The sequence below is a fragment of the Heterocephalus glaber genome, unplaced genomic scaffold (assembly GCF_053883595.1).
Source record: "Heterocephalus glaber isolate CG9 unplaced genomic scaffold, H.glaber_assembly_v1.0 deba00000943, whole genome shotgun sequence".
In the NCBI taxonomy this organism is placed as follows: domain Eukaryota; kingdom Metazoa; phylum Chordata; class Mammalia; order Rodentia; family Bathyergidae; genus Heterocephalus; species Heterocephalus glaber.
In genome coordinates, this window is record NW_028258175.1 from 13,043,384 (window position 1) to 13,620,099 (window position 576,716).

The following is a 576,716-nucleotide window of genomic DNA, read 5'->3' on the forward strand; positions in this document are numbered from 1 at the left end:
TTCACGGTTTCAAAGGTTTCAATCCACAGTTAACTGATCGTTGCTTCTGGGCCTGTGGTGATACAGAACATCATGGTGAGGAAAGTGTAATAAAACAGAGGTGCTTACATCATGTGGCTGGATAGGAGAGACAGAGAGAGAGAGAGAGAGAGAGAGAGAGAGAGAGAGAGAGAGAGAGAGAGATCCCAGAATACCCTGCAAAGGGCACATTCCCAGTCACCTCCTTCTTCTAGCTTGGCCTCACATCCTAAAGTTTCCACCAATTAGGGACCAAAACTTCCACACATGAGCCTCTGCAGGACATTCCAGATGCAAACTCTAACATCTGTCAGTCAAAACAAACCAAAATGAGATTTACCATTTAGTCTCAGACATGGACCTTTCAGTGTAAATTCAGACCATGAAGCATGGTGGTGTACACCTGTAATCCCAGCACTCTGAGGCAGGAGGACTAAAAGTTCAGACCCAGCTTAGGCAACTTAGCATCACCCTGTCTAAAAAGCTGAAATAAAACAAAAAGGGCTGGTTTTGTAGTTCAGTGTGAAGACTTTGAGTTCAGTCCCCAGTACACAAAAAAAGCCACTCGGTACCACTTCTGGCCTGGCATTAGTTCCTTTCTCATTGAAGCTGAAAGTGAGAAGTAGTGGTGCTTCTACATGTAGAAAATTGAAAGTGAACCAATTTTTTTTCTCATCTAACCTCTCTCCTGTCACACTTGTCTGTCCTGAGAGTCACTGAACAGAATCTTTGCATGGATCCATGCTATTGCTAATAGGGTTTGTATCAGACTAAATGTTCAACTTTGTTTCCTGAGACCATGATGAATACCCTTCTTCTCCTCCCTGAGCCCAGCTTTCCTTGTGTTTCTGCTAATAAAACAATTCCCTGCCAGATGGTAGGGGAAAGCATACATAGTACCTGGGAGAAATGATGGTGCTGTCACCAAAGGCTGGGTACTCGGGCTCATTTGGGTTAAAGCCAGCTGCTCCTAAGGTGAGATCCTCAGTTGGGTTTGCAACAGGTGGTCCCACCTGGGCATGACAGACATTCCGGGACACTGGACCTTTATTCCATAACATGGGCCCATGGAAGATTTTCTCACAGTAATGTACTGTCTGCTTCAGAGCTGGGAGAATTTTAACAGGGCTGGAATTTCAACAGGAAAAAAATTGGCTCAAGTTGAGAATTTAATGTTCTTGGGGGAAAAAAACCTCTCTAGCCAGTCATTTGACCCTAGAACCATCCAGAAGGAAGCTGGATGCCTCATTTCAAGCCCTTTTCTTGAGCCATCTTATCTTCTGAAATTCTAATTTTCATTCAAGACTTTGGCCTAAGTTTCCCATTCTTCAGTCAGAAAGGAAGGTAAAATTCTGGACATTTCTCTTTCTCTTCCTTCCTCCAATAGTATATGGTCTTGCAATAGTTCCCTATGATATAGTCTATCATCTTAAACATTTATTTTTTCCCCATTCCCCTGCCCTCCCTTCACTCCCTCCACCCTTCCTTATTTACAGAGACTTTGTTTCCATGTGTTTCATTTTCTCATATTTTTTCTTTTCCCTTCTTTCCCTTCCCCTACCCCTCCCACATCCCCGATAAGAGACAAGATACATCATGTAAAGGTACAAGGTCCCAATGATGAATGTAACTGTATTGTATACCTAAATGAAAAAAACACATTTATTAAAGTAATCTATCAGTTCACAGTAAAAATTCTGGGTTTGAGGAAAATGGGATGGCTTTTAGTTTTCATGAAATTCTGCTGTTTCTTCTAGAATTTGGTGATAAAATATATCTTTGTGCATAACCTTGATCCACAGCTTCATCCCTTGTGCAAAAAAACATGTACTGAACCATCTCTGATATTTTCTTTTACCTGGAAAATAGAGACAGTAATGGTGTTTTGCCTTTTAGGATTGGTGTGAGGACTAAATGAGATCCAGGTATACACTGGTCTTAGCAAGGCTTCAATAAACCATCTCTACTAGCTTCACATTCCTCTTGAACTGGGAATCTTGGCTTCACTCAACTCTTGGACTCCAAGCATTCCAGAAAAGCTTGCTCTAGCTGAAAATTAGAACTCTTCTCTTTTACCCAACACTCTGTGCCGCTAACCCATTGGTAAATCCAATAAGCACCACCTCAAAGCCATGAAAATGAGTCCACTCCTGTTCCTTCATCTCTACCACCTCCACTCACTTTTAGCCTCCACTTTCCATGACCTTGACTATGGCAATGACAACTTAATTGATCATTTTTTGACTCATGGGCCTTTAATAAGAGATTTACAGCAGCCAGAGTCATTTAAAAAATTTGTCTCATGTCACCCTCTTGCTTAAAATTTCTAATGTTTCCCTATGTCTCAGAATTTAAGCTTTGTACCCACATGACATGGTTCCACATGACCAGACCCCTACCCACATCTAGAGTCTCATCTTAAACTCTTCCTCCAGCTTACTGTGCTCTTCCTACACTGTTCCTCCAACAAGCCCAACTCACTCTTCCCTCCAGAGCGTGCACCTGTGCTCTTTCAACCTCAGAGGCCCTTCTTCTGGACCTTATTCAACAGGGATGTTGTCTCTGGTTGATTGTTACCCCCTTCTCTCCATGCATACCATTCGGCACACAGTTTGCCCTCTGTAAACATGTGTGCAATAAAATATGTTGACTCCCAGGGACCTTGAGTTCTGTGGGTTATGTAGCTAGGCATTCGTTGTACCGGCTACACATCTTTTGTCCTTTTGAACAGTGAATTGTACAACATGCCTTTCCAAGCTGATCAGAAAACCGTGGTTTTTTTTTTCCAAATCTGAAGATCTCAATGAAAGCTGGTTTGGAATATATACAGCTTCTCAGAAGTTACTTGGTTCACATCAGTGGCCTCTTTGTTTGAGTTAGGTTTCATAAGCACAGACCAAGAAATAATTTCAAGAGTAAGAAGGACTTAGTCAATTTGCTTAAAGGATGTCATACTTTCATAACATTTGGGACCAGAAAGTAAACGCTCTCCCTGCTTAGTGATTGGAAATGCCAGAAAAGCAACATGACAATAACACAACAGGCCCATTGAATTAGTGTGGGTAGTGATTGTATAAAATCTGGTTATTGTGGAGTGGGGATTGGGTTGCATGTTAATGAATATTTAAGTCCTTTGGAAGTGGCATTGATAAGAATCCTCCAGACCATTTGGCTTTTTCACATCCCATCCCCCACAAGACAGGATTTCTTGGGGGCCTAAGCAGAAATCCCCTTATCACATGCAGCACAGATTGCAGGCAGGGCTTGCACTTGCATTATTTGCATTTCTATAAAGGAAGGCCCTGTTATTATAGAACTGCATGTGCGTTCTGAGGGCCTCTAATGGGCCTCCCTTTGTACAGTCTCTTAGCAACCAATTGAAGTTTGTAAGCTGAAACAAAGAGAGTCAAGTCCATCACTCCTTGGGCACATTCCTCTGAGTCTAGCCTGGCTTTGCGAGAGCTAGCCTGGGGGATTCATGCCTTTTCAATCCCTGCTCAATGATTATTTCACATGGGAAGGAAAGGGAATTGGGAAATGGGGAGATGGGTTAAGGACCAGCTCTGCTCTGTCTTTAGAACTTCACCTGAAATCAGATTAAAGCCCTCAAAAGAACTGACCTGCATTTGTTTATTCTAACAAAAGAGGCAACACTGTTTGACAGGCAAGAGTGTCCTTTAGGGTCCGTAGGCATCCTGCCTCTGTCACATACTAGTTCTGTGTCCTTGAACGGATTAGACTTCTGGTCTTCAGTGTCTTCATTTTGCCACACAAGAACAAAACTGGAACTGGTATATCATTAGTTAAACAAATGTTTATCCAGGATTAGGGTTCCTTATGGGGTGGGCAATGTCCCTGGTGCTGAAGGGACCAAAGACTATAAAGCAGATAAAAATTCTCGTCATTAGATACAATTGTCCTATGCAGAAAGATAGAGAAACTCTCGACATTGAGAACATCATGGAAGAGCTCCTTAGAAATGTGATCAATGAGCAAGATCTAAGCCACAATCCCACACAAAAAGCTTAAACATTGTACACAAAACAGAGGTTGAAATGCTAAATACATTTTTATTCGTTAATTTGGTAACGGTATTAGCCATTCGTTCACCCACTGATTTACTCATTCACTTAATACAATGACTAATTCTGAGTCACTTACCTATGCATCCATTCATCCTTCCAGCCATCCAGTTCTCCATCCATTTGACCTTTTCTGAAGGTTGTCAAGAAAAGTGCCATCCCTAATTCAATGTAACAAGTGTCGTAGTAGAAGTGAGAATACACAAGTTTTATAGCAGAGTTTCTTAACCTCAGCTTTACTGCCATGTTTGCCTATATAATCCTTTCTGTGTGTGTTCACGCGTGCGTGTACATGTGTTTTTGGGGAAGAGCTGTCCTACGAACTGGATAATGTTGAACAGTGTCTTTGGCTTCTACCCTCTAGTTTCTTGAAACAGCTCTAACCTGTGACAACCAAACATGTCACTGGACATTTCCACATGTTCCCTGGAGGACAACGTTGTCCCCGGATGAGGATGCCTAGTTTATAGGAACAACTTCCTCTGAAAGAGAAATTAATCCACCACATTTCTCGAGAAAGAAAATCAATCTAGAATGTTAATTTTAGCAGTAATAGCATCATTTTTCAGATATTTTGTTTCCTATAAATATATTGTGTTGGAGGAAAGCAGGAGGACCTTGAGGACGTTTTGAAATTGGAAGTAGAATCTTGCCCTACAGGAATCCCTTTCATCACCTTGGAGAATTGTGACTCAATCCACAAACATTCTCAAGGCTTGCTGAAGTAGTAGTTACTGTAGAGAAATCTTCAGCAACCCAGAATGATAGCCCAGGCTTGATGCCTTTGGAATTCTGTCCTGATTTTATTGGCAGTTACAAAGTTCAATCCACAATTCAGTCCAGAGTGATGAGACTTTCTCTCTAAGGAATTCGATTGATATAAACCACGTGATTTGATGCCTGGGAAAAGCATCATGTCTCGTAGGGCCTCATGTTGAAGCCAGAGTAAGTATCTTGGTCTAAGGGCTCATTTCAACATCAGCATTTTCCAGGGTCAGCTTCTGAATATCAGCTAGGTAACTCAGCTTGCCTGCTTCCTTCCTCCCCATGTGCATCCATTCTTATGGTCATAGTAATCACAGGCAGGTTGTCTGGGAACCCTTTTCCTATCCTGGCCAAGTTATCACCATGTCTTATCTGGATGATCATAACACCTTAAGACTCTTTACCTCACATTATCTCTTGCCTTCTGGCAATCATTTTATGCACAGTGAGATCAAAGTCTTCTTACCAAAGTTAGACTCACGTTTCAAACTCCTAGCCTGTGATATGAGGGTGGCCATGAGCTCCTCTTCTCCCCAAATTCAACATCAACCAGTCTTCCTTTGTGTTCACTCTGCTCATTCATTCACATCTCAGAATACAAATATGACTGTATCACCCTAGCCAGGTCTTCTGGTCAGACAGGTTTTCTCTAGTGGTCCATTGTTCTGAGGACAAGAATATTAACATAGTCTCAGTGTCTGCCACCGTCTATGTCTACTACTCTGACATTATCCTTCATACTCTCTCGCGTCTGTGATCCTGCTGCTGTGTCCTCGATGTGCTCGCTGTGTGCAAGGCCTTAGAATGCACTGCTGTTCCTCCTTCCCTCCATGCCAATTAAACTTTCATCATGCATCAAGTCCGGATGGGATTCAGCACTCTTCCCTCATGGAGACTTCTCTGACCAGTTCTAGTCCTCTTGCTTTACATTCTTACTGCGTAGAGTCCTCTCCTTTGCTGCTCTATAGTTGCGGCTTTACATTCATTTATGTACTTATTATATTAACATCTGTCTTCTAGGCCTTACTCTAAGCTCCACAAGGAATGGGGCTCAGTCTGTTTTGTTACCATTTTGAACCCGGTACTTAGTGCGTGGCATATAGTAGGTGCTCCATCAGTATTAGTTGCGAACTAAATAAAGAGCACACCAGCCAGTCCTTAATTATAAAGCCCCATGGTTGGAGGCTAAGACAAAGGGGAGCTGTTCTGTAGGTACAAGAGACAGATTGAGGGCAAGGCAGACTAGGAAATTATGCTTCAGGAGACATTAGGGCAGGTCAGAACATGGGGAAACCATATTACTTGACTTTCTTTTACCCCTCTGGTTTGTACAGTACCTTCATTCTGTATTATCTGCATTACAAATTCTTTGAAGGTAGAGATAGGGCCTTTATTTCTTAAATTACTTCTGTCTGACATCTAGCTCAAGTTTTGGAGTGTAGTAGCTACTCAGTAAACCTCTACTGAATGACTGCTGCATGCATTATGGATTTAATACAAATTGTATCATCTAAGGCGAGGTCCATTCAGGAGGGATTAGGGAAGGAAAGTGAAGGACCAGGATGGTAATTTATCAGTAGAACATGGTGCATTTAAAAAAAAATCAAAAAGTATAGATGGAGCCTGAATTGTTTCAATCTCCCCCCCCCCCTTTCTTCAGTACTGTGTTGAACTCAGAGCCTCATGCTGAGCTACATCTCCAGCCCTTTTAAATGTTTTTGGAGACAAGATCTTATAAAGTTGCCCAGGCTGGCGTTGAACCTTAGTCTCCCCAGTAGCTGGGATCACTGGCTGAACTGTTTCTTTTAAAGCTAGTGTTTATTGAGAACATACTTTTTTGCCACACTCAGTAGGAAATGCTTTGTATGCATTACCTTAATACCAAAAAGTTCATTTGTAGATGCTGCTTAATTTGTAGATGAGGAAACTCAGCCTTAATTAATTAACCAATTAGCCTAAGATCAGAGAATACTGGCAAAATTATATTCAGACTTGGACCTGACTTCACAATTCTCAGAAATACTTTCATTAACTTGGGCTCACAAGTGAGCCATCCCATCCTTTGCCTTCACCTTCCCACCCGCCAGATGGAAGATTTCATTTCTAGTCGGATCCCAGGGCTGGATAAGAGACAATGGTTCATGGCGAGACATCAAGAGGCCCACAGCCAGGAGAGAGGGCCTGATTCACTCACTGGGTTCCGGGCCACACAAATCTGAGAAGGCTATGATTTCAGGACCTCCCATTTCTCAGGCCTCCAGAACTGGCACGGTAGCCTGTACGCAAGGTGACCTTGGACTGCTACCTGTTTTCCAATTCCCACTGGAAGGGCCCTTCACACCTCAGCAGGCTGAGATGCAGAGGAGGTATTTCACTCTGGTTTCCAGCAATTTGTTCTGCTCTGTGAACTTCAGTGTCTGCTTGTCCAATTTCATGAAAATTGCATTAATGAGTGTTAATTGGCACCGACTCAGCTAGTGTAGAAGGGACAGTGTCAATGGGAGGGGAGCCCACGCATGTGACAGTTGGATCCTGGAGCTGCTGAAAATTAGGATTCTGCATGGAAGCCTAAGTCAGAGGTGACTTGTAGGGCTTCTATCTGCTCCTCCCATAGAAGCCAATGCCACTCCACAGGCCTTTGAATGAAGCAGGGACACTTCCACTTCCGGAACGAGGAGACGATTTGCTTCAGACAACTTGGTCAAGATATTCATTCATTCATTCATTCATTCATTCGTTTTTTTGAACACCAGGCCCATTTTGGGCTCCAGAAAATCAATAGTGAATGAAGTACGAGAGCATTGTCTTCAGAAAGTTGACATTTTAACTGGTTGGTAAACAATACTCAAGGAAAGATGTTGTATAATGTCAATAGCATCTTCACCTCACACCACTATGTGCTCCATTAAATGTGAGGTTGGGTTTTTCATTTTAATTTACTTTTTAATTGATACATTAAACTATAATGAAAGTTGCACATGTGAATGAGATACCATGTGGTAGTTGATACATGTACATATCGCACCATCAGGTTAGACATATTTATCTCCTCATATATCAGTCCTTTTTTATGGTGAAAAATCTTCAAATTAGTTTCTTCTAGCTTTTTTTGTTTTTGGTACCAGGGATCGAACTCGGGACCTTGCACTTGCAAGGCAGGCAGCGGCACCACCGAGCTAAATCCCTGGCCCTTTCTTCTAGCTTTTTGAAATGTATAGTACGGTACTGTTCGCTGTAGTCCACACATGGGAATAGCTCGCCGGAGCTTCTTGCCCCTGTCTGACGGTGACGAAGCGCCCACTGATCCACCCTTCCCATCCGTGACCACTCCTTATTTTCACCAGGCTCTGATACCCACAGCCCTTCTCTCAGCTGCTACGAGGTTAACCCTTTTAGGTTTCACATAGGAGCAAGAGCACGTGGTGCTCGTCCTTCTATGCCTGGCTTATTTCACTTTGCATGATGAGCTCTAGTTTCACTTGTGCCATTGTGAGCGACAGAATTTCACACTTTTTATGGCAGAATGGCATTCCATTGTGTATTTGCAGCATATTTTCTTTCTCCATTTATCAGGTGAGGAGACTTTAAATTGTTTTTATTTCTTAGCTGTTGTGGATAGCACTGCAATGGACGTGGGAGTGCAGATATCCCTTTGATTCTTTTTTTGGCACCGAGAATTGAACTCAGGACCTTGTGTGTGCCAGGCAGGTGTGGTGCTGCTGAGCTACATCCCTGGCCCAGATGGCCTTTGATGTATAGATTGTATTTCCTTTGGGTATACACCAGGTAATGGGAAGGTAGTTCTGTTGTTAGTCTTTTGAGAAATTTCCATTTGGCTTTCCATAACAACTAATTTATATTCCAAATTGGGCTTTTAAACAGCTTTACTGAGATATAATCAACATACCATAGAATTCATGCATATATAGTGTATAGTTGAATGATTTTTGGTATATCTGTGGGATTGTACAATCTTCATCATAGCCAAGTTTAGAATATGTTCATCATCCCCAAAAGAAACTTCATAATCTTTAGATAACATTCTCTTACCATTCAACCCCTACCCCTAGTCTATCGAACTACTAATCTACTTTATTTTCTCTATATTTGCCTACGCTGGACAGAAAAAAGGTCATATTTTGAAACTGAGGGAGGAAGAAAGAGACTTTACTGTCCTTATCTTCCAAATGCAGCCTCATGGGCTCAGTTTCCCTTGGAGCTTCCTCCAAGATCCAAGTCTCCATTGCTTTATGGCCTTGGATGTGGAGGAATTATGGAGGCTGGGCAATGTCCTGCTGCAAACTCCTCTTTTATGCTTTTACGTCCTACATATAAATCTCAGCTAGTGTCCCATGCTCAGAGCCAGGCAGGAAATCCTGAGGGTAAATTTGTACATGTGGACACATCAGAGCCTCTGCAGTTGTGCAGTCACATCTGCAAACATTACCTAAGCACATCACACTTGTAGAAGCTCCACCGGAGTCCAAGGTGCTACAGTCTTCCCCCTAACTGCTTTAGTTCCAGGGGCTCTGGTCTCCCTCCTTCTTGTCTCCTTTCTAGCCTGCTCTTCCCAAGATTCCAGAATAAATATTACAAAACACGGATATGACCATGTCCCTCTTGAGCCAAAGAAAATCCCACAGGATCCTCAAGACAGTCAAGGCTCCACTTCACAACCCCAAGGTCCTGTGTCACTCAGACCCCGCTAACCTTCCCAGTATCACCTATTATTATCCTCCCTTCATTGTTTGAATTTCTGGTACTTCCTACAAAGCATCCAATGTTCCCAGGTAGGCAGGCATTTGCCCTCTCTGGGGTACTTTTTTCCCACTGATATTGACTACTTTACTCCTAGCCATCCTTCAGATCTTAGCTTAAAGGCTACTTCCTTTTGAGACCTTCCTTCTTCCTTTAGGACGTAGTGAGGTATGTGTATCACTCTCTATTGCTACTTAATAAATGACCCCAAAATGCAGTGCCCCAAAACAGCAAAAGTGATCTCCCATTTTCTGTGAGTCAGCAAGTAAGGAGAGGCTCAGTTGAGTGTTTCCACACCAGGATATCTTGTGAATCATAGTCATATTAGTGGCTGGAACTGCCATCATCTGAAAGCCTGACTGAGCTGGAGAGTCTACTTTCTAGATGGTGCATTCATGTGGCTATTGGCAGAAGGCCTCAACTCCTTTCCTCATGGGCATCTCCACAGGGCTGCCTGGGCATCCTTACACCATGGCAGCTGGAGCCCCCAGAGTGAGTGATCCAAGAGGAAGCAAGCAGAAATTTGCAGTACTTTCTATGTCCTAGTACACTGTGACTTCTAGCATGTTCTATGTATTAGAAGCAACCCAGCTCTCACTTACGAAGGGGAAGGGAAGTAAGCTCTACCTCTGGAAAGAAGGATTTAAAAGAATTTGTGGAGATATTTTAAAAATGCCATAATACCCCATGTCTCTGCTGCCATGTATCCTGCACACAGCCCTAAATGGCTCTTAGCACTCTGTGTAGCCTATCTTCCAACCACGAGTTCCTTAAGGATAAGGACCTGCTTCTGCCCACACTAATATTCCTAAAATCTAGCAAAGTTTCTTACATGATATTTGCTAACTGTTTACTTGATCCACCTGTTTGGACAACCAAAGTTATAGATCAGTGCTTCTCAAACTGTGACGTGCACGCATGCAAATCACTCTGTTACCTGGTTAAAGTGGGAGTTCTAATTTAATAGGTCTGAAAAGGAGTATGAGGTTCTATTTTCTGAAAAGCTTTCATGCTGATACTTTGCCCTTCATTCAGTAGGGAAAGTCTAGAAGATACAGTCCCATTCCCAGACAAGCTTTCTAACCTAGCTGAGACCCTAACTGCATCCAGCAATGTCTCTAGGCTACTGGGGAGGTGGTACCTGCCAACCCATGGGCACATCAGTGGCACACAGCCGATGCTCCTTGGCCAGTGCAGATTGAGTGAGAGGTCAGTTAATGGAAGTCAAGGAAGGATCCATGAATACAGGGGTGGTTCCAAGCAGGCAGGACATTCTCAGTAGTGTCTGGACTGTAGAGGTGGGAAGGGTCACTTACAAGTGTGTAAAGGGGCTATATGGCATAAGGAATGGCAAGGGGGAAGTTGAATAAACTACCTACAAAAATATGATAAAAAGTGTGGGATGGTGGCAGATGAGGGAGTCTGTGCCCCCATCCAGAGAACTCATGATGCCCAGGCTGTCTGGGGCACACCACTTTAGTTGGTGGCAAAGGACATATTTGTCCTAGTCCACCTAGTTCTTGGGATATGCGATAGATTCTAAGCCTCATATTTTTTAAAGAAAATCAAGTGAATCTGGAACACTGAGATATTGTCTGTGAATACTGTGGATATCTCTTTGATCTTTGTTACTCTGATTTCAACAATATGGGGCACTGGTGTGTGTATTTGTGAAAACTGAGATCTTAAGACAGGCTTCTTCTTACCATATGAAGAAGGACCAATGTAAGCATGGGCAACAATGATAATCTCCAGCATTTGAGGGTTTCTATGCATTTAATCCAGTGTTTTCATCCTTAACTTCACATTGGAATCACTTGGAAGCTTTGGGAATTACTGATTCCCAAGTTCCATTTCCAGAGATTCTGATTTGGGTATTCTAGGGTGTGGCTTGGGCATCAGGATTTTCAAATTTCCCCCAGATGATGCTATTGCCTGGCCATGATTGAGAGTGGTCGGTTTAATCTTACTTGAACCCTTCACTAATAGGTAGGACAGGTAAGACTACTTCCTTTAAAAAATGGAAAAACTATATCACAGAAAATAGAGTGACTAAAGTCACACAGCCAATAGATGAAGGGGTCAAACAATCCATGTTAGTTGGCTAGTACCCTCTCAGTTTACATCACCAATATTCCTCCATGTGGTTAGTACTAATGCTCATTACCTAGAGGAAGAACTTGAGGGATGGAGCAACAGTGCTTCTGGACAAAGATCCAACTTTAACATAGAGGGTGGTTAGGCTTCCACGTCTCTATGTCCCTGAATGTTTCTGTGCCCATTCCCAGTCTTTCAAGCTAACTTTGAGCCAATATTCCTAGTAGATGCATAAATCCTTCAATGACAAATTAATGTCACTGTCTGCTGATGAATAGCCAAGCTTGGAAAATAAAAGTTGGCAGGAAGGACTGCACTTCATTGGACCCAACTATATAATGAAAATACTATTAGTTCTAAGCAATTTTCCCTCCTGGAGTTCACCCAAGTTCGTTTTTGAACCCTTGGAAGCTTCCTGCTGGCTGTCCATCCCTGGTTGAATGAACAGGTGACCTACCGGCCCACCAACCATCCCAGTTGAATGAGCTCATGATAAATTAAGAATGAGCCTGCAGATGTTGAAATCATTTTCCTTGTGGTGAAGAAGATCACAAGAATTTTACCAAAATTTAAAAGACATTATCTAAAGAACAGAGTCAAAGTGCACAGACATCACTTGACAAGCTAGGATTGTGTTAAATCGAAAAACGGAGGGGAGTGTATTTTGTGGAAATTGTTATCATAGCTGGCACCCGGGCTCCTCCTAAGAGCGCTCTACACCGCGCTCTACGTAAGTTTAGAATTCAAGAGAGATCTTCACTTTTTGGATTTCCTTAGGTGAGGAATGTGAAGCTCTGAGGGGTTGGTCTGCAAAGAGGCAGAGAGATGAAAAGAGATAATGGTATTTTTGCGAGGTGGGGGAAAGTGGCTAGCAGGAGAGACATGATCAGAGGGTGAAGAGAGGGAGATGAAAGCATGTCTGAAAGTTGTGTCCAATACTACATTCTAAATCATTTAAGATGCTCTCATGGGTTCCCTCACCCGAAGGCTTGGATAAAATCTGCTGTCCACATAGCTCTGCAATAATGTTTTCAAGGAACAATGGGATTGGGGTACTTATTAGGGAGGGGTAATTTAGTGCGGTAAGGAGGAAATAAAAGAACACAGCAAAAAAAGGGTGATCTGTAAGATGAATCAATTCAGTAACAGTGGAACCCAGGGCTGTAGCTGAACTTGACTCTCTCCAAGGACCTCTAAAGAGATGGGGAGAATATTGTGTTGCCCTCTGTTTAGGGCACTTCAAAGAAACCTCACTTTATGTTCAGAAGGCAAGGTGATGTCATCTTGTCATACCTAGGAACATGAGGAAGATCTCAAGTTGAAAATAGAATGGATGTAGAGAAAAAATAGAGTGCTGTGAGAAAATTACAGATGCAGTAGCTGTCCATTTGTTCGTTCATTCACTCATTTATTTATTCATCCAACAGTGACACACCGTCTTATGTGCCACACTAAGAACACAGACATTGTTCCTGTCCTTGGGGAGCTTTCACCTTTGGCATAGAAAGGGAAAATGACATTTATTGGACTACTCTGCTATACAGACATTCAGATATGTATGTCACATGTATTCTTTAAAAAGCTTTCCCAATAGTATTGTAATTATTATTCCTCAACTTACTGATAAGGAAGCCAAGGCCAAGAGAAGTTGATGAACTTGACTCAAATCTGACTCAGCTGTCATGATGGAACTGGTGTTTGGACACAGGATTATCTGCTTTAAAAACTGGAGGAGACTGGTTATGTTAAGAGGCACTGGGATAGGTAATAAGTGGATTGGGCTTGACAGAGTGACTTAAAAAGTATTCCTTGTATTTCACCTGACTTTTACCCAATCTGCTCTGAAGTCTAACAGCCACCCTCTACCGGTGAATGGAGCGAACTGTGCTTCCTTGTCAGCCCCTCTTTTAGAAGCCTAACACAGCAACTCAGGAAACCTTGGCCACCACATGGTGGATGAGTTTGCTAGCTTAGGTTTTCTGGATGCTTTCTGAGGGGACAGGGAAGTGGCAGGCTGCTGGAGTGACAGTGCAGAGAAACAAGGAGAGAGATGCTGCTCTTTATGACAGGGCCCACTTTCTGCTGCAACTTAACAACCACCCACGATAATCAGTAAAGGGCAGTTCCACTGGCCTTTTTAATGAGTCCTGCTCCTAGGCTATAAGGATAGAAGGAGAAATCCATCACGTTATCCCATAAATGTAAACACTCCACGGATAAGCAAGGGTGAAATTGTCTGCACTATCCATGTGATATTTATTTAAAATGATTTGCTTAAGACAGAACCAGAGCCCTTCTCCTTAGGGAGGTATATAGGAGCTGGGCAGAGACAGTTGGGCCTTTGAGGAGCAGAAATGCATTGGACTGGCAAGCTGAGAAGCTACCTGGGCCTGGAGTTGGCTGTGGCAGTGGATGGACATCTGTTGTTTTGTTGCTGGACACCATCTTCTCCCTTTGAGGATGTTTCTCTTCTACTCCAATCCTGTGATGAGTGGACCTGCCAATCACAGCTTCCTACCCAATCCCCTGGCCACCGGGGTAGCCTCGGACCCAGGTTCAGCCAATCATAGAGCCTTGTTTGCCTGCCCCTAGTAATAGGCCCAGAGTTGGAGTCTCCTGTTTTGGCAGTGGAGACAAAGACTGACGTTTTTGTATTTTGGACGTTGAAGGACAAGGAGCAGGTGGTTCTAGGGTCTTCTTTCTTTACCCCAGGGAGTCAAATATCTGTGGAAGGGACTAGACTCCAACTAGAGCCAGAAAAACTGGAGGAAAAGGGGCCTGTGAGTACTGAGGATACAGCTCCAGTTCTTGAATCTACCTGAGGGCTGACATGGCTCTTGTGCTGTACTTTGCATTTATTTCTGTTATTTTCCATAGTCCATGATTTAATGCATTCACCTTCTGATTAAACTGTGAGTTGAGCTACTGTTACTTGCAAGTGAAGAACCCTGACTAACACAGGCAGGAATGGGGTAAGATAGTATCTTGAAATCCCTTTCTCATGATGCTGCGTTCTTATATGTTCTGCATCAGTGATGGCGGGAATTGGACTTGCACCTATGTGCCAGGATTTGGGGGAACTCAGTGGTCACTGAGACCCCTTTTTCTTTTTTTGGTTAGTGTGTGTTTGTGATACATAATAATTATATTTATTTTGAGGAATTGATAGATATACGTGTTACTTCCTGATTATTTTTATTTCCCCTTCCCGAACTACCCTCTACCTTTTTTATTTGTTTGGTGATTGATGGGACTCATCACAGGAAAGAGTAGTGCTAGGATCGTACAGCAAATCGATGCAAAACCAGAGCTAGGGAGAGCCGAGGGCTTTGTTCTCAGGCCAGTCCTTCCTGCCAGAGTTGGGGTTCATGAGGTTCCACAGAGATTAGTGCAACAGATAAACTAAATTTGAATGCACAAGATCAAGAGGCTGCCAAACTTGACCTTGGGCCAGCCATATCCCCTTTTAGCTCCAGCTCTAAGGCTCTATCCTGATGACTTTCAAAGACCAGGTGAGGATTTCATTATTCTCAGCTTAGTCTGACTCTGAGAGACAGAACTAGAACTTAACTTTCAGCACCCTGGAAGCAAGGGCACAAGGCAACCCCACAAAAAACCTAGCTGGTTCCGCCAGCGGTATGGATTTTAAAACATGTCCATCTATTTAGATTTTGTCCACTGGGGCTACCAAAAAGGCTGGCTGGTGGCGGAGGGGAGCACAGCTGCCATTCCAATGGGGGTAACCTTTCCAATCCCCAATCCCCATTTTTTTTTTTTTTTTTTTGGTACCAGGGATCAAACTCGGGACCTTGCACTTGCGAGGCAGGCGCTGGAAACACTGAGCTAAATCCCTGGCCCCAATCCCCAATTTTTAAAGGTCTCTTTTATATATTGGAGTCTTAAAGAACAACTTTGCTTGAAAAAGGGTTTCATTTGATCTAAAAAGACTTGCAACCATTAGTTTGATGAACTTAAGCCAATTTCTGCTATTTTCTACATGCTGAGTGATAATTGGACGATGTCCTACATCTCTGAATTTGAGGGAACCTCAAAAGTCAAGAGGGTAAGTAGGAAAGAAATTCTACCCAACACTTCAATGAAATAATGAAGTAACTTTATGTTTTACCTCATGTACTGGTTCATTCACTAAATAGAGTGCCCATCCCCTGGGTTCACTGTACTAAATACGGGGGACGCTGCTACACATAGTAAAGGGGATAGCTTTGACTCGTACTCCTACAGAGATTTTAGAAGTTTATTTTTGCTTCACCCAAACCTATTTTTTGAGGCCTTACCTTTAGGAAGAGGAAAGTGAAATTGGCCATTAGATCAAGATAGAACAGGGTTTTGGCAAATCAATTTTGAATCCGCCTGTCTTCCCATCTATGGAGTGACTCACCTCCCCTCCCATGCCAAGCTCAAGGAGGCTGCAGCTGGCAGGGTTCTACATTCAGTTGCTCTCTGCCTGTCTAAAGAGAAGGTTGGAAGGCTATTTTTTTCTATTTGCTAAGATCTTATTTGAATCTCAGTGCCATTCTTTGCTTATTAGGGTAAGTTAAAGGATCATCACGACTCAGCCAGTTGGCTGCTCTCAGTCTTTGGCCATGGCCTTCCAAAGCCACAAATAAATAAATAAATCAAATATAATCAAAGGTAAAACTTTGGTTATAGCCTTGACCATGATGAACATAAGTGGCTTCAAGCAAGTCACTTCAGCCCCCCTGGCTTCTTTTACCTTTACTAATGGAACTCAAATTTAGATTTTCTCAGAGGAATACCAGAGTTTCTGTATCTGGATGGATTTGTTTAGGTAAAATAAGCTGCTGTAACAAATTCATTCTTAGTGGCAAAACAAAATAAATCTTTCTCTCTTTTTATGTCATCATCAAAAGAACGACTCTTGTGGCCTTTCTTGTGGCTCTTCAGAGACTCAGGCCCCTCCTGCATCGTGGCTCTGCCCTCTTTTATGTTGCTATTGCTTTATGTTTCCAAAGTGAGTAGTAGAATAAGCATCCATGCAAATGATGCACAAAAATCAAGATAATTTAAAACAGATGAATTGCCAAGTTGAGAAAGATTGAAAGACGCTCTAGTCAGTTGGAAGTTTTTATGGGCCAAGGTTATAGATGTCCTATATCCTTCCACCTGTATCTCTTTGGCGGGAGTTGAGTCACATGGTCGTATGTAAGAGCAAGGCAGCCTAGAAACTATAGATAAGCTACGTGGTAAAAAGGAAATAGGTTTGCTAAATAGCAGTGAAATAATTATTAATAAACTATGCTACTTGAGCCCAGCTTGGGCAACTCATTGACTTAGTTAGACTTTGTCTCAAAAATAAAAGATGGGCTAGGGATGTAGTTTGCTGTGAAGACCCTGGATTCAATTGCCAGTACTGCTCAAACAAAACAACACAACTGTGGTACTTTGGAAGGCAGTCCCTCCTTGCTATCCTCCCTACAAATAAGGATTTAAAGTCATGTACTTTTGCTGCAGGCAGGAGAGAAACTTCTAGGAGTGTGATGCAGTAATGCAGAGGGAAGTAGCTCTTTTGAGGGCGTATGTCCATGTGACCAGGTTTCCCCAGGAAAGGCCCAGTTTAGGCCTGGGATCTCAGCACTTGTCCAGCTGGTATCCACTGCCAAGAGCAGCTCAGCTAGGACATAAACCATATAGTCATCAAGCCTGTCACAAGGTAGATGACTGACGGAAGACAATAGGAGATTGTGTGAAGATACACAATACTGCTTAACAAGAAGCCATACAACAATGTTCCATAAAGACATTTTTTTTTAATTTTAAAAGTCTGCATCTGAAAACACAGTATGACAGAAAGCATATATATACACCTGCAGTGTTTTTGGTATGATACAGTATTTAATACATCCATTTTTCTGCGAAAAAATTTTGCTTTGTCAGACAGAAACAAACTCCCCTAGACAAAAAAATACAGCTAAGGCACAATTTTGTTGTTGTTGTTGTTGTTTTTCTGCTAACTGAAGACAGGAAGGGTGCAAAAATGGGCAGGGAATGCAATTGTTTCTGAGAATCACATTCTATCTTAAGGAAAAGAGCTCAGATGATTAGAACTTTGATTATTGGTCAATTTCAGATAGTTCAATCTCTCTTAAAATACTCCTTTAAATAAATAGCAAAATATCTACATCTTTCAGTGTGTGCCATGTGAACTTTCTCTCTCTCTTTTTTTAAAACCTTATTTACAGATTCTCTTTTTTAAAATCAATACATTACAAAATATTTCTGTACAGTTTTATGCATATTATGATCTATAACAAAATAGTTATTTTTAAAAACTATATCACTGCATGTCTTTGAAAACAAAGAGGGAGACAGTAATAATTTATCATGAGGCCTCTAAAACAAATGGTATTGACAACATAATATTTTTTAAAAAGACAAAAAGACTATAAAGAAGATTGCGCTCAATTCTAGTGAATTTCCTGTGAAAACCCGAGGGTTGTCTTTGGCCTCCATCAGTACGAGAATGATGGAGGATCAAGGATGGATTCTGAAGGCAGGGAGGGACAATCCTTTTGAGAATGCGACCCATCCGCTGGGGATATTTAATGCTATCACTTTCCAGGCAGGAAGGACGAAGAGATAAACTAAGAAATTCTCCTCACTTCTCACCCTTGATGAAGTACACGAAGTCACCCGGCCTTGGGGGCAGGCGGGGTTTGGAAAGCCAAGATGGTGAACTCCCTGCTGGTGACCCCGCCAGCCCCTCGCGGTGGTAATGCTCTCGAAGAGAGTGCTTCAGGAGTCTGCTAAGGTTTTTGTGAGCTCTCAAGCCTCCATTTTGCCCAGAGGAAAAACAGAAGAGCATTTTCTTAAAGATGACATTTTTAAGCAATTTCTATCACATCTGCAAACTACATATTGGCAGCCCCTGACTCAGGAGGGCACCACAAAAAGCGTCAAGATGCTCTTTCTTTTGGATAGCGGTGAAGATCAGAGGAAGAGGACAGTCAGCTTTCCGAAGTAACTTTAAGGCCACATTTCAAAAAGGAGAAACCTAAGGCTTTTTGGGGTGGGGGTGGGTAGGAGAAGCAAGTTGAAGGGAAGCGGGGAGAGGAGGCAGCGTGGGGAACGGGGAACGGCGCAAGGTGCGGAGCCCGTGTCCTGGTGTGCCTGCAGGCAGAGGCAGTCGGGAGCACCCCCAGCCGAGCGGGGAGAGGAGAGGCTGCTGTCTCCCTGCGCAGGGCTTGGCAGGAGCCGAACCAAAGACAACATGAGGGGTAGACACGGGTGGCACATGAAAGCCCTCCTCAGTCTTAAGAGGATCCTGTACAGTATCTTGTTTGCAAGGTAAAAAAAATAAAACTTCTAAGTTAGAGAGAGAGGTGGGGGGAGAAAGAGGAGAGGAGAAAGAGGGAGAGAGCGAAGGAGAGAGGAGAGAGAGTTTGCATAGATTGTACATTTAGCTCCAGCAGACATGGACACCTTCACTTCCCCCAGGTAAACTTCTCAGCAGACACAGTGAGGTAGCTAGCATCTGTGGTTGACCCATGGACAAAGTCAGGCAACTGAGGCAGAAGCAAAAGAACTTCCTGTGAGCAAGCACAGCTCCACTTTTTGGAAGAAGCTTCCAGATGTGGCAGATTGGTTGCCAAGACTTGGGATCTGGAGAGAGCTCTGCGGTGTCACTCCCCATCCCCTCCTCCTGGACCCTGTCATTGTCATTTCTGCCTGCCCTGTTGGAGTCCTGGAAGTGAGGACTTCTGGATCTCTAAGCGGGGACATCCCAGGCCTCCAGATTCTTCCCTCCAGCACACACCATCTTGGGACCAAGAGAGCTAACAGGCCTGCCCTCCTGTGTGGGAAGGAAATAGCCAGTCAGAAATCCTATTCTCTTCAAAATTCAACAGGAGTTATTCTTTTGCTCTTCACTGTGCTGGCTCTTTCCCTCTTTCACTGGGCAAGACCTCACCTCATTTGAAGCCATCTCTCCAGAGCAGAGTTTGCTGGGCATGTGTAAGTGGAACTATGAGATTTTTTTTCTCACCCTGTTAAAAAAATATCTAACACCGAAAGGTCATATTTTCTGTTAAAACATGGATTTCTGGCTTCCCTTACCAAATTGGAAAAATGCCACCACAATGAGCTTGTATCCTTACACCCGACGACAGGCTGGCGCTAAGTAGCAGCTGCTCTTTCTAGATGGGTCCTGCACATGCCAGTCAGACCACAGTCCCCACCACTCCCTTTGTCCTGCACCAATAGCTCCACTCTTTGGTTTGTGTCCTGGACCTCATTAAGCACTCAGGACTCCTGCCTTTGAGTGGCCCTCTGATCAGGCAAGTCTTTACATGCTCAAAGCTGAGCGTGCTGATAGCAGTGTCCAGTGTACTTCCCACCTTTGAAATGCTGCCAGGGAGCTGGTGTCCCAAATCCTCAGTGAACTTGGTTGTAAAAAGGGTCCTTCCTCATGCCCCACACCTGAAAGCTACTGCTCTTGTCTATTCTGTACCTTTCTGGCAGAGATCAGTCCCAGCCAATATCCTCCTTGTATATCTTCCTAGAGTAGTGATAAATCAACCTTCTGGGGTAGGGGTTGTGCAGCCTTTCTTAACCTCTCCAAACTCCACATGAAGTTTAAAAGTAAAACTATCAATGAAATAAAGCCAGAAAGACTCTTGATTCAACTAGAAAGACTTTTTCCAATGCAAGGAAGGAGCATGCTCTAACTCAAAGCAAGGGGGCCCTTGAGAAATTTCTCACTTCCTCTTTGGGGACTTGCTGCTTTGCACATGATTTGGGAAGTGGGATTTGGAAATCCTGGCCACCTTCTGAGCTTCTTTTCTGCCCAAATGTCACTGGGTGAGTGAGAAAGATGCATGCAACCACCCTCTGCGAATACTTCCTTCTCCCAGTAAGCTGAGACCCAACTCTCCCCTTTTAGCCTTCTGAGACTCTAGGGACCCAATTAGTGGCCAAGCTCATCGCTTCCAGCCTCCACAGATGGTAGCAGGGTTCCCAAAGAGCATGGCTCCCAGAGATAGGAATTCCCCAGGCAGCCACAGCTCAAGGATGCCTGGCCTGTGGCCTCCAACTAATAAATCATTAGGCAGGTATTAAAAATAAAAGCGCTAACACTGTTTTCCCTGGGAAACATCTCTTTTTCTCAGATCATGCTGGGTGTTGTTTGGGATCTTCTTTTCTTATCAAATGCAACATCTGCAAAATTATTCTCTGGTCCCAAAACAGAGGAGACAAGGAACACTGATGTGACTTCCCAGCTCCCAGAATTAGTCACCACGAGTGAGGAGGGAAGCCTTGGGGGAGGAGGGTGGTCCCAGACTAAGCCATCTCTGCCACTTCTGGACTTGTTCTAGGATGGGAAAAGAAGTCAAAGATGTCAGTGGGTCAGGAGGGGCCTCGCCTCGGAGTCTGCAGCTCGCATTTTATACAGGGACCTGTCAGGGCCCAGCTCCTGAAGCCACTGAAAATAACACTGCAGAAAACACAGGGCCCTAAATGCTGGGCAAGAAAGGAAAAGGGGAAGCCTCCTGGACCCCAACAGCCTCAGGTGAACCCTGGCCAGAGGCAGAGGCTTCAGAAGAAAGAGGATGTGGCACTGGCCTGGGGTCTCCACAGCTTGGAAAACCACTCAGGATCCCGTGGGCTTTGGACTTTCTAGGGAAGCCACTCTGAGGTCAGTATTCACTGTCGAATCCACTGTCGATGACGGCTGTCTCCTAGGCTTCCCTGGCTGGGTCCCAGGACCCTCTTCCCCTTGGAAGGAGCCTGTTCCCCTCTATCACAGTCCTCTCAAGGCTCATGGTCAGGCTGGCCACAGGGAGTCCCCCCCGGACCCAGCAGCTCCAGGCAGCTCTCGTCAGGCAGCACACTGTCTCCTCCCCAAGGCCTCAGCCATCACCTCCCTGTGCCCGGGCGGGCAGGGATGGTCAGGAATTCCAGCATTCTCGCACTGGAATGGGAGGGTGGGGATGACACCCTGCGTCAGGAAAGTGAGGCTCCAGAGGTCCCAAAGGCACCCACTTCACGCTGGTAGATGAGGCCAGCTGAAGCTTTCTCCTGGTGTCCAACACCCCTGCTTTCCTCTGAGAACAAGGAGGATGTAGGGTGACATCCAGAGACAGAGTCAGAATTAGAGCTAGAGAGAGAGGGACAGACAGACTAGGGCTGAGAACAGGGAGGAAGGGAGCCTTTTGTGAATAAAGGCAGCTTTAGTTAGTAAGAGAACATAAACGACAAGCTGCAAAAACAGCACCTACACCTTAGTCATTGACTAAAACATATTAAATAATAAATATCTGGTATCCCTTCTCTATGTCCTCCATTGCCAATGGGGCATCTGGCTTTGCTGGGCAGGAGAGGGCAGCACAGCAGGCGGGCCACTGAGCTGGACCGTAGCACCCTCACACCTGCACTGGGGAAAGGCCAAGGACTGGCTCACTCGGGAGGGAGGGACGGGCGTGACTTTCCCCAGGGAACCCTGTCTTTCAGAGAATGTGGAGGTCAGGGAAGGGGGCCACCGGGATGGTGCCCCAGACGAGTAGGGGTGGCCCGCCCGGGGCATGTGGCAACAAAAACATTCCGTTCTCTGGTAACTCAAGCAATTTGAATAATATATATATTTTAAAATTTAAAACATCCTTTAGGAACACTTTTGAAACTCAACCATTTTTATGTTGCACGTCCAGATGGGCCCGTGGGCACCCTGGGAAAGGAAGGGTGTGAAATTGAGAACCAAATCTGAAATGCTTTTTTCTGAATGTGAGAAGTCTGGTCCATGGGTTTGGTCACTGCCAACAGCACCAAATGTGCGACCCACCAAAGCTTTGGAGCCTGACCTCAGCACAGAAGGGCTCTGGCAGGTGACGGGCACACCTGTGCTGTCCAGCTCAGGAGTCTTCCTCCCACCCATCTCTTGTGGGGTCCATGGCCATGATCCCCAATCCCAGGGACCAAAGAGGTCACGGTCTCAGTCTTGCAGGCCATGAATCGCTTGGAGACATGAGGCTCATGCTCACGAGATAACCCCATTTCTACTGCCACACATAACAGCCTGCAGGGAGGGTGGCCTGGACCCACGGACAGATGGCAGCCACATGCCCGAGTAGACCTTGGCCAAATGGCTTTCTTGCTCTTCTAGATATCACAAAGAATAGCTCAACAGGAGAGGAGCTGGAATCCTCCCAAACATGCCACATTCCCAACAGAGGCCCTCGCCTGTGACCTTCGGTGGCCTGTTGTTTCAGAGTGGGTTCCCAGCCACAGGAGCAGGGAGAGAAGCAGAAGGGCAGCTGGAGCTCGTACCTTCAGTCTGGGCAGTGCTTGTCTCACTGGGTTGTGCAGAGCCCTTGGGTTTAGGAGCAGGACCTGAGGAGATGCCCTTGGCCAAGGGACCTCCAGCCAGCTGAACTTGAGAGGGAATCTTGCACCTCTCAGCTTCAACACAGCAGCCTGGATTTTACCTTCACCTTGAACTTCTACCTACTACTGAGCTGAGTAAACAAAGTTCTGCTGCTCATAAAAAGATTTGAAAATCACTTGTGTTGGGGTGGCGTGGGGGGAGAGGTACAGATCACTGAAGGGGAAGACGGGGACCTGCAGGAATTGGGGGCCACCCAGAGGGAGGGAGACCACCGTGGTGCTGGCACTGAGCCACCCCCACCCTGGAAGCCAGCTTGCCCGATGCAGGCTGCTCCACTCTGGCCTCCAACCCCCCTGCCCCGTTGTTCTCTGGCCAGGAGGTTCACCCAGAGCGGGGGGCCAGGATTCGGGCCCCTCTGGCTGCTTTCCTGTTGAGAGTGTGCTGTGGCCCATGTGTGGCCAGTGCTACCTGAGCCGGCCATCAGGCTTGACCGCCCCCAGCTCTGACTTGGGGTCAGGGCTGAAGGAGCTCCAGGCTGTCTGGCTGCAGGCCTGCATGACTGGGCAGGCAGTAGGTCCCGTGGCACAGACGTCCATAGCGGTCCACATCCTGCCCACTAGCGAGTCCAGCCAGCTCTCCAGTGCTGGGCCTGTGGAGGCCGCGTTCCTCCGAGCCTGCTCCACCTGGGCAGGGACTATGGGCAGGCTGAGGACTGGATTCAGGCTCTGGAAACTCTGCTCCATGTAGGCACTGCGGAGGGGCCCATTGTGCAGCCTCAATGCCTCCTCTGAAAGCAGAGAGAATGGTGATGTGTTTAGAAGAGCCGCTCCCTGGGCACCTACGTACTTTGTACCTGGTGCTGCACTGGGCACTGTGTATCACCTCTTTTAATTCACACATGTCTCTTAGGGCAGTGCTTTGAGCCATCCTATTTTATAGGTGAAGAAACAGCCTGCCAGGATGGAACTCACCTTGTTCAGGGCATGGTGCTTCCTCTACTCATTCAACACCTATTTATGGAGCCTCTGCAATGGTCTAGACACTCATTCAATAGTTACTCTTAAGCTCCACTTTGCAAGACATTCATTCAACCCACCCTTATTAGACATTTATTATTTGCAAGACATTTGTTGATCTATTGAGTGGACACAGATATATGAAATGCCTATTAAGGTACACAGCAGGCTCCACTCAAGGTAGCGGAGTGAACCAAAATGAGAGTTTATGTTACAGTGATGGCCAAAGAAGTCAGTCTCGCTGGAGAGCCTCTCTCCACTTGCACTCTGCAGAGGATGGCAGGCGGGGAGGGCCGATCAGACTGACAAAAGGCAGGACCTTCAAAAGGAGCAGCTAACAAACTTTCAAAGGCTGGGAACCAAATATCGTGGTTGCTGCAAAAAAACTCCTAAAAAATGAGGTTAATGTGGGAAATGCTGCTACAGTATCAGCTCATGATGCTTGCCTCTGTAATTAAATTTTCCTCAATTCCACCTCATCAGAGTTCTTGAGATTACCAGGGACGCGTCAATAGCAAATTACTCATGATGAATCATTTTACAAATTGCATTACTCCCACCTTCATGTTCCCTGTCATTGGAACAGCATTAACAAATACAATTACCGACAAGGTGGGGGGGCTGCTCCCAGTGGGCCAGAAGGGCCCCCGGGTCTTCCTGGGCACAGGTGGGAAGAGCTTCGCCTTCCCTGGAAAGGTGGGAGGAAACGCTGGGAAAATCAGGACCCAGTGCATGGCCCCAGGCTCCTTTCCTGGAGTGGGGGTGGATGCAGGACTGCTCTGCTTGCTGTCCTATGGGTGCATCTGAAGCCATGAGGAGGCTGCCTGCCTTCTCCGTCCCTGTCCTCCACATCTGGTTTAAGAGCCCTGAGGGTGGGTCGGAGTTGCCCCTGATGAAGGGGGCACCTGAGGGCCTCGAGTGGGTGGGGCTCCGGCCTGGCCACTATCAGAATAGCTGTCTTTTGCCTGCTTGATAAGGGAGTAAAGAATCAGGCTTCCATCTCAAGAAAACCTGAGTTTTCTGTCTTTAGACTTGCTCAGCACAGAGCCTTAGTGGAAGCTGCCAGGGTTCAGGTCGAGATTCCCCTCTGTAGGACATCTATGGCCTTCTCTCCTTGTGCCATTGGCAGAATGGGTGGCCCAGAGCTCTCCCTAGCTAACAGGGACTATAATGTGTTTCTCTCTTCCAAGGCTGTGCCTTGTTCTACAAGCAATTCCAAATAGGGCCAGCCCTCCATAGCCAAGGGCGGTAGAGTCGCAGATTCACCCAACTGTGGACCAAAAATATTTACACACGTTGCTTTTCCTTGTCATTATCCCCTAAACAGTACAGTGTAACAACTGCTCACCTAGCATTTACATTGTATTAGGTAGAGATGATTTAAAGTAACTCGAGGATGTGGAGAGGTTATATGCAAATATTATGCTGTTTTCTACAAAGGACTTGAACAAAAGTGGATTTTGGTATCTATGGGGGGTCCGGGAACACATTTCCTGGAGAAAACAAAGGATGATTGTACTAATATCCAGAAATCTTGTTACTAGGGGTCTATTTTATGGCAGCACCTACACAGGCACATACAATTTCATGTTCAAGAATCTTCTTGCAGCATTCTCTGTAGTAATACCATCCGCGAGAACAGAAAAAATGTGCTCACCAGCAGGCGGACAGGCAGGTTGGGGCTCCTTAACCCAGTGGAATTCCATGCAGCTGGCAGTTTCTAGACACTGCCTCAGAGAGCACCATAAGCAAGTTTTAGTACAAAATGTCTTACTGTATTTCATTGTAAAAAGCAGTGATGTTCCTGTGACTTGCCATGTATTATGTTTTTATTTTAAAAGCATTGAAAAAAATCTAGAGGGACGTACACCAAATTATTGGCAGTGGTTGCTTCCTGGAAGTAGGATTTTAGCAGGGAGAAGGTCATTCCCTTGATAAAGTAAGGTGGAGAAGGAGACACAGAAATATAAGAGTAAATCCTTTGAGTGGGGAAGAAATGTCAGGAGCCTGCTTTGCCACTCCCTGTCCTTCATGTCCCCTGAAGACCACTGGCCTGAAGTCTGTGTTCATCATTCCCTTCCTCCCCTCCCAGTTATCTCTCCACACATGGATGGTGAGATAATCTATTGGTGGTTTTTCCTGCTTTTGAACTTCAAATAAATGCACCCTAATTATGATTCATTCTGTGATATTTTTTCCTCAACAGCAAGTTTCAGAGACTCTTTGCAGGTCATATCTGTGGCTGTGTTTTGCTGATGTCAATGCTGCTTAGGACTCTACTGTACAAAGAGACTACACACTGTCCTTCCACATATGGGACATTGTCATTGTCTCTGGTTTGGGGTATCATGGGCAATTCTGCTAGGATCATTCCTGTGCCAGACTCTAGGGACTGGACCTGGGGTGGAACTTCTGTGTGGGGGGTGTGTATGTTCAACTTTATAAGGAGGTACTGACTAGCACGTCCTCTAAACTTGTTTGATCTGTTTATCCTCCAGTAGAACTGGGTGGTTGTCCATTAGTCCTAATCCTCACTAATACAGAATACGGCCCAAGTTTTGTACACTTATTTCCCAACATGGCAGGTACGAAGTAGAACCTCCTTTGCTTTTAATTTGTTCTTCTCTCATTATTGATGAGGGTAGTCAATTTTTATGTGTGTGGGGCCATTCATGTTATTTCTTTTTCTCTCTTTTTTATACCAGGAATTGGCAATCTTTTCTTTTTGTAAAGGGCCAGATAAAGTTTTTCTTGTGTAAGCCATACTGTCTCTTTCACAATTATTCAACTCTGCCACTGTGGCCCCAAAGTAGAAACAGACACCAGGTAGATGAATGGGCATGGCTGTGTTCCAAGGAAGGTTTATGTACAAAAACTAGCAGTGCATTGTGTTTGGCTTGTGGTTTGTAGTTTGCCTACCACTGATTTATGAGACTTCTTTACATATTCTGAATATGAGTACTTTTCAAAAGCAGGTAACTTCTACTAGTACATAGTTTCTCTTTTTCCTCAGGGTGAGCAGAATTCCTGTTAATGCTTATTTTCTAACCAGTAAGCAAGACTTGCTGAAACTCAGTGTCTGCCTTGTGTTATTTCCCATCTTGCCTCAAATATGATCAGGGCCTTCTGGAAGTCCAGTGGGGGAGTACCTAGTGAAAAGGTAGCTACTACGTAGGCAGATGATGTCACGCCAGTGTGCCGGTGGGAAGTTAGACGGTTCTCCAGGGTGAACAAGCAGGAGAAGTGCAGAGAGCAGGGCCACTCCCCTGCAAAGCAGCCTCATGGCCCACTTCAGGGCAGGCTGCCTTCGGAGGCTGAGGACTTCTCGGGCCCCGAGGGTGGGTGGGCTTTCCCCTGCAGAGACATTAAGAATGCTCACCTGCTTTGATGGGCTGCCTGTTTGAGAAGGTCAAAGGTGCGATGAGGAATTTGGTCTCGGCAACAGGCACCCAGTGGTGGAGGATCTTCACTGTCCAGACCCCAGGCCTCAAGGGCGAGTTCAAAGGGGGCTTGTAGTGGGTGAACTCAGCAGTGGACTCAATCAGGATGTCGTAGGTGGCTGCGATGACATTGACAGGGTCCACCCAGATGACAGTCACAGTCACGTTGGGTCCTTTGCCCCATTTCTGCATTCCCACCGGCTCATCCATGGGCCCCAGGAGACCACCGAAGTTGCGGAAGAGCCGCTCCTTGGCATCCCAGTCTGTGCCAACCTGAAACGGGAGAGTCAGTCCTGAGGCTGCCGGGTGTGTTCTGGGGTGCTGGTCCTCCAAAGAGCTGAGGACCTTGCTTGCAAGCCTTCACAGAGCCATCTCACAGACGAGGAGACTGATGCTCCCACTGTCACCTTCTTATGGTGGCACAGCTATAAGCAAAAAGGCCTGGGGTTTGAACCCCATCTGGGGAGACATAGCCTGTGGTCCTTTCACTGAACCCTGGGTTTCCTGCATCCCTACATGGTATGTATTTGCACACAAACCAACAACTCAAAACTACGCACGGAATACACAAATGAGTGACTACCAGCTTGCAGGCCTTTCTAAGAAATACACCCTTTGCCTTGAAACAGATACTATGCAGATGCCGCTGGTTTCTGCTTAGACCCTCAGTTTTCCAAATCACACACCTCCATCAACTATACTGGGTCTGAACAAGAGAGGAGGCCCACCGTTCGTGCAACCCCATTAGAAACTGGAGTTTCAGTGGTTCTCCTGGGAAGAGCCAGCGTGGGCTTCCCCAGTGCACTCGGAGCCAGGCCTAGGGCTGGGAGATGTCTTGTGACCAGCCAGTGGGTGGTTGTGTGGCTTTGACTCCCAGGAGTCTGCTCTCGGCTTCCATCCTCCACTTTGCTGCCTGCAGTGTGCTCTGCTGGAAGTCAGAAAGTGCTCGCATGGCATCTCACCAGCCCCAGCACACTCAGCTCAGCGCTAGCCCCACAATAGATGGCTCCGAGGCTGTGCCTGCCCCTCTGTGTCTGTCCTCCCCATCCTGCACCCCACATGGCAGCAGTTTCAGCCCCTCAGGACACTCTCAACCTAGCTTCCTGCTCTGTCTCTCCTGCTGCAATATCCCCCGTCACACCCTTATTTCTGGCACCTCCTCAGAATTCTCTGATCCCCAAATCAAGAATGGCCCTTCCCTCACTCTCTGTCAGTCCTGCTGTTTTATTTGCCTGCTAAGCCGCCCCCTCCTCCCATTATGACATCAGCCCTGTGTGAATGGAGCTTTCCCTCCTTGGCCTTCCACTCTTTCATGGTCCCTATTACTGGGCTCAGCATACAGTAGGTGCTCAAGCAATGTCTATCCAAGGAATGAGTGAATGACTTGATGAAAGCAAGAACTATGTACATCCCCAACACTGAATTCTGTGGCTATTTCAAATCAAATCAAATCAAATCAAATCAAATCAAATCAAATCAAATCAAATCAAATGAGAGGTCCTCTAATTTGAGGAAAAAATGGCGCTCTGTTATGGAAGGATCAACCTGAAACACTGAAGCACAGAGCGCAGGCACACAGGTACAGATAGGGCAGGGCAAGGTCTGCCTCTCCAGTGGGTGTGTGCTCAGGGTGGAGGTGTGGTGGGCATGCATGTCCACCTGGGGAAGATGGAAGAGTGCACTGGAGACAGGAGCTGCTTCCCTCTTGCCTTGTCCTCCCCTTGAGTTACTATGTTGCTCCACGTTGACAACTAAGCAGGGCTGAGTAGGCACCAGGCATAACACAAAGTGTGTGGTTCCATTTCCTATTCCAGCTCCGAGGAGAGACCCTTGCTGCTATCCTCCCTGTACAGATGTAGAGAAACAGAGATGAGCAGCTCTCTGGAATCTGAACTTGTAACCAAGAACACAGGGGAAGGACAGCAGTGAAGCCATGGACAAAAAAAACAGTGTCTGGTTTCTAAACTGAAGAGTATAAGGAGAAAGTCAGTTGCCTCCAGCATGTGAAGGTGGAGGTTAGCCTGAGACAGAGCTCTGCTACTCTCACACGCTCTGTGACCTCTGAGATCTTCCTCTGGGCCTCAGCATGGAGGTCCACGGACAGTCACTGCAAAATGATCAATTGTTTGAATTTAAATACGTGTTCAATTTCAAATCTAACATACTGGTTCCTAGGTCCCAACCTACCCAAGCCTCCCACTGCACATGAAGACAATCTGAATGTCTTTCTAAGGCTTGCAAGATCCTGTCTCCTCTAGAGACCTAATGCCCACCTCTTACCCTCTATGTTCTGGCCACCCTGCTCTTGCTGTTCTTTGAGTACTCCAAGGAGCCTCAGGGCCTTTGTACATGCTTTCTCTTTGGAATGTTCCAGGTTTCCCCATAGATGATGGCTCCTCTACTGGTTTCAACTCTAAATTGATGTCCTCAGGAAAGGCTTTCAGAGTAATCATCCTCTCTGAGGTAGTTTCCATTAACCTCCCAGGTCTTCAGCAATCAAATGAATGGAGCTTCATTTTCCTTGTAACCCCCATCATCAGCGGATCTGTTTTTAGTCATTTATCTGCTGTTCTTGGCTGGCTTTCCCCTGACAATAGGGGCCTCCCTCATCTGTCTGGGTCCCCAGGGGCCGGAGAGGTCTCCCTGGGCTGCTCCACAGCCCTGGCCACCTGCCGTGCAAAGGTCCAGGGAGAGTGCTGAGCCTGAGAAGACTCCCGACAGCCAGCAAAGTGGCCCTGAAGCCCCCCCTTCAGGCTTGTTCTATTCTTTACCTTTTCTGGTAAAAATGAGTAAGACTAGGAAAAAAAAAATCCAACAGCCAGGCTTAGGGCTTTCTGCATCTCCTGCCGTTATTTCTGCCAGTGATCTTGCTGGTTCTCTCACCAAGGTTACTAGAGCCACGGTAGGAGCCCTCACAAATCACTAGCCATGGAGTGGCCACCAGTGCCTGTCACTGCTGTTAGGCACCCACTCACCCAACAGCAGGCTAATAAATAGGCAGAGCCCAGACACCCAACATCCATCTCTTTAATGGGACATTAATGTCTTCAATGGCTGCTCCGGCCCCCAGCACAGCATCCAACTGGGGCAGTGTCTAATTACCCCCTGACACCAGTAATTTATGGATTGGGCTGCCATGGCAGCTCAAACCCAGCCAATCCATTGGAGCCTTTATTGAAACTGTTGGCTTAGCAGGAAATTCTCGCCCATGCCTGATAACATGGAGACCTATACAATGGGGAACAAATCATCAAGGCAGGACCACAGGTGGCTATAGAAGGACTGGTAAGGAGAAAAGAAGCAGGCAAGACTTCCTCCCTTACCAGAGCCCAGCCTCTCAAGTTTCTGCACTTTCTAACATCAGACTCTTCATTGCTAACCCCCCATTCACTGAGATTAATAATTTCTCTAGCTATTTACTGATGTAGGGAAGGCAGAAATCAGAAGCTGGAGTTTCCTGTAAGTAGTACTCCCCAAGGTCAAGCATATTCCCTCTTCCCTCCAGGATGGCCACCTAAGTGCACTTACTCATTCATTCAAATTTGTATTCAGAATCTACGAATAATATATGCTTTCCATTTGACAAAGTCCAACACGCATTCATGATAAAAATCCCTACAGGAAATAGGATTAGATGGTCTTTATCTCAATCTGATAAAGCCATCTATGACAAACCAACAGCCAACATCGTATTTAATGGACAAAAAGCTTTTACTCTAAAATCAGGAACAAGACAAGGATGTCCACTGTCACCACTCTTGTTCAATGTAGTTCTGGAAACATTAGCCAGAGCAATTAGACAAGAGAAAGAAATAAAAGGAAGAAGGATAGGATAGGAAGAAGTTAAAATATTATTATTTGCAGATGATATGATACTATATATAGAACACCCAAAAATTCCAAAAAAAGACTTCTAGATTTAATAACTAAATTCAGTAGCATAGCTGGATACCAAGTCAACACTCAAAAATCAATAGCCTTCCTGTACACATATAACAAATTTGTAAAGAGAGAAATTAGGGAAACCATGCCTTTCACAATAGCATCAAAAAAACATGGAATACCCAGGGATCAATTTAACAAAGGAAATAAAAGATCTTTACATTGAAAACTGTAGAACTCTGAAAAAGGAGATCAAATTGGGTATCAGAAAATGAAAAGATATCCTTTTGCTCATGGGTAGGAAGAAGTAACATAGTAAAAAAGGCCATACTCTCCAAATTGTTATACAGATTTAATGCAATCACAATCAAAATACCAATAGCATACCTCACAAAACTAGAAAAAATTTCCTAAAATTCATTTGGAATCCAAAGAGACCTAGAATAGCAAAAACAATTCTGGGCAACAAAGGCAAGACAGGGGGCGTCGTAATCTCTGACTTGAAACTATACTACAGAGCTATTGTGACAAAACCTGCATAGTACTGGCCAAAAAATAAACCTGAGGCTCAGTGGAACAGATAAACAACTCCAAACACACTCAGCCACCCTATCTTTGACAAAGGGTCCAAACAACTTCCCTGGAAGAAAGAGAGCCTCTTTGATAAATGGTACTGGAAAAACTGGCTTTCCACATGCTGAAGATTAAAATTAGAGCCACGTCTCTCACCATGCACTAAACTAAAATCAAAATGGATCAAAGATCTAAATATTAAAACTAAATTTGCTGGAAGACAGAATTGGTAGAACTCTTGAAGACATAGGTGAAGGCAAAGACTATGAACAAAACTCTGATTGCAAGGAAATATCACAAGGAGTTAACAAGTGGGATTTCATCTTATTAAAAAGCTTTTGCACAGCAAAAAAGTCACCAACAGAGTGAAAGACAACCGATAGAGTGGGAAAAAATTTCTGTCAGCTGTTACTCAGACAAAAGACTGATATCTAGAATATATAAAGAACTGAAAGGGCCGGGGATTTAGCTCAGTGGTTCTGCTGCCTGCCCCGCAAGTGCAAGGACCCGAGTTCGATCCCTGGTACCAAAAAAATAAATAAATAAAAATAAAGAACTGAAAAAAATCAACCTCCCAGTTTAAAGACCCAATCCAAAAATAGTCATCTGAGATAAATACATTCTTCTCAAGTGAAAAAGTACAAATGGCAAATAAATATATTAAAAAAATGTTCAACATCACCGGTCATTCCAGAGATGCAAATTAAAACAACACTGAGATTCCATCTCATTCCAGAAAGAATGGCTATTTTCAAGAAATCAACTGGGCCAGGGATTTAGCTCAGTGGTTCCATCACCTGCCTCCCAAGCACAAGGTCCCAAGTTCAATCCCCAGTACCCAAAACAAACAAAAAAGAGAAATCAACCAATAACAAATGCTGGTGGGGCTGTGGGGAAAAAGGAACCCTTTCCACTGTTGGTGGGAGTGTAGACTGGTGCAACCACTGTGGAAATCAGTGTGGAGATTCCTCAAAAAACCAAGATGAGAGGTTCCATTTGACCCAGCTATTCCCCTTCTTGGTATCTTCCCAAAACAATGAAAAGCACCATACCACAGCGATGTATGTGCACCCATGTTTATAGTGACACAGTTTGTAATAGCTAAAGCTTGGACACAGCCCAAATGCCCATCAAGTGATGAATATATAAAGAAGATGTGATGTTTTTACACAATGTAGTACTACTCTGTCATAAAGAAGGATGAGCTTGAGACATTTCTAGCTAAATGGATGCACCTTGAGACCATACTCTTAAATGAAATAAATCAGACACACGTGTAAATATTGTTTCTGTGGTGTGAGAAATTGAAAATGTAAATAAAGACACAAATGTATAATAAGACAGTATGAAATAGGAAGAAAATATTCAAATGAGAAGGGACACTAGGGAGGGGAGAAGGGGAAAGGAAGGAAGGGAAAAGAAAAAAATGAGAAAAGAAAGATAAAATGGAAACAAAGATTTTGTAAATAAAGAGGGGAAGAGGAGTTGAAGGAATGGAGAGGAATGGAAAGAAATAAGAATCAAGATTTATCATGTAGGTACAAATTCCGTATGACGAAAGTGATTGTGTACAGATACACATTGTACCGATAAACTAATTAAATTAACTAAAAATGTGCTTTTCTGCAAATGACATGTGCTGAGAATACAACAGTGAATAAGAGAGGTGCAGCTCTAGTTGTTTTATGAACAATAAATAAATGATCAGATAAATCAACAGGATAATTTTAGGTGGTAAATACTAAAACAGAAACTCATAGGGAAGTGGCAGGTAGATAATGTAGCTGTTGCAGCATCCCTGGGACCCAGGTAAGGCTTCTCAGAAGGTGCACCGTTTGCATTTGGATCCGAAGGACCAAGAATGAAAGAACTGATAATTATGTGACAGCCTGGGGGAAAGCATTCTAGGTAGGCATTCTAGGTAGGCATCAGCACATGCCAAGCGTGAGGCAGGAACAAGTATGATGTGTTTGACAAAGACATAAGAAATGTGTGTAAGTAGGGAAGAGAGTGGTCCTGGACAAAGCTGCAGAAGCAGAGGACAGAATATGTGGGGCACACTGGGCCTGGAGGCAGGGCTGAAGCTAATGGGTGGTGCTAGGTAAATCCATCTCTCCAGCCAGAAAAATAACTAAAAGCTGGGGAGGGGAAAACTCCATTTTATGGATTTTTGCAGGCACACATCAGTCCATCTGTCTGTCCCTTGTTAATTCCATGCATTCATCTGTCCATCCATCCTCCATGTATCTTGTGGTCTGTTGTTCTCACATGCATCCATTTATCTACTATTATCTATCCACCCATCTATCCATTTGCAATCCATCTTTCTATAACCTATCCATCCATCCATCCATGCATGTATACACCCATGCATGTATCCACTGGTTCCAATGTTCAAATTGGAAAGTCTTCTCCAAGCCCAGAGTGAGCTCATGTTTAGGGCTTTATAAATCCCTTCCTCCAACTAAAAGTGTCAGATTGGCACAGAGCCTGGTAAGGTGGCTGCAGAAGCTGACGATGTGGGCACGTTCTGGCCTCTTACCTCAGAAAACTGAAGCCTCCCAAAGTCACTGGGTGGACTTGCAATCTTGAAGACCTTCTTTGGCATCACCCATGTCTCCAGGGTCTCGAGTTTGCTCACAGCCAGATTGGTAGCATGATGCTTGATCAGAAAGCCCTGGAAGCGGTCAGCAAGGAAGTAGAGGTGGACAGATGCTGGGTGGCCCATTGGGTAGTACCTGAAAGCACAGGAGCTCATAGGTCAGAGCCTGCTATGGACCGCATCACAGTCGGGCTCATCAACATTGTGCTAGTCCTGCTTCTAAAACAGCCGCCAGTTTATGCAATGCTTACCACATTCTTTTGCATCAGTCTGGAAGCTGCTCCGTTCATATGTTTGATCTCAATGACTATGAGTAACATTTTTGGTGAGATATAAATGTAAAACATGCTGACTACAGGAAAGCACAATAAAGAAAATAAAATTACTACTTTTGACAGCTCGTCCCATAAATAATGTCAGTTCACAGCTATTGATTGAGTCCTCTGGTGCTAGGTACTGGGGAGTGGTAATAGTGTTGCAAAAGCTGTCTACTGATGCACTTCCCTGCACTCTCATTTTCTATGTATATATTTGTATAAATATTACATAGCTGGGATCGTACTGTATATACTGGCTATATTCTACTTTTGCTGCATAGGATTTCCTGAGCTTTTCCACACTTCTTTGAAAAATTTCTAAAAATGAAACTGTGTATGTGTGTGAGTTCATTGCCATTTCATGTCATCTGATACATATTTTACAAAGTTTCCTATCATCCAATGATTAAAGATTTATACTTTTTTGCTATTCTAAACAATGCTGCATTAAACATCCTTGAGCAAAAACATTGTTTCTTCTTTAATCTCCTAGGGACTCTAAGTCTGCTGCCTAACTGTCAGAAATACTGATTTGTGCCGTCACTGTTCTTACCACCAACACTGTGTCTATTCTTTAAAAATCATTGTGGGATCTGGAATATATACACACACAAACACATAAGCTGCCATACTTAGGTAGCTTATTGTGCAAAAAAATCATGTCTTTGGTCCACAAAGGCCTGCTGGACAGAAGGTCAGGGAGCTAAGCAGAGATGCCCAGAGAAGGGGAGGGAGCAGGAAGCAGAGCAGGAGGAGGTGGATCCCTGGAGGAGCTCAGCTCTTCTTTCTTCCAACTTGCAAAATAAAAAGCTGCTCCTGCTGCAATGTGTACACAGCACAGCACTAAGCAGGGCTCCCAGTCCTTAATAACAGCACCTGCAAATCACTGCCTTTGCTCAGCTAAGTGCAGCCTTTCCTTTGCTTCCGATCTGGAGTTTTAAGTCTTTCTGTCCAATGATAATGGCTAGGGAAGCTGCCTTCCTGGGTTGACATAGCTCCTGAAATCAGTGGCTTGCTACTGGGATCCCTCTAGGGCCTCTGTGAATAAAAGCCTACCTGCACTGGCTTCAGACTGCTGGGCACTCGTGGCTCCTACCAACATACCTAGGATGTGGACACTAGGAGTGGAAAGCCTGGTACCCTGCTGCCTCTACCTCAAAGCAGCTAATTTTAGACAGGGCTACCTCACAGCTTTCTAAGATGATGGAAATGACATATCTGTGATGCCCAATACCAGCCACTTGGAACCACTGAGCACTTGAAATCTGGCTAATGTAACCGAAGGCATTGCACTTTTAATTTTAGTTAATTTACACTTAGCCACCTGGGGCTCATGGCAACAGTAATAGACAACATAGATAGAGTCATGGTAGACCCTGTGGTCACCTGCATCGATGTGCCCAATGTCTCATGTCTCCTGTATTCAAGGAACTTTGCAGATTTCCTTGCACTGATGAGACAGTCTATTTTCCCATGTCTTGAAACTTCTAGGGGCAATTTCAAGAGGTGGAAGGAGTGGCATGCCAGTTCTGAGCCAGGCCTCAAGAAACCTGCCCACGTCCACTTGCTCTTATGGCCTCTGTCCACCACAGGAGTGGAACTGGGCTAGCACGCTGGAAGATGAGACAGTGTGAACAGCCAAGCCACTGCAGTTGTCCCAGCCAATGCCATCCGGGATCAGCCAACAAGTCCCAGCCAAGAGCAACTGAGCTCCCCTCCTGACCTGACCTGTAGCTGGCCACGGCTGCAGCAGTGAGTCCAGCCTAGACAAGGAAAACTGCCCAGCTGATCTTGAGTGAATGCCTCAAACACAGATTGGGAGATGGTTGTTGGGGAGCATTGTTGATAAGAAGTCCAAGTCTGTGCTATTGGGTGGGTAGGAGAAAAGCAGAGTGCTTGGTACCATGGGAGTCAAAAGAAGAAAGCGTTTCTAGAAGGGGGTGGTCAACCGTACTGAGTGCTACTCAAGGTCAAGAAAATGAGCAATGAGCAGGGGTCTCGCAGTGCATTTGACTGCTGGCCTTCCCTCACTTTCTGCTGTGAAATCCTGTCTCCGTTTGAATCCATGCTCCACCCTCCACCCTCCTTTCCCACTGCCAGAACCCTGGTGCAAGTGAGCTGTACTCTTCACCTCACTGGAGTGTCCTCACTTGTCCTCTTCTTACTTCTGTCTACTACAACCTATTTTCACAGTGGTCACACCCATCATCCCCTGCTCACATGCCATGAGAAATGTGATAAGTGCTTCCAATAATGCCCAAACTTCTTCCCTCGCCCTTTTCTCTAGCCTCAGTTTGTTTCCTTCTTCTCCAAGCCACCACCTTCTAGCCATAGGGACCTCACTTTGGATTCTTGAATATGCTAAGTTCATTTCTGCCTCAGGGCCTTTGAACATGGTATTCTCTCTTCTGGGGATGCTCTTCTTTCTTACAAGTGCATGGCTGGCACTGTCTTATCCTTTATGCTCAGTGGTACCACCTTGAGAGACTTTCCTTGACTGCGGACTCTGAAGTCACTCATCACTGCCTGTGGATTTACTTTCATTCTCAGCAAAGCATTTTTCCTACTGATCTTTTGTTCCAGGTTACTTGGTTAGGAACCATCTGTCTTCACACTAGAATGTGAAGGTCTTGTGCTCAGGGCCCAGTCTGCGTGGGTCATGGCTGAACGAATGCCCAGTGCCTCACACAGAGCCTGACACGTGGTGGATGCTCAACCAGTGCTCATTAAATGAGTGAAAAATCTAGAAGGATTTCTCTAGAGCCTTGTGCTTTTAAACCACATCTAGGGAAGTGGAACCCAACACTGAACACAAAGCCCTCTGGTGCCTCATTGCGACTGTGTTTGGTATTGAAGTAATTAAACCTCATCATTACTACATTTAGTACTTAGGTAATTAAAACAGTGACTTTACTAAGAAGAGAGAAATAATCAGGATGCAAAACAATAATCTATAGTATGTCACAGATACATACATTCATCTGACCCAAGGTAGTTTTTTTGTTACTTACATCAGATGGGTACTGAAAAAATTGAGAGACTTACATAAAAATTGGAATTTCTGATCTTTCCTGAAAAATCAAAAGATTTGATTAGGTCATAGCATCAGGACCCAGGTGCTCTGGGGAAGTGTGGTCTGTGTCCCCTGCCAGGGCCACTCTGACTGCTACCTGGCCCTGGAAGGCACCTGACTTTGAAGGTCTGGAATAAAATACTAACATCCTTATCCCTGGATAGCGGATCCTAAGTGAGCTTTATTTTCTTGTCCTCTTAGGTTTGATTCTTCCATTTCAAGCATTCCTGCCATGCACATATGTTACTTTATAATGAGAAAAAAATCAATAAGCATTATTTTTATGAAAGGTTATGTGACCAACCGGAAATGTACAATGTGTACGAAATACTCAGATAAAATGAGACTCAGTTTTCACTTGCTATTTCCCAGATACCCGATGGGTAGCAATTCATTCTCTTTTGCCTTTGGGGATAAGGGTCCTTTGTCCTGATTTATTTGCAGCCTCCTATTCATAAATACATGGCTTTACCCAGAGCAAGGGACAATGGTTCCATCACAATAAAAAATGAGATAGAAGTCCAAGGATTCCAGACCTGAGGCAACTTGATGGCTCGCTTCATCCAAAACAAGAACCAGGAGAAAATTTCAACAACCTTAAATAAATCAGGGGTGTCTTTTGGAATTTGCTGTAAGATCATTCATCTTGCATATTCTAGGAAGCTTGTGACTAAAACTATTCTTGGAGCACATCCACCTTCTAAGTATGGGGCCCAGAGCTGTGTACTGGGGATCTATTCTGTGATTCCAATATCTAGATTCTGTCCCATACCAGCCAGGGGAAGACACTCAGGGCACCCTTGACCTAAGGCCCTGCAGCCCCATGCAGGGTGTTTGGAGGTGAAATTCCTGAACCCCTTCAGCTTGGGCAAGGTTGGGAGTGAGCTCTTGGGGGGTGCCTTGAAAGGCTGCAGAGAGGAAGTAGCACTTGGATGCCCTGCTGATAGGAAAAGGCTAGCTATGGGATGACCATGGGGACTGTGAATAGAGAAAATCACCATGAGTTCAGTGGGAGGCTCATATACCCAGATACTATCCCATATGATAGGCTCACTGCGGACCAATTTTGACAGCTTAAAAATAATGATGATTAAGATAACAGCAGTGACATAAGCATGCTGAATATTTAGTGTGTCAAACACTGTTAAAATGGGGATAACAGTGCTACATAACTCTTAAGGTAGTTTTGGATAGTTTTCTCCTTTAAACCTCAACTCCCTTCTCATTGGACAGATGCAAAACCTGAGGGTCCCAGAGGGTCATGACTGGCCCATGGTCATTAGCGAGTAAATGGAGTTCAAAGTGCAAGTCCTGCCTCCTGAACCCTCTCTTGTCTGTCTTTGAGCTATCTAAACCTGCAGGGAAGGCTGGGAACTGAGGAGGTTCTGAAGGTGGTGGCAGCCTCAGAGGAACTCTGTGGGCTCTGCACAAGGGACCAGGTGGGAAGCCTGTCTGGGTTTTCAGAAAGAGTCTGGTTCTGGGCTGGGGATTTAACTTAGTGGTTCTACTGCCTGCCTCACAAGAGCAAGGTTAGTCCAGTTCTTTTCTTTCTTCTCTCTTTGACGTGAGGGAAGAATGGACAAAGAGGGACACATGAGGGAAGTCACAATAACAAGAAACTGAGGCTCAAAGATTAAGAAAAGTTTTGCTATGTTGTTAAGAGGAAGAGGTGGGAGGAGAAGGAAAAAGAAGGAGAAAGAGTAATTAGAGGCACTCCTGGGAGCTATCCTAAAGAAGTAATCAGAAAAGAGATTTTTTTTTTTTAAAAAAGGCTTTCTGCAAAAAGATATTCATCAGAACATTATTTACAATGGTACATTACTGACGATCGCAACAGTAAAGGGCTGGATTAAGCAAACAGGAATTTCCACTTGATGGGAGAGGAGCAGCATTAAGAAGGATCATTTCCAGCGAAGTTGAGAGCAACACGGGGAAGGGGCGGGGGCTAAGAGTGTAGTCCTGAGGGGCAGAGAGGATGCAGCGTGTGATTATGCTAATAACCCAGTGCCAATCACTGGAGAAGGGAAGAAAAGGAACACAAAAGAAAAGGGTTGGCTGGTGAGGGAAAGAGAGGGCAGGAGGGGATTTTGCAGAATTATTTTCCTCCTCTCTCTGGTTTCCATCTATTCCAGAACATTCTTTCCAGAAGTATCAAGCGGTGCCCAGTAGCAGGAGCGGGCAGGATTCTCCGGGGTGGCTGAACATTTTAAATCATAGCTTTGCCTTTTAATAATTTACTCGCTTATATTTTTAGGTGTGATAAAGATGTTACATTGATGTCTTTAAAAGGAGTCCTTGTTTTTCAGAGACATGTACTAAAATATTCGTGGCTGAAAGAGTAGGGTGTCTGGCTGTGCCTCACATTGACCTGGGTGGGGCTGGGGCGTAGGTGAGGATGGGAAGAACTGGGTGAAATTAGCAACTCCTGGGTGGGGTGATGGGCACACTGGCTCCCACTACTCGATTTTGTGTACATTTAACAATTTCCATCATGAGAAGGACACATTTCTTTCTTCTTGCTTTTATATTTCTTCATGGTTACCTTCTGCTTAAGACTTATGTTGCTGTATAATACAGTGACATAAAGCTTCCTTCCCAAACACATTTATGCAGCATAAACAATGAGTCTGAAAGATTGTCACTTGGGTAAAATACTCAAGCTGGCTTTCTCTTTTTTTCCTTCCCTCCTCAGTACTGGGGATCAAACCCAGGACCTTTCCACTGAGCTACACCCCCAGACCGTTTTTATTCTGAGACAAGGTCTTGCTAAGTCCCTAAGTGGTCCAGGCTCAAACTTAGGATCCTCCTGACTCAGCCTACCAGAGTGCTGGGTAGAGCTGGGTTTCTCAGATGGTTCCAAGTGAACAGAGGGCGGTCATGGCTTAGACAGATAGGCGCTCACACGGGGAGGGATGCAGTGATGATTTGGGGGCATAGGGAGGAAGGAGGAAGCCTGACACTGCAGCCCCTGGGGTGGGGAGACCCTGCTCAGTACTGGGGCTCCCCGTCCCTGCAGCTCCAGCCCGCAGCTCCACTCACCTGCAGCTATTCTCACCCTCTGTGTGCAGGGAGGACTCGGCCCTCCGCAGGCCCAGGCGTGAAAAGGAGTGGTACAGGGTGAGCGCCACATCGCTCAGGCTGTGGACCCCGTCCAGCTCTTCATACACATTCTCCCAGTAGGAGCGCAGGCCTGGGGTGCCTGCCGGGTAGTTCCCATACAGGTAGTAGTCCAGCTGCCCGATGATCTCCTGATTCACCACGGCTTCAAACTTGCGGGCAAAGAAGGTGGGCCGGGCTGTCTGCTGCACGCAGGAGATGAAAAACACAGAACAAAACCCATCAGCAGCCAGTGGCGGGGGGTGGGAGGGTGGTGGACTCTGTCCTGTTGCCTCCCGTGGGGAGGAAGGGAGGATCCGAACTGCAGCCCTGGCTCTCACTACCTCTCCGCTGTCCCTTTTCCCCTTGGAATGAAGCCCTTCGGAGGGAATGAGGGGAAAGAGTCCATAGCTATGAAGCACTGAAAGCAATGTGGACAGTTGGTATGCGCCACTGAAATGTCTGTTAAATACATTAACTTCTGCATGTTTATAGATGGGATGGCTCTCAGAGATCATTCAGCAGAGGTCGTGGACTAGCTGTCTAGGGCAAACACAGCCTGCAGATGTATTTTAGCTGGCCAGCAGGATGTTTTAAAATTGAATTAGCTGATAACGCTTAAAAAGGGGAAGATTCACAGAAACAATTTCCCTTTCGGCAGCAATTGATCTGGTGACTCCAGGCCCACATTCCTTTGCGGTAACAGCCGATTAAGGCTGAATGGTGGGGTGGCAGACCCCTTGCAACAGGACATGAACCATGCTGCTCCCCTCATCCCTGGTCACTCCAAGGGCCTCTGTGGCATTTCAGCAGACCTGCACACTCTCCAGGGACACTGGAGATCTGCTGATCAGAACCTCCAGGAATGAGCTGGGAAATCTGTTTTGTACAGGGTTTCCCGGTGATTCCTTTGCCCCCTAAGATTCGAGGATGATGCCAATGAGACCGAGTGTTGGCTGCAAATTGGAGCCACCTCAATATCTCGCAAATTTGGATTCTTCTTCAGGGTCCTTCTTGAGACTTACTGAGTGAAACTTTCTTGGGTGAAGCTCAGAAATGTGTATCCAAAAGGAAAAACTGTCCCCAGGTAGCTGATACAGAGCTTAAGGACCACAGGCGGAAACCGAGTCCTGACAGAAATAGGCCCAGAGAGAGGAAGGGATTTCTCTAAGGACACTCAGCAAGTCAGTGACACAGCTGGGATTCAGATTCATGCTGGAAGGCTAAAGAAATAAAAAATCGAGGACTTGCCACCTACCAGGGTTTGCACTATTTTCTAGGGTAAGAATGGCAAATATTTTTCGTAGAGTGCCAGATAATAAATAGGCGCAGCTTTTAAACTATTCAATTCTGCTTTTGTAGCAGGAAAACAGCCACAGGCAAAACAGTAAATAAAGGAGTCAGCTCTATGCCAATGAAACTTCACTTACAGAAGCAGGCAGGGGTTTTGCCTGAGGCTGGTAGTTTGCTGACCCTTGGTCTAGAACTTGAGAAATAAACAAAACACAGCCTAGTCCCTTGAGGAGCTTTGTTATTATGGACCTAAATTTGGTCTAGCACTGTCGGCACTTCAGTGAATTGATAGCAACAATAATGATAATAATAACGACTAAGCACTTCCTGTATGCAGAGCATTGCATTTATGTCATTACTTCTAACCCTCCCACAACTCAGCCAGGTAGGTGCTGATGTTCCCATTTTATGGACAAGAACACCAAGCTCAGAGAAGGAAGTGGTATGCACCAGTTCATGGCAGTGGAAGACAGCAAAAGCAACAAGGGGCCTGAACAGCATTTCCCAGCCCTGTTACCTTATCCAGACTGCTTAGAGCAGGTAGGACTCAACCCTTAATCCTAGTGCACTTAGGTCCAGCATTGCACCGTGAATCAATCACACACTCTAGATTCAGCCACCTCTGAAAAAATGTGAGATTTTGGGGGACATCTAAACACGAGCCATAACAATGCCCTTAGTATTATTATAAACACCCCATGCCCCTCTGCTTCGTAAGCCCAGGGTCCCTCTCTCTGTGGGGGTAGGAATCTGCTTGATTCCTTGACAATAGCACTGGATGGAGTTGAAACACCTGAATTCAAATCCTTTGGTACTGTTTGCTAATCCTCTGCTTAGCTGTGTATGTCTTTGGGTAAGTCACTCGTCTGCTCTGGTTTGCTCATGCTTAAAATGGGCAAGCTCAGTATGGCGGCACACACCTGCAATCCCAGCACTCTGGGCAGGATGAGGCAGGAGGATCTCAGGTTCAAGCCAGCCTACCCAGCAGCTTAGTGAGACTCTATCTCAAAATAACAAATAGTAAAGGGCTGGGGTGTGGTTCAGTGTGAAGGCCCTGGGTTCAATCCTGAGTACCACACACACACACACACAAAGGTATACAATGTGGGTTAACCACTATTATGATATGATTATTATCTTTTCTACTTCAGTTTGCTACTGGGCTCCTGTCTGTCCAGGTGACTCTAGGACCCCATTTCCCAGGGGGAAGAAAACCAGCCTCAGTGGCTGGATGGCCTCCTTACTCTGCTTGCAATTCTCTGACCATAGCCCGATCTTCTAAAAGGGCATGTTTCTATATTTATCCTTGTCTTCCTTGGAGTTCTTTGAAGAAGAATGCCAAGTTCCTTACAGGCGGCAGTTGCTTGATTCTCGATGTCCAAGGATAGTCTTGATCTTTGTTTACTGTGTGAGGATGAGCTGTGAGCACTGGACATGCTTTCCAAGTGAGCCAGGCTTTATCAGAAACCACAGTGTCCCCAAGGCGCTGGGGCTGGAATACAGATGTTGCTGCCCAGGAGGGGCCTGGTGGAGGCTCTGGCCTTCCCCTAACTGATGAAGGCCTTCTGTGGTGAGGGCAGGGATGACCCCTCCAGGCTGGCCTGGAGGGAGCAGAGCAGGGGAGGGGCACAGCAGGACCCAAAAGAGGAGGCATCTCCCATCCTCCTGCCTCCGTGATCCTCAGAACTGTAAATTGCCAGGCAGCGCAGAGCAGCTGTGAAGGTAATAGCGGCCCTGTGGCCTGTTATTCCTTCAAGTTCACAGAGCTTGTCAGTTTCTAAACCTGGCAGCTCATCAGATTTTTCCTGAAGCATAATACAACAAAAATACACATTTTGGAACCTTGCTGGAGATCAGTAGTTCTCCGTCAGGGATGAGTTTGTCTCCAGGGAACATCTGGCAATGTTTGGAGACATTTTGGTTATCACAGCTTTAGAGTGTCCTGGTGCCTACTGGGCAGAGGACAGGGATGCTGCCGAACAGGCTACAGGGCAGGCCCAGCATAGGAGGATCTGGCCACAATGTTAAGAGTGCTGGGGTTGAAAAACTCTGCCCTTGATTTAGTGGTGCTTATACTCAGAAAATTTTTCACAAATATTTCAGGGTATTTTTTTTTTAGCAGTATCGCAGAAGTGAACCTAGAGTCTTCACATTGAGCTCTTTTTATGTATTTTAAAATTTTGAGATAGGATCTCGCTAAACGGAAAAGTTGCCCAGCTGGGATTTGAACTTGGGATCTTCCTGAATCAGCCTCCCAGAGCACTGGGATTACAGGCATGTGCCACCATGCCCACTTCCAGGGAATTCTGGTTGAAAGGAAGTATAGAGAAGTAGATGAGAAAGCCTGCTGGAAACAGACACACTGGGCCACATGACCTCGAATATGGTTTCTGACCTTTCTGTGCTTTGGTTTCTCTATCTTTGAGATGGAATAATAAGATATATTATGAGACTGTGGAGTTAATGAGGCCACACAGACAAATTAGTTAGAACCATGATCTAGAATCCAATTTCAACACCCAAGAAATCTGCTGTCTGTTCAGCAGATGGAAAACACCTCCTACTCCTGGCACGGAGCACATAGATGCAATTAAGGGTGGCTGTTGTTGATGTTGTTATATTATCACCAACACCCATGGTGGGGCAGTGAGGAATGACAAATCCCCGGGGGTGGCCCTGGTTACCTGCAGATGCATGCTGGGAAGGCAGGGTGGGGGCTGCAGGGCACATGGCCTCACCTGGAAGCGGTGGAAATCTTGGGGCTTGAAGTCGTTGGGGGAGCAGCCGCACCAGTCCACGATGTGCTTGTACTGGCATTTGCAGCCCAGCTTGCGGTTCCAGTTGGTGATACGCAAGTTGTTGTCCACCATGGTGTCACAGTGGGGGCTATTCTCCAGGACTGTGTGGAAGAAGGACTGCAGGGAGAGAAGGGGCCAGCCTGAGACCCCTCCCAGTTTTCCCCACGTATGCTGGGCTTGTGGTCCTCCTTGGTGCCTCCACCTGTGAAAAAGTCCCCGGAGCCCCACCTGTCCTCTGGAGCCAGCGAGCTCAGCTGCCACACAGCTCACTTTGGGGCAGCTTCGTGCTGTGTAGGGTGGCTGAATTCTTCCCAGAAATCTCCTACTCTGAGGGCCTGTGGTCTCCAGTATCTAGACTCTCATTTCAAGCCATCTCTCACCACGAAAGGCATCTGCTCTCTTTTCAGCAGATGGGAAATGTCTCTCGGGGTATGTCAACACATAGGAACCAAATACAGAGAAAAGTTTTCCAGGACACCTTGGGGTAAAAGGGCCTTGCTTTGCAGAGAGCCAGATTTGAAATTAAAGGGCTTCAGACCCGAGATAGCTTGGTAATAATGGCTAATTGCTGGAATGTTATCCCTGAGGGAGGGAGGCTAGGTCCATGGACCTACCAAGCCCAGATCTGAAAGGGATCCTGGGCCTTCACTTGGTTTGATCACTCACACAGTGTGACCACTGTCCAGGGAAGCCAGGCCCATGTGCTGTCCGTGGTGCTAAACCAGGCGCTGCCACACAGACGCTATAAACAAGGGAAGGGCGGGGCCGCTCGCCGTCTGTGGTGCTGAACCAGCCATCGCCCGCACAGTGTGACTACAACAGTTACTTGTTGTCTGCGATGCTGAACCAGCTTAAATCGCCTCTCCCTAATCCTAGGATCCTTGGCCAGCCTCTCCAAAGCATCTGAGGAGTCTGCTGAGTGAAAAGAGCAACCAGAGGAGACACAATGGTCTGTGCTGCTGATGCCGAGAGAGAAGGGTGAAGGGAAGGAAGAGAGATTTCCATTTCAACCCCACTTTACAGCAATCTCTGCCACCAGAAGAATATATTTTCCCCTGCTCTCTAGTCTCTAAGGAAAGATGTTAGGGGATAGGTTTCTGTCTGTTACAAATGTGTGGGCAGCTTTCATATTTCTTCTAATCTAGTCTGCAGGAGGCATCTGGGGAAGGCAGGGCAGAGCAGCGACGCAGCGATAGAAGGACAGAGTCTAAAAGAGATGCTGGACACATGTGCATATGTGTGATGGGGTAGGGGAGGTGCAGAGAGTGCACACAAAACTATGGCCTGCTGCAGTGTTGTGGGCCTCCTGATGAAAACAACCAAAGTCCCGACAATCTCTTCTAAGTGAGCGGCTAGGCAAGGTGAAGCTCCACCCACCACACCCTGCCAGCCTCCTGTGAGGCTAGATGGCATGTTGGTGAACCTGAATTTACGCTTGAGTCACCTCCGAGCCCATGGAGGCACCTATTTCCTATTGCCTATTGAGGACCCTATTACCGATTGCCCTGTGTCCTTTTGTAATGATGCAGAAATTCCCCGCGAGATAATGGATGAGGAGGTTATCAAAATTGAGAGAAAGGTGATCTTCACTGAAATAGGATTAAAAGCTGATTACTTAACATGTGTGTAGAATAGTAAAACCTGGCCCAGTGACAACAAGAGCAATATCCTTTTGGAGTGATGTGGGCAGCCAGCCCTCCCTGGAGCTGGGCTCTGCCTACATACTGGTAGAGATGTGGATATCATCAGATAAGATTCACTGTCAGGTCTGGTCTGCAGAAACACACAGCCCACATGGTCTAGAGGTGGGGCCCCCACCAGGGGAGGAAGAGTGGACCATTCATGAGAAAGGTCACACGCTCTATAGGAGCTGAACAAGAGTTGGGGTTCACTGACTTTGGAAATTGGAATGAAAGTTGTCTGGGGGTCAGGGAGATGATCTGATGCCAGATTTGACAAGAACACTACTGGCATGCTGGCGACAACCCTCCAGAACCACATCCATGCCATTTCCACAAGGCCTGGGAATAGTCTGCTACCTTACACAGTGGGGTTTCCCACCCTGAGATCTGAAAAGTAGTTTCAAGCTCCCTGGAGTTTTTCTAAATACTCTCAATAAAGCTGAGAATCTTGAGCTGCTTTTTCTACATTGTATAAGACACCATGCAAGTTATCGTTGATGTCTATGGACATGGCCTCCAGGCAGACTGGAGAGGGACAGCATCGTTGCTAGGACAGTGAGGTCTCTGGCAGCTGATGAAGCTCTCCACCCTCATCTGGATGTTTAGAGGGCAACAGCAGTAGACTGGCATCACTTTGTCCAACATTCAGTCCGTCCTCCCCCAGGCCAGTGCCAGCTCCAGTCTCTCAGGGGAGTTTTCCTGGAACTTACCTCAGCAGGAAGCAGGGTATAAGAGTAGAATTGTTTCATCTTGGTCACCAGGTCATCTGTGGAAAATGTCACATACTCCACAAACTTCCGGTTCAGCAGGAACCAATCAGAGCCGCCATCCACAGTGATACCCTCAGGGATACGGCGGTCCCCCAGACGCCACATATGGGCGTCACACTCCAGGAAGAGCCGGTCCAGGCCTTGCTTCCGAATGAACCTGGAGGCAAGAAGGCAGCCCTGAGCCCAACGTTGGCCTGAAAGAGGCTCTGCCTAGAGACCAAATGATGCCATCCCAGCAATCACAGCAACCACAGCATGGACTGAGACCTTGCTATGTGCCAGGTACTGAGACAAACACTGTTGAAACTTGAAAACTTACAGAGCACGGGGGACTTGACCATCACCATCAGATGGCAATGACTGTCAACTAGAACTACTTCCTGAAAAGTGCACTTTTGTGCCATTGCTGCTGAGCAGTTTGGCGCTTGCAGTCTGGGGCTCTCATCCCAGAACAGTGTTCCTGAATGAATGCAGCAAAATATGCAGAAAGGCTACACACCAAAGATATGATATAGTAACATGTGTGTTTCCTCACACATTCCCAAATATTTTGGAAAGTGCCAAACTCATATTGTTTCATGTGATTTTTTTATTAACACATTAAGTAACAAAGTGCCAGGGCAAGTCTAATAACTTATATACTTTGTGAGGCACAATGAGCATAAATGCTATCTAGAGGTGTCTGCACCGAGTGGAAGGTGATAGGAAAGTGATTGTGTGTGTGTGTGTGTGTGTGTGTGTGTGTGTGTGTGTGTGATGCTAGGGATTGAACCCAGAGGTGCTCTAACACTGAACTACATCCCTGGCTTTATTTATTGACTGATTAATGGATTGGTTGATTGACAGAGTCTTGCTAAGTGGCTCAGGCTGGCTTTGAACTTGTAATCCTGCCTCAGCCTCCCAAGTAGCTTTGATTACTGGCATGTGTCACTGCGCCTGACTGAAAGTATGTGATTTTTATTGGTGATGAATTTGGTTACTGCTAGTACTACCACAGTTTTGGTACCTACCTTCAGTTATATTTCAGTTTGAATTTGGTGGAAATAAGGATATCAGCTGCTTCCCATCTGAGGTCATGACCCCCCCCCCACCAAGTTCTCCCTATAAGCCCTCAGATTAGTAATTCCTATTCTAATGAGTATATTTTATATAATAATCACATTCAGGATTGTGCAAGGAAGGCAGATTTTCCTACTCTGCGATGCAGAAAGGTCACAGAGGTGATGAGTAGACATGTGAGGAGGATGGACACAGCAAAAACCAGTCCCATCCAAACTCCCAGGTTCACTGAAGCGAACATTCATCACACAGTTACTGTGTGCCAGACACTGCACCAGACTCTGGCAGGGATCCAGGGGAGAAATGAGGAAAATCTCTGCTCTACAGAGCCAGTTACCATGAGGAGATTACAGTCCAGGGACCTGTGTCCCTCCAACATGCTGAGCCACACACATGGCCAGGAACCTGGATTTTCCAAGCCCTCTTACATGATGCTCTTTATGAATGATTCTCACATCAGTGCCACCACTGCCCCCCTTTTCCATGTACAGCTGCCATGTGAAGCCTTCCAGTCAAGGCTTTTGTACCTGCCTGAACGACTCACCCTGAAATGGATGACTTCAGAAAGTGAGGGATCCTGAGTCTGTGTCCCCCTTGGTATAACTGAAAACTATAACTGGGCTAGATCTGGGTTAGAAAGTTCAATGCCTACAGGGGTCAGATAGGCCATGGAGGCTGTGAATCAAGTTGAATGTAAGACAATGGGGAGTGGTGGTTCTGCCTGCAGAGAAGTAGAGAATGCACATTTTGAGACGCACTCACATTCCTTTAAACGGGTGTCTTTAGCTTTAAGAGCCCCCAAATCTCAGGCCGGATCCTGCCCATAGGTTTGTAGTCATAATTCCAGCTGTGACCTTCTATAAGTCACTCCATTAAGCCTATGAAGAGGGCATGGGATGAGCATTACATTCACATGCACACAATGAAGCCCAGAGATCGTTGATGACTTCCTCAAGGACACACAGAAGACTCACACAAAGGCAGAACCAAATAGAAGATCCAAATGTTCAATGTTCTTGGTCTTTCTTTAACACATCTTCCCACATGCAATTTCCAGGCTCATTAGCAAGTGATGTTCTAGCTTGGAGAAGGGGTGTAGTGAAGATTTTTCATGACAGTCACAATATTATCACATGAAGACATGACTGAGCCATTACAGGAAGCCCCTGTGTTCAGGAAAATGCAATCCTATTTCAGTTCCAGCTAGTGCTAATTATAGAAGAATGTCCAGTCAGTGCATCTGACTAGGATTAAAACTTTAAATTTTAGATAACTAATATGAAAAGTTACATGGAAACCAGACTGGGTAGAGGGGAGAAAAGAAATACAGGTGAGGTGATTAACAAATTTTTCCTTCTATGGCTCAGCTTTTTAATTTCATGTTCCATTATATGGGTAATAGTATGGTCTTGCAATTTTAATGTGATGTCCCAGGCCATAATATTCAAATACAATATTTATGCAGTCATCTCCAAGATAAAATATTCATGACATTGGGAGATTGCTTTCTATACTTACTGCATTCAAAAACTGATAAGCTTCAAATATATGCTCTGGTTTTATTATGACTAAGTAGAGACACCCAGTTCTCCAGAGCGCAGAAAAGTTTTTGGGGTCACAGGGGCCACCAAAACTTAGTTTTGGTCTAGGAGAAGACAGCAGAGCCCCAGAGTCTGGGCACCAACTAGCAGAGAAGAATCAGATGTTTGACCCTGGATTTGCTTTTTTGAAATGACTATGCATTTACCGTGACTTGAAAGGGAGAAGCTGGAAGGCAAGATGAGCCAGTAGACACACCCGAGTGGGTCTCTTCATAGATGCTGGCTCTATCCCCTGAGGAGTGGAGCACACATTTACAGCAGTAGGCCCAGGACACAGGAGGGGAGCGGTGATGTGCTCTCTCCTCAGGTGCATCTCCCATTGACATGGAGACACCCAGGGCAAGGGGGGCAACAGATGCTGGCATAGCAGAGCAGATACTGGACAGACTTGGGTACAAACCATGCCTTTGCCTAAAAGATGGGAGTTGTGACACCTGATAATCTCCCAAAGCAAAGTGCGATGAGGATGGGAGTGCTTTGCAAATGGCCTTGTGAAGTGTTCAAATGGTGTTTACCCAGGCAATGAACTGAACAATCATCCATCAACCCTTCTCAACTCATCATGACGTCCTTCCTCATCCTGGGCATTCCTTATTCTCTTTTCATGTCTTATTTTTCTCTGCAGAATTTTTAACTTTCTAATAGAATATGCACAATCTTTCTTTAGTTCCTTGTCCATGTTTCCTTATGAGGCCTGAGCTCCAAGATGACAGATTTTTATTTATTTTTGTTTGCTGCTGTGTGCCTGCTGCCTAGCATAGAGCAGGTGCTCTATGTGTATTAACTGAGTGACTGAATGAAGGGATGGGTAACACAGCAGCTGCTGGAAAATTGGGAAGTCAAAGAAATTAGTTACCCAGGTACAAGATTCTTCTAACACATGTTTGACAAATAAAGTAAACCTCAGAAAGGTTAAGTAGTTTCTCCAAAGTCACAGTTAGAGATCTGGACTTGAACCCAGGTCTGGATGAATCCAGTGGTAGCTCTCATTTACTCTGCCACTGTCTACTGTCCTGATTCACTGGTGTCCTTCCAAAAAGGGTAGAAATGAAGGACCTGAGAACTTCTGCTCCTTCAAAGAGACAATGCTCCAAAATGAGAGAGAACCAAGAGAATAGTCTCTTTGTTGGCATTTGAGGACCTTTTCTGAAGACTTCATAAAGACTTGTATCTTCAGGGTAGGATATCTGAGATCAAGCACAGAATCGTCTGCCTTCAGTTTTACTTCCTAGGGTTTGAGAAATTGGCAGATTACCTTCCTGAAGGTTAATCTCTATTAGCACAATATGGGACAGTCACAGTTCACTGTGGCTCTACTGGAACCACATAGACCAAATCTATCCATTAAAGTAAATCAATGTAAATGAGATGGGGCCCTGATCAAATCAGAGGGGAGGACCCTGACTGCCCCCTAAGGGAGGAGAGGTCAGTGAAGGAAGCATCCGTGGTCTTTGGAAATGATGCAGAAGAGGCAGGCAGTGAAGGAGTTTCTCAATTCTGTTAGTTCCTCGGGCTACAATCTTGGTATATTCATTAAGTGTGGTGTTATCCCAGAACTGTCTGGTCCTATTATGAGTTCTAAAAAGAAATCTGCCACTTAGATTTTAAAGAAAGTTTGAGCAAGAAGGGATCTTAGCAAGCAACCAATAAAACTAATTCTACAATGGAAAAATGGGACAAAACAACTGAGATAAAGAGAGGATGAATGATATATCCAAAGCTGTGTAGCTTAAAAACAAACAACCACCAAACACTTTTGTGCTTCTGCTTTCCTGTCCAGTGATATATCACTGAACCTACATTACTCCTTTAGTATAAGTACAACCTAAGGATTTTAGTTAAAAGATAAAGTCATGGATTGCAGCATGAAAACCTCAGTGGGTGAAGTCAGCCAACCGTGTGAACAGGCCACATGACAAGGGTCCAGGTTTGGTCTCTGAAGCCAGAATACTTGGTCCATCCCCTGTATTCTAACCTTAGACATCCTTAATCAGAATCTGGTGCTCAGAATCTCATGTGGAAATGGTGATCATAATAACTCCTAGCTTAAGGCATTGATGGGAAGGTTTATGAGGTATGATTAAAAAAAATACAGTGTGTGCCTAAATTTTTAAAAAATATATTACAATAAAAGACACATCACCATGAATCCCCCTCAACATACTTATCCTTGCTTCAAACACACTTATCCCATCATTCTTGCCACTTTCTGAAGCAGCTCTGGAAAGCTTGTTTCATCAGTGTTAGTGACATTTCTCTCGTTGCTGAGACAAAATAGCTGGAAAATAGCTGGCACCCAAAGTTAGAGGGGAAGAGGGTTATTTAGCTCACAGATTTTAGAGGTTTCAGTCCACAATCAGCTGGCTCCAAGGCACAGTGGTGCATGGCAGAGGGGCATCATAGAGGGGAAATAGTTCAGTGGCCAGAAAGTAACAAGAGACCTTAACAGTGTCTTTCTGCCCCTTTTATCTTATTCAGACTACTTGGAGTGAGTAGCACTCATGCTCTTAATCCTAGTGTCCTCTGGCCTAGCCCCACCATGAACCAATCACACACTAGATTGAGCCACCTCAAAAATCACCTATGACCACATGAGGCTTTGGGGGACCTCGAGACACAAACTATAACAGTGAGTGCCTTTAGTTACACTATCATGGCTGCTTCAATGACCAGAATTGATTAAAAATATTTAGCTTTCATTTGGACTTTGGAGAAGAGCCAGAAGTCTCACGGTACCAGATCCAGGGGATGGGGACGCAGCGTCATGTTTTTACAAGCCTGCCTTTCCACTGAAGGGCACTGGCAGTAGCATTCTCTGTATTTTTATCACACCTTGTGAGGACACCGTAAGAACGATAGGATAAGTGTGTTTTAAAGAAGGGGAGTCTTTAAGGAAGATGAGTAGCAATGTGCCTTTTACTGTAAAGTTTTTTTTAAAAAAATTAAAACATTCACTGTAATTTTTGATCACATGCTGTAAATGAGATTGTATGGGGAGCCTTAGTACACAGCACGTGCTCCAAAAATATTCAAGATGCTTTCCTTCATCAAGAAGAAAATTTTAAATATTTAAATCTCCTCTGGGATTTGCTAGAGGTATGTAGGGTGCCCCCAGGGCTAAGGAGAAACCCTTCGTCTCCTGAAAAGCAGCAACATTTCAGCACCAAGGACAGGGCGCAAAGCCCTCATAATAAGCGCCGCCTCCTGTAATTATGTGACATCCACGTTTGCAGTGGTGGAGGTGGTAAGTATCATGGTCATCCTTCTACCCATGAATATAAAACCTCCCATCTCCCCAAGCTGTGAGCTTATGAAGATTCAGCTTCCTGGGCTCTGAGTTTAACAGCTCCAAAGGTCCCTGCTGGCCATTTTTCTCATGGCCCAGGTGGTCTGTGCCTCTTCTGATCAGAGTTGGAATCAGTTGTCACATCTCTACTCTGCAGTCACTGGAAAAGCTACTTGGGACATTCACACTTTCAGCTGCTCCAGAGGGCACCTGGGTATTCCAGGTGCTGGTCTTTGTGTTCAGAATAAAGAGTCCCCAATCCTCACTCTTCTCTCACTTCCAAGGGAAGCTAAAAGTGTAAATAGTAACAGGACCATTATTGAGCATATATTCCATTCTAGGGCCAATTGCTCATACTTCATCTGTTTTTTCTCATTTAGCCTTCAACTCCTTGAGGGTTCATTTCTCAAATGAAACAACAAATACAGACATAGGTTAAGCAATTTTCCTAAGATCAAACAGCTGTTTGGTGGCAAGGATGGGATTCAAACTTAATAGTCAGGGTCTAGAGTCTACACTCTTAGGCATAAGGCCATCGTACATTCTAATAAGTAAGTAGACAAACACAAACCACAAATATGTATTTATATATTGTGTTATTTACCACATAGGAAAAATCAGGGTCCAATGGCGGAAAACAAAGAGACAGGAATTTAGGTAGTGGAAATGGGCAGGAACCCTTCACTGAGGAGGTGATATTTAGGTGGGAGAAGAAGGATGAGAAGGAATCAGTCCTCTGTAGGGTTGTGGAGACAGCAATAGCATGTTCCAGGGCTCAGATGATTGAGGAAAGGTGGAGTTAGCTGAATTGAGAGAGCTTGGGAGGCACTCAGCTCCCTGGCCTCCTGCAGAGGACATAACAACAGGGAAGCAGGCTGCCATCTGATGGGAGAAGGGGCAGCATGTCCAGAAATGCTCTTGGCCAAATGCAATGGCTTGCATAAAGCTTACAGTGCATGTCCAAAAGACTCCTGTGATGGAGGCTGGCTCTCCAGACGGGCGGTGCTGGGAGACTGTGGACACAAAGGAGGCAGCACCTAGCAGGAGGTCCTTGAGTTGGGGGCATTTCCTTGGAAAAGATCCTGGTGTCCCAGCTGGAACCCGGTTAGTTCTCCTGAGAGAGCTGTCATAAAAGCCCAAGCTTGGCCACACCCAGGCTCCTTGGCTTCCTGTTTAGTACCCTGCCACCTGTCCCAGAGCTGGCACTGTAGTGTTTGGACCTTCAGACTCCGACACTGATAAACAAACCTTTTTTCTTGAAAAGTATCCCGCCTTAGATATTTCATCATAGCAACAGAAAAGGGACTCCTACACTGGGATGTGGGGGAAACTTCGTGGTGAGAATCCACAGAGAGTCAACATAGCCCTGGGTATAAGAATGCAGACTCCAGAGCCAGACTGCCTGAGGTCAAATCCATTTCCTCACTTATGAGCTGTGTGGTATTTAATGTCTCTGGCCTCAGTGCCCTCGTCTGAAAAACAGGCAGGATAATGATTGCACTTACACGATAGGGTAGTAAGAACTGAAGGGGTTTCCATCTGTAAGGCATCTAAGATTGTCCCCTGCCACACAGCAAACTTGCCACATGTAATACGTATTGCTCTGTGCAGAGATTTGGGTGTGCTATTCAAACAGGAGAAAAGAAGATGTATATGAGGGATCACAGAGGCAGTGGCTTGAGGCCTGGGGCCCGGAATCCCTGGGCTTAGGGAGCCACATTCTTCCCTGAGCTCAAGGCTCTCCTTTTGCTTAGAGCCCCGAGAGTCTATGGATGTGTTAAGGGCTAATTGGTTTCTACATTTCATGAATATTTTAAAATCCAAGTTTACTGCTTTTTGTTCTGATTATAGATGTAATGCTTGTCCTTCACCGAGGGCTCATAACATAAAGAATGCAAAGAAGAAAATGAAAATCATACTCTACTTCTCAGAGACAATGCTGGGAACATGGCTTCTTTTTAGTCTACTGTCTGACTTCCATACATGACATCTGGGAAAAGGAAAGCCCCAAAGTGGATCCCACGAACCAAGCTGAGGCTGAGAGAGGGTCTGTACCTGCACTGTGCTAAGCCCCACTGTGCTGCAGCTGCCATAACTGGGTGAAAGTGAACACACACTCAGTGAAAAACGTGCCGGTCAGTTTAAGGAACTTAGAAGGGAAATGCAATCTGCTGTCCCCATTGGAGATGAGATATTAATGATCTCCTCACATCTATCCTGGCAGCACTTCAAGTCATTAGGGGACAAAGATCACCTCCTGAGAAGAAAGTTGGCACCAAAGAGCCTCCTGCCTAGAAGAAGTTCCTGGCCAGGATCTCCATGGATCTGCCAACTTTCGGATAAACAGCTGCCTGTTTACACAGCAAGGGGCCAGGTCAGGATTAGTTCAGTGTCAGAGAAGGCAGCTGCTGTAGCTGCTTGGTGCCATACTAATGCCCCGTTAGGGACTCTGCAGCCTCTAGTAGGTGGGGTCCAGACTGGAGAGGAGGGAAAAGTTTCTCTATGGCACCTTGACCTGGATGGAGCTGGAACCTATCCAATCTCTGACCTGGCCAGGCTCTCACACTGGGGAGCCTGGCTGCTCCTCTAAGGGCTGTAGTCACCCATCCATTGCCTTCCAAGGTCCTTCCCATCATCTTCTGCTTCCTATGCATAGTCAACTCTTCCAAAGGCTGATACTGACTCAACTACTTCTTGGAACAACTCTTGGCAGGACTGTTGTCATTCCCATTTTACAGGGGAGGAAACGGATACAAAGATCATTGGTGCAATGTCCCCAAGTCACACACACGGAGTGCTCAGAGCCACCACGTGGATCCTGACAGTCTGGACTCTTAACTTTTCTATGTGCTTTACATGGCATCTATATAAGCATCTCCTTGCTATTTTTCTTCAAGTCAACTTTAAATATTTGTTCTTTTAAAAATTTAGCTATAATATAAGCATAATAGCCACAAAATCAAGGGTTAGATGGACTAATTTTATGAAATTTTGTGGATGTATAAAAGATCAATATTAACTTTCATATTATGCCACCTTCTAAATGAACCAAAAGAATTTCACCGGTAGATCATAAACTCACTTTAGGAAATGCATTCTAGGAAGTGGAGAAAGACCTGTCCTCACCCACATAAAATGATTCTCTTTCAAGCTAGCAGGATTTTTCTCTTTCATTTATATTTGCCAAGAACTTAAAGCAGCAGGCCTCTCAAATGCAGTCACTTATCATAGGGTGATGAAAGAACATGGGCCTTAAAGTCAAAGAGAACCAGATTCAGTCCCGACTCTGCTGTTCACTACCTGCGGGGTCTTGAGCGAGTTAAAGCAAATCTCCAAACCTCAGTTGTACTCATCTCTACAACAGGATAACAGGTGCCAGGTGAGGTTGAAATCACATAATACGCTCGAAAGCATCCAGCTCAGTGGCCTTCCCAGGGTCAGTGAAAACACTCAGTTCCCTGCATCCCATGACTGCTGTCTGGGTTCTGTAAAGGTGGGGAGACAGAAGTGCAGCTTTCAAAGCCAGTGCTGAGGTCCTGCAGATGCTGTGGTGGAGCTGGCATTCTGACACTGGTGGCCAGACCCTGGCCTCATGGTGTGACCACCATAGCCACTGTCCCAGCACTAAACACGGGGTCCCAGCGGCCCTGATGGAGGTGGAAGAATCAGATGGAGCAAGCAGGAAATGCCTCAGAGAAAATTCTTCTGCCTGAGAGAACAAATTTCTCCTTTCCATCTCCCTGTAGGAGACTGGTCCCCACACACTGAGACCTGAGCAGACTGCAGAGATTTGAGACTCTCATCTGATGCTCTTCAGCACAGGCAGGAAGCTCTGGGGATGTTTTCATAGACTCCACTACTGAGGCTGAGGGCAACTGCGGGGCATACCCTTCCCCATCCCCACCGAGACCACCTGGGAAACCACGATTGTGCTAAATGTCATTTAATATTATTTTTTTAGGGGAAGCAAAGAGAAACAGTGAACACAACACCGTCCTTCATTTAATTACAGGAACAGCCAGGACCAATTTGGCAGCTATTAAAACCCTAGTTTACTTTATGCCATCTTTGCTCAGTGGGAGCTGGAGTCCAGATTGGCTGCTAGCGGCTGAAGATGGAGACAGAAGGCCAATGCTGCCATTAGGCACCATGTGGCCCAGTCTGTGTCCCACTGCTTGCCTTTATCCCTCCTCATCTTTTGTTTTGTAAGATCTCTGCCTTTGTCACCTCTTCTTACAGGGGCTGGTCCCAAGGTATGGAGCATCAGCATGGGAGGGGACTTTGGGGACTATTTTGTTCAACTGAGTTGTTTCTCAAGGGGAGAAAATGAAGCTCAGAGAAGCAAAGCAGCTGCCCCCAAACCATCCAGCACTGTGGAGGAAAGCAGGGCTCACACACAGAGAGAGCACATCAGGCAGGAATTATGAGCTTAAACTCTGGCCTCACTCACATGGGCCTCAGTCCCAGCCCTGCCCTAGCTGTGTGAGCTTAACCAAGGGACTTCGTCTCTCTGAGTCTCAGTTTCTTTATCTGTAAAATGAGGTGACTTATTAAGTTGCCAACAGCCCCCACCTGGAGGCACAGAATTAAACGATCACCTCCAGCAGCACAATCAACATCATCGTCATCATCATCATCATCGGGAGTCTGGGCTTGTTCCTATCATCTGAGCTGCTTGATCCAGCCACACCTGAAGTCAGAAACAGTGCTTCACTTACCTGATCCAATAAGTTCCTTACCCAGGAGCTAGTAGGAACTGGATTTGTTCCATTTCCCACCCAAACAATTCTTTCTAGTGCATCATCAGTCAGGGAACCATAGCTAAGTTAGACCCAGATCTGCACTTGGGAGAGACAGTGGCAGAGAGGTAATGGGTGACCTTGCTTACACAACAAGTTAGGCCTCAGCTAACAAAAAGGAGGGAGCAGCGTATGATAGCATGTTGGCTCAGTTTCCTATTAAATTAATCCTAAACATCACTGCCTCAGTCCATGTGAAGGAGAGAATCCCAGCTGAGGACTCATGAGTGAGGACTGGAGCTTACGAGTAATTCTGTTCAGAGAGCTTTGGGTTTTAGGGTTTACGGATGCAGGCACAGACAACATCTCCTCAGCCTGCACCTTTCCCCTACCCCATGCCATTTAGGTGCCACCTGCCCACTGCAGATGTGTGTCAGTTATACAGGACCCATTCACATGCCCAGAGGCACAATTGTGCCCCACACACCACCTATTTCTACACCTACCAGCAGCATTTTAGTTCTATGGTTATCATGCTGGTGATATCATCATTGACATCATCATCATGGGTATTTACTGTGCCAAGTATGTCATAGCTGGCAACTCATTTAATTCTCCAAACATCACAAATGTAGGTTTATTGATATTTCCATTTGTACAAAGGGAACAAGCTCAAAAAGGTTAAGTTACCCATCTAAAGCTACACAGCTAGGACACAGTACGTAAGGATTGTGACCCAGGAGGTGGAATCTCTAAGCCCATTATTTTAACCTGTGCTACATGTAGTTCCCGGCAGAGTTCCTTGCAGACAGTGCATAGAGAATAAAGTCTGAAGAGTTGGAAACTGTAGCACCAAGGTGGAGGGAAGTCAGCCATGGGTTCATAAATTTTCAATGGGCCCTTTTCCCAGGATGCAGCTTTGACTCCACAATCACAAACTATCGGCTTTGTGGAAGGGAGGAAGGGTTTTCATTCTCTACCCAAAGGAGGGGATGGGCTGGGGATTTAGCTCAGTGGTGTCATGCCTGCCTGGCAAGTGCAAAGTCCTGAGTTTGATTCCTGGTACTGGAAAAAAAATAAAAGTAAAAATAAAATAAAAGAGGAGAACATTAATATCACGGTTACTCAGACAACTGTCTCCACAGAATTGTGCCCTTTCCTACCTTGATCCTATGGCTTTGGAGCCAGAAAGACGCAGATTAAAATTCTAGTATTTAACCAACTGTATGGCCTTAGGGAAAATTATTTTGGTCTCCCCAATGCTCCTCAAAGGCCTCAGGCATGCTAAGCAAGTGCTCTACCACTGAGCTATACCCTCAGCCCTGGGATAACAAATATTATCACTCCACTGAATGAAACTAGATCCTGTAGGAAATGGGCCAAGGGGCTAGCAGAGCAATGGGCACTTAGTAGGAAAACAGTGTGATTCTTCCAATTTGTCCAGTCAGCTTTTCCACCCTTCATGGTCTGAACATACTACACTAATCTGTGCTAATTCACAGAACACCTTCAATTCCAAAAGCTCTTTTAAAATGTGATGAAGCTAGTCCAGGAGCTGGGCAAGGCCAATCTATCAGTCAGCTGGATAAAATCAAAGGTACAATTTAGGAAAACGATACAATGCAAGGATTAGGGGATGGCCTGTCAAAAGCTTGGGAAATGCAACTCACTGCTTGCTGTTGTCCCTCCCTTAGGACTCCTAGGTAAATGGAGTCACAGAACCAGCCAAAGCAACACTTTCTCCATCAATGGCAGAGAAAACGTAAAGCACAGATTTCAAATGGATATGCTGAAGGTTGGGAAGGGGACAGGTGAGGACCATGGTGACTTAGCGAAGGTGGACTTTGTCTAAGATCCACGTGACTGCGCCAGTGGAAAACACAGGCACAGTACTGCAGATCTTCAGACTTCAAGGCTAGCGGGAAGTCTGGATTTTCTTGGGAAATACTTCTGTCTTTAAATTGGGCTACTAATTTTCAAATAAAAAAGGGAACTAGAACAAGGGGCGAAACCCAGCTGATTAACAATGATCCCACGAGCTGCCGGGTGTGTGGGGTGCAGTGGGCGAACTCAGATCCCTCCTACAGGGGGCGCTCATGACCGTATTACCTTCAGCTAACCTCTGCCAGGAGGAGCTGCTATTTTTTGACGTCGTTCATGTGGAGGGAGAGAGGTGTTGAGGATCCAGTTGGAGGTTTCAGGTGCCTCCAACCCTTGCTGACATCTTGGACAGCAGTGAGAGGGAATGGGGAGGCCGGGGGTGTCAGACCACTGAGTTCAATTCAATGCTGATCCCCTCCACTGGAAAGGAAATTCCCGGAGAGCCTGCAGTGGGTCCTGCTCACCACTAGAACAGGGCCTGGCATGCAGTTAGTACTTGATGAATATTTGTTGAATGACTGGCTCGTGGAATGCTCTAGGGCTATCTCCTTGACGGTGGAGCCCTGTTTCCCCACCAACAAAATGGGAATTAAACCATGGCTGCTTTAATCAAAGGGCTGCCCTACTGAGATAATGGACTCAAGAAAGTGCCTGGGGTCGGGGGAGATACAGGGCTATAACACTGTGAGAAGCATTTACTTACTTCTCTGGTCTTGGGTGCTAGGAGAGGCCATTCAGATCCTCATGCAGACAGCCAAGTCCTACCTTGTGCCTTCCTCTCACTCTCTGGTTGCATAGAATTGGCCTAGAAGGAAGCTCCCCACTCACCGCTCAGTTTTTCCATTTCTGTTTTGCACAGGGGAGGGGAATGAAATGTTACCTTGCATTATCCCGGCCGTGTGACTTCAAGAAATTCATATCTCGGTATCGGGAGAGAAAGGCTACCAGCTGGTCGTTCGTCCTGCAGGAACAAACAGAGAGGAGGGTGAGAGGCCATGGAGACTGCACATCTTAGCTCCCAACTTTGCCACAGAAGCCAGGATTTGCCCTTGGTGTGATTCTGCTTCCCTTGCCTTTCCTGATCACCACCACACAGCGAAGGCATCTTCTTCATGGTTCTCCCCACCCCTGAGCCTTCCCCATTACATGAAAGCAGACTGTTGGTGTATTTCTCTCCCATCTACTCCACTGCCCCGGGAACACTTTGAGGACAAACATAGCATTTTACACATTTCAGAATCTCCAGTATCTAGCAGGGCTTGGTGAACAGAAGGTCATAAAGTAACCCAGTGCCAAACAGAACCAGCTCAGGTCCCTTGCACTAACTGTGCCTGGGGATTTTCCCCGTATCTTCCCTTTGCTTGCGTGCCCTTGTATCTGGGTCTCCTTTCCAATGTCACCTCTTCAGAGAGGCTTTTTCTAAAGCAGCAGCCCCCCATCACATCACTCTGTTTACGTCACTGTTTTATCACTGCCAGAATGCACTTGCTTATGTCCTAGTGTGAGCTCCATGAGAACACAGCCAGTTGCATTTGTTCAGTGGCACACAACAGGAGCTGTGTTAATGTGTGCTGACTAAATGAATGGACTCAAAGTGAGTTGAGTTTGAACTGACCCTTCAAGCGCAGTCTGAGCAATGAATGAATCTGTGAATGAGTGACTACCAAGTCCTCAGTAACCACAGGGCTACCGATTGAGAGAGCTTTAAAAAAATACGAAGTGCAAAGCAAACGATGACATCGTTCCCGGCATTGTTATCCCAAATTTATCGCTATCAATCTCGGCACTAGCAGCGCAGTCACAGCTAATCAGCTTGTGCATACAGCTGTGACAGTGTTTTAAAGGCAGTCACACGGGCCTCCATCTGCCAGCAAGGCAGTCCTTCTTCCGCTGCATAAACCCAAGCAGGTAACCAGTGCTGATGTGACAGCTCCTTTATCACCGAGCTCCTTTGCCTGGGGAGGTTTCCTCAGCAGGAAAGGGTTAACCCTTGCTGCAAACAGGGAGAAGCTGAGCAGGGGGTGGGGTGGTGAAGACCATCTCTGGGAATATAAAGGAGGCTGGATTTCTGAGAAGCAAAGAGCAGGATGGCACCTTACAGTGGGGCCTGGGGTCCAGATACAGAAAGACCTGGAAACAGATGCCAGCTGCTAAAGTTGCTGTGTGCCTAACAGTGCCATGTGCCCTCTCTGAAGGGGGCCCTTCTCCGAACTTCCCTGTTAGTTAAACAAACCATGCACATACACAGTAGCTCTTCCATGCATGTGTACCGAAGGAGCAACTGTGTGGATTCATAGGGCACACAGTAGGTGCTTAGTAGGTGCATGTTGCTGGCGCTCTGTCTGCCTGCTCTCTGGCCCCCTCCTTCACTTCCCTGCGACTCTGCAGTCTCACCACTGGAGCCCCTGTTTCTCATTGGACAGTCGGCTCAAGCTGACCAACTCATAATTCTGGTGGGAGGGGGTGACACAAGCAGTTAAGCGATGTTGCAGTGAAAATGAGCTCGGCTGATGTCCCATCCTATTACGGAGATAAACACCAAGCCAAAGCGGGTGCTCCTGGCGGCAGCAGATGCCAGAAGGACCCTGTTCGTCTGCAGTGAGGTAAACCCATCACACATGCAAAAGCTGGGCGGTATTCTGCACGGCTCTGCCCGGAGGTGAATCCTGGGGACACACGCAAAGGCCAAGCCCACAAGTCTGCAGGGTGAGGCCTCCCCGTGGGGACCACGCCCACCATGCCCGCTGGGTAGAGTCCACCTCTGGATACCCATGGCCTGCAGAAAGAGGGTCTTTAAGGAGCGCTGAAAGCAGTGGCAATGAAATCAGACCATTAAAAGGCCAAGCCACGGTTCTTTCCTAGCCATAGAGCCGGCTCCCTTCTGGGCATCTCCACAGCTCTGACTCACCAACCCCTGCGCACTCACTGGGACAGTTCATTATTGTCGTCCTGATGAATACAGGACACGTTAACCTCTGAATGCAGCCCAGCAGCAGGAATAATAAACAGGGGCCTCTCAGGCAGCCTCGGGGGGAGGATTGCAGGGCCTGGGCCGGGCTCCTGGGCCCACTCTGTGAAGCTCAGGCCTCCCAGGGTCAGCCCTGTGGCTCCATTTGGCAACCCTAGAAAGTATCATTCAGGGCCTTGAGCTGGGGCTATTTTCACATTTGACGCTTCACTGAGTCCCCATCTGACGAGGATGAATAGGCATTTAGCGAATTTACTTAGCGATGCTTCCACATGAAATCATCTCAAAAGATGACATCTTGCGGGGGGGGGGGGGGAGGGAGGAGGAGGGGCTGCAGTTTCCAGGCCTGGAGCCCAGGACAAAGCCCCTTTCAAAGCAAAGTGCTGTGTGCTTGGTTGGGTTAGCTGGACGGGTGGGGCAAGGGGACCCCTGCCCACCCTGTCTCCCTGGGAGCCCTGGGCCCCTCGCTCTCCCTGAGTATAAAAATGCCTGCTCTGAATGCTAAAGTCTGTCTCCCCAGCCCTTCTTGGAAAGGAGCTAGAATTCGGCTGGGGACCAATTCTCCCATTGTTGCTTTCAGACGCTTGTCGATAATTGCCTACATAATATTTAGTTCTCTGCAGATAATTAACAGCTTGTGATCTGTTGACACTTTACCCTATTCCAGTCTCATCTGCTAGCTCTCTTCCCCTTACACATATTTCTCACTCCTCTTGGGCAGAATCCTGTGCCAAGCTCATCCCTGGGACCTGTCTCTGTATCAGTTTCCCTCTACCTTCTGCTGACTGACTTGAAGTCACATCTCAGTGGGTGGCACTTCCTCAGCCTCCGGATGGTAACTGGGAACCAGCAACCAGGACTACAACCACCAGGGCCATGAGGAAATCATCGCTGAAATAAGTAATAAATAAATAAATGCTATAAATAAATAAATACATGCTCAAACTTATGGGAATCTTGGTTGAAATGTGTAAATAAGAGTAATAAAATAAGCTCCCAAATCATAGCCATTTATTGAGCGAGCACTATGCTCCAGGGCTGTGCTATGCTGCAGAGTCTTGCTGCATTTTATGGCAAAAGATGCAAAGATGAGGCTACAAAATGCAAGCTTTGTTCCCATTTTACCGAGTGGGCAGCTGAGGCTCTGAGAAGTCAGCCGTGGAGGGAAGTGCAGAAGCAGAACTGGAACTTGGAACGCCACAGATGGTGCTTTGCACTACTAGATGGCTTCTGAAGATGGTGGCCACCGAGTGAGTGGTTGAATGAATGAGTTCCATCCCAAGAGCAAGAGGAAACACACAGGTGCATGAGCCTCTCCCCACTTGCAGCCAGGTCTGCATCCCAGCAGCTGCAGCTCACTGCTGTTAGAAAGGCCACAACCCAGGCCCCCTCAGAGACCGACTGAGCCAACCTTTGCCTCTTATCAAGATTCCCAGGTGATGATATGCCCTTTAAGGCTTAAAAAGCACGGCCCCATGTCAAGTGGGAAGATCAGTAGTTAATTCCCTGCTTTCTGCCTTTATCTACTCCCCATGGTCTCTTCTGGAAAGCCCAGACTTTGAGCAAGTTGCCATCATCTCTATAAGCCTCAGGAGTTGGAGTATTAAATAAAATCACATCTGTAAGACCTGTGCAGTAGCACCCGGCACACAGTAAGCCCTTGACAAATGTTAGCAGCTATTTAATAGTGTTTTTACCATCTTCCACAGCAGATGCTGAAGACACTGTGAACTGTACAAGTAGTGTAAGAATCCAACTTGATTGGAACTTGTAAGGCTTTCTGTGCATGAGATCTGTGGGACAGTTTGCAGAGCACAGAGTGGGAAATGCCCCCTGGGAGGGGCTTGTCTTCAGTCTCCCACTGGTGTCCGAGTTAGGAGCTGCTCCTGGGGGCACATGGCACAATCACATGTATCTGACACTTAAAAGCACTGGCCATGAAGACACTCAGGGAGATGGGCAAAGTTCCCAGTTCCCTCAGCCACCAGGAGCTCAGGATCCTGTGGGAAAACTGTTCCAGGCACACAGACTCACAGCCTGCTGGCAGCGTGTGATGGGTTGCAGAGAGGATGGGGCTGCTTGATTGTCCTGAGGAAGGAGCCCGGCACAGAACCAGCTGCACTTTTCTGGGTCCCCTCTGCCCATGGCTTTTCTGATCTAGAACTCCTTTCCCAAAGCAGGGTGCTGAGAAGGACCCTGCCAGAGGCACTCACAGCCCAGCGCTGAGACTGACAGGTGAAAGTCAGAGATATGCACAGGATGCTTCTGAACCTCAGGATTTAGAGCCCTGAGCCCCTGATGCTGCCAGACATGCACAAACTTCACAGGGCACTGATTCAGTCCTCCTAGACATTGAGGGGCCTACCACTGTGGAGCACAAATGCAAGGGATGGGGGAGCTGAGGATGCCAGGGCTTGAGACACCTTCTACCTAAGCAACTTCATCCCAAGCAGCAGTGTTCATGGTATCTGATGTACTATTCTGTTTTCAATTTTTCACTATGGCAAAATAAAATAACATAAACCATCCTAACCTTTTTTTTTCTTTTTTCTTTTTGCACCCAGGACCTTCCCATTGAGGTACCTCCCCAGCCCTTTTTATATTTTTGGTACTGGGGATGGAGCTCAGGTCCTTGTGCTTGCGCAGCAGGCGGTGAAACCCCTGAGCTACATCCCCAGCCCGGCCCAGCCTTTTTTTATTTTGAGACAGTTCCTCCCTAAGTTGCTCAGTTATCCAGGCCAGGCTCAAATTTGTGGTATGCCTGCCTCAGTCCCCCAGAGTTCTAAGATTACAGGCATGTGTTTGCTAAGCTACCATCCTAACTATTTTTAACTGTGCGGTTCAGTGATATTAAAGAAATTCACATCACCATCACCTATTTCTAGAACTCTTTTCATCATTCAAAATGGAAACTCTAGAGCCATTAAACAACAGCTCTCCATGCTTCCTTTCCTTGTCCTGGCAACCACAATTCTACTTTCTATTGCTTTTTCTTTTCTTTTTAAGGTTAAATAGTATCCCAATGTAATACAGTGCTTGTGCTTTTTGATACACAAAGAAACAATAATGATCACTGTATTTATTGTATACTCGCTAAATCAACAAGCATGTATGCAGAAGGCAGAACTGTCCTGATTGGCTCAAGACCAAGGAGTTCCCAGAATACATACATCTAGTTTTAAAATCTGGTAGTCCTTGGCAAATTGAGACCAGTTATGACATCAGGCACATGGATCCACCAGGGGCTGTGTAATCACAGGAATAATCTCATACTCCACAGGATTAGAAAGCTCATCTTTCTACAAAAAGTACACTTGTACAGAAAACCACAAAAGTAGGAGAGCCAGTTGTAATCATTCTCTCTGCTTTTAAAGTTATTATTGTGAAAGTTTAGATTACAGCAAGATAAAGAATTACATAGCAGCATCAGTGACCAGGACATCTGATGCCTGATCACCTGTGACATGGGACCAAATACTACCCTAAGAACTTTGTATCTGTTAGCTCACTTAACCCTCATGCCAGCCCTAGGAGGCAGATGCTACTATGTCTATGTCCGTTTTTACACTGCATACATAGGAACCCGTATATACAATTTATGCTGTGACTGATGCACCCTGCTGTTGTGTCTAATAAGCACATCCACAGGTAGAGGTCACACTTTTAGTGGCAGCACAGAATCCCATGAATTGCTTCAGCAAATCCCCTGGTGATGGACATTTAGGTTGTGTCCATTTCCTTCCTCTTACAGATACTGCTCAAATGTACATCTTTGTGTATGTATCTTCCCATGTGTGACTATGATAGGTTTCTGCATGATTAAATTCCTAGATGTGGACTTGTTCCTTCAAAGAACACTTGAAGGTCGCTTTGCTTTCAGAGAAGCACAGCACATGGAATGAGGTTTCCACGAGTCAGCCTCTCACTGTTGCACAGGAGCCATGCTGTGGCTGGCAGTGCTGTGGGAGGGAGGAAACTGCAAAGGCAAATCGGGGAGATGTCCTGGAGGGGCTGGCAGGCCCCTGGCAGTGAGGGTGTGGTTCTCAGGCAGGCTGACCAGGCTCGGGCAAACTTCTGCCTTTCCCATAATACCAACAAGCAGTGCAACCCTGGTGGACAAAAGAAACCCACACGGAAGTATAAATAGCCTCCTGTCAAGCAGCAGGGTGGGGTGGGTGTACAGCCATCCTACTCTGTGCCAGGGCAGCAGCTCTGCTCCAGTTGGAGCCCATCTGCCTGCTAACTGCACTAGGGTTTTCCATTGTGTGAATGGGCAGCACCTCGGAGAGCAACCCTTGGAACACTTGGCTCTCACCACAGAAAGAGCAGCATGGAGTCTGACGCTTGCTTTCTGTTCTCCGGGGCCTGACACATAGTAGGTGCTCAGAAATATCCACTGCCATGCCTAGTAAGTGCCCAAGTGGGCCACTGTCATGCATATCCAACTCTGTGGCTGCTGTGCCCAGCGAAGGGCCCACCTCACAGGCAGGGCTCAGTTTCCTTTGCAGGGCTGATAGACTCCTTGGGCATAGGGAACATCATCATTCACACTTGTGCTTGTGCATTTGTCAACTCCAATCACTGCCAGGAGGGCACTTCCTTATGCTTTTGCCCTGTGAACTGGGGAGACCTGGAGTGACAAATGCAGGAGACCCAAAGCTAGAGGGAATGCTTAATGATCCCAACTGCAGCACAATCTCCTTTTGATGTTTACTGAATGCTAAGTGTTCTTTCTTAGATCTTACTTGTCTTAGATCTTACTTACTTCTGGACAAGATCCCTTGTCCAGAAGATGCCACTGTGCGTGAATGGGGTGGGACTGGACAGCTTCAAAGGCTCACCCAAAATCTTAGGTGTGGTGGAATGGAGCCAAAGACCTCAGAACACCAGGAGTAAGCCAGAGCACTTTTCCATCCTGCTTTCCTTGTGGTGGGCAAGCAACAGCAATGTGGTCCATTTCTTTAGAAATGGAGCCAGGAAACAAATAGGAAACAGCAGCCACCTTTAGAAGCCTCCTATTTCCTTGTAATGGGATTATGGCAGAGAAAAAAAAAGTTTTACACCAGGAACTGACAAAGATAAAATCTCTGTCCAGGGTGCATGTCTTCTTCCTGTGTTCATCAAAAATCAGAGTCTACCATCTTTCTTCTGTCCACCATATTCCATCTCATAAGTAGGTGTGGACCTATCTGTCCACATGGATAATTTTGGGGGATGGTGCTGGGGGATAGAGACATTGTCATTGTTCCCTCTTCAACACTCCAGATGGTTAATGCCTGGACCTTAATGACATCTTCTGACCTACTAGAAAGGTCAGGAAGTCCAGGATTCCAGAACAACAGTAAGGCAAGTTCAAGTTCACGGCTCTTGAAGACGAGGCAGGAGCAAAGAACTTGGAATAAACCAAATCCCTCATTCTAATGTAGTCAAGCCTTACAGAGAATCATTTTTGGTAAGATTCAGGGGAAGATGTACAGAAAATATTAGATACCATATTTCTTCCTGGACACCATAGGCATAACTTCAGCCACTGTCAGGCGTCTGAGGCAAAGTGAACTGGACAAAATGTTACTCTGGCCTCCAAACTCTGCTCTAACCCTCCCTACAGGAAGCAGCTGCAGGATCTTTCTAAAGCATGAGTCTGATCACATCGCCTCTTGCACTTTATATCCTTCAGTGTCTGTTGGTCACTGGCAGGACAATATTCTAACTTCTTAGCAGAGTACATGAGGTTATTCATGATCTAGCCCTGTCTGCTCAATTTTCATTCCAAGTCTTCTGAATGTTCTATGCTCTTTTGTAACTCCAACACTTTCAAGCTCTGTTTGCTCCCTGGGTAATGAGACTTCTCACTTTACAGGTCAAGCTCTGTGCCAAGTGTCTGGAACATCAGTGGAAATGACACTTGTGGCTCCTGTCCTTAATTAGCACCAAGTGCAGTTGGGGAGGAAGACAAACAGGTCCTTGTGATTTGGCATGAAATACCAGGCAAGCTGAAGCACAAGAGATCAGGGAGACATTTGCAAAATGTTCTGGGCACACCGGGGGATAGTCCTTTCTTCCTTGAAGACAGACAGCACATGGGGAAACCACCTGGATGATAAAATCCAAACACTTTTGATTGGATTTACCTTTTTGTTATTGACAAAGATGATGCAGGACTGAAACAAGTTTATTGCATTTGGAGGGACAGGCGAATCATTTCTCAAAGCCTCAGCACTCACAGAACATTGGTAAGAAACACATTTTTCATTTTAAGCATACATAAGCCATTAGAAGAAGCAGTTTATCTGACATTGAGAAGAACTCTTTACACATTGGCTCCTCCTCAAGACTGCTGTAATGGAAAGGTGGCTGACAAGAATCAGCACCCAGAGGCCAACTCTGGGTCTTTGGACGCCATTGGAATCATGAATTAAGAACTAAATTGGCATTCAGCTTGCTGTGTGTGTGTGTGCACACGCATGTGTGTGTGCACGCGTATATACATGTGAGGTCTATTTGATTGTATTTTAATTCTCTGAAATCTGATTGTCCTCATGTGTCATGAGACATCTCAAATGAGCAGAACATTTGCTTAGCCAAATTCTGCAGTCCCAAATGACAATGGATTGTGGCCAGTTATTTGATTTGGTCTTTGTGAAACAAGGAGAAGTCCATTTTGGAGAACATCAAAAGATTGAATCTTAGAAGTAAATGTGATTTCCATAGGAAAGCTGACACATGGCTGTAGGGAAAGCTATTTTCAGAGAGGTGTTGGTGGAAATTTTGCTCTGATCTTTGCCACTTTCTTGCTGAATGATTTTAAGTGAGATTTTCAAGCTTGCTGGGCCTTAGTTTCCTAATCTGCTAAATGGGAGTAACAGTGAGTTATTTGTGGTCATGGGTGTGGCACACTCTTAAGCTCTCCTGTCTCAGCCTTATGCCTGTCTCCATGTGCCCCCCATGCCCATCCCATCTCAGAGTGGCCCACAGAAGTCACGCAGCACATGTGCGCTACATTCCAGACCGAGGTCTTTCATCCGTAACTTCCCCTCTACAGAGGACGCCCTTCCTATGTCTCTGCCCGATCAACTCTGGCCCATGTTTGTCAGAACCGGCTCAGTGTCAGCTCAACAGGGAAGGGCTGGAGGCTAAATGACCATCGACTACAGTGAGCTATATTGATAAGCTCAACTCTCTGTCTGTGCTTGTGGCTGAAATGAGTTTTTCTTTCACCATTCACACTCCCCTGGGTTTGTTCAAACAATGGCTGTGATCTACAGCAATAATTTCTCCATTTCCAATGTACCACAGGGGTGTCCCAAACACACCAACATGAATGTACTGGAATCTGGAGTGGTGAAGATCAAGAAAATGCTCTGGGGGTTGCCACTGACTTGCTGAGGGGCCTTGGGCAGGTCCTTTCAGCTACTGATGCTCCGTGTTCTCATCTCTACCGCTGGAGGTGATAACACTACTCACTTTATGGGCTTGCTTTAGCACTTAATGAGACAAGAAGGAATTATCTATTGCTTGAAACTGAAAAATTCTATGGCACAGATGTTCAGTAGTGGATGTTGGGCAGGGAAAAAGAACACATATCTACTACAGGAGGGGTAACCTGGTCCACACAGTGCTAAAGGCACAGCTATGATTGCTGTTGCTGCTGTTATCGTGATTATTACTCTAGAAGTAGAATCCACATTGTGCTAGAGGTATGCGTGGCAAGGATCTCTAATGCCCAGAACTGCAGGGTCAGATCTGCTCGGATTTCAGCCCAAGGATGGGACAGAGCTTAAAGGGCTGATGACTCCACTCTGATAATCTCATCCTCTTTGGGCAGCCTGCCAGGTTTGCTAGCCTGCCTACCCTGGGACAAGGTCAGAACACATTGTCATGCAGTCAGAAAATCACACTCACGCCTCTGTAGAAAAGAAGCACTGTAAGCCACCTCTGCCAGCCTCAGGCAGATACAAACTCTTGACTGGAGAGGTGGATGGTGGAGCATCAGCACATGCCATGTCCTGTGTGCTCTTTGCTCACAGGTTTCCAAAGCTGCTTGTTTATCCCAGAAGCTGGTAAGAAATTCAGAAAGCTCAGACTGAATGGAGGACACAGGCCTCAAAGGAGCGATGTCACAGTTCCTGGGGTCAGAAAATGTGGGAAACGTTTAAGAGCCAACTCTTCATAGAGATCAGTGGTTGTCAGACTGTCCAGTAGGAACCCAAGTTCTTCTGGGCAGCCAGGGCCTCCGGACAGCTCACCCAAGCTTTCTCTAAGGGATCCACACTTCCACCCATTTCCACACTGGGGTCTCAGGATTCAGTATCTTACATAAGCATTAAAACATTATTAAAGAAAATGGCTAGAGTACAATTCTTTTTTGGCAGGGATCAAATGACAATGTTTCCGACCAGCACTGTTACCTTCTCTGCACTGGGAGTCCCCATGTGACAGGTCTCACAACGTGGTTTGGAGGATGAAAAGAACAATGTTTGGTTACATTGTTAGCACAGTTGCTTGGAGTACAGTAAACAATAAATCTTAGCCTGTGAATTAAATATCCAGGCCCGGAATTTAGCTCAGTGGTTCCACTGCCTGCCTTGCAAGCACAAGGATCCGAGTTCGATCCCCAGTACCGAAAAAAAAAAAAATGTTGAATTAAATTTCCTCTGCTATCCTCTCCATTCCTGCCTCTTTCCATTCTTCCCTTCCTTCCTTCTGTCCTGCCTGCCTGCTTGCTTAATCTTTGGAATCTTGAGAGTTTTCTAAGTTCTCTGTGCTCCTTCATAACTGACTTCAGAAGCTCCGTTTTCTCTCTTGGGAAATATGAATTCCCACTTCTTCAACATGTCAGGCTCTGACTCGAGCATTGGCTGAGCATTTCTTATGTGCTCAAACTGTGTTGGTTTATAACATCAGACACGAATTCTTCTTCTTTAACCACTGGCAACATTGTGACTTGGATGGGTCCATTTCAAAAGGGAATCTAAGTCCTGGTTTTACTTGACTGCTCCTTGGGTAAAAACTAGAGAAATTCCTGTCTCTTTCCAGAGAGGTGTCACCTTGGAGGAAATACCTTAGTTTTGCTTCTTTTGGGCCTCTGCGATGATTAATACAATGCTTATAGCAAGACAATTTACTTATTAGCAAATATCACCTGGGACCATACCAAAGACTTATCACATAAACTTGCCAGGAAGATACTGGTACAAGTTCATTGATCACTGTTGAGTTATATTTGGTGCCAGCTCCATGAGTATTTAAATGCCTATATTGTAAAACAAGAGATGTGTCAGACTAGGGAAGGATTCATGCCTATTTTGTTCACACTACTACATACCCATTCATTCCTTCAGGAAATATTTATATTATACATACTATGAGCCATACTGTTAAGATGCTGGGAAAACAGTGATGATCAGGACCAAGTCAAGGAGTCCATTGTACGTCCTGAATTATCTTCTCTCCTGTGTATCAAGAACAGTACTAGCCATGTACGAGCCCTGCAAGAATCAAGAGCATAGTCTCTCTCATGTTCTGCATTGTGAGGTTCAGATAAAGAGCCCCAGTTAAGAAAGACTTGGCTAGAACATATCTGTCACATAATAGTTGCTTAATCCACACAGGGACAAAAGTTGAAGGAAATCCCTTGTGCCAGGCTGTGCCAGGTTCCATGAATGGAATTTCCAAGCTTACGCTGAATCCTCTTCATGCTACTGCAAATACGTGAGCAGGTTTAGTTGAGGACGTGGTTGAGGCAAGTGACATCCAGATGTGCCACTCTCTGCAGGGACATCATCCTGCATCAAGTGACCTGGGTTCAAAATCTGTCTTTACTGCTTCCTTGTAGGCTACTTTTCCCTTCTAAGTCTGTTTTCTCGCTTAAGTTGGGGAAGGATTTGAGGAGACTGTGGGCACAAAAGGTTTAACCTGGTGCCTGGCCCGTCGTTACCACTCAGTTACCTGACAGCCCTTGTTGTTCATTTGTCTCTGGAAGAAGAATGGCTGGCTTCCCCAGCACATCACACTACATTTGGTCTTCAGGGAACCTGTGATCCAAGGGTACCAACAGGCCCAAGAGCCGACCAACATGTGCAGTCTCAAAGGGCTTATTTTGGCCAAAAAGGAAATTCACCTACAGCAGCTGGAATCCTTTCTTTCCCCTACTTTCTCTTCTTACTATTTCTTCCCTTCTCTCTTAAGGAGTTGAGCCACATGCATTAAAGTGTCATCATACTACCCAATAGAATTGGAAACATGTTCAAATAAGATCTGTAAATGAATATTCATAGCCGCACTATTCAAAAGGTAGAAAAACCCCAATATCCATCAATGGATGACTGAATAGACAAACTGTGACACACCCATAAAAGTGGAATGGCATACGAAACCATTCTATACCACAGGTCAATTTGAATATATTATGCTAAATGAAAGAAGCCAGACATGAAGTATCACATATTATATAACTATTGATATGAAATATCCAGAGACGCCAAGATGAGTGGTTACCAGTGGTCGGAGATGGGACAGAATGAGTATTTAATGGGTGTTTTCCTTTCGGGGTGATTAAAATGTGTGTGTGTAGAAAGTGATGATGATTGCACAACACTGTGAACGCACTCAAGGTAAATCTCATGTGTATCTCACCACACTAAAAATGTATTATTTGAATCTAAGAATTTCAAACTGAAACACATCACCACGTAACTGCAAGGATGCTGCGTCTGGTAGAACGAACACATTTTATACACAGGATCGGCTGCGTCTTCACAGCCATCCCAGAAGCTGAGCAGCATTAGCCTCACTTTACAAGGGAGCAAACAGAGCTTCTCAAAGCCTGAGTGATCTGATGATGAGGATGATGCTGCTGAGATTCATAACTACTGAGTACATGCGTTATGCGTTCCAGGCACTTCACATCCCGTGGCTTGTTATCTTGCCACCAACCTCATGAAGGAGGTGCTGTTATCATCGCTCGTTTAGCACAGGATGCTCAGTACAGAGTGGTTAGATGACTTTCAACTGGTGAGACAGCCCACATGTAACAGCAGCAGAGATTTGCACCTGGCTATCTGCCCTCAGGCCTGTGTGTGTCCATATGGGACTGAGGACAGGGGCACCTGAAGTCCTGCTCTGTCTGTCCTCTCTCACAGAGGACAGGAACAGGACAGACAAGAGAGACTGCGTGGGATTCAGACCTTCTCCCAGCTGCACAGAAGCCAGAGTCACTGGATGTGGGAGGTCCAGGGTATCCTGGCAGAGACCCTGCCAGGGTGGAGAAGGAGCAGACAGCTGCGGACTTCCGGGAGCCAGCATGGCTCACTACTCTTTTGAAATAGAGCCTTCCGCTCTTTGGACCATCTTCCGTTTCCCTGATGGTAAAATCAGAAAATGCCTCTGTTGAAATAATTAAATAAAGACTAAGCCCTTCCATGGCTCCTCAATCCAGGAATCAGCCCAGAGACGCTTTTAATTGATTGTGGATTTAAAATAATGCAACACGGTGTCAGTGACTCTTCTGCTGCTGGGAAATACACGACAAAGTCACTGCAGTCGTCACGGGGCTACAAGCGACAGCCACTGTGGCCACATTTGTTTCTTCTTTCCTCAACACTGCTGTGAGTAGGTGCCAGGCTCCACAGCAGGCGCTAAGACACGGTGGTAAGTAGGTCTCATGTCTCTCTGCTTCTGTGGAACTGCTGACTAGTAGATTCGTCACTTTGGGTTACCATCATTGTCACTGTTGAGTACTTTCTCCATGCTAGGCAAGGCCCTTTCCCATGTCGCATCTTAATCCTTTGCAAAGATTGACTGAGATGGTTCCCCTTTTACAGAGAAGAAAACCCGGGCAGACAGGCCAACCAATTTGCCCAAGGTTGCCCAGTGTGTGAACGGGATTGGCAGCTGGAACTTCAACTGCTGCCTTCCCAAAGGCAGGCCTCTGACGTTTTGCTCCACTTCCCTGACAGCCTGACCCTCAAAAGTTTCTGCCAAGCAGAGAGCAAGAAGTGGGGTTCTCAATCCAGTATACAGTGTCCAGTGATATGGAACCTCAGAACACCAAATGCTACTGAAAGGCCCAACACAGAAAACAGCAGCAGCGGTGAAACAACAGGGAGGCTTAGGTCTGTGGAACGCTAGCTGCTGTCTGTCCTCCTCTCAAGCAGTCAGATACAGTTCTCTTTTTCCCTTTTCTCCACTGCCAAGTAATGGAGAATGGAAGCAATCTCATCACGGTACTTTCCAATTAAAACAAACAAAAACAAACAAACAACTTAGGGCCGAGGATTTAGCTCAGTGGTTCCGCCTCCTGCCTCACAAGAGCAAGGTCCTGAGCTTGATCCCCAGTACCAAAAAACAAAACAAAACAAAAAACAAACAAACAAAAACTTCAAAGGCTTCCTGTTGTCTTTAGGATATATTTGGGATCCTTAACATAGAGCTTCTGAGAGTTCCCATATAATGTCCCTACCAGCTTCTCCAGCTTCACGCTATTGGTTCATCCCCTTACCTCACCCTAGCCACCTGAGCCTCTCTGCATGTCCTGCATGTGTCGTATTCCCTCCTGCCTCAGGGCCTTTGCACACACAGCCCACTCTGCATGGAAAATGTCCTCCATTCATCTTTTTACTCAGTTAATTCTTTTTCTTTTTCAACTCTCAACTCAGAGGCACCTTTTGAGGGAAGTTTCTCTGATCTTCTAGAAGAGAAGAGGTTATAGGCATGTCATTTCCCTGTATTATACACATGTGAATCTCCTTCCTAACAATGCCATTAAAGATATACTTATTTAATGGCCTAATCAGTATATTTCCCAAGGGCAGAGATGATAAATATCCTATTGGCAGCTGCAACCTCGGATCTAGCAAACATCTGGTACACTGTAGGCTTCCAGCAATCCTGTGTTGACTGATTTGACTATATGAAGGAATGAATGAATGAGTGAGTGAATCAGAAATAAGGTCTTAAAGTTGATATTTCATTAAAATGCATTTCATGATTATTATCTTGGTTAAATATCTCTCTCCAAAATGACATTTTAAGTTGTGGCAAACTCCTAAGACAAATGGCAGGAGAGGACCCCATACATAACTAGGTAGAAAGACAAAAGGAAAGCAGACCCACAGGACCAGCAGGAAGAGCAACAGGGATGTGTGTCTGGTCTCGGTGGGATATCTTTGATAAGTAGCTGGCATTAGGCATTAGTCGGCATCTTGTCTAGCCAGACAAGGAAAGATGCTTTTGGAGGGAGCAGAAATCTAGAGTAAGAGCTGAAATCAAGGAGTCTGGGAATTCAATGTCATTAACCTTTTTGATTTGAATGAAGGAAGGTGAAATAAGGTAAATTACAGCACTAATGAGCCCCAGGTATACCTGACAGATTTGTGCAGGGAAGGCTGGAGAGTGGCGAGAGATCACAGCATGCTCCAGCTGACAGGTACACCAGGGGATGGACAGGACCAAAGGCATGGACATTGGCGAGAGCAGAGTGCCTCTTCCCTCTTGGCTGGCCCTGATGGAAGAGCTGTACTCTGTGACTGCTTCTTAGTTCACTCTCAGGACTGGCACATTGGTCAGTGTGGGGGAAATAGATGGAGTGCGATGCTTTATGTTGGGTTCAGCTACCAAGGCAGATGGGAGTCCAGATCAAAGTCAGGGCAGGGAGACCAGACAGAAGGTCTTGGAAATCTGGCGCATGCACTCTCTGTCCAGAGTCCTGAAATCCAAGCGCGCCGCCCCCCACGCCCGGGAGTTACAAACTGATGCCTATCTTAGGGTAACATTCACATAGGATGCAGAAGAAAAGGCCATGCCTGGGAGGCTGGGTGCTTATTTGCATTGAGGACGAGGCCATTGCCTGAAATGTGAGACAGCTGATGAAACAGCACAGTGCAGGGGTCTGCAGACGCGGGCTTGCTTTTGCACACAAAGTTTTACGGGAACACAGTCCCGCCTGCTCCCTGCTCACTTACACTCTCCGTGACCACCCTGGTGCTGCACTGTTAGGGCTTCACCATCCCACAGAAATCACATGGCCCCTAAAACCTGAACTATTTACTAGTTGTTTGCTTGTTTACATGGTGGCACTGGGGACTGAACCCAGGGTCTTTGCAGATCCAGACCATTTTTATTTTGAGACAGGGTCTCAGTGACTAGCTAAGGTTCCCAAGATGGGCTTGAACTTGTGATTCTTCTGTCTCAGCCTCCCAGAGTGCTGGGATTACAAGCATGTGCCACCATGTCTGGCTTAGCTGTCCCAGTATTAAAAAGCTTGTGGGCCAGGGATTTAGCTCAGCGGTTCTGCCACCTGCTTTGCAAGTGCAAGGTCCTGAGTTTGATCCCTGGTACCAAAAAAAAAAAAAAAAGCCCCAAGATTTAATTCATGGCTCGATTATTTACTCATTTGTCTATGGGCTGGGGATTTAGCTGAGTGGTTCCGGCTCCTGCCTCCCAGGTGGAAGGACCTGAGTTCGATCCCCGGTACCAAAAAAAAAAAAAGCTTGCTAAGTCCTCATCCAATATAAAGTTTCTCTCCTTTTGGTTATTCCTATACTTTCCCTGCAACTTTTCGGCATAGTCACCTGATCAGAGCATCCTCCTGGCTGACCTCTTTCTCCTTCCACACCGCAGATTTCCTTGGACAATTCTGCCCACTTGTCTACTGCCTCTTTCCTCACCAGCATGGGGATGGCAGTGAAGAGCTAAGCTTTCTTCACTGCAGCACCTGGCAAAGTGGCTGGCCCACAGCAGACACTCCATAAATATCTGAAGATCAAGGGGACACTCATGTTATTCTTTTTTGTTAAAATTTTCTTATTTAATCAACCACTGATTTTAAAAGAAAACGTCAACTTCAGAATCCCGGATAGATGTACTGATGAATACTGATATTTTCAAAAACCGACCTGCATCCCATTTTAAACCGTCATGCACACACGTGGCCCATGGATCATACCTGAGAACCACTGGCTTATTGCTAAGAGCAAGGGCGACTTTAAATCTATATTCCAGTTCTCAGAAGGCGAGCAGGTCCTCACGTCCTTCTCTACAAATAGTGATGATTAAGATCCCATTTCTCCAGAGGACAAGAGATTAAAGAAGACCCTGGGAAGTGTTTAGGACCCTGACAAGCTTGGGGCTGGAAGAGAACAGTGGTGGCAACACTCAGGGAGGGCGCTGCCTCCCGGGCACTCAATCCACAACAGAGCCACACTCCTTGGCACAGCAGGGAGTGCTCTCAGCGACGCTGCCCTGGTTGCTGGATGGTGCCACTGCATCCCAGCAAAGCAATTGGGATTAATGGCACTATTTAGCTGGAGGTGTCCAGAGAATGCATTGTTTAAAATAACTTGCTAGAAACTTCCCCAGGGTGGCAAACTTTTAAACAAAGATTGACTCTGTAATCAAAATCTGCTTGGCCTTAAACCAGATTCTAGCATCCCAAAGAGCACAATTACATGAAGAAAGGGGTGGGAATGTCTGTGCCCCTGGCTTGGTTTGCCAAGTAATGGTGACTGATGAGCACAATTAAATTATGCCAAGGAGAATCCTTCTCCGGAGGAGGAAGGACACGAGGCAGGCAGTGGCTCTTGGGGGCACAATTTCCATTCTTTTTCAGCAAGAGAACAAAACAACATGGCATCGGGCTTCACCACCACCACCACCACCCTGGGAAAAGCAGCCAGCATTGCCCCTGGCTTCCTTTTCCCCATCTACACTTCTCAGTGAATCACTGTTATGAGAGAGGGGCCAAGCTTAGAATCCAGCTTCCAGCCACTCAATCTGGACATGGTGGGGCTGTTTCTCCAAACATGGCAGGAGTGAAAGAGGGCAGAGGTGGGTCTGTCGATGAAAGGGCTTTGCTTTCTGCCTTGACTTCTATTCTAAGGGCTTCCCCAAACTGATGAGCCATCTAGATGTTGGAGTAACTTTCTGATGCCTCCCAGGGCCACCGGGGTGGCAGAGGTAGACCGTTTGGATCTGGAAATAGGGAGAGCACTGGTGAGGTTGGTGGAGAAGTCAGTGGTCAGGAATGTGGAGGAAGATCCCACTCGAAATCTCAGGGAGATTGCAGCTGCATGGGTTTAAGAGGAAGTGGAGACACTGCTCAGGGAGGACACGGTCATTTCCTGCTGCTGTGGGAGAAGGGCTCCCTTCTGCAGCACAGAGAAGGGAGGGGCTCTTGGGAGTCAGCTGTGACAGAGAGGTCCGAGCCCAGGCACCTGCTTTCTCCACTCCCACAGGATTTCTTCAAAGTCTGCCCCATCAGTATTTCTCTGTTAGCACAAGGTAAGCCGTTGTAAGATATGAGAGGAGAGAAGAAGAGGATAAAAAAGGGACCACCAAAAAGGCCAGAACTTGCTTTTGTCTAGAGTTACTGTCATTATCATATTCCTCAAAAAAGATCCATTTTCTTGCCCCTCCAAACCACCCCAATTGGGCATTAGGCCCCATGTTCCCATCTCTCACCTCTGTAACAAGCGTCTGGGGAGAGCAGGGTGGAGGCCACTCCAGCTGGCTTCCATCCCCTTCCTGGGATCGCCCCAAGGGAGGAGGAGCCACGAGCATGACCATTCAGGGCCTGGGGTGTTTCTTGTGACATGGCTGTTGGAGAACTGGAAACTGCACAGTGAAGGCCCTCGCCTGGATTCCACTTTCTTCCTATGCGTCTCGCATCAGGCCTGGATTATGCCAAGATTATGCCAAGATGGGGCCAAGACTGGCACATTTCTCTTTAGTGCCTCTTCCCTTCATGCAGGTGGGTGGGTGGGTGTGGTAAACTGTGGTCAGATGATGAGCTTAGCCATCTCTTCTCCGTACCACCAGCGCAGCTGAGCATCCGGGCCCAGTGCTTGGTCGGTGGGTGGGTGATGAACAGCCTGCCCACAGGTGCATGGACACAGGGCCACCCTGCTAACCTGGAATAAAGCAGTCTTGGATGCCCACTCAGCTACTGTTCTGCGTATGGCTCCCTGATAGGTAACATCTTCTACTTCTTCTCCAGGTGAGAGAACTGAGGTGCAGAAAGGTTGGCTTCACCTGTCCTGAGAGCATAGAGTGGGAACTGCTATAGACAGATGCATCAGCCAGCCCAGCCTGCCATAAGAGATTCTGCAGACTGGGTGCCTTAAACAACAGACGTTTCTTTGCTCATGGCTCTGGAGGCTCAAAATTCAAGATCAAGGTCCCAGGGAAGTGTTTTCCTCCTGCGGGCCCTCTACCTTCTTGCTGGGTCCTCACATGGCAGAGAGGTTGCTGGCATGTCTTTCTATTATTCTACAGGAGCAGGGCTCCACTTTCATTGGCTCGGTGCTCTTGATGACCTCCTTCTAGGCCCAGTCTCCAAATGCAGAAGCAGGGCTCCAGCATGAACTTTGGGGAGATGCAATGCAGCCAATTGCAACACCTCTAATTCAGGTCAGCTGACACTGTGTGGCCTCTTCTCTGCTCTCTGGAATGAGTTGATGGTGCAGAAAATGTCTACATTGTTTCAGTTTTACTTGGCACAAATATGCACATTTGGGGAACAGCAGCCATTCCTTCTTAATTGTGTTTGTGTTTGGCTAATATTTAAATGAATGAAAATTCCATCAGGCACCACCAGTGAAGGGAGAGGCCTGGAGAGTGGGAGATCCCGAGGGAGCAGGATTACAGAGGAACGTGGAAGCCACGCTGTTCTAGCAAATGTAGGACAGCTGGTTCCTGGTCTCTGTGTGCAGCAAGCACAATTGTCACAATCCCCATCTTCCATCAGCCAGAGAGGGAGCGAGCCCATCTGCACATGGGCCCATGCTGCTATGGCGGCCACATGGTGGGCTCTGCAGTCTGTATGATTGGCTTTTCCCCTGCGGTCAACTGCTCATGCACCATGCTGGTCAGCTGGGCCTGAGAGAGCGAAGCGCTTTGAACTCGGCAGTCCGTCGAGCCTGTGTTCGAATCCTGGCCTGGCCACAGACCAGCTGTGACCCTGGGAACGTCACCTGCCCTGCTGTGAGGGTTAAGCAGGAGCAATAGCAGCTTAGCAGCTGGCTGCGCGTGAGAGCACTGGGGCCTCAGGTCCCCCGTGCCCGTTCATCTCTTGGTCGCTGGATAAATCCTACGCCCTGGCTTTGCATGCAGATGAAGAAATCGTGGACTTAGGGGAGGAATGAGGGGCAGAGGTGTGATTCCAGATCTAACCAGTGGGTGAAACAGGAACTGCTAGGAGCACTGTGGCTCTCTCTTCCTCTCAGTGGTGAAAGGAGCATGGGTTTGAATCCCAGCCCTGATCCCACCAACTGTGATGCTCTGGGCAAATTCTTTAGCTTCCTTCAGCCTCGGTTTCTTCATCTGTAAAATGGGATAATGCAATGCTAGCATTTATCTACCAAGTTGTTGCAAGGATGACTTTGCATCATGCATGGAAATTGGTGGACCCAGGATCCCATGCCCAGTAAGTACTGAAGAAATGGTAGCTCCTAGGATTAGCTACTGGAGAATGACAGATCTTACAGGGTTTCTCCAAGCATCCACTTTGGGAGGTCACTGCAGACCACCTGACACTGGGCAATGACTCAGGACAGCAACAAGAAAGAGAGACTATAAAAATAACAGCAATAATTAAAAAATCCAGAGTTTCCATTTTTACACCAAATGATTAGACCTTAGTCCAGTGGTGGCAAACCTATGGCCACATGTACCACAGTGGACACGCAGAGCTCTCTCTGTCAGCACTCATGCCAGGTGTATGAGTTGCTTTTTTCTAAGCTAAAACCTCAGTATTCAGGTTTAATTGTGGTGTTGGCACTTTGTAATAAATAAGTGGGTTTGGGTTGCAGCTTGGGCACTCGGTCTCTAAAAGGTTTGCCATCACTGCCTTAACCTTATCTGTTGGGTCCTGTACTCACCCAAATCTCTGCCACCATCAATGAAAAAAGAGAACAACCGCATTTGACCTTTTAAGACATGCTATCTCTCTAGATTGCCCTTGTAAATAATCTTCACATGTAGCTGGACATGAGAGACCAGCAGGGTAAAAACAGGAGGCTCTGAAATGTGGATCGCCCACGTCATGGACCACCCTGTGCTCACATCCAGGATGCACCTGGAATATCCCAGTATGGACACCATCCCGACCCTTGGCTGTTGGTGGAAAAGCCGCGTAAAAGAATGCTTTGCTTTACCGAGAGGCAAACATGCACCACCAGGGTTGGAAATGTCCCATCTGTGGACACAGAGAGAGCTGCTGCTGGGAATCAAGAGACCTATATGAGATGTGGGGAGGGAGAAATTAGGAAGAAAATAGCTTTAAAAATTGAATAATGATCAACCCGGGATCTGCAGAGGATTTATTTCTGAATTATTTGGCAACAGCTCTCCCTTCTTTTGCTAAAAGAAGAGTAATTCTCTCTAGTGGAAGCATTTCTACTCCATGATACAAATGTAAGATTAGAGAAGGCAAGGAATTTTTTTAAAATTAATTTTTGTTTTGGTACTGGGCATCAAACTCATGACCTTGCACTTGCGAGGCAGGGGCAGTGCCACTGAGCTAAATCCCCAGCCCCTAAAATTAATTTTTATTGGTACATGTTTGCCACACATAATGATCATATACATCATAGGGAATTCATGCCTGTACCTAGTATACCTTCATTCTTTTTCCCCCCACTTTGCTCCTTATTTACCCTTTGGGTTTCTCACACAAGGGAAAGACATTTTCAGGTGAATGGCTATACTTTGAGGGCACAATTTTAAGTGAAATAAATAGGCAAGGAATTTTTAAAAATTTAAATTTAAAATAAAATACAACTTAAAGTCTAGTTCTCAGTCTCACAAGGCACATGTCAAGCTCTGGGTGGCCACCCGTGGCTGGTGCCACTGCATGGACAGCACGATTATACAGCATTTCCTCTACTCCAGAAAGTTCTATTGGACAACACCAGTCTAGACCAGCAATCTCCACCATTTTGGCAACAGAGACTGGTTTCATGGAAGACAATTTTTCCATGGATAGGGTGGGGTGGGGGATGGTTTGGGATTAGGTTCTCATAAGAAACCTGTTACCCAGATCTCCCATGTGTGTGGCTCACAGTAGGGTTTGCACTTGCACCCTTCTGAGACCCTAATGCTGCTGCTGATCTGACAGGAGGTGGAGCTCAGGCAGTGATGTGAGCCACAAGGAGCAGCTGGAAATACAGATGGAGCTTTGCTTGTGCACTGGTTGCTCACTTCCTGCTATGTGTCCCAGTTCTTAACAGGTCACAGACCAGGACTGGTCCATGGCCTTGGGTTGGGAACCCCTGATCTAGACTACTACCTGGCTTCAAATAAGACTTTGATAAGAATTTATTTAGTAAATGAATGAGTAAATGAACAAAGTATTATACTTTGCTGGCCAAAAAATGGATCTACGATTCCAGATGGAATCATCAAGTTTTCTCTAGGATTTTGAATATTTTTTTCAGTCATGAAAGAATGTGAACACACACACACACACACACACACACACAAATAGAAAAGCAAGCAAACAATATGGGGGTAATGTAATCAAGCCAAGTATTAGTATCACTTGGGTGATAATCATTGAAAATTGAAAATCAATTCTTGTCTTTTGTTCTCCAATCTTTCACACCGATTTTGAAATCTCCATATCCTTCTAGAAAACTCCATCCTTATCTGTTAGCTGAAAACAATGTGATCACTTCTGGTTTTCTGAAGACCTGGATGATTTTCCCCAGAATCTCATGAGAACCCCAAAATCTCCATCCTCCCTCTGTTCCCAGTACGTATTTGGGGTCAGTTCTGGCCTCAAGAAACCCCAAAGAGCTGTCTGACAAAAATATAGCTCAGGAGACCCAGAACAGCTAGCCAGAGGAAAGCAAACTGCATTTCTCCAAAAGCAGAAGTGTGCTCTCTCAGCTTGAAAAATAACAGGGCTGAGGATATGTTTGTTTTGTTACTAGATGCAAACAGAACTGTTAGGAGCATAATTACCAGCATGTTTCTCTAGTCACCTTGTGAGAAACAGGAAGAGCAGGTAGAGCCTTTCAGACTCACGTTATTGGGGTGGAGTTTTCACTGGATGGTTTCACCCCAGGGGCTTCGAGATCTCAGAAAAGATGCTGAGAAAGCACAGATAGTCACACTCAATGATTTGGTTGTTGGGTCCCCAAATATGACTCCTCATGCAATACCAAGGGTAACATATTTGCCATAATAGCATTCACTCTGTTATTTATTTTTGTAATTACATAATAAATGTTTCACTTTCCCTGGATCAGTGGTTTTCAGCCTTCTGCTATATACTACAATCATAAGGGGAACTTTAAACATATACCGATTCTCACCCACAGGGAATTCAACTGATCTGGGGTGTAGCCTTGAATTTCTAACAATCACCCAGAACCCCGATTTGCCTTTGTTGAGAACCCAGTGATGATATTTCAGGCTGTCTGACAAAGGCAGTGCCTCCCTGCTGGGCCCCCAGTGCTTGGAAAGTGTGCAGAAAATGTCCTTGAAGGCCTTGAAGGCCCAGGTAACAGCTGTCCTTATGGCCCAGGTATGAGGTGAAAAAGTCCAACCTGGGTGGGGACAGAAGGGATCAGAGGGGTCAATGCATCTGTGCCATGTCGGTGTCACTATTAGAATTTGCAGGGTCTGGGTGGTGTGGTCAGGAGGAGACCATGCAGGTTTCCAGCTACTGGTGAGCAGGATGATGGTGGTACTGTTCAGAGAAATGGAGAAACACAGTGGGTCAAGAGAAAGACTTAGAGGGATCCTATGAGAGTTTTTTGCAGAGAGACAACTCCCTATAGGTAACCTCACAGGCTACCAGCAGGCACACAGGTATCTAAACCCCTTGTCTCAGAAGTTTATGCTCTTGGAAAAGAACAAGAGTCACCTCACACCCATTATGTTGGTCATTTCAAACAAACACACAAGCAAACCAATAACAAGTGTTGGTAAAGATGTGGAGAAATTAGAATCCTATGCACTGCAGGTAGGAGTGTAAAGTGGTGCAGGTTCCATGGACAACAGTCTGGCAATTCTTGAAGAAACAGAAGTAGAATTACAAAATGAGTCAGGAATTCCACTTCTGGGTGTACGTTTCAATGAATTAGAAGCAGGGGTTGAAGAGATAAATGCACATCCATGTGCTTGCCATAGCTGAAAGATACACACCACTCAAGTACGCAATGATGGATGAATAGATAAACACAACCTGGTACCTTCACACGAGGAAATACTCAGCTTTAGAAAGGAAGGAGATTCTGACGCATGCTACAGCATGGATCAACCTGGAAGACAAGCTGAGTAAGTCACAAGTACCAGTGCTGTGTGACTCCACTTCCATGAGGCAGGTAGTCATCGGATGCCCAGAGAGATCCAGGCGTGCTTCCCAGGGCCCCAGGGCGGGGGACTGGGGAGGTGCTGCTTACTGGGTACAGCATCAGTCTTGCAGGATGCAAAGGAATCTGGAGGTGGACGGTGGTCTTGGTTGCATGATAATGTGGATACACTCAACGCCACTAAACTGTACCCTAAAGAATGGTGAAAAGGGCAAATTGTATGTTGTGTGTGCTTTACTAAAACTCTAAGACAAAACAGGAAACAAAGAGGGGTGTCGCCCCATACTCACACATTCACCGAAGCCGCCTTCTCCCCTCCCTCCTGGCTTAGGACTAGCTCTCCCTGACTGGCTCTCCCAGGACTCTTGCTCTCTGCTCTGGCTCTTGCTGCATTGCTCTGCAGGCCTCCTGAATGAGGCTGTCTGCAAAGGTGTGGGGGGCCGGTCCCCAAACAGAAGGCTGCTGCCTCGCTCGCTCTGTGTAGCTCTGAGGCTAAATGGCTGTTTGGGTTCTACAAGTGCACCATGCAGCTCCCCAGATGCTACCTCTGCCAGGAGGCTTGGAGAGCAGTGTAGGCTCGGTGGGCCTGCTTCTGGGGTCAGCAGAAGCCACCGCCTCCTAGAAGACCTCCTTCTTCCATTCAAATCCCTTCCCAACCATCCTCCCCTGGCCGCTGGAACTGTCTCTCAGTTTCTAATACAAGGCCAGGCATGGATGTGCACCCCATATAATCCCAGCACTCTGGGAGGTTGACACAGGAGGATCCTGTGTTTGACCCCAGCCTGGGCAACTCAACAATTTAGTGAGGCCTCTCAAAATAAAAAAAGTAAGAAAAGGAGCTGGGGCCATAGCCAAGTGTGAAGACCCTGGTTTCAATTTCTACCACAAAATTTTACTTCTAGTGGGCGATTTGAGTCCCATATGGGTGGGCTCACCTGGCTCATCTGTAAAATGCAGCCCCTTGCTCTGTGCTCTGGCCAGTGCAGCCTGTTTTCAGCTCCCCAAACATCCTGGGCCCTTCTGCCCCCAGGTCTTTGCCTATCCCTCTGGAATTGCCTACCCCTCTTCCTGGAATGTTTTCCTAGGACCCCTCACACATCTGCTGTGAAGCCCCTGCTATTGTAGTGTCTTGGGCCACATGCTGCTCCCTGGCAAGGCAGCTCACACCCCCCAGTGCAGGTGAGACGGACTTGCTAAGTGCTCACAGGTATCTCGTCCTTTCCTCCAGGACACCTGCCTCTCCTGGGGTCATGCTGACTATGTCTCTCCCCGGTTAGTAACACAGCTATTACACGGATGGCTCCTCCTGTGTGCTAAGCACTTGACCTACATCAGTTCATTTAACCCTCTAGGCCAGTGGTGGCGAACCCGTGGCATGTTTGCTGCAGCCGGCTGTTTGTTATCACTGAAAGCTCTAAAAGGTTCGCCACTGCTGTTCTAGGCAACCACATGGGGCTACTACCTTTTTCATTTTACAGAGGAGGAAACTGAGGCACAAAGACATTAAATGATTTGTACAAGTTCAAGGTCTTACAGCTGGCAAACAAGCTAGGATGTGAGCCTGGGTAGTCTGGTGGTGACCACCATGAGGACAGGACTGACTACACTTTTAACCATGGTTGACTATCTGGCGGCTAGTTTAGGGTCCGCCATATGGTAGTTGCTCAGTAAATATTTGTTGAGTGGCTGAGTGAAGGTAGAAGGAGCCCCATCTCCTGAGCTCACCTGTGGGTGTGGAGGGTTATCTCCAGCTGGCCAGGACACAGGAGCTTTGGGGACCTCTGAAGAATCATAGTTCTATCAACTGATGAATGGATAAACCAGCTGTGGTCTACCCACTCAGCAGAATATTAGCTATACACTGGGCCAAATTACAGCCACACACTGTTAATATGGATGAAACTCAAAAATACTATGCAAGGCAGGCACAAGAGGCACACACCTGAAATCTCAGCAGTCTGGAAGGCTAAGGCAGAAGGATTGCAATTCAAAACCTGCCTGGGCAACTTAGCAAGACCCTGTCTCATAAAAAACATAAATAAATAAAAGAGTTTAGAATGTAGCTCAGTGCAAAGGCCCAGGGTTCAATCCCCAGTATCGAAAAAAAATATGCTAAATGAAAGAAGCCAGTCACAAAAGGTCCCATACTATTTCCACTCACGGAATATCCAGAATAGGTAAAGCCATAGACACAGAAAACAGATTAGTAGTTCAGGGCCTGGGAGAGGAGAATAAAGAGTGGGTACTTAGCAGGTAAGGGACTTTTGGAGGGATGATAATGTTTGGGGATTAGATAGAGGTGTTGGTTGTACAACATTGCTAGTGTTCTGAATGCCATCAGATCAAACACTTCAAAATGCTTAATTTTATGTGATGTAAATTTTGTCTTAATTTTTTTTAAAAAAGATCTCAGTTCTGCCACTTACTGGTTCTGTCCTTGAATACAAGTTTCTTAACATCTCGTGACTCAGTGTCTTCATCTGAAAAATGTAGATACCGAAAGCACACACTTCATGGCGTTGCTGTCAAACCATGCAAAGCCCTGGGAGGGACACCAGGGAAGGGCAAGGTGCGACCGACACATTGCTGTGCCTGTATTTGCTTTGACAACAGGAAGTTTTTGAACCATGCAAGAGCCGCCGAACAGACTAGAGGGATGGGAAGTGAGGACTTGGCTGTGTGCAGACTCCGTGTGGCCAGGCTAACTGCACATCTAGGGGCCCTGGTCTCTGCCGAGTGTTATCAAGGATTTGACTTCCCTGCAGAGTGTGAATGGATTAAAACTAATTTCTTTAGACTTACACAGAAGTTGTGGGGCTGGGGGGAGGAAGATGAAGACAAAATAGGTGTTAAGGGGCCCAGCAGAGGGCCGGGCACATAGCAGGTATGCAGTAATGCTTGCAGGACCTGGGTGCGAGTCTCCACAATGGGTCCCCTGTGCATGACGGCCTTTGGGAGACCATAGGGAAGCCAGCCAGCTGCTCCTTTGTCCACTAATTGGTTCTTCTTGCTGGGGCACCAGGGTGAGCTGACCTCTTGAGCTTCGAGTTTGCAGGCCCAGCTCTGGAAGAACCTCCAGGCAGATGTCTGGGTCCACGGTTAATGTCAAGGTGGGCTGCACTGGGTCAGACTCTGGCCCTGGACCCCCAAGAGGCAGAAGTGCTAGACCCTGGGTTTAGCTTGAAAAATGCCAACAGAAATTCCCCTGCCCAACAGCTTCTGCACACTCATCCCCCCCACCCACACACACATGTCACAAGTGCACATGACAGACAGAACTTGAGCCCTGGGAGAGGCCGCAGACACACTCAGCCCTGTTCTTTCAGTCCCAAGACATGGGCCTAGTGAAAGACAGGAACTATGAGAGTCCAAACCAAGCAACAGGGCAAAATGCTTTTGGCTTCATTTCTTCCTATGGCCACCCTACAGCATGCTGGGCACCGCTCCCTGCCTGAGTTCAGTGAAACTGTCTTGCCTTCTGGTGAACCCAGACCTGGAATTTGAAAGCAGTTGCTTTCATCCATGTGCTGGGTACATAACGGGCTCCGACCAGAGCCCACACGGGCAGGAGTCACTCGACAGCACAGCAGGGAGGCCCAGCACCTTTAAATGCACTTTGTTCCCACTTTCCGAACGCAGGAACATTCTCATGTCTCCAAGTGCTTCTCTCCTGTTTTTGCATGATAGTGCAGTCTTCACAGCTCAATGTTGCTTTCCCCATTTTGGAAAGAGATGTGAGTTCAAGAAACATTTTCCTACTCTTTAAACTCTGTGAAGGAGAAGAGGGAGAGTAATCCATGGGATGGCCAACAATGCCCATGGGCCCCGCTGCTACAGTGATACCTGGGTTTACCTGGAACATGCTGTGCACCAGGTGCTGTACCCTCGACCTCTCCCGAGAGCCTCTTGAAATAGCCACGAATGCTGTGCTCATTGTAAGGTGGAGAAATTCAGATGCTAAAGAACTGAAGCAACTTTTGCAGCAGAGCCTATAACTGGGCTGTGTGTCCAGGGCCCAAACAAAGTGAGTGAGAAGAAACCAACGACTCTTTACTACCTAAGAAAGGAAGAGTCTATACCCCAGTTAGGGCAGGGGACGCAGGGAGGTGATGTCAAATCACAAAACAGCTTGAGTTGGTGGAAGCTTTGGAGGCCCCCCAAGGTTTCAGGGCCTCTTTTCCTGACTTGGGCACTCCCGCCCCATTGAGGAGGCTCGTGAGTTTGCTCATCCTTCATGGGATGGGAGAGGTCGTGATTTTGGAAGCTCCAGATGGAGCACCAGATGGGAAGTGAAAACCTATCAGAGTTGCCCAGGATAAAACCGTTCATCTGCAAAATTCATATGTGTTTGTGTGGGGCAACTTCACAAAAACAGCAGCAAGAGGAACCAGCAGTGCTTGATGCAGAAAGTGCTTCTGGCTGTGAGGGTGGCAGAGCAGAGTGTGCAGACGCATCGCGTGGGGCGGGCGTGTGCCCCGAAGATGAGAGCAGGGAGAGGGAGAGGACCACCAGCAACCACCAGGTCACCTGGGGCGAGAAAGCCCAAAGAGGTGTAAAGGTGGCTCTTTTGTGAACCTCAGAATGAGGCAGCTGGCCACCTGGTCTGAAAGGGTTTCGGGGACCTTGGAGTGGACACCAGGTACAGCTTCGGTTGTAGTAAACAGCTCACATTTCTGGAGCACCTTCCAAGTGCCTGTGTGGCCCGTTATCCTCTCCAGTCACAGGCTTGGCATGCACTTGCCAGTGGGAGCGCTGCCACTTAGCGGCAGAACTCAGACGCCAACCGCACGCAGTCTGGTGGGGTCAGAGTGTTCTCTTTCTTGGGTGCTCCACAAAGCTAGGCCCTAGGTCAAGCAGCAGGATGATGGGTTTAACTCGCAAGCAACACAACGCAGCGCCTGTAGGGGGCAGCAGTGCACACCCCTGGCTGGCTGTGTAATTTTGGCCAGGTGCCACCACCTGACTTGGGCTGACATGAATGACAGACCTCCATGGAGTCTGGAGAAGGAGGAGTATGAGGACCATGGCCATAGTTCCTCAGAACCAGGCACGACAGGTGACCTCCAAGTCCTCTCCCTCAATACTCTCTGCTGTGAGGCGGTCTAACCATTCTGCTGCCCTGCCACGAGCTCAAGGGTCAGAACTGTGTCCTTCTGGGTTTGGAACATAGCTGAAACTGCTGGTTTGCCAAGAGGTAAATTTCAAGCAGAAAGAGTACTAACTTTGGAACCAGGCGGAACTCTTCCAATCCTTGTTCTGCCATGCATACAGCACACAGCCTTGGGTTTCAATTTGTCCATCTGCAAAATAGGTTTGCTGTGGGAGACAATGGAAGTTCCAGCCACGCTGGCTGCTGTTCGCAGCATTTGGGGGGCATTTCTGATCTCAGTCCTTTCCTGGAAGATTGAGAGACAATGTTCTGGCTCCCTCTTGCCATTTACTGGCCTAAATGACCATTTGCTTGTCACTTTGCCTCATTCTTTTGTTCATTATAATTCATCCATTTAAAAAACTTCTCAAATGCAACAAGTTTGTCTCTCTCCCATCTTAGCCCCAGACTATTCCCTGTATCAGGAAGATGGCTTGCAACTGGAGGCAATTTTGGCACTCGGGAGATTGGGCAATGTTTGGAGACACACACCAGGTAGGCGGTGCTGTTGGCATCAAGCAGTCAGTGGCCAGGGATGCTGCTAAACACCCTACAATGCACAAGACAGCTCCACAACAATGAATTACCCAGCTCCAAATGTCAGCAGTGCCATGGCTGGGAAATCCTGCTACAGAATGATCTCTTCCATGTTTTTCCTGCCAGTCAATCCCTTCTTCTCTGCGGGTCTCAACTCAAGGTTGAATATTCCAAGGCCTCTTGATCTGTTTATATCCCTCCAGTTTTTCTCCAATCATATGGCTTCCTTTCTTTCTAGTCCTTGAACATCTTGCCTGGTCTCCTTTGCACAATTATCTAATGCTCTCTTCCCGAGTAGGATATGTGCTCTGTGAAACAGGAAGGAAGCACAGCTGCTTTTGTTCACTAAATGCCCAAATATTTCATAGCACAGTAGTTGTTCAATAAATGTTCGCCAAATAAGTAAAGAGCCATGGTAAGTAAGAATCTGCCGGCAATGTTTATAAAATACTCCCTTTTATCCCTCTTAGACTATGAACAGATGGAAACAGGTGTCTTTCTAGGCCCTGTCATTTTTCCTAGGTTCCAGGGAGCCAGGTGTATCTTGTCCAAGGTGACTAGACATGGTGCCTCCCCTTAAACTCCCGAAGGGACCAGAGGCTCCCAGCAGATGACCAGGATGCAGAAAGGCTCCAAGGACCATACTATGAAGAAGAAAGGAGCCATTTCCAGCATTACAGAGAGACCTTCCTTCATGCCTGCACCTTATTTGGATCTTGATTCAAAACTCAAACTCTTGGGAATCTGAGACTTGACTATCTAAGCGCATTAAGAATGGCTGTTAACACAACAGACGTGCCCATCATAGTGATGTTATGCTGAGAGAGACCCTCTGTGAGACACATCCTCTGAAATACTTACAGATCACATTGTGCGATGTCTTGAATTTATTTAAGAACAATCCAGGGGGAGAAGGCCGGAGGCTGCTGGCCACAAGACTGATCACAGCTGAGACCAGGTGATGTGCACGTACCCTTGCTGCTTTTGCACATATTTGAAAATTCTCCTAATGAGAGTTTTTAAAAGACGTTTTCATCTCACTTTCCTGGGAATGCTATACTCAGTGCCTTCATGCTACCTGGGAGAGAATCCCCCTGCCCTCCATTTCCTCTGCAGCCTGCTCAGCAGCGCAGTGTGGAACACACAACCCAGCGAAGAGTCGCTTCCTTGATAGGAAGTAGAGTTCATTTTCTTGTGTTTTTATTTCTTTTCTACAAGATCTCAAGAGAGGTTTTCTTTGCTTATGGTTTCCTTTAAAGAGCAAGTCGATGTCCCTGCCCTTCCCGATGACCCCCCTAAGTTCTCACGCCCACAGGGCTGCTGGCCACACCCCCAGCTCCTGACAGCAGTGCCCACACAGGCTGCGGACCCAGAGTGTGCTGACCTTCCAAAAAAAGCCAGATATCTATCACTTTACATGAAATCTCCCAATTTCACAAAGTGGGCAATCTGTACATTTGTTCAAATTTGATGAGGGCCAAACCAACACAGCACAGACCTCACAGAGTCCAAAGATGCCCATCTGTGGTCCTGCCCGGGCAGGTTGTAAGAACAACCAAGCTCTCTGTTTCTCTCTGTCCACTTTGAGTTTCACACCAAGGTCAGATCTCGTTCTTTCTCTGCTCAAAACACACCAGCGGCTTCCATCTTGTTTGAAGTAACAGAAAATTCTAGAACCCCCATGATCTGGCCCAGTTTACTCTCTGATCTTGTTTAATGTCTTGCTCCCTTGCTCCTTATCTTACTGTGCTGTACACGCTCTGAGCCCTAACACTCCTTACTTATTATGCCTGCTGTTTGTTTCCTTAGGAGTTTCGGTCTCCCTAGTGCACTGGTACAGCCTCCAGTGCAGCTGGGAGAACACTGTGCTCAATAACTATCTGCTGAGTGAGCAAAGGATGGATGAGTGGGTGGATAGATGGATGGATGGATGGATGGACAGACAAATGGACACATGAGTGTTTCTGAGGACCACTCTGGACACAATGCTGAGAAATCTCCTGGAGACAGTGTGTAAGCGCTCTCTGGTGTCTCACTGAGGCAGAGCGTTTCTCTTGACAGGAAGCCGACTGCCTGTACCTTCTGCTGTCCCAGCTGTGATAGGGAAAGTAAGCGCAAACAGGATATGGGACCAGGCTGGCCTGGGCCACCGGCCCCCTTACCTGATGGGATAGTCTGCAGCGCTGAGGTTGATGAAAAAGTCCCAGGGCCAGTCAGGCATCTCCAGGAGGTCCCGCATGCTCTGAAGGTAGGTGGACAGGAGGCTGGCTCCCCCCCAGATGGTGGCCATCCTCCAGGGGGTGATGCGGACATTGCTGTACAGCCTGGCGAACTGGAGCACTTGCCGGTGCAGGTAATTAGAGCGCTTTTCCCAGGAGAGAAAGGGTGACATTCAGCAGCCCGGAAAACATCAGACACCAGACCGCCCTCCTCAGCCCTTTCTTTTCTCTGTCCCTTCCCTTCCCAGTGACAGTGTGTCTGAACCTGGTGACTTTGCCAAATTACTGGTTCTGGCCTGGGCATCTTTTATTTTTCTGCATCACTATTCAAACTTATTCTTTTCTGAAGTTTTACATTAGATGTTTGAAATGCAGATTTTTGGGCCCCACCTCTCCACCACTAATACCTTGGGCCTGAGGAGCCTGGAACTCTGCAGTTTTACACACAGCTGGTGCATATAGTCTAAGGGTAAGAAGCTAGGAAATATGTGTCCACCTAAGCCTGACAGCATTTGGGAGTCGCATTTCTGTGTTCTGTCCTTCCTACCCAGAGCCCCTCCATTACCCCTCACAGGCTTGCTAGAAGCAGATCTTTCTCATGAAACATCCCCTTTTGCCTTCTTTACTAAAGATATAATCATGTCATTTCAGCCGAACAAAAGCAAAACTATGGAATAGGACAGTATGGGGTTAGCAAGTCCGCTGCAGGTGTTTGTTAATAAAGTTTTATTGGCACACAGCCATATGCACTTGGTGACATGTTTTCTGTGACTGTTTTCACACTGCCAGGACAGTGCTGAGTAGCTGTGACAGAACATATGGCTGGCAGAGCCTAAATTTTTGGCTATAAGGACTTTGACAGAAAAAAATTGAGACCACTCCTGGATACCCAGTTCTACAAAGCCCACAAGAGGCAGGCAGAGGGCACCAGGAAGTAAGGAAAAGGAGGAAAAACAGAACAGCTAAAAAAGAAAAATAAGGTTTGCAGAGAGGGTGACTAAGGCTAACAATAGTGAAGTGCATATTTCAAAGAAGACTCAAAGACGATTGTGAATAATCACACCACAAAGAAATCGTAAACTTTTAAGGCAATGGTTATGCCAATTAACTTGAACCAATCAGTACACTATGGATACATGTATTAAAATATAATATTGAGCCCCCATCAAGATGTATTACTATTATATGTCAAGTAAGAATAAAAAGGCAAATAATGTTGCAGAGAAAGTTATAGCTGGAATTATTGAAAGCAACACACACACACACACACATGCATGTACACACAGAGCACTTTTAGACCATATGTCCTTATGCCTCTGAGCCTTAGCCTGGACTTATGGGGCAAGGAGAGATCAGAGAGGGACAGACAGACTGCAGAGGAAGCCCAGCACAGGAGATGGGAGGCAGCTCCTCACCTTGTCCACGTGGATATAGTAGAAGTGGTCTTTGTGGTAGATGGCCTTGAACATGCGCTGCAGCTGCCGAGAGGCACGGCCGTGGACCACCAGGACGAAGGCGATTCTGACTGGGTTGGCCGGCATGTACTCCACAGAGTCCTCGTCCCACTGAACATTCTTGTTGGCTTTGCCTGGGGGAACCCGAGACCACAGAGGTGAGGGTGAAGCTCGGCTGTCCCCTGGGAAGTGGGGAGTTTCTCTGACATTTCCTCTGAGGACTATCCGAGGGGTGCAGCAACCCGACTGGGGTCTGAACTTGACTCAGCATAACCAAGCCTATGCTACACGCTCACCCTAGGAAGCACAAAGGGTAGAGGACTTGGGATGCGTGTGACACAGCGTCCATCCCCAAGGAGCCTACACAGGCTGATGGAGACAAGCGCGCCCACCAATGAAACTACGGAGGAGGGAACTATGGGAGATGGGGCTCTGAACCCCAGAGGAAGCTGTAGTTAACTCTGAGTTAGGAAACCTAAGATACACAGATTCCATTCTTTCTTCTTCTCCTGATAGCACCCACTTTATTTGTTTGCTGCTTGCTTTAAGTGACGGTGAGGACAGATAACATGGGTCTACCCTCTTACCACAGTTTAAGTGTACAGCACACTGTGTTAACTACAGGCACTGAGTCACACAGCAGATCTTGAAGCTTATGCATCTGGAACTTGATTATCACCACTCTCCAAGCCACCCCCATGCCTGGCCCATAGGGAGGGGAGGATCAACTCTGTGATGAATCCAGGGTGGTCCTGTGGCTTGGGACAGCCCATTAGAATGCTGCATGGCCCTGCCATAGTACTGTTGCCATGGATGTGTGACTCAACCATGAAAATTAGCCAATGAGAGACTCCACACTTCTGTTGGAATGATTCGATAGGGAGGTTCTCTTTCTGCTGGATTTCAAACTGGAAGATCCCAAGAGCCTTTTTGCTCCCACATGGAAAGAAGTTGCAAGAAGAAAACCAACACAGAGGAAGGACTGTGGAATGTTGGTGAGTGTCCAAGTCCTAACAACTGGCCCCGAGCTCCTGGAGCAGCCAGATGACATTTTTCTTTTAACAGCCAGATTCTACTCCAGATCCACCAGGATAAATGGTTTCACACATCTTTTATCCTGAAATCAGCCTCAAGAATCACTCCTCTCGTTCTTTCCTTTGCAAATCTTCCAGGGGCAATGGCTCAGGGAAAAACAGCTTCCTGCCTTAATGTGTCACAATTCCAGCTCAAAATATCCTGGCTTTCATAAGTCCAGTTTTCTTTAGGACTAACCAGATTTCTTCTGTGGTCTAGGTTCATGGGACCCAAGATATTGTCAGGGTATTTCTTCCAGGTGTCCCAGGGTATCAACTGGGAACACTGAGAATGCAGACCGGTTAGCCTGGTGGCAAGGGGCCCAGGAGCCTGTCCGCTGCCATGGAAAAGCTGAGTGGCTGCCAAATGAACAGGGCTCTTTCACTGGTTCAGAGGACAGTGTGAGATTAACATGGGTAATGTCCAAATCACACCTCCCAGCTTCCGTGGCCTGAGTGGTGTGGGTCCTCAGACCTCTGTCCCCAACTGGTCCCACTTTCTACCTGGCCACATGCCTTCTTGCTTTTCCTTAAACAAGGCTCAGCCTGCTTCGGGACCTTTTCATGGGCTATTCCTGCTACTTGGTATACCCGCTCCCCAGATCTCTGCTTGGCTGCATCTTCTCACCAGTTCACAGCCTGGAAAAAGAACAACTATCCCCACCTGCCACGTCTTTCCCCCACCCTGTTTCAATTTTCTGCACAGCACTGAACACCATCTGAAGTTGTTTATCTGTTCATTGTCTGAGTGCTCCACTAGAGCATAAGCTCCAAGAGATGAGGGACTATTTCAGGCTTGTTTACAAATGCATATGCAACACTAGAACAGTATCTGGCACACATCTGGTTCTTGAGCAAAAAAATGTTACAGAGGGTACATACTGGCTCAGTACAATCACAGTATCTTCTCTGCCCTTGATAGTCATTATCTCACTAATCCTCATATCAATCCTGTAGGGTACTGCAATTTGCCCATTCTTCAAATGAGGATGTCACAGTTTAGAGAAGCCAAGGGATTTGTTCCAGGTCACACTATTTTAATTAGTTAAACTGAAATTTACACGCAGCAGGCCTTTTCCCAAAGATCATACCCTTAACCACTAACATAACCCACATCAACGTACCCAGAACTTGGAAGAAGTTTACCATATTGATGAACATTAGTGGACTACTTTGTAAGTTACCTAGTGCAGGTAAGTAGGCACGTGATTGAGGACTGTCATAGGTATTGAAGGGGGATTTCTGTATTTGATGGGAGGCTAACTCTAAGAGCCCAATAAAATTACCTCCATCATCCATTCATCCATCTATATCTAACTACACATCCACCCATCCATTCATCCATCCACCATCCAGTTATTCATCTACACATCCATCCACCCATCCATCCACTTAGCCAAATCCAACTACCTATCCATTCAGTCACAGCAAACCATCCAACCACCCATTCAACTAAACATCCACCAACCTATTATGATAAATGTCACCCATCCATTCAAAGCTTCTGAGATCAACTCTTACTTTGACCTTAAGCCATGGATATCTCTGGCCACAGCTGCTGAATCGGTGAGTGAATAAGTGAATGAATGAATGAATGAATGCATGCATGCATCCAGAGGAAGAGTAGCTGCCCTCATCCAGAGGTGCTGATGCTCCCTGAGCTTCCACCATGCATTAGCACTGTGATGGGGCTCTGCACCTGTCATTCTTTGGCCCTAGGAAGAATGTGTTATCATCCTTTCAGACCCAGAGAGGTTGACACGTTTCCCAGTTCACACAGTGAGGACAGAGGTGGAAGTCGAAGCCAAGCACCACCAAACCCAAAGCCTCTCTGCTATTTCCAGTTGCCTTCTGCCGAAATGGGGAGCTAGAGGCGGGCCTGGGATAGGGACCCTGCGCTGGTCTTCGATGAGATGCGGACACTGATGTGGAGAAAGGCCTTCCGTGACCTCTCTTTTGATCTTAGAAAGCAGAGCAGATTCACAGACAGAGACCCAGATGTTTTTCCTCTGAAGAAAGGGAAAAAAGGCTGGAAAGTCAAAGACGATCACTCCAGAAAAACAGCTTCTTCGGCTTGTTCAAAGTCATCCTTGGGTCAGATAGGGGTGGGAGGCTGCAAAGACAGTGGGGAGGAAAACTCCAGAGCTCTTCTGCACTACAGCTGCTGTGGGAAGGAGCAAGCACCGTCTTCGAAGAGGAGACACACATTGAGGTCATAACAAAGGTGGGAAAGAGAGGTCGAGGAAAAGCCAAGGCAGGAGAAGAAAGACTAGGAGTTTATGGAGTGCCTTTGTCTGTGCATGATTGTCTTTGCTCTGGTCCCAAACTCTATGGAAGGGAGCTGTCATCTCCCCACAGATGGAGTGAGGAAGCTGCGGCCTAGGAGGTCCCTGTGAGGAATAAGTAACTGAGCTGAAATGGGGTGAGTCTGTGATCCCAGAATCCCGTCACTATCACTATGTTCCTTCAAACAGTTCTCATTCTATACAGAGGAAAATTTGTTCCTAGAAGCTTATCAGTTGACTGCAGGACAGATAGCAATGCTGTGTGGTCAGAGCTATTCAGGTCTTTACCGACACGGGACTCACTGAAAGGCTGAAACCCTAACACTGCCCAGCTAAGAAAGAACCGCAAATTTAACAGTGTAATCAGATCGTCATGGCCCCAAACAGAAAATAAGTGGGAAAATCAGAGTGATGAGAGGCAGCGAGAGAAGCCAACTTCAGATGAATGTTAAAAAGCCGGGTTTATGGGGGAGAATAGCAAGTACATTTTGCTGTGCAGTTGTGATGCCTGGGAGAAGGTCGTGGTGAGAACCTCTAGTAACTGGCTGTGCCTCATAAGCCTCTTGGTCCAGGTCTATTTTTCAGTATCGTTGCAGGTCAAATAAAGACTACTTAATCTTGGGGCTCCAAGGAGACGGTGGAGGTGGAGGTCCTTCGGAGGGGTCAGTGTGGCAGGCCCTTCTTGTCTGCACTTTCACTTTTTGAGGTTTCAGATACCCATAATCACCTTCCGTATGAAAATATTGAATAGAGAATTCCAGAAGTAAAATGAGGTTTCAGATATCCATAGTCAACTTCAGTATACAATATTAAATAGAAAATGCCAGAAATAAAACCCTTCATATGTTTTAAATAACTTTTGTCACAGTACCGTTATAATTATTTTATTATTTGTTGTTTTAATCTCTTGCTATGCCTAATTTATAGATTACATGTTATCACAGGTATGTGCACATAGGAAGCAAAACATTTAAGCATTGGCTCTCCCAGATGTGAATTCAAACAATGGTGGGTCAAAATATATTTTTTAAAATTGCATCTGCACTGAATATGTGCAGACATTTTTTCTTGTCATTATTCTCTAAACTAGAAAGTACAACCATTATTTACTTAGCATTAATGCTATATTAGGTTTTAAAAGTTATCTAGAGATGACTTAAGTCTATGAGAAGATGGTGCGTAGGTTATAAGCAATTACTACACCATGTTATAGACTGGACTTCAGCATCCACAGACAGAGGGAGGGCTGTAAACACAGGGTCTGGTACTATCTACGGTTCAGGCATCCAATTGGTGCCTTGGGATTTGTGCCTGAGAGATAAGGGGAGACTGATATACAAATGTGACATTAGAGATGATCACAGCTGTGGTACCTTGTGGGAATGTGATCTGGGAGGAGAAGACAGTGCAAAGGTTTAGAAGGTTGTCTCTGGTCAGCAGACCATGAACCTTAGACTGGTCATGCAATCACTACAAGCTTGTAAATGGACACGTACAAGGGGTGATGAAAAACTATGGTGAAAGTTTAATTTTTTAAAAAATTATTACAGTGAAAGACAAATTGCCACTAATCCCTTCAAAATACTCCCCTTCCCTTCAAACACACTTATCTCATCATTTTTGCAACTTTCTGATGCAGTTCTGGAAGTCCTCTTTCATGAGTGTCTTTACAAGTATGTTTCATCCTCCTTCATGAGTGTATTTATCAAAATACAGTGAATGCTGCTGCCGAATGCCATCCAACAGAAAGGCGACTTGTAACAACATTATGGTGTGTAATCATTCACTGGATCTGGAACTGTGCAACTTCAGGTTTTTCCCCCAAAGTCAAATGCACATGAAAGGTAAATATTTTGAATTGATTCAAAACACTGAGGCAGCCACCACAGGGCAACTAAATACAGCCACAATAGAGGACGTCCAGAACTGTTTCAGAAAGTGGTAAGAGAGATGGGGTGGTGCGTTTGAAGAAAGGGGAGTATTTAAAAGGGGTGGCATTGTATCTTTTACTGTAATAAATTTCTTAAATAATGTAAACCTTCACTATATATTGCAGTCACACATGGAATAGCCATAAATCTGGCTCACATAGACGTCTGTGTCCAGGACCGAGCACAGTGCCTGGTGTGCAGTATGTGCTCAGGAAATGATAATGTCATGAGCATCATCTTTATTTGGCTATTTACTGACAGTGATGAAGATCAAGTTTGATCTAACCACCCGGCACAGCTATGGGGTTCCACCCTAAGGCTGCATGGGCTCCCAGCACTGAGCAGACGCTGAACCCGTTACTTACAAATAAACATCTACAACCAGAATCTCTCTCCCCAGTATTTGCCCCAGACCACAAACAATAACAAATGGGAAGGAGCCACTTGACTGGAGCCACCAACCAAGTCCTCAATTCTACTTATACTCTGAAAGTGCTTCTTTGGGCGGCAGTAGTGACAGGAACTTTGTGACTTGCTTCCAAACAAGAAGGTTGGCTGGGTCTTGGGATAGAGGAGAAGTAGAAATGAGGTTGTATGCAAATGGGGCTTGGGTCTGGAGCACAACTAGCCTATGAGATGCTGGAGATCAGTGCTGTCTAGACCCAGCCTTCACAGCAGGGACCATGAGAGACAACACCACCTCTGGCTGTTGATGCTTCATCCTTAAAGTGGGGTGAGCAATTGGTCCCTGACTGTGATCTGTAATCACAGAGGAGGGACAGTTTCATAACAGCAGCAGGCATGCTGCAGGGGGCAGGATTCGGGTTACAGCGGGGAGAAGCCATTGCTCAGGTTGCACCAGGGATGGGCTTTTCCCACTGGCAATTTTTATTTGCAGGGTTTTGGTGATTAAACTCAGGCATTTCTCAGCGCCTAGAGTGCCTCAAGTGGCTAAAAGAAGGCAGTAAGTGCCCGTGATAGGAAGCCACATCCCGAGTTCCGATCCTGCCTGTGCTGTGAGCTGGCCCTGGGGCCCTAGACAAGTCATTTCCCTTCCTCAGGGACCAGTAACAATGCTGATGACTACTAAGCACTAGCTGTGTCCTAAGCCCTAAGCATGTGTGATTCATTACACAATCATCCCAAGGTTTAAGGCAACAGCTGTCCTGGGAGCCCATGGCTTACCATGAAGGACTCTGGGACCAAGAAGTGCTGCGGAATGGGATGTTGCCCTTTTTAATGAGTGGCTTATTGGTTCTGCTGGACTCCAGAGCCTCTGCTTTATTTTACCGAATGGTGATACTGAAATTTCTAGAGATTCTGGAAATTCTGGGATAGTCTGGGATCCTAACCCAGCTGTGGAGTTAGCAGCACTGCAGAGACGATGGTACTCCTTGGAGAGGCTGATTGGCTTCCTGGTAGCTCCCTAGGAGCCACCACCATGTTCTCATCTCTTGGAGGACATGGCTCTGGCCCCCAGAGCCTGGCACAGCCACGTTGAAGGGGGGAATGTTCAGTGAATGATTTCTGACTGATGGCTTAAGGCAGACAGCTTCACCCATGCACAGACCCTGGAGGCCCAAGTGCAAGACTCTAGCCAGAGCTGCTGCACGGGGCTGTCTCCACTCATCCGGAAACTGGCTGGGGGTGGGTCTCCTGCTCCTCAAGGCTTTGGGGTCATCTGAGGACCTGTGCTCAGAGCACCAAGGCACCCAGGGAGGAGCCAACCCAATGCCCAGAGTGCTCCCAGCAAGGGGCCTCCCACCCAATGTAGTAAGTGCTGAAAATGGACATTGTGGAGTCTACAACAGGACGCTGGCACAGCTCACCTGCAAGGACAAAGCTGGCCAGGCATGGACCCCAGGTCTAGGAGAAATGACCCTTTCCCCAGGAGAAGCCGTCCTGACCCTCTTCCCCAGATGCAGGCCCTCTGAACATCCTGCACTTCTCTCTTGATTTAAATTGTGGCAAAAGCTATCTAAAATTTACCATCTTTGTTTTTAAGTGTACAGTTCAGTGACAGTAAGTGCATCACCACTGTTGTGAAACGAGCCTCCAGAAGTTTTTGCCTTGTAAAACTGAAATTCTGTATTCATGAAACATATGTGGTATGATGGAAAAATACAGTGAATAGTTGAATTTTTAAAAATTTATTACAGTAAAAGGTGAGCTGCCATTAATCCCTGTCAGAATACTCCAACCTGCTTCAAGCACCACTTATTCTGCTATTCTTGCCACTTTCTAAAGCAGTTCTGGAAGTACTTTTTCATGAGTATCTTTAGTTGTGCTGTCCTGTCCGTCTCAATATCTTGAATCATTCTGACTTTAGGTAAGAGGCCAAAGAAGATACGTTGTCAGAACTGGTGAGTAAAGTGGATGAGCAGATGCCATGTTTTTACAAGCCCGCCTGTCTACTTGACAGCACTCAGCAGCAACATTCACTGTGTTTTTGATCATACCTCATAAGAACACTCACAAAAGTGGACTTCCAGGACTTCTTCAGAAAGTGGCAAGAATGATGGGATAAGTGTGTTGGAAGGGAAGGGCAGTATTTTGAGGGGGATCAATAGCAGTGTGTCTTTTGTTGTAATAATTCTTTAAAAATTTAAACATTCACCATATATTTTGATCACTGGTTCAGCTCCTCATCTTCCCCTCCCCTCACCCCTGGAAATCACTATTCTACCTCCCGTCTTTATGAATTTGAGTACTCTAGGAATTTCACATAAGTGGATTCATACAGTACTTAGCCATTTGTGACTAGCTTTATTCCGTTAGCATAATGTCCTCAAGGCTTGTCCATGGCGTAGCATGTGTTAGAATTTCTATCCTTTTTAAAAGACTGAGTAATATTCCTCTGTGTGGCTAGACTACAGTTTGTTTATCTTTCATTTATCTAAGAATGCTTGGGCGGTTTCCCTCTTTGGGCTGTTGTGAATAATGATGCTATAAACATGGATGTGCAAATATCTGTTCTGATTACTGCTTTCAATTCTTTGAGAGTGTATATCCATACAGAATTTGCTGGATCACATGGTAATGACTTAATTAAAAAAATTTTAAAGATCTATCCTGTGCTTCCTAACTCAGTTATTCCTCACAGGGCTCAGCTTTGTTCTGTATCTTGGATCTACCATGCATTAGCAGGTCACGTTGATGATCGTGCCTCAGTTTCCTCATCTGTCAGAGTACTCAACTCCAAGGGATGCTGTAAGGACTAAAAGCTATAATGGGAGCAAAATAAGGCCACAGAGCTGGGTGGTGAAGGGGCCAGGTGTTAAGTCTATTGTATTGAAGCTTGCAAGTGCACAGGTGGGGAGAGGAAGCCTGGGACCTAACCTGAGGACTCAGAGCTCGCAGTCTTAATGAGATGCTAGAGTTCCCCAGAGAGGAGCCACAGCGTGCAGACAGGAAACCAAGCAGCACTGGATCAGTACCTTTCTCTCACCCACTTCTGCTACCAACCCACCAGTGAAGTCTTGGGTCAGTGCAAACATATTTGCTTCCTGATCTGCCTTTTCCAACAAGAGCGTTCTGTCCCAGCCTGGCTTCATTGCCAGGCAACACCAGTGCCTGATAAAACTACACAGCCTGTTTTTGTTCCCCCCATTTGCATGGTTGCTGTTCTTCACCACAAGTGACAGCAAGATTTCCACTTCTGGCCATGAGGCAAAATGATGTTTAAAATAAAATCTACCTAAGTAAAAATAAAGGCAAATCTATTACAGTAGACATTATGCATAGAGCAGGACAGGTAGAGTGTGCACATGGCAAAACTGCAGAATATGGAGGGAGCTCGGGGAGTGGGAATTAGATGTCATGAGTTTCCTCCCAGACTAGAGTTCAGTGAGCGAGAGAAGGTAAAGGCAGTGTTCAGAGTGATGCCTGAGCAGCTGAGACATCAGAAAGGGTCCTAAAGTCTGGATACTCCTTGCTTTCCTGGCTCAGGGCCCCTTCCCACTTAGAGGCCCAGGAGGGGTTGCTGGGACAGTATCTTGTGGAGGTATCTCCCGGCTAGACAGAGAGACAGGGCTGCTGAGGAATACTATCCTCCCGACTTTCAGCCCAAAGTGCTGAACACTTAACATTCATGAGATTCTCTTGCAGGTATTTTACCTCTCAGAACAGCGCTGCACTTAGAAATTATCCTCACTTACAGACAATTATTCCAGGCACAGAGAGGGTGAGGGACTTGCCCGTGTTCACACAGCCAGAAGATGGAGAAGAAGGCAGGGAATAATCTGGTCTGACTACAAATACCACGCTCTATGACCAGATTTGGGCTAGAGAGTATTTGAGCACCCTGATTTCATTCTGGCTATGGTGCTGACCTCATCTGGAACCAAAGAATCTCCTTCTCCCAGTGGCTTTTAGACCACTGTCTACTTGAGCAGCTTTCTCAACCTTTGACATTAAGAGCCAGATAATTCTTTACTGTGGGACTCTCTGTGTGCTGTAGGATGTGTAGCAGCATCCTGGCCTCTGTCCACCAGATACCAGTAGCACCTGCCCAGTTGTGGGAAAACCAAAAATGTTTCCATTCATTGACAGATGCCCACCCCTACCCCTGGGATGAAGAGTGGCAGAGTCACTCCCAGTTGAGATCAGAAGCTCTAGGAGAGTTTGTGAAGTGTGGTCTCTGGCCAGCCACATCAGCACCTGGGAATCTGTCAGAGATACAAATTTCAGTCCCACTCCAGAACTTCAGTCTAAGAAACTCAGTCAGGGTTGGGGGTGGGGATGGGTTGAGGAGACAAATCTGTTGCAAAGAGCTCTCCCGTGATTCTGATGCAGGCTCGTTTGGGAAAACCGCTGGCCCAGACCCACAATTCCTCACCCTGGCTGCACATCAGGACCATCAGATGATCTTTTTCTTTTTCCAAGACAACCTCTGCCTTGGTACCAACCCCAACAAATTCTAACTTAATTACAGTCTTGTGCACATAACATTTTGCTCTACAATGGGCTGTACATGACAGTGGTTCCACAATATATTTTTTCTTTTTTCTTTTGAGGTACCGTTGCCCAGGTTGAGATTAAATTTGGAATCTGCCTCCTTCAGCTTCCCAGAGTGCTGGGATTACAGGCCTGTACCACCATGCCCGGCTATTGGCCTCCTAAAATGATATTGCCTAGTGATGGTGCAGCCATCGTAATTTGTAGAAATATTTTGTGCTGTTTTACAAAAGTGAAATCACCCAGTTCTGCCTGTAATCCTGATGTTAAGTAATGGTTCATTATGGCTGGTGGGTGCTGGTGTTGGTGACTTTTAAGAACTCTCCACAACAATGGTTGCAAAGTGTGGCCAATGTTGAGAACCACATCTTATATAGCTTCTTTTCATCAAAACCACATCTCCTGGTGCTGAGAGTGTAGCCAACACATCTCTAGACACTGCCTCGAATGTTGACAGCCTCCTGCTAGGCCCAGAGAGGGAAGCCTGGCTCACATGTTAATTTCCTCCCACTCTGAGAAAATATCTCCCTTCACTCCCAACCAAGCACTCAGGACATTTTCCTGCTCACTGATCCACCCCCCCCATTCAAGTCTGGAGTTATTAAACCACAGCCCATGGCTGAACTGTCTTATTGATTTTATTGTCGAGAGCCCAGGGATATTCTAATGATGTACGGCTCAATAAATGGAAACTGCTGGGGTAGATATTGATAGTGTATGGAACATTTTGCCACAGTTCACTGGGTCCCAGTCACTTTGCTGGTTACATATCATCCATGAAAATGCTGTACTGTGGCCCACAAGCTCTTGTCCATCCTGGGGATGTGACCTTTTCCATGCACCAAGGATGGAAGAGGGATTATGATAAATGCAACATGACTACTATGCATGTGTCCCTGACTGAGCATTTGAACAGATATTATCCCATTTACTCCTCACTGAAGGGCTGTGAGGGATGTATTCTGATTATTCCCATTTTACAGATAAGGAAATAGAGACTCAGGTTGGTTACCTGACCTGGCCAGCTAATAAGTTGTGAACATGAGATTCAAACTCTGTCATTCACTAAAACAAGGGCTTTTAACCCTAAAACAAAACCTTGAAAGGAAATAACAGTTTCTATTGTATTTGAACACCTTTCTATGATTTCAGCACAGATCATACATTTCATCCATTTCCCTCTGCTCAAGTGGTGTTTCTCAACAAAGATACAGTATTGGAATCTGAGGAGAGGCCATTCTTGGGGAGATAGGGTTATCCCATGGGTTTTCAGGGTACTTAACATCCCCCAGACCCTACAATTGCCACTGACATTTCCCAATGCCCTTCCGGGGACCGACTGTGTTGTCCTTGAGAACACTCATCATGCTGGCAGGCAGAGGGCTTCCTGCCAAGATGGCCACCCTCATTTCTGCCCACATGAGCAGCCATTCTGCAGAGGCAAAAAGGCTATGGGGAGAGGAGTTTGGCTTGGAGACCAGATACATCTGCTGCAAACCACAGTTCTTTACACAATGACTCTAAGAGCTTGGGCAAGTTAGATAACCTCCTGAAGACTCTAGTTCATCATTAGTAAAATAAGAGTAAATATTGACACTCATCTCTCAGGGGGAATCCATGGAATCCTGTGCTCAGAAAAGGCTTTGTACAGAAAAGTGCCTCTGAGCCTGGGGCAAGACTGTCTTTTCCCTGTCTCCCATGCATTCTTTCTAAACTCCTGGTCCACAGAATCCACGATCATAAACAAATGGTGGCATTTTGTGCCACCAAGCTTGGAGTAGTCTGCTACTCAATGGTAGTCACTGCAATAGGTGCTCATGGTATGCCAAGCAGGCAACCTGCTGGTGGTGCACAGGGGAGTCATGTGCATCTGAGAGAGCCTTTGCATGGAGCAGATTCTCCAAAAAGGGAAGACAGATATTAACACCTAAGTTTTATCAGGACTAATATATGATATGAAGAAAATGAAATCAATGGTAGCCATAATTATCACCTTAAGCAATGACATGTGAGTGACTACTTGTTCTCTTCTCCCCTTTCCAGCTTTGTTTCCCACTATACTTCTCCAATCACTCTTTCCATGAAGTTTCCATGGAATTGCATGCCATCAAACTCCTATTTCTTTTGCTCAGTGCTTTTTCCTGTTTCCCTTTCCTTCTTGAATGTACTACTTGCTACCAACTGTTACCCACAAGTCATATTTTGAAGCCCCAGTACCTGCCTCACCATGTGACTGTTCTGGAGCTGTGCTCTAAAGGAGGTGATTAAGGTTAAAGGAAGTCAAAAGGAGGGCCGGGGATGTAGCTCAGTGGCACCGCGCCTGCCTTGCAAGCACAAGGTCCTGAGTTCAATCCCCAGAACTGAAAACAAAAAGGAAGTCATAAGGGTGAAGGCCTGGGTTGATGGGACTGGCAGTTCCATGAAGAGGGCTCCAGAGAACTTGCTCTCTTTCTGCCACATGAGGACACAACAAGAAGGCGGCCATCTACAAGCCAGGAGGTGGGCTCTCCCTGGAACCCGGGTCATGCTGGCACCCTGAGTTTGGACTTGGCAGTTTTCAAAATGGTGAGACAGTACCTTTCTGCTGTTGAAGCCCCTGAGGCTGTGTTATCTGGTTACAGCAGCCCTAGCACCCTACTCAAGGTGACCAGGATGCATCCTTTAGGTTGTGGACTATTGGTTGATCCAGATGTTCATGAGGAAAAGGGGAAGGGAAGGGCATCCCCAAGCAGAAGGAAGAGTACATGCAAAGGCCCTGAGGTGAGCAAAAGTGTGGGAGCTAAGAGGCAGGCAGGGGTGCTGGATCAGAGCAGAAGCACCTTGTGGGATGGGGATTGGCCCTATTTTAAGGAGTGCAATGGAAGAGAAGGAGAAGCCCTTATCACAGTTGATTACTCACGGGGGGGGGGGCGGGCGCTGCAGGCAAGATGGATGCTGGCTTCCGAGGAGGGCTGGCTGGGAGGTGTCACTTCACATGACGGGTACAGGCAGGAGGCAGGGGCCTCCCTGCTCTCCCACAGGCAGTGCTTGGTGGGTCCATCTCCACTGCTGCCTTTTCGGCCCAGAGGCTTTTGTCTGCAAGTTCCCCTCCAAGCCTTCCTGTCACCTGCCATTTTCCTGTCCATCCTCCCTTCACCTCTCTTGAAGGGACTCGCAGGCTCAGTGAATACGGCCGCAGAAAAACACAGCGACTCATCTATTTTTATTACAAATGGGGCCTCTCAAGGAGGAAACAACTCCTATTTACTTCCCAGGGTAAGGGTTTTGACAACAGGTTTATTTTCCCTAACTCTCCAAGGACTAAGTGAGTAACACTCTAAAGTGAACAGTACATTAATTAATGCCAAATTGGTTGGAATTTTCCTAATAAAAATCCTCACAGTAATCACATTATGGGCCATTAACGCTGCCTCCTGATCGTAAACCATAAATACGCTTGGCAGGTGCTTGCTTTTTAAAAAGGGACATATCCCCACACTGTGCCCGTTTGACGGGTTAATGCTGCCACATCACATAAAGCAGACAGGAGTCATTACAGAGCCTCACATCTGCACGATTCTCTCCGTGCTGATCTCTGGGCCAAACCCCATGCACTTGTGCATCAACTCATTCGGTCCCTGCAGCAAACCTAGGAGACATGTGCCGCCCACATGTCCCTTTTACAAATGAAGAAACAGAGGCACAAAGGGAGAGGATAATTTTCCAATAGCCAAACAGCTAGGAAATAATGGAGCTAGGATTTGATTTCAGGCAACTGATTCCAGAATTTTCTGCCATCCTGTCTCCTGAGATAGCAGTGCTAGGTCAATCTCTGGGCATATGGTTGTCCTCTTGACCAGCCCTGGGGCTAACGGGCTGTTCACTTTATTTCAACAGTGACAGCGGCAATAGTCAAACCAAAACAATGTTCAGATTTTGGGTCTAGAGGGAAAGAATGATGTTACTTTTACTTTTGCCTCCCAGAGCTTTGGGGAAAGCCAGGTAGTGATGCTTCACTGCAAGGAGGTTCATGGCCACTGGTAACAACAAACATCTCAAGTATACTGGAATTGCAGCAAAGCCACTTCTCTGTTATGGTGACTGCTGGGCACACCAAAGTAGGGCTTTGGTGCACAGACTGAGTCTCCAGCATCCAGGGAGCTGTAGGTCCTCAGAGCCAAGGAGGAGCTCAAGTTAACGCTTTTGGCTTTATTTCTGGGTTGTTTCTGTCTCTGTCTACATGAATAGTATATACTTGTTGTGGAGAATTCAAGCATATACAACATTATGAAGCAAAGAAAAACCCAGATATTAGGGTGTCTAGATAGCACACTGCTAGTTTTCAGTGAAGATTTTCCAGCAGTGTTGTATATACACGCACATCATACATGACCCCACACATTCTGCTTTGCCACACACGTTCTGTCATCAGCAACATGCCCCGAAGTCATTTCCACATCAGTGAGTGCAGACCTTCTATCTTTCCTACTCTCATCCTTCCTTCTTCCCTTCTTAAATACCCACAGAGCATCTACCCCAAGCAGCCACTCAGCCAGTCACTAGGGATGTGCAAATGCACTTAAAAACTGATATTAGATTTGTGTCCAAGGAGCTCATAGTCTGGCAGGGGTCTGAAGGGGAGAACAGGCAGACACTTTTCACAAAAGGTGTTGTTGCAGTGGAGGGAAAGTTTGGGCTGCTGCTGGAGCAAAAGATCGGGCCAGGGAATGTGACCCAGATGAGCCTTTGGAGTCCTCTGAAGAACCACAGTGTAGCTGAGATCCAAAGCACAGGAAGAAGGAGCCAAGTAAAGAAGGTGTCACTAGAGAAGGAAGAAAGGTTATACTCCAAGGTCTGGAGAAGCCAAAGATCTGAGTTTGAAGAATAAATATGGGGGGGGGGCACAGGGAGGATTAATGTTTGGATTTTCACTTTTCTCTCATGCTTTTCTGTATTTTTTAAAAGCCTATAATGTACCAACAAAAACAATACCGAGTGAATAGTTAAAGGCCTTTAGTTCTTTTCTGAATGCCTTGCAAGATGGGAGCCTCGGGGCCTTATACAGCAGCTGGCTGCACTTGTGGACAGGCTGAGTGTGAGCTACTGCTTCCAAAGTCTGCCTGTCCAAAGATTTTATCCATGGGTCTTCATTCTGCCTCTGAAATTGTGCTTCTGCTTTTGCAGGGTATGATATGTGGAAATTGTCATTATGCAATTACTCTGCTCCTTTCTCCCTCCAAGGCCAACCATGTGTGCACCTTCAGCTCATTTCAGTTTGCTCCCGCTGCATTAGAGTATCCTTTGTCATGTTCCTTCCTGGGAGTGACTAGGAGCCACCTTCTGGGGCTGCCATCTCTCTTCCCGGTGGCCCTGCCCAAGCACAGCTTCAGACCACTACAAAACAAAAACTGAAAAATTCCCAAGCAGGTGATGGCACAAATTTCTTCATCCATCTGGCATTTGGCCGTGAGTGTGCTGCACTCTGGGGAGTGAGGGGGCAGTAGCACAGATGTGTCGCTTACTGGATAAATGACTGTCAAGTGTCTGCTAGCCTGTAATGCACTAGAGGGTGGGGTCTGCACCAGCCAGCACAGCCCCACCCCAGCGACTCTAGATGAGCGGGGAATGAATTCGTGATGCTGCGTCTTGGCCTCCACCATCAGAACCTCATTCCAGGAACAACCCTCTGGTTGGCACAGCATTGGTACTGCTGAGTCCCCCTGACACTGGTTTGGGAGTTCTTATCCCAGCTCGCCTGCTGACATATCCTGGAAGACTGAAAGGGCCCTGATTCCTCAGTGATGGCTTTGAAGCTGCAGTTAGGGAAGAGAGTTTCTGCAAACACACTTGTCTAAGTAAGAACCTCTCTCAGGCAGAGGAAGTACCTCTTAGACATGGACAAAACTAGCCACTCCCAACATTTGTTGACACCAGGGACCAATTTCATGAAAGAAATGTTTCCATAGATGGGGGTGAGAATAATGGTTTCAGGGTGATTCTAGGTCTGCTGCCTAGAATCCTAGCATGTGCAATTCACAGTGGGGTTCACACTCCTATGACAACCGCTGATCTGACAGGAGGCCACAGTGGGCCATAATGGGGAGCACCTCTTGTTACAGATGGAGCTTCGCTCACTTGCCCACTGCTCACCTTCTGCTGTGTGGAGTGGTATCAGTCCATGGACCGCGGTTTGGGGATCCCTGGGCTAGACACTGGACTGGATCACTCCAGAAGGCTCCTTGCTTTTGAGACAAGATGAGGTTAAGACCAGCCTTCATAAGGCAAGACACACACTCCAGCAGCTTCTGAAGACTATTGACTGTGAGAACAACTTCAATTCAATTAAATTTCGTCAGTTCCAAAAGGAAACACGTGTAATGTTAATTTCATGGGTGTACCAATGTGTAAACCTAACAGATGATACTTAAATGAGAAAGGCAGAGAAATGACATTTGGTTAAACAATGCATCAGTGAGTAGAATTTGTTAAAACTGCCGTTTAAGAAATACGAACACAATTGAAAGTTGAGCGAGCTGTCACCCTGATCAGGGCACCTAAGTGTTTTTTCAATACAAGGCACTTGAAAGGAGTAGTGGGTAGCAATGGATGGAGGCGCTGTGGTTGAATCTGCGGCGTGCAGGCCAATGTCTGCTGGCTTGTGATGCACTTCCACCGCCTGTTTGCCTGGGCATGGTAATGGGCTAGTCTCCCCAACTACAGTGGGATTCTCACTCTGGGAGGAAAATGCGTTTGCTTTTATATTTCTTTTTCTTAAATCAACAGATGACACAAAACTTATGGCATGTGAAAATGTGGAAAGCCTGACTTTGTATTTCAGTCTCCTGGCACACAGTAGGCACTCAGGCAATCAATGTGGCATGACTGGACATTGCGAATGCGCCGTCTGCCACCACCAGACCTTCATGGTGGCATGATCATCAGCTTGCCACAGTGTTGGGGAGTTCACAGACTCATCTTCTCTCACCCACACTGCTCTCCTGACTTACTGGTCAGGGGTCCTTGTCCCTGTTCACCTGCCACACTCCTCTCCAACATTAATAAAACTTGGTCCTTTTTTCAGCAAAGCAACAGGAAGCAGATTGATTGGGAAGAAAGAGGACTCTGAAAGATGTTGACCCAAGAAACCATGTATCCATCAAGGCTGTCAGAAATAGAATATTAATAAAAGCTAGCACTTTTTTAAGCATTTACTAAGCACCAGATGTGGTGCCAAATGTGGTTTCGGTTGCATGATTTGTTGCATTTTTTTCCATTTAATTCTCACAAAACACTATGATGAAGGTGCCATAATTATTCCTGAAAGAAAGAAAGAAAGAGAGAGAGAGAGGTTAAGGAAATAACATAACCAAGATCACAAAGTGGCAAGGGATTTGAACTCAGGCCAATCTAATCTCAAAGCTCATTCTTCTTCATTGGATTAAGAGCATGGTTCAAATGGCAGACAAGGAAAGGAAGGCTTTGTGCTTGACTTAGAGCAGACAGTCTAGGATTAGTCAGGGCAATGCTAGGCTCTGCTGCAATAACATGAAGTCCCTTGATCGCAGTGGCTTGACAGCAAAGGGTTATTTCTCACTCCTGTGCTGCTCTAGCAGCTCTTCTGAAGGGCTGTCCCTCAGAAGGTGACTTGGGGACCCAAATTGCTTCCACTTCCACTCCATCATTTTATACCCAGAGTCCTTGTCTTATAGTGCACAGAAGGGGTCAGGGATTGACAGGATAAAGTCATACTGCTTGGCCAGGAAGTAACCATTACTTTTTTACTCATGCCCCTAGTAGAGAGACTGAGTCACAAGAACCTGCCCAGATGCACAGGAATCAGTAACAGAGAGAACACGAGTCCCTGAAGATCATTTACAGTATATGCCTTGGCAACATAGTACATCATGCTCATCAGCACTTCTAGGCCAGGGACAATTTTGCCTCCCATCTGAGGGACATTTGCAAGATCTGAAGACATTCATTGTCATCAAGATTGGGGGATGGAGTGCTACTGGCATCTACCAGGTGGAAGCCAGGGATGCTGCCCAGCATCCTACTTTGTTCAGGAATTCCTCTCCCCACAGCAAGAACAGTCTCATTAAGCACAAGGACCCAAGTTCAATCCCTGGGACCAAAAAAAAAAAAAGAAAATGTCAACTGAGGCTGAGAAATTCTGACTTGAAACTAGTGGTTCTTCAAAGGATTCACAGGGAAGCTGAGTGAAAAATGCAGGCTTCTGGGCTCCTCCCTGGAGCCCACATCCTGGCAGTGTTTGCAGAGCCCCCTGCTGCCTGCCATGGCCACCTTCAGGGACCACGCCCAGGGAAACCTCCCTGGGAAAGGGAATCGGGAGCACTGGGTGAGTGGGACAAGGCACTGATGGAATCCTGCAGATACGCTCCTCAAATGCTTCAGGGTCAGCTGTGTCAGGAAGGAAGAAAAGGCTGGCATTTGTTAAGTGTCTATCTCTGTCTCTCTCTTGCAAGTCTTGAATTGCAGGGAACATATTCTAAGACTAACCTGTCAGCCGGTGACAGCGAAATTACTAACTTTGCCTCCCCCTGTGCCCCATATCCCTGTCAGATATGCAGTCACATTAACAGGGGGACGCTTCCTAGAGATGTGTTCCCAGTACCGGGGAAGGTCACCCTTTTTCTGGAAGAGAGCCACAGGGTCACATGTGCTTCAAGGGGGCCAGGAGTCTTGGGCTTGGCTGAAAATAACTGTAAGGGGAGGGAATCAAGTCTGATCAGAGCAGCAGGCTAGCAGAGTAAATGGGGCTCTTCATCAAACTCATTTCTGCCTTTTCCTTGGTGCTCATTAGAATCTACTTCCCAGCGTCCTTTGCAGTCAGGTCTGGCCAAATGGCCGCACTTCAGCCAATAAAATGGAAGTGTAAGTGATAGCAGAGCTTCAAGGCTTGGCCCTGCACATTCTCCTCCACAATTTTCCTCTTCCACAATTATCCCCTTCCACTATTGGTGCAGAGAGAAAGCAGCTACAGACGAGAGCAAAACAAACAGGCATGGCTGTCCTATTAACCTTGATTTACAGAACAGCTGGTGGGCCGGATTTGGCTTGGGCCATGGTTTACCAACCCTTGGATTAAGACAAGTTCAGCCTACCAAATAGAGTACTAGTCTTCCGGAAAGAGCCATCTGAGTAGTTATTTTGCCCTGCATGGCCTCGTTAGCCACCAGTTCTTATAATCCACAAATACACAAACACACATACATACACACACATGCGCACAAACACAGAGCTGGCCCTCCATTTCCATATTCCACCAACCACAAATTAAAAATATTTGAAAAATCTTGTGTCTGTACTGAACATTACAGGTTTTTCTCTACTCATTACTCCCTAAACAAAGTAGTATAAAAACCTATTTATATAGCATTTACATTGCATTAGGTATTAGAAGTAATCTGTAAATGATTTATGAGAGGAAGTAGATATACAAATGCCACACCACTTTAGAGAGGGAACTTGAGAATCCTATAACCAATGCCTTGTGGAAACTGAGAGATGATTGAATGTATATATACATTTTTTGGTGGCACTGGGATTGAACCCAGGGTTTGTGCACTGAGCTACATCCTCAACCTTCTTTTTCTGAGGTAGGTTCTTGCTAAGTTGTCTTGGCTGGGCTCAAAATTATGATCCTCCTGCTTGCCCTAGCAATGCCCATAGTGCTGGGATTACATTTTTCCCTTAATGTATAAATGCTCTGTATCTTTGAAATTCCCACCATTTCCTTAAATATCGACTATCCTCTGTCTTTAGCCACTGCCTCTATGGGCTGTGTCACTCCTCTGTTCCTTCCTCTTTTGCAAGACCAACTCCATGATTTGCAGGGCCCACCACAAATGAAAACGTGGAGAGCCTTGCTGAAAATTTACAAAGACTTTCAAGACAGCAAAAACAGAGCACCCCATTACACATAGGCCCTCCTGAGCATGAGCCCAGGTACAAGGTGCACACACAGAGCTGTTCCTTTGCATCAGCGTCAACCAGCCCAGAAAGTTTTCTGACGAACTCGTGACAAGGCCAGAAACTTGCCACCTGCGAGCTGCCTGAAGGGTTTCAGGAACGGTTTTACACATCACAAGAAGAAGCAGAAGAAAATAAGAAACCCAATTTTCTTTTAGTATATTACTTGTCAGACGGCGGAATGGGATATAATTATGGTGTGACATTTCCAACAGCAAATATGTTCCAGTGTAAGCAATTAACACCGGTTCTTTTGGCAGGCTTAAAAAGATTACTCAGAGACTGTGGTAAGTTACAATGCCCCATGAATAATAAATAATGTAATAGCACAGCTAAGTTGCACACTAGGACCAAAGTTCAAACTTTCTTGATGAAAATGGATTGGGTGCTGTTAACCCTCTGTCGGCTTCACTTGGCTGAAGCAGATTCGGATCAGTAGTTCTCTGGATTCATCTAAGTTACTTATTTACCTTGCTCCTAAGAGTATGTGCAAAAAAAAAAAAAAAAAAGACTGCATGTATTCATTTCAGCTGCTAGAAATCTGCATCAAGTAGTGGTTTTAGAGGTGACCCCTCAGAGATGGGCAGACTGGGGACACAGTTTGCACTGAGACCCCCTGTCTGTGGGCTGTGATCGTTTAAAGATAGGGTATTGGGATTTGGGAGAATAATACCAGGACACATGTTCCTGTTTCCTCAGCTCGTCTTAACATTACCAATGGGAGGTAGGGCAGCTCCTTCTGACTGCATCTACACAGGCTGTGATCCTCAACAGTCAAGACCATGGAGCACACCAGCTGTCATGCACAGGCACACGCACCACAGGGAGGTGGTCAGGACCACAGTTCGGGCAAAGGTTCTGGTGTCAGCTTGCTCACCCTCAGCACCATGCATGCGCTCCACGCTAACTCTCTACTGGGGACAAAGTGCCCTGTGTCCTGAAGATGCTCAGCACATCTCTGCACTCTACCCTCTAGAAGCCAAGAGCACACTCCATTCAGTGATGACGATCCAAATGTTCCCCAGACACGGCCAAGTGTCCCCAAGAAGACACAAGTTTAGACACACTCAGGTCCACCACTGTGAGGCCTGGGACACATGGCTTCATTGCTCTGAGCCTCAGTTTCTCCACATGTCAAATGGCAAGAGACGGAGCCAACCTTGTAGAGACACTGTTGGGGGGTGAGGTGATGATGTACGCCAACTGCTTAGACCTGGTGGTTGTCATGGCTGGCCAGTAAATCATCCACAACTACCCTGCTCCCGCCGCCCCAAGGGAAGGTCGGCAGTAAATGAGAAAGACAGCTCCTTCTGGTGGGATTCTCTCCTAATCTAAAACTATTCCCGATTGGCAGGATTAGTGAGGAATGACAGAAGAAAGTCATTACTGAATAATTCCCTGCACATTTCATAGTCAACACAGCACTCATAGGATCCCTATAATCCAATTAGTTGATACAGGAAGCTGTATCTTAATACCTGGCTTTATTGTGACCTGCCTGGTTGCAAGCAAACATTGTTTAATAAGGTATCACCTCAAACATAGGGGAATGCATCCAAAATGAGCCCAGAATGGTGACCGGAGCTGAGGCAGAGCGGGGGGAGCTTATTGCCACTTAGGAGACTTTCTGTCTCAATCAGCCAATGGTGACTTAGGGGGTCATTGTCTTCATCACTGGGGCTTCTGATTGGAGGTGCCGTTGCCTCCCTTCTTTCCATCCACTTTACTCCTCCTGACCTGTGAGTGCTGGATATGCCACACATCTGTCTGGTGACTTCAACTCGCCTAACAAAAGGAATGCTGATGATTTTTAGATCATTGTTATTTGTTGGTGCCTACCTTCTATTTAGCATGGTCTGAGGCACTCCACCCACATGACTACTTTTGGCCTAAATACCCTTAGGCTGGCAGAGCACACACTGAGGAGGAAAGGATTTTTGCATTGATTCTTGGAGATTCCGAAGGTACATTTACTCCTGAAGGGCTCTGAGGAGTCCTGCAGTCAAATAAAAACTTGCTTCACTTTATCTAACTACCATTTCCTAAATGGTTTCAACTACAGGGACCCGGTGATTGAGCAATAGCCTGTAACACGCCTCTGACATAACCGACAGTACCTAGCATTAACTGAACAACTAGTGTGTGTTGGCCCCGCCCTAGGCATTGCACACACACTGAATGCCTTGTCCCTTTCTGGTGTGGCGATGGCAGGCAGTGTGGTACAGTGGTTAAGAGCACAGGTGCAGGAGTCAGGTAGCTGACTTTGAATGTGGAGCCACTCCAATGAGCTGTGTGATCTTGGCAAGGGCCTTCATAACTCTAGACCTCAATTTCCTGACTTCTAGATGAGGAGACTTTTGATACCTATGTCAAGGCAAGAGTCCCGAATCTCAAATTGGATAAAACATGTAAAAGGCTTTATAGTGTGCTCTGGGTAATGCTGGGTGGTGATTGACTCATGCGGGGAAAGATGGTGGAGACGGGAGAGAGGAGATGTAGGAGGATGAGGTCGGGGTGGCAAGGGCATGGGCGCGGTGGTAGTAATGGTGCTGCTGATAGCGGTGAGGGGCATTGAGCTCTCCGTTTGCACTGTCCTTCCTTTTCTGTCTTGGCCTGGTGAGATTATATCTACAGCTACTTACTTTGCTCAAAGACAATGTCATTTTCCCTGCTGGCCTCCACTGGGCCTGACTCTTCCTTTATTTTTTTAGCTGCAGTAAATCCTGTTAATCTCTTTCCCTTTCCACTGTCTGCCATGTCAGGATTCTGTCTCTGCTTGTTTTCTCGACTCTGGAGGCCCCTGCTCCCCCCACCTGGCACCTACAAAAATGGCCATTTAATAAACACACGTTGACATTAAAAGGGGTGGATTTCTAAGGCACCAGAACCTTCCAAATCCCATCCGCCGACTCCAAAGGAAGAATGCAAACAGAAACAACTCAGTAGGAATCTTTTGTCCCTGCCTGCTTCAAGGAAACCCCGAGGGCAACTCACCAAAGCTCAGAGAGTAGGGTGGAAGATGAGCTTCAGTGTGGGACAGGCGCTGACCCTTCTGCTGGGAACAGAGTGATGGTGCCTGGCCCACCGAAGCCTTGGGACAGAAGCAGCCTGACAAGGACTTCTGACTGCAGAGATGAACAAGTCCTCCAGGCAGAACTGCAGGAGGCAGGAGCAGTGCGGGGTGCCTGGCATACCAAGTGGCTGGTGGACATGCCTCACTTCAAATCAGAGCTGGCTGCTGGCAGGTCCTGGGCTCACCCAGCTTCCAGACGGACTCTGGAGCTCACACACGTTTTGCTTGTTTGTTTTCAATTAAAATAGTTGTCAAGTTGAATCATGAGATTGCAGATAAAAATCCAGATTTCTTACTAAAAATAAAAATATTGGAAGAGTGAACACGGTTGGGCCTGCCATCTTCATAGCAAGACTGTCTGGAGCCTTGGGTGAGAGCCTTCAAGCTGGGTCAGCTCAGCCTCCACCTCCCTGCTCCATGCATTCCTGCCCTGCCTGGCCCCATATGGATGCTGTGATCCTTGCTTTAAATGACACTAACATGTGAAAGGCCAATGTCATTCAGGTCAAAGGCATGTGTTTCGGGGCACTGCGGAATGGCTTCACATTGTGGTTCTGCCTTTGGCTGGCTGGTGACCCCATGTGAGGTACTTGCTTTCTCTAAGTCCCGGAGTCCTCCTAATGGGCCAAGAAAGGATCCTAATGACAGTGGCTACTCTATACTGATGGATTCAAAGAGATCACATCTAGGAAAGGCTGATGGAGTAATTCTCGTGGGAATCCTCAATGGGTGGGACTCTTGTCCTTGGCACCTGTTTCAACACTGAGATGGGTTCTGTAACCCCCTTTCTCTGAATATCTGCCAGAGGAGAAATTTGGGGTTGGAGAAATAAAGTGACTTGTCCCAGAATGCCAAGCTTGTGACAGAGTCTAGATTCAAATGTGGAGAGCTTGCCCTGGGCACCCAAGTTCATTGCCATGGTCAGCTCTACCCAGTGGCAAATCACCCCTCCGACTTGGCCAGGACACACCAGTCCACAGCTCTCTACCTGTGAAAGTAGCTGCTCAGAAGGTCCTGGCCTCCACCTCCAGGCTGTGAGCAGCTCAGAGTCTCAAGGCACCAGCTTCTGCATGGCTACCCTTTCTGCCTGTGAATAATGAATAAGTGTCTAATGAATTAAGAAGCCCAATGGATAAATAAATGCAGAAAAAAATCAATCAAATCTACTATTGGGTACAGAGTCAATAGAAAGAAAAACAATTTAATAAAATCAGCTCGTTGACTATATTTTTTCACATCTCTAAAGCCTCTCCTGGATCGTTATAGATTTCACATCAGCCCTTGAAGCACTGTCCACATGGGAATCTGGCAAGTTGAGCCATGTGAGATATACAAAGATACACATCTTCTCTCCTCCCCAATCCTAAGGCTCGATTCTACCATGGGCAAAATAAAGCCGGTGTTCATTGGTGCACATCCACAGTAAATCATTACTGAGCCTCCAGAGAAATGTCTGTCTGCAAGGCTATGTTAGTTATTATCCTATCATAATAAAACAGATTATACTAACGTAATGAATGCAGCCATAATGGTTTGCTGGCAGTTTAATCAATGCATTTCTCAACTGCAATTGAGCAAAAATAGGTAACAGAGGATCATTTGATCTACAATTTTATTAATTTGGTGCTATTTGTCTTCTGGTTATTTTAATGATCTCTCATTAGGAGAAAATGGGGACACTTCCTGGGGAAAAAAAGAAAGTAGAACCACTTTGCTCCTTTTTCTTCATTGCTTTGTTTTAGTGTGGAAAGAACTTATTCCAATCCAGTGTGGGAACAGAAGTTCCTGGTTCCAAATTAAATGTATTTCTAGATTTAAGAAAGAAAAGCTCCTTATCTCAGACAAGTCAGACAAGGCTGTTCAAGTCATACTAAGATTAAGGATGGTAAAAGTGACCTGGCAGCCACATAGCTGGATCACCATCATCATTGCTCATTTTCTGAGATCTATTATGTGCTAAGCACAGTGGTGCATGAGGGTTTTGTGCCAGTCCTCCCATTCTGCAAAGAGGGGGATACCAATATCCTCATTTAAAAAGGGGTTCAGAGAGGCTGGGTGACTTAACAAAGGCCATAAGGCGAGGAAGTTGTAGTGATGAGCTGTGAACTTGGAGGACCCCATCTCAGTCTGAATATTCCTTAGGCACAGGAGATGGACGATTGTTTTTCAATCTCAAAGATGTGCCGAGTCATGGTAGAAATTATGCATTCAGGATACTGAGAGGAGAATTGTGACAAATGCTTTCTTAGCAGTTCCTTTCAGGGCTGTGTCTTTCTTGAGCGTAGCTTTCAGGCTTAAAATGCATTTGCTTAGTGCCTGTATCTGTTTAGGGAAAACACAAAATGCTAGTGCATTGTACCTTGAGTGTCCTCTAAGCACAGAACTCTGTCTGGCAATGCTTGGCATTCCCTGGCATATAAATGCAATATTCAGTGTTCTCCTGTTGTGCAAGCAACTGACCCAAGCCTAATTTCAGGTGTCTCCATTGCATTTTTTCTGTGTGTGTGCCTGGGATCAAACTCAGGACCTTGCACTTGTGAGGCAGCCGGCAGAACCACTGAATTAAATCCCCAGCCCCACTGCATATTTTTAACTACATATTCATTCCTGGCCATTTTTATCAGAGATGGTACTTACGGGGAGAAGGAGGGACCGAAACCCTAAAGATGTGGGAAGGAAGAGAAGAGACTGGGAGCACACTGGCTGGTGAAATGGTTTTAATCCCTCTTCATCCTGGGAGTTCTGGAGTCTCTGCCCCCACCTACCCATAGTGCTGGTCCCTTGACATCCTGTCAACAACAGTCGAAATGCAATGTCTACAGGTTCTGGGCAGGTAACCTAATGAGTTGGGAAGCCTCGTACGAGACCAGAGTCAGTGTTGAGGACCAGGAATGAACTGATCCATGTCCCATCATGCAGAAGTGACTCCTTTCAGCAACAGTGCTACTTGTGGGATTGCACACACTCGACTGCCAGCTCTTTCTATTTATTTCAAGAGACTCACATCAAGGAGCTCCCCTAACAGAACGGCACAAGTTGGTGGCTTTATCAACAGCAAGAGATCAAGGTGTCAGGAAGCCTGGTTCCTTCTGAGACCCGGGGATGAGAACCTGCTCCAGGTCTCTCTCCTAGATGCTGGGGCTGGCTGGTTACCCCTGGTAATGTAATTCCCTGGCATGTAATTGCATCAGCTCGGTCTCTACCTTCAAGTCTCTACCTTTCAGTGATGTTCTCCCAATGTGACCAACTGTCTCTGAGTCCAAGTTCCCTGTTTTTGTAAGGACACATTCATACTGCATGTAGACCCACTCTAATGACTTCTTTTTCCCTCAATCGTCTGCAAATATCCGACTTCCAAATGTTATGGTTTAGATCTAAAATGTGCCCCAAATGTCTTGTCTCCAAAGGTGGGGTTTGGGCAAAGTGATTGGATCATGGGGGCTCTATACTCATCAATGGATTAATCCATTTATGAGTTTATAGCTGAATGTGTTGTTAGGAGGTGGGGTCTGGGACCTACCCTAGAAGGATGCATTTTTATTCCTGGATCCTCCCTTTCTCTCTTTCTCTCCTTCCTGCTTCCTTGCTGTCACAGGTGCGAGTACCTTTCCTCTACCATGTCCTTCTACCATGCTATTTCTGCCTTGGAGCCAGCCAGCCACTAAAAACCATGAACCAAAACAAACTTCTCCTCCAAGTTGTACGTGTTGAGTATTTTGTCCCAGTGACAGTAAAATGATTAATACAACAAAGAAAGCCAGATTCACATATCCTGGAGGTTAGGACTTCAACATTTTGCAGGGACTTGATACAACCCAAGATATCTACTGAGCAGTGGAGTACTAGATTCCTAAACTCTGGAAAGAGTCTGGATGTGGGAAACACTGGCATTAAAACAGCTATTGGATACAGAAAATAGCACCAGGTGCTATTTCAGAATCTGTCTTGGGATTTAAAGGATTAAAGATCCATGGATGTGCAATAACTTTATTTTGGTAAGAAAGCCCTGATGCACCCCAACTTTTAACATTCGTAAAGTAGAAATAATGTAACTCAATAAATAATCATTATTATCAGAATGGCTCCAGAGTCAGTTCTGTGGTTTTTTCAGTACACTTCTGCACATTCTAAGTTTGGAAAGCATACAAAGATATATATTTTTTTCCTCGTTGGATTTTTCTCACCAGACAAGTTGGCCTCCCTTGGGGCAGTTCCTTCCATTCCCTCCCCTTCCCACACACAGCCATGTGTCTTGGTTGACAAGACCAGTGAAGTGTGAGGTTGAAGATCATGGCCCTTTGTCCTGACAGGCGGCAAATTGGTTCTGCAGAACCTTTCTCATGGCTGTAGGAAGCTCACGTGTAATTAAACCGAGCTGCTTGGGTTTCAGATTAGCTGTGAAGTGTGTCTGTGACAAAGGTCTCTTCCTTCCTGCGAGAAGCAGAGGTGTAATTAGAAGCCGGAGACAGCAATCATCAGCATTTTTTACCAGTGTTCCTGAAGGATGATCCAATGTTCATTTGTGTCCCATTTTGCTCCCGTGAGACTTTGGTAGTGCCAATGCCATGTGCTGTTTGCTGGCACAATCCAGAGGCTTTCCTAGTGTCACCTGGGTGACTCTGTGGGTTTAGCTTCTTCTGAATATTTTAGCCAGTGGCTCAGGTACAAGGCGCAAATGGGCTGGTAAGTCTGTCCGTATTTTCAAGTCAGTATCAAAACACTCCAGGTGCAAGGCCGATTCCAAACTCCTCTGAAGGTCATCATTCATTGGTCATTCATTGAACATTTGTTGGACATCTGGCATGTGTCAGGATATCCTACCTTCTTATAGCATCCTTCCAGGCAGTGTGGGGTTTCTAGGGCATAATTGGAGGGGTTTTTTGCTCTGTTTTTTTGTTTCTAATGAGGTACAATCAGAGCATTTTTCCCCTGATCTTTCCATCTATCTACCCCATCCCTGAAAGGCAACTGAAATGATGCAAAAATAAATTTTAGTTGTTCCTTGTTAAATTTGTAACTTATTTTCATCAGTTGGCAAATGTGTAAAATGCTTGAATACACACTGGACAGAGCAAGCAGACACTTTCAGCTTTTATCTGACAAGTGAGGTCAGCACATTTTCTCTATTAAGGGATGCATTTTGAGTAGTTTAGGCACCAGGAGCCACAGAATCACTGTTGCAACTACTCCATCCTGCCCTTGAGGTTGGAAACCAGCCACAGACAATGCATAAATGCATAAATGCATGTGGATGTGTTTTCACCAAAGCAGGCTGACGACTATCTTTGGACTGAGCGTCCCTAATAGGAAAGCAGGTGTGGGGTTTGGGATGCTCTTGAACCCTGCTAAGGGAAAATCCCAAATTCCCCTTGATGGCCTCCAAGGCCCTGCATGATTAGGGCCTGGCCCTCCTCTTTTTCCCATCACCCACACCATGCTTTTCCTTGCTTACTGTCTTTCTGACACCTGTTGCTTCTTTCTGCTTCCTGTTCGTGCCCAATGCTTGGCGACTTCAGGATTTTTGCAAAGCTGTTCTCTCTGTTTCAAAAGCTCCACCAGAACTGAACTCCTTCCTCTGCAATCTCTCCCATTTCTATGGCTTTTGCAAAAATATCCATGGGGTTTATTCCAGATGCAGGAAATTCTTCATTTCCGTCAGTCACTGTAGTGAACAGTCCACGCGTCTTCTTGGATTCCGTCCCATCCTTCATCTCTATAGCCAATAAAATGCTAAGTTCTGTCAAATTTGCCCCAGGACTATTCTTAAGTCCAACTTGTCCTATTTATTACATTGAACTCACTGTCATTTCTAACCACGACTTGCCCAAAGGTATGCTTATTGGCCCCTTCGCCTGAAGGCTTGAGCCCCTCTTGTCCATCCAACTATTCACCCAGCCTTCACCTGGTCAGTTCCCTCATGCTTCCATCCATCCATCCATCCATGGCACTTACTTTGTTACAGAATAGGTAGGTAGAAAAAGAAAGAAAAGAAAGAAATAAGGAAAGAAAGAAAAGGAAGGAAAGAAGGGAGGGAGGGAAAGAAGAAAACAGGACTTGCTCTCCTGGATACTTTAGTCTAATTTAGAACAGACATGCCAAACAAATGACCATACAAATACATGTCTATTTACAAACTGCAATAAATGTTATTTTTTGTTAAGTAGAGGATGCACCTAGAAAGCATAACTGGATTTACACTCAGTTCCAAGAAAACAGCATGAGCCCACAAGGACGGACAGAATAGGGCTCTGCACGGGGAGACACCTGAAGGCTGCCTTCCCTTGGGGCCGCTGTTACAACAAGCTGTGTTGCAGAGAAGGGTCAGAATGACAGAAGATGAGCCTGGAAAAGGAGATAGAGCTGGTCATAATGAGTCCCCAAAGCCATTATAGGGGTGCAGACTCGTCCGTGTGCAGAGAGCAGCCTTGGGTGGGCTATCAGCAGACCAGGATGGAGAGTCACTTGAAGGGGGGCACCAGGTGGACCTGAGAAGATGCATTAGGGCTGTGCTGTCACAGCCACAGGGAGAGCTGGTGCCTTGGCCAGGGAGACTGCAGAGGAGCCAGGGAGGAACGGACCGGCATGTGAGCCAGGATGCAGAACTGACCGATCTCATGCCGGAGGAGATGTGAGAATTGAGAACTGACTTTTTCAGTCTCTTCTAAAATAAGCCTGAGCCAACCAGCCTCTGTGCCCTGAGTTCCTGGAAATGGTCTGGCGCAATTAACAATGGGCACAGTATCAAGATGGTTGGCGCTGAATGACTTCCTGCTCTCTGTGTGCTTTGTATGCATCATTCCATTTACTAGAGCCTGTGAGGCAGGTCCTCCCATGAAACCCACTTTACAGATGGCAAAAATGAGGCATGAAAATGTCAAAGGGGCATGCTCAAAGTGCCATAGCTAGCCCCTGGTAGAACTAGGATTTGACTCTAAGACTCTAATGATTAGAAAAGGCAGAACCGGGGATTTAGCTCAGTGGCACCGCACCTGCCTCGAAAGCGCAAGGTCCTGAGTTTGATCCCCAGTGCCAAAAAAAAAAAAAGAAAGAAAAGGCAGAACCCTTTCTTTTATTCTAAGTTTCGTAAGGTTACTGTCCAATGGACTTGGAGCCAGAGAACCCCAGTGTTGAAACACACCCCCCCCGCCCCCGCAGAAGCCTCATAGGATTCCAGATGCATAAAGTCTGAGGCAGAGCTCCACTGATCTGCTGGAGTCTTTATTGCTCTACAAATGCATTATTAATCAGCCACTAGGGTCCTCCCCATTGAGCCTTTTAAATTACAGTTAAATTCCTTGATAGCATTCCATGCACCTAACAGTGCAGTTCCTGTGTTCACAGCAATAAACAAGGGAGGAAAGGAGGCCTGGAGAACCAGGTTAATTGCTCTTTGAGGTCTGGGCTTGGAAAGCAATGGCAACAGTGCTTCTAAACTCTCTGGGTTCCCCACTGCAATGCTAATGAAGCCTGAAGACAAACAGCTGAGTGGAGTAGTGTTGGGAGCTAGACCCACATTCTCCCATGCCCAGCCTGGCTACCTGTGCTTTGCTGCACCTCTAGGTCATCTTGCAAGGACTCTGTCTCCTGTGGGCTTTCCTGACAGTGGATGGCTGGGTATGTGGGGATATGAGGCAGCATCTATACTGCACAACTGATGTGAACAGCAGATTTGCTGCTCTGTTAGGTTGTAGGGTTGACTTTTGGAGGGTATGACTCAGTGGGGCAGGTAAGCACCCTACCTTCCAAAATTTTCTTCTCTATCCACTGAAGAGGGACACAGAAGCCACCAGCTCATCCTAAAGCAGGGGTCATAGCATAGGAGTCTGCAACTACTGTATGGCTGTGGGCCAAATCCAGACATATGTTTTGTAAAGGATTGGCTATTAAAACAATCACACCCATGTATTTATATATTGAGCTAAGTAGTTAAGAACAGAGGCCTTAAACCCTGCAAATATTTATTATCTGGCCCCTTATGGAAAGTCTGTCAATACCTATCACAGAGTATAAATCAAATCATGCCACTGTTCTGCTGAAAACCCAATGGCTTCCCACTACCTTAGAATAAAGGAGCAAGGACTCATCTGGAACAAATCATCTTGTAGGAGGATTCCTTCTCTGTGAAATCAGGAGAGGGAAGATGCCTCCAGCACAGGGGCAGAATGAAAATTAAGTGAGAAAATACGTGTTTTTAGAAAAGCTAACTTTCAAAAGAGTTGATAGAACGCATCTAATGTAAGGTTTACTGTTTTATCCATTCTCAAGTATACTGCATGATAGTTTTAAGTATGTTCATGTAGTTGTATAAATAATCTCCAGAACTTTTTCATCTTGAAAAACTGCAATATTCTTCCCATTAAAAAAAAAAACAACTCCATTTTCCCTCTCTGTAGTCTCTGGCGACCACCATTCTATACCCTCACTAGGAATCTGACGATATTGGATACCTCGCAGGTATCACTCCTTGATGCACACTTGGGTTGCTTCCGGCTCTGAGCTGTTTTGAGTGGTGTTGCTGTGAATGGGGCTCCCAGTGTCTCCTCGAGATGCTGCTTTCAGTGCTTCGGGCCATGTACCAGATACAAGAGCTACTTCCTCTGTGGTAGCCATCCACAGAGACCGTCTCATTCAGTCTCCAGCGCCACTTTGCAAGGGTAGAGCTATTATTATCATGAAAGTGGCCTTATAATTATCATCCACACTGGGAGACTCTTGAGGGAGAGGAAGCTCCATTAATAAATATAGTGGGACAACAGGCACAAATCAGGACTGTACCATGTGAATCAGGGAGGACCATCATCCCTGTTTGACAGATTAAAAACCTAGCACAGAATGTGAGGTCCCTTGGTCAGGGTCACATAGCTAATGAGTGGCACGGCCACCATTCCAACCTCAGTCAACTGCCCAAAGCTCTTACTGGTAAACATAATTGTTCCAGGCCCTGCAACAGCCAGCCCTGAATCCTTAGTGTCTAGTTGTCACTGCTCTTCAGGCTGAAAAAAAGGGGCTTTGGGAGGAATGTAGTCACCAAGGGCTCAGAAAGATGGAGACAGCAATGGAGCATTCTGGCCTGGCTGCAGTCCCGACGTCACCTTGCTGCATGTGAACTGAGCACACAGAGGAGGCAGAGGTCCCCGTCCCAGACACAGCATCCTGGCCCAAACTGGAGGAGGGTTCCTCAGTGCTGGCACCATCCACATTTTGGAGAACTGTTGGGTGGCCACCCTGTGCACTGCTGGAGGTTTGACAACATCCCTGGCATCCAATGGCAAGACACCAGCAGCACCTCCCACCCTAGTTGTGACAACCGAATGTTTCCAGGCATGGCTAACTGTATCAGGACACAGTGGCTTTGCTTGAGGATCACTGACTGGGAGAAAGGGCAGGACTGGAGGATGGGAATTTCTCCTAGGTTGGTTCTTCTTCTATTATTATTATTATTATTAGTAGTAGTAGTAGTAGTAGTAGTAGAGATTGAATCCAGGGCCTTGGCACTGAGCTGCATCCCTAGTGCCCACCCCCCACCACTTTTTTGAGACAGGCTCTTGCTAAGTTGCCCAGGCTGGGCTTGAACTTGCAATCCTCCTGCCTCAGCCTCCCAGAGCGCTGGGATCACAGGCATGTACCACCATACAGGGTCCAGGTGGGTCTTTCTGCAGATGGCTGTGGAGCAGCAGGAGTGGCCTCTCTTGAAAAGGCAATTTCTCAGGCCCCATCTGAGCAGGGTCTGAACATGTGGGGCCCTCCTCTGATTCCCACATAAGCTCTAGTGTGCAGGCCACTGTCTTCATTATAAAAGAGAGTTACTGGGACCAGGGCACTGGGAACTAGAGATGTCACTACCTGGAAACCTAAGGAGGTTTCCTGGGAAGAAAGCAGATCCTCTTTGGAGGATAAGCATGCTTTAGAAGCTTCCAACATCCTGCTGGTGACTAATACGGGATAGAATATGCCTTGTGCAGTGCAGTTTAAAAGGTAAAACAGGCGAGCTTTTTGCCACATGAATTCCCATCCTCGGGTCATGCCAGAAGCAAGTCACCAAGAGGTCACCAGGAGGCTTGAGCTCCAATGTCCTGGTTACCCATTGTAGTAGCAAATTAGCTTTTCTCTGATGCCCTCAGAATTGTACTAGTTGTGTATATCTATGGAAGAACAGACAAAACAGTTACTCAATGTAACAAAAGACTAGCAACAGCCTATTCACAGAGAATGGCCGACCACGCTATATGTATCCATACTCTGGATTTATAGCCATTAAAAAGAGCTATACAGACCTTTTCTTCCTATTTCACAATATCAGTTACACATTTTGATCCTTATTTGCACTTTCAGTTTTTCACACCAGAGAAACGATTCGGTATTTACACATGTGTGTCCTATTTATTTCACTTAAGAGGATGGCCTCAATATGCATCCACTTAGCTATAAATGTCTCTAGTTTCTCATTCTTTATGGTTGAGTAGTACTCCATTTTATAAAAAAACCACATCTTCTTTATCCAGTCTCCAGTTTTACCAATAAACTTAATTTAAAAAAAAAAAAGAACTACACAGGTCTCTCTTTCCTGACTTTGGTACTCCCCTCGGACCTAAACAGTTTCTGAATTCTCAGCATACAAACAGATTCTATATTTTTGCAAGTTCCAACTTTACATACCAATTTCATATGAGTTTTTGTATGTGTTGGATTTACATATCTAAAGTAAAATAGAAATGAATTGGCAGTGGTTATCTCTCAGAGGGGACTGGTGAAGCTGGATTTTCTCTTTGTTGTTAGTGGTTTTTCGTTTTTAATTGATTATTTAATTTTAGATTTTCTAGTCTTTTCATTTTTGTTTGACAAATCTTAATTGTTTGCATCTAGGGGCTCAATGTGCTGTTTGATATATGTGGATAATTAAAGAAATCATAGTAAGTGTGCATTGTGCAGTATTTGAGCAAGTCTTTTTCTCGGTATATTTATGGAGTACAAAAACATTACATTTGTTGTTGGGGGTTGATACATGTAAGCAACACATACGTCCTAGTTCTTTTTTTTAATCCCATTCCTCACCACTCCCTTGAGCAAGTTTTAAAGACTAAAAAGAAGCAGAAGAAAAGCTGCTATCTCTCACACAGCCCTGCTTTCTTACCACCTTCTCTCTTTGGTGGCTGGAAACGTCCCGGGGATAGGCTTCTGGCAGCCTCCCAGTTCCTGAAAATGTTTCTCAGTCACCCTGTGCCACACTCAGAGGTGAGCTATTAATTTGTGCTTTGTGGCTCAGCCTCAGTCCTGATTTAGGGCAACATAAACCCTCCTCAAAATTGCAAGAATAAATTAGTTTACTAATTTCGCCAGTAAGAGTTTATCAACGTGAGCACTGTTTCAACCACCCCCTAATCAATCACCATTTTCCATGTTTATCTCCTCTTCAATTTTTACCACGGGGTTCTATACACATCAATTTGCCTGATGCTCTTCCTACATATGTTTTAAATTACTTTATCATTGTATAAATTTCACAGCCATTAAAAGGCTCTAATACCAGAATGGCTGACATGGTGTTAAAAATTGGATTCAATTCCACAGGGTAATAAATTGTGACCTAAATCCAATCTCTCATGGGTGACTGAAGGATACAATGAAAAATTATTGCTTTGTCATTTTTACACTAACACAAATATACTACAGAAACTAGAAACTGGCAGAAAAATGGGATGAAACTGTTCCTGGCTATTTGTCACTCGAGGTAATAGACTGACTTTGAAGACCAGTCCTGGGGGGGTCTAAGGGTCTCGGATGGGATCAGCACCCTCCAACCCTGGGTGAATTACCTGGCTTCATGGGTCTCTTTGCAGCAGCTGGGAGATGGCACAGAGCAACTGAAGCTACAGAAAGCTTCCTTGAGCCAAAGGCAGCTGCTTCTATGGGCCTAGAAGGTGGCTGAGCACCTGGCCCCTGAGCCAAGGTTTCTGAGCTGAGAGTGTTGCTCTGCTGTAGGAGAAATGTGTGGTGTTTGGCATGTGTCTGTTCTCTCTAACTTCCACGAATACAGGATTATAAGGAATAAACAAGTTAATGTGGCTACAGCGCTTAGGATACTGAGTATTTTGCAATCCCTAAGGAAAGGCTAAGCATTAATACAGGGGGGTTGGGGATGTCAGGAAGTTTTGGATTTTGGAATATTTGCATACACGTAATGAGCTATCCTGGGGAGGAGCCCAAGTGTAAACCCAAATTGATATTTCACTTAGGCTTTATACATAGCGCATGTGGGTAACTTTATACAATATTTTTAGGGTGCCTGTGTTCTGACTATGATCGGTCACAAAGGTCAGAGTGAAACTTTCCACTTGCAGAATCAAGTCAGCCCTCAAGAGGTTTTGGATTTTGGTGCGTTTCAGCTTTAAGGTTTTCAGATTCTGATTGCTCAACCTGCGTTTAGGAACAGAGCCCTCAGTTCCCCATTGGTTTGGGCTGCAGTGAAGCTGAGCCACAATCAGCTAGAGAAGGGTGTTTGCAGATGTGGCTGTGTGTCTCCCTTTAGCTCCTGAGAAACTGGGTCAATGATTTAACACATCTGGACTGCACGTGTACCAAAGGTGCCACATCACAGGGGGGTGAAGGTGTGCATTTCGAAGTCAAGCTGAACTGGGTTTGAGTTTAAAGTCTGTCACTTGCAAGCTCTCTAACCTCCCCAAGGCTGTTTCCCCATCTGTAAGATGTGGTTAGGGAATATGTTTTCCTCCACACCCTGGAGGAGGCTGGAGGAGCTCACACATGTGAGGCGCTCACCTCCCTGCATGGCACTCAGGAGAGACCCAGGGAACATGAGTTCTGGTGTCCCAGCCCAGTGCCGGGGCTGGAGAGCTAAGTGGCACATAAACAAGGACTTGGCTCTTGCAGCCCAGCGGGGCTGTGGATGACTGGCAAGCCCGCTGTAAAGTGACATATGCTCCAGGGGAGCAGGCAAGGTGGTCTGGGGACACGTGGTCTGGCCCCACTCAGAGACTTAGGGGAGTAGGGTATGGGGAGGGAGGGTCACAGAAGGCTTCCAGGAGAAAGTGGCATTGATTCAAAGTCCTAATGCTTGGCTGTCAAATGACTGGAGAGAGGGGAAAAAGCAAGCCAGATTTGCAGGTTTGTGCAAGAATGGTGCATGAGTGGTCCCCCTCAGGACCCTACAAAAACCACTTCTGCGCTCTGTCTGACCTCTTTTCAGGGTCCTGAGTAGCTGACACACAACCAGCAACGCCCAAAGAAAGAAATGGGTCATAAAGCAAGACCGTCTCCTTTGAACCTCCATCCTCTCTGCCTTAGTTTTTCCCCCAGCACTGACTTTCTCTGTTGGTTTTTCTCAGGGGGCTGAGAAGAGCATGCCAAAAAACTGGGTCCTCTGGCTGCCAATTAGGAGACACCCCATTGCTCAAACCCAGTCCCTGCCATAGACAAGAGGTGCGCTGTGGTAACTGCAGAAGGACTGACCTGGTGACAGACATTTTCAGCTTCCTGTTGGTGGCTGTGGCAGGCCCAGTACTCCACTTCCAGGGAGATTTCTATCTCTCTACTCTCGTCACTTGGCTCTGCGCATGGAGACCTCTATAGGCTCCTGGGGGGGTGGGGGGTGGGAAGGCTAGGTCCCTGAGATTATAGACTGTTACGTTCTTACAGGGTCTGAGGGGTCAGACTGAAGCCGGGGACCTGCCAAGCAATGGATATTTAGGGATGAGTGAGATAGAGCTGTGGACATGGCAAGGTGGAATCTGGAGTAGAGGTACACACAGTAGGGGACACTTTCTTCATGGGCCATGTGCAATTTGAGAACAACTGCTATTGGCTCTACCAAAACAAAACAAAACAAAACAAAACCACGTCCACTTGCCCACTCCTGGCCTTGTTCGAGACACCTGAATCATACCCTAGGATGCCCTGCTTCCACCTGGCCTCCGTAGTCGATCTGTCAACCCTGCAGCCAGGAAGATCCCATTAAACGTGGCTGATCACACCCTCTGCCGCCTGCTCCAATCCCTCCAGAGGCTCCTCAGCCTAGTTGCTTAGCCCAAGCCCGATAGGGTCCCCATCTCTTGGTCCGGCAACTCAGCCCCCTAGTCCCGGACTTGGGTTGCACACGCTTGGGAGGCCGCCTTCCAACTGTACCATGTATCCTGCCCCTCCTCGCAGCACCTACCTGCTGGCCTGGCCCAGCCCCTCCCAGCTTCATTTTGATACGGAAAAGATTTTACCTATTGCTGTATCAATTGACTGGCTTACCCCTCCAGCACATACACTCCATGAAGACAGTTTTCTGTTTTCCATTTTCCCTGGCACCTAAAACACAGTGCCTGGCACATAGTAGCCTCACAATAAATATTGGTTGAATGAATGAATGAACCCAGTACTCCAAACACTGGAAACCATTCCATTCGGGAGCAGCTCAAGTTGTTAGCAAATTGTTCCACAGTGAGATAACATTTATTGCAAATGGCCTGCTCTCCATGGGTCTTTTTAGTTCACTCAAACATATTCTAATCCTAGTTGGTCCCTCCGAAATCCTTGGGTGCAGCAGTTGATCTTTCTCTGTCCACTGCCTGCCCCCGCACTGGACTGTGAGCTCCAGGAAGTCAGATCTTCTGGCTCACACATCCCTGTAGCTCGCACCCTGCATGGTATGATGGTATTGAGGTAGCTCTTCAATGTATTCTTTGAATTAATGAAACAACTTAAATATATTGAAGTGTGCCATGGGGAAAGAGTGATGCTTACGTTCAAGCCAAGCATCTACGAGTGTCCTTGGGGTTTTCCTACATTCTTACTGAGGCATAAAAATGCAAGAGGGTGTGAAATCAGGGATTCATTCATTCTTCATTGTTGCACTACTCAATAAGCAAAAAACAATGAGTATCTAACATGGTGCAGATGCTAGGAGAATCTGTGATTCTGCTCCAATTTATTAAAGAAGAAGCTTGCCAAGTGGAGAACCTGAATTACTAGTGACCTCAAATTGCCTGCGATACGCCTGGCAACCAAGCCCAGCCTGAAGGTGCCTCCATGTGCTGCTGTGGGAAGGGAAGAACACAGGGCCACAGTGAGGGGTGGCCAGAGCAGAGGAGAGGCAGCAGCCACCTATGAGCTCTAGGCCCAGCAAACCCTGGTGTCTCCCGGAAGTGTCAGAGAGTCGACCTTTTCCACAAGCTCCTTCTAGCCTTGAACAAAAGGGAAGCCGATTAGTCAGGCTCTGGTGGCAAACCCGCTCCAAGCCGTGGCCCACAAATGCAGAGCTGGAAATACACTCTCAATCCCCTGCTCTACAGACATCACAGTGAGCACAGGGAAGGGAGGAGAAAAGAATCTGCTAACCGTGATCCTCTTGTTGAAAACACACTTGGCTTGGGAAGCCCTTATTTATGCAGGAAGTTTCCAAAAGGTGTGCCTGACATCAACTGGGAAGGGCATTAATCCCACTCCTCTGGGTCTGGTGTTTTAATCTTCTCCTAGCACCAGAGCCTTTGGCTTTGCTTTCAGGCATGGCAGTTAGGGAACAAACACACCCTAATAACAGCTCTGAAAAGGAATGGCAGCGACCATGCAACTGGCAGCACAACATTCCTGGAGGAGGAGGGCAGCGAAGGAGGTGGAGGGGCACTTGTAATATTTCCATACCTACAAACTTCACTTTCTGAAAAGCTTTGTGTGTGGCAGCTGGCTTTCTTTGTGACTCCTAACACTGGAAGATGAGGGGGACAACATCCCAGGGCTTTAGAAGGAAAAGGCAAAGTGGAATTGGCCTGTTGGGACACCACAGATGGAGGTCCATGGGGCACAGTTGACCACAGCTCTCTGACACATAGTAAGACGTTCAGTAAGGTTCACCAGAAGACCAGGCTTGAGTGGCCTGTGTGTCCAAAAGAAACCTACAAGCCCAGACAACCAATGGAAGGTCAGCCTGACACCGTCCATTACCATGCCAACAGCTTTTCCTAATCATGTCCTGCATCTACCTGCTGCTCGCCTTCACCATCTGTCCACAGGGACCCCTGCGTGAAACTACCCGTGAGTGCCCTGTTTCTAGTCCCGTTTTACAGCTAAATCAGGTCAGGGGTGGGACTGACGAGTAATAAGGCAATTCGATTTTTAATTTTTCAAGGAACCACCGTACTCTTTTCCATAACAGCTTGACCAGTTTGCTTCTCCTCAACCTCTGAAAATCCATCCAAATGCCTTGCTGGGGCTGCCTGCCCCTTCCCCGTGCATTGGAACGTGCTCCCCTCCTTATTTCCTTGCTGCTTGCTCCACTCAATCCCCAGGGGCACCCCTGTTTCCAGAGCACACAGGACCAGTCCCGCTCCCTCCGCCCCAAGGCCTGGGCACCCTGGCTCCCTCAGAGAGCCCTTCTGCAGCTGTGACCCCCTGGCTCCCCTGCCCACTTCTTTCATCTCACTTTGTCTTCACAGCTTCCAGCATACCCAGACATCGGATGGCAAGAAATAACTATTCATGTGTCCTTCGGGTCTGTCCTGTTAGTGCAGAAGCTCCATGAAGGGGGAGTCACCCCGATACCTGACTCCCTGTCAGTGGACCTAGTGGCCCAGGGCAGAGGCCTGCACAGGAGGAGGCGTCCTCTGCTTTTGTGCCCTGCTCTCCCCGCAGGACCTGGAACAAGGTTTGGCAAATGACGGCCTCCAGCTGTCTGTGTTGAGCTAACAATGGGTTTTCTATTCTTATCCAGATTGGAGAAAAAAATCAAAAGAAGAATAACATTGCACAACAAATAGAAACTATGCGAAATTCACATTTCAGTGACCATGAATAAGATCTTGGTGAAGCATAACCATTTCGGTCATTTACTTCCACATTGTCTGTGGTGGCTTTTACAGCACAGTGGCGGAGGTGCAGAGGTGCGACAGGACCGGGACCATGCGACCCGGAGTCTCAGACACTCGCTGTCTGCCTCACTGTAGAAATCACAGCTGGGGCCCTGGCCGCGAACACCGCCGGGCAGGTAGCAGGCCCCTCGTGAATGTCGTGTGCTGACATTTTCTGGACTCATCACCATCAGTCTCCCCGCTGCCCTGGGAAGCCCCAAAGCACTTTGGGACTAAGATTGCCCAGCTCCCATGGACTGTCCCAGCTGCCTCTTCTCGGCTGGGCTCTGCGCCTTTGCCAGCGGGAGATGGAAGGGGATGCAGATGGCCCTGTGCAGACGTGGCCTCAGGGAAGCAGGCCAGCCCCACCCACCTGGCCAGGGATCCATTTGGCTCTATCCCACCACTGGCGTCTCTTAACTTTTCCCAGCTGTTCCTTTGTTTTCTCCTCGTGGACTATATAGCAAGATACCTGACAGACAGCAGTGTCTCCCACTGACAGATGAGGAAACCGAGGCACTTGTCCTGGGCCCACTCGGCACACTGACACTGGCATCCATGTGCCTACCGCCCCCCCATGCCCGGCTGCCGGCCACACTTTCTAGAAGCTCATGCTGTGTAGTCACCCCAGTGCCCCTGGGATGTGGGGAGGGTCAGGAGACAGCCCTTCCCCAGCCGGCAGAGCCATCTGCCACTCTCTCCTCAGGGACAGCCGGCCTCCCCCTAACCATCCGCATGCCCAAGACTCACTGATCAGAGCCTGGGGCTCCTGCAAAGACTGAGGGGAAAGACGGTTTGGTGTGTGCATACGGTGTCCCTCCCATCAGAGCCCTTCTGCTTGTACCTCCTCATCCCCCTACTTGGGCTGGGCTCCCCAGTCACGTGCAGATGCCTCCAGCTCTGCAGCCAGTCAGGAGACTTACAAGCCACAACCCTTTGCGTGACTCACTGGAGAATTTGACTGACGCAGAGGGCAGATTTCCTCAGCTGCTGAGTTTCACCCGGAGCAGCAGCTTCCTCAGACACTGCTCTCCCTGGAGTTTACCCCTCTCTCATCTCTGAACCCTGCCCATGTCCAGGCTGCAGACCTGCAGGACAGGGAGGATAACTCACTGCCTTTACCTGGCACAGCAAAAAGTAAGGAGAAACAGATGACCCAGGGTGGCCAGCAGCCTTTTTGTAGATGTTTTAACTCAGAATGCAGGGGAGCTGGTGAGCCTGAGACCACTGAGATTAAGGACAAAAAACGGTGGGGCACCTAGCAGCTTGCTTCTCATGGGACTTTTTGACAATTGGAAGGGAGTACAGAGGTACAGCCCAGGGCTGGTGTGACCCTTGTGGCCAGGGCTTTGTTCTGGGAGGCTTCCCTGAGGAATTCCCACTTAGGCTGAGATCAAGATTGGCCAGGGTAACAGGGACAAGAGGCAATGCAGGGAGGGCAGAGGGTGATGTAAACAGGGCTGGGGGCCCTGAGGGGATGCTGGAAGCAAGCGGGCTCCTGCCTGAAGAGCACAGCTAGCGAGGTGCAGCTGGGCCACAGGCAACCCCACCCAGGGCTCCCTTGGCCCTCCCTCCTCAATTTTCAGGACCCTTCACTTACAGCACCATGACTCCATCTCTACTAACAAGCCTATCTGCCATGCTCTGCCTCCCCTGGGACTCTGCATTTTATATGCACCCTCTAATGTCAGCCTGCAGCCCTGTGAAGGGAGGGCATGAGTATTTGTGTCCGTTTTACAGATGAGGAAATGGAGGCACCCCAAAGTGGGGTCACAGAGCCAGTAAAGGCAGAGCCAAGATGTCAACCCAGGTGGACAGAGATGTCTGCATGGAAAATGCCTTCTTCCATTGCAGACTGCCTTTGGCCTTTAACCTGGCATGGTTGTGTTTCCACAAGACGTGGGAAGACCCTGCCAGAGTGAGCCAAGGCCCCAGGGTCGTTCTGGAGGCCAAGGCGATTGTGTGCAGATGTATGGCGGTGGTGGTAGTGACAGCTTCGTGGCTACCCTGAGCCCAGGGTTGGGGTGGGGAGTGCTACAGCTTCTCTGAAACCATCCCTGGGGCCTGAAAGGACAAAGCCTCCTTAGAAAATCCTCCAGTGACTCTGCCTGTGGGTGGATGTTAGTGGACAGTCTGTGGGTCCCTCCTCCCCTTCTGAAGACAGGCCTCATCATAGCTTCCTTTCACCTCCTTCCAAATTGCTTTCTCCGGGAGCTAGAGAATGAAGGAGAGTCACGAGGGCTAAGAGTGTCTCACAGAAAGCAAGTCGTGTTCTGGGCTTGTACACTCCACCTCTTGGCTGAGTCGGAATGGATCGGGGGGCAGGTGGTTCCAGGAGGGCCGGTACAGACACCTTTCTCAAAAGTCACAGTGTGAAAAATCGGTTTGCTCTGCAATGTGCAGACTGTCAGACCCGAGGGACTGTCTCCTTATTTGCATACTACCTCTAGCACACTCCGGGCTGAAGTTTGGGTGACAGATGCTGAGCTAAGCAAAATGACAGACACCACGCGTCCCTCTCTGTGTGGGACACATGTGCAGTGGTGGATTTACTCATATATTAAATTTCCCTCCATCCTGCCTCCACTTCCTCACTTCACAGGCAATAAAAGGACCACTGGGCTGAAGCTCAAATCCCCCCTAAGCAGAGGGAATTCCGGGTGTCGTGGTTTCCAGAAAGGGAACACAATCTCCCTATGGGGTGTAATTACATCTTAGCTTTCTGCAGAAGAATAGTTCATGGCTTAAATGCTATTAATTGCAAGCCGTTTTGTTCCACGGGAAGTTGTTCATTGATAACTACCCAATTAGGGTTATTTTGCAATTAGTCTATTCACAGTAAATTTATTGCAAAAGGGGGAAGCTGTGGTGCAGCAAACTAAAGCATTGCTGGGGCTGGGTGTGCAACGCTTCTTAAATGCCAGCCTTCTTAACCAGCTCAGAGGTCCCTGAGGTCCTGGCACCTTGGCCCAGGCATCAGACGCCCCAGGGCAGCCCCAGCAGACGTTCGCCGCAAACCACACGGGAGCGATCTCAGCGTATCCGGTGGCAAATTCTGGTTCATGGTGATAATATTTTGATTTTTTATTCTGTGGACAGTTGCAGAGCAGGACTTGCAGGAGATATATATGTAAAACACATCACTGGCCTGGTACGGTTCTTAACTGAGTCCTCAGCCCTCACAAACCCTCTGAGAACGTGTGATCGTGTTTACCTTCCCTTTACAAGTGGAGACACCAAGGCATAGAGAGGTCAAGTGACTTGCCCGGAGTCCAACAGCTTATGCAAGGGAGATCTGGGACTTGAATTCAGGGAGCCCAGCTTCACAGCCATGCTCCTAACTGCTGTCAACATTGGCACCCTTGCTCCCCTGCTAATGCCCTCCCTTCCCTCCTTAAAACCATACTGAGGACAGAGCAGGCACAGGGTACAGGCAGAGCAACTTCCAGGGGCTTGATAACTTGAGTTAAGCTAAGCCTCTTCCTCCAGAAGAGAAACAGACTTGTGAGGATTCAGGCTCCATAACCTGAGTTCTAATACCGGCTCAACCATGGCAAACCTTTAAGAGCTTTCGATGATACAAGCAGCCTGCTGTGCTATGTGTGCCATAGGGTTGCCACCACTGACCTAGGCTCATGGAGCAAAATGGGCTCCTAACAGACTCACTTTGTCAGGCTCACGTGAGGATTCAGGGCAATAAGATATGGTGGTCCATGTGCTCCTACAGATGGTCCCTGCCTTAGGGTGCTTTGACTTCAGATTTTTTAACTCGATGACGGTGCAAAGATGAGTTTGTATGATCATCTTGTTCTTCAGTTTCAGTTCAATATTCAATCAATGACATGAGCTGTCCAAAGGTTGTTATAAAGCAGGCTGCATTAGATGAATTTGCCCAACTCTGGGCTACTGTGAGTGTTTTGAGCATGGTGAATTCAGGCCAGGCTAAGTGTTGATGCTTGATAGGTTAGATCTATAAGGTGCATTTCCAGCTTAATGGCATTAGGATAGATTTATCTGGATGTCACTCCATTACAAATTCAGGAGCATGAGTATACAGTACTGGTATTTAACAGGAGGAAGCGAACTATGGATTCCAGGGCCAAGTCTGACCCATGGGTACATTTGAAAATTAAGTTTTATCAGAACCTAAGCAAATGTTTTTGTGTTTGTGGTTCTGCTACAACAACCCAGTTCAGGACGGAGTGGTGGCAGGGACTGTATGGCTCACAAAGACTCAAATGTTGACTCTTTGGCCCTTTGCAGAACATAGTGGGAGCCCACTGTCATTTTCTCGGACGGACATTCAACTCAGGCCTCTGAATCTTCTCTGCCAGGCACTACTTCAAAATTAGAGATGAGCTTAATTAAAATGTTAAAGTTGACCCCTGGTGCACTGTCCCTGAAGAGGGGACAGGAGAAGGGTTTGATGTGTGTCCCTCTAACTCTCTCTCTCTAGTCACTTGGTGTGTGGCTGGCACCTGTCTGATCCAGACCTCCCAGCCCATGACTAGTGGTAAACACAGAGGCACAGACAAGGGTCCCTATGTCATGGATGGTTGGTCCCAGGATGCCCCGAGGACACCAAAATCCACAAATGACCAAGTACCTTGTATAAAAGAATGTAGTATTTGCATATAACCTATGTACATTCTCTTGTACACTTTAAATCATCTCCAGACTACTTATAATACCTTATACAATGTGAATACTGCTGTATTGCTTAGAGAATAATAAACAAAACCTATCTCTAGTACAGATGAGAAAAATATTTTAAATATTTTCAATATACAGTTTGTTGAATCCATGAATGGGGAACACATGGATAAAAGGAGGATTGTGTTTGAAATGAGGAAGTGTCCAACGAACTGGGAGATCTTGCGTAAGTCTCTTCTCCTAAATAGGGTTCATACTGCCATTCTCCCAGTGAAGCAAGTGAACAAATACTTCCATAGTGAATCTTTGTGTCTACTTCTCCCAGGGAGCCTTGTTCGCTATGCACCCATGGACAGATGTCTTCTGTACCCAGAGAGACAGAGGGCCCAGTATCTGCTGTTTCAGGGAGTCAGTGGGCAAGGTCTCGCCTGCTTTCGGAATGCCCAGGCCTGGGGGAAGAGTGAAAGCCCCCCGTTTTGTGGTTGGCTTACTGTACTTTCTGACCTTTGTCTGGATGTTGAGGAGGCCCAGCACCGCGGGGGATTCCTTCTTGCCCCACTTGCTGGCCTCCACCCGCCATCCAGGTCTATGTCCCCTTCTCCCCATTCCCTAGGACCTCTGGGCCATCTCTTCTTTTCAGTGATAATCTGGAATCTTTTCTTCTCTCTTAGGAGCAAAGCAAAACATTTTTGATCTTTGAATTTAGAAACAACAAGGAGGCATTCTGAACCTCTGGCTGCTCTGTGGAGGGACAGGAGGACCTGCTATGTCTTGCATTGGGGCTTGATGGCAGTGGAAGGGGACCAGGAGCTAACTGTGAAGTAGGCCCCGAAGGAAAGCCACGTAGAAAGATGCCCTGAGTACTTAGTGCCTGCTACTCCCTGGATGAATGAGGAAGCCATGATCAGAGAGGGGAAATGACTTTCCCATCAGTGGGCAGCTGAACCTCAACCAAAATACAGGTCCCTTCATTCCAAATGCATCCTTTTCTGTCCCTAGTGGCACCCACTCTCTTCTTTGTAGAAAAGTGCCTTTTGGGTGCTAAAAGCCCTCTCTGTGGAGAAAACCACTGGGAAAATGATTACAAACTGAGAAGCGGGGAGGGGGTGGGATTTAGCTCAGTGGTTCTGGCACCTGCCTTGCAAGTGCAAGGTCCCGAGTTCGATCCCTGGTACCAAAAAAACAAAAACAAAAACAATCAAAAAAACTGAGAAGGGGCTCTCTAAGGAGAAATACAACTCACCAGCTCTCTGGAGGTCAACTTATAGTAAGCCAGTGATGGGGAGGGGACATCAGGTACATGCATTAAACAAGTGACTAAGGGCTGATAACACAGCCGGATGACAGCACATGAAGGTCCTTCCTACTCTGGGATGGTTAGGCAGACATTTTCTGCTGACATCTGTGCATTTAGGAAGGAAGGAGGGATCTCTGGAAAATAAGACTTAATCCAGGCTAGCACATTTGTCTCTCAGGATGTCTCAGTGTGTAACCTAAGGTTACTTACAAATGATGTGAGCTTGGAGAACTGTTTTTACACGGCTCGTTTGAAAATACTTAGGCCTCTGATCTCTATGCCGACCTCACAGGTGAGGATGAGGATGTGCACTGACCTGTGAAGTGCCTGGCCCACGGTGACACTCCGCACCTGTGGCAGCTCATCTTCCCTCCCACGGGCTCCAGGGAAGGCCAGGGTCACACCAAGGTCGCCATGGCATGGCATGGTTTTAGATGGGAGATAAATACATGTGATGTTCACGTGTGGAAGACTCGTCCCATCTTCTAGGGGCCCTCTACACCCCCCACCACCCCATGAATCCTCCACTGAGCTCTGACCGTGCCCTGCAACTCAGCAAGAGATCCGATTCATATTGGGTTATCTACACACAGGACAGGGGGGAGGAAGGATGGGAATAAGGAAGGAAAGAAGTAAAGAAAGGACAAAAATAAGCAAAGATATAGGAAGGAAATACGAGAGGAAAGGAGGGAGGAAGAAGGAAGGGGAAAACAGGGAAGGCTGTTCTTACGGAGCCTGCCCCATGCACCCTACTGGAAACCTTTCCAATCCTATCCAGTTTCATTCATGTCAGTTCTAATCCTGATCCTCTGCTGGGAGAGAGGCCAAACCCTATCAATATAGCCGCTTCACTCCTGCAACTTTCACATGAGCCCAGATTTCATTGTAATTTTATCCTGTACCATAAAGCAACGCACTAACAAAAGTTAATGTGAAGCTTTTCTTACAGGAATCTCATGAGAACTTGCAGAGTCCTCCCAACAAATCAGATCTAGTGTCTCGATCTGGGATTGGAGATGTAGAGCAACTGTTCTCTGTCTTTGATCTTTTAGGACATCTGAACATGGGCCAGAGTGGGGCTAGGTGGGGAGAGGAAGCGGGGCTAGAGCTTACCCTCGAGGGGGCAGGAGCGAGTCACCTTCTCAGGCATCAGCAGCCCCAGCTTGTGTCGGCAGTAGGTCTCCCCGATCTCCTGGCGGCAGTGCTGGGACTTGGAGCGGGACAGGGCAGAGGTGGCCTCCTTGCCCGCGATATCGCACTTGGGTGGCTGCTCGTACTTGGTCTCGGGAGAGCTACTGCCGCTCTTCCTGGAGTGGGGCTGCCTGGGAGCACCCTTCCCGCGGCTGCTGTTGGCGGCAGCCTTCTCGCCAGGAGGCAGCGCCGCCGGGCTGGGGCCCTTCCCCAAGACCGAGTGTCCCTGCCCTTTGTCCTGTGGCTCTAGCTTCCTCTGCAAACGGTGCTTCTGTCCACTTGGGGGCTTCTTTGCTGCCTCTGGCTGGTGCATCTGCTTTTGAGTTCTGGGTGCAAAGTTGCTGTTGTCAACATTCTCAAACCCCTTGGGGACGGAGTTCTCATTGTTGCTGTCTGTGCGCACTTTCTCTTTGGGTCGGTGAGAGAAGTAGCCATCCTGGAGAGCACAGGGGAAAACACAGAAGAGAAACCGGACTGAGCCACCGTGCTAAGTAAGTAGGTGGCCCTTTGCGGGCAGGGGTGGAGGGCACATAGCTTTGGAAGTCTGAGCTGAAGCTTCCCATCCTGCCTTTGCTATTGGCTTAAATTCTGGAAAGATTTTTCTCTCTGGACCCTTGTTTCCCCATCTGGACACCTGAGAAGTTTCCACTAGGAACTAAGATTTTTCCCAAGCTCTCAATGACCAGTGCTTTTACTGTGATTCTCAAGGCATCGTGTCTGCTTCCTTCCTTCACCAGGCATCTCTGCCATTGGGTAGCAAACACTTTGTGCCAGATTCCTGTTGGAATTCTAGCAGAAAGAGCTGTGATGGCTTATTGAGGGCCTGGAAATGACATAATGAAGTTATAAAGGGAGGAAATATGGGTAGGGCATTATATCCATCCCATTGCCTTTAGGGCATGCTCATATATCTGTGCCTGTAAGAGAAACCGGATTTGAGACATTGACAGTTCTGTAGCAAAGAAAGCACTGGTTTTGTTCTTTTTCAGGGGAGGAAGGAGGCAGCCTGTACAGAATGAAGCCCACAGTGAGTCCCAGGAGGGCGCCAACCTGTGACACTCTTGGGTGTTGGAGCTTTAGCTCTTGATGTTGGGACTTGGAATAAAACTTATTAAGTCACCTGGGGTCAAGAGAAAGGACAGACATCACTGGAGACAACACATGGCTTGAAGCTTTCCAGAAGGGTAGAACCCCACATCCAGCTCTAGCCTAGGGAGCCAGGTCCTGATCATTTTGAGTTCAGATCAAATGCCCTGATTCATTTCTGAAACATACTGCTTTAGCTTAGACCTCTTTCCCACACCTTTAACCTGAAAGGTATCCACCATCCCATAGCACACTCCTAGAGGGGACTCAAGGCACAGAGAACACAGCTGGCTCCAGAAATCTGACCTGTTGCTGAGGAGGTGCATTGGTGATGAGTAGAAATGCTTTATTTCCTTTTTCAAAGGCGCTGAGATATGTCTCTTAACAGTTCCCAAGGAAGAATAGGGGGAATGAGCAGGCCCCAGAGAGCCTCCAACAGTCAGCAAGGCTGCCACTCCAGCAGGTCAGCAAACTACAGCCCACGGCCCAAATGTTGCCCATGCTTTGTTTCTATAAATAAAGTTTTATTGAAACACAACCATACCTGATTGCTTATGTATTGTCTATGGCTGTTTCCTGCTACAACTACAGAATGAGTAATTGTGATAAAGACTGGCTGTCTGGCCTATGAAGCATAAACTATTTCTATGTGGCCCTTTAGAAAAAGTATGCAGACCTCTGCTCTGTAAGATGTGTGTATAAAAGGCCCACATCTGCTGGAGCTGGTTCAGTTGTTCTTTTCTTATGGTCCTCATTTGGCTCAGATGTGGCTGCCCCCTTCTAGCCTTTGCCCATCTTCTCTGGCATTAAGCACCAATTTCTCCTGTTTGGTGAAAGCCAGGAGAATAACAAGTAACTCTTAGATACCTTGTGGTGGCCCTAAGAATTAGGTGTTATTATTATGCTTATTTTACAGATGGAGAACTAAGTATCTTCTAACAAATGACTTGCCCACGGTAACCTGGTGAGACCAGCAGACCACAGACACCATGCTCTGGGTTTTCAGGTACAGCATCAACTTCAAAGAAGCCACAGAGCACATATTCCATCATCAATCTGTCCCCACAAGCACTGTAGCTTTACTTCGTACTGTAAGACGTGGTCCTTTCCCCACCCACTCCCACCCAGCTAAATGGGTTTACTATGAGCCCGTGGTTCCCCACCTCAGCCATCTCAAGGTGGCCAGGGGACTACTGTGTTGTGGTTGTCATGGAGTCAAAGTGGACAGACAGTAAGCAGGGACCACCCTAGAGCAAGGAGAGGGGCAGGAGCCGGGAGGCCACAAGGCAGAAAAAGGGAAAGAACCAAGAAGTGAGGCTGAGTCCTCATGGGGTCTTCAGGTAGCTGAGCTGCGATTATAGCTGTCCCTTAGAATCCACAGGAGACTTGATCCAGGACCCCTGGAGACAGCAATATCCACAGGGACTCAAGTCCCTCATATAAAATGCCATCAGTTTTGCATATAACTTACCTACATCCTTATATCTTGTGTACTTGAAATCATCTCTAGATTAATTATACCTCATAAGCTGTTTGTTTAGGGAATAATGAAATGAAAAATGTTCAGTACACAGTTTTCTTCCTAAGATTTTCAATCATGGTTGGTCAAATCAGTGGAAGGGAACCATGGATTCAGAGTGCCTACCACCCACCCTGACCCGTGAATCAGAAGACCTGCCCATTCTGGTCTTTCTAACCCCCCCACAGAGATATGTGATATCTCTAGGAGGTTGCCCAGAGGACTTTCTGTTCCTAGATGCTAAAGACACCCTGATGATATTCTTTTCCCCTCCTTTTTATCCAGTGATGCTTGAAGACTCCAAGTCACAAGTAGCCTCTCAGATTCATTTCCTGAGCGCTTACCACCAGCTAGGCACCACGCAGTACTCCATGGGCACCAACCATTGCCCTGGAATTTCTGCAGAGCACACAGCCAGCACTTGTTGCTATTACTTCTCCAGCATGCACCATGTGCCAGACACTGTGCTGAGCCCTTAATACACCGTCTTCCTTAACTCCGGCAATAAATTTCAAGGAAATTACTACTGTTCTTCCATCACACAGAAGGGGGACAGAAAAGAGGTTGGGGATGTTAAGCAGTTCGACCAAAGACATCTAGAGGAGGCCGTGAATATGCACCTGTCTAGTTCTAAAACTTGCTAGTTTTACAGAGCCCCTGCTGTTTTAGAGGTAACCAAGGGGCAGTTGGCTCTTTCTCCATGTGGGGAGTGGAAGGGAATCTACCTCTATGCAAATTAGCCCTGTGTACAGATAGAGCTGGAAGGAGCAGGGATGGTGTTCAATTACAAGTCTTCCCAAACATTCAGCTCCCTTCTTTCTAAGCACACACAATCTACTTGCCCAGCCATGGCCTACAGCAGATGCCAGGGCACAAGGTGCAATATCATGTACCCCTAGCATAGTATTCAGCCCTCAGGTCCAGATGCCAAAGGCTTGTTCACCAGCCTGTGGCACTGCTGGGTGGTGGGAGGTGGTAGAACTTTTAGGAGGTGGAGCCAGGAGAAGGAAGTTAGATCACTGAAGGTGTGCCCTCGGGGGGGATATTGGGCATCTCTTTGTCTCGACCAACCATGGACTGACACCTCTGAAACCATGAGCCCAAATAAGCCTTTCCTCCTTTAAATTGTTTATCTCAGGTATTTTGTTACAGTGACAGAAAGCTGACAGGGCAGCCTTACTCACTCCTGATGGTGAAGGTCCTGCCTTCCTGAGGGACATTGGTGTGGAGCAGATGTCACCAAAGCCAATAAGCAAAATCAACTCCTACTACTGAAAGTCACTGAATGGCTCTGTTACTGCAGCAAAGTCTAGCTTATCTCAATTAATACAGGAGCTAACTTGACTGCTCCTCCTCCCAGCAATCCAAACCTGTCCTGTACCCTATACACAGCCAAATACGAGAAGTTTCCAGCCAATCCATGTAAGATGGCCAGCATCCACTAACCTTTATACTCTGGCACTTCACATAATCTTTTGGGAAACTCAGTGGTAATATTTACCTCATGGGTATTTCGGTGAGGGTGAATGTATGTGAAACTTCTGGAACACGCCTGTCACTCAAAGCAGAAGGAAAAATCAGCAAAAAACCCAGACTTGGTAACTCTACGTTAAACCCTAGTTCTCAGCTCTCTCTTTCCTGGTGTTTTCCACCTGGAGTACAGAAGGGTTATTACTCTCCATGATGACTGACTCGCCATGTCCCTTCATTCTTAACCAATCCAGTTCTCTCACCTTGGGTTATTTATGCACATGCAACCCTTTGACTTATTTTATTTTAATGTACTTATTACAATGATTGCACATTCAAATGTTTGCATGTGAGCTCCAAAACTCTAATTGCTCTGCTGTTGCTTCACCTCGAAGCTGTTGCTAGAATCCATTTGTGTTCTAGAAAATAATGAAATACAATAATGTCCTCCATTCCCATTCAACCTTGGGGATGTTTAGGGCCAATTTCAATCAGGTAGCAATATGCTAAGCACAGTAAGGCTCCCGGGGCAGTTACATGACCCAGGCTGCTCTTACACAAGCACCTGGGTCTGGGTCTGTCTTTCCCGAGTTCTCTAATGTTCACACTTGGGGATGGTTTTCTGTTCAGTCTCCTGAGTCCCAGCCCCTGTATCCTGTTACTGAGAGCTGAGAGTGGGTTGCTAGGTTTTTAAAACTATCCACTTGTAGATAAGCCTTTGCTCTTGCTGTTTGTGTAGGAGCTCTGGGCATGGAGGGGGAAGGACCAGGTTTCTTGTCTTGCTTTAGCAATGTCTCATTTTCCCTTCTGTAAAAAGACAGATCCCGCATGTGTGTCCCTAAACATTCTCTGAATTAGTCACCAAGCAACACGATCGACTCACAGAGCTCTGGTGTCTCAGCTCATTGAAAACAACCCAATAGACTTTAAGAGACCAGGGGCTGACATGGGGATGGGAGATCCACAGGGTGTTCTGCACCCCCTGGCCTCATCCTTCCGCACCGTCTCTACCAAGGTGCAGAGGGTCAGCAGGTGTGATTCTTCCCTCCTCCGCTCATCTCTCTCCACCTCAATTTCCAGGGGGCTGGGGATGACACAGACCTCCTAGGACTGAAAGAATCCATCATGCACTGAGCACAGTGCCTGACATCTGCGGAGCATCTAAGACACACGTGTCTCCTCAGGAACATGCACATAGCATTCACTGCCTCCCAGGCTCTGGGCACACACTGATCCTTTTGATCTTCACGATGTCCCCATGCAGGAGATGCTCTAGCATTTTCCCCATGTTTCATATGGGAACAGAAGACACTGGGAAGTTAGAGGACTAAATCCACATCTGAGGAGGTGGAAGAGCCAGGGTTTGAACCAAGGCTAGGACTGGGAGACATACAGGCCAACAGCACACAGCCTCTCAGCAGCTAAGGTTAGGGACAGTGCCTAAAGGAAACCCCAGCCAGGCGTGCTGCTCAGACAGCAAGGCACCTGTCCCACCTGCTCACCGTGCCCGGCTTAGGGCTTCTTTTGTTGCCAGGGGGATGCACAGCCAGCTGGGGAGCTGTTCCCTGTTGAGCTCATGTCCGAGGCTTCGTTCCCATTGCCAAGGCTCCTATAGCCATTGGAAGGGACAATAGGAGAAGCCTGCTCCCACCTGCAAAAGTGCCTCCGTGAGCGGGGGGATGGACAGTGGCGGCACAGTGTGCAGGGCTGTACCCAACCAGGACACGCAGTTACACAGGCTGCCAATGCAAACAGGCGGCACGGAAGCCCTCACCTGGCTCGCTTCCAGGCACGAAGCATGTGCCCTGGTCAGCACTTAGCAACGCGTGGGCCATGCTGGACGTGGGCACGCCTTGCTTTAACAGAACCCTAAATCATAAGATCTTTGCAAGTCAGCATCATGAAAATGGGATGCAAGGCACAGCACAGGGTGAGGAGGGAGAGCTGGGTCTGAATCCCACCTCCGCCCTTAATTCTATGATGAAGGGCAAGAAGTTTAATCTTCTGGAGCCTCAGTTTTCTCATCTCTAACAAGAGGGGACAAGAAGACCTACGTGCAAAGGCAAAGCAGGTATAAACTGATACACGACACACATACTTCACTCTACCTAGCAAAAGATCATTCAGTGTCATGCTTGATCTATATTAAGCACTCAGCAACTGGTGGCATGATACTGTTTTTAGTGGATGAAGAGGCCCAGGTCTTTTTGGAAAGCTAGGGTGATAAGGTGCTGTGGGTTCAAGTCCAGACTCACTTTGCTCGCTGTGGGGACTCTGGGTATAGTTCCTTACTCTGCCTCACTTTCCTTCTCTGCGATAATGGGGATAACTGCACCAATATAATAGAGTTTTAGGAGAATTAAAATTGTTAGTACAGTACAAGCCACCCAGGTTAATGCCTAGTACTTCATAAATACTAGCCATTATCTATTAAAATAAAATTGATGCTCATAATGATGGCCTGATGTAGTGATTCTCGAAGGATAGTCTGCAGACTTCTGGGAGAATCGGAGACCCTTTCAGAAGGTCTTCAAGAACAAACTATTTTCATCATAATTTGGACATGTTATTTTTCCTTTTTCACTCATCCATGCAGGAATGTACAGTAGAGTTTCCCAAAGGCGATGTGACATGTGATTCTGAAATGGTTTGAAAACAGAAGCAGATGTGAGAATCCAGCTGTCTTCTTTCTATTAAGCCAGACATTATAGAAATTTGCAGAAATGTCAAATGATGCTTCTCTTCTCACTAAATCTGTTTTTCTTGTGGAAAATATACACTTTTTCATCAACAGTTTTACTTATACAGGCACGTAATGGGTTATGACTGTTTTATGGTGAATTAATAAATGAGCATTTTAAGACAGCTTCAGTATAAACATCAATATGCAGCAACTGACAGGCCTGACCTACCAAAAGACTGCTCTTTGAGGGTCCTCAATGTCTGGGGGTCAAAGAAGGTACTGACACCAACTGTGAGAACTGATGACATTTCATACGTGTGTCATCCTAAATGTCTACTCATTCATGAAATAAAAAGGTTAGGATTCTTTTTGTTGTGGGTTTCTCTGTATGCCAAGCCTTTCAATTTATATTTTATCTGCACATGTAATACATATGGAGAGGAGAGGGAGAAGTCTGTGTCCAGTAGAGAGGGAGAGCCCATTGGTATTTTTATATGGAGAGAAGCAGCAGGAGCTCAGAGTCCTGAAGTCCTAAACCACGTTTAGGGGGGGAGGGTGGCCTGGCACTGCAAAGCACCCCCTACCAGGCTGAACTTCCCCCAGGGTCCTCCGAGCCCCCTTCTCAATGTTGGCCTATAGAGACTTGAGCAGACACTACCCATTTGTACCTGCTCAAGGCCATGTCCCCAGGATGGTCCCATCTCCCTAAAAGTGCCTGCCTGAGAAAAGTCAAGGTCCTTTGAAGAAAGGGTTGCTTCTTCCAGCCCTAACCGAAGTCAGTCCCCATCTCCCTGTCTCTGGGAAGGTGGGAGCCTGACTCCCACGAGCGTCAGTCAGGTAGCAAACCCAGGTGGATTTCACATGAATCAATGCCCTTGCTTTCTGCTCTTTGGACCTTTTCATTCTCTGACTCTCCTGAACCCCACTGCCCACTTCCTATCCCTTATGCCCCCTTTAAATTGCGCAGCTGCCTCTGGACAAGTCAGTGGAATGCAGTTCCTTTTGGACTCTCTTCCGTATTGCAACAGTCATTTCTGATTAGATCTGACCTGACCACATTCTCCAGTGTCTGGCTTTGTTTATGTCTGACACTGCCCAAGGCCACACAGCTGGACCTAAGTCCTGCAAAATGAGTCCTCAGGACCAAAGCGCAGGAGCCCAGGGGAAGCTGTCTTGAAATCCGAGACTGCCTCTGCCCTCTCCCAGCTCCTGACCCATCCAGGGGCAGGGAGAATCTGAACTGGCATCTCCTGGCTCTTTCCATGTGACCCTGGAAGGCCCCCAGCTGGGCGGTACAGATGCCCACAGGAAGGAAGGATGGCAGGAGCTGCCTGGAGGAGGAAGCGGGTGAAAGGAGAAGCCTGAGGAAGCAGCAGACACAAGCCACCACTTCTCCCCCAGGCCTGGTGCATGCCACTCCCTCCATGGTGTGGCTTATTCATTCCCCAGCCTTGAAAAAGCAGGACACCCTGCCAGGTGCCACATCATGGAGGCCTTGGAGGACATCACGCCAAGGAAACTAGGCCAAGCACAGAAAGACAAATGTGACATGGCCTCATTGATACATGGAATATTTTTTTAAAATTTTAAAAGCTCAAATACACAGAGAAGGAAAGAGTGGTTACTAGGGGTGGGGGAAGAGAAGATATGGGTAAGAGAATTCAAAATTTCACACATGTGGGCTGAAAAAGTCTAGAGACCTGATCTATAACATGGGCTATAAAGTTAATAAAGTTGTATTGCATCAGGGATTTTTGTTAAATAAGTAGATCCGGCTGCTCTTGTCACAAAACAAGTAACTGTGAGATGATATATATATGTCAATCTACCCCATGACACGGGCCATTTGGCCATCTGAACATATCCCACAACTTCATGTTGCAAAGCTCAAATGTACATAATATATTTTGTTCCAAAACTAATTTAAAAACTCTCAAAAAGTGGGTTGGGGTCAGTAAAAACAATCCACCACCTGCCTTTGTCAGTAATGTTCTCTTAGAACACAGTGGGACACCTGTTTGTTCACACCCGTTCATGCCGAATGTGGCACTTTGGTGAAATGATGGCAGAGCTGTGTCAGAAGCTGCAAGGTCCCCCAAACCAAAATCTGTCTTTCTGCAGAAAACACAGGTGCCACTTCCAATGAGGAAAATAAGGCTGAGCCAGGCTGGCTCAAGGTCACACAGTGGGTAAGCGGAGGCACCAGAACTGATGTGCAGATGCCAGGGGTCCCTCCTCTTCCCCACTAGTTTGGAACAAAATGACTACACACAGAAGGTTTTTATGGGGAGGTCTCAAAACTCTTTAAAAAGTGCCTCTTAGGTTGGTCCCTTCTCAAACACCCATTTCGTACAGATTGCCTGCAATGGGAGGAACGCTCCATTATCCCATACGGCAGCCACAGTACCCAAAGATGGCGGCGAGAGAGGATGAGCATAGACAGCCCAGCTTCGCTTCAATATTGACATTTTCCAGATACCTCTGGCACAGGGCTCCTCACCTATGGCTCCACAGGCACCTGGGACCAGATAACCATAGCAGAGGGCTGTCCTGATGCTTAGCAGCATCTGTGACCTCTACTTGTACCAACCTCTTGTTACAACCCCAAAACATCAAAATGTCCCCAGACCGTGATCAAGTGTCCCCGGACTAGGGGTGGGGCAGTCCCCCTCCTCCCCTGACCCTATTGAGAATCCCACTCAAGGTTTTGGCCAGCAGACTTCAGCTGTTCTTTCCTAGCCAGAAACGCCCCTCAACAACTAAGCAAAGTGACCGGAAGAGGAGAGGTAGTTGGGGAAGAGAATGGCTGTAGAAAGGAACACAGTTAACCAAAAAAGGGGGTTTCCAAGGGAGAGATGGAGGGGACCAGGGATGATGGGGAACACAGGACCTGGGCAGAGAGAGTAGGGGAGAGGTGGGGCCTCAGGTGGGCAGGAGCCACTCTGACGGCAGGAGGCACGTTCACTCAGGTGAGGGATAGTCCTGGAGCCAACGGCACGACCCTTACTTTGCACCCAAGGTCATGACCTGGCCAACAATACCATCAAACGCACACATACCTGGTTTACTCTGTAGAGTACTTCTGTTTACTTGGGTTTTAATCCCTGCTCATATTTCCAAATCTGAAGATTTCATCTAAAAATGTGGATTTCGGTCCTCTCTTGGAAAAAATCAGTGGCCCTGTTAATACTGGGCTCAGATTTCTGTATGTGACAATCACATAGGAGTCGAGTGGTGGCTCCCTGATCTCTAGAAGTGCCATCTGTTCTACAGGTCACCTCGGTCTCTTCCAGCCTGACCTGGGCTCCCTTGGCCACCCCTGCTTATGGGGCACAGCCCTGCTTGACACGAACCCCAGGTTCCTCGAGTAACCCCTACCTTCTGACCATTTTCTCAAGTATTTCAGAATCTTTAATGAATCCTCTTTTGTAGGACTTCTGAGGCTGTGTGGTGGCAATTCTGGTTGTCACAGTGGTTGGCGCCTGCTTCTGGCACTTGGTGGGTGGGCAGACACCAGATGCTCAGCAATATACAGGAACACACACTGTCTGACAGTGAAGAACTGTCCTGAGCCCTATAGGACTTCTGAAAGTTGCCAGATGTCACAGGAATGAACAACTAATTTGTAATTATTTGAGCCAGGAACCTAAGTCAGATTTCCAATGTGACACGAAATACTTAGAAATGGTTTTCACGTCTCAGTGTTCTAGGAAAATAACCAGGGTAGTAACGAGGGTAGATTTTTACATCATTCAAAATTTAATCACAATTTCAAAAAAAATTCTACCACCCAAGGCCATACAAGCTGTGGCTACTGAGTCACCAACAAATATCCTTGTTACCCAGCTGGTTTTGTGACTAACTGGATTCTTGGTGATTCAACATCCAGCTGCTGGTCTTCTAGGCTCTTGCTAGCCAGTTTGTGGCCATTGGCCAGGAACCTCAGCATCACCTGGGGACTGTGTGTTAGGTGTGCAGAAACTCAGATCCCTACCTGGACCAACCGGGTCACCTGGACATTAAATTTTGAGATAAGCTAGTCAAATGTTTTATATGATCACTTAAATAATAAAAAAATACTATTTGCTTACAAATTACCTTTGTATATTTGTTCTTCACACTGTTTCACATTGACCTCTTAAAAAAGAGCCGTGGTTAGAGTAAAAATGGATTTTACTTCAGGATGGGTGCAAAGAATATTTTTCAAATTTTCTTGCATCGAGAGAGGCTGGGTCTGGTCAAGTATGGTGGCACGCACTTGTAATGCCAACTATTCTGGAGGCTGAGGCAGGAGGATCACAAATTTGAGGCCAGCCTGTGCAACTGAGTGTGCCAAGGTACTAAGGATTGAATCCAGGGCCTCTCATATGCTAGGCAAGAGCTTTACCACTGAGCAACATCCCCAGTCCTTTTTATTTTCTAAACATTTTAAACAGATTAGCTTTAAAGGTCCCAAAGCAACTGTCCTGGTAGATGCTATCAGCATGTACCTTTAACAGGTAAAATTGTGGAAGCGCAGAGAGGGGAAGTGCCATGCTCCCAATCACATGACATAGCTATAACGCCCGCCCTCTGCTTCCATTGGCTGTTAACAAGAAGCCTGGACTGATGGCTCATACATCTCCAAAATGATCACTGGGGATGACACCACCTCTACCTAAGACCTTAAAAGGAAGCAATCACTAAGAGTGCTGAACTTTAAGGGGGAGGCTCAGCAAGCACAAGGTGAGCCAAAGAACTCTTGCCTCTGATTCAGTCTACGTCTCCAATGTTTGCTTTTAACCCCAGTGCTACCACTCCAACCAGCCCAAGCCTCAGCGTGCTTCTTGCTCCCTAGGGCTTTATTTTCCAGGTATTTTCTCCTCCTCTCTCACCTCAACTCCTTGGAAACCCTCCTAGTCCTGGCCTTCACCCTCCTCCCCATGCTCCCATACAGGTCCCCTGGCACAGGCGCTTGGGGAGACAAATGTGTCTCCAGTGATGAGAGACATCCAGCTTTGCGGGCACCCCTCCCCTGACACCCGTCCCCTGACACCCTGTCACAAGTGGGTAATGAATGGCACACTTTTGAGCTCATTACCAAGGAGCCTCGGAAGAAATGGAAATGCTCATAAGCCGGGGACATAAATAAGAGAAGATGTCTGTAAATAAACACACACATACACACACATGCGTGCATGCACACACACACACTCACACTATTAATTTATATCATCTGAAAGCCTGGGCCATTTGGGGTGGGGAGAGAAAGAAGAAAGCTCCTAATATTGTCATCCACATGATTTCAGAACTGAGCTATCCCAGCAGCTGCCAATAAATTATTTTCACTATGCAGAGGTACAAATGAATATGTTGCCGTCACCCCCTAAATCTCCTTTATGAGTACCTGTTTGCTGTGGCCACCCTACCAAGGCCAGGGGCTTCCAACCAGGCTCCCATCTGCCAAATCCCTGCAGGAGGCTGCTGTTTTTCCAGCTGGCTCCCTGCAAACTGTGGGTGGGGTGTCTCATCAGTGCTTTCTGCTGGGCACAGTGCAGAGGACACTGGGGCCTATCATAAGGGGACAGGTGTTGTGGCAATAGCAATGCTTGCTGTGAGGTTTTGGAAAATAATTTGGCACTGTGGAGTGAAGTTTGCTGTATCTGGGGACATGATATATCCCCTCTTGGTGGCACAGACCCCTAGATCCTGCCATTCTCCCTCACGCTTCAGGGTAGAGATGCAAACCTCATCACAACACTGCTCCAGAACGGGAGCTCGGTCACCCCTGCAGGTGCAATGCACGGAGTGTCCACCTCTCAGACTGTCTGAGCCAGCAGTGAGCACCAGGGGACCATAGCAACCCAGATGTGCTGCCAAGGACACCCGAACAGGTCCATGGACATGCTCTGGGGTCGCTCTTTTGGATGAACCCTGAATTGCTAATTCCCAGCTCTGTAGCCTCAGGAAAGTCTGTTAGCTTCTCTGAGCCTTGCTGTCTCCTAGGTAAGAAGTTGTATCAGCCAAACCTCCTAGGTTTGATGAGGAGATAGGTTGACTCAATGAGAGCAAAAGCACAGTCCAGAGATCATAATATCAGTAGAAGGTGACGATCACCAACATCACACAATCCCGATTCTTCAGAGCTCTTTCCCTTTCTTTTTTTGCTAGCATTGAGGACTAAATCCACACATGCTCCACCCCTGAGCAACAACCCTTCCTTCTTCCTTCCTTCTTCCTTCCTTCCTTCCTTCCTTCCTTCCTTCCTCCCTCCCTCCCTCCCTCCCTCTCTCTCTCTCTCTCCAGGGTCTCACAACATGGCCCCAGCTGCCCTTGAATTTGTAATCCTCCTCCCTCCACCTCCTGAACAACTGGGATTAGAGGTGTGCACAGCCACACCTGGCTTCTACAGTGACCTTTCATGAATTCACTTCCAGATGCTTCGTGAATGCGAAGCATGAGCTAGTCGCTGGGTGTAGGCACCGGGGGGATGTGTTTAGGAATGAGACAGATAGATGCTTGTTCTTGCGGAGCTTACACTTTAGTAGATGAGACAGACAAACCTACCAACAACCCAATCAACAGCATATACTGCAAAGCCAAGCATCTGTTGGCCATCTTTACCCACCCATTTTAAAGACTCAGTAACTGAGGCTGGAGGAGGTCGTCTTAATAGATGTAGGAGCTGCAACTCCCCTGCCTCAGACAGTTGAGAGAGTGGGACCATGGGGCAGAGGCTGGTTACCTGGCTGGCAGGTGACAGGAAAGGTGTTTCCTGCCTCCCCTTATCCCTCCTGTGCTGTCCCAGACCATGACACTCTCCCTGGGAACTTGTGCTGCCCAGGCTGGGAGGATGATTCCCTGCTGGAAAAGTTCCTTATTCCAGGGGCTAAGCATTGGTACCTTCGCTGACAAGGCCAGACACACCTGGACTTCCAAAGACAGCCTGGACTCACACGGACAAGCCCCACGTGATCCTCAGACAACCGGTGAACACCCAGCAAGAAGTGGCTTTGAGGGATCTGATGGATCATAGGTGCTCAGGCCACTAGATGGCTCCTTCTGTGAATTTGAGGAGATTCTTTTACCAGGACCCTGGCTCCAAACAGGGCATGAGTCCCGGAGGCTCCTCTTCATCCTCAGCTTCCGGAGGTCCCTTGAGCACTTCATCCAGCTCTGGGTGCCTTTGTTGCCCCAGGCAGGATCCTTGCTTTTCCCAGAAAGAGGTGTCCCACTAAGACTTTTCACTTAAAGTTCAAATCAGCAAGCTTGGGACCCCATTTACTAAATACTGACCAAATGCCAGGGTCCCTGCAGGCTTCCCAAGGAATGCAGGCTGCATGGTCCACCTCACCATTTGTGCTTCTACAGTTTGGTGTCACATCATTCCATCTGTCACAGTTGCCGTGTCAAGGCACCTACTGTTTACCTGACACTGCAACATTCTCATGTTTAACCTACACATTTATCTTTGGCAGAGAGGGTATTATTAAGATCATTCTACATAAGAGTAAACTGAGGATCAGAGAGGCTATGTGACTCAGCCAAGGTTGCAGAGCTAGGAAGGGGCAAGGTTGAGATCAGATCCACGTCCGTCTGATTCTAAAACTTGTGTCACATTGAACTTCATGGGCTGAAGCTTTTCCTGGAAAGTCTGAAGCCAGAGAGGGGACAGGATGGGCAGGATGTGGCCAGGCCGGCACTTCCTGGCAGGAGGGCCCAGTAAGTCCTGGAAGAAGCCAGGTGGCGTTGTTTGGTGGATTGTCTAGGACCTCACTCTGCAATCAAAAGGCTGTCCACTGCCCAGGTTATTGAACTTCTAAAGGACTGTAGAGATCAAATTTTTAAAAAATATTTTCTAAATGCATTTTAATATTTTCCGAATATTGACATTTCTGGCCCAGTGTGATGGCACACAATTGCAATTTCAGCACTCAGGAGGCTGAGGCAAGAGGATCTCTGTGAGCTCAAGACCAGCCTGAACCACATATCAGAGGCCCTGTCTCAAAAAAAAAAAATGACATTTCTAATGTAATTTATGGAATAATCAAAAACTTACTGAAAAGTACAGAAAAACAACATAACCCTCCCCCATGTTCCACGATTGCCATGTTTTGCTCAATTCTCTCAGGCGGTTAGAGGTGAAGCGCCTCAATCTCTGAGGGTCACATGTATCATCGCTCTTGTGCGTTTACATTTTTGGTCAGTGCTATAGTTTGGATGCGGAGTGTCCCCAAAGGCCTGCATGTTCAAGGCTTGCTCCTCAGCTTGGTGACTTGGGGAGGCAGTGGAGCCTTTAGGAGGTGGGTCCCATCACTGCAGGGGTCTGAGGCCCCTGAGGGGATTACACTGTTGCTTTCCAGTCTTGAGGTGAATGCCCTTGCTCTGCTACCTGTCCCACCATGGCTAGATTGGAACCTCCAGAACGGAGCCCTAAGACAGCTTTTATCAGCTGACTATCTCAGGTCCTTGCAACAGCATGGAAAGCTGACTCACAGTTAGCATGCACCTGGCCACCTGCAACCTATATAACCCTATATAACCCTGTTTCATACGTTTAGAAGTTTGACAAAACTGCACCATGCTATGAGTACCTCTTTTGCCATTTGCTTGCTCCATTCAATATTGTATTAGCATTTCCACCCTTTCCACCTCTCCCCTTAGTTTCTGCTCTTCTCCCATCTTCTGTCCTCAGGAGGCATAGCACTGTGAAAACCAATGCCCTTTGCCCACTGCTCTCGGCCCACCTGCCTGCAGACTCACCAGGAGCTTCAAAGATGCTTCTGCTAGGTCCTGGACCTGGAGATGCAGGTTTAGTGGGTCTGGCCTGGGAATTGGGATTTTTGCAAAGCTTCTGGGAGATTCCAGAGGGCAGTGAGGGTGAGGGTGCTGACTCTGCCCTTCCCACATCGGGGCCAATTGTGAATTGGATTCACCTCTTTTCGGATACCTGAGCACTCAGAGTGAGTGGCAGGTTTTGGGGACACAGCACCTGGTCACAGCCTGGGCTGGGACTCTGCTTGACCTCTTTGGACCCTGTTGTTTGTCTGCAAACCAGGGAGGTCTGGCTAACACAGGACTTCCTCATGATTTCCCTGTTTGCTTGGCAATCTCCTTTGGGTCATTTTTAAACTTATACATTTATACTGCTAAAGGGAAAATTGATCACCTTGATTCCCAAATTCTGAACACAGGAAAAGAACACTACATTATCCAACCGCAAGGGGACCAAGCTGGTTGCAGAGGCTCTGGCCTCTGGGAAGCTTCTCTCTGCTCCACAGGGAGATGTTCCAGGGTGAGAGAGGCGGCAGGGATGCACCAAGTGGGACTTTCTTGTTAGTGTCACCAGTGAGAGGGGTGCACTGGAAAGGCAGTCATTTTCTCCCTGGAGGATTCGGCTCTAGTATCCATGGAGCCCCTGGTAAATCCCCAATTATCTTGGGTGCTGCTATAGTCCTCATACATAGCTTGGGAAACCGTGGTGCTGGTCAGTCCCTCTGGTCCCTTATCATACTGATGCTCTAGGATTTTCAGGTCCCTGGGAAATAACTGAGATTACAGAGCTAGAAAAGAGAATGACTCCTCTTCTTCTCCCTCCTCCTCCTCCTCTTCCCATCTCCCAGTGTTGGGCTGGGGGAGCAGGCCCAGTCAGGCAAGCCTTCTGCTCCTCTCCACTCTCATACAGGCCCTCTGTGGGCCCCCATCCCATCTCCGGAGATGACAATGTCAGCACTGAAGAGCAGCTTGCCATATGCTACAAACCCACCTAAGCACTTTGCCTGAACTCACTCATTAAACCTTACAGCAGCCCAAGGAGGCAAAGGGTCTCAGCATCCTTGTCTTAAAGGTAAAGAAACTGAGGTAGGGCAGGTGACATGGCTGGCTCATGACCTCATCCCAACCCCTGGTGCCTCTACGTAGTTGCTTGCACTGTCACCCCATCCTTGGGGGCCGGGAGCTGACAGCTGTCTTGTTCTAATCGGTCTAAAACTGTGGCTGTGCTGAGGAGCGAGGGGACCCAGGAGAAATAGGGAAAACATTTTTAGAAATGATTTCTGACAGGCGACCAGATACTAAAATAACAGCATTTGGTTTGTCTTGCTAGCTGGAGGCAAAACTCAGCTTAGGCGGGAGGATGCGGCTACAAGCTGAATGCAGACAAGGCTGTGTGCCCTGAACTGGCCCCATTCTGGGCAGGGCTCTGCCAATCTCCTTTGATGAGCTGGGCACCTCCAGCTTGGCTTTCTGTCTTTTTCCTTTCCTTTCCCTTTGTTCTCTTTTTTTCAGTACTGGGAATTCAACCCAGGGCCTTCACCCTGGGCTACAACCTCAACTTTTAAAATTTTGAGACAAGGTCTACCTAAGTCACTAGGTTGCCCAGGCTGGTCTTGAACTTGTGATCTGTCTGCCTCAGCCTCCCAGAGCACTTGGAGTATAATTGGTGCCACTGCAGGTTGGCTTTCTATTGGTAGGACTAGTGGAAAGAAGAGGCTAGGTCTTTAGGAATGCAAATGTCAATGTGAAGACTTCCAGGGGCACAGGATGAGCTTGGTGTATATGGAGCTCAGGAAGCCATTGTGAAAATTATAGAATATAGGATGAATAAAACAGGTTAGGGGGGCAAATATTTTTATTGAAAGCAATAGCTAGCATTTACTGCACACTTACTATGCACCCCTGCAGCCTGGGCGTTCCAGGCATCCTGCCATTTCATCCTCACAGATTCTTAGATGCAACTACTACTATTGCAAGCCCCACTGAACATGTTCACAGCAGGGCCAAAATTCCTGTCTTGCTGCTGGTTGTCTCTGACTCACCAGTGGTTTTTGCATGACTGTCACATCAGGTGGCATGAGACAATCCCATCGGGGAGCTTGATCACCCAGTGGGATAGTCATACATGTACCACTGGTGGTTCAAGCCAGTGGGAACATGTTAATAGACAAGGAAACTGAGGCCCAGGAATGATCACCAAGCTGCCCAAAGCCACAGACTTTGTAAGCAGCAGATCCAGAGTATAAACTCCAGGGTTCACCACCTCCATGTTGTGTGTATCCTCACATTTCCAAAATAGGCCAGGAGGGCCTGGAGGTCCCACAGGAGTGGGTGGGAGGGAAGGGGCACATCCTGTCCTCATGCAGAAGGAAGAAGGAGCTGGCCTGGAAGCTGCCAGGCTGGCACATAGGAGGCAAAGCCCAGCCAGTGGGAGCAGATGGAGCCCAGGCAGCAGATGTAATGCAGTTTGCTTTTTCCATATGCTTTTCTGTTTAGTGGTAATAAGTGAATTGTTCTTTAATATCTGTCAGGAGTTTAAACTCTGAAGGCCAGGGGCAGTCAGAGTCACTCAGAGAGACACAAAGGGAAGCTGGCTGGGCTGTCTCTTTATATCTCCAAGGAAGGCTTAGAGTGTCAAGAAAGATGCTAAGTACAGCTTGGTGCAGGCCCCTGTCCACGTGCCCGTATGCATCCATGTGCACACACACACACACACACACACACACACACACACACACACACATACACACACTCCATGTCCACCTTGACAGCCAGATTATCTCCGGAATCTCTGCACGCCTGGGTCACCCTCCTTCCTCCCCAGCTATAGGAACTAAGTAGAGTTTGATATTTTGCCTTGCACCAAAAGGCAAAAGAAAAAAAACCAAAAAGAAAAAAAAAACCCAGAGGTTGATTCTGAAAAAGATCTAAATGGCTCAAATCTCTCTGCTACTCAGGTCCTGCAGAGCAGCTGCGCTCACTTCCTTAGTCAGGAGCAGAAACAGAGCCCTGGAGCACTGTCTTGTCTTGGGGTATGCATGGGTCTTGGGGCACAAGGCCCCATCCCCATTGCCATTTGGGCGGGGTGGGTCTCATAATGGTGTTTGTGGACAGTAGAGTGTTGTTTTTTTTTTTACATATTTCCATATGAAAACTATTAACTATGACTCTCAGACAGTCTGGCCAACTTCACATGGCTTGTAAGGCCCCTCTGTGACCCTGCTGACAGCAGCAATACAGCAATGCACCTGTAATTCAGAGATGTGCACAGCAAGGATGGACTCTGGTCCATACGGTTCTGAACCAACAGGGAGCTGGGGTTATAACGTCAACTGGATTTCAGCATCACCCTTAAAAGCCGGTGACCCTGGGTGAGTTCCTTCTAACTTCTCTAAGTCTCAATTTCCTGATTTGTCAAATGAGAGGAAGCAGCACCCACCTCAACTGAGAGGGTCTAATGAGGAGAGTGCAAGTACCAGCACAGTACATGGCAGGAGCAGGTGAGCTCACCACGCCCTTGTTGAGTAGCAGCCACTGTTTCTTATTCATGAAGACACTACTTCTAATTCGTAATTTCTTCCACCAAAATTTGAGCCCTTTCAAGGGAACATACATTGTTCTAGGTGCTGAACAGTGCACAAAAGATTTGGCTCCTGTCCTTCTGGAAGTTAAGATAATCCAGCAACAAAGAGTTGTAAAATATGATATGATATGATATGGAGATGAACGCTTTAGAAAGACAAAGCGGGAGAGAGGCAGGGGCTGGCATTTCAGATGGAGGCTGCTTTGGGCTTGGAAAAAAGCCGAAGGAGCAATGTTGAGAGGATCCTAGGGCAGAGGTACCAGGCAGCAGGAAGGTCAAAACAAAGCTTCCAGAGCAGAAGTGAGCCAGGACTAGGTTTACGGTGGGAGAGGTCAGGAGGGTTGTGACAAGGAGGAGAACAGGCATTACTGCAGAAGCAGCAGACTGAATGGAGAAGCCTTCTCATCCATGGAGAGGAGAGGAGTCTAACCTTGCTCTATGGGCCCTGGAAAGCTCCTGGAGACTTCCTACACGGTCTGATCTGACATAGGGGCCAGTGAGGGGCACTCACTCACACTCACCGATGCAAGCAAGAGAGAAGTGGGGACAATGATGAATATAGTCCTGGTCAAAGCCACACTGGTAACAGACACATTGCCTGGATGCTCTGTGGGCCTCTCCTAGCTCTGTGAGGTTGGGGAAGGTCTGGGGAAGTACAGGAGTGGAACGGGAAGTGATGATGGGAGTTTCTTTGCTAGTCTCTTGTTTACAAGCTTTGGTGACTAGAATCACCCAGCACCCTGGTGGTGGTGGTCTCCAACCCACGAATGGGTCCAAATCAGAGCTTGAATGAGTCTCAGGAGCAAGGGAAAAGTCTGTAACTGAAAGCATCCCCCAAGCCCTGAGTGTGTGCTTATGAGTGCTTCTCCCTCTGCCCTCAGGAGGTCCCTGGCATCCTCTGGACACTCAGGATTAATGGCAGGATTAATGGCTATGGCATTTTCCACCAGACCTGGGCTCTGATCCCTCCTGCCTAGATGGTCTCAGAGTGGGAGCCACCTGTCTGCTGGAGGACAGTCAACCTCGAACCCATGCCAGAATACTGCTTTCCACTGTCATCTCCCTGGAATGCTGCTCCTTGTCAAGCTCAGGTTCAATGACTCCTGCCTATTTGCCCCTGTTGTACAGCCCTGACCTCACTGGACTGCTTCTCCTCTGCTCCTACAGGGCTGTTCTTGCCTTGGCTGCAGAACTGTCCACATTGTGTTTGATTACTCATTAACATGGATGTAACCTCCACCAAATGTGCCCTGAGGCATCAAACTCACTCTATACTCCCCAAGGTTCTAGCCCCAGTCCTGGTGTGTATATGGATGTGTGTGTGTGTGTGTGTGTGTGTGTGTGTGTGTGTATGTGATGCCAATACCAGCAGCAGCTCACATGTGGAGCTGGGCATACAAGCCTCTCTACTAAACCCTTGATCTGCATTATCTCCACAGTCTCACAGTAAAACTGGGATGTAGAATCTGCTGTTATTCTGGAGAAACTGAAATTCTGAAAAGCTAAGAAATTTGCCCACATAGCTGGTAAATGGCAAGCCTGGGATTTGAATCAGGCCATAAATCCATTCCCTTCCCCACCACACTTACTCAAATCGGTGCCTGGAGATGGTGTTACAGGGACTGCAGTAATGACAGGTAGGTAGGAGCAGTGAGGACTGGGGAATAATGGGTAGGAGGGAAGGTGGGTGCTGGCTAAGTTGTCAGGGGAGGAGGTGGTTACAGGAAGTCAGAGGGAATTCACATTCAGGGTTAGGCCAAACGGAAATGCTCTGGGCACCCCGGTTTACATGGAGCTTCCCCTTATAATCCAGAACCATCACGCTTGAGTATCTTTGGTGCAGACTTATGGAAAATTTTAGCCCAGATCAACCTGCCACCTCTTGGGTCCTTGGCCAGCAAAGCATCAAAACTGGTTTATTGATTTAGTATTTAGGAGCTATCAGTTCTTTAGCACCTTACATAAGTAGCTTATGGAAGCATCAGGACAACTTCCAGTGGATAGGTATTTTATCATCATCATCATCATCTCCCCATTTTAAAGATAATTGAACTGAGGCAGAGGGACGTGTGAGATTGGAACCCAGGCCATCTGTCACCATAAGCACTAGTTATAGTCACCATTTATCAGGGCCTCACACAGTTCTTAGCATTTTGCAAACTCGTGCTGTTATAGGCAAATTCATGATACTGGAACTATTTTAATCCCCATTGTATAGATAAGGAAACAGATGTTCGAAGAGTTCAGATGCCAAATCCACCCCCCTCCTCCCAGCCAGGGCCATTGTTTGCTCAGGTTGCAGTTTTGTGAGAATTATTTTTAAAAGGTTCCCCTCGCTTTGGGCAATTGCCAGCCTGAGTCTAGGAGCATGCACACCTGATCCTTAGGGTGTGCATTGGATTTCAGCTCCTATTGATCACCTTGTGCAGTGTATACCTTGAACAACGTATCTAGAAGCACTAAACCCAGCTATCAATCGGCAGAACTGAGATTTCAACCCAGGTCTGACTTGGATCTAGTTTTTGATCATGTAAATGCTCCATCACTCACTCAGGCATTACTTCTACAAAAAAAAAAATTCAGTTCTCGATTCAGTTCTAGATTCATCCCAACCCAAAGCTGCTCAGTAACTTCCTAGTCCCATATGCTGAAGGAGGCAAAGGCTGGACCCATCATCCCAGATCAGACCAGGAGGCTGGAACCACCTCCTCACAGTCTCAGAACAATCCTGGGTTGCAGAAGGGACCACTGTGGACTCCTTGCAGCTGGCATCGTGTGGCCTTATCTCCCCACCCCAATCGGGCGGCCACTTTGCACAACGACCTTTCCTGATCTGCACTGTCAGGCTGCAATTTAGACATTCTGAGGACTTGGCTCCAGGCTGATCCAGCCAAGAGCTCACCGCCGGGAGTCCTTGAGGGCCCGGGACTTCACTCATGTGTCACTTTGCATTAAGGGTCTGCTGCACTGGGAGCCTAGAGCAGGAAGACAACACATCTCTGCCGAATGTCCCTGAGGGAGAAGTCCAGTAAGGAGGGGGAGAGTAAGCCAGAGCCAAGCAGCCAGCCAAACAGACTCTGGGCATCTAAAGAAGGGATGGACAGATTGCGTCCAACTGGTGGTGGAATTAATAATAATACCAAGCGTTTATATTTGCTAATCACTTAATGAAGAGGAATGATATTGAATGAGAGTTAAATGTGCCAGTCACTACATAACACAGTTCTTCAGCTGGGGTCCTGTAATAGTCATCTGTTCCTTCTCTGATATAGAAATGGAAAGAGAGGCCCTCAAATAAACAAATTGCCGTGGGACCCAGAGTGTGTCCCTAGACACTCAGAAGTCACAGTGGCCAGGATTTCTCATACAAGTCCTACATGCCAGGTACTGCACAGGAGTCTTCTGTCACTCTTGGGACTTGTCTTGTGATTACAATAGTAGATGAGCTGTATTCATGGCCCCAAGCTTTAGTCTGCTGCGTCTATACCCCTGGCAACTGGGCTGTTATGGTTTGGATCTAAAACGTCCCCCGAAAGTCTCATGTGTGTGGAAGGTGATTGGATCACGGAGGCGCTATACTCATCAGCGGATTCATCATCCATCGATGAGCGCAGTAGCTGAATGTGCTGTGACTGGAGGGGTCCTGGTTGGGGGTAGGTCACTGAGGGTATGACCTGGGAGGGTATATTTTTATTCCTCCTCCCTTCTCTCTCTGTTTCCTGGCTACTGCGGGTTGAGCACTTTTCTTCTTCCGTGCCCTCCCACCATTATGTTTCTGCCTTGGAGCTAAGCAGACTTTGGGCTGAAGCTACTGGAAGTTGTGAGCCAAATAAACTTCTCCTTCTTTTAGTTGTAAGTATCAAATATTTTGTCCCAGTTACAGGAAAGTGACTAACACGAGGACTTTCCACATTCTCCCAGCAAGAGGTAGAGTTTGCTCCCCTCCACCTTGAACACGGGCTGGCCATGTGACTTGCTTTGTCCCAAAGAAGGTAGAAGTAGTTACTCTGCTCCAGTGTGGCTTCCCCTCTCCTGAGGGTGAGAGGTCATGTGGAAGAGAGGCCAAGCATCCCGGTGAGATTGTCCTGCCTGCTTACAGGCAGACAGTCTCCAGACAAAGGAGTCCACCCGGTTTAAACAGAACCATCCTGAGATTAGAACGATAAATCTGACCCAAAGACTCGGGAGCAGAATAAATTACAAACATTTCTTACTGTCTAATCATAGTGAGTTTTGAGTGATTTATTAAAACATGCCAAGGATACAATGAACACTATATAAATAAAGAAACTGAACCTTGGGGACATAGAGGCCCCTGTCAAAGGGCATCCAGCTGATCAAAGGTAGCAGACAGATTGAGCACCACTGTCAGATGACCCACACCTGGAAGCAACACATCTTCTTCTGTAAAGAGCCACCTAAGAAATACCTAAGGCTTTGCAGGTCACATCATCTCTGCTGCAACTACTCAACTCTGCCACTGCAAAGCCATTCTATAAATCAATGGCTGTACTGTAGTCCAATAAAACTTTATCTACAAAGCAGCCGGAGGGCTGATCTGGTCCATAGGAAGTGGTGTTCAGCTCCTTGCTCTGATCCACCTCCGATGCCATCACTATCTGTGTCAGCTCTTCTCTCAAGTTTCTCCTCCCCATTGCCTCATTTTTTTCCCTTTCTCTAGAATTTCCATGTAAAACCCTTCAATTATCTTTCACCATTTTTACCCTCTACAATATGACACCCGGTGACATGTGACAACTAACTCTAAACTCAAAGGCTTTGTTTCTCCAATGTGTGTGTGCCTCTACTCCCCAATTTCACAGATCTGTGTCATTTCCAGAAATCACTTTGACTGATATGTTTTCCCACTGTTAGGTTGATCACTCTCTGGATTCCCCAGGTATGGGAATTTTAAAAAGTTATGATTATATTCTAAATCCAAGACCCCACATCATCACTGTGACACTGGGGAACGCAAATGTTTCCTATTCAAAACATTAAAAATAAAAAAGCTCTGAAATTTGACTTGTTCCAAAAGCAGTATTGTTCTCTCCCTTTAAAAAAAAGTAATGTAGGAGGGATTCTGAGAACTTTTCATTACTCTCATGGCCGGTCTCTGAAGCCATTTCTCCCTAAAATGCAAGGAGGGAGTGTGACAATTATTTCTCGCAGAGACAAAAATTGGGGTTGGAGCAAATGAAATCCCAGTACCTTTCACTTTTAAGGATATCTATCTCATCCAGAAAATAAAGTGTTATGATAAATTTCATTTTTCTTTCTCTTTCTTGCCCTTTCTGCATCTTAGTTTTCCTACTGAGAATACAGAACCTTGTTGGCAATGAACATGGAATCCAAACTTGGCCATTCCCCCCGTGACTGAAAAATGGAAGGAAATGGACCTGTGTGCTTAGCAAAGCTCATCCAGTTTAGAGGCTGAGAGCCACGTCTTCCAACTTCCACCCATGGAGAGTCGAGGTTAGTGTCAAACTTTCCATAATTTTTAACAACCTTCTAAGCAAAAATAAAGATGTCGATCTGGATTGACTTCAATTTTTTTAAGTCCAAATAAAGCTAAAGAGGCAGAAGAAGGTCCATCTCATATTTCATGTGGTTAAGATCCCTTCCCAAGAAGAGCCAGCCTCAGTCCCGGGACCTGACATCGATGTTATGGTGTGTGTCATGAACATGAGTGCCAAAGGTGGACCAGAAGGAGACGTCTCCATCCCCCTCAGGGTGCTGCAAAGCTGTCTCGTTTTGCAAGGACTCTCCTTGTTTGATGAGCAGCATGTGAGAGACAGTACTTAGTGGTGGCAGAAGGGGTTAGTTCCCATTATACAGATGTGGAAACTGAAGCCCTGGGAAGGGAAATGACCAGACCACATCACCGGCCTGTGAGCAGCATGGTCAAGAATGGGCAACAGATCATGGGCTTGAAGTCTGGAGTCCAAGAGGGGCCTAAGTTTGGGTGGGGTTCAGCACACATCTCCCCCCACTCTCTGACTAGGCATCCTGTGAGCCCTTTAAGGTACATTGTGATAAAGTTTTGGTATTCAAAATAGCCTGCAGGGCACCTCATACTTGGAGTGTGCTAAGAAGGCTCCAGTGGCAGAAGCTGCTTACTTAAGGAAAAGTCATATGCAAAACTTACAGCCGGAAGTTGTACTTTCTCTGAATAGCTACTTAGCCTTGCTTTTCCTACATCACCAAAAAAGCTTAAAGAAAATACAGTTCCAAAAATTAAACAGACCAAAGACAGCGGAAGAAGGGATGAAGGAAAAAAGAGAAACAAGAGAAAGGAATATGGTAGGGAGTTGGCTTTGTTGTTAGGAGCAGGATAAGCATTCCATCAAGTAATAATGGGATGTGGCCACTGGTGAGGTGAACTCTGTCTCTGAGCTTCATAGCAGGCAATGCAAAGAGGGAAACACAATCAGTTATTTGGATTGTGCCACAGAACGGATTCCTCATTGTGTACCAAAGACTCTCTTACCCCTCATTTTTCAATGTTACCAGCTCTGCTTCTCGTTCTGCTCCCATGTCTGTTGAATTGCTCTGAAATGACCTGCTGCAGAGCTCTTTAGAATAACCTCTGAAATCAGAGGAGCCAACTGGTCTGCACGCCCAAGTCCCTAGCAGAGTTGAGTGTTTATTTACTGAGCATCACCTGAACAGACTGGCGATGAAAGAGAAGTTTAGGGAGGAGGCTATGCCATCAGAATAGCAATCGGAAATGAGGCAGAGAAATCTCTGACTTAAAGTGGAAGTGAATAAGAAAAAGCGTATTTGGGTTGACAAAGTCCCTACTGGCTCCTGGGCAGGTGTCCCGGACAGGTGTCCCTGATGCTCTCTTGTATAAGGCAAGGCCTATGGGAATCAGGGACTAGCTCCCTGACCACACCTCCCAGCACCCTACCCAGTCCTGCCTGGGGCTTATGCCGCTGAGCCCAGCCCCAAGTGCAGGGCCCGTGTGGCATGTCTGCAGCAGGGACACCAGGGCTCTGACACATGTTGGGCAGCCCCACAAGATGGAACTCGTGAAGTTGGAACAGTGAGTCAGGCTCACCGGAGACACAGGGGGTTCCGTGTCAAGGCACATCTGCAGTTTTGAGCCCAGCAGCACCAGGTCGGTGTTCAGCGCCTCCCAGTGTATTCTGCAAGCACAGCCTGGATCAGACTGCCTGGGAGACTTCCTTGCCTGCAGCCTGCGTGCACTTATGTCAGACAGAGGTCCTGGGGGTTGGAGGGGAGGACAGGGCATCCCTGGGTCCCCACTGCCCATGCAGCAGCCCCCACATCACACTCATCATGGCCCTTCACCCTCCCCCTCCTCCTGCTGCCCCAAGAGCGCCTCCCGGTGGAAGTTTCACTTAGCGCGGCCTCCAGGCTTCCCTGAGGACAGCTGTGCCAATTAAACAGCGGGACGCCTCGGGGGTGTAGAGCTGTGTTTGCTCCAAACCACAGGCTGCAGGGTGGGCACTTAAAAGATTTTAAGTGGAAAAAGAACCTCCCTGTTAGGAGCTGCCAGCAGCATCCATCCCTCACTCTTAAGAAAGCTCAGGCAAAGGGGCTGTGGGCAAGAAGCCTGGACATCTCGGGGAGGCGCAGCCCCAGCCATGGGAGCCGAGCAGGGCTGGAGAGGGCTATCAGGACTGGCGTGGCATCCCTGGGGAGGGGTGAGCTCTGATCTCTGCTCCTTCTACTGCTGGCTCCCTGTGCCATCTGGAGCTGGTTACTTACCCTCTCTGCCTCCTCCGCCTCCTCTGTGGAACAAGCCGAGCCAGAGGCCTTAGGGGTGCCCAAGCAGCCTTGCTGCTAATGCGGGCTTGGTGACTGGCAGGGGCTCCTCTGCTCCGCGTGGCCTAGCTGGCTTCTGTCTCTGCCTCCGAGGAGTTTCTGACCGGGAGGGGGAGGGGAAGGGGTGGTGCCGGAAGACCCTGTGGCCTGGGCCCAGCCCAACTCACGGGTGTCAGCGACAGCTGACAACGCCCCTTGAGGGAGAAATGATGGGCTTTGCAGGCGGGCTCCACACCTCAGAAGATGTGTTACTGCCCGAAAGTACAAAATAAGCAGAGTGTGGGTAGCTAAACACTATTTATACCACAGTTCTGCCACTCTCATGCCACGGGCAAAACCGCTGCGTAAGGTGGACGCAGAGAAATGTTTAGGCAGGGCACAGGGCAGCCTGAACACCAATGGGGCGGCCCAGCAGCCTACAAGGACTGCAGCCGGCGATCGCCTGGGAGTCAGGCACGTGCTGCTCCCATCTCACCCCGAGGCCCGCTGCTCTGCTATCTGTGTCTCACCCAGGAACTTTCCGAAGCTGCTTTCCCTTTCACAGTGGGCAAAACATGTCCTCCAGCTCCAGGCAAGGAGGGTCTGGGCGTGCAGGCTCTGAGCAACGCCAGGGGGCTGAGATCAGCTCGCTACTCCATCCCCAGTGTCCAGGCGGCATCTGGGAAAGTATACGGCAGGTGCCAGGGGTGAGTCCTTAAAGAAGCAACATCCACGGGCTCAGGGGCCAGGCAGACAACTTTCATCTAGCCCAGGGGGACAGATGGACAGACGACACTTACCATGCATAATGTGCAGTATGGGGCAGAAAAGAGCAGGGTACATGGGGTGCAGATGCGGGCAGGGTGCATTTAACAGGGCGGCTAAGGTGGGCTTTAGATGGAGAAGGTGGAATTTAGGCAGGGACTCTCGTGGTGAGTGAGTGGGCTGTGAGGAGTCAGAGGAAAGTAGCTCGGAGAGAAGGAGCAGCAGTGCAAAGGCACAGAGTGAAGACTGTTTCCCCCTTTGCTGGCCAGGAGCAGGAAGAGGCCGGGGTGGCTGGAGCTGAGGGAGTTAAAAAGACGAAAGCCAGGGGTTCCAGCAGAGAAGAAATGTGGGAAAAGATCACACATACCCTGTTAAGTCACAGTTCTCAGAAGGAATAATTTTACCCTCCGAAGACACCCTTGGGGAAGGGAATCCTGCTGTACCTTGTAGGTAGACTCCAGGATGCTGCTAAACATCCAAGTGCCAATGCTAAGGACTTCAGCTTTCGCTCTGAGCGCCCTGGGATTGTTTGTTGAATTAATGAACAACTCTATGCTTGCACCAACAATACTAAGAACTGTAAATCGGGAGATGTTGCATCTTTTACAAATCTTTTCTTCTATTAACAGAGTCATGGAGGAAGAAAGGGGCCTTTCTTCCCGCCAAAGCACACAGTGGAACTCCTGATTCTGAAATGCCCTACTTTATGTGCAGCCGAAAAGGATCCCAGCCATCTTCTGGCCTAGTGACAACCAAAGCCACTTCTTAGAAAGCTGGCTGCGGTAAGGTAGGTGGAGGCAGCCAGGGAGGTATCCAAAGGAAGGAAAACCAAAGCAAACCACAGCTAGCATAGCAGCTCAGCATTTCTCCTCCCCACATGAGGACCAGGGTGGGGCGGGGGGCAGCAGGTCTTTTCGGGATTTTTTTTTTTTTTTTGTACTTTCACCTCTGATTTCCAACTCCTGCCATTTCTAAAAACTTCCAGTCTCCCCTCAAATGCACTGGGTGATTAAAGCAAAGAGGACTGATCCTCATTCCTGCCTCTTTGTTTGTGAATAATCAAAGGCTAATTAGCCACAGCCCCATGGGAAGAGGAATTAGATGTGCATGACATCTAAGAGACTCTGAAAATAAAATGATGAGGTGGATCTTCCCAGTGGTGGCTGGGAAGACATTGGCTGGGGCCCCAGAGCCTGGGGACAAATGCGGATGTGTTTCTCTAGGGCCGGACTAATGCTCTCCTCACCAAAGACAGAGGACAGAGAAGGGTGTGTCACTGGAGATCTGGCCTCTCTCCATCAGCTCCCAGACCAGTCCAATCAAAGCATTACGAACCCAGAGCACCAGGCATGGTGGTGCACACCTGGACTCCTGGCACTCTGGGAGGCTGGTGCAGGAGGATCCAATTCAAGATGAGCTTGAGAATCTCAGTGATTTAGCAAGACCCTGTCTCAAGTTACAGAAGTAGAAAATACTGGGGATGTAGGTCAGTGTAGATGGAGGCCTTGGGCTCAACCTTCAGGTCTGAAAAAAAGAAAATGGAGAGCAGGCTTTGAGTTTAGCAAGGGCAGAGGAAACATTCTCCAGATGGGAGCCAAACCACTGGGGCTCAAATCCAGGCTCCCTGTCCTTCTGGTTATGACAAATAGTTTGAAATCTCTGAGCCTCAGTTTACTCCTCTGTAAAGTGGGATCACCCAGGAATTACCTTCAGAGTTACCTTCAGGGGATGAGGAGAGAGAAGAGGGAGCAGAAACATTATTTACTGATTCCTGGGGGCTGGGTACCAGGCTAATGGCTTTGGATGTTTTAATTTACAGGTCCTCGGAGCAATCCAACCCAGGCCCAGGCACTCCATTTTAATTTGAAGATGCTGAGGTGTAGAGGGATTGAAGTTCCTGCTTGAGCCCGGGAGGGGAAGGCCCTCCATCTCTGCCTGCAGCCCTGCTGCTTTCATCATCCCTGCCCAATGCACACAGGGAGCACTTGGAACACCCTAGGTGGGTTACCATGCGGGGTCCTTATAATGAGCGTGGAGCTTGTTGGAAGAGCTTTCACTGCTCCATTTTGGGGAAACTAAGGCACATCCCTTCACACCCAATTTGCTAAAAGTTTCTACTAGGAAACCAGACCATCCCCAAAGGAGTCCAAACAAATGCAAAACATGGTCAGGCCCTGTGATAGGCATATGGAGCAGTGTGGGTGTCATCTATGGAATGAAGGAGTGTAGGGTGGGTAGGTTGTGTCCAGTTCAGTACTAGGAAGCGGGTGTCCCATACCACAAACATCCGCCTCACAACCACGGGGAGCCACATGGATTCCCCCGGGACCTCCTCCTATTCTCACAGCAAGTGTCCTCCCTATTCCCACTGTACAGACAAGGAAGCTGTGGACAGGAAGAGACATCATGGAGCCCACACAGCTGGTAAGTGGAGGACTTGGGAGTTTAGCTAGATTGGTTGACATGTTTCCTGCTCCTTGGAGGCCCCTCAAAGTCTCTGCAAAGTGTGAGGATGGGAGTCAGGGATCCATAAAAAGTTGTTCTGCCCACAGCTGTGTGATCTTGGGATAGTCAGTTGTCCCTCTCTGGCCTCAGTCTTTATCCAGCAGGTCCTTCAGCTCCAACTTCCTGTAGTGTTCTCCATAGGCCTTACCTCCCTCTTCCCCTGCTGCTTCAGGATTGTTGCACTTGCTATTCTCTGTGCCTGGGAAAATCTCCCCATAGATATCCTTACCATCACAAGGTCAGGCAACTGCTTGGGGACATCTCCTCTGAGAGACATCCCTCCCTCATAAGCATCACCTACACTACTATGCATTTGCTTATTTTCTATATCCTGCAACTAGAATGCAAGGTACTTTTCTGTCTCCAGATATCCATGTGCTTTTCCTGACATGAGGCAGGGATTGGGTAACGGTGCCTGAAGGCATTAAATCCATTTCTGTGCACCTTAAGGCAAGGGGAAAATACAGGTGAACCCCAACCTCACGGAATCTGCCTCCATGAAAGCATCAACCTGGCTGGCATGTTCAATCAGCAAATCTGGGCCACCAGAATGGGGTAGGGGCAGCAGTATCCCTCAATCCAACTTCACAGCCAAACAAAGTCACACAGTCCCAATTCGGCCATCTCTATCCTGTTACCCTGGAGGAGCTCAGAGAACAAACCATTGCTAGACCCCAACAGGGGTAATTACTCTGATGACTGTAGTAGTGCAGCGGGAGTTAGTGACAGGCAACCTGCTACAGTCAGGGTTGCCAGGCATCTTCTGTGAATTTTTGCATCCTGACCACCTTGTAGTGCTCCAGCTGAGGGCACTGCATGGGGGAGCTGACTGCCCCTTGCCTCGGCCATACAAACTCCATTAGTAAGGGTTAGGGGAAGAGGGGGAGTTTCCCCTGCAGATACTCAATAGGGATGCCACAGGCTAGATTTTCCTGTCCACTAAAGGACAGCCGTGCCCCTCAGCAAGGAAGTCTGGAGATCATCATCCTGTTTGGGTTGTTAGAAAAGTAAAAAGACTAGGGGCATGGGAAGGATTTGCTATCTCTGGAGCCCAGAGGGCCTCAAGACTCCCAAGAAGCTAGGATGCTAGGTTATTCCAACCCTGTTTCAAAGCACGAAGCCAGGCAGTGGGAATGGAATCCGTTGCCTAGACTTTCTGTTAATGAGACGAGAATTGAAGTTCAAAAGTAAACTGTGGGAAATCTCGTGGGGAAATACCAGACGACAAGAACATAAAAGGTAGCAGGGTTGGGGGGCCTGCATCTAAGTCCTTCACAGGGTAGGTGGGATGTGGGAGTCAAAACAGCAGCTTAGGTGCTATGAAAATGGTACAAATGGACCCTGAATGGCTCAGCGAGAACTTCAGCTCCAGGCAGATGCTTCCCAGCTCCTGGCAAGTGCTACCTTTTAAAGAAGTGCAAAGAGATCCATTTCTAGGCATTTAACCTTCACATTTACTTGTGGTTAAGTAAAACGCGAAGTGTGCGGAGAAGGCTATCATGACAGTGGTTTGTTGTTGGTTTTTTTCCCAGTGGTTTTAATTGTACAACACTGGAAACCACCCCCGTCCAGCCAGTTGTGGCCTGCTGAACAATGCAGCTATTAAAAAGAATGTGGTAATTGGATATGCACTGAAACAGAATGACTGATGTTACAGACAAATAGAAAGAGCAAGAGACTCAACAGCTGGTATGATTTGCTGTCACAAGTTGAGAAAAACAGCTCAAATCACAGTCCACTGAGCAATCCCCAGGCTGAACTCCATTTCCCTCTCACTGGCTGTGTGACTTTAAGCAAGCTACTTTACCTCTCTGGGTCTCGGCTTCTTCATCCATCAATTAGACTGCTGAGAGGAATTGGTATATCTCAAGCAAGAAATCTCAATGGGGGTGATATTCTCCCCGAAGAGGGCAAAAACTGACTGGGATTGTGTGTGAAATAATCATACACATTACAATAGTCGGTGGCCCTGAAGCGTCATTCCATCTGATACAATTGTGTCCCTTCGTTTTTAATTTCTGTCACTAGGAGGAATTTAAATTAAATTACAGTTTTCTTCCTAGGAGGGTGATGACGGAAAAGCACCCTGAGTAACACTGATCTAAAGTGCTCGGGACAGCATGAGGCAAAGGGGTGGCATTTACCGTGCAGTGAAATGGTGGGCACCATCCTGCCGAGAATTTCATGGCCTGAGACCCAGGCAGTGACAGCTGACACAAACCCTTACTGCCGGACCAGGAGCCCCAGTCTGCACAGGATGCAGTGAAGGAGGGGCCCCAAGCTGAATCTGAGTTTTCACCTCGTCCCTGACCTGGCTGAGAGCTTCCTCTGTGCCTGAGAGGTGCATGAGGACCCCATGGTCTGGCTGTCCGCTGCCCACCCTGAAGTCTCTCTGTGTCACACCGAATCGACTCAGGCCAGGTACCAGGACAGTCTCCCCCTGCTCTGCTCCAGCCTAAGATGTCAAGTGTGGGCTGGGTGTGCTGGGACCGCCACCAGCTGCTCCTCACCGCCACTGTGAGCGGGCGTGGAGCATGTGGGTCCTTCAGCCCACAGCGTCCTCCAGGGAGGTCCTGTGGGCAGATCTCCATCCCACCCGAGAGTTAGGAATAGATCTGCCTTCTCTGACAATGATATGGACACAGGGTGGTGGGAGAGACAGATTTACTTTTCCCTCTGGCTGCTAGGAAGCTCTAAGCCAAATCTCTGATTTCCCCATAGAAAGGTCGTGACGGAGCTGGTCAAATGTCAGTCTCAACTCTGAGTTCCACATCACTGTAGCATTTCCTTCCTTTGCCTCACTTTTAATTGGCGCAATTTTATTTGTCTTGTATCCCTTTGTAGACAGCCATAATCGCTTCCTGGAATAGGGAGGGGTGTAAAGAGAAATGAATCAACAAATAAACACACAGAGCTGCAAGAAGTTCCAGAAGAAGTCAGCACTGGCAGGACTCCTTGGGCTGAGCGGGTTACTCAGATCCCTGGGGCTTTGGGAAGCGCAGGGTCAGCCTTCCGCCCAGAATGAAGGAGAGGAAGAGAAAGAGTAAGTTCCCAGCTAGGGAGAAGGAGAAGGGGACTGGGGGCAGGGCAGGTGGGGAAGGTGGGGACAGCAGGAGTTTCAGGTATAGTGGTCTCAACAAATGTCCCTAAATCCCTTGGTTCATTCATTCATTCAATCATTCATATATTCATTCATTCATTCACCACTTACCATGTGCAAAACATTGTGCTCCCTGCACAAGACACAGTGATGGAACCGACCTGGTCCCTACACCAAAGGAGATTATATTTAACTCAAGAATCAGCAAACTGCCTCCTTCGGGCTGTAGCTGGCCTGCCAGCCCCTATGGTGAACAAAGCTTTATCAGAACCCTGGCACCCCCAGCCCTCCCATGTGGTCTGCAGCTGCCGGAGAGTCCGTTCACAGGCTGGGGAGGAGGGAGGAGCCACAGGGCTCCCGTGTCCCTCCCAGCCATCTGTATTTACTGTCCAGCCCTTTACAGTTTACTGACTCATGTGTTAGCCGCTGTCACTGTTGCTGTTGCATTTTATTTGCGAGCCTATAAAATTTTCTCAAATAAACAAAAAGAAATGTTGATATCTTTTGAAGACCCCAGCTTTGCCATCTATAAAATTGGCAGAATGATAGTGCCAGTGACAGTGAGAGAAGTCACGGGAAGCTCTTAGGAAAAAAAAGCCAAGAGCACAGACACGGCTGTAGTTTTTATTCCCGTTGTTATTGCTGCTACAATGGCAGGGGCAAGAGGAGGAATCACCTCTTCCCACAGGTCTTTAAAACACACCCCCCTTCTCACTGATCCTAGGAGTCAGTGTGATCACTTGATCCCTGAGACTGGATCTGATAACCCAGGCCTTTCACAGGTCACTGAACCATGTTCTCTTGGTTTTCAGATGAATTATTTTTCACTATGTCAATATTTCTGAAATTGAGTCCCATCTTATAATTAATGCACACATATGATTTGTTAATTCACATTTGCTGAGCGTAAATTATGTGCTAGGCTCTGGAAATCTATGAGCCCAACATGTGTGTAATGAGTATGTATGTAAATATATTCACATACATAATTACATACATTTACACACATACATATATAAACACATGTATGCAAACAGACCTCCCTTGGTCTCGGTGGGATTGGTGCCAAGATCCCCCACGGATACTAAAACCCTTGGACGCCCAAGTCCCTTATAGAAGATGACACAGTATTTGCATCTAATGCATATGCAAATCCTCCTGTATCTTTTAAGTCATCACTAGATTACTCATCAAACCTAACACAATGTCAATACTAGGTAAATAGGTGTTGTATTATTTAGGGAGTAGGGACAAGAAAATGAGTTTGTATATGACTAGTAAGACACAGTATTGTTCCCCCAATATTTTTGATCAGTGGTTGACAGAGGCCTGATGTCATATGTGCCTGCACAAGCACATACATGTGCGTGTAGATACGTGCTCATTAGTCAGAGTCAAGCTGCCGTGGAGCTTACCGGGGAATGAGGAAGGCAGACAGCAACCCTGCAGAGTCTGTCCATAACAGCAGCCATGAATAAAAACAAAGTATACAGAGGAGTGGAGAAGGGCGGCAGTTTGCAGTTTGAAAAGCAGTGGTCTGGATGGCACCCCTGGAAGATGACCTGCAGACAGGAGCTGAAGCAGCTGAGGGTGGAAGGGCGCCTGGATTTGCAAGCAGGCAGATCCAGGTAGAGAAAGGAGAAGCACGAGTTCAGGTGTAAAGATGACTATCTTTGGCAGTGCTTGTCTTCTTCTCTTCTACCTCCCCACAGCTGTTACCAGCCCAGGGCTACCCTGAGACTGCAGAATGCTTCCGTTGCACAATGTAAGTGCGGTGTGGAATGATCGTGCTGAGATTTGGACTGGGCAAGAGCGTACCGGGAAGAGAAGGTGACAGATTTCATTTCAGCTGGTTCCTTACATTTGGCTCCTTTGACGTAGCGGGCACATCTTCTTGGTCCTAACCCTGCTGTAAGCTTCTATCCAAAAGAGGGACCTGTCAACAACCTGGTAAATCCACAGGTAAGATTTATTTTTCCCCAAAAAGTCATGGGAACCAAATAGGTTGTAATCAAGTTGCTGAACCAGTTAAACCTGAATCAGTGATTTCCTTGGCCTTGGTGACTAAGTCAACTGGGAAAGTGTCCATTTTCACAACCTGTTCTCAAAGCACACAAGATAAATAAATCTATTTGCTTATATAGTTTTGAACTTTGCACAGGGTGAGGACATTGTGGGTTTGGCCAATAAAATTCACACACTGCTCCAGGACAGGCAACTTGCTGGAATTCTTGGCAAACTCATCAAGAACAGAACCACAGGCCCAGAAAAGAAAGGACACCAGGCAGCCCAAAGTAGTACAGGACAAGTGATCCAAAAGGCCACCCAGGTTTATGGCCTCACTCACTGCCTATTGAGGGCCAAAGGTCAAACTCTATTTCCCTGACTCTCCCTAATGACTCTGATGCTCTCCTCATTGTACCAACCAGGGGACAGAGGCTCAGGGTGGCTCTGATTCCAAAGCTTATCCTAGTTCCCATCTAGTCTTCACCATTGGATAGGAGGGAAGGCCCTCTCAGACTTGGGTTCAAGTTCGTGTGCACAGTGTGAGCAGTTATTAACCTAACTAGCTTCTCTATCCAGGGTTTCCACATAAACACCCTTTTGAACTTCTGCCTGAGTCTATTTTCTGTTGCTTATCATACATACCTTCAACTGGGGAAATTATAAAGCAAAGTGGTTTATTTGGGTTCATGGCTCTGCTCCAAGGTCAGGGCCCTGAAGCTGGTGATGGATGGCCTTTCTGCCAGGAGAGCCCCAGGGGACCTCAGGACATCACTGTGTCGAGAGATAGGGAAAGGTGAGAAATCTTGTCAAACTGGCTTTTATGGCTGACTCAGACTGGAAATAACCCACCAACCCATTAATCACATGGATGGATTAATCCCTTCATCAAGGCACGGTGCTAATCACCTGGCCCCACCTCTTAATACCGCATAAGGGTGGTTACATTTCAACACGATTTACAGAGGAGACAAACCATATAAAACCCACAGCAATTCCAGCAGGCAGCAGATTGGTATTTGTTTGTGCATAGCACTTAGAAGGGTCAACGTTTGATTTCGGAAACATTTACGTAAAGGGCCGACGCTCTTTCTCCTCAACCATACTAAACAGATGCCGTGTGCCACTAAGCATTCGTAACTGTAAGACATGCAGGCCCCAGACTGACTTCTGGAAAATTTTTATTTTCAGATGACAAGCGCCAGGCCGTGAGCCCACACCTGTCAGAAACAGTCAGCCCTGTGTTCCAACTCCCCTTCTCCCAGACACTCTGGCAGCACTAGGGTCGGGCGTTCGCTCATTCCTCCCAGCCTGGCTGTAAGTTACCCAGCCACTCCTCTGGCCCTGGCCCAAGGCTGGCCTTAGAGGACCGGCCAGTGGCTGCCCAGTGGGAGCTACTGTACTGTCCCTGCCAGAGGGAGCACACAGAGGAGGTACCTGAGAGCCTGAGAACCAACTAACAAAGCGCCACACTTTCTTTACCCACCCCAATCATTTCTATTGCAGGGATTATTTTCAGAGCAAAATTTACCAAGCGCATTCTTACCTTACGAATCAAACTCATGCAGTGGGACACATCATGTGTGTATTCAAATTAGGAGAATTCAAATGTGAGTGTTTGTGGAGCTGGGCGTGTAGCTCAGTGGTGGAGCACTTGCCAAGCGTGTGCAAGTCCTGGGTTCGACTCCCATCACCACAAAAACAGAGGAAACAGCAAGAGGAGGAAAGAGTGAGAAAATAGAGTGAAAGAATACGAGGGTGAAATCTGAGCCACAGCCTACATTTCCCCCACGTGCTGAATTCCAAATCTAAAACTCCAAGCGAGACGTAATTTCTCTACACATGTGTGTCTCATTTTATGCAGACAGACTTCTGAAAAACTGGATAGGAACAGGATTCCTTTGAATCCTTTTTACAGACATCTTTCAAAGCTCACATCTTCAAGGCATTTCATTTATGAGCACAAAAAATCCTTTGGTAAGGTGGAACATTAGTTTCCAATCCCTACAAATATAAGCTTTTGGTAATTCGGGGTTTCCAAATCTGGAACATTCTTACTTATATTCATGAACCCAAGAGGTTATTAGAGGTTTCTGTGCCAGCTCTCTCATAGCGAGGAAGGGTCTGAGACCCAGGAGGGTACAATGACTCACCCAAGGTCACACAGCTAGAGTGAGTCACAGCTGAACCTTGCACCTGGGAGTGGTGGTGGCTGGCTTGTGCTGCCTGGAATTCGTGGGCCAGTGCCTTGGGTCTGCCAGTGTGCTGCTTATATGACCCTGTAGCTTTAATACTCTATTTTCTGGAAGTCAAAACTATATCACCAGGGTGTTTTTCATGACAGGAGTCATCTCTAGTTTATTTATACTTTGCAGTGAAATGATTTAAATCAAATGTGCTTGGGCACAGAGGAAATTTGACCTGAAAGTGAGTTTTGTGGTGGAAAGAGGGCCAGCAGATACTTTCTCCTGCCTTTCTGAGCCCAGTAACATCCTGGTACAAGGAGAGCCATTGATACATCTTTCATAAGGGCTTCTCTGCAGTGAGGTGGAAAATCTTTCCAATGACTCCAGCCCATTTGTAACTTTGCCATGAGTAACAGAAGGGATTGATCGGGGCCTGGATTGCTCCCACAAGCAGAGGCCTGCCTGCCCCCCAGGAGGCAGAACCCACAAATGGAATCCAACTGGGCAATTGCCCCTGCAGAGAGAACCCAGAGGTGGAGGTAGCAGCTGCTAAGCAATGCACAGTGAAGGGTTAAAGGGACTCAGCCTTCACTTGCTGGGGACTGCAGAGGCACTGAGGCCTAGAAGTTTCTAGAATGAAGAGGCTCAAGCAAAATCATAGAGAGGATTGGGGGTTCCAAGGACTGCAGTCAGTCGCCACCTTGATGGTCTGCAACACATAGTTGGTGGAACATGGCCTCAGTGTGTCCATTAGTCAATCTGTTGATGCTTCTTAAGCATCTGCAATGGGTCAGGCAGAGTGGGAGAGTTGGAAGGCACCATAACAAGGCTGTGGGGTTAGGGGGTCTGAGAAGGATTCCCCATCCTCCAGACACACCCCACAACCCAGCCTCCCAAGATGGCGCCCATGAGTGGTGGTTGCTGGGACAAGTTGGGGACCAACCTGGACAACTTGGTGACTCAAAATAAAGATGTAGAGGTGCTATTGCTACTAATGGGTAGAGGTGAAAAATATGGCTAAACACCTGTATTACTCAGCTTACTCATTACAGGGACAAAATACCTGACATACGCAATTTTAAGGAGGAGAGCTTTAATTTGGCTCATGGTTTCAGAGGTTTCGGTCCATGGTCAGCTGGCTCTGAGGCAGAAACATCACGGTGGAAGGATGTGGTAGAGCAAGCTGCTAAACTCATTGTGGCCAGGAACCACAGCAAGCAAGAGGTAGCGAGAGGAAGGAGCCAGGGTCCAGTGGTTCCCAATGTCACATCCCATGACCCACCCAGACACACCCAGAAATGTGCTCTACTGAATTCCTAGGCATCCCTCAAGACAATCAAGTTGACCATCAAGACAGACCATCGCAATACCCAACAATGCACAAGCCGAGCTCTCCTCCTATCCCCTATGCACACAACAAAGAACAATCCAGATAAAGATGTCAATAATGCGCTGAAGCTGACAAAACTTGTTTAAACATTGCTGTAAGAAGTGCCTGAGAGGTTATATGGGGAAAAGCCCAGCCCAGGACCAGGACAGGCCCAGAACACAGTGATCCTCCACTCCATCTTTAGACCTGTCCACTCCTTACTACCCGCCCTGTAAGGTGAGAGAAGGACTCCACGGAAGCCATCGCTCCCTCCTTTCCCCTAAGGAAGCTGGGGTGCAAACACTACAGTTCTGCCTGCACCCTGGCAGGCTGACTGGGCTCCAATGCACCTGTCCGCTCTTGCTCACTGGCCCAGAGCTGCCTCAACCCCTAGTTTTTGCACTTCCCAGGCATCTGAACTTGAATGAGACCCAGTTTCTACATGGGGATCAACGGGATTAGAAAACAGAAGTCAAGTCACATTTGTGGTGAGGATTAGAAATCTGTATTGTCCACAATACTTGGCATGTAGTAGCTGCCCAATAAATAGGATGTGTTCATTTCTGTGGGAAAAATAACATCTCTCTTTCATTGTCACAGCATTAGAAGAAAAATATAAAGAGCGTTTAGCAGGATGCCTGGTAGAATAGTAGATTCTACATAAATGTGAGTTTCTAGAGGCTAAAGACCTACGTACAGATGAAGACAAATGTCAATGAAGAAAGGAAAGGAAGCCTGTGGAAAAACAAATGTCTAGCACAGAGCCCAGTTTGCACAGAGCTCCGAAGATAGGCAGGAAGAAGGCCAAGAAAGGTGTGCCCGGGTGTTCTCAGCCACAGCACTGCTGGCGTCTGGGGCTGGGTCACTGTGAACTGGGGGGAGGCGGTCTGTGGACTGCAGTGTCCCTGCCTCTACCCACCAGATGCCAGTAGCATCTCCCCCATTCCCACTGCCATTGCCAGATGTTCGCTGGCAGCATATTCGCTGAAATCACGTCTGGCACCCCTTGGACCCTCATGAAGCAAATGCTGGTTGGGAGAAGGCAGGGACTATTAGGACTGACTCTGGGCTCGCCCAGCTGCCTCGGTCCAGCTCCACTCCCACCGAATCAGCTGTGACTAGAGAGTACAGGCTGTGCTGTGCCTTGGTAAGTGGGGAAATTTTCTGAGAATCTATTCCCCAGGCCTGAAGAGTTTGTGCGGATTTGTAGTAAACACCCACACCACTCAACCTGCCTCTCCCCGCTCTGCCTCCAGAGCGGCTCTGTGGAAGTGACTCAATGTTCCTGAAGGAGCCACTGCAGCACAAACACTAAGAGGTACAGCTGAGGCCTGTGCTCCTGGTTCTGGCTCCACGTGTGGAAAAACTCACGTCTCTCATGTTGAAACTTAACCTTCCAGAGAATGCTGGGGGACAGTCACAGTTGAGATCTACTGTGGTGTGACACGGAAGGGAAGGGTGTATTCTTTTTCCCCTTTTTTATTAGTATGTGTTTTGATGCATAATAAATATATTCACCATGGGGAACTGGCATATATGCCTATTACCTCTTCCCCTTCTTCTTCTCTTCTTCCTGTCTCCCCTCATGCTTATATCCAGATAGTGTATTCTTGTTTCCTGCTCCTTTATTTTCTCTCTCTGCTTCCTGGTTGCCACGAGTGGACCCCCTTTTCCTCCACCAAGCCCCTCTGCCATCTTGTTGCTGCCTTGGAGCCAGCCAATCACCCACTAAAACCAGGGGCCAAAGTAACCTCTCTGCCTTTAAACTGTGTGTGTTGGGGATTTTGTTTCAGCAACAAGAAAGCGACTAACAGAGGGAGGCTGCCTGGGGAAAAGCAAAATGGACAGGTCGCAGATGGAAGGGTGGCTGGTGTCATATGGGAGCAAAGGCAGCTGCGTCCAGAGACTGAGCAGGAGAAGCACACCACACCTATAAATATGGAGCCAGATGGGAACGCCCGGGCCCTGCCCTCAGGAATGAGCTGCAGCCGAATCCCCAGAGACTTCCTTGACCCCTCCTCTTCCTCCTGTCCCAGCTCCAGCTCTTTGCTGCATCCGTCCAAGCATTCCCGAAGTCCACCCTCTTCTCCCCAGCCCCACTTTGTCCCTCTGGCCTCTAAGGATCCTCTGCAGTCCATTCCAGGTTCTAATGCATTCCAGGGTCTTTGCACATACTGCTTCCTCTTCCTAAACAAATCCTTACCCAGTCTGTACTTCCATGCTTCAGCTTACATGCCATTCCCCCAGGAAACACTCAAGCTCCAGAGCTGCACAGTCTCCAGAACCTGGGACTTACATCCCACTTCACTCTCAGAAGCCCCACTTGCTGACTAGCACTGTCCCCAGCCAACACCGACGCTCCCTGGGGTCAGGCCCTGTATTTGCTTGTGCCCCGGAATATGTCCTCTGTCCTATCCACACCCCACAACAATCAGGGAATAAGACGCATGAGCAGGAGAAGGGGGAAAGGCCTGTCCATTCAGACAAAGTGTGTCCCCTTCAGCATCTTGTCCCGTGACTCTGTTCCCAGGCACCATTATAATAACACTGAGCACAGTGGCTGTCCTGCCTGGAGGGACAGGTGACTGCCTTCTTCCTCTCTACCTTGTGCACATTCCTCTCCAAACAAGATGAAGACAGGTGCTCCCTGCCCCAGAGGGAATAGCCGGCTAGGACTCCACCCACCCTGCAGGTGGGTCACACTGCACTGGGGCGGGGTGGGGGGGCTGCCCCACCCCACTTCCCCACTGCCAGGTGCACATACAGCAAGTCTGGGGTCCCAAGAGCCTGCACATTTCTCTTTGTGCTGGCCTCATGCTTTGAGAATGTCTCTGCAGCCCTTGGGGGATCCCAGCAGAGGTCAGAGGGCCCAGGTGGGCTTCTTCACGAGGCCAAGTGTGGACTGGAAGGATGAATAGGAGCCTGCCAGGCAGTGGGAAGGGGGCATTCAGGCCAGAGGGCCAGGAGGGCAAAGCACAGCGTTCTTGCCCAGAGAGGCTGCATCAGCGTGGGGCTCAAACCAGGTGGGGGAAAGGAGGGGCCTGAGGTTGTAGAACTGTGCTGCCATCAACTTGCGAGATCCGAGGTTGTAGAACTGTGCTGCCATCAACTTGCGAGATCCCAGGACTCCCTGCCACGAAGGACTCAGTTAAGCACCCCCCCCCACACACACACCCGTCTTCATCGTAATTAATACTCATGGGGTGCTTCCCACATACCAGGCCTTGTCCTAAGGCCTTAGATTCATGAATATAGTTTTCTTTTTCACTTTTCTTTTCTTTTTAAGAATTACAGCCTCAAAGACAGTTGCCAAGATAGTACAGGGAGCTCTGCGTCCTTCCCCCATTCCATTCCCTGAAACAGTGGCATCCCGCGAAACCGAAGTCAAAAGCCATGGGGCAAACACTGGCTCGATGCTGGCAGCTTCCCTGCAGGCCTTCCTGCATCTCTCCAGCTTTCAATGCACGTGTGTGTCTACTCTCTAATCTTCACTGTTGTTACCCCATTTTGCAGATGGGGAAGCTGGAGCACAGAGGGGATACAGGGGCCTATCTGAGGAGAGGAGGGGGCAGCCACGGAGCTGCATTACTCCAGCACAAGGCTGCTCTGGGTTCCTGCTTCTCTAGCAAGTTCTGGAAAATAGTGGAACTCGTGCATCAGAGATGCGCTCGGGGGAATCCACCCCCCAAGAGGGCTACTGGCTACCGAGTGCTCCAGACTCACAACACAGGACCTGGATCTCTAAGCAGAGCCCCGCAGGCAGGGGCAATGGGAGATAAGGCAACCCAGGCTCACAGCCACTCAGCCCCAGTGGCTCCAGGCAGCCTCTCACTGGGGCTTGCAGGCGGGCCTGTCTGTCCGCCCAAGTACCTGGTCTGGCGATGTCCTTGAGGCTGGACTGGGCTGCCTGCCAACCTCAGGACCAGACAAAACTCTGCTGTTGGAGCTTCAGCCCTGCCCTAGCACCCTGGCAACCCCACAGAAGCCCGCTTATGAGGCCAGGAAGCAGGAGGCTCGAGCTGAGCACTCGCCAACCCAGGCCCCTGGCGCTGGGGCTGGAGCTGGAGGAGGGGCGCGGGGAAGAAAAAGAACACACAGGAGGCTGTGACCCCACCCAACAAGGCCTCCCTCAGGCAGGGCCTCTAGGGCTGCCTTTGAGGCCAGGGCTCCCGGGAAGCGTATGCTCCCTGTGCTCTCAAAAGTACGTAAAGATGATCTACAGCCGTGGACAGGGGCTGTTAGACCCAAGCACATAGCTTGATTTGTGGCCGGCACAGGGACACAGGTTGTTCTTCCCTATGGCGCTTAGCATGCCCTTAATGTTGCTACAACGCTGTTTGTGTAATTTAGGCAAAAAAGGTTTCCTTTCACTAAGGGGGAAAGCATTCAAACCATAAAAGTAAAAAGTTTACAAAAATCCACAATGGTACTGGGAGCGGCCCCTGTGGTCGAGGGCTGATAAATACATCTCTTAACCTCCACGAGCCTCAGTTCCCTCACCTGAAGAGTGCAGACTAGGGAACCATGCCCCATCGATAACCTCCAGGGTCCCTAAGAGGAGAGAGCAGAGCGACTGAGTGGGCACGGGTGAGGGGTCTTTACATGTATTCTCTCTAGAAATGGACAGTGCAGCTTCGCAGAGAGCCGGACTCATGGGTCAGGATCATCAGGTCTAGGTCAGTCAGCTCCGGCAGGGGCGGGACCCTGGAGAGGGCTTATCCGGGCCAAAGGACTTAAACCCATTCTTTTAAGACACTCTGCACATCAACCAGACTTACTGACTCTCTCATTTCTAGTTAGGTCTTCTAAAGTCAACCCTTACATGGGAATCATCTCGGAGCTGAAATCTCTGGACCTGGGTGTCCTGCACAAAGCTGGAAAGGAACAGGCCCCGGGGAAATGGATCATGTCCATGCAGCTCCTGGCTCTCCAGCAAGGAGCCTGGCAGGGTTCAAACTCCAGGGGCCTCCCTAGTTCATCCATCATCTGCAAAAAGCCCCCTTGAGGGGTGGCAGAGGAGGAAAAGTACTTAGGCAGCACCCACCTCCCAGGTGCATGTGCTGAATCGACACTATTTTTAGAGTGCTCTAGCAATCACTCAATTATAGTTCCCCAAATATGCATCTTAGTCTCTCCTTGGAGCACCAGAGTGGGGTGAGAGTATGCTGAGCAGCATGTGGAACCAAATTACGATCTATGTACTTCTGTTTCAACAAAAGCAGGCCAGCAGTGAGAGACACAGAAGCCAGAAAACCAGTACACTACAGATAGAGAATCAGTAACCACAGAGAGAAAAGGGAAACTTTACAAACTAACAAAATGATTCCGAGGAACCCTGGGTGAGGAGATGCCCAGTATAGTCTAACATACAATCTGAACACCAGAAGCATAGCACAGAAGAGGGCATAGCTCCTTTCTGATCCCAGCATGTTAGGAAGGAGGCTGAAGGGGAGAGCAGTAGGTGATGGGGTAGGGAGGTGAGCAGGCGCCAAGTCAAACAGATGTGCCAAGGTTGCGCCTTTGGTGCATACTCGAAGTGGCACAAGGAGCCACTGGTGGGGCCGTGCAGGCTTGTGATTTGCAAGGACAGCCCTGGCAGCTGCCCTGAGCACAGGCTACAGGGGGCAAAGGTGGAGGAAGGAGCAGATTTGGAGGCACAGGAAAAAGCCAGGCAAGAGAGGCGCAAGCTCTTAGAATAAAACCTGTGTCCTTCCAGGGCTTGGGAAGCTCAGCCTACTCTGACGCCACCTCTCTCTTCCACCCAAGGCCTCCCTCTTTCCCTCCATCCACCCACTCCAGCCACTTTGATCTGCCTTCTTTTCCTGTGGCTGCGAGTTCTTTGTGTCTCTGAACATTTGCACATGTTCCCTCTCCTGGGAAGGTCCTTCTCCTCTGCCTCTTGGTTGAAAGGCCAGGTCCTTTTCTAGGGGTGGGCTGGGGTCCACACAAAAGAAGAGGTTCCTGCTCCCATCTCCTGACAGCCTCTGACCCCAGCGGCCCTGCTGCAGGACAGCCTCCCCATGGGCTCTTTTCCTCCTGTCTCTCTACTTGGAAGTCTGTTATCCTGTGAAAACAAAGGGCTGTCTTTTTATTCCCCATGGAATACTCCCTGTGGCTCCTTGAAGTAGACAGAATTATTCCAGGGTTAGGAACAGGAAGCTCAGAGAGGTCGTGCAAATTGTACACAGTCTACTGTCAGGCACCCTGGCTTTGGACCCAGATCCAGAGATCTTGCTGGATCTTGCAAGTGTGGCGGAAGAGGTTTCTCCCACTGCAGTAAGAAAGACCTTCGTGTCAACGCAATGCCAACAAGAATGGGACGACAGCGCACAAAGTCTCTAGAGGGCCCCAGAAGATAGTTAGGAAACTGCAGCCATACCGGCCAGGCCTCAGAAGGTCACAAGAGCAAAGGGGCGCCAGGCAGGCCCGCACCTGGCTGACCATAAAGCTCCCCCCTTCCACTGCTCACAGTGCAAAACCGCCCTCCCCGAAGCAGGCAGCCTTTATCTGATCAATCTTCCGGGCTGTGGCAAATAGTGGAATCCACAGGAAATTAAGCATATTGACTCAGCTTCGGATACCATGTGAGAGGCGCTCTTTACACATGTCATCTGGGCCCCAGGGACTGCAGGGTATCGACAGCGAGTATTTATGAAGCTTCGCCTGGCGGGGCAGGTGGGAGGAATGACTACCCTGCCCGGCTCTCTGTGCGAATTTGGAAGGGACCCTGCTGTATTGCTTCCGCACGGCTGGCTTGGACAACACAAGAATTTGGGAGTAAAGTTAACTGTACACAGGGCCTGTTTTTTGGAAAAAGCTGACTCTGACATCCCAGCCAGAGTTCATGGTGCTCTCATTGTCGGTGGTGATGAACCACGATGTGACTCCACTTGTGGGTGTTTGGTGTCGTTGCCCTGCGGTTCCTTGAGCTGTAACTTCTCTCGGGGTCATTGTGACTAGAGAAGAGAGGCCCCTTGAGATTCATGGCGGCTAAAACAGAAGGGATGCTCAGCTATAACGCCCAAGCTCAACGTGTAACGACCAGAGAAGCTGCACTTAGGGGGCCTGTGACACATGCGAGACGCCGTGGGAGCTTTGCTCGGGACGCGTGACGGTAAAGTCAGAACTGAGGGAGGCTGCGGCAGGGGCTCACACATTCAAGTCCAGACTGGCACTCAGCAAGACCCTGTCCAAAGTAAAAACTGAGAAAGAGCTGGAGATGTAGCTCAGTGGCAAGACCCTGGATTCAATCCACACTTCCACATAAAATAAAATATTTTTAAAAACCCAACTTTACATTCAGAATCTCCCTAATCTGACATGTGAAATCATGAGTCCTTTTGTAGTTAAGATAAAACTCAAGCTCCTCATTGTGGCCTAGGAGCCCCTGCAAGAGTGAGTTACTGTTCACCTCTGTAAGTGCCTCTCTTGTCCCCTAGGGCCAAACTTATTCCTGTCTCAGGACATTTGCACATGCTACACTCCTTCCTGAAATGCCTCTCCCTGCATCCTTCAATATCTATCTCTTTTATTCTCATCATTTGAGGCTGGGCTCAAGTATCACCTGCTTCACAGCAGTCATTATGCATTAGCACCTTTTCACTCCTGCAAGCTTTCTTACTTGGGTGTTTGCTTGTGTTTATAGTCTGTTTCCTTTGGCTATGCTTTGTGAAGCCAAGGACCTTGGCTTGTCAGATTTCCACCATGTCTGATGCCTGATACGATAGCCAGCCGGGACCTTGGGGAGGAGGAGTTATTTGGATTTATTATATCAGTCCCTTCCTGATAATTACCCAGCTCTTGCCCCAGCGTCTCCTCATTCCTTGGGTGCAGACTGGGTGCTCTGGGTTGCTCCTCTGGTGAGCTAAGGGTCCACTTCCTTGACCAAAGGGCATGTCATGCAACGCTGGGATTAACAATGCAGACCCAAAGTGTGGCTATAATTTGGAACCTGGTTCCATGAATTTATTAATTGTGTTTACAAATGTTCGTAACAGGTTGCCAGCCACTGTGGACAATGCAGAGAAAGCAGGAAGCAGCACGGTAAAAAGCGTGGACTATGTTGTCTGAAGCTGGGGGTCCACCCTGGGCTTTGCTTACTCTTCTGCCTGGTGAACCTGCATGAACCATCACACCCGGCAAGGCTTCATTTTCACACCTGTAGAATGGGAACAAGATCTATCTGTCTACTGTGAAGGGCTTACTTTTAAGGCTTCCTCAAGAAATACATGAAAAACATCTACTCATCATCAGTAATCACCAAACGTGTGTTCAACGCCTATCATATGCAGAGTGCGAGGGGTCCCCTGCCTGAGGTTTCTCTGTGAGATTCCAGGGCTGGGACAGGACGGATGCCGACTGAAGTACATTTCCCAAGCCCCACGGCGGAACACACAGACTGACCAAAGAAAGGTTCAAAGCACACGAACCAGAGTGTTCTGGACAGCGGACATAAGGGCCACACACCCCAGATCTGAATTCTGGCTCACAAGCTGAGCCACCCCATCCTGCGTCTGGGCCCTGTGTCCTTAACTGAGAAGGGGAGGCAGGGCCTGTGTCACCTGGCGCCTCCCCCCTAACCTGGCGACCTGGGCCCCTCCCCACTGGACCGCTGCAGGAATCCAGGCACTGAGCCCCAGGGAGTTTCCGCACCATCCCCTCTGCCCGGCTCAGTCTTCTCCCTGGCTCCTCCTCGGTCCCCGCTCCTCAGCCTTCCCAGGCTGCCCTGAGAAAGCAGCCTGTCGGTTGGATCTGACAGCTGCTCCTAAATTCACTTACGTATCACTACCAATCAGCAGCAGGAGTTAAATACTGTTTGTTTTCTGTTTCGCCCCCAGTCTGTAAACATACACAGGAAAGGGACCGTGCTCCTTTGGGTTGGCAATATGCTTCCAGAGCCCAGCACAATGCCTGGAACACAGCAGGTGTTCAGTGAGTTTGATGCGAGAATGGATGATTTCTTGGCATCTCAAAACATCAAGGCTTGCATTCCTCCTACTCTGAAGAACCTCATACACCATTCCCACTTCCCACATGCAGTCCTCTTCCTGTCTTGCCTCCTGCAACAATGTGGCCTGCAGTGTAACCAGTCCATCTAAGTCTCATTTTTGGTTCCACATCCTGCACCTCAGCTCTCCTTCATAACAATGGGGTCAATTACAATGGGCCTATCTCATGGGATTGTTTTGGCATTCCATGATTTAATGTACATCCAGCACTTCGGTGAAACATGTGTAAAGCATTTCATACTCACATGGCCAGGAGGATGAAGAAACGTCCTAATAGGAGCAGCACACCTGTCCACACCATTGTGGCTCAGAAACATGAGCTTTACCTGCGGGTCTCACCTTTCATACAAGTATGCAGGCTCCTCAACTAGTTGGAGCTTTTCAACCCTGGTGGCGCATAAAAATCCCCATGGGAACTTTATCTTGCCACTGTATCCAGACCAGTCACATAGACCCTAGTGTTGCAACCTGATTTTTAAATTTCCCAATATGATTAGAGCTTAGGACCACGTTAGACACCTCCTGCTCAGCGGCCTCAAAACTGTTGTCTGCACAGTGCCCACGCCTGTAGATCATTTTTTTCCCTCTGGTATTACGGATTTGAACCCAGCACATTAGCACTAAGCTACATTTCCAGCCCTTAATTAATTTGTTTTTTGAGACAGGGTCTTATTAAGTCACTAAGCTGCCAAGGCTGAGCTGGAGCACTTTCACCACGCTTACACGAACACACCAGTTGGTCTGTTTGTTCTGCTTTCCCCCAGAGCTGAGGTTCTCCACTGGGGGCCACGGGTCAATGGGGACACTTGGTGAGGTCTGAGACATTCTGGATATCACGGGGTGGAGAGGGTGCCACTGACACTCAGCTGGTAGAGGCCGGAGAGGGTCTGTATAGCCTGCAGTGTCCAGTACAACACCCCCAAAGGAAGGGCTGGGCCCCAGTTGGCAAAAGGGCAAGACCGAGAAAGCAGATGATGGAGCCGTCCTTCCTGTGACTATGGCAGAAGGCAGGGCCTAGCCATAACCGGTAGAAAAGATGAGAAAGAATGATGGGCTTTATCATTCCTGAGTATTGGTACCAGCCACACGCCAGGCAGATGTTCATGAATACTGGCAACAGCTACCAAAGGGCTAACCCACACCCCAAAGTACTTAACTCACAGGGCAGCTCACAGTTTGTCAGTATCGTCCCCAGTGAGAAGACAAGGAGGTTATGTCACTAAGCCAAGGACCTCTTACACGGCCTGTTTAGTTCGGCTTCCAAGTAAAGGCTGTGCCCAAAGGGCAAAGGACGGCAGCTCAGGAGTCCTGAAGCTTCCACTCATCAGGCAGCACTCTGAATGCCTTTCCTGTAGACACTGCAATGGACCCTCACTACAGTCTGGTCCACTAGACAATCTGATTGCTATCACCATCATGGTCTCCTAGGAATACTGAGGCAGAATGGCATGAAGCCATTTGAAGAATTTCACAGAGCTAGCAAGTGAAAGAGATAAGGTCTGAACCTAGGGAACTTGTATCCAGAATCTGGCTCATTCCCACTGTACTATCCTGCCTCTAATGGAATAAGGAGTAGGAAAAATCTAACTTCGCCTACTGAGGACCTCTTCACATGCTGTTCCCTCAGCTTTATGCACCCTTCCTCTGGCCTCTTTGCCTAGTTAATTCTTTTTCACTTACTGGATCTCAGCCCATCCCTCATCTCTCTTGAACCCCACACTCACCTGACCAGGTGAGTTACTCCTGTTAAACTCCTTCCTAGCTTCCTTTCATAGTGTTTTGCAATTTATAATGAAACAATTCTGTGTGCAAGTGTTTGAATGACACGGTTCTCCTCCTCCAGACTACACACTCTGTGAGGACAAGGACTGTGTCTGCTTTGTTTGATGCTTTGGTCCCAGGCACCTGGCATGATGCCTGGCACAAAAGAAGTGCTCAGTAAAAGCTGCACTTGAATTTGTGAAGCAGAGATCCCACAGCCAAAACAATAGCTGTTACCAATCCAGCCCATTTCCCCATGCCCAGAGAGGGAGAGAGCCATCCAGAAAGCGCTATCCAAATGCTGCTATGACAGGTCAGGGCCACAGGGTTCTCCACTTGGGTGGCAGGGGAGCCATAAAATGACTCCCCAGAGCCATGGCTGCTTCATGGTGGCCAGTCTTTATCATCTTCCAATCAGCACTCGTTGAGTTCTAATTGATTTTCTATAGTACCCCTCTCCAGAAGGGAGAAAGGCTCTGTTTACTGGGGCAGCTCGTAGAGGACAGGCCTTTTCTTCCTGCTGTATTTAATGCTGCTGCTAATCACGGAGATTAGACTAAAACAATTACAACAGCTAATTAAAGAACAATGCAGTTTTTGGCATCTTCATGCAGACGGCACCATTGGGAATTCCTAACTCGGGCAAAGCAGGGATAATTAAAACCCCGACTCGCCTCTCCCTACTCTGGCAGCTGGATCACGCTGATTAAACTGCAAATAAAACACATGAAACCAACACTTTGTAGTCTATCCAATTTCACTTAAAAGGGCTTTTAACTGATTCATAAACAGAGAAGCTGTAAACAGCAAATTATTTAACTAAAGCCAGTTATTTCATCATCACCGTTTGGTTGATGCCCAGCACTGGACATGTGTACGCAGCCCTGGGGACATTAGGCTGAAAGAGCCTGAGAAAACATTCCAAAGCTTAATGTTACTCTTTCCCGTTCACTGACAACCTAGCATCACCAATGTGCAGTTGCTGTCTCTGGGTTTTGTATCCTACTAAAAAAAAAATAAAAGATCAGGTATGTCCATGTCCCCAAATATGCTTAGGTTTACCTCAGGTCAGCTCTTAGATCTAGGATGAGAGTAAGCTGTAGGGAAAAAGAAAGTTCCAAAGTATAGCTAACATTTAAAAGTTCATGTTTAGCTGTAAAACAAATTTAACTTATCCAAGGCTGGCCTACTTCAGATCTACAATGCAATCAGTAACTACTGAAGTAGGAAAAAGACTTGTTCTCCAGCTACAGAAAGAGGGGTCACAACAGCTAGGTATAAAAGCATGTTCATTTCAGACAAAGACACTCAGAGACCTCAGCTTAGATCTAGCTGACATGTGATTCCCAGCTCACTCTGCCAAGCATTGTAATGTGTTTTTCTAGGTCTCTCTTTCTCCTCAAAATCAAGAGTTAGGGGAATAGGAATGAGTCAAGGGAACAAAGGTCAAAGGAAGAAAAGATAACACTAGAGTATGTGCTCACCAGGAGCAGCAAGAAGGAACCGAATAAGAAAAAGAAAAAAAACCATGCAAGTGAGCTGGCACAAAAATGTTAACCATGCAGCACCACGCCACAGTAGGGACTCGAGAGCACCTGCTCCTTAGCTGTAGAGCCTTACACTGGTCCTAACTGCTTCTCAATCCAGCTATGGTGAAAGGCCTGAAGTCCTCAGTTTATTTTGGAGAGGTAATTTTGGAAAATACATGAAAAGATGAAGCATTGAAAAGTAAAAACAAAAAAGTTGAGATGCTTGGGTGCTGTGATATGTCCAAGTACGTAAAAGTTTCCAAAAACTTTTCTTGGAATTAACACATTCACAGCAGGGTACACTTTGTATGTCTTGCTATAGTGCAGCTCTGAACCACGGGTGTGCTACATGCACGACTGTCCTATCGGGTGGTAAAGGACAGCCTCACCCGGCGGTACAAGCCACCCAATGCAACAATCATGCATGTACCACCAGTGATTGGGACATGTTAGTCCCACAAGATCACAGATTCTGTTTGCTAATAAAACACTTAGTGTTAGAAAAGATTTCTAAAAGTTTGCCCTCAATGTCTGAATTTAGGGGAATAGTAACAACCGCTTGCGAATGGCACCACCAGTCATGGACCACACTTTAGATGTCCCTACCCTTGCTTTTTTAAAGATTTCCTACAGTCACTGGGAATGAGCTTAATCCGATTCATAACTCAGATGAACCTCAAGTTACCTGTACAGTGGTTTGACTTAAGTTTTGTTGACTTTATGATGATACAAAAGTGCTATATGTGTGGTAGAAACTTTACATGGAATTTTGGTCTTTTTCTGAGCTAGCAATATGTACACTATTTTCTCTCTTCTCTTTCTTGATGTTGTTCAATAGCAGTGAGCCATAGCTGTCAATTAGCCATGCAACCACAAGGGCAAATAATGGACACTCAGCCTACCATGTGCTGTGTTGCTAAGCTGTGATGTTTAGTAGTTTAGACAGATTAAACGCATTTTCAACCTATAAAACAGATATACCAGAATATAACCCCATGGTAAATCAAGGAGCATCCATATACCATGTAATGTTCATATGTTGTTTGATGAAAAAAATGTAAGATCTCAAATGTCTTTAAATGTAGAAAACAAAGACCAAAAAAATTCAGCAAAAATCATTTTCCAGAATAATGAATTATCATTTTTCAAGCTTCTTTAATAGAACACTAATGTTTAGCACAAAAGTAAGAAAAGTTATTTTAAAGAGGATATTCTATCTGTGAAAGCAAAGAATTAAGATACTTTATAACATGACTTATAATCATTTATAATTATTTATGTAGAACATTATAATTACTTGTAATGTTCTATTATGTGGTTCAATAAAAGTTACATAACAGCAGACAACCACATGATGGGATTTTAAACAGGCAATAAATATGTTTACAAAGAATGCTCCACGATTTTGGGAGGTGTTTTAACAATTTGGTTGGACAACATCAAATGGCCAACATGTAACTCTTTTGAGCTATGAATGCAGCAATCTCAAATAGTTGAACTTTATATAATATTAAATGGATCCCCTCAAAATTCACATGAATGAAGAATTTGAGATCAACTTTGCATAAAAAATACATGCATAGAAAAAAGGCCTGGGAAACATATATTTTAAAACTGGCATAGTGCCGTTTTTTTCCTTCTTGATCATTTTCCAAATTTCCGTTTGTGAGAAGGTATTGCCTTATGAGTGGAAAAAATTGCATTCAAATTTTTAATTCAGGAAAACTGTAGCAGTTTTGACAGAGTTTATCCTCATGTTTATACCATTAAGGAAAATTCTATTGTAGCAAATAGCCACTTTCATATACTGCAGTCAAAACTGGTTGCTTATCTATATACATTGTGATGGACATTGAAGGATAAGTGGCAGATTTAAATTCACAAGTATTAACTGTTGGATCATTGCTGACTCATTCATTGTTTCTAAGCATGAACTGGGAAGGATTCATTATGTTTATGTGGGGAAAAGTCCCTATGAGCATGATGGACCTGTAGATCAATGTCCCGGTTGTCTGAATCTGCTCTCCATGCCCTGACTTATTTTTTCTCACAGCTTTATCAAGGTGTAATTGACATACAAGCCTTGCACATATTTAACGTATGCAATTTGAAGAGTCTGGACATAAGCATAGACCCATGAAACCACCACCACAATCAAGGTATAGACAGCCAATGCCCCCAAGAGTTTTCTTGCCCGCTCCCTTTGGTGGTAAGCATATGTACCTTAAGATTTATCCCTCTACTGAATTTTTTAGGTACAAAATACAGTACTGTTAATTTGGCGCTGTACTGTCCAGCAGATCTCGATCAATCACCCATCTTGCATCACTGAAAGTTCATACCAGTTGGGCAATCCCCTGTTTCCCCTTTCCCACACTCCGGTCTCTGTGGCTCCATCCACCACCCTGTGACCTCGGGCAGGTCTTTCTTGCTGACTTTCAGTTCTCCCACCCTTAAGATGAAGGGTTTTGCAAGGATGATCTCTAAGCTCCTTCTACCTTTGATATTCATGACTCTGTTACATGATGGCTGAAATTAGCTCTTCGTAAGTCATGGATCCAATGTAAAATGGAAATACAAGGTCTATTATTCCAAAAATACCAGAATTTCAGGATGGTGAACATAGAACATTCATCCAAGTGCAGGGCCCTATTCAGCATGGAGCCCTGTGGAAGAGCATGGGTCACACACTCGTGAAGCTAGACCTGCCAAGAGCAGAAGGTAATGGAGAAAAACCACCAAGCAAAACCAAAGCGGATTTAAAACTTGCACTTCTAAGAGGAGCAAGTTCTGAGGGAGGTAATGGATGTGTTAATGAATCTGATGGTGGCACTCGTTACACGGCCTGTAGGTAACCAAATCGTCATGCTGCACAGCTTGAATATATGCAATCTTTGTCTGCTAAATATATTTTTAATTTTTTTAAGTGTTTAGGAGCCCAAGCATGCACATTTAAATAAGAATTACTCACACAGTAGATGAAACAGCTGTTCACACAGTTAACCATGCTTTGGTCTAATGATTAAAAACGAAACACAATCGCCTTTTCATACATGATTAGGATCAGTTTCTATTTTAAAAGCACGTCCCTGCCTACAAAATTGTGCTTGGATTTCACAGGCGAGCCTGCTGTCTCTCAAGTCTTAAATTCCACCCCAGTGAGCCAGGCTCAGTTGAACTTTCCTCTGCTAACATCTGTGATCAAGATTAAAGTAACTAGCAGTTGGCTCTGGCTCATGGAGCAGAAACCTCAGGATAAGATCAGATATTTGCAAAGTTTGAGGATCCAGCCACATTCATAATCTGCTTCAAGGACTTGCTGTTTCCTTGGTTATCATTAATCTGAACCGGAGGACAAAAGAGCCAGTGTGGAGCAGGATTTTTGGTCCATCTCCCTGCCTCTCAGAATTCCAGGAGGAAATGAACGTAGGCAGGGCAATATCACTCCGTGGGAGTCAGCTGTACAGAGCCGCCTAGAGAGGTGTCTGGTCCTCTGTCAGAGCCTGCTTGCTCTGTATACGAACTTAGTGAGTTCAATTATTTCTAGGGTTAAGAAGCAGGGCCCGCTGATCATCACAACCAGGCGCATTGAAAGCAGTGAAAAATAACAGTGGGCAAGAACAGGAAAAATGATCATGAAGCAGCAGATGGACAGATGAAAAAGGACTGAATCCACTGAATAAAGAATCCACTTAGGGCCAGGGATTTAGCTCAGTGGTTTCGGTGCCTGCTGCACAAGCGCAAGGACCCAAGTTGGATCCCCGGTACCAAAAAAAAAAAAAAAAAAAAAAAGAATCCACTGAAATATATATATATATATATTCAGAGAGAGAGAGAGCTTGAATAAAGGACCCGATTCACTGAATAAAGAGCTATGGCAAGTTTTGATGCCCCGAGTGATCCTCGGTGCTTTTAGCAGAATCCCAAACCCAGTGCTTGGAATGATGGCCAGATTCTTCAAGGAAAGTTTAACAGAGGCTCAGCAAACTCTGTTTAAGGAGGCAGGGAGATGGGTGATATAATTTAGAAAAATTCCTTAGGGGTAAAGCTTAACTCTCTAGAAAATCAGGCTCCCAAAGCCTCCAGATGGCTGAAGTTTTATGTGATGCATCTTCACATTTTGCAGCATTTCTATTTACCTGTTTCTAAAACTCATTTTTCTCTCCTGCCTTAAGTGATGGTCTAGAACAGGGCCTGGTGAACTTTTTCCATAAAGGTTCAGTTATAGAGAGTCTCAGCTTTGCAGGCCAGGTGATCCCTGTGTCAGTGGCTTCGGACGGTCGGGGTGGGGCGGCACATAGAGAAGGGCCTGGGCATGTGCCAGTGCGACTACTTGCAAATCTTCTGGTTTTTTTTTTTTGGTATCGGGGATCAAACTCAGGACTTTGTGCTTGCGAGGCAAGCGGCAGAACCACTGAGCTAAATCCCCAGCCCGACTACTTGCAAATCTCACAGCAAATCTGACTTGACTCATGACCCCTCTTTACCAGCCCCCAGTCTAGAACAAGAACATTTCCCCAGACAGGGCTAGGTCTGGATTCAAACCACGAAGCCACCACTCTGAGGCCCAGTATCCCTCTTCTATAATATAGGGGATATAGTAGCCACTTTGCTGGATTACTGAGCATCAAATGGAAATCATCGTTGATAACTGATAAAAGTCAACTCCCTACCCCCTGGCGTTGCTCTTTACTTCTGCATGGGCTTCTTCTGGATTCTCCATCTGTTTCTTATCAGTCACCAATGGCCTCCCTTCTGCATCTGCACATTGCCCCACAGCCTCCCTATCTCAAGGGGAGGCAGAGAGAGATCACTAACTTTTGTACTGATAAAGAAAGGAAGCTGGAGGTAGATATTATAACCAAAGTGGGGAAGTAGGCTGTCAAATCCAGCAACCCTGCCCTCAAGGCTGTCACATGTACCAACATGGACTCTCAGGAGTTTGTAGGCATGTATGTAAGGGGCCACACCCATGGCCACAGAAGCTGCAGCACCGGGCCTGGGTCCCAGTTTGGTGACTCAGAGGCAGTGTCTCCCCAGGGAGGCATTTCGTCACTTGGAGAGTCCCCTTATTTCTAAAATGGGGTTCTAGAGGGTCTACCTCAAGATGTTGATAGTGCCTTACTCCTGGCAGGTGTGTGTCCATCCATGCATGAACCAACGTGGCTGTGAGAATTCCATGACAATGTCATTCCTAGACCCAGTCCCCAACATATAGGGAGTGCTCGATCAAAGGCCATTGTGGGTTGGTGACAGATGTACACACACTTAAATATGTAAGTAAACACTCTTACACACATACACACACACACACACACACACACAGCTGTTGGCTCTATGTGGGCAGCACCCATAGCTGACAAAAACCATGTGTTCACTAAAGAACTGTTTGTTCATTTTTGAATATGCAAAACTCTCACACACATAAACAGATAATTACAAACAGCTGATAGCTGGGCTGGGCTACCCAAGGGCCTTGAGTTCTCTCTCCACATCCATTCGTCCTCCAGAAGGAGCTAAGAAACCTGCCAATCCAGGCCTGGGATTATGAGATTTTACTGGCTGTTTTCCAGGTTCCAGAACATCACCACCTCTCCTGTTCAAAGAATCACAGCACCAGTGTGACTCCAGGATGAGTGAGCTGGAGGCAGCCAGGGCCAGGTGTCTAGGCAGAATGTCCTCTTTAGGCTGGAGATGAGCGAGGGGCAGCAGGTCGCCCATGAGCACTGGAGGACTCTCCAGGATTGTTTGCTCGGACAGCTGGGATGAGCTTCTGCCCCTGGATAAAGAAGGTCCATGTATTTGGAAGAAGAAAGCCATCTGATACACAAAGGGAGAGCCTTCATCAACCAGGTCTGGGCAAGGCCCCTGAGGCACAGCAAGGGCAGCTCAGCACTGAGAGTCCCTCCCAGGACCCACTTGGAGCCCCTGAAGCTGCCTGGCTTTGTGCCTAGGCGAGCCCACCTCTAAAGCCAATAAGGCAGCAGCCCAAGCTTCGGGGAACAGGGCTCTCACAGAGACAGTGTGCCCCAGCCATGCCTCCACCTCTGCAGTCACCTACACCGCGCCAAGATGACGTCCTTGGAGCCTGGACACTGACGTCAGAACAGGGTGGAGGCCTTGTCCTCTCAGCATGACGTGGACTGGCAGCCTGCTTCCTCAGCCCTAAAACAGAATGAGTTGGTGTCTGCCTCTCGCCATGCAAACCAAGGCCTCACGTAGGGAGTGGAAGTTGTCTATGGAGGGCCAGATGCAGCCTCTGGCTTCAAGACTGAATCTTCTCAGCCCACACATCTGTTCCCAACTCGTTACTGGCTTTGATCGTGTTGTGCTTGTGTCGCTGTTTGAAGGAGTGGAAGACTAAAGCACCCTTCAAGGAAGGAGATACGTACGTGTATGTGTACTGTGTGTTGTGCCAGGGTAGAATGACAGATACGTACCTGTGTGTGTGTGTGTGTGTGTGTGTGTACAGAGTACTGGTGAGCACACTGAGCATCCAACAGGTGAGCTGTTAATAAGCAACACAGCCATGATGTGAACCTAGACATGATTATTCTGCTGCCTACCCTTTACCCCCATGTTGTGGTATGAGGCCTGCACTTAGTATTATATGCTGCCTTGACATCTGGGGAAACCAGGAGAGCCCCAAGTGGCCTCAGTGGAAATTCCTGTGTCTACTGTGCATCCTTGGATTAGTCCCCTCACCCAGTGACCCTCCTTATTCCAGGGAAAGGCACAGTGCCCCCGAGTAGCTGGCATCTGCCCCCTGCTGGTCTGTGGAATTCTTCAGATATGATAATCACACTCTTTCGTGGGAACCAAAGGTCAGGTCACCCTCGTGCTAGTAGGAAGAGTGCCTTCCTGAGTGCAATCCCCATGTGCCCCCACACGTATGTGGCATCTGTCTCTCCTGGGCTGTGAGTCTGTGTGAGTCATCAACTGCTGTGGACCTGACTGACTGTCCACCATCAGGGTCATCACCCTACTTCACTTATGAGTCAAGAGAAGTTGACCAAAGCATGGCACCGCTCCTGGAGAAAGGCCAATCTGGAAAGCCACATAGTGGCTGACTGCAGAGTTCCCCTCATGAAATCAAATGCAAAGTGCCTGCTCACAGGAGGGGCCCTAGTCCCTTCTGGAAGAGGCAGGAGCTGAGGCTGTGGCCTTCAGAAAGCTGGACCTCAAGTTCATCCTCAGCCTGGCCATGCCTAGCTGCCCGGAGTCATCCTTTTGGAATTCCATCGTCACCTTGCCATGTGGCTCTTGATGGCGCTCTTCATGCTGCCACCTCTGCCTTCCTGTGCGGCACCCAGCAGAGGCCATGGAGAGAGCAGGAGCAATCAGCTGAGAGAGCAGAGCAGAACATTCCCGAGGCCCAGAGAGGCAGTGGGACCCCGATGAACTGGGCTTAACTAACCAGAACCCCCAGTGAATGGAAATCTCTTTATGTTTCATTTCGGAAGACTCTCGGATAGGGAATTGAAAAAGTCATAATTTACAAAGGAAAAATGGTTTTCTGGGCTTTTCTCAGGTTCAATTCAGATCCAGCCCAATGTCTATCATTATCTTGTGAGCTATGTGTACACTTTCAAATGTTGTAGTGGCCATTTTTTTTTTAAGGAAGTAAAAAGAAATGGGAGAGATTGGTTTGGTGATTTTATTTAACCTAAAATGACCAAAATATTATCATTTCATGCAATCAACATGAAAAAGTATTAGGCCTGTAAATATATAAGACAGTCATATAATAGCTTATATTATTTGTTTGTACTCTTTCCTGGAGCACAGCTCAATCTGAGCTAGTGGCATGAGGGGTGCTCAAAAGGCAGTCACCCTAGTGGACAGAATAGCTCTACAACTTTCCCTTTGCTGGACACAATACCCAATTTAAAGAAGGAGAGGCTCCATTTGGCTCATGTTTAAGGTGATTCAGTCCATAGTCAGCTGGCTCCAAGGCAGAAACCTCATGGAGGAAAGGCATGGTGGAGCAAAGCTGCTCAGTGCATCACGGCCAGGAAGCAGAACAGGAGAATAGTGCTAGAGAGGAAGGGGCCAGGGGCCAGACTTAGACCCGAGGCCATGCCTCTGTGACCACCCAGACACACTGAGAAGCGTGCTTCACCTATTCCTTGGGTGGATACCACAGGCAATCAAGTTGACAACCCACCTAACCACTAGGCAGCTGAAATCCCAGGTGACTGTTAGAATAATGACTGTGGGCAGTAGCTGTGGCCTGACTATCTGTGTCCCCTATGCGAGGTTCATGTTGAAATTTAGTCTCTAATGCAATTGTTAAGAAGTGGAAACTTCAGGGGGTCATTAAGGTATGAGGGCTCTTCTCTCAGGAACAGGATTTCTTCCTTATAAAACAGCTGGAGAGAACTACATCAGTTCATTTCATCTTTTCCTTCCTTCTGTTATGTGAGGACATGGTGTTTGTCCCCTCCAAATGATGCAGCAACAAGCTGCCACCTTGGGAGCAGAAAGTAGCCCTCACCAGACCACAAACATGCTGGTGCCTTGAACATAGACTTCTCAGGTTCTAGAACTGTAAGAAATAATTTCTGTGGTTTATAAACTAGCCAGTCTCTGGTAGTTTGTTATAGCAACACACACAGATTGAGACAGGAGTTTATAACAAGTTAATCATCAGTCAGTGATGGCTTGCTAAGCATCTTTCTCACTGGGACATCAAGCTTGACAAGTTGATTCCAGGCTCTGGGGGCTCTGTTAGGAATGCAGCAATGACCACTGAGGCCTGTCTTAGCAGTCAGGAGCACCACCTTGATTACACCAAAGCCTTTTCTCTGATTTGCATTCTCCCAACCCTACATTTAAGTGAATTAACACTTTAGAGCCAAACAAGTCAAAAATAGAAGTTCTCTGAAAAATTCCCACCAAACACCGAGAAACGTGTAGGTTTGACGGTGCCTACAAAGATCTTCCCCCAAAGGAGTTTGCCATCTAGTGAGGACCATGAAAAATATTTACAAAAACAAGAGCAATTACAAGAATAAATTATGGGTCCAGTGGAAACCAGCTGCTGGCTTCCTGGAAGGAGGGCTGAGCACAGAGGCAGATATCATTGAACTCATTTTATCGATGAGAAAACTGAGCTCAGAAAAAGGAGTGAATTATCCACCAGCTATAGTGGAAATTCTAAAGGAAGAGGACCACCCTTCCCCTATTTACATCAGCCATCAGCTCACTTCTCCATGTTTTCCCTCCCACATAATACTAGGTTGTTTTCTTTTACATTTATTTTCCAGTGCTCTTTAAATCAGCCCATCTATATTTTCACTTCAGTGAATTAATTTAAAAAGGAAACATTACCCATAAATTGGAGGAAAAACTAGTATAATTTGCCATAAATAGAATGTAACGAGAAAAGTACACGGAGGGCTATTAATTTCTTTAAAGTTTGCTCATGCACTGCTTAAAAGCATCTTGCTCATCTCCAGTTCACATCCGACACTTTGGAGGAGGGCTGCAGCGGAGAAATGGAGTCCTGGGCTTGGCCTAGCTGGCTGGGGACACAGGGACAGGGGTGAGGAAAGGCTCCCTGAGTGGGGGTGATGGCATGGGGCGAGGGGCAGAAGGGGGTGTGCAGAGAGCACCCGGCACAGAATGACAAGAGGAAACAACACTTGGTTAATCACCGACAGTCAGCTCCACACCACAGATCCAGCATGCTGCGATGTGGACTGACACACTGGGCTGAAATAACAGTACTCTTGGCATTCCCAGCTAAACCAGAGAACAATGAATCCAAGTCCCCACTGGCATGTTCTGGTTTTTCCTAGTATTGTCATCTGATTCAACTTTTCCAGTAGAGGGGGGAAAAATCTGTTTCCTGGATGATGGTGAATTCTGAATACAGATGTCCCAAGTCCGGGGGAGGCGAATGGAAAGGCAGAGAGAAAGAGGTGGGCAGTCAGAAGCAACTGGAAGATGTTCACACAGGGGCCCCATTCCTTGCTGGTGTGTGTGTGTGTGTGTGTGTGTGTGTGTGTGCACGCGCACGCTCACATTCCTCCCAGGGTCATCCTGGGCCATCAAAGAGACACACATATCTTGTAAAAGGTCAACTTCTAAATCGGTCGGGGCGACTCTAGCCAGACCAGATTCCGTGGGAAAGGCAAATCTGATCCTTAACGCAGCATAAGGGACATCTACAAACAGAGGGGCTTGCATGCATGTGTCAGAGGCTTCCTTCCCTGCCAGGGCTGCCTTCGGGGCCCAGAAACCTTGACAGGGTCAAGCTGTCCCTGGAAAAATGCTCTCTGCTTTGTCAGGTGGAGCGCTGTGCACTTTTCCACCCCCACACAAGCCAGGGACGAGTTTTTAAAAAGCCCTTGCCAAGGAAAGGCATATATTCTGCAATGTGATATCCGTTAGGTGCTATCATGGCATTTTATAAGGTCATATATAATGACAACTGGAGCTAGGAAAAATAATATCCAGCCCAGAAAGAGATATAAATCCCTACAAAATGCGGGTTTTCCTTTGTAAAAAGTGGTTTTGTTCTTTGTACCTTTTGCCTATGTTCCCGGCTGGGAGGCAGTGGCCGGCAGAGGTGGTACCAACACCGACTTCCTGAGAAAATGGAACTAAACCTGACTGTGGCTGAGCTCCCATGTACAGGATTTCCGTATCTCCAAGCCCCCTGAGGCTTGGTCTTCTGGGGAAGCTGGGTGAGAGGCTGCTTAAGATCCCTCCTAGCACATGTGAGGCCTGGGCTTCATCCTCAGCACCGAAGCAACAACAAAACGGCAAACCCACGGCCCTTCCTTCCCACCCGCCTACTACTTGACAACCCCACAACGAAGCACACAAACTCCTATCTCCAAGGTTGATTTCTTCTTCTCCCTTCCAAACTCGTCCTTTATTTACGCATTTCCAATCTCATTTTTTTCTTGTGTCCACACCCCGCCTGCCGAAGTCCTGCCTATCTAATCTACATCTTAATGGCTCTCCAATATATATCCCCTCCTCTCCTTTCTCAATGTCCTCAATCTAATTCAGGCCCCCATCATAGCTCTTCTGGACTCCAGGTTCTCCGATCCATTCCCCATGCAGCAGTCAGAGTGATCTTCTCGCTCTGATCTCAGACCAAGAAACTCTCCTGCTCAAACATCATCTGTGGCTCCCTATTGCCCCAAGGATAAATCTCAAGCTCCCAGATGTCCTCTTCAGTATCTGAGCTGGTCCCTACTCCATCTTCCCCATCACCTGCCAATCCATGCTCCCTGTGCTGCATTCCATTAATACTGTATTTCTCGCAATTTCCTTATGGGACTCACGTTTCCATCTCTGTCTGTGGATGATGGCCCCTATCCTGGCTGAGCCTGTCCTAGCTCATACCCACCCTTTAGGGCACGCCTTAGATAATACTCTTCTGAGAGAGGGGGGTTGTACCAGGTGCTTCTCTAGTATCACAGAACTGACACTCCGTGGGAGAGAACCGCAGGTCCATAGATCACACAGAAATCCAACTATACACAGTCATTTAAAAAAAGGACAGAGAGAGACAGTGAGACCAACCCCTGAGTGTGGAGACCCTATCACCCACTCACTCCGGGAGGTCAGCCCAGGCACAAACACCTGGGGTTAATTCACATCTCCATCCAGCTCAGGGATCAGCGTCCTTGAATCCCTGGACTTCAGTGTCCTGACAGAGAAGTCTGGGGGTCTCTGGACTTATGCATATTTACTCTCATAATTATTTTCACTAATTCTCACTGAAATTCAGCATGGATGTGGCTGACAGATCAAAGTGGTATCAGCCACGCCTGAGATATTGGAGAGAAGCAGCAGACATCCTGTCACATTGCTTTGGCAACAGATAACTCAAAATATTATTTGTGTTTGTCACTATTTTAAAATTATAGTAGCTGTTGGACCTGCTGCCAAATCAAACTAATTAATGCATTAATAAAAAATGCAAATACATTATTATTCTATAAATTTGTTATCTATCTATGTATATTTTGGTAGTTGCACTTTGATATAATTGCTGGCCTTTGTCAGCCATGTTTTTTGTTTCTGCTTTTCTGCATTTCAAGATATTATTCAGAGACAGGAGGCACAGGTTTACCCAGAAGCCAAAAGGTTCCAGGACAATGACCCTCTCAAGACTGTGACCTAACTTGTGGCAAGGCTCTGGGTCCCTCATCTTTCAAGCTGGAACCTAAAGCAGCGGCTAGGACATGATGGGATTTGCAGAAATGGACTGAGATTCCCTATCTATATATCTACCTATTTCATAGCTAATCTTTCCATTATTACTTTTTTCCTTCATTATTTCGTTCCTTCTTTCCATATCTCCATCATCCACCCATCCATCACCCACCCATGAGTCATCATCCACCCTTTCACCCATCCACCTCCATACACCCTCCACCGTCCATCCATCCATCCATCCACCCACTCTCCCTCTGAGCCACTCTATGGATCTAAAAATCACTGTCTCTGTACTCAGTCTCCAGATTCAGTTCTGCAGCTCAGATAGGGATGTGGGCAGTAGGAAAAGTGGGGACCTGCTCTGTCGTCTGGCTTCATGCCTGTCACAGAACATGCCTATGGCCTGGCTGTCTTTTGGAGGCCTAGTACAGAGCTCCAGCTCCAGCTTTCAGAGGCCAGAAGCCCAGGCAGGGCCTATGCCTGTGCGATACCCCTGGCTTACCGGACCTAGGAATGCTTGTCACTTCCCAATGACCATATAGAGTGGCCAAGCCTCAAAAGAGAGTCCCAGTTACTGCCAAGTCCACCTGCTGTTCGGCACAGTGGCCAGGAGACTGGCATAGGTCTGAATGCTGACTCCTCCACTTACTCTGCATGACCTTCGGCAACTGACTTAACCTTCCTCCTTTCTGGGAAGGTTGAAGAGAATCTTCTTCACAGGAAGGTCCAGTGGGTTAATCAGTGGAAGGTACTAGCACGGTAGCTGGCCTATGGTAAGTACTCAGCCAGTCTCAGAAATTGTTATGCAATCAGTTCCCCAAAGGAGGCAGAGGATTCAAACACTGGCATCAGAAACCCTGGAAAAGGGAACTGAGGAATGAATCAACAAATATCACTTTTCCAAAATGTTCAAACCTTTCATATCTACAATGCAAATCAAAACAGAAAGATACTGTTTTACCCATCTGCTTGTCAAAGATTATAAAGGCTGATAATCACTGTGCTTTGGAGAGGGGAAACAGGAAATCGCATACACTCTGACAGATGCCGATGGGATCGTTTTACAGGACAATTCAGCCATGCCCATCAGCATTTAATATGCATACACCCTTCGAACCAGAATCTCAAATCCATTCACTTATCCTACAGAGATACACACTCAAATATGAAAAGTTATCTGAACAAGAATCATGCACAGCAGCACAGCTCACAGTAAGAAAACAAAAAGGAAGAATCTAAATGTCTACCAACAGGAAATCAATTAACTGGATGATGAGATATTTAATTCATTCAATTTGCATTTTCTGAAAAGTTATGACTGGCAATAGACTTGGAAAACACAAAAAACTAACAGGAAGAATGATAAGTACTGATGTGAAATGAGAACTAACATATATAGAGAGAGAAAAAAACCAAATTATTATAAAATGTCATATATTAGATTTCTTTTCAAGGAAACAAGAAATCCCTGTCAATGTACAAATACACAGGTTAATATGCAAGGGGAAAATCTGGAAGGAGAAATGAAATCCCACCAGCAGCAGTTACCTCTAAAGAACAAAGTAAGGGGCACAGGGAGTGACTTGTCTTGAAGGCTTTTGTGCTTCGATTTGCTTCGCCGGGTGTTTGTGTCACCTGGGTTGACAGTAAGTGCAGCAGGCTGTGCTCTCAGAAGGTCTCCAGAGTGGAACCACCTCTCTGGGCTTCCACCGCTGGCACCTGGTCCCAAGTAGCCCTGCAGCCCTGTGTCTATGGCAGCAGATACACCCTTGACCACAGTAGGACGGCCACTCATCCCATTTGCAAAGGTGGCCATGTCCTTCCTCTGCTCAAAATCCTCTACAGACTTCCCCATGTGGAGTGAAAGCCAAGTTCTTTCTAAGTCTGACAAGGTCCTAATGATGCAGACTCACCTCCATGCATCTCTCTCTCTCTCCCTTACTCACTGTGCTGTACAACAAACAAGTTCATCCCACCTCAGGGCCTTTGCACTGGCTGCTCCCTGTTTAGCCATGTATTAATCAGCCTCATCCACTCACACTTGCTGGGTCTCTGCTCAAACACTGCTGCTGGAAATGTCCCCCAGTAGAGTGCAACCCTCCCTGACTCACCTGCCTGACCCACCCCTCCTCTTCCTCCCTTTCATTAGCTCTTGTCACCATCTGAAACACACTTTCCTCGTGTGCCATCCATTCACAAGGTGAGCTCATGAGCATGGAGACCAGCACAGTGTTCTCGGGTAGATAGATCTCCAGCCCCTAAAATAGTATCTGGCTCACAGTAGTCACTCAATAAATACGTACTGAACAAAGTGATCAACAATATGATGATAGCAACTATGAAAAACATACAGAAGAGGGCCTTGAGTCCCCTACAAAAATATTTTTTAAAAACAAACTCTGTTTTCAGGCCGCCCACAGAGAGCAGGCTGGGAGGAACCAGCAACGGCAGAGCACGTAAACAGCTCACGGCCAGTGCAGCACACAGTGGCCTTTGTCTGGAGCAGCTGCTCTTACATAGGACTCTTTGATGGAGTCCGGGGAATAAGCGCCAGCCGGGTTCGAACTCATTACAGTGTCAGCCCCCAAAGCCACAAACGACTTCCGGGTGTCTAAGGGCCCACACCCTCCTGGGACAGAGCCACCATGCAGGTCTGACACCCTGCCAAACCCCAGCCTGCTGCCCACGAGGTGCCAGGGCACCAGACGAGGCTGAGAACTCGAACCAGTGCCTGCTGTGGAAAAGTGACTCGGGTGGGCTGAGGGTCTGGGTGCCTCAGGAGCCTGGGTGTATGGCCGGCAGAGTCTTCATCCTTTGTGCCTCAGGTCTTTGTCGATGAGAAAGGCAACATTAGGAGCCAAGCATGCCTGGAATCCTAGCACTCTTAAGAGGCTGAGGCAGGAGCAACACAAGTTCCAGCCCGGCCTAGGCAACTTAGTGACTTAGTGAGACCCTCTGATACATAAATAAACAATAAGATAAATAAATAAAAATGGGGGCTACAGATGTAGCTCAGTGAGGCCCTGGGTTCAATCTCCAGCACTGCTAAATAAATAAATGAATGTAACATGAGAATTTCCTCTGTGTCTTTATTACACATCCCACTGAAACCCTTGACACATGTATGCTGCTGTGTGCAGAACCTCAGCCCATACGAGGTCACTTGGGACTAAAAACCCAAAACCCAGTGACATCTCCAGGCGACAGTCTAAAACCGGATGCCACCAACACCGTGCCGTTACTAAAGTCAGCAGTCCCTGCTCTTGCAGGTGCTGCGTGCCATGTTCGCTTAGACCAGAGGTTCTGGGGCCCAGGCAGGGATTGCTCCCCAGGGGCCGTCTGGCCGTCCGGAGACATCTGTGGGAAGCAAGAAGAACCACTGGCATCCATCGGGCAGGGGCTGGGGGCACTGCGGGCCACCGTGCGGGCCACCCTGCGGGCCACAGGAGAGCCCTCAGCAGGCTACAGCCCTGGAAAGTGAGCCAGCAGCGCCCAGGAGCAGCCTGGGGCCCTTGTCCACTGTGCACGTGAGACCCAGGGGACTTCAGACCCCATCTGTCCTGAGATGCTAGATTCCCGTCTAGTGAGGGAAGGGAGCAGCATGCCTGGTGGGGCTGTGGCGAGCAGGTGACACCCCCAAAGACCCCACCCCGAGGGGCCAGCTGGGAGGCACCACAGCACTCCTGGCATCAGGAGAGTCAGTGTGGCTTTACACTCCAGGTGTTCAAAACTCCTCCAACCCCACTACCCGCAAAGAACCATTACAGAAACATGTTCTCGGGCCACGGGGAGTCCATGTGCAGGCCAGAGGTGGCCAGGTGGACTCCTGGGCAACCCTCTGGGTCTAGTGCCATGTGATGGGGACATCACTGCCTGCCCTGTCACTGGGGCCTGATTATAATTAGCACAGTGCACACGGACCCTGGTCACCCAGTCAAGACATCTTCAGCCCCTTTCAGAGGTGGGGGCTCTTCCTCCTGGCACAGAGCAGCTGGGTTTCTCCTTAGCAGGACAGCGACTCTGCATTTCTGTCCTCGGCCCCACCCACCTGGTCTCTTCTTCCCCTAGATGCCCTCTTCCAGGGGACAGGCAGGAGCTACAGTTCTCAGAAGAAGACCAGAAGGGCGTCATTACCCGTGAGATGTTCCTTTTCAGGAGGGCAACCAAACCCTGCCAGGAGGGGCGTGCTGGGCTGGAGGAGCAGTGACACTGACCCTCCCTATTGGCTCTCAAAGCCACAAAGAGAGGCGGTGGCACTTCTGAGAAATCAGATTCAAATGCTAGGGCAGTTACCATTTCCTAGAGTGTGTCAGGGGACAGGAAAAGGAGAGTCCATGAAGGACTTGCTTGCTGGCAGCAATGACCTCCCTCCCTCCCTGTCTGTCTGTCTGTCTGTCTGTCTGAGCCAGGTCCACAGGAAGACGCTGAAGACCTGTTTCCCTCCTCCCCCACAGCCTCCATCCCTGCCCGGATGAAGAAGCCCTTCACGGCCTCATGGCTGTGACAGACAGAGGGGTGTGAGTGAGTGACAAGACTCAGAGCAGCTGTCTCCTGCCTGGAGCACCTCTCTGCATATCCGTGGTCTTCAGACCCTTTCGTTGCTCAGGACAATTCAGCATGCTTGTTTCTTGGCTCTGTTTTGGGGAGGAAGTTGTCATAAATAGAACAACAGCCAAGATCCGCCTTCCAGAAAATTTTGCAGGTTCCCTCCAAGGAGCTTCATACTCCCCTGGGCGCCATCTGGGACTTGCCCTCAGGGGGGACCTGCTGGTTTATAGAAACATGGCAGGGATGGCAATGACTCAGCCTGAAAAGTCCCACTGGCAGGGCTACACCATCAAAAGGAGGGGAGAGAGAGAGAGACAGACAGACAGAGACAGAGAGAGGGAGAGACAGAGTTAGGCAGAGAGACAGAGACAGAGATGCTACTGTCCTGCTAGAAGAGATGCCACAAAGAAACGTCACCAGGGAAACCAACAAGGGTGTGTTGTGCCTGAGGCCAGCCATGGCAGGAGCTGTCACCACCACTGGCCTGGAGAGGAGGAAAGAGTTGCTGGGGACACGAGAGGGGCAGGGGCTGTGGTCCTCTAGAGGGACAAAGCCAGCCGTGGAAAACTACCCAGTCCCATCCCCTCCCACACCCGGCCAGTGCCTCCAGTGGCCCAGACAGTGCAAGTCCATGATGACGAAGAGGTCCAGCTGGGGATGGGGAAGGGAGGGGAGGGCAGAGAGTGGCCTGACAGGCCAGGGACTCCAATAGGAGCCAGCCGGTGACAGACGTACAAAGAAGCCAGGTAAGACTGTCGATCTTCCACCCGAGTGTCACCCTCCGGTCACCAGGACCCATGCATTTCTAAGGTGACAGTCACTGTAGAGGAGCCACCCAGAGGAAGGCCTTCGGGCAGCACAGTGAGTCAGGACTCAGCAGGACTGCATGGGTCAGCCATCTGCGCCTGCGCCTGGTTTTCTCACACAAGGGCTGAATCACTGCAAGGATGCACGATGCACACGAGGGCGGAACCCTCTGACACGCAGGAGCTTGAAGGCTGTGGACAAAGTCCTCAGCCTTGTGATGTCACAGTGTCGTCACCTTCAAAGGAGAGGACAGAGCTCCTCCCCCAAGGGGTGCTATGATCAGAGGGGGTCACATGTGCAAAGCACTTAGGACAGCTCTAGGCACACAGAAGACAGGCAATAAACACAACAGCAAGTCACGCCCAAGGACCTCTGCGGCTCTCCAGTGGCACAAGTCTGGACTCCACCTATGGGTCTTTATGTCCTTCCTTCTCCTAGACTTTCGTCATGCTGCTGTTTGGTGTGAAAGGGATTTACTTGACTGAATTAGCCTGGGAACAGAACCTGCAAAGGCAGCCCGCAGCTTCTAGCACCAGAACATCTCTTTTAAGCTCTCTAGTGTGCACAGCCCTGCCTTGAAAACCCCATGGAGAAGGGAGTCTAGGCCTCAAAGATCCTGATGCCAAATGTCAGTGGTGCCGCCTGATACTCGCAGATCCATGCAAGTCCAGCCACAGGGCCTTGTCACTCCGCTGCCAACTCCCTGGGCTTCTGCCTCAGTGTCTGCTGTGAAAGGGGTGACACCTTGTGCTAGAGGAACACCCCAGGGTGCCACTGCTCTTCAGACTGTGTGCAGGGCAGACCCTGGCACAGCCTGGAGCCTCAGCTGGAGTCCCATGGAGGGACAGGTGCGTCCGAACCCCTCTGTTGGCGGTGGCCATGTGAGTGATCCATTTCTACACCTAATCTGCTCTGTGTTAGTCACCTCTCCGTCACGGTGGCAAAATACCCAAGATAAACAAGTTGGAGGGGGAAAGGTTTATTTTTGGGTTATGATGTCAGAAGTTTCAGGCCATGGTCAGCCAGCTCCATTGGTTTTGGCCTGCATCAAGGCAGAAACATCAACGTGACAGGCAAGGCAGAGGAAAGCTGCTCACCTCGGGGCAGCCAAAAAGCAGAGAGAGAGAAGGCCAGAGAGGGAAGAGCTGGGTCACCATGGTATAGGCTTCAACAGCACACCCCGACCCACCCCTCCAACCAGCTCCAGCTTATTCAGCTGTAAACTCATCAATGGATCAGACTTAGATGTGTACAGTATCCACTTAACCCAATCACCTCCCCAAAGTCCCGCCTCCGAACCTATGGGTCTTTAGGGGAATATTTTTTTTTACGTAAACTATTATACCTGTATCCGTATCTAATCGATATATAGCCTATGCCTATATCTGTATCTATATCTAATCTATTCCACATCTATAAACACATCTAATTTTTATCTACCTCTACATTTAATTGCAGGTATCTGTTCCTATGTCTAGTCTAATTTACATCTGTACAAATATCTGTATTGGATTTATCTCTACATCTAATCTATAAGGAATCCACACCCACCCACGCTGGATCAATATCTGCATCAAGTCTATGTTTATATCTTTTTGTTATCAGTAACTTAGCAACACGGTGCTGAGGAAGACTGGTTTCATCTGTAACCTGGCTAGGGGCCAGGCTGTACCAATGACTATATTAAAGGGAAATTTGGTTGCTCTGGGCTTTAGTTGACCCATCTGTAAAATGGGGCTGGGATTAGTACCTGTTTCATGGAGTTATGTTTCCTGACAAATGAAATCTAAACTGCCAGGTTCAAATCCTGCTCCATTTGCCACCTGTTGTACACGTAACTGATACTCGTCATGCCTTGGGTTCCCACCTGTCAAATGAGGACGGCAATGACACATTCCATATGGGACAGCAGTAAGATATGAATGAGAGGACCCATGTGAAAAACTTTCTTCGCAGAGTATCTGACATGTATCCTATGGCTGAGTGAATGCTAGTTAAAAGTACCAGACTTACAGGGCACATATAATGTCCAGTTCTTCTCTCAAAATAAACATACAGTATAGCCAAAGAACGGGGTCACTGTCAACACAAACAATAGCTGCAAGTGTTCTGAGTTAAGGGCTAAACTTGGACATCCAGAGTCTCAGGCCAAGTCTGCTCCCACCAAGAACAGAGGGATGGTGAGCTCCACGCGATCTATTTTTCGACACAATGCCTGTGGCTGGCTGCGCTTTGGGGAACTTGCTGGCTATTTGTGGAATGCTGCCTCATATCCCTCGCCCTGAGTCATGCAGACTAGAAAGGAGTCTGTGGCCCTGAGACCGCAAATCCTCCCCAGAACGGTGCTGTGGTCCAAGTGCAGCCTCCTTGTTGAGCAAGCCAATCCCTGCCCAGGCAATGGTCCAGCCGGCCACCTCCCTGGCTCCACCAGGGCTAATTAAAGACCTAGAAAATCAGAGCCAGTGGAAAAAAATCATGGCCAAGTGACCTGGCCTGTCCACAAACCAGCCTCATGTGCCCCAGAGAGGAGCAGCTGCCCCAAGCAAGCTGCCGGGCCGAGCAGCAATTTGGTCTCGCCTCCTCTCAACAGATGCTGGGCACCATAAGAATTAATGGGCTGGAGACTCAGGTAGGAGCTATTCAGAAGCTCCCTGATTACTCCAAAAACTGCTTTCTGTAGAGAAAAAGGTTAATCGAAGCTCAGCACCAGAAGAGAGGCAAGGAGGCAGCAATCACTTCATTTAATCCTGCGAGTGGGGAAAGAGCTTCCAGAGAGAGTTCACACAAAGGAGGATAAGGCCCGGGTTGGAAAGAGGAAGGGCCTAAACACAAGGCACTCGAAAGAACTGTACCTGCAGTGCAGGAGCAATGGCCAAGCCCCTCAGGACCCCAGCCAAGCAGCTGAAGTTTTATATTTGTTTATTTTGCAGTGCTGAGGATGGGACCCAGGGCCTCACAAGTGCCAGGTAAAGCTCGATTGAGCTACACCCCAGGCCTAATTTAGGTTTTTTCTTAAACTCTGTAGGTTCTAGGAATTACCAAGCCCCAAATCTCTCAGGAAATCATCTCTTCTGCTGAAACTTTCTCCCCAGAATTATCCAGCCATTTAAGACCCACCATTTAAGGATGCCAAGAACGTGCCTATGAGTATGACGGACCCTGGTGCAGAAGGTCATTGTCAATGCAGACAGACATGCTGGGAATGCATGTGTCATGGCCAGAGCCTGGAGTCTGGATAAAGTCTGACCTTAGCCAGGGAAGGTGACCTTGGAACATAAAAAAGAAAATACCAGGGAAGTCACCACGACATGGCTAGAAGTATCTTGGTAACATAAGCTACTGTAGAGCAAAGGAGTTTATACTCGAGTGTCTCAACCTTGAAACTACTGATATTTGAGGCTTGATAATTCTTTCCTAATTCTCCTGTGTAGCACCCCTGATCTCCACCCACGGATGCCAGTAGCACCTTCTGCCCACAGGTTGCAACAATCAGAAACATCTCTGGTCATAGCCAAATCCCCCTTAGCAGGCAGTGTCACCCTGGTTGAGAACCATTGGTTGACACTGAAATTTAAGTTTAGCTGAGTACCAGTCCATTAATTAGCTAATGACAGCCATTAGCTGGATTTCTGACATCAGCTCTCATAGGAGCATGACAGTGCTAAGACCCGGAAGTCCTTTGACCCTGTCAAAACGTTTCCAGTGGACAGCAGTGTGACTGGATGGCCCTGAATTTAAGGGCCGGAAATCCCTCTTCCTTCACCCTTGCCTGATAAGGTAACTCATTCATCTTGGCATAATAACGATGTAAGGACTTCAAAGAAGCTTGAAGGAGCTGACACTTTAATTGATTCTAAGGAAAACTGGCATTATTTTTATAGCAACACAGACATAATAGGCAAAAATTTCAAAACACTACTCTTGCCATGTCTTCGCAGGGTTAACTCCTTCGGGTATAAACTGGCAGTTTGAATCTCCCCTTTGGAGGCCAGATCTCTGCTCCTGAGAGACACTTTGCTGAATGAATCTCTTCTACCCTTCCCACTCTCACAGACCTGCCTGTCTTCTTTTCATTCACTTTTTGCTGCCTGAAATTAGGGACACATTCATTTGCATGTTTCCCATCTGACTCCTCCAACAGGAAGGGAGGCTTCATCAGCAGGACCCTTCCTGTCTTGTGCACTGCTGTACCCTTAGCATGCAGCACTCCCATGCCTGGTCCCTGCCTACAACAGACAGCTGCCCAATAGCTGTCTATTGAATAAGCAAATCAATAAGTGGATTTGTATACATGCACTTTTTAAAACATTACTTGTTTTTCATAGTCACTGCTTATTTTCTACATCTGCTTTGCTGACAATCCTCATGGCCCCGGCAACATCTTTAAGTAATGTGAATTTTACTCCCCCTCCTATCCCCCCAGCTAGTTGATCAAAGAAATTCAAGCACCTGTTAGTTTTGAAAAGTGAGAGTCAACTTGCCTCCCGATGCCCTTAATCTTCAGGTCCTGAGAGAGATCTCAATGTAAATTAAGTCTATTCCCTTCCAAGAGAGGCTCACTTCACAAATACCCAGATTGACAAATCTTTACTCTACAAAAGAGCTCCTTTATTACAACTCCCCAGGTCTCTTCGTGTATGAGCAGAAACCATTAACTAATTGACAGAGAAGCTGTCGGGTAGGGGCGTGGCAGAGGAGCTAAAATTAAATGACAACAGGCCATGCCAAGTGGCATGGATTCAGAAATGATAAGCCTTCTGGAGGATCAATGAGAAAGAAAATCAAAGGAGCATTCAAATTCATCAAAACACTGTTGATGTGCACAGAGATGTTTTCATCTTTTGTTGGCCTAAAATAAATGTTCTAGTGAGTCTACTGCCTAAGCCGTCTTATCCACAAGCCTTGCAGCAACCTGTGCAAAGTATTTTGCCTGCCTGCCTGTCTGTCTGTCTATCCATCCATCCATCCATCTGCCCATCACCCACCTCCCACTGCATAACTAAGTATATGTTTGGCTACTTCTGCAGAGCATGCTGTCTCTCTGTTTGTTTATCTATGGGCCTTGGGTTGCCTCACTGAGCATTAACAAATTTTTCTGCAAGTCAAGGCAATTTTATTTTCTGGCAAAATAAGAGAGAGGTCATGAAGAGAGATTTGATGTCCTATGACCCCACATTTTACACCTGTCAGTGCTATGTGCCTCCCGTGTTGCTGTGGGCAAACTTACTCAACCTCTCTGATCCTTAGGTTCCTCATCAGGAAACTGAGAATGGAAAGAGCAGCGATGTAATTGGGGCACCTGAGAATTCAATGGGAAAAGCCAAGTCGTGGTAAGTGAGGAATGGTAGTGAGGGTGAGGATAATGAAAACACCACGTAAATTCCAACTCCTTGCAAACTTTGAGGCTTTTTTTTCTTTTTCTTTCATTTGTAGGTCACCTGGTTCCTGGGTAACCAACCTCTGGACCAAAGAAGACTCACCACTGTGAGTCGGGGCTTCCTTGGTACATCCCCAGGGGCAGCCTGCTGCGGGGAAAGCTGACACCAGAGATTTAAACCTTGCTCTGCTTCCTCATTCTATGAATCTGGCCATTAAGCAGAGAGAGTCCTACAGATACCAACAGATGCAAAGCTCCACTGTGCTAATGGCAGAGAGCATTAGGGGAGTCCTCGGCAGCAGCCAATCCATCTCCTCCAACTAACAACAGCTGCACAAAGATAAATTAACCAGGCAGTGGGTGAGGAACGGTGTAGTTAATGCTAGGGCGAGTGGGTGCATGAAAGAGTGGGTGCTGGTGCCCAGGGTCCCATGAAGGCCGGGCCGCATAAGCTTATGTATGATGCTAGAACACCCAGCAGGCAAGGCCACCTGCAAGCCCCAGGACACATCAGGCAAGGGGAGGAAGTGGGAGCCCTGCTCAGAGCTCAGATGTCATGTCAACTGTGCAGCATGGCTTCTTCCAAGCTAGGTCATATCTGCTGCCTCACTCACGGCATGTGGGTAACATTTGGGACACGACTTTCTGCCAGAAGACCTTTCCGTGCCCCTCTTGTTTGGCCTGCCTACAGGCAGCTGAACAGGATCCTACTGCTCACCCCACTGTAAGCTGAGGGCCAGCCCGAAGTCAGCTCTGGCCACAGGCTTTTCCTAGCAGCCACACAAAGAACATTTGCACTTTGGTTGGGATCCAGCATCTGTTTAGCATGGGAAATCAGAATCAGGGAAAGACAACAATATCCCACAGCTCCCCAAAGACCAGGAGCCAGATGAGACCAAGGGATTGTTGTTTGGAGACAAATTGAATCATTTCCTCAAAGGCATGCCAAGGATGGAGAAAGTGTGTCTCATGCCACCACTGGCTGCGGATGGCGGGTGAAGTCCCATGGGCCAACAGATAGAGCTTTAGGAGCAGTCATTGTGCAGGGCAAGCTGTTACCCTTATAACATGTGGCCAAAGCCATGGGCATGTGACTGCTCTTTCCCATGGTGGCTTGGAAGGGCTGGCAGGGTCTGTCCAGAGTGAAGGATATGGGAAGGTCAGGGACAGAGCCAACCTGGGGGCAGCTGTTCTGTCCCGAGGACAAGACTCGGTTCCCAGAGTTCTAGACACAGACTGTTTGCCTCTGGGTTTTCCTGAGCCTAATTAGTCTTCCGGGGAAGGGCTGATCAAGATGTGAAGACCCACCATTTACAAGCGCGCTCTGAAAGTTCTCTCGTGATCCTTTGGGTAAGACAGGGCAGGGTCTGGAGGCAAAGGTTTTCCAAAGTGCAGCACACAAACCTCTGGGGGTACATTTAGATGGCTTGAGATGGCACTCAGAGGAACATTTTTAGTTTAATATTTATTTTAATGCTCTGCCCCTCCCCAAATGTAACTAGCACTTCAAACCCATGAGTCACAGATATTACTGCTTGAGATGGTGCTTTTCCACTTGGACACCATGGCATCTCGGGTGGATAATTCCTTCCTGTGGAGGGTTGCTCTATACTTTTGAGATACTGAGCAGCAACCCTGGTCTCTAGAAATAAACCGTCCTCCCTACAACCAGGCAAGACAACCCAAATATCCTCCGGGGCTCAAAATCACCCCTAGCTGAGAGCCATTAGCTTAGGATAGTCTAGTCCTTAAAGTAAAGTTAGTTCAGTTAGGGAAAACTTTGTTTTTAGGTAACATAAAAAGCAGATGAAATTGACATGTTGAAGCAATGGCAGAGGGGTGTGTGAATAATGGGAGAATGGGAAAAACCAGACCAGAGGACGGACGGCCTGGCAGGCAGAGGAGACTGGATCCTCCTTCCTCCACGGTTACATCCTCTGCCTGCCAGGCCAGACCTGAGCCTGGTGATCCCTGGGCTGAGAGATCTACCTGTATGCTGGGGAACAAGAGGGCAGGCTGTCCCCACAGCTCCCGGCCGTCCTGATATTCTGATCACTGTGAAGCAGGTTGGGTTTGTTCCTCCCCTCTTTCCCCTTGGGAAGACCCAAGCAGAGATGCCAGGGACAGACAAGGACTGCAGGAGGAGGGTGAAGGGAGAGGGAGGCAGGTGGTCTCCGCCAGCATGCTCCAGAAATCTCTGAGGAGCTGTTATTCAGCCTTGAAATGCTCAAATAGCTTTGAGTGCATCTGACACTTGGAAAGTGTTCGCCGTGGGGCTGAAGGCAGTCCATCCGATCTTTCTTGTCTCTTTACTGTCTGATCAACTCACAGACAGAGATAAGGAGATGATCTACCCAGATATGGCCCCTTCAAATCCAGCAGGAAAGGCAACAGTCCTGCTGGTTTAAAAAAACTAACACAAGCACTTAGTGTGTACCCCTGATGTTATTGACATTATTTTCTATAGACATCATTTCCTGTGGTTCTCCCCAAAGCCTGGTGGGGAAGGGGCACCATCACTGTGGCAGCATTCCTGATGGGAAGAGAGCAGGTCAAGTGGCCCCACTGATGTTGCAGACCTGGAGGTCACAGAACTGAATTCTACCTGGGTTCCCTGGGTGCTCGGGCATGTGCTGAGAGCTGCTGCACTGTCCTGGCTCCCAGGAGAGCAGAAAGCAGACATAAGGGCCAGGCCACCCTCACTGGGCCCATGGGTCATGATCCCCACATGGAAACACCGCTACCTATGAGAGCAGACACAAGGCTCCAACTTCCTGTCCTGTCAGTTGGGTCCTGCTGCCTGCACTGCCAACAAGTAAAGTCCTCCAAGCTCAAAACCAAGAAAGAGCAACATCTTCTCTCTTCCCCTTCACTTTTATCTCATTGTTCCCTTTGCATTTACCTCCTTGTGATTGCTAGGCAAGAGCAAGGGAAGAAGGCAACTTAAAACAAATGGTTATGGTTCGTGCCCCAGGTAGGTGATGCATTCATGCACATGTGCATACACACCCATACTATTACACACACATGCACTTACTAGCCAGAGTGTGTGCACACATGCATATGTACCCACACACCCAGATAGGGCAGGGAGACAGCCTTACCATGCCTGTGCATCCTTTCTGAGCCATGAGGCCCGGAGAATGCACAAACAATCCCTGGAGAGCTGGGCCTGGAGCATCAAGGTGCAGATAGGTGACAAAGAGAATGGGAAATACTCACCTGGGTCTCCAAGGTGATCAGCGGACTTGGGTGTGGATCCTGTGGGAAGAAAGGAAAAAACACACATAAGCATCAAGGGGAAAAGTTAACTTATAAGCATCGTTCTCGAACAAAGCTTGATTTTCTCAGTGCTCAAACTCTGGGATGGAAGGCAGCCCAACTGCCTCCCCAATCTACAGAACCTCAGCACAAGAACAGCATGGCCCAATCTGCTCCCTCTCCACCCCCAGCACTTCTTCCCACACCCAGAAGGTGAAAGAAGCCCAAGTGTGTGCATCCTGGAAGCCGAGGACGGAAAACAAGGAAGTGCAAAGAAAACCAAAAGGCTTTGTCCCCATGCGTCTCCGGAAGTGTTCAAATCCTTGGTATGAAGAAGTTGGGTCCTTAAGAAGATTGGAAAGAAACCTGCAAGAACACAAAGGCCCGATTCAGGGCAAGGCCATCAGGTTGGGACTGATCTTGGGAAGAATGAAGGCAGAAATGAGAAGGAGAGAGAAAAAGAGGGGTTTAATTCCTGGTTTGAGCAGCACATTCCAAAGAGCCCTGGAAGATCCTTTCAGGACAGAGGAGGCCAGAGAAACATCCTATTCATTCACTCCACACAAAAGCCAATTGACTGGGAATGCTGGGTGGTAATGTCTTGGGTCATTAAGCATGAACACTTTGGGCTGAGGAGGGACAGGGTAGGGACAGAAGGAGGAAGAGACTGGCTGGGAGGTAGTGGTGTTCAGCGAGTGGTTTCCAAGAAAAACAGGAAAGCCAACACATAAAGGCTATTTTCGTTTGCACTGTGTCTGCTCCCAACTTAACCATCTTGGGTACCAGATTCCAGCCAAACAACTGTAAGCTGCAGCTTACAAAGAATGGGCATGATTTTAGGGCTCTGAAGTAGAAATCCATTTTGAAGCTCAGCTTTATCCTAACAGATTTTCCAACACAGGTTTTATGGGAGCCATGTAAATTAGCACCAACCCACTGGTCTATAGCATGCACAAGAAGGAAGCCAAAGGTTTCTAAATTCCTGCTGTAGTGATTTGCCACTTGCTTTCTTGATCCCCATTCTGCACCATCATTGTCATGATGCCTAATTCTGATGAGCAGAAAAGATGTGATTTCAGGCACATTTTGAACGCTGGTCAGTGCTGGCCTTTCTTTTAAGGTGAAGAATTCATCTCAACACAGTCATGACATGGTCAGGGACCACCATAGGGATGAGGGCAGGCAGAATCCTGGCCCTTACCTGTTACTTATTAAAAGCACAATTGTGTTTTCTTCTGTGACAGTCAGGGGCTGAAAATCATTTTTGCTAAAAATCTGTCTCTTCATTCAGGCCTAGAGATGCCCAGTGGGTAACTATAAGCAGAATTAGTTTGACCTTCATTTTGTATTCTTTGTTACAGTAAATCCCAGGACAAATCCCTTCTCAGCTTTGCATAGGGATATTTGATCATCTAGGGAGCATCTCTAGAAGCTGGCCAGACAGAGTTGATAAGCCCTGGATCGACGTGATCTCATCCACCTTCAAGACTGAGGACACCCAGATAAAAGGTTTACAGGGACATTCAACTATGCGCAGAAGTCTCCAGCCATTATCCTAAACCTGTGATCATCTGGACTCCAGGAAAAGCAGAGCCCCACCTGACTGAAACCACCACTAACTGAGACAATCCTTTCCTGGGAATGGAACCAACCCTCAGCCAGGATTCCAGAGCTATGAAGCCAGGACTGAGATAACAATCACCTGGACCCCAGCGTGCCAACAGACCCTTCCTTCAAAGCTGGCCTCTCACACTTGTGGGTGAGCCAGTCTGAACCCCTGTGTCAGACTCTACCTCCTCCACCTACTCCAGCTAAAGTCTTTTCCTGTCTTCCTTCCAACTTTGTAATTAAAGATTTTCTTTTCCTATACATGTGTGCTTTAGTTTTAATTTTCATTTGTAAGCAAGGACCCACACTGGCTGAAAACAATCTTCCTCCAATTCTACTTGTGAGTCCAATCCCTAGTACTCCAACACTGGTATTGCTCCAAGGAATCCTCACTCGTTTTCACATTCCCCAGGCATCCAACACTCCGCAGACCCAGGAAAATGTTGTGGGGAATGTCCTCACCTCTCTCCCCTTATTACACATTAGCCCAAAAAGAACCTGGAGAAGTCAGAAGAAAACAGGTCAAGCCTCTCTCTTTAAACACTCACCACTTCCTTCACATGGGTAAAATGCCAACTGTGATCAGTGAGAAGCCCCCTTTGGTGGTGGGGGGGCTGCTCTCTCTTTTAGCCATCCTTCCTGAGACATGCTTGTGCTGGTCAGCTTTTCATTGCTATGACCAAATAACTGAGAAAAACAGCTTACAGGAGGAAAGCCTTATTCTGGCTCATGGTTTCAGAGGTTTTAGTCCATGGTCAGCTGGTTCCATTATTTTAAGCCTGTGGTGAGGCAGCACATCATTTCAGAAGGGTGTGGCAAAGGGAGGCTGCTCACCTCATGGTAGTCAGGAAGCAGAGGGAGTATGACACCCAGAGAGGAAGAGCTGGGGAGCAGATAGTCCCCAAGGTCATGCCTCCAGAGTCTACTCCCTTCCACTACAACTCTTCTGTTTCCATCATGTCCCAATAAAGCCATCAAATTATGGTGTCATCAACTTCCAAAGGTTCCACCTCTGAACACTTGAGATTTGGAGGACATTTTGGATCAAAACCATGACAGACCTCTACCCAGCTCCCTCATCACTCATGTGCAGAAGGAGTCAGCCTTGTACTTCTCAGTTTCCTGTTAAGCAAGCACAAAGGCAGGGTCCAGTTTTATCTTTGGGAAGCAAGATCATCCTTCTGCTCTGTGGCTGGCATTATGTCAGACCTTGTGCATGCTTAGTGATCAAGAGCACACAACCTCTGCTCTTCATGTCACTGCCAGTCTGTGTCTGTCTGTCCATCTGTCTGTCCACTCAGATCCCACCATCTAGATTTTGATTAGAAAATCAGAAGTTGCATCTCAGCCTCAAAATTAGCCTAATTCTCCAAGCCAACTCCTAGCAAAGCGCTGCACTGGGGTGTTGGGTGTCTGCCCACATTAATTAAGCTGTTCTTCACAGCCCATTTGGCTATTGTCTGGGGCTTATGCTTCATTGCTCAGAATCTCGGGATGGTAAAGAGAGGAGAAGGCCTTCCTGAAACCCTGAGAACAACTTCACTGGAAAAGACTTTCCTTGGAAATACCTGTCAACTGCATTGTCAAAACCAAAAGCCCGTTCCCTTTACGTTGTGAAGCACTAGCTCTTTGTTTTGTATTCTAAGATCACAGACCCTATGGGTGCATGGTCAGGGGTCCAAGGTTTACTAAAAGGCTTCTCGAAGACAAAAGAACAAGAGCTACCTATTTAGCATCTTAATTAACCAGCCAGGAAGAGGATAAAGTAGTCACAAGGGGCCGTGTCATTAACACTTACGATGCACTTGCCAACAGAATTTTGTTCTTCTCTCTCTGAGCACAGTGGAAACGTAAGACTCTCCCTACAGGCGTTCAGTCCAGAGGGTTCAAGGTATGACTATGTATCTGTGAGGTCTCACTTTCAGCTGCATCCTCCTTAATTGGAAAGGCTAACGAAGTGGAACTGGGTCAATGATGCTGTCTGCCTAATCCACCGTGTCTGTCTAAATTGGGACTCCTGGGTTTACCGTAGAGTAAATTCCTGTCTGTCAGAGGGAAGGCTCCCGGAGACCAGAGAGGAATTTGCAGCATGCCCACCTGCTCCGATGGAGTGCTTCTGGAATCTTAATGTTGGTGCCAGGAACCGTGGAACCTCCGTAGGCAAGGGAAGCCCTTTCAGACTATCTTGTGCAGGGACCAAATGGGGAAGTTGAATGGGGAACTAGGGAGGCAGGAACTAGTGGTCCTCCTAGAGCCACACCCCCTGATCACGTGACTGTAGTTCTTTGGGTGTGAAAGTGACTTAAGCAGAAGCTCAAAATATGCTAGAGCACGACCTTTGTGGCTTTGCTATTAGGAAGACATGACCCAGGTGGCCCTGCTGATCCAGAGAGTGAAAATCATGTGAAGCAGACCTGGAACCAATCTACAGCTTGGACCAAAGCCCAGCTTAGACCTTCAGCACAGAGAAAACACATGCTACGTGTCTCAACACACTGAGTTCGGGGTCATCCAGCATTATTGTGACAATAACTTCATATGCTCTCCAAACATTGATCTTGAGAGAACCGGAAAGTAATATTGTCACAGACCCACATAGCCTTGGAACGAAAGTAAGCCAAACTCTCTCTATGTCTGCAAATACATCCCAGGAACCTGCAATCACTGTTACCAGTAGATATTATTCATCAGGGGCCTGCTGTGTGCTATGTGCTACCTGACTATCTGCACCATTACATCAAGCAAAGACGTACTTGACGGTGAGGATCTAGTACTACCACTGAGCTAACCTCCAACCCTTTTTGCCAAACATAGTCTACCATTACAACCATATTAAAGGAGATGATCACTCTGAAGCCTCCTGCCCTGAGATACAAACCCTCCAATTTCTCAGACTTACCTTTAATTATATTCCATGGGTGTATGACTTGACCAAAACTTAGAGCTATATAGGTGGAGTATCTCTCATTCAAAATGATTGAAACTAGAAGTGCTTCAGATTTTGGCAGTTTTTTTGAGCTTTCACAAATTTGTAACTGTCTTGAGCCATGACAAGTTGTTCAAAAAGTTTCTGATTTCAGAGCATTTCAAATTTCTGTATTCGAGATACTTAATGTGTAGTCATAGATGGCATTTGTTAGCATCTTATCACGTTCCAGGCACTGACCTTAACATATATGCATATATCATTTCATTTGCCTTTGTAACAACCTTAAAAGGTTTGTACTATGATCATTTCCATTATTGAGATGAAGAAACTGGTGACCAAAGAGATTGATACCATTGAAAAGTCCGAATTTGATCCCTGCTCTTGAGAAACACGTTTCACTGTTTTTCAGCAGCTCTACTGAAGCATACAGTCCTACCTTAAATGAAGTAGCCTTACAATTTGAATTATGTCTGCCCAAGAAAAGAATACTTATAGCAATAAAATAAAGAATACTTATACTTAAGCAATAAATAAATAAGGTAAACAATCCTACCTTAAGAAATACTGGAATCCTTTCTTAGCATCTGTGTGTGTGTGTGTTTTTTCTTTAAGGTGATGGAAACGGCCGATAGAAATTCACACATATGTCATGACTGAAAACAAAAAAGTCACTGTGCCTCAGCAGGAAACCAAGTGAATAAGCCAATTCAATCTACACGTGCTTCTGGAGTTCTGGCTCAGTAACTAGCACTGCGTCTGGTGGGCACCACGAGGGAGGGGGACAGAAGTGAGTCCAAAGTGAATCTGTGTTCGTTCCTATTCCCAAAGTTAAATAAGAGCCAGGTGTGGTAGTACCTGCCTGTAATTCCAGCACTTGGGAGGCTGAGGCAAAAATTTGAGGCCAGCCTGGGCTATACAGTGAGTTCAAGGCCAGCCTGAACTACATCGTGAGACCATCTCAAAACAAAACAAAAAAGAAGAGGCAGAAGTCTGATTACAGGTCTTGAAGAAATGAAACTTGCTTATGAGACCAGGAAGCCAGGCTCAAATATTCTGGAGCCCATCAAGGCCACAGGCAATTAAGCTCCAGTGAAGAAAGTAGGGAAGAGGAATTTGCCCCTTACTATTCTCTATATGCCTCAAACATATCTGGCTCTCTTGTTTTTCTGTGAGGACAATGTAGGTAGTTGGTTCTTGGGCGTTAGGCAACAGTCTGGAGGTGGAGATGACAATTTTGTGACTCACATTTTCTGAACCCAATTTCCCTGTGAGGCCCATGAAATCAAGGAGCCCCTACAGTACACCCCTGGCCATCCGCATTCCAGGCAGATGTGCGAGAGGGATGGTTTGGTGCTCCCTCCCCCTGAATGCTAAGATTGAGAACAGAGCCAGGAAGTTTCTACCATCAAAGGCTGTTGCCTTCCTCTTAGCTACCATTGAACACAGGGCACCTGGGGAAAGGCAAAGAGCCCTTCATTGGATCACAGACAACAGGAACAAATACCCACACTGCTCCCGCCTGCCAGGGATCACTGGGTGGAAGCTGAATTTGGACACCAAGCCACGGAGCCTCAATGGATGTTGTCACTGCTAAAATAAATACCAGGGTCTAGCAATGAGGCAAGAAAAGATCCTTCACTGGAAAGAAGGGCAGCTTTGAGTTCACACATAGCCACTGCGCAGCATAGAATTCATTGTCTGGAACCTTTTTGCAAGTGACAAGGGACAGTACCAACAATAGAACCTTAACAGGTGTCGACCCAGACAGTACTAACAGACCCAGATATGCAGTCTCCTCACCTTGAGCATGGAAGACCATTATGCCATGGGTTTAACAGATGTTTAAAATACCCAGTACATGCTTCCAGGCCCAAAACAATCTCTTTGTTTTGTGCTTCTAGGCTGATGAAGGCTGAGTAAAATCCCTCTACACCAATCCTACTAAACCACAACTCTTTCCCATTGCGAGTTACTGTAGACGCTAGCCAAATGCATCTCATTCAGTTTTACTCTGTGAAATGAGCAAATTTAGCTAATTCATTTTGAATGCTTTGTGCCAAGCCTATCCAACAGTTGCAGCCCTGCCAAGGGAGGTATCATGCTTCCCATTTTAGAGATCAGACAACTGATACTCACAGAGGATAATTTGTTCAACACACAGTGCTCAGAAGGGAGGGAACTAAGATCAGTGACCAGGCTTGTAATTTGCCTGGAATGGCTCCATTACCCAACATACTGGTGTTTCTCAAAGTTTGAACTTGCTAAGTCAGAGTCTTGAGGCAAGGATCCAAACAGTCTGCATTTTTATTGAATTCATCTGGGCTAAACTAAACCTGAGAGTCTCTGCCCTATACCGTGGGTAAATGTCAGACTGAAAACATCGAAGGGGACAAAGAACAGACCCCTACCTCTGATACCCGTCCAGCCACCAAGTCTCTGGTGCATGCATGGGACTCATAAAAAGTCTGCTGCTCATGCTGTGTCCCCAAGAAATGTCCATGGCTCCTGCCAAGTGTTCTTTTCCTGAGGGCATGTGGTGGAGATAGCCCTCCTGCCCCAGCAGCCTGTCCCCCGCTCCTCTATTCAGTATTTCCTCCCTAGGGATGTGAGGCCCCTTCTCACCTCCTCTTCAAGGTCTGCTTGCAGCAGAGGGTCACACAATGGGGCTTTCTTTCTTGATGTCCCTGTGGGATTCACAGTGAGCTCCTCTCACATGTCGGCGGCTCCTGAGATGAAGCCAGGGCACGTGCGTGCCGAGTGGCACTGGGCAGTAAAGAAAGGATGCCAATCACACAGAACTCTCTTGTGGTCTAAGAAAGCCTGCGCCTGCCATGTGACTGCAGCCCCAAGTCCCACAGCTAACTCACCTTCACAGAGGGCCCAGGGGAGAAAATAAAAATCCCACAGAGCGGGCACCAGCCTCTTCCATCCTTCGTAGAGGCATTCGCAGATATGTTGAGGCCCTTCTTACTGGGTGGGTTTGTCTCCCTCTTGTTCTCGCTTTCATATGAAAAGTTTTCAGCATTTACAATCTCTTAGCTATTCTGTGTTCCTTCCATATATTTCAGCCCAAACCCCAGAAATGAGCCACAGAACCTTTGCAGCTAGTACTTAATCTTCCACTGCCTTGAAAGATGGGAGACACCACAGATACAGGCAAACTCAGTAATTATTTAATACCTCCACAACCTGTGTGTATATCTCTGAGCAAAAACAGTTACCAAAAATCTCAACCATTGTATATAATGTCTTGTTCTGTGTGTGCCTAAAGAAGTTTTGTCGTTCTTTAAAAAGCATCCAGAATCACAATTCTCAGAACTACTAGGCTCTGAATCCACCTGCTTGTAAGATTAAAGGCCACAGGTACATTGTTAAGCGAGGAAGCTAATGGCTGCCTTGTTGACGCTTCAGAATGATTTTATTTTAGCCTGTAGCATTGATGAAATACAAGGTATGCTGGAAAAATATGGTATGTATTTAAGTACCAAAAATGTGTTAAGGCACAACGGCATAAATCCCCCTCAACATACTTCCCATTGCTTTGAATGCACTTATCATTTTTGTCACTGTGTGAGTATCTTCAGCTGCACTGTACCGGCTGCCTCACTGTCCTCAATCAATTCGAAACCTTTACCTTTCATGGTCATTTTGACTTTGGGGAAGAAACAGAAGTCACACAAAGCCAGATCCAGTGAATATGGTGGCTGAGGACACACTGTAATGTTTTCACATGCCTGCCTTTTTATTAGATGGCACTTGGTGACAGTATTCGTCATAGTTAAGATCAAACCTCATAAAGACATTCATGAAAGAGGGCTTCTGGAAGTGCTTCTGAAAATGGGAGGAAGGATAAGTGTGTTCGAAGCAAGGGATTATTTTGAGGGGGATTCATTGTAATGTGTCTTTTACTGTAATAAAATTTTTAATTCAAACATTCATTGTACATTTTGATCATCCTTTGTATTTGAAATCACTGTCCATGTTTTAAAGGCAGGATACTTCAAATGCAAATCTAGACATCTCACTTCTCTTTTTAAATATGGAAGACTGCATGACACTGAATATACAGTCCTGCAGGACAAGAAAGCTCCCACCTGAGTGACTATAACCTGGCTGCTACAAGCAAATGAATTTGTCACTCCCCCTGTATAAATGAAACTTGCCAAAGGCCACATGGCCAGCCAATAATGACAATAACCAAAACACTACCAACATTGGACTCCTCCTGAATACAAGACATTATTATAAGTAAATTACAGATACTATCATATTTAAATCTCAAAATAACTGTAGGGGGTAGCACCATCTTACAGATGGTGAAACGGAGGCTCAGAGAAGGAATTTGTTTGGTGTCATTCATTAGTAGGGGTAGAGCCAACCCTTGGACAAAGCACAGCCAACTACCATGGACGTACTTTTGGACCACTAGGACATACTGGTTCTCGAGTGTCTACCACATCATGAATGAGAATCACTAACTCAAGAGTTCACAGTCAATGCGCACCTTGCACCGGGAAAGCATATGGACCAGGGACTGGGTCAGATGTTCTTACTACCGGATCTTATGATTTCCTTGCTGTGGGTCTTCACAGAAACTATTTAACCTGTCACCACTGATAATTACAGTATGATAATAAACTCTCTCGTGGTCACAGTGAGGCTGGCTGAGAGAGTGTCCCAGAGTCTAGCTCAGTCCTAGCACAGAACGCATTGCTAAAAGGGTGGTCCCCTTGACAGGACAACTGCCATCACTTCACAACGCCCGGCTTCTGCACAGCATCGAGGCATTTCAGACTCTAAGCAAGACCAGCCATGTGCCAAGAACGTAGGATTTCGGTCCTTCTGAAGGTGGTCACCAGGCTCGGCTGGGACACATGTCTTCCTGGAGCTGGGAACACAAGCCACATCTCCAGCTCAGCCCAATAATTTGCTTTTCCCAGACACAGGCCACTTGCTGTGACCCACCTGGAACCAGTACCTCCAAGTGTCCTGCAGACACTGTCTGGAACTCCAAAGACATTGTACTCTGTTTTGTTGGCTCCAGGGACTGGGCAAGTTCTCTGTTTCATGGGGAAGTAGTTTTGATTTGAGCCTCAGAGTCCAAGTTCAGCACAAGAAAGGAACTTAGAGACGCAGGCCAGGTGTGTACCTGCTTCCCTGTATGGGCCCAGGGGATATTACCAAGCAGTAACTTGGCCTCAGATTCTCAATATGGCCTTATTAGAAGATATTCCCAGTAAATTCTTATTTCTCATGAGGCCACGCTTCTTTCTATCCTTGATTTGACTCCAACCCAACCTACCCTGATGAATCTATAGGCCACATACAGTGTGTATCAGAACAGCATGGAATCCAGGTTTCTTGATAGTAAGTCCTGGGTTTTTGCCAAAAGAAATTTCTACACACCTCCCTCCCCCTTTTTCTTTCTTTTCTCCTCTTGGAGAGCCTGCTACCAGGACACTGATTATTCAGAAGATGCCATGTCCCAGCCCTGCAAAGACTGCTCCTCACACCTGGAAGGTTCCCAGGAGGCCACACACAGAATTGCAGACTCAAGCCATGGGACAGCTGATCCCAGTGGGTGGGAGGGGTGAGCTCCGAGCTCCATGCTGTGGCTGAGATACCTGGAGCCTCAGCCCTACACTGGGAGAGTGAAAACTCAAAGTTGCAGGCTGGGCATGCAGGGGCAGAGCAGCTTCTTAGGCTTAAAGTCAGGGAGCTTCAGCAGGAGAGGGTCTCTGCCATCTCCATAGCCATTATTTGTTAATCCCTTGTGTTGCCCGCAGTCACCAACATATGGGCACTATCTCAATGAATCCTCATCCTATCCTTATGGAGTGGCTGCTATAGGATGAAATAACGTCTGGAAATGGGGATGACTTCATGTTTTGATTTTACTGTTGGGAGGTGTGTGCGTGTGTGCGTGTGTGCGTGTGTGTGTGTGTGTGTGTGTTACTAGGGCCTTCCCACTGAGCTACACCTCTAGCCCTTTTTTATTTATTTTGAAAACGAGATTTCACTTAGTCACTAAATTGCCTAGGTTGGGCTTGAAATTGCAATCCTCCTGCCTCAGCTTCCTGGAGACTTGGGATTACAGAGTGTGCCACCATGCCTGGCAGGAGATGGTCTTATGACATTACATATGTACTTGTTAGAGCTACCATGAAGTACTGCCCTTCATTTACACAGGAAGAAACAGGCTGAGATATGACTCATTCAAAAGCCACAAAGCCAGGCCTGTTTAACCTTAGTATTTTCACAGTTAGATACAAGGAGGGAAGGAAGGAAGCAAGCAAGCAAGCAAGCTAGTATGATTTGATCGACATGATATATAACACATTTTTAAACAGTTGACAACATTTAAAGTTTAGATGATATGGTAATATCCCCAATCCGACATGTTGGCTTTTCCTTAAGTGTTGGGAGATGTCACCACAGGGGCCAGCAGACCCAAGTGGCCACAGCCAGAGCTGGGGGGACTGCTCCCTCTGTGGGGTAGATGTGCATCCTCAGTTTGCTGCAGGCTGTCCTGCCCATGAGTCATCTGAATCCGTGACCCTTCATCTGTTACCACCACAATCAGTTGTTCCCTCAAAAAAGCAACAGTTGGGCCAAGGATTTAGCTTTGATCCCCAGTACAGAAAAAAAACAAAAAGACCAACAGTCTGCTTTACCCAGTGGACAGGGTCTCCACCATCCCACCTCACCCTGGGCCCAAGAATGAAAACCCTCAGGATCCCACAGTGGATGGAAGAAAAAGAGCTCTGCACAAGCCGAGCCTGCCTTGGATTCACCATGAGCATCTGAGTGGGGCTCAGTAGTCCTGGTGGGGCCATGGGGCGCAAGGAGGTGGTGGTGGGGAGGGCCGGAGAAGGCAGAGCAGGAAGAGGTTACCAGTGCCCACTGCTCACCAGCTTCCTGCAGCTGCCTGCCACAGCCTGGCCGTTTCTTCTCCCAGCTCTCTCGGAAGGAAGTGCTCTCCTCCCCCATGACAACAGAGTTGGCCCAAGGAACTGAAAACGTGCTCAGGGGCTCTGAGCCCAGCTTTCCTTCTGTGCAGGGCAGCCTCAGAGGCAGGAAGATGGGAAGAAAGCATGGCCTGGAAGAGAGCATCCTGCAAGCTCCTGACAAAGGCCCAGCTGGGGGGAAGGGGACAGGATGAGGCCAGAGGACGGAAAAGGATCTGGGGCTCACCGATGTTGTACAATGAGCTCTTTTCATGGGTGAAGAGAAGACCCTCCTCAACTCTGGCTCAATGGCTTTGTTTCTGAAATGACCAATTCTACACCCAGAAAGCCAAATTTGCCAGTCCTTGTGCCAAGGTCAGGCAAGGGCCTGAGATCCCCAAGCAAGCTGATAATCAACACCCAGGAGACAAGCACTGTGCTAAGTCCATTGGGCTGATCCAAAGCTACAATGACCCTCTTTATTTCTAAGCTCTTCTGCACAGGGGGCTGGGCGGGGGACCCTGGCCCACATGCACACCGTGTTTGGCCTCACTGTGGGCTTCATTCAGGATCCTCAGTGTCTCTTTCCCGGGAACTTCATTGAGATGTCTGGGGGTGGGAAAGGCCTGGAGACACAGATGCAAATTGCAATCTGCACTCGGCTTGAGCCCATTCGTGATGCAGGGGGAATCATCCTTAACGGCCAGCAAAAGTCTCTCTTTAGCGGGCACTTTGGGAACATGAACTTCCTGGGAATTTTACAGAGATGACAAACACAAACAGGAGCCAACAAGCAGTATTCAACTCATAGAGGTTGTATACAGGCTGTTCGATTTTTGTGGTTTCAATACTGGTGATCAGATTCGGGGATGCTCTGCCACGGAGCTATCCCCCAGCTCTTTTCTTTTATTTTGAGATAGGGTCTCACTAAGTTGAGCAGGCTGGCCTCAAATAATTTGAGATCCTCCTTCTGCCTTGGCCTCCCAAGTAGCTGAAATTATAGCCCAGTACCACCACACCTGGCTCTGCAGTGTCTTAAAAAGAAAAAAAAAAAAGCTACATCAGAGGCCAAAACTTCAAATTTTGGAGGTGTTACATAAAAAGCGCAAAGTTTGGGCTGGGGGTGTAGCTCAGTGGCGCCACACCTGCCTGGGAAGTGCAAGGTTCTGAGTTCGATCCCCAGTACCAGAAAAATAAAACTGCAAAGTGTTGGGCATTTCTTGGGAAATGAGAACATTCAGCGACATAAGCCCAGCGTCCCCCTAAGGCACAGCCTACCTGGGGCTGAGCAGCAGCTGTGACTTTCACACACCCTCCAGCTCGCCGTGTGCCCCCCCCCCAAACACACTTCCTTCATTTAAGCCTGCTGGTGTAGACGCGGTGGGCACTGGAGTTTGTAATATCTATTTTACTTTTTAAATTTTTTCTTTGGTACCAGGGATCGAACTCAGGTCCTTCTGCTTGCGAGGCAGGCGCCGTGTAATATCTATTTTATAGCAAGTCCCAAGCTAAGCCCAACAATTTTAGCAAGAGGACCTGGACTTAGAGAGGGTTAAGGGACATGTACTGAAGGCTGGCTGGGAAGGACACCTGGCAACTGTGTCCAAGGACGACTTAACTCAAGGAGAGTATACAGACACATATCCACGAGCATCTGGAAAGGAGTAGAGCCTACTCCCATGGGCAGTGATGGCAGTCCCATGTTCTCAGCACTGTTACAGGTGGCCAAAATTGGAGGACAGGTGAGTTTAGTTCCACACCACTGCAATAAAGCAAATGCTGCAACAAAGTGATTCACAAAATGGTTTTCGGTTGCCCACTGCATATAAGAGTTATGTTTGCACTATCCTCTATTAAGTGTGCAACAGTATTACCTAGAAAACAATGGATGCACCTTAATTTAAAAATATTTTGTTGCTAAAAAAAATGCTAATGATCATCTGAGCTGGTGGAAAAGTGGAGCCCATAGATTTGCTTAACAATATGGTTATCACAAGCCTTGAATTTGTAAAACATGCAGTATCGGCAAAGTGCAGTAAAACAAGGCATGCTTATACTATTTCCACAACTTGCTCCGCTTTCTCCTTTACTGCTCTGTTTAATGGAGTCCTGGAACCACCATATAGAAACCCCTGGGTAAATTCCTGTTGAGCCCAATCGAATGAACCTCAAGTCACGTTAGGCTGGAATCTAAGAAATGAATGCTCAGAACCCAGCCAACTTGTGAGGTGTAGGATGATTCCCTGGCTTCAAGGGAAGTCCTCACCGCAATGAACTGTCCTGTATGTAAACGACAGAGCAGAAGTAGACAAGCTCAACCTAGTGATTCGTCAGCTAACGCCGGAGATGAGGAAGCAGAAAGGTTAGTCTTTATGGGATACCAGTATATCTGGTGAGCTATGGTCTGCAGAGAAAGTACTACAGGTGTTGACATCATAAAATTAAAGTATGTTCCTAGGGCGGGGGATGTAGGTCAATAGTAGAGTATATGTCTAGAAGGCATGAGGTCCTGGGTTTGAACTCTAGCAGCACAATAAAATAAAATAAAATAAAACTTAAAGATTAAAAAAAGTATTCTCAAAATTTATTAAAGGATGCAAAAAAAAAGTAACAAAACATATGTCCAGGTGACAGGTGTGTGTTTGTTTGTAATGTCAGGACCTGGTAAAACTGGACAAGTGCTCTACCACTGAGCTCATGCTCCAGGTAAAACATACTTTGTTACAGCTTTTCTAGGTCACAGTAGGGGGATTAAGGCTTTCAGCATCTGCTTTGGCTGTATGTATAACTACAGCTCTATGTAGCCATGACTGGTTTTCTACAGCTTGGTATATGAGTGTGTGTATGTACACACATACATTGGTGAGCATCACATGCATAGCCAGGTATGGTGTGGTCCCCTTCCTCCTAAAGCCCTCTTAAAAAGCACCAGTAGAAACCGCAGACTGTTTGCTTAACCTCCCTAGCTTTGGGGACCTTCCCCCACCACATCACTCCATTCCTGGTACTAATATTAAATGGCTCCTAGTGGAGCAAATGAGGACGGCTTGTAGTGAGGTTCCACAAGGCAGACTTTGACTTCTGAGGTGGGACTGAAGCAGGAAAGAATAAAAGGAAAGGCGTGCAGTATTCCACTTCTGCACTTTGCATTTATGATTATTCATGCAGGAGTGCCTTTAAATACCAAAAGGGGGACACATTACAGTTGTTCTGATTTCACACGCTAACTGTGTCTACATGCTAACAGCGTTTCTCAGGGACAATTATCTTATTACTAGTGCACTAATCTTTTCAATGTTTTCAACACAGTTTACAGCTGCAGACTTCAAAAATTAAAGCTAATTAAGACCCTGCTTGCTACAGGCAGGGTAAACTACACACACCTTTTAACAGAGTATGAGGAAGTCAGCTTGGGGGGAACATGCAAGGGGGCACATGTCCAAGGTAGAGAGAAGAAATTACACAGCTTCCATCAAATTGAGGGCTCTAGCTCTCCCAACACCATTCAGCTCTCTCTCGGTATCTGTAGGGAATTTGTTTCAAGATCCCCATAGAGAGCAAAATTCTCAGAAGTTCAAGTCCCCTGTGTCTGGTGGTATAGTATTTACATATAACATATGTACCTCAGTTGATGAACTTAATTCTTTCCATGATTCTGGTCGCAAACCAAATTGGAGGAGAACCAAATCAAATTCAGTGGTTAGGCTCAATGTTGACTTTATGGGGAAAATTTGACTTGGTTCTCATCCAGTGTAGTTTGGGACTTGAACCATAGAGAGAATTAAGTTCATGAACTGTGGTATCACTGTACTATAAATCATCTCTAGATTATCTATAATACCTAATGCAATGTAAACATTATATAACTAGTTCCAAAACTGTATTAGAGAATAATAACGAGAAAAAAGTCTGCAAATTTTATTACACACATTTTTTGTCCCAAATGCATTTGGTCTACAGTTCCAATACTGGTGAGGCCTGGAGATTTCAGGACCAAGGACAGCTGATGCGGTCCACTTGGAAAGTGGGTATTTTGCACGTAGTTATCTATTTCCATTCATAACATTCTTCCATGTGACTTCAACATTGAGTAGTGGCCTCAGACATGAACTCTTGTACCAGACCATTTGTGTTCAAATGCTGGCTCAGTCAAGTACTCTCTGTGACCTTAAACAAGTTACTTGATACATTGGCACCTCAGTTTCCTCCTGTGAGTATGAGGGATAATAATACTACTACCAACTTCCCCAACATGTTACTGAGCTTGATTGAATTAATATTTGTCACATACTTAGAATAGTGTCTGGTTCACAGTAATCATTATACAAGCATTTCCTTGAACAAGCTTGGGCTGTAAGGACTAACAGTGGGCCATCACTTACCTAAATAACATTTGTTCCCTTGACCTTACACATATTCACTGCATTTATGAGCCATTTGAGAGCTGCTAATATCTAATCATTTCTATATTTACTGTGTCTGTTAACAATACATTCTCCAATTGCTTGTCCTGCTAGCCCATGAGCTGCCACATACAGCCCCATCTTGAATCATCCATTATTATTTGCTGTTTGAGTTACTGGGAAGCAGCTTGTGATGGAAATGAAGGGCTATGATGGGGTGATGTTTTCATCCCAGCCTCCCAAACCCCAAGCAAGGCTCTGGTATGCTACACTGAGGCACCCAAGGAGCCACTATCAGTGTCTCATGGGGCTTGGGCCACACTTCATTTCATGGGCACATGCTGAGTGTCATAACCTATGCTGATCAGGTTGTACCCCATCTCTTCAAACACCCCCACCAACCCTGTGTGGCAGGTGGTGTGTAGATGTCATGTTACAGCTGAGGAAACTGAAGCTTTAAACAATTCCTCTATGATCACACAGCTTGCTAATAACACCAAGTCATAAGGTGGCACCAACGATTAGAACTCTCTCCTGCAACGTTTTCATAGGTTACCTGGATACAGATGATTACCACTACTAGTATTATCATTACTAGTACTAATAGTAACAGCCACCACCAGCACCAACAGACACTAGGTGCTGAGCTCTATTCTAAGCCACTGACATATATTAAATCATTTAATCCTCACAACTACCCGTGAGGATGGACTATTATCAGCTCCTATTTACTAAATGAGGCCACTGGGCTCAAAGAGGTTACGCAACATGGGTATCACATAGCTATGAGTGTCAAAGCCAGAATTTGCCCAACGCTAGAAGACTGCAGTCTAGACCAGCAATAGGGAACCTCTGAAAGCTTTAACTGACACAAACAGCCCAGTGATACAAACCGCACACATGCCATAGGTTTGCCTCCACTGGTCTAAACACACTGGCTTCTCATAATCCCAATACAATTTGAGAACTGTTTCTATTCCAAGGGACACCTACAGTATAATGACACAGATAGAATAAAGATTGATTCAATCCTCATATGTTAAACATTTTAATCATATGATTAAAAATTAGTGGCTTTGTTACATTTGCTATAAAGCTGCTAAGGGGGGAAAGCCAGGAGGATGGGAAACCCAAGAACTCTACCTAGAATGGAAGGTAGGAAAATTCTTTCAGTAAGATTTAAACCAGGCTGCCAAGAAAGAACAAGAATTAACTCGTGTACTGCAGGCAAGGACAAGCATTACTGGCAGAAGGAACAGTGATAACAAAGCCTCTATGGTGGGAAGGCACACAGAATTCTTGAGAAATGAAGGAAGACAGAAGCTACAGCTTGAAGGGGGTACAAGTGGAAGGGGCTGGAAGGAGCTGGCTCTGATCCAAATAGCAGCAGGGAATCAGCGACAAGATGTGTATATGACTTCAGGTGAAATCATTAGAAATTTCATTAGAAATCAACTTTCAGGCCTATGACCTTGGTTATATTTACTCTGCTTTCACATAACTGGATCTGGAGGTGCCTCTGAATGTCTACTCAGCAAGGCAACATGCTGAAGAGTTTTCTAATGAATTTCAAATAATTTCTCTTCCCCCATTGTTAGGGATCATCACACACCCCACACCATCAAAACCGTGAGGTTGCTACTACAGTGCCTACCAAGCTTCACAAATCATCAATCCTCCTTAGGGTTACAGATTGTGGGACGACCAAGAGGTGGTCTTTGCAGTGCATTAAAGTATCATAAAATATCTTTCTTCTGTCCAAAAAAAAAAAAAATCTATCTAAGTTAGGAAAAGGTCACTTTATGGCTCTGAATCCTATGGCCTAGGAACATGCCCAGCATGCACAGGTTGTAAGAAATGAGTAGCTAAAATATCTCCCACCAACGCTACCCATAGCCAAACTGGACAGACTACTTCCTGAGACCATTCGTGGACTGACTGATGCCTGCTATGTGCTGGGTGCTCTGCTTTATTTCATCCCGTAACTAGTGTGATCAGCTGCCTTACTTTCTTCTCATTGCTGAGACAAAATACTGGAAACTCAAAGTTAAATGAGGAAAGGTTTATTTAGCTCACAGTTTGTAGAGGTTTCAGTCCCTAATCGCTGGTTCCAAGGCAGGGTGGAAGGCACAGGGGCACCGCAGAGGAGAGACAACAGGGCGCACACAAGGAAGCGAAGGCAAGAAGGGACCTGAGCAGCATTTTTGTGCCCCTTTTGTATACTCTATCTAGGCCACTGGGATTAGGGTGGTGCCAAACCAATCGGTGGGCTGATTTAATAATCACACAACCTTACTCCTAGCATTGCACCATGAATCAATCACACATTCTCCATCAGCCACCTCTGAAAAAGACTATAGGAGGCCTTGGGGGAGGGGTATAGAGACACAGCCATGACATAAGCCATCTCACTTTGCACTGAGGACATGGGACACTGGTGCTAAAATCAGGAATGTTCCAGACAAAGTAGGATGCATTGGTCCCTCTACCCTCTAGAACTGTGGCTGTTACTAGAAGGAAGACACCGGCTCAGAGACGTAAAGATACTTATTAAAGTCACACAGCAGCTAAGAAGCAGCAACTAAGGTTCAATTTCTGATCTGGGTGAATCAAGATCCTTCTATAACAGCCTCTATAAAAGTAGCTACTATTTGTCAGGCACTAACTACATATTATACACTATTTGACACTTTCTGGGGGCAATACCCTTGATCTTTTCTTATTTTTTATTTTGATACAGGGTCTTGCTAGGTTGCCCAGGCTGAACTGGAGCTTGTGATCCTCGTACCTCAGCCTCTCCTCCCCGAGTGCCATGATTACAGACATACGCTACTAGGACCAGCTGTTGTTTGTAGCTCTTCACAAACATGAATCCAGGTAATCCTCACAGTCTTATGAAGTAGGTACTCTTCCTGGGTCCTACCGTACAGACGGAACATCGGAAGCTCAGATTAGCCAATGACTCACTCGAGATCCCCCATCCAGGAAGTGAGGGGTCTCAGTTTCAGAATAAACCCCGATTCTTGTCCCTGTGCTCTTTTTAAATATATTTTTTATTAATTTAATGGTACATTTTAGGTGTACAATATAATGACGTTCATCATTGGAAATCTGCACCTTTACATAATCTCTCTTGGTTCTTATTTTTCCCCCTTCCCCTGCCCTCCCTTCAACCCCTCCATTCCTCCCTATTTACAAAGACTTTGTTTCCTTTTTTTCATTTTCTCATATTAATCCCATTCTCTTCTTTCCTTTCCCCTACCCCTTCCACTTCCGCTTCCCCTTTGCCCCTTTTCTTCCTATTTCACATTATCTATTATACCTTTTAGTCCTTATTTACACTTTCAGTTTTTCACACCTGAGAAACTATTTGGTATTTACACATGTGTGTCCTATTTATTTCACTTAAGGATATTGCCTCAATATGCATCAAAATGTGGTTTTTTATAAAATGGAGTACTACTCAGCCATAAAGAATGAGAAACTAGAGACATTTAAAGCTAAATGGATGCACATTGTCCCTGTGCTCTTGATCTACTCTCACTCCACTCCCAAACTTCCAAGCAGCATCAAGCGCCCCACAGAGATGTAGGAAATTTTAGATACTTGCTGTGTTTTCTTGCTCACAGTAATTTAAAAACAGGAGAGATTATAGAAGAGGTTTGGAAAAATGAACTGCTTGGTGTCTCACAGCCAACATGAAGCTGAATCTGCTAAATGGTGGCTGACGTGTAAGACCTGGTACAAAACTGGAAATCTAGTAAGTTGCACCAAGGCTGGTCAAGTTCAGAGCTCAAAAGCAGTGCATGCTCCAGAGAGGACAGGAACTGGGGCCCTGTCCCCGTTCAAATAATTCCTGCCAGACTGCTGGGTGGGTCTGCTGTTGGCACGGTAGCCAGCAAGCACCCAGCATCTACACTTCCAATGAAGAAGGTTTCAGTGCTGTACCCTGGAGTCTCATATCCGAAGGTCCAGCCATGAAGAGCTGCAATGTTCAGGCAGAGGCAGTGGCCACATCACCATGCACTGCCACCAGTACCATTAGTGCTGACCCTGAGGGTGCACACCCAGTGCCTGACCCCATGACCTGGCCATCAAGCCCAAGGGCTGAGGAGGAAGCAGGATCTGGACCCCGACCTGAGATGCCATCGGACTGTATGGTACCTGTCCCACGTGCTTTCATGTTTGAGGGCCATGGTTCTCAGGCAGGGGTGACATCTGACAGTGACTAGAAACATGCTTGGATCTCCTAACTTTGAGGGAAAGGGTGCTGCTAGCATCAAGTGGGTGGAGGCCTCAGATGCTGCTCAGCCTCCCAACAAAGAATGATCTAGCCCCAAGCATCAGTGCTTGGGGTGGAGACGGCCTGGCCTATAGGAGCCGAAGTGGGATAAAGGGGCCAACCACAGCCAGTCACACTGCAGCCTCACACTGCAGTCCCTGACCCTCCATCTTCCCATCGCAGGAATGGAATGAGAAGGCCAGTTCCTTGTCCGGTAGGACAGCCAGCCTGCTATCCTCCCAGGAGGAGGGCTATGAGAACCAACGGGTCAGCTCCAACACTCCTAACACCGTCCCTCAGCCCCCCCCCCACACACACTCACACACACACACGGGGATCAGGAAGGCTGAACCCCGGCCTTTGGTAGAATGGAAGCCATGATCCCACTCACTCCATCCATCATCTAATTAGGTCCTGGTCCCAAAGACAACTAGGACAGTCTGGGAGTCCCTACCCCCAGACATGACCTTTGCTGTCCTGCCTTAAGCATATGGCTCCCCGCATGATTCCCAGCACCAGAGCACCCCGGTCACATGCAACCAGCTCATCCAGAAGGGAAAGGGAACAGTTCTGCATCCACCTACTGGATGGATGCAGAACAAGGAAGAGATTCTCCACCTTGCTAAGCTCCAGCACCAAAGAGCCATAAAGAACCTAGGGGTCCATGGAGCCCAACTCTGCTCTGCACAGACAGACAAGTGGAGGCTCAGAGGACAGGGAAGGACCCAGGCCATGCACAGTGCGCTTCCTCGTGTTGGCTTCTCTCCTGGTGCCTGGGTTGGAGTCAGTCACAGAGCTGTCCTCCAGGGTCAGGCAACTCCAGTCCCCAGTGGGCACACTTAATACATGTTCAGCAAGGCATGAATATCAGCAATTATTTAGTAGGAACTTGGGAGAGGACTTCACTTCCTCTAAAATTAAAAACAATGAACAGTAATGATGTTGGAGGGACACTGTGTGTGTAAATGAAAATTGTGTGTGTGTGTGTGTGTGTGTGTGTGTGTGTGTGAGAGAGAGAGAGAGAGAGAGAGAGAGAGAGAGAGAGAGAGAGAGAGAGACATAGCAGTTCCTATACCAAACAGGTGTTCATTTGTTCTGGCACTTTTTTTTCTTGCAAAAAATATTTTACTACAGCCACTTCTTAAACAATATCTGCTGTGCTCTCAATTATGTCTACTGAGTTTGTTCAGAGGCCAGGCCCTTCCAGGGAAATGTGTGTGAAGTTTCTTCCTGCAGGGTCACCAGTAAGTGGCCATCTCCCAAAAGGTGAGATAATAATGCTTGCATTCTTCAACCTAAAATCTTAGTTGCTATCCCACTAAGAAATCTCCTTCTAATCGAAGTCATTTCCAGGAAGATTTTGTAGATGGCCTCCTTTCTTACAAATAAAGCAACAGTGTTTGCTACCTACTAAGCTTCTATTAATGTGCCAGGTACTTTATTGGCCTTAGTGTTTTTTAATTCTCCTTTTCATCCTTATGACACCACTACAAGGCAGGTATAAGGAGTTCCCAGCTGATAGCGCTAAGGTCAGGAGACAGGGAAATTTAATATCCTGTGTCACAAAGGTTGGTCTGATGCTACAGTCTAAGCTCCGGACATAGTGTCCCATTAACTCAAATTAAATCCCCTACTACCTCCTGCTTTCTTGTTTGTAATTTTCCATGCACAGAATCCTTCAAAGGATTCAATTTTTATCAAAAGGGATATGAAACAAGGACCTGTTAAACCTACTTTCTATCTTAGCTCCGTTATAAGAACTCCGCAAAATTTCAGAGGCTCAACTGCTTCATCTGCTAAATGGGTCCATCTGCCTCCCATCTGTCTCTCAGGGTACTTGCCAGAAACACAGAAAAACCAGGCGAAAGTACATTTTGTCCCAGAATGGCCAGAGACCAGTGAAACTTCCCGCAGGGTGTCAGCCTGAGGAGCTGCCTGAGCTCCCTGAACGCAGGAGTGGCCCTCCCCACCCCGGCCCGCCCCCCGCCCCATTCCCTGCTCCAAGGATTCAGCTCCCAAAATAAACCCTGCCAACTTCAGTTAGCTGGCCATAAAGACTATATATAGAAGAAAACCCTGGAGAGTTCCCTTCTGGCAGAAGCTTCTCCAAAACTCAGCCCAAACGGTTCATTTCCAACTTAATCTGCACCATCTGATAGGCAGCCTCTGAGAAATGGGAAAAGCCCTGTGGCCAACATTCCATGGCTGGCACCCTGTCCTGCAGTGACACATAAATATGGCATCCTTCCAGGGAGGGTGCAGCCTGTGGGGCTGGAGAGGGCCTGTCAGGCCACAGGGCAGATCCTGGGGAGCCCATGGCACAGGGGGCTGCCAGGAATTCTAAACCTTGGTGTCTTCCAAATCTTTTGTTATCCTGAGGAGCAACAGAAAGTCAATATGTGCTCTCAGTTTCTCTCTCTAGGAAACGGGGATTTGGTGGGTTTTGGGGGTTTTTTGGTACTGGGGATCGAACTCAGGACCTTGCGCTTTCGAGGCAGGCACCAGAACCACTGAGCTAAATCCTCAGCCCTAGGAAATGGGGATTTGATTCAGGACTCAGTTATGCACCATGCCCCGTCCCCCTCCAAGAAAACTACACACTCTCAAGACATACTTGAAAATGCTGAAAATGTTGCCGTTTCCCCACTGGAAGGATATACCAGAAATGATTAGCAATTACCTTCTTTTAAATGGAAGGATAACATGGTCATTCCACAAACATTTAAACAAGCAATGTGGCAGAATCCAGCAATTGCTTCTCTGGGTCACACCCAGCAGAACTGAGAGCAGGTGTGAGCAGGCACTTGCACACTCGGGCTCACAGCAGGATTATCACAGCAGCCCAGAGAAGGAAGCCACCTAAGTGTCCATCTCAGAAAACCGGGAGGGATAAACAAAGCTTAGTCTATGTGTACAGTGGCCTATTCAGCCCTAAACAGGCAGGAAATTCCTACACATGAGTCCATAAGGGTGCTTGCCGAAGACACACAGTGAGGTGCAGTGGATCGAGTGCACACAAGGACAGCGACTATAATTCTGCTTATGTGAGGTCCTGACAGCACTCACGCTCAGAGTGGCACACAGTCCAGCGATAAGTGCCAGGGGATGGGTGGCAGGAGAGGAGTGGAGGCCGTTGTCTAATGAGCACAGGGTTTCAGTTTGGGAAGATGAAAAATGTCTGCAGTTGGACACTGTTGCCGGATACATAGCAATGTGATTAGACCTAACTTCACTGAACTGTGCACTGAACGGTGAAAATAGCAAATTTTTATGTGGTATACATTATGCACCACAATAAAAAAGAAAGACCAAAAAAAGAGAAAGGACAAAACTGAACTCATAAAAATAGGTATTTGCGGGCTCTTCTTTTCCTCTCTCACCATAAGACTCAAACTTCCTGGTGGCCCAGGCAGGGCCTTGCCAAGAGCCAAATGGTGGCTGACCCATGGCCCTTCTACAGCAAATGCTGACTTGAATGGCAATGATAAGATGAGCGGTCTAAACAAAGCCGATATTTACATTTTAAGAGTTGAGTGCAGAACTGGCTTAGGAGATGTGGTAGAAAATCATAGTGCATGTTTAAATTCTTAAAATATTTATTACAGTAAATGACACACTGTCATTAATCTCCCACAAAATACTTCCCCTCACTTCAAATGCACTTATCCCATCATTTCTGCTACTTTCTGAAGCAGTTCTGAAAGTCCTCTTTTATGTCTTGAGTTGCACTGTCGTGGCTGCCTTGATGTCCTGAACTGATTCAAAACCTTTACCATTCCTGGTCATTTTGAATTTGGGGAAGAACCAGAAATCACCTGATACCAGATCTGGTGAATAAGGTGGGTGAGGACACATCATTAAGTTTTTACAAGCCCGCTTTTCCCTTGGATGGCACTCAGCAGCAGCATTCACTGTAGTTTTTATCACATCTTGTAAAGATACTCAAGAAAGAGGACTTCCAGAATTGCTTCAGAAGGTGGCAAGAACCATGGGAATAGTGTGTTTCAAGGAGGAAGGATATTTTGAGGGAGATTAATAGCAATCTGTCTTTTACTGTGAAAAAGGAGTTTTTAAAAACTTAAACATTTACTGTATTTTGATCACCCCTTGGTCGTTATGGAAGAGCAGTGAGGGTCTTTCCAGGTCTCAAGCCAGGAAATTGGGCCCGGATGTGTTTCAAACTCAGCTGTGTTCTAGCTGTGTGACCCTAAGCAGGGCAGTCATCTCCTAGGTCCTAAAGCTTCCATCCACTGGTTGGGTATAACGTTAGGCTCTACCTCCCAGGGCTGTGAAGATCTCCTGAGCTAATGAAGCATGCAAAAACTCCGGTGAGCCTGGGCTAGGTTAGTGAATTCCTGCACTCCCTTTCCAGCCACTATCAGAGCAGTATCAGGAGCCTCTAGGGGAACCACAAGCCCCTCCAGCTCTGGGCCCTACATCATCAGAATGAAAGCAGGTCCGTCCGTGTGAAGCAGGCAGCCAAAACACAACCCATCCCAAGTAAGTGAGTGAATTTGCCAGTTTCTTGGCATTTATGTCCTATCAAGTCTGTAAGATCTTGGGTCCCTTCTGTGTCTCCACTAGCCAGACCTGGATTTCAGGGACTCTCACACAAAAGGTCACCAACTGGTCACCTGTTAACAAAGTCTGGCTCTCAGACACAGCTTGTTTCAGCCTGAACAAATATTTTAGAGTTGTCAGTATTTCAAACTCAGGAAGTCTGTGCATTCCTATTCTGTGTGCCCAATGTCCCTTGCAAACTCAGAAGATCTGGCCATGCTGGATCCAAGCTGTAAACTGTACAGAGCTGAGAAGCAGCTGTCCTCCTTCGATGGGATGTGGCCACTCCCTGCCCCACTGGCCCTCACAATCCTTCTCCTTAACTGCTCTGCACAGAAAGCATCCAAGGTTGCAGATGAGCCCCAGGAGAGGGATGTGCCCTGAAGCAGGCTCTTCATTTAGCAAAATGCTTAGCAGACAGCAGAAAGCCATGCAGAGCCAGAGTAAAAATCCCTACTCCCAACCCCCCTGCCATCTCTCTGACATCACTAGCAGGTAAAGACACAGAAGAATACATGATTCTGTTTAATAATAAAACCACGCTGTCCTGTGTCTCTCACAGAGAAAGCTAAAAATGCACTGCTCATGGCCCAAGGTCTCCATCTGCAGCTGACAGGGCCCGTCAGCTGGTGCCGCCCTGGCCCAGCATCAGGCCTGAGGAGTGCCTGGTGTTGGGGGCCTGCAGAGTCCCTGAGGAAGTGAGGAGCTGTGCAGCTGCCCCAAGGTGGCCCTGAAGTGCTCTGCATTTGCTCCAAGTGGTGGGACAAAGAGACAGCAGCAGAGGAAGGGACAGAGGCGTTCATGTCACTCACCTTCCTGCCTTATCTGCAGTTAACTTAGTGCAGAGGTCTCTCCTCTCTGGCCCTGTCCTCATAACACACACAGACACCCATACATGCACACACTCCACTGCTTCCCCCGGGGCCCACATCTCACTGTGCGTTTGTGCACTGCCTCTTCAGCTGGACCACACATGCTGCACAAGGGCAGCGCTGTGTCCAAACTGCTTAGACCCGAACAGCTGTCTGATTCCGCTGCTTCTGAGAGACCTTGGCCTGCACTGAAAATCTAAACACATCCTTCATGCCACATCTACGACAGCCAGTATGGCTTCCAAACCACCAATGCTGCCTTATGGGTTTCAGGATTTACGGCACAGTTTTCTATCACCTGGATATTGTCTTCATAGAACTCTCACTTTGTCCTCTCCTCTCCTCTCTTTCTTTTTGAGATATTAGGGGTTGAACCCAGGGCCTTCACACTGAGCTACATCCCCAGCCCTTTTTGATTTTTTATTTTTGAGACAGGTCTTGCTAAGTCACTAAGCTGTCCAGGCTTGGTTCAAACTTGCAATCCTACTGTCTCTGCCTCCCAGGTCTGGAATTCTATAGTTCTTTAAATAAAAAATAAAAACATTTTATTGAAAAATAAAGCATATGGCAGCATTTTAAGCAAAAGAGAGATGCCCGTAATCAATGAGCTTTGGAGATGGTCATCATTTATTAGCAGTATGACCTAATACAAGTGAGTTAGTGCTTTGTGCCTCAATTTCCTTATCTGTAAGACAGAAATGACAGCATGCAGAGGTCATTAATGGGTAAATGAATTATAGAATGTAAAGGTAATTCATGATAAGCACTTTAAATAGTGCCTGACAAGGAATAAGATCAATATGATTGTTATTTTTATTAATATTATTTATGGGGAAAAAAACCAGTATCACTGGCCACATATAAATAAATATGTAACAATTAAAAGAAAAACTGTCATATATGTAACAACAAAAAACGCTTCTGAAGGCCCAGGCTGAGCTGCACTTTGCCACTACCCGGATGTGAAAATCCCCCTCCCCCCAGGGCCACATTTCTCATTGTTTAAATGAAGATATTGAGCCGAACACTCTATGATTCCATTCTTCCAGTTCTGAATCTGGGATGATGCTACCTTAAAAGAAATAAAACTGGAATCCCAAATTTACACTCTGGGAACAAAGGGGCAGAGCTGGGTAAGAGGAGGTTATGCACATTCCAGAAGGATTTGCTTTTACAAAAGGATTAACAACACAGTTGCTTTAAATAGCAGCTTAATCCTTGTTTATGGATTACTAAATACTTGCTAGAGAGCTGGAGGGGCCAGGAACTTGGAGCTACAGCATGAGTGAGTAGAAATGACCAGCTAGAAATAACCGTTTTGTTTAAAATTACAACAGATACCAACAGGAGAAACTATTTCATTTCCAAGTACCTGATTCCCATTCAGTTTTAATTCCATATCAGTTACCTTCAAGAAAGTGCTTCTGTATCCATGAACTGGTTCAGGGCAGTAATCCAGCATCTGCATCTCTAAGTCCCTCCTCTAAGAGCATGGATAATTTATTAAATGTGACAACTGCTCACAATTCACCATGCACTGCTGAGCACATGACAGGCCGTACTTCATCTACTCTTCACAGTAACTCAGGCAGGTGCACTGTTACCATTGTACAGATAAGCAAACAGAGCCTAAGAGAGGGAGGTGACTCACTCACAGTGAGTGGATAGTTGAATTAATATTCCTGCCAAAGAATTGGAACAAGGCACTAAGGTTAGATTATAAGAGGTAGGATCTTTGCTTCAAGGAGGTCAAAGAAGATGATCCAGGGGAGCAGGAAAAATGAGAAGTATGACAAATGCCTTAGGAGACACATCCATGGGAGCAAAAGGAGAGGAAGCCGTGGGTCTAGGTGTGCCCAAAGCCAAGTTTGACCCAGCAGACCCATGGTCCTTAGCCCATTCTCCATGCTCGGGCCTCTCTAAGCACTGAATGCCTGGATTTCCCTCTTCCACCCCGAGTACGCTCTTATCCAAGCTTCCTGACCCAAACCAAGCTGTTCTTGACCACCCTGCTCCCAAAGATAGGCTGTGGTCCTGAAGGTGAGGAGAGGGGGAGGAACTGGCTTGGGAGCTCCCTCTGAACGCTGACTGTGCCCTGTGAGGCTGCCTGTGAGCTGCCTTTCTCCTCACTCTCCTCCCTTGGAAAATGGGGATATTAGCTCCTCTCCACAGCAGGGCACAAGCACTCTTGATTCATTAGGTAACATCTGTGAGGCACTCCCAGCTTTCAGGAGCAGGGCACCTTGGGAGAGGAGCAGCCCTTTTTCAGGGGGATCATCAGCATGATCACCTCCCATTTTCTTGGCAACACTCTCTTGCCTGAGGCCCAGTGGCACTGTCTCCCACTGCCCAGAGAAGGTCAGGCCAGGCCACTGGGCCCGACGCGGTCGCGCTTCACGCTCTTCCTGGTCCCCACACATCTCCCTCCAGCCAGCAGTGCCCTCCGGGAGGACTTGCAACCCTCACAGGCACCCATTTTGCAGTCCTGCTGGGTCCTGGCACCTTCCCAACCCCAGGCAGGCAGTGCCGGCTCCGTCTGTGGGCCTACGGGATGCAGACCCTGTTACCTTTCTTCTCCCGAGGGTTCTGTTAGTTCTGTATCACACAGGTCCATACCAAATGATGATCCTGCGCTCGTTTCTCTCTCCCCAGAGCTATAGTCCCGCATATTTTTTATGTTTCTAATTACAGCAAATATATATATATACACACACACACACACACACACACACACACACACAACTCTTCCTATAAGAGCACTGGTAACTTACGAAATGCCACAAGCACCTACAACATACCCAGCACTGTAACCCTGGGAGACAGGGATACTGTTATCATTCACCATGGGAAAACTGAGGCTCAAGAAGGGAGGTGATGAAAACTAAGGCGCTGCAGAAACCACGCCTTGCCGTCTTCTGTCTCAGACTAGGCCATGAGAACGTGGAGGACCACAGAGAGGTCAGCCAGAGCCAGAAGTCCAGAGTAGAGCCGTGGGAACCAGTTAAGGGCAAGATCCAGACTCTGGATTCGGAGGGGCCAGAGCTCCCTACACCACCTCTTCCCACCTCCCGTGCCTGCTCTGCCTCTTTGCAAAATGGAGCGCATGGCACATGCCAAAGGAAACACAGACCTGGACTAAGAGAGCCTGCATTTGAGGGGACTGCCGCACCAGGGAGGATGCTGTGAGCACAGGATCTCAGGGAGTCCACGGACACAGAAGGTTCAGCAAAGGGTGCTCCTTGCTGCAGAAAGGAGCAAATAAGAACAAGGAGAACAAGTGAGAGAAGTGGGATGAAGAGCAGGGCAATCAGAGAGATCAGAGAGTTTTACGGAGATGCCAGCAGCCTGTTCTCAGCAGAGGTTGGGAGGCCCACAGCACAAGCTTGGAGGGGAGAGACTGAAGTGAAGAAGCATCTTTTTCTGATTGGTCAGTGCGACTGGAAGTTCAGCCAATCAGCTACAAAGCAAAAGGGAATTTGTAGAATCTGGGTTTGGCCCTGTCCTGGGGAAACAGAGGCATCCATGAGTGGTGCCTCTGTTCTCTGGGAAGGCAGATGCTTTGCAGTAAACCGTTTTCCAGAACAAGAACTTGAAGAACAGTCCTCTAACCTCTGTGCTCTGCCAGAAGCACAAAGCTGGGTAAACTCCAACAGGGTCACTACTATATCCAAGAGGGTGTCAGTGTGGAGTTGATGCCAAGATGCCCAGAGGTATGCAAAACAAGCTCAATAAACACTTGCTGCTTTCATTTTGGGCTTATGGTTCTTGGTTTCTATAATAACAGAGAAGAGACATTCTGGAGCTGTGAATATGTAGCCTGGGAATACTTTTGTGCACAGCCAAGGCGGGCCCAGGGTGCTGCTGACTCACATGGGGCTCATTCTCTACTCAGCCCCAGGACATGCCCACATCCTCTTCTCTTCAGCAAGACACAATTCGTTCCTGGCCATTGCTAGGCTAAAAGAAGGAGAAAGTGAAGTCTAGAAACCTCTCCCACAGGCACACATCATCCCAGTTCACCCTAGAATCAAAGCGGACGAGATCCAAGACAGGATGGAGAACCAGGAGTTAAACAAAATGTGTTGCGGGAAAAAGAAAATCTCTACTAACTTTATCCTTTGCTATAATCAGTGGCACGCAAGCCTGTTTTAAATTTACCGACAGCTCTTTAAGCTGCCACCAGCTCTTGAGGTATTTTTAGTCAAGTAGAAATTCATGCAGAGCCTTAAGTCAGGAAGTGGAACCTTGTCAGGTGTTGCTGTCACCGGATTCCACTCCTGCCCTTTGTCTGCCAGGTTCTCCACTCCTCATTTGCACACAATTAACTAATCACTTCACCCCCCACTTCTCCGCATCTTTAGCATCTCCCCACAGAGGGGGTAAATGCCAGGGAAGTCAGCGCTGGGTTTAGAGATCTGTTCTTCATCCAAACATCATTTCCATCTCAGGGACAGGCTCGGCTCCGCGGGGGAGGAGGTTACACGGAAAATAAGGACCAAGCCTGGGAAGAACAAATTCCTCTTCCCACTGCAAGCAGACTCATCCAATAGGGCTGTGGCTGTGTCTGCACACATCAGCTTCCAGAGAGAGCGAGGCAGACAGAGGAGGAAGGACGTTCAAACAGGGCTGCTGGGCTGGGAGCAGCGTGAAGTTGCTGAGCCTCTGAGAACTCGGGCCACCCTGGCGCCGAAGCAGACCTGCGGGGGAGACCTCTGTATCTTTCTTTCTCAGGTCCCTGGGAGCCAACCCATCTCCGATCCAGGGGGAGGCCCGACGGCATCGGCCTCCACAGGGGACAGGAGCCGCCGGTTTCTGATTGCGACCGTCAGCGCACTGGTCCACGGCAAGGTCATCTCAGATCGCAGCACCTCTTCCCTCCCCTTAGTCCTGCTCCACCCAGCACCCGCAGGGACCTGTCTACAATTGCAAGACACGTGACACTTAAGATGGCAAATCACACGTCCACCACGACACCCAACATCCCGTCCTACCAGAAATAAAATCTAAATTTCTCACGCCGGGCCACAACGCACGACAGGGCCTTCTCTGCCTGTCTGGAATCCGTCTCACGCCGCTCTGCCTTCGCACTCTGCTCCAGAATGGAATCCAGAATCCTCTGTTTCTAGTGCAGCCCCTCTTCTCTGATACCTCTGGGTCTTTCCCTGCTGCCTGGAAAGCTTGTCCCCAGGCTTTTCTCACGGTCATTCAGGTCTCAGGCTAAATGTCACCTCTGCACACGGCTGGCCCAGGACCTCCCATCCCACCACTCCGTCCTACTGTAATTCCACACATGACTTTACTGTCTTACTGTTTCCTACTTCTTCTGTTTGCTCTTGCCTTGCTCACTGCCATGTCATCATCATCATCATGCCTGGGACTCAAGAAACAGTTACTGAATGAATAAGTGACCGGGGAAGAGAACACAGCTGGACCACATTTTGTGTGAATCGGTGACTAGAGGTGCATGTGGTGTACATTGTGTATTTCAGCATCTCAGTTTAGATACTAAATTTTTATCAGAAATATGTACCTCATATTTAGAACTCACACAAATGTCAAATTAATAGGTAAATTCACTGCCCCAAGTTGTTCCAAACATATTCAGCATGCTTTTCAATAACTGAATTGGGTCTGAGGTTGAAAATTTAGATTAATGAAAATGAAATAAAATTTTAAGTCCAACGCCACATCACAGTAGTCCCACTGCAAGTATATCCAACAACCACACAGAGCCTGGGCCCCTGCTGGTGACGCAGCTTGGCCACACTACCTGCCACATCCATGGTAACAATCAGAACCGGCCACTGTGGCCTGAGCGCTTGCTACAAGCTGGCACTATGTTCCTACACCACGGGACTCCCAGAATTCTGTGCATTTCCCCCCAGAAGTCATCATGAAAATCAGTTACTTCTTTCGTTCCCCACATCCAGCCCATCTAGTATCTAGTTCCAAGTTACGGCTAAGGAAACAGGCACTTGGAAAGGTGAAGCCTTTTTTTTAAAGGGCAGAGGCAGGGTTCCAACTGCTATGGGCTGCATGTTTGTGGCTCGTTCTCAAATTAATAACAGCCCTTCTCAATGTGGTGGCATTTGGAGATGGAGCCACTGGGAGGTCACTGAGTCACAGGGTGGAGTCTCCGTGGGTGGGACTAGTGTCCTTACAAGAAAAGACAGGAGAGGGATGAGGATGCAGTAGGAAGGCAGCTGGCCAACAAGCCAAGACACAGCCTCTCCGGAACCCATCCGATGGTGCCTTGAACTTAGACATCTCAGACTGCAGCATGGTAAGAAAGAAGTCCTTGTGGTTTAAAGCCACTCAGTCAGCTGGGTGTGGTGGTGCACGCCTGTAATTGCAGCACTCTGGGAGGCTGAGGCAGGGAGATCACAAGCTCTAACCTGGCCTGGGCAACCTAGTGACTTTAGCAAAACCCTGTGTTAGGCCGGGGATTGAGCTCAGTGGTGCCGCTGCCTGCCTCCCAAGTGCAAGGTCCCAAGTTCGATCCCCGGTACCAAAAAAAAAACACCCCAGTCTCAAAATAAAAATTTTCAGAAAAAATAGGGAAGGGTGGAGGGGTGAAGGGTGCACAGGTAATGGGGAAAAAATAAGAACCAAGATACATCATGTACAGGTACAAGCACCCAGTGATAAATGGAAACGTATTGTATACCCAAAATGGACCGATAAAAGAATTTAAGCAAAAAAAAAAAAAGTTCAGAAAAAGCTCAGGCTGTAGCTCAGTGTGAAAGCCCTGGGTTCAATCTCCAGTACCACAATAAAAAAAAAATAAACCCACCCAATATATAGTATTTTTATAGTAGCAACTTTAACTAAGACGGAAATTGGTACTTAAAAGTGGGGTGCTACTGTAACAAATACCTGAAAATGTGGAAGTAGCTTCGAGTTGTGTAGGAGACAGAGGCTGGCAGAATTTAAGGTCATCCCAGGGAAAGCCAACACTGCCACAAGGGGACTTTTTAAAGGTGACTGTGGTAAGGGCTGAGACAAGAAAGAGAAGAGCCGTGGGAAAAGTCTGATTTCTCGGAATAGCACTGATCATGACGTAGAGGATGCTGGCAGACCCAGAAGCGGTAATGAGCATTCTGATGAAGGTCTCGGGCAGAAATGAAGACTATGTCCTTGGACAGTGAAGAAAAGGCAACCCAGGTGGTAGAGTGGAAGAACACCGCTGGGCCGTGTGTGCCAGCCTCCTGTGGAAGTCGGACCCAGGAGGGCCTCGCTGAGGAGACTGCTGAGCAAAGCATCATGGGAGAAGCTTGGTTTCTCCTGATGGGGGCACAGATAATAAGATGTGAGGAGAGAGAAATAAATTGTAGATGGACTCGTTAAGCAAGAAGAAACTAAAACCTAAACATTTGAAAAATCCTTAGCCTCTCCATGTTGGAGATATGAGACAGGGTGTATGGTCTATGTCTGGTCTATGGTCTTTTTCCTACAGCAATTTGGTTTTTAGAGACAAAACCTCTGAGGTCTCAGTTCATAGTCAGTTGGTTCTATTGCTCTTAGGCCCATGGGGAGGCAGAGTCATCATGGCAGAGGGTGTGGCAGAGGAAAGCTGCCATAAAGCAAGAGCAAAGAAGAGCCAGAGGAGAGAGATGGACCCCTCAAAGATTCGCGCAGTGACCCACTTCCTCTGCCTGGCTCTGCCTGGCCACAGCTCATGCAGCAGTGAACGCATGCATCAGTGCATCAGTGGGTTGATCCTTGGGCTCTGACCACCTCTCCAGTGATCCAGATGCCTCTCACCTCTGAACACCACTGCAATGGAGACCAGGCCCTCCATGTATGAATCTGGAGGACAGCTCATATTTAAGCTATAGCACCCCGGTGCTCCAGTCGCAGAGGTGGTTCACTGCCACTGCCTTCCACAGAAATTTTCCCTCCCCTCCAAGGGAGGCAGAAGTGGTCTCCCCCAGACCCACCAAATCCAGCCAATCAGACATTGCTTCCTACGCTCTCAGGGAGCTGATACGACCAAGTCATCCAGCAATGAGGTGAACTGCAGAACTGCCTGGGAGGCCGAAAGCCGTAGCTGCACCCCGGTGACTTCTGGCATGACACCACCAATGCATGCAATGCTCCAGAACCTGCATGCCCAACCACAGAGGGGGATGAGGATGTTTGCTACCTGTGGAGCAAATAAAGCCGTGTTCCGGGGGAGCTTTGGAGTAGGCAGGAGCTCTGTCCTGGGAACTGGAAAGTCCAGGGTCAAATTCCAACATGCCACTCACTAGGTTGCACTGTTGGGCACATTATTTAACCTCTCTGTGCCTCTGTTCACTAGGTAAGAGGTCGGCATCTGACCCAAAGAGGAGGGGAGGCGGTCAAAACAGCAGAGTATAGAAAGCATCGGCATGGTGCCTGGCACAAAACCTGGGCTTGACAGAACCATCTTAATCACTGCAGTTCCTCCCTATGATGCCCTGAGAGCTGCTGACAGCCGCATGGAACAATACCAGTGCTCCAGTTACAGGGAAGCCGGACTCCACCGCAGATGAATTACCAGGTGGTAATTTTGGGTACAGAGGGTTCCCACAGGGCCTTCTGCAAATACAGCGGCATCTCTGAAGGGCTTCTTAAATAGCAATCAATTTACCCTATTGACATGGAACTCTTCTTTCAGGAGGGACCAGATCATGTGTCCCCTTTGTGGTTCTCGTCCGTTCACTGGTTGATGGCAGATTCCACTCCTGGTTGGTTCCCAAGGCGAGGCAGCAGAGATCAGAATTAGGATGGGGCCTTCCAGGGATTAAAGGTGCTAAGAGAGCTGGATGTTCACAGTGGGCCCAGGTAGGCCCAAACAAGAGCATCCACCCCAGTCCCAGCCAGCAGGGAAACAAAGGCATCAGCCTGGCAAAGCCTGGGGGCCACTCCTGCTATGGGCACCGCTGCAGTCCATTTGGAAATGGATACAAAGCAGTTTTATATACAGCCCCCAGTACAGGTTTGCAAAACCAGAAGCAATCCCTGTCACTCACCCTGGGACTCTGGAGTGCATCCTTCAAGCCACCCCCTCGCTGGGTACTGAGTAAATAAAGATCAAAGAAACAAGAAGCCAAGAGTTTAATGTAGTGCGGAACCTCAGCTCTGTGTGTAAGAGGTGGCTGACCTGCAGCAAGTCCCTTAGCCTTTCTGAGACTCCATCTTCATATCTATAAAATGGGGTAACAACAGGATCTTACAGATAAACTGAATGTGAGAAATGAGGAAATGCAAATGAAGGGTTAGAACACCTCCTGGCATACAGTAAGTGCTAAATAAATGCTTTTATTCTTAGCTTCTTTGTATAGTACATAAAAACAGTATCTAACTATGAAGTCCAGAGTTCAGTCATTGCCACAGAGACTTTCAAAGCATAACTGTTCACTGTCTGCACCTTTAGGAAAAGGTTTGCCAACCCCTGATCTTACTCAGATCAGTAGGGATGTTATCAGGGAGGAGGAAGCAACCTAATTTGTCTTTGGCTAGTATTAATTCTTATGTTTCACAGAGTTCCTGGGGAGGATGTTTAGACCAGTAGGTCAAGGAACAGAAAGGAAGTAAGAATTGTCACCAACCTCTGTCTGCCCTGAATCCCACAGCAGGAGCCAGGTAATGGCGCTCTATGTGGCCAGAAATGCTCTACAAATCTATTCTTTCGGAGCCTCATGGTGCTTCAAAACACCTGAGAGAGCACGAGAAGACTGGGCAGTATCATGGCAATGTCTCTCTGGCTGCTGTTCAAAACTCAGAGCTGAGTGTGACAGTGCACACCTGTAATCCTAGCACTCAAGAGGCTGAGGCAGGAGGATCTCAAATCAAGCCCAACCTGGGAAACTTAGTGACTTAATGAAACCTCATTTCAAAATAAAAAATCAAGAATGCTGGTGATGTGGCTCGGTGGTATAGCACTTGCCTTGGAAGGTCCTGGGTTCGTTCAGTCCCCACTACTGCACAAAAACATGGGTACAGCATCAAAATACTCAGAGAATTGGGTGATGCTGGGCCACCCTCTCATCCAGCCCCCTCTGGATGGGTAACCTGTTCTGCGATTCACTCTGACCCCGCGAGACACGGCTCATTCCCCCATCCTGCCTGTGTCTCGGACCTGTACTCCACTGCTCTCAAAGGCTTCTCATATACGTACTCCTGGTCCTCTGTCAAACCATGAAGTAGACAAGGCAATCGTCACATGTCACAGTGAGAACACTGAGGCTCGGAGAGGCTGAGGAGCCACTTCCCTAAGAGCCCAGCTGGGAAACGACAGTGCTCAAACCAGAACTCAAGCCCTTTGAGTCCAGCTCCCTGCCCTTCCTCCCACATACAAACAGCCATCGCTACTGTTTTCCCGGGGCGCTTTATAGTCTGCAGATGTCTTTCACGTATACCAGGCCACAGTGGAGAAGCAGACCATCTTGGTCCACGTTGCCCACGTGAAGAATAAGGGACCTTCTTATGGTCACCAAAGGATGAACAGGCAAGAGGTGAAAATTCCAGGAGGATGAGGACTAGAAGTGGACAGGCAGGGCCGCTGGCAAATCCACTGAACCCAGCAAGCACTAATTAGGCACCTACTGGAGGTGGGCAGAGGAAGCACACAGTCAATCCTGTTTCTGGCCAGATGGAAGGCAGCCTCGGCTGACACTGGGTGGCCTAGGTGGCGGGTATGTCCCAGGTCCTGCTCAGGGCACACAGGGGTATTTGGGTCTGAGCTGCTCTGCCTCATTTTCTCCAGGAGCAAGTGGTCGGTTGGACTGCTGCAACCCTTGCAGGGTACATCCATTTCCATGGGGACTGGAACAACAGAAATGCATTGCCTCCATTTCTGGAGGCCAAGGTGTGAGTGATCAGGGTTAGCTCCTTCTGAAGGCTGTGGGGAAGATTCTCCTCCCTTCTGCTGGTCTGCTGCCGATCGCTAGCCTCCTCGGCTTGTAGATGCGCCACCTGGATCTCCAACTTCACCTTCACTGCTCTCCCTGTGTGCGTGGCCACCTGTGTCCAAATCTCCCCTTTTAATGACCATGCACTCCAGCATGACCTCATATTTACTAATCACATCTGCAATGAGCCTCTTTCCAAAGAAGGGCACATTCTAAGGTACATGAAGTTGGGACTTCAACATGGGAATTCGGGGGCTGAGGGACACAAATCAGCCTATAAGAGAGGATTTTTCTCAAGGTCCACAGAAGGCAGGCGGTCAGGAGCTAAGATCCTCAAAGCCATCTCGTATGTGTGTTCTGTGGTACTCTGCTACATGCCCACATCTTTGTTTAATTTTTTAATTTTTTTGGTACATGAGATTGAACTCGGGCCCTTGCGCTTGCGCAGCAGGCGGCAAAACCACTGAGCTAAATCCCTGGCCCCTTTATTTTATTTTTTGAGACAGGATCTTGCTAAGTTACTAAGTTGCCCATGCTGAGGTTAAACCTGCAATCCTCCTGCCTCAGCCTCCAAGGGTGCTGGGATTACAGATGAGTCAATACACCCAGCTTCAATGCCATCCTTGAGTCTCCTTCCTAGGAAGAACAAAACCCGGGTTCTCCCTGGCTGTTCTGAGCACAGTGCGAGTCCTCGGGGCTGCTGGGAGGGTCCTGGAGTGGAGAGAAGCCTGTGGACGGCTACAGGCACCCAGCCCTGAGAGCTGCAGGGAAGCCCCTCTCCCTTTTCATTACACCGTGGAAAACAGAAAACTCAATTTATTTAAGAACAAACAGGCTTTAACCCAAAGTTCATTCTCCCTCTCCATGATTTCTTAACATCTACATGCGAGAGCAGCCGCCAGCGCTGAGCCCCAGCCACATGCTCCCAGGGACCTATATTGGGGAAATAATGGCATTTTCTCAACAAATTATCTTGCAGCTGAAGTAATAACTTGTTTATAGATATGCCAATTCAGATTTTCATCCCCTTAACCTGCTTCTAAAAGAAAAGCTGCGTTATCCCCACAGCCAGATGGCAGTGGCTCAATCCCACCGCCACCCACGGCTGCACCTTTATTACTTTTAAGTCATTGACAGTCTCTTTGGAAACCATGTTTTTCACATCTCAGGTCAACATCCTCCTGCTCTGATACAATAAAACACACACTGCTGGAGATAAAAGCAAATATTTCTTCCTGGAGAGGGGAAACAACAGCCACTGAGTCTTAAACTCAGCACTAAGGATTCAGCCAACAAACTTACAACAGCTGCCACTGGTTGAACTGGTCCTCGCTGGGGCTGGAATTTCTTATGCAAGGAGGAGGTCACAGCCTCAAACTCTCTCCTCCCACTCAGGCTTCTCTGCCTGAGGCCATGAGGACAGGAAGAGCTGGCGCTGCAGTAAAAGGAATGTGGGGAGCCACCTCAAGCGATCCATCCACAAACAGTGAGCTGGGCTTTGGGGGACCCATGTCCCAGGAGTGGGCTGGGTGCTCTGTACCTGGTGGAAAGTGCAGATGTGGTACCTGTTACCTGTGGCTCTTACAGAACTCCCAGTCTAGGAGAGAGACAGGCAACCAAACAACCTGCAGTCAGCTTGTGATAAAAGTGGCCAGTGGGAGAAACATGGGGTGGAGTTAGGGACATGGTAGGTACCAGGGGGCCACCCGATCTGAAATTTGAAGGATGAGAAGCAACCAACCCTGGAAGAGGAAGGAAAGGAGGCGTGAAGAGGCGACGGCCCAGCCAGGGATGACTCTCCCTCAGAGCAGCCTTCTTTCTCTCCTCCCTCTGGGTCTCTACACCCCTATCCTCCCCCACAAAAACACACACCTCTCTCTTCTACAGCCTGTTCTGCAGTCTAGTCTGCAACACGAGTCCCTAACTAAATGCACCTCTCCCTGCAATGGAGGCCACATTCAGCAGGACCTCGGTGGCCCCAAGTTCTTCCAGAGAGTGGGGCTGGTGAAGTTGGAAGGGGCAGGGTCCAATATGACACGGGGCCCTTGGGGTGCAGGACACGGCAGAGGGAGAAGCACAAGGAAGCAAGAGCAGCAGGTCTGGGCTCCACTGCCTGAGGCTTCCAGGAGCATCCCGTGAAGTCAGAAGGGACTCCCTGCAAGGTTGGCCGCTCCTGCTCCTACATCTACATAGGAAGATGCGCTCACCAGTACCCAGTGGTAGCTTCAAGCCTGACTGCAGGGAATGCTGATAAGTTTCCCCAAGAGCCAGCCAGGGTAGCCCTGAGCTTGCTGGTGTAAGTCCTGAGCTTTTACTGCTGAGTCCTTAAGCGGCCTTCTCCATAGCCCCAGGCAGGTAATCTAGCCGTTCTTTGCCTCACTTCCTGCACCTACAAAACCGGACTAACATCCCACTGGAAGAACTGGGGGAGTAAATATAAAAAGGTGTGCTAAGCACCAGATGCTACCTGGCCCATGCACTCAGTGACAGCCTTGTGGCTCGAGGCGTCACTACTATTGTACCAACTGCTGCAAGATGCAGGAGCACTGGGCACTTACAGAATGTCCATTGACCCATTAGGAGGGAAATGATTGAAGAAACAAAATAAAATAAAATAAAGGCCACAGGTTCAAAGACATCGACAATATATTTACCCAGAAAACCCACAAAAATTTACATTCACAAATGGAAATGATGATGTTAGCTGAAGTACGTGGACTCAATGGAAAATCACACAGTAATTGGAATGATTCATATGGAGACTACAGACGGGTTTCTTGAAGTGTTTACAGACAGACAGTGAACAGGAGAGGGAAAAGTGTTTTGAAACAATGGGTGTAGATAAACACCAGCCAGCAGAGACTACAAAGATGAGAAAGGCACTTGGGCTGGAATGATGGGCCATGAATGATGTTTCCAAAAAACGGTTTCACATGGAAATACACAACAAACCGGGAAGAGATGGGTTTCAAACATGTAACTGGGGCTTCTGGAACATGCAATTCCTCTGTAAAAAGGCCTCCAGTCCATGGGTCGGCCAGCACCCCACAGCAGGTGAAAAACTCCACCCGAAGCCCTCCTGATGCTGAGCTCCTAATACTTATGCTACAGGCTCAAGTGTCTTTTCCTCCCATATGCTATTTTCTTTCTTTTTCCTTCCTTCCTTCTTCCTTTCTTTCCTTATCTTTTTTCACCTTCCCTTTCTTCCCCCATCTCCCCTTTCTCTTTGTTTGCTAGCACTAGGGATCGAATCCAGGGGTGCTTTACCACTGAGCTACATCCCAACCTTTTATTATTTTTACTTTTTATTCTGAGACAGAGTCTCACTAAGTTGCCCAGGGTGGCTTTGAATTTGTGATCCTCCTGCCTCAGCCTCCCAAGCAGCTAGGATCACAACCTATTTTCTAATAAATGGAAACTGGAGTAAGTCCACCAATATAAATGGAATGCTCATTATGTGAAAGGCAGTCTCACCACCACCACAACTCCAAGAGGGAGGGCCGGCCTGGGGAGAAGATAACTAAGATCATGTGTAGCTGAAGGCAACAAGCCAGTGTCAATGACCCCTGCGGGCCAGGATCACTCGAGGGCAGTCGTGGCAAAGCTATGGCATGCGTGCTACCGCAGGCTTTTTGCATCATTGAAAGCTGTTCTTGTGTTTTCTTTCAATGTATGAATTGTTGTTGTTGTTGTTGTTGTTGTTGTTGTTTCTATAAACTAAAACCTCACTATTCAGGTTTAATTGCAGTGTTGGCACTTTGCCATGAATAAGTGGGTTTTGGGTTGTAGTTCCGGCACCTGGTCTCTAAAGTTTCGCCATCACTGCTCTGGGGATTTTATCTGGATAACCTCTTTGAGTCCTCATATCCAAGCTGGGATGCTGCTGTCATCGTCTGATAGTTGGAAACACCGAGGCTCAGAGGTCACACAGGTCCTGCCCAAGTTCACACAAGCAGTAAGAGCCAGGATTTGAGCCTTTGAATCCTCCTCCAGGGCCCGCCCTCCACACCCAACTCTGATGACAGCCATGAAGCAGCTCACAGGAGCAGGGAGAAGCTCCTCCCAGACCCACCCATGTTGCCATCAGACACGGTCTCCAGGAAGGGCCACACCATGCCTTAAACTGAGGGACTTCGGGAGCCAAAGCCAGGGCCCGGTAAAGAGCTGTCACCAGCTGGGCTGGGGACAAGGGAGGAGCTTGTCTGTGTAGTTCATAGCCACAAGCCTCAGTGAAGTCAGAAGACCCGGGCATGTGTGTGTGTCTGTGTGCATATGTGTGTATGTGTGGGCAAGGGTGTGTATGTGTGTGTATGTGGGGGGTACACATGTGTGTACATGTGCACATACATGTGTATGTGGGGGTTCAGGGATAGGGTGACAAGCACAAAAGAGCTGAGTGGAGCCAGGTCTCGGGAGGGCCAGAAACTGGTGAGGCCAAAACATCTCAGAGTTTACAGCGCTTGATCTTTTGTCCAGAAAGCAAGAGAAAGAGCACCACACTGTGTCACCGCTGATGTGGAAAAGCGAGGCTTGTAGCAGCTGTCTCAGACAAGGCAGCCACCTCACCCGCAGCTTCAGAACAATAAGAACCACGGGACCCGCCATCACTTCGTTCACCCTCAGGACCAGCTGTAGGTGGGGCCATCAGGATCCCCACTGCACAGGTGAGAAACCCCAAGCGTCTGGCCTGAGCTGCCCTGTCACAGGGAGAACAGGTACTGAAGTCACAGCTTGAAGCCAGGCAGCTTGCCTGTCTCGGGAGCACACTTGGACGCACACTCGTGCATGCACAAATAATATTCAGAGTTGAGTCCATTCACAAAATTCCCATGCAAACACAGACATACATAGCAGAGAGCCACACAGGGGGAGATCAAAATATACAGTGAAAAAGAAAAAATAAATAAATAAATAAATAAATAAAATATACAGTGAATATTTAATTTTTTTAAAAATTCCGGTAAGACATATTACCATTACTCCCTCTCAAAAAAGCCCTTCACTTCACACACACTTATCCCATGGTTCTTGTGACTTTCTAAAGCAGGTCTGGAAGTCCTCTTTCATGAGAATCTTTACGAAGTATGATCAAGACATAGTGAATTCTCCTACCACATGCTGTCAAACAGAAAGGCAGGCTCATAAAAAATTACGGTGTGACCTTCCTTCTCCACCTTATTCACCAGAGGTGGCACAGTGTGACTTCCAGCTCTTCTCCAAAGTCAAAATGACAGTAAAGGTAAACAAAAGTTTTGAATCAATTAAGGCTATCAAGACAACAGCACAACTAAAGACACTCACAAAAGGAGACCTCCAGGACTGCTTCAGAAAGAGGCCAGAACCATGAAATAAATGTGTTCAAAGTGCGGGGAAGAATTTTGAGAGGGATTCATGGGCAATGTGTCTTTTCCTGTAACTTTTCAAGATGTACACACCTACCGTAGTTTTCCATCACACCTCGTAAAGAGAGCACACGCATGGATACAGAGGGCTATGACAGTGTATGCGCACTCATGTCCATCCAAAGGCTGTCCCTGTGCACACCTCTAGGGGACGTCACCCACAAAGACTACAAAGAGCACTTGTGACACCACTGTACACAGCACACAGCTTTCTGGAGGGCACATCCAACTTAGAAAAGCAGCATTCAGAGCTCGCCTGGCTCTGCAGCCATCCTCGTCACCCCAGGCCATCTCCACACAGCTGCCAGTGCGGGTCAGTGTCGCGGCTGTGCAGGGGTGGGGACGCTGTCTCCGAGCCAGCTCCAGCCGCCCAGTGAATGCAGCGCTTGTCAGCTGGCCCAGGCAGCCGCATAACACGAAACCCTGTTTCTCCTGGAACCGGAGCCCTGTGTCCGCTCCAGCCCTCGTTCGCACGTCTCTCCTCCCAGCAGACACAAGGCCCACTCAGTTCTGCAGACCTGGCCTGGCTGCCAAAGCCCAGTGGAGGGACAAGGCCTTGAAAAGTCACTTTATAAAACATCCCCGCCAGCCGGCAGAGGCCAAGCCACGAGGCCCGGGTAGCTGACTTTCCATTCACCACACGCCCCACCCGAGGATGGTGGGCTGGGTCACAGGGAGCCTTGTTCTCGCCCGCTGGGAGCCCTGGGGAGTAAGAATTCACTCGGGCAGCACTGGCAGCAAACCTGGCTTCTGGCACCTTCTGTGAGGGCTGGCACTAGCTGGGGACAGCCTAGCTAGTTCGATGGAGAACTGAATGGCACCCATTCACCTCGGGGCCACGTGAGCTGGTGATGCCCAGGTACAGACAAGGGCAGGCTGGCTCCCTGTCACCTGCAGTACTCAGACAGATGAGGCCAGGAGCACCGAGGGCCTGAACCCACCAGAAGCCAGACTAGACCCCCAGTGCAGTGCATGACAGAGAGGTGGGTGGAAGGGTGGAAACTGGTTCTCCATTTCTCCTCCCTTCTCTGCTACCTCCCAACTGTGGAAAGAGAGTATGGCGGCTTTAACACTTTCCCCTTCATCATCCATGTATGCAGTCAACAAATATTGATGAAGCACCAACTATGTGCCGGGTGCTATTGCATTAGCTGCTAGGACGTAATAAGGAATGAATCATCTCCACCCTCATGCAGCTTACTCTCAGGATCTTCAGGCTCTCCCCATAATCAGAGCACATGGTTTCTCTCTCTGTCGTTTAAAGAGGGTTCTCCTGTGGGGTTCCCATGAATTCCCATGGGGCCCAAAGGAGAATCAGTCAGTTTCCATCACTTGCAGCCCAAAGAGCAGAGAAAATTGAAAAGCTGGCTTGAGAGGCTGCAGGGAGCTAGCCAGCCACAGCTCATCTGGAAAGCAGATGGGAGACACATGGAGTCTGGGAGGCCCGGAGCGCGAACAGCTGTGTGCACTACATCCTCCCAGCAGTCTCAGGAGCTGGGGTCAGAGGGGCGCCCAGGCCCCTCCGGACAAGGAAGACGACACAGAGCAGCTAAACAGTGCATTCAAAGGAAAGGGGGAAGAAGTGGCCCTTTGTTCTCCTTGTCCATTCAACACATCCTCCATGCTGAGAATGCGCCAGGCACTGGCTGAGTGCGGAGACGCGACAGGGAAATAAAAGATCGGAAAGTGTCTTTTCCTTCAGTCTCCCCACAAGAGCTGCACAGGTTTTAAAAGTCACCTTGTCCTTTTAATCCTCCTTTCTTTTCTTCCATCCTTCCTCAATTTCTTTCTGAATGTATTTCTTTTTAAATTTCTTTCTTCTTACTTCCTTGGCCTGCTCACTGCCGGCCAAGTTCCTCCTGAACTATGCTCCCTGTGAAGTTCTAGAGGATGTGGCCTTGGGGTCCGGGCAGATCTGCGTTCTAAGCCGGCCCCTGCCACTCGCTGGCTGTGTTCCCCTAAGCACATGACTTGGCCTCTCCCACACTCAGCCATCTTCTCTGTAAAATGTGGATAACACAGATTTTTTTTAGGCCATCAATGAGGTCCTAGTTTTTAAAGTCCCTCCTAAACCAGGCACGGTGATGCTCTCTTGTCATCCCAGCACTCCTGGAGGTTGAGGCAGGGGGACTGAAAGTTTGAGCCCCGTCTGAGCTACTCAGTGACTCAGACTCTGTTTCAAAATAAAAAAATAACTTTTAAAAAGGGCTAGAGATGTAGCTCAATGTGAAGGCCCTGGGTTCAATCCTGAATACCAAACGGGAAAAAAGTGCTTCCTGAGCCCAAGGATGTGCTCGGTAAGCATGCACTAAACGGTATATATGAACATGTGACAAATTCACATGAAATCTCCCAAGCCAGAGCTGCGGGAACTTCACAGCACTGATCTGTGAGCTTCTAAGGCCAATGTCAGCGTCCTCGTCCAAATACACTTCTGAGTTCTGTGTCCAGATACCGTAGCTCACATGCATCTCCTAAACAGTTAGCCAATTTCCAACTCTCACCTGGAAAAATTCCTGCGATGTATTCAAAACTCATTGGAAGGAACAATTTCCTTGCTTGATACACTTTTAGCTGCTAAAAAAATAAGAAGCGTTAGATATGGGGGAAGGGGAACATAAGCTTCATGTCACATTTCCAGGCCTATTCTGAGTCCAGATGCCAGATTTAGACCACACTGAGAACCCAAATTGGGCTCTAGAAACTGGGCCAAAGAATTTGCCCATAATGACACATATCAAAACTGGAGAAAGCCTTAGTCAAGTGGAAAAGATGCAAATTACGAAGACCTTCTTCAGAGCTACCTTCTAAAAGTGAACAGAAAGAGCAGGAAGCCAGAGGGTCCCAAATCCTCCTCCCTCAGAGCTCAAAAGAGTAACAGGTCAACTTCCAACTTGCAATTTAATTCTATTTTGAAGTTTACTGGAAAGCAGAAAATAAGAATGGGTTTGAGAAAGGCCAGTAGCTGGAACACAGGAGGAAATTGAAAGCCACATGTTCAACCCAAGAATTCACAATTCCTAGCAGCTTGGGTCTGATGCATCTTGACAGTCCCTCGGGTCCCCTTTTGCACTAGCGAATTAGCAACAATGTGCGTGATACTGACCTTGAACCACAGCTCTCCCAGCTCCCTTGTTAGGCAGCAAGATGGGGTAGCACACATTTCCGAAAGATGTCCACTACAATTACTCAGTAGGTCTCGAAGTACTGATGTATAAAGTGTGTGTGTAAGACAGGGTGTTAGATGCGAACAGAGTCCATGCTACCCAGTTCAGGCCCAAAGGAAAGTCCTGAACGATGTCTGGTGCCCTGTAGGATCTTTGAGACAACCAGAGCCAAGCATGGGGGATCTGCTATAGGGGATAATCACCCAACCAAACTGGAAAACTCTCCCCACCACTGCTGCTCCGTGGTCTATACTGCCCACACCAGGCAAAGGACCTTGTGCCATCTGGGGCTGCCCTAAAGCCAGCACCCCTACAGCTGCCCTTCTCACCAGAACAGATTCTGGCAACATCACTTGCCTCCTCATGAAATGCAGAAATGCTGAGACAAATGGTCAATCAGGGCCAGAAGTTCATAGGAAAAATTCCAGGTGAGTTAAGGTTTGGATCTCCGTGGCTGGTTATCAGTGACTTAGCTCATGCTCTATAGTTTGCGGCCAATGTCCTACTAAAGGCCATATCACTTGGTCAGCAGGAAAGAATCAGGGCCCTGGAACCTACTTACCTGGGCCTAACCCCTGCAGTGGGGCCCTTAGGAGCAGGAGGACTAAGTGCTATCTCCCTCACCGCAGCTGTAGGATGTGAATCCTAGCAGTGCCTATGTCAAGGGCAAGATGTGAGACTTACACAGACACATTCAAACCAACCACTGAACACAGTACCTGTAACATAAATTTGCACAAAAATATCATTTGCTACTATTGATGTTGATAATAAAAATTAAAATAATAGCATTCAAACCCTTCTGCAGTGCTAGTTTCTTGGTGGAGTGCCATTCAGGCAAAGCGCAACCTGTTTAATGTAATTTGTACCCTGATTAATTAATAAAATTATATCCAAATTGAATTATATTGTCTCAATTGCTGAGAGACGCTGGCACGATCACCTTGGGCTGCGAAGAATGCCCAGCTGCCAAAAACTTCTCAGAAGGTATTCCTGTCATTTCACCTGGTGCACGAGAAGTTGAGATTTTTTTTTAAAGAAGACTTTGGCTGTGGCAATGAGGTTTCACGATGCTGAAGAGAGAAAAATAGCTTCATCAGACATACACACCCCTTGGGTTGCCTCTAGGCTTAGAGGCTGCTGCTCAACAAGGGGACTTTTCTGGGTTATCTGGCCCCTGTCAGCCTGGGACAGAGGGTGCAAGTGCCATAGCAGAACCCTACTTCTGCTTCATCCCGTGAGGACGGCCAGATGCCTGCACGGATTTATAGGGTAGCAAGGGGCTCTAGGAATCATCCAGGAAGGAGCCATGGTGCCTTGAAGGCCTCGAATGAGCAAGACGCTCGTCTTACTGATCTTGGTGGACACCGTTAAGTCAGCTACCGACTCAGGAGACCCATGATCAACACAGCCCAGCCCTCTCTGGGCAGGGGGAGGGAGGCCCAAGGTGAGAGGGATCCTTTCTTTCTGCAGGCACGTTATCTTTACAAAAACACATTCAAACTTCTTCAGGGTGAGGGGCAAGAAAGGGAGAATAAGATCGCCCATGGCAACGTGTCCTATTTTCAACACATCCTCAACCGGCTTAAACGAACCTAATCACTTCTATCAGTCCTTTTACTAACAAAAAGCTACCTGAGGGCCGGGGATTTAGCTCAGTGGCTCCGCACCTGCCTCGCAAGGGCAAAGTCCTGACTTCGATCCCCCGGTACCAAAAAAACAAAACAAAATTAACATAAAAGCTACCTGATAGGACAGTCATGCATGTACCAATGGTGGTTCAAGCCGCCAGCAGCGAGAGAAACAAATTACAGCCCTGTCATGAACATGTTAATGGGCAGGCATCCAGAGCCTGAAGGGGGTATATGAGAAGTGCACCCCAGATGTATTCTCTGAGCCCCAAATGCTTCCACAAATGTCCTGCACCGCTCCTGGAGTTGAGGTTCCATATTCTGACAAGGTGGAGTTCACGGTCTCATGGCCTCCGTGTAGCCCAAGTCCAGGGTCATCAAATAGCTCCCCAGGGGGTGTGAGGAGGTGCAGGACATAACTTTAGATCCATGTGCAATAGTCCTGGCACACACACACACACACACACACAGTGCACACACACTCTGCACACATAGCAAGGATTCCAGAACCCCAGGCTTAACCCTGCCTGGACTCCACACCACTCTCCACTCTATAGTCAGAATAAAATCCACGCAAACAGATCAAACACCATGGCAACCAAATTCCAACCCAACACCAAGCATTGGAGGGGAAAACTCCCACTTTGAGATTAGTATTAGGGGTGGGGGACAATGGGGAAGAGAGAAGGCAAACAGCTTCTTCAGGGTGTGAGACATCAAAGCTCTCTTCCTCCTAGAATGGAGAAGAGAAGGCCTCGCACTTTGATTCTCTCCACCAGTCACCCTCTGCCACGTTGGAAAGTGCATGTGAACGGCGTCCTAAGGAGACTTAACGGAGCTTTGCTTTCACAGACAAGGCGCACGGGTGCATCTACAGCGACAATGCTCGATCCCATCTGAGATGTTCCCCTTGCTCCATTTCCTGCCTCTGACAGAAGCTAGGGATTCCCCCGACGTCTGCTCACCTAACCCTGCCTCATTTCCAGGGGAACTCAGAGTAACACTGAGTGTTTCCTGCAATGTTTTGACCTCTCAGTGCTGGGGTGTGGCTCAGTGGCACAGCACTTGCCTGGCAGGCACAAGGCCCCGGGTTCCATCCCAGCACCTCAAAACAAAACATGGCAAAAATCACGGGTATAAATTAAGGTCCAGGCAGGACAAGGGCGGACGTCAGGGGACTGTCCTCACAAGTGCCCTTTCTTCCCTCCCCACCACACTTCACTTGGCCCCCATGGGGAGGCTTGACATGTGTAACGAGCATGAGAGAAAGCATTTGTGCAAAGTGATATGGGAGACAAATCTCAGAATGATAGCCTGGTGTCCTGGCCATGAGCCTGGAGCCAGAGGACTGGCATGTTTGAAGGCCACTTCTGCCATCAGCTCCCGATCATGTCCCCTGCTAGGCACTCACCAGCCAGCATAGCCATGTGACATTAACTGTGACATTATGGCTGTGTGAGGACTCAAGCACTTGAATCTGCCAGCCTGCTAGGATTCCTTACCCCACCTTCTCCAGCACAGATCAGACCAATGAGGGAGGAAATCTGCCAACGATTGGATCCTTGATTAGATCCTTCATTGGACCCACTGACTGTGCGTCCAACACTCAGCACCTGGCATCAACATGGAAACTACTCTCACCCAGGGGTGCAATGATCATCATCCCCACTTTACAGCCAAGAACACTGAGGCTCAGAGAGTTTGAGCTGGTATTTCTACAACTACAAAGCTAGGAATGAATTAGAGATGCATGCAGCCAGGATTTCTGATTCCAAACCTCCCCGCTGCCCCTCTTTCAATGCCCCCATTTCTGGTCCCCTCGCTTCAGTGGCATACATGGAGTGCCCACCACATGCCAGGCCCTGGTTTAGCAACTGAGAAGACAGCGGTGAGGAGCACAGCTGCAGGTGAGTCCTTATGCCCCTTACAGGTCAGCTGAGGGAGGGCTGTTGGGGGGCTGGCCAGGGATAAAGGGAGAGTTGCCACCTGGGGTGAGAAGGCTGGAGGAAAAGCAGGGGCTCCTGTGGGGAGGGAGAAAATGTGTGTGGGGAAAGTGTAGATGCTAAGTGGATCCCGAGGACCAGGGGTCAAAGAGGGAACAGGTGTGAGGCCCTGGAACAGAATGGGGTGTGGCACGTTGGAGGAACTACCTGGAGGCAGGAGTGACAGTGAAGTGGTAACAAGAGGAGAGTGGCAGGTAACAACAGAGACTTCTGAGCCAGACACTACGGCTTTTTGCACCATTCTTTGTGGTAGAGGCCCACCCTGGGCACTGCCAGAGGTTATTGATGTTCCTGGTCTCTACCCACTAGATGCTTATGGCCCTAACTGTTCCCCTAGCGTGACAACAACAAGTGTCTCCAGACACAGCCAAGAACCTACCCCCATCCCTTCTGGGGTACAGAGAGTCTTCTGCATTGTATGACTTCAGGGCCATGTGGACACCCGTGCCTATGACGTATATACCAAGCTTTCCAACACCCAGATGGTAGACAGGGCGGGCCCTGCTTGATAGGAGAATTACTTGGGAAAAAATAAAGTTCTGGGCCACCTAAAAGCATCTGTTCTTCCCCAGAACCTGAGAGGCAGAAGACCAGGAAGTACATGAGGAAAGAGGGGACACCATGGAGTCCCCTGGCATATCCCTGGCTCCAGCAACTCCCAGGGCTTATGCTAGGCCTGGCACACAGAAGCAGGTGCTGGCTAGGAGAAGGAAGGAAGAGGAGGTGCTGCAGTCCCTGCTGGCCCATCCACTGCCCTTGGCCCCCAGCTCCTCCCTGCTGGAATTCAGGTTCCAAGCTCTGCAGAAGAGCACAGCAGACTCACAAAACTCTCAGAGGCTGAACTCAACAGGAACTTCTTCCCCTCCCCCGGCACACACCTGCCCTGCAGTAAATAAAACACCTCTTAAAGCAGGAAGTGAGAACGGCCACGTGTGTCAACAGCACAGGGGAGGTGAGGGAGGCGGAGCCCTTGCTAACCAACAAGCAAAGAAACTGAAGCTCTGTACAGTGTCCACCTCTGCCAGAGGTGGTGGCTGATGTCACTTCAAAAGAGTAACCAGGCCATGGTTGAATTTCATTTTGGGCTTTCCACAAATCCCAGAACTGCACTTAACAGTTTAAGCAAGACTCCACGGATAGCTTGCCACTCTGAAGTTCCGTTTCTAACCCTAGAGGAGAAGGGATGCCAAGCAGGACCCAGGGGCTTGCTTCTTTCATATGCTAATAGTTGTTTCCATGAGAAAAGAAAGTGTCACTATGCAAGGATTTCTTGACTTTCTCTTAATTAAGCCTCACCAAGGCCTCAGGTAGTAAATATTGCCCCATTTCCTATGGGAGAAAACTGAAGTTTGAAGCTTAGGAAATGGGATCTTTTATCATCCAGCCAACAAGCCTTTCTCCTACCACACTCTTCTTACACCAGCCTTCTTCATCTACCCCAGGACACCGACACAGGTTGGTTTCTGTGCCCAGATTACCCCGTCCTCCCTTCTTCACCTGGCTGCCTCTACTCTGCCCTTATGTCTCAGTCCATTCATCTGCCATAAGCCTTCTCTGAACTTTTTCCAGGCCAAACCACCCCACTAAAAATTCTCTTTGCCTCTCCTTCTACATCAGGACTGGTCAAAGATGCAGCTTAAGAAAGGAGCTACCGTGAGCTGGTCCACCACCTAGGCATGTGTGCCAGAGCTGAGGTGGCTTCAAATTCTTTTACAACCATGGCAGGGTCTTATCTCCTCCTCTTGAAACCAGGCTTGACCAAGAGAACGCGGCGGAAGTGATCTGAGAGTTCTAAGCCTGGGTTGTAAGATGGCTTTGCAGCTTCTGCGGGACCCCTTAGAATATTCAGTCTTGGGAGCCCTCTCTCAGAATCCAGATTCCATGCTTCCTCAAGCTCAGGCCACATGAGATCAAGCGACAGCTTCAACTGGGCTCCCAGACAATAGCAAGCATAGGGGTAGCCCTGCCATTCGCCCGTCAGACCTTTCAATGAGCAGCCCTGCCCCTATGTCACTGCCATGTGAGCAAAGGCCCAAGGGAAAACCTTCCAGCCAAGCCCAGGCAGCACCTAAACCTTGAGTGATAATAAATACTAATGTTGGGAGCTCTTTGTTACACAGCAGCAGATAATCAGGTCCCTGGAGAGCCCAGTGTGCTGAGCAAGTGTTCAGCTTGGACACACACCTTTGGCCGCAGCTGTGAAAAGGTGCTTAATGAAGGATTAGGTGTTGATTACAGGAAGAGTCCAATGTGTGAACTAGACAAAAGCAGAGGCTGGATTTGAGCTAGCTTATAGAGAACTCCAAATTCCTCTCGTTTTCCTTTTAAACCACTAACCTAATGCTCCCTTAAAAATTAAAATATCTTTTTATTTCCATCCTATCATATTTGCTACAGGTTTGGAAGAAAAAGTGGAATGCTCGAACTGAGCCTTAGAACAACAAAATGGCAGTTGTGGCTGCTCTTTATGCAGAGGAAAGAATATTCAGAGTTAAAAAGACAGCTTGCTGGAGCTAGGTGTAGGGGCACATGCCTGTAAAACTAGCACTCTGGGAGACTAAGGCAGAAGGATTGTAAATTCAAGCCCAGCCTGGGCAACTGAGCAACTTAGAGAGACCCTGTATCAAAATAAAAAATTAAAAAGAGGCTGGGGATGTATCTCAGAGCAGAGTCCTCAGTGCAATCCCCAGTTCTGAGGGAAAAAACAAAAAAAAAGACAGTTTCCTCTTGTGTTGTTATACCCTCAGGAAACTCTGCTGATAAACAGCTGTTGATAAATAGTCCATTAGAATGAGAAGAATCCACTCATTACTATTAGCTCATTCAACAATAAGGCTCAATCTGTGGGCAAAGTTTACTGAAAGCAACAAAATATTGTCTAAGGGCATACTCATTTGCCTTTGTAGGATCAAACCTTTAATTTTAGAAACTGCTATGTAGGTTAGCCAAAACTGGCGAGATAATTGAATTTATGTCTATGTAAGACACAAGTGCCCAAATTATGGTTTGTACCCAAACTCCAATTAATGCCAGAGCTATGCAGTTAATTTTTTTAACTTTGTCTTTTCAAATAATTATAGACTGTACATTTAATCTTTAAATTAGCCAAGAAGGTATGGCTAATGTCAATTCTTTGGAAACAGAAATTTACTATGCTATTATTAGCAATAGCAGCTCAGTAAGTAAAAAACCTTTTGAACTTGCAAAGCAGTTAAAAAAACAGGATTGCTTTGTTTAGTCTTTAGAATAATTCCAAGATGACATAAAATAAGTAGAACCATTTTCATTCTGTAGATGAAGGGAAAAGAGGGTAAGAGCAGGTATCAGTGAGCTGCCCACAATTACAGCAGAGAAGGCCAGCCTGCAAACCAGGCATTTTTGCATGTGGGACATTCCAAGAGCCCTAGGTAACACCTCCCCTGTTATAATTAATATGCAACATCTCCTATTTTTCTTTGCAAAGTTTAGCACCATGCTAAAAAATGCTTGGTAATTATTCTGATTTTTTAGCTAGCAGTGCACATGTTCCATTCAATGGATGTGCTTGTTATTTGTTGCACCATATTTTTAAAGGGAGGCTAATGTCCAATAATAACTCATGGGCTTGGCTCAGAAGTAAATGTCAACCAAAAACATCAATTTACTGTCTGAATTTGCCTCCACTCAAACAACTGACTCTTTCTTCATGCACTCAATAAAACACATTTCAGATTTAAATGCAAGGTGGGAGGCGAGTTGGTCTTAGCCAGTGCCCCTGGTGTTTAGGCCCACACTAAACAGAAGAAGGCTGATTTTGCACCCCCTCCAATACACACACACACACACACACACACACATATACATTCTCTCTTCTCCCACAACTGGTACTCTCACAGGATGATTTCCATTTTCCAACCTGTTTTCCCTTATTATAGTAGCCTTTCAGATCAAAAATAAAGAGTCCATGGGAAATTAAGAATTAGGCCTATATTTGGATTCTTAAAAAATGCACATGCACCGTATTTCTCATTATTCTTTTTATGAAAGTGTATTGGTCCATTTTCTGTTGCTATAACAAAATACCTGAGGCTGGGTCGCTTTATGAAGCAAAGGATTAATTAGCTCACAGTTCTAGAGGTTCATGCTTTCTCCATCAGTCAGTTCTTTTATAATAACATACTTATGAGAACTAATCAGAGGTCCACCAAGAACTACTTTATTCCTTTCTAAGGAAATCAACCCCAGTGACTCCCCCAACTAAGCTCCTCTTCTTAAAGGTCCACCACCTCCCAATATCACCATACTGAGGACCAAGCTCCTAATAATGAACCCGGGGGGGGTTGGTCACATTCAAATCATATACAGACCACAACAGGAGGTTTGAAGTCTGGGATAAAAGAATCACTGTGAGGCCCCTGAAAACATCCTGCCAATTAAAGCATTGTGGGCTATGTTTTCCCAAGATGACTGCAGCCGCACCTCCCATCTCATGTGCTTTTCTGCAAAACGACCTTGACACCTCCATCCCACTAAGAGATGCGGCTTCTTTTTCCAGCCCCTACGTACCAAGTGGGCCTTGAGCCATCAAACACCACAGGAAGGAAGTTGTGCCCAGTTTTCGGCATGGACCTTAAGTTTCTGAAAGCTCCTACCATACAGCCTGTTGGAGGCCAGCTGTCACAAAAGAAATGTCACTATTCTGACTTCCTCGAGCTGTGAGGAAATCAGGCAGTAGGAAGAGGCTCTGGAAGACACTATGCTCCATGGAGAGAGAGAGGGATGAGGAGAAATGCACTGGACACACGGATGGAGAAATCCTGTCAGAAATGGCGCCACCAGCCACGACTGACACCCTCCCAGCAGGGCCCTTTCTAACTCCCTGATCCACACATACAAAACTAAAACCCAAAGTGCTCCAAAATCCAAAACTTTTTGTGCCTACAGGATGCCATCCTGACCTCATGCATGAGTTCCAATGAAAACACAAACACTCTAAAAATATTACGTATTATGTATTTCAGCCATGAGCCAAAGGTATATAGGCAACAAAAATGAATTTCCTGTATAGACTTGTATATATCATCCCCATGATATCACATAATGTATGGGCAAATATTTCAAAAATCTTTTAAAAATGCCAAATCCCAGACACTTTGGGTCCCAAGCACTTTAGATAAGTGATTCTCCATCTGTACGACTTATAAACCACTAGGTTTTTAGGTGGTGTATTAGACAATAATAGAAAACTGGTGCACATATGTCGTGTTTTCAACATATTTGGGGGCCTGTTATGGTTAGCATCCAACCTGTCTCCCCCAAAAGGCTCCTTTTGTTGAAGGCTTGGTTGCTGATGGGCTGTGGGGAAATGATTGGACCCTAAGGGGGTAACAACACCTGCGGGTTAATCCGCTGATGAGTCCGTAGCTAAATGGGCTCTTAGGAGATGGGGCCCCATTGAAGGGAGCACATCAGAGGCCCGTGATCTTGCAGCCTATTTCTCATCCCCAGTCCCTTCTTCTCTTCCTCTTTCCTTGCTCTCTGCTTCCTGCTGCCATGAGGTAAGCAGCTTTCCTCCACCATGCCCATCCACCACTGATGTTTCTGCCTTGCCACATGCCTAAAGCAACAGAGCTGGCTGATCATGGACTGAAACCTCTGAAATGATGAGCCCACATAAACCTTTCCTCCCTTCAGTTGTGACTCTCAGGCATTTCACCACAGCGAACAGCCGCATGGTCTGTGCACTGCAAAGTGGCAGGCGGAGTCTGGACTCCAGTCTGCACTCTGCTCACCCAGCTCTGCATCGAAGGACTATACTTGCTCCCAGGATGCCCAAAGTGTTTGTTCAGCCCTGCGAAAGTCCCAGACCAACAGTGACAGAGGTCCAGATCTGGGATCTTCACTCCTGGCAACTTAAGAGTTTGATGGAAATGTGATTTCCATGGCTCATTGCAGTTATTCATCCCTGGGGACCATGCTGGGCTCGCCAGCTTTATCTGATCCCTTCTTCCCCTGTGTCTGTGCTGCAGCCCCCACATCGGGGCTGCTGCTCTTCCTGCCCAGAGGTCTGCTTATCTCTGCAGGCCTTGCCAGGACAGTCAATGCCATAGGAACCTACGCTGAGCCCAAGTCCTGCTTAGCACTGGGCCATCACTGCTGCACACCCAGGCAGCTGAGTCTGCTCCCTGTCACCTCCCAAGGACGGCTGGCAGCTGTGCTCATTCCAATCCATTATGATGGGGTTTTCTTTCAAGGCACTTCCGTGAGTGCTGAATACTAAGAAGCCTCTAATACAAGGATGGCCCCCGCCCGCCCCCCCCAGGGCTGGGCAGTGGCTCTGAGAGTACAGTCCTGGGCACTGTCGTCCTCCTCCCCAACCCTGAATGGGCTATTTCTGATATTTTATGGGATGAGTAAAGATTCACCAGTCCAAGTCAGAACGAACCTCACAGTATACTCAAGTCCTTTAGCAAAATCCATGGGAAGTTGGATGACATTGGCTGAAGATGCTTCTGTCCCCTGAGAAAGAACACGAAGGCTGGCCACAGCCTCTGCATCTGTGCCTCTTCTAAAGAGCTTTGAGTCTGTCCATCCAGCCCACAGGACACCTGGACGTCTTTTTCCTTGTCTTCCTCTGAAAGCTGGTACACACAGGTAGGGCTTTAGAGCCAGGAAAGAGCTCTGCTCAAATCCACACACTGCCACCTCTTAGTGGTGTGACTTTGAGCAAAAAGCTGAACTTCTCGGGGTCTCTGTTTCCTTATCTCAAATGGAAGCAGTATCACCTTCTAGCAAACCATGAAGGAGTCAACAGGACAAGGTCAAGAATGCTTCAGATGTCAGGACTCAAGTTATTCTACATGGCTCCTGAACAAACCCTTATTAAAAAAGGGTCAATAGGCCAGCATTGGTGCTGCATGCTCATAATCCCAGCACTCTGGAAGGCTGACACAGGAGCATCCAAAGTTCAAGTCCAACCTGGGCAATTTAGCAGCTTTAGCAAGACCCTATCTCAAAATGAAAATAAAAAATGGCTGGAGATGTAACTTAGTGTTATTGTGCCTCTGTGTTCAACCCCCATTACTGCCCCAAAAAGGGGTCAATAGTTACATATTTATGCTGAGGTATGGCAGAAGAAAACAAGCTCTCTTAATGCCATGATTTTATGGATATTAAAAATATTAAGTAACCCCTGCTGGGAAGTAGTTAAGCGGATGCTGAAGAAACATGGTTGCACCCCATACCCCTGCAGGCACTCAGAAGATATGGACACCACCACCAAGCACACAGCAGGTATGATGTTAAGTGTGTCTTTCTTCTGTGGCATCAGCCTCCGCCCTTGAACTTGACCCCAGCCTCCTTAGAGTTTGGCCAAGTTTCTGACCTTGTAGGCAATCTCTCTGCAGTCCCGAGGACTTTCTCCCTCCCTCGGGTGTGGAGGAGGAACAGTCTCCAGATTTGCAGGTCATGATTTCCCTTTAAGCACCTCGTAAACAGCAGGGCTGACCCTCCTCAGTAAAATTTTATTTGGGGCTTGCAATTCCCAAGCCTTCCCCAGCCAGATGCTGTCCTATCACTGTGCACTTAGCTGCCCACAGGACACCTGATGAGATTTAGATGCATAGCAGGATGGAAGCCAAAGGGGATGCTCATTAGCATCCTCTCTATATATTTTAAGAGTCAAGACACCATTTTTCTTGGACTCACCAATTACACAGGACACCAGGTACCTCCCTCCAAATGCTGGCCGACTCCAGCTGCTGAGGTTAAATCAGTGGAGCTGGAGTACTCACCTTAAGCCCACGGACAAAGAATTCTTGCTTGATCTTCCAAGCAGCAACATTTTAGTGGTTCTGTTCCCAGAAAGCAAAGTCCACATTTCAAGGTGGGCCCCCAGCCTGTGTTTCAGAAAGGCCCTTTCTTATTTCTTCACCGGAAACTCACCCAGGCCCCAACTTTAACCAGATGCTTTTCCAGTCCACCTGCTGAGCTCATTACTCCCTCTATCTGAGCTGCATTTCTCTCCACAACTCACAGCCTAGGGGGTTGCTGCTTCCACATCTTCACGCACTGTCTTCCCTGGATCTACAATGCCCTTCCTGCCCCCTCTCTACCCACAGGACCCATACACACCCTTCAGACTCAGCTCAGATGCCAACTCCAAGAAGCCTCCTCTGCTATGTTGGGCTACTTCCTACCTTGCTTGGTTTATCGTGTTGTCCCATGTCCAGCGTCCACGTCTGCATGTGCACTGGGCTGTGAGCTCTGCTCCAATGTTCCACACAAGGCAAGGAACAGTGAATGCAGGAACTGCCCGAGGGTCAGAAACCAGTCATGGGATCAGGGTTCAGGAAGGGTGTGCTATCGCCACGCACAGGGGATGCTACACTGAGCCAGAGGTAAAGACAAACCCCTGCCCTTCGATTGGAAAACATGGCAAATGTTTATATTTCTCAAAAATTTATCACATTAAAAGACATTGCCATTGACTCCCCTCAAAATACCCCACCAGCTTTGAACCCACTTATCCCAACTTTCTTCCAGAGCAGCTTCAAAAGATGACAAGAACAGTGGGATATGTGTGTTTGAAGCAAAAGGAATGTTTTGAGGAGGACTAATGGCAATGTGCCTTTTACTCTAATAATTTTTTAAAATGTAGACATTCAACATATACTTTGATCACATCTCATACAAGGAGACAAAGTTTATGCACAAACCATCATTTCAGATGGTGATAAATGTTATGACAACAATAAAACAAGACAACAGCATAGAGCAAGGACTGGCAAACTAGAGCCAATGGGCCAAAAATTCAGCCTGATACCTGCTTTGTGTAAATAAAGCTTTATTGAAAAGCAGCCACATACACTTATTTCCATAATGTTTTAGCTACTTTTGAGCAAAAATGGCAGAGTTGAGCAGCTGCAACAGAGACTATACGGCCTGCACGCCTACAGTAAGTACTGTCTGGCCCTTCATAGAAAAGGTCTGCAGACATCTGGCATAGAGAGTGGGAGGGCTTTCAGTAGGGTGTGCTGGGAAAGCCACTCTCAGAAAGTGATATTTAAGTGAAGATCGGTATGTAAAGAAGGTGTTAGCCAAGCAAATCTCTGTAAAGAGTTCCAGACAAAAGAACTCAGGTATAAAGGCCCTGAGGCAGGATTAGGCTTACAGTATTCTAAAGACAAAGAGAAGGCCAGCATCATTTGGGCATAATTTGGTGGCAAGATGTACAAAACAAGGCACCACGGCAGGCAGAACACACAGGATGGAACCCACAGGCCATGGCAGGGCTCTTTGCTAACACTGCTGAGTAACTGTGAAAGTCAGTTGAAGTGTCTGGTTTTCGCAACGGGTGGTGACATCATGTCCACATAGGGAGGGAGGTGACAGACACACCCAGAACAAAGGCTCCTTGCCAGCACAGCTAGCTTAGCGTGGCACATGTACCACCCGGCCCTCAGCCCCGGATCTGAGCTTGTCCGTATCCCTCAGGCAAGGGCTTTAGCACCACTGAACCAGAGGGCTGCACATAGGCCTCCCCACACCATTACTTTTATTTTAAAAGACTCACTGTTTCTTTTCTTACAATTTGTGTTTGGAACTGGTAGTTCACTTTAAAATCACAGGTTTCACATACCAGTCATATACATTTCCTTTAAATATAATAAATACGCTTTTAAAAAATATTCTCCTGTCTACCACCTAAAATCATCTCAGCTATGCTTTGGAAAATAATTGCTTACACTTCAGATCTGCTGGAACCTCGTTAATTTCAACCCATAGTAACTTCCTACATCACGATACTGGTACAGGGCCTCACTGTCTTCAAGGAGAACAGTGAGCACAGCTTAGAGCCACACACACAGCAGAGCTCGAGCCTGACCCTGTCACTGTGCGCTCCTGGCTGAGTTAGGCTTCAGAGCCCCAGGCTCCCCCTCTGAGGAAAGCAAAGCTGGGACTGGTGTCAGAGTTAAGAGATGGACGGGACTTGGCCCCAGACCCCACACATAGCAGATGCTCCAGAAATGACCACGGCTCCGATTATAAACGCAGCATTATTTACAGTTAAATGTTCATCAAATGTCCTTTGATCTCCCCAAAACTGCCGATAGTATCTATCTGCTGTCATTAATGAGCATGATTATCTGTGGCATCTGCAGCCCCGGTCCAATCAACCACTGAGATCCCCTTGTTACTCTGGGCCTTCAGGGACCTCTTTGCAGGGTGGTAGTTTTCCACTGGTTTCACCGGAACTAGGTCTCCTTTTTCTTCCTTTCCTTTTATTTTTTGTTTCCAAAAGCCTCCTGATTAACAATCTTTCAGAGGGGAGGAGGAAAGAAATTACAGCCAATGTTCCTGACTCTGGTCCCTGCTGGGTGGGGAGGCAGCTATTTCAGACTCAATCAGCTACCTGCAGGGTCACTGGCTGAAATTCCTCTCTGCAGGGATCTAGGGGAAGCAGCACAATTGGGAGCTTTCCACAAGTGACCTGTGGCCTAAAAACCCCAATGGTTCCAAAGTCCTGGGGTCCTCAAGCCTAAACTGGGACAGGAGCCCAATTTTTTCCAGGAACATCCCTCTTAGAAAAGTGACACCTCTCACCTGAGCTCTGTGGGAGAAAAGTGCAGCCCGCAGCCCCTGAAAGTAATTACTTTCAAGTTGTGAGGATCAAACACCATCCTTAACTGGAGATAATCCAAAATTCGCTTTGAAACTCCCTCTGTGCAAGCAGACTTAAGTCTCTAACCTCTTAATTCAAGAAATCATTAAAAGTAGTCTTTCTTCCCTGGGCACAAACAAATCAAGGTGCAGAGAAGACAGGCAAGACGCCTGTTGGGTTTGTGATGAGCAAAGAGGCAGCCATAAAAACCACTGGCCCAGGAGAATTCAGTGTCTGCCCGGCTGGAGGCCACACGCGTAGATGTCACTTCCACGAAGGGCAACACTGCCTGAGCTTTCCGTCCCCATTACCACCCTCCAGGGCTGCCTACCCTAAGTTGCAGGGCTTGATGCAAAACAAAAGTGGGGTCCGCTGTTGATGAGGACATGGGGCCCCCAGGCTAACACCATCTGTGGATGTGCATGCAGGTGCTTGCGGATGGGATTAGCATTTCAGCAGGTGGACTCTGTAAAGCAGATGGCCCCCTTGATGTGATGAGCACCACCCAAGCCCTGAGGGCCCAAAGGATCACACAGAGGAGAAGGAAGGAAGAACTTGCCCTTTTCCAGGCTCACCACTGAGCTGGGGCAGCACCATCGTGGTCTCCTTCCCTCGGACTGGGACTAACATCGTGGGCTTCTGCAGGTCTCGGGACTTTGGATTGGGAATGCGTGTCATGACCAGCTTCCCTCCATCTCCAGCTGGCAGGTGGCAGACAGTGGGACTTCTTGGCCTCCACTAACATACGAGCCAATTCCCATAACAAATCAGATGGAAGATAGATAGATGACGGACGGATGGGTACTAACAACACATTCAGTGGTCCCTCAGTCTTCTTCAGGGCCCCCCAAACCCACAGATGCTCAGGTCCCTTAAATAAAATGGCACAGTATTTGCACATAACCTATGCACACCCTTCCATGGACATTAAATCACCTCCACATTACGTACAAAACCTAATACAATGTGAAGGCTGTGTAAATAGTCATTTGCCTATATTGTTTAAGGAATAATGACAGAGGAGAAAAAACAGAATGGCCCAAATATCTAATAAGTGGAAAATGGGTAAAGTTTCTGTTATGCCTTCTGTCTAGATGTCCCCCAAGCCTCCTGCAGTCACAGGTGGGGCTTTTTCAGAGGTGGCTGGATCTGTAGTATGTGATGCTGAGATTGGGGGTGTGTGATTACTAAATCAGTCCAATGATTGCTTTGGTACCACCTTATCCCAGTACCCTAGATAGAATACAAAAGGAGCAGAAAGAAGCTGCTAAGGACCCTTGCTTGCTCTGCTGCCTTCTGCTCACCATGAACTGTTTTCCCTCTGAGAGACCCCTCTGCCAATCCACCCTGTCTTGGAGCCAGCCAATTATGGGCTGAAACTTCTACAAACTGTGAGCAAAATAAACTTTTTCTCCCTTAACTTGTGGGTGTGGGGTATTTTGTCTCATCCATGAGAAAAGTAACTAAGACAGTTTCTAATCACTTAAAAATACATAAGTAAATAAAAATAAAGTCATCTTCAGAGCAGTAGTGGGTAGATATTTATCTGTAAAGATCCAGCAGAAATTATTTTAGGCTCTGCAAGCCCTAAAGTCTCTGGGGAAGCTATTCTATCCTGCAGCTCAAGTGTCCATTAGGCACAGAAAAATACATAAATGAATGGCATAGCAATGTCCAATAAAATTTTACAAAAACTGGCAGCCTGCTAGATGTGGCCTTTCGGAACTCATTCTGTTGACCTCTGGTTTAGGGCAGAGATTTTCCAGTTTCCAGTGCATGTATTCCCCCAGGCATCTTGTGAAATACAGATTCTGGTTTGGCAGGTCTGGGGTGGGGCGGGAGAGTCTGCATTGCTACCAAGCTCCCAGGGGATGCCTAAGAACCCCACTTTGAGTAACAAAAGAGAACAATCACAAAGAAAAAAAGGAAAATCTGAAGTTTCTAAACCTACTAAAACCCAAATTTAAGAAGCACCTAGCAGAACACTGTATAGAAAAGTAATTTATTTTCTCATTGACAAAGAAAAGAGTTATGCAATTTAAGTCCATCTTCAAGAGGAGACTACTATGTCATTGGTGATCAAGCAGGGAGTTAAATATCATTATCAGAAAGCAAAACTCAACACAGTTTTTAAGCACGGCTCTGCATTTTCTGGCACCAGTTAACAGCAACATATAACAATCTATGCAGGTAAATGAATCCATTGGAAGGCAAGCCATGGATGGTAAATCACATTGTCCAAAAAAGTTACTAAATTAGCAACAGTGATGCAGAGCATTTTTTTAAAAAATAAAAGTCAATCCTCTTTGGAATGAGATGGATCACAGAGGCCCTGGCTAACGCTACCAACGTGGTGGTGGTGGTTTCTGGTGGCCCTGTATTCCCCTGGGATCTGGAAGTTCTGACATCACCAACTGGGAAGCTTATGTGGGGCTGGAGCTGAGGCTCTTCCAGCCCCTTGCCAAGGCCCTGTGAGGGCCTGTTTCCCGCAGGCAGTGCTAATTTTTGGATTTCACATGCAGCAGTCTCTAGTAAACCTCTTCCCCATATAATTTATAGTAAGAGCAAACCTGGATGGTCTCACTGATACACTGCTGACAGGAATGATACTGCCACTTTGGAAAACAGTTTGACAATTTTTTAAAAAGTTAAATACAAATTAGCCATATGACCCAGCAATTCTACTCCCAGGAATCTACCCAAGAGAACTGAAAACATATGTCCAGGCACAGATATGCACACAAATGCTCACAGTGGCATTATTCACAGTAGCCAAAAAGCGGAGCCAACTCAGGAGTCCATCAGCTAATGAGTGGATAAATCACATGTGGTTTATCCTTGGAGTGGGACACAGTCAGATCTCAAAACATTGTGCAAGGTGAAAGAAGCCAGACGCAAAGACTACTTATTCTATGCTTTCCAGTATGTGAAATGTCCAGAACAGGATAGTTATACACAGGCAGCAGATGCCTGGTTGCCTGAGGAAGGACTCAGATGGACACAAAGAATCTTATTGGAGTGTAGAAAATATCCTAAAACTAGATTTTAATGATGGTTGCACATCTCAGTAAATTTACTCACAATCATTGAATAGATCCCTTAAAATGGGTAAATTTTACAGTATAAAAATCGTGCCTTGATAAAGTTACTTTTTTAAAAAATGAAAGGTTGCACTGTCTTTTCTTTCTTTGTTTCTCCTCCCAGGTCTTCAATAACTTAGGAATAACTGCAAAAGACCCAAAGACAGGCTGGTTATTCCGCATGAGGCTCAATGAGACAAGTCTTCAGGCCCAAATACCCTGAAGATTGGCTGTCTCATCCAAGGAGAAAAATAAACACTCAAGGGCCCAACCTAGAGTGTGACAGCAAACAGTGAATTTATCGGTGTTCAGAGCACCCTCGAGCACAGTGAGGCAATGCTCAAGAAAATGCCTCCCAGATCCACCACAAACTCCAACCCAGCCCCAGCCCACCAGCTTGCAAAGGCCCGATCTCCGAGGGGAATGAGAAGTAGGGGTCACAGGGACAACGGCCTCTTTTGAAGGCTGCATTGGAAAACCGTGAAAACAGACTTGGTATACTGAGTGCCAAATTCACCACACGCCCATCCATCCACACCCACGAACTCACACCACACACCCCAGGACGCAGGTTTTGTGAGGCCTGTGTCACTCTGAACAGTCACTTTTGAGGTCATACTCTAATGCCAGAAGCAATTCCCATGTGCCGGGAAAAAAATGAAAACTCTAACTTAGGAAACAGCTTTGGCTCACCTACAAATGGAACTAGAAAATCTTGAGACATTCTGACCTATGACAACATCCCTTCTGTTGGAAAAGCAGTATTGGCAGTTGGTGGAAAAAATATCCCCAAAACTCAGGAGGCAGGGTTGGGAGGAGTTCCGAGAATGACCCACACTCTCTACTGTGGCTTTCCTTCCTTAACCCACTTCATCACCCAAACACACTCGAGGGTGGCATCCAGCGCAGGTCACAGGGAGAACATGGAGCTGGGGACCAGGGCTGGAGTGCCTGTGGGTATCTGGGGGTTGGACCAGGCAGCCAAGCCCAGCAAGTCCAGAAAGAACCTTGCCAGGGAGGCCTGAGGAATGGGCTGGGGCTCTAACTCGTGACTCAACCATGCTCCTTTGGGGTCCCAAAGGTTTCAGGATGAGGAACACCAGCTTCACACCCACAGGCCTGATAATCTCTTTCTCCCTTTTCATTGAAAAAGAAAATATCTAAGATACTGGAGAATATAGCAAAATCCTCAAGTCCATTTCTTTTTTTTCCTTTTTCCCCTCCTTCCTAGTGGCAAGGCTGGATAAGCTTATCAAGCATGAGCAAACTACATCTTAGCTCTGATCCTTTCGAGAAATCCATTTGGCGCCTTTAACATTTCATTTGGCAGATTGAATTTCAGACATGTATTTATGGGAGGGGGTTTGCCCTTAACAGAGTATTGCATAAATCCCATTACAGTATCCACTTCAGTGTGTTTGGGGTTTTCTAAGCCAGGGCTTTATCTAAGTGGACAGCCTGCTCCACTGACCTGCTCCAGCTCAGGGACTCACTCCTCCTTTTCTAGCAGATCGTCTCTTTTCCTTTGCAGACTGTCTCCATCATCATCAATGTCCAGTGATGCTTCAGGAGATATTTTTTCTGGGCTCTTCCTGGAATATGGCATGCCAGTCTCCAAGGAGATAGTGACAGCATATCACCACTCATGGGAAAGGTAAGGGGTTTCCTTCCAGGAACTGCTTTCCCAAGATCCTCTCTTCTTTCCAGCAATAATCACAGAAGGTTTGTTAATACCACAATGCTTCTTTCTATTTTGTAAGTATCCAACAAAGAGAATACGTGCCTTGCAATTTCTGAAAACAAAATAATTATAAAGAAATCCATAGGAAAAATATGAGGCGACGGAACAGATCTAGGTTAGTGACCCTGCATAAGTCAGCCCTCTTTAATCCTCAAGTTAATCGTTTTTGTTTTTTGGTTTTTTTGGTACCAGGGATCAAACTCGGGTCTTTGCCCTCGCGCAGCAGGCGGCGAAACCACTGAGCTAAATCCCTGGCCCAAGTTAATCTTTTTTTATTTTTATTTTTTATTTTATTTTATTTTTGGTACCAGAGATTGAACTTGGGTCCCTGTGCTTGCACAGCAGGCGGTAAAACCACTGAGCTAAATCACTGGCCAAGTTAAATCATTTTTTTAAATGGAATTAGAGACCCCGATTGCATACATGTAGTTATTTATGCAGATGAAAGTAAGGGAGTCCCAAGACCTTTCCCAAGCACGTAGTAGGTTCACGATGCCGCACGGCTGGCTGGCAGCACACCCAGTGGTCTTTCCTAGGTCATTCTCATGACAGGGCAAACGTTCAGAGCATCACAGCACTGACACCTTCAGAATGCCTTCTGGGGAGGCAGCTCAGGAGTCCAGGCCGGCACACACCACACAGAGGCCAGTATTTCACTGTGCAGAAGCATCAGCCCTACAGATGTTTCCAGCACCCCAGGCCCTGTCCTCAGACACACACGTGGCTTCAATCACTGACCTTTCACGTACATGGACTTGAACTGAAATGCAAAAATGGCTGGTAGCAGGCCAACTTCAGAGCCCCAGGCGAAGCTAAAGAGTGCCACCTGGCCTCCCAGACCTTCTTTTGCCAAGGGACAGTCCTTCCCCTGAGCCTGTCACTCCAGCACCTAGTCACTTTCTCCTACCACACAAGCAAGCTTGTTTTTTGTTTTTTTTTTTTAAAGTAGCAGCTAATGCTGAAAAGAAGTGTGCATGATGTAGGCTCTGTCCCTGCCTGAAGGTGCTGTGGATTTGGTTATATCTAAGTTTTGCCTCAGAGCACGGGAAGGTAAACGCTTGTGGATCAGAAAAGGTCTCAGAAGTCTTCATCGATTCACTCAACCATAGTTTACAAAGTTCACACTGTGTCCCAGTGTCCAGAGGATGGTGAAGAGGGCTCCAAGGTCAGGAAAACCCAGGGTCCTCTCTCCAGGACTCAGTTCTCTGCAGATTCTCTCATTGGCTTTATTTGCCTGCTGTCTTACTTGCCATGAGCACACATTGTGCAGTTACTGAATGACTTTTATAAAGTAAGGAGGCATGAGACATGTGTGAATTCATCTGAATGCAACTGAAGGCAAACAGGTAAATTGTACTGATGTCCCCACTAAGGGATGAGGAAACCGAGGCTCAGAGCTGACACACGAATGAAGATCACACAGAAAGGAAGAGGCGGAGAGATCTGAACCCAGGCCATTCGACTCCAGAGCCTCATAACTACTGCAGCACTTTGACCTTCCAAAGTTTGCTGTGGCTCTGACCTTGGCACCACCAGGCTCTGAGCCCGGGGCTCAGCACACAGTAGGGGCTGCATCAGTACTTGCTAAAATTGAATTTGATCATTTTATTTAAAGCTATTGCAAGCACATTCAGCTTTTCAGCTGTGGGTTAGGAACAAGGTCATTCTATAAAAATGGAAAGCAGAAATTTACTCTGAGGAGTTTCCTGGAGTCAGGGAGAGGACTCCAGAAAAGGAAGTATTTCAAATGACCAGAGAGCTGAGACATGGCCTCAATACGCTATGATTAAATGAGATGCAGCCGAGAACTCTGCAACAGTTGAGAAATGCACTTTAGATCTCCGCTGGCATTTGCTTTCATTTTTTGGGAAACTGGCATCTCTAGTGTGTTGAGCTCACAACAGAGTCGAACAGAGCCTTACACAACTGTTTGGCTCACATAGAAGAGACAGAAATAAAGACTTTAAGAGTGTCCTCAGCCCTTAGATGATATGTGCAACATCTTGTACAAAGAACACCAAAGATTATGCCAAGAGAGAAAAACATGCTTGCCAGAATCCCAACATCTCAGACAGGAAGGCTGCAGATCTGGGACGGTCTGGGCCCGTGTAGGGTACACGTCACCGGCTGCCCACTCGAACGGCATTGCCCTGGCCTATACTCCCACATGTGGCCGCAGAAACCCCTTTTTCAAACCAGCATCCTCTGCCTCTAATCACATTTGGCTCTGCAGAAACCAAGAAGCCATCTGGGGACAAGCAATCTTTATCTATACTAAACGTTTATTGGAGTCACTCCAGGAAACGGTCCCACATTCAGCCAACGTGCACCATGTCATCCACATCTTCTTGGCATCCACTGACGTCTCCATTGCAACACTTGGAATGCTTTCCCTGGTGGGGCACCAATCTGGACACCTTTCACCAGGCCCAAGCAGCCCGGCAGCCTGCGTGTGGTGGAGTGATCGCCTAGGTGAGGAGAAGAGAGGGGAAAGGGGACCACATCACCTCTTCCAAGTGTCTTCTCCACACACTAGCTATAGAAAGCTGCTCTTGGGGCAGGCAGACCTCTCAGGAGCATGCAGAAACATCAGTCTGACAAGATTAAACATACAGTGAAATTCCCTTTCCTGGGCTCGAACATCAGGTCCTCGGGGCCAAAGCAGGCTTCACAGGATTTAGAGCAAAGGGGCTGAACACTGCCTGTCTGCTGCCGCACGGTTCATGTAGCCATTCGAGATGGAACGACCCACACTTAACAACAAGATTCTTTTTTTAAAAAATTTTTAACTATGTCAATTTTTAAAGGACCTGATTTTTTGACAGATCACAGAGCATAATAAAATAAAAAAGCTTTAAATAAGCAAAAACAATGTGAAAATCACAAAACAGCAGAAAGGGGCATTTCTATGTGTTAAAATAATTTAATTTCCTTGCACATTTCTGTCTACATGAGAAGTCAAGATATGCACTTTGCAATAACAACAGGATTCTTGAGGTTTACAGAGGAACCAAAATTACAAACTATCAGATGAGGCACAATCCTCATATCAAATCCCCCACGACATTTAGAAAAATAGAATTAAACAAAGGGCACCCGAGTAAAACCTTTCCACCATAAAGCAGAGTGGGGCACAGGCTTCCAAAGCATGAGGGGCTCCCTAATACTCAGAGAGGTAGAATATTTAGATGGGTCGGCTATTCTAGAGCTTCCCGAGAAATGAGATGGAGTAGCTGTGTAAAGAACCTAATTATAGGGACAGCAGCATGACCACAATTAACATTAACAGGGTTATCCCCTAACTTTGGTTTGGTGGTTGACATATCCCAGAGCATTCTTCGTGTCTCCTTTTCACCCACTATGGCAGTCATGATGATAGGAGAGACAGAGATGATGGCCACTACTTTACTTCACCAGAAGACTGCACTGTGTGGGACACCAATATCTTTATTGCACAAAATACTGACAGTAACTAGGGCCAACATAATTGTAAAATGGAAAACAGGTTAAATCAAGCTAAGCAGAGGCGTAAGATTCCTGCATGACTACATGTAACACAGACCAGGGGTCCCTAACCCTGGGCCATGGAGTGCTACAGGTCTATGGCCAGTTATGAACTGGGCTGCACAGGAGATGAGCAGCAGACAGGTGAGTAAAGCTTCATCTGTATTCACAGCCACTCCCCATAGCTTGCACCATCACTTGAGCTCAGCCTCCTGTTAGATGAGCGGAACATTAGATTCTCATAGGAACAAACCCTACTGTGAACTTGCATGAGGGAAGTTGCATGCTCCTTTGTATCACACCAAAACCATCCACCATCCAAACACTTCACCATCACCACCCTGCTCTGTGGAAAAATTCTCTTTTAGGAAACTGGCCCCAGGGACCTAAAAGATTGGGGACTGCTGGAGTAGATTTTGAGAGTGTGAGCATTCACATCACTTTTTCTTCCTCCTGCATCCACTGCAGACATGACTAATTGATCACAGAACTTTGCCTTGGAAACCAAACGCAGCCTCAGAATCTTAACAGAATCTTAACAGAGTTTCAATCGTGTCCAATCAGAGTTCACAGAAAGACGAAAGGAATGCCTTCTGCTACCTTCAAGAACGTCATCAGAAACCATATGAAACCAGTCTTTCCTAGACAGTCACATCTAGTTTGGTGGCTGAAAATGGTAGTTCCTAAATTAGGCATCGTTCCAAACATCTACATAATTTTTGCCATACCTGTGCCTTGTGTTGTTAGTTATATAGTGTTTACTTCACAGATTATTTAAAAGAGAAACTATGGCTCCGTCCTAAATGAAAAAGGGGTTAGCATATGGCATTAACAGAAGGCAGTATAGGAAGTAAAGGGAAGGGAAAGGGAGAGAAGACTAGAGGAAGGAGAAAAGGAGAAAGGAGTGGAGAGTGGGAAAGAGGGAGAGAGAGAAGGAAAAGGCAAGAAGGGAGAGAAGAAGACAGGACAGGAGGGAATGAGGGGAAAGGAAAGTATTATTGCAGTCTGGGTAGAAAATATTGCAGCTAAAGGCTCTGAACATGAGGCTCTCTGTTAAAGAGGGAAATTGACCAGTAATGGAAAGACTGTTCGGTTACCTTAATAAACTGAGACTCAAAGTCATTGTGAGCGTGTAAGAGCACCCTACAGCGCCTAAGATGGTCCTCGGCAATTCCCACCACTTTACTTACATTTGCCCAAATCCCTCCCTTTACATGTGAGCTGGATTTAGTGACTTCCTTCTAATGACAGCATTTCATTTTGGAATGTGGTTATAAAGCCTCTGTCTTTGTTGTTCTCTCCCATGTTCTTTCTTGGATCACGGGGCCCTAGGGGAAGCCAACCGCCATGCTGGGAGCTGCCCTCTGCAGGGCGCTGGAGAAGCCTCCAGCTGAAGGCCAGAAGGGTGTAGCCACCTCAACCCACAGGCCCTGAGAAACCAGACCTATGACAATCACGGAAGTGCTGCAGCTCTGGCCACCTGCTTGATTGCAGAACGCACTGACAACTTCTACTGTCTTTACTGATTACTATAATAATATACATTCATGGAAACAAAGTTGGAGAACAAAGGTCCAAGGGAGACCTTGGCCTGGAACACCCTGCCTTCTCACTCACAAATAAGAAACAAACAGAAATATCATAAGGACTGTCTGAATGAGAGCATGCATATATATATATATAGAGAGAGAGAGAGAGAGAGAGAGAGAGAGAGAGAGAGAGAGAGAGAGTCAGTACCGCTATATTCGGGGCCAGTGATATGTACGGCTCTTTCCCATTCTTTGAGCTTAATCATGTGAATAAATAGCAAAACTATGGGCCTTAGAGACCCATAATCCTGAGTTCCAATCCCAGCTCTGCCTCTTACTGGCCTTGGGACCTTGAAATAGAAACAGAATTTTACTTCCTCACTTGTAGACTCTGGAGACTAAGAGCCGCTTAATGGTGCCCACAAAGGTTAGATGCGTTTCTCTTTGAAAGTGGTGAGCGTGGTCTACAGGTGTCCAATGAAACATAAGCTTATGGGTATTAGGGCCCCTAGGCTTCCGGCTTTCTGTTATGACCTATGAGAATCCAGACTGGAGATGCTCTAGTTCCAAAGGGGTGGGTCTAATCCTTTAGCATCGGGGGAGTTGGCATCACATAGGGATCCAAACAAAGCTAGCTGCCTGAGAAAAGCTGACTTCTAACATCTGCTAACGGTGTGGCCGAGAGTGCGTGTCTTACCATCACCTCTGAAACTGGTGCCCACCTCTGTTATGATGATCAAATGAGATGACCTAGTTAGGAACTTGAAATAGCACCAGGCACACAGTAAAACAAATGTTAAGATAATCTGTTTGAATTATTATTACTTATCTTTGTTATCACTGTCTTTCTTTAATTCATAGTCCAAGGGAGAAATGCAGCACACAGAAATAGTTTGCTATTTTAAAAAATTGAGTTAGAACGTATATCAGAGATTATCCTACAAAACCCTAACTTCTGGTTTGTTTTAAAACTTGAAAGAACAGCTAATCTTGGGCCTGACTCTCACAGCCACAGGTGATGCAGGCAAGCAGGCGCAGTCTACTCCAGGCACAGGGCCCAGGGCGCTCTATTGCCTCACACTCATCCTATAGCACACGCTTCCCTACCGGGCCGCAAGGCATCTGAGTTTTGGACCTTTGGTTGAATTCCTTGAATTCTTGCCTTCATTTGAAATTCTTGGACTTTTTTTTTTTTTTTAATTTCAAGAGCTCTAAGTAGCAATGACAAGAATAGGCAATGACTAAGATTAAGTCTTCCCTCAGGAAATCCTCAGGAACATAAGTGGCATATAATGGCTGAGGATAAAGATAGGATCATATCAAAAACAGGATAAAGATCCAGCTCTCTCCCCACACACAATCCCAAAATGAACTGGCAGAGCTTAAGGATCAAAGTTTCCAAGTACTGTTTGCCTTCCTTCTCCATGCTGGTTCATTTTATGTGTGGACTGGGTCATGAGCATCCTAGCTTAGCACTCTGTAAAGTGCCCGGCATTTACCCTGTGATCTCGGGGCTGCCTGGGACCTGCGGTTGGCTGCCTCTGCCCAGCACCAGCACGTTGAAGGAGGGCTGGACACATTTTGCTATCCCAGGGAAAGATACAAATTCAAAATCTGAAGTTTATCTTGTACTAAAGAGTATTGCTCTTACATAACTGGTAAAGTTGAAAAATCTTGAGTGGAACCATTTTAAGTTAGAGACTGTGTATTTCTCTCTCTCTCTCTCTCTCTCTCTCTCTCTCTCTCTCCTGTTTTTCTGGAGAACCCTAAATAAAATTGATGAGGGAAAGCTTACAACGAACAGTGGGTCACAGTCAAGTGTGACCATCTCTCTGAAGCTGAGGAGGTTCAGCCACATCTAAATCATCAGCTGTTACAGGCTGACTGCAGTGTCTTGTTCCCATCTTGAGGATCCTAAACTCTGGATTCTTAGGGAACTCACGGATTCTCCTCCCTGAGCAAGGGGTTGGGCCACCCCCAGAGCATATTGGGAAACTGCAGCAGACCCTCCCATTAGGCTTTGCAGCTCTCCTCCTGCCTCCCCATCTCTATACCCACATCTCTGCCTCTTCAGTCTCTCCTCAGACAGAAGGAAACACAATATCACCTCAGCCTCCTAATACAAGGGACCTGAGCGTGTCACCCTCATCCACAATTATGCTGAGAGCAGCATTCGAGGGAATTTAAATTTTCTTCTTCACAGGTTCACCTTCTAGCTGTTCTTCAGGGAGCATGTGTTACTTTGGCAGGGAGAATGCACCTTCTTGGCCCGCTCTGTGTGCATTCTGTGGGAAGCTGAGCTAGATGTGGATCTCTGCTTGGTTCGGTAACCTTGGGCAAGGGTCTTACACTCTACTGTTAACACTGATATGAAGATGCTAGTAACCTCATGGGGGTGCGAGGTTAAAACAGTTAATTTAAACAAAGGGCTTAACATGTGCCTGGTAAACAGAAAACAATAACCTTGCAGGCATTTTATAGTAATATTTATTGTATTACATATAATATTTCATATTATATAAATATATTTCATAGTATTTATCCTATGTACTGAGTGCATGCTATGTGGCAGGCATTTAAAAGACAGGATAGGTTGAGTATCCCTTATCCAAAATGCTTGGGACCAGAAGTATTCTGAATTTTAGAATTTCTTCAGACTTTGGAGTATTTCAATATTCTATCTAAACAAAATGTCCAAACAAAAATTCATTGATGTTTCACATATATATCCATGCACATAGTCTGAAGATAATTTTATACCATATTTTTAATAATTTTGTGCATGAAACAGTTACATGGCATACAATTTTCTATTTGCAGCACTGAACAACTTTTTCAATTTGGATCTGCAATTTGTTCTGGGGGATCTGAGGGAAGTTCAACTGTAACAGACACAACTAACCCTGACCCCAGGATCTTAGCCTACCTAAGCAAGGGTCAGGCATTGCACAAATGCACAGCACAGGTCATTCCCAAAGATGACGTTGCCAAAGCCCAGCAAGAGAAGGAGGTGGTGCTGGCTGGGTGGAGAGGTCCATGCCAGCCAGGCCAGGCAGACCTGGGCCTTTCTTAACCTGCGGCCTCATCTGTTCTAAATGAAGAAGTAAACGGCACTCTGAAAAAGAAAAGTCAGCCCCAACAGTGAACCAAAGCAAGGTTACCCTCAATAACTGCTCCAAAAATCAAGTTTCTCAACACAATTTCTCTTTTTTGTCTCCAATAGTGAATTCTGAATTTACCCATTTCATCATTTAAGGTGCACTTTCTGACCTATCTTGTCAGGTGATCTTATTTGATGATACCTGACCAGGGGCCTCTAGATCACATACACTTTAGACAGAGTCAGACAGGCAAGGTGCAGGTCAGGTAAAGCAAGACTGTCACTGTGGACAGAGCAGGTGCCGAGCCAGACTGCCTTGCTTGGATCCCAATTCAGCCATATCCTAGCTGAGTGACCGTGAGTAAGCTCCTTAGCTTCTCTCTGCCTTGGTTTCCCCTCCTAAGTAAGACAGGAAGAGTAACAGAACTTCCTGGATAAGAAGGCTGTGATGATTAACCTAACTGATGAATATCCATCACCCCCAGAAAGCTTGGCATGCATTTAGGGTTCGATAAACATTTGCTCTTCTTGTTCTGCCATGGCCTCACTGCGCAATGCCCCACAATGCACAAAGCAGGATCGGAGCAGAGCACTGGCCTCAGGAACTCGGATTCCAGTCCCCACCGTGGCAAGGACCTTCTGTGAGATCCAGAACACCGTATCATGTACCATGAGCAGGAACAAAAGCCTTTCTTCTGCATTACAATGGTTACACTATTCTACAAAGCCCCCGAAAAACCAGCTATCACAGGCACTGATAGAGCAGCGTGCAGGTTTTAAACCTCTTCCACATACCAGCTTCCTGTGATTCCAAAGCAGCTGTTACACAGTGGTTCTTAAGTGTGTGTGCATGTGTGTGTGTGTGTGTGTGTGTGTGTAAGAATCACCCAAAGAATCACTTGAACCCAGGGCCTGGGTACCTGCATCTTGCCCAGCCCTTGGGGAGATCCCCATGTAACAGCCCCAGCAGTGCCCAAGGCCCACCCAGGGACACGCGCCTAGGGACCCCTGGGTTCCATCAGCTTTTCCACTCTCCTTTTCCAGGATCCTGTCTCAAAGCCCACATTGCATTTTGTCATCATAACTAGACCAGAGGGATTTTTAAAAAGCCAAAGATGATCATTTGTCTGCTTCAAACTCCCGAGTAATTTCCCAGTACACTTTAATAAAACCCAGACTCCTCGTCCTGGTCTCAATCCCAGAGCACCACTCAGTTTGCCCCGCCCCCCCATTTCGCCCAGAACCCCTACCTCGCACCAGCTCCCTGCGATCTCTGAGTCCCAGGCTTCCTCCAGTCTTCCTGCTTGCTGGACCTCCTGCCCGGAAGCCTGGTGCCCAGTGTCCTCTGGGTCCCGCCTCAGGCTCAGGGTCCTCACTCCACCTTCCCAACTGTCATCCCTACTTTGCTCTCATTATCATCAGAGCACCAGCCATCACCCGCGCTGACCCTATTTCTGTACTTACAGTTTAGGATTCTGTATTTCTGTATTTCTAATCTCCCTCTGCTAGAATGTGGAGAATGTGTCTGTTCTGCTCACCATTTTATTTAAATTGCCTGGGAGAGTACCAGGCACATAGTAGGTACTCAATGAGCATTTGTCAAAATCAACAGTGGCTGAAGGAATAAGCGCATGCAGGGAGGGCGTGTGCTTTCTAGGAATCTAGTGCAGTGGCTGGCACAGAGTAGGTACTCAATAAATTAAATACTGGCAACCAGTGTAGCCCAAGGTGGGACAGCATCTGGTACATAGTAGGTGCCCAATAAATGTCTGTCAATCTATGGGTTGAAGGAATAAATAGATAAATCAATAGGCAGGGTTTCATTTCCAAAAGCTCATTCATGCGTCTCTAGAACATAGCTATGGTGCCCAGCACGTAGTAGGTGCTCAAAAAATTTGCCAAAGCAAAAATGCAGTGACAAAATAAATGAACAGAGTTGATATCATTTGCTAGATGTTCTGGGTCATCCCAAGACACTAACAGCACACAGTACACAGTAGGTGCTTGTTAGGTATTTGCTGGGTGGATGGCATTTGAGTAACTGATGTTTTCAAGAGGGAGGTGACACACGCAGTGGGAGCTGGAGGGCGCTCTTCGGACCCAGGAGCTCCTCCGGGCCTCACGGCCAGGACAGTGGGACCTTCCTACTGCTGGCCCGGAAAGCCGACTACACAGGGCACGAGCTCCCATGGGCTTGTTGAGAAGGCTGTGTTCCCCAGTGACTCCGAAAAGGCCCCTGGTTAACTGCCGGGCAGGGTGTATTGTCCACATCCTGTCACCAGCCAGGAACAGCTGCATACAGTGTGTTATTCCTCCCCCTCAGAGCCTCTGCGAAGGAACACAAATGCTTGTTCTCCAGGCCACAATTCAGCAGCTGAAGGCAGTGAAGAAAACAGTGCTTATTTCTAACAGGATAAAGAGGGGGGACTCTTTCGAAGTCTGGACACTAGCAGGAAGACAGCTCTCTAGGAGATCACAAGGCCAGGCCTTGTGGTGATGTCTTACTCGATGCCAGCCTCTCCAGAGATGCTGGAGAGTCTACTCCAACACACAGCTGGACAGTAAGGCCAAAGAGTGGTAGGGTACCTGCAGAAAGCAACTACTTGCAATTCAAAACAGGTGACTTTCTATACAGAGTCACCTTATATAGTTGTGGCTCAGTGAGGGAGAAACCAAGCCTTTCTCCAGAGTGAGGACTGCATCTTCCAGAAAGGGGTACTTTTTCTCTGCAGAGTTTACTGGCTAAGCCACGCTCCCACCTAAAGTGGTCACTTTTCTCTAACTCATGTAAAGGCACCATGGAGCATCCTTCATGCACATGGTGCCCACAAGCCCCAGTTAACACCCACAAGAATGGAAGTTTCGCCTGCCCCAGGGCTTCTCTTGTTCTCCATTTTCTTTTCTGAGTTTCTCCACCATGGCCGTGGCCAGCAAGACAAGCCTGCTTCTCCCTTGGTCCTGCTTCCACACCAGGCTTCACTACACTGGAGAACTAAGAAGGGCCCCCAACAAGAGAAGGTGCAGAAAAACTCTGCTGGGCCTGTGGGCATCTGGCTGTGGGCTCTGGGTCCCTCGGTAACGGGGCTTGGGGGAGAAGTGTAGCCCTGGAGTCGAGGGCATTGAAGGCCAGTGGGGGACATGAGGGTGTTATGGTTTAGATCTAGAATGTCCCCCCCAAAGCTGCATGTGTTCCAAAGTTGGGCTTGTGGATGGTGATTGGAACAGTGGGACTATACTCATCAGATTAATCCACTGATGGATCCACAGCTCAATGTGCTCTTAGGAGGTGGGGCCTGCTCAGAAGAGCGGTCACTTGGGCACGACCCGGAAGGAAACATCTCCCTGCCAGGCCTCTCCCTCCTCTGCTTCCTGGCTGCCAGGAAGTGAGCAGCCTGGCTCTCCCAGACCCTTCCACCATCTTGTTTCTCTCTTGGAGCCAGTCAGGTATGGACTAAAAACATGACCCAAAATAAACCTGTCCTCCATTAAGTTATGGGTGTCAGGTGTTGTGACCTAGAAATGAAAAACTGACTAAGAGAGGAGAAAAAAAGAGAAAGGAAGTAAGGAGATACAGGGGGCTGAAAGTTCCAGCCAAGGTCAGCACTAAGCACGCAAGTTCAAAGACATCCTAGAAAGCAGCCTTCAACTTGGCCCCTGAAGGCTCCAGGAAAATATCTCTCCTGGCTCCAGACAAGGCCACAGTGCCTTAGAAGATTCCTGGTGAAAGCACATGACAGTCTTTGCACTGCACCCCATGGGCCTGGGTGCTCTTTTCTAGACCCCTTACAATTTTTTGTCTACATGGGTGTTTAGCAAGCTGTGCCCCATGGGCTAAATCTGGCCCCTGCCTGTTTTTATAAATAAAGTTTTATTGAAACCCAGCCCCACCAGCAGTTCTTACGCTTTGTATGATCAGAGCAGAGCTGAGCAGACTTCGTGGTTTGCAAAGCTACTTCTAACTCTGCCCCTGCACAGAAAATATCTGCCCACTGTTCTTCTAGAGCATTGTCTACGGGTCCATCAAAATGCTTATGAAGGCCCAGGGATTTAGCTCAGTGGTTTTGCCGCCTGCTACACAAGTGCAAAGACCCGAGTTCGATCCCCGGACCAAAAAAAAAAATGCTTATGCATCAAAATGTTCACAAATACATTTCACACTGCTGACACACTGCCCCACCAGTGTCTGGCACTCAGTAATTATTATTAATTAAGTATTATGGATGGCGGAGGTTTTTTTTATTACTATCTCATTTTGCACATAGGCAGGTGAGGCTTCAGCATCCAGCTGCCTTGAGCAGACACCCAAAGTTGGTCTGCAGTGGTTCCAGGATTTGAACCCAGGTCATTCCACTTAAGATTGTGGACCTACCTTTCTTTAAACCAATTGTGTGGTTTTCAGAAAAATCACTGGACCTCTTCTGCTTCTGTCCAGCCTGTCTCAATTGCCTTCCTCATGGGCTGTGAAGAGGACTACACGAGCCATCAGCTGTGGCTTTATTTTATACTCTATATGGACCTGTTTTCATACATGTTTATGTTTAAACATTTATTTCACTTCCACAATAACCTTTCCAAGTAGGGACCATTGTGTGCCCATTTTTCAGAGCAAATGCTGAGGCAGAGAGAGGTCGAGGCTGCTCCTGCAGGCGCCTAGGGACCCCTACCCCCCCACCCCAGCTCAGCATGGAGACTCAGCAGGGAGCAGCCCTGCTGGAACAGAGCAAGGCCTCCCACCCTCTTCTCCGAGCCCCGCCGCCCAGTCTCCAAGTTCAGGAGGTACCCAGAGGGAGCTCTGAGGTCGTCTGAGCTCCAGGGAGAGGGAGCCCCCGCCCTGCTGCCTCCCCCTCCTCCTGCCCTGGGAGAGAGCGCAGATTGGATTCTCTGAAAATGGTTTTCACAACTCAGTTAGCGGCAATCAATTATTCAAGACCTCACTTCCCCCACAAACTCAGTCTGTCACTGTTAGAAGGGTAATTTCTGGACTCTGCCCAACAGCCTACTCCAAGCTGCCAGGCTCCCCACTGCTTATTTCCTCCCTGTTCCAAAAACTCCCTGAGCCCACCACGTACTGCCCGGTCAGCAGTGGACTGAGGCACAGGTGGAAAGGTCCCAGGCGGCTGCGGCCTGGGGGGGTCCTGCAGGTGGGGCTGCTCCCGCCCACGTGACTCCCTCAGGTTCTGGGCAGCGCGTCTGACCCGCTATAATCCAGCTGGAAAAAGGGCCTGGGCGCTGCAGCCCTCTGCCAGGCTCTGGACGAATCCCACGTTATTTTATAAAATGCCACAGGCACTGGAAACACTGTGTTCTTCGAAAAGCACAACTTGGGTGGGTCCCCCAGTCATCCTGTCACTCTGCCTAGTCAGAGACACTGGGAATTTGGCAGGAGCTCCTGTTTTAAGACCACCACTTGCATTTTCCTTGCAAAAACCCAACGCTGCATCCCTGGGAGGGAGGCGGATGCTCACCCGAACCCTTCGGTGCTGCTGCCAGGCTCAGGCACAGGCCCTCACAGGGCTGTAATACTCAGCTGCCTGAAGGGCGTGATCCTCCACCCGAGCCACGCTCCCTCCTGCTGAGCCTCAGAGCTGGGGCTGTAAAGTGGGAGTCACAGGAACCATCTCCGGGGCTGCGCACAGAGGCAACAAAATGACATTTAAAAATAGTACCCATCCAAACACGGCGGTGCACACCTGTAATCCAGCACTTGGGGAGGCTGAGGCCTGAGGATCCTAACTTTGAACCAGGCCTGGGCAACTTTGCAACAGAGAGAGACCCTGTCTCAAAATAAAAAGGGGCGGGCCCAGGCTGTAGCTCAGTGGTTCAGGCGCCTGCCTTTCAAACTCAAGTTCCGGAGAGCGATCCCTGGTAGCAAAAATAAATAAATAAAATAAAATAAAAATAAATTAAAAAGGGGCTGGGGATGTAGCTCAGTACAAAGACCCTGGGTTCAATCCACAGTACTGTAAAAAACCAAAAGTAACAACAACAAAAAACCCCACAACAAAACAATACCTCGTATGGTTCATCACAGACACTGCAGCCTCCAGAAACAGTATTACTAAATATAAAATACGTGCGTCTTAAAATGAAGTTGATTGTCTTATTATCATTATTACAGTGGCTTTGTTAATGTGAGGTGAGAGAATGGGCACAGAGAGGCCTTGTGATGGACTCAAGGCCACACAGCCACCAGTGGCTGAGCTGGGAACAGGATCCCCTCCCCGTGGGGCTCCAGAGGCAGGAAGGAGAGGAGGAACTGGGTCCACAGGGCAGCTCCTCCGCTCCTCCAGCCCTCCCTCTTCCTCCTCTTCCAGGGAGCAACGCTAATAACAACAGCAAGCGCTTTATGGTTTTAGTCTGTGCCGAGGCACTGTGCTGAATGAGCTGCACACAAACTCACTGCTCCTCCCCATGGCCCTCCGAAGCAGGGACCATTATCCTCCCTAAAAGTCACACCTTGGGCAAGTGGCAGAGCCAGGAATTGCACACAGGCAACCCAGTGCCCAGGTTCATGTGCTTATCGGTTACGCTGCACCGCGTGCCCCAAATAAGATGAAGGGGGCTGGCATAAAAACACGACACATGCTCTCTGACACTCCCACTGGGGAAGTTTCCCTGAGCGCAGACCATGACCTGGCCCTTAAGGTGACAGCAAGTCCATGCTCTGCCACTCAGCGGGGCCTGCGCGGCGGGGGGGTGCCCCAGTCTGCAGCGCCCCGCCCCCCCCCCCCCCCCCCCGTGAAGGCTTTCACCGCAGAGCGGCTCCTCCTCCCCCACCTGCAATCTTAGTTTTGTTATTTTCTTAAACGCCCAGTGACCTTGCTCCCCAGGCACTGTGACCGACCGGGAGGCCCCGAAAGGGCCAAGCCCACAGGACACATGCCCGATCTGCAGACTCCGCCCTCCCAGGCAAGAGGGAAGGGGCAGTGCATTTCTCCCCTGGTGCAGCAGGGTCCAGGCAGCTCTGATTCCCGCCCAGGGGTTCAACATCAAATGATGCGGTGGTGGAGGGCAATGGGCCCCGTGCCAGGCTGGGTGAGAAAGCAGATCTGCCCCCTACCAGCTGCACAACTTTGGGAGAGTCACTTCCTCTCTCTGTGCCACACTTCCTCTATCCACAAGATGGCATTCAACAATGCTCACGTCACAGGTTGTCAGAAGCATTAAATATAAATGCTTGGCATGTAGCATGTGCTTAAGAAATGCTAGTCGCTGCTTCTACTGACATTATTCATCATCAACTCTGCATGAGGTGCCCAGAACACAAACGGAGCTCAAAGCGCATTCAGCCTGGCTGAGCTGGCAGGAAACCATGGAACAACACGCGGTTCGAGGTTCAGAAAGTCTTTGGCCTTTGGATCTTAATATATCATCCGTAAAGTGAGGCTGCACAGCTCTTGCTCTTAGAGGATTTCCTGAGCCAGTCTGAAGTGACTTCTGAAGGCAGGAAACACGCTGACCACCTACTATGTGCCACTCCCTGCTCTAGCACTGTAATTCCCTGGCGGAGCTAATGGGTCCAGGGCAGCCGTGAGGTAATGGGGATCTTACTAAAAGGCTGGAAGGCCTGCAGTCAATCCCCAGGCACAAGGCAGATGCCACCCCAGATCAGCCCACTGCAAGTGGGGAGGTCGGCAGGTCCCTAGGAGAGACACATGCAACCACAGGGGTGGTGTAGGCGTCTGTCGCACAAGGAACTGAGAAATCCCTCAGCCCATCTTCAAGACAGGAATGCAGAGGCCCTGGGAGGCTGCCCAAAGCCACGGTAAGCGAGAAGTCGTACAAGGCTGGACTCCAGGAGTCCCCGCTCTGTGCTCCCGACCTCTTTGCCCTGCTTTGTCAAGAGAGTGAATGTTGGGCTGGGGCTTTAGCTCCGTGGTTTCGCCGCCTGCTGCCCAAGAGCAAGGACCCGAGTTTGATCCCCGGTACCAAAAAAAAAAAAAAAAAAAAAAAGAGTGAATGCAGCACAGCATGGCCCCCAGTACAGACAGACACTGCTGCAGGCCTGGGGGGGCGGGCAGCCCCTCTCCTTGCCACTTTCTGGGTTGATGCTTCCAGGCAGCAGGGGGCCCAGGGAGGTACAGGATGCCAGTGCCCAATCACGGTGAGGATGGGACCTGGACAGGTGCCTCTCACTCCCCGGGGGCAGGTGGGGTCTGAGGGCCATGCAAAGGTGCGAGTGCTTTTCCTTGGAGATGGAGAGGTGGCAGTAAGGGCAGACAAACTGAGAAGACAGAAGAGACAGAAAAGTTTTATCCAACCAGCAACCTTTTTTGTTTGAGTTTCACCTCCAAATCAACTCATTGGTAAACCAGTCAACTTTTTAAATTTACTTGTTTATTAGTACCTGCTTGCAGCATATAATGTTTACACTCCTCATGTGGAGTTGGTACACGTACATAGCAGTCAACTTTTCTAGGTTTTTAATAAAACGGCCATGATGAACCCATTTTTAATACAATGGGGACACCAAAAACCTCATGAGCGAATGCAGTATGTGGTCTGGGACCCCCTGCAGATCTCAACGCTTGTCTTTTTCCCCAAATGACCTTATGTCCTTCGTGAAGGTCACACTAATTCCCCCTCTTCTCCCAATCATAGCTGACCGCCTTCTATTTGTTTCATTTTCAGTGTCACCTCCTCAGACAAGCAGCCCTGGATGTGATTCACTGCTCCACGACTCAGGGTCCCCCGCACCAGAGCATGAGCATGGGTGTTGCTGGGAGATGGCAAAGTAAATCCCAAACCCACAGAGTCAACTTCCCATTTCTGCACAGAGCAGCTATGTGCTTACTGAGAGGAGGCCTCTTGGGCAGCAGCCCAGGGACCTGCCCTCCAGTCTCCACCCCACCACAGGCTGCTCGGTGACAGGAGGACTGGAGGACTCTGCCTTCTCAAGCCCCAGGAAGCTTTGGGAAATGGAAGCAAACTTCCGGGAAAGCTGCAGGCTACTCTAGGTATCCTACAAAACCACCAAATGCCCTGCTGTTGTTCTTACTGTTCTTAACACAAGAGGAAGTGGGCAGAAAGAACAAATTGCAAAACTGTGCCTTGCTCTGAAGTGAACGGGTAGGTAAGGGGTAACTTCCCCTGATGCACGTAACCAACAACATGCAGCCAGGGGCCTCTCTGGCTACCAACAGGTTCCCTTATTGGGTTGCTGTCACAGAATCACTGAGCCACCATCCTGAGTTAGGGAATCTGCAGCCTATAAATAGGCTCTAACCCTAAGAAGAACTCAATTAGCACTCCCTACTCTTAGGTCATTAGGTGGATCCACAAATCAATACTACTGCGGTTTGCATTCTGTTTCCCAAATTTCTGCCTTTACTTTTACCACAGCCCCTTTCCTATTTCTTTTTGTTTTATTCTCAGTGATTTTTTTTAGAAAAAACAAAAAGTGGCCTCTTAATCACTTTGACCTCTCATGTTTCATGGCAAAAGCTAAAGTGGTTTTAAAATAGGCTATCAATTTCCCTCTGGGTACAGCTTTGGCTTTTACCTCTCAGGTTTTGATACAAGGTATTCTTATTTTCATCAATCACTATATAATCTGAAATGTCAAATATAAGCTCTTTTTTGGTCTAAGGGCTAAAGGGTTCTGTTTAAATTTCTGTGTGATTGCCTTTTAGAGGCTAATTTTTAAATGTATCTTGCTGTTGTATGACTAAGGCCTGGAAGATTCTTACAGTTGAAATGTATTAGTTTTCTTCTTTTGAGACCAAATCAAGTTTTGATGAAGGCATCTTAGAATATCTAAAGAAAAATTCACCTCCTAGAAGAAAGACACACACACACACCCCTTTGTAAATGTTCCAATGCATACCTACAATCCTAAAGTTTAGTAAACAAAGCATGCAGCTTGCGGGGTGGGGGGGGGGAGAAAAACTACTAGAATTTTAAGGGTTAAGTTTCCCAGGAATTTCACACCCTGGAATGGGATTGTGGAATAACCCCACAATGGCAGTGTAGCTCTGCAGCCTCATTTTATTGGTTTTTTAAATGTTATTTTATTTATTTATTTGTTTGTTTGTTTATTGGGGATTGAACCCAGGGGCTCTGCACTGAGCTACATGCCCAGCCTTTTTTCATTCTTTATTTTGAGACAGGGTCTTACGAAGTTACTATTATGGCTGTGTCTGGATGTCCCCCCAGTGCCTCATGCAGTCATAGGTGGGGCTTTTTCAGAGTGGCTGGATCTAGAGTGTGTCTGATTCATGGTGCAGTGCTAGGATTAAGCGTATATGATTATTAAATTAGTCCACTGACTGGTGTGATACTCACCCTAATCCTGGTAGCCTGGATACAATATAAGGGACAGAAAGAGGCTGGTCTTGTCCCTTGCTTGCCTTGCCATCTTCTGCCCACCATGAACTGTTTCTCCTCTGTGATGCTAGTCTGCTATGCTACCCCTGCCTTGGAGCCAGCTGATTATGGACTGAAACCTCTATAAACTGTGAGCCAAATAATATTTTCCTCCTTTCATTTTGGGTTTTGGATATTTTGTCTCAGCAATGAGAAAAGTAACTGACACAGTTACTGAGTTACCCAGGCTGGGCTCAAATTTGCAATCCTCCTGCCTCAGCCTCACAGAGTGCTAGGAGCACAGGCATACACCACCATGCCCAGCCTCGTTTGCTTTTTTTGGTTTGTTTGGTTTTTTTTGGTCCCGGGGATCGAACTTGGGTCCTTGCGCTTGCACAGCAGGAGGCAAAATCACTAAGCTAAATCCCTGGCCCACAGCCTCGTTTTAAAAACTGAAAAGGTTACTGTCAGAGACTGAGTCAAATATAACAGATTTTGGCTGCGACCAGGTTTCAAGTCCACTAACCTCTCCAACACAAAATCCAAACTTCTCCCAAAAGAAACAATAAAACAGCAGCAAACAGTCTTCCCTTGCAACATTCCTTAAGTCTGTTCATTGCACAAGGCAGAACCAGAAGAGAGGCTCCTAAAACAGGCTGGACTTTACTCCCGGGAGGTGGACTGGCTAGAAGACAAAGCTGACACAACCCCTTGACAAGCCTTGTAAAGAACATTAAGTCATTTTTTTAGCCAGTCCCAAGCAAACCTGAAAGATGAGTGGATCTAGGGACTCCTGATGTTCTTCTCCCAGCCCTGTCAGTGCCTGTGCCTGCAGAACTGGGACAGCAAATAGAAATCACCCAGCATTGAGAAACCGACGCAGGGTCCAGTGCCACTAAGCAGTGCTGACAATGCACACAAAGCCAGATCCTCCGGGGAGTCGCAGTGCTGTGATGCTGTGGCCTTCTACAACATGTGCAGTCCCCGCAGGGACATTTCAGCAGTGTCTCGATGTAAAATGACACATGCCACTGCAGGCTAGAGATCTTACTGGGGACATAGGTTTGTATTCATCTGCTTCCCAGCAAGAAAACCAGAATAGCTAGAGATAAACAAAAGTCAATCAAAGCAGAAAATGACATGGGAAAAAAAAAAGCCTAATTCTGCCAGATCTGGTTTGCTGCATAAAGATAAGAGTCCCTTGGACAGTGTGGCCTCAGTGTAAGAAATTAAATGATGGCACCAGTCCCAAAAGCAACTGCAGCAGTGAACATCATGCATGCGTCTCACATCCTTGAAGGAATTGAAATGGAAGAACAGTAGTCAATTAATACATTTTGGTTCTGTGGATTCTGTGTCCAAGACTAATTACAAAAGTAAGCTTTGTTGCAAGTTTCAGCACATGAAATGTCACCAAGCTTCGCTCCCTGGTAGGACAGGGAAGACTTCCAAATTAAAGTATAATGGTCAAATCAAGCGGTTCAAAAGCAAAACCAGAGGCAGTGGTTAAATCAATTCTGCTCCTAGGTACGCATACAGCCAGCAGAAATATGTGCACGTATTCACCAAAAGACACCTTCAAGAACGCACAGAGCAGGGGTCTATTTATAACGGGCCCTCACATAAATGTCCCATAATGCCCCTAAACAGGGTAGCTTAGTGTACAATGTGTTAGATTTCACAATGAAATAGACAAAAGGCAAATGAACACCTTTACAACTCCATGAAACACTACAGATACAAGGTCAGCAAATTGTTTTTGTAAAGAGCCAGAGAGTGTATATTTTAGGTTTTGTGAGTGAGTCTTTGTCTAAACTTTTCAACTCTGCTGGCAGCAAAGGAGCAGTCGCCAGTACGTAAGTAAACAGACATGACTGTGTTCTAATAAAGCTTTAGTTCCAGACACAAATTGGAATTTCGTATCATTTTTCACGTGTCACTAAATATTACTTTTCTCTTTTTTTCCCAGCCATTTTCAAATGTAGAATCTATTCTGAGCTCGGAGGCCACAGGAAAACAGGCAACAGGGTGGACTGGGGGCACAGGCTGTGATCTGCTAAGCCCCGAGATGCAACGATCTCACAGAGAGAATGTTAAGCCAAGCACAGACGGCAGGACTCCATTTCTAAAAGAAAATAAAAGTAACCTGCAGGGTCCCAAGTCACGACAGTGGTTGCCTGTGAAGGCATAGGGCCAGAGGAGGCCATGACAGCAATCCCAGGGGCTGGTAATGCTCCGCGCTCAGGATTCAGGCGCTAGTTAGTTGCACACTGCTTTCTCGCCCTGTTCATTCATGAGGTGTGAACTTCTCCACATGTGTGTTACTTCAGAAGAAGTGTCGCAGGGCTGGGATGCAGGGCTGGGATGCAGCTCCGCGGTAGAGCACTTGCCTAGTATGTGCCAGGCCCTGGGTTCAATCTCTAACTCCCACCCCCCCCAAAAAATAGAAGTGTAGTGACTTTTCACAATCAAGGCAGCTTAAATCTAATCAGCTTCAAACTCAGAAATGTAAAGAGAACCTTAGTAATAAAATTACATCAGCTAGGAACCCTTCACTACAGCCAGGCATTAGCAGAGACCAGAGCATTCAGGAACATTTAATAATAAAAGGCAAATTTAAAGTCTTTTCCTCTAGCTACCATTGTCTTGGCTGCTGGGCTGAGGTGTATTTCATGGATTAAGGGACAGTGCCACCATTCAAATCTGGCCAGGTTACTTTCAGCAGCGGTTTCTGTAGCAAAAGGTGATGTTCACCCAATCACCAGTGACTCCTCCTGCGGAAAACTGCCACCGATACTGTTAACCTAAACAGCAGCTGGCAAAACATGTGGCCCTCAACCTGCAGGAAAACTGCACTGGGACGCTCACAGAGGGAAAAAGCCAGGCCCGGCCTCATGTGATTTCAAGAGAATATGCAGTTAATTATTTTTCTCCCAGTCAGCAGCTGAGTCTCACTAAAATCCGTGCTTGTAATTATTGCTGTAATTATTATTTTAACACAAATCAGCAACTTATCAAAATATTACGCTCTCGATGCTACCTCTCCTCTACTCTGTGCACCGTGGTAGGTAGGAACTGTTGTGAAGGTGTTCCCGCCACACGAGTCCCAAGTCCTCTCTCTGGTCACATTCCACATTTGACCTCATGGCCGATTTTGGAGACTGGCTCTCAGTGGTTCCATCCATGCAACTGGCAAACAGAGCCATCATTCTTGAAGCCATTCTGAAGATGGCTCCAGGGGAATGGCCTCATTAAAACTTTTTGTGTAGCACAGAATTATAATACACAGGCTCCTGGGTCACAGTGTCTAAGCTGAAGTTCCAATCCTACCACTCCGGGACTTTGGGCAACTCTTTACCATATGTGTGTCTCAGTTTCCTCTTCTGTAAACAGGAATAATATCATAAGGCTATTATAAGAATTGAGTGGAATAATGCATGAGACGTTGCTTAGCACAGTGCTTGGAACACGATGACATTTAATAGATAACACTGATTATTACATTCTCCTGAAAATTGTGAACCCAAATCCCAACAGCAGTTTTGCAAGTAGTGCAAAGTCAAAGTACACGGATGGATTTTGTTGAGAAGTGAAGGACAGCTCCTATGTAGAAGGGGCAGGGATGACTACATCCTCTCAAACTGTTACCTCCCTAGGAATGAAGACCAGAATTTTAAATTTTGTAATAGGTGTTCCAAATTAATTTGAATTTGAAATCATTGATTTGGGCTTCCAATTTAAATTTTCATTTAAAAAAATCACTTTTTCTTTCACAGGAAGAAGAGAAAGAAAAGGAAGAGGAAGAGGAGGGGAGGTGGGAGAGCAAGCTAGGGGAGGGGCTGGGCATGGTGGTGCATACCTGTAATCCCAGCCAGAGGTAGAAGCTCAAGTCCTGCCTGGGCAATGTACAGATATTATCTCAAAATAAACATAATAGTAATAAAAAGGGCTGGGCTGTAGCTTACTGGTACAGCGTTCCAGAGTTGATTCCCAATACCAGAAGGAAAAAAAGACAAAGGAGAAAGGAGGAAGAGGTGAAAGAGGAGGAGGAGGTGGTGGTCATACCAGAGAAGTGGGGGTGGGGGGAGACCCTCTGCTGCTAGGATTCTATCTGCAGCCCAGACCTGACCCCCAGAGGCCCAGGCTTGCTTCCGGTTTCCTAATTCCCCACCAGTACTTTCCAGTGCCCACTTTTGTTGGGGAGTTATATCCACCTCCTCACCCCAGAAAAGAACTGGGTCACTCTAAATGTTGCTCTTTGCTTCTAATCTCCCAAAGAAAGCTAAAGCAGCAGCTGACCTCAGAAGGGTTAGTAATGGAGTGCACACCCACCTGCAAACCATCTGCAGATCCCCTCCTTGGGGTCCCCGGCCCCAGCCCAGCTCCTTTTGTCATTATTCCACCTTCTCCACAAGAGGAAATGAAACCTAACTATTCAAAAATGATTTCTCAGGAGGATCCCAAGAAAAGGCAGGCGATGGGAGCATGTCACATGAGACCCTGGATCATTGGCGATGCTGATAAGCAAACGGGTGCTCTGTGTCTTTTACAACAGCTGCCCCTTCTGCACTGGGATAAAGAGAGGGAGGATGAGAGGCAATGAATAGGCTTTTATTTCAAAGAGAACATCTGCAAAGCATGGCCTGCCATTAAAAAATAAACAGAAAACAGCTACCAGTCTGGAAAAGAAAAAAGATTTCCCATTACATCTCTAATTAATAAAGCCCCATTTCACAAGGAAAGGATACAAAAAAGGAGAGAGAAAGAAAATATAACTTTTCCACATGCCCAAAGAAAGGGGGCTTAATGAGGTAACCATTGTATTATTCGATGTATCTAATCTAGTTTTAATACTATCCTTAAATAATGTATACATTAGCTCTCCGTTACCAAAAACATTTGTTTACTTTATGAACGCAAGTGTGGTTGAGTGCTGAGACTTTACGAAATTATCATGCTGTCCTTGGGCACTTGGCTTTTATTGCTTTTCCCCTCGCTCATTATGAGATGATTAGTTGTCTCCATTGCCCCTTTGAGTTAGAGCAAATGCTGTACTGTGTGTTTCTGTTACCCTGATTCTGAATGGCAGAGTCATGGTTCAGGGTTAAGTTAATCCAGTCATTATGGGCCCACTTGGGAACCCATCCATCATGGCTCATTTCATGTCCAGCACATGTGAGACTAGCGTACAAGTAGTCAACAGGAAGTGAACACAGTGGTGAATGTGAAAAAAAGCACATAGGAGCAGCCCAGACCTAAGTCACAGAGGAGATGCCTGGGGAGTCCCCCAGAGTAGCCAGGCTGCAGAAGTATAGACGAAACTCACAGCAACCCACAATCCCAGTCTGTCACAGAGGCCTCTGACGGGGACTTCCATTCAAAAGTACACAGTGCACAGTTCTCCCAAAGTCTAATCTGAGTCCCTACCATTTGAACTTCAGAACAAAGCAGCACAGCTGAACACCAGAGGAGCAAAGCTTTAAACAGATGAAGCCAAGATTCACTGAACCTTGGCCACTCCAGCACTTGCTTGGGAGTCAGTCATTCACCAAGCCACACCGGAATCCAGACCAGGATTAGTCCAGGGCTTGGTACTATTACTTATGTATCTGCATTTGGCTAACTAGTCCTGGAAGTCTTCTTTCATGTTTTCAGTTGTGCTGCTGTGGCTGCCTCAATGTCCTGAATCAATTCACCGCATTTATCTTTCATTTTGACTTTGAGAAAGAGCCAGAAGTTGAACAGTGGGCCAGATCCAGTGAATAAAGTGGACGAAAACAAACAATCATGTTTGGTTTACCAGCCTGCCCTTCTGTTGGATGGCACTCAGCAGCAGCATCCATATTTCTGATCATGCCTCCTAAAGACACTCACAAAAGAGACTTCCAGAAGTGCTTCAGAAAGTGCCAAGAATGACGGGATGAGTGTGTCTTAAGTGAGGAGCAGTATTTTGAGGGGAATTAATGGCAATATGTCTTTCACTATACTGATTTTTAAACCTTAAAAACACATTGTACTTTTCAATCACATCTTGCACACTGAAAGAAATACACAACTATTGACAAATTTTTTAAAAGTTCACGCCAGAAGCAGGGAAGGGGTGGCTCTGGGGTGTGGTCAACACTCACTTTCTTGGTGTGGGTGCGGGTTCCTTGGGTGTGTACTCAGCTTGGGAAAGTTTATCAAGCTGCACATTTAGGATAACAAATATAGTACCTAAGGCATAAAAGAGCAGTTAAAAGGCATATATAGCTGGGGATATAGCTGTGGTGCCGCACCTGCCTCACAAGTGCAAGGTCCTAAGTTCAATCTCCAATACCGAAAAAAAATGCATATACAAAATTTAAGGACTGAATGAACTGTGTACAGACATGAAAGGCAACTTTCTATAAAAAGTTGTTACGCTGAAAACTGTCTGATCATGCAGCACCTGCCATCCGTGGTATACAAAGATTCGCATCCATACCCTGTTTGTGATTCCTAGAGCTGGTTGGGAATCACTCTGCAGAAGATATCCATTCAAAAGAAATCCTCATGCTAAATAAATAAACCCAAAGCAAGTAAAATAAACCCATCCTATCTAAAGTCAACTCCCACCCATGGCTCCTTACTTTTTCTTCACTGTGCTCTCAACAATTCGATATTTTTTGTTTGTTTGGGAGTCATCCCATCCCTGAGAGCAGGCAAAGCTGTCTTTTCCGAATTTTGCACAGCACCAGGCACAGCACAGGAGCTCGACCAGGGCCTGTTGAAGGAAGAGGGCTGAGGAAGGAACGAGTGGGAGGGATGCCCCTAATGGATTTCACTCACTCACTGCAGCCTTGACCCCCAGGGATGACAGGACAGCTGAGGCACAGTAAAGGTTCGGTGAAATCCCACGCTTTTCTGCTCTAAGATATGAGCCTCATCTTGCCATTCCTATGGGGCTGTCTCATCTGTTTGCCAAATTTCATCATCACATCCCAGAGAGGGAAAAGGGCTCCTGAGCATCACGTGACAAAGTGCCAAGAAGACACCCGTCACAGATCATCCCTGATAGAACTGTGCCCAGACCCAAAGCTCTCCAGACGACTGGTCCACCTGCCCCTTGTCTCTGAGGACTCCCAGCCTCCTGAAGTGTGCTGCTAGGGTGCAAGGGCTTGAGGAAAATGGAAAGGGGAAGGCAGATGATTCAGAGTATCATTACCCACACTCCCCACAAAAGGAAAGCCTCTTTACCAAATTGCAGATTGCATGATTCTATTTTCATGCAAGTTTGCCTTCAGCATGGCCTGACACTGAAAAAGCATTCACATGCTCTGGGTATCCGCCCCAAAGAGGGAAGGATGTAACCTCTGCCTTGCAGTCAAGGTGAGCAAGCGCTATGAATAAGCCACATGGGCATGATTGAAAGGTGATCACAGATGTTTATTTTTAGTTCTTTTCAGCAATCACAGAGGTGCTCCAAACAGGCTGCAAACTCAACAGCCCCGAGGGGCCAGCCAGGTATGACAGGTAAAGCAGAGAACCTGGGGACTCCTGGGACTGCAGGGCCTCGGGTCTAACCACTCTCAGCTTGGCCATTAACCACCCACCAGGAATGTGGCCCAAGACGGCCACATCTTGTGACTTTAAAAAATTACACAGTTCCACATGGCACACCCTCATCTCTACATTCTGGCACTTACTTATTCTAGAACTCACCACAAATATGCATGGGAGCCCCTGTTGCAAGCACCTCTCACAAGGTGTGGCCAGAGCTGCACCTCAAAGCCCTGTAAGGCTGGCGCCTTCATGCCCCCCATGTTTCAGATAAGAAAACTGAGTCCCTAAAAGGTGAAGCCATATACCAAGTCAAACGGAGATGATGCTAGAGCCCTGCCCCATCCCAAACACCACGCTATCACAGGTACTCACAGCACCCACATCTGGCCACCTGCTCTGTTGTTCATCCTCCTCTCGCTCAGCTTTTAAGCTATTAAGCTGAAGAGCTTGGATCCCATCAGTGGAGTGGTCCAGGTGCCAGGTCTGGCAGTTCTGGGATGGAAGGAGGCCTGAGGGCTTCCAAGGCCCTGGATCACACTATTTCTCCCCACTCCCCTTCCGGAGGACATCTTCTTCTTGTGTCTAAGATGCCATCCTGGGAAAGGGGAATCAGCAGTGAACAGGTCTAGGATATGGAAGGACTTACTTATCAGCACATCCCTGGCTGTTGCCTGCTGGACTGGTTCTCCAGGAGGGGTGAAAGCACATTTGCCCTGTTCACACAGGCAGTCCCAGGTGTGGGTACAGGGCCAGGCACATTTCCTGCTGGAACGGGGGATGGGTGGGTGGGTAGATGGCTGAATGCACAGATGCATGGATCAACAGGAGGATGGATAGATGAAGTGAATAGATGGACAGATGGGAGAGCAGAGATTATAGGGCTAAAGACAAGGGATTTACTGACTATGGACTGAGTAGAAATGAAGAACAAAGCCTTCAGAGTAAACTTCAACTCCTAGTTCGATCACTTCCCAGCTGTTTAACTTTCATCTAATTTACTGCCTTAGCTTGTATTATTTTTCATTAGAAACTCAAAGATGAGAATAATAGCCTTTCACTTGTAGATTATTGTAAAGGATTCAATAAGACCATGTCTGTCTAGTACTTCCACAATGCCTGGTGCAATAAACATTCAATAAAAGTAATCACTCTTCTCATCACTGTTTTCACACTGTGATATCTGCACCTCTTGGGTGGGGAACCTTTGCATTAATCTCTGCCCCACAAACTGCACTTCTTCTGCCTTACACAAAAGCAAGATGCTTCCGTATCACAGCTGAGGATTACAGTAAAGGAGTCCCTGGGAGGAGAAACAAATGTGTGTTACCACATGACCTCACTAGCATCCACTGACACATGCGCTTGGATTAGATGCGCAGATAAGCCTGTGTCACCTGGCTGAGACAAACCAGCCCTCTGAAGGGACAAATCCATGTTTGAAGGGAGAGTCCAAGTCCCCGCAGCCCCTGCACTCCCAAGGTTTGGGAATGGCCCCCACTCCCTCCCCATCTGGCCAGCTGTCTGAGTTCCCAGGCTCTGACACCAGAATGTGTTTCCCTGCTGCAGGCTAAGGGGACACCCACTGCCACCACCTTCTCTGTAACATCTCTGGCTTCTGGTGGGGGAGGAGAACCTAACCACAGGGATCCCAGGGCCATCAACTGATGAGCATCTGTGGGCAAACGGGTGGTTTCTGTTGCAGGTGGAAGGAAGTGCCAACGACGATCTGGACTGCATGTCTCTTGAAACAGCTCTTGCTGCAATGCCCCGCATCGTCCATGCAATTGGGGTCAGGTCACGGGCCCCTCCAGAGATAACCACGGAGCAGTTTATCTGAAGGAGCACAGCAGCAGGAACCCTTCCTGAGGGACCCTGTACACTGTCCTCCTGCCCCTGGCCCCTGCTAGAGAAAGCTGAATCCAAACTTCCTTCCTCTGGCCAACTCCACAGTTCAAGTTCAATTATGCGCCAGGACACTCATAGCCTATTTCACTACAGGACCATAAAATCCTGTCTTGAAAAGAGGAGAATTATCTCCAAAGTACTGGATCTATAGGATGAGTAACTTCTAAGAGATAGCATGTAGCACATAAGACTGTACTTAATGCTTTATGCTACTGGAGATTTTAGCTAAAAGAATAGATTTTAGGTGCTCCCGCCCTCCTCCCCCCAAAAAATGGGTGATTATGTGATGGTGAATATGCTAATTTGCTTGATTATAACAACCTTTTCGTGACGTGTATATACACATTAGCATATCATGTTGTGGACCTTAAACATATGCAATAAGATTTTTAAAAATAAGATTCTGTCCTTGGGCCCGGGCTTTTTGACAGAATCAATAACTATGTGCCTCTCTATCTGAGTCCTGTGGTTCCAGTGTTGGAGACTTCCACAAGATGCTTAGAAGAGGAAAGAGGCGGAGCAGAGTGGTTAAGAGAGCTGTGTGCCTGGATTCAAATCTCAGCTCTTCCACTTGCGGCTATGCACCATGGGAAAGTGGCTTAAGCGCACACTGCCTCAGTTTCCTCTCAAGCATGAGGTTTCAATGAGTTAATATTTATAGGACACTTAGAACAGGGCTTGGTTTTACTAAGCATCCTCACTATAGGCTTTTCAAAGTACATGGTTTGATAGATGCCCATACATACAAAAGGGTTTAAAACATGGCCAGCACTCTCTAAGTGCTACAGAGGCATTATTATTCAATTTGTATCATTATTTAGGGATTGGATTCAATGCAAACTGCTTATCTGTTCCTTTCTAAGGTTGACACGTTTTTAGGAATTGGCAGTAAGTGAGGAAATGGTATAACAATTTTCAGGGATGATCTGGCCGAAACGAGAGATTTTCAAAGAACTCTAATGACAAGTTACTCAGAAATATTAAACCTGGATGGCCTCTGAAAAGAGACAGACCTAGGTTTGGAGTCCAGTGCTACTACTCCCCAATAATATTGAAAAAGAAGCTTCGCTTCTCTAAATCTCAGTTTCTTCATCTGTGAAATGAGGACGGCAAAAATCCTACCCACAGATTTGGCACAATTCAATGAGATGGTGGGACAATGTTTGCATAGCCTTCCTTTATCGCTCTCTGACCCTGCTCCGCAGTCATAACACCAGTAATTTCTAGCCAGGTGTCCTTAGTTTCAATTTTGTGTATTAGATAACAGCTTCCTCCAGGAGGGGGAGAGAGAGGTAGAAATAGAGTATATCTATATCTACAGATATCTAGATATACATGTATGTATATATATGGAAAGAGGAGAGAGATTTGTGGAGGCCTTCCTTTAAATCACTTAAATGACTGGGATACAGCAGGCACTCAGTAAGTGTGGGTGATCTTCCTCCTACCGTATTCTATCCCACTCCATGGCTGGCACACATAGAAAAACTGAATGCACCTACTTTGATTGGGAAAAAAATGAAATATTTTTTTAAAAAGCTTATTTGCAAACATACCAAGAAGTTTACTCTAAGAACAACAGCTCACACTGGGATACTTAGTAGTAGCAGGTCCAAAGTGGTTCACATGTATCATTACATCTCCTTCTCAAGCAGTCCACCAAAGCAGCCCCAATATGCAAAGCAGCAAAGGGACAATGACTTGCGGGAGACTGAGGAGGAAGTGGCACAGTGCACCCGGTGGGATCTGGACCCAGGTTCGTCACTGCATATCACACACTGATCTCTTCCTCACAATGGGGCCCAGCATATGTTCCCTGAGACTGTTTTCTTCTGGTTCCACATCACTTCCTTTGAGTTCTAGTTTTTTACCTGTTATTTACTTACTTTGTTTTCCCCAAAGTATTTTCTCTTTGTTTCTAGTAGTGGGAAATGCGGGCCATTAGAAATGGCGCAATGCAATGGAAGAGAAGACAGAGATCCCAAGTGACAGCTCCTAGGCCAGCATTACCAAAAGCTAGAGGCAAGGTCACCCGCTCCACTCCACTCCTGGGGCCCTGCAGGGGTTTCTCTTTTCTGCATATACATTTATGGCCCCACTAATCATAAACAGTGCTGGATAGAAGGCAGACTCTCACTTCAAAGATTTAATTTTTATTTTTTGAGGACACACACACACACACACACACACACACACACGGAGCATCCCTAATTCAAAATTCCCAGATGTCAGACATTCCAAAATCCAAAACACCTTGAGCACTGCTGTGACCCCACAAGTGGAAAATTCTACACCTGCTCTCATGTGACAGATTCAGTAAAATACAGGAGCACTAAAAATACCGCCTGCAATTACCTTCAAGCTATGTGTATATGAAACATAAACTTTATGTTCAGTTTTCAGCCCCATTCCCAAGATTATGTATATGCAAATACTCTAAAATTTTTTTAAAATCCAAAATTTGAAACATTTCTTGGACCCTAGCATTTTAGATAAGGGATACTCAACCTGTAATATGTACATATACATATATATTATATATTACAGGATACTTAACCTGTATTATATATTTATATATAATTTTTACTTTTATTTATTTTATTTAACATTTTACTGTCTATGATTAAACAGGTGGCAACATTTGCAATAAGATAAATATTGTTTGATGACGCATATTTCTGTATACAAACTCTAATATATCGCTCAAACAAAATAAAATTCCATTGAGAGTGTGAAAAAAAAAAAAGAACCATCAATAAAATATCCTCTGTTCTCTCCGGTCTCAAAACATTTGGACAGAAAGAAAAGCTGCTCGTCCGAGAGGCTAGTCCACCAGGGGCGATCTGGATCCAGTGAACGTGTTTCAAAGTCACTGCCAGGGTCTGAAATGGTCCTGAGTTATCTGAGTAATGTGAAGTATGAGGAATTTCTGTGGAAAAATCAACATTTCGAAGGGGTCAGATAATACAAAACCCCCATTCTACTTCAAGTGCGTGTATGGAGGAAGGAAGGACAGTAAAATAAATTAGATTTCTTAAATGAAACTTACTGAGTAACAGTTTATCTAAGGGTGCAAGCAATGAATGTGAGGACTCGGAGGTGATCGCCAAAGGGAAAGAAAATAAACACTGCTCACATTAACATACACAGCTCTCTTTCATTTTCTCCCAGATCCATTCAGAATCCGCAGGCTAATCTTTCCAACAGTTCCTCCCACCCCTAGTATTTTCCCTCCCTATACAACCGAGACTGCTGTCTTTTTCTCAATTCCAGGACGACAGTAAAATTCACGGCTTTCTGGAGACCCAGTGAAACTCAGTGCCACGGCCACAAACCTCGCCCCAATCCACCCAGTCACTGTAATATGGAAGTGCTTGGAGGGAGGCAGAGCTGAGCGATGAGCAGAAAAGGCGCTGCTTGCAAGTCTCTGATGGACATGCCCATCTCACACGGACCTCCTGCCCTCTGACTCCGCTTGCAAAACTGGGTGCTCCTTCCTGGTTTCTTAAAAGGCCCCCAAATCACAATCAGGCCTTCCCACTGAGGGGCAGCCCCCTAGATGTAAAAAGGGCACACGTGCAGAAGTGGTGGGAAAGCAGGCAGAAGCGAGGTCTGGTTTAGAAAACGCTCTGTACACAATGCAAGTTGGATACTCTGTGGCACACCCACTCCAGGGCATGGATTCCCTCCATGTGCAAGAACCACAGTTGTCCACCTCATGGCCCCTGCCGTGCAATACACAGATAAAGTGTTTGCATCCAGGCAGATGCCCCTGCAGCTCTTTATGAGAGCCACCTGGAAAACCACAGAGATTCTTTTTTAACTCTCCCATTCTCAAATGTCCCTCCAAAGCATCCTGCCAGCAGCTCTGGAAGGGTCTGGAAACCAACTGCGTGTTGCAAGGGCCTCTGGGGCTTGCCCATCGGTCTGCTCAGCTCCTCGCCTGCCACCCAAGCTCCAGCTCCACTGGACTTCAGGAACAGCCTGCCCCCTTCTGGTCTCCCTGAGCCCAGGGAAGGGCAGGGGCTGGGTGGGCACAGCTAGAGGAGGACAGACCCCCGGCTCTGGCCAAGATGTGTGCGCTGCCACTTTGGCATCTAGCAGTTCATAGGGGTAGATGTGGGGAACGGGGGAGAGGAGTGAGGTGAGCAAATAAAATAAAATGCAAGTCCAGGAGCAGCAACAGTGGCCTGCAAGGAAGGCAACTACCAGCAAGGGAAGAGTCGAAGAAAAAGAGGGGGGGGGGGTGGACTGAATGGATTGGAAAATGAAAAAATCGAAATCGAGACATTGTGGAGCAGAGGGACAATCAGTGAACTTCCAGATGAAGACAGCGTTTCAGAAAAGGAGAGCAGCTCCACTGCTGGAACTGCAACTCCAAAAGGAAGATGGAACCGCCGCCCCCCCCCCAGCCTTGCAAACCCTACAGCAGAGAGGGAGACACTGAACTGAACACACAGGAGAGGTCCACGCTGGATGCTTAGAACATCAGAGACCGAAGAAGAAGCCTGCCAGCCTGGCCTCCTTCCGTCACTCCCTTCTCTTGTTTCAACAGGTGGCACTGCACCCCAAAGGAATCTCCTGAATCCAAGAAGCGAAGGATGCAGCCAGCCCCATGTCCCCTCCACAGGCCCACCCTACACGTTCCCACCCTGAGCCTATGGTATTTGCCCCGGACCAGCCCCTCCCTCCCAGTAGGGCTCGGAATCCAGAAAGGACTTCTAATTGCACTTCCTCCGGAACACATCACTGTAGACTCCAGGAGTCCTAAGGCAGAGCCTCTGAGTGACCTTCCCTGGAAGGGAGAGGCTGCAGGACACTGCGAAGGCGCTGCCTCTCCATCAGCTATCTCACTCCACCCTCTCCCCACAAATGACACAAAGTTCCCCTGCTATCCACACAGCAACGTGAAATGCCAGCAGCCCATCACATCATGTCTTGGGCTGGCTCAGCCCACAGGCACAAAGAGCTGCGCTCCCGAAAAGAGGGTCGAGTCGACTCCAGAGAAGTTTAGCAGATCAAGAGGTACATGTGCAAAGGCAGTCTTCAGTGAGGGCTCCCACAGTGACAAATGACAAGGACAAGCATTCAGCCCCTAAGGGTCTGAAAAACACCTCCCTGGGGTCTGACATCCCTGCCGGCAAGGGGCATGATGAAGACGCAGACAGACACACACACTCCATCGCAGCACACGGAGCTGATGCCCTGGAGCGGAGCTGGGGAGTCCGACCTCCTGCCGCTAGCTAGGCAGCCTGCACAGGAGAAAGGCATCTCCGGAGAAGATGGGTCTGGAAGGAAGACAGGTCAGAAGGTTGCTACTCAGCCAACCCAGGGCTCCAGAAGACCTAGGGAAGACAGTTTCACACCCAAAGAGGAAACTCCGAACAAGGTGCCTGTGAAGTGTGGGTCGACAGACAGCTCGTGAGAGGAAGCGGCCACACAAGCTGGAGGGACAGGCAGTCCGCTGGAAGGGACCAAGCCCTGAAGCTGGAGGTGGGGAGGGGGCAGTCAGGAGGACGCGGGAGCGGAAGGTTAGAGACAGGGAGGTGGAAGCGGGAGGTCAGACATCCAGAGGGAACGAGAGACGCTGAGGAAGACCGGGTACCCGAGACCAGGTCTCCACGCAGGCACATGAGGCGAAACCCTGGGCACTCACTCATCCCAGACCCCTTTCGGGCCAAAGCAGACCCGGGACTCAGCTGTCTGCGCCCAACTCGGCAAAGAGCAGAGAGAGGCTGCCGAGAACCGCCTGGGCTCCGCGGCCGAGGATCGGGTGCAATGCACACGTACTCAGGCAGGCGGGCGGGCGGCGAGGCGCCCACACCCACACGCAGGAGCAAGTCGGGCGCCCAGCGAGAGCGACGGGAAACAAGAACCCAAGCGGGCTGAGGAGCCCGGAGCGCCTCCTCGGAGATAACTTCCCAGACCCCAGGGGGCGGCCCTCCGACTCCGGACCGGCGGCGCGCCCCCAGCCTCCCGGGGCAAGCCGCGCCGTGGGCTGGGCGGGCTTGCGGAGCCCCTCCGCTGCCCGAGTCCTCCCGCCCCCCTTCTCCCCAGCGAGGCGCGCGCAAGGAGGGCATCTTACCCGCGCCCGGGCGGGCAGTGCCCCGCGGCCGGCCGGCTGCTGCGCCCGGGCTTCTCCGGGGCCGCCTGCCCGCGCCCGCGCCGGGGGACCCCGTCCTCCGCCTCCTCCTCCTCGGCCGCCGCCGCCGCCTCCTCCCCGGGCTGCAGCCGGCTCGGCGGGCAGGTCCCGGCGCTCGCGGCGCGGGGCCGGGGCCGGGGGTGGCTGCTCGGCTCCGCCGACCGCTGCGCCCCCGCGGCGCTCGCCGGCCCCGGAGTCGAGGCTGCTGAAATTCCACACGACCAGCGTCTGCAGCAGCAGCACGGTGAGCGCCGCGAGCACCGCCGAGTGCGAGCGCCGGGCCAGCCTCCGGGCGCACGGCGCCGCCACCATCTTCCGAGCCGGGGGGCGGGCGAGGAGCGAGCGGGACGCGGGGACCCCGGCGCGCTCCGGCCGCCCCCGCGCTGCCCGCGGCTCCCGCGGCCCCGGCTGCCGCTCGGGCTCCCGCTCGGGCCCCGCCGCCGCCTCGGCTCGCCGCTGCTCCTCCTCCTCCGCCGCCGCCGCCGCCGCCGCCTCCACCGCCGCGGCGCGGAGTTTTCAGACGGGCAGGGACCCGGACGTCACCAGGAGGAGGGGAAGGCGGGAGGCGGGAGCGGCGGGGCCGCGGAGCGGGCGCGGGCGGGCGCGCGCGGGGACGGGGGCGGGCCGCGAGCTCCCCTCGCCCACAGCCTCGGGGTCGGCACGGGCGGGCGCCAAGGGGCCGGGGGACCCCGGCCGGGGACAGAGGGCGGGGCCGGGGGCGGGGCCGGGGCGGGGCCGGGAGGAAGGGGGAGGAGGGACGGGAAGGCGGCGGGGGCAACCCGAGCAGAGAGACACCCCAGGACCAGAGCGGAGTGGGGTGCGGGGGAGGCAAGGGCAGAGGGTCCAATTCCCCTGGCGGAGAAAAAGACGCGGCCAGAAAATCAGGGGACCTTGGGGCGAGGGCGGGACGCTCAGAGGCAGCGGGAGGCCAGGCCAGGGGGTTCCCGAGAGCCTGCCTCCGAGTGGGGCCCGGCTGAGGCGAGAGGGGTGCGGGAGGCGCCTCGCCCGGGGCGCTCGGTCCCGGGACCTGCCTTGGGCAGGGGCCGGCTGGCAGGTGGGGACCGAGGGGCATTGTTCGGCAGTGGCAGAGCCGTGGGGAGGTCCCAGCCCGAGCGCCAGAGACGTGGATCCCTGGCTTGAGGACTGGGGAGGAGGCTTTGAATGAGTTTCAGGGTTAATCACGAAGCCCTGAGAGTGGCTCCTGAGTCACACGCCCCTCTTCCCCCAGTGCCAACGATGTACTAAGTGCTCTCTGAGTCACTGCTCCAGTCCCCGAAGGCTCACAAACCAGGAGAGTCCACATCCAGTTGGCTAGCGAGTGAGTGGCAGAAGGAGTTTCTCCATGTCTGCAGGCTGCAGCCCCCAGGGTCTGGCCCGGAAACCGCTGGGCCCAGGGGTGGCTACAGAGGGCTCCAGTCTGGGAACCGTCTGGATGTGTGAAGGAGTTCTCCCCGACCCTGGGCTGGCATGTGGGGTGACCTTGAGATGCCAAGGCCTCCCTGGCCCTGAGCTTCCTCCTCCCAGCCTGAGAGTTTGGACAGAAAGATCCCCACAACTCGAGTTTCCTCCTGGCCCTCTCTGACTCAGCCTTTCTGGTCTCTTCCTCCCTCTCTCCTGGCCCAGCAGTTTCCAAGCAGCAGCCCTGAGTGGCGAGCAGATGCGTTGGGGCTGGTGTCCCATCCGGGCTCAGCCCATGCGACTAGGACAGCAGATCGGGTCCTGTTTGTCACTTGGGGCCAGTGTCCTGCATCCTGTCCACTGTGCTTTACTTCATCCTGCTTTCTAGAGGGCAGAAAGTGGGTATATAGGGGCTGTAGCAGAGGATAGGGTAGGCAGTGGCAAAAGAAGCTCCTTCCACCCACTCCACAGGTGTCCCTGAGCGTGTGTCAGACAGAGGATTCAGGTCGTTAGAATGTAGTGGGGTCTGCGTCCCTACGGAGATGTACAGAAAGTGCTACGGCTCACAGGAGTGGGGGCCCAGGGCCTTTGCCTTGAGTTACAGCCTTTGTATAATTTAGTTTGAGACAGGGACTTGTTAAGACACTAAGTTACCTAAGTTGTACCAATAAAATAAAATTTTTTTTAAAAGAACCAAAATGGATTATATAAAGGTGCAAATTTCCAATGATGAATGTCATTATATTTTATACCTTTAATGTACCCATAAAATTAATTTTTAAAAAAAGACACAAAGTTGCCCAGGTAGGCGCCAACTGGTGATCGTTCTTCTTCAGCCTCCCACAGTGCTGGCACTGCAAGCATGTGTCACCATGCCCAGCTGAAAATGCTTTCTGGACCCAAGGAACTAGCCAGCCTGTTTCCATGAACTAAGGGTGAAAAATGCCAGCTAGTGGAGATTCTAAACCCCAGAGCACAGTGGGCCTTAGGAGCATCTACCGCCTACCCAGGCACATAACTGGACATAGAAGCCTTCCCTTTGGGCCCAGCATGCCTAACCAGCAGTGAGGGTGAAGAACAGAGGCAAACTTCTAGGGCCCCTACTCTCCTGGTGCCTGTTTAGTGGGTCATGTAACTGAACATTTCAGTATAAAGGCTTCAGGTGAGGCTTGATCCAGCAACTCAGAACGATCAGCTAGGAGTCCTTCTCCTTCCATCTCTCCTGTTTGCTAGCCACAGGGCCTTCTTCATTTCAGGCATCACAAGATGCCTGTCCTCAGTTGCTGAGATAGCTGGTATTTTTTTCCATTTGTAGCCCAGGGGAACAAGTATCAATATTTCCCAGGATCCTCCTTAACAGGTTTAGAGATTCTCTGTAATTGAAACATCTTTAGGTCCTAGGCTACTCCTAAACAAGTCACTTTGGCCCAGAAGATAGAATGTGCTGCTGAGCTTGGCCAGGCTCACATTGAAGGAAAGCCAGAGTCTACGAAACCCGCTGAGTGCTCCACAGGGACCAAGTCCCGATGGGAGGAAGAAGTGGCTGCCGGGAGACAGATTCCCCCAGCTGTTCCGTGAGCTGCACACCCTTGGGCGTGTCAGCTCCCCTCCTGGGACCTCAATACCTTTAGTGCTACACGAGTGGTTGGACGAGGTGGCCCCCTAGAGGCACCATGTGACTTCTCCCTCCAGGTCTAACCAGAGCTGCCCGGGGCCCACCTTTGCTTTGAATCTCTGCTCTTTTCTCTTAAGCAGGAAGACTTAACCTCCACATGACTCCTCTAACCACCGTCCTCCAGGGCTGGGCTCTGACTCCACTCCCTCGGGGGCCCTGGGCTTCAGAAGTGAGGTTAAGGATCCAGAGCCTCAAGTCCCTGGAGAAAGAGCGGTTGTTTATCTTGATTCATAAAAAGCCACGAAAGAAAGAGGTTTAAAAGCTCCAAGCAGGTTATGGATGCTGTAAACAGCTGATGTGATGGTTTTCAGATGAAAAATCACCCAAGATAGAAGATCGGGAAAGCAAGATCTGGAGGTCAACTGGGCTCATCTTCCTGTCCCTAGATGAACGGTACTTCAAACATCTCCGAGTGGGGAGCAGGATGATGATGGGGCCGAACAGCACACGGCTTGGGGTTAGGGAAGGGTGCGTTGCGGTGGGTCCAGAGTGTCTGTCTCTGGAAGGGGCTGCATTTGGTGTGGGGAGAGTTGGAATCCCTGGGAGCAGCCGGCGGAGGCCAAAGTGAAGCCCAGGGGCTTGTTGTGTAGACAGAGCAGAAACTGGGCCTGAGGCTCAGGCAGCTGCCCTGGCCACAGCAGCAAGATTCCTTAGCATTTTTAAAGCTCACAGTCATTCAGCAGAGATGTATGGCACCCTATTATGTGCCAGGCACCATGCTGGGCAAGCAGAATACAGGGATGAAAAAGATTCCCTGAGGAACTTTTCTTTGTAGATGGATTCCTGTGCTCCCTTGGTGGAGAGCCAGAGCTGTAAAGAAGTTCCAGCTGATTTGTGGAATTTCTTCCCTATCCAAACCCCAAATCTTGTCTGGTGAGAACAGAATGAATCAGTGCACGAGTGATTTCAACCTGATGGGTGTGTGCAGCTCTGAGCCCAGAGAGAAGAGGGTACTCACCTTTGAGCAGCTGTCCAGTGGGTCCGAGGACAAGAAAGGGACATGGACAGCCACGGCAGGGCCAGTATGCCAGGGATTAGAGCTACATCGCCAGTCTTTATTCCAGCTCTGTGACTTTTCCACGGAGACTTTTAGCATCACTTGCTAACTTTCTCTGTGTGTCTCTGTTTCTTCATCTATACAAGTTTCTTCGTCTATGCATCTACATATAATATGTACTGTTATAAAATAATAAGAGTTGTCCTCCTGTCTCTTGGAAGGATTCAGTGAGATAGCCCATGTAAATATTTTTTCCATGGAGACTAGCACATAGTAAGTGCTCAGTAAATGTCAGCTGTCATTCATTGGGGCATTTATCAGTGATGGGGTCCAGAAGTCTCAGGGAGAGCCAGGAAGGGTGCCTGGAGTGGGGGCACTGACTGGAGACCTTGGCCTTGATGGGAGGCGGCAGGGCTCCCCCGGCCAGGGCCCTGCCAGTCCATGGCACTCTTCGGGTCACTGCGGTGCTGGCTGCGAATGCTGATTTCCGAGTGAGGAGCAGGGGGCTCCCTGGCAGTGAGGAAGCTGGCAGATTGGAGCCCAGCTCACGCAGGTGCTCCGAAGCCAGACGGACACCGCAGCTCCTTCTAAGTGGGCATTGGCCAGGAAGTAACACTACAGAAGGAGCCGCCTGGTATCAGGCTGCTCCCTAAAGAAAGGGCGCTCTCAGCCTGGCCGGGGACACACGTCTGTGACGCCAGCACAGTGGGAGGCTGAGGCAGGAGGGTCACAAGTGTGAGCCCAGTGGAGCAATATAGCTCCCTACCAAGACACTGGGTTCAATTCCCAGACTGGAAAGAAAGGAAAGAAGGAAGGAAGAGGGGACCCCCCCCACACACACACACTCTGTGGCCCAGCAGTGGGGTACCAGGGAACTAGGGCTTGACGTGCATCTGTGTGAATTTAAATAAACTTCAGACTAAGAGTAAATTTAGTGAGATGCATTCTTCCTTTTTCCATCTCAATCATCTATCTGTTTCTGGTTGGTTTATTAGAGTCTGTTTTTACCCAAACTTGACCTATTGCCCTGACTTTATACTTCAAAGAACTTTATGAAACTCCCCTTCAGTTTCACTTCTGCGTGAAGACAGGAATCTCAAGCAGGTGGCTCACCTGTTTCTGAGCTTCTGCCTGAGCCTCCTGCGCGGAACCCCCACCCTAGGAATCCCTGGCTGCCACAAGGGCCTTCAAGCTGCAGGACTCCGGGGCACGCCGAGGTCGGAGGAGCCCGGACGCCGAGGGTCCTCCCAGTCCCGGCAGGCTGCGGTCTGGCATCACCTGTCCCCGCTCCCATCCACCCAAGGGAAGGAAGTGGCCCCGGTCGGCCCCCAGGAGGAGACACAGGCAGACGCCCTGCTGCGCCTGCGGACGGCGGGCGCTCAGGCGCGTCGCCTACGCAGCGGATCAGCAGAGGGAGCTCTAGGTAGCAAATAGCTTTCCTGTGACCGCAGTTTCCTGTGGAGAAGCTCTGCAGACAGAGGGGACAGGCAGGGGTCCTAGGTGGAGGGGATGTTACCCTGCATGCCAAAGGGCTCGTAGGGATGGGGGCGCGGAGGGCGCTGGAGGGGAGAGGGGGAAGGAAGAGACATCAGAGGAAGAACTCGGAAACCGCCAGGCTGCGTGAGGGAAGATCTGACCTCATTCTGAGCCACACCTTGAGCCTGAGGGCTCACAACCTTTTCAGGACCCTGCAGTCCTTCTGGTGTGTGAAAATGGGTGCACTCCGGCCAGTCTCGGATGAGATGGGCAGATACTGTCCCCTTTAAAGTTTATGGTGCGTGCCCATGGCCTGTCTGTGTTCCCAGCGGGCGTGCCGAGCCTCTGATGGCGCCACTGACAAACCTGGCCGTGAGAATCAGGACGGTGAGGAGGGATGGTGTTTATTGAGCACCTACTTGATGCCCCACCTTGCAAACTTTAAGAAATCACAGTCACTAAATATTTATCACTCGGGATGAGAATTCATGGGAATTCAGCCATGAAGGAGATGCACAGGGTCCCTGCTGTCCCAGAGCTTGCATTATGGTGGGCAAAACCAGGACAAGGAAACAAATCTGTGTGTAAACAAGTAGTATCAGCCAGCAAGGAGGGTGGTGAGGAAAACAGAGTGCTAGAGTAATAGGACCGGATGCATTTCCACAGGCTGGTCAGGAGGACCTCAGCCAGGCAAGTGACCTTCAGGTGAAAGGCATCTGATGGAGGATTCTGATTCCCTGTACAGACAAGCACCAGCCATTGGCTGAACAAATAACCTGACCTGTTTTGTTCAAATGGGAATAATTGTTACTGGGATCTAGAAAGGAAGCAGGCTGCCGAATGCATTGCAATTCCTGTGTCACTGGGGGTTTTTCTCAAACAACAATTAATAAACACTCCACTGTTGTGTAACACGGTCTCAGGCAGAGTTCAGAGAAAAGTCCGAGAAGGAAAAAGTTCAAAACGCACTACCCTGACAAAAAGGAACTGAAAGCAGGTGATGTATCTTGGCACTGTTTTGTCCAAATGCCCTTTATTTTCTTCTCTCTGGGCCCTCAGCCGCTCCAAGGTCTGGCGTCCCAGACACTGCCCTTCAGCCCCATGTCTCCACCTGACGGGGCTCAGCCCTGGCCCCGGCCCCACCTGGCCCCACTGTGGGCCTGCCCGCACCTCAGTCTCCACCCAGGATGAGCCTCGCCACCTCCTTCAGCGTCTCTCAGATCTCTGCCATTTGCACACCCGACAACTCGGTTCTAAACCAGCTAAAGGAAAACAGGAATTTATTGGAAGGCCATTTGATAGCAGAGCCTGCTCGTCATCTATCAAATACTCTTCCCTTCTCGTTTGATAAGGCATTCTGATTTTATGTGACGTTTTGGAGTGATAAGGTGCCCAGGCCAAAAGTGACGATGGCTCCCAGCCTTCCTGTAGTTGAGGAGTGATAGAAGAGAGGATAGCAGACACCTTTGGTGGAGATTCCAAGAGATCTTTCTGGGGAAAGGTGCTTAATAAGTTGAGGTGAGTTTTCTTTTGCCTGTTGTTATTCCCATTCTTTTTCCACCTGGAATGTAGAAAAGATAGCTGGAAGCCCAGCAGCTATCTTGCAAACATGAGGATAGAGGCCAGGGCTAGGGGTAAGGAAAGGAGCCAGGAAGACAGAAACAACCTAATGCCTTTGTAATCCGCGGTGCCTGCTCCACTTTACCTTTTCCTCACGCTCTTTCTTCATGCTGACTGACTTGTCCTCTCTTGAGCCTGAAAGAAGGGAGCTCATCTTATAGCACCACCTTGGTTTTTCCTTCGGCCCAGAGTGCTCACCATCCATACATCTGCATTTCTCCCTCCCTTGCCTGGTTGAAGCACAAACGTCCCCTCTCACGTAAGCCATTCCTGACTGGCCCGGCGTGGTGGGGCGCGGTTACAGCGGCCCAGCCCACTCTGCCATAACTGTGTTCTGGTGTTTTCCGCGGCCCATCCCACCTTCTGTACATGCACCGCTTCCTCCGTCTCACCTACGAGATCACAAGCCGCCCGGGGCAGGCAGGGTCTCCTCCGCCACACGCACTGCTCCATCTTAGCACTGCTCAGGGCTTCACCAGGTTCTGCGGAACCAGCGAGTGAACCACAGGCTCGGTCACAAGTCAGACGCAGCTCAGCCCCGTATGCACTGTCCCGGCCTGAATCGCTGTTCATCGGGGCCCTCCGCTGCGTGGTCACAGGCAGCGGTCACATGAGAGACGCGCAGACCCCATGTAGCCACGAACGCGGGGGCCGTGGGCGGGGGTCACAGCCTGGCCACAGGTGTCAGGTGCAGGGCCACGTCCAGAACAAGATTCCACATGCAAACCACCTGGGTTGGAACCTTGTGTCTGCTTCTCACCAGCTCGGGGACCTTAGACAAGTGCTTTCATGTTCGTGCTTCTTTTTCATCTGCAAAAGCTGGGGAGCATCATACCCTCCCCTAAGGCTGTCATGGGAATTACACAAATGAATTCATGTTAAAGAAAAAAAACCACTTGCAGCAGTGCTGGGCACATGGTAATGACAAGTGCAAAAAACGAAAACTATCAGAAAAGCAACGAGAACTTCATAAAATAAATACCTGTATGTTTGAAGAAATCAATACACTTATTTTTCATAGCAGGTAGACAAATAGAAATAAAATAAGTCAGGACATGGAAAAATTGCATAGTGCAATCTACAAACTCAATTCAATAGATTCATAGAGAAACATACCTGAACAGAAAATAAATATTATTTTCATAAGAGTTCATGAAACTTATTATATATGTGGACATAAAGAGAACTTCAATGAATGAAATAAAGGAGATTTTTCTCAGGCTAAATTCCCTCTGATCATAATGTTATAATATTAGAAATCCTTTATTTCATTTTTTAATAACTTGAGAAACACAATCTTAGACAATAAAATACAATCTTTTAAAAAGCAATAAATGAGAGAACATTTTATACCAAAATCTATAGGAAATAAACAAAAGCTGTAGTTAGAGGAAAATTAATAGACTGCAATATATTCATCATAAGGAATGACCAATAAAACAATAAAGGAATTTTTTATAAACTTGAGGTTTAAATAAGAACAAAGTAAACCAAAAGAAATTCTAGACCAAAAATTAATAATGATAGAAGCTGGATTTAATGAAACAGCACAAATAGAAGAAAAGAAAAATTAAAAATCTCTTATTTCTTTTGGCAGTGGTGAGATTTGAACTCAGGGCTTTGCATATATCAGGCAAGTGCTCTATCGCTAAGCTACACCCCAAGGTCCCCGAATATCTATTTTAAAATACCAGATTAAACCTCCCACAAATCTGATTTAAGAAAAATGAAAATATAGTTATGTAAAAAAAGAAGACAGTCAAAATTACAGAAGAGAAGGAAACAGAAGAGAAAATATCACAAGCAATTCTATGGCAGTACATTTAATAACCTAGATTAAATGCCTGATTTCTTAAAAACAGTTATAAAAATGACCCATGACAAGGCAGAACACTTGGAGAAACCAGTTGCTAAAAAAAGATGGAAGATTCACCAGTGAAAAGATCCTCATAACAGCGAGGTTGAAGTTGAGGTGCACATCAGCTTAAGTAAAAGCGTTTGCTCCATTGGTATTTAAACAATTTCCAGTCATACACAATGCTTCTCAGGCTTGACTGTGTGACAGAAACACCCGGCCAACCTTTTAACACTGATGGTGTCCAAGCTCCCTCACCAGAAATTCCTATTCCATCCACCTGGGGTGTGACAGACACCAGCATCATCGAAAGACAGGTCTCCAGGTGACTTTTTGTTTTCATTTTAACGATGTCATTTTTTTTCTCTTTTTAATTCTTTTATTGGTCCATTTTAGGTATACAATATGTTTACATTTATCATTGGGTGCTTGTGCCTGTACATGATGAATCTTGGTTCTTATTTTTTCCCCATTACCTGTGCGCCCTTCACCCCCTCCACCCTTCCCTATTTAAATAGATTTTGTTTCCATTTTTTTTTCTTTTCTCATAGTTTTTCCTTTCCCTTCTTTCCTTTTCCCTTCCCCTCCCACCACCCCTACTCCTTTGGACCTTTTCCTATTTCAAACTATCAACTATTCATTTTAATCATTTTAATCCTTATTTACACTTTCAGTTTCTCACACTAGAGAAACTATTCAGTATTTACACGTGTATGTCCTATTTATTTCACTTAAGAGTATGGCCTCAATATGCATCCATTTAGCTATAAATGTCTCTAGTTTCTCACTCTTTATGGTTGAGTAGTACTCCATTTTATAAAAAAACCAATATGTGCAAGCCAAGATCAGCGACTTCTATCTTAAAAAGTAATAGAGAGCCTTTCAATTTTTAAAAAATCCAGTTGTTGCAAAGACAGCATCAGAAAAGAAAACTATAAATACATTTTATTTATGAATACAGACAACTCTCTTGTTAAACCATCAGCATAGAAGGAATAACTTACTTTGACCAAGTGGAGTTTTTTCTAAGATTTGAGGCTGTTTAGAATCAGGCCTAGTATCAGAGTAACCCACTAATTCCATCAGAGTATTTAAGATGAAACTGAGAAGTCATTTGACTACGTTTGGTAGTCATTCCTAATAAAACACCAAAATATAATATATATTTAAATATATATACATTACATGGTTATAATTATAAGATAATCACCTAAATATAATGAAGGCTATTAAACAAATAAAATTATTCAAAATGGCAACATTAGAACATTCAATAATTACATAAGTTCTCCTAAACACGTTAAGAAAATAAAATAATTTGGGTAAACACTGGAAAAGAAAACTAAATCTTTTTCCTAGAGGTTTGCTTGTATAATAAAGAATAGACTTTAGTTTTTCAAAAAACCTTATTAGAATCAATAAGCATATTTGTAATGCAACTCAGAACAATACAACTATTAATTTAATAATCATTCTCAATGGGATGGAAATGAAGAGATGGGAGGGAGGGAAAGGGAAGCAAAAGGAATTAAGATGTGTTATGTACATGTACCAACTCCCTGTGATGAATGCAATTTATGTCCTACAAACAATGTACTTATAGAAATAAAAATTTTTAAAAATAACCTTTCTTTTTTTTTGGTACAGGGGATCAAACTCAGGACCTTGTCTTTCGAGGCAGGCAGCAGCACCTCTGAGCTAAATCCCTGGTCTCCCCAAAATAACCTTTCTTAATACAGCAATAAAGACCTTGAAATGGATTTGTGGAGAATGTTCTAGTCATAATAGCACTAGATATAAAACCAGATATAAAATAATGTGGGAAACTATTTAAGAAGAAAGACTCAGGAATTATGTGAAGAAAGCTATTTTTAAAATAAATTCAAAATCTCATCAAATTTCATAAAACAAGATTCACACAAATGGAAATAAATACTATGTTCTAGAGAGAGAAGATGGATATGAAGTATAAATATTACAAAAATGTGTAAAATTAGCTTATAATCCCAGTATCAACTAAAATATCAACAGTTCACTTTTAATGGTGGGGGAGAAAAAGGGGAAGATTGAATTCAACAAATGAAATGAGAAATGCCCTAGAATAGCCCGAAATAGAGACATACATGTGCACAAAGGTTCACAAGAGGTAGGTATATTTGCATATATATACACCATAAAGTAAAAACTAAATACAGCATGGTGTGGTTATTTCAGGAACAGAAAACAATTGTACGCTATTCAGTTTATAAATTGCATTCTCTGTAAGAGGACTCAAAGACAACATTTGAATCTTGTAGGGAAATGTGGTTTATTTGAAGTAGGGTGCTAACCCAACTGATTTTCCATAGGAAGAAAATAATGCTAGGTTCCTGTCTTATAGTATGTACACAAAAAATTCCAGATGGGTTAAAGACTTGAGTGTGGGTAAAATTTTAAAAAAATGATGCAATGAAAACTTTAGAGGAGAGAGTATAGGGAAAGAAAGAAAAAGTGAAAGCTGCTCTTTATGAATAAACTAGATTTGAAGATGATCAGGGTTAGGTGACAAGGAGGAAGGAGAAGACAATTTTGAGAAAATCAAGTCTTATAAACTAAAAGGGGATGAGAAAGAGTTGTAGCATGGTGGAAATATTGGTGACACACTGAACTGGTACCCAGTCACATAAAAAAATTACGTCATGATCATCACTATCATATAGGTAAATCTCAAAACCATCCTTACGGTAAGGAAAGGAGTCGGACCCGAAAGACCACACACCATGTGATTTTATTCATGTGAAAAGTCCAGAATAGGCAATCTGTTGAGACAGACAGTAAATTAGTGGTTGCCAGGGGCCTGGGAGAGGAGAATATGGGAGGTTACTGCTAATGGGTATGTGGTTGGGAGGAGGTAGTGAAAATGTTCTAAAATTAAATTGAAGTAATGGTTACATAGCTCCATAAACACACTAAAATAGGTGAATTTTTCTCATATGTAAGTTAGATCTTAATAAAGCCATTGAAATGTGAATGCCACCAAACCTGCCTTTGTTTATTAACTGTGCAAAACACAGGTCAGCCTACTTTGCCAAGGACGGACATGTAGAATTCTTTCTTCTAGAACCAACATGCACCCTTTCAAGTAGGTCAGTTGTTAGGAATCTAAACGAGATCAGCACACTGCCACCAGCTGCTGCTTCAGGGGTACATGTGAATCCCTTAGCCAAAAGTGTCCTGGGATTACCATGCCAGCTCCCGGCAGAACTCACTGGGGCCCCTCTCACTCCTGCCTGTGTGGTATGTGGCCTCGGTTTCCTTACCTGTAAGATGCGGAGAGGGTTATTTTGAGAAAAATGAAGGGATGTATCTAAATAATGTAGTCAATCCCCAGGACACAGTAGGCCCTCAGTAGATGTGTTGGTGATGACATGGTGCTAGTGATGGTGGTTAGGATCAGCTAAGAAAAAATCAGAGGAGCCTTGTGAGATATATTTATTTCGACTTATTAGATCTTTTATTTCCATCCATATATTTGTATTACATTATATATCTGCATACATATACATTTTATTTTAAAATCCACATTATTATATTATCTGTAGTGAGCTGTCACTTAGCAAATTAGTTATGTGAAGTTCCATAATTGCTGGAAGGAGAAAAATTTGTGGCTTCTCACATCATTTACAAACTGGGTAGAAAACAAACACTGTATAAACTTTTCCTCAGTGGGCCATGGATAGACAGAAAAGGGCTAAAGGCCTTTTAGCCCCGTCCCTCATGTTCCTTTTAGTGACAATGGAAACACCCCTGAGAAGCTGGCTTCAGCAGGAACCACCTGCTACTGACGTGCTGCAGTGATACCAAAGGAAGAGATTGTGGTAGCATTCTGGGTCAGAAAATAAACCACTTATTTTTTTTTAGTGCAAAGAAGGAAATGTGTTTCTCTGTATGATACAAAGTGTTTAAAAATCATGCCAAATAAGGGACATTTTGGGGTGCTGTAAATGACCTATGCTTTGGTCTGGTTATACGTGTATAAAGATTAGTTGAACTTTACACATAACGTGTATACATTATCCACTTTGTGTATTTTAGAACCCTTTGAGAAGGACAGAGAGGAGAGAGAGAGAGAGAGAGAGAGAGAGAGAGAGTAAAATATAACACAAGGAAACACATATATACCAAAAAACCTTTTCAGGCAAAGATAATCATAGCCACTTTGCAGTAGCAAAACACAATTTGACTTTGAACAATATTGCCTATTGGATAGGTAAGTTATGGCAGATCCATTAACTGGAATATTTATACAGCCACTAAAATGTGGAGAGTTTGCAAAAACATAGAGAAATGCTGTGGTATAAAGTGCAGTGAAAAAATCTGCAGATAGAAACATCATCCATAATACACAAACATAGTTATACTAAAATATGCATGGAAAATGACGAGAGGGAAACACCCCAGATTTTAATACTATCTTTGGGTGGGGAATCTATGGATGATTTTGTTCCTTCTTTCAAGTGTAATGCCTGTAAGGAATGTGTTTAACTTTAATAATTGTATAAACATCATTAATACTTTTGAGTTTGCCATAGAAGAAGGCAAACATTAGACCAGGAGTCAATCTTATGGTGATTAACAGCGTGGGATGCTTGGCGACTGCAGACTTGAGGACCGATGCTGGCCTTTTTGCTTTAAAAGGGCAGTCATTCCCATGGCTAAAACCAATTTCCTAAGGACATCACCGTCAGGCTTGTCATTACAGCTCAGTTGCAGCTTCTGTCGTGATTTTGAGATAAGCCTCCCGGTCAGAAAATAGTCAGCTCTGATTAGTCCTACCAATTAAGGATTTCTCCTTTGTCACCAGAATAAGCTCTCCAGGTAACATGCACTTCCATCAGCTTTCGTTCAGCCAGCCCTAGACCAAAAGGTGCAACTAAGGAGTTTTCATCTCTCAAGATGAGATCCTATCAACATACGTAATTCAGAGGAGGCTCCTTGGTACCTACATTTATGAGCATTCCAAGTCTACTTCAAACCCTTCAATGCCTAAATAAAGATTCATAGTTTGGGAGAAGGAATTTGGAGGATTCTGGACCTGATCTTGGAATAAGATTGTCAAATTGAGACACATGATGGCAGCATTAAATAACCTCCTTTCAGTTCTCCTTTAATCATCCACTTATTAAATTATTAAGTATTTTTGATTATCAGAGCTTGTGCTAAATTCTCTTTCCCTCTTCTTCTTCTTCCTCCTCCTCCTTCTCCTTCTTCTTCTTTTCTTGATGGTACTGAAGATTGGACTTAGGGCCATTACACTAAACTACATCCCCAGCCCTTTTTATTTTTTAATTTTGAGAGAGTTGTTGCTAGACCACTAAATTGCCTGGGCTGGGCTCAAAGTTCTGATCATCCTTCCTCAGTCTCCCAGAGTGCTGGGATTATAGGCACGCACCACCACGCCCAATTTAAATTCCATTATTTTAAAACTTACACTAGGGTTTGGTTAATCACTGTTATCCTGCATGCTGGATTTGATTAGTTGGTAGTGCTCTGCTAGAAAAAGTTCTGGAACTATATCCAAACTCAAACGAAAAGAGCAGTGATCAACTAGTAATGTCTGTCCTTATTGCGGAAGGGGGAATGGTGGCATCTATGCCATGCCATTTTCATGTCCACCAAATTATTTCTGTTCCTGCCAGGTCAGTGATGGTCACCTGAGCTTTGACAAATGCTCTGTTCTCTAAAGATGGAAGGAACCAAATTTCTACCCATGTTAACATCACTGGGGAGGCACCAACAGAGGAGGAAAAAGGAGAATAAATGTGTGTTGGCCATCTGCTACATTCTATACTTTGCATGGTTCTCTTTACAAACACCACATCATGTAGTCTTTAGGATGTCACCTTAAGGACATCCTATCCCTTTCCAGGATATATGTTCTCATCTCCTTTTTATACTTAAGGACCTAGACTAAGAGAAGATAAACAACTTTTCAAAGTCTCGCTATCAGCCACAAAACCCCTGCTCTTCTCTCCAATGAGCAACCCAGACTTAATGTGGAACCAAATGAGATAAGACAGTGACCCCCTTCTTTCAGAAGGTCATAAAACTCATTCTACTAATTTTGGGTAATTACTTTAGCTTAATGGGTCCCTTTGGGGGAAGTCATCAACCAAGTTTATTCATTAAGACAAAATGCGACAGAGTCTGTTCCACTTTCCTCCCACTGCCATGCAGACCAAGTGGCTGGTGTCTTTTGGTGAGGTGGGACTCATATCATCCAAGCAGCAAGACCAGAGCTCTGTCAGCTTCTCTACAAATGCATATTCCATGTATAAGCCTAGACTGATCTTCTTTTTTCAGACTGGTTCAAATGTCTGTGAATATCTGGTGGACCAGCCATCATCCCATAAAATGACACGTAATTACAAATTTACTGTGTGCCAATTGCTCTGCTAAGGGCTCCAGCTGCACTACTGCATCATATCCACACACTGTCTCTCTAACAAAAATGCCATAGTGTTCCTGCTTAGATCATGAGAAACATGAGATTTGAGGATCAAATAACAGTCAAAGTCACATAACTAGTAAGGGAGAGGTAAGGCTCCAACCCAGGCCATAGACTGACAAGTCTCTGGGTTACCTCCAATTTAAACTGTTTAATCAACTTTTGGTTCTCACCAATTTCCAGGATGTCTTCCCTAGTGGGAAGCAGCCTCTGAGAAAGAGGTTTGAGTGGAAGCAATGTACTGGAGTAGAGATCCCAGGACACACACCTGGAGGGAAGTGGGAAATGAGACTGAGAAGGAAGGAAGCTTATCTCATCGAGCAAGTTACCACTGTGGAAAAGAGTCCACTGTCACTTGGGAAACTCGGGATAGTGCCCAGGAAAACTGTCCCAGAGGCAAGGGAGTTGAGGTATTCATACACACCAGTTCCCAAAGTTATTGGTCAAAGGTTGCTCTCAATGGACAGGAATCCCCTGATATTTCAAGTCTGTCACGCTGTGGTGGGGTGAACTGTGATGGTCAGAAAAAGCCCTTGGACAGAGAGCTGCAGGACAGAAGGTGGCAGCCTGGGAGCCAGGGAGTTGGTATGGAAACATCAGACCCAGGGAATGTGTGGGGCAATAACAACTGCCCTGTGACTTCTTCCACTTTCTTCTCTCTCTTTGTTTGTTTGTGTTTTGTTTTTTGGTACTGGGGATTGAACTCAGGACCTCACACTTGCCAGGTAGGCGCTGTGCTGCTGAGCTAAATCCCCAGTCCTTCGTTTTTCTTTTTAAAATTAAAAAACCTCATTGAGGTACAAATCACACACTACAGCATATACTGGTTTTAAGTATACACTTTTATTAAATTTACTGAGTTGTATGACTATCTAGTAGGTTCTATTTTTAGAATGTTTCATCCCCGGGGTAACACACACCTATTTGCAGTTAGCCCCCATTTCCATTCCCAGCCCGGGGTGACCTCCAGTTGTCTCTTAGTATTCTTAGTGTGCTTAGTATGCTCAAGGACTTGGTTCCAGGGCGTCTCCATCCTCCACTCCACCCCTACTGATAGCAAAACCTATAAATGCTCAAGTCCCTTGTATAAAATGGTGCTGTATTTGCTTATAACTTATGTACATCCTCCCAGTACATTTTAAGTCACCCCTAGATAACTTATAACAGCAAATGTAATGTAACTGTTATGTCAATAGTTGTTCCTCTTTTTTTATACTTGTACATTATTGTTTTGAGGTAGTGGGGATTTGAACCCAGGGCTCTCATACTAAGCTACTTCCCAGCTTGTATATTTGTTGTTGTTGTTCTTGCTTGTTTGTTTTTGCTGTGTGTGTGTGTGTGTGTGTGTGTGTGTGTGTGTGTGTGAAACAGGGTCTCACTAAGTCACTCTATTGCACAGGCAGGGCTCAAACTTGCAATCCTCCTGCCTCAGCTTCCCAGACTGCTGAGATTTACAGGCATGCTCCACCAAACTGAGATTATTTTTGACTGTTGGGCTGTTTTTTTCAAGTGTTCTCTATCTGAGGTTGGTTGAATTTGAACATGCAGATCTTGCAGATACAGAGGCCAAATGTGTTTTCTTTCTGTATGGATTTGTTTTTTCTGGACTTTTGTATAAATGGGATCATATGATATGTGGTCTTCTGCATGAATAAGACAATCCCTTTCCAAAGGGCTCAGGTTGCTCAAAAGAAATAAAAGAAGGATGGGCAACTGTCTAGCAATCTAGCAAGTACCTTCTCTATAGGCTAGGTAGAGACAGTCCAGACAAAGTGAATAATGGTTGCATTACCACTGACAGCTAAGAGATGCTTCATGGTTGGCCTGGAGGTCCCTCTTCCCCAGGACACATTCGCACCTATGTGCTAGAGCCAGTGTATTTCAGAGGTATTCTTTCAACACAAGGGACAGGCAGGCAGTAAGCTGTGGGTTAAGAGGCCTTGATGCCCATTAGCCTTATAACTTCAACATTGCAACTAATGAGGCTGGCTTAGGAGCTCCTGTGTTACTCAACAGATCTAACAGTTTCTGAGGGTCTTGGCAGCTGCTGAGGTCAGCCTTTGGGACAGACTGATGTGCAGAGGGATCTTGGTTTCATATCCAGCTTGTAATCCCTTCATAGCTTTCTCTGAAGTTAATACAAAAGAGGGAAATTTGATGAAAAGCAACAAGATTAAATAGCCAACTGGTCAACCACAGTGAGGCTCCTGTAGAACTGTCATCCTGGTGTCTGAAGCCTCCTATCATGCACCTTCAGTGTCTGCTGGGTAAACTGATTACAGTTCCCCGGGCAGGAAGGCATGATTGACTCATAAGTGTCTGTGGTTACAACCACTGTTGAATGCAAATGGGTTATGATGTCAATATAGTTCTCATTGTCTTGCCCAAAGCAGACTCCAACCTTGCTGGGGAAGGTTAATTTCTTTGAGTTACTGTGGCTCCTTGGCTCTGAACCAACTGCAAAGGAGAAAGGTATCCTGGTCATATGCTGATCAGAAACACCCACTTTTTTGTGCACTATGAATCAGTTGAAAAATCAACCCTACCACAAATAACTGGCCAGACATTATTGTTAGTATCACTGGAATGGTGGATAGACCTTGGACCCATGATCACCATGTCTGGGTGTCTTCCCTCAAACCTGGGATACAATATAAAGAGTGGCAGATGAACAGCTATAAGGGAACTGTCTGGCTCCAGAGGTGGTGACAGAGAGGTAGGCATCCCCTCTTGTCTCCACCAGGACAGCCCCAAGACCTGGCCCAGACACACTGATGGCTCTTCCAAGGTATGGGCTAAATTAGAAGAGAAAGGTTTATCCTACAGTCCCCATTAATATGACTTTCTTATCTCTCTTCAATCCAACCCTCTTGACTTGGATTCTACTCCTCTGGATAAGATACTTCATTTCTCTAAATGTGATTTCCCCAAATATTAATGCTTTGGCCCCACTTTCTCAAAGCTCTGGGATCTATAATACCCTGATTTTAGTTGAGAAGATAGGCCAGCTCTATGGTGTGATCTTTAGAAATCCCTTCCTCACCCAAAAGGAAGCTGCCCTGCTGCCATCCCAAGCTCCTAGGGCAGAGAAGCTGAGTCAGTCCCAGCACCTGGAAGGAAGCTCCCTAGCCGCCATCCCAAGCTCCTAGGGCAGAGAAGGTGAGCCACGTGGGTGCCAGAAGCAAACCCCCCTCCCCCCGTAGAAATGACAAGACACGTAAATAAGCCTCAAAAACAGACTTCCAGATCACCTACAGTAACCACAAAGGGAAATGTGATGGAACAATCTGATACTCAACTACCTGGACTCCCTGAACTGGCAACAAAAGAGGATCTGGGAAAAATGAAATCAGAAATAATTACTCAGATAACAGCAAAGATTGTGCTTATGGTGCAAGACATGATTAATAAATCTAGAGAGGACACAGATAAAAAAATATAGGATCTGAGGAACATGACAAAATCCCAACATAGGAAACAAATGGAATCCATAAAACAGATGCAAATAGATTTCCAAGAGGTTAAAAACTCCATCAAAAGTCTGCACAGCAGAATGAACCAATGTGAGGATAGAATTTCAGATATAGAAGAAAATATTGCAATTAGTTACCAGGAAAAGAAAAGTTGCTTTAAAATTGTAAAGGAACATGAGAAATCAATCCAGCAGCTGCTAGACGATGCAAAGAATAACATAAGACTGATTGGAGTCAATGAAGGAAGAGGAGAGAGTACAGATGACATAAAAAACCTCTTCACAGAAGTGATGGCAGAAAACTTGCCAAGGAGGGGAAAAGAACTTGACATACAGATAAGTGAGGCATATAGGACTCCAGCTAACCTTAATCAAAAAAAAATCTACACATAGGCATATAATAGTTAGGATTCCAGAAATCCAACAGAAAAACAGAATTCTACAAGCAGTGAGAGAAAAGAAACAAATCACATGCAAAGGAAAGCCCATCAGAATCACAGCAGACTTCTCAATGCAAACCCTCAAGGCAAGAAGAGCTTGGAGTGATGTATTTCAAGCACTAAAGGAAAACAGCCTCCAACCCAGATTGATGTACCCTGCAAAAGTGTCTTTCAAAATTGATGGAGAAATAAGATGCTTTTATGATAAAGAGAACCTCAGGAACTTCATGAATACCAAACTGGCACTCCAAAAAAGTTTAGACAATACCCTAGGAAAAGACAATGAGGATCACAACCCCAGGAAACCCAACAGAATGAATCCATTGGGCATGACAAATTAAATGCAAAGGGGGAGAATCCAACAAAAAGAAAAAATCATAGCAAGGCTTTTAAAACTTTTTACTTCATCTCCCTAATGAGTGTATAATTCAATCTTGTTATTGTACTGATTAGTATTTTTCTGATTCTAGAATTGCACACCTTTCCTTGTGCTATACTGGCTGTTTATCATCTTATGTCTACATTTTAATTGGGTTGTCTATTAATGAGCTCTAAGAATTCTTTATATATTCTGGTCATAGGTTATATGCATTGTAAATATGGTCTGTTTAAGGACTACTTTTCATTTTAATGATGTCATTTAAAGTTCTAAATTTTGATGGAATCTCATTTATCAATTTTTTTCTTTTATACATCATGTCTTTTGTATCCTAGGTAGTTCTCACCTACCCTGAATTCAAAAACATTTTCCCTTATAATTTCTTCTTAAAGTTTTATACTTTTAGGCTTTCATATTTAGGTTCATAGATCCCTTCAAGTTATTTTCATGTATGGAAAAAAAGGGTTGAGGTTAATTTTTTATATACGGATACCAAGTGTTCTAGTGCCGTTTGCTGAAGACACTACCTCTTCCTCGGCTCTTGAATTGAGTTTATATTCTATAAAATGTTAATGTTAAATAATCTTTCAAAACTCAGTGGACCATATATGTGTGGTTCTATTTCTAGATTCTCTGTTTTATTTCAATGATCTATGTCTTTCCTTACACCAACACTGCCTTGATTACTGTAGCTTTCGAAGAAGTCTTAAAATTAGGTACTAAACTTAGTCTTCCAACACTGTTTTTTTTTTCTTTTTACTTTTCTAGGTCCTTTGTACTCCTACATAACTTTTAAATTTCAATATCCAATTCTTCATTTATAGCAAGTATACACAGACCTGAATTTTTACATATACCTTGTGTTTTCCAATCCTGTTAAATTCAAATACAAGTTCTAGGGGCTCCTAGAGATTTCTTAGTATTTTCTCTGTAGATGATCATTTCATCTACATATAAAGATTTTGCTTCTGCCTTGCCAATCCTATCCTAATTGTGTCATTTTATTGCCAGACTATTTTGGTGGGGCCTACGTTTCAAAGTTTAATGGACAGATGAAGAGTAAGCATATCTGCCCTTGTTCCCCACCTTAAGGAGAAAGCATTGTATCTTCTCCATTCATATAAAGCATTCTCGCTGGAAGTATGGAGTACATGTCTTTAATCTGTTGAGGTTCTCTTCTACTTCTAGTCTCCTGATAGCTTTTACCATGAACAGCTGTAGAATTTAGTCCAATACTTTTTCTCCAACTAGTGACAGGATCATATGGCTTTTGCCTTTCCTCTGTTAAAATGATGACTTTTGGGGGTGGATCTTCCAATGCTGAACCAACACTACCATCCCTATAACAAAACCACTTTCTACATACTGCCAGATCTGACTTCTAACAGTTTGTTTTCTTAAACAAATTTCTATCTATCTTCATACTTTTTTCTTCTACTATCTTTATCTAGTTTTAGGATTAGCACAATGTTGATTTCCTAAAATGAGGGGAGAAGTGTTCCTTCTTTTTTCTGCTTTAAATGTTTGATATAATTTATCAGTTAAAATGTATATGAGCCTGTTGTTGTCATATAGGTAGGTTTTCAAGCTAGGAATATACTTTCTTTAATAGGTGCTATTCAAATTTTATATTTCCTCCAGAGTTAGTTTCATTAATTTGTCTTCCAAGGTACTTCTTAGAAGTTGTCAAATTTATTTCAAAAAGGATTTTTGTAATATGCTTTCTATATCCTTTTAAATTCTGTAAAATCTGTGGTAATGTCTCCCAGATCTTGATATTGCAATTTTAATAATGTATAATTGATATTGTATAATAGGAAGAAAAGGTTTAAAGGAGCAGGGGAAGTGGGAGGGGTAGGGGAAAAGAAAGAAAGGAAAAGAAAAATATGAGAAAAGGAAAAAATGGAAACAAAATCTTTGCAAATAGGGAAGGGTAGAAGAAGTGAAGGGAGGGCAGGGGAAGGGGAAACAAAATAAGAACCAAGATACTCATGTAATGGTACAAGATCCCAATGATGAATGTAACTGTATTTTATACCTAAAATGTACCAATAAACTTAATGGGGAAAAAAAAGAAATCCCTTCCTTGCTCTGTGAATGTGTAGCTTAGGATTTGCAAATGCATGCTTACAGGCTGGCCAGCTAGAGTTCGCTGCCATAGTGTGGGAATGAAGATTCTGTGTAGAGTGACCACATGGACAGTGCTCTCTGTTGTTCTGTCACCAGCCATAGAAAAAATAGGTGCTTGATATGAGGGCATGGGTTAGGATTAACGCCACCAATTCTCCTCCCTATTGCCTGTAGCAGTGTCTCAAATTCTACCATTAGAAGTGTCTTCTTCTGGATCCTCAGCAATTATCAATGTTCAGAGATCCCAGTAACATGCAAATATCCCTGGGAGGTTGTTCCACATATAAAACTATGGAAGCAGATTTTGGAGGATGTCCTCCTATCCACCCCACTGGACCCAGTCATAGCACATGAACATAGTTCTCTCAACCTAACCCACTGATCCCTACAAGACTCAGTGAAAGACAAATTTTATAGCACCTTTCTTGGGAGATGGAGGAGATGCTGTCATTGTCCTCCACAGGTCAAAAATTCATTCTAATCTCTTAATAGACCAGGACATCACTTCAGGGAACACTTGGGCTTATGCAGACCCAGGACAGTGTGTGGGTCCTAGATCACTGGTTTAGTCTGAAGAAATGATGATGGTATGGGTGTAAAAATGCCTAAGGCTGCCATAGTCTCTCCCCCAACTTCATTAAAACCAGAGTTGCTCAACACAGTTTGGCTGTCATTGCAAGATTCCACTAACCCACACTTATGGCCGTAATACGCAAAGATGAACTGAGACAAAGGAAGATAGACATAAGATGGAGAAAAAGAAGAAAAATAGAGATGGGGATGAGGGAGGGAGAAAAATACAGAGAAAATGAATGAGAGAGGAGAGAGGGAGACAGAGAGAGACAGAGACAGAAAGAGCAATAGAAGCAGAGGAAATGAGAGAGGTGGAGAGGCCATGGCAGATAGGGTGATAGACCTAGAGATGGGAGAATCAGAAAGAGTCAGAGCAAAAACAGAGAAGAAAGGAGAGAAAGAGAGAAGAAATAAAGAGAGGGGAGAGAGAAAAAGGAGAATTGGAGCAACCAATAGAATAAAAAGTAAAACACGGGCAGAAAAGGGCAGAAAAAGTGGTGGAGGGCAAAAGAGAGAATGGGAATGAACCATCCAGTTTTGCTCCAACGACAAAGCCTCTAGACATCTTCAGGGCTTTAAGTTCAACACCATTGGCATCTGATGCTCGTGCTTCATTGTCTTGGGGGCACTGCCCTGTGCACTCTCAGAACTGTTCAGAAGCTCCCTGGTCTCCACATATTAGACGCTGGTAGCTCCCCCGCCCCCCAGCTGTGACTACCAAAACATCTCCAGGCCTTTTACAAATGTCCCTGGTGGGCAAAGTCACCTTTCACGGAGAATCGCTGAGTTCAAGGCACACGATCCTTTCATCCCTCCCTGAGCTCAGTTTGTATATAACTAAGGAAATGAAGGGCCATGGCACAGGGTATTTAAAGCCCATTTTCCAGGAGCACTAATTGTCCCTGATGGTAATTTAAAGCATTATTTTTATATTAAAACAAATGTAGATATATTACAGAGTAGAATCCCAAATTTAAGGCTGGAAAGAAATTTCATGTCTGAGACAGGGTGATTTTGGCCACACTCCCAGAATGCTTGGCAGGTATACATTTACATTTCTCTGCCTTGGAGGAAGTTAATAATAGCTAGCAATTATTGAGTGCTTACCACAGGCCAGGGAGTTTAGGACTGTTTTCCATTTGATCCTCACACCCTGTCTATTGTTAGTTCCATTTTGCAGGTGAGGAGACTGAGACCCAGGAAGGTCATGAAACCCACTCCAAGACTCAGAGTTGCTCAGTTATGCAACTGGCATTGGAGCCAAAGTCTGTCTCATGGTGTGGCTTCTTCAAGAGCTTCTGGGAAAAATTCTACAGAAAGGGGAGCAGTGACGGACTACCAATGCCAACATCCTGGTGCAGGTTGGCAAGGTGCCTTCAGGCTCTGTTGAAACTGGTAAACTTGTGTGTGTGTGATATACTATTAATTGAACCCAGGACCTTTGAATGGAACCATGTTCCCATATGTTTTTTATTTTTCTATTTTGAGATATGATCTCGCTATACTGATAAATTGCCCAGGCTGGACTCAAACTTGAGATTCTCTTATCTCAGCCTCGAAGAGAGCTGGGATTCCAGGCATGTGCCACCATGCCCAGATGAAACTGGTGAACTCTTAACTCTTACTGGATGGACAGGAAGGACTAAGGGTGATTCAGAAGCTGAATGCAGACAGGGAAGAGATCCTCAAAAGGAGGCTTACCACTCAAGGGAAATAACAAGTCAGCTTGGTGGCCTCCACTTAAGACTTCAAAGTCTAACCTGAGACCCCTCTGAGTCCCCCACAATCCCTAGAGGGGACATTCCTTAGGAATGTTCTCTGCTTAGCCTGGAGCCTACAGATTCTAACTACAGATTCTATTTGAGCAGTGCCCATGGCAGCAGTGTGGACCAGCGTCTCCCTAACTTCAGTCATTATGGGATACCTACCCAGACCCCTGCCTCCAGGTACCATTCTTCCTCTGATTTGCTCTCTATTTTGTTTCTTACATGGACTCCATCTTTTTAAACAAGGTAGATCACTAGAGAAATCAATACAACAAGAGTGAACAAGGCCATTACATTCCAGTTGGTTAGCCAGCGCTATGGTTTAGTTCTGGAATGTCCCTCCCCAAAGCCTCATGTGTTCAAAAGTAGGGCTTTTGGATGGTGATGGACCACAGGGCTGCCCTGAATGTGCTCAGTGCGCTGTTAGGAGTCGGGTCTGGTTGAAGGGCCAGGCCACCTAGAAGGGTGCCTCTCCCTGCCTGGCGCCTCCCTTTGCCCTCTGCTTCCTGACCTCCAAGATGTGAGCAGCTTTCCTCCGGCAGGCGCTTCCACTGTGCCATTTCTGCCTTGGAGCCTGCTGACAGCCAAAATAAACTTTTCCTCCTTTAGATAAGTTGTGGGTATTGGATATTGAGCATTAACTCCTTCTCTCTCAGCCTGGGTATTCTCATCTCTCTAAGATGAGTGCGAGACAAGAAGACAAGAGGATATATCCAAGGTGCGTGCCTGCAAGAGCTCCTGGTGTTGAGTAGAGCCAACAACAACAATAACAATTCAGGACCAAACACCTATCAGTCCAGTAGTTGGTACACCGGCGCTCTGGTGGCTCTGAAAGTGTTTATTATTTTTTCCTCCAACAAAATAATCAAGAGGGAAGGAACATGGTCCTAGAGTCAGGGCTCCATCTTCAAAGGGGCTGGTGGGGAAAACTCATCACTGCCCTTATCTTGTCCCCAAATCACCCAGCCGTGTTCAAACCGCCCACCTGCTGTGCCGCCACCTCTTCTCATTCAGTTCCTCCCAGCCCAGGACTGGTCTGTTCCACTTTTCCCCAGAAGATCTTTTAGCACCTTGTGGGGCCTCCGAGTGCCATCTCTGCAGCCACTAAATATTCCACCTTGTTCCCACCGCTTGTCAGTTGCAGAGCCAGACTTGTGTGACACATGATGCATCCCATGAGCAACAGAGTCAAAGAGAACTTTCCTTTGCCAATAATAATACTTACTCATCCATTAAATATAATTGATAAGTATTAATTATAGTGATTAATGATAATGATTAAACCAAATGTGACGTGCTTGCTTGCCATGATGAGGGTGGTTATGGCTTCCACGAACCAAGCTCTTGTCACACAGATCCCTCGCCACAACCTTCTGCACGGATGGTTGTGTGCTGCCCTGTGATCACAAGGCCCTGCAAATGCGGGGAGCCCAGTCTGGGAGAGACGAGGGGGAGGGGAGCAAAGAAGAAGATAATGTTAGGAGGGGAAAGGGCAGCCAGGTGCTCTGCTCGCTGGCTCAGGAGTCCCCCACATGACAGCGTGCCATGACCCCACATTTTCTGCTTTCTGAGAGCCAATTAACTCTTCACAGGGTTTACCTAGGTTTCTCCTCATCTGAGCTCTCTGGGTTAGCTTGCTGGGGTGGCACAGCCTGAGCTGCTCCAACAACAGAAAATCATTCTCCCGTGGCTGTGGGCGCTGAAGATCCTAAGTGAAGGTGCTGGCCTAGGTGTTCCTCCTGGAAGGCTATGAAAGAAGGATCAGCTCCAGGCCTCTCTCCTAGCATGGGGACAGCTGTCTTAGTCTTCTGGGTGGCTGTAATACAATACCATGTGCTGAGTGGCTTATAAACAACGGACATTTATTTCTAGTGGTTCTGGAGGCTGGAAGTCTAAAGTCAAGGGGCCGGCAGATTTGGTGCCTTGGGAGGGCCTGCTCCTTGGCTTGTGGACAGCCACCTTCTTGCTGCATCTTTACATGGGCTACCCATGCTGGGTGATCGCTTCCCTCCTTCTCTTCTTACAAGAGCACTAAGCCCATAGTGGAAGCCTCACCTCTTGACCCTATCTAGACTTAATCACCTGCCAGCCACCCCCAAATGCCACCACACTGGGGCTCCAACATGCAAATAGGGAGTGAGGCACAAACACTCAGCTCATAGTATTTAGATGCACGGATGGGTGCCTCTGTGATGGCCCTTGATACACAGGGCACTGAAAATGGGGGGACCCAAGAAGAAGGTAATATTAGAGGGGAGGGAAAAGGGCAGGGATAAGGATGGGCACCTTTCCCCTGGATCTCTTCCTGCTTCCTCCCTCTGTACATCTCCATCTGTGTCCACATTTCCCCCTTTTACGGGACACTTATCATATTGGATTAGGTCTCCCCGCAGTGACCTTATCTCTGAAAAGATTCTGTCTCCAGATAAGGTCACCTTCTGGGATACCACAGTATAGAGCCTCAGCATGTGAACCTGTGGGGTGACAAGTTCAGCCCGTAACACCAGCCACACGAGTGGGCATCTTGAGTTCAATGGTTTCTCCCGACAGTCCCGCCCCATCTGCATCCAACACGCTTCTCACACAGACAGGTGCTCCCCAGCGTGACCCAAACCGCCTAGCACAGCTTAAATTCATCTTTAGTCTCCAAAAATAACTATATTCTCTCCTTTCTTTTCTGAGCCTTAAGTTTTTGACTCCTTGTAGCTGAATATAACGATTTCCCTCCCTCAGCTAAAGGACATGAAATAAAGGAACTGAGAGATGGGGAGGGGCAGTATTCAAACCATTCTTTTTATGCAGATCACTCTCTTTAGTTCAGTATGTAAGCCAGATGCTATCAAGGACTAGAAAAGGAAGGTAGGCTCATGATTGTGGTTCCAAGATTGAGAGCTTTGGTTTAAAAATAGGTGAACTGAAATAAACACTGAAAGCTACTCAGATGGCACTGAAATAGAGCAGTAATTGATCTAATGCCACTCTTGCCTCAATAACATCATTATTTGTGAAATCATGTCAGTGTTGCTCTTGCCAAGTCAGCAAACACTCACAGGACGTGACTTCTAATTTAGGAATAGGACTATTTGTGGCTAATTGCAGAAGACAGCAAGCAGGTACTTAGTGGACACACAATAGCCAGACTTCTGAGAGCCCAGACTTGAGGTTGAAATGCACAAAGTTGAAGCACCCAGGACCAGGGACACCCCTTCCTAGGTGCCCCTTCCCAAGAGGAAGCTCAAAGGAATGTGGTTTGCCAATGGCCACTGGCCACCAGCTCCTCAATCTCTACCCTGGCTCCAGGTCATGCTCTCTGGGGCAGCCATGACCAGTGATACAGTGAACCAAGGGTATAAACTAAGGCTGGGCATTTGGCCCTGCCTTGGCTCACACTGTTGTGACCTAGTACTTGCTTAGGATTTGCTCCCTGCCTGGCCGCCCAAGATTTCACCAATCCCACTCCTGTCCATCCTCAATCTGTGCTCTCTCTCTCCTTTCTTTCCAAGGTATTGACCCCTCAAATACCTCATACCCCCGACTCCAGGGGTCCCGACCTGAGACTGGTGCCTTGAAACTTGCCAGAGTCCGTGCACGCTGCCCTCAGTTCCCTCTGTGCTTTTGAAAGACACCAGGTGAGACTTTCCCTTCATACCTTCCCAGAGCCAGCTGTGGAATCTGCTGCAGAATTGCAAGCAGAAGAAACTCGTAAATCACTTTTGATTGTAATACCAGATTTGTGTTCATTTGACTTCCATGGAATACAACATACGCATAAAAATTATTATTTGAAAGGAAAATCATTCCTTTATTCACATTTTTTGCTTTGGCACCATTACCATATTCCAGGCACATTTCTAGGTACTGTGAATAGTGGATTAGCTCATTTTTCATTACTATAATGAATTACTTGAGGGCACTTTAAAATGAAAAGAGATTTTTTATTGGCTCCTGGTTGTGATACAAGGTCAAGGGCCTGCACCTGGTGACTACCTTCTTGCTAGCAGTCCTAAGGTGCCTCAAGACCTCACATGGCAAGACCCAGGGTTCTTTCTCTCTCTCCCTGAGCCAGCAAGCCTCAATCACGGGTTCCAACTCTAAAGACCTTATCTAATCTGAATCTCCTCCAAAAGGCCTCAGCCCTAAGCACCATAGCAGGATTGTTCTTAACCTTCTACCTCACATTGCAGATTAAATTTCGACACATAAACCTGGGGGATGAGTTCAACCATATCCGTTATAGTTTAGATCTAGAATGTCCTCCAAGAAACTCATAGGTACAGAAGTGGGGCTTTTGGAAGGCAATTGAATCATGAGGGCATTACACTTATCAGTGGATTCATCCATTGATGAGTTCGGTGACTGAATGTGCCCTTAGGAGACCGGGCAAAGTTGGAGGTGAGTCACTGGAGATGTGACCTGAAGGGATATATTCTTGTCCCTGGCCCCTCCCTTCTCTCTCTGCTTCCTGGCTGCCCTGGTTTGAGTAACTTTCCTCTGCCTAGTCCCTTCCACCATGCTGTTTCTGCCTTGGAGCCAGCCAACCATGAATGGAAACCATAAACCAAAGTAAACCTCTCCTCCTTCACATTGTGGCTATCAGGTATTATGTCTCAGTGATGGGAAAATGACTAAGGACACCCAAATCACAGCACACAGTGAATGAGACAGACAAGGATTGTCGCAGCAAATGCACCATGGGAAAAGTTAGGCAACGCACAATGAATAAATATGTTACTAAGGAAGTGTAGATAATCAAACATGTAAAAAGAAAATGGGGAGATGGTAGCCAATGCCGGAGATATAAGAACTTGTTTTGATTAAATGGGCACGGGGGACCTCTGGAGGAGGCGACAGTAGTGTTGAAACCTGAAAGACAAAGAGCATCCGAGCTTCAGCGGATCGAGCTTTAGTTGTTAGAATTGAAAGGACCTACAAGTTCCCACTTCAGAGTTGAATTTAGCCAACAGCGTCATCCAACGGACAGTGGAGATGTGACTTGTTCAAACCCAGGCACTGTGCAGGCCCCAGAAACAGAAGTAGAAGGAGCAGCCTGAAGGCCTGAGCAGTCAAGGGTGGAGCAGAGCCGAGACACTAAGGTTGGCATGTGCCTCAGACAGCGCACGCGCGCACCTGTTCAGAGCTGTCAACGGCCTTCAGGGCTCCCTGTCTGTGTTACACCACTGGTGCGGGCCCTTCAGGCGAAGAGGCTGACGCATGCGCAGTTGTCTCTATTTTCTCAGATTTCCTCTTTCTCCAGACAGGGGGCCATAACCTCTATCATGACTTGCCCCCTGGAAATCAGTGCTGGCACTAAGGGCACAGCTTAGAGTTTGAGTCTGCATGTGTGCTGGGGTGCTCAACAGGTGCTAAGAGCTGCCAGATTACCTCCAGGTCAAGGGGCAGTGCATTCAGGCCGCTTGGCATTGCGTATCCATCCACACGTCTCGCCCTACACTCTTCTCACGCTTTGCTCTTTGTTCCTCTTTTTCTGTCTCTGTGGTGCCCTCTGCCTCCACAGTCTCTGCTTGCCCAGTGGACTCTTCATTGTTCATCTTGTGGATGAAGTTGTGCTCACTTCGGCAGCACATATCCTAAAATTGTGGATGAAGTGTTCCCTCTTCTGGGTCCCCTTCCACCCCCTGAACATGCACTCAAAGAGAGCTGTTTCCACTCTGCCTGCCTGATGTCTAGTACTTCCAGGTGCTGCCTTTGCACCATCTGTCAAATAGGGCTAATGATAGAACATACCTCCCACTGTCGGCTTGAACATTAAATCCATCGATATACACATATGAGTATCTTAGATCCACGTCTGGTCAGTTGTAAACACTTAGGAGTTGTAAGCCAATAAAATTACATACCTCGATCTTCATGGTTGAAAAATTACTAATAATATCTAAGGCTTATTGATTCATTAGTGTGTGTATGCTAAAAAGGTAATCCTTAGAAAAACCTGATGAAGTGGGTACTATTACTATCCTCACATTATTAGCCAGAAAATCAGGATGCATATTTCTAATGTTTCTTCCCAGTGTTTCTATCTGGCTCTGACCTTTTCAAAGGAACCATCTAAATTTTATTTATCTTGCTGCCTCCAGCAGATGTCTCTGAATCAATAAATATTTGGTGAGTGAAGGAATAAATAAACTAATGAAGCAGAAAGGACCCCTGTTTAAGAGATGGAGAAGCAAGGACCCCAAAATAAGGTATGACTTTCCTAAGAATAAAAGTGGAGCTCTCTCTGACCTACAGTCCTAGTATTCTCCATGAAGTAGCACCTCTCATACTAAATTGTGCACATGAACCATACAGGGAACCTTGTTAAAATGGATCCAGTTCCAGTCTAAACTTAAATGGCCCCATTGCTTTGGGGCTCTGGCAAGAGTGGCACATTATGGCAGTAGGGTGAAGTGGAGCAAAACACATTATGAGACAAGAAGCAAAGAGAGGAAGAGAAGACGTTCAACAATCTTCTCTGAGGGCACACCCCCAATGACCTCAGGACCTACCATCAGGCCCTGCCTCCCAAAGGTCCATGGTACTTCCCAACAGTGTCATCCTGGGGACCAGGCATTTAACGCATGGACCTTTGAGGGACACACACATACCCAAACAGCATCTCCCAAGTAGCAAACTAGCCTGTAGTCACACCTGGAGAAGCAAAGCAGTGCTTATTTTAGTTGGTTCTATGTCTTCGAACCACAGAAGCCAATGAAGTTTCCTTAAGTGAAATATGAATTTGTTAGAAGAAATCCATGGAAAAATGCAGAACTGAATGAACTCCAGCAAGGGTGGACCCAAGCAGTAGGGAGGGGGTGGGGGTTCCTTGCAGGGAATCCCAGTGTCAGAAGAAATAAGCTTCAACTATGTGCTGCCCTAGAATCATCCCATTCAGAGCTTCCCATCTCCAGGATAGGGATGGGATTGACTCAATTCAAAGCATTTAACCATCCCCAGGTCAGGGGAGGGTAGAACATCGTGACTGATAAGCTCATCAAGACTACGTATGATGAAGGATGGGGATTTTTCTGGAAGAAATACTGATGCTTTCATACTCAAAGAAAAGGGGTATTAAGTTACACTGCCAAAGGCAGGGTCACCAGCTGGGTGGCAGATTTGAAAGATGAGCTTGAGATATTTGGATCACTGTCTTTCTGAGAGCTCAGCTGGACCCCTGAGCATCCCTAGTCCCTCGTCACCTCTGTGGAGACTGTATCTAAAGTTGGACAGGGCACAGGGATTTGGATAAGCGTGCACACTGATCCTGGAAGCGCTTCTTCATTCTCGTGTTAGATTCTTATCCAGAACGGGTGAGCCAAGTGGCCTGCCTGCTCCCCGAGTTTATATTGTAGGTCACAGGTAGCAGGGTGTGTGATTAGCAGGCTTTTAAACAATCTCTTATCATCTTTTCAGGGCTCTCTTGCTTGATTTTTTAAAAAACTTCATCCAATTCTCAGCAACTCGATTTTAAAGGTCATTATATTAACTGCAAAGCTGAATCAAGGGATGAGGTCATTTTTCATCCGGGGAGACTGTTTAGTCTGGTCGGCTGCCATTTCCATGCCCCACAGATGCTGATCTGAGCTTTAAAAAGACAATTCTGTTTCCATGTAGTGTTCTTGGGGGGAGAAAGACTCTCTTCCTTTCCAAACCTCAGCTTTGCCTTCTAATCAAAGGAGGCCTTTGTCTTCATGTTTGTCTCACCCATATCTGGGCAAGCAGCTGCAGGCACACAAATCCTACTCCAACTGAAGACAGTCGTGGACTTTATTGTAATCACCTTGCTGAAATATTTGGAATTGTATAGCAAGAGACTGGTTCTCTGTTGCCTTAATTTATGACAAAAGCCAGAGTAAATCCCCAGACATGGATTTTCTGTAAAATACTTCCTTGTGAAACTTTGTTGCACTGCAAGATGAAAAGGAGATGGGGGAAAAGGAAAGAGAAAAGGGGGCCAGTGGGAAGCCCATGCTGGAGATGTATATAAATCCCCAAGGGTGCTCTTTCCATTCATCACAGTTACCATAAAGACAGAGGTTTTATTTTGATGGAAAAAGAATGAATCATCGTGGTTTTAGAATCTAATGTGAAGCTCACTTGAAGCTTTTTCCTCTGGTTTTTCTGCTTCTTCAAGATCACCTGAATGTGGAGGGAAGAAGGCAGCAAAGAATACTTTCCATCAGCCACAGAAAGATCTGCACTGGGATAGATGTCAGAAGAGGGAAGGAATTGCCTTTCTGTGCCTTTTACTGGGGAACTTCATTGGTCTCCGAAGATTTAGGAATACAATAGAGTTGTATCAGAAGCATATCTTAGTCATTTAAATTATGCTATATGAAGAGAGAGAGAGAGAAGAGAGGAGAGGAGAGAAGAGAGGAGAGAGGAGAGAACAACTCAGGACTCAGAGCCTGGGAAAGCAGGAGATGGAAATTCTGACTCAACGGATCCTCCATTGTCCTTTTGCCTCTGGTCTGTGAGCAACTCCCCAGGCAAAGTGCCAGACTTCTGCTTTCATTCAGCAGGATCCCTTAAACACAAGTCAACCTTTTCCTCATATGCTCATCCCAGATGCTCAGGGGTCTGTCTAGGGTGGAGGGAAAGCATACTATCCTGGACAAACTGAGAAGCCTTCTCTTCCTTCACAGAGTGGGAGACTTTTAAGAGGATCATCAAGGGACATTTCAACCTTCTGTGATTGTTGCTTTAGGGGGTGATGCAGAATCTAACTGGTTAGATTAGATCAATTAAGGTTGCTCTCTTCTGGGGTCCTCCTAAGTATGCAGCTGGGGGATGGGGGCTATGTACAAGTAGAAATGTATTTATTCATTATTCACCGAATACGGTACAGATCCTCTGTGCCAGGCATGTGCTGAGCTCTGGGGATTCCAGGTGATGATGCAAAGAGAAATTTCTCCCTGGCCTTTTTCATGTAATCAGAGTTTTAAAGCTAGAAGACCCTCAGAGGATATTGTCTATCAAGAACAATGTTAAATAACCTTTTATACACAAGTACTACTTCGGGAAAAATAAACATGTTTTACCCGCCACATTCTTTTAGTTCATTCAAAATGAAAAAAATTTTGAGCTCCTTGGTGGAGAGGGATACTTTCCCAAAACTGAACTTACTTACTGGATCGACTAGAAATCCATCAACTGAAGACTTGGCATTTCTTTTTGGGCACCAAAATGTAACTATTGAGTGATACGGAAAAGTTTTAGATAACTTAATAGACTGAATATTAAGGTAGTTGTAGAAACAAAATAAGTAATGTGTTAAGATTTGCTTTTCCCATAACTCCTTGTTTAAGGTGATGATTATCTAACTCTAAAGGGTAACTTCATTAACCTAACAAAGTTACCATGCCAGGGTGAATTTACAATGTATATGGCCTATCTTGTGTCTGTGACTTGTAACTAGGAACTGGAATTGTATTTACACATCAAAGACCACTAGGGATGAGATAATGGCTAAAAAGGATATAAAAAGTGAAACGCTGAACAAAGGGGGTGCAGATACTGACCACACTGGTTTCTGGCATACCTGCCCGCTCCAGAGAAGAAATTTTCTTATTTTATCCGAACCCTGTGTCTCTCTTTCCAAGATTTCTGCAACATTGGGTACAGTCGGTAAGTACTTGGTTTTCTTTCTTTGTTTTTGTTACTGGGGATCAAACTCAGGTCCTTGCGCTTGCAAGGCAAGTGGCGGAACCACTGAGCTAAATCCCTGGCCCCTAAGTACTTGGTTTTCTAAATATTCAATTTGAAGTCAGATGGTGGACTTTATCCCAGTGTTTAGGCAGGTCACAGGTGGCCTCCAGGCTGTGGGTCACCGTGGGAAGGGCTGGGAAGTGGGGAGCTGCTTGATTTGGTTTAGATCCTCCATAGCACATTGTATAATAACCATCTTCCAGTTTAAGTAGCTATTTTTTGTTGTTGTTTTTTGGGGGGTTTTTTGGTACCAGGGATCGAACTCAAGACCCTGTGCTTGCAAAGCAGGTGGCAGAACCACTGAGCTAAATCCCCAGCCCTAAGTAGCTATTTTTACTTGGTTGCAAACAACCAAAAGAAAAAATAAAGTAGAAGTATAAAATCTCACATGCAATTGAAAGTTGGGGTGCTAGTACCAGGTATGGCAGAGTTCAGGTGCACAAACTATTTCATCAGGACTCCTCTTCCCCTTCCTTCAACTCTGCTTTCCTCACTGATGGCTTCACTCCTAGGCAGAATTTCTCACTAAGAATCTACCATTCACTTGGCAAAGCCAGGCTAGCATCCTCCCATATTTAAGTCCAAAACAAGAGCTGCTTTCCTCTAGGCTGTGTCTGATCCCATTTTGGAATTGGAGCTGATGGGCTCTGCCCAGCCTTGAATTAGTCTCAATTACTTCATCAGGTCAGGGATGGAGCCAGATTCATGTGAAACACATAGACAGTGAAGATTACTAAATGATGGGTGTGTGGGTGATCATGGAAATGCAAAGAAAGGCTCTCTACTATCTTGTTTTGTCTATCCAGCTATTTATTCATCTATCTACCCACCTATCCATGCATCCATCCATCCATGCATGCACCCATTAACTCATGTATTCATTCAGATAACTTCTTGCTAGGGGCTACTCCATCCTTTTTGTATAAAGCAATTAAACATTCAGTGCATGGCATACCTTAGGAGTTCTGATGCTATTTTTAAAAATTCAAATGAATAAATACATTTCATTTTATTCTGACTTCATACACAATGAAAAGTGAATCATAACAGCTAAGGGAAGAGCTGGGATCAACAGTCAGTCTCCTTAACTACATTTTTCTCTGGAAGATATCACCTCCTTTTCTGAGGAGTAGAGGAAGGTTCCCTCCAGGGTAGATGTGTTGCAATTATTGCCTAAACACAACAGACTCATGCAAGGGTATATTTATCTGTGTTTTATTATTAACCAGAGTTCACTGTCATCTCAGTGTCACACTTACCTTTTCAAAAGAAAAGTGTATCTTTATTATAATGCCATCCCAGGAAAAAATAGAAATAACAGTGTTTAATGTCAAACCCAGGTATGTTCTTATTTTGTTGAGTCTTAATCCATAAAGCTATTATGTAAACTATTGAAATATGCTCCGAAGTACATAATTCTTAATAGGGCATTGTAAATTACCTGATGTTGGTGGGTAGAATTAGAATGCAAGGTATTGAGAATACTTTCTATGAGAAGTTCTTTCATGCAGGCTAACAAACTCAGAGCTGTGGGGATGTTGAGTGGATTGGTCACTATTTCTGCACCACTATCTTCAAGAATTGCTTACATGTATGTATATAATTAATCTTGGGCAGGTTTATGTGTCATATAAGTCCAAGGCTATTTTATATATGCTTTATTGGAATTGCAGCTCTATTATTATAGTGGTTTGTGCTCAATGATTACAAAATATGAGTTCAGAATGGAATTTATGATTGATTACTGATTTTCTTCATATTTTAAAGAAATGAGAGTTGGACTTTTGGGTAGTTTCATTTGCTTAATAAATAATTGACCATATACTCTGTGCTAGGCACTGTTTAGTATACAGCAGGGAGTAAATTAAACAGATACAAATCCTTTCCCTCAAGGAATTTAGACAACAGTTACTTCCATTAAGAAATAATTTGCAAGAACACGCCGAATCAGCCCTCTGCAGACAGGCAGGTCTGCTCATGCCCTACCGAGGTCCTGAGTCCCGTGGAAGATGCCAAATGACCCCGCTGCAGACAGGCAGGTCTGCCCATGCCCTACCGAGGTCCTGAGTCGCACAGAACACGCCGAATCAGCCCGCTGCACACAGAAAGGTCTGTGCACGCCCTACCAAGGTCCTGAGTCACGCTGAAGACACCGAATCACCCCGCTGCAGACAGGCAGCCACCTGGTTCCACACTACAAAGACGCAGAGGACACCAGACCACCAGACCAAGGTACTGAGTCCCGCTGTTCCCGGCCAGGAAGAGGTGGGGGCTTCTGAGCCATCGTCCCACTGCTCCTGGTCCAGAGGAAGGGGCTTCCTGGTCACCATCCCTCCCGCTGCTCCCAGCCCAGAGGAAAGGGCTTTTGGGCCACCTTCTGTCCTGCTGCTCCTGGCCCAGAGGAAGAGGCTTCCAGGCCACCATCCCTCCCACCGTTCCCGGCCCAGAGGGAGGGGCTTCTGAGCCACCATCCCACTGCTTCTGGTCTAGAGGAAGGGGCTTCCCGGTCACCATCCCTCCCACTGCTCCCAGAGCACAGGAAAGGGCTTTTGGGTCACCATCCTTACCGCTGCTCACGGCCCCTGTCCCACCTCACCCAGCTCAGAGGAGGTAATCCGTGCAGGCACTAACAGCCCCCTGGCCCAGTCGAAATGAGAAAACACATAAATAAGTCTGAAAACCAGACTTCCAGATCACCTATAGCAACCCCAAAGGGAAATGAGATGGAACAATCTGATACTCAACCACCTGGACCCACTGAACTGGCAACAAAAGGGGATCTGGAAAAAATGAAATCAGAAATAATTTCTCAGATAACAGGAGAAATTGTGCCCCTAGTCCAAGACATGATTAATAAATCTAGAGAGGAGCTGAGGAACATGATGGAATCCCAACATAAGAAACAAATGGAATCCATAAAACAGATGCAAAGAGATCTCCAGGACATGAAAAACTCCACTGAAAGTCTACACAGCAGAATGAGCCAATGTGAGGATAGAATTTCAGATATAGAAGATAAGATTGCAATTAGTGACCAGGAAAAGAAAAATTGCTTCAAAATTATAAGGGAACATGAGAACTCAATCCAGCAGCTGCTAGATGATGCAAAGAAAAATAATATAAGACTGATTGAGCTCAATGAAGAAACAGGAGAGAGTGGAGATGACATAAAAAATCTCTTCACAGAAATAATGGCAGAAAACTTCCCAAGCAGGGGAAAAGAGCTTGACATACAGATAAGTGAGGCATACAGGATTCCAAATAGTCTTGATCAAAAAATATCTACACATAGGCATATAATTGTTAAGATTCCAGAAACACAACCGAAGAACAAAGTTCTCCAAGCAGTCAGAGAAAAGAAACAAATCACATACAAAGGAAAGCCCATCAGAATCACAGCAGACTTCTCAACACAAACCATCAAGGCAAGAAGAGCTTGGAGTGACATAGTCCAAGCGCTAAAAGAAAACACCCTCCAACCCAGATTGATGTACCCTGCAAAATTATCTTTCAAAATTGATGGAGAAATAAGATACTTTCATGACAAAGAGCACCTTAGGAACTTTGTCGATACCAAACCAGCACTCCAAAGAATTTTACACAATATCCTAGGAATAGACATTGAGGATCACAACCCCAGGAAGCAAAGCAGAATGAACCCATCTGGCATGACAAGAAATTAAATGTAAAGGGGGAGAACCCAACAAAAAGAAAAAGTCATGGCAATGACAAGTCAATACGTTTCAGTTATAACCATCAATGTTAATGGTCTCAATTCACCAACCAAAAGAAATAGACTGGCAGAATGGGTCAAGAAGCAAAATCCAACAATATGCTGCATACAAGAAACACACTTCATTCAAAAGGAAACTCATAGACTGAAAGTTAAAGGGTGGAAAACAATACTCCATGCGACAGGAACCCGAAAAAAAGCAGGAGTAGCTATCCTCTTGGCAGATCAAGTAGATTTCAAACCAACACTGATTAAGAGAGATGAAGAAGGACACTACATCCTTGTAAAGGGAAGAATCCAAGAGGAAGAGATGACAATCATAAATATCTAGGCACCAAACACTAGTGCACCCAACTATATAAAACAAATACTAACGGACATGAAAAGTCATATATGCACTAATACAGTAGTAGTGGGGACCTCAATACCCCACTGTCACAAATAGATAGATCAACTAGACTAAAAATAAGTAATGAAATACTAGAACTCAAACGAACTCTTGAACAAATGAACTTAACAGATGTTTACAGAGTCTTCCACCCCACAAAATCAGCATACACATTCTTCTCAGCTGCACATGGGTCATTCTCCAAAATAGACCACATACTCACACATAGAACATGTTTAAGTAAGTGTAAAGGAATTGAAGTTATCCCCTGTACATTATCAGACCATAGTGCAATGAAATTGGAGATCCATGGCAAAAGAAACTCAAAAAATTTCATAAACACGTGGAAATTGAACAACACACTTCTGAATAACCAATGGGTCACAGAGGAAATTAAAGAAGAAATCAGACAGTTCCTTCAATTAAATGACAATGACAATACAACATATCGGAATCTATGGGACACAATGAAAGCTGTCTTATGGGGGAAATTCATAGCAGTGAATACGCATATTAGGAAAACAGAATGAGCTCAATTAAACAACCTGATGCTGCACCTCAAGCTTCTAGAAAAAGAAGAGCAGGACAACCCCAAAGCTCATACAAGGGAGGAAATTATAAAGATCAGAGGAGAAATCAATGCAATGGAGACTAAGAGAATGATACAAAAAATCAATGAAGCCAAGAGTTGGTTATTTGAAAGAATCAACAAAATTGACAAACCTTTAGCCAACCTTGTCAGAAAAAGGAAAGAAAAGGCCCAAATCCACGCAATTAGGAATGAAAAGGGTGAAATGACAACAGACCCAGCAGAAATCCAGAGGATCATCAATACCTACTTCCAGAACCTATACGCCAATAAGATGGACAACACAGAAGAAATGGACAGATTCCTAGATACATATGGTTTGCCAAAGTTGAATGAAGAAGACCTAAAAATTCTGAACAACCCAATATTAACCAATGAAATTGAAAATGTAATTAAAAACTTATCAACTAAGAAAAGCCTGGGCCCTGATGGCTTCACTGCTGAATTCTACAAGACATTTAGAGAGGAACTGCTGCCACTACTGTTTAAACTCTTCAGTGAAATTGAAAGGGAAGCAATACTTCCAAATTCATTCCTGGAAGCAAGCATCATCTTGATCCCCAAAGCAGAGAAAGACCCAACTGAAAAAGAGAACTATAGGCCAATCTCACTAATGAACATAGATGCAAAAATCCTTAATAAGATAATGGCAAACAGAATGCAGAAGATCATCAAGAAGATCATACACCCTGATCAAGTGGGATTCATCCCAGGGATGCAGGGATGGTTCAATATACACAAATCAATCAATGTAATACACTATATCAATAGAGCCAAGGACAAAAACCATATGATTATCTCCATAGATGCAGAAAAAGCATTTGACAAAATCCAACATGCATTTATGATAAAAACCCTACAAAACACTGGAATAGATGGTCTCTACCTCAAACTGATAGAAGCCATCTATGAAAAACCAACAGCCAATATCATACTAAATGGTCAAAACCTGAAATCCTTCACACTCAAATCAGGAACAAGACAAGGATGTCCACTATCACCACTCTTGTTCAATATAGTTCTGGAAACATTAGCCATGGCAATTAGACAAGAGAAAGAAATAAAAGGAATAAAGATAGGTAATGAAGAAGTCAAATTGTCATTATTTGTAGATGACGTGATACTCTATATAGAAGACCCCAAGAACTCCACCAAAAGTGTTCTAGCCTTAATAACCAAATTCTGTCAAGTAGCTGGTTACAAGGTCAACACACAAAAATCAATAGCTTTCCTCTACACAAATGACAGACTCACTGAGAGAGAAATAAGGCAAATAATTCCTTTCATAATAGCATCCAAAAAATTGAAATACCTAGGAATCATCCTAATGAAAGAAATCAAAGACCTCTTCTCTGAAAACTATGGCACTCTGAAAAGAGAGATTGAAGATGATATCAGAAAATGGACAGACATCCCCTGCTCCTGGATAGGAAGGATTGATATAGTGAAAATGGCCATACTTCCAAAACTGCTATAAAGATTTAATGCAATTCCAATTGAGATCCCAGCAGCATACTTCATAGACCTTGAGAAAACAATCCAAAAATTCATTTGGAACAAGAAGAGACCCAGAATAGCAAAAGCAATTCTAGGTAACAGAGACATGGCAGGGGGTATCACAATCCCCAACCTGCAACTATACTACAAAGCTACTGTGATAAAAACAGCATGGTACTGGCAAAGAAACAGACTTGAGGACCAGTGGAACAGATTAGAAGATGCAGAAACAACTCCAGACACACTCAGCCATCTCATCTTTGACAAAGGAGCCAAACACCCTCACTGGAGGAAAGGTAGCCTCTTTAATAAATGGTGATGGAAAAATTAGGCTTCAACTTGCCAAAGATTAAAACTAGACCTGTATCTCTCACCATGCACTAAACTAAAATCAAAATGGATTAAAGATCTAAATATTAAAATAGAAACTCTGAACCAGTTGGAACAGAGGTTAGGTAGAACCCTTGAAGACATCGGTATAGGAAAAGATTTTATGAACAAAATCTCAGTTGCCCGTGAACTAGCACAAACAATCAACAAATGGGATCTCTTCTTATTAAAAGGCTTCTGCACAGCAAGAGAAACCACCAATAGTGTGAAGAGACAACACACAATGTGGGAAAAAATCTTCACCTGCTCTTCCTCAGACAAAGGTCTACTATCTCAAATCTATAAAGAACTTAAAAAGATCAGAACTCCCAAATTTAAAGACCCAATCCAAAAATGGGTGGCTGAAATGAACAGACATTTCTCAGATAAAGAAGTAGAAATAGCAAATAAATACATGAAAAAATGTTCAGCATCACTGGTCATTCGAGAGATGCAAATGAAAACAATGCTGAGATTCCACTTCACTCCAGAAAGAATGGCTGCTATCATGAAATCAACCAATAACAAATGCTGGCGGGTCTGTGGGTAAAGAGGAACCCTGTTCCACTGCTGGTGGGAGTGTAGACTGGTGCAAGCACTGTGGAAATCAGTATGGAGATAACTCAAAGAACTAAGACTGGAAGCCCCATGTGACCCTGCTATTCCACTGCTGGGGATCTTCCCCAAAGAATTAAAAGAATCATGCCACAGTGATATATGTGCACCCATGTTCACAGCAGCGCAGTTTATAATAGCTAAAACTTGGAAACAGCCCAAATGCCCATCAACTGGAGACTGGATAAAGAAAATGTGGATTTTTAATAAAATGGAGTACTACTCAGCCATCAAAAATGAGAAATTAGAGACATTTATAGCTAAGTGGATGCACATTGAGGTGATACTCTTAAGTGAAATAAATAGGACACACATGTAAATACCGAATAGTTTCTCTGGTGTGAGAAACAAAGTGTAAATAAGGACTAAATGTATAATAGGTAATGTAAAATAGGAAGGAAAGGGGCAAAGGGAAAGGAAGTGGGAGGGCTAGGGGAAAGGATAGAAGGGAATGGGATTAATATGAGAAAATGGAAAAATAGGAACAAAATCTTTGTAAATAGGGAGGAATGGAGGGGTTGAAGGGAGGGCTGGGCAAAGGTGAAAAATAAGAACCAAGAGAGAATATGCAAATTTCCAATGATGAATGTCATTATATTGTATACCTAAAATGTACCAATTATTAGAATGAATAATCAATAATGTAAAATAGGAAGAAAAGGTCCAAAGGGGTAGGGGTAGTGGGAGGGGCAGGGGAAAGGAAAGAAGGGAAAGGAAAAATGATGAGAAATGGAAAAAATGGAAATAAAGTCTTTGTAAATAGGGAAGGGTGGAGGGTGTGAAGGGAGGGCTAGGAATGGGGAAAAAATAAGAACCAAGATGAATTATGTAAAGGTACAATTCCCAATGAGAAATGTAATTGTGTTGTGTACCTACAATGTACCAATAAAAGAATTTAATACAAAAAAAAAAAAGAAATAATTTGCATTTCAACCTGCCATTTGCATTATGGGCATTCACTTTTCTCTTTGTAAGGTGAGAGGTGAGTGAACTCAATACCAGCAACTGAAAGGAGCAGCTGAACGTATTGTGCCTAGGGCTTAATGGGGCTCAGGGGTAGAGCACCCGCCTAGCATGTGCTAGACCTTGAGTTTGATCCTCAGCACCAGCAACAAAAAAATAAGCATGGGAAGAGGAAAATTCATGGGGGACAGGGTGCCAAAGTCCAAATACTGAGGAAGGCGCTCTGTTTAAGAGTGACGATACTACTTGATCAGCGTAGCTTCTGAGGGTAGGATGAGGGCCGGCTGAGCAAAGAGTAACCACATATAGGATCCCCAGGAGGGTGAGTTCCTTGTTACTGAAGATGTGCAGGAAGGGGTGCGAGTGAACTTGGCAGGGATATTGGAGAAGGGCACAAGCATCAGCCTTCTGAGAACCCTTCACATATGAGTGTATGTGTGATTACTACCGCTCTCTGCCCTCCTGGTGCTGCCCTGTGTGCACACGTGTCCTGCACATCTGCTGCATTAGAAGAGAAGGGAATAGGAGGCCTCATAACTGCCTTGGCCAGGGAGTAACTTCTAGCGTTGCTGATTCTAGCGTCCACTGACCAGAACACATCACATGGCTCAAAACTAATACCAAGGAAGGCGATGAAACACAGGTGAGAATATGAATACACAGGGTGTCCCATCTCTGTGTAAGGTTGTGCAAGACTGGGGCGAATTATAACAATGCATCTCAGAGAGTTATTTTTAGAATTAAATGAGCTACTTCAGTGCTGTTCTTCAATGACTGACTTTTTTTTCAATGAGCTTTTCTTTCATCCCCTTCCTCTTTTCCTGAGCTTCAAAGACCACCCTGTTAGGGTCCTGGCACCACAATGGGCATGTGATCTAGATGACCAGGACAGAAGACTCAGAGAAAACTCCATGCGCCTACAGCCATCTGATTTTTGACAAAGAGGCCAAAAGCATGTGGTGGAAAAAAGACAGCCTGTTTAACAAATGGTGCCAGAAAACTGGATATCCACATGCAAAGAACTGAAACTAGGTCCCTATCTTTCACCCTGTACTACAATCAAGTCAAAATGGATCAAAGACCGAGAGAGAAAAACAGAAACTTTGAAACACCTGCAAGAGAATGTAGGGAAAACACTTGAAGCCACAGGCACAGGCAGAGACTTCCTAATAGGGTTCCCCTAGCACCAGAAATAATAGCAAGGACCAATGAATAGGATTACATCACATTAAAAAGGCTTTGCACAGCAAAGGAAACAGTCAACAGAGTGAAGAGTCACCTATAGAATGTGAAAAAAAGCGGTTATCTACTCTTCTGATAGAGGACTAATGTCTAGAATATACTCTAAAGGACTCCAAAGGGTTAACTGCCCCCAAACCAAATGACCCAATAAAGAAGTGGACAAATGAACTGAATATCACTTCTTAAAAGAAGTACAGATGGCTAGTACATACACGAAAAAATGCTCCACCTCCTTACTCATTAAGGAAATGCAAATCAAAACTGCTTTTAGATTCCGTCTGACCCCAGCTGGAATGACTATCATCAAGAACATAAAAAACAATGAATGCTGGTGAGGATGTGGGGGAAAAGAACACTTCTACTTTGTTAGTGGGAATCTAAACTAGTACAACCACGATGGCAATCAGTATGGAGTTTCCTCACAAACTAAAAGCAGAAATTCTATTTGACCCAGCCATACCTCTTCTGTGTACAGTATATTCACGAAAGAATTGAAGACTTCATACTATAGTGATGCATTCATCTTATGTCTACAGCAATGCAATTCACACTAGCTAAGCTCTGGAAACAGCCTGGGTGTCCATCAAGACTTGAATGATAAAGAAGGTATGGTGTTGATACAGAATGGAATATTATTCATAAAGAAGAATGAAATGTCAAGTTAAATATTTTCTCTAATATGGGAAACCTTTAAAAACAAATGAACGAGTGAATAAGTGAATGAATGAATGAATGAAGTGAAGGAGAATTGTCAGGAAACTAGAAGATAGACTTCAGGAGAGGAGGAAGGAGATCAGCAGGAGGGGGGAGGAAAGGTGAGAGGCATCATGGAATTTAAGATGACCAAGATAGCGTCAATGCATGTAGGAAACACCCCGCATGAACCTTATCATTCTGCATGACTAAGACGTACAAAAATAAGTCCATGAAAATTAGAAGGAAATCTAGCTTTGGGTTTATGGGAACTCCACACTTTCTTCTCAACGTTTTGTAACTTCTCAGAGTATTTGAAAAAAAAAGACTACCGCATTCTCTGGTGAGACCAAACGCCAAGATGCTCCATGGAGCCCTGGGCAGGAGCTGAAAGGGGCTGGTCTTCTGTGGGCACATCCCTGCCACAGCCTCACCCCTCTGAGCTTGGTAGCCAGAGGATGCCAGACAGGAGGGTGGACAGGGGAAGGCCAGGTGGAAAGTTGCCAGGGTCAGTTTTCAGCCAGGTTAAGCCCGAACCTGGGAGGCAACACGGTTCAAAGGCCCACCTGGCATGGGCTCATTATTTACATGTGGTCAGAGAACTGCCTCCCCTCTGTGGAGCAGCCTGGGTGCACACCACCCATCTGAATCTGAAGTGAATCCAATTTCGTCTGGTGTAATGGCTTATTTGGTTCCTGACGATGACATGCAGTTAGGAGGGAAACTGACATTCTGTCATTTCTGTTCCAATGAACCAAACTCCGACGAGTTTCCTCGTAGGTACTTTGTGGCAGCCAGGCCACCTGCTCTTCTTCTAAGGAGAAATTAGAAAGTGTGGGGAGCTTAGAAATATAGAATCCCAGCTCAGGTGCCTTTTTAGAATTTGTGAAACAGATGAACCACATAGGCAGCCAGCGATATGCCCAAGCCTACGTTTCCTCTGGGCTAACACTAAATAGCCTTCCTTTCAGAAAGCACTCAGGACGGCTTTCAGTTTAGAAATATGAATTCTCTCATGTGTCACCCAAAGATCATTTATGTTATGTTCAACATCAATTTAAACATTTTTTTTCTAATACTTTTGGGGTTTGGAGACATCCCCAGTAGATAAGGGCAGGTCTCACTGTTCTAAACACAGAGCAATGTGTTTGTTAGGTCATGGCTGTTCAGTGTCCCCTTTGCCCAAGCCTTGGCATGACCGCACTGTCTTAAATAATGCCCACAATCTGGTTAAAGGGCCAGAATGACTCTTGATTCTTAGTGATGAAAGAACACAGAGGCTTACATAGAAAGCCTGAATGTCAATATCCATGGAAACTGAGGCCTCTGTGTAGCCTGGATAGGTGTGGTTTAGATCATAATCTTACGACATAGTGAGAAAAGAATGGAAAATCAATCCATAGGACAGTGCTTTTCAGTGGGGACAACATCATCTTCTCTTCCTCAGAGGACATTTGTCAATACAAAGGTATTTTTAGTTGTCACAATGAGAAGTGTAATAACAGCATCTAATGAGGAAAGGCTAGGGATGTTGGTACCCATCCTACAATGCACAGGACAGCTGCCTACAAGAAAAATTATCTCATCCAAACTGTTGATAATGTTGAGGTTGGAAAACTTACTATAGTACAAGGAGCCAAGGTGTATTCTATTGTCCTCTTAGGAGAAGTATGTCTGGTGTCCTAGGAGAGACAATTTCTATTTGCCTTAGAAAAGCTTCACAGTGAGTTGAGGAAAAGGTGAAATCTTCTCATTTAGGATCACAAATCTTATCACATTTCTTCTGTATTTAAAATCCTCCACTGACTTCCCATTGTTTTTAGGAAAAAGTCCAATGTGCATAACAGCCATCAAGGCCCTGTGTGAATATTTTCATCCTACTCTATAGCAAAGAGAGAGCCACAAGTTAGGAAAAGGACATTGATCAGAGAACCCTTGCTTCAATGTCAGGATAATGGAAAGGTTAGAAAGGACATTTAAAGACAATTCTTCATTGCTTTCCTTAAAGACAATTGAGGAGGTGGTGGCAAATGAATCTCACATGTAGATTAGTAGATCGATCCTCAGTGAGCAGTAAGTGCCTGATTTGTTTTTAATATACTTCAGAGTCATTAAAACAAGAGAGAGAAGAATCATACAGACATCCCCTTCTGTCTTCCAGTTTAAATCAAGGCTTTATTTTCTACATAGCAGCACTTGGGATTCTGCAAAAGAAGATGACTGATGAAGACTTTTGGAAACTCTGATGACACGGGTTCTTCAGGAAAGACGTGAATCGCTTCTCCCAGCTTTGTGCTGGTTTCATGTTGATGATCTCCAGCATTAAATCCTACTGAGACTGGAGGAAAGGCAGACAGATAGATATATGTGTAATGTGCTGCTCCAATCTTTGCTCACTGATTTCCGATCACAGCAGGCTTCTCTGGGCACCTTGAGCACCACGCTGCCTCTCCTTACAAGTTCTTGCCTCCAATGGGGCTCCAGGATCCACCCCAACATCTTCTCTTACACAGCCACAAGTTCATATCCCACACAGCTTAATCCTGCTCATCTTTGTGATCTCAAATAAGACATTATTTCTACAGAGATTCTCCTGAATCCCCCCCCTCACCTGACCTGTCTCAGTTTCCTTTTTTTGTACACTCCCCATGCCTTTCTTGTCACAAATTTCAAGGGAGTATTCAGTAGGTTGGTGTATTTCTCTGCCTTTTGATTGGCAGCTCCATGAGAAGAGGGACTGGGCTGTATCTGTTTGCACTGCCCAAAGGCATTTAGCTAAGGGGGACCCAGGGGCAGCTGAAACCAACTCTCTGCCAGGCTAGAGTGCTTCAGCCAACATGCTCAGTGCCAGATTTCCAGCGCTCAGGATAGTGCCTGGCACAGAACAGACCCCCAGGTATTGTGGGTTGATGGACACTCTCTGGCTGGGCCCCAGACTGTCCATCACTGAGACAGGAAAGAAAAGCTGCTTCCCAACAGAGCAGCCTCTCTGGCCCAGGCGGCGGGCGGCAGCTCCTCATCAGCATGCAGCTCGCACCAGCCAGTCATCAGCCAAGCCGCAATGTCAATAAATCAGGAGGCTGGGCCACAACTTCCCAGAGACCTGCCAGGGTCCACCTGGGAGTCCCAGGAGGCTGAGCAGCCTCGAGCCACCTGTCTTGGAACTCTCAAAAGCAGTCAGTGATCAACACTAATGGATTATGAAGGACCTCGTTCCCCTTCTGTTTCACTGTAGGAAGTCACACCTGCTTCCTAGGTCTCTGTTTCCTTGTGCCTCCAGGTAGACAGAATCTGTAAAATGGGCTTCTATGTTAGTCATCTTTCTGCTGCTGTGATGAAATACCTGACATAAACAACTTAAAGGAGGAAAGGTTTATTTTGGTTTATGATTTCAGTCCATGGTTCATTGACTCCATCACTTTTAGGCCTGTGGTGAGCAGGGCGTGGTGTAGGAAAGCAGCTCAGCAGATGGCAGATGGAAGCAGAGAGAGAGAGGGAGAAGAAGTCAGAGAGGAAGGGGCTGGGACAAGACCATGACCCCATGTCCTACTTTCTTCAACTGGTCCCCACCACCTAATAGACCAGGCAGCTATAAACTCATCAGTGGCTTAACCCACTGATGAAGTTAGTGCCTTATGATCTAATCACATCCCCAAAGCCCTAACTCTGAATACGGCTGCATTAGGGACCAAGCCTTCAACACACATTGTGGAATGTTTAAGATCCAAACCATAACATAATATGATGATAGTAGCTCCTTTTACCCAATGTAAATCCGTATAATGTTCTTATGTGCCAGTAAAGTGCATAGCACATTATGTGTGTGTGTGTGTGTGTGTGGGTGTGTGTGTGTGTGTGTGTATCTATACCTGTCTATGTATTTCAATACAAGCTTCTTCCCATTATGGTCCCAGGTTGAGCCAAAAGGAAGTACATGGAATTAGACAATAAGGACAGTGCTCTCTCTCTCTCTAGGCCATCTTGATGGCCTTGCCCACATTCCCTTGCCTAGGGTGGCTAGCTCCCTTGAGGTCATCCATGCCTGCACGTAACCTCCGAAGAGTCATCATTGTCAACACAAGGAGAAGAGAATGGAGGGATGTTTGTGTGGAATTTAAAAGAGCTATGGGCACCTCTTGTCCTCATCAATACAGCATTTGCAAAACTGCTGGGCAGACCTGGAGCTCACAGTCACAGTGCCTCACAGGAGGGCCACATGAACAAGAATGGGATCCAGCTAAAGCCATTCTCGGTTTATCGGTTCTATAGATTGGTGTTCAATGTCAGCTCTTGTTCATGGGGAGAGGGAGATGGATATGTGTCTGCCTACCAGAATAAGATCCTATGTGTACAAAACCAGACAGGCTGTCTATATAAGGAATGTAGCTCTACAAAGACAGATATGATTACATTGGATGCCAGCTTAAAGTTGGGAAACGCCGTCAGAAAAATTTCAACTTGGGAACTGTGCATTTCACATGTAAGGGTTCAGACTTAACAAGGGTCTAACCATGCTCTCCTATCCATTCCTCCCACTCCCAGATATTCCCTGGGGGCCTCCATGGGCCCAGCACTCTGCTAGGTTCTGGGAGACAGACAGAATAATAAGATAGAAGCATTTCCTAGAAATGGCTAAATCCTACTGGGGGAAAATGTTCCAATTATTAATGACAGTATGATTCATGGATTCAACTCATATTTATTGAGCACCTCCTACATGCTAAGAATTATTCTGAGCACTAGAGATGGAGGAACAAACAAAACAAAGGTGCCTTTTTCCTTGGAACTCATGTTGTAATTGAGAAAGAGAACAATAAAAATAAGCAAATAAATGTGTAATGTGTAGTGGATGATGAAATGTGCTTTCAATTATACTGAGTGATGGGAAGGAGCTACTATTTCAGATAGAGTGGTCAGGAAAAGTCTTTTGGAAGAGGTGATATTGAATGAAACAGTTGAATCAGTGAGGCTTCAGGAAAGTGTATTCTAGGTGGAAGAAAACAGATGAGCTAAAGTACCGACGAGGAGCTGCTGGGACTGTTCCAGAAGCAATGCTGAGAGCATTGGAGCCCTGGGAGTGGTGGGAAGAGTGGCCAATTCATATCACGTAATGCTTTCTGCATCAATGAGAGACTTTGATGGGAAGCAAAACCCAGCAGAAAGGAGAAGGAAATTGAAAACCCAGATGCCACAATGATGATACTGGTCAAGATAGCCCTGAAGATTATTGCATAGGGGAGTAGGGCATCTGCCCAACTCACTCAGCAAGGTGGTTCCAGCACTGCCTGTCCTTGGAGAAGCTGGGGATTCCTACTACTGCCAATTAGTGGGAGGAGTCAGGGAGCATAAAGGGGATGTCTCTGGAGCAGGGGTCCCACTTCCCCACCCTGGGCCATACAGAAGTCCTGTGGTCATACCAGCACCACATAGCAGGAGCTAAGTGGCAAGCTAGCAAAGCTGCATCTGTTTTTATAGCCACTCTCTATTGCTCTTATTATTGCTTGAGATCTGCCCCTTGTAAGATCAGCAGTGGTATTAGATTGTGATGGGACCACAAACCTCACTGTAAACTGTGCATGTGAGGGATCTAGATTGTTTTCTCCTTTGACTCATCCTGCAGTTCCCACCACCCACACCCAGGTTTGTGGAAAAATTGTCTTTTATGAATCTGGTCCCTAGTGCAAAAAATTGGGGACTGATGCTCCACAGAACATCTGTCCTTATTTTTGACTAGGTGGGAGAACACTAGAGGGAGAGTGAAGAGGAGTTAGCTAGGTGGTCAGTCTCAGCAGACAGACAGAAAGTTCAAAACATAGATCAAATTCACTCACAAAAACCTACAGAACAAGTGCAAGTCATTAAAATTCTTCTGGGAAAAGGTCTCCTGATCTTTCTGAGAACTTTTGCTCTGGGCTGTTGGGGAATTCTCTTGGTCTATATTCAAACCTTTCACTACACAAGCTGGACACCACTTATCCCAGCCTCTCTTGCAGCTAGAGTGAAAGCATGTGACCTTATCTCCACCAAACAGGTCACTTCCTCCGGACTTCACCTTGGAATCTGGCACTGCTCACAATGGTAACAATTTTCATCCAGCTTCCAGGGGCAATAGTAGAGTCAGATGTCCCAGCAGAATGTCCAGGCCCTGTCATCACAAGTTCTGTGGAGCTCACTGTGTGGGGACAATTCTGCAGTGTGAGCGTAGGTCCTGTCCTTGGTGTAGCCTGAAGGCCTGGTTCCTTTCCCCACCTGCAGTAGTTTCTGTTGGTGTGTAATGACCACATACTTAGTGGCTTAAAATGAGCAATTTGTTCCCTCACTGTTCTGTAGCACCCAAGGTTCAAAGTCAAAGTGTTAGCTACTCTGCTTTCCTTCAAAAGGCTCTGGGTGAGACTTTGTTCCTTGCTTCTTCTGGCTTCTGGTGGATGTTACTATTCCTTGACTTGGAGCTATGTCAGTCTGCCTCTGCGGCCATGGTGCTTGTTTTTCTTCTGCATCTTCTCTTTTGATTGTGCCAATCTCTTTCTGCCTCACTTTTATAAGCACCCTTGTCCCTGGAGATCGAGCCACCTGGATAACCCAGGAGGACTTCCTTATCTCTGGATCCTTACTTAATTTCATCTGTGACAACTGTTTTCCAAATAAGTTCACAATGCTAAGATTCAGGCATTAAGGCATGAGTATATCTTTTTGGCAGCCACTATTCAACTCACCACACTACTTCTTGGGGAATCCTGTGGGTTAATAACATTTCTTTTCAGTTTCTAACAGCCTGAATTTATTTTAATTTTTATATCTAGAAGTCTCACGTTTATATCACCCTCTCTGTATCTCTATTCTTTGTCCCCAAAGAGGACTAGGTGTCTATAATGCAACCCTGCTTGAGGTGCCAGCCTTGTAACTATGTTCAGCAGGCATAGATGACTCCCTGCCTTTATGGCTGCTCACCTCGCCTCTCACTCCATGGAGAAGGGTGAAACTCTCATGCCAGCAGCTCTGTGCTGGAGACAGCTTCTTTTAGGTTAAAGCAAGCCTCCTGGCCCTCGGGGGTCACAGTGCAGACCCCACCCCAGAGAGTGGAGGAAGGCTAGCAAGCTGGTCAGCCTCAGTACATCAAGTATTTATGACTTTGTGAAAAAATAAAAGCCATATCCAACTCATGCACAGAAACCTACAGAAAAGCACAAGCCCTTAACACAATTCTGGAAAGACAGCAGTGTCTCCTGACCTCCCAGTGGACTTTGCCCTGTCTTCCAGAAAGCTCCAGCATTGTTAGGGTGCGAGTAGAGTCTCTATAAGGGAAACTTGCCATTTGCACTTGGAAAACTTGACAATCCAAAAAACACAAGAAGCAATTTACCATGGTGTTTATATGATAGTCCCAAAAGTCTGAAGAATCTGCGACCTGAAACCTGAAAACCTGGTATTATTATTTAGTAGCCAGCTGTGAGACTTTGAGGACACTATCCATCTCTCTGAGCCTTGGTTTCCTCATCCTTGAAGGACAATGCTTTTGTTGGTTTCTTTGGTGAGCATTAGCACATGTGATCATGGGAAGGGATCTTAGATTCCTTCTCCTCTGCTGTTTTCTTCTCTGACCACCACCACCTTCAATTCAGTCCTCTGAGGGCAGCTTGCCTCTCCTCTTGTTGCCTGTGCTGTCCTTTGCAGTGCCTGCCACATGAAACTCGCTTCATGAATTTTTTGGTGAACAAAAGTGCCTTGTTTTGATGGGTGTGTAACAAATATTTGATGGACCACAAAGTGACAAAATTAGGTTGATCAACCTAAACATGGCGCCATGTTTCTCTGGCTCCTTCCTTTCTCCAATGGTAGTGGCTCCAGTGTCCACCCAAAACTCAACAATGTCAGCTTCCTGATTGTTTCTGGTAATCCCTGGGGGCACTGTCTCTCCTGTTCTTCCAAGCCCAGTCTGCTTGGGCATCACGTGAACTCTGCCATCTTCTTTCTGCTCTGCACTGTCTCCCATGGATGAGGATACCACTAGTGCTGAAGGTTACAAGATGCCACTGAACTACAATGATATTTCAAAGGTCCCAATTAGGATAAATATTGCTGAGCTAACCAATGACCATCGTTGCCCTTGGTGTCCCTAGAAATGCCCTGGAAGCAACTCCTAGCTTTCCTGCCCTCTTTTTCTGTAGCCTGTGCTTTTTAACATTCATTCATGAGCTCCTATGGCCAAGGTAAATTGATCTGAATTTCAATACCTGTGCTGAGTTCTACATTGCTTTTCCTTTCCAGTTCTGGGGCCAAGATCTTGATGGTGAAGAGTCAAGATTTTGGAGGGGGAGCACCCAGAAGGAAGCTCCCCCGCTGCCATCCCAGGCGCTTAGGGCCAAGAAGGTGAGCTGGTCCCAGCACCCAGAAGGAAGCTCCCCTGCCTCCATCCCAGGCTCCTAGGGCAGTGAAGCTCAGCCGGTCCCAGCACCCAGAAGGAAGCTCCCCCGCTGCCATCCCAGGCTCCTAGGGCCAAGAAGCTGAGCCGGTCCCAGCACCCAGAAGGAAGCTCCCCTGCTGCCATCCCAAGCTCCTAGGGCACAAAAGGTGAGCTGCTTGGGCGCCAGAAGCACCCGCCCCCTGTGGAAATGAGAAGACACATAAACAAGCCTCAAAAACAGACTTCCAGATCACCTACAGCAACCCCAAAGGGAAACGAGATGGAACACTCTGATACTCAACCACCTGGACTCTCTGAACTGGTAACAAAAGAGGATCTGGGAAAAATGAAATCAGAAATAATTACTCAGATAACAGCAAAGATTTTGCTCATGGTGCAAGACATGATTAATAAATCTAGAAAGGACACAGATAAAAAAAAATAGAGGATCTGAGGAACATGATGGAATCCCAACATAGGAAACAAATGGAATCCATAAAACAGATACAAACAGATTTCCAAGAGGTTAAAAACTCCATCAAAAGTCTGCACAGCAGAATAAACCAATGTGAGGATAGAACTTCACAAATAGAAGATAAGATTGCAATTAGTGAGGAGGAAAAGAAAAATTGCTTTAAAATTGTAAGGGAACATGAGAAATCAATCCAGCAGCTGCTAGACGATGCAAAGAAGAATAACATAAGACTGATTGGAGTCAATGAAGAAAGAGGAGAGAGTGCAGATGACATAAAAAAACTGTTCACAGAAGTGATGGCAGAAAACTTGCCAAGGAGGGGAAAAGAACTTGACATACAGATAAGTGAGGCATATAGGACTCCAGCTAACCTTAATCAAAAAAAAATCTACACATAGGCATATAATAGTTAGGATTCCAGAAATCCAACAGAAAAACAGAATTCTACAAGCAGTGAGAGAAAAGAAACAAATCACATGCAAAGGAAAGCCCATCAGAATCACAGCAGACTTCTCAATGCAAACCCTCAAGGCAAGAAGAGCTTGGAGTGATGTATTTCAAGCACTAAAGGAAAACAGCCTCCAACCCAGATTGATGTACCCTGCAAAAGTGTCTTTCAAAATTGATGGAGAAATAAGATGCTTTTATGATAAAGAGAACCTCAGGAACTTCATGAATACCAAACTGGCACTCCAAAAAAGTTTAGACAATACCCTAGGAAAAGACAATGAGGATCACAACCCCAGGAAACCCAACAGAATGAATCCATTGGGCATGACAAATTAAATGCAAAGGGGGAGAATCCAACAAAAAGAAAAAATCATAGCAAGGCTTTTAAAACTTTTTACTTCATCTCCCTAATGAGTGTATAATTCAATCTTATTATTGTACTGATTAGTATTTTTCTGATTCTAGAATTGCACACCCTTCCTTGTGCTATACTGGCTGTTTATCATCTTATGTCTACATTTTAATTGGGTTGTCTATTAATGAGCTCTAAGAATTCTTCATATATTCTGGTCATAGGTTATATGCATTGTAAATATGGTCTGTTTAAGGACTACTTTTCATTTTAATGATGTCATTTAAAGTTCTAAATTTTGATGGAATCACATCATTTTTTTCTCTTTTATACATCATGGTTTTTGTATCCTAGGTAGTTCTTGCCTACCCTGAATTCATAAATATTTTCCCTTATAATTTCTTCTTAAAGTTTTATACTTTTAGGCTTTCTTATTTAGGTTCATAGATCCCTTCAAGTTATTTTCATGTATGGAAAAAAAGGGTTGAGGTTAATTTTTTATATACGGATACCAAGTGTTCTAGTGCCGTTTGCTGAAGACACTACCTCTTCCTCGGCTCTTGAATTGAGTTTATATTCTATAAAATGTTAATGTTAAATAATCTTTCAAAACTCAGTGGACCATATATGTGTGGTTCTATTTCTAGATTCTCTGTTTCATTCAAATGATCTATATTTCTTTCCTTACACCAACACTGCCTTGATTACTGTAGCTTTAGAAGAAGTCTTAAAATTGGGTGTTAAACATCTTCCAACACTCTTTTTGTTTTTGTTTTTGGCTTTTCTAGGTCCTTTGTACTCCTATATAACTTTAAAATTTCAATATCCAGTTCTTCATTTATAGCAAGTATACACTGACCTGAATTTTTATATATACCTTGTGTTTTCTAATCCTGCGAAATTCAAGTACAAGTTCTAGGGACTCCTAGAGATTTCTTAGTATTTTCTCTGTAGATGATCATTTCATCTACATATAAAGATTTTGCTTCTGCCATGCCAATCCTATCCTAGTTGTGTCATTTTATTGCCAGACTATTTTGGTTTAGACCTATGTTTCAAAATCTAATGGACAGATGAAGAGTAGGTATATATGCCCTTGTTCCCCACTTTAGGGAGAAAGCTTTGTATCATCTCCATTCATAGAAGGAGTTTTTGTTGGAAGTATGGAGTACATGTCTTTGATCTGTTGAGAAGATTCTCTTCTACTTCTAGTCTCCTGATAGCTTTTACCATGAACAGCTGTAGAATTTAGTCCAATACTCTTTCTCCAACTAGAGACAGGATCATATGGCTTTCTCCTTTTCTCTGTTAAAATGATGACTTTTGGGGGTGGATCTTCCAATGCTGAACCAACACTGCCATCCCTATAATAAAACCACTTTCTACATACTGCCAGATCTGACTTCTAACAGTTTGTTTTCTTAAACAAATTTCTATCTATGTTCATATATTTTCTTCTATTATCTTTATCCAGTTTTAGGATTAGCACAATGTTGATTTTCTAAAATGAGGGGAGAAGTGTTCCTTTTTTTCTGCTTTAAATATTTGATATAATTTATCAGTTAAAATGTATATGAGCCTGTTGTTGTCATATAGGTAGGTTTTCAAGCTAGGAATATACTTTCTTTAATAGGTGCTATTCAAATTTTATATTTCCTCCAGAGTTAGCTTCATTAATTTGTCTTCCAAGGTACTTCTTAGAAGTTGTCAAATTTATTTCAAAAAGGATTTTTGTAATATGCTTTCTATATCCTTTTAAATTCTGTAAAATCTGTGGTAATGTCTCCTAGATCTTGATATTGTAATTTTAAAAATGTATAATTGATATTGTGTAACAGGAAGTAAAGGTTTAAAGGAGCAGGGGAAGTGGGAGGGGTAGGGGAAAGGAAAGAAGGGAAAAGAAAAAATATGAGAAAAGGGAAAAAATGGAAACAAGCTTTTTGCAAATAGGAAAGGGTGGAGAGGGTGAAGGGAGGGCAGGGGTAGGGGGAAAAAATAAGAACCAAGATATTCATGTAATGGTACAAGATCCCAGTGATGAATGTAACTGTATTTTATACCTAAAATGTACCAATAAACTTCAAGGGGAAAAAAAGAGTGAATTAACCCAAACCGAGGCTAGATGCATATACCCATGAACAGTTGGCTTGCATGTTGAGCTGAGTATTTTTGTTCTGTGAATGCACACTTACAAACTGCTGAGAATTTTCTACTGAGAAAGGTCTCATGGAAGTAGAATATTCAGCTGTTCATCCATGAACTCTTGGTGTGTCTGTTATCAGACCCTGTAAGTTTAAGGATATAATGGTCCTTGTCTTAGCATTTTCTGGAATGGTCAAGGAGGTGAAGCTTCTCAGATTCCAAGCCAAAGAGATCACTCAAAGCAGTGTGATCTTAATTGGAAGTACCCAAGTTTTCCCTGGAGCAGATGTCCCTAACGTTTTTGGCACCAGTGACGAGATTTATGAAAGATAATTTTTCCACAGAAGTGTGTGTGTGTGTGTGTGTGTGTTTTCAGGATGACTAAAAGAGCTTGCAACCTAGACCCCTTGCATGCACAGTTCACAGCAGAGTTCACACTCCTATGAGATCTAAAGTCCTGCTGCTCTGAACTTAAGCAGTAATGTGAGCAATGGGGAGTAACTTAAATACAGACCAAGTCTCACTTACTTGCCTGATGCTCACCTCCTGCTCTGTGGCCAGTTCCTAATGGGCTGGGGACCCCTAATCTAGAACAGAGAAGTGGGCAACACACTGAGGATCTCAGAGTCTAGAATTTGACACCAGACATAGAGGGTCCAAGGTGACTCTGTCCTCAACCCTTCTTGTTCTTGAGCTGTGTTCCCTCCTCTGCTGCCCTCAATTTATCTATTTTATTTCTTCCTAAACAGAGCAGGCTTTCCTGCTTTCCTTGTCCATAACCCCTGTCTTGGTTATTTTTAATGTTGCTAGACAAAATACCTGACATTCAAAGTCAAAGGAGGAAGGTTTATTTTGGCTCACAATTTATAGAGGTTTCAGTCCAAAATCAGCTGGCTCCAATGTAGGGTGGTAGGGCAGAGGGGTGTCACAGGGGAGAAACAGCTCATGGCAGGCAGAAGGCAGAAAAGCAGTGAAGTAGCAAGCAGCAAGCAACCAATAGGCAGCCTTCTTTCTGTCCATTACGGTCTATGCAGCCTCCATCCCCTTACAGTGTGTACCACTCACACCCAGTGTGGGCCTTCCCATTATCCACACCCAGAACTGTGCCAGAACAATCAATGGACTAATTTAGTAGTCACACACTCTTGATCTCAGCACTTAATTCCATCACACACTTAATTCCAGCATCACACATTGTAGATTCATCTACCTTTGAAAAGCCCCACCTATGACTACATGAGGCTTTGAGGGAACATCTAGACATGAGCCATAACAACCCCCATGTAACCACCATTGTTCTTCATGTTTTCTCAGGTTCAGGGGCCAAAATTAGCTGATAAGAACAACCAAGTCCTACTCTGAATTCCCAGGGGAACTGGCTGGTTCACTGTGTGCCGCATAGACTAACCCTGTATGACAGGGGGTCAAGTCACCTGTCACAAACAGCACAGGAGCTGATCCCTACAAGTAGGGTCGATAGTAGATCATGGGTGTGGGCTGGGCACAGATCCCTCAAAGATGTCTATCCCTAGACAAAGCAGGAAAAGACACCCAGGCCAAGTGACAAGTGACAGTGACTTAGGCTTTGGAAGGACCACTTAACAAGAGTCTGCCAGAATTTTCTGGGGCACTAAGCTCGTCATTATCTACTTCAGGTCAAGTGCATGGTCCTCTGCTTCTTGGCACAGAAGATCCAGGAAGGGACCAGACCACTGTGCTGGCTGCTTGTTCTCTGCACCTCTCTGTACTTCTCCTTGCAGAGAACCTTTCCCCATATTCCTCTATGCCTTGAACACTTTTCCCTGTACTCCCTTTGCCTACACTTTTGCAAATCCTGCTGCTCCTCATATTTCAGATTTCTCCTTACTTTCACCTCTGTGGAGAGTCTGCCCTCTGGCCTTTCTCTGGATTTATACATGCTCTCTATTTTCCCTTCCTGGAATTATCAAAGTCTGAACTGAGTGCTTATGGGAATGGTAGCTAATACCCACATGATGTCTCCTACGTGCTGTGTATTTTCATAAGAGCTTTGTACATGTGCATTTATTTAATCTGTCAATGAAATGAAATGGGTAGCCCTAAAATCCCTTCTTTCCTATAAAGAAGGCAACTAGGTACAGAGAGTATAGGTAACATGCTCACAAGCACCTGGAAGGGGTCTAGCTCCAAAGTGTGCACTGTTAGTCCCTGCTGCCCTTTGCCCACAATGTTCCATGGCTTATGGTTTGACTTCAATATTCAGCAGCTCTTTCTTCTAGTAGAGTACACACAGGCTCTATGGTGTTAGGGACTCTCCCAAGGGTACTCATTGTGTATCTTTATCATTTTCCAGAAGGCTTGAACTTCAGGAAATATTTGCAAGGTGAATCAGTGGATGAATACATGAAAACAAGAATATATTCATTCTTTTAAAAAATAAAGACTTGCTATTCTTTTGGGGGGTAAGCTATCTCTTTGAGGACTTTGAGGAGTTTTATGAAGGGAAGAGTGACAGAAAAGAGTCTTCTCCTGTTACAGCTTGCTGGTCTTCTGCTGCTGTTGACATTGTCCACCTGTGTCCCCCATGCCCAGCCTTGGGTGACCAATTTGAGCTTAATGGAACTGCTTGCATGCCATCAGTGGTGGGAGCAGCTGGCACGAGTAAATACAGCACTCTCTAAGAAGTCAATGAGTAGGAGCAGCCAGGGTCCTTCCCTGAAAAGAACTGCACAGGTGCACAAGCAACAGCCAGAGGTCCACCCAGATTCCATCTGTAAGTGAGCACAGATCCCAGTGAGAAGCCCATGTGGACCAGAGCTGAGCTGGTGCGGGCCCAGCCAAGGCCTCACTCAGACACTAGCAGCTTGGGCCCACAGGCTTCAGCCAAAGGCTTGCCTGAAAAAGAGCTATGCAGGTGGGCAAGAACCAGCCAGAGGCCTGCCTAGATACCATTGGGAAGTAAATGCAGACCCCAGCCAAAACCCTGCTCAGGCACAAGTGACTCAGGTGCACAGACTCCAGCCAAAGGCCCTCCCAGACAACAGCTATGCAGGGGAACAAGCCCCAGCCAGAGGCATGCCCGGATACCATCCCAAGTGTGCAGGTCCCAGCCAGACCCCCACCAGGACAACAGGGCAGCACAGGGATCCAGAAGGCCACCATTCTGAACTCAGGAATTGGTGCAGTGGTGAGCAACAGAGAAAAGGCCTCTCAATGGCTTGCTGAGAATTGAAGACCACCAAGCAAGCAAAAAGTTGCCACAACAAAGGCCCACAGGTTGCATGTCTTGAAATGAGAAGACATGTAAACAAGTCTCAAAAACAGACTTCCAGATCATCTAAGGCAACCCCAAAGGGCAACGAGATGGAACAATCTGATACTCAACCACATGGACTCCCTGAACTGGCAACGAAAGAGGATCTGGAAAAAATGGAATCAGAAATAATTTCTCAGATAACAGTAGAGATTGTGTCCACAGTGCAAGACATGATTAGTAACTCTAGAGCAGGCACAGATAAAAAAAAATAGAGGAGCTGAGGAACATGATGAAATCCCAGCAAAGGAAACAAATGGAATCCATAAAACAGATGCAAACATATTTCCAGGAGTTTAAAAACTCCATTGATAGTTTATCCAGCAGAATGAGCCAATGTGAGGACAGGACATCAGCTATAGAAGACAGGTTTGCAATTAGTGACCAAGAAAAGAAAAATGTCTTAAAAATAGTAAAGGACCACAAGAAATCAATCTAGCAGCTGGTTGATACAAAGAAGAATAACATAAGACTGATTGGAGTCAATGAAGAAACAGAAGAGAGTGCAAACAACTTTAAAAAAAACTGTAAACACAAGTAATGACAGAAAACTCAAGCAGGGGAAAAACTCAACATACAGATAAGTGAGGCATATAGGACTCCACTAGTCGTGATAAAAAATATATATACACCTAGACATATAATAGTTAAGATTCCAGAAACCCAACAGGAGAACAAAATTCTATAAGCAGTTAGAGAAAAGAAGCAAATCACATACAAAGACAAGTCCATCAGAATCACAGCAGACTTCTCAACACAAACCTTGAAGGCAAGAAGAGCCTGAAGTGAGTATTTCAAGCCCTAAAAGCAAACAATCTCCAACCCAAATTGATGTACCCTGCAAAACGATCTGTCAAAATTGATGGAGAAATAGGATACTTTCATGACAAAGAACATCTGAGGAATTTCCTGAATACCAAACCAGCACTCCAAAAATTTTTAAACAATATCCTAGTAAAAGATAAGAGGGTCGCAACCCTACAATGCCTAGCAGAATGAATCCATCAGGCAAGACAAGAAATTAAATACAAAAGGGGAAAACCCAACAACAGGAAAAGGTCATAACAAGGATAAGTTGACACATATCAGTTATAACCGTCAATGTCAATGGTCTCAATTCACAAATCAAAAGAAATAGACTGGCAGAATGAGTCAAGAAGCAAGATCCAACAATATGCTGCTTATAAGAAACACACTTAATTCAAAAAGAAACTCATAGACTGAAAGTTAGAGAGTGGAAACAATACTCCATGTGACAGGAACCCTTAAAAAAGTAGGAGTAGCTATCCTATTTGCACATCAAATGGATTTCAAGCCAACACTATTTAAGAGAGACAAAGAAGACCACTACCTCCTTCTAAAGGGAACAATCCAACAGGAAGAGATGACAATCATAAATATATATGCACTAAACACTAGTGCACCAAACTATATAAAACAAATACTAATAGACATCAAAAATCAAACACTAATAAATAGTAGTGAGAGGCCTCAATACCCCACAAATAGGTAGATCAACTAGACAAAAATAAAGAATGAAATACTAGAACTCAATCAAATTCTTGAACAAACAGACTTAACATATGTTTACAAAATGCTACACGGGACACAATCAGAATGCACATTCTTTTCAGTTGCACACAGATTGTTCTCCAAAATAGAACACATACTTGCTCATAGAACATATTCAAGAAAGTGCAAATGAATTGAAGTTATCTCCTGTATATTATCAGACCATAGTGTAATGAAATTAGAGCTCAATAGCAATAGAAACAGCAAAAATTCCATAAACACATGGAAATTGAACAACACACTTCTGAATAACCAATGGGTCATAGAGGAAATTAAAGAAGAAATCAGACATTTTTTACAATTAAATGACAATGTCAATACAACATATCAGAATCTATGGCACACAATGAAAGAAATCTTATGAGGGAAATTCATAGCAGTGAATATGGATATTAGGAAAACAGAGCTTGCTCAAATAAACAACCTGATGCTGAACCTCAGGCTTCTAGAAAAAGAAGAGCAGGACAAACCCAAAACTCATACAAGGGAGGAAATTATAAAGATCAAAGCAGAAATCAATTCAGTGGAGACTAAGAGAATGATACAAAAAAATCAATGAAGCCAAGAGTTGGTTCTTTGAAAGAATAAACAAAATTGACAAACCCTTAGCCAACCTTATCAGAAAAATAAAAGAAACAGACCAAATCTATGCAATTAGAAATGAAAATGGTGAAATTACAAGGACCCAGCAGAAGTCCAGAGGATCATCAATACCTACTTCCAGAACCTACACGCCAATAAGATGGAAAATACAGAAGAAATGGACAGATTCCTAGATAAGTATAAATTACCAAAGTTGAACAAAGAAGACCTAAAAATTCTAAACAACCCAATATCAATCACTGAAATTGAAAACATAGTTAAAAACTTACCAACTAAGAAAAGCCTGGGTCCTAATGGCTTCACTGCTGAATTCTACAAAACAATTAGAGAAGATCTATCACCAGTACTGTTCAAACTCTTCAGTGAAATTGAAAGGGAAGCAATAGTCATGAATTCATTCCTGGAAGCAAGCATCACTTTGATCCCAAAAGCAGAGAAAGACTCAACCGAAAAAGAGAACTATAGGCCAATCTCACTAATGGACCTAGGTGCAAAAATCCTCAACAAGATACTGGCAAACAGAATGGTGAAGATTTTCAAGAAGATCATACAACCTGACCCAGTGGGATTCATCCCAGGGATGCAGGGATGGTTCAACATACACAAATCAATAAATGTAATACACTATATTAATAGATCCAAGGACAAAAACCATATGATCATCTCAATAATCTACAAAATTAAAACACACATTCATGTTAAAAAAAAACCCACAGAAAATTAGAATAGATGGTCTCTATCTCAACCTGATAGAAGCCATCTATGAAAAACCAACAGCCAAAATTATACTAAATGGTCAAGAACTGAAATCCTTCACTCTAAAATCAGAAACAAGACAAGGATGTCCACTATTACTTCTGTTCAGTATAGTTTTGGAAACATTAGCCACAGCAATTAGACAAGAGAAATAAATAAAAGGAATAAAGATAGGAAACAAAGACATTAAACTGTCATTATTTGCAGATGACATGATACTCTATATAGAAGACCCTGAGAATGCCACCAAAAGTCTTCTAGACTTAATAACCAAATTCAGTCGAGTAGCTGGTTATAAGGTCAACACACAAAAATCAATAGATGACTTGTACACGAACAACAGACTCACTGAGAGAGGAACCAGAGAAACAACTCCTTTCACAATAGCACCCCCCAAAATGAAATACCTAGGAATCAATCTAGCAAAATAAATCAAAGGTCTCTACTCTGAAAACTATAGCACTCTGGAAAAAGAGGTCAAAGAGGATATCAGAAAATAGAAAGACATCCCTTGCTCCTGGTTAAAATGCCCATACTTCTAAAACTGCTATGTAGATTCAATCCCAATTGAAATTCCAACAGCATATTCACAGACCTTGAGAAAACAACCCAAAACTTCACTTGGAACCAGAAGAGACCTAGAATAGCAAAAGCAATTCTAGGCAACAAAGACAAAGTAGGGGGTACTACAATCCCGAACTTGAAACTATACTACACAGCTACTGTGATAAAAACAGCATGATACTGCCAAAAAACAGACCTGAGGACCCATGGAACTGATTAGAAGATGCAGAAAAAACTCCAGACACCCTCAGCCACCTCATCTTTGACAAAAAAGCCAAATATCCTCACTAGAGGAAAAATAGCCTCTTTAATAAATGGTGCTGAAAAAACTGAGTTTCAATTTACCAAAGATTAAAACTAGACTTATATTTCTAGCTTTTTAGGCCATGCACTAAACTAAAATGAAAATGGATTAAAGATCTAAATATTAAAACAGAAACTAAACCATTTGTAAGAGAAGTTAGATAGAACTTGTGAAGACATTCGCATAGAAAAAGATTTCATGAACAAAACCTCAGTTGCATGTGAAGTAGCACAAAGAATTAACAAGTGGGATCTCTTCTTATTAAAAAGCTTCTGCACAGCAAGAGAAACCACCAGCAGCATGAAGAGACAGCCCACAATCTGGGAAAAAATTTTACCAGGTGTTCCTCAGACAAAGGTCTATTATCTGGAATATACAAAGAATTTACAAAAATCACACCTCCCAAATTTAAAGACCCAATCTAAAAATGAGCATCTGAAATGAACAGACATTTTTCAGACAAAGAAGTAGAAACAGCAAATAAACATATGAAAAAATGTTCAACATCACTGGTCATTGAAGAGATGTAAATGAAAACAATGCTGAGATTCCACCTCGCCCCAGAAAGAATGGCTGCTATCATGAAATCCACCAATAACAAATGCTGGTGGGGCTTTGGGGAAAGAGGAACCCTGCTCCACTGCTGGTGGGAGTGTAGACTGATGCAACCACTGTGGAAATCAGTATGGAGATACCTCAGAAAACTAGGATTAGAGGGCCCATTTGACCCAGCTATCTCCCTACTGGGTATGTTCCCCAAAGAATTAAAAGAATCATACCTCAGCGGTACATGTGCACCCATGTCCATAGCAGCAGAATTTGTAATAGCTAAAACTTGGAAGCAGCCCAATTGCCCATCAACTGGAGACTGGATAAAGAAAATGTGGGTTTAAAAAAAATAAAATGGAGTACTACTCAGTCATAAAGAATGAGAAATTAGAGACATTTATAGCTAAATGATGCACATTGAGGCAATACTCTTAAATAAAATAAATAGGACACACGTGTAAATACCAAATGGTTTCTCTGGTATGAGAATCTGAAAGTGTAAATAAGGACGAAAAGGTATAATAGATAATGTGAAATAGGAAGAAAAGGTCCAAATGGGAAGGGGAAGTGGGAAGGGTAGGGGAAAGGAAAGAAAGGAATGGAATTAATATGAGAAAATGAAAAAATGGAAACAAAGTCTTTGTAAATAGGGAGAGGTGGAGGGGTTGAAGGGAGGGCAGGGGAATGGGGAAAAAATACAGACCAAGAGAGATTATGTAAAGGTACAAATTTCCAATGATGAATGTCATTATGCTGTATACCTAAAATGTACCAAAAATTAATAAAAAAAGAAATCATGAGTAGGAACACAGGAGATGTCCTGAGCCCAGAAATGGGATTCTGATACTGGCTCCCTCTTCATTTGCATTGTTTATGGCAGAAATAAATCAGAAGGGCCTGGGGATTTAGCTCAGTGGTTCTGCCACCTGCCTCACAAGTGCAAGGTCCCAAGTTCTATCCCTAGTACCAAAAAAAAAAACAAAAAAGAAAAAAGAAAAGAAAAATCCGAGGCTGAGGACAGAGTGCTGGAGATGGAGAATATTCTCCCTCAAAATACACTCAGGGTCCTCTTCCTCCCATCACCTCTACTGTGTTCTAGCCTCCGTAATTCCCACAGAATTACTGCGATGGCTTTCTGTTGGGTCTCTTTGCCTCCAATCCCACCATCTTCCTAACCCAGCAATCAGTACCATCTTCTTAGAACCTACTTGAGATCACATCCCTCCTTTGCTCGGAGCATCTATAGCATTCACGGCAAAAGTCAGCCTGCAAAGCCTTATGGGATCTGTCTTCCAACCTTTCTCTTATCTCATCCCGCCTTTACCCAGCTCCTGCTACCAGAGGTTGGGAAATTACTGCCCCAATAATGACCCTCCTTCCTGGCTCCAGTGGTTACCTCTGGTTCCCCCAGTCCCTCATCTCTTTCGAGCCCTTGTTCTTAATGAGGCCTAATCATCCCACTTAGAGGGACTTAATATCACAACCTAACATTCCCTCCTCTCACTCCTGACTTCCTTTCCCTATCTGTTGTCCATAGCATCTACCACTTTCATGAATGCTCCTTTATTGCTTATTAATTATGTACAGGTTGAGTATCCTTTATCCGAAATTCTTGGTACCAGAAGTGTTTCAGGTTTTGGATTTTTCCCCCATTAAAAATATCTACATATGCATGAGATAGCTCAGGGGTGGGACCCACATCTAAACATGAAGCACAGTCTGAAGGTCATTTTATATCACACCTTTAATAATGTTGTGCATGAAGTAAAGATTTGTGTTGTTGAATTTTCCATTTGTGGCTCACATCACTGCTCAAAGAATTTCAGATTTTTGGAGCATTTCAAATTTTAGATTTTCAGATTAGGAATGTTAAACCTGCACACAGAGAGTCTGTGTCTGTTGCCCAAATTGAACTTCATGAGGGCCGGGATCTTTGAATGCTAGGCATGCTCATGATTCTCAAGCATCCTGGGCAGTGTCCAGCATGTGGCAGACCCTCCACAAATATTTGTTACTGATTTAATGAGGAATTGCTGAAACCTGTTCAAGGCCTCTTGCTGGCACTGGGGTAAGCATCTACCTTATTGAACCCTCATATCTCCATAGAATCAAAACCCTTTCCACGGCCTGTGAAGCTCCCATGAGTTGGTCCTGCCTCGCTTTCTGCTGCATCTCTTGCTGTTCTCCTTGCTCCCCGGACACATGGAACCATGTAGCCTCTGAGGCTCTGCACTGTCTTTGCTTTTCCTCTATAGAAAGCATGCTCTCCTAGAATGTCACGTGATCCCTTCACTCCCTCTTTTTATTAGAGACTCTACCCAAATACCCATCACCTGGAAGGTCTCTGCTGACTGCTTCATCTAAATCAGCACCTCATCACTCGGTTTCCTCCCTCTGCTTCTTCTGTGAACACTACCTTGTATTGGGATCCATTTGTTTCCTATCCTTTCTCCCTCACTAGAAAACCAGGGTAGAGGGTGTTCACTCATCGCGGAGGCCCTGGTATCTGGAACAGTGTGTGTCATGGTGGAGGCACTCAGCATGCCCTTTAGATTGGGCATCCCACAGGTAAGAATGCCCTTGGCTTTGAGCGTGGATCCAGAGGCTGGAGTTGTGCAGATTCCCTGGGTAATGGAACCAATAGGGAGGATAGGAAGTACTCAGGGATTGGTGATGTCCTTAAACACTGCCCTATGGTCTTAGAGCCCCCTATGAATCCAGCTCAGTTTTTTAATATGGTGGGTGACTGATAAGTCAGTCAGTTCTTGCAAAGCATAATCTCTTATGCAGTCTTTATATCTGAAGTCTTGGACACATCTTAGGAGCCTTACAGGCTGTCAGCTCCTGCAGGACAGGCACTGTGTGAACTTGAGCAAGTGAGTTACCTCTCTAAGCCCAGTTTGCTCACTTTTCATGATGCTAGCTGATATAGGGATTCAAGGAGTTGGTGCTTAGCATAGTACCTGGTGTGATAAGCCCTAACAAAGTTTAGTTTCCATTATTATGAATCATATTGGTTACCTTTCTGTTGCTGGGACAAAATGTCTGACATATACAACTTAAAGGAAAAAAGGCTCATTGGGGCTTATGGTTTCAGTCCAAGGTTGGCTGGCTCTAAGGCAGAAACAGTATGGAGGAAGGGCATGGAAGAGGAAAGCTGCTCTGTTCATGTCATCCAGGAAGCAGAGAGCAGGGGGAAGAACTCAAGAGGCAGGGGCCAGGGACCAGATACAGTGCCCAAGGTCATGCCCCGTGACATCCAGACACACTCAGAATTGTGCTTTACTAATCTCCTGGGTGACTCTCAGGTCAATCAAGTTGGCAATCAGGATCAGTCATCACATGTGTTCGTATTCCTCCCACGTGGCTTAGCACCTAGCGCATAGTAGGGATTCCAGAATTTGCTGTGGCTCAAGTCTTTACAACCCATGCATGAAAGACTGTTTGAAGACATCAACGGCCTCCCTCCCATATTATAACTCCCTCATTGTACTTTTCTGACCCATTGACCTCAGGCTTGACCATGGGACCTGTTTTAGTCAGTACAGATAAACAGATATGACAGAGACCTCTTTCCTTCCAGGAAAAAGCTTTAAGAGCGACTGTGAAACCAGGCATGGTGGCACATCCTTTGTAATGCCAGCACACTAGGAGATCAAGGCAGGAGAATCTCAAGTTCAAGCCCAGAATGGGAAATTTAGCAAGTTAATGAGACCTTGTCTCAAAAAAACAAATATAAAAAGGGCTGAGGATGTAGCTTGTGTGAAGGCTCTGGGTTCAATCCCCAGGTCCAAAAAAGAAAACAAGCCATTGTGAGCCACCACGTGGTTTGTTCTGATCCCATCTGGCCTTGGATATGAGACTCGTGACATCCCAGATAGATGCTACTCCAGAGATTAACCCTGGGTCCCAGACTGGGAGACAGCTGGCAGCAGAGCCACATCTGACCTGCCAGCAATGTGAAACATGATCAAGAAATGGGCCTTTGTTGTTCTGAGTGAGACACTGGGAAGTGGGGTCATTTGTTACTGCAGCACACACTCACCCACCCTGACTGACACACTGTGTCATGGGACTGTGGTCAGAGCATCATCTCTGGGTTGTACATGTGTTTGAATGTTCATGAAAAAAGCATGGAGCAGAAAGGTGGAAAATGATGGGAAGGGGAGCGTTCCAGCAAGCTAGAGAGGCCCAGACCAGAGCAAGGGGACCACAGTGCTGCTACTGGTAGTGATGGTGAATAATGAGGCCAAAGGTGTGGGAATCAAGTAACTGTTTTGTTCCAGTTTCTTCAAATCACTAACTTGTATTGTTGATTTTCACATATTAAACACAATGCATGTTTTTTGTTCATGGAAAAAGACCCCAACAGAAAATACAGAAGGAATACAAACACATAAAGAAAATATGGAAATCTCGATCCTGTTATGCGCAATTCCTCCCAGGAGATAATCACTGGCATTGTTTGGCATAGATCCTTTATCTGTGCATTTACGTGTGTAGATATTTCTCTATCATAAATAAATGGAATCCGACTGTAGGCATTGTTCTGCAATTTGCTCTTCTTATTTTAACTCAGCATTTCTTGGTGATCTTTCCACAGCACTCCACAGAAGTCTATCTCATTTTATAATGGCTTTGTATTATTTCCACGATGTGGATGAAGTATAATTTATTTAACTTTCCACTATTAATGGACATTTATATCCATTTGAATTTTTCCCTCCTTCTGTGATTCATGGGCTCCAATAGCTCTGCTAATGTCAAGCTTTACAACACAGCAATATAAATGACTACATATTTCTCTCACTGAATTTGTAAATGTCTCATCAACAGCAGCACAGGGGTGGGTGTGTGAGTTGGTTGCTAATGCCACATGCAAGGGCCATGGCAGTCCCTTCTGGGGACAGAGCGACTCCTTTCCCATCTCTGATCTGCCCACCGTCTCTTCTCTCCTGGGCCTTGAAAGGTGCCATGCTTAATTCCTAAGAAGAATCCTGCCCTTTGACCCAAGAACCATATCTAGTGACAGATGTATTCTTAATTTTATACCTGGGTTTGATACTCTCTTAACCTGTGTTTTAAGCCTACTCTGCATTCATTTATTTCTGGCTTCTTGGTCTGTCTATTTATATCTGTCTCCATTAATCTCTGTTTCTGTTGTCTCCTTCTTCTGTCTTCCACCTCACGATACAAATGTAGACGACAATCAGTGTATGTCTCTCAATTATCATATGCAATGTTTCTGGGAGTGAGGAAGTAGAACATAGCAATTTGGGGGCAATGAGACAAGAATTTATTGCTGAAGATTTTCCAGATGATTTTCCATGACCAGTTTGATGGGATCCTCAGTGCTGTCTTGTCTATTCTAGGATGCTGCCCTAGCATGACAACATTTCTAAAGCAAGTATGTGTCTTATCAGTTTACATTTAATGCCATATTTAAAAATAATGAATGGCCAGTTTTTAGGATTGGAGTAAATTCCTATAGGTAAGAATGGTTCAGCAGCCTCCACTACTAGAACAGTAAAAGATGATGGACTAGGTGGCATGGTGGTGCACTCCTGCAATCCTAGCACTTTGGTACTCTGAGGAAGGAGAATCGCAAGGTCAAATCCAGCCTAGACAACTCAGTGACCTTCTGAGATCCCGTCTCAAAATAATAAAAAAATGAAAAGGATTGGGGATATACTTCAGTGCAAACGCACAGGATCAATCCCCAGTACCCCCCCACACACATACATACATAAGGATTATAGACCACAGATGTAATGTTGAAGGATGGGAAGACAGCCAACAGGGCTTCCCTCTGGCTCTCTCCTCTATGCTTACCACACTTGGAATGTCCACCTTGAGGCCTTGGCTCAGGGGTGGTCCCTTGGTCTGGTGAACTGGAGCATCATTCCCTTGGTTGGAGTGCTCAGTTCAGGGCCAAACCTGTGATCTAAGCTGGATCACTGGGGATTACAGAGCCATTAGGAATGAGGCTCTATGGGGTGGCAATGCGCCAACAGGATAAGGATCTAGAGCTGGAGGCATCATTTGTTCCTTTGAAGTAATTGCCTTTAAAACAATTCCACAATCATCATTCAATCATGAACCCATGGGAGATGAAGCCAGCCCATGACGGTGGACTCCAAGGATGGAGAGAGCAATTCTCCGCGCCACTGTGCGGCATCTGCCCCCAGTCATCACATCCTCACTCCTTTCAGCACATTTCATCCTATCCACCCCTTCTCAGCGGGATTTTCACTTGTTGCCCTTTATTTCTGGGATGTTCCTGCCCCTTTTTAGGTGATAACTCTATGAGCCCTGAATTCAAGGGTCTCCTCCAGCAGAGCCTTCCCTGACTGCCCCCCCTCCAGGCAGATCCCCTCTCAGCATTCTCTGTCTCTCATCTCCCTAGCATGCTCGCTATTCGTAAGAACCCACATGCATGTGTGTGTGTACATGCACATGTTTACGCAATCTGGTAGAGTCCTCCTTCCCCACTAGACTGTGAGCTCCTTAAAGACGGAGTCTTTGTCTCTGTTCATTCGTCTCTCCCAGTGCTCCCCATAAGCCTAGAACTTTGCAGGTCCTTAACATTTCCCAAAGCAAGGAATCAGTGTCTCACTTGGGCTGAAGTCATCAGATAAGAGCTCTGTTCGGGGCTGTGATTCCTGGGTTCCAAGCCTGACTAGCTGTGATCTCAGGGAAACCACCTGTACCTGTGACACCCAGGTTCCTCATCTATGAAACAGGATAATAATGGCACCCACATCCCAGGGAATGCTATCAGGACCCCACAAGCTATTAATCATAAAGCCAAAGCCAGGTGCACAGTCAGCATGGAGCAATGGCAAGCTGTGCTCATTCTGATCAGGGACCTGTGAGCGGCTGCTGCTCCCACTAACAGAGAAGGAGCCACCAGTGAGTCCAAGGACAGATGCTCCAATTTAGGTCTACGGTTTTCAGGCAGCGTATTTTCACATGTCCCCATATTTACAAACTGAAAGAAGAACAATTACACAGACTCTGAAGAATGCTGTGTTTGCCTTGCCCTGGTTTGGAGCCTGCAGCTGCCCATGAATCCATGGTCCAGCTATGCTCACAGAACACCACTTTGTGCCTGGAGGTTCCTTGAAGTTTGCACTTCTCAAAATGCAATGTGACAACCAATCAGCTGGGCATCTTCTCCAAGTACTGCTTCTGATTCAGTAGGTCTGGGGCCCAAGATGCTGCATTGCTAACAGGATGGTGCTATGCTGCTGATCGGAGGACCATGTTGAAAGCAGCCAGGCAGATACACAGGTAGAGGCAAGGCCCATCTCTCCAATGAGCTGGCTCAGGAGCCCTGAGCTTTTTGAGAGAAGTGGTTGACAGAGAAGGAAAGAAAACAATGAGAAATGGAAATAAATACTGTGCACCACAATCTCATTAATATCTAAAATTAGATTAACATAATTAAAAATTTAAAAGCTAGATTAAAGCATGTCAGCCTGGAATTGAGAGCTAAATTATGCTGTGGCACCTGGCTTTTCCTTGACGGTTTGTGCTAATGGGTATTTCAAAGACTTCTGGGCTACATGTTGTTCTTTGTGATTGTTAATTATCACCAAACATATCCCATTGGCTCTATTTTAGAGCAGGCTCTTGTGGGATGTGGCTGCCACCGCCCTCCAAAGACGTCCAAGCACACTGAGGCTCCGGCCTTCTCCTCTAACTCATGGGATCCTGGAGCCAATAAGTGAGTCATGGTCCCTGTATCAGTGGTAGGTGTTCCTGTGATGGGTCATATCCTTTGTGGTGATTGGCAAGAACATTATTCAGATTCCCATTTTATAAGCAAAGAAATCAAGGTTGAGACGGGTAAGGTAATCTGCTTGGGGTCACACAGATCATTAGTGGGGAGAGCTGTGATACTAACACAGGTCTGCTTGACTTCAAAACACCTATATGTTTCCCATGACCTCCGGGAGGAATAAGCCCTCCTGGGGTTCCAGTTAAGGGGCGTGCGTGTGTGTGTGTTGTGTGTGTGTGTGTGTGTGTGAGAGCGCGTGCATGCGCTTGCAGAGGAGGTGACATGGGGCCAGGAGAAAGGGAGCCAGAGTGAGCATCTAATTATAAAATGTTTTTATTTTTGCTCAAGCTGCCATCCTGGACCCATTACCAACTGATATAATTTACTACGCATTTGAACACAGTGAGACTAAGTGATCTGCTCCCTCACTAGCGTCACAAAGCTCTTATTAACTCAGCTCTAATTCTGGTCCTGGAGTCAAAAAGTCTGGACTCAAGACACTAGGAGTTAGGATCCCAAGGGACACATTATGGTGGTGACTTCCCTGCTTGGCACTGCTTACCCCTGGAATGGGTAAGCTCTCCAGAGCAAGGTTGTTCTGTCATGGGCAATGTCCACACCCCACACAGCTTCTCTCCAGAGTCCTCTGAGATGTGCAGTTTTTCCAAAGCATCGTCGTGTCACTGGTTTCCTTCAGTGATGTGAGCTATCTTGAAAGGGTCTTGGGAGTGAACTTTGCCTAATCTGAACCTTAATTGAAAGTTCACTTATGCAGGTAGAGGCAGCTTTGAGCTGAAGACTAACCTTCTCATCTATTTACATAAGTCCCAGAGTGATGTCTACTATTTTTATTATTTTTAAGAAGTATTTACTAAGGACTTACTCTGTGCTGGCCAGTCTTCTAGGTATTGAGACTAAGTGAACAAAGCTTGGATTCTAGATGATGAGATATTAAGTATATAGGCAAAATGTAAAAATGGTTCAGCCTCTGTGGAAAACAGAGTGGATGTTCTTTAAAAAGTTAAACATATGGGCTGGGGATTTAGCTCAGTGGTTTCACTGACTGCTGTGCAAGCGCAAGGACCTGAGTTCGATCCCCGGTACCAAAAAAAAAAAAAAAGTTAAACATAGAAGGCCCAGGGATGTAGCTCAGGGGCACTGTGCCTGCCTTGCAAATGCAAGGTCCTGAGTTCGATCCCTGGTACTGCAAAACAAAACAAAACAAAAAGTTACTCATAGAATTGCTCAAAGTATTGAAAACAGACACAAACCAATGGTCACAAGTGCTTATAGCATTATGCACAATAGTCCACAAAGTGGAAACAGCTCAAATATCCATCAGCAGATGAGTGGATACGCAAAATGTGTTCTACCCATACAATGGAGCATTATTTGGCCATAAAAAGGAAAGGCATTCTCATATGTGTGCTACAAGATGGATGAATCTTACGTTGGATGGATGAGAGCATTATGCCAAATGAAAGAAGCCAGATGCAAAGGTCACACAGTATGATTCCATTTATATGAAAGCACCCAGAATAACCAAATCCATGGAGACAGAAAGCAGAGTAGAGGCTGGCAGGGGCCACGGGAAGAGAAATAGGGAGAGACTGCTTGATGGATATGGGGCTTTTCTTTGGAGCGATGATGTCCTGAAACTAGCTGGAGGTGGTGGTCGCACAGTGCTGGGAGTGGGCTGAGTATCACTGAATGGCACCCATGAAATGGTTCATTTTAGGTCCTGGGAGTTTCACCTCATTGAAAAGATGCAGAAGAATGGAATAATTATAGATCATAGGCAGGGTTAATGAGTAGATAAAAGGGGTAATGGGGCAAGAGTCCTTAGGGATGAAACATTAGAGTGGCGTTGGTGAAATGGTCAAAGGGCGACTCCATTGTAGGACAAGAAATTTGGAGAAGGGAAGAGTGGGAAGATCAATCCAGAGACTGTTGTCCTCGTCCATGGAGGAGGTGACAGTGGCAGAGACTTCATTAGCCGAAGTACAGGTGAGGGTGTGGATGGACATGGGTAGATTCAATGCTTCACTGAAATCTTTAGGCAAAATTCTAGCTATTGACAGAAAAGGTACAAGGCAGCTGTGGTCTGATTTGAAGTGAAAGGTAGTGGGGAGATTTGGGTTCTAAGGATGGGAAAAACTTTTTGGATATTCTCTACTCGATTACTGGTGAGTGTGCTTTTGCAGAGTACTGAAATTTCCATTATGCTGTTATCCAGCCGGCAATCTCTCGAGGACAAAGCTGTACCTTTAAGCAAACACCTTGATGGGAAGATGGGAGGAAAAGGGACACCCTGAAGTCATCAGTCTGATAAAGCCAAATCAATGGAAAACACATTTGAAGTTTTCCAAAACTGCCCCTCATCGGTGGCTGGAGGAAGAAAAGGAGAGACAAGAGAGGAGGTGAGAGAGGCTCGGGAGGTGAGGCAGGCTGCCAAGGACCACTAACCTATGAGGATTGTCTGGTGAGCTTTCCTGAGTCGCCTGGCTCAATGCCTTGTGAAAAGATGAGGAAACTGAGTCCCACCGCAGCAAAATGCTTGTAAAAAGATAGGGAGATAAACCCAGCATGGTGGCAAAGGCCTGTAAGCCCAGCTACTTGGGAGGCTGAGATAGGAGGATTGTCAAGCTCCAGGTCAGCCCTGGCAACTTTGCCAGACATTGTTTCAAAATAAAATTAAAAAAAAAAACTGGAGATGTAACTCAGTGAGAAATTCTGGGTTCAATCTTCAGTACTGAACTAAAAAAGACAGGAGATAAGAAGTGGCAAGTCCGAAGTTCAAATGCTTGTCCAGTGTTACAGAATGTTTTGAAATGGTTTCTTCCAAGAGAAAAAAATATCCACGCTGTACTCATTGTAAGTTTATAGTAACATGAAAAGAATGGAGGAAAGACATCCACCTACCCACCCACTCACCCTCTCATCCATCCATCTAACTTCTAACCTACTGCTCACCTTCCTGTGCATCCATTCATCTATTCACCTACCTACCTATTTCCTCCATCCAACAAATTTGTAGCAAATTTACCTTCTGAGGTAAGATGAGGGGTTGACAAGAAGCGGAGCCTGCATGGCCTTATATTTGAATTGTATTCTGACATTAATGCAGACCCTTATAAGGGTTTTAATCTGGGACAGCCTAATCCCATTTAAATTCAGGTGATTACTCTAGTGTGGGTATGATGGTTTGAAGAGGAAGAAGTAGGGGCGTGGAGGTGCACTTTTTAAATTACATTGTCCAACAATCCTGTTTCCTTTGCTCACCTGGCTAGGTATGCAGTCCAACAGGCACTTATTGAGCTGCTACTGTGTGTCAGGTCCATGCACTCAGGGTGCAGAGATGATCCTGATGTTTTCTACTGTCCCTGGAACTGCCACTGCAGCAGAGGAGGCAGAGAAGGAAGCCAACACCTGTGACCAGGGATAGGGCAGCAGGATACTTGGATGCTACTACAGCAAGAGTAGGGGGCCTTGGCAAGGCCTAAGAGAGGTAGAGGCAAGCCCTGCATGGAGGGGGTCATGGAGGAATTGGAATATAAACTGAGGATGTGAGGATGACTAGGATTCAGCTGGGAGGGGTGCTCCTGCAAAGAAAACAGCATGAACAAAGGCACGGAGGCACAACACAGCATAGCTTCACTGGGCACCATATTAAGTGGTTGGGGTGTGTGTGTGTGTGTGTGTGTGTGTGTGTGTAGGGGTGGGTACAAGCATATCCGTACTGGTAAGCTATAGTTGGGAAATGTGACCTGAGATGTTGGCAAAGCCTGAGTCTTGACGTATGATATATGGTTAGCACCTGGTGGTACTGAGAAACCACTGGTTATAAGAGAGAAGAGGTATAAATCCTCCCTCCTTTGCCCCTCTCTGAGTGCAGAGCCATAGCCTGATTGCATGTGGCTGAGAGGGACTGTTTTAAGGCTGAGAGCTTGGAGAGATTTCAATGTGCTCTGTATTGGTGTAAGATGCATGTGTGGGGAGTATAATTTCCAGGGCTAATTATCTTTTATAAAAAAGAAAACCTTTCTCCCTGTTACACTATGAGTCTATTTTGAAAATTTAGAAAACACAGGCTAGAAAAATAAATACAAATTTGGCCCTGTAATGCCATCATTTAGCGATAACTGTCACTGTTTTATTATACAATATATCCTTCTTGTCATTTAAAGTTTTGTCATGATTTTTATATAAACGGTTCATAGTCCACACATTGCTTTTTCACATGAGCTGTTTCTGTGTTTCTTTACCAGGGCTGCTGAAACAAAGTGCCACAAACCGGGTGGCTTGAAAAAAATCATCAATTTATTATGTTATTGATTTGGAGTCTGGAGGTCTGAGATCAAAGTGTCTGCAGGGTTTTTCTCCTTCGGAAGCCTGAAGGGGATCCTTCTCTGCCTCTTCCAAGCCTCTGCTGGTTTGTGCTCATCCTTGGTGTTGCAGCTGCGTCCCTCCAATCTGCTTTTGTCACATGATGCTCTCGCCGTGCGTGTCTCACCATGTCCATCTTGTTCTAAGGTTGCCGGTTCTAAGGGGCCCAGCCCCTCCAGTGTGAACCCATCTAACTAATCTGCAACCACTGTGTTTCCAAAGAAGACCACATTTTCAGGTGCTGGGGTGAAGGTTGGGAGTACAACATATCTTTTTGGAGGGAAATGGCAGAGAGGAGGCACCATTCAACCCTTAACAGCTTTCCTTGTCAATAAGTATTGTTTTACAATATTAGGTTTTAGTTGCCACAAAATATACCTTTTTGTGGGTGGACAAATGTCCCAAGATCAGTCCTCTGTCATGCTGAACATTTGCCTTAGGGCCTTGCAATGAACATAGTTTCCATGTACATACAATGTGCATGAGGATTTGCGGTGAGCATACAATGTCCATGAACTTGCAATCTGCAGGCAGTCTTCTTTGTGAGGGCACTGATGCTGGGTAGGATCTGAACTCACCAGAGCCTCCACTTCCTGCTGGCTCCTACTGATGAAAACAGACACTGCACTCGAGCTCTTGGAAAATCCTTTTATTTTATTTTATTTTTATTTTTTGTACCAGGGATCGAACTTGGGTCCTTGCACTTGCGCAGCAGGCGGCAAAACCACTGAGCTAAATCCCCGGCCTGGAGAATCCTTTTAAACACAGGGCAAGAGCAAAAAGGGAAACCTGTCTTCCATATCTAGAGCAGTCAATGGGTCAAAACTCTTCCTATACAGTTCTGGTTCATCCAGATCTGACGACGTTTTGGAACACAACCAGTTATAAGCAGATCATTCTTGGGGAACTCAGCTGAAAGCAACAATTGTTTTATTCCACCTGCTTGATGAATGTGGGTGAGAAATGTCTAGCTGTAGTTTCCTAAGACATCACTAACTATCTAAAAGAACTCTGCAACAGTCTGAAAAGGAAGTTTGTGCGCTGGCTTTAAGTCACAGAACCTCCCCTTCCTTTAGCAGGAAATTTCAGAAACACATGGAGCCATAATGCTTTAAGTATTGCCTGCTATGGTGGGACAAGGGTTTCCTTGTGCACTGTCTCATTTGATTATCCAAGTAACCCAGCCAGGAAGGCAGGGCCATTATTACATAAGGCTCCGTAGTGTCCTGACTTGCCCAGATCTGCTCAGCTTGTAACCTTGCCACCGCAAGCAGAGACTCAGCACAGCATGTATGCACAATCTTAATCTTTGTCCAAAACACAAGAATAACCAGTGATGCCCTTTCCCCTTCTAGAGAAGAACAGATGAGCCAATAGGAAATGTGTTCCAGGACCCAAACCCACAGAGCTAGAAGTGCCGGAGCCCGAATCCTTGCTGCTTGAACCCCTCCAATATCTGGAGCCACATAGTTACTAAGCCCTGGACTAAGGCAGGCTCTGACTCCCTCCCTGACCCCTGACTCTGTTTCTTATGACCTCATCTGTTTCAACTGAGGCAGTTTATCTCCATCTGAAAACGAATGAGACAGTGCATTTCCTTGAGAAAAACGCCCATGGTAAAAACATGGACAGCAATGATTTTCAAGGTCAAAGGGGAGAGCACACAGCCACCTGATAGGAGGGAACATGTATAGGGTCCCACACCCCTAAGAGTTTGAGAATAGCTGAGGAGGGAGCATATATATGAACAATCTTGTGCACTCATGCAGTTCTGAGAGTCAGTCCACATGAAACTTTGTAAGGCCTTTGGTACCTGGACATAACCCTAAACCCCAACCACTGCTCCCGCATCATATTTGTGTAGCAGGCTTCCTGGAAACTGTTGTCAATTTTATTGAGAAAAATCAGTTGTCTTTTAGTATCAGCATCTGTATGGACAGAGCACTTAAGAGGCCTCCAATCCTTGCACCAGCAGGTGCATAAGAAACATAAGGGCAGGGAAGAGGATGCTGGGAGCGGCTTGGAAGTTCACCATGCAAACGCCATCACCCAGTGCACCCAACCTGGACACCTCCCTCATCTCTCCTGCATGCACCTGTCCCATGTCACCACAGCCAAGCACGTGCACTGTCCCCTACCTACACCTGGACCCCTCCCTCTTTTGACCTCATGGAAGCTGAATAGCTAATATTGCCTCTCCCTTTCTTGAAGGCTTCTAGGAATTTCCCACTGCCCTAGAATATGTAAGCTCATGGCTACATCTGCAAAATGGGAATGGCCTGCCCAGTCTCCTGATCTCTCCCCCCTCCCCACCATTTGGAACTGGCTCCTGCCCTCGAGCTCCCTCAACTGTGCCTGTCTCGGGCCTTTGCATTCGCTGGCATCTTCTACTCTTCCACCTTTGTGGGGCCACACCCTTCTCATCTTTCAGGTTCCATCGAGATGGTGCCTCCTCCAAGAAGCCTTCCTGGATCCCAGGTTAACATCAGTTGGAGTTTGCTTTTCTTCACAACCCACTGTTGCCATTAAAACATGATCTTTTGTAGTTACAATAAGAAATTAATAAAGCTTGCGCATACAAGAAGGATCTGCAAACTTAGGTCCCCAGGAAACATCTGTTGAGAAGGAAGGAATGGGAAGGTGGGCAGAGCGATCCCCAAACCCAAGACTCCGAAGAACCCAGCTCCGACTCTGGGAAGCTGGAACAGATGAATGTGGAAATGCTGCAGGTAAGGGATTATTTCCTCCCGTGCATGGGTGTCTCATTTCTACCTCACTTAGTCGTGAAGTATGTTACCTGCCAGTGTGGGCAATGCCACGGGGCCAGCAATTAGTTCCCTGATTATTCACAATTGAGGCGATCATGGCTAATGGATGGTGTTCCCACAAAAACCTGTAGGAGAGCCAGGCCGTTTGGCAGCCAACACGTTCCCAAGAAGGCAGATCAATTTCTGTTTGATTTGTTTAAAAATAACAAATAAACAATGTGGAGCTGCTTGCAGGGTTTGGGTTCCTCCTTTGCTGAAATTTGGGAAAAGGAGGCAATTTGAAATTGCCAGTTAGAAAAAGACAGGCAGATCACATTCACGACTCAATAGGATTCCCCTATAATCATAGCTAATAACTGTATTTTTCTACTACTAAACAATTCTGTTATTTTAAAGCTAACTGTTGAGCTGCTAAATGATACTTGGAGGCTGGCCACGGAGAAGGCTCCTCTGAAATGCAGTGATGAAGCCCGCTTTCTCCCACTTTGTTCTAATTTTATCCCCAGCTGGCAGGTGACCCAATGACCCTTGTAGGGAGGGAGGATGGAGGGGTGTCTGGGGAGATCTCTTAAGAAACCCAGAACCGTAAAGCTTTACCTAGAATACGAAGGTAACCAATTGAATTCCCTCTAGAATCAGGATGCAAAAGGCTTCTCTACTCTAGTCCACTCTTACTCTGAGTTCTGGCCTAGTCTGTGCTATTCCCTGGATCTCTAAGTGTGTTACTTTCTCAGCTAAGGATTTTGATGATGCTTCACTGTCATTAGGCTCTACTTAAACCTTCCATGATTCATTCCACCCCGTTGGTCTACCCCTGGGCCACCTCCCTGAAGCCAGCATCTACCCATCCATCCACAGGGCCTTTTCCTTCTGGTATATGAATTATTATCTGCATGTCACACTGTAGTCAGAGTTGTAGGCTCAGGAATTCTGCGTGCTTCCTTCTAATTTTATCCTATCACTGAGCAGCTGTGTGACCTTGGACAAGTCATTTGACCGCTCTGCACTGCACCTGCCACACAGACTTGAGGGTAATGGAAGTATTTGCCTGCTTGTCAAGGAGCTGGGACCACACAGGTCCATTAGTGACTATGTGGTCCTCAGATAGTGGTTGGCACACGAGAGGGCTGGCCAAGGGTGGTTGTTGGTGCCACTCTGTGTAGTGCCTTATTTCCTTCAGACATGCCATTTCCTCTGGCGGAATCTCTCATTCTGCTCCCGATCCCTTATTCTCTCCTTTGACTTCTCTTTGGTTTCCAGGTTAGACAGTACCACTTCCTAAAATCTTTCAGGGTGCCACATCTAGGACTAGGTATTTTTTCTTGGATCGAACAGCACCCTCCTCTCCCTCCATCACAGATGGATATTTAACAGCATTTCAATTGTCTGTTCGTGTGACTGCCTGATCCAGAACCCTGCAGTTTCCCAACTTCAGCATGACTGACATCTGGTGACAGTCCATTCCTGGTTATGGAGGGTTGTCCTATGTGTCACTGGGGGTTAGCGGCATCCCTGGCCTCTCCTCGGCCAGGAGCATCCCTCCCTCACCTTCAGCTGAGAAAACTAAAACATTTCCCAGGACATGGCCAACTGTCCCTAGTTGGGACAGGTATGAGATGGTCCCTGGGAGAAACCACTGCATAAGACTGTCAGCTCTTTGAGGACAGGAATGGAGTCTGTCTTGCTCACCCTAAATCCTGGCCCCTAGACTGACATGAAGTATGGTCTTGTATAATATTGAGGTGACAATTAGGTCAATGCAGAACTGGATTTACCATGGGGGTCCCAGAGATTATGGTGGAGCCGAAAATTTCCTATCACTTTGTGGTGTCTGGGTCAGTGCAATGTCAAGGGACAAGATGTCACATAATTGTTTGTGGAGTCAGCAAAGCCACTGTGCTGCTTTCATCTGAAAGTATACATCTAGCACCTATCGTGGTGATGGCACATGAATCTTGATAATAAATGACTGGTTTATATATTCACTGTACTATACCTTTTATCATTTTAGTACGCTCTTTCTATTCCTAAAAAACAGCTTACTGTAAAATATGTGCCTGTTACACCCACAGGGACTCGTACACCCTGTGTCTGCCTGGTGTCCTGATGGCACCATTTTCTCCTTTTCTCTTGTGCTTGATTTAGTCTCCTGTTGCTTTGTTCCTCGTGGCCATAGGTGTGAGATGCTGTGACATACATATGTATTTTACACGCCCACTCCCACGCCCCATGTATATAGGGTGGGCGTGCAGTAAGCTGTTATCTAGGGTTGTGTAAATGCACCCTATGACGTTCACCTAAGGACAAAACCCCCCCTTGTCACATTTCTCAGGACCCATCCCCATCCTTAAGGCACGAGTGGTCACCCTTATCTGGTCCTTGTGATCATCTTCATAGTGGATCGATGGAGAGTGTGGGCTGGGCAGCAAAGCAGGTGGAGGATCAGTCAGAAGACCTGAGTTCTGCTGTTGTGGAGGCCGGTGCCTGCCTGGTGAGAGCAGGACCAAACTTGGTTCTCTGCAAGTGGCCTGGCTGTGCATCCTTCTGTGGGCAGAAAGAGCAGGGCCTGTATGGGGGGGGGGGTGTTAGAAAGGACCATTCTCTGGCTCCTCCTTGGACCCTGTGAATCTGGGAGTGGAGCCTGGAATCTGCCTTCTAACTGCTGCCTGGGTTCTGACTCATGATTCCTCACTTCTCACCCCTGGCTGCTCTTGGAATTCACCTGGAATGCTTTGTAATGAGAGGACACCTGGACACTGAGCTCCCCAGCCCTGCAGGAGAGGCTCTGGCAGGCCCTTGGCAGTTCTCGCCTGTCTCACACAGTTAGGACGGAGCTGCCCCTGAGCCTCTATCCCCTTCCCCTCCATTACTTCCCTACCCAACCTGACGTTTTGGAGATTGCATTAACTCTTCTCTTTCAGTCCACCAGAGGGCCCTTTCACAGGGAGCAGACAGGGCAGGACTATCATTTTAGGGAACGGGCTCTACAGAGACATGGACCACAAATACACAGGTAGAGGTAAGTGTCCGAGACGGGCTCTGTCTGGGAAATGCCTAGGCTAGAGCAGGAGGCATCAGGAGTGGCTCAGGGGCTTGACCCAGCCTCTTGCTTCATCCTGGGCAGCAAAGGGGGCTGAGCAACCCCAGATTGTCACATGATCCACTAATTTCCACAGCCCCTGTCCAGGAATCTTGTAACAAAATTTACTTTTGAGATTCTTCATGTCTTGGAAGCCATGAACACTTGTTGGGTCTGAGGTGGCTGCAGCTCAGTGCTCAGAGGATGTGAAGCCTGACACGCTTGTGTGTTTCTGAGCCCACCGTCACCTTCTTCACCTTCTTAGGCCCTCGCATCTCTCCAGGGGCTGAGAAGGCGCTGCTGCTGCTGGACCGTGATGCAGGTCGACACAGGCGAATGGCTGAGTTGTCACCACAGCACAGTTGTCCACTAACTCAGAGGTGCTGGAGTGTGGGCCCGGGGCAAGCAGCACCACCTGGAAGCTTGTTAGAAATGCAGATGCCCCGGTCCTGCCCTGAAATACCTGATCAGAAACTCTACGGGTTGGGTACATAACTTTATGCAGGAAAGAAATTGGTTTGACTCAGGATTTGGAGGCTGGAAGTCCAACATCAACTCAGATTCTGGTGAGGGCCTTGGGATCCATCATAACATGGTAGAAAAGCAGAAGGGCAAGTAGGAATGAGCAGAAAAGGCCAAACAGTGGGGAGCCTCTCTCTGTAACAACCTGCTCTTGAGGTAACTGATCCATTCCTGGAACCACAATCTCCATCCCTCTTCAAGACCTAATCGTTGTTAGAAGCCCTTCCACTGGACACAGCAACAATAGCAAGCCAATGTCAACACAAATTGAAAGGGGGAAAATCATATTCAAACCATAGCAAAGGTAAAATGAGATACGGATGTAAACTACTTAGCACAATGCTACTAGCGTAGAGTACGAGCTTGATAAAGAATAGCTATGGTTGCTATAACAAGTATTATCATCTTCAAAGCTCCTGCCCTATGCAAGTCTTGGAAAGAAGCTTTTCTCAAAACTCTGCACAAGTATTTCTTATTGAACTTTGTAAAATGCCACATTTGGCTCAGAATGTTCCCCATGGACTGTAATGGGCAGAAAGTCTATTGTATGAGGTGTTGTGTGGGTACCCTGCCCAGCTCTATAACTTACTCTTGGGGAGGCTATCACTCAGAGGAACACAGCTATTTATTGTGGGGTCCCATTATGGATTCTGATCTATTTAAATCTGTCTAGTTATCAGAAAGACTGGCTTTCCTGCCACCACCTGAAACAAGGAGTTAGGCTTGGGGGAGAGAAAATAAAAACAAATAGAAGAAAGGACTCAAAAATATTTCACTCATGGCTGGAAGAAATGGAAGATACTGGGGAGGAAATCAGCTCTGAGCGGCCTTGCAGTGGAGGCAGAGTAGTATCAATACCAATTAGCAAGGCAGAGGAGTGTCAGTGTTTGGAACTCCTGAGAGGAAGCTGCCACAGTGAGTTGCATTGGTTTGGTTGGAGAGAGGAAGGTAGAATTGAAATTTACCTCCATGCACTACTAATTTGAATCATCAGTATGTGAAGTGGAGCATCACTCAGCTGGAGACGGTTACCTTCAGCAGAGCTGGGCTTTGCTTCCTCGGATTTTCCTTCTGGTCACACCTGAGTCTCCCCTGCTGGCCCAGCACCCTAACCCTACCTTTCTTTCAGTTTTCTTCAGCCAACAAGAAATTGTGTGGTGAAAGTTCAGCCACGTGCAGTGTGCGTGAGTTGACAGCAAATGCCTCCTGAGCTGGGGGTTTGTCGGGAAATGCGTGGCCGATGCCCACAAAAACCAAGGATGTATACTTCACTCAAAAGATTTAAATGAGCACATGCAGCCTAAAAGGAATGGCCCTGCTAGAATAAATTACACAGATGATATAAACACATGATGTACACACTGTCTGTGTGACTAGAACGGGTGGTAGCAATACACAGGGTTGCCTGAAAGTAGACTTCCATCCTGTGGCTTCAGGAGGATTTAGCTCCACCTCCTCCTGCTGCCTGAGGAGGTGGCTGCTTCTCAAGGACTGACGGACTGAAGAGGAGACCTGGTGCTGCTCGGAGTGCTTCTGAGGTGGATTTCCTCAGATGTGCACTAGACCAAGCTCTGCAGGACTGACAACCAGCTGAGGAAGGCAGGCTTTCTCCTGCACCAGGTCTTTGCAACAGCCAAAGCTCCAGCCCAACAGTGATCTTTGGTGTTGCAAGAAACCCGTTCATATGCGGTCCGAATCCCAGCTCCGTTACCCTTATCTGCATGACCTTGAAATTGTTCTTAATGCCACTGAGCCTCAGTTTCCTTATTTGCAAAATAGGGCAATTATAATTATCTCTGGAGATTATCATGAATCAGGAGTTCAGGAATGTGTCTCTTGCACAATAGACTTTCAATGAATGGCTCTTATGGGCACTATTATAATTATTACTTATTACCATGATTACCACCACAACATCATTCCAAAAAACATGATCCACAGTGGGTCCATCAATGGCAAGGTGAGCTATTGTTAAAGATGGAGGGATACCAGCCCACAGTCTTTGAGAAAGTGTTACTCTTGAGAGATGCATGCTGAGGTATTGGAAGGAGTATCATGATATATGCAATTTATTGCAATTTACTTTCACATAGTTTGGAGAGATACCTGCGAGTATTTTCATAAGAAGCAGTAGAGAGAGCGGATCCATGTGTGGGAGCAGAAACTGCAGTGTTGACAGTATGGAATCTAAGGTGGAGGATGTGCCGCTGGTCTTGCTATTTTTTTAGCCTTTGTGTGGAGCCAGACTTACTAGGTTCAAGTTTCTACTCTTCCACTTAACAGCCATGTGACAACTCCTGGAAAGTTACATAAACACTGTGTACCTCAGTTCCACCACCTACAGGTGAAAATCATTGGGTTTTTGTAAGGATAAAGCAAGTCAATGTCCCTGAAGCCATTACTGAGCCAAGGAAGTGATCAATAAATATTAGCCCTGTAGTTCACTGTCTGCCATAAAGGCCCACGTGGGTAAACGGATGGATGGAGAGAGATGGGTAACAGGTGGAGAAAGGAAGTAAGTGAAGAAGAAAGGAAACAAGGAAGGGAGGAAGGGAATGAAAGAGAAAAGGAAAGAATGGAAGGGAGGAGAGAAGAAAGAAAAGAAGGAAGATGAAATATTGGAAGATGTAATCATAGTGATGACATTATATATGACTTTTTGGTTAATTCTTTGAAGTTTTCAACGTCAGCTGAGTTTTCTGCACTTGGCACACATTGCTTTAGCAATGAGGTAAAAACTATTGCATGTACCAAGGTAAATTATGTAGTGTCCACACCTGGGTTCCAGCTGCAGACACAGGTCGATGACTCTGTCTTCCCTCCCTACCCCCTTGTGGACTTGGCAGGAGCTCAGGGCAGCAGTGGTTTGGGAGGTGCCCAGGTGCCCAGGTGGAGGTGCCCTCTGCTTCCCTTCCATCCGCCCCTGTCACCTGAGGCCACTTCCTTCAACATCAGTCCCAGCGCCGTGTCCTCCAGGTGGTGCCTTGTGGATGCAGGACCCAGGAGGGCCCAGGACGGAGCCTGCCCCTGCCTGCATGTCAAAGGCCTTCTGCATCAGAAGACAGCCCCGATCCTGCTCCAACATCTCCTGTCCAGTGGCCTGGGCTTCCTGCCGAGATCGCTAGCCCGACACAACCACCCTTAGGTTCCCATGCACTCACGGGATGAGCTAATGGCTGAATCCAGCCTGGCGTGCACCGCGGCCCTGTGTGAATCCAGACAGGAGAGCCAGGGCGTGGGGGAGATCTGTCCCTCCACCCTGGGGACACGGACTCCTTTGGTCAGGACCATGGGCACTTTCTTCTTCACAGGCCCCTCCACCTTGCTCAGACACTGCAGCCCCTCTGCCTTCTGTTTCTCCAGCACACGTGGAAGTTCCCGACCCAGGACCTTTACACAGGCAAATCCTGCTCCTGGAACCCTGTTCCCTCACAAGGCCCCTTCTTGTTGTGGGGCCACCTCCTCCGGAAGCCCTTCCAGATCAGGTGTTCTCAGGGGTTGGCTCTACCACCTTTTCCTTCGCCCTGAAACCCCTTCTGCATGTCCCCTGCCCACCTTTCCACCCTGTTTGATTCCTCTGATCTCATCAGCAGCTCCCCTGTCCTCTGGCTGATGCAGTCACTGAGAAGCAGGCTCCTCTTCTCAGGGCTACACCACCATCCCCTGCTGCCTCAGTGCTGAGCTGAGTACCAACTCCCTGACTAACAATCGCCAGCCCTCGGCACCTCGTCCCTCCCCTTGCTGGTTTCCTCTGGCACTGCCTACCTCTCCATTAAGAGTCCTTTTGGCATAGTGGCATCAGTGAGCCCTTGGCTAAGCCACCTGCTTCCTACTAAGACCCTCCCCATACAACAGTGGCACTTGTCCCACAGGCTGTGAGGACGGCGTCAGCACCCATGCAGAAGTGGTAAGCTTCTTACCCCTTTGCTATTATTTTCCTTCCTTTCACTTAGCATGTTTGGTCTAATTTGTGTGATGCTTGATCACTCTCTTCTCTCTGATAAGTGTGCAAGCTGCACAAAGCAGGAGGCCACATCTGGGTTTCTTTGCTCAACCTTGTGATGGCCCATGCTTCAAAAATGTCCAGTGAACAAGTGAAGGAAGGCTAGCTTTTCGCTTTCAAAGCACTTTTGCACCTTAGGTTGAATTGTATGATTGTGCAGAGATTAGATCACTTTTGTCTTACAAAGAGAGCAGGTTCACAAGGCTTTCCTGACTACATTATCCCCTTGATCCCAGGTGGTTGGAAGGATGAAACAATATAATTACTATTTTATAAATAATTAAACTTAGAAGAACAGAGGGAAAAGAAGGGCAGAATGCTGCCTGAGAACCTACCAGGCACCTGGGCTTGGTTAGGCATTTGATGGGTACAGTTTAATTTAATTTTCATGATTCCTATAACATAAGCATTCTTATTTCGTAGTTCTTATCTGCAGAACCTGGGTTAGAGAAAGATGAGCGGACTCACCCCCCAGGCTGGTAGCAGGAGGGTAGAGGGACCGGAGTCCAATCCTAGTGAGCCTCACTCTGCATTCTGTGCTTTTCCAACATGGCAATTCTCCAACAGCCTACCCAGTAACAGAGAGGGGTCCCAACCTCCAGGGCCTGGATGAGGACCAGTTCGTGGCCCTTTGGGAAGCAAGTTGCATAGCAGGAGATAAGCAGCAGGTGTAATATTATTTTCTGCTTCCCCTACCTTTTTTATAAGCAAATGAGGCTCCATCTAACTTTCCAGCTGTTCCCCACTAGTGGCATTAACACCTGAGCTCTGCTTCCTGTTGGATCAGCAGCAGCGTTTGATTCTCACAGGAGTGGGAACTCTATTGTGAACTTGAGGTGTCTGGGTTGCTGGCTCTTTTGAATCATCCTGAAACTGCCTCCCATACCCACCATCCATGGAACAATCATCTTCCACAAAACCGGTCCCTGCTACCAAAAAGATTGAGGACCGCTGCTGGAGAATCTCTTCTATACATGTCCAGAAAAACATATGCAACAATATCAGTTTGTTATAGTCAAAGCCAATGCTAACAACTCCTTTCATTCATCAGGGGAGAATGGATAAATAAACTAAAACATTTAAACCCTGCAATGGTGTATGGTCATGAATGTGAGTGAATTAGAGGTGTGCATGTCACCTGCAACATGGAGGAAAAACAAAATGTGCCTAAAAAACTGCCAAAGAATACATTAATGTACCACTATTTCCTATCAAGTTTTTAAAATACACTAATGGAGCTAGGCATGATGGCACACATCTATATTCCCAGCAATCTGGGAGGCTGAGGCAGGAAGATTGCAAGTTCAAGCTCAGCCTGGGCAACTTAGCAAGACCCTGTCTCAAAATATAAACTAATTGAAAAAGAGCAAAAAAAAAAAAAAAAACCTGCACAAATGGTTACTGTGCATTGTTATTGTTTAAGGATACAAATACATGATAAAAGCACTCAGATTTGAGATAGGCTACTCACCAAATTAAAAATTATGTCTGATGGGAGGAAGATAATATTGGAGAATAACCCAGAGGTCTTAGTGGTTCCTGCAATTTTTTTTTCCTAAATAAAAAGTCATTATTTTCTAGTGGAAATACTTCATGTGTAAAATGTGGTGCCTTTCCTTGGGTTGCCCAGCAGGCTAAAGATGGAGCTGGACAAGTACATTTGCTCCGTTGCTGCTGCCCCAGGGCTCTTGCCCTGCAACAGGCTGTCCCAAAGCAGGTGACTGTCCCCACTGAGCCACCTGGGAAGAAGAGGAAGCTGGGCTGGGAACGCCTCCCCTTTGCCTCTTCCTTCCTTCATGTCCACCTTACCATTGCTCTTGTGCACAGAAAAATAAATGAATACCAGTTTTAATATGGGGCATGAAGGGGAAAATATCTTTCAAGCTATGTATGTCACCCCAGACCCCAGTGATGGAGGAGCTTGCTTTTGTAGATTCAACAAGCGAATTTCCTAAAGATAGAGAAAAGTAAGTAAGCATCCCATCAAAGCCCCCATAGCCCTTCTGTGTTGGCAGTGATTGTCCTACAACAGAAGCAGAAAATGGCAGCTATTTGCTTTACCAAGTTCCTGTAGTGTGGCTGGTAATTGCATCTCCATAGGGGAAAAATCTGCTGAGGGGTTTCCGGGAAATATTTTTTTATTGATAAAAAGAAAGAGGGGAGGTGAAAGGAAAAGGCCTTCTTCTCCTCTCCTTCCGCTTTGTATCTTAGCACATGAGGATATGACTCTAGAGCTGAAGCAGCCAAGTTGGGCCCATGAGGAAAGGGCCGAGAGAATCAAAGAGAAGCTGTTTGACCTGCTGAGTGAGCCCTGGAATCACTCACTTTGAGACTGCTTCCAACGTGAGGAAAATAAATGATACTGTTAATCTGCTTTTACCCCAGTGTTATTTTACCAGCAAACAATATCACCTCATCTGACTGTCCTAAGAAAGAAAGATAACCAGGCCAGGCTGTCCAGGTACAAAGCATGTGGACCATGCACTGATCTGCTGAGAACCACAAAGCCTGCTCCCCCGTATGTAGACCTTGCAATGGCCCTTTTTAGTTCTTTAGGTCAGAATCAACACCTTTCACAAGGCCTCCAGGCCTGGCTGGAACTGGCCCATGCCTGCTTCTGGCTTTAGGTTGGGCTGCTCTCCCCAGACGACTCCCTGTGCTCTGCATGCTGCTTTCACCCCAAACAGCTGTTGCTTCATTGTGCTTGAGTCACTCGGTTCACCCAGTACTTTGTCAATTCAAGACATTTGTACAAAACACTGAAATGTGTCTGGCAGAAATGCAGGAAATGCTCTGTCCCTCTCCCTTTGCCTAGCTAACCATTCAAAACCTCCAGTTTTCACAAAGTGGTGAAAACCTCCAGGAAAGCAGCCTTCCCATTATTTTAACTCATATGGCCTTGTTTTCACTATCCTTCCCTTATTAGAATTAATATTCACTTATTTTTCTGTGCATTTACATTTCTTTGGCCTCAGTCCACATGCATAGAATTTGAGCTATGCTGGAGTGGACACAGTCTGTCCTGGACCTTAGTACCCTCTGCCTCCAGCCCCCAACATAGGCCTTTGCTTGTTTCCTCAGAGTGAAGACGAGACCAGATCACCCTTCTTCTCTAACTCTTCTCTAACTCTTCCAGGTAATAAATGCTGGCCAGCACCATTATTATGCCTGTTCATTGTCTCTTGTCTGTAGCCTGCATGTAAGGTGACATTACTTCCTCTTCCTCTTCATCATTCAACAAATATTTATTGACTACCTACTGTGTTTCAGGCACCATTCTAGCCAATCACTCACACTTCCTTGTTTATCTTCTGTCCACTCCTAACTCTGTCACCTCCTCTCCATCTGCACTGCTCAGACGAAAGACTGAACACTATTCTTTCAATACTTTTGCTCAAAGCATTTCTTTTGCCTAAAATACCTTCCCACTCTGTAGCTACTCGATACTCCCTTACCCATCTCTGAAATTTTATCTTCAATATTTCATTCAAAAATCCCTGACTCTTGCATCAGATTGGAGGTGCTGGGGGGCATGGATCATATGCGGCTCTTGATTGTACCTGTCCAATGTCTTACGCAAAGTCTGCCCAAGGCCTGCTGAGTGGTGGAAAGGAAAGACAGACTTGAGGAGTCATCACCAACGGAACACCTTTTTTGCCTTTAAGGCTTAATATATCTGAGCCAAGAGTCTCCAAATATTTTTGACCATGGACACCGCCCTCAAAACGGAATGGATCCCAGTGTTACAGTGAGCTTATATAAATGATATCACGACATCCACTTGATCTGGCAGTCTGAACCCTTTTCCTCAACTGAACTCTGACTTTCATGCTCTGAGAAAATATCCCACAGGACTGGGCCCTTCTTAACAGTCTATCTCCCTTCTATTCGATGTAAATTTCTGCGGTGGCCATCTTACATAAAATACAGTAAAAATTTATTGTACATAGTTTCTATTAATGTTAAAGAAAACATGGGGAAAAACCAAGACAGAGAAATAGGAAGTAGGGAGAAGTTCTAATAATTCCCCAAATTATATATTCTGTGGTTTAAAAATATTTCAATATATATGCTAATTTGTTTCATTTATAGTGCTAGGTCCTCTTAGTTCATTGAAAAGAAAGTTTTGTGCTATTATCTGTTCCTTTTTTTGTAAGAGTTTTTTTTTTTGTCTATGACTTGTACTGTAACATTTTGGCCATTCTTTTAAGATTATGGTACACAGTGTATCAATTAATGCTATTCTTTAATTAATTTGTTATGAAATTTTGGTTTATTTTTTCATAGAAGTAAGGAGTGTTTAAAAAATATTTTCTTTATTAATATCTACTTGTATTACATTGAAATAAAACAATAGATGGTATCGTGAGTTATAGATCGTCCAAAAGGTAATGCACATACAAAAAAGAAAAAGAAAAAGGGGCATTGAGAAGCATGAGATGAAAACATAATGAAGAGCCAGGTGTGGTGGTGCATATTTGTCATTCCAGACTTTGGGAGGTTGAGGCTCGAAGATTTTTGAGTTTGAAACCAGCCTGAGCAACTTAGCAAGAACCTGTCTCCTTCCCCTCAACCCCACCCGAAAATGCAACACCTTCATCCAGCGCCCTGTGGAGCAGGCTGCTGGTCCTCTTGGAGACGGCTGGATCTAACCCAGGAGGTGGCTGGCTCTTTCACTTTCATGCAGAGTGACAATGAAAACCTTTGCCTACAGTGTCAGAGAGGTTTCTACTCTGTTCCTTCCCAGGATCCTGACAGCTCTGTTCCGGTGCTTTCTCAAGTCTTGCTCCAGCCAGAGGAAAAAGCCTGGCAGCGAAAAGACTCATCCTTTCTTCTCCTCCTTTCCTCGCCCATTACGTGGGAAGAAGCAGTGGGCTGCAGGGCTGGGTTGAATCTTCTAGCCGGCTACGAGGCCACTAGGCCCTTCTCCAGCTTGAGTTTTTGCTGCAGATGAAGCAACAACTCTTACTTCTCAAGGTAGCCGGGGGATTTCTGCAAATGTCTCATGCTTTGGAAAAAGCAAGCCTGCCAAAACCGTGTCCAGATATTGTTTCCTTTGCTGTGTCACAGTACTTCACAAAGAGTCATGTCATGGCCGCCTCCCCATCCCACTTGCTCCACACGTCCAAAATGAGGTCCAACTGCTTCCTCTGGTCTCCAGCCAGCTCCCCACAGTCTCTGCAGGAAGTGGGCCCTTGAGAAGCTGCAGGGCCTGCATCTCCTCATGGTGCCTGGGCAGTGAGGCCACCAGATGCTCACTCAGGCACCTGCTCCCTTCCTGCCTGTGCCCTGTGCAGCAGTCAGAATGACCAACTGTCCCAGTGTTAGCACTAAACATCCTGTGTCCAGGGAAACCCTGCAGTCCAGAAAGCACCTGCTACCTAATTTACAGGTCCCAGTGAAAAATGAAGTACAGATTTCTTGTTTAAAGATTAAGAGTTTCAACTAGGCCAAATGTGGTGTCTTGCACAGGTGCATGGGCTAGTTACCTGTTCACAAAGCCTAAATTATTTTTAAAACTTATTGCAATAAAAGGCACATTGCCATCAATCCCCCTCAAAATACTCCTCCTCACTTAGAACACACTTATCCCATTATCTTGCCACTTTCTGAAGCAATTATGGAAGCCTTCCTTCTTGAGTGTCTTCCATTGTGTTGTCATGGCTGCCTCGATGTCCTGAATTGATTCAAAACATTTACCTTTCCTGGTCATTTTGACTTCGGGGAAGAGCCAGAAGTTGCACAGTGCCAGATCTGGTCAATACGGTGAATGAGGACACACCGCAACCTTTTTATCAGCCTGCCTCTCTGCTGGTCGGCACTCAGTAGCAGCATTCGCAGTGTGTTTGATGACACCTCATAGAGACACTCACAAATAAGGACTCCAGAACTGTTTCAGAAAGTGGCAAGAATAGGAGAGTAAGGGGATTTGAAGAGAGAGGGGGCATTTTGAGGGGATTCACGGCAGTGATGTCTTTCACTGCCATTAAGGTTTTAATTTACATATTTATTGCATATTTTGGTCAGCCGTTGTACATCCACAAGATTGGAAGATTCCCACAGGGACATGTTCTATGGAGACAACAGCCCCGGTACCCACTGTGACCCAGACTCCCTCTCCCAGCAGAGCTTCTGGGATGAGACAGACATCATTGCTCCCCAGCCTAAAGCCCTCTGAAACCCTCCGTCCATCTGCAGTGTTCTCACACAGGGGTAATGGTTATCATGCAAAGACTGAAGAGTCCTGATGTTGGCTTAAATTACTCTTACTATATCATCATTCAAGCAGGTACCAACCCACACTCGGCATAAACTTGGTGTGCTAAGAGCTCTTACTCAATGGGAAAGCCAAATTGATAAATTAAACAAACAAGGCCACAGGACCAATAAAATTCAAGTGAGCAACATGAGCCCAGAAGGACAGATTTTGCCAAATCAAAGTGCCCCCTGCTGAGGGACAGTGATACTGTGGCGGTGTCTGTGAAATTGGCTCCTTTCCATGGAGGTTCTCTTTCTGCTGGTGTTCCCAGATCTTTGGCTTCTTCAACTACTTTATCTCGTTGGCCAAGTTAGGAGGATACCCTTGCTCCCAAACCACGCCCTGACACTAGGGAACCTCACTTGCTACAAAACCACACTTTATGAACCAAATTCACTTTTATTCTTTTCTCATTAACCCATAATGAGAAAAGGTACTAATTGGTAGGGCCGGAAATTTAGCTCAGTGGTTCCACTGCCTGCCTCAGAAGCACAAGGTCCCAAGTTCGATCCCCAGTACCAAAAAAAAAAAAAAAGGTACTAATTGGTGCTAATGTGAGCATAAATATCAATGTAAACATGGGCACTGAAATCCCGTTGCAAAGGATAAGTGGGCCCACTATTCTAGGCAGCTGACTTAGATAGAAATTAATGCACAGGCAGAGAGGGATTGGGCTCTCAAGGAAGTCTGCATAAAAAATAGACATCAGAACTGTGGCTGGAGGCGCATCTGAAGGAGACCAGGCCTCAAGATAAAGATGAAATGGACAGGTGGGTGACTAGTGTCCAGACCAAACCCTTCCCAAAAATGCCTTTCTTCTTTCCATGTACCCTTACTACATGACCCAGCTCCCTATTGGATCAATATTAGCTAAGCAGCTGTACTTGTATTCCTATAGGTTGGTTATAGTTTCACCCATGTTGTACCCAGATTTTGACCTTGCTGTAGAAATTACCCCCGACAAAGGGCCTTGGTGGCAACCTGCTTCTGGGACCCCTCCTGTCTCTCAGGAGCTATTTCTCAGTAAACATTCCCTACTCTTAACCTCCTTTGTCTTTCAGAATTCATTCTTAAATTTCAGGGGACACAAACTCGGCACATCTGACATCTACCAGGTTAGGAGTTGTATTTCTCCTATATCACAACCAAAATAACTTAAAATTGCCTAAATTAATTGTAAAATCACAATCTAAATAAAATGAAAAACAGGAAGCTACAGCACCACTCCCAGCTGAGAGGAGGAGGCTTCCCGGCTTCCATACCACTGCTTCCAGTGCAGAGGAGGAGGCATCTGGGACACCATACCACTGCTTCTAGCATAGAGGACGTGAGCCACATGGGCCCCAGCAGCACACACCCCACACCCCCTGTCAAAATGAGAAGACACATAAACAAGTCTCAAAACCAGACTTCCAGATCACCTACAGCAACCCCAAATGGAAATGAGAAGGAACAATCTGATACTCAACCACCTGGACTCCCTGAACTGGCAACAAAAGAGGACCTGGAAAAAATGAAATCAGAAATATTTTCTCAAATAACAGCAGAGATTGTGCTCATAGTGCAAGATATGATTAATAAATCTAGAGAGGAGCTGAGGAACATGATGAAACCCCAAAGCAGCAAACAAATGGAATCCATAAAACAGATGCAAACAGATTTCCAGGAGACTAAAAACTCCATTGAAAGTCTACACAGCAGAATGAGTCAATGTAAGGACAGAATTTTGGATATAGAAGATAAGATTGCAATTAGTGACCAGGAAAAGAAAAATTGCTTCAAAATTGTGAGGGACCACAAGAAAGCAATCCAGCAGCTGCTAGACACTGCAAAGAAGAATAACATTAGACTGACTGGAGTCAATGAAGAAACAGGAGAGAGTGCAGATGACATAAAAAATTTTTTCACAGAAGTAATGGCAGAAAACTTCCCAAGCAGGGGAAAAGAGCTTGACATACAGATAAGTGAGGCATATAGGACTCCAAATAGCCTTGATCAAAAAAAATCTACACATAGGCATACACTTTTTAAGATTCTAGAAACCCAACAGAAGAACAAAGTTCTACAAGCAGTTAGAGAAAAGAAACAAAACACATACAAAGGAAAGCCCATCAGAATCACAGCAGATTTCTCAATGCAAACCCAAAAGGCAAGAAGAGCTTGGAGTGATGTATTTCAAGCCCTAAAGGAAAACAGCCTCCAACCCAGATTGATGTACCCTGCAAAACTATCTTTCAAAATTGATGGAGAAATAAGATACTTTCATGACAAAGAGCACCTTAGGAACTTCATGAACACCAAACCAGCACACCAAAAACTTTTAGACAAGATCCTAGGAAAAGACAATGAGGATCACAACCCCAGGAAGCCCAGCAGATTGAATTCACCGGGCATGACAAGAAATTAAATGCAAAGGGGGAGAATCCAACAAAAAGGAAAAGTCATGACAATGATAAGTCAATACATATTAACTATAACCATCAATGTTAATGGTCTCAATTCACCAATCAAAAGAAATAGACTGGCAGAATGGGTCAAGAAGCAAGATCCAACAATATGCTGCATACAAGAAACACACTTAATTCAAAAGGAGACTCATAAACTAAAAGTTAAAGGGTGGAAAACAATACTCCATGTGACAGGAACCCGAAAAACAGCAGTAGTAGCTATCCTCTTTGCAGATCAAGTCGATTTCAAACCAACACTGATTAAGAGAGACAAAGAAGGACACTACATTCTTGTAAAAGGAACAATCCAAGAGGAAGACGTGAAAATCATAAATATATATGCACCAAACGCAGTGCACCCAACTATATAAAACAAATACTAACGGACATGAAAAGACATATAGGCACAAAAACAATAGTAGTAGGGGACCTCAATACCGCACTCTCACAAATAGATAGATCAACTAGACAAAAAATAAACAACAAAATACTAGAACTCAATGAAACTCTTGAACAAATGAACTTAACAGATGTTGACAGAATGTTCCACCACACAAAATCAGAATACACATTCTTTTCAGCTGCACATGGGTCGCTCTCCAAAATAGACCACATACTCACACATAGAACACGTTTAAGTAAGTGCAAAGGAATTGAAGTTATCCCCTCTATATTATCACATCATAGTGTGATGAAATTGAAAAGCAATAGCAAAAGAAATCGCAAAAATCTCATAAACACATGGGAATCAAACAACACATTTCTGAATAACCAATGGGTCATACAGGTAATTAAAGAAGAAATCAGACAGTTCCTACAATTAAATGACAATGACAATACAACATATCGGAATCTATGGGACACAATGAAAGCAGTCTTATGAGGGAAATTTATAGCAGTGAATACTCATATTAGAGAAATAGAGCAAGCCCAATTACACAACCTGATGCTAAACCTCAAGCTTCTAGAAAAACAAGAGCAGGACAAACTCAAAATTCATACAAGTGAGGAAATTATAAAGATCAGAGCAGAAATCAATTCAATGGAGACTAAGAGAATGATACAAAAAAATCAATGAAGCCAAGAGTTGGTTCTTCGAAAGAATAAACAAAATTGGCAAACCCTTAGCCAACCTTATCAGAAAAAGGAAAGAAATAGCCCAAATCTATGCAATTAGAAATGAAAACGGTGAAATTACAATGACCCAGCAGAAATCCAGAGGATCATCAATACCTACTTCAGGAACCTACATGCCAAGAAGATGGAAAACACAGAAGAAATGGACAGATTCCTAGATAAGTATAAATTACCAAAGTTGAACAAAGAAGACCTAAAAATTCTAAACAACCCAATATCAATCAACGAAATTGAAAATGTAATTAAAAACTTACCCAGGTCCTGATGGCTTCACCACTGAATTCTACAAGACATTTAGAGAGGAACTACTGCCACTACTGTTTAAAGTCGTCAATGAAATTGAAAGGGAAGCAATAGTCATGAATTCATTCCTGGAAGCAAGCATCACTTTGATCCCCAAAGCAGAGAAAGACCCAACCGAAAAGGAGAACTATAGGCCAATCTACTAAAGAACATAGATGCAAAAATCCTTAATAAGATACTGGCAAATAGAATGCAGAAGATGATCAAGAAGATCATACACCCTGACCCAGTGGGATTCATCCCAGGGATGCAGGGATGGTTCAACATATGCAAATCAATATATGTAATACACTGTATCAATAGAATCAAGGACAAAAACCGTATGATCATCTCAGTAGATGCAGAAAAAGCATTTGACAAAATCCAACATCCATTTATGGTAAAAACCCTACAAAAAATTGGAATAGACAGTCTCTACCTCAATCTGGTAAAAGCTATCTATGAAAAATCAACAGCCAATATCATACTAAATGGTCAAAAACTGAAATTCTTCACAATAAAATCAGGAACAGGACAAGGATGTCCACTATCACCACTCCTGTTCAGTATAGTTTTGGAAACATTAGCCAGGGCAGTTAGACAAGATAAAGAAATAAAAGGAATAAAGATTGGAAATGAAGAAATCAAATTGTCATTATTTGCAGATGACATGATACTCTATATAGAAGACCCCAAGAATGCCACTGAAAGTCTTCTAGACTTAATAACCAAATTCAGCAGAGTAGCTGGATAGAAGGTCAACACACAAAAATCAATAGCTTTCCTCTACACGAACAACAGACTCACTGAAACAGAAATAGGACAAATAATTCTTTTCACAATAGCATCCAAAAAACTGAAATCCCTAGGAATCGAACTAACAAAAGAAATCAAAGACCTCTTCTCTGAAAACTATAGCAAAAACTATTTTCTCTGAAAAGAGAGATTGAAGATGATATCAGAAAATGGAAAAACATCCCTTGCTCCTGGGTAGGAAGGATCAACATAGTGAAAATGGCCATACTTCCAAAACTGCTATATAGATTCAATGCAAACCCAATTGAAATCCCAGCAGCATACTTCACGGACCTTGAGAAAACAATCCAAAAATTCATTTGGAACAAGAAGAGACCTAGAAGAGCAAAAGCAATTCTAGGTAACAGAGACATGGCAAGGGGTATCACAACCCCCAATTTGAAACTATACTACAAAGCTACTCTGATAAAAACAGCATGGTACTGGCAAATAAACAGACCTGAGGACCAGTGGAACAGATTAGAAGATGCAGAAACAATGCCAGACACACTCAGCCATCTCATCTTCAACAAAGGAGCTAAACACCCTCAATGGAGGAAAGAGAGCCTCTTTAATAAATGATGCTGGAAAAATTGGGTTTCAACTTGCCAAAGATTAAAACTAGACCTATATCTCTCACCATGCACTACACTAAAATTGAAATGGATGAAAGATCTAAATATTAAAATAGAAATTCTGAACCAGTTGGAACAGAGGTTAGGTAGAACTCTTGAAGATATTGGTGTAGGAAGAAATTTTATGAACAAAACCTCAGTTGCTTGTGAACTAGCACAAACAATCAACAAGTGGGATGTATTCTTATTAAAAAGTTTTTGCACAGCAAGAGAAACCACCAACAGTGTGAGGAGACAACCCACAATGTGGGAAAAAATCTTCACCTGCTTTTCCTCAGACAAAGGTCTACTATCTCGAATCTATAAAGAACTTTAAAAAATCAGACCTCCAAATTTAAAGACCCAATCCAAAAATGGGCATCTGAAATGAACAGACATTTCTCAGAGAAAGAAGTAAAAATAGCAAATAGACACATGAAAAAATGTTCAACATCACTGGTCATTTGAGAGATGTAAATGAAAACAATGCTGAGATTCCACCTCACTCCACAAAGAATGGCTGCTATCAAGAAATCAACCAATAACAAATGTTGGCAGGGTTGTGAGGAAGGAGGAACACTGCTCCACTGCTGGTGGGAGTGTAGACTGGTGCAATCACTGTGGAAATCAGTATGGAGATACCTCAAAGAACTAGGACTGGAAGTTCCATTTGACCCAGATCTTCCCCAAAGAAATAAAAGAATCATAGCACAGTGATATATGTGCACCCATGTCCATAGCAGCACAGTTTGTAAAAGCTAAAACTTGGAAACAGCCCAAGTGCCCATCAACTGGAGACTGGATAAAGAAAATGTGGGTTTTTAATAAAATGGAGTACTGCTCAGCCATCAAAAATGAGAAATTAGAGACATTTATAGCTAAGTGAATGCACATTGAGGCAATACTCTTAAGTGAAATAAATAGGACACACATGTGTACATACCAAATAGTTTAGTGTGAGAAACTGAAAGTGTAAATAAGGACTAAAAGGTTTAATAGATAATGTGAAATAGGAAAAAAAGGGGCAAAGGGGAGGGGGAAGTGGGAGGAGTAGGGGAAAGGAAAGAAGGGAATGGAGTAATATGAGAAAATGAAAAAATGGAAACAAAGTCTTTGTAGATAGGGAGGGATGGAGGGGTTGAAGGGAGGACAGGGGAGTGGGGAAAAATAAGAACCAAGAGTGATTATGTAAAGGTGCAAATTTCCAACGACGAATGTCATTATATTGTATACTCAAATTTTACCAATAAAATAAAATTTAAAAAAAAGAAAAACAATAGCAATAATCAGGATCTGCTGAGCAACTACTATCTGCCCAACATTTTTCTAAGTACTTGGCATGTAATATCTAATTTAATCCTCTCTAGTATAAGGTAGACACTGCCATTTATTGCCATGTTACATATGTGAAAACTGAGGCTCAGAGGGCTGACAGTGACTCAAGATGAAATACTTAGAAAAATTCCAAGTAAAGCCAGGGATAGAACCAAGGCCTCGTGCATGCTTGATGAGCACTGGACCAGTGAGCTGCACTCCCAGCCCCTGGAGGTTTTCTTCATCGCACTGGCTGACCTCCATCCTCACCGCTTGCTGCTGGAACCTCCTTGTCTTTTTCTACTGCTGGGTAACTGGGGACTGCAGCAGGGCGTCCAGCTCTTTCATGCATTTCTCTCTCCCCTCTGCTGTCCTCCCATTCTACAGTGCACCTGACCTTTCCCATGTGTTCTCAGGCTGCTCTGGGATGCTGTTCCCAGATAGGCCCAGGCCAGCACTCCTCCTCTGAGTTCCCCAACACCAAGGTCTCACCTCCTCCTCCAAGGTCACCATGGTCTTTCTCACCCCCTTGCACTGGCCTCACTGCAGAGCCCAAGCCAGCCAAACCTTTTGCTCTGGAAGATTTTCAAGGAAGAAGCCCAGAGCCAGGGGATCTTGAGGCAGGAAGCTGTGCTATGGTCACACTTGCCCCACACTGAGAAGCTGGGGTGTGTAGGCCCCATCCAAGCCTGTGTGTGTTACACTCTATTTCCCAGGCACAGTAATCCTGCAAGGTGGTTATCATGACCTCCACATTCTACAGCAAGGAAGCTGGTATGCAGAGGACCACAGCAAATCTTCACGCATATCCCAAGGGCATGTCCTGTGCCACGACACCACACTCTGTTCCTTTGACTTTAGGAGCATTGGGTCTGTGGCTGGCATTGAACAGTGACATCATGTGACTACAAGAAGCAATAGCAGTAATGGTCTCGGGCACAAAACTTCTGAAGATGGTTCTAAATGGAGTACTGGACCCCTCACTGGTAAAATGTTCAAAGGTTTAACTGCAAAGAAAAATGAGATAGGAACACATTTGCACCTTGAGATGGAGGAGTGGAAGATTTCCTTTGAAATCCAGATGTGTTAGCAAAGGTAGGGCAGAGAGGAGCCTGGTCTCATTGCTTCCCTCTGGGTATTCTGGGCATTCCCTCTCAGTTCTTGGTGCCTTGGTGGAATCAATCGATGGTGGCTAGCAAGTACATTCTCTGGGGAGAAAAGGTCTGCAGATACTTGTACATGGACCTTGGAGGCTGTAATATGAATATAGATGGCAATCAACAGGCCTTTAAGAGGTCCCAGATCCAGGCTTTCTGGAAATGAAATAGGGAGCCCAGCTTGCTTCTAAAACAGGCCAACAACTGTGTCTCGTTTTGTCAATACATGTACCAGATGCAGGCCTGAAGGAGGCAAGCTTTGCTTCTGACCAACCCCAAATTCAAGGTTTACGTCAGTGTCTTGGGTGTGATCTCCATGACCCCTGTGACCCTCTTCCATCACCTTCCTGGCTTTACTTCCCCTGCACTCCCTCAGTGCCAACCACGCTGGGCTCTCCATAATCCCTTGATTGTAGAGAAAAGCTCCAGCCTGGGATCTGTGGACTTGAATTTCCTCTGCCTGAAAGTCTCCTTCCCCAGATACCTGGTTTGCTCACATGTCCTCGGTCTGACCTACCTGAACAGCCCTGCCTAAAGCTGTAAGTTGCCTGTTACTTCCTAACTCTCTTTTCACTTTATCATTGTTTTTCCTCCTGAGCCTTTATTCCTATCTGACACATTAAATAAAATATAAATTTAAATTAATAAAACTAAACTAAATTAAAACATGATGAATTAAATAAAATACAGTTTGTTGCTTTAACTTACACCTTAGCTATTAGCTACCAGCTAGAAAGAACATTCCACGAAGGTGAGGATCCAGGGTGTTCTACTCAGGACAGGATGAGCACATGGTTGGCCCTTAATCAACTTTTTAAAATGAGCTAATAAGGCTATAAGCAGGAACAGGCATTTAGGCCATCTGAGAGGCTGACAGCATAGCGGTCTGTGTTGGGTGGTCAGGGGAAAGCCAGTTTCACTCAGTTTCAGTTCCACTTCCATGAGAAAGCCCCCGCCGCACCTGCTAGAATATGCTCGTGTTCATTCTCAAGGAAAACGGCGATGCCAGCACCGGTCTGCAGGTGGCATTTCTGCCTCCTGTTTCATCACAGCTTGATCAAAGCCACCACTGGCTCCCTAAGGCCACTTGCCTCAGCCTGCCATTCAGTGTCCTCCCCAGCCTGGCACCTGTCAAACTTTATATGTATGTCTCCAATACTTTCCCACTGTAGCTTCATCTTCCAAAAGAAATAACTCATGTGTAACCCATCTAGAAAATGCATTCAACTCTATTACATAATCTTGCATGGTGGACAATGAAAACATTTTTAATTTTAAGAACTCTACCTTTTAGCTCAGGTTTCCCATTTCTGCCCAATAAACAGAGTCAGGAGGCCACACAAACTCAGGGCTCTGCTCTCCTCCAACACATCAGGAGCCCTAGAATTTAGTACGAATGACTGACTTTTCTTTGGTGGAATTTGTTAAGCATCATACAGAGCGTAATCCTGGAGTCTGGCAGAAGCTGAGTGTAGCATGTCATTTAGCCTAAAACACACACTGGCATATCAACCACGTAAATATATTCACACACACACACACACACACACACAAACACAGAATCATGCAGGCATGCAGTCGATGACATATATGAAAACATGCACAAGAATGCAAGCATATAGGAAGCAGACATCCATAAACACACTGAATTTCTTGGTCTAAATCCAACTGAAACTTCCAGTGTGGTGTTTAGAGTGTCCTGGATGATGACACTGAAAACATCATCAGGTTGTGGCATAGGGGAAGCAGCAGGGATTCTTTACCCCAGCTGGTAGTTCTTTTCCTTTGTCTTTCCCTGGAATTATCTGTCTAGACCAGATCAAAACTTGGCTTGGTTTTCCATTGAAATAATCATAGCTCAACTTTACATTTGGCTGTGATGCTGTGCCCTTACTTAGCTAAATTGTGGGAAAAGGATTATTCATTTTAGACACTATTTTAGGGAAAACTGTTTGCATTAGAGATGTGCTGCCAATACCATAGGAAAGGAATGTATTCAGGGCTCTGCTCTGAGAAATAATAGGTAATCATTGAAGGAGAAAAATGAAAAGAAGAACATTTTGCAAACACTGTTCTGTTTTTGATCATTGGAACTGGGATAAACATTCTAAGGGCAGCTTCTCTGATAGTACAAAGTTGGCGTTCCAACAAATGACGAGAAAGAAGGAAACTACTTGTCCCAAGGGGGCCGGGGAGAAGTTATCTCTTTGCCCTTTTACTTCCTCTACTCTCTTGTGTTCTCCACCTCTTCTGCTGAAAACAATCTCTTTGCCGGAAACAATCTCAAAAGAGCATTCTCCAGGGGCCAGGGATTTAGCTCAGTTGTTCTGCTGCCTGCCTTGCAAGACCAAGGTCCTGAGTTTGATCCCTGATACCAAAAAAAAAAAAAAAAAAAAGAGTATTCTCCAGTCAGTGTGGAACCATTTATCTTTGTCTTGCCATGCTGGGCTACAATGCACACATTTGTGTGCAAGTGTGGACACATATGTGGACATGCACACATGCACAAATACATGTGGGGCTGAAAGTTCTCCAGAAAAGATTGTCTTTTGTAAATGAAAAGCAATGTGGCACCACTTCCACACTTGTTTATAAATGGAGCATCAATCCAGTGGAAGAGTGAGAACTTTTTAAGGAGGAATTGTTCTCATTAGACTTTAAACCAGTGTTTTTTCCCATTGATCATCCAAACCAATTTACTCTATGTAGAACTGCTGTATTAAGAAAAAAAATTAGCCATGGGTACCATTCAATGCCAGTTAGATGGATTTTCCCTTCAACATAAGGTGTAATTGTAGTTTTTCTCAATCTCATAATTTAAAAAAAGGTGATAAGCTATGCATTCTGAATCAATTCACTTAGATTTCGAGGCGCATAATGGAACGTCTGTTGCTCCCAAAATAAACAACACAATCTGGACGCGGTGCTCCACTGGCATCCTGAGGTGGGTGGAGTGACACATAGGCATCCTCGCAAAGTTCTGCATCTGCCTCTCAGGCTTCGTGACCCTGGTGACCTGTACTACCTGACCTCAACTCAGGCCTCTGAGTAGAACAGGAAAATATGCCCATCAGTCCTAACTAACTCCACCTGAAATGTAGCATTTCAGTTAATTATGAATGTAAGCAAGAACAACAGTAGCAATACCTGTGACTATTCATAGCCATTGTAGACTTATTATTTATTTATTTTATTTGTTTTTATTATGGTTTTTTTGGTACTGAGGATCAAACTCTGGTCCTTGCACTTTCGGGGCAGGTGGCAGAACCACTGAGCTAAATCCCCAGCCCACTGTAGACTTTTTAGATCTAATTATGGATTTTTTTTGGTAACCTGACTTAGTCTATTTTATGCATTTTAAAGTATCCTTTAAGTAGACTCTCAAGGACCTCTTCAAAGTGCAAAAAGGGGCCACAGTAGAATAAGGATTAAGACTCCTGTCCCCAGATACCTGGGCACAAATAAAGGTTACAATCTGATCTCACAGGTGGGGGTAGCTGAAACTGTACCTTTAGGATTTGAAGGCTTCTCAACCATCCAACAAAATGCTCATTCAACAAAATCCTCATTCCCAGGCCCTGGGGAGGAATCTGCTGTTGCTTTGTGTGTTTAAATTTCTCTGGAGGAGCAGTACCAGAAGTGAAGTGGAGAGAGGAAAAAAGGTGATCCTGTACCATACCTGCCTCTCCACAGATTTTAAAGACAGAATCATACTCTACCTCTGTGTTTTAAAAACTCTTTCCCCCTTAATATTCTGATAGCCAACCTTGATAGAGAGTTTTCTTTGCCCCAAGTACTATGCCAAATGCTTGGCCCATGTGATTTCACTTAATTCTCACACTCTTTGAGGGAGAGTAAATAATAAATAAGTAAATGAATGTTGGGTAACTGAATATGCCCCTTTGATATTCACCGCATGTTGGGCATTGTTCTCAGGGCTTTGCTTATGGTCTCATTTACTCCCAAAGCCCAGAGCCCGGTTTTTTCATTGTGCAGGTTGGAGGTAAGGGGACTGAGGTGCAGGAGCCCACAGCAGGGAAGCCCCTGGTCCAACCTTCTGGATTTCATTGCAGGCAGCCTGACTCTTGACTTAGGGTCCCTAACCAGTGGCGATCCTGCCTTCTGCCGTGGACTTTAGTCACAGTGATTCTTTGGGCACACTTAGATTTTATGGTTGCTGCATCCTTCCTGGAAGTGGATGTAACATTTTCCTTCAGGTGAGGTAGATCCTGGAAGGTGAGTCTGCCCTCAACGTGCGCAGTTTCTTAAGAAATGCCCCCCCCCCCCAATGTAGTTGTAGCATTCGCAGTGTTTCTTCCTACCGGGCTGCGATCTAGCTGTGCCTTTGGGCAGTGGCTCAAAATCCTGACCAGAATTTAAATTTCAGCCACACACCCTTCCAGGGACTATCACACGCCACCTAGTGACCGACCTAGGAATTGAGCACTGCTTAGCCTAGGAGGGAGCTGGCCCAGGAGAAAACCAGTGGGAGGAAGAAACCCATTCTGGGCTTTTAAGTCAGGAAGCAAGGGCAGTACTGGAGTCCTAGGCCCTGCGCCCAGCATCTGGAAGAGAGGTCGACGCCCTCGGTCTTCACCGTGTACACATCTGGATGCTCGATGAAACTGTCTTCACAGCACATCTGGTTGGAGAGATGCGACCACAGCCTCTACCACAGGCTCATGTTAATTGAACAGTTTTCTTTTTCGACAAAACTAACTGCCTGGGAGAAAAAAATGCATGAGCAAAACAAGCTTGTAATTTATCAAATCTAAATACTACCAATAAACAATTTGCTCGTTTTAGTGAGACTTTCTGTTTGATGCTAGGCACCATGCTACATGTTTTCCATGGTGTCTCATCTGCTCTTTTCTAAGCAGCTCTGAGAGCTGGAGATTAAATTATGCTGTGGTTAAAGTGGGGCTTGGTGAACCCATGAAATTGTCCGGATTCCCCAGATAGCATAGAGGAGAGGGGGTGACTGAAGGCAGATCCTTCTGACTCTGAAACCCAGGGTATACCATTCTTCTGTACTGCCTTAACTACACATATGTGCACAAGCACACATATACACACACAGCCGCACACACATGCACACAACTGCACACTTGTGCACATGTATGCACACAAATACCTACATACCTGTGTGCACACTCGCACAGGTCCACTCATATTTAAGCATATCTGCTATCAGTTATTTAACCAGGTACAGCAAACTTGCCATAAAAGTAAAAATCTGCTTCTAGGACAAGAAGTTAGTTGCAAGTAGGCAAAAGAGAGAGGACTACTATTCATTATAATAAGGTTACAATGGGCTTTCTGAGGGTTTGACTTTTATTGAAAGTATTATTTTAAATCAATGAATATGAGCAAATCAAAACCCACAGCATATTAAAAGGACGATTCATCATGACCAAATAGGATTTATCCCAGGAATGCAAGGGTGGTTCAATAGAAGAAAATCAATCTGTGTAATAAATCATATTAATAAAATAAAAAATTATACAATCATCTCATTGTGTACTGAAAAGGCATTTGACAAAGCCTTACACTCTTTCATGATAAAAACAAAGGCAACAATGCAGAAAACAAGGTATAGAAGGGATTTTCTTCAACATGATAATGAGCATTTGTAAAAAAGCCACAGCTGACTCATACTCAGTGATAAGGGCTGAAAGCTTTCCTCTTAGATTGGGAACAAGACAAGGATGGCGTTCAGCATCCCTGGAACTCAACACTGTCCTGAAAATTCTAGCCAGATCAATTAGATAAGAAACAGCAATGAAAGACACAAAACAGAAAGGAAGAAGAAAAACCATCCTCTATGTAGAAGATCTCAAAGAATTGACAAGAAACTGAGTAGAGCTAATAAACTCAGCCAAGTTTCAAAGTACAAAATGTACAGCAATGAGTTCTCAGTTTATCAAATGTCATCTACAGATTTAGTGCAATTCCTATTGAAATTCCAATATTCTTTGTTGCATAAATACAAAATCCAATCCTCAACTCCATATTCCAAGGGGCCCTGAATAGCTAAAACAGTCTTGAAAAAGAACAAAGCCAGAGAATTCCCACTTCTCTGTTTTAAAACTTACCACATACTTATGATAAACAAAACAGCATGATACTGATGTCAGAATGAAATGTGAACCAATGGAACAGAAATGAGAGTCCAGAGATAAACTGGTCCATCAGTAGCCAATTGATTTCTGGCAGGGATGCTGAGTCCCTTTCCCCTGGAGAAAGTGTAGGTGCTAGACAATTGGATTTCCACATGAAAAAGATTGAAGTTGAGCTCCTACCTCATACTATGTGAAAAATAAATTAAAAATATATCAATGTCCTAAACATAAGAGCAAAAACCATAAAACACTTGGGAGAAAAAATGATCTTTAATATGGCAATAAGTTCTTAGATATGATAACAAAAGCATTAACAAAAAGAATAAAATAAGGGCTGGGGATTTAGCTCAGTGGTTTCGCCGCCTGCCTCGCAAGCGCAAAGTCCTGAGTTTGATCCCTGGTACAAAAAAAAGAATAAAATAAGTAAATTGTGTGCGCATGTATGTGTGTCTGTGTGCACATGTATGTGTCGGTGTGCATGTTATCTCCAGAATTAAGGGGGGATAAACAACAAGAATGACAACTTTTTAGAGTATCTCCACTCAGCATCTTGAATATAGCCTAGATTTAAGACAATGCCAAGAAAACTGTATATTTCTTTCAGTACATTGACATAGTAACAATATTAAATCTTCCAATTCACAAACAGAGGCTATTTCTCCCTTTATTTCGGGTATTGAACACAGAGGGAAAAAAGAAGCAATTTATTCATGATCATACAGATAACAAATGAGAAACATGCCTATGGGAGGCCAGGTGTTCGGACTCAAAGTTGAGTTCTTTCTCCCAAGAGTGCTAAGACAAGTACTCATTTGTAATTTGTGATAAATCAGGCAAAGAATAGCCTCTAGTTTCCTCAGCTCTTGGGACAATTTTCTTGCAGGTAGTGTGAACAGTGTGGGGAAAAGGTGGTGAAAAGAATTGCTTAAACTACTTACAATCAAATTGCTTTTAAGCACACTTCAGCACTTTAGGCGAATCCATTTATATATTAAGAATGAGTATGCTAATTGCAAGCCATTCTTGTGTATCCTTGGGGGATCTCTACCAGGCAAACCTCATTTGAATTCCTCTCTTCCTCTAACAAACATCTAGTCCTTGAGACTCACTGAATTTTGGCACTAAGTCTGAATGCTCAAGACTTTTTTTTTTTCATAAAAATGGAATTATTGAGGTAAAATGGGAATGGGACCAGGTAGCATTTATTGAACCCTTACTATACCCTAAGCAACAAAGCTCTCGTTCTCAGCTCATACATGACATAAAGTAGGATCCGGCTCTCTAGTGGATTACTCCCCACCCTGAAAATAAATAGACCCAACTACCCAGTGTGATAAGAAACGTGAGTGATGAAGGGAGTGATTTTCACATCACGTACTACACAGCGTACAAATTCTTTTTAAATACTTTGTACCCCCAAATCTTCTCTCCTTGCTAGTTGTTTCCTATTTCACCCTCCTCTTCACCCCCAAAACAAAACAAATGTCTTCTGTTGTCTAGAGCAATGTAGTGTTGACTCCAGATTGTAAACTTCACTGAGGAGGGGGAAAAAAGGTTGTTAACAGAGAAAGTCAAAACTACTTCTGCAGTGTGTGTGTGTGTGTGTGTGTGTGTGTGTGTGTGTGTCCTGTGTGCATACTGAGTGGTTTTCACTTCATGTGCTTGTGTTATCTCCTTTGCTCTTTAAGACAACACTAAGAGATTATTTGGTCCCATTTTATAGGAGAGGAGACTGAGGAATGGGATGATTTGGTAGCCTGTCTAGGTTTGCACAATTTATCAGGGGTGTAGACCATGGTGGAACTGAAGCAGGAAACTCCAAGGACCCTGGACAGCCCACTCTTTACTAAGAGATAGGAGCAAAAAGCAGTTTTTATGCCAGCAGCTCAGCAAGTGACTCCTGTCAATCTTGAGAGCACTGAATAGAAGTTTGTTCTTCTTTATATACCTCTTTTCACATCTATGAGGCTCACTTCCATTGGAGTTTCCCAGGAATATAGCAAGCAGAATTTATATAAAGGAGAGCAGCAGAAGGTGGGAGAGCTAAGAGTTCTGGCAGGACTTTCTGACCCCACTGGGCTCCTTTGGTGACAGATTACAGAAGTTGTCATGGCTGCTCAGGTGCATTCTACAAAGAGCATAGTCACCTAGTTAACCCATAGTTGCCTAATAATACAGTTAACCCATAGATGCCCAATTCCATACAGAGGGGTGGTCTCCTCTCTCAGAACAGGGGCCTAATTCCAGTATGCATGATGTCAGAATTTGGTCACAGAAATGAAAAGCGAAGGCTATCTATCTATCTACCTATCTATCCTGGCTTGTTGAGACAGGGTCTCACTAGTATAGTTCAAGCTGGCTTTGACCTTACTATGTAGCCCAGGCTGGCCTCAAACTCACTATAATCTTCCTAGCTCAGCCTCCAGAGTGCTGGGATTACAGGCGTGCACCACCATGCCCGGCTAGGTCAGGGCTTTCTTGATTTCCACAGCTGGGGATGAATTCTTGTCTCTACCACATTGGACTCTGTCCAGCTGGCTCTTAGTGAGTGGTAGCCCACCACATACTGAAGTTACTCAAGTCTAACACAGGGCTTAGCAAATTACAGCCAGTGAGCCAGATCTAGCAGGCTGCAGAGAGATAAAGTCTGGTTGGCACACATTAGGCTGATCCTTTAGCTATTGTCTGTGGCTGCTCTCACATTCTAAGGACAAAGGTGAATACTTGCAAGAGAGGCTGAATTGTCCTCCAAGCCTAAAACGTTTACTCTGTGGACCTTTATAGGAAGAGCGTGCCAATCCCTGGCCTAGAGAGTCAACTGACCAACAAATGAGAAATTGGGACCTAGAGCATCCGGGAGAGGGCAAGTGAGCATAGTGAGCTAGGGAACTTCCAAGGAGCAGAGCTTTGTGTCCAAACCACTCACAAGTGATCAGCATTCTCCACGCTCCCGTTCTTCCTATTGTTAGAAGCATCTTGAAAATAACCAGGTAATTAATCAGTACATTTATGAAGTATGTGTTATGTGCCAAGATCTGTCGGAGATGCTATGAGTTGAACTGCGAGAAAAACAGTAAGAATGAGTGTGTACCGTGGGAGGAAAAGAAAAAAGATCACAGTTTGCTAGAGTCACCTGAAAGCCTAGAGCTGAGGTAGACAGGGCTGGGACAGATTGGGGTCCGGGGCAGGGCAGGGCAGGTAAGACCTGCAGGTTTTATTCCAGGTAAAACGCAAAGACCCTGCCGTCCTTTAACCATCGATGCCTCCTGTTCCAGTTTTAGAATTCATGTAACATCAGAACACAATAAAACTTTTTCTCTTCAAATTCTTGTTCCTTGAATTTTTGTAGGTAACGTACATTAATTTCATGCAAAAATTCCAAAAAGTTGCAGTCATCAGCATAAATGGATTAAACAAAAAGGCGGGAAGGTGGCATTATCGGATTTTAGATGATCACTCTGGTCTAGGAGAGTGGATGGATGCAAAATAGTGGTACCTTGGTGAGTAGAGACAAAGCAGCCCCAAGGCCCGGAAGCTCTGAAGGTACGAGGACAGGGCCTCGGTCCTGACTGGGTTTAACATGATGCCCACCTCCTCCCACATGTGCAGGACCGGAGTAGCTGGCAGTGCCCACGCACCTGGCAAGGAGGCAGATGTTTTGCCCGTGCCCCATTCACCAGTGCAGCTGCATCATGACGGTGAATGGACCAGCCCGTGCCAGGCAGCTGGGCTCCTCCCCACGGGAGGATGGATTGGGCTGGTTAGAGAGATCTCGACACTTGTGTTGCAGATCCATTAATGTCAGCCACAGGTTAATTCTGAGCAATTTCCAGGTGATCCAATAATTCATTAAAGTGATGAAAACAAATCTTTGGAAAATCCAGCTGGTGACAGATAGAAAGCCAATGATTTATTGTCTGGGGAAGAGTAAGCGTCTCCCGTTCCGTTCTTCAGTCTGTTGAGCGAATTGAGGTGTGCTGAAGAACAAGGCAGGTGTGGGCTCTCCTTAATGGGCATCGTGCAGGCTCAGCGCCACACACTCTTCATCCTGCTCTGTCACCAGGGCTGAGGTGGGAGGAGCATGACGAGGGGGAGACGTGGACGGCCGGGCCAGGCAAAACTGAGTCTGCAGTCCTGCTCTGCCGGCTACCAGCTTCTGTGGCCCTGGGCAAGTCACTTCATATTTCTGTCTCCATTGGTTTATCTCTCCAACTGAACTAATAATATAGTTTCTCCTGTACTCAGGACTCAGCACAACCCATGAACAATAGGAAGTGCAGTACTGGGAACATTACAGGGTGCTCAGTGAATAGCAGAATTGTTACTGGCGACAACAAAGGAGATGTTTGAGATTTTCCTTTGAGGTGTGTACACATTCCATGTGAGCACAAAAGGCATTACAGGCATTTGCCGTGCCTGTTGCATGGATTTCACAGAAAACTTACTGCGGCATCCAGAGGCAGGAGACAACCAAGACAGCAGTTTCCCAAGGAAGGATCACTGGGGAAAAGTAGAAGATCAGAAGACTAGGGAGATGGGTGATGGCCTTTGGGGGTTCAGGGAACTAGAAAGAAAAGACTCCTAAGCTTAAGTAGAAGAGCTAATGAAGGACAAGCCAGGAGCCTCCTCCCAAGCAGCAGTGGATAAAGTGAGCAGTGTGGAGGACAGGATTAAACTTAGAAAATGATGCTGTAGTCAGTTTGAAGTCTGGACAGGGAAAGTGGTTTCTAAACTTAGATCTGTAATATAGATGTGCAAGAGACCCCAGACACCAAATGGAAGAGCTGATTTTCTTTAAACCCTTGTCATTTTAGCTGCCTGCCATCCTTTTCATCATCTAGTAATAGCATTTCTGTATTCCTTGTGGGACCACCCTGCAGGGTGCATGCATATCTTGCTTTCTATACCTTTTCAGCTTTTATCTTTGGGAGCTCTATCCTACGACTGCACTTCTCGAAAGGAACTGTGACTTCAGCTGAAAATATCTAAAAGCCACAAAGATGCCTGAAAGTGAAGATTTGCCATGGATGGCTGTTATTGGAAATAGATCCGTGCTCTAAGTAAATGCAGTGGGGTGGGGGGCATCTGTAGAAGTCTGTTAGACAAGACTTAGTTGGTGTCCACAGACGCTCAGTGGTCTTTGCAGGCTGTGTGTGCATGTGAAGTGTGTGACACACAGCTTCTCAGACAGAGCACAAGTCTGAAGGACTCATGTTCCTGTTTAAAGTCAGCATGGAGTCAGGGTTTGAGACCTGTGCCGCCCAATGCAATTATATGTAGTCAGAAGTTCATCATACAGGAGCTGAATATTCTACTCTGTCCTTCTCTTTCTATGGATTTAGCTCATCAAATATATATGAGCAATAAACGAAGGGAAAAGCCCAAAGCCATGTACTTGCCTGCTGACTGATCACTTTGGCAGAAGTGACAACTACTACCTGGCAGGCACTTTGTAGGTACTGAACATCCATGATCTAACTCAAGTTTTATGGCTAAACTGAGGCTAAGGGACATTTAAGTACTTTCCCAGAATCACACAGTTCATAAGTAGATTAAAAATACAGAACAGGACACTTGTCTGCATTTTTCTTGACCTCAGCACTGGCTGGAAACCTGATTTCAATAGAAGATAGTAAAAGAAGACGAAAGTATCATCTATATTCTATACAGAAGTATTGGTCTTGGGGCTTCTATATATTCATGTGATGGGAAAACATGAGTTAAGAGACAAACTCACAATCTGGAGGCCACACTGTCAGAGATGGAGTAAGAGAAACCAAAGGACCACGGAGGACCAGGCTTTTTGTACACATGACAGAGAGCAGCTCCATGGGAAGATCTTGTGAACAGTGATGGGACTGTGGAGGGCAAGACAATTCAGTCTCTATATTGTAGCTTTCTCTTTTCCTTCAAAGTGAAAAGGCAACAGCTTTTGTTTAAGCCTGTAAACAAACTGTTTACTCTCGTACCTCATGCTGGCGAAACTGAGAAATGCCTGATAGTGCACTCTGAATGGTAATGTGGTCCCCAGCTCGTGTTGTTAGTGATGCAACAGAGGTATTTAATTAATTACCACTGACATATGTTTGTGCTAATTTATAAGACTGGTTAGCTCACACATTGCTTCTGAACTCTCGCCTGACTCGAGAGCTTCCTGAATGTAAAGCAATCACCTAACTTGAAGCTAAAGAAAGAGTGAAAGAAATTCCAGGATGTCTTGAGTTTGGATTAGTTAGTTCAGTGCTTCTCAACTTGGAGAAATCTGGTCCCCCACAAAGGACGTTTGGTCATGTCTGGAGATCGTCCTGCTTATCACAGCTGGGCAGGGCAGACAAGCACCCTGTAGGCCTCAGGACACCTCCTATCAAGCGAGTTATCCAGGCCTGGGTATCCGTTGTCCTCAGGTTCAGAAATCTGAGCTGCTCTGACCCATGTTCAGAGAGGAAAGTGGCTTACTCGAGTGACCCAGCATGCCAGTGGGAGAATGGGGGCTGCAGAGGCTCTGCAGCTAGGAGGACTGCGGCTCTGGAATCTGAATGTGGCTCCCAGTCTTGAGTTTGACTCTTTCTACCTGGGGAACTTTATACAAATCAGTTAGGGCATCAAAACACTGTTAGAGGAGAGTGCATTCTACATTTGCACACAACTATTCTGAAGGATGAAATACATGAAAAATAAAATTAGATCTAAAATTTCTGATGAGGGCCCTGGGAACTCACTAGGAACTGCAGTTGCTTCCGTGGAGCCAGACAGTGATGCATTAGTTCCACAAACACAAAGTCAAATGTCTCACTAGTTTTATGCTTATGTTGCCCTCTTTTAAAAAATGTTATAATAAAAAATTTTAAAAGAAAGGAAGTTTTGTTACTTATGTACCTTAACTATTATTTAACTATTATGTACTTGATATGCAGGTCAAGGTAATTTCTGTTCATACCATGCGGCCTGCAAGCCAAAAGTTTGGACACTTTAGAAAGAACTGGCTTTGTTAGCACCTACACTTTAGCCCCATGAGTCTCATGTTGGACTTCTGACCTCCAGAACGGTAAAAGAATAACTGGTTTGAAGCCACTAAACTTGTGGGAGTTGTCACAGCAGCTGGAGAGGTCACTGATGGGGAGGAGGGGACATTCGCATAGAGGAAAAAGGAACCAAGCTGGAACCCCTTCAGACCTGAGGTTCAAGGTGATAAGGGCTCTGTGGTTACCATGGGGCCAGTGGTCACCCCAGCCTCGCAGTACACAGAGAGGGCTCCCCACATGGGAGAGGAAGGCTGAACCAGGCAGGAGGCCTGGGACCAAGCTTGGGCTGTCCTGGGCTCTGGTTTGGAGAGAAGGTTGGGTCATAGCTGAGATTTTTCCAGCACCCACTGCTCTGCTTCTGCAGATGGGAGTTGAAACCATGGCCTCTTGTGATAAAAAACCAAAAACCTGGAACAGACATTGCGCTAAAATGAGGTGAGATGATGATAAATAACAGACCAAAGAAATGGTGGTCCATACCAGCGTCCATGCACAGCAGAAGGGCCTGCCATGTGGCGATGGCCAAATCTGGACAGCAGAGAAGCAGGAGGAGAAGCCCGATGCACACATGATTTCAGCAAGTCACCAGGTGACACTGTAGAGTATCGGAAACACACACAAACACGCAGCCAAATGTCAGGTACGCAAGGGAACGCCCCTGGCACCAGACATGAAGCCGGAGAGACAGCTACATGAAGCTGGTGACACTGCATGGGGGGCGGGTGGTTGAGATCTGCCCATGGGCTCCGAGGACTGGTGCCTGGGTTTGATCCCGGGGAGCAGGAGTGGGGACCCCAGGTCTATGGAAGGCAGAAACTGGGGAAAGCTTACAGCAGTGGTACTCCATGGGATAGTACCACCTCTTAAGAAGACATTGAGGGGGGCATTTTTGGTTAATCACAATGGTGGCGAGTGGTACTAGTCGAATTTGGTAGTCAGAACCAAGACATAAGCCATCTCACCAAAACTAAAAACTCCATTCTTCTCCATTCTCCAAGTCATCCACAGGAAACCCATTTATTGCTGTCTAAGCCCGTTCCCATTTAAACAAACTGTTTTGCTTATAAACACAAGATTCTTTTTTTACAGTTTTAATGTGCAATGAGTTTTCCAGAAATTTGAATGCTATGAAAATTAAGGCAAATACATACTTTATAACTCAGAACCATAGCAAGAACCATGCACCCTCTCAGAAAATCATCCCACCAACAGTGGTAGTTTGTGCTGTTTGAATCATCCATTGGTCCCTGCTTCTACCTGTGTTTGTCATTGTGAGTCAGGGTGATTCCTTACCTGGATCCTGCATCTCTTTATTGCCTATGTCTTCTAGTCATAATTGTGCCTGAGCACTGATGTATTAAAGTACATATCACAACAAATTGTTTTGTTATTGTTGTCTTCCTTTTTTGCAGTACTGGTGAATGAACTCAGGGCCTTTGAACTGATACACAACCTCAACCCTATTTATTTTTTTAAATTTTGAAACAAGGTCAACTTACTAAGTCACTCAGTTGTCCAGGTGGGGCTGGATCTTGCAATTGTACTGTCTCAGCCTCCCAGGGTGGGAGACTGGCTGTTTGTATTTTTTATCTAGCATGGCATTTTTAAATAGTATAGGTAGCGCCTAGTGGCTGCAATTTTATTTCAGGGTAGGAAGGAACACATTATGAATTGTTGATTGTAAAAAGGTCTTTGGATCAGCTAAGACTGACAGTCATTGGCTTGGCGTCTCCAAGTGCTGTCCTTGCCACTGCAAAGGAACGGACAGATCCTGCCAGCCAGGGGGAGCGGCAAGGAAGCTGTCTGTTGTCTGTCTGAATCCTCTGGATGAAAGGGAAGAAAAATGTCGCCTGTGATAGAGCCGCCCTCCAGATCACTGGTGGGTCCCGCAGGTTGGAGGAACCACAGGCTAGGAAACTAACACAGACTCTTTTGAATGATGCTGGAGGCAGAGGACAGGGCAGGCAGGAGAACCAAAGGGTGCTGCGGCCTCTGCAGGGCTGTCCGTCATTCTGGAGGAGCTGGGGCCACAGGGTGCTCTCTCTCTCTCTCTCTCTCTCAATACCTTCTCTGTAGCCTGAAGTTCAACAAGAAATCGTTTCAAAGGCTCGATGGAAAGGCACAGAAATGGTTTATTCATGAGCACCCAGCCCTGAGGATGTAGACGAAGCTCCAGCCATGAATTCATTTTCTAGCAAGTGGATGGGCTCCTTGATTCTCTGAAACCCATTTCCTTCCTCCAAAAAGCAGCCGTGAGAGCCAGCTCGGTGAGGCCCGTGTGGAGCAGTGATGGATTCTCAGCCGGGAGAGGCCGCAGCAGACCTCAGCCATGGCCGGAGGCCTCCATCCTTCCACAAGGCAGGCAGGGCGTGGACGCCAGGAGCTCGCAGCACATCCCGGGGCGTGGCGCGGGCCCCTACGACCGTGGAGCACGTGGCTCCCAAATGTCAGCGAGGCTGAGAGCCCGAAGTCAGGAGCAAATGTCCTGAGACAACGCTGGACGCATGCTGGAAGGGCTCCCTCCCGGCTTCAGACAGGAGCTCAGCACATCGCTAGCTCTGGCCAGAGTCTGGCCGTCTATGGGAACGGCTGCTTCCGGCACCGGTACCGGAAGGGAGAGACCCCCCTGCCCCCATCACCACCCGCACTTCCGCGGTGCTCCTTGCATGGTCCCCGCTGGGCTTCCTGCTCGAGGCTGGCTGTCACTGAGAGCTCAGCTGGTGGGACCGATGCCCGGGGCTTCCCACTGACGGGATCCAGCTCCGCACGGAAGGCGGAGGGGTCCTTCCCTCTCATCTGACCCGGAGGAAGATGAACGCGTGCCTGCGAAGGGCGGACCAGAGGCGCGCCCCGGGCCCACCGCTGACCTAACTGTTCACAGGGTCTTTCAAAGAAGCAAGGGGTTACCCATCGTTAACTTTCCAGCCCTGGTGAGGTGCATGACCGTAGGGTGTGCCACGTGGAGATTGGGCAGACAGATGTACTGTGGAACGATTTCCACAATCAAGTCAGTGAGCCCCTCTCCCTCCCTGTTGTTTTCTTTTTAGTGAGAAGGTTCAAAGTATATTCTCTCAACAAATTGAATACACAACATAGTGTCCTTAACAACAGCCACCATGCCGCACATAGTTCCCCAGAAATTATTCACCTGACAAGTGAGAGCTTATGAACGCCTCCCACCTCCTCACCACTAGCCCACTCTCCTTTCAGTTTCTGTGAGTTTGAGTTGTTTGGATTCTACTTATAAGTGAAATCAAACTGGATTTGTCATTATCCATCTGACTCTTTCACTTGACATAAGGCCTCCAAGTTCTATTTGAATTGCCTCAACCGGCAGGATTTCCTACTTTCTCGTGGCTGAGTAGTATTCCACTCGTGTGTGTGTGTGTGTGTGTGTGTGTGTGTGTCTTTATTCTGTAGACAGATCCTTAAGTTGTTTCCTTGTTTTGGCTTTTGTGAGTAATCCCATCCTGAACACAGGAATGTAGAGATCTTTCTGAGCAGCTGATTTTATTTCTTTTGGGTATATGTTTGCCATAAGGACTGTACAAATTTACATTCCCATCAATAGTGTACAAGGCTTCCCTTTTCTCCACAAGGTCATATGCTGAAGCAATGGCAGTGACTGGAAGCTCACAGGAACCTGAGCTATATTCTCTCTAGAAGCAATGGTTCATTATTTAGCAATTCTATGTTTGTGGAGCTATCACTGAACCTTACTACCGTGAGTGACGAGAGTACACAGACACGCACACCTTTTTCGGCCTCATTTTGTATCCCCAACAACCTGTAGGTAGCACATTGTGCCCACTTGACAAATGAGGACACAAAGGCTCGGAGAGGCATAGCACCTGACCAAAGACCACAGGGACCCAGAAACCAGACACAGCCCCACCACGGTTGGCATCCGTGCCCCGCAGAATCCTGCTGTGTGCTGAGGGAAGCAAAGCACATTCAACACTGACGGCCACCTGGACTTTTAATTAAAGGAGATTCATCTTATTTCCTTCCCTTCTCGCCTCAGAAAGAGGTTGATTCAGAGTGGCTGGCGCAAAAGACACATCTGAGGACTGTTCTCTGATGCTCACTCTAGTGCACCCCAAAATGAGACAAAGCTCACCCTGGCTCCTGGGGAAAGCAAGCAAAAGTTGAAATACACCCCTAAATCTAAAAGAGAGAGTGAGTCTTAAGACAGTACAACATTCATCCACAGTTTTGCCTTTTTATTGATTTCTTTTTGAATGTCTCCGAGACAGTTTTCTTTTTTTGGCTTTGTTCAGGTTAGCTGAGCTCTTTTACAATATTTTTTTTAGTCTGAGATTTTGCTGTTTTGGGTTTGATCTGTTTTGAGAACCTAATGATTTCTTCCAAGTCTTTTTCATCTGAATCCATCCCTATGATGAGAACAGTCTCTGGGGCCCTTTCCTCTGAGGAAAGACTCAGTCTGAAGCTCGGAACCTGTGTACCACCACATCATGGGCCAGACGAGTCAGCTGTGAACTTTCTCCTTTGTCTTCTTAAAATGGACCCAAGCTCCCATCCCACCCTCCGCTGGAACATTTCTTCTCTGCTCTAAGACGTCCTACAAAGCCCAAGGTCTCGCATCCTTCCCATTACCTCTAGTTCTCATTTCTGATTGTCTCACAGAGGCCTCACTCTGGGAATGCCAATTAGATGTGGCTGCCAGCAACTTTTCCTCGATTTTCTGGGTCTAAAATTCACAAAAGACCTTTACTTGTGTATGGGCAGTCTTAAAGCAGGGTTTGAGGTGATGGACAACTTCTACCTGGCACACCACTTGAAATTTGCTTTTCAGGCATGCATAACCTTAAAAATCCTTCCCCTATTCCCATTTGTGATTTTTACAAATGGATCCTTGTTTGCCTTTTTGCTAGGTATTCTCTGCCTTTTCCCCTTTCTTCCATTTTCCCAGCCCTGGTAATCTACCTCATTGTTTCTCTCTGCCCTTCAGGCTTATTATCAAGATGTTTTTCTAAAAAAAGATACAAAAGCCTCTAAAGAATAGTTTATGCTAGTTATAAAAATAACATTTTTATACATTTTTATTCCTTTTCTATGGAATGGAAGATTAATAAATGAGAAGATCTGGATGAGCTTACTAAGGATTCAGAGAATTGAGATTACGGAGGCTATGGAATTAGGAGCACCATATGAATCATAATCGGACTCCACACTTCTATCTTTGCTTGACATTAGCCCACTACAGTTCTCACACTGATTGTTCATTTCCATAAGAAAAATATAACTCCAACTCCTAGTCTCAAATGCTGTCACTTTACACCAAAGTGGCTTAAAGTGATAACTTCAATGCATAGCACAAAGAGCAGGTTGCTCAGAAAATGTGAGAATTTGAGTTGAACCAGCAAGTGTTACCGTTTGTCTTCTTCCTGTTTTCTAGGACCAGTTCTGCCTGGAAAGAGCGCCTCCATTCCATTTTTCCTTCTGTACTCAAATGTTTATTCAGGGTTAGGGTTAGAAGTCACAGAGCTCTGCGGTCTCAGGCCAGCACCTCCCTGCAGGTGTCATCAGCTCCAGCACCGGATGGGCCACCTCGGTCCACAATACTAATACCGATACGAACTCATAACTGCTAAGATTCATGCAGTGTTGTCTGCTGAAGGATTTTGTATTAGAGGATTACCTGGTTGAGCTCAGTCTTCACCATGAACCAGTGAAGTAGGAGCGTCTTTGATTCTCATGTTGCGAAGGTGAAAACTGAAGCAAAGAAGCCACCAAAATGGTTACAAACGGAGGCCACTTGGCTCCAGAATCCAAATTCCTCATTTCTAGGCTACTCGGCTTCTCTGTGATTTCAGCAACTGAAATGCCAGGTGACTGCAGAGTTTGGTGACCCAACGCAGGATGAGTGGGGTGCCAGGGCCATGGGTTAGATCCGGCCAGTGCTGATGCAAGCTCTGCTCCCGCGCAGCGGTCTGCCCAGCTCCTCTGCTGGGGCAGCTCCTGCTTTCCCTTGCTCTGACTTCACTGTCTGCTGTTTGCTGACCTGTACTGGAGTTAAGTAATTATTTGTGCAATTACTTCAAATATTTCTTCCAGCTAAAATGCGATCTTCGTGAGAACAGAGTTCATGGCCTCCATGCTCCCCACTGTATTCCCAGTACCTCAAAAGAGTGTCTGACACATACTTCGGCCTCAGCAAATATTTGCTGAAAGCATGCATGCATGAGTGAGTGTGTACACCCATGAGCATGGTGCTAACTCCATGTAAAGGAGGATTCTCGACCTGAACACGACTGACATTTCCTGCCTCATAATTCCCTGGGGGCTGTTATCACTGCAAGATGTTTAGCATCATCCCTGGACCCCCTGATAGATGCCATGAGCACTCCTGACCCCAGCTGGGACAATCCCAACTGTCTCCAGACACACGCAACTGAATGAGTAACAAGTGCACACAATGCCATCTCTCATTCCAGGGAAACAGAGGACATTTGCGATGCTGAACTTTATGAATAACAGTAGCTTATTATAAAATCGTACTTTTGTGAGTGCAGTTCTTTGAGAGTTTTTTAAAAATAACTCCGGGGTTTTATTTCACCACAACAGTTATCACTATGAAGTACATGTTGGAAGCCAGTGCTGTGCTAAGTGTCTTACAGCCTCACCATTCAGCACTTCTAACAGCTCAGTGGGTGACCGAGGCCCAGAGAGCTTGGTAATGTGACCAGGGTCACGTGACTGCTGAGCAGAAGTGCTGGCGTTTGAAGCCTAGAAGGTCTATCTAGTGGATGGCAGAGCCATTGCTTTTAGCCACCAACCCAAAAGAATGTTCTTAAAGCTTTGTTTTTGCAAACATTTCTCTAAATGCCCCAGCTTGCATCTATATTTGTGGGAAGCCATCTGGAGGACAAACATGGGCTTTCCTGGTCATGCCAGTGTCTGGCACTGAGAAATATTTGTTGAATGAATGAATGGCTAGAAAAGCTTTCCTTACTCCAAAGTTATTAAAATAAACTTCCCAGTACTTGTTAAAGGATCTATATCGCTTATCTAATTCTTGTACATTTCTAGAGAAAGCAGTTGGACCAAGTCTTTTATCTTCTGAGCTTTTACAGGCTTTTTACACTTGCCACTCAACCCTAAACCACTCTTCAAAATACTTTTCCAAGAATATTTTCCCTAAGGAAAACTCACAGTAAAATCATGTAATTCTTTCATTTAGGAGTCATTTCCCGCGTTTTACCAATGGGAAAAACAAGTACAGATGCACTTATTAGCAAGAGATGGTTCAGAATATCCCTTAAAAGTCATTCACGAGCAGGGTATGGTGGTACATGCCTGACACCCCAGCACTCTGGGAGACTGAGACCGGAAGCTTGCAAATTGGAGTCCAGCCTGGGCAATTTAACAACTTAGGGAGACCATGCCACAAAGTAAAATGGTCTGAGGATGGAGCTCAATGCAAAGGCCCTGGCTTCAATCCCTAGTACCACAAAAAAACACTGATTAATAAATAATTTTGTGTAAATTTTTCCATATTTCTACGGCAAATGATAGAAATTGGATATGAAGACTTTTCCTAGCACCTCAGGCAGCATGATGCTTTCTGAACCTTTTAATTTCTCTTTGGGTTACAGATAATGCTCTAGAACTCTGTACCCACCTGATTATTGCTTCAAGATAGTAGGTGTGAGCCAAAGAAATCTAGCAAGCCATTTGTTATATCCCAAAGCAGCATCAGGGAGATAGAAGGCCACAAGCTGTAGGACCCAAAACGCAGATCTGAACGTTCTGGTCCTTCTATTTTAAGAGGATAAATGGCACCCATGAGGTTTTTGATAGAAACTGCAGAAAACAATCAAAATAGCTCACTTCCCCCTCACTCCTACTGCTTTCTGGGACTGGGAAGGAGTTAAGTGGGCTAGGACAAAAGAGATGGTGTCATCAGCAGAAAAAACCTTGTCCTCTGAAAGTTCTTTGAGGGACATGCTCCTCTTGTGACGGAATCAAGGCAAACAGAACATACTCTCTACAGAGATCTCTCTAAGCCCAAGACTCCTCAAAGAAAGCAAGGCATGAAAAGAATGCAAAGACATTGCCAGCTCTCTGCTCCCCAGCCGTAAAATCCTGCACCCAAATGCAAGAGTAGTCTTCGTCCCTTGCACAGTATGGCTGAGCAGGTTGTGAGAGCCTATGATGATTTTAACACCTATGAGGAATTCGTCTCCTCCCAGACCACTGGGTCATTGAGGGAAGAGGGTCCAGCCACTCACGTTAGAATCCAAGGTGCACCTTGAACAGACCCAGGCAAACAAGACAGGCTCATGAGGGAGAGAAGGTGAAGTCAGGGAGAGGCCAGGTTTGTGAAATCAGAGTAGATCTAGGATCATCTGTATCTCCTCTGTTTCCTTCTGCCTTTAGACCAGCAGTCCTGAACTCTGTGTTTGTGTGTGTGTGTGTGTGTGTGTGTGTGTGTGTGAGAGAGAGAGAGAGAGAGAGAGAGAGAGAGAGAGAGAGAGAGAGAGACTCAGAATTCTTTGGCAGGTAGATGGAGTGTATGGATACCTTTCCAGAATAATGATTTTTTTAAATGCATGAAATACATTGCATTTCAAAGAAACTAATTACTTTGGAAAATAGTTATCAAAATATTTAATGAATGTGTGAAATGGTAATAGAAGGGCTTCTTTATTAGCACATGAAATACAAAGATCCAGTGGCAGGTCCAAAGACTTGGTTATTTTGAAATAGTGGTCTAGGGTAAGTGATATTTTGAAGTATCTGCAACATGTGTAATGTGATAATTATCTGTGATTTCTATTGGCAACACAGTCACAGCTACACCATTACTGTTGTAGTTCATTCCCTCATTCATCACATCAAATTTCAGTTAGACATAGAGAGAAATGGGATGCGCTTTATTTTACCCCTCTGAGTTCATGGCCTTCCTGAAGTCCATTTGCAGACCAAGCTAGAAATCTCTGTTTTTTTGGTTTTTGGTACCAGGGATCTAACTTGGGACCTTGCACTTGCGAGGCAGGTGGCAGCACCACTGAGCTACATCCCGGCTATCTGTTTTCAGTGTTGGGGAAACACAGGGACAATTCTTCAGAATCCTTTTCTTCTTGATCTGTATTCATTTCGTTCACCATATCTTCTAGTCTCTCGGACTTAAATGCATTTGTTTCTATGCTGCTGACTCCCAGATTTCTGCCTCCAAACCTAGTGTCTCCCTGGAGCCTTCCTCTGGACTACAGCTGGGTAGGGATGTCTTGTAGACACCCGTCTTTGTCTGTACAGCTGCAACAAAATACCACTAAATGGTAGCTCAAAAACAACAGAAATGTAATTCTCCCAGTTCTGCAGACTGCAAAGGCCAAGATCGACGTGCTGGAAGACTTGGAGCCCGGTGAAGTTGCTCCTGCCAGGTCAGAGACAGCACTTTCTTCCATACTGTCCTCACCTTTGGAAGAGGAAAGGAGTACTCTGGGCTCTTTTACAAAGACACTGATTGCACTGAGCAGAAGCCACTGTTAGGATTCACCTCCTAATGCCATCACTTTGGGGCTAGGACTCCAGCATATTGGGGAGGATACAACCATTTTGATCATAGCAGTGTCTCATGCTAGGTGGGTCCAAAGAGCTTCCCAATCTTCTTCACGCCTTGCCCATCTGGGTAAATGGGGCTCCCTCCTTCTGGGGGTCCAGGTTAGAAAACTTGGGATCTCCTGTACTCTTTGCTGCCTCCCTCTTACCCACATGTGACTTATCAGCAAGTCTTGTACACTCTGTTCTTAAACAGATCCGTGTTCCAGCTCTGCTTCTCACCACTTCCAGGGTGATTATCTGGAGTGAGGTTTCATCATCCCTCATGTGGATTATTACAAGAGCTTCCTTTTTTTTGTTTAAGTTCTTTTATTGGTCCACTTTAGGTATACAATTCGTTTACATTTATCATTGGGTGCCTGTACCTGTACATGATGCATCTTAGTTCTTATTTTTTCCCCATTACCTGTGCGCCCTCCACCCCTCCACCCTTCCCTATTTACACAGACTTTGTTTCCATTTTTTTTCTTTTCTCATAATTTTTCCTTTCCATTCTTTTCTTTCCCCATCTCCTCCCGCCACCCCTACACCTTTGGACCTTTTCCTATTTCAAAGTATCAATTATTAGTTATTAATCCTTTTAGTCCTTATTTACACTCTCAGTTTCTCACATTAGAGAAACTATTCATTATTTACACATGTGTGTCCTATTTATTTCACTTAAGAGTATGGTCACAAGAGCTTCTTAATCAGTGTTCCTTCTCCTCTTTTGCCTCTTGAAAGTCTTCTAGCATGGCAGCCAGAGTAATTTTTTAGAAGACAAAAGGGATACAGTCTTCATGACTCCTCTATTCAAAACTCTCCAAAATCCCTTCCAGTTCACCAAGAGTAAAAATCATGGTCTGACTGTGGACTGCAAGACTCATACAGACTCATACAAGACTCAATTACCTTTCTGACAGCATCACTCAATTAGCTCCTATGGTGTTTCCTCTTGTTCTCCAAATTCACCAAGCCAGTCCCACCCCAGGGCCTTTGCTCATGCCACCACTCTCTGGGAATGTCCTCCTAGCGTGCACATAGCCCCTTCACTTCCTTCAAGTTCCCAGTCAGACACAATCTTCTGGCTGAAGCTTCTCACCATCCTTTGTGACACAATGCCACTCCCTGTCCCAGCCCTTTACTTTATTTTCCTCCCCAGCACTTATCACCAATAGATGCACTGAATATGTCCTTGTCTTATTTGTTCACAGTCTGTCCCCTGACTAGCTTCGAAGTGTTCTGATAGCACAATCCGCCTAGGTCATAGGCTATGTGTCATTAGCACCTAAGTCTGGCCCCCGGGTAAATATTTGTTGAATGAATGAATGAGTGAGTGAATGAGTGAATAAATAAATAAAACAGTTTCTACTAAATCTGCTTCCCTACCTCAAAAAGAACACAGAAGTCACTGTTACTATGAATATGAGGCCAACATGTGGGCTCACATGGATCATCCCATACCCACATGGGAACAGCATGGGACATTTCCCAACCTTCTGCTGAGTCAGTGCGGCGGAGGACCATGGTAGTGAGACAGACCTCACCGCCCTCTCCTCCTCACACCCAAGGCCTCTTGTTCTCTCCAGGGCAGGTAGGTCAGGAGCTATTTCCACTTGCTAATGACCATATTTCCCCTTCACGTGTATTTCTACTTAACTCCTTCCCCAATATATCTGATTTAATCCTCTGCTCTGCTGCTCCAGAAAACGCTGCTTATTAACTCAATATTTGCATAAGATTATATTCATACTGTGAGTGAGGCATTTTAAGTTAGTTATGTGTTTATCTACCTCTTCTGGTGGCCTACAAATTTCGAGAAGGAAAGAATGTTTATTCTGGGTGGGGGGCAATCAAAGGACCTGGCTGACAGTAACTGCTGATCAAATGTGTATTGATAGCATTACTATCTAGTATTTACTGGGCTCTTCTGGTTTCCTTATATGAAAGTGAGGATATCTGCTGTGAGAACTGAACGAGTTAACAGCAGCGAACTACTAGGGAAGTCTCTGTCACACAGCAAGCATTCAGTAAGGGTTGTTCATTGTCCCTGGTGTTGACAGCGTTGTCATTCGAACACCTATTTAATGTACTAAAGTGCTTTCCTGGAAATAATTACGTGAGATGATAAACCAGCTGTAATCATGGTTACACTTAACAGTTATTGAGCAGCTAATCAAATGCCAAGTATAAGCTGTTTTAGAAATGCATTATCTAATTTTCATAGCAACTATACGAGATAGATACAGGTCTCAATTTAGAGGAGTGGTAACAGACTCAGGGAGGTTAAGTGACCCACCCAGGGCCACACAACAAAGAAGTGGCAGAGCTAGGAACTGAACCTGAACCGCTCTGACTCCAGGGTCTTCTCTACTCTATTGTGGTGTCTTCATTCTAAGAAAGACGAAACATAGAGAGATCAGTTCCCTGAATCAAAGTCTTATACCTTGTCCGGACTAAAGCTGGGAGCTGAGATGGCTGCATTTCCTCCGAGTCTGTGGGCCAGGGCACTTGCTGGTCTGGAAGATGCTTCACAAACACATGGTGATCCAGACGAAGGTCAGAATTCCAGGCGGCCCTCAAGGGTGAGTTAATTTGGTGCTGTTAAACAAGTCTGCAACCTGCGAGCAGACTGACTAAAGGCAAGCCTGTTCCTCCATCCTAATGGGACATTAAACAGCTACTTAGACGATTAATTATTTAAGTACGGACTGAGCCTGCAGTCAGGCTGAGGGCTCCGAGAGTCCAGGTCAGGAGTCCTGCCCGATCTGGGGCACAGGCATCGAATCAGACTGGCAAGGGCCCAGGGATTGTGGCGGGAGGCTGAGGAGTTTGCACCCGACTCACGCAGGTGGGGCCGGAGGGAAGCGGGGAGGGGGGCTTCCAGGGCAAACAGCCTTTGCGGAATTCACAGATCCCCCACATTGCCTCTCATCCGGGTCACTGTGTTCTTGGGAAAGGGCACACATGGGGAGAAAGGCAGGCAGGGCTCGTGTTTTTCCTCTGCTTTATGAGTCCCATTGATTTTCCTGGAAAGAAAGGCTTCTCCACTACCTTTTTCACAGGAGCGGTTGCTTGGGATGGGGAATCTGCCAGCTGTTCAGAGCTGGATGGGCCGGCTTGATGCCCCAGGGAAGTTGGGAGCCACAGATGGGGAGTGGGAAGCTACAGACAGCTCTGCCTGCCTGAAACGGTGACTCGCCCACTCCCATCTCCACATCCCCACCTGTCACCCAGACTTGTGGATTTAACCCTGCAACCTCCCTCCAACCTGCCTGTTCCAATCTCAGTGACAAACCCCACAGCCCAAGCTGCCATGGCATCCTGAAACAGACTCTGACACCTTTCATTCAGCCTCCAAGCCCTCTTGTTTTCTTCCAGTGACTCATATGAGCCAATGATAGTCTTGATAGGTAAATTAGATCACTACCACCCCTTTCCCAGCATGCACTGGAAAAACATAAAGTGTCCTTTTGTAAGTGGAAACAACCTATGTGTCTGATGAGTGGGTAGAGACAATGTGTTGTATGTCTATCCAGTGGAATACTATACAACCTGCAAAAGAAAGGCAATTCTGCCACACACAACAGCATGGACCAACCTTGAGGATGTTATACTAGTGAAGTAAGCTAATCACCAAAAGACAAACACTGTGTGATTCCACTCATGTTAGATATCTAAAGTAGACTCATAGATTCAGAAAACAGAATGGTGGTTATTGAGGCAGGAAAAGGAGGTAGTGGAAATTTGCTATTCAACAGGCATAAAGACTGTTGGACAAATTCTAGGGATGCATGATAAATTCTAGAAATCCACTGTACATCGTCCCTATAATCAATGAGAATGTATTGTATTCTTAAAGTCAAGAGGGTAGATATATTAAGTGTTCCTATGACAGTAAAATACAATGAAAAAGAATTAAACCAAGTCTTACCACTGAGCAGTACTTTAAAATTGGAAGTCTAATGCGTAAACAAAACTTTGTATGCCTCGGTTTATCTGGGAAATAAGTTCTTACTAATTCATTCTGGCAAAAGCTAAGTTCCATGTACATTATTAGTAAATGCTGGGAAGGTACTGTGGATTTGACAGTTTGATAATTAATATTTCCCATATAGTGGAATCACTTGACAAGTTTAACACACGCACACAATTTGTGGCATAGTTGGACAATGTTCACAGGAAGAGAAACCTTTTTATTTTAAAAACTTCCTTGCATGGTCTTCTGAGCCCTCTCTGGCCTGGGCCCTGTGCACCTCACCTACCTCAGCTTTCCCCTTGTCCCCTTCCCCACTCTGACTTGTCCCTGTGGCTTTTCCAGCTCTTTGGAAATGCCCAGGTCCTTCATGGTCTCAACATAAGTGGCTTCCTTTGAGATTCCTTGTTGGATTCTCCCCCTCCCCATCTAAATTATATCCACGCGTCACACCATTCACAGCAACTTTCATTTCTCCTTTGCAGCAGCTCCCATACTTTCTAAGCTTCAATTTTCCTGTGGTTTTTGTTTGCTGAATGTCCCAACTGAAGTGTTTGGGCCACAAGGACAGAGACCATACTGTCTTGCTCAGCACTTTGTCTCCTGGGCTTCCAGGGTGCATTGATTCTACAAATGTTCACAGAGTTCTCAGGAGACATCTGATCCTGTGCTAAGAGCTGGGAAGTGAAAAAGAGTGAGGTGTAATCTCTGCCTGTGACACAGCTGGACAGACAGACCTCCACGGAAGTGTGTATGACCATGCTTTGAAGAGATAAGACCTAATGAACTTTCTCACATATAATCATTTTGTGCATGTTTGAGGAAGAAAGAGAAAGAAGGGAGAGAGGGAGGAAAAAAGAAATGAAGAATGGAAAGAAGAAGTGAAGGAGGCAAGAAGGAAGGGAGAAAAGGAAGAAGTGAAGGGAGAAGGAATGAGACATAGTAGAGTATTTGAGAAAGGAGAAGGACACAGTTTTAACTAGGAAACTGGGATGCATTCTCAAAACAGCTGGTGACTGATCTTGACCCCAAAGGGTCCTAAAGAATAAACAGACACCTGTCAGAGGTACAAGCTGGGGAGGAACATGACACTGCCTGAGCTGCTGTGAGGGAGATGGTCTAGACGAGGCAGGAGGCAGGGAGACCAACTGGAATACCGAAGCAGGAGCTCTCCGGAAGTGTGATAAGCCCTAAACTGGGCAGCTGCAGAGAGGTTGGTGAGGACGGAATCACTGCACTTAGGGAGACCATTCGGGTGATGTTAGGCTGTAATGGAATTCTAATCAACAGTGGCCTAGATGATGCAGATATCTTTTACTTTACTAACAAGAAGATGGGGCCACACACCCCAAGATTGGTTCAACAACACAATTGTCATTAAAAGACCCAGACACATTCCAGTATGTATTACAGCCTTCATCATATTGGCTTTTTATACTCATGTTTGTTATTTCATGGTTATAAGATAGCTGCTATTGCCTCAGGAATCTTGGTTAATTCAAAGATAAGGATAAGGTAAGTGGGGGAGTCAGGGCCTTAAGAAAGGTTTATTTTATTTATTTCTTTTTTTTAATCAAGGAAGAAATGTTTTCCAGAGTTTCTCAGCAGATAACTGCTGATGTTCTACTGGCCAAGATGGTGTCAAACAGCCATTCCTAGCTACAAGGAAAGTTAGGGCAACAGGTAAACAGCAAAGGGAAATAGGGATACCATGAATGGCTCAGGCAAGTCATAGTTCACATGGTGGAGCTTGTATATTACAAGAAAACAATGCATAGATTCTGTTAGATGAGAGGACTAGCTGTTTGGTGGACAATCACAGTGTCTGCCAGAGGATGGAAGGTGGATTTTTTTTTTTTTAACTAGAACAACCTCCTCCTGGATGTTATAAAATGGCGGCTCCCTCTTGGCTTCAGTGCTGAGGGAACTGCTGCTTGTTCCAGTGGAGCCTGTTCTCCTGGCTCATACATTCCCAGGAAGATGATTATGCAGAGCAGCAAGAGCTTTTTTGCTTCTCGAGAAATAAGACTGCATTAATAATTTCTTTTGTTGGTATGGGCCATTTGGTTGCAAAACACTATTCCAGTCATAGCATGATAGTTCCCTTCCTCATTTACATTCACTGCTGGTTTAATTATGCTTTTCAGTCAGAATACTTATTAATTTTATAGACCTACCTGAAAATTAAATTGGATAAATTCCCTTTGCTTGATACCTTGAAAAATGTGTTTTTCTGAGCTGTTTGCTGGACCCCACTTTGGTCCTGTGCAATTTTCTTCCTCTTTAAGTTCATTTGCAAATATCACTGTATTGGTTTAAAGGGCATTCATCATTTCTGAGCAGGAGAAACACTGCAAAGTGCAGCCCAATTCAAAGCAAAGTAGGAGAAAAATGAAAAAAATTGTTGGTTGCGCGGAAGACGCCGAAATCACCCCACTGCAGACAGGCAGGTCTGCCCACGCCCTAGCGAGGTCCCCAGTTGCGCGGGATATGCCGAATCAGCCTGCTGCAGATAGGCAGCCACCTGGTTCCACACTACAAAGATGAAGAGGACACCAGGCCACCAGACCAAGGTACTGAGTCCCGATGCTTCTGGCCCAGAGGTAGGGGCTTCTGAGCTGCCGTCCCGCTGCTCCTGGTCCAGAGGAAGGGGCTTCCCGGTCGCCATCCCTCCTACTGCTCCCAGCCCACAGAAAAGGGCTTTTGGGTCACCATCCCTACCACTGCTCCCGGCACCTGTCCCACCTCTCCTAGCTCAGAAGAGGTAATCCAGGCAGACGCTAACAGCCCCCCACGCCAGTCGAAATGAGAAAACACATAAATAAGTCTGAAAACCAGACTTCCAGATCACCTACAGCAACCCCAAAGGGAAATGAGATGGAACACTCTGATACTCAATCACCTGGACACACTGAACTGGCAACAAAAGGGGATCTGGAAAAAATGAAATCAGAAATAATTTCTCAGATAACAGGAGAAATTGTGCCCCTAGTACAAGACATGATTAATAAATCTAGAGAGGAGCTGAGGAACATGATGGAATCCCAACATAAGAAACAAATGGAATCCATAAAACAGATGCAAATAGATTTCCAGGACATGAAAAACTCCACTGAAAGTCTACACAGCAGAATGAGCCAATGTGAGGACAGAATTTCAGATATAGAAGATAAGATTGCAATTAGTGAGCAGGAAAAGAAAAATTGCTTCAAAATTATAAGGGAACATGAGAAATCAATCCAGCAGCTGCTAGATGATGCAAAGAAAAATAACATAAGACTGATTGAGCTCAATGAAGAAACAGGAGAGAGTGGAGATGACATAAAAAAAATCTCTTCACAGAAATAATGGCAGAAAACTTCCCAAGCAGGGGAAAAGAGCTTGACATACAGATAAGTGAGGCATATAGGACTCCAAATAGCCTTGATCAAAAAAAATCTACACATAGGCATATAATTGTTAAGATTCCAGAAACACAACAGAAGAACAAATTTCTACAGGCAGTCAGAGAAAAGAAACAAATCACATACAAAGGAAAGCCCATCAGAATCACAGCAGACTTCTCAACACAAACCATCAAGGCAAGAAGAGCTTGGAGTGACATATTCCAAGCGCTAAAAGAAAACAGCCTCCAACCCAGATTGATGTACCCTGCAAAACTATCTTTCAAAATTGATGGAGAAATAAGATACTTTCATGACAAAGAGCACCTTAGGAACTTTGTCGATACCAAACCAGCACTCCAAAGAATTTTACACAATATCCTAGGAATAGACATTGAGGATCACAACCCCAGGAAGCAAAGCAGAAGGAACCCATCTGGCATGACAAGAAATTAAATGTAAAGGGGGAGAACCCAACAAAAAGAAAAAGTCATGGCAATGACAAGTCAATACGTTTCAGTTATAACCATCAATGTTCATGGTCTCAATTCACCAACCAAAAGAAATAGACTGGCAGAATGGGTCAAGAAGCAAAATCCAACAATATGCTGCATACAAGAAACACACTTCATTCAAAAGGAAACTCATAGACTGAAAGTTAAAGGGTGGAAAACAATACTCCATGCGACAGGAACCCGAAAAAAAGCAGGAGTAGCTATCCTCTTGGCAGATCAAGTAGATTTCAAACCAACACTGATTAAGAGAGATGAAGAAGGACACTACATCCTTGTAAAGGGAAGAATCCAAGAGGAAGAGATGACAATCATAAATATCTAGGCACCAAACACTAGTGCACCCAACTATATAAAACAAATACTAACGGACATGAAAAGTCATATATGCACTAATACAGTAGTAGTGGGGACCTCAATACCCCACTGTCACAAATAGATAGATCAACTAGACTAAAAATAAGTAATGAAATACTAGAACTCAATCGAACTCTCGAACAAATGAACTTAACAGATGTTTACAGAGTCTTCCACTCCACAAAATCAGCATACACATTCTTCTCAGCTGCACATGGGTCATTCTCCAAAATAGACCACATACTCACACATAGAACATGTTTAAGTAAGTGTAAAGGAATTGAAGTTATCCCCTGTACATTATCAGACCATAGTGCAATGAAATTGGAGATCCATAGCAAAAGAAACTCAAAAAATTTCATAAACACGTGGAAATTGAACAACACACTTCTGAATAACCAATGGGTCACAGAGGAAATTAAAGAAGAAATCAGACAGGTCCTTCAATTAAATGACAATGACAATACAACATATCAGAATCTATGGGACACAATGAAAGCTGTCTTATGGGGGAAATTCATAGCAGTGAATACGCATATTAGGAAAACAGAATGAGCTCAATTAAACAACCTGATGCTGCACCTCAAGCTTCTAGAAAAAGAAGAGCAGGACAACCCCAAAGCTCATACAAGGGAGGAAATTATAAAGATCAGAGGAGAAATCAATGCAATGGAGACTAAGAGAATGATACAAAACATCAATGAAGCCAAGAGTTGGTTCTTCAAATGAATCAACAATATTGACAAACCTTTAGCCAACCTTGTCAGAAAAAGGAAAGAAAAGGCCCAAATCCATGCAATTAGGAATGAAAAGGGTGAAATGACAACAGACCCAGCAGAAATCCAGAGGATCATCAATACCTCCTTCCAGAACCTATACACCAATAAGATGGACAACACAGAAGAAATGGACAGATTCCTAGATACATATGGTTTGCCAAAGTTGAACGAAGAAGACCTAAAAATTCTGAACAACCCAATATCAACCAATGAAATTGAAAATGTAATTAAAAACTTATCAACTAAGAAAAGCCTGGGCCCTGATGGCTTCACTGCTGAATTCTACAAGACATTTAGAGAGGAACTGCTGCCACTACTGTTTAAACTCTTCAATGACATTGAAAGGGAAGCAATACTCCCAAATTCATTCCTGGAAGCAAGCATCACCTTGATCCCCAAAGCAGAGAAAGACCCAACTGAAAAAGAGAACTATAGGCCAATCTCACTAATGAACATAGATGCAAAAATCCTTAATAAGATACTGGCAAACAGAATCCAGGAGATCATCAAGATCATACACCCTGATCAAATGGGATTCATCCCAGGGATGCAGGGATGGTTCAACATACACAAATCAATCAATGTAATACACTATATCAATAGAGCCAAGGACAAAAACCATATGATTATCTCCATAGACGCAGAAAAAGCATTTGACAAAATCCAAGTTGCATTTATGATAAAAACCCTACAAAACACTGGAATAGATGGTCTCTACCTCAAACTGATAGAAGCCATCTATGAAAAACCAACAGCCAATATCATACTAAATGGTCAAAAACTGAAATCCTTCACACTAAAATCAGGAACAAGACAAGGATGTCCACTATCACCACTCTTGTTCAATATAGTTCTGGAAACATTAGCCATGGCAATTAGACAAGAGAAAGAAATAAAAGGAATAAAGATAGGTAATGAAGAAGTCAAATTGTCAGTATTTGCAGATGACATGATACTCTATATAGAAGACCCCAAGAACTCCACCAAAAGTGTTCTAGACTTAATAACCAAATTCTGTCAAGTAGCTGGTTACAAGGTTAACACACAAAAATCAATAGCTTTCCTCTACACCAATGACAGACTCACTGAGAGAGAAATAGGGCAAATAATTCCTTTCACAATAGCATCCAAAAAACTGAAATACCTAGGAATCATCCTAACGAAAGAAATCAAAGACCTCTTCTCTGAAAACTATGGCACTCTGAAAAGAGAGATTGAAGATGATATCAGAAAATGGACAGACATCCCCTGCTTCTGTGTAGGAAGGATTAATATAGTGAAAATGGCCATACTTCCAAAACTGCTATAAAGTTTTAATGCAATTCCAATTGAGATCCCAGCAGCATACTTCATAGACCTTGAGAAAACAATCCAAAAATTCATTTGGAACAAGAAGAGACCCAGAATAGCAAAAGCAATTCTAGGTAACAGAGACATGGCAGGGGGTATCACAATCCCCAACCTGCAACTATACTACAAAGCTACTGTGATAAAAACAGCATGGTACTGGCAAAGAAATAGACTTGAGGACCAGTGGAACAGATTAGAAGATGCAGAAACAACGCCAGACACACTCAGCCATCTCATCTTTGACAAAGGAGCCAAACACCCTCACTGGAGGAAAGATAGCCTCTTTAATAAATGGTGATGGAAAAATTGGGCTTCAACTTGCCAAAGATTAAAACTAGACCTGTATCTCTCACCATGCACTAAACTAAAATCAAAATGGATTAAAGATCTAAATATTAAAATAGAAACTCTGAACCAGTTGGAACAGAGGTTAGGTAGAACCCTTGAAGACATCGGTGTAGGAAAAGATTTTATGAACAAAACCTCAGTGGCCCATGAACTAGTACAAACAATCAACAAATGGGATCTCTTCTTATTAAAAGGCTTCTGCACAGCAAGAGAAACCACCAGCAGTGTGAAGAGACAACCCACAATGTGGGAAAAAATCTTCACCTGCTCTTCCTCAGACAAAGGTCTACTATCTCCAATCTATAAAGAATTTTAAAAGATCAGACCTCCCAAATTTAAAGACCCAATCTGAAAATGGGCATCTGAAATGGACAGGCATTTCTCAGACAAAGAAGTAGAAATAGCAACTAAATACATGCAAAAATGTTCAACATCACTGGTCATTCGAGAGATGCAAATGAAAACACCGCTGAGATTCCACTTCACTCCAGAAAGAATGGCTGCTATCATCAAATCAACCAATAACAAATGCTGGCGGGGCTGTGGGGAAAGAGGAATCCTGCTCCACTGCTGGTGGGAGTGTAGACTGGTGCAAGCACTGTGGAAATCAGTATGGAGATACCTCAAAGAACTAGGACTGGAAGTCCTATTTGACCCTGCTATTCCACTGCTGGGGATCTTCCCCAAAGAATTAAAAGAATCATACCACAGTGATATATGTGCACCCATGTTCATAGCAGCACAGTTTGTAATAGCTAAAACTTGGAAACAGCCCAAATGCCCATCAACTGGAGACTGGATAAAAAAAATGTGGTTTTTTTATAAAATGGAGTATTACTCAGCCATCAAAAATGAGAAATTAGAGACATTTATAGCTAAGTGGATGCCCAATGAGGCAATACTCTTACGTGAAATAAATAGGACACACATGAATAAATTCCGAATAGTTTCTCTGGTATGAGAAACTGAAAGTGTAAATAAGGACTAAATGTATAATAGGTAATGTGAAATAGGAAGAAAAGAGGCAAAGGGGAAGGAAGTGGGAGGGATAGGGGAAAGGATAGAAGGGAATGGGTTTAATATGAGAAAGTGGAAAAATAGGAACAAAATCTTTGTAAATAGGGAGGAATGGAGGGGTTGAAGGGAGCGTTGGTTAAGGGTGAAAAATAAGAACCAAGAGAGACTATGTAAAGGTGCAAATTTCCAATGATGAATACCATTATATTGTATACCTAAAATGTACCAATTATTAGAATGAATAATCGAAAATGTAAAATAGGAAGAAAAGGTCCAAAGGGGTAGGGATAGTGGGAGGGGCAGGGGAAAGGAAAGAAGGGAAAGGAAAAATCCTGAGAAATGGAAAAAATGGAAATAAAGTCTTTGTAAATAGGGAAGGGTGGAGGGCGTGAAGGGAGGGCTAGGAATGGGCAAAAAATAAGAACCAAGATACATTATGTAAAGGTACAATTCCCAATGAGAAATGTAATTGTGTTGTATACCTACAATGTATCAATAAAAGAATTTAATAAAAAAAGAAAAAAATTGTCAAATATCTTATTTCTCATTGGAAGTGGGGAGTCATTGAGGAAGGAATAAAATTCCCATTAAGACTGAATAATTTTGTCTTATTTGTGAAAAGAATGTTTTGCCACAAAGTACAGAAAAAGGTCATGAGCGGGGGTCATTTCTTTATGCCCAGGGCCAAAGGAGCTCTAGATGAGAACGTCAGGTGGTGCATTTACTCATTAAACTTCTAAATAGCTTTCTTAATCACTGAGACATAATACCTGATACCCAAAACATAAAGAAGAGTAGGATTGTTGCTGTGACTACTTGACCATGTGGTTCAGAAGCCTTTGGAATTGGCTTGTGAGAGGAGTTTTGAAAGGTTTGGAGATGTCAAAGAGAAGCCCTAGAATGTGTGAGCCAAGCTTGATGGGAGATTCTGGCCAGAGCTCAGAAAAACATAATGCTCATAGAAATGCAGACAGTAAAGACCAGGCTCAGAGGGTTTCAGTTGGGAATAAGAACTCCATTGGCAGCTGGACTTGAGACCATTTGTGTTATACTTAGACAGAAATGTGTCTACATTTTGCTCATGTCCTGATGCTTAGTGGGAAACTGAGATTAAGGGTGATGGACTAATTAATCTCTGGGAAGAAATTTGAAGGCAGCCCAATGTTCAGGCTGTAGCATGGATACTACAAAGAGAGACACAAGGAACCAGGAAGGGAAATATATCCTTTCAGTTAATGACTCCAGTGACCCACCTCTTCTGACCATGCCTCATCTCCCAATAGCACACTCACCTCTGAACTCAGATGTTAGTTCAGTATAGTACTAATGGGTATAGTACTCCAATAATTCACCTTTCCCAAAGTCCTCCCTCTGACTGCATGAGGCTTTGAGGGGAACATTCCAGATCTAAACCACAACATTCAACCCTTGGCCCCCCCAAAACTAATTCACATCTCTTTATGAAAAATGCATTTAGTTCAGCTCTAAGAGTTACCAAAGTCTTGAATCATTCCAGCATTGCCGAAAAGTTTAAATCTAAAGTCTCCTCTGAGACTTCATGCAATCTCTTAGCTATGAGCTCCCATAAAAATCAAGAATAAAGTTAAATACTGGTAACATGCAATGACATGGAATAAACATTCTCATTGCAAAAAGGAAGAATAGGGTGATAGAAAGGAATAGGACAAAAACAAAAGTGAAACCCAGTATGGAAAACATTAAATCCTGTAGCTCCTCACATTGACCTCTCTGGGGCACACTGCCTGACTTCTCAGACCTCCTACTGAAATCTGGGTGAAACTGCCCTTGATCCCACTACTCTTGAATTCAAAATGTCCATAAAACCATCACATGGGTGATGTCAAGGTCTGCTGCCAGGGCCACTAGCCAGGACCTCTTGGATCATGGCTGCAGAGGTTTCTGAGTACCTGTATGGCTGAGCATTGTGGACTGAATCCTGAAAAACCAACTCCCTGGACCACCTTTTTCAAGAAGGGGGCCTAGGGTTTCTCTTCTCAAACAAAAAGTTTATAGCTTTGAATCTTTGTGCTTGTGATGAGTGAACTCTTGAAGATTCCTGAGATGCCCTCAAGACATCTCTCTTATTGCCCTGATGCAAAGTATAGTGGTATCTTGGTTTGGGAACTTAATTTGTTCTATGATTTTGGAAAAGAGGGCCACATTTGTGTTTGTGTGGGAAGATGATTACAGTTGTGTTTGTCATCCAATGTAGAGTTTGAAAACAAACAAATTTTTGCCAAATGCTTATGTGTGCAAACTAAATTGCAAACAAATGTGTTCATGAGCTGAGGTCCCACTGTACTTGGCTTCTTTTTAATGCTAGTCTTTTCAGAAACTAAGCTCTCTAAGGAACCAACTTTGCAGGTACTTCCTTTCTGGTGAAACAATTGGACTTTTTGCTCCCGATCCTCACTACAAATCTTCCTAAAAGCTGCCACAGTACATCTTGAACATTGGGCTGCCTTGAAATTTCTTCCCAGAGATTAATTAGTTCATCACCCTTAATCTCAATTTCCCACTAAGCATCAGGACATGAGCAAAACGTAGACACATTTCTAAGTATAACACAAATGGTCTCAAGTCCAGCTGCCAATGGAGTTCTTATTCCCAACTGAAACCCTCTGAGCCTGGTCTTTACTGTCTGCATTTCTATGAGCATTATGTTTTTCTGAGCTCTGGTCAGAATCTCCCATCAAGCTTGGCTCACACATTCTAGGGCTTCTCTTTGACATCTCCAAACCTTTCAAAACTCCTCTCACAAGCCACTTCCAAAGGCTTCTGAACCACATGGTCAGGTAGTTACAGCAAGATCCCTCTCCCAGTACTAAAATCTGACTTAGTCACTTTCTTCATTACTGAGACATGATACACAACACCCACAATTTAAAGGAGAAAAGAGTTATTTTGGCTTGTGCTTTCAGCACATACAGTTGGTTGGTTCCAAGGCAGAAGTAGCATGGTGCAAGGGTCTGATGGAGAAAAGCTGCTCAAATAATGTTGGCCAGGAAGCAGAGATAGAAGGGAGGAGTCAGGGAGGGAAATATGTCCTTCAAGGTCATGTCCTCAGTGATCTGCCTTTTCTAATCAGGCCCCACCTCCCAACAGCACATTTAGCTTTGAACTCATCTATGGATTAATCCCTTGATGAGTACATGGCCCCATGATCCAATCACCTTCCAAAGCCCCACTTCTGAGTGTATGAAGCCTTGGGAGGACATTCCAGATCCAAACCACAATTTTAATTGTTTTCCTATATTTGGTGTTTTAGGAACCATTCTGTAGAAATATAATTAAAAATGGAACCTCCTCTCAAGAAATAGGGTGCAAAGGCAAAGACACATTGCTAATAAACCATGACAAGTGTTATGATAGACAATATTATAGACTACCCAGAGAACCAGAAGCAGGGCAACAAACCTTGAGACTGCAAGCTCCATGAGGGCAGGAAATATATTTATGCCACACTATGCCAGAATTGCACTGCTTTGCCCTGTGCCTGGTATATAGATCCTCAATAATTGTTGTTGGATACAACTGAATTAAAATGAATCAAGACTGGTGATATGTACTAATCAAGTGATGTTAGCTGCTATAACAAATAAACCCTCAAATCACAATGGCTGGAACACAGAGGAAGTGTGTGTGTGTGTGTACTTAGCTTTACTTTCACAAAGATGATATCAAAACCCAGATGATGGAGGGCACCTGCTCTAAACTGTCATTCAAGAACCCAATCTCCTTTTACCTTTGACTCTGTCACCTCCTGAGGTCCCACGAGCTTTCATTTCCAATTGATAAATAGAGAAAGAGGGAAAAGAGGCCCTGGTTCTCTTGGAGAAAAGAGGGAATTAGTGGACCACTATTCAAAGTGGCTTTCAATACTATCTCTTGCATTGCTCATGTCATGCAGCCATATCTCAGTGCAAAAGAGGTTGGGGAAAATAGTCAGACCATATACCCAGGAAGAAAGTATGTAGGTTGGTGAAAGCCTATCATTGCATCATTGAAAAAAATGATCTGAGGAAATATCCCAAACAGTCTGTAAGCTGAGCAACAGGAACCCCAAGGATCAGAAAGAAGTAAAGAACACTGCAAATGTGGTGTCAGTGTGGGAAAAACAGCAGTGTAGGAGGGGCTGAGCATATAGCTCAGCGCTATAGGTCTTGCCTACTATTCTGAGTTTGATCCCCAGCACTGCAGCATTGGGTATGAGAATGATGAAGAGTCGTGTGTACAATGAGGTGAGACTTTCAGAGAGGTAGTCAAGTGATTGGAGAGATTTTGTATTATGCCAGTGAGTTCAGACCTTGTACTATGGGCAGCTGGAACCCCCTGAAACTCCTTGAACAAAAGAGTAGCACAGTTAGCTTTGCATTTTAGATTACCTGGGTTGGCTATGAAAAATTTTAAGGACCATGATCACACACTGAGATGGAGAGGAAAGGATGGACTTGAGAGATATTGGGAAGGTAGAAATGTGAGGCTAGGTGGCTGCTTGGGTGTGGATCACTATCTGCCCTTTTTGTGAACTTTGTCCCCTCTGGTCTCTTCACTTTGAATCTCCTTGCTAAACTTTTCCTGAGTGCTCAGCCCAAGCCCAATTTCTAGAGCAATTAGGCCTTAGGGTATGGCATTAGATTGGTCCTCTTGATTGGGAATATCTGATTAATTGTAATCTCAACCTAAGGATCTCTCAGAGGAAGGTTATTACTGGATTCCCAAATTGTAGGTGAATTAACCAAGAATTTATTTGGGAATCTCAATTTATATGTCCAACTTTTGTTTATGTTATAGGTGGCGATATACAGACAGCTTCATTTCCTGAGCAGAAATTCAGAGGTACAAAAAGTTTCCTAGGGGTGAAATTTAAAGTGACAGTTAAAGCTAGGGGGAGGTGGTAGATGGTAAGTGGGTGATGTGGTTTGATCCATATTGGCTCTTGTGCAGCTATAGTTGTCACTGGTCTTCCAAGGCACCATGATATCAACAGGACTAGAAGCAGGACTTCTCCTCCCACAAGAAGATGAGAAGATAGTACTTCAAAGTAGTGTTACCTAGTGGCTAAGCACCCACACTATGGCCTTATAATGTCTGCAGTCAGATCTTACTCTCCATCACTTACTAGCTGTGTGATTTTGGACAATCACTTCACTCCACAGGAACTTAGTTCCCTCCTCTGTAAATTGTGGTTACAGTACCTTTGAGCCTGCAAAATTGTTACGAGATTCAATGAGATAATGTATATCCAATTCTTGACTTACTGTAAGAACAAATTAAGTGTAATCTTTACTAAAGAATGGGTAAGCTCTCCAAAAAAAGACATTTTATTCAGATCTTTATGTTCGGTGGCCATATCAATGGTAATAAATATAAGCTGAATAAATTTAATATTTCAGCAAATATTTTTAAGTGTGTAATGTGTACTTGATATCAGAGACACAAAAGAAGCAAAGGTTGCTACTTCAACCCAGATCTCAATATAAAAGAAGAAGCAAACAATGAATAAATAAATAGCACTAAACATGCAATATGATGCTAAGTGGTAATAACTGTTCTGAAGAACAAATAAAATAGATTAGAGAAATATAAAGTGATAGGATGTGCTTCTAGGTAGAACAGGGGTCTGAGTAATATAATGAATTAAAGGATAAAGGAAGAAAAGTAATGAGGAGCTGAGCTTCCAGAAGTTGGTTCCTTGAAATGATCTACAAAATTGATTAACTCTTAGCTAGGTAGATGAAACAAAAAGAAAAGACATAAAATACCAATATCAGGAATAAAGAAGAGGATGTAAGTGGAGGTCTTTCAAATATTAAAAAATTAAAAATAAGTAACTGCATGGCAAATAATTCAATGACTTTGAGGAAATGGAGAAAATAAAACTCATCAAAATTGACACAAGAAGAAGCAGAAAATCTGATTAGTCTTATATCTAATAAAAATTTTCAAAAATTGGTTTTCAAAAACACTGTCCCAAATACTCTAACCCATATGTTTCACTAGTGACTTCTGTTAAGTATTTATGTTTGTTTGTTTGTTTGTTCGTTTGCAGTGCATGGGATCAAACCAGGGCCTCATGCACAATAGGCAGGTGTTACACCACTGAGAAACACCCCCATTACTCTATTAAGTATTTGTGGAAAAGAATAATAACAATCTTTTACCCACTTTATAAGAAACCGAGGGTAGAATACTTTCAACTAGTTTTATGAAGATAGCAAAAAACTCTTATATCAATACTTGATAAAGATATAATAAAATAATTTACAGAACAATATGCTCTATAAGTACTTAATCAAATAAAAATATTTAATTAAATCTTATCACATTGAGTAAAAATATACAAAACTGATAAAATATGACCAAGTATCTGAGTTTATCTGAGAAATGTGAGGCTGTTAACATTAAAATCAATCAATGTAATTCACTGTATTAACAGAATAAGAACATAAACCATATGACCACTTGAATAGATGCAGAAAAATGCATTTTATAAATGTTAACACATATTTATGTTGAAAACTCTCAGCCACTTAGGAATGTTAAGGAATTTAATCAGTTTTGATTAAATGTCTATGTAAAACTTATAGCTAAATATCACACTCAATGGTGAAAGACTGAATGCTTTTCTGATAAAGATCAAGAAAAAGGCAAAGATACTTTTCCTAGCACTTTTATTTAACATTTGAAAAATACACAAGAAGTCTTTGTACCATTTTTGTTATTTATAGTGAATTCAAAAATATTTCAAAATAAGTTTTTTAAAACTTAAAAAAACTATTCTAGCCATTTCAGTAAGTCAAGGAAGGGAAACAAAAGGCATAAAACTGGATGCTAGAGTGAAACTGACTCTATTTGTGATGACATGATTATTCATGAGGAAAATATTAAGCAAGCTACAAAGCAACTATTAAATACTAAGAAATGTTAGCAAGCTTCCAAGATACACAATTAAGATCACAAAGTCAGTTATATTTTTACATACTAGCAGCAAACAATTGGAAAATGAAATTAGAATTCCACTTAGCGTTAAAGACATACAATGCCGATGAATCAATTTTACAAAACATACATCAGATCTTTAAACTAGGAACTACAAAAGAATCCCTAAAATTAAAGTATGTAAAATAAATAGATATATTATGTTCCTGTATTGAAAGTCTCAAGACATGTGGTAGGGTGGTCAGATGTCATTCATTTTTCACCCTCTTCCAACACACACACACACACACACACACACACACACACACACACACACAGAGGTACACTTGCACTCACATGCACACATTCATTCCCACACATGAGTTACTTCCTCTCCAGCAGATATTAGAACCACCCAATTCAAAGCTACCAATAGAGGGCCAGGGATGTAGCTCAGTGGTCCCACGCCTGCCTGGCAAGCACAAGGTCCTGAGTTCAATCCCCAGTACCGGAAAAAGAAAAAAAAGCCTACTAGTACTGACTCACTGGGATAATGTGAGGGGAATTAAATACCACTTTACAAAAATGTCTCCTGCTTCTGGCCTGTCAAAGCACCTGAAACTACCACTGTATGAATCACCTCAATAAATCACTTTCCCAAAGATATAACAAGACTCTACATGATACAGAAACTCCCTGCCCACTTTCCTCGGCAGACTTAATGAGCTCCTGATCCTCCTGGAAGCATGTCCTCCCTCTAAGCTGCAGGCCTTGTATTTGCTCTTCCTTCTGTCTGAACACTTCCCTTGCTCCTAACCTGTCAGAAATGCTTTAGGCCTCAACTCCATCATATCCTTTGGAAGAGTCAGGTGTCCACACATCCTCCAGGAAGCCTCCTTGTCCTGACCCACACTGAACAGTCTACACAGTTTGTAAGAGCTCTGCAAAGCCAAGGTGTACTTCATTCAACCAAAGCTTATGGTAAAACACCATGTTTGGGCCATTGCAACTTTTAAATCTAACAATTTATAGCATTCCAAATACTCATGTGGGATGAATGACATATTTTACAGCCAAAGTATAAAGTGTAAGTGTCAAGATTCCCAACTGCAACTAGCATATATAGTTGCCTGTATTTCATTCCAATGAGCAGATCCCTGGGAATTGCACACTGTCTGCCCAATCTCCACTCTCCCCTCTTTCTTGATTCTATCCAGAGTGGCAATATACTCAGCAAAAAGTCTGTCTACTTTCCCAGCCTCGTCACAGTGAGAGATCCACATGCTGATGCGTTCTGGCCAAAACAGAAGCACTGTGTGGTTTTCTAAGAACATCCCTTAAAATAAGCTGACTGGGGTGAGCTCTTTGATTTTTTTGGATTTCCATCTTCCTTTCTTCTTGCTATTTGTAAAGGAATCATGATGACTAGAACTCTAGGCACTGAATTTCATCTTGAAGCTGTCTTGGACAGAGAAGTTGCAGGCACAGAATAACATGAGAAAATTAGAGGAGGAGGGAGAAAGAGCCACAATAGTAGTCCTAGACTATGTGTTGGACCCATGTCAGCTTCCCAGTTTAGATAATGTACTGAGGTTATGTAAAAAGTTTCACAGAAAGAAGACCATGTAGTAAGTCTCTTCACTACTTTTGCTGCTTCTAGTGATGCAAAACATATTTCAAAACAATTTCTTTTAAAAAATTGCAATAGTGTAGCTGGGGTAGTGGCACATGCCTGTAATCCCAGCACTCTGCATCTGAGGCAGGGGATCACAGGTTTGAGCTTAGCCTGAGTAACTGAGCAAGTTCGTGAGACCCTGTCTCAATAAATAAATAAATAAATAGATAGATAGATAGGTAAATCAATGAATAGGTCTGAGACTGCAGCACGGTGCAAAAGTTCTGGGTACAGCCCCTAGTACCCTAAAAGAGAAAAACACAAAGGCAAATCCTTACCAAAATCTCAGGCACGTTTTTTGCAAAAAACTTTTGCAAAAAGTAGAAAAACATTTGAAAATTCATGTGGAATCTTGAGGGACCATGGATAGCCAAAGCTAACTTGAAAAAAACCAAAGCCGAAGAACTTATACTTCCAGAATTCAAAGCTTACTACAAAGCTACAGTGATCACAATAGTGTGGTACTGGCATACCACATGTAGACCACAGAGTAGAGTAGAGAGCTCAGAAGCAACCCTTACAAATAGAGTCAGATGATTTGGACAAGGCTGCCAAGATCATTCAATAAGAAAAAGAAGTGTTTTCCTCAAATGGTGCTAGGGAAACTGGAAATTCATGTGGAAAAGGATGGAACTGGACTCTTACTCCACACCATATACAAAAACTAACTCAAAATGGATCAATGACCAAAATGTAAAAGCTAAAACTTAAAATTCTTAAAAGAAAACATAGGGCAAAATCTTCACGATATTGTGTTTAGTGATATTTTCTTGGATAAGACACCAGCAACAAGCACCAGCAATGGAAGAAAAAATAGATAAATTTGAATTTATGAAAAACTTTAGAAACTGTATCAAAAGACAATGTCAACAAAGTAAAAAGACAATCACAGAATGGGAGAAAATATTTGCAAATCACAATCTTATAAGGAATAAACAGAATATATAGAGGACTTCTAAAACACAACAAAAATTTCCAGACAACACAATTCAAAAATGGGCCAAGGATCTAAATAGATATTTCTCCAAAGAAGATATACAAATGTCCTGTAAGAAAATGAAAAAAATCATCAACATCATTAATTATTAGGCAAATGCAAATCAAAACCATGATAAGATACCACCTCACTCCAATCAGAATGGCTATAAAATAACAGAAAATCACAAGTGTTAGCAAGAATATGAAGTATTTAGAACTCCTGTGGACAGTTGATAGGATTGTAAAATAGTACAGCCACTGGGGAGAACAGTATGATGGTTCCTCAAACTATTAAAAATAGAATCACCATGCGATCCAGCAATTCCACTTCTGAATATATAGCAGAATGAGCTGAGAGCAGGCTCTTGAGAAATATTTTTACAGCCATGTTCACAACAGCATTATTCACAATAGCTAAAACATGGAAGCAACCCAAGTGTCCACTGAAGAATGAACAGATAAGCAAAATGTAACATATACATACAGTGGAATATTATTCAACTTTGAAAAGGAAGGAAGCTCTGACATCCCCTAAGACATGGGTGACTCTGAATGACATTATGCTAAATGAAATAAGCCAGACACGAAAAACAAATACTGGGTGATTTCACATGTATGAGACTGTTAGAATCGTCAAAATTAAACCTGAAATTAGACTGGTAGTTGCAAAGGGCTGGGGGAAGTTGGAAATGGGGAGTTATTTTTAGTGGATACAGAGTTTTGGTTTTGTGAGATGGAAAAGGTTCTGCAGACGGATGGTGGCATTAGGGAAGTGCACAATATCATGGGATTATATCCTACAAATGGTTACGGTGGCACATTTTATGTCATGTGTATTTTACTGCAATAAAAATGAAAAATACTGCAATGGCAGTAACAGAATAACAATTGTCCATCTGACAAAAATGGACTATTAGAAGATGTAATAGAAAGTTAACTCCTGGTTTTCCAACGGATTCCATCATAGAATCATAACATCATGGGCCACAGTGGACAGAAAACTAACTACCTTAGGTTATCACCAAAGAGCGACTGACTTCTTGGGTACCAAGGTCGCCACAGACACCACATCTTCTCTTGGATTAGCACAGCAGGGTACCCAGGAAGGGAGGCCTGAGAGTGGGCAGCTCTGTGTGATACTGCTGGGCCAGAATCTGGGAAGGAGAAAAGCGGGTCTCAGTTTTCCTAACTATGTAAGTGGATGCGTGCCTGTCAGGTAACATCTGTGATGCTGCACAGGACCTTCCTCCCACTGACCTCAGCACCGGGATGGGTGTGAACTGGTGCTAGCTGAATCCCTGCTCTAGGGGCCAGTATCTCTGAGGGATGCTCACAGAGCAGGGACACCAAGGGGTGATTCTTTCCACCCCTCCTTTGCTGTGCAATGAGATGAGGAGGAGGCAATAGAAGGAACAGAGGAGGAAGAGGAGAAGGAAGCGGGGAGGAGGAGGATCAGGATGATGATGGGGATAAAGCGGAGATGGAAGCAGAGGATCAGGAGCAGGATGGCAGCAAATACATACCTGCCATTGTTCTGAGCATGTAACATAGACTGATTCATTTGTTAATCTCACAACCAAATCTAGGAGATAGGTACAAATAGCTCCAATTCAAAGGTAAGGCAGGAGAGGCCAAGGGAGGACAAATGAACCACTCGAGTTCACAGAGTTCACTGATTATGATCCAACATTTCCCCTGTTGCTTGTGAGCGCTAAGGAGGAGAGGGAACCCAAGGATTCCACGCCTTGCTTAGAAACCTCAATGGTTGTCTTCTTGTGTTGTTGTTGGGTTTTTTGGGTCTTGTTTACTCCGAAGTATTTTCTTTGTTTCTTAAGAAAGGGGAGGGTGTTTGTGGTATGTGATGGGAAGTAGATGAAATTGTATAAAGTAATATATACTGTATAATGTAAAAGCAAGTTTAACGGAATTTGAAAACAGGCAGGCCTAACTGGGAAAAATAAGCATAACCAAACACTAGAATCAAAACTTCAGGGGCACTATTTCCATCACATTCTAAAAATGTCAGAATTATAGTGAAATGCCCAAAAAACACAAATCAATGGTCACTAGAGTTTGGGTTGGGAGAGCAGTGTATTGGTCAATAGCTTTGCAGTATACTGTTTTCATAGGTGGGGGCAGGAGTCTCACCCTCACTGCCTGTCACCCAGGGCCCCTAAAATGTGATGAGCTCTCAGGTCTTCATCTATAAACACTGTGTTTCATTTTTTAAAAAGAATCCAAAAGCAACTTTAAGTCCACTTATGAAACTAATTATTCATGCACAGTGCTTACCTTCCCCCAAAAAGCAACTCGCCCTTTCTGCAGAAGTTCGTAAAAAATCCACTATCCATCAGAGTGAGCTGATGTTTCCAATTATAAATGAGGTGTTAGAAGGCAGAGAGAGCCCACGAAGCTCACCACATCACAGGGCGGTGTGGCGCGGCCGGCCGGAGGGAAGACCTTCTCCCCTGACGTCCTACAGCATTATAATGGAAGAGCTTGAGAATGCCAATGCAAATGAACCTAAGCCAGCAGGGATGCCTAAAAGACAGAAGTGAGAATCCTGGCAATTAAGAATGTTGTCTCAGAGGAAGTTAGACCGGCCCATTAATTACCATGCCTTAAAGGGAAAGAGGTCCCCATGAAAATGCAATAAATTAAAATATCAAAAACAAAATTAGTGAGATGAGAAGATGGAAGTGTCACAGAGAAGCTAATCTCAGAGGCGCTGGCGGGGCGGGGCGGAGGGAAGGAATGAAGAACTTCGGGCGGGAGCGGGTGTTGACCCTGCATAGCACATGCCCAAGGCTCCCTCTCCCTCCCTTTCTTCCCTTCCTTCCTCTTTTCCTTCTTTTTTCTTTTCCTCCTTCTTTCTTTCCCTCGTTCCCGTCTCCTATTCTCCTTTCTCCTTCCCTGCACCACTTTTTTCTGTCCTTTCCTTTCCCCTTCTCTCTTCCATTTACACCTCCCTCTAGCCTTCCTTCTTTATTCTCTCTCTCCTCTCCCACTGTCCTCTCCTTCTGACTTTCCCTTCTTTGTGTCAATGCCTGCTGACCTTTTCATGGACTTCCCACTCCCGCCAGGACTCTGGCCTTGCCCAGGTGGCCTCTGCTGGGGGTGGTGGGGCTGGCTAATGGTTCCCTGGAACCGGCCTGGCTGTAAGGCAGGCTGCAGTCAGTTCCCCACGCCCGCAGGCTTGCCAGCTCTGCCCCATTTCCCATCTGTGTTTCTATTTCCTGCGAGAGTAGCTTTATTGGTCTCATTAATTCTCCTTTCCATCTTTGGCGTGGGAAGGTGATATTATCCCCACTTTAATGCCTCCTGTGTTTTGCAAATTACAGGATTGTAATGGATGGAATGACAAGACACTCTGCTTTCACCGACTCCCAGGGAAAGCCATGAACTGTCCTTTATTTAACCGGCCAGAGGTAATCCGTCTGGGGGGGGTCCATTTCCCAGAGTGAGGTCCACAAACACACATGGAAAGTTTCCTCTTAGCCGAGATAATTCCATGTGAGGCAAACAAGGATTCCTCTACTTGAACACTTTCATTTTCGAGTTCCTGAAAGCAGGTTTCCTAATGAGGGTTTTTCTTTTTTCTTTTACAGTAATTATATTTGACAATTTTTTCTTCTCTTGTTTGAAAATAAGTTTCAGGAAATCTTAAAAGGAAACATGCAAGGGATGCTGTAGCTCAAGGTTTGGAGTTCAGTAAGTACATTACAAGAAAAGAAATCTCTGCTGCTCTGCTCTAAAGACAAGGCAAAGTCTCTGATGCAAGTCGTTTGGGCTCGATAACTAATTAAAAATCACAGCCACCATTATCAGAAAAGTTTCTCCCGATCTTATCTGCTACTGAGAGCTCTTTGCAAGAGAAAGAAAAAGGAAATAAGTGGTCCCTCCATAGAGCAGGGCATACTCATCTTTATGGGTTTGTTATCTTTATGGGTCTCCCCAGACCCTAGTATAGTATCTGGAACCCTAATAAATATTGACTATGGAACAAAATGGCCTTTTTTCCTTTTAAAATATTCACTAAAGTGTGTAATTACTAAAGTGCACACATCTCATGAGTGCACTCTCGTGCCTTTTTACAAAATTGATATCACCTGTGAAACGGGAACCCCAGTGGAGACCCAGAACAACAGCATAGCCCTAGATGTCCCCTTTGTGCTCCTTGCCAATTGTTCCCCGATATAACCACCACCCTGACTTCGGGCAGCATAGACTAGTCCTGCTCTGGGGTCACACAGCGTGTCTTCCTGTGCGTCTGTTTCTTCCACTCAACATGAAGATTCTGAACCCATTCATACTGGCTCATGAAGCGTCTGGCTGTGTAGTCTTCCAGCATGGGGGCTATGGACAGAGGCTTTGTTTTCCCCCCAAACTCATTTGGGAGGTGAGTAGGGTTATATGAGGCCATCAGGGTGGGATCCTAGTATGGGATCTGTGTCCTATAAACGGATGCAACTTGAGAAAGTAATGTTAAGTGAAAGAAGTCAGACACACAAGCTCAAATATCCATGGTTTCTCTTATATGAGGAAATATATATATATATATATATATTATATCAAGAGCAAAATAGAAGAAAGACAAATAGGAAGTATAAAGAAGTTCCAAATTATATATTCTGTTGTTTAAAAAATATTCAATATATATGCTTCAGTATAATTTGTTTCATTTATACTAATAGTTTATCTTAGTTCATTGAAAAGAAAGTTTGTGTTATCTGTTTCTTTTTAGTAAGACTCTTTTTGGTTTATATCTTATACTGAGTGACTACATGACACACAGTATAATAACTATTGTTATTCCCTTATTATTTAGTTATAAAAATTTGGGTTTTTTTAATAAAATAAAAAGAAAAAATTTTAGAAAGAAAAATAAAAAAAGAGGAAGAAACTAGACACCCTCCAACCCGTGCAACCCATCTCTTGCCTCATGTATGCACCTAGGAAAATCCATTAGGATATAATGAGAAGACAGCTGTCTGGAAACCTGGAAGAGATCCCTCACCAGACATCAAATCCACCAGCACCTTGACCTTGGACTTTGCTGCCTTCAGAACTGCAAAGAAGTAAATGTTTGTTATGAAACCACCCAGTCTATGGTACTTTGTTATAACAGCCCAGACTGAGAGAATGGGAATAGGAATGCACTATGATCTATCCATTCTTCCAGCGATGTACATTTTGGCAGTTTCAAGATTGGAGCTCGGATAAAAGGTACTGCTGCAGGTAATGCAATATATATCTTGTGATTATGTGTATTTTTATGTTGGATTATAACCTGGGGAATGGATATGCTGGGTCAGAGGTTGTGCGTAGTTTCAGCCTTGGTAGAAACTGTAATCACTAAAACATTTTCCCACAGTGCTTGCACTGATGAACACTCCCAGCAGTAGTGTATTAGAGTTCTACTAGCTCCACACCCTTGCCAGCATTTGGTGTTGACAGTCTAATTTCAGCCCTTCTGGTGGATGTGTAGTGAAATCTCATTGTTTGTGTGCGTGTGTGATTTCTTTCTTTTCTATCCATTGTGATTTCTCTCTGCCCTGCTCGCCTGCTCCCGAACTCTGGATAATCACTAAACTATCCCACAGCTCTATAATGTTGCTATTTCAAGAATGTTCTGTAAATGTAATCATACTGTATGCAACCTTTGGGAATTCTTTTTCTACTCAGTGTAACTCTCTTGAGAACCATCCAACCTGATGCGTGCATCAAAATTGTTCCTTTTAATTGCTGAGTAGCATTCCATTAACAAACTTGTAAAAGGAGAATAAGCATTCATTTCCAACCAGTCATCTGTAGAGAGTTTATTTCACACTCAATGGATGTGAAAATAGATTTTCACTTTTTTTATTTGTTCAATAGTTCAACAAAGATTTATTGAGTAGCAACCGAACACCAAGCGTTGCTCTAGACACTGGGCATACAAGAGACGTGCAGGACCCTTATTGGTGAGGATTTTCTTAGAGTCAATTTGGAGTGACTGATAAATTTAATAAGGCAGGACAGCCTTACAGATGGCCGGACAGAGTCTATACGCCATCCAGTCTGGAAGAAAGGAGGAACACACTGACTTCATGAGGGTGGGAGTAAAGCTGAGTCCAGGAAGCACTCTCCTGGGCACAGTGCATAGACCGTGTCTTGGAAGACAGATACTTTGCACGATGGCTGTGGATGCAAGGAAGAAAGAGAAAGGGGCTTTTCAGAGCCGAAGAAAGGCTGAGAGCGTGAAGAGGAGACGCAGCCTACACTCAGAGCAGAGTGCAGCACACTGTGGTGAGCCGATCCCGGAAAGTGGGTGGGCCGTGGAAGAGGTGGAGAGCTAGGGAGCCGTTATCTCTCGGAGACATTCTCACTGCGGAGAGCCCCACGAAGTTGCTCTGACGCCACTAGGAGATTACTGTTAAGAGACTCTGAGTCTGCTGGTCTCCAGCCAGTCCGACTTTGAAGATCCTCAAAGACCCCTGCACTGGATGTGGCCAAGGGCAATCGCCCCAGCACACATCTTTTACACTTCTGCTTGGTCTGGGTATGTTTGGATGTGTCTCCCAAAGGTTCGTGTGCTAGGAGCGTCATCCTCAGTGTGCCAGTGCTGGGGTATTGGATCTTTTAAGAGGTGGGCCCCGGTCCAAGGTAATCAGGATGCAGGGACACCACCTTAGAGGGGATTAATGTAGCTCTCACAAGACCTGGGTCATCCACTCTAAAGAAATTCCATCTTGTGTGGCTGGCTCTTTTGCACACACACAGCTGGTTCCCTTTCCATTTCTCCACCATGTCATGACACAGTCAGGGGCCCTCACACTCATGACACACTTCTGTTTAGATCCTCCAGCTACCAGAATCATGAACAAAGTAAACCTCTTTACTTTGTAAAGTACCTAGCCTCAGATTTTGTCACAGCAACCCAAAACGGATCTGTCTCAGGAGTGTTTATCTGTCAGTTGTGGCTAACAACATGGAACACACACACACACACACACACACACACACTTCTATTCATCCCACTTTGATGTTAATGATATAACTTTTCTTTTTTGTCTCTTCGCCTGAAATGGGGATGAGAGAAGTCCCTTAAGAAATAATAATAGTAAGCATTTATGCCATTTCATGCTACAGGGCAGGCATTTTTCCATATGTTTTCCAGTTTCCTGATTATAGTCCTTTAAAGTGAACCTTATAATCATATCCAGTTTTTAGACAAGGAAACTGAGGCACAGTGAGATGTGGTGGCTTGCTCAAGGTCACAAGAGCAGCAGGGCCAGGCCCTGAAGGTTGGCCTCCTCGTGAAACAGAGGAGTGTGGGAGCTCTTCCCTGAAAACTCACGTTTAAGGACTGTGGGTTCAGTAAAGGTGGGGACAGCCCTCCTGGAAGGAGGTGCTAATATGACCACAGAACCAGGGACCAGGCTTCTATGGTGGTGGGGGGCTCCAACGGAGAAGCCAGTCCTTCTTTTAAGAGGCTAATAGAACGAAGTGAGGTTTCCCATCAGTCTACCTGGTGCTTAAGCCGACAGAGACTCCTGTTGCCTGTCATAGAAGAGGGATGCAAACACAAAGCCAAGGGGCACTCTCTTTGGCTATCATGCTGTCTTCCATCTCTAGATACTGGCACATACAAAGCCTATCTAGATTGTCCAGCACCTCCCCTCCTCCGGGTCCTCATCCAGTCAATGCCTGACCTCCCTAAGATTCCAACCCAAGAGTCTATGCCCCAGGGGCATCTGTCTTGATTCTTACAGACCACTTCAGACTCTCCAGACTTGTTACATGTCTGCACGGTACCTTGTATTTTCTTTTCAGAGCTCTTATCACAGTTTGTAATTACACATGTGTGATTATCTGCTTAATAACCATCTCCTCTACTAAAATTTAAGAATAACAGAACTGAGGCAGTGTTTATTTTTTCTATTTTATTTTATTTTATTTTATTTTGGTACCGGCATTAAACTCAGGACCTTGTGCTTTTGAGGCAGGCGCTGGAACCACAGAGCTAAATCCCCAGCCTGGCAGTGTTTATTTTTGCTTAGCATTTTATGTCCATGTTACAGTCCCTGGCACAGAGTAGGCGGTCCGTAATGCTTACAGACTGAATGAGCATATAGACAAATGAAAAATTGAATAGATTACTGAATCACAATAGTGTCGTCAAAGGATTTGATATCTTGTAAGAACATCCATTCCATGAAATATCTTGGCCACCTCTGGAGTCACTGACTCCCCAAGCACCCAAGGCACAATCTTTCAGACAAACTAAAGGTTTCCAAGCCTCTGTGAGTCCAGCTCAGCCTGCCTAGAAAGTCAGTATTTAAGCTCCTATATTTGATTTCCATCATCATCCATTGCAAGTGGGAGTTGTTGATTTTCTTTAATTAAGGCTGGAAAGATGGCTTCCTGAGTGGGTAATCTGTTTCTCAAGTTCAACATTTCATGGGCACGGCCCACATTTCACTCAGAAATGGGGCAGATTCATTAAAAGTATGGCCAGACGGCTTCCTCTCTGGCTGCTTGTTTGCCTACGTTTAATGAATGAATAAAGAACATGCCTATTCATTACCAACTCTGGAGTGGAAGTAATTGCTGAGTTCTCTCGGTTGCTTGGAATAATGTTCCTAGCATGTGGAGCACCTTCTGCCTTGGAAACTCCAGCACTTCCCAATCAATGGGCCCGAGACATTCTCCAGGGGCTGGCGTTCACCTCTGGCTCACCTTTGAGAGCAGCAATCGCTCTTCTGCTCCCCTGGGGTGTCATTCTGTGCACTAAGCATGCTCATTTCTGAAGGCAGGCCCTGGGACCCTAAGAAGTAAATGAGACTGGTAGGCCCATTAATTCTCTGAGTGTACCCTGGGGTCACCTAGGGTATTATAATGTAATTACTACTAAGACATTCTAAATCCCTATATACTTTGCCACAAAGCATTTTATGGATTAGAAACTATTCAGTTTTTCTCTCTCCATGACCATGTGCCCAACTCTGGCCATGGGAAGCCTAGACGGCCATCATGGTGACGCTAGGTTGATAAAAGATGTAGATTACCCTTGAGACTTTATCACTAATCTCTGAATCATTATAAACATGTGTCGAGTGTCTACTCTGGACACGAATTAAAGATGGCTGGGTCCCTCACTTCCATCTTGCTCAACGGGTCTCCAGCCTGCTTCCTCCGCTGACTTCATTGTCTTTACAGTGTTCTCCCCAAACACAGATGCCACAGCCCTCCCCTGACAAGGCTCTCCATTGCTTTCAGAATTCTGTAAAATCCCATTGCCCAGCACACAGAACTTCCTTGTGCAACTTGGCTCTCGTCTACTTTTCTGGCTTTAATGCTGCCTAATCACTGTCCTACTTTAAAATCATGTGCCCACAACATGAAACCACTAACAGTTTTCCTAAACATACTCTATTATTTCCACTTCTATGTCTTTGCCCACACATATTTCCCATCTCTCCCTGGGGCCATCTTGCCCTCTTCGAAAAGCTAGATGAGGGAAAGCCAGTTTGAATCCCTTGAGAGAATGGGCAGGCTCCATAGCTTTACAACGGGAGCCAGGAATCCTGAGGTGGGGTTGGGTGGGAGTGTGGCACACTGGGGAGGGTATGCTTCCTCTAAAAGAAGTAGCTACCACCCAGAAACCCCTAATTCTTGCACGAGAAGTTGTAAACTCAGTGTGTTCAAATCCATATTTCTAGAAAACCCAGAAGTTTGGATTTTTATTTTAAATGTTGAATTTTTTTTTTAGTTTAAATTTTAAAGTGTGGGGATCAACCAAGGTGAGTCTTGGTTTCTGGCTGCTGACTCTTGACCTTTGCCTTAGATTCCTACTTGTCTCTGAAGGGTTACTGACAGGACACCTCCTCCGGCCGGCCGTCTCTCCTGTGTTCAAATGAGTGGTGCGGCTGTGAGCCTCATGGATAAATCTTTGTGTCTCAGGAAGTTTCTGCTCTACAGTAAGTCCCTAACTTACAGATGAGTTCCACTCCAGGAGAACTGTTCCTAAGTCGGATTCACTGGTAAGCTGACAGTGAGTCTTATATAGTACACCTGTGAAAGTTCTCAACTTGAATGTTTGTAAGTCAGGGACTTACTACAGGGCATAAAGTGAATGCTCAGTAAATACAGAATGGATAAACAAGTGAATGAAGACTGTTTTTCCTACTTGTAAGCTTATAGATTACACCCATTTTAGAAAGACTTGGGGATGTCACCCTGTGTCTTTTAATGGCGAGAAAAAATTTTTAACTTGTAGCCCTACTCATAAGAATTGGCAACCATATGTGAAAAGCAATTTGAAAGAGAACATTCAGTTCTGCTACCTAAAAATATCCATCACCTATCAGATCTGAATTCCCAATATTACAACCTTTAATGGATTGCATGATAGAATGTTACCTTTGCAGAGGGTCCTAGGAAACTAGCCCACCCCAGCAGGAAATGTAAAGTGTGTGGTCAGTTTCTGAAAGTTGGTGTAAAACTAGGTTGGGTTCTTTTCTCATGTATGCTTCTAACATGCTGTGTGACTTCAGACAACTCCCTTCCCTTCTCAGAACCTGAATTTTTCCATCTGTAAGGACAGAATTTGGGCCAAACCATATCTGAAGTTGCTATCATTATTTATATTATTGATATTATGAAATAAAATGAGATAGTTGTTATCTCAGACCATGTCAGAAACTAAAGTACAGGAAAGAGCCAAGTGAATGACAGTGGCTGGATGGAGAATCTCAAATCTGAGCAACCATTCAACTCCAGCTAACTACTGCAACACAGGAAGAGTGGTCCAGAGTTACCTGATGAGCTGACTTCTTAAGAGAAACCAGAAATCCTATGATTTTATATCAAATATCCTTATGACTTAAATATTGACAACGAAATCATTCAAGCAAGCAAAAGCAGTGTTGGCAACACAAACATTTATGTTTGGATAGATTCAATCCATTCCTGAACTGGTCCCAAGGAGAATGGGAATGAAGATTGGCTAAGGCTGCATCATACCCACCTCGTGAGCTTCCTTAAGTCAAAATTGGAAGAAAATTAAACAAAAACTACAGATGTCTACTACAAGAAACAAACCGAAAGACTAATATCACCCAGACTCCCTCCTGTTTTTTTTCCTAGAGCAATGCATTGTTTATTTTGAAATTCCTTGCCTTGAAAAAAAAACCCATCCGCCCATTATAAGCAGAGTTTTTCTCACTCATATAGGATTCCTGCAACTTGCTCTCCAGAAGGCGCTGTTAATGATCCATGTACTCTCAGCTCCAGGTCTTGCCAGCTACGGAGCAATTCTGTTCAAGGAGACCCCGGTTCATGTCTCAGTAATTCTGACTTCTCAGGGACTGGCTTTTGTTTATTTTCCTCTCTTCAAAGCACACATATTTCATTCCAGCAGCTTTTCCACATCAGCAGAATCTGGTGTGCTGGCACCAGATTCCTCCTGTGCACCAGCTCCATCCTGATTAACTCTATTTATATAATTTATTTGGGTTGCCTGTTCCTCATTTGGGAGATCGATACAAATTTAAATGAGAAGTGAGAGTATTTGCAGCCACTTTACGTGTTGATCAAACACAAGGAGGGCTGTTGATGTTCTGTCTCAAGAAGAGGAGCCCTCTGTGGGATCTTCTGGGGTCTCACCTTCCCCAAAGTGGAGAGAGCGAGAGGAAGGGAATGAAGAAGAAAAAAAATAGAGGCGGGAGGGAAGGGGAAAGGGTGGACGGAGGAAACTAGGGAGAGAATAGAATGGAGGAGGAAAGAGAGAGAGAGAGAGGGAGGGAGGGAGGGAGGGAGAAAGGGAGAGGGAGGGAGGAAGGAATGAAAGAGGAGAAAAGAAGGGAAGGGAGAAAAAGAAAAGAAGTGGCCAAACCAGCTTTCCAGCTTTCCGTTTTGTATGGCCAATATCAAGTGTGTTTAGCCTGCATGCCGAGGCCTGACCAGCAGTGAGACACCCAGGTTTTACTTTCTTGACTTCCAGGTGAAGCAGGAAGGCACTGCTAGCTCCTCCACGTAGGAGCTTTCTGCCAGTCTGCGCACTTCACGCAGCAGAACTGACCACACAAACGCCAGGCTCTGTGGGTGCTGGTGCCCTTCCATGGGCTGGCATGAGATGTCAGATGTGACTTGGTTTCCTGACTCTCTCCTTAGCGGAGGCTGGCTTGAAGCCCAGCTTGCAGGAACAGAACCCAAGTGTGTGTTTGGGAGGATGGGGCAGAGAATCCGGTCCAGTGTCAGCAGCTCCCTTTCTTTAGTTCTCACTCTGGAAACTGTCTCTTTGTCTTCTTATTTTAGGAAATTGTAGAAAGTCCCTTTCCAAGGTCAGGTCTTAATCACATGTGGCCAAGGCAGGGTGAGGAATTGGGAGTCGGGAGGCCTTTGGTCTTTTGCTACCTGTAATTCTGCACTCAGAGCTGACTGGTGTCTCAGTCCACAGGGAAGGCTGTGGTTAATTAAATCACCAGAACTGTTCTACTGGCTCTTAGATGGAGGAAAACACAGATTCACATGTCACTCTGATAGAGAAATCAGTTCTGAATAGATTGGATATGAAAATGTGTAAAAGAAAATAGGAAAGAATATGAGAGATTACAGTATATGTCTAAATTCAGGATTAGGGAAGAACTTGTTAAGCTAGTCAGAAAATCCAGAAGCTGTACAATAAATGGTAAACTAATTACAAAAAAGCATTTTAAGATCCACCTCACCAGAAGCAATATTTAAAAAATAACCAGTGATAGAGCATTTGTAATACATGTAATAAGCAAGGAGTTACTATTCCAATAGACAGATAAGAAAGAAGAGAAACAACCCAGTTTAAAATTGTGCAAAAACCATGAATGAGCAATTTGTAAACAGGAAGACATCAAACATAAAAATATTTGTCCAACCCCACTGATAATCAGGAGAATGGAAATTAAGACACCTCTGCGGTAACACTTTTATACCATTAGTGTGACAAAACACTAAACAATTAATAACCACTGATACTGATGACTATATGGAGAAATGGCAATCATGTAATACATGCACACCATCTGGAATTGATCAACTCTTACCATGTGATTTGTAAAACATAGCCCAAAACTCAATCTATTTGTAGAAGCATGGCAAGCAATTCCCCTTTTTTAATTTATAATTTAGAAAATCATAGGAAAACCATGTATAGAGGTTTGTTTGTATGAGAATATATCCCGATTGTAGCATTGTTTGTAGTGTCTACCGTCAAAGAAAAAGAAAAGGAAAAACAATAGAAACACTGCAAGGAGGGAGAGAGAGGACTAAGAGAAAAAAACTGGAAACATTCTGAATGAGTGTTCAGAATAGAACAAAAGGAACAAGGGTCAATGATAGACCCAACAAGGTAACAGGTTACACTATAATCACTTAGAGAAATGAGTTAGATTCACGTGTATTGACATGGAGTAACAACAGTGACACGCTGTAAAATTTAACACACAAATCCAAAGCAGTAACAAAAAGTGCAGCGTAACACACTTAGTCTAGCCTAGTTTGTGATACTAAAATGAGTTAGGTGCTAAGCAAGGCCACTCCCCTTAGGGGTGAACTTCTACAGTTAGGAGAAGAAAACTGCTTCCCCTTTAAGACTGTTAACACACCTGCAAAGTTGTTCTTTCTTTTTGTTTCAGCTAAAATTCTTTGCAGAAACTTAGAAAGAGCCAGCCAAGGTCATCAAGTCACTCTTATTCTTTTAAGTGAACTTGGCTCATTGTAATAGTGAACTGAGCATGACCAGAAGCATTTATGCCACCTTCTTCTCTGAATGAGCACTGACCTTAAACTGAGCATGCTCAGAAATGTACGCCTTAAACTGAGCATGCCCAGACACTTGCCTATCCCTACCCTTGCTTTGCTATGTGAATCTATAATGGCTCCTCCAGTCAAACTCCCAGCTTCCTTTGTTCCTGGAGATCATTGCTGTGCAGCTAACCCCAGTGTTCTCCTTACTTGCTGGGAGTGATAAATCTCTGTCTACTTTTATCCCCTAGTGGTTCTCAGTCTCAGCACTCACCAGGGAACTGAGTTTGAAGCCAGGCTGCTTAGATGTGATTCTCTCCTCCAGTACTAATGACTTGGAAGCTCATTAACCTTGCTGTCCTCAGTTTCCTCAGCTGAGAACATTGAGAATAGGTGAGCTAAGAAAATGCTTAGAAGATGAAAACAACACTGAGATTCCACCTCACCCCAGAAAGAATGGCTGCTCTCAAGAAATCAACCAATAACAAATGCTGGCGGGGGTGTGGGGAGAAAGGAACCCTTCTCCATTGTTGGTGGGAGTGCAGACTGGTGCAACCACTGTGGAAGTCAGTATGGAGATTCCTCAAAGAACTAGGGCTGGAGGTCCCATTTGACCCAGCTATTCCCCTGCTGGGGATCTTTCCCAAAGAATTAAGAGAATCATACCCCAGCGATATATGTGCACCTATGTTTATAGCGGCACAGTTTGTAATAGCTAAAGCTTGGAAACAGCCCAAGTTCCCATCAACTGGAAACTGGATAAAGAAGATGTGTTTTTTTTATAAAATGGAGTACTATTCAGCCATAAGGAATGAGAAACTACAGACATTTATAGCTAAATGGATGCACACTGAGGCCATACCCTTAAGTGAAATAAATAGGACACACATGTGTAAATACCGAATAGTTTCTCTAGTGTGAGAAACTGAAAGTGTAAATAAGGATTAAAACGAATAATTGATAATTTGAAAGAGGAAACGGTCCAAAGGTGTAGGGGTGGCCTGTTGGGAAGGGGAAAGGGAAGAAGGGAAAGGAAAAATTATGAGAAAGAAAAAATAGGAAACGAAATCTGTGTAAGGGAAAAGTGGAGGGAGTGAAAGGTGCATAGATAATGGGGAAAAATAAGAACTAAGATCCATCAGGTTCAGGTACAAACACCCAATGATAAATGTAAATGTATTGTATACCTAAAATGGACCAATTAATATATAAATAAAAAAAGAAAGTGCTTAGATTCACAATGCATGATTCTGCTTTTTGTGATGAAAAACAAAACAAAAAGAAGAAAAAGGAACAACCTATGTATGGCATGGATGTAGATGCTCTCAGTGTTTGAATGAGAAAATAAAGAGGTGAAAGGGACAGCGAGGTGCTAGAAGGAGAGGTGGGATTTCACTGGGAAGAAGGGGAGACTGACTGCCTCACGGTTACATTCTTACTCTGGAAATGTTACAATTAATGTCGCTGATATGTAGCAGTTAGGAAACATTAGGACTGTAGCAATTGTTAAAACACTGAAATGTTTTCATACCTGTTGGGAAAGAGTATGCCCCACTGTCCTGACCATTCTGGGCACTTCCCTGGGGTCGCTCATCCTGCCGGGCTTCTCAGGGTCCAGCAGACAAAGAGTTAATGTGTTGCTCCCTCAGGTGGTCCAGATCCCAGCTCCAGCCTAAGGCTTGGATGCCTTGCCCATGTGGTTGTCCATTCTGAACATCACCTCTAATAACGGCACTGTTTCACCTGTGTAATTTAAAAAAGAATTAGTGAATTGTAACATGCAGTGTAATGCAAGCCTCCATTGCTACCTCTTGGTGCTGTTCGCCAAAGACAAGCTGAGTGAGCTCTGTGATGTGCAAACTGCTGTCTTCTTCTCCACCCTGGCCTCCCCAAGAGTGATATTCAAATTACTCTCCACCTGAAGCTGGCAGGGTAAATAACTGAACCTCTGAAAGAATATTAAAGACTTTTTAAAAAACATCTTAAATATTACCTAAATAGGCTTTTACCGCAACCCACAGGGCGTCTTCCTCAAATTCATTCCTCAAAATCTCTCAAGCCCCAGAAGTGTTTTAGAATAATACCAGGCAATGAATACCCACCTGGTAATGTGTTATAATTTCTAGGTCTGGCTGTGGATGGAAGCCAAGCCCAGGTTTGTACAAGTTAGAAAAGAATAAAATGCCCCTGGCTCCAAATAAATAGCAGTGCCAGTAAGAGATTTTAATATACTATATCCCCAGAAGCCTGAGAGGACAGAAGTGAGCAGAAAGATTAGATAATAGGCTTAAAAGAGGGAAGGGAAACTCCCCTAAGCTGGCTCTTCTAGAGGTGGGGCAGTGGAATGCACAATTGAAAATGTGCACCAAGACTTCAGAGGATGCTCTGATGCTATCCATTTCACAGACCAGGACACTGAGGTACAAGAAAATTACCTCTTTTGCCCACTGGCTTCAAACAAAATAAGTTCAGTGGCAGGGCATGAAAGCCGATGCCTCAGTCAATACAGTCCACATAAATGCATGAAAGGAGGTGTTTCTGTCCCCTGCAGACACAGGCACAACACAATGGAAGAGACATAGGTCTCTGGCATGTCTTAGGACCAGATTCATTTTCAGATTGCTTGAGTTAAGTCAGTCCACTTCTGGCCAAGTGATTTCTGGCTCACGATGAGTCTCCATTAATTTAGGGCTGGCAGGTTTGTTTGCAACGCCTAGACCATACACACACACACACACACACACACACACACACACACACACACACACTGACTGGCTTTGGCTGCCTTCACCTGCTCTTTGCACTGCCTGTGAGTTCCAGGTAAAATGGCTGTGACTCTGTGAAGAGAGCTCCCACCCCTCCGATATTAGTTTGACAACAGAGCAGACTGAAATGAGAGGGAGAGAAGGAAGTTCTAGGAGGTCCTGGTCCTTCCAGGAGGAGATGTGCTGTTATTTTTACTCAGGGCAGTGAATTTTCACCTCTTGCAATGGAATGTGATGGGTAACATTTTCTTTATATGCTCCAATTTTCTGGGAGAGGCTTCTCTAGAACAATATCCCACAAATTCTCAGAGGAATCCATGGCCCAGAGGGGGCTTAAAATCCACTCTCCTGGGGTCTCATCTCTCTTTATACTTCTTTCCTGCAATATCCAGTCAAATCTTGGTCTGTGGACATAATTCTTTCTGGAAACATGCTTGCAATCCAAAACACTTGTATATCAAATTGAATTTGCCCATAAGAAATAACGGAAACCCAGATGATTCATTCAACAACCCAAAAATATTCATATTAAAGTGATTACAATACTGTAATCTAAAAGAAAATATAAAGAAAAATAAACAAATAAACCAGTATTTACCTTTGAAAATAGTGGCTGGCGTGAGGGAGGCTGGAGAGAGGAGGGTTACTGTGTGGAGGGTTATTACGTAGACCGCTATCTGTCGACTCAGTGGAATCTTTTTCTTTTCATGCAACTTTAACAAGGAACCTATCCAATGACACTTGCTTTTACCTCCTTTTGAGAATTTCAAGGAAATGTGACATTGCATTGTCATTAAACAGATTCATCGCTCACCTTGCTACAGCTTTATTCGGATGGTGTTTTCTACAAAATTTTGCACTCAATGCCACATTTTACACATCTCCCTCATCTCATTTCAAGTGAGGATCCCTGTGCCTTTTTCTCCCCCTCTTCAGACAAGAACTCCATAACCTCTTGTTGGGAGACAATCACCTAGGATCGCGGGGTCGGTGGGGAGGGAGGGAAGGAGAGAGAGATCTGTGATCGTGTGATGTTCTGCATCAGGTACTGCTTGTAATCCAAGACATTGTTTGTTTATCAAGTTAAAGCTTTTTAGAAATGTTTGCTCATGCTGCAGAACACTCATGGAATATGTTTCTCACAATCCAAGGTTTTACCATGTATCTACTGAGATCCCATGGTGGTTGAATCATGGTTCAGTGAAGGGACTGTGAAAGATGCTCCAGAAAGATGCTCCTTCTTTATTTCAGCTGGCATTTCAATTGGGTGCATAGGCATTAAACAGTCATCTGGTGATTCAATAATACAATATTGCTATGAGCTTCAAAAGTGCAAAAACAAAGTACAAGCAGGTCATATATCCTGGTCTAGTCTGGAATGGAGAAGAATTCTTTGAGGTAATGACATTTAAGCTGAGCTCAGAAGCACAAATGGTTCATTGGAAGGGAAGGCAAGGAAGGGTTAAGTAAAGAATGTACTAAATCTTGATCTGCAGGATTAAGCCAGAATTTATTGTGGTCCATAGATCAATCAAACTGATCTGTAGACCAGTAGAATCAGCATCACCTGGAATGTGTCAGAAGTGCTGATTCTTAAACACCTGTCCCCCCAGATGTAATGAATAGTAATCCGAATTTTTAACAAGATTTCCAGATGAGGTTTACACTGGTGTGGAAGACCAAGAAGGGCAGCTCAGAAGAGAAGAAGCGGAACTTGAGGAAACCATAAGAATTCTGGTGTTAACCAGGAGTGGTGATACAGGCCTGCAATCCCAGCCACTCAAGAGGCTGAAGCAGGAGAATCACTAGTTCAAGGCCATCCCCAGAAACTTATTGAGGTCCTGTATCAAAGTAAAAAAAAAAAAGAGTTAGAGAAGTAGCTAAGTGATAGACTGCTTATCTAGCTTGCACAAGGCCCTGGATTCAATCCCCAGTACTAAAAGAAGATGGAAGAAGAGGAGGAAAAGGAAGAGGAGGAGTGGGAGGAGACTGGTATTCCTGCAACTCAAAAAAATAAATGATTATGCTTTGAGTAAGAACTTTCAAGCCCCTAATATGGCACTGTGAGTTATGGAGATATATATGAAAATTTGCAGTCACCCACCACCCTTCAGCCCACACCATATATCATGAGTTCTCTCATCTGTAATATGGAGATGACAAATCCTCCATTACAGATCCTTGGGATGGTCTAATGGATCAATGGATCACTGCCTGTGATGCTCATGTATCAGTGTTGGATGCATAGGAAGTATCGATGTTTACTTTCCACTGATTCCACAAATGTTTGTTCTGATTCTTCATTCTAATCCTTGAAACAGAAGCTAGGGGTGTCACACTGAACAAGATGTGATCTGAAGCATCAGAAAGTCCTGGGTCAATTTGGGGAAACTGAAACTCAAACAGGTGATAATGATAGATTGATAAACAGGAGAACAGGAGAAATACTGAGGGCTGGAGGGTGTACAAAAGGTGGAAAAGAGAAACCAGGAAGCTTGAAGCTTCTGCGATCCCCCACAGAGGAAGGGATGTTCAGGCTGATACTGAAGAATAAATTGGACTCTGCTGGCCAAAGAAGAAGAAGGTTAACTGCCACTAGTAGACTGTGAGAAACATTTACAAGATCCAGAATCAGCAAGGGACAGATATCTAGGCTATGCAAATTGACTCCTACATTATGAAGCAAAGATACAAAACCCAATGAAAAGATGCATACACTCATAAACAGGTGATTCAGATATGGAGAAGTCTGAATAACTTCATGATATATGAAGAGATCCCCAACTTCTTTAATAACTAGAAAAATGTGAATTTAGATCACCCCATACTTCATATGTATGAAGCACCCCATGCTTCATACTCAGAATGAAGACACACGAGAAAGATGGCAAAGCCAAAAAGCATGAATTTGGTGTGAGCAATACCATCCAGAAAACCTATCTGATGGGCCTTGGTCAACTAAGGTATTCATATACCTATTAGTCTCTCTCAGTTATACATCCTAGGGGGAATCTTCCCATGTGTAAAACAGGATGAGTCTAAAGCATCAGTTTTGGGGGGGAAGTATTATGAAGTTGGAAGCAATTTAAGTCTCCATTATGAGGGGACTGGATAAACAAAATGTAATAGGTGCACATTATAGAAAATCACACAGCATGAGAAATTTGTGAGCTAAATATACGAAAAGCAATGTGGATAGATCATAAAACAGTGTTGTGTTAAGAAAGCCTCATTGAGTTTATAACACAATACCATGTTAATTTAAGACATTCAAATTCAAAACAGCTGCAAATTTTGTATTGACAAATACATATCAAACATGAGAAAAGGTGCTCATTGGAGAAGGAAAATGATACTGGGGAGAAGGTATATAGGGGAAGAAATAAATAGCAAAATAAGAAAATAATTGGCTGTCTGATGATGTGCCATGGATTAAAAAACATGATTAACTCAGCTCTGTGCCACTGAGATCCAATACACAATCAATCCCAAAACCAAACCATAACAACAGGGAGAAAGGACTTCAGGCAGAGGGAATAACAAGTGTAAATTTTCAGAAACAAAAGAAGTCAGGATCATTCTGGAATGGCAAGAGTGGAACAGGACTGGAACAAGTGGTGTAAGACAGGGAGTGGTGAGGAGAAACTAGATTATGGAGACCCCAAAACCACACTGCATGATTGAGGTGTCTCCCGAGGACAACAGGGAGCCATCGAAGGATTCTAAGCAGCATGACTGTGTTTTAAATCTTGTTCTAAAGTCCAATGTGAAAGTAAGCAGTTCACCTGACTCTGAGGCTCAGGGAATTCATCTATATTCCTGCGGCATATTTATCAAGTTTAATGAACTAGGCTTTGGGCATCTTAGCATCCAAATCATGGACCTAATTTTCCCCACTTTTAAACCAATTTTGAGACTGTCATTGACACTTTACCAGTAGCGATATATAAAAGGCAAGAACAGAATCATACTATGTGACCTTAAGCTAAGTCACCTACACCTTGAACATGAATTGCCTCAGGTTTTTTTGTTTTGATCAGTAACAACAGCATAAGCACTTCCTGCATCCAGTTACTATTGGAATCCAATAAGAATTAACTCTGAATTTTCACAATAACCTTATAAGATATATTATTAACATTATTATTTGCATTTTATATGATGATGACACCAGAACAGATAGAGATGCTAAGTACTTTGCTTATGGTCATTAATGGTTAGTAGATGTAGGAGCTAAGGTTGAAGCAGGCGATTCTGTTTACAGACTGACAGTCTGTTTTGTGACCCTGTCTCACTGTGCTGCTCTTACATTGCTTACTTCAAAGAGTGTGGCAATGGATGAGCTAGAGCAAGTACTGTGCCTGGCACATTGGAACACAGAAATCTAAAACCAATGGCTTCTGGGATATATTGTGACTGCATAAAGGTCTTATTAGACCTGAACACATTTCTGAAGATTTGTATTCATATTTTGAAAATCTGAAGATCTTACATAAAATTCAGAATTTTGGATGAGAAGTTGAAAAATTTGGCAAGATAGTCCTCCTGTTTCCTCCTGGAACAAATCAGTTGGATCTGAGTAGCAGCTACCCACTGGACAAGGCATGGACTCTCCACTTTTCCACAGCCACCCCTCTCCTTAATACACCAAACTCGTTTTTCTCATTGCAACTAACTGCTTCACCCTAACAGATTTTAATGTTATGACCTCTGCTGTAGGGGATCAATTAAATGATCCAATCACAGAGAACATGGGCTATTCCAAAGCTTAAATACCCAAAGCCTGATATCTATCAGAATGTGAATAAAAATTAAAATCTTTCTGAAGATTTATCTTCCTGGTCTCAATTTTCATTAGCCATTTTCCCGTTAGCCTTTATTTATTTCCTCCTGGAATAGCCAAGTGACACATAAATACCATCCAAATGTGAGCAGTGAGGTTGTACCTTCAGAAGCCAAGCGTGAGACTTGGCTCTTCCAATATCTCTCTATTCATTCAAATCTAATTACCAAATGATTTTTAATCATTGTGAAATAAATTCACTCTTCATGTCTGGAATTGTTAAAGCCCTAATTTAATAGCAACAACCAAAAATAAAAAAACCCTCTAATAGATTTGTACTCAGAAACAACATGGCCTGTGTTGTCAGATGTTCAATAATTGAGCTTCAAATGAAGTGTGCAAATACAATATTTGTGTCATAAACCATCGGGCTTGTCACATAATAGATTTTTGAAGGGTCACGTTTCATGACTCTCTGAGCAGCGTTATGCTGGAATGGTGAAGTAGCCACATTGAGGTTTATAGGTTCCATTTGCTTGGAGAGAAGAGAAGGAGGCTCACTTTATGCAGTGAGAAGAAGCATGGTAATGCAACACTTCTCTGGAGCCTACCATTAGAGAGCAGTGGCTGGAATTCATCTATCCAACTTAATAATGGAACTCATGTTAATCCTTCACTGGGTCATGAGATGGGATTTGGATTCTCTACAAATCTAGAGGGATTTTGTGCTTCCTTACTATCACTGACTATGGTAGGAAGAAACATGCACCCCCTCAAGATGTCCTTGTTTAAATCCCCCTGGCTGGGAATATGTTAGGTGACATGGCAAAAGGAGATTAAGGTTGTGAATGAAATTAAGCTTCTAATCAGTTGACCTTAACAGGGAGACAAACCTTTGTTATCTAGATAAGCCCACTGTACTTACAAGAGATTTATATGTGGAAGGAGGAGGCAGCAGAGGGTAGCCAGAGGGAGGTGTATCATAGGAGAGGGTCAGAGGGATGCAATACAAAGTGAGCTTCACCTTCCATTGCTGGAAGGAGCACTGATGGAAGAAAGGGGTAGGACCTGAAGAATGCTTGGGGCATTAAAAACTGGAAAGGCCAACAGGGATTCTTCCCCACTTCCAGAAGGAAGCCAGCTCCACCCATACCTAGATTTTAGCTCAGTAAGACTTCTGTTGGACTCCTGACCTACCTGAGTGTCCACATCATAAATCTAGCTGTTTAAGACACTGACATTGAAGACAATCCAAAGCGGCAGCAACTGAAAACTGACATATTGACAATAAAAGTAAGTTTGTGGGGAAAATAAGAGAAATTGGCACACTGGCTTTTTCCCCCTCAAAATTAGTTGGTTGGGATAAAAACAAAGGATCTTACATCTCCTCAATGTTGCAATGCACATTTGTTTTTCAAATTTTATCATTTCTCAATACAGGATGTATTCCCACAAGTGATGAATACAGCTAATAGAGTGTTTTTCTCCCCAAACCCTCCTACCAAAATGAAAGCTGTTATTAAATAGATTGTATATTTTATAATCTCAAACACCTCAATAGCACACCAAAGTAGACATTTTAAGAAGTGAGCAGGTGGAATTCAATTCAGTGAGTGTTGATTGAATACCTTGTCCATGCCAGCTGTGTTTCTAGGCACCAGGGTGGGTGGGGCATGGGGAGAGACATGCTCTCCGATTCACAGTGTTCTCAGATAAGTGGAACAATGACCTAGGCATAGTAAATTGTACCAAAATTCAGTCCCCTGTTGCAATTAAGGCTCTGAACACAGCAGGCTACAAAGAGATTATACCTGACTAGTTCAGCTCTGAGTCCCCTCTCTAACATAGACAGTACCTAGCACAGAGTAGGTACTCCTATCATTATACAGTTTTTACATCAGACACTCCTTCTTTTTCTATCAGAGGGATTACACTGTGTCCTCATTTGGCAACAGGAGAAACAGGCTTAGAGTGAATAATTAATTTTCCTGAAGTCACATAACAGCTTAGGTTTCTCCCCTTCAGCCTTGCTGGCATTTTGGGCTGGGGAATTTGTTGTTGCAGGGGCTCCTTCCTGTGCTTTAGGGTATGTTTCACAGTATTCATAGCCTCAGGTTCCTGGAAGCTGCTAGCACATGCTGATCTACATGTGACAACCAAGGTATCTCTAGATACTGCCAAATGTCTTCTGAGAGAAGAGGGGCAACACTAGCCCAGGCTGAGAACCACTAGCTTAGAAAAAGAGACAGTAATGTTAAAGCATGTGTACTCTTAAAATATAGCCACAAGCCTTTGATGCTCTTCCTTCTCAGAGCTGAGGCCTAATTCTTATTCTCTTGAGTATGTGGGACTTAATGACCTGCTGCTAACAAATGAAATGTGGTAGACAGCACAGGACACATGGGATTAGGTCACAGAAGCCATTTTGGCCTCCTCTTTGTTCTCTCTCTTGAATTGCTCACTGCCATCTCAGAACATCCAAGTCTTACAGAGAAGTCAACATGGTGGAGAATGGAGGATTCCCACCTATAGCCAGTGAGGAGCTGAGTAGTCAACTGCTACATAAGGTCAGACATCTTAGAAACAGATCCTCCAGCACCAAACAAACCTTCAGATGACTGAGGCCTCCGCTGATGTTTAATTTTATTCCCATGGGACACCCTGAGCCAAAACTACTTGGCTAAGCCATGCCTGGATTCCTGACCCTTGGAAGCAGTCACAGTAAATGTTAACGTTACTCTACTAAGCGTTGGGATATTTGTTATGCAGCAATAGACAACTCACACAAACTAAGTAATATGCTGAAGAAAGGAAGACTGGTCTAGACTGGCTGGGCTTTAGGGTGCATGTCAGGGTAGTAGGAAACAGGAATGCAATGAAGGAACTGGAAAGGCAGACAAGGGTAAGTTTGAAATGGACCTTGAAATTCATGCTCAGGGATTTTAATTTCATTCTAGAGGGACCTGGCCTCATTATGGGGCTGTAGGACCTGTGCATTTGTCACTCCTAATAAACACAAGTCTGAGCATGTCAGTTTTCTGTTTAAGTTTCCCAATGGCTTCCCATTGACATAAGCATAAAGGACAAATACTAATGTAAGCAGAGAGAACCCTTCAGTTTCTTTCTTCTGCCTAGATGGTCAGCCTAATATTCTCCAATCCTGCTTCAGTATTGTTCCTAGACCAATACACATACACACGTCCTCAACACTCCTCAACCCCTAGCACTTAGTACTCTTACATGCTGGATTCTCTTGTGCTCTTAAACACTTGCCCTTGTCCTGGACACCCCTCCGCATTTCTGCCTTTTGGGGCCCTGGACCAAAGGCCCATTTTTGGAAAGGCTTTTCTGTCCCTCCTAGCCTGGGACATGTGCCTCCTGTATATTCCCATGTTAGTCTAGGTAATTCATTATCCTGGTACTCCTGAGATGGATTGGTGTTCATTTATGTAACACTTTCCTCCACCGGGACTTAAGCTCCTGAATTTATTGGCTGTGCTTTTAATCTCCAAAGATGGTAGGTGTCTAATAAATGTTTGAGGAACAAGTGAATAAATGATCGTTGAGTTATTGCTGATTGCCATGTCTGAAGAAACTCAGAATACTCTGTAGTTTGGTAGCTGGGTGATTTGTCTTAGGAGGTTTCTGAAGAAAAATAAGTCCAGTATTAAGATGCCTTATCTTGCCCAATGGATGTATATACCTTGTAGTCGAACTGGACATAAACACGGATATAGCAATAGCAGGTCCAGTTCTTTTCCACAAATCACTGGACCAGTTTCCTTCAGAACAGACCAAGAGGCATTGCCCTCACTTTGAAACATGACCCAATTTCACTGACTCATGGGCAGAAACCCTGAGAAGTTGATCCCTTTCCACTCATGTCCCCAATCTTTCCTCATGTGACAGAAAAAAAAATAGCTAACTGTAACTCTGATTATTTCAAACAAGTGTGGTTCGGTTAACTGTCTGGAGGCTCTTAACTGTGGTAGAATCTGTTTTTGCAAACTGGGTTGGTCTTAGGGAGACAAGCGAGGTAGAGCTAAAGAATCTCACTGCTTCAGATATATCAGGCAAAACCAGGAGTCAGACATTTGAGAATGATGCAGGACAGAGACCAGCAAACCATAGTTCACTGGCCAAGTCCTCCTTTTTCACTATAGCCTTGGAGCTATAACTGGTTTTTTACATTATATTTTAATTGTTGCATTTGAGATGCCTTTGTTAAGTGTCTGTATAATGTCTTTGATTTTTGCCTCTCAGCTTGGAAAGCTGAAAATATTTCATCCATATGGCCATGTAAGGAAAAGTTTGCTGACCCCTGATATAGAAGGAGAGAAAGAATCCATCAGAGATGGGCTTTGGAGAACAGACATAAAGACTGTGGATCTTGAAGTCAATTACAGTGGGGTGTGCCATGTAACACCCGTCCTCTCCATCCTCCCGGGAATCTGTGCCATGTCGAAGGCTGTGAGTCATGGACTCTCTAATAGGATCCAGTGTGCAGTGTACACATGTGAAAGCAGACTGGTGTACCAGAGCGTGTCCATCCACTGGTCACAGAGGACCTGCCCATGTGTTGTTTTGGGGGCTTAGGCTGGGCTAGGGAGGAATAGCACTTTCATCCCCTGGTTTTTACTGCTGCTATGGGCTCCAGCTTGCTGGGTCTTGTTGGAGCCGTCCTTGGAGAGGGTGTGTCTGGCTTTCACTTAATCACCAGGCTCCTCTCTTCTCCCAGCAGCCCATCAGCCAGTGCTCACAGCCACTTCTTGCAAAGAGCCCTCTTACCCATCAGGGGAAGATAATGCCCAGCAATCATTTTGACTTTTCCAGACTTAATGTTCTCTCTCTCCTCAGGTCCTTCCTGCCCTAGTGCAAAGTGTAAGGATGCTATTTTAAGATATCCTTCAGTACCAAAATACCACTCTGAGACACTTGTGTCCTTCCTTCCAATAATCTCTTTTGTTTAAGCCATAAAGAACTCATCAGGAGGGGCAAGTCATGGCGTCCTATGGGAAGCAAGCCAAAGGGCAGTGTGGAGATTCTTCTGGTATTTCTGCTGTTCCCAGGCATGAGTACTTTCAAATTTATAACAGTGAGGATGGTGCATGTTCTTTGTCTTTCTCAGTCTCTCACCCTCATTGTTCTAGACTGGGGACGGAGAGGAGGGACAGCAGAGGTCTCAGGCTTTATGTGGATGGACCACCAAAGTGAGAAAGGACAGGCTTGGAATGACCAAGTGAGGCTCAGCCTGGCCCCACAGAAAGAGCTGGAGAATATCCGAACAAGAGAGAAGATCGGGTAGCAGAAGTATTTTCCCTATAGTGGAAAAGAAAATCAGGCCTGTATTGAAAGGCAGTGTCCGGGATGGGTGTCTAGTGACATAGTAACTAACAGACATTTGGAAGAATTGGTTATAAGCACAAGCTTTCACTGTAATAACAAACATTTATTGAATACTAACTCTGTGCAGGTCTATGCAAATCCATTTACAAGACTGCAGATAAGATTTCTACAGTATAGAAACTATTGTTACCTCGTATTTACAAAAGATGAAACAAAGGTCAGAGAGGCTAAGTTATTTCTCCACCATCACACAGCTCGTGAGTGGGAGAACTGGGGCTGATCCTTGGCCTGACCCGAGAACCTGCGCTCATTAGCTCCCCATTAGGTCAGCTCTCCCTGGGACTTTACTGCTCCTATCTCGTCTCCCACGCCAGCCAGGCGCCAGCACATACTTTGAAGAAACCAACTCCCATAGACAGCTGTCTAGATGGTGTTGATATTATAAATGGTATTATTAAAAAATAAGGATATGGCTTATAAATCAGGCAAAGGGAAGTTATGATTCTTCTGGACACTCTAATCTATCTTGCTATAATTGCCTGTATATGAAATGCCCGCATGAGGTTATCGGAGTATTCCCTGAGTCGTCTGCGAAGGTAAGATTGCAATTTTAGCGACCCTTGTTACACAAACCAAAGCAATCTGTTCTACTTTGACACTCTGACATTCCTGTCTTGCAAAAGGGATGCAGGCAGGGACAGAGAGGCATATATCCACCTCCCTGTTCCAAGTGAAAATGGGAAGGGTTAACCTGGAGGCAGTCTCAGTGCCAGTGACAGCTCTGGGCTCTAACCATACTAAGAAGTAGGCAGCAATCTTGGGGGTATTTAAACAGAAAACCACAGCTCCGTTTCTTTAAACCATCTTTAACCTTTAGTTCTAGAAACCCTAATTAAAAATCAATTCCGCTTTTTGTAGTAAATCTGACAGTAATTCTATCTCTAATGGCAGTGGCAAGATAAATAGTGTGCCAGGTAAACTCAGCAGGAAAATGACATTTTCATTAGCAATTTACTGGGTGTGAAATTTCTACCATGATAAAGCATTCCTGAACAATACAGAGAAACTGTCTCCCTCGGGCGGTCCATTCCACTAATTAACGGGGGACACTAGTGGGATTAAATGTCTGCTACCCAAATTATTTTAGTGTTCACAGCAGTTATTTTGTATGCACCTTGCACAGAGAAAATAAGTTGGGACCCAAAACAATAAACAAGCTGACATAACAAGATGATTGCAGCCTATTGCAGTCCAGAAAAATCTAATCTGGTCTCCTAACAGCATCGCAATCTTTATTGTGATTCTATGGGTCTCCATTCATCAGCTCATTTTGGCAAGCTATCCTCACTAGTCATCATTCACTTTCAGGGTAGCCTCCGAACAGGTATTGACTTTAGAGACTGGCAATTTATCCTGGACTGTGTATCCCTCCATCAAGATTCTCTGGCAGTCTTTGAAGCAGGCTGAGAAAGAAGAATTTGGCCCATACCCTAGACTTCCAGAGAGATGCCAGGGGAAGGAAAAAAGAGGGCAAGCAAAATTCTCAATCCCAAGTGGGAACAAAACACTGGTATCACGTCCGTCCTTGCAAAGACCCCAAGGATGTTCCTAGTGACCTATCCAATCAGGATGTGTACTGTCGTGACTTATTAGTACTGAAGGGGGTACTGCTGAAGAGTGTTTATATTTACTAAGGGGCTGCTAAGTACCTGAGATTTCAAAAGCATTTAAACCTTACATCAAGCTCATGATATAGGTATCATGATTAGCTCCCTTTTCAGATAACAAAGCTGAGGAAGAGAGAGCTAAAGTGATCCACACAAGCTAACAAATGACATCCAATGAAGACTATTGAAACTTTCAGTTCCTAAGGATTTTTCCCTGCTGTGGAAATAAAATTCTTACAACATGAGCTAACATTTTAAAGTGTGCAATTCAGTGGCATTTACAACATTTACAATGATACAATGATACAACATTTACAACTCTATCTAGCTCCTGGCCATTTTCACCACCCTAAAGGGAAACCCTGTACCCATTAAGCACTTCCTCCCTACCACTCTCACCTTTAGTATCTACTAGTTTGCTTTGTTTCTCTACGAGTTTTTTAAAGCAGCAGTACCCTGTTTTCTGTTGCTATAACAAAATACCCGAGGAAAGGTACTATACAATGAAAAGATGTTTATTTGGCTCACAGGTTAAGAGGCTGAAAATCCAAGATCAGGTGAATCCATCTGTTCAGCCTCTGGTTACATTACAAAATGGCAGATGATGTCAAAGGGGAGCATAGTCAAGGCAGGAAACTAAGTGGATTCAGAGGCCAGGCTCGCTGTTTTATAACAACTCACTGTTGTGAGAACTAACTCCATGAGACCCACCGTCATCCCTCCCAAGGACAATGTCTCCAGTGACCTCATCTCCTCCCACTGGACCCCACCTCTTAAATGTCCCATCACTTCTCAGCACCACTGAGCCAGAGACCAACTTTCCAACACAGGACCCTATGAGGGACGGCTAAGAACATATCCAAACCAAAGCAAATCCTGATCTACAAAATAAAAGAAATCAGAGTTGCTGATTGAAGTTGGGGGAAGTATTTGGGAGACTAGTACCTTCAGTGTTTTGAAAACCGTCACAGACCCAAGAGATACACAGTAGCCTTTGGACCTAGAAGACTATTAGAGGAGAATTCTTCAGAGAACATGCTATAAGGGGCCCTGTCTGTTCCGTACTTATTTTTTTCCTTTTTCAAGGAACAGATGAGGCCGATAAACTATGAGCAATGTTCCTGAGCAGGATTTGGTGGGGTCTCTGCACCCCACTGAGTGGGCACCATGCATTTGCCATGAGTAAGGATTCTGTCACAGCACAAGATTAGGAATCTTGCTTGGTGGCCTTCCTTGTTATGCTCATCCCATAGACAGATGTGGAGGGACTCTACACTTTGTATCTCAGATAAGGCAAACAGAAGATGAATTTTATTATGGACTCATCATTTTAACCCACAGAAAATAAAGAAAGTGTCAGAACACAGGCTAGAATGGTCACCTGACATAGCAACTAGGGTCTTGACTGTAGCTCTGGAGCTGGCACAATTCCACATGATTTCCATCTGTACTTGTTAAGTCATGAACAGGAGTCATTTATGTAATCGGCATGACCATAATTTGCATGTGGTACCTATACCCCATCTTTAGATGGGCTTCCACAGAGCCTATGATAAGCCTTTTGGTTCTGCCTCTTGACTATGGGTTGGGCCAAGGTAGACATGACATCTACACCTGAATGATGATACCAAGAACATCACTGAGGTTGAGAATGTGATTCAGGAGTTCTACAGGGTTGCTGTTGGGCTAAGAAGCCACACAATGGAGGTAAGGCCAGAATTTCTGACTTTGAATTCAGAAAGATGCCAATTATACCAGCTAGGGTTCTTTTGGTTGCAAATACCAAAAGAACCCATGTAACTCAAACTAATCCAAGTACCAAGGGAGTTTATTTGTTCACAGAGCTGCAAACTCCAGGCACAAATGGCTGCAGATGCTCAGAAAATGTCATCTGGGTTCCTCTCCATCTCTTCTGTGTGTGTGTTACTCATTTTTTTTTTTTTTTTTTTTTTTGGAATCGGGGATCGAACTCAAGACCTTGAGCTTGCGAGGCAGGTGGCAGAACCACTGAGCTAAATCTCCGGCCCCTGTGTGTGTTACTCTTGATTAGCTTTATTCTCAGGTGGCCTCTCCAAAAGCTTTCAAGAGTTCTGGATTAACAACTGCAGTGGAGAAAGTGCACTATATTCCCAGTAAGTTTAGAAAATTTTGGAAGCTGATGCTCACTGGGTGGCTTGGATCACATACTCATCCATAAACTGAGACACTGTGGCCTCCTGGGTGAACCAGGCTGGCCACTCCATCCACTCTAGGATGCACTGTGAGGGATACTCAGCTCCCAATCCATAAGGACTGGGAGAAGGCAAACAGATACTCCACCAAGGAACTGTAGGCTGCTGGTACCAGAAAAAGGATGCTGGGCACATAAGAGGAAGGAGCATCTGTCATCCCCCAAGCTCCTTCAGAAAAGCACTGGTTTTACTTTAGTCTGAGCAGATTTCTGGTTTTTTGTTTTTGTTTTGTTTGGTCACTCAACAGTTCTTGACTAAATACCTTTTTAAAAATGCATCCAAAGTGCTGTGGGGAAAATAAAGATGAGTAAGACAGATTTTATCTCCCAAGCACTTTTCCATTTTGTAAGAAAGATAAACTCATTATATACAAATTGCATATCAACAGTAATAGCTTGTTCCAAAGGTCCAGAGAACCCCAGGATTTCAAAGATGGTGAGACTGGCTGAGATAATCAGGAAGTTTCTGGTGGTATTTATTTGGCTTGGGGCTTAAAGAGTGATTAGGGCTTATCAAAAAGAAATCCTAATCATTTGGGTTTCAAATAGACAGGGAGAGTAGTTCCAGTTAAAATAATGATACTTAAACGTCTGGATGATGAAGGTACAAACTATAGATGGAGCTTACCAAGATGGCCTTGGAAAAACCTCTAGAATGTAAGGGAAGGATGGAGTGCATGAAGGTGAGAGGAAGAAGGAAGAGAGGCATGAAAGGAAGGAAGAAAGTGGAGGAAAAGAGAGATAGAAAAAGAAAAGAAAAGAAAAAAGCAAAAGAAGAAAAAGAAGGAAGGAAAGAGAAAGAAAGAAGAAAGAAAGAAAGAAAGAAAGAAAGAAAGAAAGAAAGAAAGAAAGAAAGAGCCTTTTTTCTAGATTAGGACTTCCATAAGAATCTGATTTTCAAGTTGGAAATCTAAGTTGGAACCACATCGGAAGAGCTTTAAATATTATTTCGTTGTGCTATCCACATGCAGAAGATTGAACCTAAACCCGTATCACTTACCATATACTAAACTAAAATCAAAATGGATCAAAGAACTAAGTGTTAAAACAAAAATACTTAACCTGCTGGAAGATAAAAGAGATAAAACTCTTGAAATCATAGGTGTAGGCAGGGACTTTCTGAACAGAACCCCAGTTGCACAGGAAATAGTACCAAGAATCAACAAATGGAATCATATCAAATCAAAAAGCTTCTGCACAGCCAAAGAAACCACCAATAGAGTGAAAAGACAACCTACAGAATGGGGGAAAAATGCTACTAGCTATTTCTCAGACAGAGGACTATATCTAGAATATATAAAGAACTCAAAAAAGTTAGATCCCCTCCAAAATAAAAAACCCAATCAAAAAATAGGCATCTGAAATGAAGAGACACATCACAGATGTACATATGGCCAATAAATACATGAAGAAATGTTCAACACCACTGGCCATTAGAGAAATGCAAATTAAAACAACACTGAGATTCCGTCTTACTCCAGAAAGAGTGACCATCATCAGGAAACCAAATAATAACAAATGTTGGTGAGGCTGCAGGACAAAAGAACTCTTCTACATTGTTGGTGAGAATGTAAACTAGCACAACCACCCTGGAAATCAGTATGGGGATCCCTCAAAAAATCAAAATCAGAAATTCCATTTGACCCAGCTATTGCCCTTCTAAGTATCTTCCCCCAAAAGTTAAAGACATCTTGTTACAGTGATACATGCTCATGTTTATAGCAGCACAGTTCATAACAGCTAAACCTTGGAAGCAGCCTATATGTTCATCAAGAGATGAATGTATAAAGAAAATGTGGTATTTACACACAAGGAAATACTACTTTTCCATAAAGAAGGGTAAACTCAAGTCATTTGTAGGAAAATGGATGCACCTTGAGACCATAACATTAAGTGAAATAAATCAGACACACAAGCTTAAATATGAGAAACCCAAATTATAAATAAAGAGCAAAATAAAAGGTAGATAATAGGAAGTAGGGAGACGGATCTTTCTCAAATGGGAAGGGGATCAAGAGGTGGAGGGAGCAGGTAAGGAGTAGAGGGAAAGGAGTTGAAGAAAAAGAATTACGATGTGTTATGTACAGGTACCAACTCCACACAAGGAATGTAAACATTATGTGCGGCCAACAAAAAACAAATACAAAATTTAAAAAAGAAGTTGAGCATGTCATTTAGCACAGAAAAAACTAGAATGGAAGGACCTGGGAACAAATGACATGCAAGAACAATGGGGATGGTAAGAATGGAAATGAAGCAACAAACCCCGAAGTTTCTCTACAGGGAGAATGAGTGGTGATGGCTGGTGGTGGGTATGGGGTCTGCCTTTGGAAACATGGCAGCCATGTTCTCATCAGCCCACAGTTTAGTATATGGAAGACAGACATCAAAGAACATATAACATTTTTCCTTTCCCTTCTTTCCTTTTCCCTTCCCCTCCCACTACCCCTACCCCTTTGGACCTTTCCTTCCTATTTTGCATTATCAATTATTCATTCTAATCATTGGTACATTTTAGGTATACAATATAATGACATTCATCATTGGAAATTTGCACCTTTACATAATCTCTTTTGGTTCCTATTTTTCACCCTTGCCCAGCCCTCCCTTCAACCCCTCCATCCCTCCCTATTTACAAAGATTTTGTTCCTATTTTTCCACTTTCTCATATTAATCTCATTCCCTTCTATCCTTTCCCCTACCCCTCCCACTTCCTTCCCCTTTGCCCCTTGATGAGAAATGGAAAAAATAGAAATAAAGCCTTTGTAAATAGGGAAGGGTGGAGGGGGTGAAGGGAGGGCTAGGAATGGGGAAAAAATAAGAACCAAGATGCATTATGTAAAGGTACATTTCCCAGTGAGAAATGTAATTGTGTTGTATACCTAAAATGTACCAATAAAAGAATTTAACAACAACAACAAAAAGAACATATAACAATGTGGTGTCATAAAACATGACCACAGGGTATGCACAGAGCAAAGAACGGAAGCGTAATCTGGCTTATGGGTTAGAAAACACCTTGAAGCTAGGACCTCTGGAGTGAAAGAGGTGGGGTGAGGGTAGGAGGATGGGAATTAGAAAAATATAAATAGATCAATGAATTTGAGTGGGACAATGGCAAAGCAGAACACAGATGAATGAGGTAAGGGAGGTCCTGGATGGTTGTGGAGGGCTTTGGAACCTTTGTTTCAGGACAAGTAGGGAGAGAAAGGTTTAAAGAACAGTAGCAACACCATCCAGATATACATTTTTTTTTAGCACTAATTTTTGCTATAGGGTACACAATAGAAGTGTGGATAAAGAGAAAAGTTAGCAATATATTTTCAAGGCTTGGAAACCACCAAAGTGAGGAGAAATGTGATATGAGTCACAATGAGGAGAATCCACTGACTGGCATTATGGGTCAAAAGCATTTGAAACTTGTCTCCTATTGTATAGAAGTGTTTGGTTTCCTGCATGAGTACTGTCCACGGAGTCCCATGTTGGAAGGAGGGTGAGGACAGGGCTTACATCATTGTAGTTCCTGCCTCCTGTGCATGCACCCATTTGGCCCACTCATGTCCGTGCTTCAGTAAGAAGAACCAGGGTGAGCCCATCAGGACTCCCTTTAATTCCCAAAATTGAAGAGGGTGTCCCAGTCTTCTCTTTGTGTTCCTAAAGCATCTCAACAAGATCTCATCTCATCTAACATGAGTTGAGAAGTCAGACTAATCTGATCCTCCCTTCTTTACCCTACAACTGACTGGCTGGACATTTCCTTAACTACTCTAAGCCTCAGTTTTCCCTATTTACAAAATGGGGATGTCAATACCTCCCAGGGTATTTATGAGAATCAAATCATAGATGCTATTGGACAATGCCTAGAAAAGTGCTTGGCAGTGGCTAGAGACTGGCTTTCCTTCCTTTCTGAATGCAGGCAGCTAATCTGTGCAGGTTAACCACCAGCTTGAGTTATTTGCTACTACGAGCTACTATATCATGAGCAGCCATTTCAGCAGTGTAGTAATTAAAAAATGGCTGGGGTGTTAGGGCTTAGTTGTGCTAAGTCGAAAGTCTCTCTCATATGCTTAAGAGCTTCAGATGAATGTTCATAAGACACAGAAAAAATTCAAGACTCTGGGCACTGGAAATATTTGAATGAGAGCAGGACCAGAATATTCGAAGCAGTTCCACAGACCACTCTTCTCTCCCCAGTAAATTCTCCAGCTTCAGTTTCTATGATATTGGCAACTTTGTTATGAAGTAACTTCTGATGCACTCCTCATATGGAGGCTCACTGAATGCATTTGAAGGAGAATGTTGCTTTCTTACAGAACAAAGTCCTTGCATTTATGATTTACGATACTGTGGTGTGAGCCTGCCTGATATTATCTGCTGAGGTAACAAATCATGCAAAAGAAATCAACTTATCTTGATGCCTGGCCTATATGTTTAACTAAGACTCTTCAGATGGTGAGTGACAGAGATGCAAGTCAAAATAATTTAATGAAAAGTGGAATTATAGAGTCACTGAAGGATCTCATGAAAGAATGGAACAACCAAGCCAGAGGAAAGGCAAAAATGCAGGTGAGCCTGAGGAACTATGAAAGTAAGAATTGAGATCCTTTTTTTTCATTTCTCATAGCAATTGTGTGCTTATTTCCTAACTCTAACATCTCATTACAAACGGGCTTTGGCAATACAGCAAAAGCACGGTCCTCAGTAGATCCTGAGTTTTGGACTTACAAGGTTCATCCTCAGAGAGATACTGAGTTCACTCTCTAGATGCCAAGTCCTCAGTTCCTACCAAGGGGCACATTGGCTTAGCTTGGGTCAGGCGCCCATCCTTGGACCAATGATGAGATTTTTCAAGGCAGAGCAATGTACTGTGATACATTCCAGGTCACTGGCAACAATTAACAGTGGTTAGAGTAGCAGGGCTATTTGAGAAAATGGTCCTCCAAAAGAAAACCAAACAGATATGGTAGGTGAAAGAGCAATTTCCAGAAAAAGAGCCAATCTGGACAGACAAAACCACAGGTAAATGTTACATCTGTCTCAGCATGGACATCAGAAGATCAGAAGATTCTCTTGTCTTGAGTCTCATCCCCTGATTTATTCATCTCCGTCTCATTGATTCATTCGTTCATTCATTCATTCAAACACCAAAAACAAATTGAAGCATGGCTGCTATTTTCTGAGTTTGGTGTGAAGCAACTTTCCCCCTGATGTGTACCAACACTGCTAAAGCATAGTGACATCCACTCATTCTCCTCCATCAGTGCATCCACGGGAGAGGCACTCAGCCCCTTTGAGAGTGTGCAGACCCCTGTGGACCTCTGGACATCCAGGATGGCTCCTGTTGAGAGAGATGCTCTCTTTGAAACCTCCATCAGAGTACGGATCTCCCCAATCTCTCAGCACACACACACACACACACACCACACACACACACACACAATGTGTGTGCCACTAGATACTGAGAAACCACTTGATTTCCCCCTGAAAATAGGACAGTTGGCTAACCCAATCAAAGCCACTGTACTACCTGGCTTCCAGGGGGAGAAAAAATTGGAAAGAAACCTGTATTAGAATCTGGTTCAAACTCATCAGTCTTCTTCAACAAGATTCTCTGGAAAGTGAAGAGCTTGATTAGGAGATAAAATACCAGTTTGGGGAGGGAAACAGCTTGCTTGCCAATCCTGAGGCCACAGTGAGGGCTCTTTCCCTGATATTCCACGTTGTGTCAGATCACTAAATTCTTTCCTGTCGCAGTTCTGTGCTGTAATTGTCCTTTATCCATATTTCCTACCCCTCAGTAAAAGCAACACCAGCACTTATTCATTATGCTCCAGTTTCCCAGCAGAGGACCTGGTCTATACCAGACACTCAGTAAATGTGTATAAAACAAATGGATGGGTTGATGAAAACCCACTGTGTTGGCCAACCTCACCTACCCAAGGAGATCTCCTACCCTGCTGCCAACAACACGGTGGCTGCACTGGCTTTTGCATTATGTGGAATCTAGAGGACATAGGTGCCAGATCCCACAAAGCCACCAGAATCTACCTCTCTTTAGATGTTCTCCAGGGCCAGATCATAAACCAAGTGTGGGCAGAGGCTCAAGGCCCACACACTCAACCCAGTGTGAATGAGTAGCTCAGGCTGCTCAGACACTCTTGTCATTAATCTTGTCATCTTAATCTTCTAACAATTACTAGTTACTGAGCCCATCCTGTGCATCAGAAACCACTTAAAAGTTTTGAAATGTTTACCTAATGCAGTGATTCTCCTTTAGAACTAAGCCCTACCACCATCATCACCAGGGGATATTTGGCAATCTTTGGACACAAGTTTGATTGTCACTCTGGAGGAATTTGCTGATGGTAATAGTGGATTACAGAATAAAATTATCTAGTGACTCTGCTAAATATCCTATAGTACATAGGACAGCCCCTCCCCAACAAAGAATGATCCAGCCCCTTCATAATTTTATTAGTGCCATGACTGAGAAATCCTAAGTTAATCTTTTCTATAACTTTATATTATTATTATTTTATAGGACAGGAAACTGAGGAATATGTCATTTGTCCAAACACTAGGCTGAGAATCTCAGTCTTTTGGATCTGAATCCTATATTTTCATCCTCTATTCTAAATGTCTTGGCGGGTTTTGTCTGCAAGGTTGAATAAACAGAACACTTCGAGAAAACCATCCTGAGCCTACTTACTATGTCGAGACTTGGAAATTTCCAGCTCTCTTCAATATCAGATTTTACCTAGTTTTATGTGAAGAAAGTAAAGCTGTTGCTTTGGCCAGAGCTGGGAGTATCTTTAAATTGAATCCAGCTCTCTCTATTGAAACATAATAACTTTTAAAGTAATCTAGTCTCTTCATTACCAGTGCTACATCCAGTAGTTGAAATTTCTTTTGAGTTCGTAGTTAAAGGGCCCAGCCACACATCTGTAACGTTATTGTTGCTGGGCTAAAATGCTTAGCAACAACACAAACATCACTCAGAATCAAATTATCAGATGTACTGACAAGATGCTCCTCGATTTAATAGTGTGGTAAATGATGGCTGGGAGATGTTCTTTGAAGCTGCAGAAGCAAATGTGAAAGCTAATTCAATTCTCAAATGAATAAAAGTGAGAAACTGTGCTAATAAACCTGATATTACCAGAGATAGGGCCACCAGAGATAGTTGCCTGGTGTCCGGGAGGAGAGAAGAATAAGAGTGTATTTTATTTCTGATAATAAAGAGCTGACCTCTGTGACCACACACATTTGACCTCGGGTCCTAAGTTGGGGACTTACTCTTAGGCCCAAGGAGAAGGAAGAATTGAAAGGGACTCAGGGCCTGAAATTTGCTTTTATATATATGGAAAGGGCTTTTGCTGTCCAAAGTCATGAGCCTCTTGAATCTACTCCTTAGCAGGTGAGCCAGGCGCAGAGGAGGAGCTGTGACCACCCCAGGTCACTCGACCAGTCCAGGGCTATCCTCCAGACCATTCTCTGATCCACACTGGCCGTCCAACCATTCAGTTCTAATGACACCTGCAACTAGTGTAAGCTGCCACACACTCAGGGACTCAGGACCACAGGACAGCCCTCTCTTGGGATACTGGCTGCAGTGTCATGTGTACTTCTGTCTGACTAGGCTGACTATAAATTTGAGGGCTCCCATGACTCCCTTCGGGCCCAGTGATCTTCTAGAATGACTCTCCAAACTCAGGAAAGAGGTATACAGTCATCCCTTGGAATTTGGGCTATACTGATTTTAGGAACCCTCAGAGATAACAAGTCCCCTCTATAGAATTTTCATAAAACTCGTGCACATTTTCTTACTTTAAATCATCCCTAGATTAGTTATGATGTGTAACACAATGTGTATGCTGTGTACACAGTTGTTCTACTGTATTGTTTAGGGGGAAATGACTAGGAAAAAGACTCCACATTTAGTACAGTCACAGTACTTTTCAAATATTTTTGAAGCATAGGCGATTGTATCCATGGACGTCAAACCTGTAGAAGCAAAGGCCAATCATACTAAACAATTACTGGGTGTTGTTTTTTTTTTTGTCTCTTTTGTGTGGTACTGGGGATTGAACTCAGGGCCTTGAACGTGCTAAACAATCACTCTACCACTGAGCTACCTCTCCAGTCCTTTTTACTTTTCATTTTTGAGACTGGATCTTGCTAAGTTGCCCAGGCTTGTTTTGAACTTGTGGTCCTCACACCTTAGGCTCCAAAGCAGCAGGGAGTACAGGTGTGCACCATGGTGCCTGGCTGACAATTACCATTTTACTGTGAAAGGTACAAATGAACAACCAGATGAAGAGCTCAGTGGGGAGGTCTGGGGGGTTGGCAGTGCCCCAGTATAGGTGCTTCCGGGCCTGTGGTGTCCAGGTGTGTCAGCCCGTTCACACATCAGTGTGCTCATCAACCAGGAAGTTACCTGAGCCTTGCTGTCCAGAATTTCTGTTGCGATCTCTTTAACAGGCATGACCGACTGGTCATCAGCCATGAGACTGAAACTCTAGTGCTTCTCCCCTCACTGAGGTCCAGGTATGGAGCAGGAAGTTCCAGCCTCCAGCCACAGGCTTGCCAGCCCACCCCTGAAATGATCTGAGCCCACTGTGAGTGGACTCAGGTGTAGTCAAAGAGGGCTGCTAGGAAAGACACTCCCATCACTCAGGAAATTCCAAAAATTTTTGAAGTTCTGTGTCAGGAGACAAAGAACAAAAAAAAATTTTTTTTTTTCTTTTATCATACCACCGGAACAGAGCGGATCCAGTGGTGGTAAAGCTGGTCTGAAAACTGGTCATACACAAAGGAAACTCTAGCTGTCATGTTTGTTTCCTACGACTGCTGTGACAACTTTCCACAAATTTAGAGGTTTAAGGCAACGCCAATCTGTTACCTTACAGGTCTGGAGACGAGAAGTCTCAAATGGACTGCAGGCTTCCTGGAGGCTCTAGGAGAATGTGTGTCCTTGCCCTCTCCAGCTTCCAGAGGCCTCCCAATCTTTTTGTTCGTGACCTCCTGCCTCTACCGCTAAGTCAGTGGCGCAGCACCTTCACATCTCTCTCCCTCATCCCCTCTGTGCTCACTGCTGCATTGCCTTCACTCACTCTGATCTCTCCTGCACCCCTCTTAAAATAACTCTGTGACTACACCCGTCCCCGGACAATCCAGGGTCATTGTCCCTTGTCCAGACTCTTAGCGTGCTCACATCCACAAAGTTCCCCTTGCCTTATAGGCACCATAGTCACAGGTTCCAGAGATTAGGACCTGATATTGTTGGGAGGACCATTATTCAGCCTCCCGATTTTCTGGGTCTCAGCTCTAATGTTTGCTCCATCATAAATCTATAGTGACAACTGTTGAGTAACCCTTGGTCGTTACTTCCTGGTTGTGCTGACGAGAGAGGAGGCATGATCCTCTCGGCACTCAGGGTCATATCCACGGGGAGGAAGAAGAGTACTCTGGAAGCTGATTGCACCTGTTTCATGTGCTCTTTGTCCTCCCTGCCCCAGGTCTGCTGGCTCTGTATTACATTCCTGGTCCTTCTAAATTTGGAGGGAGAAGAGCAGAGGATATAGAATGTTTGAAAATATTGTTCAGAAATACCGTGTCCTCCCAATTCTCTCTTGCCAGAAAGACCTGAAAAACAAAGATGATTGCATTTTCCATCTAAATAAATTGGAAGTTTCCTTTCTATTTGGACAATATTTGATTATTCAGAAGAGAAAGTTCTTGTTCACCCAAGCAGCATTTACTAACCCATTTCCCTTCTCTCCTCATGCACTGGTTCACTATGCGATCTCTAAGAGTTTATTTCCCTTTTTATCGTATAAATACAGTGGCTACCATGAGAAATGTCTCCAGTTCTTTGCTTCTATAGAGGTCAGTGGTTTCCAACCCCCATGGAGGTTTGGCCCCATCCTCAGGGACAATGGCAATGTTTGGAGGCATTTTGGTTCTGACATCTTGGTAAAGAGGCTGCTGCTGGCACGTAGTGAGTGGAGTCCAGGGATGCTGAGCATCCTGTAGTGCACAGGGTGCCCACACAACAGAGAACTTTCCAGTCCAAAATATAAGTAGTAGTAGTAGTAGTGGTAGTAGTAGTAGTGGTAGTAATAATAATAATGAGGCAGAGCAGCACTGGGGCTAGGAGCAAAGAGGAGGAAAACACATAGCAATAAGCTCAGTCGCTTTCTCTACTAATTTACTCAGTTCTCCTTGTAGGAGCTTTAGGACAGTTGTTGAACAGGCGGGGTCTTTATGTTTCCAAAGCTTTAAACACAAGGAGCAGGCTGTCTGCTTCCTCTGGTCTCATCTGCCTTCATACACAGCAAATCTTTTTCCTCCATCCTTCTGCCTACCCATGCAGTAAAAATAATAAGCAGGTCACTCCTGCTGAGGACAGGAGGGTGTGGGGGAGACTGCCTCTCACTCATCACTGAAGCCTGGCCTTAAAGGGCCCAGCCCCGTGGGCTCCAGGCCTGCTCCAAATGCTTTGCTGTACTTTGCTCTTTGGTGTCTTGATTAACTTGAGCATGAAACATAATTAAATAAAGATAAAAAACACTCAGGGCCGCTTCTCTGTTTCTATTTTCCAGGGTACAGGAAAGGCAGAGATCCAGTTGCAGCCATAGGAAACTCGCTTCCAAACAGGCTTCTCCTCAAGTATAATTGCAAACTATGAGGACCGGGGCAATAAGCCAGTCGGTTCTGTGGGGTGAGATTGCTTGGGACTCTATCTTGGCTTTAACACCGACTGCCTGTCGCACGGAGAAGTCAGATCCTAGGCCAGCAGGAAAATAGATGGTCGAAGGAGTTTTCAGGCTAGGCTGGGGCAGAAAAATCTTACTTCTTCTTAGGCAGAAAAAAAACGGGGGGGGGGGGAACCACATTTTTTTTCTCATTTAAGAAGTAAGTTGCATATGTTGTCATAGAGGATCTCTATGCTTCCTCTGAATGCAAAGAAAAATAATGTTTCAGCTGCTTCATTGGTCAAAAAATAACTACTGGCTGCAAAAATTTATTCAAATAACAAAAAGCATAAGGCTTCTTTATGTTAAGAATGTTATTTTCCTATAGTAAATAGTTATTGAACTATTATATCCCAGGCACTGAGTACTGCAAATATGTTATCTAATTTAATCTTCACTCTCTCAGTTGTTAGGTGCAGTTATTGACTTGATTGTACCACCAAGGAAACTGAGGGTCAGAGAGGTAAAGTTACTTGCCCAAAATGACACAGCCTATATGGTGGCAGAGAAGGACTTTGTAGCCAAGGTTGGCTTACTAAATGATCCCTCATAATCACAGTCCTACAGTTTTCATCTTGAGCTATCCTCCATATTTGCATAATCACTGTCTGTCTTGGGGTTGACACAACATAACTCTGCAGTTTCCTTCTGTTCTGATGTCTTTCGCTAGTTTTGGTATCAGAGTGAAGCTGGACTCATAATACGGATTAGCAACTCTTTCCTCCTCTTCAATTTTCTGGAAGAGCTTATTGGTGTTATTTACCATTGTTGGCATTTATTATTATTGGTTTTCTTTTTTGTAGTGTTGGGAATTGAACTCAGGGCCTTGTATGTGCTAGGCAAGTGCTCTACCACTGAGCTACAGCCCTAGCCCAGTTGGTATTATTTCTAAAATGTGTCGGAAAATTCACGCTTGCACCTAGAGTTGTCTTTGTGGGAAGTTTTAAAGCTATGATTTTATCAATTTTATTTTCTTTACTAGGGCACTATTTAAGTGATCTCTTCTCTGAGTTTCCTAGTTAAACCTTTCAACTGTGAATCTCCACTGTCATTGACTTAATACACACAGAGTTGACCATCATACTGTCCTATTATCTTTTTAAATATCTGTAAAACCTGCAGTGATGCCACCTCTCTCATTATTGGTACTGGTATTTTCTTTCCTCTCCTCAGTCTGGCAGGGTGTTTATTAATTCCATTGATTTTCTCCAAGAACCAGTTTTTATTTTATTGACTTTCTCTGTTTTCTACTTCATTTGCTTCTGCTTTGGTATTTAATAGAACCATTCTTTTGCTTAGTTTCAGTTTAACTTGCTCTTCATTTTCTATTTTCCTTAGGTGGAGAGTGAGGTCACTGATTTGAGACTTTAGAGTGTTCTAATGTAGGCATTCACCAGTGCAAATTTCTCCCTCTGTACTGCTATAATAACACCCACACCCATTGGTAATTTGTGTTTTCATTTTTTTAAGTAAAAACAAAACCTTGCCTATTTTCCCTTTTGACTTCTCTGAGTCATGGGTTATTTAGAATTATGCTTCAAGTTACTACATATCTAGGTTTCTCCAGACATCCCCAGCTATTTGGGATTTTCTGTTATTAATATCTGATTTAATTCCATTGTAGTCAGAACACATAGTTTGAATGACTTGAATCCTTTTAACTACACTGGAGCTTGTGTTTTGGCCCAGTGGGTCATCTATATAGGTGAATATTCTGTGTGAAAATATAAAATCCACTGAAATGAATGTGTGTTGTGCTGCTGTTAACAGGAGTATCCTCTAAACATTAACTCAGAGAGGTTGGCTTAAGGATTGTTCGAGTCTTCTGAGTGCTTCCTAGGTTTCCATTTATTTATTCTCTCCATTATTGAGAGAGGAGTTTGAAATGTCTGACTATCAGAATAAAATTATTTAATTCTATCAGGTTTTGCTTCCTGCATTTAGAAGTTCTGTTGCTAGGAACATAGACAGTCATGTCCTCTGGAATAACTGATGCCTTTGTTATGATGTAATCTTCTTTATTCTTTGCTCTGCAATGCACTTTCTCTGATATTAATATATCTACCCCAGCTTTTCATTAAAACAGGGCTAGTGTGGTGTATTCTTTTCTAGCCTGTTGTATTTGGCCTACTTGTGTATTTATATTTAAAGTAAATATTTTGGATTGAGTGTGTATCTCGGTAGTAAAGTACTTGCCTAGCATTTGTGAGGACCTGGGTTTGATTCCTAGCACTGAAAAACAAAGCGAATTTCTTGTCGACAGCATACAGTTAGGTTATGCTTTTTTAATTATTCAAACTGATATTATTGCCTTTCAATAGGGACGTTTAGACCAGCTAATTTTTTTCATTCTTCATTTTGATTAGTACGTGTTTGAGGTAGACACTGATTACATTTGTGTAGGGAATTGGTACATGTACACAGCACATCTTAATTCCCTTTCCCCCTTCTCCCCTGTGCCCTCCTTTTTGCCAGCATCAGATTCATTACTTATCGGAAAAGTACTTATAAAGTTAATTATCATACATATCAGACTAACAGAAAAACATGTAAAAGACATAAGACAATCAAGGAACATTTTTAGATACATTGTTCATGAAGGATTCCAATAACTTTTTTTCTCTTTTTTCCCATTGTCTATCTTTTGTTTTGTACTTTTTTTATATATTGAGTTTCTCATATAAGAGAAACCATGTGACATTTAAGCTTGTGTGTCTGATTTACTTCACTTAACATTATTAGGCCAGTTAAATTTAATTGACTATGCATATAGTTAGATTCATATCTATCATCTTATTACTTATTTTTTATTAGACCCACTTGTTCATTATTTCCTGTCTTGTTTCTTCTTTTTGTTAGATCAAGTATTTTTTATGAAATCATTTTTTTAAAGTAACAGCTTTATTGAGATATAATTCACATACCATAAATTCAGTCTTTTAAAGAGTACAATTCAGTGGGTTTTAGTAAATTCAGAGTTTCTCAATCATCACTATTTTCTGATTCTAGAACATTTTCAGTATCATCAAAAGAAACCAGCATCCAGTATGCAGGCTTTCCCTGCCCACCTTTTCTCTCTCCATAGCTGGTAGTCACTACTCCATTTTCTAGCTCTATGGATTTGTTTATTCTGGACATTTCATACAAATGGAATCATAAAATACATGACCTTCTGTGACAGCATTCTTTCACTTAGCATGATGTTTTCAGGGCCCATCCATGGGGTACCATGTGTCAGTACTCATGCCTTCCTATGACTGCATAATAACTTTATAGCATATGTAAAGGAATATTATTCAGCCATAAAGAACTGTGCTATCTGCAGGAAAATGGATGGAACTTGAGAACGTCATGATAAATGAAATAAGCCAGACTCACTTAAATATTATGTTTTCTCTTATATGAGAAACCAAAAATATAAATAAATAAATGAATAAAATGAAGGAGAGACGATAACAAACTAGAAGCCAGGCTCTTGGAGACAGGGAAAAGGAACAGGGGAGGAGATACGTTATATATAAATTCAAAATAAACAACTCTACTCCAGGAAGACAGTAGAGAGGGAAGCAGCATAAACCAGCCTCTCCAATATTCAGAATCCAGACACTGGAAAAGAACACCTTGCACAAGAAAATAAGGTTGGATCCATGGAACCCAGGAAAGATCTGAAGGGAAAATTGGAGCCTACAGAGAAATCAAAGAGTCGGACCACCAGGCAGAAAAAGGGCGAGGCAATCTGCACTTTCTTCCTAGCTCCTGGCTAATGGCGAGAGGAAAGAAGCTCAAATCCACAGAAACACAATGAAAGGAGGTGACTCCAGAGGCCTTCAGGGTGAGATGCACCAGTGAAACTGAGCAGTGGATGCTGCGCACTACAACAGCTCATAAGTGAGTCCAGGCCAAGCCTCTGGCACATCCCCTACAGGGGGTGCCTCGCTGGATGCTATGTTAGGGAGGGACCAAGTGAAAATGTGACTCAGAGCAGCCACACTGAAGCCGCAGGGCTTCCAGTGTTAAGTTCCCACAGTGACTGGGTGAGGGACAACCACAGGACACGCTCACGGTCAGGGAGCCCTGGTCAGTGTTCTAAGCTAAATGACTCAGGCCCTAAACCTCAGAGGCCAGATTCAGCCTTAACCTTGGTGAATTTGAATGATCCACAATGGCACCCTGCCCTAATCCTACTGCCGACTTGATGGGATTATCAAGCACAGATCTGGGATCTGATGGACTCCCCTCTTCACCAGCAGGAGCAGAGTCACACCCTGAATTGGACACTACCACAAAGCTGTAGGCCCCAGGAGACAGCCTCAGGGTTGAAATCACAGAAAAATCTCTCTTTCTTTTTTCTTTGCAACTGGTTTTTTAAATTTTGGTTCATTTGTTTTTAATTGCTTTTTTTTTGTGAGTGTGAAAATTGTTTTTAGGGTTTTTTGGTTCTATTTTCTTCTTATTCTTGTTTTTTCCTTCTTTCTTTCCCTCCTATCCTCTTCATCAGTTTTCTGAGGTTTGGGTAATTTTCCTTTGTCTTTCCTCCTTGCATCTAATCTCTTTTTCTTCTTTTATTTCACTGTTTTCCCCCTGTTCTCCCTTTTACATTTTCTCCCCTTAGGGTAAATTGCTCTATTGAGTGAATATTTACTGTATATAGTTTTCTGATTTGTCTTAGATTTTCTTATAAAACTGTAAATCCTGTACCTAGGGTTAAAGGTAGCAAATTATTAGTTATCACAGTCTGTGTTTGATGCTATTGTTATTTTTTAAATTAAATTTATTGGTACATTTCAAGTATACAATATACTGACATTCATCATTGGAAATTTCCACCTTTACATAATCTCTCTTGGTTTGTATTTATCCCCATTCCCTTGCCCTCCCTTCACCCCTTCATCCCTCCCTATTTACAAAGACTTTGTTTCCTTTTTTTATTTTCTCATATTAATTCCATTCCTTTCTTTCCTTTCCCCTACCCCTCCCACTTCCCCTTCCCCTTTGCCCCTTTTCTTCCTATTTCACATTATCTATTATACCTTTAAGGCCTTATTTACATTTTCAGTTTCTCACACTAGAGAAACTATTTGGTATTTACACATGTGTGTCCTATTTATTTCACATAAGAGTATCACCTCAATATGCATCCATTTAGCTATAAATGTCTCTAATGTCTCATTTTGTATGGCTGAGTAGTACTCCATTTTATTAAAAAAACATTTTTTTTATTCAGTCTCCAGTTGATGGGGAATTGGGCTGTTTCCAAGTTTTAGCTATTACAAATTGTGCTGCTATGAACATGGGTGCACATATATCACTGTGGTATGATTCTTTTAATTCTTTGGGAAACATACTCAGCAGGGGAATAGCTGGGTCAAACGGGACTTCCAGTCCTAGTTCTCTGAGGAATCTCCATACTGATTTCCACAGTGCTTGTACCAGTCTACACTCCCACCAGCAGTGGAGCAGTGTTCCTCTTTCCCCACAGCCCTGCCAGCATTTGTTATTGGTTGATTTCATGATAGCAGCCATTCTTTCTGAGGTGAGGTAAAATCTCAGCTTTGTTTTCATTTGCATCTCTCGAATGACCAGTGATGTTGAACATTTTTTCATATGTCGATTTGCTATTTCTACTTCTTTGTCTGAGAAATGTCTGTTCATTTCAGATGCCCATTTTTAGACTGGGTCTTTAAATTTGGGAGGTCTGGTTTTTTTAAGTTCTTTCCAGATTCTAGATAGTAGACGTTTGTCTGAGGAACAGCAGGTGAAAATTTTTTCCCACATTGTGGATTGTCTCTTCACACTGTTGGTGGTTTCTCTTGCTGTGCAGAAGCTTTTTAATAAGAAGAGATCCAACTTGTTGATTGTTTGTGCTAGTTCACGGGCCACTGAGGTTTGGTTCATAAAATCTTTTCCTACACCAATATCTTCAGGAGTTCTACCTAACCTCTGTTCCAGCTGGTTCAGCATTTCTATTTTAATATTTAGATCTTTCATCCATTTCAATTTTAGTTTAGTGTATGGTGAGAGATATAGTTCTAGTTTTAATCTTTGGTAAGTTGAAACCCAATTTTCCAGCACCATTTATTAAAGAGGCTACCTTTCCTCCAGTGAGGGTGTTTGGCTCCTCTGTCAAAGATGAGGGGGCTGAGTGTGTCTGGAGTTGTTTCTGCATCTTCTAATCTGTTCCACTGGTCCTCAGGTCTATTTCTTTGCCAGTACCATCCTGTTTTTATCACAAAAGCTCTGTAGTATAGTTTCAAGTTGGGGGTTGTGATACCCCCTTGCCATATCTCTGTTGCCTAGAATTGCTTTTGCTATTCTGTGTATCTTCTTGTTCCAAATGAATTTTTGGATTGTTTTCTCAAAGTCTGTGAAGTATGCTGCTGGAATTTCAATTGGGATTCCACTGAATCTATATAGCAGTTTTGGAAGTATGGCCATTTTCATGATGTTGATTCTTCCTCCTCAGGAGCAAGGGATGTCTTTCCATTTTCTGATATCATCTTCAATCTCTGTTTTCAGAGTGCTACAGTTTTCAGAGAAGGGATATTTGATTTCTTTTCTTAGTTCGATTCCTAGGAATTTCAGTTTTTTTGGATGCTGTTGTGAAAGGAATTGTTTGCCCTATTTCTCTCTCAGTGAGTCTGTTGTTTGTGTAGAGGAAAGCTATTGATTTTTGTGTGTTGACCTTGTATCCAACTACTTTACTGAATTTGGTTATTAAATCTACAAGACTTTTGGTGGAGTTCTAGGGATCATCTACGTAGAGTATCATATCATCTGCAAATAATGACAATTTGAATTCTTCATTTCCTATCTTTACTCCTTTTATTTCTTTATCTAGTCTAATTGCCGTGGCTAATGTTTCCAAGACTGTATTGAACAGGAGTGGTGATAGTGGACATCCTTGTCTTGTTCCTGATTTTAGAGTGAAAGATTTCAGTTTTTGACCATTTAGTATGATATTAGCTGTTTGTTTTTAATAGATGGCATTTATCAGATTGAGGTAGAGAGCATCTATTCCAATTTTTTGTAGGGTTTTTATCATAAATGCATGTTAGATTTTGTAAAATGCTTTTTCTGTGTCTACTATTGAGATGATCATATGGTTTTTGTCTTTGGCGCTATTGATACAGTATATTACATTGATTGGTTTGTGTATGTGGAACCATCCCTGCATCCCTGGAATGAATCCCACTTGATCAGGGTGTATGATCTTCTTGATGATCTTCTGCATTCTATTTGCCAGTATCTTAAGGATTTTTTCATCTATGTTCATTAGTGAGATTTGCCTACAGTTCTCTTTTCTGTTGGGTCTTTCTCTGCTTTGGGGATCAAGGTGATGCTTGCTTCCAGGAATGAATTTGGGAGTATTGCATCCGTTTCAATTTCATTGAAGAGTTTAAAGAGTAGTGGCAGCAGTTCCTCTCTAAATGTCTTGTAGAATTCAGCAGTGAAGCCATCAGGACCCAGGCTTTTCTTAGTTGGTAAGTTTTTAATTATGTTTTCAATTTCATTGATTGATATTGAGTTGTTTTGAATTTTTAGGTTTTCTTCATTCAACTTTGGTAATTCATACATATCTAGGAATCTGTCCATTTCTTCTGTGTTTTCCGTCTTATTGGCATATAGGTTCTCGAAGCAGGTATTGATGATCCTCTGGATTTCTGATAGGTCTGTTGTAATTTCATCCTTTTCATTCCTAATTGCATCGATTTGGGCCTTTTCTTTCCTTTTTCTGATAAGTTTGGCTAAGGGTTTGTCAATTTTGTTTATTCTTTCAAAGAACCAACTCTTGGCTTCACTGTTTTTTTGACTGTTCTCTTAGTCTCCATTGCATTGATTTCTGCTCTGATTTTTATAGTTACCTCCCTTATATGAGCTTTGCATTTGTCCTGCTCTTCTTTTTCTAGAAGCTTGAGGTTCAGCATCAGGTTGTTTAATTAGGCTTGCTCTGTTTACCTAATATGAGTATTCACTGCTACGAATTTCCCTCATAAGACTGCTTTCATTATGTCCCATAGATTCCAATATGTTGTATTGACATTGTCATTTAATTGTAGGAACTGTCTGATTTCTTCTTTAATTTCCTCTGTGACCCATTACTTATTCAGAAGTGTATTATTCAATTTTCATGTGTTTATAAAGTGCTTGCAGTTTTTTTGCTATTGATCTCCAATTTCATCGCACTGTGCTCTGATAACATACAGGGAATAACTTCAATTCCTTTGCACTTACTTAAACATGTACTTTGAGTATGTGTTGTATTTTGGAGAAGGACCCATGTGCAGCCAAAAAGAATGTGCATTCTAATTTTGTGTGGCAGAACACTCTGTAAACATCTGTTAAGTTCATTTGTTCAAGAGTTTCATTGAGTTCTAGTATTTTGTTGCTTATTTTTTGTCTAGTTGCACTATCTATTTGTGACAGTGGGGTATTGTGGTCCCCCACTACTATTTATTAGTGCTTGATTTTTCATGTCCATTTAATATAGTTAGGCACACTAGTGTTTGGTGCATATATGCTTATGATTGTCATCTCTTCCTCTTGGATTGTTCCCTTTACAAGGATGTAGTGTCCTGCTTTGTCTCTCTTAATCAGTGTTGGTTTGAAATCCACTTGATCTGTAAAGAAGATAACTACTCCTGCTTTTTTTCTGGTTCCTGTTGCATGGAATACTGTTTTCCATCCTTTAAATTTCAGTCTATGAGTTTCTTTTAGAATTAAGTGTGTTTCTTTTAAGTAGCATATTGTTAGATCTTGCTTCTTGACCCATTCTGCCAGTCTATTTCTTTTGATTGGTGAATTGAGACCATGAACATTGATGGTTATAACTGATACATATTGACTTATCATTGTCATGACTTTTGCTCTTTGTTGGATTCTTCCCTTTTGTGTTTAATTTCTTGTCATGCCCAATGGATTCATTCTGCTGGGCTTCCTGGGGTTGTGGTCCTTGTTGTCTTTTCCTAGGATATTGTCTAAAATTTTTTGGAGTGCTGGTTTGGTATTCATGAAGTTCCTAAGGTGCTCTTTGTCATGAAAGCATCTTATTTCTCCATGTATTTTGATAGTTTTTCAGGGCACATCAATCTGGGTTGGTGGCTGTTTTCCCTTAGGGCTTGAAACACCTCACTCCAAGCTCTTCTTGCCTTGAGAGTTTGCATTGAGAAATCTGCTGTGATTCTGATGGGCTTTCCTTTGTATGTGATTTGTTTCTTTTCTCTCACTGCTTGTAGAATATTTTTCTCCTGTTTGGTTTCTGGAATCTTAACTATTATATGCCTATGTGTGCATATTTTTTTTTTGATCAAGCCTAGTTGGAGTCCTATATGCCTCACTTATCTGTATGTCGAGTTCTTTTCCCCTGCTTGGGAAATTTTCTGCCATCACTTCTGTGAACAGTTTTTTATGTTGTCTGCACTCTCTCCTGTTTCTTTATTGACTCTGATCAGTCTTATGTTATTCTTCTTTCCATCGTCTAGCAGCTGCTGTATTGATTTCTCATGGTCCCTTACTATTTTAAAGAAAATTTTCTTTTCCTGGTCACTAACTGCAATCTTATCTTCTATATCTGAAATTCTGTCCTCACATTGGCACATTCTGCTGGATAAACTTTCAGTGGAGTTGTTAGTCTCCTGGAAATCTGTTTGCATCTGTTTTATGGATTCCATTTATTTCCTATGTTGGGATTCCATCATCTTCCTCAGTTCCTCTATATTTTTTTCTGTGTCCTCTCTTGATTTATTAATCATGTCTTGTACTATGTGCACAACCTCTGCTGTTATGTGAGAAAGTATTTCTGATTTCATTTTTTTCCAGATCCTCTTTTGATGCTAGTTCAGGGAGTTCAAGTGGTTGAGTATCAGATTGTTCCATCTTGTTTTCCTTTGGTTTGCTGTAGGTGATCTGGAAGTCTGGTTTTGTGTCTTGTTCATGCATCTTCTCATTTCAATGGGCGGGGTGCTAATGGCACTCACCCAGCTCACCTACTCTGTGCTGGGAGCAGTGGTACAACAGCCCGGAAGGTTCACCTCCTCAATTCTGGGGGCAGTGGTACAGTAGCTCCAAATTCACTTCTTTGGTGCCAGTGGTACAGTGGCCTGATGCTATTGTTATTAATGATTGTACTACTTTAGCCAATGTAACATAGTTGTTGTGGTCAATTGATCTACCTTTCATGCCAATACCGAGGTTGTCTGGGCATCATAAATATCATAATACTACAGCCTAATACCAAAGAAATGGGTGCTAGGCCAAACATGCTGCAACCTTACATCCCTAGTAAACAGAAGAGGCAGGATGCTGGGACAGACTCAAATGCCAGCTATGCCTAGAATTCATCTCTGAAAAGTAATGATTTCCTTAAGAGGTCTCAATACTAACAAAGTTAGTTACCATAAGCAATTTACAAGCCTCAATGCAGAAAACAAATAAACACAAAAATAGATAATGGGAAAGTACAGAGCCAAGATGCAACCCAACCCCCTTAGCTCACCCAAGGCAAATTCAGGGGATTTGGGGTGAAATAATAATATTGAGGTGAAAGAAACCAAAAGCCACCTCACTGAACTTTCTGAAAGGATCGTAAGAGAAGTAACAGAACAGATGACTGAGTCTCTTGACAAAATCCAAACAGACATCACTACACAGAGAATGAAAGAGATAATGCCCATAATGAGGGAAATGGTTAGTGAAACTAGAGTAGATACAGATCTTTTTAAAAATAGAGGAGCTTAGGAAAAACAAGGAAATAATGAATGCCAAAAAGAAAATAACTGGATGTCATAAAACAGATTCAAACAGATATCCAGGGGATTAAAGAGTCTATTGAAATGATACAAAGCAGAACCAACATATGTGAAGTTAGAATATCAGACCTAGAAGACAGGGTTGCAGTAGGTGATCTTCAAATGAAATAATTCTTAAATATGGCAAGGGACCATGAAAAGTCAATTCTGTATTACTAACATGTACTAATGAAATATACTACAATACATGGATATACCATATTTTGCTTTTCAGTTAAAAGTTGATGGGAATTTGCATTGTTCACATTTTTTAGGTAGTGTGAATAATGTTGGTATGAATATTCAAACACAATTTTTTGTGTGAATATGTGAATTGCTAGGAGTGGAACTGCTGTCATATGCTACCTGTTTTAGAAATTTTGAAAAATTAACAAGGAGCACACCATTTTACAGTCTTCTAGTCATTTATTAAAGTTCTAATTCCTTCATGTCCTTAAAAAATTTGTCAGTGCCTTTTTGATAATAGTCACCATAGAAAGTATGTAGTGATGTCTCACCATGTCCTCATTTGCATTTCCCTTGATGAGTGATGCTGAATATCTTATGTGATTTTTGTCATTTGTTGATATCTTTCAGAGAAATGCTTACTTTAAAGCCTTTCCCTATTTTTAAATTGAGGGGCTTTAAAAATTATTGAGTTGTAAGAGTTATTTATTCTGGATACCTGCTCACTGTTCGATAAATGATTTGCAACACTGAGTTCGTCTTTGCCTTTGAATAGGTTCATAATGTTTGGTCTTGGGTATTTATCTGTTTGTGTTTAATCTACTTGGAGTCCCTTGAACTTCCTTAAATAATTAGATTCAAGTTTTGTAACAAATTTGGGAAGTTAAAAGACATTATCCCTTTAAATATTTATCCTGCTCTTTTTTGTCTCTCTCCTCTCTTTGTGGGGCTACTGTTTGTGTAAATCCATCCACTTGATGGTTTCCCACAGGTTTGTATGTCTCTTTTCTTTCTCTATTTCTTTCCATTCCTCAGACTGAATAATTTCATTTAACCTCTATTCAAGCTCACTGGATCTTCTGTCTGCTTCTCTTTGTTAGTCACTATGTAACATCACTTTTTTCCCTGTGCACTTTTAAGATATTCTCTTCTTCATTTATTTTGAGACATTTGATTAGTACATGACTTATTTTAGCCTTCTTCATGGTCCTTTTGCCAGAGTTTTCTTGAGTTTATTGGACATGTCAGTCTGTAATTTTCATCTAACTTGGAAACATTTTTAGTATTATTTCTTTAAATATGTATTGTTCTGATTGCCTCCTTAGAGACTCCACTCAGTTGTATATTAGGCTTCGGGAAGATGTTTCACAGTTCACTGATGCTCTTTTTCATTTCACCCTTGTATGTTGCACTTTAGACCCCTTCTATTGTTTTATCTTCGAGTTTACTTATCTTTTCTTCTGCAGTGTCTAATCTACCATTAATTCTGCCTGGAGCCTTGTAGTTTTCATCTCTAAAATGCAATTTAGATTTTAAAATATTTTCCATGTCTCTTAACTTTTTGAACATATGGAATACAGTTGTAATATTTATTTTAATTTCCTTGTCTGCAAATTCTAACATCTGTCATTTCTGGGTGAATTTCAATTGATTTCATTCTCTCTTCATTATAGGTACATTTTCCTGCTTCTTTATATGCCTGGTATTTTTTATGCCAGACATTGTGAATTTCAACTTTTTGAGTGCAGGATATATTTATATTCTAAAAATATTCTTGAGTTTAATTCTAGGACATGGTTAATGTTAGTTGGTATATGTGCTCCCAAAGCGAGCACTGGTTAATGTTAGTTGGAAGCAAGCTGAACCTCTTGCATCTTGCATTTAAGATTTGTTCAGCAGGATCAGGGTAATATTTTGTCTAGGGGTAATTTTGACCATCACTGATGCAAGACCCTTTTGAGCACCCTACTAATGCTCTGTGAATTTCAAGTTCTTCTAAGGCAGATGACTGGAGTGAGCACTATCCTCAGCATTCTGTAAATTCTGGTCCTGTTAAGCCTTTCAGGTGGTTCTTTTCACAGCTTCAAGTAGTTTCTTTGTATACATGTACAGATCAGTGCTATTCAAGGGGGGAATCTTCTGCAGATGCTCAATGTTCTCTTTCTGTGAAATTGTCTCCTTTTTGATATTCTGCCCTGGGGACTCTGAGTACTTTGGTCTCTATGAACTCTCAGAACTTTAAGTGGTTGGAAATCTCTTCTTCTCCAGGAGTCCATGGGCTCTACCTGGCTTCTTTTCACATGTGCTACAACCTGGACCACCTCCATGCAGCAATCTAGATTAGCCTTTTTAAAAGAGGATGATGACTAAAATTCCATCCCCGCCTCTTCTCGAAGAATTGCACAGTGGCCCATTGTTTTTCTTTTACCCTTTACCTGAGTAGGAAAGTGGGGTCTAGGAAAGCCCCATGGAGAGCTGGAAAGGGATACAGTTGGTAGGGTTTCCAGGAAAGCAGATGCAGGAAAGTAGAAGAGGAAAAATGCAGAGAATCATGTTTGCTCCTTAAACTCCTCATTGTAAATTCAGCCTTTCTTTCCTATTCTTCCTCTCTTCTCATTTGTTAGCTCATTCGACTAAGTTGTGCTGAAAATGGAGGGCGTGGATATGAGAAAAAGCAATCAACTGACCAGCTACCACCAACACCACCACAAACCCAACAACATCATACCAATCCCTACCCTAGTGAAACTTAAGGACCTTCATGAAATAAACTTCTCTGTTTTAAAAAGAAAGGGGGTCTCTTCTTCTCCAGAAGTCCATGGGCTCTAACTGGCTTCTTCTGATCTGTGCTACAACCTGGATCATCTCTCCATGCAGCAATCTATGGGCAACTGGAGAGCTTTTCTCATTTGTTCCTTGTTTCTCACAGTGGGATTTGGGAGCTTGTGGCCAGAGTGGTTTAATACTGTATGGAGGAGGAGGTTGGCCTAGAGAGCAGAAATATGGAAGAAAGAAGGAGTTAGTCCAATGCAGCAAGGGAGGTGGAAACTTCAAGCAGAGGAACAGCTACACATAGGGCCAGGAAGCAAGAAACACACTTCAGCCCTGATTCCAGGCTCCAATGCAGAGCATGCAGGGGGAGAGGAGGAAAAGCTGCCCCATAGGGCATACTTCTCACCATGAATTTGCAGGCATGATGCTGGAGTCATTGGGGTGCTGTTTACTTGCTCATTTTAGATATCAAACATCTCACTCCATCTTCTTGGGCCCCCCATCTTGCTGCAAGTTCACTTTCTGCCACACAGTGGGTTCCAACAATGCCTGGCTTCTAACATGAAGTTCCGGCGCCGCCCCAGCTCGTCAACTGAGTAACTTTCTTGAGAACATTATTTCTGTTCTAATTAGCTGGCACACCTGTGTTGCCACTGGGTTCTCCTGAGCCTGTGGGGCCACCAGCGGTCACATTAACAGCCTTGGTACAATAAGTCATTGCCATGTAAGCAGAAGGTAATTAATTCTAACACTGAGAACTTCTCAGAACTAATTCCACTAAGCTACACTGTGAAGCCAGGGCAAATAATAAATAAATAAAATCACACTACTTTTTTAGTAACTTTCAAAACGTTGTGTTTTTTGCTATGTGACTTCATTTACTCCTCACAACCACCACTCCCATTCTCATCTTACAAATAAAGAAACTAAGACCCAGAGAGGTTGGCAAAATCACATAGCATCTGTGCTACAGCTGGGATTTGATCTCATGACTACATCATTATGTTACTCATGGTACCTTCCGTGAGCTAGATTTCTGAAACACTGAGCTGTTTTTACATCCAAAATTTATCTAACCCTTATGACCACCAGATAATTGATACAGCTGGATTTTACAGCATTGATTTCTTTTCTTTCATTTCATTTGTAAAAAATCGTGTGATCTCTGTCTAAATAAAATTGTTTGGCCTCAATGCATATCTTGGTACTGCTGATTGTCTAAACCGGGGAAAAACACAGGGAGTCCCCGTCCATAACTGTCTGCCTTCTAGAGCCACAACTAGAAAAGAAGGTAAGGGAAAGTAACTGACTGATCTTAATTACTGTGTCCACTGTACATGTCTCAGATAAAATATCATTTTGCCCTCTTTTTCCCCTTTAGGGGGGAATTAATTAAGCTCTAATTATACCAACAGAAAAAATAGAGCTACAATAAAATTATTTTTTTAAAAAGCTATTAACAAGGTCAGAGCATAGAACTCATTATAACCTCAGGAATGAGCCTCATTTGAATTTTATAGCCTTTTCATGTACATTTTTTTATTAAACCTTTTCTTACAATCCTCAATATGTCTTCTTTCCATGGTATAATCATCCTTGGGAATTTTCAGGTGTTAAATCATATACTTGGGGCTCCCGTACTTGCCCTGCATTCAGTGAAGTCATGGTATAGTATATCCCATGAGGTAGACTAATAATATTTTTAAAAACTGATTTAAAAAGTTCACACCAACTTTTTTTTTCCATCTAGAATGGAGTTTGACTAGCAGAGCCCCTCTGGTCCAGGCAAATTAGGTAAGAGCCAAAGTTTTTCTTGTTAGAGAGAGACTTTAAGAGTTTATTCCAATCAGAATAGCTCCCTGGGAAAAGGGAATTAGATTCTTCCTGCCTGTCAAATGGAATCCAGCTCTGCAGACTTGGCTGAGTGGATGTGAAAGTAGGGAGGAGCTCTGTAGTCAGGGAGTCTAAGAGGTCCTCCTACCCCACAATGGCACATGTCACTGCCAGAGCTCAGAGCTTGAAAGACAACCTGTCCCAGGAGGAGCAGTGACCTTCCCAGGGCCACACGTGGATCAGGTCTGAAGCAGCAGGGTCTTTGATCTGAAAACTCACTGTGCTGAATTGCAACCTCTATTCATGGGATCCCAGAATCGGTATTTCTCAGATTCTGATATTTAGCAAAGCATAGGAGTCATCCTATTAAAAATTCAGACTAGATGAAAAACATAAATTTTTAGTGAGGAGGAAGTAATAAGTATCCTAAATACCAGAGAAGAATGACACGTATGCCCAAAAGACTCGAGATTCTAACTAAGGTGGCTTCCCACAAAGGAATTTATTTAAAATCTTGTTTATCCTAAAACTTGACATCATTTTGGATTCCATTATAATGTATATATGTAAATTTTGTGTATATGTGTGTATATTTCCCAGATTTCAGCTGATGCCAGATTTCTTACATTGCCTAAAAGAACCCATGCTATCACCAGATGACATACAAGACCTTTGCCAAGATTTCTACAAATCCTTGCTGGGCATGGAGTACTAATAAGCTCAGGTTCATCTCTGGGCTCTAACCTACTACTTCCACTAAATTTGCTCTGTTTCTGGATCTTCCCACAATGAGCATCATCTCTACTTCTAGGCATTCACAGTGACTTTTTCCTTTACTCCTATGAACCCCACCTCACAAGGTATTGTTCTATTCAATGCACTTGAGTGATGGCTGTTTGGGGAAAACACAAAGGACAGGAATGTGCTAGATGTGGCTCCTGAGAGTTAATCATCAAATTTGCAGTAATTTTGTAAACTGGATGTTGCTAAGCATAGCCATTATTAAGTATTACATAAACACAATAAATTGTATAATTAACAAATGTAATAAATATTAGCTCATCACTTGCTAATTGTATTTATTATTTTTCTTATTACCTATGCTCTTGAAATTATCTGTGTTTACTGCATGTGCTGTGGAAATACTATAAAATGGTCCGCAATGGTATGTCTCTCCCCAATTCTGCGTTTGATGAGTGGACACTGGTAATCTAAAATTGGCCATGGTGAGAGTATTTGCCTCACAGAAACTGGAAAAGGAAGGCTTGATCTGCTGTTTTACTTATAGTCTAGACCTAATGTTAATTGAGAATATACAACACGGTCAAAATAAATGATGAATGCTTACATTTAAAAATTTTTTTATAATAAAAGACATATTGCCATGAATCCCTCTCCAAATATTTTCCCTCATTTGAATACATTTATCCCACTGTTCTTCCCACTTTCTGAAGCAGTTCTGGAAGTCCTCTTTCATGAGTGTCTTTGCAAGGCATGATCAAAATTACTGTGAATACTACTGCCAAGTGCCAGCCAACAGAAGAGCAGGCTGGTACAAACATTAAGATGTGCCCTCATGCACTTTATCACTAGATCTGGCACTGTGTGACCTCTGGGTCTTCATCGAAGTGGAAATGAGCACAGAAAGCAAATGTTCAGAATTCAGACACTGGGGCAGCCACGCCAGGGTAACTAAAGACTCTCACAAAAGAGGACTTTCAGAACTGCTTCAGAAAGTGGCGAGGATGAGGGGATAAATATGGCCAAAGACAGACGTATTTTGAGGGAGATTAATGGCAATGTGTCTTTTACTATAATAATTTTTAAAAATGCAAATATTTACCATATATTTAGATATCTGATATGCTAATAATGTCAGTTAGACTTAGGTGTGTCACATCTATAGCCATTATATTGTGACTAACTCAAGTTTTCAGCATTTGAAAATTTTTATCTGATTCAGCAATAAATCATTCATGACACTGATAAATGAATGAAGTTCAGACAAATGTCATCTTTGCTTCACTTTCATCTTATTCATTAACATAAGTGGAGATTTAAACTGACATTTATGTTGGAACTACACTTGTAATCAGGTATTTATTTGTAGCCTGACTTTGCCAAAGCATGGTCGAATGGCAACCACAGATCAGCTGTTGATACGAGAATTCTGCAAAAATCAAGAGACCATTTTGCAGGAATCAACTGACTTTCAAAAATACTGTGTAATTTATTATCATTGTAACATCTGTGGTACCCTTCCTTGGTATCAGAAAGTTTATTCAAAACTTATGCATGTTTCCCCAGAAACCCAGTCACTAATCATTTAGCAGCCCACCACAAGGAGGGGTTTTATATCATGACAATATAACCATACTGAAAAGCTAACATCCTTTTAGAAACACACACACACACACACACACACACACACACACACACACTTCACATCACATCACATTTTCTCATCTCATTACAGTTAATATTTCTATCAGTTGCAAAAAAATAGTTCTCTATCTTCTAATATTTTTACCCTCTGCAAGTTATTCAGCTATCTATTGGACATGTCTGGGTTACCACCCAGGTATCCGTGCCTCTTCCCCCACCAACAACACCCTGACCTTTCCATGTGAACACATCCCTTCTCCCTGCCAGTTTCATTGTTTAGGCTGTTAACCTCCTTCCCCAGCTACAGGAATTGTCTCTAACAGGCTTGAGCCAATCAGTGTGCCCACTTTCTGGCCAAAATGATTGGTTCTTATTTAAACACAAGGCCTAGTTTAGGACAACAAAAGAGAGGGAATCCCAAGACAGAAGTAGACATATCAGAAGATATATGTTCCTTTTCTCTGGACAATGTATTGTAAGACAGGAGGTATTTCAGCCATTTTATTACCACAAGAAGAGAGCCAAGAGGTTGCAAGAGAGAACCCACCAGAAACTGAGGATAAAGTTAAACACCATAAAGGAGAGAGAGAACAGACAATAAATAACTTTGGGTCACTTGAGCCACTAGATAAAGCCTCACTTGAAACCAGATCTTCCTGCTTTTTAGGTACACGAGTGTATATGTCTTTTCTGTTTTAAGGCAAATGTGAATTGGGTGTTTCTGTCTTCTGAAACAAACTACACACTTGTATTTTATATTAAAGAAGCCCCTTACCTCAAAGGCTTTCACTTTCAACTCTAAGGGCAATCAAGCCTTTGGGTAAGCATAAGTGATATTTTTCCGAAACAGAAATTCTCCTCAAGTTAACAAGATTAAAAAAAAATTACCTTCGCTAACTAAAGGAAGTAAAAAGTAGCCTTAATGTTGAGTAAAATGAGCATTCTACAAAGTTGCACTATATTTATTCCACAGCTTCTTAGAACTTGCTGACACAGAATCATATACTATAGGAATGTGCATAGGTTAGATTGAGAAGGCTAGCTCTAAATTATTAACCCAACACCTATATTTCAAGGAGAAATTCTTTTCAAGGATTTCCCTAATAAGAATGCGTGGTTGACTATTCACATGTTTTGTATAGTCACAGAGTAAGATGTTGAAAATGCTTAGTTAAGGTTTTACTGTTGGCTCCTGAGTCGGTGATCTGGATTATATTAAATTGTATTTCTTGCCCACCTTCTGCTTCAGAGAACACTGGGGAAGTAGAAATATACCTGATCCCACACACAGGAGTAGGAGAGGCCAGGTTAGGATCTGTCTTTGAAACTCTGGGAGTGGGTGTGGTGGAGTCACAGTTTCCACAAAAGATGCTCAGACAATATGAACAAAGCAGAGAAGAGAACACATGCAGTTGATGCATGAAGAGGGCAGGAGGCAGAATCAGAGGTAGTGCAGAGCACTACGTCCACATGGCAAGACAAGGCCATTGATCAGAAGTGGGGAACACACCAGCCAGTGGGGTGAGCCGGTACCAGCCTAGAATAGAGGACAGTGAGAAGCACCAAAGGAAGGTTATTCTGTATCAGATTAAGTAAAGCCTGATAGTTAAAGGTTATGGTCTTAGATTACTGGGTCATGCACTAGATAGTAGGTAGAATGTAGCTACCACAATGCTGTGTCACCAACCATGTCAGGACTCGGGGGCGCACACTGACTTCTTGTGCACAATGTGTGGGCCAGCCAAGGTTGAGAAGACGGTCTAGAGTACACTCTGCTCCTCCAAGCAGGACAGCTCCCCTACCTCACTAACCCTTTAGGCCATCAGGCCAAGGTGGGGCCATGTCATGGCAATAACAAAAGCAAGCTGAACCCTACAAATATATTTCAAATCTTTGCTCATATCTTGTCTGCTAACATCCCCTGGGTTAAAGCAACTCAGTAAGCTAAGCCCAAGGACAATGGCTGGGAACACTGACAACCATAAGGATATAACAAAGGGTAGGATTCTAATACTATGCAAGGGAAGAGAATAATTATGACCAAGCATTAAATCCTACAGTCCCTAAACATAAGCTTTGTTTTACAGGGAATACAAGCGTCTGCCCTAAAGAAGGAAGCAAGGTGTGAGACAGTGTTCACACTGGAGAAGGAAAATAGGGAGGAGACAGTAGAGGTGACCAGGATATGGGACATGGTGGAGGTGAATGGGGGAGGGGTAGTAGTGCTTTTCCCAGGCCTTGATGGATGTAGGCAGATGGGCTGTGGCTATTTCTAAGGGAGCTCAGCGGGAAGAAACACTTAAGATTCAGCCATCAAAGATGTGCTCAGGCCAGTTACAAACTAGTGAGAGTGTGATGTTAGAAGTTATAAGTAGATACTGAAGTTTCTTTCATTTCTGGAGGGACTGTCATATCACCTTACTACGGCTCTAACAGAAAGCCCAACAAATGGTTGTTTTGAATTCAGGAGGTCTCTCTCTGTCAGGCTGGCTATGTGAGCACCATTACTGTTATTGTTGTTGTTGTTGTTGTTATTTACAGGAACCACGCAGTGATTCAGAGTGATTGTGTTTCCTTCTCAGTTTCTCCGCTTGCTTCTTGAAAGAGCCTGTCCAGTCTTCCATTGGCATCAGAAAACACAGCCATGGTGAAGGCAGGCTCACAGTTAGCCAATGTTAGCTTGGAAAATCTATATTTACAGCTTCCTGAGCTAAATGATCTTTGTTCAATGCATTTTGCTGTCTGAATCTGCAACCAACCACGCCCACTCTTTCCTGGCGGTCAGGGCACTGCAGTCTGCTGTCACTGAGCATTGGAGTCAGAAAGGGGTTGATAAATATCAGCTTCTGGCCCCTTCCCAAACCCAGAAGTAAACTATTTTGGAGCAGTGGTTCTCACACCTGCCTATCAGAATCTTCTTAGGACCTGTGATATCACAGAGGTCTGAGGCTCTCCCCAGACCAATTAAATCAGGACCCCATAGTGGGGAGGGGCCTTGGACATTATCTTTTTTAAGTTCCCCAGATGTTTCTAATGTGCACAGAGTATAAGAAAGCTAACTATTTTAGTCACTCCTTTTAATAAGTATGGTACTGTGTTGATCTGGTGATTTCTCTTACAAAATTCACTGTGAAAGTATAAAATATATTCATGTTCATTCTGCATTCATTTTTGAGGAATGTAACTTTTCCTGAAGATCTGAACACCATTTTCCTTCGTTCTGAAGACTGTAGCAGTCTCCAGCCAAAAGCCAGGTGAAAGTGTATCTTTTCAATCACAGAGAAGCTCAAATTTGCCTTCTGAAGTGTCAATAATTTTAGTCTATGAAATAAACTGACTATAGATTTATGGGAGAAAAGGTACATACATTTATTAATGTTCAGAAACAGAAGCCACACATGGAGTTTGAGACACATAGAAAGGTCCAGATGGCTGAAGTTTAAATAGCATTTTGAGCTACAGAAAGAAAACAGAGGCTTGAGGTTATTGGGGAAGGTGGTGACAGAAGTTATGGAGTAGAGAAGGGAAAATGTACCATGAACACAGGTTGTCTTATAATACAGATACAGCCTCACATATAACAAGTTTCTGAAAAATATGTGACATCCTTGGAGGATCTGGATAAGGCAAATGGGGAGGGGGACTTCAGAGAACGCTTCTTCGCACCTGCTGTTTACTTCTATTACAGATGCACATATCTCTCCCACTCCAAAGGTGGCTTTTCAGAGCGATTCCTGCATCCATCAACAGGCTACCTGAATGGCCATCTTGAAACATGTTAAAGGAGTATATCCTGGGGTAGCCTATTCTGATCTCCTCCACAATCACCACATTGCTAATGCTATTTATGAGGATGACAATAATGACAGTGATGACAAGGTGCCAGGACACCTTGGCCAACAGTATGAAGTCATGGAATGCTCTAAGCCGTTCTCTCTTGTCTCAAGAATCTGTGTGCCTCTTCTGACATACATGAAGCCTCTGTTTTGGAATCTCTGAGGAGCTAGGGGTCAGTATATTGTGAGATCAAATGCCACCTCAGAGAGAAAGACTACAGTTGTGGATGACTGCGTCACATCTACCTTCGCCCAGCTCCTAAGCCGCCCCTTCCTTGTATCTGCTGGAAGCTGACAAAGTGTCAGCTTTGTGAGATCTGCGAATTTCCAGAGTTACATTAAGGGAGGCAACAAAATGTAAGGTGAACTGGAGAGAATCTCATTTTCCCTTCCTCTAATCTGAGGACTACGGAGCGCCCTTGGTCGGTCAGAAATGGTCATGCCCATTTCACAGTTGAGACCAGTGAGATTCACATGAAGAAAAGAACTTGCCCTGCACCCCTCAGCAAGGAGGGACAGAGCTGGGATTTGAACTCACATCTTCCAACTCATGATATTTCTGTGAACTGGAAACAGAGCACTAACAGGACCTTTGGTACTTTCTTTTATCTTTCATTATTATCTCTCTGACATCAGTTTCTCTAGACACTTAGGGATGGCTCCTTGTTGATAAATCTCTTCAAATTATTTCTAAGACATGAGTAAACCCCATGACTTTGTTCTCCAGCAACAACCCTCTGCTGTGGGAAGAAGATGAAAGCACTGAGCTCATTTCTGCAACAAGGAGTAGAAAGGCTTCCTTGCCAAAAAACTTGATGGGCTTATTTTTTCCATGGAGGAATGAAAATCAAAACAGGAGAGTCAAGAAATGTAGGATATCACCACCCTTCTCTATCAGAGCCTCATTTCTCTGGGGACTAGAGGATGTCACTCCCCCCTCCCCCAAAGCTGCCTCACAATTCATGCCTGTAGTAAAGAATGACATTACAGTCACATTTCCCTCCAGGGAGCTGTCCGATGGCTAGGGATCTATGCTGGATGGCCAGGCTGGAGGGATTATTTTCAAAGTTGACCTCAACTTGGAAATCCTGTTGCCGAGCAGCAGGGAGTTGTCTGGTCGTCTGTTTGCATTCTGCCCTGATTTCTTCCTCATGCTCTGGGTTGGCTTAGTTACAGTTTTTCTTTCTCCTCTATGTCTCCCAAATGCAGCGTTGGCAGCTGTCCTTTATTAAAAACTTCATTTTGCCATAATCAGGGGTTAATTAGTCAGACATCCTTAGATTCCACTGCAACACCGTGATCAGTGAACTTGTCTCTGTGCCAGGGAAGCCAGTAGGCATGCCAGCAGTGCAGAAACACAGCTGTCTGCCACAAACACATTTACAGTATATTATTCCAAATTTCTTATTACTTTTCTGAAGCACTGAGAACAGCATGGGAAATGATATAGACATTCCAGAAAGGAAAGTTAGGGGTAGGGGAGAAATGGCCTTTGTCTGATGAAACAAATTGTTCCACATTGCTGATTTACCTGAGAGATTATTCTGCGTTATCTATTATTGGAAGACAGTGTCAAAATATTTCCTTTCTTCAAACATGTTAGAGCTTGTGAAATACATTTCCGTTGAAAATATCTGGCCGTGATTTCTCTACTAAGGAAATAACTGTCTCTAGAGTATCTGTGGAAGCCGGGGAGCCAATAATGTTTGTCTATGGTGACATTTATTTGACCTAATGGTTTTCTACATGATGTGGCTATAAAAGATTTGGAACTGGCATACTTCCACCCGTGGGTCCCTTTCTTCTCTTTAGATTATGTGAAAAATTAGCCCAATTACAATTCTCTTGTTATGTTCACTGACCTAACATCGAGCAAATGTCTCTTTGAGGAGCTGGTGTCTGCTGAGCACCCCATTTTCTGTTTCAGCCACATTGCTGCTTCCTAAGACCCTGACAACTTGGAGCCCTTATTCTACCCCAGACTTCTCAAGTTCACACTCATGTTTGGCCTCCAGGAATCAGCTCTGGGTCCTACCCCCAACTGTGGCCCCTTGAAGACAGGTCCCCTCCTGTAACTTACATGAAAACAAAAACCATTCAGTCATAATTGAAAAAGAAACCTAAACTGATGGGCGTTTAACTCTATCTTGAGCCCCGTCGGCAATATAAAGATATGCAAACCATGGCATCTATGTTTCAGGGTTGATGATCTGATGAGGAAATATATTCACACTTAGGTGAGTGTCAAGATTCTCCACAACAGGTATGACACGAACACTCACAAATCCAAACAGTCACTGCAGCACTAGAGTAGACTTCTAAAGACTCGGTGAGCTGGAAAAAGACCCTCTATTTTCTGGATTGTGGGAAGTCTTGGGTGAGAGGCCAGGGCAGTGAGGGTGCACAAGACAATGACACCTGGGAGAACAGGTGTGTGTCAATCAGAATTCAGACATTTCAGTGCTTGACTACTTTAGATGACCATGTGAGTGCTCACCAGCTCAACAATAACCTGCACGGTTATTGCAGTTTTGGTTACTGGGACCAAAACACAGGAGAGAAAAACTGTCTGTGCAGCAGAAACAACCTGGGGCACTTGGTAAAACATCTGGGTCTGGCATCTAGGTTCTGATTGTGTTTCCAAGGCTGAGCTAGGAATATGCATGGTAACAAAGTCCTCAGTGACCAAGATGTGACCAGTAGGTTGACCTGGTTCTGCAACTGACTGTTGATATGCTGGTCAAGAGGGCAGGCCTTTGGGTATGGTGGGTCTGGGTCAGAACTCTGGCTCTGCCATTGACTTAAATTCTGAGTCTTCGTTTACTTGTCTATGAACTGGTGCTATTGATGATGGTGTAAAGATTACATGAGAAAATGTTTTTGAAATGCTTCGCCCAGATGTGGCCTGGAGAAAGGGCCAAGTCCGTTCCTCTCTACTCCCTCCATCCACTTCCAGGGCAATGCAAAACAGAACATTCAACTGAACCCTGAACGGTGCTTTACAGGAATGAAGATTCCTGGGATCCACCTCAAGAATCAGTCAGTTCTCATCAGTCAGTGCATCTTACTATAAAAATCTGTTTCATTTTCAGCAAGCACTCTATGTCTTCCTTATAGTCATTATATCTACACAAACAAAATGTATCGTTCTAGCTAAAGAAGGAATCAACAGCTGCTTCTAACCATGAGAGTGGGCTGCTAACTGTTTTGCCTACAGATGAGGTTACTCCTGAACACAAGGCCAGCATGAAATGCTGCAGACTCAGCAGGACTGGGGGCTGCAGCAGCAAATCTGCCTGGCAGCATGTTCCCTGCATCCCTTTCCCTCTGGGATGTTCAATCTTATTCAAACGTGGTTATACGCCCACCTCCCCAATTCCCGCGAAGAAGAAATGAGCTAATGGGCATGCCGTGTATATGCCTAAGAAAACATTCTAATTAATGACTCAATCAGTAGTCCCATTGGCTGGGTGGGAGGCTTCCATTTATAGCCTCTTTTAAATTTCACTAACATTTTATTTTTTCACTCTTTTCCAATTTAAAGATCTTATAACTGCTACAGGACAATTAGAAAATAGAGAAAAGTATAAATTGGCTAAAAACATGTGCCTACTTATCTAGGCACAATGAGCACATCTACAAAGTGGCTTTCTTGTTAAGTGAAAGAAGGTATATATGTCCTTACACAGTACCTTGAACAGCCTTGAAAGAGAGAAAAGTGTGGCAAAGTGATCAAAGACATGAGCTCTAGTTTGAGTTCTGAAACCTACATTATGACTCTGGCCAAGGTACTTGACTGCTCTGTGCCTCAGTTCGCTCATGTGTAACCTGCGGCTAATGCTATTCCCTACCAGAGGAGAATCTCAGAAAGATTAAATAAAGCATGTAAAACTCTCAGCCTGATCAAAAGTCATTCAGCCGTTGCACAAATAATAATTCATTTTGATCAAGTGAGAAAAGTCAGATCAGAAAATGGTTATGATGATTGTCTACAGGTGTCCACTCTGGTGGGTCAGTTTGTAAATATCTTGGCTGTCTCTCTGGGAATAATGATAGTTGTAGCTAACATTATTGAGCTCTTCCAGAGGCCAGGCACCAGGCTAAATGCCTCTAACCCTGGGAGGTTGTGAATATAAAGATTACTATTCTACTCAGTTCCATTCCATTCCAATCCATTCCATTTCATTCCATTCCATTTTTTCCTTGTCTTACCTGACAAGTCTATCCATCCTAGGAACAGATTCCAGCTCCAGGCGCACCTCTCCAATCCAGTTGAGCACACCTACATTTCAGTCCCTGCTGTTGCTTTGAAGGAGAGATGTTTGTGATGCCAGCTTCTGATTGTTTGCTGGATGACTAATTTTAAATATTTGTTTAATATGCAAATGATACCTCCTAGTGACAGCTTGGGGAGGCCTGCAGATGTCTTTCCCTCAAAACAACACAGCCCCACTGCTGCTCCCACTCAGTTACTGACACTGTATTACTGCAATTCAGAGCTCTGCTACATCCAATTTGACTGCAAATGCTTTAAGCAGGGCCCCTGCTAACACAGACAATACCTTTTTGATAATTAGAGACTGGTGCTACCTCTGGACAGATGAATTAAAAGAAATGACCACTGCCATGACCAACCCTTCCACCCTTTCCTGGTAGAAAATTAGAAAAAATTATTTACATCTCATTTTACACAGGTTAAAGTATCCTTTGGTTCCTGTGAATCTTCTCATCCAGTGAATAACCAAGGAAACTTTATGTGGAGGCCCTGACCCACAGCTTCTGAGTTTCCACATACTGTGGAATATAAAAGTCCATTTCAACAACTCGGAACCAGAGATCTTCTTAGGATAAGAACTTTCTTTAAGAAAACGCCTTGAGCTACTTGATGTGTGGAAAGATCCTCCGTGGAAGGAGATCACTCCATTGACAGAAGCTCTCTCTGTTTGGTTAACAGGAATTTGTGGGACCAAGGAGAATGGTTGAGCTAAGATGAAAGGGGTGAGAAAGGAGAACAGTGAATAATGGGAAGATGGTGTCCATGGAGAAGTTTAAACAGTGATAAGTTCCTAGCAAGGTGCTCAGCGGGCTTTTCTTAGGAAAAAGTATGTCTAATATTGCAGTTTGATCATCTGTTGCTTTAAAGCTTTACTAAAAATCTGACAAATATAACATCATCTCAGGGGAAGTCTGGAAAAAGGTTGTGCTTCTAACTTTTGTGGCTGGTGCTTAAAGCATAGCCAAGCAGGCCCCAAATTGATCTAATGTTATAAAAAGAAAGACACAAACACAGAGACCAGAAAAGCATAAGAGCTGACCTGCACCATACCTGTGAGAGTGTTACAGTGATGAGAAGGGACTCAGGCTCTCTGACCATATGTGGGGCAGAGGTAAAGCTGCCCTCATTTGAATTCCAAAGAACCAGGTAACCCTGGTGAACATTGAGGTTGTACTTGTCAGTGATGATCATGGAGTTTTTGCTGCCATGTCTCTATTTTCCTCTGAATTATGATGAATGAGTATAACCCATTGCAACTGAGTGGCTAACATGTACCAGGGATCGAATGTATACCACCTCAAACTTCAAAAAAACAGCCAAGTAAGTGTATATGTCCCCAACCTAGAGTTCATAGCCTTGGAAGTTCAGATAGGTCAGCAACATGTCCAAGTTTGCAGATATGGTGACAAAGCTAAAGCTGGACCAGATCTCTCCTTTCAGAATCTGCTAGGAATGGATTCATAACAGTTAAAACTCTTCTTCCCAAACACTTTAGAAGAAGAGTGATTCCTGGTGTGGAATATGGAACACACTTAGAGTTAGAAACCCACACATGTAGGCGATTTTCCAATACCAGAATAAAATATTGCTAATTTTGGAGAAAGGCCAGGGTAAAGCAAATATGAATCTTAGTTTCAGTGTGGTTCTTAGGGAAGGTATAAATATAGGACGGATGGGAGAGTTAACAGTTAGTGCCCTATTGGTGTTAGTCCTGGTACAAGCTTGAGGGAATTGAGAAGCAGACTCAGATGGAAATTCAGAAAAGAAACACTTCCTCCAGCAAAGATAGAGGCATGGCTGAATCACAATCTCTGCACAACCTGCATTCCCCTCACTCAAGGAGTATACAGTCTGGCATTTGGAGAGAGTAACTGCCTTCATCTATGCAGAGAATGTACAATGGATGCACTGTGTGCCTAATTACCTGGCAGCATGGTGACAATGATGCTTATCATTAAATAGGTGTCTCAGCATCTTGGTTAGTAGCTGAACTTAATGCCACCACCACATTTTGCTCATGTAAGCTGAGACTTCATGGCTTTTTAATCATGTTACAACATGGTTACAACTAAGATAAAACCTAGAGGAAAACACACTACGCAGTAATGCCATGTATAGGAAGAAAGAAGATGCAGCACTATTTTCTAGGTGCCAGGTATACTATGGTAGAGATGGTGGCTTTTCATTTTTGACAACCAAATTTCAGCACTGTTTTAAAATGCTTCACACCCTATGGGATGTTATGAGGCCCCATCAAGAACCACTACTCCAGTACAGACCCCATTACTGGGGCCTGAGGACTTTGGTAAGAGGTCCAAGGGATGATCTAGAAACATCCTAATGGCATTCCAGATGGAGAGCCAGAAAGGCCTCTGGGGTCCAGGTGTCATAATGGCATTCTGGAAAAAAAGTTGAGAAGCATTTGGAAACATGGCATCCTAGTGACATTTTCAAGAATGAGAAAATTGTGGGGGATTTTGGGTGCATGGCAATTTGAATGAGCCTTAGTTCTCCTCCATTCACAAATCAAAGCTGTCTACATTATCTGTGCTCAGGTGGAAGCCAGTGAGGTCTTGGACCCTGCTTAGTTCCTTCCAAAGAAAAGTAGGGAGGACAATTCTTTTCCAAAATCTATATGAACCCTATAGCTACCAGACCCAAAAAGCAGATCCCGAGAAGACAGGAATCTTGAAGGTCTGTGTCTCTTTGAGGAGCCAACATTGGTCCTAAAAGTGTGCAAAGCCCTTTGGAGGCCAAGAAGAACCTGAACAGAAGGGCTGAGCTCTCCTTGCCCCTGAAACAGGAAGGTTCAAAATGGTAGAGAAGCTTCCTCTGCCCTCTGCAGAGGCTGGCCTGCCTAACACTCCCACCCTCAGGCCACAGGTGTAATGGTTATTTTGCTTCCTATCATCCATGGGACTGGAGCCCAACAGAAACAACAAATTAGTGCATATCACTATTAATACCACACTTTGGCCTTGTCTCAATTACAGTTCTGAGAACTTAATGTATATTAGCCTGTTTTTACTTGCAATTTTTAGATGAGATTCACATCCAGTTGTAACAAATAATAGAGAAATCCCATTAGCTCCTTATCTGGTTTCTGCCAATGGTAAGGTCTTACAAAACTCTAAGACAATGTCACATGGTCACTAATACAGTAGAGACATAGAACATTTCCACCAACACAAGGATCCCTCACATTTCCTTCATATAACCTTGTCCACTTCCCTCCAATCCTAATCCCTGGCTGCTACTTGTATTCCCATTTCTGTAATTTTGCAATTTCAAGAATGATATCTAACTGAAATTACACAGTGTACACCTTTGAGACTGATTTTTTTTCACTCAGTATAGTTCTTTCAAAAGACATCAAAGCTGTTGTATGCATCAGTAGCTCTTTCTCATTGCTGAATAGCATTCCATGGTATGGATAGAGTATACAATATTTTATTTAACCATTCATTCACTGGAGAACATCTGGGTTGTTTCCAGTTTAGAGGTATGAATACAAGTACTATAAACATTTGTGTAGATTATTGTGTAAATATAAATTTATATTTACTCAGTTAAATGCCAACAAATACAATCACCAATTTGTAAGGCAATTGCATATATAGTATTTCAGCAAAGTGCCAAATGAATTTTTGGAGTGTCTCTTATCATTTCCTAATCCCATCAGCAGTGTATGAGCAATCAAGTTTCTCTACATCCTTCCCCACCAAGCATTACAATGGCTTTAGCATACTGGGCAGAATTAATATGCATCTCTGGGCTGCAGCAATGAGCTTTTTTAGAAAATTCTCATCAGAATATTTCTAGATGGAAAAATAAATCCATTAGCACACCGTAATAGATATGCCTCATTGCCCCCAGCACCAAAGAACAGAGCTGCCCCAGAACAGAGGAGGTGAACCTTCTGAGCCACCATACTACTGCCCCCAGTGCCAAGAAGGTGAGACGGGCAGATGACAGCAGCACAAACCTGCCACCCCTTGAAATGAGAAGACATGTAAACAAGTCTCAAAATCAGACTTCCAGATCACCTAAAGCAACCCCAAAGGGAAATCAGATGGAACAATCTGATACTCAATCATCTTGAATCCCTGAACTGGCAACAAAAGAGGATCTAGAAAAAAGGAAATCAGAAATAATTTCTCAGATAACAGCAGAGATTGTGCCCATAGTGCAAGGCATGATTAATAAATCTAGAGAGAACACAGATAAAAATATAGAGGAACTGAGGAACATGATGGAATCCCAACATAGGAAACAAATGGAATCCATAAAACAGATGCAAACAGATTTCCAGCAGACTAAAAACTCCAATGAGCTGGGGATTTAGCTCAGTGGTTTTGCCGCCTGCCCTGCAAGCACAAAGACCTGAGTTTGATCCCTGGTACAAAAAAAAAAAAAAAAACTCCAATGAAAGTTCACGCAGCAGAATGAGCCAAGGTGAGGACAGAATTTCAGATACAGAAGATAAGATTGCAATTAGTGACCAGGAAAAGAAAAGGTTCTTTAAAATACTAAGAGGTCATGAGAAATCAATTCAGCAGCTGCTAGACAATGGAAAGAAGGATAACATAAGACTGGTCAGAGTAAATGAAGAAACAGGAGAGAGTGCAGACAACATAAAAAAACTGTTCACAGAAGTGATGGCAGAAAACTTCCCAAGCAGGGGAAAAGAACTCGACATACAGATAAGTGAGGCATATAGGACTCGAACTAGGCTTCATTTAAAATAAATCCACACATAGGCATATAATAATTAAGTTTCCAGAAACCCAATAGAAGAACAAAATTCTGCAAGCAGTGAGAGAAAAGAAACAAATCACATACAAAGGAAAGCCCATCAGAAGCACAGCGGACTTCTCAATGCAAACCCTCAAAACAAAAAGAGCTTGGAGTGATGTGTTTAAAGCCCTAAAGGAAAAAAGTCTCCAAGCCAGATTGATGTGCCCTGCAAAACTGTCTTTCAAAATTTGGAGAAGTGGATGAAAAAATGGAGAAATAAGATGCTTTCATGACAAAGAGCACCTTAGGAACTTCATAAACACCAAACCAGCACTCCAAAAAATTTTAGACAATATCCTAGGAAAAGGCAATGAGGATCACAACCCCAGGAAGCCCAGCAGAATGAATCCATTGGGCATGACAAGAAATTAAACGCAAAGGGGGAGAATCCAACAAAAAGCAAAAGTCATGACAATGAGAAGTCAATATGTAAAAGTTATAACATCAATGCTAATGGTCTCAATTCACCAATCAAAAGAAATAGACTGGCAGAATGGGTCAAGAAGCCAGATCCAAGAATATGCTCCTTACAAGAAACACACTTAATTCTAAAAGAAACTCATAGACTGAATGTTAAAGGATAGAAAACAATACTCCATGTGACAGGAACCTGAAAAAAAGCAGGAGTAGCTATCCTCTATGCAGATCAAGTGGATTTCAAACCAACACTGATTAAGAGAGACAAAGAAGGACACTACATTCTTATAAAGGGAACAATCCAAGAGGAAGAGATGACAATCATAAACATATATGCACCAAACACTAGTGTGTCCAACTATATAAAATGGACATGAAAAATCAAAGAAGCACTAATAGACAGTATTGGGGGACCTCAATACCTCACTGTCACAAATAGATATATCAACTAGACAAAAAATAAGCAACAAAATACTAGAACTCAATGAAATTCTTGAACAAATGAATGTAACAAATGTTTACAGAGTGTTCCATCACACAAAATCAGAATACACATTCTTTTTGGCTGCACATGGGTCCTTCTCCAAAACAGACCACATACTCGCTCATAGAACATGTTTAAGTAAGTGCAAAGGAATTGAAGTTATGCCCTGTATATTATCACATCATGGTGCATTGAAATTGTAGATCGATAGCAAAAGAAACCGCAAGCATTTCATAAACATGTGGAAATTGAACAACACACTTCTAAATAACCAATGGGTCACAGAGGAAATTAAAGAACAAATCAGACAGTTCCTACAATTAAATGACAATGACAATACAACATATCGCAATCTACAGGACACAATGAAAGCAGTCTTATGAGGGAAATTCATACCAGGGAATACTCATATTAGAAAAACAGAGCAAGCTCAATTAACCTGATGCTGAACCTCAAGCTTCTAGAAAAAGAAGAGTAGGACAAACCCAAAGCTCATACAAGGGAGGAAGTTATAAAGATCAGAGAAGAAATCAATGCAATGGAGACTAAGAGAACAGTACAAAAAATCAATGAAGCCAAGAGTTGGTTCTTCAAAAGAATAAACAAAATTGACAAACCCTTAGCCAAACTTAACAGAAAAAGGAAAGAAAAGGCCCAAATCCATGCAATTAGGAATGAAAAGGATGAAATTACAACAGACCCACCAGAAATCCAGAGGATCATCAATGCCTATTTTGAGAACCTATATGCCAATAAGATGGAAAACACAGAAGAAATGGACAGATTCCTAGATATGTATGAATTACCAAAGTTGAACAAAGAAGACCCAAAAATTCTAAACAACCCAATATCAATCAATGAAATGGAAAATGTAATTAAAAACTTACTAACCAAGAAAAGCCTAGGTTCTGATGGCTTCACTGCTGAATTCTACAAGACATTTAGAGAGGAACTACTGCCACTACTCTTTAAACTCTTCAATGAAATTGAAAGGGAAGCAATACTTCCAAATTCATTCCTGGAAGCAAGCATCACTTTGATCCCCAAAGCAGAGAAAGACCCAACTGCAAAAGAGAACTATAGGCTAATCTCACTAATGAACATAGATGAAAAAATCCTTAATAAGATACTGGCAAATAGAATGCAGAAGATCATCAAAAAGATCATACACCCCGACCAAGTGGGATTCATCCCAGGGATGCAGGGATGGTTCAACATACACAAATCAATCAATGTAATATACTGTATCAATAGCGCCAAAGACAAAAACCATATGATCATCTCAATAGCAGACACAGAAAAAGCATTTTACAAAATCTAACATGCGTATATGGTAAAAACCCTACAAAAAATTGGAATAGATGGTCTCTACCTCAATCTGATAAGAGCCATCTATGCAAAACCAACAGCCAATATCATACTAAACGGTCAAAAACTAAAATCCTTCACTCTAAAATCAGGAACAAGACAAGGATGTCCACTATCACCACTCCTGTTCAATACAGTCTTGGAAACATTAGCCATGGCAATTAGACAAGATAAAGAAATAAAAGGAATAAAGATAGGAAATGAAGAATTCAAATTGTCATTATTTGCAGATGATATGATACTCTACGTAGATGATCCCTAGAACTCCACCAAAAGTCTTGTAGACTTAATAACCAAATTCAGTAAAGTAGTTGGATACAAGGTCAACACACAAAAATCAATAGCTTTCCTCTACACAAACAACAGACTCACTGAGAGAGAAATAGGGTAAACAATTCCTTTCACAACAGCATCCAAAAAACTGAAATTCCTAGGAATCGAACTAAGAAAAGAAATCAAATACCTCTTCTCTGAAAACTATAGTACTCTGAAAAGAGAGATTGAAGACAATATCAGAAAATGGAAATACATCCCTTGCTCCTGGGGAGGAAGAATCAACATAGTGAAAATGGCCATACTTCCAAAACTGCTATAGAGATTCAGTGCAATCCCAATTGAAATTCCAGCAGCAACCTTCTCAGACCTTGAGAAAACAATCCAAAAATTCATTTGGAACAATAGGAAACCTAAAATAGCAAAAGCAATTCTAAGCAACAGAGAGACATGGCAGGGGGTATCACAACCTCCAACTTGAAACTATACTACAAAGCTATTGTGATAATAACAGCATGGTACTGGCAAAGAAACAGACATGAGGATCAGTGGAACAGATTAAAAGTTGCAGAAACAACTCCAGACACACTCAGCCACCTCATCTTTGACAAAGGAGCCAAACACCCTCACTGGAGAAAAGAGAGCCTCTTTAGTAAATGGTGCTGGAAAAACTGGGTTTCAACTTGCCAAAGATTAAAACTATACCTATATCTCTCACTATACACTAAACTAAAATCGAAATGGATGAAAGATCTAAATATTAAAACAGAAATAATGAACTGGCTGGAACAGAGGTTAGGTAGAACTCTTAAAGACATTGGTGTAGGAAAAGATTTTATGAACCAAACCTCAGTTGCCTGTGAACTAGCACAAATAATCAAGAAGTCAGATTTCTTATTAAAAAGCTTCTGCACAGCAAGAGAAACCACCAACAGTGTGAAGAGACAACCCACAATGTGGGAAAAAATTTTCACCTGCTGTTCCTCAGACAAATAACTACTATCTAGAATCTATAAAGAACTTTAAAAAATCAGACCTCCCAAATGTGAAGAACCAGTCCAAAAATGAGCATCTGAAATGAACAGACATTTCTCAGACAAAGAAGTAGAAACAGCAAATCGACATATGAAAAAATGTTCAACATCACTGGTCATTCGAGAGATCCAAGTGAAAACAAAGCTGAGATTCTACCTCACTCCAGAAAGAATGGCTGCTATCATGAAATCAACCAATAACAAATGCTGGCAGGGCTGTGGGGAAAGAGGAATCCTGCTCCACTGCTGGTGGGAGTGTAGACTGGTGCAACCACTGTGGAAATCAGTATGGAGATACCTCGAAGAACTAGGACCGGAAGTTCCATTTGACCCCGCTATTCCACTGCTGGGGATCTTCCCCAAAGAATTAAAAGAATCATACCACAGTGATATATGTGCACCCATGTTCATAGCAGCACAGTTTGTAATAGCTAAAACTTGGAAACAGCCCAATTGCCCATCAACTGGAGACTGGATAAAGAAAATTGTTTTTCAATAAAATGGAGTACTACTCAGCCATAAAAAATGAGAGATTAGAGACATTTATAGCTCAAATGAATGCACACTGAGGCGATACTCTTAAGTGAAATAAATAGGACACACATGTGTAAATACCAAATAGTTTCTCTAGTGTGAGAAATGGAAAGTGTAAATAAGGACTAAAAGGTATAATAGATAATGTGAAATAGGAAGGAAAGGGGCAAAGGGGAAGGGGAAGTGGGAGGGGTAGGGGAAAGGAAAGAAGGGAATGGAATTAATATGAGAAAATGAAAAAAAGGAAACAAAGTCTTTGTAAATAGGGAGGGGTGGAGGGGTTGAATGGAGGGCAGGGAAATGTGGACAAAATACAAACCAAGAGTGATTATGTAAAGTTGCAAATGTCCAGTGATGAATGTCATTATACTATATACCTAAAATGTACCAATAAAATTAATTTGAAAAATAGTGGATATGCCTATCACATTTGCAAGGCAGATTAAATACAGAAAGAATAGATTACAGGACAGATGAGTTTTGATGGAGACATAAGAAAAAATTTTTTAAAACTTGTCTTGTTCAGGACCGTCATAATAGTACTACCCCTAATGCTCTGGGTCTCAATAGTAAGGTAAGAACAGAGGGAAGCCAGATGTAAACTTCAGGAACTCTGAAAACTCAGATAAATACATAGGGGTCAGTTCTCCATACTCCATGCAGCCTCACTGTTTGCAGAATTCTTTCAATCAATAGCACAGTAATCATGAAACTTCATCACCCAGGTATTCCACCACTAATCAACTAGCAACTCAGAATCAAATGCACAGGACTTCACCTCACCCTCCAACCACTCAGGCACATCTTTCTCATCTCACTCGAGGACTTTCATTTCTCTGAGACCTTGGTCCCTTGGTAGCTCCTGTGCTCCAGCAGTCCAGCATCCCCATTCACTCAGAAAGTCCTCTGTCCTTGCAATTCCAAACTGTTTCCCCTTCTAAACTCAACTTTGCTTCAGCATTTACATGGCGGCAAAGAGGAACCAAACTAAGCAAAAGTGATCTCCTTCTGAATAAAGCCAAGAGGGGTGGGTGGGGTATGTGGTTTATAGGAAAGAAGAAAAAGTGCCACAAAATATTTCACTCTAAGGACATTAAGATTGCAGCTTTGTTTTCTTCTACAGGATTATAACTGTGCCAGGCAATGTATTCATCGTTTTATCACATACAATCCCTAGAGCATCCTATTGAGGGGTATACTATTCTTGTCCCTTTGGAAAGCAAGAGAAGTAGATTTGAGAGGTTAAGTTACATGCCCAAGACATATAAAGAGGGGAACCAGGATTCAAACCTAGACAGTCTGATTCCAGGAGCCATGTCACATCTTTGAACACTCAGAATCCAAGGCAAGTCTTCTGCAACCAGCACCTATATGAGAGAGAAAGGCAAGCAGTGTTGTTCCATCATGGCTTACCTCGGAGATATCATCCGGATTCTGGGATCAGTGTGGGCTCCCTTCAGCCTTATTGGATGCCCTAAGGTGCCATTCTTTATTTGAGCACCAAAGTGGATGAGGGTCCCACCCTTACTTTGCATGGTTTCTGACATCTACAGGTGTCTGGCTTACAATGGTTTGATTTAAAATTTTTCAGCTTTACAATGGTGCAGAAGTAATACTCATTTATTAGAAAATATATTTTAAATTATTATCTTTTCTTGGTCTAGCAGTAAGAAGTAAGGCCTTTTCTCATGATACTAGGGAGATGTAGTGAGCTATAACACCAGGGTAGCCACACAATCATGAGGGGAACCATGGATATGTGGGAAAAAAAACACTTGAGCTAATGTAAAGGAGGAAAGTTTTATTTGGGCTCCTGGTTTCAGTGGTGTTGGTGTATGGTTCATTGGGCCCCTTGCTTTGAGCCTCTGGTGAGGCCCCCCAGAATGGACAGGGGCACAGGATGGAGCAGTGTTGCCCACCTCATGAGGGCCAGAAAGCAGTGAGAGAGAGGAACTTGCTTTTATAACAGAGCCCTCCCCAGAGCCCATTCTGTGATGAGTCCCCACATGGACGAGCCCATTGATGAGGGCAGAACACTCAGGATCCAGTCGCCACCCGAAGGCCCCGCCTCTGAACCCAGTGCACTGCGGAACTGGCTTCCATATGGGAGCTTGTGGGAGACACTTAAGGTCCAAACCATAACATACACTTCAGCACAATTTAAAAAGATAAAATTTATAAAAAAGAAATGAAGGGATAAAGAAGATTAAAAGAATGATAAGCAAGATTGAATACACGGATACAAGAATTTGTGAAGATAAAAATCAAAGGAAAGAAACAGAAGAAATACTAATGCTCCTATATGGCAGTTAAAATGAATTTAAATACATCATATTTAATAGCAATAAACAAATAAGAAAAAAATCCTGAAAATAAAAAAACATTTGAAAGTACATTTTGAAAGAGCACACTGCATCCATGCAATGTTGATCCAGAACAATGAATGTACAGACATATTCCAGTATATGAAACTTAAAAGTCCTTCAGCATCTCAGAAAAAAGAGTCTGTGCTTTAAGAGAAAGAAAATGAGATTATTAGCAGGCTTTGAAAGCCAAGAAAATTGTGTAATAAATTTAAGATACTCAAGGAAAGAGAACACCAAAGATTTTATATCCAGCGAAAAATTGATTTTTAAGTACAAGGGCATAGACGAACTTCTCAAAGCACAAAAACTCAAGAAATATTGTTCCCTTAGGCCCTTCTTGAGTAATCTACTGTGCAATGAGCTTCAGACAACTAAAATAACTAAAGGATCAATGACATAATGACTACTAATGAACATCAAATAAATAGCTACTAAGACAAATAGAACTAAGGCAAAAATGAGGACCAATAGGGAGACAGATTATTGAGGAATGACTACATGCTCTAGCAATGTACATATAGTACAACTATCAAGAATGGAAGGCCTTTACGTGTTTGTCAAAATTCATAGATTTATATACCTAAAATAGGTAGCTCTTGCTGAATGTAAAATTTATCTGAATAAACTTGAAAAAAAGAAGGGGAGATGGAAAGAGCATACACCAATTTTTTATGTTTTCAGTAATAATAACAGAGATGATATTACTACTATAAGCCAGAGACCACTGTGAGTTTAAAATTGGATCAAACAAATGTGATATTATAGTATATTCTAATTGTACCATTCCTATATCCTTGAAAACCACATTTCTTGGAATGGAAGAGAGGACCTATTGATGTAATATAGACAAGGTAGAAATAAACTCTGAGAAATCTTGATATAGAATTAGAAATGACTTCATGGGATATTTTATCATATTACATTATAATGTGCTTCCTGGAAATAATAAACTAATCCAGTAGCAATAAGTATCCCTAAGGACCCAAATTTTTGTCTTGAAATATCATTTATCTAAAATAAACTAGGGCTCTTGTATACATGAGGAACCTGGAATGTGGTATAGTATCAGACAGCAGAGCTGTCAAAGATCACTGGGGTTGTAGTAGCCAGCTGGAATCATAGACTCACATGGGCAAAGATGGGACAAGTTGAACCTCAATAATAATAATGAGTTGGACTAAAATCCAAATATGTTCAAACTTATGATTTCATAATGGTATTTTAAAAATTTGATCACTTCCTGGCATTATGGGAAACCAGTTCATCATATTGAAAACTGGTATATGAAGGGAAAGCATCAAGTGTTGACTCTTCATTGTCTGTGTGAATATCTTGGGTCATCATGTAGTAGGTGAAAGATTATGCCTCTTTGTCAAAGCATTCTGACTGATAATTGAAGAGCAAATAATAATATTAGAACATCAATGCCAGGCTGAATAGTAGCCACCTAAATTTTCTACACCTTACATCTGGGAGTGCTACCTTGTGTGAGACATAAAGGGACTTGCTCGTGTTTTGAAAGGCGAGGGTGTAGCTCAGTGCCACAACATACAGTTTGCATGCACAAGGCACTGGATTGGATCCCCAGCACCTCAAAAAATATCTGGACTGGGAAGATCATCCTGGGTTATGATCTGAGTTAGGCCAGAGTATAGTGTCATAGGAAAGAAGCAGAAAGTGACAGAAACAGAAGATGGAATAAAAGCAGAAGCAGAGAGTTGAAAGTGCTGAGTTGCTTTCTTTGAAGAGGGGAAAAGGGGCTATGAGCAAAGGACTGTAGCTCCCGAAACTAGGGAAAAGTTAAGAAAACAAAATTCTTCATTAGCAACTGACAAAAAGCATAGGCCTCCTTAGATTTAGCCCACTGAAACCATTTTGAACATACAAAACTTTAAAAGAACAAATTTGTTTTAAATAACCAAGTTTGCAGCAATTTGTTACCATCAGTAACAAAAGCAATCAACATTGTGCAACCATCAATAAGTAGAACTATCCTTTAAGCATCAACTGCTGCTGAAATTACAAAAAGACTCAGCTAGATCTTGTATGCTTTCTGCAATTCAGCCAATTTTTGCCCATGTCTGATCTCTCCACCAAGCCTTTGAATCAGAACCATCAAGGCTTCAGGACTAGCTGCCAATTTGTAGGAAATACAGAGGACAGAAAACTTGGACTGCACAAAAAAATAAGCATAAAAAACTTCACAGTGTGAGAGATCACTCAGGCCAAAGAGTGCAGGTCCTGCACCAGATCAGTTATGAGGAAATGGAAGAAATGAAGAATTGGAAATCATATATAGAGACTTAAAAATATACAAAAATTTTGAATATGGGCAAAACCAATCTCTAGTTTCTAGAAATACATATTTGGGGATAAACTATGAAAAAATCATTCAAGGAAGAGCAACTATAAAGAACAGGATAGTGGGTTCCTCTGGAAAAATGAGAGGTTATGAGATATAGGACACATGAAGAGGGTTCTGAGGTGGCTGGCAAAAATCTTTTCCCCTCATTTGAGTGGTGTTTGCCTTATAAAATTACATAATATGATAAATTTATGTGATTTTCTCTTTTATTTTAGGACTGTTATTGTGTTTAGTGAAATCAAAGAGTCTCAAGACAATGCTCAAGAAATATGAAATTAATTACTTGAAGAGATTAAAAGCAATCAAAGTCTATTATAAAAAGTTCAATAAGTGGTTTAAAACTCAATGGACAGGTTTAACCGCAGATTAGATACAAATGAAAAAGAATTAGGGAACTGGGAGACAAGTCAAAAGAAATTATGAGGGAGCAGTTAGGAAACATAACAAATAGACTGGGAAGGTATAGCAGCTAATCAAAATTCGAGTTGGAGAAAGCAGAGAGGATGGAGAAAAGCAAACATGCAGTGATAAAGTGAGAATTTTTCGAAACAAATGGAAGGGGCACACACAGATTCAAGAAGCCCAGAAAATGTCCTATAGTATAAAAAGAAAAGCAAATCAACAACAACCAAAAAGCTGCTTATATACACACGTCAGAGTGAAATGACAGAACAGCAATTATCAAGAGATTTTAAAAGAAATTGCAGAATAGAACACTACCTCCAAAGGTTAGACCTACAGCTGACTTACTTTATTAGCAACAACAAAATAAAGATCACTCTAGAGGCTAAAATGCGAAGATGAGGGAAAATAAACTTAAAGGGAAAAGACTTTAGATGTAAATTTAATTTCTGCTGGCCTTTAATGCAATCTCTTCCAACCTTTTATAAAGTACCAAAAGAAGGAAAGGAGAGAAGGAAGAAGAAAGTCATTCTGAGATCTGTATGCCTTAGACACCCACATAACATAACAAGGCCAGAAGGAAACCAAGGTCTAGCATCTCTACATACTTACAGTTTCTTTCTTCAGTGATCTGCTCTTCCAGGAAGCTTTGGTTATGCCCATTCCAGCTCTTTCTAGCAGAGCTTCCTAAGGAAAGTACTTGGGCAAGGATTGCAGCAATGTTAGTGCTACCTTCTTCCCAGAAAAGTGTTGCCTTCATACTCAAAGAGGCCTTCTCTTCTTCACAAAGAGGAGTGCGTAGGTAGCTTGTCTACATCAAATCCCATGCCTCATCGTAACAGTTTCAGAATCCAGATCTGCTTAGCATATATCTGCATATTAAAGAGACAATATTAACATCTGCTCTAAACCAACCTTCTATCCCCACCAGAATGAACAGCAGCAGGCAGCAACTTTATCTAGAGAAGGAAAAAATCTGGTTTTGCTATTCTACTCTGCACGGACTTAGTAAGAACCTATTATCAGAATCAGAGAGATGCTTGTGCTAGTAAGACTTATGGATGAAGACTGAAAATGTGTAGGTAGATGGCCCACTTGAAGTGCTGTGGAACATTTATTCCCACTATGCAATCTTGTTCCTTCTGGACTCATCCCTTATACAGTCTTACCTCTGGGTCAGAAATATAAGGTGCATGCCAAGCAGAAACTAAGAAATTATCACTCCACCCAGAGATATGTTGGTTTAGTGTTCTCCAGCCCACCTTCATCAGTAAAGTTCTTTTACATCCAAGAATTTAACTCAGAGAAACTGGTGGCCAGAAAAGTAGCAGCACTTTTCCTAAGAGGTATAACCACACACACACACACAAACACACACACACACACACACACACACACAGCTAGAAAGAATCATTGTAGCAGTACATGCTGGGAGTTGTGTTTTCCTTACCTGCCTCTGGTTTAACATGTCACAAATGTAGCAGTGTAAACAGAGCAGTGGTTCTTAAACTGTGGTCCCCACAATAGCAGCAGTAACCTCCCCTGGGAACTTGTTAGAAATACATATTCCCAGGTCTTGCCTCAGACCTGGCAAAGCCAAAACTCCTAGGTGGGGACCAGCAATCTGTGTTATAAAAGGCCTCACAGGTGAGTCTGATGACATGTTTAAGAAGTAATGCAATGGAAGATGCTTCCCTTTCAGGGTAGCAGTGGTAGATATAGGACATTTTTCTGGAAAATTGATCCGATAATACTCAAATAGAGAAAAAGGATCCACAGAAAAATCCATATGTTCTTTCTGTTTGTGAGCATTAAGCATGAACAGTTGTCTCCTTGTTCAAGGGCAAGAAAAGAAAAACTAACAGTCCATAAAATAATACTGCAGAACACAGATAAGAAAATCATCCTGAACACTAAAGAGAATAGCAGATTCTTTCTTAATGTGGTTCATCACAGAAAGAAAAAACAGAAATATAGAAACTATTTGACAGACTTTATTACGAAGCAAGAGTAAAACATCACTAAGAGAGATGAAGTTTTAAAAATGTGATAAAAATTGAGTTAAATGAGTTGAAAAGGTAAATGAAAATTGAAAAGTGCAATAACAAAATTAAAGCCACACTTAAAGTTGCAAAGATCAGGACTGACATAGTCAAAAATGAAATCAGAAATTTAGGAGTTGGATAAGCTCTGCCAGACTGAAAAAGAAAAATGACAAAAAATGGTGGCAAGGATGAGAGTCCATGGTAAAGAGAAAACTTAAAAATTTGAAGTATTGCTGAAAAAGTTTTGATTAGTACAGAAAAAAATCAAAGACACAACTGAAGACAATTTTTCTTAATTGACTATACCCCCAAGTCACAGAGCCAAAGGGCTCAGTGCATCTTAGGCAGCAACCATTAACAGTTAAAACCCTCAAATTTTCAGCCAGGTGTCTGGAGTGGGGGAAGGGAGAGGGTTTCTACTTTGCCAAACCAAATCAAATTAACATGATTACTCTTTTAAGCATGGGAGAAAGCACTTAGAGAGCTGAGAACTCTAAAATGCCATTCAGGCAATTCACAGCAGCAATTTACTTCATTATGACTTATTTCCTTCATTTATCAGAAGAGCTGTATTATTTAAGTACAAGAAATTGCCCCTAAATAAAAGAGATATGGCAGGAAACAGATGGGTAGGCCCTGGAAATGGGAAGGGGTTCTGGGGAAAGACAGAGGAAGGAAGGGGAATAATAATGATTGAGATGTACATATACCCATTTACCAATTTTCTAAGGTGAGTGTAATTAATATGTATTGAAAACATATTCTAATTAAAAAAAATAAATTGCCCTTAAAATGCCTTACCTATGTCAGGATTTATTACAATCCAAATGTAATGAAAGATTTTACAGACTGTCATGGCATCTGTGTTTGATGGTAGGATTATGGGGGACTGTTAAGTTCTAAATTATTTCCCTATTGACTATGTGTTATTTGTTTACTAAGTAGCCATTCACAAACAGTATTAAGTATACCCTTCTCCACTGTTGGTGGGAGTGTAGACTGGTGCAACCACTGTGTAAGTCAGTATGGAGATACCTCAGAGAACTAGGACTGGAAGTCCCATTTGACCCTGCTATTCCACTGCTGGGTATCTTCCCCAAAGAATTAAAAGAATCATACCACAGTGATATATGTGCATCCAAGTTCATAGCAGCACAGTTTGTAATAGGTAAAACTTGCAAACAGCCCAAATGCCCATCAGCTGGAGGCTGGATAAAGAAGATGTGAGTTGGTTTTTTTTTTTTTTTTTTTAACAAAATGGAGTCAGCCATAAGGAATGAGAAACTAGAGACATTTATAGCTAAATGGATGCACATTGAGGCCATATTCTTAAGTGAAATAAATAGGACACACATGTGTAAATACCAAATAGTTTCTCTAATGTGAGAGACTGAAAGTGTAAATAAGGACTAAAAGGTATAATAGATAATGTGAAATAGGATGAAAAGGGGCAAAGGGGAAGAGGAATTGGGAGGTGTAGGGGAAAGGAAAGAAGGGAAAGGAATACATATGAGAAAAGGAAAAAATAGAAACAAAGAATTTATAAATAGGGAGGGGGGGAGGGGTTGAAGGGACGGCAGGGGAATGGGAAAAAAAATAAGGACCAAGGTACATCATGTAAGGGTACAAATTCCCAATGATGAATGTCATATTGTATACCTAAAATGTACCAATAAACTTAATTAAAAAAACCAGTATTAAGTATCAACTATGGGCTTGGCACTGTGCTACTTTTTGTTTCTCCCTTGCTCATTTTTCTACTGTATGAAAATAATAAAACAAAATCTCATAATCAAATAATGAGAGAATAACAATAGTTATTACACTGTGTATCACTATCTTCAAAGCACAGTGGTACCTCAGTTTATGAACTTGTCTTGTTCCATGATTGTGGAGAAGACAGCCATGTTCAAGTTCATCACCCAATGCAGAGTTAGCAAATGGAAGCAATTTTTTGCTGAATACTTCTGTTTGTGAGCCAAATTGTTTGTGAACAGAAGCATTCGTAAACCGAGGCATTACTATAGTTACTCAGAGTACAAGACATAAACCAAAACGATTCTCAAAAACAAAATATAATAACACAAAATTTTCTTTTCAGTGAACTAAGATAAGCTAGCAGTATAAGTAAAACTAATTGTTATATATATTGAAATATTTTTAAAATAATGGAATTTATAATTTGTGGAAATATATAAACTTTTCCATACTTCTTACTTATCTCTCTTCTATTTTGCCATATATCGTATTTCTCATATAAGAGAAACCACGCAATACTTGAGCTTGTGTATCTGGCTTATTTCACTTAATGTTATGTTCTCAAGCTGCATCCATTTACCTACGAATACCACATCTTTCTTTATAGCAGCATAGTACTCCACTTGTGGTATAAGTACATTTTCCTTATCCATTCATCCTTTGATGGACATATACACTGTTTCCAAGATCTAGCTATAAAAAATAGTGCTGCTATAAACATGAGTATGCCTGTATCCCTGAAATGTGATTTTACTTATGTTCGGAAGATACCTAGAAGGGTGTTATCTGGGTCCAATGAAATTTTGATTTTTAGTTTTTTGAGGAATCTCCATGGTGATTTCCATAGTGGTTATATCAGTTTATATGGTTTACATTCCCACCAACAATGTAGCAGAGTTCATTTTTCTCCACATCCTTATCAGCACTTGTAATTATTAGATTTTTTGTTGATAGTCATTCTTTCTGGAGTAAGATCTTATTTCAGTGTAGTTTTAATTTGCATTTCTCTGACGGCCAGCCTTGAGGATTCTTTTTTCATGTATTTACTGGCCATTTGTTCTTTTTCTTCTGAGGACTATCTCTAAGTTTCAGTTGTCCATTTTTGATTGGGTCTTTTATCTTGGGCAGTCTAATTTTTTTTAGTTTTTTACATATTCTTATGTTCATCCTCTGTTCAAGGAGTAGCTGGCAAAATTTTTTTCCCAATCTGAAGATTGTCTCCTTATGCTGTTGTTTCCTTTGCTGTGCAGAAGTTTTCTAACGTGACAGGACCCCATTTGATGATTCTCAGGATTATTTCTTGTGTGATTGAGGTTTTGTTGAGAAAGTCCTTGCCTACGCCTATATCTTCAAGAGTTGTACCTATTTTATCTTCCAGTAGGTTACGTGTTTCTGTTTTAACATTTAGATCTGTTTTTATTTTATTTTAGTATATGATGAGATATATGGGTCTAGGCTCAATCTTATGCATGTGGATATCCAATTTTCCCAGCACCATTTATTAAAGAAGCTGTCTTTGCTCTAGTGCATGTTTTTTGGCTCCTTTGTCAAACATCAAATAGCTGCATGTGCTTGGGGTTGTTTCTGCTTCATCCATTCTGTTCCACTGATCCATATGCCTGTGTTTGTGCCAGTACAGTGCTGTTTTAATCACTGTAGCTTTGTAATATAACTTCAAGTCTGAGATTGTGGAGTGACCTGCTTTGCTTTTTCTACCCTAGATTGCTTTTGCTATTCTGGGTCTCTTCTGATTCCATCAAAATTTTAGGATTGTTTTCTCTATCTCTGTAAGAAATGACATTGGTATTTTAATTGGATTGCGTTAAATCTATACATCAGTTTTAAAAGTATGGCCATTTTGACAATCCAATAACATGCAATCCAATGCAACTGAAATTGAAATGCAGTGAAACACACAATGAAATTGAAGCAATAATAATTTTTTTAAACTACCAACTAAGAAAACCCCAGGACCTGGGAGGTTCATAGCCAAATTCTACAAGAACTTCAGGGAAGATCTAACAGTAATAAATGCTTTAATGAAAATTGGAAGGGAAGGAGTACTTCTGAAATCATTCTCAGAAGCTAACATTATCCTGATCCCAAAACCAAACAAGGATCCAACCAAGAAAAAAAACGAGAGAGAACTATAAGCCAATTTTTCTAAGGAACATACATACAAACTTTATTAACAAGATACTAGCAAACAGAATATGACAAATCTTCAAAAAGATCACATGCTATGACCAAGTAAACTTCATCCCCAGGATGCCAGGATGATTCAATACACACAAATCAATAAATGCAATTCATCACATAAACCAAACCAAGGACAAAAATCATATGATCATCTCAATAGATGCAGAAAAAGCCTTTCACAAAATTCAACATCCATTCGTGATAAAAATTACCTCATCTTTTCATGTTTCTGGGGGGTTTCTGTTCGTTTCTTTACTTTTTGGGGGGTGCCGACGCTTGCAAATTCTTTGGCTCAGTGCTCCAGTCTTTAGGAGTGAGCCGTAGTATTGTTTATGACCCTCCAGGCAATCTAGGTATTGGCATAGAGAGAAAAACCAATTGCAACCACTGCCATGTTACCTTGTCTGTGGCAATACATTCAGGGACAACAATGGCACCAAATGTCAACTGGATATTGACAGGCGGTAGAAACCACTCATGAACAGACCACCTGGTCCTAGTGAAGACAATTAGGTCCTGTTTTATTGACCTACAGTTAATTCAGAGGACTGATTTCTGCTGGACACTAGCAGCAGTGTCAGAGCTCAAACATACCTCTAGATTAAATGCCTTCTTCTTTAGGACCATCCCTTTTGATGATTACTCCCATCAAACCTGAACTCCCACAATGGAATATCAACCCAGTGATTTTCTTGGCCAGAGCCCAGGTCTCCCAGGGGATCCTAGGAGATCCCTATTTAACTCTGACCCCCTCCAAGCCTGTCTCCCAAGGCTGTCTCTTACCCATCTCTGTGGAAGGGTTTCATGTCAGTCCTGAAGCTAAACTCTCCTCCTGGGTGTTGGTGTCTTCTTCAATCACATCAGTATGTTGTTGTCAACTTGTTACCCTGTGCTGTGGATAACCCAGGGGCTGGATGTTGGGGGCCTGGATCTCACATCCTCCCTGCTCCCGCACAGCTCTATAGGCCACAGCATCAGTTGAGGGAGGAGCAGGTGCCTCCCAGGTCCTCTGGGCTCTGGTGTGGGGCCTCTGCCAGCTGCGGTGTTGGCTGGGGCTTCTCTCTTGCTTTAGCTTCCCTTGCTCCCCTCTCCTTGATCACTGATAAATAAATAAATACCTGTGGAGTCTGATATTTACAGTCTCAAATCTGAAGAAAAAGGGTAACTTTTCTTACCAGCTTTTTATATAAAAATTCCTGGATAAGTTTCTGATTGGCCTAGATAAGATCTAATCACTATAACAGGGAATAATAGAAATTTATGATGGTCCAGTCCTGGGTCACATGTTCTATAGACAAGATGCTATTATTTTCAAGTTCATCCAAAATACATGGTTGTGGGTTTTTGATCATTCCACGATATACACATATATGGAAACATCGCATTGTATTCTATAAGCACACCTATTATTTGCCAATGAAAATCAAAATAAAAGATAGAAAACAAAAAAGTACATGGTTTTAGTCTGAGAAGAAATCCTCTCAGGAATGTGATTGGGGAGGGTGTTTTGTGCAAAAGAAGGAGCTCATCAGTGTTGAGCAGTCACAGACTACAGAGGTCTATCACAATCCCAGACCTAGGGCACCTGGATTCTTCACCCCACACTTTGTACATAGCTTTCTAAAGTATGCCACCATGATCAGACATCTGCAGGAATTCCAGCTGTCTGAATTGGATCCCTTGGCTAGCCAATTCTGCAAGTATTTTAGCGTTGAGATGATCATATCAATGCCAGGTTCTCCACAGCATTCCAAAGATCAAGCAAGGCAGGCCTCCTCTCTTTACTCTTTTGATTTATCTGCCTTAAATGAACCTAAAGACTGTTTCCTGAGCAGCACACTAACCATGTTCCCAACAGCCTAAATTTAATACTCTTGCTAGCCAATTTTGGAAGTGTACAGAATTGAGAATATTATCTCCAGCTCCATTGATTTTTCACAATCAATGATTAGAATAGGGCCAGTCCTTGGAAATCTGGAAGGCTTCAGTTTATCAAAGGATTGTCATTCCAGCCAGCTGCTGATTTTGCATCTGCAATAAACAATGACAGAACTATGAACAACGGCTTTGTTATGGTGATCCTTTACTGTTGCCCTTCAGACAGAAGAAGGAGGAGAGGGAAGGGAGGGGGAGGGGAGGGGAAGAGGAATGGAGGGGAGAGGGAAACCAAGTTCTCCTGCCTGATTATTCCAGCCCCTAAAACAGGATGATTGTTCTAGTTCCAGGTAACCTCCCAAGTGAAAGGAAAATTAACACTTTTCAATAATTGTGCACTGTGAATTTACCAGACCAGGAGGGAGACTCGACTTGGCCACTAAGCAAACATTCATCCTTTTATTTAGAGAACCTAGATTTTTCTACAGTTGAGCATTACTCTCCAGCTCTTAGTCCATGAGCTTTGGGTGGAGTTTAATCCACCTCCTGTTCGAGAGATGGGCATGTTGCTCAAACAGAACTCCTCAGAGGATATATTGTCACGATTATCGTGATTGGCTCAGGGATGTTCACATGATTCCAATTGAGCCAATGAGATATAAAAACACTTTATTGCAAAGGATCAGAGACTCAGATTAAACTTGGTGATGCTGGTAGCCATTTGCAACCACATGGAACCAGAAAAGAAAGCCACTATGGAAGAAAGTACTCTTTTTATACTGATTTTTTTTTTTTTTTTTTTGTAGTGTTGAGGATTGAACCCAGGGCTAGCACATGCTAGAGAAGTTCTCCACCCCTGAACAACATCCTCAACCCTGGAGGACAGTATTCTGACAAAGAGTCACTTCATTCTGATAACACCTGAGTGAGGTTCTGATCCTCAGTTTTTTATTTGTAGGAACCAAGGCCAATTGGGTTCCAACAGACAAACAAATGAAACAAAGAGTTCTACACCTAAATTTACAGGAGTCTCAAATCTACTTCAAACTAGGGTTTTGATCTTGAGCAAACGTCTTTATGTCTCTAAAGCTGAGCTTCCCCATCTACAAAATGAGGTCTTTGGATGAAGTAGAAACTTTAGTTTTGGCATTATAGTTTTTTAGTAAATTATTGTTTTAAACATGGATCATGGTGGGGGGACTGGCAGAGTACCCTGAACTCAGGTCCTCAGGAAAAGTAGATGGATCATAGGAGATGTATCAATAAATCTTTTTAGAAGAGTAAGTGGGTACCTGATGTGGGTAGTAGGAAGAGCTGATTATTTATCCCATCTCAATATCTGATGAGCTAACTAGTTGTTCTCTGCACATGTGTGTGTGTGTGTGTGTGTGGTTATACATAACTTTTAATCATTTGAATTTCTTCCAACTACCAAGTATGGCTTGTGTAATTAAAAAAATACAATAATAAAAAAATTGTGGTAAATGTGATTTTGGCACTGGAACATAATCTGGAACTAGCTTTGATTATTTTGTAAATTCCTGACATGGGCTTGATATCTTATCATTCTAACTAAAATGTTCCTCAGGCTAGACTTCCAGATTTTTTTTATAAGACTGAAACTTTCAAAATAATTTAGCTACTGACCTAAGGTTAACACTTCATAAAACAAAAGTATTTTAATAGAACAAGAATAAAATATAGTGGGACATATGATCTTTAAGCAAAATAAAGTCTTTCCTTAGAAAAGATAGTTACCAACCTAGTTCAACATTTTTACAATATCTTTCTCTCAACCTTGACTTCTGATTTTATGGTCTCCCAAGCAATATAATGTTACTTTAAAAAAAAATTCTAACAGTGTTTGTCTCTTAATAGAATAAATTACTTGTTTACTATAATCATATATTGGTTTACTTTTGTCATCTTATTTATGTTGTTTACTTTTCATCTTTTCTTTAGTGTTCCCCTTTCTAGATTGTAGATAATTGATCAAATGTTCTTCCTTTTATTTCTCCAGTGAAATAGAAATCTTTCTTTTTTACCATTGTGTCTTAATCAATACATTTTTATAAACATAAATGTTTCAAATTCTATTTCCTTAGAAATAACAAAAAGTAATTGCTGCTCTAAAGCTTCTTCTCTGAAAACATCCTTGTAGCATACCTTCACTTCTTCCACACTCTACCTCCCAGCTTTTACTACCTAGAATTATGGTTTAGTACTTATATTTTATTGTAAGTATACGTGGATTTTATATATTTAATTTTATATCATGATTCTTCTGTTTTATAAACCCTATTTAACCCCTGTATTGAAACACAATACAATGCTCATTACATTATGAGCAATCATTTGGACTTTTCCCCCTATTATTTCTTTGGTTCTTTCTTAGCTCTATAATGTCTGTTTCTCTAGAATCACTCTTTGATGAATATCGGGTTTCTTGGATCTGTCCTTCATGTGTCAGCTTTTCTGTTGCAATTTTTACTGTATTGTTCTGTGGACTGGGAGAATATTTGGGGTAGATATTCCAGGTCACTAAGTCAAACCTTTTATTTAATTTTTAATTCTGTCATTCAGCCCTTCTGTTTAGTTTTTAAAGTTGTCAATCCTATTTTAATTTCCAAGATTTCTTTTTGTATTATCAAAGCATTATTAATAATCCCTCCAGGTTTTTGTACCAATGGTGCGTTCTCTTAGATCTGGAGGTTCTGATCAACATTCTTTGAAGTCATTCTGTTTCCTGGATCAAATTTCTTCAGGGTTTAGGATCACAGTACATCAGGACCATGTTTGTCTTTCATGTTACTTAGTTCTCTTGAGTATTTTGTGATGTGGCTGTTTATAGTTATAAAGGAGAATATGGGCCTGTGACATCCAATATAGTAGCTATTTAATTAGCTACATGTGATAGCAATCAGCCACATCTGGAAATTTCCATTTTGATTTAAATTAATTAAAGTTAAATGATATTAAGTTTCTCCATGGCACTTGTCGTCTCTCTAGTGCTCAGGAGCTCAGTGGCCAGAGGCTACAGTGTTGGGCAGCCCAGAGTTTGACAGCAGTTCCCTCAGCACAAACCATTCCACTGAATGGTGCTAATCTAGACTGATTGGTTTTGGTAGCTAAAATGGTTTTTCTCTAAGCATGTAGCTCTCAGCACCCTCCAGGAAGTGAAAAAGACCACTGTGAGTAGAGAAGAGGTGTATCCATCCAGGCTTCCCTCCATGATGTGAAGAAGCTCGATGCTTAGCCGTGGCTGCTTTAGCTCAAGTAGGGCAGGCACATATTTTTCTTTCCAGCCCCATATACTCCAGTCTCAGCTTCCTAAAGAACGCTGATGTCACAGAAAACCTCGGAATGGGTGCCACAACCAGCATTTCCTTTGAGTAGAGGAATCTGTCCTCGTTCTCTAACTTATTACACTAGCATCTTCCCACAGACCATGGCTTCTCCTAGCCCACTGTCTTCCATCCTGATTGTTCTCCAGAGCACCATTGGAAGTGCTCAACTTCACAGTTTCTCCTCTTTTAAACTACTTGGTGTGATTTCCTTGAGGAATCACCATTTATCTGAAAACATGTATTTTACCACTACTGTACATTTCTCAAAGTTTCTGGTTTGATGATACCAACATCCCCTATTTCTGAGCACTGCCATTGATTTATTCCTCCTTTTATTTTCTGTTAACCTGTGCTCAGTCAGCCATCTTACATAGAGAGTAGTAGCCTTATTTCCTAAGACTTTTGTGTCTACAAAATTAATTTTATAAATAATGGAATGTCAGGGCTGGAAAGGAAATTTCAGATTTGGTTCATTCCATTCATTTAAAGATGGACAATTCCTATCAGAGTAGAGACTTGCCTTGGCATCATGTTAATAGTAAAGCAGGGACAAAGAGAAAATTTAAGGGCCTGGGATTTAGCTCAGTGGTTCTGCCACCTGCTTTGCAGGCATAAGATCCCAAGTTCGATCCCCAGTACCAAAAAAAAAAAAAAGCAAGCAAGAAAGAAAATTTATTCACTCTCACTCTCCAAACTGGCTTCTGACCATTGTCTTCTGTTCCAAGAACTCTTAGCAATTATAAGAAGGAGTCAGTGCCTCAATCCATGCAAACCACAAGCCCAGCATAGTAGGTGCCCTATTATCCAACTATATAAGTCCATTTTCCATTGCTGTAACAAAATACCAGAAGCTGAGTACCTTATAAAGAAAAGAGGTTTATTTAGATCAAAGTTATGGAGGCTGAAAGTCTAAATAGCATGGCACTGGCTCTGCTGAGAGCCCCTTTTGGCTCTATTATATCTTGGTGATGACATTATAGTGTGAGTGTGTACAAGAGGGAGAGATCACATGATGAGACAGGAAGCCATAGTGGAGGGAATGGCCAGTCTTGCTCTTTTATAACAACCCTGTCATTAGAATCAAGCAAGATTCCACAACAATCACATCACTTCTTTCTGTGGGCAGTGTCCCCAATGATACAATCACTTCCCAATGGGCCCCACCTCTTAAAGGTTCCACTGCTTCCCAAGATGACTACCCTAAGGACAAACCTTCCAACATTCAGACTCTGCAAAACACACTCAAACCACATCCAACTGTAGCAGAAGCTCTTGTCTAATCTCCTAATACAAAATAATCAAGGACTCTTGTTCCTAAAAGAAATCTTCAACAGAATTAAATAAAATTCAGTGAATATTCCTCTTAATCTACAAATGTACTTACTCTGAATTGTCCTTTCCTTAAGCACTGAAAAAAATCAAAAATTACACTTCAAAACAATAAAGAGAAAGAAGCTTGCAAAACACAAACAGTTTCTGCTTAGAAATGACCACAGCACTGTAGGGCCAGGTGGACGTGAAAAATATGTATTATCCTTCCCTGGCAAGTTCTGGGGTGGAAACTCGTCTATCTTAGTGAAATGTTTCACCTCGAGCATCTGCCTAATTGCACTGATCTCCAATTTGTTTCCAGTGAAGCAAAGTAATTAATTGTTTTAAAATGCTTTTTGAGACTTTGGAAAACTGACCTAAGGTTAATGGTTCATAAACCTCATTTGTGCTTCTATTAGAGATTCTGGACCGTGAGCTGATGAGCTTCTGGACTGGAGAAAAGGAGGCGGCCTCAGAAATCTTCTGTGAGCCCCGTAGCCAAGACTACAACTTGGGAATTATCCCCCATCCACTCTAGAATGGGATTTTGAACCAGAGTTTCCAATGCAAGCTGAACTGTGCTTTCTATGTACATCTGGAGAAAATGCCTTAATCCTCATACTTGGTCTCACAGTCTGCGATTTTTCTAGGGACACCAAGAAAGACTACAAATATCTCTTCTAATATGAGCAATTCATTTCTGTGGATCACAAAAGCTTAGTTGGAGGGTCATAAACTCAAATGCTTCCAGACACCAGACAGGTAGCATAAGTAAGTGAAGAAGAAGGGTAGACTCTGGGGAACTGGAGCAGACATATCCCTTTTAGAGAGGACAGCTGCTTCTCAGTTCCAGCTGCTTGTTGCCATGCAGAAATATGTGCTTGATCTTTCCAAAGGCATCAGAAATCCAGATAACAAGAGAAGTCTGACTTTTACTGTGCTGGGAGCCAATTAAAAGATAGGGATATTTCTAGATGCAAACAACACACACCTGTGGACAATTTTCCTCCCAGGGTCCTGGTTTAAGATCTTTGGTTTTGTTCTCCCAGAAATCACTATCAAAATCCAAAGATGAAAAATTATAGAATTAACCACCTCTGGCTAATGGGTCTGCAAAATCTAACCAGATGTGGTTAGCCTAGAGAAGGTCTATACTCCAGGGGATCACCTTCCTGGTGTCTCCAGAAACTCCCATGATCTATTCCAGGTCAAACTTACATGGAGACTTCTAGAAGAAGGAAGGCTGAAGGATGGTGGGTATTTTCAGTCCTAAGAGAATAAAAAAAGACAAGCTTCTAATGTATACTCACATGAGGGAATTATAATCTTGTCAAGGCAATTCTGATACATAGCTTTGATCCACCGAGTGCCTTCTAGAAGTCAGGAAAAGGGATTTCTAGACATCCTCTTCTTTCATTTATAGAACAAACTTAATAGGGAAACATAATTATTCCCCTTCTCTAAATGTCAAAACAAGCTCAGAGAAGTTAAGTAACTTTCCCTGAATTTCACAGATGGTAATATCTGAATTTCATTAGAAAATGAGCTCCCAAGGTTCCTATGTTACCCTTTACCTCCCTTGAGGATACCGAGTAGGAAGTTCACAACAATGTTGAACTTGTGGAAGTGATTGCCCTGCCAAATTCCCAGTGGTTCCAGAGTGGACTTAAAAGTATGAGACCAGATAGGTGTTGAGTAGTCATATATAAATTTCCTTCAAAAGTATATCTAGAATATACAAAGACAAATTAGGGTGATCAGAAAATCAGTATGCTCTAAAAAAGAAATAAAAGACTCTTAAACTTCCGAGGTATTTATCATTATGTGCTCTGGGGCCATGCGGATAAGTCAATTTGCCTAGGAATGGTGGTCTAAGAAGCAGGGCCATGGGAAGCTCTGAGAAAGCAGTCAGTGCACATGGAGAAGCACGTGGCCCTAGGCAATAGATTGTCTATGGGGGTTCTGAGATTTTTAAAAACATTTCGATTGAGATGTCACACAATTTGCACATTTAAAGTGTACAATTCAATGGCTGTCAGTATTTTGCAGACATGTGAAACCATCACCACAGTCAATTTTAGAACATTATCACCACTTTGAAAATAATCCTGCACCCTCTAGCTATCACCCTCCTCTCCCCTCAGTCCTAAGCCACCACTAATCTACTTTCTGTCTATATAGATTTCCCTAGTATGGGTTTTCATATGAATGTAATCATAAAATATGAACTTTTGTGACTGACTTCTTTCATTTAGCGTAATATTTTCAAAGTTTGTGGGCTTTTGAGATTTGAATGGCTTGTAAAACTATATTCTTTCTCTTTACTTCAGCAAAGTTCTTCAAATCAAGTCTTTGCACCTCCCTTGCTACTGTAAGCTATAGTTATGGCATTCCTGTCTGGAGCCTTGACCAGAAAAAGTTGAATATTTTATAACTTTCTCTTCCTTTGGATCTCCAGAGAAAACTCTTGTGCTCCTGCGATTCCCAGAGGTATAAGCCAGAAGCCTCTGCTGATTTGCTTTACAGAATCAATGTCACCAAACAGTCAACCAAGTCTTTTTCCTTCTCATCTCTACCTTTCTAAGAACTTAGCATTTTCAATTCCTATCTAATTTTAGGAGAATGGTTAGATTATAAACAATTGCCTCAGACACAGCCCAAGAGATCTGTGTAGTTACAGTGGGGGCCACACATACTGAAGTTAGGTCCTCCAGTCATTCTTCAAACAGCCTCAGAGACACTACTGCTAACTGCATCTTCAAAGAATCTTTTTTCTGCATTTCTTTAAATTGACTACATCACTGTGAAAATACAGGAAAGGAGTGGCTTTTGTTCAAAGCAATGGTGAGAACTGGTCATCACCAAAAGATGTCTATCAGTAATGGTGATGCTTTCGCATGTCTACAAGTGAATTGGAAGTACTTGGCACTGTAGGGTTGAAAAAGGCTTCAGAGTAGTTTCAGGGAGATGGACATAAGTGGAAGAAATCGGGCATGTGAATAGAGCGTACCCTTTAGAATCAAACCAATCTGATTCAAATCCTGATGCCCCCACTTACCAACTGCGTTGCATGGCATTGGGCAAATAACAAAGTTTCCCTGAGCCTGTCTTCTTATCAATAAAATGGAAACAATGTTACATACTTTATAGGATATTTTGAGATTAAAGAATGTTAAGGTTAACAACCACAACAATTATCACTACAGTATTCCTACCACCACCATTGATTGAGCACTCATATGTCAAAACACTATTAGGCACCTGATATGTATTATCTCTCTAACCTGTCCAACAACCTGAGAGGCACACAGGACATTGTAACTCTCCCTTCATAGACAAAAAACACTGGTTCAGACAGGCTAAATGACCTGCCTCACACCTCAGAGCTGGTGAATGATGGAATTGTTATAAGCACATGTTTTATTTACAAAGATGGCACGATATCCATTGTTGTAGCTATCAATTGCTAACAGCGTAGTGAACATAAGATTCACAAACATGAAAAGAGACATTTTTCATCCAGAAACTAGAAATTTATTGTTTAAAAGTTATGCAAGTGTTGTAAAATTTAAAATAAGCAATTTCACATTCTGATGGCTATATTTGAAACAAGGCAATAATATCAAGGACTTCAGTGTCAGTATAAGGAAGAGAGACTACGTCCAGACATCTGGTATACCAGTCCCACCATGTCACCTGTTGTTTTGGCCTCCGTCCTACAGGACAAAATGAATTTTTAGGAAATGCTATTGAATTCCTCTTAAAGAGGACTTCTAGAACATGACCTCCTACTGCTGGGACAGTCTTGTGACATCTCAAGCAGAGAAACTTTGTTCTCTGCTCAGCAACAAACACTGGGATTTGCTCAGTTTCCTGTCCTTGGGTTCTTGCAAAGTCAGTATAATTTGAATTTTTATAATTCAAATCCTATTTCAAACGCAGTTGAAGAACATGCACTTTAAAAGAATCCTGTCTGGAATCCCAAAGAAAATGAAACATTGCTGTTGAAAATGAATAGCTAATCCTGAAATTATCCATTTTGTAAATTCCAAATTTGGTTTATAGCTTTGTGAAAACAACTTTTAAACTTCTGGAACCAATGTGAAATTCAAGTTTGTGGCTAGGTCTTCTGGGCACTCCTCATCACCTTTGCTGATAAGCATTTAAATATATTCATTAACAAAAATAATTGTCACAGTTAACTACATTAGCACCATTTAATTGAATTAGAAATTAGATGGGGGTCATGAATATTTCACTAGGGCCCACCGCAAGCCTTTGCAATTTCCATCTTAAAAAAAAGCAACTCACATAGCATAAACAGGTGGATTTGCCATGTTCATGGTCCTGGCTTTTCTCAGAGTTTTGTCACAAAAGTCAGCGTATTGTCAAAAATGAATGAAAAATGAATTTTTAACTTTCAAGCTCTTCTATACTTGCAGACATGAAGCAAGGCTTTTTCTGTCCTTGGGAAACTTTTAAATAAACATTTACTCAGCAGAATCTTAAAATTTTCAGTCCTACTGCATGGTGAGGAGGAGCTTTTGTGGCAGTCTATCTAGGGTGTCCAACCTCACTATAATTGACATTTGGGACCAAAACATGCTGGGTGACAGGGGCTGTCCTGTGCATTACAAAATGTTTAGCCCCAGGCCAGTAGATGCCAGTAGCACACACAACCTGCCCCTCATTGTAACAATGCAATCTCCAGATATTGTCTGGATATCCAGATAAAATGACTGGATCCTGTGGGATTGCTACCAGTTGGAAACTACTACGCATACTATGGGTCATTACTGGCCCTGCCTCTTGTGTTTGACTCTTCTCTGGACATTAACTTTGCATATATAAAATAAAAACCATCCTACTATTTCACTGGATTCCCAGAGGATTAATACAATATTGAGGGAATAAAAGCGTAATTGAATCAGGTAAGTGTTCATTAGTTATTAGCTGAGTGGTAGTAATGGTAGAATCAGCCACAACAGTAGCAGAACTTGAGTGAGTAAGGGAAAGAATGGTCTAGTTGTTCCATTTTATTTATTCTCCAATCATGGAAGTATCTGTGTTATTGAGCTGACCCATATTTGCCCCCTTTACCTGAGGAAAGATCCCAGGTGGCATCTTCGAAGGCAGTGGTAGCTCCTCTGCCCTGAATCCTTGAGCTAGTCTGACCCCCCTGTTTTGGAGAAACAGTCCTGCTATCTGAGGACTGGCCTCCAAAGGCGAAAGCTACTGTAAGACCCAGAAGATAACCTGTTACAGCCAGAGAGAACTAAGATTACACAAAGCGCAATATTTTAGGGACTTATGTACAGAAGTATGTGTTTGACAGTAGCAAAAACAGGTGGATCCCCACACCTCAAAGCAAGAAGGAGTTTATATGCTAAACTAGACAAAGGTAGTCTGCAGCCAACTGGGATGTACCTGGCCTTTCTCAAAAATTATGGACAGTTATTGAGGTTTGGGTGTCCTTGGGCATATAATAGACTCAGCTACCCTAATGACAATTCTACAGGGCTTGGGCTGCTTACAGAGGTCATCCAGCGGGCAAAATAGTGGGCATGGCAGAATGGCTGTAGTAACATCAAGCTGGATGGCTACACCACTACACATAGCACATGTCCCGTGGATGGTCAAGGCAAGCCCCAAGTCTTTCCCCAATAGAGACATTTGAGGCAGTAGAGTGGGGTTTTTTAAAATGTTAGAGTTGAAGTTTGGGAACCTGAACTGAAAATTTGACTTCTGATACTGGAAGACTGTGGGCAAGTTTCCTACTTTCTCTGAGTCTCAGATTGATTAGCTGTAAAATGGAGTCACTGAGAATCATCCCACAGATAATTCTGTGGTTATGAGAATGAAATGTGCTAATGTATACAGAAGGTTCCTGTGCACTGCTCAACACACACTAGGTGCTCATATTTATAGTGACTATACTCATTATGATGAGTAACATTATGATGCTCTATAGCCGGGTTCCTCAATCTTGGTACTACCAACATTTTGGGCTGGATCATTGTTTGTGGGTTTGGGGGCCACTTGATCTACTATGGTGGCAGCAGCTCTGGCTAAGTACACAGCAGCACCTGTCCCCAGTTGTGACAACCAGATATGTCTCCAGAGACTTCCAAATGTTCCTTGGGTACCTCCATATGAGTATCCATAGCTCTACAGGAAATTGATTCTCCTCTTGGTATAACTGGCCACCACACTCTTGATTTATGTCATCTCTTCTAGAAAGATTCCCTGCCTTCCTTATGGACAACTGACTGCTGCCTTTGTTACCTCATTGTGTGTGTTCGCTCATCTGTCTGGTCTGCTGGACTGGAGCCCCTCCAGGGTAGTCTACATCTCTATCTGTAGCTGCATAGACTGAGGGGGGCACAGAGTAGGAAAGGTTAAAAAAAACAAACTAATTTCTACTTACTGCACATCTGCTACCTACCAAGCACAAAGCCTAAACTGCTTGCAGACATACTACCTTCAGTCTCCCTGCTGGATTTACAAAGTATGTTCCATTATGATCATTTTGCCAATGAACAGTAGAGACTTGGAAAGAAGGTACTTGGATTACAGATGGCCGGCAAGTCTCCACTGGTTCTCTCTCAGGAGCAGAGGGTGAGGTGCCTCCTCCCCTCTTGGATGGCCTCTGAAGACCTCCTACCTGTAGCTGAGAAGTAGGTGTTTCTCAGTGAGTCTTTATTCCATACATGAGATCAGGAAATGGGGGTGGTCTGTTCAAGGTCAGAAAATAAGTCGAAATGGCTGATCTGCTTGAAGGAACCATTCATTCTGGATCCAATGAGGAGGCAGGGAGCATTTTTCACTTTTAGTGAAAAGGTCAGATTGAAAACAGCAGCACCCACCGTAAGACCTTTTGGCAATTTTGGAAAGTTCAGCTTGGAGCTTGGGGACAACTCTGAGGCCAATTCCCACATCATCCCAGACCTTTCTCCCCTCTCTGGCTCAAGCACAAGCTTGCACCAGGCTCACTTCATCAAACAGTAGCCTGCACATGGGCCAGAGGTCCTGGCTGGAGGAAGGAGGCAGCTCTCTACCCAAGACCTTCCCACTGGCCAGTACAGCCTCTTCTCGGTGTTTCAGAGTTTCTGAGAAACACTGTCAGCATGCTACGGGACACAGAAAGGGAGCAGCAGGCTCCAAGAGGTTAACGTCTCCCTTGTCCGACTGGTACCACAGTTGCTATGGGCATGTCCTACAGGAGGCGTTGCAAGTTTGACATGAAGAGACTGGGATTAATAAACTCCTTTGAACTCAGAGGAAACAAACCAGGTTGGGCTGCAAAGGCTGAAACCTGTTTATTTCTAGCTTGGATAGGGGGCCTGGAAACACAGGTGTGTGAGCACAGGGCATTTGGAGACCTGTCTGTGGGTATGTGAATTTCAATCACACGCATGCAACTGTGTATGTGCCTTTGTTTGATCTCTGCATCTGCATGCAGCAGGGCCAGGAAAGGACCGGCCTGTCTGCATACCCCAAGGGCACAAATTGATTTGATGGCTTCCCAACTAGACAGCAAGACACTCAGGGTCAAGGGTTGTTTTTATGAGTTTCTGCAGCCCCATTAGCACCTCGCCCAGTGCACCGTAGATGTTTAGCAACTGTTCATTGAACAGTTTCATCTGTTCATTTACCAAACGCTTCTGAATGCCTACCACTGGCCAGGTAATGTGTGCTGTGCAGCAGTCATCACCACAGTAAGCAAGGCAGGGAGTCCCTTTGACCTTAGAGCTGAGACTCCTGGGGGAGAAAGACGCCTAGACCGATGGATGGAGAACGTCCCACTGAGAAGGTCATAGAAGGACCTCTGACTATGAATTGTGATATGTCAACTTGAGTTGAGTAAGAACCACCTTCCAGGCTCTGGCTGTGTCTGTAGGTGATTCACGTGTAGGCCACAAACTGAGGAGGAAAGACACAAGACACATCCTAGACGCGACGCAGGGGCATCAACCAACAGGCTTGCAGCCTAGATGGACTAAAAAGGGAAAGAAGAAGGAAGTCTTCCCTTTTCTGTGGAGGAGAAGCTCTGGGTTTTGCCATTGCCTTTGGACGTTGGTCTCTGTTCCTTCAGCCTTCCGAGACAGACCTCTCGGCTTTTCAGCAAGGACTTGCATTGTCCTCTGCAGTGAGCTCCAGGCCTTCAACCTTCAATTGCACCCTCCAGCATTCCAGGGCATAGATGGCATTTTGCATTCTTCTACCCCTGATTGCACAGTCAACCACTGTAAGCCTAACTAGTGAATCCTTTATAGAACCATATCCATGTTTTACACTAAGTTGCTTCTGCTAGTGAGCCCTGACACAGTCCCTTTCCCATAGTAGGTACATGTGCATGTGAATGCATGTACCTATAAATAGACAAAAGAATGAGTTGGAAAATCAAGTGTCAATGGGGAACAGAGGCCGTAGTTAGAAGATAAAGAATGTGGACTCTGTCGTCAGAGCCTAGGGATCCGAGTCCTACTTCTTTTACTCATTAGTCCATAGACCTGTCCATAGTCAAACAGAGACTCAGGGGACTCCTTCATTGTGTAAACATTCTTTGCACATCTCTCATGTGCCAGGTTCCCAGGCACAGAGCAGGGAGCATATTTCTTGTGCAATAATTACTACAAAGCGTGGTGCATGTTATGGAAAGGGAAAAAAATAGACAACGTGAACAATGGCTGGAGGTTCCCAAGCAGCCCAGTGAACCAAAGATGGTGTCAAAAGGAAGCAACTATTCAGCCAGGACATGAAGGGTACATGAAAGCCATCCAGAGGACAGAAAGAAGGGAGAGGGACCAGGCAGAAGGGACAGCGTGTACAGAGGTCTTGAGAAAAGAGCAAGCATGGGACTTGGGGAGCTGGAGGAGCCTGAACAGGGGAGCGGCCCCAGGCACGAAGGGGAGAAAACACTGTGGGTTCTTGTAGGTGTCTATGTGACTGTGTGTGCACGCATCTTGTTCAGACGTGTGAGTGAGGGTGTTTGTATGAATGCTAACGTCCACGTATGTCTGTCCATATGAGTGTCTAAGTGTACACCATGTCCAGATACATGAGTGTGTGAGCTTATGTGCAAGAGTGTGTGTCCAAGTGCAAGAACATGAATGTCAGTGTCTGAGTGTGTGTGTTCATGAATGTGTGTTTGTATGAATCCCTGAGTGTCTATGTGTGCATCTGTGTCTGAGCGCATCAGTGCCAATGGATTGGTTTGAAGGAACATGTGAGAATGTGTGTGCTCCTAGGCCTGTGTGTGTGTGTGTGTGTGCAGGCATATGAGTGCTGGTAAGCACACAATCTTTACAAAGCAGCTTGCAGATATCATGACCAGAAAGCCACAGATGGTGGGATGGTGGAATAAGACTTCCTATGGGAGCTCTGTAACCACACAGCAAAATCAATATTCTAACCCAATTGCTTTTGTAGATAATGGATCATGTAAGAAAGGTTTTAATTAAAGCACAGCCTCTCAGAAGGTGTCTCCAAGGCTTGGAAATCTTGGTGCTCTGCTTAGGCAGAGCTCAGGGCAGGTAGGGAATAAACTGGGGCCACTTGACAGAGCAGCCCTCCCACTCCCCACATCCCTCTGTGGCGGTCCTTCCTATACCTGCCTATTTGCAAATTCATAAAAGTATATTTTGTATATTAATAAATGAATGTTCTAGAAAATTATCCATAATAAAAGTCAAAAAATGTAAATGAAAACAAAATAAAGTTTTTGCCCAAAGGACTAAAAATATTGGTTTTTAATCACAATTTTTAAGTGGGGCAAAGATATAGTATGCCAAGTACATAGGTGATAAGAAGATAAATTGGTACATATATTTTAAAGGGAATCTGAACCATGTGTACCTGAAACTAATGTAGGTACACTTCTGGATTCAGCATTTCTACCAGGAATTTAGCCAAATAAAATAATCACTCAGTTGGGTAGGTTAAAGGCAAAAAGTTGCTCCTCAAAGCATCATTTATAAAATGAAATGCTTGTTATAATGATGTACTCTTTTTCTGTAATTAGTCTCTAAAGGCTGAAAACAAAGATAGAAACCCTCCCATATTTTAAATACAGTGACCACCAATTTGAAGCCAGCCTTCTTCCTGAAAGGTTAGGTTAAAGGCAGTGATGTGGAAGTCAACATTTAACAATCAGCTCCGAGGTCTGGGGACTGGGGGAGATTTGTCAAGTCATACTGATTTCCATTGTGTAAATACATGGTACAGTCAAAATACAAAGTGATTACCTAAAATCTTTAAAGTTTATTATAAGAAAAGACACATTGTCATTAATCTTCATCAAAATACACCCCTGTACTTCTAACACACTTATCCCATCATTTTTGTCACATTCTGAAACAGTTCTGAAGGTTCTCTTTTGGTGACTTACGAAGTGTGACAAAAATACCATGAATGCTGCTACCGAGTGCCATCCAGCAGGTCATTACAGGGGGTCCTTAACACCTTATTCACCACGTCTGCACTGTGTGGCTTCTGATTCTTCCCCCAGAATCAAATGTCCATGAAAGGGAAATGTTTAGAATAAATTCAGGACATGGAGGCAACCAGGACAGCACAACTAAAGACACAAAAGAGGACTTCCAGAGCTGTTTCAGAAAGTGACAAGAATGATGGGGTAAGTGTTCGAAACAAAGCAAGTATTTCGAGCGGGATTAATGCCAATGCGTCTTTTATCACAATAAAGTTTTTTTTTTTTAAATGTAAGCATTCACTGTATTTTTGATCACACCTCACATTCCCACCAGGGCTGATTTTGAATTTCCAATGTGCTCTCACTGGACCTGGAGTTCTGAACAAATATCAACAGTTGCCTCTTATAGGCCAGCACGAGTGGCTTCAGCACACCATAGGTTGGAGGGAAGCTTCAGCAGAGCCAACACTGACCCTTTGCTGCCAGTGCCCCACAGGAAATACAAAAGGCAGGGGGAGGGAGGGAAGTCATCTTTTGGAAAGGTGCAGAGCTGGGGGAGAGATCTCCCTCTCTCCTCGCACATCCCCAAGGGTTTACTCTTTGTAGCTAAATGAGGGAGGCACAAAGAAAGTAGCTTTCCAGTTCAGAGGTGCATATCAGAAGGGTACACAGTCTCCCTGCCTGCTTGATGTGCAGCCCCAGTGACTCCTGAGCCCAGTGAGAAGGCACTCGGGTACAGCACTGATGCGGACTGCCTATAGGGCAGAGAGGAGGCAAGAACCACTTGCTCTTGCAATGGCTTCCCATGTAGAAGAGGACAATGGGGTGGGAGGGGCATTTTAAACTGCACATGAGATAGAAATTGTCCAGTGACCAAGACTGAGATGTGAGACTTCCAAACCCAGAACGTGCCTGTCTGAACTGGATTAGAGATCTCCTTGGAGGAGCCCACGAGGGAACAAGAAAGGGGAGCTCAGAAAGGGCAGATATGGTAGTAGTTACTTAAAAAGTAAAATCCTTTCATGTTTTACATCAAGGACTTGAAACTTGTCAATTGCATTGGCCACACTTTTGCAATAACCTAAATATTCATCATATGGGAATTAAATGCAGTATAGAATATTCATTTAATGGAACAGCATGCAGCTATTTAAAAGGCGTTACTATCTCTCTCTCTCTCTCTCTCTCTCTCTGTAGTAACTTAATTTCAATAACACACAATAATCACTGGTATAGTATATGCTTATTTGGAGTTTTTAAAACTCAAATTCTATGTTCCCATTTTAACTAGACAGCTAATAACTCTGTAAGTTTTAAAAATCCACTTTCCATTGGTCTGCTCTGATACAGCCAACAGCCGAGAATTAGAAACCACAGTATATTCTTCCTACCATCATTACCAACATGGAAATATGACCACATAAATAGATAAGCGGGAATGAAAAGTGATTCACAAATCATCATGTATAGTAATTATACATTTGTAAAAGCATTAAAATGCTTATAGCAATATGACTATAAGAATGCCTGAACAGGCGTACACTAAAGTGTTAAGAGTGGCTTTTTGGTGGGGTATGTAAACTTTTATGTAATTGTTCATCCAGTGGTGCCACTATTTGACTAATGTTTATTAAAGTCTCACCATTTATCAGAGATGCTGTGTTAGGTACTCTTACTTTCCTGTTTTATCTAGTAGTTGTCTCCTTATCTTTGCCTGGAAATTAACATCTTTTTTAAAATCTTTTTTTAATGCATCTTTTTTAAAATCAGGGCAGGAAAATAAGGATCTTTTCCTTTGTTGAAAAACGAAGCACTCAGCACACAGTACTTCGAAGTTAGTGCATGCTTGGTAATGGTGGCCATTAATTTATCTCCTGTGAATATTGGGTAGTCACCTGCTATAGCTTCTTGACCAATTGTTATAACAACAATAAAAACAGCAAGTATTTATATAGTATTTGTTACGTGCTGTTTCTAATAGAGTTGGTCCTCCATGGATTCAAACAAATACAGACCAAAATATTCAGAAGAAATTGCATCTGTACCGAACAGCCTTTTTATTATTAATTCCCTAAACAATGCAGTATGACAACCATTTCCAGAGTATTTATAGTGTATTAGGTATTTAAGTAATCTAAGGATGATTTAAAGTATTTGGGAAGATGGGCATAGGTCATATAAAAATATTATGCCATTTTATATAAAGGAATTGAGCAACACAAATTTTGGAATCCACAAGAGATGCTGAAAACCATCCCACAGTGCGTACTGAGGGACAGCTGTACTTATATGGTTCTCACAGTAGCTCTAATAGTTAACTGTTTCCTTCCAGCTTACACATAATGAGGCAGGAATAAACTTCCTGAGGGATAGGTCCCCTCCATTTGCACCTGCCACCATGTCCTGGGGCTCAGGGTGATCTTCTTCACTCCCTGTGTCCCAGGAACTGCCCTAATAGGACACTAGCAGCACTGCGCACTGCCTAGAAATGGTTTGGGCTGGGACTGGCTGGGTTATTGCAGGCGACACTGGCGGTCAGGAGGAAAGGCAGGGTAATGCAGACAAATGTGAGATGATAAGTCTGAAGCCAATGAACCAGAAGAGAAGGAGAACACATCCTAAATAAAAGTCATGAGGCCCTCCAGCCTGGAAAGGGATTTAGAGGTTACTGTTCAAAAAAAATAAAAAGCCTCCTTGAAGTCGTCAGCACTTTGTACTACAGGAGAAACTTGGGACTGGGAGCTCCTGTGTCCAGGCCTGTGGTGTCCTCCCGGCCTGGGGCAAGTCATGTGGAGTGGGCTGCTTGCCACAGCCTGTGGGGCTGCACAGGGGCAGGGGGTGGCCTTTCCAACCTGTGCTATCGGTGATGGGCGAATGCTGATCCTGAACCCAAAGCAAGGTGCTGAGGTGGAAGGACAGGAATGTGCACCCCGGGGAAGTCCAGGGAGCAGTGGTGGAGAAGTGGACAGAAGAGGACCTTCAGAAGCTCAGAGTCAGCAGTTGGGAGGGGCTGGAGAGTCTGGAGAGGAAGCAGAAGTGCATACAAGCTGCAGGTGATCAGAGTGAACTGGATTCACTGAAAAGGGCAAAGAGGGAAGATTCAGTGAAACAGGACAGGAGACAGCCGGAAAGGAAGTCTCCCAAAGCAGCAGTGCATGTTTCCACGCATGCAAGAGGCTCCTGGAAGGCAGGGTAAAAGGGCTAGATGGAGCGGATGATGCAGGACGAAGCCGTCTGGCCAGAGGAGAGGAGGTGCTGAGTGTGGGGTGAAGGCCAGTCACCGTCAAACCCCCGCTGGGAGGCGCTCCTTGGCCCAGTGAGCAGGCAGAAGTAACACCACCAGCAACAACAACCGATTCCGTCTTCACCCTTCTCAGGTCAGCCTCATCATCCGCATTTCACAGAAGAGGAAACTGAGTGAGGTGACAGCTAGGTAACTTCCCTCGAGTCACCCAGGCCAGAAGTGGCAGAGCTGGGATCCAAACCAGGGTCACAGGCCCCACTGCACGTGCGGTTGAAAGACTCTCTCCGGGACCGGCCTCTGGTCAGGTCCTCTGAGTCTTCTCTCTGCCCAGAACTTCCTCTGGGTCCCTTTATTCCAGCTTCAGGAAGAACCCTGCTGAGTTGACTGACTGAAAATCCCTAACCCTCACTATCTCATCGCCAGCTCTCCTTCCGAGTGGCTCCTGTCAGGCCCCTTAGCAGAGAATTACTCCACCTCTTAGCCAGTTCCCACCCACCACCCCTGCCCTACTCCCTGGCTGCGGATGCCCCTTTCTCTTATCGTATTTAGAGTTGAACCCCATCTCTCTCTTACTACAAAGCGGTATTGCATCAGCCCTCGCTGTCTTTAACAAGAGCCACACATACTTTTTTCTTTCCTGTCAGCAGCAACTGACGCTGCAGAGTTTGCCCATAGATAGCTCGAGGACTAGAGTCCCAACCTTAGTTGCAAAGTTTGCCACAAAATAGCTTGCTTTCACTATTATTTTTGCATTGCTCTAGTGTATTGTTAGTCTTTTGAAACAAAAGACATCATTCTGTTTATAGCATTCTTTTAAAGTAGTATTTCTATTTACAAAATACAGTAATTCTCAATCCCTGAAAATTTAATGGGTGCTGGCAGCAAGCTGCACTTTTACTTTTCTAAACAGGAAATGGTTAACCCTGCTGGCCACTGTGCACACTGCTCCAATGTGAGACAAAGATAAAATCGGTAATGGGGGCCCCATAAGTGCCACGATGCATTACAGGACCAAGCAGCATTGCCTTGGGTTACCTCTAGTGAGGTATCAACATAAACCAGAGAAGCCCAGGTGCGGTGGCTCACACCTGTGAAGCTGAGACAGGAAGATTGTAAATTTGAGCCTAGCCTGAGAAACTTAGAAACTTAGCAAGACCCTGTCTTAAATAAGGAATATTTTTTAAGAGGGCTGATGATACAGCTCAGTGTGAAAGAGCTGGGTTCAATCCCCAGTATCACAAAAGAACAAATAAAAAACAACAATGAAAACTCCATCAGGCAGAAAAGAGAGAGAGCAAACTCTCTACTGCCCTAGGCCCTACGCTATCTTGACGTCAAAGGCCTGGAATGGCAGCCATCAGAGCTGGAGGGACTCTTGGGAGACCAGGGGGAAGCAGAGCCAACAGCAGAGAAAGAGCTGTATACAGGGATGAACGGCCCAGGTAGTTATAGCAGGAAGCTGATTCTTGAGCAGTTGGGAAAGACCACTGATGCATCAGCCGGCTGCACAGGAATCTGCATGAAGCCAAGACTTCCAGCATGGGCTGGGCGGCCGGGTGATGCTGAGGCATCCCTGTCTCCCTCGCACAACGAGGCCAGGAACTGGAAATACTCCCCTCCTTTCAGTGACTTGTTACGGAGAGGTGAGGTACAATTTTCTTACGAAGGAATAGGGCTGAGCGAGTCTGGTTTACTCAGATTTCAAGAACGTTTCTACTAAGCTAAGGGAGATTCGAGACGCTTCGAATAGGGAAGAGATTTCAAGGCGACCTTGCAGCAGGAGCCAGCATTATGAAATGGTTTTGATCAAGTGGAACAAGATAAGCTGTTCGTGTTGTGCAAGGGTTCAAAGCCCTGGACACCAGCTGAAATAAGAAAATTCAATTTCTGGCATAAGATTGTGCTTTTTCTGCCTCTTTGAAAATAGGCACATCCAGCCCTTTTCTTCCCCTAATGAAAGGACAGTGTTCCCTGGTGGTGATTCTAACACCTACAGAGTTGTGCGGCCAGGCGTGCGTGGCATGGGGGATTCTGCCAGCAGGGACTTGGAAATGGGATCGCTGCATCCAGGGACTTCAGGCAACCTCACCCGTGACCAGGACTGAGATCAACGAGTGACCCAGGGCTATTGAAATATCCATCTGCTTTCTTTTATATTCTCACGAAGGCTATGCAGAAATCTCCTCTCTGTTTGTCTAACACATCGTGGTCCAAAAAAAACTCCACATTGATAGAAATGTTCTACATGTGCACCATCCAACACGGCAGTCACTGGTCACACATGGCTGCTGAGCAGCTGGACTGTGGCGAGTGTGACAGTGAAACTCAATTTTAAATTTTACCTCGTTTAAATTAACTTACGTGCCACATGTGGCTACTGGGTACTTCATTGGACAGTATGGCTCTGAAAGACTCAGTGGATCCTCCTATCCCTGAGAATGGGCTTCAATTCTGCCTTTACCATTGGTAGCTGTGTGATCGTGTGGGGTATCTGAACCTCTCTGACGCTGCTCTCCGATCCTCACCTGAAAAATGGTTATGTGTACTGTACTGTGAAATGAGTCATAGATGTAGAATAAGGGGCAGGCCACATGTATCTATTGAATTGTAGCTATAGCTATGAAGTCGTAGCACGTCTTAAAGCTTCAGCGTGAGCTTGGGATTTCTAAGTTGTGCATACAGCTCTTGCTATCACTGAAGGAGCAAAGCGGCTGCAGAATGAGGGCTCTTCCCTGTGTCTTCAGTGGCAAAGGCAAGAGAGTAGGGTTGGGCGGCCGGGAGAGCAGGTGCAGACTCAGGGTCCTCACCAGACAGGGAGTGGGCCAGCAGAACTAGTGGCTGCTTCTCCTCTCCCCACAGCTACACCAGTGCCGAAGGTGCCACAGCAAGGAGAGTCCCCTTCCCCAGGGAAAAGGTTGAGAGAGTCATGGAGACCAGGAAAGCGGGAGGAGATGGAGAGACAGGGGCAAGCCAGAGGCAGAAGCATGACAGTGGCTAGCACAGAGACAGAGGGCAGGACACAAAGAAAGCGTCAGAGAGGCAGAGAAAGGCAGCAGTGAGACAGACAGAGCCAGAGAGCCAGAGACATAGAGGAGAAGTGGAGATAGAGACGCACAGGCATGGGTCGGGAGCCAGACACAGAGCACAGAGGCTGGGCGTGGGCAGAGCCCGGGGGGGGGGGGCCCTCCCGCACGCGTCACAGCAGGGGGGCAGCTGGCCAGGAAGCTCTCAGCCACAGGCCACGCAGGGGACTCGGAATCTGTGCAAGTGACTCTGAGCAGCTCCCTCCCGGCTCCTCTCTATCAGTGGGGAGGGCTGGGGGCAGCAAAGGGTTCCAGAGCCCCTCTTGCCAGCAGCCCTGCCTCCTTCTGTCTTTCTCCAGAGTCATTAATCTTGGAAGACAGGCTGGTCTTTTATTAGCTATCTGCAAGGGTCGGCTTAGAAGTATCTGGGGAGATACGGTTCTGAATGTCATTCATCAGCTGGGGCCTCACTGTGGCACTGACTCGGTTCTTCCTGGTTTCCCTTTAACTCTGGAGGCAAAGCTGCCCTTAACCCTTTCCCTAACTGCAATTTCATCTTTCCCTCCCCACCCCTTCCTTTCCTTGCTGGGTAGGGCAGGGCAGGGCAGAAGAGAGAGCCACGGGCAGGTAGGGGCAGGACTGTCGCTCCCAGGAAAAGGGGTGTCTCGCTCCCTGCAGTTCCTTCCCCCAGATCAGCCGCTCTCAACCTTGGCTGCTCTGGCACCCTCCTGGGAAGTTCCACAATGGCAGGGACCTGGACTCACACACAGAGGTGGGATTTAGCTGCTCTGGCGTGGGGCCCAGGCATTGCATCATTTCATCTTGTCCTCAGGTTACTCAGAGTAGACAGATATGCTGGCCAGATCTGCACTGCCTCCTGTGAGAAGTCTTCCCTGACTGCCCAGCCTCCAGTAACTCTACCAAATACCGGGTTCATTTCCTACCAAGGAGTTGTAACTACTAGAAATAGCAAAGCAGACTCTGGAGCAGAGCACGTGAGCACCATAAAGAGAAAAGGAGGGAAGAGGGAGTAGGAGAGAAAGAGAGCCCAACCATCCTGGCTTCCCTGAGACAGAAGGAGTCTCCAGATTTGGGCCGCTCTCCGTGGTAAAACCAAATGGAAAGAAATTTGTCATCCTAAGAGTGCCTAAAGGAAAACTATTTCATTCTTTAAACAAATCAGTCAAAAAGAAAGCAAGGAAATAGATTCAAGCAACAGCACAAGCAATGGAGGTGAGAGCTTGTATGGAACTTTCTAGCTGCTCAACCAAAGGCGGGCGGCTGGGTCCTTTAGCAATGGGAAGAAAGCCTGGAGCGCAGGAGGGAGCAAGGTGTAGGGGAGCAGCATTTCTCCTTGGTGTTCCCCGTGATGGGCCAAGCAAGGCTGTCCTCGCCCGTGACCATGGCCCTGGACCTAGCTAGCAGCAGCGCATCTGCCAGACCTCAGAGGCTCCAGAGATGTTCCACTGACCCTGAGCCAGCTGCCAGGAGAGGCATATGCTTGGTGGCACGTGGCCTGATCTCAGAGAAAGTGTCCTGATAGGAAGATTCACAACTGCCATCGGCTGGAGGCGCAAGGCTTTAACTTCCAATTCCCTCTTACCTGCTGGCTGGCACTGCCTCGGACTTAGCCAGGCAGATTTATGGCATATAATCAACAAATGAATGTCACAGCCAGTCTCTGTGCTTCAGAAGGAAAGAAGGGAAAGCAGTTCTAAGCAGACGCTGCAGGATCCGGGTGATTCCAAGCCCCTTTCTAACCTGCATGCAGAGAGGGTATAGGTGACATTTAGACCTGCAGAGATGGGGAAGGGACTACGGTGAGACGGAGCACTTCCACAGTGTGGGGGACATCCTGGGCACCTCCCTGAAGCAGGCAGACTGGAGTGGACCCTGCTCCAAGAAGGAATGATGTCACCATTACAGCCTGATCCAGCATGGCCCTCACACACCAAGGGTCACCAAGCTCCACGGGGCCCCTGCTTGCCACCCCCTGAGGGTCATGAAATCCCAGAGGACTGCAGCTGGGCAAGGTTATTAAAAGCTTGCATTCACGGGGGATGTGGTGGCACACATCTGTAATCCTAGCACTCTGGAAGGCTGAGGCAGGAGGATTCCAAATTCAAGCCCAGCTTGGGAAATGTATAACTTAGATCCTTTCTCAAAATTAAAAAAAAAAAAAAATATATATATATATATATATATATATATATGGGCTGGGGATATAGCACAGTGCAAAGGCCCTGGGTTCAATCTTTAGTACCACTTCCAAAATAAGGATTCTAGTTTTATTTTCCCCAAGTTGATATTATGAAAATACTCAAAACCTCAGAAAAGTTGGAAAAATAATTCAACAAATACAACCCAGATCCAACAGCTAATAATATTTTGTCATGATTGCTGTATCCACACACACACATCTGTCCGTGTGTCTATCACACCTATTTGCATGTATGTGCTTTTTTTCTGAACTGTTTATAGTTGAAGCCATCACGACTTTTTTTTCCAAATACTTCAGTCTCCTGAGAACAAGGCATTTCATTATATAGCCACTGCATCATTATCACTTCTGAAAAAATGAACAAAGATTCCATAACATCTAATATCCAAGTTTTCTTATTTGTCCAAACAATATATTTAAAATACTTTAAAACCACTATCCAATCAAAATCCACACCTACAGGTTTATTATGTTGTTGTAGCATATTTGAACCTGGAATCCCCCAGCACCACCACGAGATACACACACTTTTTAATATTTTTTTATTTTATGAAAAAACGAAACAAAATTTTATAACAAAAAATAGGAAAATAACAATAGTACACTGTGTGTCATCATCTTTAAAGTAGTTATTCAGAGTACAAGGCATCGACAAAAAGATTCTCTGTTAAAAAGAAGAAACAAACCAATAATAGCACAAAACTTTCTTTGCAATGAACTAAGAGAAACGAGTAGTATAAATGAAACAAATTAGCATATATATTAAAAAATTTTGAAGCAACAGAATAGATATATTGGGGAATTATTTTAACCTCTCTCTACTTCCTATTTATCTTCTATTTTTCCCTTTATTTGGATATATATATGTTTATTTATATATAATAATATATATAATATATAATAAAATATATATTCCTTACATGAGTATCCATATGATATTTAATCTTGTGTATCTGACTTATTTCACTTAACATTACGTTCTCAAGTTGCATCCATTTACCTATGAATGCCTCAAGTTTACCTTTATTTATGGCAGAGTAGGACTCCAATATGTATAAGTAACACATTTTGCTTATCCATTCACCTGTTGATGGACATATACAGCGTTTCTGAGATCCAGCTGTTATGAACTGTGCTGCTATAAACATAGGTATGCATGTGTTCCTGTAATACGCTGATTTTAACTCTTTAGGGAAGATACCTGGAAGGGGAACTGCTGGGTCAAGTGGAATTCCTACGTTTAGTTTTTGGAGGACTCTCCCAGATTTCCATCGTGGCTGTACCAGTTCACATCCCACCAACAATGTGGGAGCGTTCCTTTCTCTCTGCCTCCTCATCAGCATTTATTATTAGTTTTTTTGTTTTTGTTTTTTTTTGGTACCGGGGATTGAACTCGGGTCCTTGCGCTTGTGTAGCAGGCGGCAAAACCACTGAGCTAACTCCCCAGCTCCTATTATTAGATTTTTTGATGATAGCCATTCTTTCTTGGATAAGATGGTATCTCGAAGTAGTTTGAACTTACATTTCTCTAGCAGCCAGCAATTATGCCCCCATTTTTTTTTTTTTTTTTTTTTTTGGTACCGGGGATCAAACTTGGCTCCTTGCGCTTGTGTAGCAGGCGGCAAAACTACTGAGCTAAATCCCCGGCCCAATTAATGCCCACTTTTATGACACTAACTCTTTGTAGAGTGCAGTTGTTCTGGAGAAAGTCCCAGTGGTTCTGGATTTGTTTGCTTTCCCGTGTTGTCATCTGACCCATCTTCTGTGCCCTAAATTTCCTGTAAGATGAGACTTGGGTCTAAATTAGATTCCTTTTGGGCTGAGGATGTAGCTCAGTGGCACGGCGCCTGTAGCTCAGTGGCACTGTGCCTGCCTGGCAAGCGCAAGGTCCTGAGTTCGATCCTGGGTACCAAAAAATAATAAATAAAGAGTCTGTTTACATTAGATATCAGTTACTTCTCACTAAGTTCCATTTTGCCTGTTTAGCAAGTATCCATTATAAAGGACACTGTGTGCTTCATGCTATACCACTGTCAACAGAGAAGCTTGTCACTTAGCTAGGGAGGTGACCCGGCATCCCCCATGGTGAAAACACGTTTTATCCCCTTTACTTTACAAAGCCATCACAGGTGATGCACTAGCACCAGGTAAAACCTGTCCCCCGCAGTTTGCTCCAAATAGTTACTGCGTTCACCACTAATTCATGCCTGGAATGATTACTACAGTGCAGGCTTAAAAATGATACTTCTAAGTCCTTTGTTCTGTTATTCCTGTTAGCTGATGTAGTTGTTCTTAAAGAAATTCCTCCGTTCCTTTCCATCTCTTTCTTCCTTTCTCCATCTTGAGGGTGCCTATGACCTCATGGAATCTGAGTCATTCAACAATCAACTGTCATTCTTCATGCTGAAATCTTCACAAATCTGTGTATTAGAAG

At 45.0% G+C, this 576,716-nt stretch overlaps 1 protein-coding gene and 3 long non-coding RNA genes across 6 annotated transcripts; 1 reads left to right on the forward strand and 3 right to left on the reverse strand.

The window, feature by feature from the left end:
- Positions 1 to 17,489: 17,489 nt before the first annotated feature.
- On the reverse strand, positions 17,490 to 318,014 carry Xylt1 (xylosyltransferase 1). Of its 3 annotated transcripts, none has more exons than XM_087209178.1 (12): positions 317,470 to 318,014; positions 219,335 to 219,373; positions 142,025 to 142,538; positions 94,792 to 94,964; positions 93,320 to 93,522; positions 61,068 to 61,148; positions 47,562 to 47,778; positions 45,110 to 45,286; positions 41,022 to 41,281; positions 34,533 to 34,728; positions 27,475 to 27,808; positions 17,490 to 23,866 (listed from the first exon to the last, which is right to left on the reverse strand). In XM_087209178.1, exons 1-12 carry the CDS (start codon positions 317,836 to 317,838, stop codon positions 23,544 to 23,546), a joined length of 2,886 nt encoding a protein of 961 aa, XP_087065304.1. In that variant the 5' UTR covers positions 317,839 to 318,014; the 3' UTR covers positions 17,490 to 23,543. The 3 variants fall into 3 exon arrangements, with proteins under 3 accessions (XP_087065304.1, XP_004855851.2, XP_087065305.1); XM_004855794.4 differs by having other exon boundaries at positions 41,022 to 41,284; XM_087209179.1 differs by lacking the exons at positions 219,335 to 219,373; positions 317,470 to 318,014 and adding an exon at positions 215,963 to 215,987 and having other exon boundaries at positions 41,022 to 41,284.
- LOC110344176 (uncharacterized) lies at positions 188,834 to 210,994 on the reverse strand. Its single transcript, XR_015450496.1, has 2 exons — positions 210,664 to 210,994; positions 188,834 to 210,014 (listed from the first exon to the last, which is right to left on the reverse strand). It is a non-coding gene; the product is annotated as an uncharacterized LOC110344176 (long non-coding RNA).
- On the forward strand, positions 211,437 to 221,207 carry LOC110344175 (uncharacterized). The gene is made up of 4 exons (XR_002386528.2): positions 211,437 to 211,616; positions 215,983 to 216,065; positions 216,169 to 216,219; positions 220,735 to 221,207. It is a non-coding gene; the product is annotated as an uncharacterized LOC110344175 (long non-coding RNA).
- Positions 318,015 to 458,841: 140,827 nt separating the features above from the next.
- Positions 458,842 to 543,741, reverse strand: LOC147828679 (uncharacterized). The gene is made up of 4 exons (XR_015450497.1): positions 543,440 to 543,741; positions 538,985 to 539,061; positions 476,918 to 477,129; positions 458,842 to 464,163 (listed from the first exon to the last, which is right to left on the reverse strand). It is a non-coding gene; the product is annotated as an uncharacterized LOC147828679 (long non-coding RNA).
- Between the last annotated feature and the right edge of the window lie 32,975 nt (positions 543,742 to 576,716).

What these genes read in the sequence shown, in the direction of transcription:
- Xylt1 (XM_004855794.4), bottom strand. Translation starts at nt 317,838, where the DNA reads ATGGTGGCGGCGCCGTGCGCCCGGAGGCTGGCCCGGCGCTCGCACTCG. An exon ending in CACTGCCCGCCCGGGCGCGG is followed by an intron (nt 219,374 to 317,469) that starts GTAAGATGCCCT and finishes TTCTTCCCACAG; the next exon opens with GATCCACACCCAAGTCCGCT. An exon ending in GAGGGTGAGAATAGCTGCAG is followed by an intron (nt 34,729 to 41,021) that starts GTGAGTGGAGCT and finishes CTGTGCTTTCAG; the next exon opens with GTACTACCCAATGGGCCACC.